Here is a 506426-nt window from a genome sequence, read left to right on the forward strand (position 1 = left end):
TATCAAAAATCAAATTAAATGTAACCATGTTTGAACTTTTAGGAAACATTCTGTTAAAGCAATGAAATACCATGAAAATAAAGTTATTTTGTCAAGTTCCTTAATTGTGCTGAGAATGTTCCAAAGCCAAGCAACTACGCTATACCATTCCCAGAACATTGTGGGAAGGTTGTGTGCAAAATAACCATACCACAACCACGCTCTCACCAAGCTCTAAGAAACATATGGTTCTGAGAACATTATGTGCTAGCTGGGACATTCCCAAACACAAGTAGAAATGACCAATCGGTGTATCTAACCACATCCAGTCTCAATTAGGCCACATGGCACTGGGTTAATAGAACATTTGATTGGGGGAAGTTCCTAGATCCTGGAGCCATTACATTACATTGCCCTTACAGATGGAGACCAACAGGCCTTACAGATGGAATAACAGAGGTCAACCCCTTATATCTTAAAGAGAGGAGTTGCAACTGAATAGACAATTTGCTCTCTCTTTCTTTTTCTGAACCTGGCCTGCTGTTCTTTGGCTGGAATACCTCTGAGTCTGCTCTCCAGCTGTACTACTTCATAATTCAGTATAAACATCAACATACTGTATTCTAATGTCATGTGGGTTGAAATGTTTTCTATAGTTGTACTGTGTGATCAACTAGTACAGTATACAGTATAATGTATCTTGAAATGTTATTTATCCGAATTATTTAGTAATACATTTTTTTACCCATTTTTCTCCCCAGTGTTGTGGTATCCAATTGGTAGTTACAGTATTTTCCCATCACTGCAACTCCCGTACCGACTCGGGAAAGGCGGAGGTCGAGAGCCATGTGTCCTCCAAAACACGACCATGCCAAGCCACACTGCTTCTTGACACAATGCCCACTAAACCCGGAAGCCAGCCGCACAAAGGTGTCCAAGGAAACACCGTACACCTGGCGACCGTGTCAGCGTGCATGTGCCCAGCCCGCCACAAGGAGTCGCTAGAGCGCGATGGGGCAAGGACATCCTGGCCGGCCGAACCCTCCCCTATCTCGGACGACACTGGGCCAATTGTGCACCACCTAATGGGTCTCCCGGTCGCGGCCGGCTGTGACACAGCCTGGAATCAAACCAGGATCTGTAGTGACACAGCTAGAACTGCGATGCAGTGCATTAGACAGCTGCGCCACTCGGGAGTCCACGGTAATTCATTTACCTGACTATGTATTACAATGTTAACACTAGTGTAGCCCTTATCAAGACTACCAAACCACAAAAGAACTTTGAGAAATCTTGGCTTTTAACTTTACTTTTTACATTTGTTTTACTTTATGAATGCTGGAAAGCTTTGGCAAGAAAATAATATTTTGTTGTATTTGTTTATTCCTGAGAAGAGGATAGGATAAGGGCCAGAGTGGACATCTGATTCTGCTTCCAGCACACACAGGCAGCTTCACAACATGGTCACTGACCAGTAGCTGCTAAACATCCCCTGGCCTCGTCTGTGAGTCTCTGAGCATGGCACCAAATAGCCCCAGGACATAGTCTCCTCTTCTTAAGAGCCCCTCGTAAGGAAATTCTTCACTTCAGTGGTCTTCGTTTTATAGTGTTTCCAGGGACGTTCGAGGCAAGGTGACAGACTAATATACAAGAAACATTTTGTAATTTCCAACAGAGCTTTAGGTGGAATTATTTTGGCAACTATTCCTGACTCTCTTACCTAACTCACTGAGGGGAGAAGCCCTCCATGACTCTCCTGAGGAATAGCTTCCGAGAATCGAAAAATGCACTCTGACAATTTCACATTCCCTCGAGGGGTGCATGCCAAAATCTCACAATATTTCTTCTGAAAGCTCTTTTACTGAAGATGCTAAGGATTAAGCAAGAAAAACACTGCAGGACACTGCTGTGTCACCTACCATTAAACAGCCTTAATCTTTCTGTTAAGAGATACATCCTCAAAATAGGTCAGGGTATAGAAAGGGAGCTGGGAGCTGCTGGGGAGGAAATGGGGTTTTATTTCCCCATAGCCGTCAAACACACACAAGCACACACTACTATAGAGCCGTCTCCTGTTTGCTGCGTACGACAACGGTTAAGATGGTGGATTGTGGGGTCATTTATCCACTGCCAGGCTTGGCTGAGTTCCCCACGGTGTATCAGATTCAGGGGTGCTGGGTGAGGAGACAGAGTAGAAGAGGGGAGAGGGATGAGGGGAGGCAGAGGGGAGAGAGACAGAGGGGAGAGAGACAGAGGGGAGACAGAGGGGAGAGGGATGAGGGGAGAGAGGGTGGTGGGAGAGGGAAGGGGGGAGCCTCTAAACCAGAGGACTGGCCACCTGTCCAAGGGAGGAGAGATCAGACTGTCAGGGTGTATTTACCCGGACCGAGGAGCCACTGAGAGATAGGTTGCACCTGGAGCTGCCGGCAGGCTCTATTCACCCCCATGCTATAACCCTAACTCCCTGACTCATCCTCTCCCCCAAGAGAACCACGGTACACAATATCACACTTTTACATAGACATTCAGGATTATTTCAGGGGCAAATAATTTCTCAAAATAATCAAATCAAATCAGTAAAGCTACTTTCATGAAGATTTAGGTTGGTGGGGTAAAAGTAAAAATTGTCAATATTATTTATTTATGTTAGAGTGAAAATATTTTGTAGTAGGGTGACTGCAGTTGATACAAATAGGATATGCCATAATGCTCATATTAAATTATTCAGTACATAGCATTGTTTAATTCAACAATCTTTCACGGTGAAACAGTATAAATGTGACCAAACTGTATCAAAACATATTAGGAAAATGTGGGTATCTCTGGTATATAAAATGATAGCTGGAGACAGCTTGTAGCCCTTAGTGGACAGTGACTTGCAGTTTGCCCACTAATGATTGTCTGGCCTGTCAGGGAGGGACTTTTAGATCATGTTCTCTGTTGTACAAAGTGACTGTCTAACATTCTAAGATTATATCTGTAGTTCTGTGGAACAGCCCAGCAAACAATAGCCGGATTTTAGCAGCTGCAAATTGCACATGAATTTCCAGCCGCTCTTTCAGTAAATTATTTATGAGTTCCTAACCAAAATCGGCAGCGAGCTTAGGCAATGGGAAATATTAGAGACAGATAATTGTGCAGGAGAGAGAAGGAAATAGACTACTACAAACCTTAGAGCTAAATTAAATGAGACACAGTCAACTCTGAGTGTTCAAAGCTGTGGAAATAAAGAAGAATATACTGTACTTGTGAAAAAATATCACCGAAAATATTTAGAGAATATTTAGAAAATGTTCCGAAAAATATTAGAAAATATTCCGATAATATTCGGAATACCCTCCCTTACCAAAATGTGTTACAGTGAAATGTATATCACCCTATGCAGTAGGCCAATATATGAACCATGCCCTGATAAAAACACCATTATAGTGGGTCAATGATATAGCATGATTGGAGTTCTATTCCCACCATGAACAGCACCTCATCCGCAGGCTTCTGATAGCCAACAGATCCACCAGTGTTGGAGTTAAAACACCTAGATGTTTGTCCTCTCCAACACGGCCTCCATCACAGCCCTACTGCTGTCTTTTGGAACTGTGTTTGTGGAACTGCCAAACAGTGTCCTAAAGATAGTCTCTCACTCAGTCTCACTCCACCACAGTGCAAGTAAAGGCCTGACAATGGGCCTCATTCACAGGAGGCAGCCTCTCCAGGGAACTATAATGAACCAAATATCTCAGAGAGAGAGAGAGAGAGAGAGAGAAAGAGAATAGTCTCTCACAGCTGGGTCTCTCCCGTTCTCACTCTCTCTCTCTCATGCCCCTCATGTTCTCTCTATCTCTCTCGCTCTCTCAGGTTCTGGGCTTCATTAGGCGACTACACCAAACCATCGCCCGGTTTGGTATAGTCGGGATTCCAACGTTACAGTTTCTGTAAGACTCTTGTCTTATTAGGAGCAGATTTGACAGTCTGTTTTTACAGTTTGCTTTAAATCATATACACTGAGTTTACAAAACATTAAGAGCACTCCTAATATTGAGTTGCAGTGGCCCCTTTTACCCACAGAACAGCCTCAATTCATAGGGGCATGGACGCTACAAGGTGTCGAAGCGTTCCACAGGGATGCTGGCCCATATTGTCTCCAATGCTTCCCACAGTTGTGTCAAGTTGGCTGGATGTACATTGGACCGTTCTTGATACACAAGGGAAACTGTTGAGCGTGAAAACCCCAGCAGCGTTACACTTCTTGACACAAACCGGTGCGCCTGACACCTACTAGCCAGTGGAGGCTCCTCAGAGGAGGAAGGGGAGTTCCATCCTCCTCAGTGAATACCTTTTTTTTTAAATTGTGAAACATTAAAAAAGTTATTAATTTTTGATAAAACTATACTAAATATACTCACATCACCAAATAATTGATTAAAACACACTGTTTTGCCATGAAGGTCTACAGTAGTCTCAACAGAACTCTGTAGGGTAGCACCATGATTTAGCTGGAGGACAGCTAGCTTTTCTGGTTACATTGACTTCAATACAAAACCTAGGAGGCTCATTGTTCTAACCTCCTTCCATAGAGTTACACTAATTATGACAACTTCCAGAGGACGTCCTCCAACCTATCAGAACTCTTGCAGCATGAAATTAACTGATATGTTATCCACCCAATCAAAGGTTCAGAGAATGAATATAGTACTGAAAGAATAAGCTACATCTAGCTAGCACTGCAGTGCATAAAATGTGGTGAGTAGTTGACTCAAAGAGAAAGACAATATTAAGGAGAAATTAAGGAGAAGCTAGAGAGAGAGAGCTAGCTATATTTCATAGTATATATTTTGTTTTACTTTCACTTTCACTGACTTAGCTAGCAAATGCATCTAGCTAGTTTAGACTACTCAAACACCCAGTTCAAACAGAGAGGGATGCTATGTTAGCCAGCTGGCTATGGCTATCCAACACTGGATCTCCTCCTAGTCAATGTAAGCTTTGGGTTTCATTAATTTATTGCCACTGGGGACTGCTAGTGTAACTGCTAAACTGCTTGCTGTATACTGTACTGCATGATTGTAGCGGGTTTACTAGCACATTAGTTCTAGTAGCTATGTTGACAATGACATTAATATGGTGAAAACAATGTAGGCTGTATGTAGCGGTTATGGTATGAAAGTTTGGCTTGTAAAGGTTCTCGCCTGGTCACAGGCAGCTGTTGTATTGTGCACTGAAGTCTAAAAGCAAAGGGCAAAGGTGAGCGTAGGAGGGAGCGTAGATGAGAGAAGGAATTATAAATGCAATGAGAAAAGTAATCATGCCGTTTATATGAGACTGCTAGTTCTGTGTTTTGGTGTATTCATTCAGCCGATTCGGTTGAAAAACGTATTTTAAAACGGAAGCAAATGGAACAAAAGCGGGAAAACATACCTGAATTTGTCCAATAGAAACTTTAGTTTGCAACTATTGGCCTAGTGATTACAACATAGATCAGCTAGATACAGGCAAGAGGGTGCAAAGCAGTATTGAATGTGTCAATGTATGTCACCTTGACTACTCAAATCTCTTGACCTGTGCACAAACGTGGTAAACTTTAATTCATAGGCTAAGTTGTAGCAACCTCATGATGGGTATAGGGAAAATGTTAGTATCATGTAGTAGCCTAAACCTGTCAGTGTTACATTGTGCTGGGTGAATGGAACATGAATGGCAGTCATCCAATACGCTGTAATAGAAATAAAAATGGCATGCTCATACATTTTTTTAAATAATTGGTCCTCCCTCATCTTAAACAGCACCAACCACCACAACTACTACCATACCTCATTCAAAGGAACTACAATATTTTGTCTTGCATATTCACCCTCTGAATGGCACACACACAATCCATGTCTCAATTATCTGAAGGCTTACAAATCATTCTTTAATCTGTCTCCTCCCCTTCATCTACACTGGTTGAAGTGGATTTAACTAGTGACGTCAATAAGGAATCATAGCTTTCACCTGGATTCACCTGGTCAGTAGTTGTAATCATTGAATGAGCATAATGTTTTGTTGTCATAATGTTTTGTACACCCAGTGTACTTCACTATATGTATCAATCATGATATAATTTCTACATTTAACAAAGATGTTTGATAATTAACAATTATATCTGTATACAGCCAGGTCAGTTGAGACTTAGAATGTTAAACCCAACACTATGTTTCAGAGAAACCCAATGTGTTTGTGGTCAGCCAAAAGCCAACACTTTTTTCCTATTTTTAACAGTGTTGGTCTGCCCTCTACTGTCCCCATGGCAAAATAATCCGGAACAGAATTTTGCTATTTTGCTCTCTGTGTGTCTGTGGGGTGTGTGCTGGGGGTGAGGGGTAGCGTGCTTGTGTGTGTGTGTCACTCCTCACTTTCTCTGTCGCTCCTCCGTTCTGCTCTGAGTTCAAGCTCACAGTCCGGCTATTTCCAGCTCGTTCTTTCTTTGATCTGTTTCGCAGAATGACAAGGTAACGCAATGTGGGTGTCAGCTGTATTACAGGAACACTTGTTTAAAATGGGAAAGTGGAAATCAATCCTGCCTGACAGTGTCTTCAGGATACATACTCAGACCTGACTGGGCACTGACTGTCATCTGTTTCAAACACATACATTATATGCAGAGACACTCACATAATGGATCTGTGCAAACACACACACACACACACACACACACAGACACAGACACAGACACAACACACACACACACACACGCACACGCCACACGCACACACGCACACACACACACACAAATAAGCTTTACACATGCATCCACTTATAGAACACACGCAAGCTCTCTCTCCCCCTCGGTCTCCTTTGTACATGATCTCTGTCATTCCATATCAGCAGATGTATCCTCAATCATTCCATGTTATATTAACTGTAACTCTACACCTCTCTGTGTGTACTTTCCACATAAACAATAATACTATGAAACATAATACTATGAAATTAAGATTAAATGCAGTAAATGGCTTGACAGACAGTAATCAATAACTCTGTGTGTGTGTGTGGTGTGTCATCAATAACTCAGTCCTCTCCTATGCTGACCTAGCTGTTACAAAACCATAACTATAAATAAGACCCCTTTTTAACTATGAGCTCATTTAAGATTTTAATTATCCCAATACATCTGTGGCTAAACAATGGCTGAATTGGCAGACGTTTGACTCTGGTGCAGGTCATTGAGCATTCCCCTACTAGTTAATTACTAGCTCAGAGGGGGGGGGGGGGGGGGGGGGGGGGGGGGGTGTGTGTGTGTGTGTGTGTGTGTGTGTGGTGGTGTGTGTGTGTGTGTGTGTGTGTGCGTGCGTGCGTGAGTATGCATGCGTGCGTGCTCTCCAGTCTGAAAACACTGTACCAAATACCGACAGATCGGAGGGACAGGGAGGGACAGGAAGGGACGGGGGTCTAGCTAGCCGACAAATGTATCATCTGCATAATTAGCTAGAAGGAAGCAGCCAGCCACGTATAAAACATTAAACATGCTATGTGCCGACCGGCGACAATCAAAACATTTCATTTGTTGTCAATTATTCAAGACTTTGAAGGTTCTGAAGAGGTTGTTAATATGGAAATCAGCTCAGATGCTAACAAGGTTATAGGATGTGATTTGGGATTGAAATCATTTCAACATGAAAAAAGAAAAGCCAGCCAGCTTTCTTTTCTTAAGCACTCCTTTCTATTTAGCCTCATATTTCTTATTTCTCCTTTTGTCTTATTCATGAAGCTGTTTCTTTTTTTTCCCCAACAAGCTTTTCTGGCTGAAAGTAAGCCTTTTATCCACTTCTTGATAAGTGCAAAGCCCTTTGATGGATCTCTTTGATAACTTGAAGCTGAAACTTATTGTCCATTTCTCACAGAGTTAGTATGGCTGCCGCCGGACTGAAAAGGGACCTAAATGAGTGGGATAAAAGTGCAATGTTTCAAACTGAATCGGGAACATGTAAAACCAGGTAAATCAGCTTGATTTGAGATATACTGTATAGTAAAATCCTTGTTTGATTTCAAAACCACTGTGATGCTCAGAATAAGGTCACTAGCTTGAGACAGAATACCTAACCTAGAGTTGAATACCGGTATCTCACCATTACTGTATGTCATTCAGGAATACAACTAAGGAATCAGTCCTTAGTGAAGCTAGCGACTGTACAATAGTGTGACCAGACCTGTCTGGAGAAATGGTCACTAAAGTTCCCCATCTAGGGTTGGCTGTCACGGTTTAGTTCCCGTACAATTAATTCATAGGCTGAACAGTCCCATACCTCGCCTCTCTGGCTACCTTTTAAAGCTGTCAAATCAGAGACATACAGAGTGTAGAAAGACAGGGCTGCTATATAAGGTAATTAGGGTTGACGCATGCAGCTCTCAATCCCTATTACTGTACCTGCAGTTTGCTGGCAGGACCACAGCTATGCTACTCACTGCCCTGAGCACTGACTTGGGAGCTAAGTTTAACATGTCCTTGTAGAGAGAGGGAGGAAAGGAGAGAGGGAGAGGGGTAGCGAGAGAGAGAGGGGGAGAGAGAGCGAGAGATAATGTGACAAAATGGAATTATTTCAAATCCACTACATCTATGCACACTGAAGCAGCGGTGGTCGAAATGTCACAAAATGTACTTACTTGAGTAAGTTGTATAGTATAGGAACACAAACAGTCGGAGACGAAGTCTGCCATTTCTTCATGCCAAGTGTCAGTGTGAATTAGTCAAGCTTTACATCTGTCACTTGATGTGAATTTCAAGCTCATATCACAGACAGTCTATGTAATGAGCCCTGCAACAATACCCCAGGCCTAATCTAAAGAGACGGACGGGTCATAACCTGGAAGATGTTAGGTGCAAAAGGAAGGAGGTGTTTCTGAATTTTCTGACATCAACAATCTGAGCTAAACAGTCAAGGCTGATTTGATCAAAAAATGTACAGCATTATTATATCATGTTTATTCCATATGGTTAATAACCATTGTCTTATATGTCTTCGTATTTTGTCTAAAATATTTCACCCACTTCAGCAAGTGATAAAATATACAATGATTTCAACAAGGCAATCATTCCGTTTCTAATGCTGCAACACTGCAATGATATCTCTTCTTCTAATACTTCCAGAATTAATCATGCGGTATCGTGAGTAGAAGCTGCGAGTAGATGCTGCTACTTGAGCAGGTCTTCAGATGTGTTTCAGAGTTTGGCACGGTAGACGGATCGCTCCGCTAAAGCTGCCGGTATCTGAGTCTCCCTGGTGTCAGAGGGCAGATGTTTAACAAGACTCTCTGCTGATAGTGATTCAGCTGACACACACACACACACACACCACACACCTCCCCTCAATACGGGAATCTGGCAGAGAATGTGAATCAATGCGTCCTCCTGGATTTTCAGAGTATGTACAGGAACACCCACAAATCATGGTCCCTGCCAGCAACCAAACCCTGCACCACCAAGGCTGCTGTCGGTGATTAGATTACAAAGAGTTCTGAAAATGAATGCACAGGAATCAGGGTTAGAAGGTACTGAACACAGTCAGGTCGGTCGGTCAATATTCTCTGTAACTAGCTAACTCAGCTAGCTAACATTTCTCACTGGAGCTGTGCCCAAACTAGCAACTAGTCTAGAAGGAATCAGGGAATCAGATATATTTCCAATGGCATAAGGATGTACAGTATACTGGAAGTATAGTGTTGTTAGTAGTATTGTAGCGTTGTTGTGCATACCTTTTCATGTTGCCTGTTTTAATATGTTACTGCATTAACCAATATTATCAACAATCACTGTTACTTAGTAGAGTATTTCTACATTTAACACATATTGTACATGCATACAATCTTGGGGTTAAGTTACCAAAGACAAAGAAAATACCCCCTAACCCCTTAATAAATTATTTATTTCTATATCATCATCAAACCCCCCAAAAATGACAAATGCTAATTCTGGTCCATTCCCCAGCTGGTCATGGGAGTGCTCATTAGTTTTAGAGAAGGTTAATCCATTTAGCTTCTGCATATTGATATGCCAATTATGTCTAATTGTGGGATAGACATCCATCAAGGTAATAGTGCATAAACACAGGAGCTACATTAGGAACAACCCAACATGTAATGAAGTAAGCGCTAATTGCTAGGAAGTGGACTGCAGGCTACTGAGGTGTGTAATGCAGGAAGGAAAAGGATGGATCATCAGAGTTTCTTAAATCATGAAATCATGCCATTTGCACACCCCATGCTGGGGCGGGCTGGGATGTATATCTGCAAGGCAGGCCTCACCAAAATATGGGGTGGGGGTGCATGGGAAGAGGGGGGCAGGCCTCACCAAAATATGGGGTGGGGGTGCATGCGAGTGGGTTGGCAGGCCTTACCAAAATATGGGTTGGGGGTGCATGGGAGGGCAGATGCAAGCCTCAACAAAATATGTGGGGAGTACATGGGAGGGGGGAGGCAGGCCTCACCATAACATAGGGGGGAGGGGCATGGGAGGGCAGAGGCAAGCCTAACCAAAATATGGGGGGAGTGCTATTTCTATTTTATCTCTCTGGCAGACAAACACGCTCCCTTTAAATGCCTTAGAGTTTAAAAAAAAAAAAATCCTTAGTTCTCTACAGAACTTTCAGATCTTGTTATGATGTTAAATCAGGCTTGGGCCAAGGCTAGAAAAACTGCCTGTTTTTCAGGAAATTGAGAAATAGACGCACTTCCTCAATCAAGAATGCTAAATCTAGATACTTTCTAAGTTCTATCTCAGACTCCGCTGGTGATCCGTCTAAATGTTGGAAAACAGTTAATGCAATGAAGCGTGGGAATTACTCTCCTTCCTTACCTAAGCAAGTTGTGTCAGACTGGCATCACTACTGAGAAAAATTTGATAAGTGATGTTTTTATCAGCATTTTATCTCGGCAAGGTCTGGAAGGCGGGTCTTGAAGGCGGCCCATATATTCCCCCTTCACAAAGGTGATGACCAGTGTGACCTAAATAATTCTACCCATTTTCAAAACTCTACACTAGCAACAGTGGAGGCTCCTCAGAGGAGGAAGGGGAAGACCATCCTCCTCAGTAAATTTAATTAAAAAAAAAGTGTAACATAAAATAAGTTGCCAATTTTAGATAAAACTATACTAAATATATTCACAAGACACACAGTTTTACAATGAAGGTCTAAAGTAGCCTTAACATCACTCTGTAGGGTAGCACCATGGTGTAGCCGGAGGAGAGGTACAGTAGTTTCCGTCCTCCTCTAGGTACATTTACTTCCATATAAAAACTAGGATGCTCGTAGTTCTCACCCCCTTCCATAGACTTACACAGTAATTATAACAACTTCCGGAGGACGTCCTCCAACGTATCAGAGCTCTTGCAGCATGAAATCAACTGACATGTTGTCCATCCAATCAAAGGATCAGAGAATTAATCTAGTACTGAAAGCATAGGCTACAGCTAGCTAGCACTGCAGTGCATAAAATGTGGTAGTATTTTACTCAAAGAGAAAGACAATGGTTAAACCGTTTGAACAATATAATTTCTTCAAAAATGAAGGAGAAGCGAGAGAGAGATTGTTTTCACTTTCGTATTATTATTATTATTTCACTTTTCTTTTTGGCTTCGGCAGGACTCCCTCAGACTATGCGGTGGATTTCCGCACGCTTGCAGCGGAGGATGCCTGGAACCCAGAAGCGCTGTTCGACACGTTCCTGCACGGATTATTGGAGGAAGTAAAGAACGAGCTTGCAGCCCGGGAACTATCGACTGTTCTCGACTCACTCATCCCTTTAACTATCCGGATCGATGGTCGGCTACGGGAAGGTAGGAGGGAGAAGAGGTCTGATTGCGGTCCCAATTGCTCACTCAAGGATCCCACCTTGCATCTGATGAACTCCGGGTCTGATGAAGTCCCGGGTGTCTACGTCCCCGAGAGTATCCAAGCTTACCCGAGTTCCTCCAAGAGCCTTAGACTGCTGATTCACCTCTTCCCGAGCCGATGCAGCTCGGCAGGGCTAGGCTGTTTTCAGCCGAATGCGTACACTGACTTGACACCCAGAGTTGTCTGTAATGTGGTACTGCCGGTCATTATGTGTCTACCTGTCCCTTCAAGAGACCTAGTTCATTCGTTGGACTGAGTACTCCGGTGGGTCTTAAAGATAATTTTTCTTCTCCCCTTACTCACCCCCTTCTCCATGCCATCCTGCTGTGGGGCAACCAGTCTCTCCAGGTACTCATTAACTTTGGGGCCGATGGGAGTCTTATGGACGTTACCCTGGCGTCCGAGCTGGGAATTCCCACCCAACCCCTCTCCATTCCCATGGATGTTAGAGCGCTGGACGGGCGCTCTATAGGCCGGGTCACCCACCATACCACCCACATCAACCTACGAGTGCCTGCTAGTTGAGTATCCGCAGGTTCCCGTGGTATTGGGATTCTCTTGGCTCCAGCGACACAATCCCTCTTTTGACTGGACTACTGGTGCCATTGTCACACCCTGATCTGTTTCACCTGTCTTTGTGTTTGTTTATCCCCCCCCCCCAGGTGTTCCCCATTATCCCTTGTGTATTTATACCTTCGTTCTCTGTTTGTCTGTTGCCAGTTCTTTTTGTTTGTAGAACCTACCAGCGTTTTGTTTCCCTGCTCCCGCCTGTTCCTTACTCCTTTTTTCTAGTTTCCCAGTTCTGACCGTTCTGCCTGTCCTGATCCTGAGCCTGCCTGTCGTCCTGCACCTTTGCCTCACTACTCTGGATTACCGACCTCTGCCTGACCTGACCCTGAGCCCGCCTGCTGTCCTGTATTTACACCCTCTCTGGATTATTGACACCTGCCTGCCTTGACCTGTCGTTTGCCTGCCTGTTTGAGGAATACAATGTTGTTTCTTCAACACTGTCTGCACCTGGGTCATACCTTAAAGTGTGATACATGTAGTAAGTAGCCTAAATCTATCCATGTTACATTGAGCTGGGTGAATGAATGACAGTCATCCAATATACTGTAATAGAAATAAGACCATACTCAAAAAATATAAATAAATGCCACCGACCGCCATTTACTAGCAAAAATTCTAGAAGCCTTGGTAAATACTCAACTTAGATACTTTTTAACTACAAAATGTATTCTAAATGTACTCCAGTCAGGTTTCAGACCAGATAAAAAGAAACATTTTGTGGCCCTTTTTCATTGACATGTCTAAAGCCTTCAACACTGTGGCTCATTCATTACTTATTCAGAGGCTGGTTTGAAATTTATTTAAAAGGACTGAAAACAGTGTGTTTTTACTAACGGTGTTAAATCCAGGTTTCTTGACATAATAAAGGGCGTCCCACAGGGATCGATTCTTGGTCTGGTTATCTTCACTATTTAAATGAACAATATTGGTTTATCTGTTAAAAAAATGTTTAGTTTCACCTGTATGCAGATGACACTGTGGTGAATGCTATTGCCCCACAGCTGACCAGGCTCTTTCAGAACTTCAATCTGTCTTTATTGCCTTGCAGAAATCCTTTGTTGAACTGAAATTGGTACATAATGCAAGTAAAACCAAGTATATGTTATTTTGACGAAAAGCTATATTGAAGAAAAGCTATATTTCAAAAAGCATGTTGGTGAGTTTGTAAAAAAATTAAGAATTAAAATAGGCTTCTTCTAGGAAACTCCTTCCTCCTTAATCGTCCACCCCTCCCTCGACAACATCCACTTTTTATTCACTCAGCCTATTGAGCCACTGGCCCCACTCAAACAGAACTGCCCTACTCCTTGATCTCTTTCTTTCCTCTCTCTCCAGATGAAATGCTGCAACTAGTGAAGTCAGGCCGCCCACCAACCTGCCCGCTCGACCCCATCCCCTCCTCCCTTGAGGGGAGACCATCTCTGGAGACCTTTTCCCATTCCTCACTTCACTCATTAACTCACCCCTGACCACTGGCTGCATCCCCTCTGACTTCAAAATGTCCTGAGTCGCTCCCCTCCTCAAGAAACCAACATAGTCAATGAACTAATCACTGATCATTATCTTTATGTGATTGGCCTGACTGAAACATGGCTAAAGCCTGATGAATTTACTGTGTTAACCTCTTAAATGAGGCCTCTCATTTAATTACACGCATCCCGCAAAGGCGGAGGTGTTGCTAACATTTATGACAGTAAATTTCAATTGACTAAAAAAAATCTAGTCATGAAATCTATGCAGCCTACTCAATCACTTTTTATAGATACTGTTTACAGGCCTCCTGGGCCATATACAGCATTCCTCACTGAAATCCCTGAATTCCTGTCAGATCTTGTAGACATGGCAGATAATATTCACATTTTTGTGGTGATTTTAATATTCACATGGAAATGTCTACAGACCCACTCCAATAGACTTTCGGAGCCATCAACGACTCAGTGGGTTTTGTCCAACATGTCTCCAGACATACTCATTGCCACAGAAATACCATGGATCTAGTTTTGTCCCGTGGAATAAATATCGTGGATCTAAATGTTTTTCCTCATAATCCTCGACTATCGGACTACCATTTTATTACGTCTGCAATCTCATCAAATAATCTGCTCAGACCCCAACAAAGGATCATCAAGAGACGTGCTATAAATTCTCGGACCACCCAAAGATTTTTAGATGCCCTTTCAGACTCCCGCCACCTACCCAAGGACGTTAGAGTACAAAAATTGGTTAACCACCTAACTAAGGATCTAAATGTAACCTTGCGTACAAGACGTTTGCGTCTGTGGCAGTACCAAAGCCTCTCTTGAAAAAGCCAAACCTTGACCCGGAAATGTCAAAACTATCGGCCTATATCAAATCGCCATTCCTCTCAAATGTTTTTGAAAAAGCTGTTGCGCAGCAACTCACTGCCTTCCTGAAGACAAATAATGTATATGAAATGCTTCAGTCTGGTTTTAGACCCCATCATAGCACTGAAACGGCACTCGTGAAGGTGGTAATTTACATTTTAATGGCGTCAGATCAAGGCTCTGCATCTGTCCTCGTGTTGCTAGACCTTAGTGCTGCTTTTGACACCATCGATCACCACATTCTTTTGGACAGATAAGAAACCTTAATTGGTCTACAGCAGGGGTGGACAATTCCAGTCCTCGAGGGTCTGATTGGTGTCACAGTTTTGCCCCAGCCCCAGCTAACACACCTGACTCCAATAATCACCTAATCATGATCTTCAGTTTAGAATACAATTTGATTAATCAGCAGTGTTTGCCAGGGATGGAGAAAAAGTGTGACACCAATCAAGAGGACTGGAGTTGCCCACCCCTGGTCTACATGGACAAGTTCTTGCCTGGTTTAGATCTTATCTGTTGGAAATATATCAGTTCATCTCTGTGGATGGTTTGTCCTCTGACAAATCAATTGTAAGTTTTGGCGTTCCTCAAGGTTCCATTTTAGGACCACTATTGTTTTCACTATATATTCTACCTCTTGGTGATGTCATTCAAAAACACAATGTCAACTTTCACTGCTATGCGGATGAAACACAGCTGTACAGTTCGATGAAACATGGTGAAGGCCCAAAATTGCCTACCTTGGAAGCATGTGTTTCAGACATAAGGAAGTGGATGGGGGAAATTGTTTTACTTTTAAACTCAGACAAAACAGAGATGCTAATTCTAGGTCCCAAGAAACAAAGATACCTGATGTTGGATCTGACAATCTTGATGGTTGTACAGTAGTCTCAAATAAAACTTTGAAGGACCTCTGTGTTACTTTGTACCCTGGTCTCTCATTTGACGAACATATCAAGAATATTTCAAGGACAGCTTTTTTCCATCTTCGTAACATTGCACAAATCTGAAACTTTTTGTCCAAAAATAATGCAGAAAGGCTAATCTGGCTAATTTGTCACTTCTAGATTAGACTACTGCAATGCTGTACTACCTGGCTACCCAGATAAAGCAGTAAATAAACTTAAGTTCGTGCTAAACAGGGCTGCTAGAATCCTGACTAGAACCAATCATATTACTCCAGTGCTAGCCTCTCCAAATCGGCTTCCTGTTAAGGAAAGTGCTGATTTCAAGGTTTTACTTCTAACCTACAAAGCATTACATGGGCTTGCTCCTACCTATCTCTCTGTTTTGGTCCTGCTGTACATACCTACACTTACACTACAGTCACAAGACGCAGGCCTCCTCTAAGCAAACAGCTGGAGGCAGGGCTTTCTCCTATAGAGCTCCATTTTTATGGCATGGTCTGCCTATCCATGTGAGAGACTTGGTATCGACCTTCAAGTCATTACTGAGGACTACCTGGCCCGATGACTCCTGGCTGTCTCCAGTCCACCTGGTCATGCTGTTGTTCCAGTTTCAACTGTTCTGCCTGCGGTTAGGGAACCCTGACCTGTAACCCTGACGTTACCTTGTCCCGGACCTGCTGTTTTCGATTCTCTCTCTACCGCACCTGCTGTCTCTACCTCTGAATGTTTGTCTATGAAAAGCCAACTGACATTTACTCCTGAGATACTGACCTGTTGCATCCTCTACAACCACTGATTATTATTTGACCCTGCTGGTCATCTATGAACATTTGAACAACTTGAAGAACAATCTGGCCTTAAATGGCCATGTACTCTTATAATCTCCACCCAGCACAGCCAGAAGAGGACTGGCCCCCCCTCAGAGCCTGGTTCCTCTTGTTTTCTTCCTAGGTTCCTGCCTTTCAAGGGAGTTTTTCCTAGCCACCGTGCTTCTGTATAGCACTGTGAGACATTTGCTGATGTAAAAAGGGCTTTATAAAAACATTTGATTGATTGATTTGACCCCTCTGACTGGTATCACTTATTTTCTTTCCAAAACACTTGAATGTGCTGTTTCTTACCAACTCTCTTGCTATCTCCCTGAGAACAATCTTCTTGACCCTATCTAGTCAGACTTCAAGACGGGTCACTCAACCAAGACTGCTCTTCTGTGTGTCACGGAGGCTCTCCACACTGCCAAAGCTGATTTTATCTCCTCTGTTCTCATTCTCCTAAATCTATCCACTGCCATTGACACCATGAACCATCAGATCTTCCTCTCCACCCTCTCAGGGCTGGGCATCTCAAGCTACGCACACTTTTGGAGGCTGCTCCTATCAGGTGACGTGGAGAGGATCTGTGTCTGCACCACGTACTCTCACTACTGGTGTCCCCCAGGGCTCGGTTATAGGCTCTCTCCTCTTCTCTCTATACACCAAGTCACTCGGCTCTGTCATATCCTCACATGGTCTCTCCTATCATTGCTATGTGGATGACACTCAACTACGTTTCTCCTTCCCCCCTTCTGACACCCAGGTCACGTCAAGCATCTCTGCATGCCTGGCAGATATCTCAGCTTGGATGTCGGCCCACCACCCCAAGCTCAACAAGAAAGAGCTGTTTTTCCTCCCGGGGAAGGCCTGCCCGCTCCAAGACCTCTCCATCATGGTTGACAACTCATGTCCCCCTCCCAGAGTGCAAAGAACTTTGGTGTGGCCCTAGACAACACCCTGTCGTTCTCAGCAAACATCAAAGCAGTGGCTCACTCCTGCAGGTTCATGCTCTGCAACATCCGTAGTGTACGACCCTACACACAGGTCCGAATCCAGGCTCACTGTTGGCTGGGCTCCCGCTTGTGCCATCAAACCCCTGCAACTTACCCAGAACACTGCAGCCCGCCTAATTTTCAACCTCCCCAAGGTCTCTAATGTCACCCCACTGCCCTGCACACTCCACTGGCTTCCAGTCAATGCTCGCATCCACTACAAGACCATGGTAATTGCCTACGGAACAGCAAGCGAAACTGCCCCTATCTACCTTCAGGCTCTGCTCATACCCTTCACCCCGACCGAAGTATTCTGTTCTGCCACCTCTGGTCTATTGGCCCTCCCACCCCCACAGAACGGCAGCTCCGGCTCAACCCAGTCCAAGCTTTTCTCTGTCCTGGCATTTTAATTTGCATGTGAGTTGTAGTTTCATGTGTTTATTGTATTTTGATGTGTATTGTTGATCTATACAGAGCTCATCTGGAAAAGAGACCTTGGTCTCAGCATTGACTCCCTTTCAAAATAAAGGTTAAATTAAATAAAAATCATAAATGCAGAAGCTCATCTTGAATTGAGATTCACAGTAATTTACTATTTGCTTTTATTTGACAGTGTATAGTAACAAACTTGTCTCACTAAATTATTCCAACCAATTTTGTTTTACTGAGTAGCCTAGGCAAAGCATATTGCAATTCTTTAGGACAGTAGTTCAGAAGACCTGTCAGTGACTCCAGCACATTGTCGATAAAAACAGGCTGTTTTTATACTGCACTGACAAAAATACTCTGAAAGGTGGGGTAATAATAAAAGACTGTTTCTATCATTCTTGTAGTTCTTTGCTGGCAGCCAGAGATGATCCTAGAACAGTGATGAAGCGGTGTATGTCACTAAAGGAGTTGTAGAGGGGCACCGGAGCGATGCGCAGAATGTTGGGTTCCCTCATGTCACACTGAGATTGCATGGAGAGAATAGATCAAAACAGCAATAGTCAATTACAAAACATAGATTAAAATCTATGTCTGTATAATCATGCATAAAGCATTTATACTGACCAAAAATAAAACATGCAACAATTTCAAAGATTTTACTGAGTTACAGTTCATAGAAGGAAATCAGTCAATTGAAATAAATTAAATTATACCCTAATCTATGGATTTCACATGACTGGGCAGGGGCCCAGCCATGGGTGGGCCTGGGAGGACATAGGCCCACCCACTGGGGAGCCAGGCCCACACACTGGGGAGCCTGGCCCAGCCAATCAGAATGAATTTTTCCCCACAAATGGGCTTTATTACAGACAGACGATCCTGCAGGTAAAGAAGCTGCATATGGAGGTCCTGGGCTGGGGTGGTTACACGTGGTCTGCGGTTGTTTAATCAGCTTCTTGATATGCCACACCTGTCAGATGGATGGATTATCTTGGCAAAGGAGAAATGCTCACTAACAAGGATGTAAATAAATTAGTGCGTATGGAAAATTTCTGGGATCTTTTATTTGAGCTCGTGAAACACGGGACCAAGACTTTACATGTTGCATTTATATTTTTGTTCAGCATACATATTAAGAACGTGTGTTCCGTACCCAAATTACATGTAAACCCACATCTGGACTGAAAAGCATGGTCAATGGATATTTTTTTTTTAAATGAATTTGTAATTTATTTTAGACAGCACTTTTCAGTCCAGACTAGCCTTAATATGGGTCTGGGAAACTCGTCAATACTGTACTACTATTGTAAACAGCAAAAAAAGAAACGTCCCTTTTTCAGGACCCTGTCTTTCAAAGATAATTCATAAAAATCCAAACAACTTCACAGATCTTCATTGTAAAGGGTTTAACCTGATATGGGTGGGGGCAGTATTTTCACGGCCTGATGAAAAAAACGTACCCGATTTAAACTGGTTACAACTCTTGCCCAGAAATGAGAATATGCATATTATTAGTAGATTTGGATAGAAAACACTCTGAAGTTTCTAAAACTGTTTGAATGGTGTCTGTGAGTATAACAGAACTCATATGGCAGGCACAAACCTGAGAAAAAGTCAACCAGGAAGTGGAGGATCTGAGAATTGTAGTTCTTTCTAGTCCCTTTCGAAACTACAGTATCTGTGGGGTTACGTTGCACTTTCTAAGGCTTCCATTGGCTGTCTAAAGCCTTCAGAAAGTGGTTTGAGCCTTCTCCTGTCACTGGGCAGAGTATAGGAGCTCAGTTACTGAGTGGTCTGCTGGCAACAAAGGGATTGGATATGCGCGGTCCCATCGAGCTCGCGGTTTTTTCTTTTTCTCCATGAATGAATACGCTATTGTCCGGTTGGAATATTATCGCAATTTTACGTTAAAAATACCATAAAGATTGATTTTAAACAGCGTTTGACATGCTTCTAAGTACGGTAATGGAACATTTTTACTTTTTGTGTCTCGAATTGCGCTCGCGCGTTAGCCTTTGGATAGTGACCTGAACGCACGAACAAAACAGAGGTATTTGGACATAACTATGGATTATTTCGAACAAAAACAACATTTCTTGTGGAAATTGCTGTCCTGGGAGTGCATTCTGACAAAGATCAGCAAAGGTAAGAGCATATTTCTAATACTAATTCTGAGTTTAGGTTGCCCCGAACTTGGCGGGTGTCTGTATAGCTTTCTGTGATGACGAGCTATGTACTCAGAATATTGAAAAATGTGCTTTCTCTGTAAAGCTATTTTAAAATCTGACACAGCGGTTGCATAAAGGAGTTTTGTATCTATAATTCTTAAAATAATTGTTATGTATTTTGTCAACGTTTATGATGAGTATTTTTGTAAATTCACCGGCAGTTTTTGGTGGGAATACATTTTCTGAACATCACACGCCAATGTAAAATGCTGTTTTTGGATATAAATATGAACTTGATCGAACAAAACATACATGTATTGTATAACAATGTCCTAGGAGTGTCATCTGATGAAGATCATCAAAGGTTAGTGCTTCATTTAGCTGTGTTTTGGGTTTTATTGACACATGTCCTTGCTTCGAAAATGGCTGTGTGGTTATTTTGGTCTATGTACTCTCCTAACATAATCTAATGTTTTGCTTTCGCTGTAAAGCCTTTTTGAAATCGGACAATGTGGTTGGATTAAGGAGAAGTGTATCTTTAAAATGGTGTAAAATACTCGTATGTTTGAGAAATTGAAATTATTGGATTTTTTGAGGTTTTGTATTTCGCGCCACGCTGTTCCATTGGATATTGGCTAGGTGTTCCGCTAGCGGAACGTCTGTCCTCAACAGGTTTTAAACACCGTTTCCCATGCTTGTTCAATGAACCATAAACAATGAATGAACAGGCACTTGTAGAGCGGTCATTAATACACTAACAGCTTACAGACAGTAGGCAACTAAGGTCACAGTTATGAAAACTTAGGACACTAAAGAGGCATTTCTACAGACTATGAAAAACACTAAAAGAAAAAAAGATGCCCAGGGTCCATGCTCATCTGCGTGAACGTGCCTTAGGCATGCTGCAAGGAGGCATGACGACTGCAGATGTGGCCATGGCAATAAATTGCAATTTCCGTACTGTGAGACGCCTAAGACAGCGCTACAGGGAGACAGGACTGACAGCCGATAGTCCTCGCAGTGGAAGCCCACGTGTAACACCTGCACAGGATCGGTACATCCGAACATCACACCTGCGGGACAGGTACAGGATGGCAACAACAACTGCCCAAGTTACACCAGGAACACACAATCCCTCCATCAGTGCTCAGACTGTCTGCAATAGGCTGAGAGAGGCTGGACTGAGGCAGGTCCTCACCAGACAGGCAGGTCCTCACCAGCATTCACCGGCAACAACATCGGCTATGGGCACAAACCCACCGTCGCTGGACCAGACAGGAATGGCAAAAAGTGGTCTTCACTGACGAGTCACGTTTATTTCTCACCAGGGGTGATGGTCAGATTCACGTTTATCGTTGAAGGAATGAGCGTTACACCGAGGCCTGTACTCTGGAGCATGATCGATTTGGAGGTGGAGGGTCCGTCACGGTCTGGGGCGGTGTGTCACAGCATCATCAGTTGCTTGTTGATGAGCTTGTTGTCATGAGCTTGTTGTCATTGCAGGCATTCTCAACGCTGCGTTACAGGGAAGACATCCTCCTCCCTCATGTGGTAGGCTGCAGGCTCATCCTGACATGACCCTCCAGCATGACAATGCCACCAGCCATACTGCTCGTTCTGTGCGTGATTTCCTGCAATTCAGGAATGTCAGGGTTCTGCCATGGCCAGCAAAGAGCCCGGATCTCAATCCCATTGAGCACGTCTGGGACCTGTTGGATCAGAGGGTGAGGGCTAGGGCTACTCTCCCAGAAATGTCCGGGAGCTTGCAGGTGCCTTGGTGGAAGAGTGGGGTAATATCTCACAGCAAGAACTGGAAAATCTGGTGCAGTCCATGAGGAGGAGATGCACTGCAGTACATAATGCAGCTGGTGGCCACACCAGATACTGACTGTTACTTTTGACCCCCCCCCCCCTTTGTTCAGGGACACATTATTCAATTTCTGTTAGTCACATCTCTGTAGAACTTGTTCAGTTTATGTCTCAGTTGTTGAATCTTGTTGTGTTCATACAAATATTTACACATGTTAAGTTTGCTGAAAATAAACGCACTTGACAGTGAGAGGACGTTTCTTTTTTTGCTGAGTTTAGTATATATATGAAGCCACTCACAGCGACGCCCCTCTTCTCCAGCTCCTGGAATACGGCTGCGATGGGGACAGAGAAAGAGAGGGAGAGTTGGCAGCCTCGTTCTTCAGGGTGGGAGGGAGTGATGATATGGACGTAGGGCTTGTGAGGCTGGGACTCGTCCTTGTTGTAGTAGTGCTGGATCAGACACTCCAAGTAACCCGTCAGAAGTCTGGACTTCTTCCTCAGAGCTGCTATACTGGTCCTAAAGATTGACAACTAATCAGTTATTGCCAGGGCTGGGCTCCATTCCATTTCAATTCCAGTCAATTCAAAAAGTAAACCAAATTCCAATTCCAAATTCTCCTAATTGAAAAACACTGAAGAGAATTTGAATTTCACTGTACTTCCTGGATTGACTGGAATTGACCCCAACCCTGCTTATTATAACAGTTATAACCTTTTACAGGTCACTTTTAAACTCCATGATTAGAGAGATAAGTACGAACATGTTCTATTATCTGCTATATGAAATAGATATGAAAAACCAAAATGGTTCCAGTCACCTCTAAACTAGCTTGCAGTGGACACACCAGCAGGATGGGTTGGTTTGATAGCCGAAAGCCACTTATACCAGGCAGTAGATCAATTTCTATGGTAAGAAAAAATGTAGGATGTTCGTGATGAATTCATTTGGGTTCTGGCTTGAGTGAAAGGGTGAAATGATCACAGTATAACCTATTTTCTGTAATACCCTAATATAACCACAAGATGTAAGTGTAAATCAAGCTTCATGGATATCTCTGCTTAGAGACCAACAGCGCCAACTTGAAGCAACATTCTGTAATGTGTCCCAGTATAGGGAATAAAATGAGAACATGATCACAAATATGTTGATACCATTATCCATGCGGAACCTTGTTTTCAAGTTATGTCCCCACCATCCCGTGAGCCTGAGAGAGAAAGTAACAAGTAGTTAAAACATAACGTAGTCAACACGCAATATGAACACAAATCTGAGCTGCACTGCACTGTCATACTCACGCAGGCTTGACTGTATGTGTATTCTTCTCATGGATAAAAGCTCCAGCCAGTCCACCAGCTCCAGAATTCACATACTACACATGAATACAAATAACTCTTACCAACACATTGCATAGTTTGTCTGCCTATTTTCTACAATATTGAAGACCAATGATAATCTACAATATTTGAAATGGGCATCGATAACAACTGCAAGAAAATAATTGTTGGCAATATTAAGCTAGAACAAGTACATTTCTACCCTACATATTGTTGTCTTCCTGTGTCAGCAGGTGTTGGACAGGAAACAGAGTGAAGCCACTGCCAGCAGTTCATTTGCCTTGATTTCGCCACACAAACCCCAATGCTGACCTTGTAGGAGCACAAGCAGGCAAAGTCCACTCCCCAGTCATGCAGTTTCAGCTCTGCATTGCCCACTGCGTGTGCACAGTCGAATCCAACGTAGCAGCCCTGTGGGAAGAACAAAAACGCACCGTCATGCCAGATGCTAAGGGCAGCAGGCCGGAGCTGTGCAGTCAGGACACATCAGAGGCAGTTCATCAGCGTGTGTGTGTCTGTGTGTGTTTGTTTGCCTGTGTGTGTGTGTGTTCGTTTGCGTGCGTGCATGTCTTTTTAAGACAAGCTTAATAAATTATTCATGTATTCCTAGTGGGGGTATTATTCTGAGGATCATTAGGACTCTGACTAAGTCTGGTTGTTTTGATTGCCCTGCTAAATGTGACAGAGAGGGAAGGCGGGGGGGGGGGGGGGGGGGGGGGGTGTGTGTGTGTGTGTGTGTGTGTGTGTGTGTGTGTGTGTATGGTTTGACATCTCCTGTGTGTCAACATTTAGTTCCTTGTCAACACACTGCTATTTATTTGACAAATGTCATTCTCCGCATGTAGTGAATTGGAATGGGCATCATACACTTGCATGAGGTGAACGCAGACAAATCCGGCGAACCAATCATGTCAAATTGTTACACATCCCTGACAACAGAGGACGCTGTTGGAGCAGCTGTTGTGTCTGACAAAATGCTTTTTTTTGTTTTAAATAACATGCTTCATTAACTCAAAAGCCAATGTTAATAGTAACATTATACACTACATAGAAGCATGATCAAATAAGTTGACTATACACAATGGCCATTATCCATTATAAACAGGGGTTGAATTAGGAATACAGTGGAGCCCCTCTAACACTAATCCTAGGTTCATGTTCACATCCTGGTTCAACTCTAACCCTCAACCACAATTCGAAGCTTCATATCCACATCCCTGTTCAACCCTAGCCATAGCCTTATCCACAACCCTAACCCTAGTTTAGCTCTCTTCACGACAACAGACACAGGTTGGTTCTTTGAAACGGGTGTTTATTGCATTGCACGACTTTTTCTCCGATGCATCCACGTTACGCCGTGAGAACTATATGTTTGAATGAACACAGTAACGTTGATAAATTATAGAGTACTGAAACAAAGAAATACAAATGGCGCTCGGCGCAACAATACAAATGGCGCTTGGCGCGACAATACAAATAGAACTTGGCGCGACTATAAACAAAGTTCTATAGGTTGAACAAAATACCTCGTTGGCTGCTTGTCCTGAAAAGAGGTTCTTGAATCCTTAAAGTCCCTTGAAAGTCCCTTTACTGTCTTTCTTAGCCTCTGCCATCAACAATTATGACTCAGACTAAGATCTGCTTATTAAGTTAGATTGCACACAGTCAATTAACAAATTCCGTAGCAGTAACACAACAGACAACGTTAGTTCCGGGATGGAACATAAAAACACAAACAATGGCCTAACGTTAATTTACCTGTTACATCACATTTAAATTATTATCTATACATCAATAAATCATTTATTTATTTACTACATCAAATAAACCTTGAATTATGTATTAATCATGTATAGTGAACACAGCATCTATGTAACAACACTTACACCTAGCTTCATATCCACATCCCTGTTCAACCCTAACTTCAACCACAACCCTAATCCTAGCTTCATGTCCCCATCCCGGTTAAACCCTAACACTAGGTTCATCTCCACATCCCAGTTCAACCCTAACTTCATGTCTACATCCCAGTTCAACCCTAACCCTAGCTTCATGTCCACATCCCAGTTCAACCCTAACCCTAGCTTCATGTCCACATCCCAGTTCAACCCTAACCCTAGCTTCATATCCACATCCCTGTTCAACCCCAACTTCAACCACAACCCTAACCCTAGCTTCATGTCCACATCCCAGTTCAACCCTAAACCTAGCTTCATATCCACATCCCTGTTCAACCCTAACTTCAACCACAACCCTAAACCTAGCTTCATGTCCACATCCCGGTTCAACTCTAACCCTAGCTTCATGTCCACATCTTGGTTCAACCCTAACCCTAGCTTCATGTCCACATCCTGGTTCAACCGTAACCCTAGCTTCATGTCCACATCCTGGTTCAACCCTAAACCTAGCTTCATGTCCACATCCCAGTTCAACCCTTATCCTAGCTTCATGTCCACATCCCAGTGCAACCCTAGCCTCATGTCCACATCCCAGTTCAACCCTAACCCTAGCTTCATGTCTACATCCCAGTTCAACCCTATACCTAGCTTCTTGTCCACATCCCAGTTCAACCCTAAACCTAGCTTCATGTCAACATCCCAGTTCAACCCTAACCCTAGCTTCATGTCCACATCCCAGTTCAACCCTAACCCTAGCTTCATGTCCACATCCCAGTTCAACCCTAATCCTAGCTTCATGTCCACATCCCAGTTCAACCCTAACTCTAGCTTCATGTCCACATCCCAGGTCAACCACAACCCTAACCCCAACTTTGCATAACCCTAACCTCAACTATAGCCATATGTTCAAACCTAACCCTAACCTTGGTTTATCCTATTTTTCTCTTCAAAACCTTAAAATTGCTGGAGCTTGGCTCCGTCTGTTTCTCCTTTTGACCCAAGGGGCAGGACCCCAAGTTTTTTTTATTTGGCATTTATGATTATATAGATAACAGGTAGAAGGTAGAACACACACGGATCCCCCACCAAATCAACAACCCCCATGCTCTAACAGAGCCCCACCCTAAAACCAGACTTAAAGCAGACATGATATAGAATGAGTAATATAATCAAATAGTAAAAAAAATACAAAGATAAGACAAAAAAGTTTAAAAAAGAGTACAAATACTTATACAAATTCTAATTTGGGTTGGTTTATGTAGTTAGCTGGGTCTTCTACAAAGGATAGGAAAGGTTGCCAGATATTATAAAATGTAATAGCAGATCCCCTAACGGAGTAGAGTATTTTCTCGAGCTTGAGATGTTGCATAACTTTCTTTATCCAATGGTTAAAATCAGGAGGAAACCGATCCATCCACTTAAATAGTATAAGACGTCTAGCTAGAAGAGAAGTAAATGCCAGCATGTTGCCCACAGAACTGTTTAGAGGGGCCTCCTGTGGTGCCACTCCGAATAATGCAAAAAAGCCAGAAGGTTCTATAAGTCTAGAAAACGTCAAAAAAAATTGATATCCAGAAATCTGTCAATTTCGGGCATGTCCAAAACGTGTAATAAAGTAGCAGGAGCCTGCTTACATTGGTCACAAGTGGGATCTATTTCTGGTCTAATCTTGGATCATTTTGCCTTTGACCAATGCAGCCTATTAACTGTTTTAAATTGCATTACAGCATGTCTTCGACATATAGATTAAACATGTATTCTCTGAAGCATACTCTGCCAAGTTTCGTCTGAAAGTTGTTCACCTAAATCCTCTTCCCATTGGTTCTTAAGAGAGTTCAGGGAATCAAGATTGTGCGAGTATAATAACACATAGATCAAGCTTATGCCCCCTTTGATATAAGGGTTCACTATAAAAAATAGAATCTAGAAGGAAAGTAGGCGGGTGTGACTCCAGCCCAATTTAACCACTGACTATAAACAAAGACTCATCCATTTCACTTCTTTGTCGCAATGTAGTGACAGTATCACAGTTTAGACACCAGAGAGCAGTGTTACTCCCTTGACCATCTAAATTGAACCTTCTTTAAACTCCATCAAGATAATGTTGGAGTACCCTCCAAGGAGTGGGATCATGAAATAGATTCAGCCGCAGGCTGATTTTTTTCTTGAGCGGTGGGTCAGAGGCTGGAACTTAATAATTACAAATAATTTGTAGACTACAAATTGACCACAAGAAGCCCAAATAGAGATAACATTTGATTAAAACATTAAAGCAGACGGGCAGGTAGTGTTCTCCTGGCATCCACCAAACCCAGATTAATCCGTCGTACTGCCAGATAGTCAAGCGTGACTATCTGGCAGAGAACACGTTTTCACTGCTACAGAGTCCAATGGCAGCGAGCTTTATAGCACTCCAGCCAATGCTTGGCATTGCGCATGGTGATCTTAGGCATGGGTGCGGCTGCTCGGCTATGGAAACCCATTTCATGAAGCTCCCGACAAACTGTTCTTGTGCTGACGTTGCTTCCAGAGGCAGTTTGGAACTCGGTAGTGAGTGTTACAACTAAGGACAGGCGATTTTCACTTGCTTTTCAGCACTTGGTGGTCCCGTTCTGTGAGCTTGTGTGGCCTACCACTTCGCGGCTGAGCCATTGTTACTCCTAGTTGTTTCCCCTTCACAAAAAAAGCACTTACAGTTGAACAGGGCAGCTCTAGCAGGGCAGAAATTTGACGAACTAGGCCTCCCGAGTGGCGCAGCGGGTTAAGGCACTGCATCACAACAGATCTGGGTTTAATAACGGGCTGTGTCGCGACCGTGAGACCCATGAGACCCATTTCCTCCAACACATTGGTGTGGCTGGCTTCCGGGTTAAGCGAGCAGTGTGTCAAGAAGCAGTGCGGCTTGGCGGGGTCGTGTTTCGGAGGACGCACGGCTCTCGACCTTCGCCTCTCCTGAGTCCATACGGGAGTTGCAGCAATAGGACAAGACTAACTACCAATTGGATCTCACGAAATTGGGGAGAAAAAGAGGTTAAAAAAATACGACGGTGCCACGATGATAGTCACTGAGCACTTCAGTAAGGCCATTCTGCTGCCAATTTGTGTCTACGGAGATTGCATGGCTCTCTGCTCAATTTTATACACATCAGCAACAGGTGTGGCTGAAATAGCAAAATCCACTAATGTGAAGGGGTGTACTGTCCACATACGTTTGTATATATAGTGGTTGGTGGGCGTTGTGGAACCCTGCTCTAAGGGGATTTGTAAAGGGTTTAGAAGTAGTATATAGACAATTAAGAATTAATTCAAAAGTTGAAATAACATTTCCCAAAAAGACTCACCCCTTTAAAAACACAAAATGTTAGGGTCTCACTGCAGGCGAGAAAAAGACAGTGAGGAGTGGTTCTAAAGTAGCCATTTTACCTTCTTCTGCCCTGCTTTAGTGATGGCGACCATATCAAAGAACTGTCCGGTGTAACACTGCACTCCACTGAACAGGACCACTGCAATGGAATCTCCCTCCTTTTCTATCGTGTCCAGAATGTCCTCAGCTCTCAGCACCTCCTCGCCCTGACAGGTAAAAAAAAAAACACAGCAGTTGATCAGGGTATATAACATGTCACTTTTAATAACTGTTAATAAACTATTTCTCAACACTCAATTGTACTCTTTATACTCAATGTCATTGGGTACCTTGAAAGGTGCAAATAAAATTTATTATTTAAGTCCTATTCCCCAAAGGCGATTATAGAAAAAGACTAGTTTACCGGTCTGGGCTTCATGAACAGCATGCTCTGCTCAACTGGATCTGAGATTCCACAGCATAACTGAAGAAATTACACATGATGAACATGGTAAAAAAAAAGTGGGTCAATTTACCCCACTCTCCTCCACCAACACAGAGACAACAGATAACATCTAGTGGAAATAACAACAGTGGACTATTCTATTACGACAGGGTAAATGATGAAGAGTAGGCCCTGCACACTTTCAAGTATTATACAACTGTCAAAAGGTGTCTTTTTAGGGCAAAAAACATGAATTATGGTTGAAACGCAGTTGAAGAATGCAAATGACTTTGAACACAAAATGACCTGCAGTCATTACACCAACATCCTGTAGTTTTTAAACAAGTTCTGTGTTGTTTGAATTACTCACATGGTCTGAGGGGAAAGCCTTGTCCTCAAGAAGGATTTTGGGACGTTTTGCTGTAGGTTTGTAAAAAAACAGCTGTAAAGCAAATATATAACATGTTGTTAATGTAAAGTCTCGGTATATAATGTATAGCGTATGTTTACGTTTGGGGATTTGTATAAAGGTTTGACATTATCTTACCAGCAGAATATGCAGAATAACTGTTAACCCGTTCATCGAGGCAACCTCCTCAGCTTTAGCCCCTGTTCGCACGTACGCACGCAAACACACAGGATATTTAATTCCCATTGCTCTGATATAACTTTAGAACACATTTTTACCTAATAGCATTTAAGCTATCACAACCTACATTTTCCAAAGTACATTTTCCACACAAAAAAAGGCATCTGAGGTGCATGCATAATGGCCTTCAGTTGTTTGGTTTGGTTGTACTTTGCACTCTGCAAAAGATGGCACAATGCCAGGGTGCAATTACCTTTTAAAACCAGTCACAGATAGGAGGTCTCCCTGTCAAACATTTTCAACAGCCGGACAGAACGATAATAACGTATCAGAATTACCTGACAATTTAACCATGGATGTTATGAGAGCTGGAAATTACAGGCTTTTAACAGTGCTTTATGAAAAAGGGAACAATCACCATATAGGGAACCGTGATGACTGTGTATTGAAACCATTTGTTCGCATATCAGTGCAAAATGCCTGTAAAGGTGCCAACATGCATCGTTAAATAGCCCCATCTCAGCCCTAGCTCATGTTAACTATTATGATCATACAACTAACATAGAACGTTAAATGGTAATGCATTGTATTTGATAATGCATTGAACATGTGTTATTGTATGAACTTACCAACCACATTTGCCATGAGTTCCTCTATATTGTTCTCCGCCCAGGCCCAAGGTCGAGAGCCTTGTACATGGCCATGAACCCCCCTGTAAAACAGAACACATTAAACAATGCTCACAGCTACAAGGATAGGATACACATTTCACAGATAGGACAATAGCTTTAAAAGAGAAAGGTTCAGGGGGGACATGTCATCCTCAAATGACCATCACTGTACTTGAAATAGTCGACTAAAACTTTAGCTGATTCAGTGTCATAAAGCGGACAATGGGGGAAACGTTGAGTGAACAACTTGTGTTTTAGCCCATTTATCCAACTCCTCGTCAATGTACTTCTTGGCCATTTTGGGCTGGAGGCCAAGTGAGTTCCCCACAAAGTAAATGCATTCCTTTGTGCCATCCACAAGCGTAAGGTCAGCTAAGGTAACATTAACAGTGCATTAGCACAATCGATCCACACATTTTTACTAAGAAGTTTCCCTGCATTGTTCAAATCCCGGCATACTTCTTGACCCCATAAAGATGCTTTTGTTTCACAGTTGAAGAATATGTCATTAAAATGATTCAACTTTAAAACACTTAGTTAGCTAAATGAAAGTGCTTAGTCATCTCCTTTTTTCAGCTCAACCCATATGTTATGAGCATCTCGCTTCCAGCTATAATACATATCCCAGCAGCAAATATTTTCTGACCACATTATACCCGACCAGGGAGGCCGTTTCCTCACTGTATGTAGGATCTTGTAGACCTACATGTACAGTTGAAGTCGGAAGTTTACATACACTTTGGTTGGATTCATTAAAACTCGTTTTTCAACCACTCCACAAATTTCTTGTTAACAAACTATAGTTTTGGCAAGTCGGTTAGGACATCTACTTTGTGCATGACACAAGTAATTTTTCCAACAATTGTTTACAGACAGATTATTTGACTTATAATTCAATGTATCACAATTCCAGTGGGTCAGAAGTTCACATACACTAAGTTGGCTGTTCATCCTTGGGAGCAATTTCCAAACGCATGAAGGTACCACGTTCGTCTGTACAAACAATAGTACGCAAGTATAAACACCATGGGACCACGCAACCGTCATACCGCTTAGGAAGGAGACGCGTTCTGTCTCCTAGAGATGAACGTACTTTGGTGTGAAAAGTGCGAATCAATCCCAGAACAACAGCAAAGGACCTTGTAAAGATGCTGGAGGAAACAGGTATAAAAGTATCTATATCCACAGTAGAACGAGTACTATATCGACATAACCTGAAAGACCGCTCAGCAAGGAAGAAGCAACTGCTCCAAAACCCCCATAAAAAAAGCCAGACTATGGTTTGCAACTGCACATGGGGAAAAATATCATCCTTTTTGGAGAAATGTCCTCTGGTCTAATGAAACAAAAATAGAACTGTTTGGCCATAATGACCATCGTTATGTTTGGAGGAAAAAGGGGGAGGCTTGCAAGGCAAAGAACACCATCCCAACCGTGAAGCACAGGGGTGGCAGCATCATGTTGTGGGGGTGCTTTGCTGCAGGAGGGTCTGGTGCACTTCACAAAATAGATGGCATCATGAGGAAGGAGAATTATGTGGATATATTGAAGCAACATCTCAAGACATCAGTCAGGAAGTTAAAGCTTGGTCGCAAATGGGTGTTCCAAATGGACAATGACTCCAAGCATACCTCCAAAGTTGTGGCAAAATGGCTTAAGGACAACAAAGTCAGGGTATTGGAGTGGCCATCACAAAGCCCTGACCTCAATCCTATAGAAAATGTGTGGGCAGAACTGAAAAAGCGTGTGCGAGCAAGGAGGCCTACGAACCTGACTCAGTTACACCAGCTCTGTCAGGAGGAATGGGCCAAAATTCAGCCAACTTATTTTGGGAAGCTTGTGGAAGGCTACCCGAAACATTTGACCCAAGTTAAACAATTTAAAGGCAATGCTACCAAATACTAATTGAGTGTATGTAAACTTCTGACAGACTGGAATTTGATGAAAGAAATAAAAGCTGAAATAAATCATTCTCTCTACTATTATTCTGACATTTCACATTCTTCAAATAAACAAGTGATCCTAAATGACCTAAAACAGGGAATTTTTACTAGGATTAAATGTCAGGAATTTTGAAAAACTGAGTTTAAATGTATTGTATGTAAACTTCCGACTTCATCTGTATACAGTAGGAAGAGCAAAACCATTTTGATGATTTCTGGTATACAGTATCAACAATATAAATCAATCCCAGCACATTTTCGGACTCATTCAGCAGTTTTTACCTGATGAAGTACAATAGTATTGGAAATTCATGTTGAAAGTTCCATTTACATTCCTAAATGATGCTGTCGCTGCTTCTTCATGACAAGTCATTAATAAATAGCCCAATGTCAAGACAGTTTTAAAGTGTACAAATAAATAACCAATATGCAGAAACAGTGTGATATATTGAAAACCTAAGCATATAATGTACTATCTACACATACTGCTGTGATAAAGTATTTGCCCCCTTTTTGATTTTCTCTTTTTTTGCATATTTTTATACTGAATGTTATCTCTTCTTCAACTAAAACCTAATATATGATGAACATGAGTTTACAAATAAATTAAAATATACATATTTTATTTAATTAACAAAGTTATGCAACACCCAATTCCCTTGTGTGAAAAAGTAATTGCCCCCTAACACTCAATAACTACTCGTACTGTCACGTCCTGTAGTTTGGTCAGGGCGTGGCAGGGGGTGTTTGTTTTATGTGTTTTGGGGTTTTTGGTTTATGTTCTATGTTAGTATATTTCTATGTTTGTTCTAGTGTGTCTATTTCTATGTTTAAGTTTCTTGGGTTGACCTTCAATTGGAGGCAGCTGTTCCTCATTGCCTCTAATTGAAGGTCCTATTTAGTAGGGGTGTTTTTCCATGGGTTTTGTGGGTAGTTGTTTCCATGTATTGTCAATGTAGCTTACAGGACTGTTTTTCGTCGTTTGTTTAGTATAAGTGTTTTTGTTTGTGTTTTCTTCAATAAAAGAAGATGAGCATTCACAAACCCGCTGCATTTTGGTCCACTCAATACAACGATTGTGACACATACTGACAGGTTGAAAACATGGCAGTTGATCAGGGTACATAAATGTCCATTTTAATAACTGTTAATAAAATATTTCTGAACACTCAAGTGTCCATGTGTATCATCTCATCCAAAAAGTTGACTCAAGTTTTCCAAAAAGCACCTGGATGATCATCGAGACTCTTGGAAGAATGTTCTATGGACAGATGAGTCAACAGGATAACTTTTTGGACGACATGGGTCCCATTATGCCTGATGAAAACCAAACACCGCATTCCACAGTAAGAACCTTATACCAACGGTCAAGCATGGTGGTGGTAGTGTGATGAATTGGGGATGCTTTGCTGTCTCAGGATGTCACTAGAAAAAATATTAAAATGTTTGTAATAAAACAAAAAAATTATTTACAAGCAAAACCAGCCAAGATGACAATTTGTTCTTCACCTGTGGACTGTGCCTTAATCGAAGAACCATGAAATCTGTTCTTTATCAGAGAATTCTACAGGAGAATGTCAGGCCATCCATCTGTGAGCTGAAGCTGAAACGCAGCTGGGCAATGCAGCAAGACAATGATCCAAAACACACAATCAAGTATGCATCAAAATGGCTAAAAAGCAACAAATTTGAAGTTTTGGAACGGCCTAGTCAAAGTCCAGACCTAATCCCAATTGAGATATTGTGGCAGGACTTGAAACGAGCAGTTCATGCTTGAAAACCCACAAATGTCGCTGGGTCCAAGCAGTTCTGCATGTAAGAGTGGGCCACTGTTGAAACTACCACAACTCAAAAAACATCACTGCTTAGAGGACAACCTGCAGTACAGTCAGCTACATTTTGGAATGTTGAATTTTGATAGAGGGGTCACCAAAACAGAGAGAAACAGCAACACTGTTTTGGGGCTCCCGAGTGGCGCAGCGGTCTAAGGCACTGCATCTCAGTGCAAGAGGCGTCACTACAGTCCCTGGCTCGAATCCAGGCTGTATCACATCCAGCCATGTTTGAGAGTCCCATAGGGCGGTGCACAATTGGCCCAGCGTTGTCCAGGTTTGGCCCGGGGTAGGCCGTAATTGTAAATAAGAATTTGTTCTTAACCGACTTGCCTAGATAAATAAAACCTTAAATAAAATAAATCCCTCCTATCGATTATAACATTTAAATTATTTGGCAAGAGATGGGGAGATGAGGTTGCACGTCCTGTGAAAAGGTGTAGCGCTGTTTAAACTAACACGACTCAAAGGCCCCACGGAAACTTGAATAACTTATACACGGTTGGTTAGACAAGAACTTGTAGAAGGCTTATGTCTATGTTTTGCCACGGCGGATGTTGATTTTGGGAGGCTGCCCTCATGGAAAAGGAAACAAACAAACTATTTTTTCTGTTAGTTAACTTCAACGAATCACGACACACCATAGGATATCAACAGTGACAACGGTTCGCTGCTATTTGCGTGATACTTTGACTGTCAAATCAGTGTATTGGTGTGTGGCCAGCGACATTTACAGAGACAGCCCCGAATTATCAGTGCAATTTGAGAAACAATACCTGCGTTCTTAATCATGGAACGCCCAGCACGTATGACAAAATCAAAAGTACAAAACTAAAGATATTGATATGTTATAAGCAATTGATTTTGTGTCATGTTAACTATAAAACTGTTTTACGAACATCACCAATCTGAGGTAAAAAGCATGTGGCATTCCATCCAATTCGATGTGGTCAAAACGTCAGCTTGCGTAAAGTAGTGCAATATACACTGCTCAAAAAAATAAAGGGAACACTAAAATAACACATCCTAGATCTGAATGAATGAAATAATCTTATTAAATACTTTTTCTTTACATAGTTGAATGTGCTGACAACAAAATCACACAAAAATAATCAATGGAAATCCAATTTATCAACCTATGGAGGTCTGGATTTGGAGTCACAGTCAAAATTAAAGTGGAAAACCACACTACAGGCTGATCCAACTTTGATGTAATGTCCTTAAAACAAGTCAAAATGAGGCTCAGTAGTGTGTGTGGCCTCCACGTGCCTGTATGACCTCCCTACAACGCCTGGGCATGCTCCTGATGAGGTGGCAGATGGTCTCCTGAGGGATCTCCTCCCAGACCTGGACTAAAGCATCCGCCAACTCCTGGACAGTCTGTGGTGCAACGTGGCGTTGGTGGATGGAGCGAGACATGATGTCCCAGATGTGCTCAATTGGATTCAGGTCTGGGGAACGGGCGGGCCAGTCCATAGCATCAATGCCTTCCTCTTGCAGGAACTGCTGACACACTCCAGCCACATGAGGTCTAGCATTGTCTTGCATTAGGAGGAACCCAGGGCCAACCGCACTAGCATATGGTCTCACAAGGGGTCTGAGGATCTCATCTCGGTACCTAATGGCAGTCAGGCTACCTCTGGCGAGTACATGGAGGGCTGTGCGGCCCCCCAAATAAATGCCACCCCACACCATGACTGACCCACCGCCAAACCGGTCATGCTGGAGGATGTTGCAGGCAGCAGAACATTCTCCACGGCGTCTCCAGACTCTGTCACGTCTGTCACATGTGCTCAGTGTGAACCTGCTTTCATCTGTGAAGAGCACAGGGCGCCAGTGGCGGATTTGCCAATCTTGGTGTTCTCTGGCAAATGCCAAACGTCCTGCACGGTGTTGGGCTGTAAGCACAACCCCCACCTGTGGACGTTGGGCCCTCATACCACCCTCATGGAGTCTGTTTCTGACCGTTTGAGCAGACACATGCACATTTGTGGCCTGCTGGAGGTCATTTTGCAGGGCTCTGGCAGTGCTCCTCCTGCTCCTCCTTGCACAAAGGCAGAGGTAGCGGCCCTGCTGCTGGGTTGTTGCCCTCCTACGGCCTCCTCCACGTCTCCTGATGTACTGGCCTGTCTCCTGGTAGCGCCTCCATGCTCTGGACACTACGCTGACAGACACAGCAAACCTTCTTGCCACAGCTCGCATTGATGTGCCATCCTGGATGAGCTGCACTACCTGAGCCACTTGTGTGGGTTGTAGACTCCGTGTCATGCTACCACTAGAGTGAAAGCACCGCCAGCATTCAAAAGTGACCAAAACATCAGCCGGGAAGCATAGGAACTGAGAAGTGGTCTGTGGTCACCACCTGCAGAACCACTCCTTTATTGGGGGTGTCTTGCTAATTGGTTTTCCTACACATACGATAATAATATCATGACACTCCACAGACTGCTATGGGGAGACGGAGAAGCAACTAGCCAGTGCATAAAAAGCCTGCTTGCTATTTTACTTACAAGGAGGGAGTTCTGCAACTTTGGGTAATAGAAACGGTTCACGTAGATGCTTTAGTTCGTCGTGATTGTCCAGATATGTGGCTACTTCATTCGATGTCTGGCTGCATCCCAGCAGAGTAGAGACGTGCTCCAGAACCTTGCGCGGAGACATGGCGTCAAATGGGTCCATTACTGAAGTTGAAAAAAGGAAAATGATTTAGAGTAATATGTAATTTACAAATAGTTATCAAACGAAGCTAGTCCTACAGTATGTATACTATCTACACAGTCTATATACCCACCTCAAATGTTTTGACAGGTTGGCTAAATTACATTTATGCACGAAACAACTGCCTGCATTCCATAGTTCAATATATTCAATTATGACAATTCAAAGTGGAGAAACAATTAAATAATTAGGTAATTACCAGATAATGCAAGTATTTCCAATTTCAGTTGAATATTTCCCAGTCTCTTTCACCCCTCTGTAAATACCCGAAGTTAGCTAATCATTGACCTCAGAGATAAACTCACTGGCGAGGTTAACTTTATTAATTCCAGCCTAGGCTACTACATGTCATTTTCTAGCTTTATTATCGATACTGTAAACAACACCTGTATCCAAAATGGGCGAAGAAGAGGCACTATGTAGACCTACTTCCTTCATAGACTATCATGTGTTGTTTTTCATTACAGCCTATTATTTCCGTCCATTCATTCGATTGGGCGGATGTACGTGATGAGCAGAGGTCATTGAGGCAGGAAGAACACCGTTGCATGTATCTAATTGGTTGACAGACCTCTAATCAGCATGTCGCGAAAAGTTCTCAAACTTTTCTCTTGGACAGGGCACAGAATAACTCGCAGTAGAGGACAGAGGTGTAGACTGCCCATCTGGCATGTCTGTCAAATTCCAGAAGGGCTGGTCCTTTTTTTGCCTAGTGGGAAAAATGCAAAATTATCATTATCTGGCTAATAATGGGGGCCTCGAGGAAGAAAAACATGGCTGTTGTGGGGTCCTCAAGGGGGAAAAAAATGGGCCAGTGTGTTAGAAATCCCAGAGCCAATTTCTATTCCCAGTCCGCCCCATGTGAGGACATCAAAAACATTCAAATTGTAGTTTGAGGTGAAGCTCACATAAACAATATTTTGTACAGTAGCCAGGTGAAGAAGACAGGTAGTTTTTGTTGGAAGGAAGGAGTACATTTTTGTGATGGATAAAGCAGTCATGGAGAGATGATTTCTGTCCCTGTGAAAGCTAGCGGGGAGCTGGTCAGGTATTCATCGGCTGTTATTTTTTTGTGTGGTTCTAGGAGGCTGTGCTGCCTTCCCCTGATACTGCTGGAGAAATGTAAATGTCTTTATGCTCCTCAGTCTTCCCACCTGCATACAGATAGAGAATGAAGTCAATAGCGTGATCCACCTTTCTTACAAGTTTACAATAGACAACACAATGCGTATTATGTCTACTTATTAGTGTACTATGGTATTCCATGGCAAGCTGATGGAAGTCTCCTGATGGTGCCTATTTAACCTGCCAGTCTATAGGAGTTGAGTGTTACCGATTTCTCATCTTCATTCATAGTGGACATTTCCTCTGCCAGTCCTAATAGTTAACGAATAGAAGGAATCAGCACTGAGCCTACAGGAAGCTCCATTATCAATTTAGAGAGAGGAGTTTCAGCACCATGAAGAGTAAGACAAAGTTACTATATTGAATAATATCTCAACTCCAATCCTCCTTCACCACATTTCCCTAGCCCTTATCCAACTTTAAGATTACCACTGACATACAGTACCACAGGAGAAAACTTGTATCATACAGTAGCTATGTCGAAAGAGCTGATTTTCAAATTCATGGGCAGGAAACATATAGATCTAATCTATACTGATTTAGCTATTCAAAGCAAAATACTAGTAAAAATATTTAAACAAAAAACGAATACAAAATATTAAATATTTACAAAATGTACAGGAGCTCTTTGCCTAGGCGACCTCACAGCGCCATGTCACAATGTGTAGAACAGCATGAGATTAGCTATGAAACTGCAAAGGTTTCTCTCTGCCCATGGCCTTGCGCTACTTCACTGCATGCATCCCAATGGTAGACTGCCTCGAACAAATCATCCCCTTCAATGCTGCAGACAGCAGGAGGTGATCCTTGGCTTAACAGTGTCATAGCAAATAACCAGTCTTCCATTAAGGCAGCAGTCATAAAGGGTAGTCAAACACAAACCCTTCAAAACATCATAATAAGCTTTTGCATATTTGTTTCACTTCTACATACTATAAACGGCTAATTTTGGATGTTTGGTTGCTTTAGGAGGGATATCTGTCTGACAATTACATCAAAATGTCTCATGTAGGAAGTAGTCAGTGTATCCACTATCCTCTATCTCCCCCACTCCATTGCAGTCTACTCACACAGATAACTTTATTTTGTTTCAATGTCAGCTATATATTGAGGGTCTTGGATAGCTTGTACTGTATGTTGGGATCTGACAAGTGCTGACCTCCATGGTTTTAATGGACTCTTCTGTGGCTCATTTGTAAGAAGAGAGGAGCTCTCTGCTGCCTCTGCTTTGTGCTGGGACAGGTCTCCAGGGCCCTCTTCTTCAGAAACGTGGAGGATAACGCATCTTTATGGGCTACATGGCCTCCTTACTGAGCACTATTGACTGGTTGTCAGCTAGCCTTCTAGACAGTTGATGCTGGAATTGGTCTCTCTTATTGAATTTTGTCCTATCTTTTTCATCTTCTCTTTCTCTGTCTCTCTTTCTGTCTGTCTCTCTCTTTCTCGCTCTCTTGCTCTCTCGCTCTCTCTCTCTCAATTCAATTCAATTCAAGGGGTTTATTGGCATGGGAAACATATGTTAACATTGCCAAAGCAAGTGAAATAGATAATAAACAAAAGTTAAATAAACAATAAATAGTTTTTTATTTTTTTTAGTCATTTAGCAGACGCTCTTATCCAGAGCGACTTACAGTAGTGAGTGCATACATTTCTTTTTGTTGTTCTGGCCCCCTGTGGGAATCGAACCCACAACCCTGGTGTTGCACACACCATGCTGGCGTTGCAAACACCATGCTCTACCAACTGAGCCACAGGGAAGGCCTATAAAATGAACAGTAAACATTACACTTACAGAAGTTACAAAAGAATAAAGACATTTCAAATGTCATATTATGTCTATTTTCAGTGTAGCGATGTGCAAAAAGTTAAAGTACAAAAGGGAAAATAAATAAACAGAAATATGGGTTGTATTGACAATGGTGTTTGTTCTTCCCTGGTTGCCCTTTTCTTGTGGCAACAGGTCACAAATATTGCTGCTGTGATGGCACACTGTGGTATTTCACCCAGTAGTGAAATACTGGGTGAAATCTCTCTCTCAATCTCTCTCTCACTCTGTCTGTGTGTGTGTACATGAAATGAAAGCCCTGTAGGGGGCAGCGAAGTACCACACACTATTCATTTGGATGAACATGATATTAGGGAACCTAAAATATCACATAAGCCAAGCCAGGACAAGGGAGTGGAAATACATCTAAGGGTGAGGATAAGCTGCAGGTCTAGAGAAGCTGGGTACATTAGCCTTCCACAAGAGATTCTGTATGTGTATGTTGGATGCCATTTGTAATTTCAGTACTTCATCTCTATGATTGCCCAGGAGGGGGTGGAGAAGGCCCTTGCACTCTGGACCTGTCTGTCTTCTGACTGAGACTGTACTGTAAGCTTCACTGGTGTGGCTCTGGCTCCACCAGTGTAGTATAAGACAGTTAGCAAGGCAGGCAGCAGCTGCTTCTGTTCATCCACTACGCCGGGGGACTGGAACACTCAGCTAGCTAACTCCCTCCTAGGACACTGACCTCCTTTGTGATGCTCGATTGAAATTCAGGAGCCTGCCCCCGTACCAGTACCCCAGGTCCAGCACAAGTCTGTAAACAATCAGGAGCATATGGGTGAGGAATGACAATCTCTGAAAACTGAAAGATGGGATGAGACGGGATGTGATGAGATGGGATCCCTGGCTGTGATCCCACTCTGAGGGTGTCTCAGAGGGAGTGGGATATGCAAAAAAACACATTTCCATTTCCTGACACTCGTACAGGTTATCCACTTGTACATGCAGTGAAACAGGACAAACATAAGCACCCCCTATTTGAACTTGACCTTTGACATACACACACACGCACTGCATGGACATACAGTGAATAGTTTTGCAATTACACTACATTATTACATCCACATCAGTTGGGGTATTTTATCTGTGTCTTTAGGCTGCCCCTGGCCTGCATATTCCATATTTGAAAAATGGCATGGAGAGTGGGGCTGCCACAGGCTAATAGAGAGAATGGAGGGACCATCCTGCTGCATCTCCTCAGGGGAAACCAAACCAGAAAGATCAGACAGTGGCTGAATCATTACAGTTTAAGATCTGGCAGGCACAGTGGTGGGACTTGACTGAGAGGAGAGGAAAGGCGAGGAGACTAATGATTTTAATGGACTAAAGAGGGGTTCATATACACAATGGGCCCTGCAGAGAAGAAGCCCTTAGTCACTCAGATTGCTGGACTAAATCAGGATTTCCCAAACTCGGTCCTAGGTCGTCATCATCGTCCCCAGTGCACATTTTTTGGGGGGAGGGGCAAAGCCGAGTTTAGGCAGTGGTGGAAAAAGTACTCAAAAGTCATACTTGAGTAAAAGTAAAGATACTTTAATAGAAAATGACTAAAGTAAAAGTGAGTCACCTAGCAAAATACTACTTGAGTAAAAGTCTAAAATTATTTTGTTTTAAATATACTTAAGTATCAAAAGTAAATGGAATTGCTAAAATGTACTTAAGCATCTAAAATAAAAGTAATTTCAAATCCCTTATATTACGCAAACCAGACATCACAATTTTCTTGTTTGTTTATTAATTTATGGATAGCCAGGGGTACACTATAACACTCTGACATTCATTTACAAACAAAGCATGTGTTTAGTGAGTCCGCCAGATCAGAGGCAGTAGGGATGACCAGGGATGTTTTCTTGATAAGTGTGTGAATTGGACAATTTTCCTGTCAAAATGTAGCAAGTACTTCTTGGGTGTCAGGGAAAATGTATGGAGTAAAACGTACATTATTTTAGGAATGTAGTGAAGTAAAAGTAAAAGTTGTCGAAAATATAAATAGTAAAGTAAAGTACACATACCCCAAAAAACGACTTAAGTAGTACTTTAAATGATCTTTACTGAAGTACTTTACACCACTGAGTTTAGGAAACCACGGACTAAAATAATCCAATACGTCTTCTGGAAAACATTATCCCTTTAAACGTGGTGAGATTTGTGTACCTCAATATTACTGACAATTCTTAGAATACACTACTGTAGATGAAGGTAAAGAGATACATACATGTATGTAATTCCCAACTGTCAATTAAATTATAGTCTCTCTCTCTCTCTCTCTCTCACTCACTCACTCACACGAGAAACATCGTCACGTTTAAAAATGAGAGGCCAGGCTATGTAACGTAGACCCTCAGTATTGAAAAGTGATAGAAACATTATCTCTCCGCGCCGGTAGCCCTCCCTCCCTCCCTCCCGCCTTCCTCCCCTCCTACCTTTTCTACCTCTCGCATGCTTTCACAGTGTCCTCCACTCGCTCACATACAGCTGGGAAGAGGTATAGGTAAAACGGAAAGGTTTGCGTGACAAGCGAAGTCGCTATCTTCAATTGACATTTCTGAACGTTATAACCGGACCAGGACGTGAGTGAATGAAGTGCTGCGGCCAGTTTTGATCCGCAACGATGTCCGACTTTATTTTAGCTTTTTTGACCATATCGGGATTATTTCAAATTGCTAAAATGCTGACAACTGCGGGGGCAGATCAAGGTAAAACAAGTTCATGTTGTACTATTACTGTCGAAAAGCCATCTATTAGTATCTTATCATCACCATCATCATCATCACATCACAATCATAGATTTCCAAAATCATTTTATGACCTTGTCCTTGGCTTTTTGTCATTTAGGCCTATGTGTTGTGTTCTTTAGCAAGCCTTGTAACAAATCTCTGAATTACAAATCCCTGAATTATGTGTGTGATGTGCACTGTCACTAATAATGCGAATTCTGATGGAAGTTTTTGTATGCTATTATTATAGATAATATGCATGATGCAGAAGATGAACAGAAGTCTGCTCTATTCCAGTGATTTAACCCCAAAAAACATGATTCTTTGATATTGTATAACTGAGCATTAGGTAGTCTACCACTTTCCTTTTGTTGTTTTAACTTTATAACCCACCCACATGAACCATTTTGTCGCAAAGCCTTAACAATACGGGCTTGTTCAAATATATGGGAATTAATTCATCATTGATTGCTAATGTTTAGGGCTATATGCAGTTGAACATGTATCAATGAAAAAAACAATCACGCAAAGAAACTCCATACAAAGGTACCAAATACTCAACAACGGTAGTAGGCTGTATACCTGCTCAACATCAGTATATCCACTAAGATACTGGCTGCTGGTTAATTAAACCCATCTGGTCAGCTCGTGCATTACATGATCACCTGTTTAGCCTGCCTGACCAATATAAACCTCTGAAATATGGGCTAGGCTACTGCTGGAGGAAGACCTTACGTCCAATAAACACTAGATCGACAATAAATGACCAACATCATTACAGTTTATCCACAATCGACTTTTTTATAGAGGTAATCCAATATTGACAACTCCATTGCTGCCTTAGCAAATACGAATTGTGTCTTAATGATAGAGAATATGGAGTAAACATACTCAGACAGAAATAGATCTGTTCCTTCCATACATGTTTTCAGTGGCTGGCAGAGGTGACACCACAGGTTAAAATAAATGGTATGGCAAAATGAATTAGTGTTTTTTCTGGGGCATGGTCTCATGACCTGGTCAGGTAAAACTCTGTACTATTCGTAGGCTATGACAAAATATTATTGCTATACATCACTTCCCTTGTCATCTGTGCTATGATTATAGTGTTGGGTTTTTTCTTGTCGGGTCATGTGAATTGGAGACACTCCTGGCCTAAGGTGGATCAAACCCTTTCAAACTACCACAAGCCTTCTTATTTTTCAATCGGAATCTGATATCAAAAGAGCCAGAGACAACAATTACATTGGACAACAAAGGCCAGTGACACTAAATCTCACAACAAAATGTGGAAAAAGTCAAGGGGTGTGAATACTTTCTGAAGGCACTATATTCTGTAGTTTACTATAGCAGGGCTGTGTTATAAAACATTTTTCAATGTCTTTAAATATTAATTTCAATCTATACACACACACACGATGTTAATCAGTAGACTTTGAAAAATAAATATTTGAAATCAAAAATATTGTCATTTTAAGTCATAAAACCTTTTATTTGTTAATCTGATTACAAAGTTCTTCTGCAATTATTAATTATGTAAGCTTTATGTAAGGCATGTAACACTATACAGTCGTGGCCAAAAGTTTTGAGAGTGACACAAATATTAATTTCCACAAAGTTTGCTGCTTCAGTGTCTTTAGATATTTTTGTCAGATGTTACTATGGAATACTGAAGTATAATTACAAGCATTTCATGAGTGTCAACGGCTTTTATTGACAATTACATGAAGTTGATGCAAAGAGTCATTATTTGCGGTGTTGACCCTTCTTTTTCAAGACCTCTGCAATCTGCCCTGGCATGCTGTCAATTAACTTCTGGGCCACATCCTGACTGATGGCAGCCCATTCTTGCATAATCAATGCTTGGAGTTTGTCAGAATTTGTGGGTTTTTGTATGTCCACCCGCCTCTTGAGGATTGACCACGAGTTCTCAATGGGATTAAGGTCTGGGGAGTTTCCTGGCCATGGACCCAAAATATCGATGTTTTGTTCCCCGAGCCACTTAGTTATCACTTTTGCCTTATGGCAAGGTGCTCCATCATGCTGGAAAAGGCATTGTTCGAATCATTGGCATGATGTCAGCTGGTCCTTTTGTGGCAGGGCTGAAATGCAGTGGAAATGTTTTTTGGGGATTCAGTTCATTTGCATGGCAAAAAGGGACTTTGCAATTAATTGCAATTCATCTGATAACTCTTCATAACATTCTGGAGTATATGCAAATTGCCATCATACAAACTGAGGCAGCAGACTTTGTGAAAATGTATATTTGTGTCATTCTCAAATCTTTTGGCCAAGACTGTACACTGTAGACTTTGTAACAAGGCAGAGAGGGTTACATTGAACACAATTATTTATGTGTAAGTCATAAAACAAATATGCTTGTGTTGTTGTCTTGGTCTCAATCTGGCCCACCAGAGACTGGTTCCCTGGTGCTCACTGTAGGAACTGATTGTCTTTAGAATTCATATATTCAATCATTAAATCAGCTACTTTCAACATTTTCATTGAAAATAATACCCCCCATTTCTTTTGCACTCTATTCTAACCAAACCTGCATTACCAGTTCATAACAGTAGGTGTCACTATGCACTAGCTAGTTGAAAAGACCGATGTCATGATGGCTGCTTGTCTCTGTATTTGTAAAAGTTATGGTGGTGCTAGAAACCATCAATTCTATATTTCTGCATTTGCCATCCATCTGTTAAGGTGGGCAAATGTGTTCATATTGTCTGTGTAGACTGCGCTGTGGCAGAATTTGTAGGTTTTGTACTTTGAACACAAACATTTGTGTGTATTTACCAGTAGTGGAAATAAAATAATATGCCAATGAACAATACTGGTTAGCTGCTGGCTGCATGATTGCATAAAACTAGCTAGCTAATGTTAGCTACCTAGCTATTTAGCTAGCCTACTCTAAAAACGTTAGTAGTTTTGTTAGCTAGCTATAGATTGGATCATTCTAGATAGTTTTAGAGGACAACTCAATTGCTTTTTTAAACTGCTTTTATTAACACATACCTTGTTTTTATGAAAATGTGTGTTCACTCTATCATGCGGCAGGAAACTAGGCAGACAGGAGAGGAGAGTTTCCACTTGATAACACATTCACAAAGTCAGATTCCACAGATCAGAGAGGAGCGTGAGCAAAGAAAGAAACCAAGTCAAATCAAATCAAATTGTATTGGTCGCATCCACATATTTAGCAGATGTTATTGTGGGTGTAGAGAAATGCTTGTGTTCCTAGCTCCAGTAGTGCATTAATATCAAATAATGCACAACAATACACACAGATCTAAAAGTGGAATTAAGAAATATATAAATAATAGGACGAGCAATGTCGGAGTCCGGAGAATAAATATATACGTATACAGTACCAGTCAAAAGATTGGACACACCTACTCATTCAAGGGTTTTTCTTTAATTTTACTATTTTCTACATTGTAGAATAATTGTGAAGACATCAAAACTATGAAATAACACATATGGAATCATGTAGTAACCATAAAAGTGTTAAACAAATCAAAATTGATTTTAGATTCTTCAAAGTAGCCACCCTTTGCCTTGATGACAGCTTTAAACACTCTTGGCATTCTCTCAACCAGCTTCATGAGGAATGCTTTCCCAACAGTCTTGAAGGAGTTCCCACATATGCTGAGCACCTGTTGGCAGCTTTTCCTTCGCTCTGTGGTCCAACTCATCCTCAACCATCTCAATTGGGTTGAGGTCGGGTGATTGTGGAGGCCAGGTCATCTGATGCAGCACTCCATCACTCTCCTTCTTGGTCAAATAGCCCTTACACAGCCTGGAGGTGTGTTTTGGGTCATTGTCCTGTTAACCTGTTAGGGCTAGGGGGCAGCATTGACACGGCTGGATAAAAAACATACCCGATTTAATCTGGTTACCACTCCTACTCAGTAACTAGAATATGCATATACTTATTACATATGGATAGAAAACACCCTAAATTTTCTAAAACTGTTTGAATGGTGTCTGTGAGTATAACAGAACTCAAATGGCAGGTCAAAACCTGAGAGATTCCTTTACAGGAAGTGGCCTGTCTGACCATTTCTGGAACTTCTTTGCCATCTCTATCATTTACTAAGGATCTCTGCTCTAACGTGACACTTCCCACGTCGTCCATAGGCTCTCAGAGCCCGGGAAAAAAGAGAATGTCGTCATTCCAGCCCCAGGCTGAAACACATTATCGCCTTTCTCAAGTGGCCCATCAAGAGACACTAGTTTATGCGCGTGACCCCGACCGCCCCCGCCTTTGGGATTTTTTCCTCTGTTTGCCGAAAAGGAGATTCCCTGTCGGAATTTTATCGCTTTTCTACGAGAAAAATGACGTAAAAAATGATTTTAAACAGCGGTTGACATGCTTCGACGTACGGCAATTGAATACTTTGAATTTTATTGTCAGGAATTGCGCCAAGCGCGCGACACTTCTTTACTATTTCGGATAGTGTCTGGAACGCACGAACAAAACGCCGCTATTCGGATATAACGATGGATTATTTTGGACCAAACCAACATTTGTTATTGAAGTAGACGTCCTGGGTGTGCATTCTGACGAAGACAACAAAAGGTAATGACATTTTTATAATAGTAAATATGATTATGGTGAGTGCTAAACTTGCCGGGTGTCTAAATAGCGAGCCCGTGATGCCTGGGTTATGTACTTAGAATATTGCAAAATGTGCTTTCACCAAAAAGCTATTTTAAAATCGGACATATCGAGTGCATAGAGGAGGTCTGTATCTATAATTCTTAAAATAATTGTTATGCTTTTTGTGAACGTTTATCGTGAGTAATTTAGTAAAATGTTAGCGAATTCCCCGTAAGTTTGCGGGGGGTATGCTAGTTCTGAACGTCACATGCTAATGTAAAAAGCTGGTTTTTGATATAAATATGAACTTGATTGAACAAAACATGCATGTATTGTATAACATAATGTCCTAGGGTTGTCATCTGATGAAGATCATCAAAGGTGAGTGCTGCATTTAGCTGTCTTCTGGGTTTTGGTGACATTATATGCTGGCTTGAAAAATGGGTGTCTGATTATTTCTGGCTTGGTACTCTGCTGACATAATCTAATGTTTTGCTTTCGTTGTAAAGCCTTTTTGAAATCGGACAGTGTGGTTAGATTAACGAGAGTCTTATCTTTAAATGGCTGTAAAATAGTCATATGTTTGAGAAATTGAAGTAATAGGATTTTGAAGATTTTGAAAATCGCGCCACAGGCTGGCAGTGGCTGTTACGTAGGTGGGACGAATTCGTCCCGCCGGTCCCATAGAGGTTAAAAAACAAATGATAGTCACACTAAGCGCAAACCAGATGGGATGGCGTATTGCTGCAGAATGCTGTGGTAGCCATGCTGGTTAAGTGTGCCTTGAATTCTAAATAAATCACTGACAGTGTCACCAGCAAAGCACCCCCACACCATCATACCTCCGGAGATCATCCGTTCACCTACTCTGTCTCACAAAGACACGGCGGTTAGAACCAAAAATCTCAAATTTGGACTCATCAGACCAAAGAACAGATTTCCACCGGTCTAATGTCCATTGGTCGTGTTTCTTGGCCCAAGCAAGTCTCTTCTTATTATTGGTGTCCTTTAGCAGCAATTCGACTATGAAGGCCTGATTCCCACAGTCTCCTCTGAACAGTTGATGTTGACATGTGTCTGTTACTTGAACTCTGTGAAGCATTTCTTTGGGCTGCAATCTGAGGTGCAGTTAACTCTAATGAATTTATCTTCTGCAGCAGATGTAACTCTGGGTCTTCCTTTCCTGTGGCGGTCCTCATGAGAGCCAGTTTCATCATAGTGCTTGATGGTTTTTGCCACTGCATTTGAAGAAACTTTAAAAGTTCTTGACATTTTCCATATTGACTGACCTTCATGTCTTAAAGTAATGCTGGACTGTCATTTCCCTTTGCTTATTTGAGCTGTTCTTGCCATAATATGGATTTGGTCTTTTACCAAATAGGGCTATCTTCTGTATACCACCCCTACCTTGTCACAGCACAACTGATTAGCTCAAACCCATTAAGAAGGAAAGAAATTCCACAAATGTACTTTTAACAAGACACACCTGTTAATTGAAATGCATTCCAGGTGACTACCTCATGAAGCTGCTTGAGAGTGCCAAGAGTGTGCAAAGCTGTCATCAAGGCAACGGTTGGCTACTTTGAAGAATCACAAATAAATGAAATATATTTTGATTTGTTTAACACTTTTGTGGTTACTACATGATGCCATATGTGTTATTTCATAGTTTTCATGTCGTCACTACTTTTCTACAATGTAGAAAATAGTAATAATAAAGAAAAACCCTGGAATGAGTAGGTGTGTCCACACTTTTGACTAGTACTGTATGTGATGGGATGTACAGACAATATAGACATCATGGACAGTATGTGGATAGATTATTTTGTATATCTGTAGAATACATAGCATAGAATAATGTATATATACAGCAATAGTTGAATAAGATGGCATTGACTAGAATACAGTATATACTGTACATTTGAAATTAATAAAACAGTGCAGAGTGCAGAGAGTCAGTGCTATCAGGATGCTTGGGATGTCCCAACACTGACTTTACCCCATTGAAGTTTACATTTAAAATGGTTAAGGTAAGGGTTAAGGTTAGGGTTGGGGTTTAGAGTAGAGATGTCCCAAGGAACCCGGATAGCACAAACCGAGTGCCGAGTCAAACAACGAGGTGCTGGTGCAACCAAGCTAGTTGTTGAGAGGCGTGGTTGATAAGGCTCTGTGGGCTGTAGCTAGGAAACCACCGTGACTGATAAGTGAATCCACCTGTTGCAGTGAGCGTGGGGGTTACCGTGTGAATTCCCAGTAACAGGGTTGTATTCACTAGACAAAACAGAGGCAAACAGGCTAAAGTTGGGGGAGGTACTATGTCAACTTGTCCAATAAGAAACACCTGCTTTCTTTTCCATTGCAATTTTTTTTCCCATGACATAAACTAATGAATATGTCTGGTAAACGTGTTTGGTACTGCTGCTTTGAAAGTGGTTTGACAGCGCAACACCAGATTGAAAAGAACTGGGGCAAATGCTGTCTCGCCACACGTTTTCTGGCAGCCCTGGTGGCTGTGGTACATTACCTAATTCACTGTACAGTTACGGTGCATTCTGAGCCTCCACATTTTCAAGTGTGTAATAGCAAGTACCTCATGTCACACATTGGCAGCACTATCTATGCATCTCCTTCATGGTTAAGTGGAAGGAAGCTTTTTGTGCTTATCATCCCGACAGACTAGTTGGCCCAATCCAATGTAGCTGAACCAATGGAATGTCACAGCTCAGAATCTTGCAAATGGCACCCTATTCCCTACATAGTGCACTACTTTTGACCAGGGCCCATGTATGGAATAGGGTGCCATTTGGGACGAAAGCACAGTAATAACTTTTCTTCCAAGGACTCAGATATGAATTGAGGCACTGTATCCTCCAGAGAAATAGCAGTGGAGACTTTAGCCTATTAAATATTACTGTACCTCCTCTCTCCCCGATGAGGGTTGAATCAAAGCCTGGCTATAGGCCTATGTGTGTCTAAACTAGGAGGAATTCAAGGATCTCTCCTCTACAAAGGTTAAATGGTTAAATTAAAATGCTTTTTCTGATATGCTGAGAGGTGACACTTTAAAATGAATCACAGAATGAATGTTTGTCTTGGAGGTCAGTTCCTGAATATTTGAATGTAAGGTGGTATAGGACAATTGAACATTTGGCAAAGTGTGTAAAGTAACTAATATAACTATATATAGTATATATCCTTTAGTAATATACTTTTACTTCTAAAAAACAAGTTGTGACATACATTTACATTATACCATTACTGCTACACGTTTAACCCTCAATCTACTAACATATTTTACATATATCGATTACCAACTGGGGTCATTTTGACCCCAATAACAAACTTTTGGAAAAAGCAACAATCATCACAAAGTATCAATTTATTTCTTATCAAAACATCGTTACACATGTAATTAATGTTATCTGAAATAAAAAATTACCAAAACATACTGTTATTTTAGCAAAATGACATTTAATTAGCATATTCTTTAGAAAATGTGCAGCTGTTTTCCAATCTACAATACACAATAGTACAAAAAAACCCATGTTTACCATCATTTGATTAAATTATCATTTCGTTTTCAGAATTTTGAAGTAAATATTTATTTTGTTGTATTTATGTGGTATCAACGACTGCCATTTAAAGTGGCAGTTGACCAACATTTAAAATAAACATAATTTTACTGACAAAAAGTGATTCAATTCACTTAAAAAAAAGTGGTCCTGGGAGACATTGACCAAAAATATGGCTTCGTTTTTTAAATGTAACTTACCCCACAGTCAACATTAGCATTGCTGTTATTGAAACAATGGTGGTACAGCCTATGACAGGATGTTTCAAAAAGCATACCCAAATCCTCAAATTCACTTCAAACCGAATGGTATAGCTTATCATATAGTAAGTTACACATATAGAATATTGGAGGATATAATAGGAATTCTGGTATTTATAGAACATTTTCAGTATAATCTTTTTTCTCTTTTTTCTCTCTGATAATACACACAAACACAGCATTAATGCTGCTTTTCAACTGTAACACCAGTGTGACGCTAGTGTATACACCATTATGTTATACTAGGGAAAATGTTGTTTCCATAGCTAGGGCTGACAGTGAGGACTTGTGAAGAGCAGAATCAACAACCTCTGCATATTCAAAAAAGTTGCTTTGTGAGAAAGTGTTACAGTTAGCCATTGTTATGTAAATGCAGGCTGAAAAGTACCAGTGGCCTGGCTTGGTCCCAGGTAAGAGCAAGTCTGCCGGAGCCATGGCCCACACTCCTAGAAAAAAAGGTTCTGGATAGAACCAAAAAGGGTTCTATGCTTGCTTCATATATGGCACCCCTTACGGTTCTATATAAAACAGAAATTGGTTCCATATAGAACCCTATATGGAACCCAAAGGTTCTATATGGAACCAATTTTGGTTCAGTGAAGAAGAACCCTGGAGTTCTGATCAAAGAACCCTACAAAAAGGTTATATATAGAACCTTTAGGGGTGCCATATATGAAGAAAGCAATAGAACCCTTTTCTTAGTTTTTTTTTAAAGAGTGCAGTGAGACACGGGTGCTGGCCAGCATAAATGGAAACAGAAACGTTTTTGCCTTTTGGGTAAAACACTGGCGTAAAACCTGTGTGAAAATGCACCCCCTATGTGTATATTCAGGGGTAGCTGATTTCCGTATTACAGTTTTACCAAATATGCATGCCACTGACATAGCTTTATGAGCTGTATCGACTGCATCAGCAGATGTCACAAAATGCTATACAGAAACGCAGCCAAAAACCCCAAACAGCAAGCAATGCACATTTAGAGGCACGGTGGCTAGGAAAAACTCCTTAGAAAGGCAGGAACCTCGGAAGAAACCTAGAGAGGAACTAGGCTCTGAGGGGTGGCCAGTCCTCTTCTGGTTGTGCCGGGTGGAGATAGTACATGGCCATTAAGGCCAGCTTGTTCTTCAAGATGTTCAAACGTTCATAGATGCTTCACTCAGTCTGGAGATCTGGTCGTACTTAGTTATACAGTTATATTCATAGGTGACTACATTAAGGTTCTCCATCTCTAAAGGTGATCTGTCTATCTGGTCAAAATCATTGATACAGGTCCCCCTCCATCCTCTGATGACATTATCCGTCTTTTGGATGGGACGTTAAACGGATGCCCTGACTCTCTGTGGTCACAAAATAATCCCATGGCTCTCATGGAAAGAGTAGGCTTGTTAACGGCAGGTAGCCTAGTGGTTAGAGCGTTGGACTAGTACCCGAAAGGTTGCAAGATCGAATCCCTGAGCTGACAAGGTAAAAATCTGTCGTTCTGCCCCTGAACAAGGCAGTTAACCCACTGTTCCTAGGCTCTCATTAAAAATAAGAATTTGTTCTTAACTGACTTGCCTAGTTAAATAAAGATTAAAAAAATAAAATTAAAAAAACCCCGGCTAAATCCTGGCTAAATTCACAATCTGGCCCTCACACCATCATGGCTACCTAATCATCCCCAGCTCCCAATTGGCTCATTCAAATAAAGGTCCTATTTATAAAATTACTATAGGCAGAATTGGGTGTTTTTGGCTGGGGTCTAAATTACCCTAAAGGACTTGAATTAAAAAAAAAAAAAATTGATACGGAAACACTAAGCAATGATTTAGAGTTGTTTAGAACAAGTTGATTGACAAAATCATGAACATGTGGAACAATTGAATAAACCACCTTTGGGCTATGATCAAAAATATGCCTCTGGGGTCAAAACGACCCTAGACGGTAGCTTGAGGTTTAAATACTTGTTTGATGCAATTGTAGGACAGTACAATACTGTTATTGTGTGACCTTATGACCTTATGATGCTATGACTTTGTGGTGCTATGACCTTATGGTGCTATGACCTTATGGTGCGCTGATCTTGTGGTGCGATGACCTTGTGGTGCTATTACCTTATCATGCTATGACCTTATGGTGCTATGTTTATGACTTTATGACCTTATGACCTTATGATGCTATGACTTTGTGGTGCTATGACCTTATGGTGCTATGACCTTATGGTGCAATGACCTTGTGGTGCTATTACCTTATGGTGCTATGACCTTATGGTGTTATGTTTATGACTTTATGACCTTATGACCTATTCTCAAACAGTACTTCAGACTTTACACTGTCTAGACTCCTCTAGCAGGTGTCGACGTCAATCTGACTTTGGTTAATATTTAGCAACAAAAAAAAGAGAAGTAATCACAGTTATAGAAGGGTAAAAGAGGGTAAACATTGATGATGTCGTGTTTCAGCCCATTTCTAATTATTCTCCAAGTGGGTCGCTTTGTTCCCCCGTCAGACTGTAATAAATCATCACTTCATCACAATAACATTCTCGTGCTTAATAGCAACATCCTGTGTGTGTGTGTGTGTGTGTGTGTGTGTGTGTGTGTGTGTGTGTGTGTGTGTGTGTGTGTGTGTGTGTGTGTGTGTGTGTGTGTGTGTGTGTGTGTGTGTGTGTGTGTGTGTGCATGTGGGTGGGTGTTGTTCTGGATTTCATGTATGTTTGTGGGCCATCTACACTGAAGAAACACAAAATATAATTCCTTGGAATTGTACCTTTTTATATGAAAAGTCATTCCTGACAGACCACTTAAAAGTCTGTACTCTGCTTCTGCATGGGCACACATCCTCCTGAGTGCCCGGGGTGAAATAGAAGGAAAAAGAAGAGAGGGAGAGTGAGAGAGAGAGAGGGATATAGACAGAGATAGAGAGAATGCGAGAGAGAGAGAGAATGCAAGAGAGAGAGAGAGAGAATACGAGAGAGAGAAAGAGAGAGAGAGCGAAAGAGAGAGAGAGAGAATGCAAGAGAGAGAGAATACGAGAGAGAGAGAAAGAGAGAGAGAGAGCGAGCAGTAAGCTTGGGTTGCATCAGGTTTCAATGAATTAAGCCCACTTCTGTCTCAAAGAGGCTGTTAGCCTTTTGTAACACTATAATGCACATTTGCTCTGCAATGCACCATCCCTGAATCCACAGTTATAAAAGGGGATATAGAGCATATTTCACTTGTCCTTTGTTTGAAAATGGATAACAACCATCTCACTAGAAGTTGATACTGTATCCTCCTTGTCCTTGAAATGGTAATTAGCCTACTTAAATGTGTTGAGATAATGGACTCTGAAATCTAGATATTCACAACAACACCCAGATCAGTATTCCATTTATGTCATCAATCACCAGGATTCTTCTTAATTTGCTGCTAAGTGGTCTTTATCATTAGTGCCTCTCTGTCTCTCCTTTGCTGCATTAATAAAATACAATTCATTTTCCACGACTTGACCTTATGGCACCAGCTTCAAGGTGCAGAGTGCCGATCACCGCCACCCAAATAAGCAGGGAGAACTTACTGCTCAAATGATGTCCATGCATATTATGTCAAATGATTGAAACTGGATTTTAATATTGATCAGATCAAAAGCAAAGAGAAAGGTTGTGCTTTAATGCCTTTGTGATTTTCCAGATTTCTAGTTCAATTTCAGGTTTTATTGAGACATTTAAATATGTTTCGAACATATTCATAGACATCTTTTGCTTAAGAGCACTTTGCTTTTACAGCCTTATTCCCAAGTTTGTATATCCACGATTTTAACAAAAACCATATGTTTGTTCTATTGATGCTATTTTCGTCTGTAATCTGTAATCTGCTTTGATCAGTCCTGTATATTGGTACATTTGTACTGTAAAGTCAGTTCAAATCAAATTGTATTGGTCGCATGCGCAGAATGCGTGAAATGCTTACTTACGAGCCCATTCCCATCAATGCAGAGTTAAAAAGTAAGACAAATATTTGCTAAATAAAAAAGGAAAGAGTAACACAATAAAAATAATAACGAGGCTATATACGTACAAGGAGTACCAGTACCGAGTTAATGTGCATGGGTACGAGGAAGTTGAGGTGATAGAGGTAATACAGTATGCACATGAGGGTAGGGGTAAAAGTGACTAGGCCATCAGGATAGATAATAAACATTGTGTGTGTGTGTGTGTGTGTGTGTGTGGTGTGTGTGTGTGTGTGTGTGTGTGTGTGTGTGTGTGTGTGTGTGTGTGTGTGTGCGTGTGTGCGTGCGTGCGTGCGTGCGTGAGTTTGTGTGTGTGTGTGTGACATCAATATGTGTGTGTGTGTTTTGTGTGAGCGTATGTAGTGTGTGTGTGTTGGAGTGTCAGTGTAGTATGTATGAGTGTATGGGTAGAGTCTAGTGAGTGTGCATAGAGCCAGTGCAAGGGAGTCAGTGCAAAACAATTAAGATAAATAAATAATGAAGGGTGTCCGTGCATATAAATTGTCTCGGGGTGCCATTTGATTAACTGTTTAGCAGTCTTACGGCTTGGGGGTAGAAGCCGTTCAGGTGCCTTTTGGTCCCAGACTTGGCACTCCAGTACTGCTTACCGTGCGGTAGCAGATAGACAATCTATGACTGGAGTCTTTTTAGGGCCTTCCTCTGAAAGCGTCTGGTATAGAGGTCCTGGATGGCAGTGATGTACTGGGCCATACACACTACCCTCTGTAGCGCCTTGTGGTCGGTTGCCGAGCAGCTGCCATACCAAGTGGTGATGCAGCCAATCAAGATGCTCTCAATGGTGCAGCTGTAGAACGTTTCGAGGATCTGAGGGCCCATGCCAAATATTTTCAGCCTTCTGAGGGGGAAGAGGCATTGTCATGCCCTCTTCACGACTGTGTTGGTGTGTATGGACCATGATAGGTCCTTAGTGATGTGGACACTGAGGAACTTGAAGCTCTCGACACGCTCCACTACAAAATGGCAAAAAGGTTGAGTGGCTAATCTGTCTGATTGTTTAAACATAAACTCAACATCAATATCCTTTTGTTTGTACCAGCCATCTACTGTATCTACTCTGTTTTATGTCAATAATTTAGTACTTCAATACAATGGTATTTCTTCATGTTTTTCTAATGACTGAGTTGACCTTTCACAGTTAACTGGTCAAGCAATACATCCAATTGATATTATCAAAAACAAACAGTAGTGCGCATGTTTTATTAAGTGGAGAACCACATTTGCTGCATGGAGGCTGTGTGGCTGTTTGTTTGTGACTAAAACACAGTTAGTGCACAGTTGGGAGCTGCACGACAAATAGACACAGGCCTCATGAAGCATGACAGTCACAAAAGTCAATGATTTAGTTCAAAGACTTTGCACTGTCTGTGGTAATCCAACTGTATTACAATCTCATTTCACAACTCAATACTCCGTGGAGATTAGATTTGTATCTTCGCCTAGCTGCGTAATGTCACCTCTAGTGACATAATATGTCAGATTGGTTGACATTTAACTTCAGTGGTTGAATGTTGCTATTTCCACATATTCTAATGAGACCATGTGTGCAGCTATATGGTTTCATTGCATTTTCCAAACCATACGTTTGTATGTGTTCTATTTTGTCGTGAGGTGGTTTGTGATGGCAGCACATGGCTCGTACAGACAGTTAGACAATGCCAATGGCAAACAAACAAGCCGAAAGATGTGGCGCCAATATGCTGGAATGGTTGTCTGTTTCTGCCTCTCGGCCACCTGTGAGCTTTGTGGGCATGTCATTTTACAGACTGAGGCTGGTCGGTAGCCATCTGACGATGCTGGCTCATGCCTGCAGGCAGTGAGGGTCTGTGTGTGTGTGTGTGTGTGTGTGTGTGTGTGTGTGTGTGTGTGTGTGTGTGTGTGTGCATGTGTATGTGTGTGTGTCTGTGTGTACGTGTGGTCCCCAATCCTCCTATTGAACAGACAGCTCCAAAGTGTCGAAAGTACTGAAGAATTCACTAATGGCCCTGTCCTCATATTGTATCGCCATCTGCTCCCAGCAAGCCTTCAGAGGAAACATCACATCACCACTCAGTGTGAAACAAAGACCTTTTTGCTCTCTTTAGCATTTCATTCCGCTCCACATCACCATATGATATTTGAAGTTTGGCTGTTCAGTGTCCAGAGGTTTTTTTTAGAGAAAAAGCTTGTGTGTATAGAGAAGTTTTGAATGAGAAGTTTAGTGATTTCCGTTTGGTTTTGAAACATTGTGTTTTAGTTGTAAGGACTTCCACAAATGACACGTTCTTATTAGGTAACAGTTTTTGTAACAAAGCTATTTGGTTTATTAATCAAACATGACAACTATTGTGTCTGGCAGACCTGCCAGCCAACACTTTATTCAGAGAAATAAGATAAACCTTTCCTTTGATTCAATTTCACTATTGACTTTTTTTTTGCTTTTGTACGGTATTTACATATTCAATAGATTACATGTTGGGCACACCACAAGGAATTGGCATTGTTTAGTCAGGGGAAATGTGTGCACTGATCAGCAAGCTTCGTGCTTTGTTGATGAAAAGAGGTTTAGGGAGGAGGTATAGGGAGAAGATGAAGGCAGGAGCAATAGGGGTGAGCACCATGACACGGATGTCTGCAGTGGTGCATATCTAAGCATGGTTCCTAAAGGGGCTTTACCTCGGCTGCAACAAATGTCTAATTTCCTGGATTGTCAAGCTGTGATGCATTAAAACTGGCAGTGAATAGGGCAGACAAACCTATCCCCTCTGACGACATTAACTAAAGTACCAATACATGCATACATGGCATGGCTGCCAAGTGCCAACTCAGTGCATTTTCATTCTGACACACTATTTACCATACTTTGTTTAGTCTGCATGATCAGTTAGACTTCTTATTTACCCTTAATGGCAGTGTCAGACAGAGTTAGTTACATGTTTTAGGATCCACCATTTGTACATTTCCTGGACAGGCTGTTTTCTAGATAGACTATAGATCAACTGACCTGTCTGCAGAGAGGGAAGGTTCGATAATTTCATCTAATTCAATCTAATGAGTATGTTAAAATAATGTGTTGTTTCAGGATGGTTTGATTAATGCAGTGTAATTTAAACCTGCGTCCCTCCATCACCTCTGGTGGTAATTAGCCTCTAGATTAGGTACAGAGGGGGGAGAAAAGGAGAGAGAAAGAGGGAAGGAGAGAGTGTGGAGGGGGGGAGGTAGAGAGAGAGAGAGAGAGAGAGAGGGGTGAGTGGTAGAGGGTGGGAGAGAAGGAGTGAGAAGGATAAAAAGAGAGGGAGAGTCAGAGAGCTAGAGAGAGAGAGAGAGCGAGAGAGAGAGAGAGAGAAAGACAGCCTGCCTGGGGTACAGAGACAGAATGTGAAATTGAATGGCACCGGGCGGGCTAGCTGAACAGAACAGGATCACGGTGACTAGCCAAATGTGTCATCAGGAAGGGAAGATTGATCTCTCAAAGTGTAACTGCTAAATGAGCCGCAATTGGCTGCAAACTATTGGTAATAGATTCATTTACGTTCTTGACATTGGATGGAGGGCTCGAGGAATGAGGGGAGAAGAAGATCAATGTGACAAGTGATGAAACAGATGAATAGGGAAAGGATCGAAGGACAGTAAACATACCCTCTCTTCGCTAATGATAATTTTAAACAATAGAAATGATGAGGACATATGCATTGTAACCACTGTCTCTAGATTAATTCTCCTATGAATCCAATTACTCTGCTCAAGGTTTCTCTGCTCAAGACTGTTTTAGACAGTGGAGTTTTTGAATTTCTTTTTGAGGAAAGTCAATTTGTATGGAGATGAAAATGAAAATCCAGCTTAAAAGACTGTCATTACAGCTACTTGTTCCTGCGTTTGGGAAACCAGTCAAAGGTATAATTTACATACTAATGACACCACCATTGTAATTGTTTTTGTTGCTGAACTGGGCTGAGGAACGTTGCGCAGCATGATAAAACAGTTTTTGCAGTACATATTGTGCTCGTTTATCGCGCGTGCAATGACATGCTCATTGTTTGCAGTCACTTCTTTGTTGTTGTAATATCGCATACGGACGTAGCAGTTTCAGCATTAAGGATTCCAGCTTTAAGTGTTGCACCAATATCTGTATTCATGCTCCATTAAATTAATTAGCAGTTTTAACTTTTTAATCATGCAATCATTTCTCCTTATAGTATAATTGATCCAGCCAATGCGACGGCTGCCAAGCAACAAACAAGTTGCTTTCAAAATACTCTATATTACGCAATAATTTAAAGTGACTTCCTGTTTAGAGGATATTGAATTTAAAGTAACTTCATGATTACATTATGGTTTTTTGTATATAACGCTATATATCCATTTTCAAAAATGTTTTTAAATGAGCTTTTATTTTAATTAACTTTAAAGAACATATGAAAGAGATTGGTGTGTTTTTTCAATCATGGCACCAGCTAATTTAAATGTAAAATGTAAATGTTTTACATACTGATCTCGTATTACAAAAAAGGTGCTATCTAGAACCTTAACAGGTTCTTCAGCTGTCCCCATAGGAGAACCCTTTGAAGAACCCTTTTTTGTTTAATGTCAAACTTTTTGGGGTTCCATGTAGACCCCTTTCCACAGAGAGTTCTACATTGAACCCAAAATGGTTCTACCTGGAACCAAAAAAAGATTTTCCTATGAAAAAAGTTATGTGTCAATTGTGAAATGGAATGTTTGTACACTGTGTATTTGACTGTGATAAGGGGGTTGTCTCACCTAGCTATCTTAAGATGAATGCATTATTTATTTATTTTATTTTTAGTTAACCTTTATTTAACTAGGCAAGTCATTTAAGAACAAATTATTATTTACAATGACGGCCTACCCCGACCAAACCCAGAAGACGCTGTGCCAATTGTACGCCGCCCTATGGGACTCCCAATTACGGCCGGATGTGATGCAGCCTGGATTCAAAACAGGTACTGCAGTGATGCCTCTTGCACTGAGATGCAATGCCTTAGACCACTGTGCCACATTAACTGTAAGTCTCTCTGGATAAAATGTGAAATGTAAATGTTTTACATACATTTCTCAAAATACACTCTTAGAGAAAAGGTGCTATCTGGAACCTTAAAGGGTTTGTCGTGGAAATTCTACACAGGGACAAGTTAATCTTAAATGAATCATTGTTTACTATCAGCGCACTAGAGAGGTACCAACCAACTCGATGCACCAAGTACACATGTCGATCAGGAGCTCTACCCGGGGTAGTCCTGTTAGTTCTCTTATAATTTGTAAGCCGCTCTGGATAAGAGCGTCTGCTAAATGACGTAAATGTAAATATACAGACAAATTATATTTGCATGATTTAGCTTATTCATCATTCATAATTAATTCATCATTAAAGTTTGCTTCCTTCATGTGACCGACCAATACTGGGTCATGCATGTGACAGACCGATACCTCACAAGGCTTCTTCTCTAAGCTGAGACCTTGACACTAAGATATCCCTTTCTCAAAACAAGGTTCTGGGCATACTGCCAAATTGCAGATACTGATAGTGAGGATTCGTTCAATCAGTTACTTGCATGAACACAGAAATCGGTTATTAGAAAAGCACATGAATAGAACACAGAAATTGGTTATTAGAAAAGCACAAACTTAAACATTTCCATCACAGGTTCTTTAGCTGTCCCCATAGGAGGACCCTTTGAAGAACCCTTGATTCCAGGTAGAACTTTTTGGGGTTCCATGTAGAACCCTTTTGACAGAGGGTTCTACATTAAACCCAAAAGGGTTCTCCTATGCAAAATGCTGTATATTGTATCCATCCAGCTAACTTGACACTCATTTGAGAGGCATTGAAATCAACATGGGCTAGCATCCCTGTAGAACGCTTTCGGCACCTTGTAGTCCATGCCCCGACGAAATGTCTACAATGTTCTACATGGAACCCCAAAAAACATTTACATTTGACATTTTAGTTGTTTAGCAGATGCTCTTATCCAGAGTGGCTTACAGTTAATGCATTCATCTTAAGATAGCTAGTTGAGAAGCATCGCAGTGCTAGAGGCTGTGTCACAACCGGCCGTGATCGGGAGTCCCATAGGGCAACACACAATTGGCCCAGCGTCGTCAGGGTTATCGCACTCTAGCGACTCCTTGTGGCGGGCCGGACACCTGCAGGCTGACCTTGGTCATCAGTTGAACTGTGTTTCCTCCGACACATTGGTTCCGACACATTGGTGCGGCTGGCTTCCGGTTGTTAAGAAGCGCGGTTTGGCGGGTCATGTTTCGGAGGACGCATGACTCGACCTTCGCCTCTCCCGACACCGTTGGGGAGTTGCAGCGATAAGACAAGATCTAAATTGGGGAGAAAAAGGGGGTTAAATAAATAATAGATAGCTAGTTGAGACAACCTCATTATCACAGTCAAATATACAGTGTATGAACATTCTATTCCAGCTAAACAATTGATATAGATTTGAATACACACCTAAAATAAATGAATAAAAAATCTGAGAACAGCTATATTTTACACACACATGAAGGTACCAGCAAGCAATCATTTCTGGGGAAAAAACAGAAATGTGAAAAATGGGTGGTGTCACGTTGGTATAAAGGGATCGGGAGACAGGTGCAGGAATGCGTAATAGGGGTTTTTATTGACCCAAATTACAGCGTGCCATGTAAAGTCACGGGGACGAAGAACAAGCAAACACGTATACAAAACACAGGGTTGAAACCCCAAAAAAAGAGCAAGGAGTACCTTGAATAAATACAGGCGAGACCCGTAATATACACGCATACAATAATTCCACACGGGACGAAACCCATAATCATTTGCACAATACAAGTGGCACGAAAGCAAAAACAACACAGCACAGGTACTCACACGACCAACGGACATTGTAACAATAATCCAACAGGACAATGGTGAACAAAGGGCACACTTATACAATTACTAGGGGGTGGGTCAGTGATTGTGTGTTTGTAGGGGGTCAGTGTGTGTGTGGTCTGGCTGAAGAAAAATGTGATTAATGTTTACGCTTTTAAAGGATTAAACATCCTATGACTCCCAGGGTTACGAATGATGATTCTAAACCTTCGGTCACACTTTGCCCATTGGTGTTTATCATTCCTTAGAAAACCACTGCATATACAAAAGTATAGTTTTGTGTTTAAGCGACTCTGGAAAAAGTATTTGTCCACTTTCTGATTTTCTCAATCCCAATTGAGATGTCCTGGCAAGACTTGGAATGAGCAGTTCATGCTTTAAAACAATTCAGCTTGGACCAAAATTCCTCCACATCAACATGAGAGACTGATCAAGCGTTTGGTTGGAGTCATTGAAGCAAAAGTTGGCACAACAAGTTATTGAGTGTGAGGGGGAAATTACTTTTTCACACATGGGCATTGGGTGTTGCAGAACTTTGTTTATGAAATGAATGAAATAAGTATGTAATTGTTGTGTTTTTTGTGCACTCAGGTTCCCTTTATCTAATATTAGGTTTTGGTTGAAGATCTGAAAACATTCAGTATAAAAAATATGCAAAAGTAGAGAAAATTAGAAAGGGGCAAATATGTTTTCACAGCACTGTACTTCTCTACCTAGTAATTACATAGGCAGTATAACTTCAATAACAAACAGTACCTGTCAAAAGTTTGGACACACCTACACATTCAAGGGTTTTTCTTTATTTTTTATAGTTTTCTACATTGTAGAATAATAGTGAAGACATCAAAACTATGAAATAACGCATAGGGAGTCATGTAGTAACCTGTAACGGCAGTCGTTAGAGAAAGACCAAGGTGCAGCAGAGGATGTGTTCATCTTGAATGAATTTTAATACAAAAAGAGAACACTTGACAAAATAAACAAAATGACAGCCGACAGTTCTGTCAGGTACTAACAACGAAACAGAAAGCACTAAACAGAAACAATCACCCACAAAAACCCAAAGGAAAAACAGGCTACTTATGTGTGACTCCCAATCAGCAACAACAAACTACAGCTGTGCCTGATTGGAAGCCACACGGCCAAAATCTACGAAACAAACCAACCTACAAAAAAGAACTTAGAACGCCCACCCAATGTAACACCCTGGCCTAACCAAAATAAAGAACAAAAACCCCTCTCTATGGCCAGGGCGTTACAGTACCCCCCCAAAGGTGCGGATTCCGACCGCAAAACCTGACTCTGAAGGGGAGGGTCCGGGTGGGCCTTCTTACAGCGGCGGCTCAGGTGCGGGACGTGGCCTCCGCTCCACCCTCGGCGTCGCCCACTTAGGTGGCGCCCCTGGCCGCGCTGGAGGACTGGTGGGCAACCCTGACTGCGCCCGGCTGGTGGGCGATTCTGGTTGTGCCCGGCTGGCGGGCGACCCTGGCTGCGCCCGGCTGGCAGGCGAACCTGGCTGCGCCCGGCTGGCGGGCGATTCTGGTTGCGCCCGGTTGGCGGGCGACCCTGGCTGCGCCCGGCTGGCGGGCGTCCCTGGCTGCACCCGGCTGGCGGGCGACCCTGGCGGCTCCGGCGGCTCCGGGCTGGCGGGCGGCTCCGGCGGCACTGACCCAGGATTCACCAGGCTGGGGAGACATGAAGGAGGCCTGGCCCTGGGCGCAGGCACAGGACTCACCGGGCTGGCGGGTGGCTCTGGCGGCTCCGGACAAGTGGGCGGCTCTGACGGCTCCGGACAGGTGGGCAGCTCTGGCGGCTCCGGACAGGCGGGCGGCTCTGGCGGCTCCGGACAGGCGGGCGGCTCTGGCGGCTCCGGACTGGCCGGTGGCTCCGGACAGGCGGGCGGCTCCGGTGGCAGTGACCCAGGATTCACCAGGCTGGGGAGACATGAAGGAGGCCTGGCCCTGGGCGCAGGCACAGGACACACCGGGCTGGCGGGCGGCTCTGGCGGCTCCGGACAGGCGGGCGGCTCTGGCAGCTCCGGACAGGCGGGCGGCTCTGGCGGCTCCGGACAGGCGGGCGACTCTGGCGGCTACGGACAGGCGGGCGGCTCTGGCGGCTACGGACAGGCCTGGTCCGTGGAGGAGGCACAGGACTGACCAGGATGGGGAGACCCACTGGAGGCCTGGTCCGAGGAGGAGGCACAGGATAAACCGGGCTGTGGGGGAGCACTGGAGTTCATGTACGTAGGCTCTTTACCCACACTCCAGGCTGAATGCTCACTTTAGCCCGGAAGGGCGGAGCGCAGGCATTGGGCAAACTGGACCCTCCCAGCGCCCTGGAGACACAGTGCGCAGAGCCGGTGCAGGATAACCTGGACCGAAAAGGCGCACTGGAGACCAGACGCGCCAAGTTGGCACAATCCGTCCTGGCTCGATGCCTGCACTCGCATGGCACTTGCGGGGGGCTGGCCTATAGCGCACCGGGCTATGAACGCGCACTGGAGACACCGTGCGCTTAACCTCTCTAGGGTAGGTGGGACGAAATCATCCCACCTACGCAACAGCCAGTGTAATCCCGTGGCGCGATATTCAAATACCTTAGAAATGCTATTACTTCAATTTCTCAAACATATGACTATTTTACACCATTTTAAAGACAAGACTCTCGTTAATCTAACCACACTGTCCGATTTCAAAAAGGCTTTACAACGAAAGCAAAACATTAGATTATGTCAGCAGAGTACCCAGCCAGAAATAATCAGACACCCATTTTTCAAGCTAGCATATAATGTCACATAAACCCAAACCACAGCTAAATGCAGCTCTAACCTTTGATGATCTTCATCAGATGACAATCCTAGGACATTATGTTATACAATACATGCATGTTTTGTTCAATCAAGTTCATATTTATATCAAAAACCAGCTTTTTACATTAGCATGTGACGTTCAGAACTAGCATACCCCCCGCAAACTTCCGGTGAATTTACTAAATTACTCACGATAAACGTTCACAAAAAACATAACAATTATTTTAAGAATTATAGATACAGAACTCCTGTATGCACTCGCTATGTCCGATTTTAAAATAGCTTTTCGGTGAAAGCACATTTTGCAATATTCTGAGTAGATAGCCCGGCATCACAGGGCTAGCTATTTAGACACCCACCAAGTTTAGCCCTCACCAAAGTCAGATTTACTATAAGAAAAATGTTATTACCTTTGCTGTTCTTCGTCAGAATGCACTCCCAGGACTTCTACTTCAATAACAAATGTTGGTTTGGTTCAAAATAATCCATAGTTATGTTCAAATATCCTCTGTTTTGTTCGTGCGTTCAAGACACTATCCGAAAGGGTAAAGAAGGGTGACGCGCCCGACGTGTTTCGTGACAAAAAAATTCTAAATATTCCATAACCGTACTTCGAAGCATGTCAACCGCTGTTTAAAATCAATTTTTATGCCATTTTTCTCGTAAAAAAGCGATAATATTCCGACCGGGAAACCGTGTTTTAGTTCAAAGAGAGAGAAAATAAAAACATGGGGTCGCCTCGTGCACGCGCCTCAGTCTCATTGTCCTCTGATAGACCACTTACCAAAGGCGCTAATGTTTTTCAGCCAGGGGCTGCAAAGACATCATTCAGCTTTTTCCCGGGTTCTGAGAGCCTATGGGAGCCGTAGGAAGTGTCACGTTACAGCAAAGATCCTAAATTTTCAATAAAGAGAGTCAAGAAGCCCAAGGAATGGTCAGAGAGGGCACTTCCTGTACAGAATCTTCACAGGTTTTTGCCTGCCATATGAGTTCTGTTATACTCACAGACACCATTCAAACAGTTTTAGAAACTTTAGGGTGTTTTCTATCCAAAGCCAATAATTATATGCATATTCTAGTTTCTGGGCAGTAGTAATAACCAGATTAAATCGGGTACGTTTTTTATCCGGCCGTGTAAATACTGCCCCCTAGCCCTAACAGGTTAACCGCATAACACGGTGCCTGACCAGTACTGCGCTGCCTCCAGTAAGCACGGGGAGTTGGCTCAGGTCTACCGCCTGACTCCGCCAATCTCCCCGTGTGCCCCCCCCAAAAAAAAAATGGTGGGCTGCCTCCCGTGTCCATCGCTCTCCCTCGGCAGGTTGTTGCAGTGGTCAAATAATAGATCCCATGTCCAGTCAATCCTTGACTCCAACACCTCCAGCGACCAGGATGCCATGACCTCCCGAGCACGCTGCTTCATCCCCTCCTTGTGCTGCTCCTTCCTTCGCTGCTTGGTCCGTTTTTGGTGGGTGATTCTGTAACGGCCGTCGTTAGAGAAAGACCAAGGTGCAGCGGAGGATGTGTTCATCTTGAATGAATTTTAATACAAAAAGAGAACACTTGACAAAATAAACAAAATGACAGCCGACAGTTCTGTCAGGTACTAACAACGAAACAGAAAGCACTAAACAGAAACAATCACCCACAAAAACCCAAAGGAAAAACAGGCTACTTATGTGTGAATCCCAATCAGCAACAACAAACTACAGCTGTGCCTGATTGGAAGCCACACGGCCAAAATCTACGAAACAAACCAACCTACAAAAAAGAACATAGAACGCCCACCCAATGTAACACCCTGGCCTAACCAAAATAAAGAACAAAAACCCCTCTCTATGGCCAGGGCGTTACATAACAAAAAAAGTGTTAAACAAATCACAAAATATTTTATATTTGAGATTCTTTCAAAGTATCCACCCTTTGCCTTGATGACAGCTTTGCACACTCTTGGCATTCTCTCAACCATCTTCACCTGGAATGCTTTTCCAACAGTCTTGAAGGAGTTCCCACATATGCTGAGCACTTGTTGGCTGCTTTTCCTTCACTCTGCGGTCCAACTCATCCCAAACCATCTCAATTGGGTTGAGGTCAGTGCGCATGCATGTCCCACGCCAGTTTCCCTTTATAAACCACAATCAACTTGAAATTTGCCACATGTGAGCGAGCGTCTTGTCCCACCTTTTTAACGCCCATAGTTGCCCATAAATAGTCAGTGAAACGCCCCTAATTAATATTCATCCACACTGACTGCATGACGACAATGATGGCAAATCCCAACAGAAAGGCTAAAAATAAGACATTTCACCCAGTGTAAAATGGAGGTTCTTGTAGGGGAGGTTGAAACAAGAAAAAATATATTGTTTGGTGGACACAGTGTGGGCATTACAAATGCCAAAAAGGCATTAGAGTGGCAACATGTGGCGGACGCTGTGAATGCTGCTCGCTCAAAAGGTCGGAACCTCTCAGAAATAAAAAAGACGTGGTCTGACATAAAAGCGGAGGCCAAAAGGCGCATAGCCTTACATAGACAAAGTGTTTGTGCCACTGGCGGGGGAAATGGAACACCGGAGCTCAACCCGCTTGATGAGCGACTTGCTAGTATTATAGGGGAATCTCTCCTGAGTGAAGTAGTGACGGAGGTGGAGGGGGACACAGACATGCAAGACGCACCGGATGATCCAGGTATGTAATAAGTATTTCCTTGTTTGAAAAGAGTTTAAATCAAATGCATTCAAGTTGTGTTTAAACATTTATTTACACAAACAATTGTGACATTTTCTATTGTTTTTAGTAGCTGTGTGTTCCAGCGGGGTCGGTGGTGCTGCACCTGAGCAGGAGCTGAGTGCACCCAGCCCCGGAGTCTCCACTGCACCTCGTGCATCACAAACCCTCCATGGCCGTGTCCTCACAGATGCAGTCCTGCAAACGCAGAGACACCATCAACGCTATTAAAGAGGTTGCCAAGGAGTTGAAGTGGGACAAGCACTGCTTGTTTGCTGCAGGTGCTTCTCTGTAAAGCTGGGCCCACTACAGCACAGAGATCCAAGAGAACAGCTCTTGGTAATTGAAACCAGCTCATAAGCCACTCATCATCATTGGCCAGTAAATCTTGCTGGTTTCTGAAAATTCGCTCTTTCCGAATTCTTCCATTCGCCAAATCTTCCAACAGTGCCAAAGCAGCCATTGTAATTGCATGCCTTTTTATACCCACCCATTTGATTGTCAAAGCTACCCAATTGCGTAACACCTTCAGGTGTGGTAATTACCCTGATTGTAACTGACAATGACAGGGCCATTATCACATTGACAGTTCTGCGCAACGAACATGTGATAACAATATATGAAACTGTGCACTCTTATCTGCCCGACTGAGGCATCGAAAACGGAATCAGTTTAAACGTAATTTGTCTTACTGTTCACCTTATTATTTATGAGTATACATTTCATAACATGCAAGTATCGTTTAATACTTACAGATCCAATTAAATATGATTCCCGATTAAACTGTACAACATATTTGAGGGATTCTATTGCAAAAACAGATATCTCCGTTTGTATTTGTTATCCTAAATCATGTTTTTTGTGTGTTTTTTTGTGTGCACTCCATGGAACTCTTTGATTTATTTTACACATTGGTATCAATTTCAAAGCGTTTCTCGAGTTTCATCCTTCTGCCATTGGAGTCGCAGTTTCTCATTTCTCCTGGTTATGTGCTGTGGCGTACAGCAGGTCAGCCACCAGGGGGAGACTCGTCGAGGCCTGGTGACAGACGGAGTATACATCACGAGGCGATGGCTCCATCTGCTGGACCTGCCAGGTCTCGACGGGCTCACCACCCAGGACTAATTGGGGCTGATTGGGGAGTTGGTGAGTAATCAAGGGCTGATTGCTCACCAGCTGTACAAGCCCCATAAAGCTGCCAGAAGGGCAGCACACAGGAGAGGACTGGGGGCAGTGAAGTGACTTCCATGTAGTTGGAGACGGTTACACGATCTACGACGAGTGAGTTGAGTTTGTGTGCCCGACAGGATACAGCAAGACCCGGAGCCCAGAAGACGGTATCCCGGAGAGGGTCTCATGGGGGAGACCTATCCTTTTCTTTTTGATTTATTATTTAATAAACACCCTTGATACCGAGCTAATCATACTCTGTCCATGTCTGATCTGTGTAAGCGTCTTGACCAAACCCCCTGGTCTGCCACAGTGCATACATATGGGTCAAAGTGTCCGTGGAGGGCCGCACATTCTCCCGTCAAGTTTGTTTTTATAAATCCCAATGTTTGCATAGAAAGTGGCGAAGGCCTTCTTTTGTGCCTACGCAATGTTTATAAATGAGACATCATCTGATGCAGCACTCCATCACTCTCCTAGGTCAAATAGCCCTTACACAGTCCGGAGGTGTGTTTTGGGTCATTGTCCTGTTGAAAAACAAATGATAGTCCCACTAAGGGCAAACCAGATGTGTCATGGTTCCACCTGTCATCAGAGGGCGGCAGAGACCGTCCTAGAGACATTAACGACACTCAGTTGTGTCCAATTTACTCATTATGATTTCCCTGTTAAAAGAGGTGTTTTCTGTTGTCCTTTGCAGAAGCTTGAATTATTTACCCTGTGCGTTCGTTTCCTGAGTGAGTTTGAGACTTAGTGTTTGTTGTTTTTTCAAGTGTGCTGTGATCCTGCGGCTACCGTTTCTCTGTAAAGTATTATGTTTATCCTTAACCACTGATTCCTCGTCTGGTCTCTTCTCTGCACCTGGGTCCAACATTACCACGTCACAAGATGAGATGGCTTATCGCTGCAGAATGCTGTGGTAGTCTTGCTGGTTACGTGTGCCTTGAATTCAAAATAAATCACAGACAGTGTCACCAAGAAAACACACCCACACCATCACACCTCCTCCTCCATACTTCACGTTGGGAACCACACTTGCAGAGATCATCCGTTCACCTACTCTGCATCTCACAAAACACGGTGGTTGGAACCAAAAATCTCAAATTTGGACTCACACCAAAGGACAGATTTCCACTGGTCTACTGTCCATTGCTTGGTTTCTTGGACCAAGCAAGACTCTTCTTATTGGTATCCTTTAGTAGTGGTTTCTTTGCAGCAATTCGACCATGAAGGCCTGATTCACACAGTCTCCTCTGAACAGTTGATGTTGAGATGTGTTTCTGTTACTTGAACTCTGTGAAGCATTTATTCAGCCTTCAATCTGAGGTGCAGTTAAAACTCTAAGGAACTTATCCTCTGCAGCAGAAGTAACTCTGGGTATTTCTTTCCTGATAAGAGCAAGTTTCATCATAGCACTTGATGGTTTTTGCGACTGCACTTGAAGAAACTTTCAAAGTTCTTGAAATCTTCCATATTGACTGACCTTTATGTCTTAAAGTAATGATGGACTGTCGTTTCTCTTTGCTTATTTGAGCTGTTCTTGCCATAATATGGACTTGGTCTTTTACCAAATAGGGCTGTTATCTGTATACCACCCTTACCTTGTGAGAACACAACTGATTAGCTCAAAAGCATTAAGAAGGAAAGAAATTCAACAAATGACCTTTTATAAGGCACACCTGCTAATTGAAATGCATTCCAGGTGACTACCTCGTGAAGCTGGTTGAGAGTGTCAAGAGTGTGCAAAGCTGTCATCAAGGCAAAGGTTGGCTACTTTGAAGAATCCGAAATATAAAATATGTTTTTATTTGTTGAACACTTTTTTTGTTACTACATGATTCCGAATGTGTTATTTCATAGTTTTGATGTCTTCACTATTATTCTACAATGTAGAAAATAGTAAAAATAAAGAAAAACCCTTGAATGAGTAGGTGTTCAAACTTTTGACTGGTACTGTAGGTGTTTTTATTTGGAAAAGTTCTCTCAAATAAACCTCAATGATTGATAACAACACCCTAGGATGTCACTGTGTTTGTTTTCCCTTGGATTAGTGCCTTACACGGTTTAAGGTTAATAAAGGTCTGGACATGATCACTGGCTGAAAGTAATACAAGCCATCCCAAGGTCAACAACAACAACAACCATTGTATTTGTCAAATGTGATGTCGGCAGAGAACCAAAGAGAATTGGATCAATCCAGTCTAAGAGTCCAGGTATATGTTAAATCAATTCTGCTCTGACTGCTGTTGTGCAGGGCAGTCATTGATACTTTGTCATACAAACAAACAGCAACCTTTTACCTACACAAAATTAGGCTGGAGAACAAGACAAGGGTTAGGAGGCTGTCAAAGATCATGTGGTCAGAGAGAGAGAGAGAGAGAGAGAGATTTGTTTAGATCAGTTTGTGATCCCATACTGAATAGCAACAATTAAGGTATCTATCTGAAACGCTGAACATCCCACAGCCAAAAACAAAACTCATAACCAACTCACTGGCACTCAGCACTCCTGTTTTAAAGGTGTTTCAGACCATGCAAGGTAAACAATATTAAGTGGCATGACTGTGAAATCCACTCAGAATTTTTTTAATGAGCCCAATAATTTATTCATGTGTTCTTAGTGGAGGAATTATTCGGAGGATCATGACTCTGACTGACTGTGTGTGTGAGTGTTTTTGCATGTTGGTAAATGCTTGATAGACTGCTGTTGTGGAGGTAAAAAAGACCTGACCTTCTACAGAATGGAAGGTTGCACTCCTAATGAAGGTTTTGTTCATTTAAAGTTTACATTGATTTGTCTCCTGTTAAGTTAGCCTACAGTGCTTTGCATCCTAAAATATTGAAATATTAAGGATTTATTGGAGTTCCTAATACTCAATGATATGAGTCATTTATCCAATAGCTACAGCGATGTACAATATGAAAATGACCTGAGAAAGTACTGGGAAAGTCAGAAAGCATTTTGTTCTCTAGACTATTATTTGTAGTGTTTCTATATTGGCTATGCTTTTTGAAACCAGGAGCCAAATGTTCCAAGACAGATGACTCAATACTTTTAAACCAGTTTATGCTAATGAGAATGGGTCTCTAAGCTATCAAACAACAACACTATTCAACATCTGACTTAGAGGTTGCAGGATGAGTTTTTACAAAGAAACGGTTTCACCCTGGGATGGTAAGACACAGCGAAGTGATGCAGCTCCTTTTGAACCACTTCTGCTGAGGTAGTCTCTCTTCTCTTGTTTTTTCCTACACAAATAATTCATTTGTTGTGAAAGCAGATGAATGTATAGTGACTTTTGCTTTTATGAGACGAGGTGTCCTGCCCACTATCTCAGCGGGGGGCAAGGAATGAAGCTCCTAATAAAACAATTATGAAGGTTCCAACAGAATATATCCTGCTGTTATGGTAATATGCTTTCCTCTGGTTCACCCTCAAATGTAGGTGATGCAATGCATCTTCATTTCTTGGAAAGTGAGATGTGAACTACAGTAGTAAAGTATGTAAGGAATAGATCTTTGGCTCAGTAGTAGCCTCTTATCAATATTAACTTGCACTCAGGTTCTCAGGGGCGGCAGGTAGCTTAGTGGTTAGCCAGCATTGAAACCCTGAGCTGTCAAGGTAAAAATCTGTAGTTCTTCCCCTGAATAAGGCAGTTAACCCATGGTTCCCCAGTAGGCTGTCATTGTAAATAAGAATTTGTTCTTAACTGACTTGCTTAGTTAAATTAAAACACTTCTCATGGTCTTGTTTCTATGTTTGTTAGTATAGCCAACATCAAGTGGATAGGCATGAAGTTATAGCTAACTCTGTGAAGACCCACAGCCATTCTTTTGAATGGAACTCCCAGTGCTTAATGTTGCCCTGAAGTCATAAGGGCTGAGCTCCTCTTGAAAATTGCACTCAATTGGGCCAAAGTGGGAAATGTACTTTCAGAGAGTAGAGGATTTTCTATTCCAAACACCAAACATACACCCCCCCCCCCCCCCCCCACCCCCCCTTCCTCCCTTGGGGGACAGCTGCAGCTTAATATAGTTTAATTCTGCCTGACTAATTTTTCATCACTAAATATTTATTAATCTCCCATGTGGACAGACTGTCATTTGGAGCTTTTAAACTGTGTGACACTGCTTGAGTCTTTGTTCTGTTATTTTTCTGATATTTACCAGTAGATATTATTGATGATAAAAAAGCAGGGTGTGTAATTTGAGAAAAAACATGAGATTATAAGAGGCCACTTTCATGGCAGAACAATGATCCCTGTGAAGTACTGTACTGTAATTGAGAATCCCGTAATACATTAGAATGAGCCACCTCCATTCAGTATAAACTGTAGTATACTATAAATATGTGATGCAGAAAATGCAGACAGAATCACGGAATCCAGACATTTTGAACAATACGTACAAAAAATGTTTAACTTAGTAGAAAATGTATTAATTGAGCTTATTAGAAAAGTAGTTATTAATTGCACTAGTTTATCATAATGAATGAAAATAATGCATCAGGGATTTGTATTTCCTGCAACTTTCTGAAGAAGTAAGAGCATGATGGAAATGCGCCTGTTTATGTTGTAGCCAGTTAGCTACAACACAAAGGCTTTCACAAAAACCGTCCCATTTAAATGTTTATTGCAAAGTAGGCCTACCTGGCAAAATGATATCATGATGATTTTTATCAATAGAGTGGGCAAACTCTGCCATCACATGTGCAATAGCCTACAAAACACTGCTAGGCAAACACAAAAGTCTCTGCACACTTTAATTAAAGTGGAAACCCTTTAGACCCTCCAAAAAAGTGGACTCCTGATGTGGTTTAACTATTGTTGTCGACTTAGAACATCAAGTTTTGTTTTGCTTAAAAAAAAAATATATATATATATATATATATATATACGAGAAAATGAAATGTGACAAAAAAAAATAAATGGAATTTGGCAAAAAATAAAACTGATTTTATACGGCCCTAACCATGAATTTAATTACATTTCTAAAGTGTTGTTCACCAAACCATAAAACATTCCCTTTCAGCTTGTTCTAATGTAAAAACTTGGCTTGCCCTTGCTCTAAGTTATTGTGAAGGTCTGAAATCTTTAGCGAAGCACGCCACTTCTCCTAGTGATCACAGACTGTGAGTCTGACAGGCAGAAGGAGGTGGTGAACTTGTCAACGTTCTCAGCAAAGCTTCATTTTTAGGAGCAGGGTGTAGAAGACTTAAACATGCCTGTAGGGTCTGTTTGTATGAGCCCATGCAGTTATTTCTAGCAAATCTATTTCAGAAACTAACCAAAGTAATATGTTTGTTCAACTCTGACAAATGATCATTATAATATCACAGACATAATTTGTTTGATTGTAGGAAAGACATTTCAACCACATAGTTTATTTACATATTTAATTATTTACAGTATAGTCTATTTACATAGTTTGATGATACTCAAGTTGAGGAGTAGGCTGTTACGTAAAATGTTTGATTACCAATGTAATTGTCAATGTACAATTCTGATGTGTATTGTTGTAGTGTTATACTGTGTTTGGGTATAGTTCAGGTGTTCTAAATTGTTGATCTCCAATGGGGGACAAGTACATTAGAGTGTCTAGTTTGAGAAACAGACGCCTCAGAAGTCCTCAACTGGCAGCTTCATTAAATAATACCAGCAAAACACTAGTCTCAACATCAACAGTGATGAGGCGACTCCGGGATGTGGGCCTTCTAGGCAGAGTTCCTCTGTCCAGTGTCTATGTTCTTTTGCCCATCTTAATCTTTTCTTTTTATTGGCCAGTCTGAGATATGGCTTTTTCTGCCTAGAAGGCCAGCATCCCGGAGTCGTCTCTTCACTGTTGACGTTGAGACTGGTGTTTTGCGGGTAGTATTTAATGAAGCTGCCAGTTGAGGACTTGTGAGGCATCTGTTTGTCAAACTAGACACTCTAATGTACTTGTCCTCTTGCTCAGTCATGCACAGTTGTCCTTCCTCTCCTCTTCCTATTCTGGTTAGCGCCAGCTTGCACTGTTCTGTGAAGGGAGTAGTACACATCGTTGTATGAGATCTTCAGTTTTCTGGCATTTTCTTGCATGGAATAGTCTTCATTTCTCAGAGCAAGAATAGACTGACGAGTTTCAGAAGAAAGTCTTTGTTTCTTGTTATTTTGAGCCTGGAATCGAACCCACAAATGCTGATGCTCCAGATACTCAACTAGTCTAAAGAAGGCCAGAGTTATTGCTTCTTTAATCACGACAACAGTTTTCAGCTGTGCTAACATAATTGCAAAAGGGTTTTTTAATGTATTTTTTATTTCACCTTTATCTGACCAGTTAGGCCAGTTGAGAACAAGTTCTCATTTACAACTGCGACCTGGCCAAGATAAAGCAGTGCGACACAAACAACAACACAGAGTTGCACACGGAATAAACAAACGTACAGTCAATAACACAATAGGAAAGAATCTATATACAGTGTGTGCAAATGAGGTAAGATTAGGGAGGTAAGGCAATAAATAGGCCGTAGTGGTGAAGTAATTACAGTTTATCAATTAAACACGGGAGTGATAGATGTGCAGAAGATTAATGTGCAAGTAGAGATACTGGGGTGCAAAGGAGCAAAACATTTTAATAAATAACAATATGGGGATGAGGTAGATGGACGGGCTATTTACAGATGGCCTATGTACAGGTGCAGTGATCTGTGAGCTGCTCTGACAGCTGATGCTTAAAGTTAGTGAGGGAGATATGAGTCTCCAGCTTTAGTGATATTTGCAATTCGTTCCAGAGTTTACTAATGATCAATTAGCCTTTTAAAATGATAAACTTGGATTTGCTAACACAACGTGCCATTGGAACACAGGAGTGATGGTTGCTGATAATGGGCCTCTGTATGCCTATGTAGATATTCCATAAAAAAATATGCTGTTTCCAGCTACAATAGTCATTTACAACATTTACAATGTCTACACTGTATTTCTGATAAATTTGATGTTATTTTAATGGACAAAAAATGTGCTTTTCTTTCAAAACAAGGACATTTCTAAGTGACCTCAAACTTTTGAACAGTAGTGTATGTACAAAATGTACAGAGCTCTCTGTTTAGGCTGCCTTCCGGTGTCATTATTATAATTAGATTCTAAAAGATAATATCAGATTTCACCCAAAACAACATGAATTCAATATTGACAATATAAATTGATCAAGTCATTAAAAAAACAAAATATCAAATTCTGAAAATACACACATTTTGAAGCTGCGCCAAAGCCCTTTGAGGGACTGTCAGTTTAGAAGCGGCTGTCACACCGAGGTATATTTATTTTTGGAGAGAAAAGGATCGAAGACGAAACAAAGTCTTAAACACATACACAAACAGCTTCTCTGGAGGCTTAGCTGAGCAGCAGAAAAGATGCTGTCAGAGGTTTAAGTGCCTGACAGCCAAGAAACGTCTTCAAAACAAGAATAGGCTGACGAGTTTCAGAAGAAAGTTATTTGTTTCTGGCCATTTTGAGCCTGTAATCGATCCCACAAATGCTGATGCTTCAGATACTCAACTAGTCTAAAGAAGGCCAGTTTTATTGCTTCTTTAATCAGAACAACAGTTTAAAGCTGTGTTAACATAATTGCAAAAGTGTTTTCTAATGATCAATTAGCTTTTTTAAATTATAAACTTGGATTAGCTAACACAATGTGCCATTGGAACACAGGAGTGATGGTTGCTGATAATGGGCCTCTGTACACTTATGTAGATATTCTATTAAAAATCAGCCGTTTCCAGCTACAATAGTCATTTACAACATTAACCATGTCTACACTGTATTTCTGATAAATTTGATGTTATTTTAATGGACAAAGTGACCCCAAACTTTTGAACAGTAGTGTATATATATTTTTTATTATTTGTCATTGTTGATTGGATATACAGTATCTGGTTGTTTTTACCCATGGAGTTGCAGGACTGATGTTAGGTTGACTTGTCTGGTTTGGCTAGCTAGCTGGCTTTAAAGAATCCACCTCAGCACCGGCTGCTTTTTTGATCAATGAGACCAGACTTCCTGATGGAAATCATCTGGCATTACCATCATCTGGCATTACCATCATCTGGCATTACCATCATCTGGCATCACCATCCTCAACCATGATCTAACTCAGTTTAGGAGCCTGAGATCGCTGATCTACTAAGGGAGTCCTGCTTTAGCTTACGACAATGCAGTCCAGTCCTTTGTTTTGTTATGTGTTATACAGTGCATTTGGATGGTATTCAGACCCCTTGACTTATTCCACATTTTGTTACGTTACAGCCTTATTCTAAAATTGATTAAATCGTTTTTTTCCCCCTCATCAATCTACACACAATACGCCATAATGACAAAACAAAACAGGTTTTTCAATTTTTTTTCTAAAAAATGTATTAATAAATAACTGAAATATAACATTTACATAAGTATTCAGATCGTTTACTGAGTACTTTGTTGAAGCACCTGTAGCAGCGATTATAGCCTCAGGTTTTATTGGGTATGACACCTGTATTTGGGGAGTTTCTCCCATTCTTCTCTGCAGATCCTCTCAAGCTCTGTCAGGTTGGATGGGGAGCGTCGCTGCACAGCTATTTTCAGGTCTCTCCAGAGGTGTTCGATCAGGTTCTGGCTGGGCCACTCAAGGACACTCAAGGACATTCAGAGACTTGCCCCGAAGCCACTCCTGCATTGTCTTGTCCTGTTAGAAGGTGAACCTTTGCCGCAGTCTGAGGTCCTGAGCGCTCTGGTTTTCATCAAGGATCTCTCTGTACTTTGCTCTGTTCATCTTTCCCCCGATCCTGACTAGTCTCCCAGTCGCTGAAAAACATCCCCACAGCATGATGCAGTTACCAGCATATTTCACCGTAGGGATGGTGCCAGGTTTCCTCCAGACGTGACGCTTCGTATTTAGGCCAAAGAGTTCAATCTTGGTTTCATCAGACCAAAGAATCTTGTTTCTCCTGGTCTGAGAGTCTTTAGGTGGCTTTTGGCAAACTCCAAGCGGGCTGTCATGTGCTTTTTACTGAGGAGTGGCTTCCGTCTGGCCATTCTACCATAAAGGCCTGATTGGTGGAGTGCTGCAGAGGGAATAGCTACACTGTTTGTATTCGGTCATGTTTCCGGTCACCTTGCCTTGATTAAAAGCAGTGGTTCACGATTTCAGTTTTGCGTGAATGCTGCCATCAATCCACGGTTTCTGGTTTGGGAATGTTTTAATAGACGCTGTGGGTACATCGCCAATGCACTTGCTAATAAACCCGCTCATCGAATCAGCGTATTCATCAATGTTGTTGTTCGCTTCAATGCGGAACATATCCCAGTCCACGTGATCGAAGCAATCTTGAAGCGTGGAATCCGATTGGTCGGACCAGCTTGCTTAACCCGTTCGCACGTGTTGGAGCTAAAAAAAAATGAGGACACATGCACCGTTGTGGTTACTCACTACTCATAGATATTCCCTCAGTGAAGTATGGCAGTTCCTTGCAGATTTCCTTACAAGATCCACAGCAAGCACAGCTATCAATGCAGACAGTACTCTTTAGCAGTAACCGATATCCAATGGGAACATGAACTCGTTAATCTTTCACAAGCAGTTCTCTCTCAGTTTCACACGATGCTAGGCTAACCTCAAGGCTGTCCAATACCTCCACGATGAGATGGTAGCTTCAGTCTTTACTAAGTCTTTCTTAACAAAATTATAACAACTCTCTTATAACATAAAATCGGTATTTCCCTTCAAAACTAGGTAGGTATGGGTTTTGTTCTATTTTTATCATCTTCTTTTATAATTTTTCTTCACCAATGGTCATAATGTAATGTCCATCCTTTTTTCAACGTCTCTCTCCCTCTCTTTTTTTCCCAGGACTCCAGTTAACCAGGTCAACTCCCATTGGCCACAGGTTAACAAGTGACCTTATTGGTCAAAACTTAAACTTAAAAGTAAACCAACCTAATCACTTATACATTAACAAAATATTTCTTCAAAAGAAATGCATTAACAACATTACAATTCGGGAGCAATTCAATCACCTTTTAAATATAATACCAATTAATTATAACAAATTAACCTCTTACATCTAGATGTTCTGCTAGCGGAACACCGCTCCAATATCCAATGATAGGGCGTTGCGCGAATTACAAACACCTCAGAAATCGAAAAGCGTCCATTTTTCAAACATATGACTATTGTACACCATTTTAAAGACAAGACTCTCCTTTATCTAACCACATTGTCCGATTTCAAAAAGGCTTTACAACGAAAGCAAAACATTAGATTATGTCAGGAGAGTGCCCAGCCAGAAATAATCACACACCCATTTTTCAAGCTAACATATAATGTCACAAAAACCAAAACCACAGCTAAATGCAGCACTAACCTTTGATGATCTTCATCAGATGACACTCCTAGGACATTATGTTATACAATACATGCATGTTTTGTTCAATCAAGTTCATATTTATATCAAAAACCAGCTTTTTACATTAGCATGTGACGTTCAGAACTAGCATACCCACCGAAAACTTCCGGTGAATTTACTAAATTACTCACGATAAACGTTCACAAAAAACATAACAATTATTTTAAGAATTATAGATACAGAACTCCTTTATGCAATCGCGGTGTCAGATTTTAAAATAGCTTTTCGGTGAAAGCACATTTTGCAATAATCTGAGTAGATAGCCCGGCCATCATGGCTAGCTATTTTGACACCCACCAAGTTTGGCACTCACCAAACTCAGATTTACTATAAGAAAAATTGGATTACCTTTGCTGTTCTTCGTCAGAATGCACTCCCAGGACTTCTAGTTTACACCCAATGTTGTTTTGATTCCAAATAATCCATAGTTATATCCAAATAGCGGCGTTTTGTTCTTGATTAAATCGGGTACGTTTTTTTATCCGGCCGTGAAAATACTGCCCCCTATCCTAAACAGGTTAACTCAATACTTGGTTCTAACAAGAATAAACTCAATACTTGGTTCTAACAAGGGTATTACATTAGAACAATGTGGACTGCAGGTTAAATAGGTTAAATATTTAGCAAAGATGGGATAGGTCTACATTTTGTAATTTTTTTTCTGTAAGCTGTTTAACAAACTATAATGGACTAACATTGGAATCGGAGTTGATTCCAAAGCAATACATAAGACCGTAAACACATAACTTGAAACAACAGCATATTTAGCCATGGAGCACGTCCTGATTGGCCAGTGAGGGGCCAAGCTTCAACACATTTACATTTACATTTAAGTCATTTAGCAGACGCTCTTATCCAGAGCGACTTACAAATTGGTGCATTCACCTTATAATATCCAGTGGAACAACCACTTTACAATAGTGCATCTAAATCTTTTAAGGGGGGGGTTAGAAGGATTACTTTATCCTATCCCAGGTATTCCTTGAAGAGGTGGGGTTTCAGGTGTCTCCGGAAGGTGGTGATTGACACCCATAACTTGTTAATTCATCAAAACCCAGCCCTTTCGCTCCACTGCCAGCAACTGTGCTGATAACTGTGCTTTTGAAAAGAGCAAAAATATTTCTGACACACCTGCTCAGCGCTTAGATTGACCATTGCATTAGGTTTGTTAAAATAGAGCCCTCATAATGGGCTTCCTGAGTGGCGCAGTGGTCTACGGCACTGCATCGCAGTGCTAGCTGTGCCACTAGAGATTCTGGGTTTGAGTCCAGGCTCTGTCACAGTCGGCTGCGACTGGGAGACCCATGGGGCAGAGCACATTTGGCCAAGCGTTGGTCAGGTTAGGGGAAGGTTTGGCCGGCAGGGATGTCTGTGTCCATTTGTACAATAGTGACTCCTGTGGCGTGCCAGGTGCAGTGCATGCTGACACGGTCACCAGCTGCATGGTGTTTCCTCTGACACATTGGTGTGGCTGGCTTCCGGGTTCAGTGGGCATTGTGTCAAGAAGCAGTGCGGCTTGGTTTGGGTTGTGGACGCATGGCACTCGACTTTTGCCTCTCCCGAGTCTGTACAGGAGTTGCAGTGATGAGACAAGTATGTAACTACCAATTGGATACCATGAAAATGTGGTAAAAAATAAAATAGAACCCTCATTGTACATCATGCCTGTTTTAAGTCTGGTTTTGGGGTGGGGCTCTGTTAGAGCATAGGTGGGTGGGGGGGGGGTTGATTTGGTAGGGCATCCGTGTGTGTTCCGTCTGTTATTTGTATAATCATAAAAAAATGCCACATTTATATAATGGTGGAATAGCTCTGTGGTAATGTAGCTCTGTGAAATATACAATTTAGATACATTTTTTGCGTCGCAATAAGAAAATAATTGTTCGCTGAGGCATTGGTTTAGGTTCAAAACCAATTCATAAGTATTGCTTTAGTGAACATAATAGATGTTTTGTAGCCTTGTTGGGCTATAATAAATGAACCCATTCTGATTCTAGATTTCTTTTAAAAAAGTTATGAAAAATACTTTGTACTGATATAAATATACAGTTGAAGTCATTAAAACTCGTTTTTCAACCACTCCACAAATTTCTTGTTAACAAACTATAGTTTTGGCAAGTCGGTTAGGAAATCTACTTTATGCATGACACAAGTAATTTTTCAAACAATTGTTTACAGACAGATTATTTCACTTATAATTCAATGTATCACAATTCCAGTGGGTCAGAAGTTTACATACACTAAGTTGACTGTGCCTTTAAACAGCTTGGAAAATCCCAGAAAATTATGTCATGGCTTTAGAAGCTTCTGCTAGGCTAATTGACATCATTTCAGTCAATTGGAGGTGCACTTGTGGATGTGCTTGACTCTTTGCTTGACATGGGAAAATCTAAAGAAATCAGCCAAATATTGTAGACCTCCACAAGTCTGGTTCATCCTTGGGAGCAATTTCCAAATGCCTGAAGGTACCACGTTCATCTGTAGAAACAATAGTACGCAAGTGTAAACACCATGGGACCACGCAGCCGTCATGCCGCTCAGGAAGGAGACGCATTCTGTCTCCTAGAGATTAACGTACTTTGGTGCAAAAAGTGCAAATCAATCCCAGAACAACAGCAAAGGACCTTGTGAAGATGCTGGAGGAAACAGGTACAAAAGTATCTATATCTACAGTAGAACAAGTCCTATATCGACATAACCTGAAAGGCCACTCAGCAAGGAAGAAGCCACTGCTCCAAAACCGCCATAAAAAAAAGCCAGACTATGGTTTGCAACTGCACATGGGGACAAAGATCGTACTTTTTGGAGAAATGTCCTCTGGTATGATGAAACAAAAATAGAACTGTTTGGCCATAATGACCATCGTTATGTTTGGAGGAAAAATGGGAAGGCTTGCAAGCCAAAGAACACCATCCCAACCATGAAGCACGGTGGTGGCAGCATCATGTTGTGGGGGTGCTTTGCTGCAGGAGGGACTGGTGCACTTCACAAAATAGATGGCATCATGAGGAAGGACAATTATGCGGATATATTGAAGCAACCTCAAGACAGTCAGGAAGTTAAAGCTTGGTCGCAAATGGGTCTTCCAAATGGACAATGACCCCAAGCATACTTCCAAAGTTGTAGCAAAATGGCTTAAGGACAAAGTCAAGGTATTGGAGTGGCCATCACAAAGCCCTGACCTCAATCCTATAGAACATTTGTAGGCAGAACTGAAAAAGAGTGTGCAAGCAAGGAGGCTTACAAACCTGACTCAGTTACATCAGCTCTGTCAGGAGGAATGGGCCAAAATTCACCCAACTTATTTTGGGAAGCTTGTGGAAGACTACCCCGAAACATTTGTCCCAAGTTAAACAATTTAAAGGCAATGCTACCAAATACTTATTGAGTGTATGTAAAATTCTGACCCACTAGGAAAGTGATGAAAGAAATAAAAGCTGAAATAAATCATTCTCTACTATTATTCTGAGTGGTGATCCTAACTGACCTAAGACAGGGTATTTTTACTAGGATTAAATGTCACGAATTGTGAAAAACTGAGCTTCTGTTAGGCGGAGCGCCAGGGGAACCCAAGAGCAGACTCAGATGAAGAAACAGGGATGAATGAACCAAAATATTTCTTGTTACACAGGGAGATATGGATTGCAGATCCGGGGAAGCTTGGATGAGTTGCAGAAAAAACTCATGTGGAGACGGAGGTTGGAGTTAGCTAGGGTAGAACAGGGTAAAGAGGTCCTGAGGGGAATCCAAGGCAGTAGTGGTGAGTAATCCAGAGCTAGGTAGTTGGGTGATGTGGAACGGGAGACAGGAGCCAGGGACAGAGCAGTAAACTGCATTGAGGATAAGCGGTGTCAGGCAGGGAAACAGGCACAGCAGAGTAACAGGATCTTGAATAATCATAAAAGGCTAGAATCATGAACTGACTGAGCAGAGATTCCGATCTGGCAGAGGGGAAGTGGCAGGACTGAGTATTTGTAGAGGTCTTGATTATGGAACGAGATGCAGCTGGTATGGATCTGCTCTGACTCCAGCACACCTGTCTCCAACCACACAGAGGGAGAGAGTGTACAGGGGGAGTGACTGCAGGTCAAGAAGACACCGGATTAACACCAGAGGGCGTAGCAGGAGCAGATGTGAAAATGCACCCCCCCCCTACGGACGCCACCTGGTGCACGACCCGGCTTGTCTGGGTGTGAGGTATGAAAATCCTGTAAGAGGGAGGGATCCAGAATGTGACGACGGGGCACACCAGCCTGCCGAGAGTTCAGACGTTTGGCGGTCTGGATGTAGGCTAGATTTTTGTGATCCATCCACACAATGAAGGGAAGGACCGAACCCCCTAACCAGTGACGCCACTCCTCAAGAGCCTGCTTAACAGCCAGGAGTTCCCTGTTAGCCTATGTCAAAATTTCTCTGCAGGTGAGAGCTTGCGGGACAAGAAGGCACAAGGATGGAGCTTCTGATCCGAGGGAGAACGTTGAGACAGGACTGCACCTACCCCGGTGTAGGAAGCATCCTTCTCGAGGACGAACTGGAGTTCTGGGTCTGGCTGGGTAAGGATTGGAGCAGAAGTGAAGTGGTGCTTGAGTTCCCGGAACACTGCCTCTGCCTCAGGGGACCAGTGGAATGGAGTGGAGGTGGTGGTGAGAGGAGCTGCCAAATGACTTGTCACGGATGAAGCGTCTATAAAAATTGGCAACCCCCAGGAAATGCTGTAACTGCTTCAGATTCGCGGGCACAGGCCCCTTTGACTGCCCTAACCTTGGCAGGGTCCATTCGTAGCTGTCCTTGAGCAATAATGTAACCCAAGAAGGACACAGAGGAAACATGAAACTCACATTTATCAGCCTTAACAAACAGCTTATTCTCCAACAGCCTTTGGAGAACGTGTTGCTTGTGAGCCTCCAGGACCTTCGAAAAAATAAGAGTCATCCACATAGACAAAAACAAAAACGCCCAATGACATCCCTCAGGACATCATTAACCAGGCTCTTAAAAACAGCAGGGGCGTTAGTGAGACCAAAAGGCATGACCAAATACTCGAAATGTCCAAGTGGTGTGTTGAACGCCGTTTTCCACTCGTCCCCTTCTCTGATGTGAACAAGGTGGTAGGCATTCCGGAGGTCAAGTTTAGTAAACACTGTAGCAGCATGGAGGGGGGCAAAAGCAGCACTGATGAGTGGCAAGGGATACTTGTTCCTGACAGTGATACTATTCAACCCACGGAAGTCTATGCATGGCCTCAGTGACCCATCCTTCTTCTTGACAAAGAAAAACCCAGCTCCCACCAGAGAGGAAGAAGGCCTGATATGTCCGACAGCCAGGGAGTCCTGGATGTATCCTTCCACTTCTTCGATAGCACAGTCATATGGCCGATGAGGCGGCAGAGATGGGGTGTGGTGCTTACTGAATACAGGAGCTAGACCGTGATATTCTGGAGGAACAGAAGACAGGTCTGGGGATTCTGGAATGGACTGGGGTGCAGACAAGGCAGGAGGAAGTGCAGAATGTAGACAATTGGAATAACAAAATGTACTCCAAGTAGTTACCCTTCCAGTGGACCAGTCAATCTGTGGGTTGTGTCGCTTTAACCATAGATGACCCAGAACTAGAGGTGAGTGAGAACAGTCGATTATGTGGAAGCTGATCTTTTCCTGGTGATTTCCAGAGAGACGCAGGATTACAGGAACAGTTCTCTCCAAAACACGGAAGAGTAGCTTTCCGTTGAGAGCGTTGGCATCCAGAGGTGAATCGAGTGAAACAGTGTCCAGACCCAACTGATTAACGACCCCTCGGTCCAGAAAGCTCTCGTCGGCGCCTGATTCAATGAGAGCAGGAAGAGGAAAAGCCTGGCTCTGCCACACAAGGTTGGCCTCAAGCAGGGGTCTGGGAGATGATGGGCAGGCGATTTGGCGCAACAGTATATCCCCCACTACTGCTGAGCCCCCTCTTTTGCTGGACACATGGGACAACTGGAGACCAGGTGACCAACCTGGCCACAATATAGACAGATCCTAGTACTGATATGCTGCTGCCTCTCCTGGAGATAGACGGGTCCGGCCGAGTTGCATGGGTTCAGGATTAGAACATGCCTGGAGATGTGCTGCAGTCGGAGAAGGAGAGCAAGGCACTGAAGCAGCCCTCCATCTCTTTCCTTCTTGGTCAAATAGACCTTACACATCCTGGAGGTGTGTTGGGTCATTGTCCTAAGGGCAAACCAGATGGGATGGCATATCGCTGCAGAATTCTGTGGTAGCCATGCTGGTTAAGTGTGCTTGAATTCTAAATAAATCACTGACAGTGTCCCCAGCAAAGCACCCCCACATCATCACACCTCCTCCTCCATGCTTCACGGTGGGAACCAAATATACAGAGATCATCCGTTCACCTACTCTACATGATTCCATAGGGTTGGCAGGTAGCCTAGTGGTTAGAGCATTGGGCCAGTAACCGAAAGGTTGCTGGATCGAATCCCTGAACTGACAAGGTAAAAATCTGTCGTTCTGCCCCTGAACAAGGCAGTTGTTCCACGGTAGGCTGTCATTGTAAATATGAATTTGTTCTTAACTGACTTGCCTAGTTAAATAAAGGTTACACACTAGAGGTTGTGATATACCGATTATTGGAGGGCCAACAAACCTGCCGATTTTTATATATATATTTGTAATAATGACAATTACAACAATGCTGAATGAACAATGAACACTTTTATTTTAACTTAATATAATACATCAATAAAATCTATTTAGTCTCATATAAATAATGAAACGTTCAATTTGGTTTAAATAATGCAAAAACAAAGTGTTGGAGAAGAAAGTAAAAGTGCAATATGTGCCATGTAAAAAAGCTAACTTTTAAGTTCCTTGCTCAAAACATGAGAACATATGAAAGCTTGTGGTTCCTTTTAACATGAGTTTTCAATATTCCCAGGTAAGAAGTTTTAGATTGTAGTTATTATAGGACTATTTCTCTCTATAATGTTTGTATTTCATATACCTTTGACTATTGGATGTTCTAATAGGTACTTTAATACTGCTCTATTAAATCATAGACTTAATTATAATATAATAACACACAGAAATACGAGCCTTAGGTCATTAATATGGTCAAATCCGGAAACTATCATTTCGAAAACAAAATGTTGATTCTTTCAGTGAAATACGGAACCGTTCCATATTTTATCTAATGGGTGGCATCCATAAGTATAAATATTGCTGTTACATTGCGCAACCTTCAATGTTATGTCATAATTACATACAATTCTGGCAAATTAGTTCGCAACGAGCCAGGCGGCCCAAACTGTGCCATATACCCTGACTCTGTGTGCAATGAACGCAAGAGAAGTGACACATTTTCCCTAGTTTAATATTGCCTGCTAACATGAATTTCTTTTAACTAAATATGCAGGTTTAAAAAAATATACTTCTGTGTATAGATTTTAAGAAAGGCATTGATGTTTATGGATAGGTACATTCGTCAAACGATTGTGCCTTTTTCGCAAATGCACTTTTGTTAAATCATTACCCGTTTGGCAAAGTTGGCTGTCTTTGTTAGGAAGAAATGGTCTTCACACAGTTCGCAACAAGCCAGGTGGCCCAAACTGCTGCATATACCCTGACTCTGTTGCACAGAACGCAAGAGAAGTGACACAATTTTCCTAGTTAAAAGAAATTCATGTTAGCAGGCAATATTAACTAAATATGCAGGTTTAAAAATATATACTTGTGTATTGATTTTAAGAAAGGTGTTGATGTTTATGGTTAGGTACACATTGGCGCAACGACAGTGCTTTTTTCGCGAATGCGCGTGTTAAATCACCCGTTTGGCCAAGTAGGCTGTGATTCAATAATAAATTAACAGGCACCGCATTGATTATATGCAACGCAGGACAAGCTAGATAAACTAGTAATATCATCAACCATGTGTAGTTAACTAGTGATTATGTTAAGATTTATTGTTTTTTATAAGATACGTTTAATGCTACCAATACACCTTTGTGTTTTTTGTCATGGGGAAGATTGCTTAACTTTACTGGTTCTCATAAGCCTACAGTGTCTTCCTGTTGATGACCAAATCAAGAATATTATTTTGAACCCATAATTTTTTCTTCTCATTTATAGGTACGAAAGCTGAGTTGGTGAGATGTCCGCCGAATCACATGCAGTGCATTGGCTCCAAAAGGTGCATCCACTTTAATAAACTTTGCGATGGAGCGAGAGATTGTGAGGACGGATATGATGAAGGAGTACACTGTCGAGGTGAGTGTGTAGTCGAATGAAACTATGGTGAATATAATAATTAACTACATTCGTCAGTCTGACTCCATTATTAGGTGAATAAATGCAACAGGCCCTGTACATCTCTGGAGGATCTAGCCTTACATAACCTCTCAGTATGACTATAATGAACATGTGTCTATTTTGCACAGATATGCAATTATTAAGAGACTTGAAACAAATAGCACATCCTGGTGACCAATGTTCTAGCATTCATTTATTGTGTCAAGTAGGGATGTCAAGGTGGAACCTAAGCATATACTATGTGTAGTGTAAGTTATATTTACCAATATACCTACTAATTACACTTGAAAACGAGGAATGTATTTACTCAATTCAACTAATGGGATGTATTAGTCACAAAATAATTAGCGCGCAAACAATTCCAGTGTACAAGAAATACATGATACATTACAAGTAGATGACTATCAGCTAAATAAGACTTAACGTGGTTACTTATCTATTCAGTTCAAAATAATCTCTAAGAGAAAATAGTATGTTTGACACACAAATGAGCTTATTAAGAAGTTCTCAAAGTATGAACGAATTCACTGACTTAAAAAAAATTAAAATCAAGCAGAAACTCACGCCCAACCTGAATTAACATTTCTTTGCACTTTGCTAGTTAAAACAATGTGCAGGAAAATACACCAAGATTCTTATCGAATCAACTAAATAAAATGATAAGAGCACCCCCGTGTCACTCCTCTTTTAACTATCTGCCGTCAGCATAACACAGTGTCCCTGTAACAATACATCCAGAGCAGTTACAGTACAATAGAAGATATCAAAATTCGTAGCTCTTTATGAACTCTTGAAACAATTCAAACATGACAATTTATACTGAACAAAACTATAAATGCAACATGTAAAGTGTCGGTCCCATGTTTCATGAGCTGAAATAAAAGATCCCAGAAATCTTATTTCTCTAAAATGTTATTTCTCTAATTTGTTTACATCCCTGTTAGTGAGCATTTCTCCTTTTCCAAGATAATCCATCCACCTGACAGGTGTGGCATATCAAGAAGCTGCTTAAACAGCATGATCATTACACAGGTGCACCTTGTGCTGGGGATAATAAAAGGCCACTCTAAAATGTGGAGTTTTGTCACGCAACACATTGCCACAGATGTCTCAAATTTTGAGGGAGCGCAGGAATATCCACCAGAGCGGTTTCCAGAGAATTTAATGTTAGTTTCGCCTCCAACGTCATTTTATAGAATTTACGTCCAACTGGCCTGACAACTGGAGACCATGTGTAACCATGCCAGCCCAGGACCTCCACATCCGTCTTCTTCACCTGCGGGATCATCTGAGACTGGACAGCTGATGAAACTGTGGGTTTGCACAACCAAAGAATTTCTGAACAAACTGTCAGAAACGGACTCAGGGAAGCTCATCTGCGTGCTCGTCATCTTCACCAGGGTCTTGACCTGACTAGTTCAGCATCGTAACCAACTTCGGTGGGCAAATCCTCACCTTCGATGGCCACTGGCATGCTGAAGAAGTGTGCACTTCACGGATGAATCCCGCTTTTAACTGTACCGTGTATGGCATTGTGTGATGTCAACGTTGTGAACAGAGTGTCCCATGGTGGCGGTAGGGTTATGGTATGGGAAGGCTACGGACAACGAACACAATTGCATTTCATCTATGGCAATTTGAATGCACAGAGATCCCGTGACGAGATCCTGAGGCCCATTGTCATGCCATTCACCCGCCGCCATCACCTCATGTTTTAGCATGATAATGCACAGCCCAATGTCGCAAGGATCTGTATACAATTCCTGGAAACCTGAAATTGTCCCAGTTCTTCTGGCCTGCATACTCACCAGACATGTTTGGGATGCTTTGGATCAATGTGTATGACAGCGTGTTCCAGTTCCCGCCAATATCCAGCAACTTCACACAGCCCTTGAAGAGGAGGGGGACAACATTCCACAGGCCTCAATCAACAGATCATCGACACCTTAATTTGCGAGGACGTGCTCATAGAAATGGCTGGAACCCATGGTTTCCATGTGTATGATACCATTCCATTTACTCCATTTCAGCCATTATTATGAGCCATCTTCCTCTCAGCAGCCTACTGTGGAGTCATCGTGCTGGGCCTCAGCGCCTGCAAGTCACTAGTCACGAGTATCACCTTCTCAAATGATTCCATACTCTGCATTGTAGAAAACAATCAGAGGAACCAGAGAAATATGTGGAGAGACTAGACCTTAAAAAATAACAGCATTGAGTCCATGTAAAGGTTACCACCCAAAGGCTTGTCAGGACATGATGGAGACTCTCAACAAGATGGTCGCCATCTGCTGGGCCTGCATGAACTTCTTGTCCATGGTCGTTAGAGACTTGGTGCTCTCCTCATAGAAGGTATCCTCCCACCAGGGTGCAACGTCAGTCTCCAGGAGTGCCCTGCCTAGAATGGTCAGCTATCCCATTGTGGAATCCTCCATCACCTCCATCAGAAAGTGTGTGACTTAGCTGGACAGGTCAGGCCCCGTCATCGAAGTTCGTTTCACAGTTGATGACACACCACTATTTGTGGAGACTTGGAAAGCATTCCAAATAGCAATACGTGCTGCTGTGCGTTTTGTTGCCGATCTTACTTTGCTACCTGACTACTTCATGGTTTTTACTTTTTCATTACCGTATATTTTTTGTTTTTCCCTCACTCAACTTTTTTCATTCAACTTTTTCACCCCGGAGATTTTTATCTGGACATGGTTCGTCAGGACTTCAAACAGCCGAAGCTAAGTAACATTAACATGATGCCTTCTAATTGCAGTCGTTGTACTTATAATATACAGGAGAACGATCGCCTTACGGCGAGGATAGCTATAATGCAAGCCCAGCTTCAGACGCAATTGTTAAGCAAGGGCAATTTCAGTGTAGGAAAGGATGAAACAGCGTCTGTGGCACCAGTAAGTACAGATAGTAACGTTAGTATAAACCCCCTCGCACGGTCCCCGCAGCCGGACAACTTTCTCATGGCTTCTGGAGGGAAACGCTGTAGGAATGCTCAACCGGTGTCGCTTATTCAGCCGACAGAAACTTTCAACCGGTACTCCCCATTAAGCGAGTCGGAGTCGGAGGCCGAAACTTCTCTGGTCTCTGCTCCTCCCGTTGTGGGGTCTGAGACGCCGAAGCCTCACACCATTAGCTCTGACAAATTGAAAACCCTAGTCATTGGCGACTCCATTACCCGCAGTATTAGACTAAAAACGAATCATCCAGCGATCATACACTGTTTACCAGGGGGCAGGGCTACCGTCGTTAAGGCTAATCTAAAGACGGTGCTGGCTAAAGCTAAAACTGGCGAGTGTAGAGAGTATAGAGATATTGTTATCCATGTCGGCACCAACGATGTTAGGATGAAACAGTCAGAGGTCACCAAGCGCAACATAGCTTCAGCGTGTAAATCAGCTAGAAAGATGTGTCGGCATCGATTCATTGTCTCTGGCCCCCTCCCAGTTAGGGGGAGTGATGAGCTCTACAGCGAGTCTCAGAACTCAATCGCTGGTTGAAAACTGTTTTCTGCCCCTCCCAAAAGATAGAATTTGTAGATAATTGGCCCTCTTTCTGGGACTCACCCACAAACAGGACCAAGCCTGGCCTGTTGAGGAGTGACGGACTCCATCCTAGCTGGAGGGGTGCTCTCATCTTATCTACAAACATAGACAGAGCTCTAACTCCCCTAGCTCCACAATGAAATAGGGTGCAGGCCAGGCAGCAGGCTGTTAGCCAGCCTGCCAGCTTAGTGGAGTCTGCCACTATCACAGTCAGTGTAGTCAGCTCAGCTATCCCCATTGAGACCGTGTCTGTGCCTCGATCTAGGTTGGGCAAAATTAAAGATGGCGATGTTCGCTTTAGCAATCTCACTAGTATAAAGACCTCCTCCATCCCTGCCATTATTGAAAGAGATTGTGATACCTCACATCTCAAAATAGGGCTACTTAATATTAGATCCCTCACTTCAAAGGCAGTTATAGTCAATGAACTAATCACTGATCATAATCTTGATGTGATTGGCCTGACTGAAACATGGCTTAAGCCTGATGAATTTACTGTGTTAAATGAGGCCTCACCCCCTGGTTACACTAGTGACCATATCCCCCGCGCATCCCGCAAAGGCGGAGGTGTTGCTAACATTTATGATAAGAAATTTAAATTTACCCCCAAAAAAACAACAACGTTTTCGTCTTTTGAGCTTCTAGTCATGAAATCTATGCAGCCTACTCAATCACTTTTTATAGCTACTGTTTACAGGCCTCCTGGGCCGTATGCAGTGTTCCTCACTGAGTTCCCTGAATTCCTATCGGACCTTGTAGTCATCGCAGATAATATTCTAATTTTTGGTGACTTTAATATTCACATGGAAAAGTCCACAGACCCACTCCAAAAGGCTTTCGGAGCCATCATCAACTCAGTGGGTTTTGTCCAACATGTCTCTGGACCTACTCACTGCCACAGTCATACTCTGGACCTAGTTTTCCTCCTCCAGAAAACTTTACAGTTGGCACTGTGGATTCGGGCAGGTAGTGTTCTCCTGGTATCCGCCAAACCCAGATTTGTCCGTCTGACTGCCAGATGGTGAAGCATGATTCATCACTCTAGAGCAGTGGTTCCCAAGCTTTTTATAGTCCCATACCCCTTCAAACATTCAACCTCCAGCTGCATACCCCCTCTACCACCAGGGTCAGCACACTCTGTTTTTTGCTATCATTGTAAGCCTGCCACACACACACTATACGATAAATGTATTAAACATAAGAATGAGTGTGAGTTTTTGTCATGACCCAGCTCATGGGAAGTGACAAAGAGCTCTTATAGGACCACGGCACAAATAAAAATATAATAATAGTCAATAACTTGCTCTTTATTTAGCCATCTTACATAAAACTTTATTTGTTCATTTAAAATTGTGAATAACTCACCACAGGTTAATGAGAAGGGTGTGATTGAAAGGATGCACATAACTCTGCAATGTTGGGCTGTATTGGAGAGAGTCTCAGTCTTAAATAATTTCCCACACACAGTATGTGCCTGTATTTAGTTTTCATGCTAGGGGGCCAAGAATCCACTCTCACATCGGTACATGGTTGCAAAGGGCATCAGTGTCTTAACAGCACGATTTGCTACGGGAGTATACTCTGAGCGCAGCCCTATCCAGAAATCTGGCAGTGGCTTCTGATTAAATGACATTTTCACAGAACCACTTGTTGCAATTTCGATGAGGCTGTCTTGTTCAGATATCGGTAAGTGGACTGGAGGCAGGGCATGAAAGGGATAACGAATCCAGTTGTTTGTGTCATCCGTTTCGTGAAAGTATTTGCGTAATTGCGCACCCAACTCACTCAGGTGCTTCGCTATATCACATTTGACATCGTCCCTAAACTTGAGTTCATTTGCACACAAAAAATCATACAATGATGGAAAGACCTGTGTGTTGTCCAGAGAAGAGCTCCAACTTCTTAATCATAGCCTCAGTTTTGTCCCACACATTGAATATAGTTGCGGAGAGTCCCTGTAATCCTAGATTCCGATCATTCAGGTGGGAAAAAACATCACCCAGATAGGATGGTCTTGTGAGAAACCTCGTCATTGTGCAAGCGGTCAGACAAGTGAAAATTATGGTCAGTAAAGAAAACTTTAAGCTCATCTCTCAATAAAAATAAATGTGTCAATACTTTGCATTTTGATAACCAGTGCACTTCTGTATGTTGTAAAGGCATTACATGGTTGCTGCCCATATCATTGCATAGTGCAGAAAATACACAAGAGTTAAGGGGCCTTGCTTTCAGGCATTCCTTTGGCAGCAAGAGCCTCTCGATGGATGATGCAGTGTACCCAAGTGGCGTCGGGAGCAACTGCTTGCACGCGCGTTACCAATCCACTATGTCTCCCTGTCATGGCATTTGCGCCATCAGTACAGATACCAACACATCTTGACCACCAAAGTCCATTTAATGTCACAAAGCTGTCCAGTAATTAAAAAAATCCTCTCCTGTTGTCCTGGTTTCCAGTGGTTTGCAGAAGAGGATGTCTTCCTTAATTGACACCCCATAAACTTAATGGACATATACCAGGAGCTGTGCCAAGCCCGCCACGTCTGTTGACTCCTCCAGCTGTCACTGGCTTGTATGCGAAGCAATAATTGTTTCAAAACATCTCCTGCCATGTCACTGATGCGTCGTGAAACAGTGTTTTTTGATGAAGGAATTGTCTGTATATTTTTTTTTTGCCTTTTCCCCCAGCATTGTCCCAGCTATATCCACGGCAGCAGGAAGAATTAAGTACTCCACAATAGTATGGGGCTTGCCTGTCCTAGCCACTCGGTAGCTCACCATATAAGACGCTTCGAGCCCCTTCTTATTGATGGTATCTGTTGCTTTTATACATGTCTTACTACTCAAAAGTCGTCTTAATCCTCGCTCAAAAAACTCCCGTGCCTTAATTTTTGTAATTGGCATGTTTTGTTTCTAAATGTCTGCGCAAGAGTGAAGGTTTCATCGAGTTGTGAGATAGTACTTTTGCACATATAACACACTGTGGCTAAGGAAAGGCACTACTTGCGTCTTATTTGTTCCTCTTCGATGGTCCAATGTCCCTGTCTGTTGTTCGGTGCTTTCCCGGGTAAGGGGGCAGTAGCTCTACGGCTGCATCAGATTCACAACTTTCAGTGTCCATGCTAGCTGGGCTAAAAACAAATGTAGAATTACTGATGCTTGCATTGGATGTGCTCGTGGAAGCAGAACAACTTGTGTCATCGACAGGTGCAGGTGCAGTACTGCTGATAGTAGCAGTACTACCAGTAGAGCTGGTATGTGTCTTTATGGACGCGGGCCTTACGTTATTTTAACCATTTATCTATTTTAGAGCAAATGGAATGAGCAGCAGCTACGTTTGGCTACATATGAACTGTTAGTGGAATTCCTGCAAGAGCGTAGCGGTTAATGTGATTAGATGTGAATTATTTGGCTTGGTGTAACGGCTGTCTTCAGGAAAGGACCAAAATGCAGCAGAGTTAGTATTCATCCTTCAATTTAATTGGAAAGAACACTATACAAAAACAAAAACAAGGAAACTGACAGCCAACAGTCCTGTCAGGTGCAACCACACTAAACAAGAAACAATTACCCACAAAACCCAAAGGAAAAACATGCTCCTTATGTGTGACTCCCAATCAACTACAACCCTCTACAGCTGTGCTTGATTGGAAGTCACACGGCCAAAATCAATGAAACAATAAAAAACACACACTCCCTTCTGCCACGTCCTGACCCAACTACACCCTCTACTGGTCAGGACGTGACACTTGGCTACCTGTATTGGACATTGTGTTGTTATTTCGCTATATGGTTTAATTTAATTATTGGCAATGAAACAAGGCTACTCAGGCAAGAAAAAAACCTCACCCAAATGTTGGAAAATATAAATGGACTGTTTGAAAATGTGATATTTTTTGGGGATGGGAATTACATTTTTATTTGGTGTACCCCTGACGGCATTGCATGTACCCCTGGGGGGAATATCTGTCCTAGAGGAACCACTCCTTTAGAGATCCAGAATTCCCTTTCATGTTGTATTTAATTGGCTGTGGTGTCTTACTTTAGACTGTAACCCAATAGCTGCAGTCCTGGAGGAATAAGCATTTAGGACACTAATGTTATGGTTGTACATAGTTTTTAATATATTTATTGTGATTGCTATGCCAAATGACAAGCATTGTGTTTTTCAATTGGCATGCATGATTATGGAGGAAAGCATGTTATTACATTGCTATTTCAATCTAGAAACGTAATAACCCATTGTAAACAACAGCTTCACAACCCAAATGTATATATGAAATTTGAAGATACTGTTTGTGCAAGACATTGCATTACCACCACAATAATAGTGGATATCACTGACTGTAGTCTTGTGGTATAATGGCAAACAAAACAATATCTCTTTGGTTTGCAAAAAAACACATAATAGTGTCGACTAAGTCAGGTTACGAAAGCTATAGTACCTCTCTTTGCAACCTGCTGTAACGGGTTGGTAGTCGTGGTGAAGGAATGAGGCACAGGAAGCAGCGAGCACAGGGTAGTGGCGTATTTAATTTACACTCACACATAAAACAAATACTCCCAAACACAGGGGAGAAAATACACACGGCGTAAAATAGCGCTGACACGAACATGAGCCGTCAGTATCGAAATAATCCCGCACAACACGGAAGCGGACCAGCTAACATAAATAGCCCCGCTAATTAACCAAACTAACACAGGTGCACAAAACCAAAAAGAAGGGAAAACCAAAAAAGGGAATCAGTGGTAGCTAATAGGCCGGTGACGACGACCGCCGAGCGCCACCCGAGCAGGAGGGGGCGCCACCATCGGTGGGAATCGTGACAGTACCCCCCTCCTGACGTGCGGCTCCCGCAGCGTGCCGACACCGGCCTCGAGGACGACCCGGAGGGCAAGGCGTAGGGCGATCCGGACGGAGGCGATGGAAATCCTTCAACATGGATGGGTCCAAGACGTCCTCCGCCGGCACCCAGCACCTCTCCTCCGGGCCGTACCCCTCCCAGTCCACGAGGTACTGCAGGCCCCTCACCCGGCGTCTCGAGTCCAGAATGGCGGTGGAGGGACCTCCGGCACCTCACCTTCCTGCAGGGGACCAGCTACCACCGGCCTGAGGAGAGACACATGAAACGAGGGGTTAATACGGTAATAGGAAGGGAGTTGTAACCGATAACACACCTCGTTTATCCTCCTCAGGACTTTAAAGGGCCCCACACCCTGCGGCCCCAGCTTCCGGCAGGGCAGGCGGAGGGGCAGGTTCCGGGTCAAGAGCCAGACCCTGTCTCCCGGTACGAACACGGGTGCCTCACTGCGGTGGCTGTCAGCACTCCTCTTCTGCCGTCCACTGGCCTCCTTCAGGGAGTCCTGGACGGCTCTCCAGGTCTCCTTGGAGTGCTGTACCCAGTCCTCCACCACAGGAGCCTCAGTCTGGCTCTGGTGCCATGGTGCCAGGACCGGCTGGTAACCCAAAACACACTGAAAGGGTGACATGTTAGTAGAGGAGTGGCGAAGTGAGTTCTGGGCTAACTCAGCCCAGGGAATGTACCTCGCCCACTCCCCTGGCCGGTCCTGGCAATACGACCTCAGAAACCTGCCCACCTCCTGGTTCACCCTCTCCGCCTGCCCATTGCTCTCGGGGTGATAACCGGAGGTCAAACTGACCGAGACCCCCAGCCGCTCCATAAACGCCTTCCAGACCCTGGATGTGAACTGGGAACCTCGATCAGAGACAATGTCCTCCGGCACCCCGTAGTGCCGGAAGACGTGGGTAAATAGGGCCTCCACAGTCTGCGGGGCGTAGGGAGACCGGGCAACGGGAAGAGACAGCAGGACTTAGAGAGCCGATCCACAACCACCAGAATCGCAGTGTTCCCCTGAGAGGGGGGAAGATCTGTCAAGAAATCTATAGACAGGTGCGACCATGGCCGTTGTGGAACGGGGAGGGGCTGTAACTTCCCTCTCGGTAAATGCCTAGGAGCCTTACTCTGAGCGCACTCCGAACAGGAAGAGACATAGGACCTCACGTCCTTAGCCAAGGTGGGCCACCAGTACTTCCCCCTGAGACTCCGCACTGTCCTCGCCACACCAGGATGACCCGCAGTAGGTAGCGTGTGCGCCCATCGAATCAATCGTTCACGAACACCGAGCGGCACATACATGCGACCCAAGGGAACCTGCGCAGGCGCAGGTTCCAACACTAATGCCCGCTCGATGTCCGCGTCCACCTCCCATACCACCGGTGCCACCAGCCTAGACGCTGGAATGATGAGAGTTGGATCGATGGGCCGGTCCTCCGTGTCATAGAGACGGGACAGCGCGTCGGCTCTAGTGTTCAGGGAACCCGGTCTATTGGAGATAGTGAACCTAAACCGGGCGAAGAACATGGCCCACCTTGCCTGACGTGGATTCAGTCTCCTCGCTGCCCGGATGTACTCCAGGTTTCGGTGGTCGGTCCAGATGAGAAAGGGGTGTTTAGCCCCCTCAAGCCAGTGCCGCCACACCCTCAAAGCCTTTACCACCGCTAGCAACTCCCTGTCCCCCACATCATAGTTACGCTCCGCCGAACTGAGCTTCTTCGAAAAGAAAGCGCAGGGGCGGAGTTTCGATGGCGTACCCGAGCGCTGTGATAGCACGGCACCCACCCCAGCCTCGGATGCGTCTACCTCCACTATGAATGCTAGAGACGGGTCCGGGTGCACCAACACGGGTGCGTCGGTGAACAGCGTCTTCAACTTCTTGAAGGCTCCGTCCGCCTCCGTCGACCATCGCAAACGCACCGGCCCCCCCTTCAGCAGTGAGGCAATGGGAGCCGCTACCTGGCCAAAACCCTGGATAAACCTCCGGTAGTAATTGGCAAAGCTTAAGAACCGCTGCACTTCCTTCACCGTGGTAGGAGTCGGCCAATTACGCACGGCCTTAACGCGGTCACACTCCATCACCACCCCCGTGGTGGAAATGCGATAACCCAGAAAGGAAACGGCTCGTTTGGAAAACACACATTTCTCAGCCTTAACCTCTCTGGGCTAGGTGGGACGCTTGCGTCCCACCTACTCAACAGCCAGTGTAATCCCGTGGTGCGATATTCAAATACCTCAAAAATGCAAAAACTTCAATTTTTCAAACATATGACTATTTTACACCATTTTAAAGACAAGACTCTCGTTAATCTAACCTTTGATGATCTTCATCAGATGACAACCCTAGGACATTATGTTATACAATACATGCATGTTTTGTTCAATCAAGTTCATATTTATATCAAAAACCAGCTTTTTACATTAGCATGTGACTAGCATGTGACTAGCATTCCCACCGAACACTGCCGGTGAATTTACTAAATTACTCACGATAAACGTTCACAAAAAACATAACAATTATTTTAAGAATTATAGATACAGAACTCCTCTATGCACTCGCTATGTCCGATTTTAAAATAGCTTTTCGGTGAAAGCACATTTTGCAATATTCTCAGTAGATAGCCCGGCATCACAGGGCTAGCTATTTAGACACCCAGCAAGTTTAGCACTCACCAAAGTCAGATTTACTATAAGAAAAATGTTATTACCTTTGCTGTTCTTCGTCAGAATGCACTCCCAGGACTTCTACTTCAATAACAAATGTTGGTTTGGTCCCAAATAATCCATTGTTATATCCAAATAGCGGCGTTTTGTTCGTGCGTTCAAGACACTATCCGAATGGTAAAGAAGGGTGACGAGCACGGTGCATTTCGTGACAAAAAAATTCTAAATATTCCATTACCGTACTTCGAAGCATGTCAACCGCTGTTTAAAATCAATTTTTATGCGAATTTTCTCGTAAAAAAGCGATAATATTCCGACCGGGAGTGGTGGTTTTCGTTCAAAGAGAGGCAAAATAAAAACATCTCGTGCCCTCGTGCACGAGCCCCAGTCTAATGGTCCTCTGATCGGCCACTATCCAAACGTGCTAATGTGTTTCAGCCTGGGGCTGCCTCGATATCATTCAGCTTTTTCCCGGGTTCTGAGAGCCTATGGGAGCCGTAGGAAGTGTCACGTTACAGCAAAGATCCTCAGTCTTCAATAAAAAGAGCCAAGATGAACAACAACTTGTCAGACAGGCCACTTCCTGTTCAGAATCTTCTCAAGTTTTTGCCTGCCATATGAGTTCTGTTATACTCACAGCCACCATTCAAACAGTTTTAGAAACTTTAGGGTGTTTTCTATCCAAAGCCAATAATTATATGCATATTCTAGTTACTGGGCAGGAGTAGTAACCAGATTAAATCGGGTACGTTTTTTATCCGGCCGTGTAAATACTGCCCCCTATCCCCAACAGGTTAACGTATAAGTCATGCTCCAGCAGTCTACCAAGCACCTTGCGCACCAGGGACACATGCGCGGAGCGGGTGGCGGAATATATCAGAATGTCATCGATATAGACAATCACGCCCTGCCCGTGCAGGTCCCTGAGAATCTCGTCAACAAAGGATTGAAAGACGGCTGGAGCATTTTTCAACCCATACGGCATGACGAGGTACTCATAATGGCCCGATGTGGTACTAAAGGCGGTTTTCCACTCGTCTCCCTTCTTGTTACGCACCAGGTTATACGCGCTCCTGAGATCCAGTTTTGTGAAGAACTTTGCTCCGTGAAATGATTCCACCGCCGTAGCGATGAGAGGTAGTGGGTAACTAAACCCCACCGTGATAGCGTTTAGACCTCTGTAATCAATGCACGGACGCAGACCTCCCTCCCTTTTCTTCACAAAAAAGAAACTCGAGGAGGTGGGTGAGATGGAGGGCCGAATGTACCCCTGTCCCAGGGATTCCGTGACATATGTCTCCATAGCCGCCGTCTCCTCCTGTGACAAGGGGTACACGTGACTCTTGGGAAGCGCAGCATTAACCTGGAGATCTATTGCACAATCCCCCTGTCGATGGGGTGGTAATTTAGTCGCCCTCTTTTTACAGAAGGCTATCACCAAATCGGTGTATTCAGGGGGAATGCGCACGGTGGACACCTGGTCTGGACTCTCCACCGACGTGGCACCTATGGAAACTCCTAGACACCTCCCTGAACACTCCTCTGACCACCCCTGGAGAACCCCCTGTTTCCACGAAATACGGGGATTGTGACCAGCCAGCCAGGGGACCCCCCAGCACCACCGGAAACGCAGGCGAATCAATAAGGAAAAAACGAATGCGTTCCTTATGATTCCCCTGCGTTACCATGTCCAGTGGCACCGTAGACTCCCTGTCTAGCCCTGACCCTAATGGTCGGCTATCTAGGGAGTGCACGGGGAAGGGGGAATCTATCGGCACCCGCGGAATGCCCAGCTTAATAGCAAGTCCACGATCCATAAAGTTCCCAGCTGCGCCTGAATCGACTAGCGCCCTATGCTGGGAAGAGGGAAAAAATGTAGAAAACAAAACAGGTAAGAACACGTGACCAACAGGGGGTTCTGGTTGAATCTGGTGCTGACTCACCTGGGGTGACCGAGAAGTGTTCTGCCTGCCCTCTCGACTCCCAGACTGGCTCCTCCAGCACCGGTCGGCCGTGTGTCCTCTCCGACCACAGCTGGTGCAGGAGGAGCCAGCTCCTCCGGTGCCCCTTGGCACGGCCCCCCCTACCTCCATAGGGGTAGGGGCGGGGGTGCACAGAGGTGGAACGGGCAGGACCCTCTCCGAACGCCCGCGGGCAGCCAGCAGATTGTCCAGACGAATGGACATGTCGATGAGCTCGTCCAGGGATAGAGCGGCGTCTCGACAGGCCAGCTCCCTGCGGACGTCAGCCCGGAGACTGCATCTGTAGTGGTCTATGAGGGCCCTGTCGTTCCACCCCGCCCCAGCAGCCAAGGACCTGAACTCCAACGCTCCTCGTCTCCTGCCTGAGGTGGAACAGTCGTTCACCCGCCGCTCTTCCTTCCGGAGGGTGGTCGAACACGGCCCGAAAGCGGCGGGTGGACTCTGGATAATGGTCCCTCGCCGAGTCTGGGCCATTCCAGACCGCATTAGCCCACTCCAGAGCTCGGCCCGTCAGGCAGGAAACGAGGGCACTCACGCTCTCCTCTCCAGAGGTCTGACGGTGGCCAGGTACAGCTCGAGCTGGAGCAGAAATCCCTGGCACCCAGCCACCGCCCATCATACTCCCTCGGGAGCACCAAACAAAGCGCGCCTGAGCCAGACGTAGTGGGAGGAGGAGGTGGCTGCATCGGAGGAGCCGGAGGTGGAGAGAGGAGACCACTTCTCTCCCATCGGTCCATCCTCTCCATCATCTGGTCCATCGCGGATCCTATGCGGTGGAGGACCGTAGTGTGGTGGAGGACGCGTTCCTCCATCGAGGGAAGAGGGGTGGCCGCTGCTCCTGCTGATTCCATGCCTTTTCGTGGTGCGGGATTCTGTAACGGGTTGGTAGTTGTGGTGAAGGAATGAGGCACAGGAAGCAGCGAGCACAGGGTAGTGGCATATTTAATTTACACTCACACATAAAACAAATACTCCCAAACACAGGGGAGAAAATACACACGGCGTAAAATAGCGCCGACACGAACATGAGCCATCAGTATCGAAATAATCCCGCACAACACGGAAGCGGACCAGCTAACATAAATAGCCCCGCTAATTAACCAAACTAACACAAAACCAAAAAGAAGGGAAAACCAAAAAAGGGAATCAGTGGTAGCTAATAGGCCGGTGACGACGACCGCCGAGCGCCACCCGAGCAGGAGGGGGCGCCACCGTCGGTGGGAATCGTGACACCTGCAGTGTACGAAAATGTCCGGTTCTTTTTACGGTAACTTACTGGCAGCCCGTTTGGGAATACCTGCTCTAGAGCATGCATTTCCACTGCTCCAAAGTCCAATGGTGGCTAGATTTACACTATCTCAGCCGACGCTTGGCATTGCACATGAGGATCTTAGGCTTGTGTGTGGCTGCTCATTCATGTCCATTTCATGAAGCTCCCGACTAACAGTTATTGTGCTGACATTGCTTCTAGAGGTAGTCTGGAACTCGGTAGTGAGTGTTGCAACCAAGGACAGACGATTTTTACAGTCTACCCGCACTCAGCAGTCCCGTTGTGTGAGCTTGTGTGGCCTACCACTTTGCGGCTGAGCCGTTATTGCTCCGAGGCGTTTCCACAATAACAGCACTTACAGGTGTCCGGGACAGCTCTAGGAGGGCAGAAATTTGATGAACTGACTTATTGGAAAACAGGCATCCATGTTGAAAGTCCCTGAGCTCTTCAGTAAGGCCATTCTGCTGCCAATGTTTGTCTATGGAGATTGCATGGCTGTGTGCTCGATTGTATACACCTGTCAGCAATGGGTGTGGCTGAAATAGCCAAATCCACTAATATGAAGGGGTGTCCACATACTTTTGTATACAGAGCATTTGGAAAGTATTCAGACGCCTTGACTTTTTCCACATTTTGTTATGTTGCAGGCTAATTCTAAAATTGATTGTATACATTTTTTGCCTCATCAATACTCCCTGAAGACAAAGCGAAAACATTTTTTTTTACCTTTTTGCACATTTATTCAAAATAAAAAACAGAAGTACCTTATTTACGTAAGTATTCAGACCCTTTGCTATGAGACTCGAAATTGAACTCAGGTGGATCCTGTTTCCATTGATCATCCTTGATGTTTTTACAACTTGATTGGAGAAAACCTGTGATAAATTCAATTTATTGCACATGATTTGGAAAGGCACCCACCTGTCTATATAATGTCCCACAGTTGACAGTGCATGTCAGAGCAGAAACCAAGCCATGAGGTCGAAGGAATTGTCCGTAGAGCTCTAAGACAGGATTATGTCGAAGCACAGATCTGGGGAAAGGTACCAAAAAATTTCTGCAGCATTGAAGGTCCCCAAGAACACAGTGGCCTCCATCATACTTAAATGACGGATGCCACTCATCAGTAAAAGGCACATGACAGCCCGCTTGGAGTTTGCCAAAAGGCACCTAAAGGACTGTCAGACCATGACAAACAAGATTCTCTGGTCTGATGAAACCAAGATTGAACTCTTTGTCCTGAATTCTAAGCGTTACGTCTGGAGGAAAACTGGCACCATACCCACGGAGAAGCTTGGTAAAGGCAGCATCGTGCTGTGGGGATGTTTTTCAACGGCAGGGATAGGGAGACTAGTCAGGATCGAGGGGACGAAGAATGGAGTAAAGTACAGAGAGATCCTTGAGGAAAAAGTGCTCAGGACCTCAGACTGGGGCGAAGGTTCACCTTCCAACAGGACAACGACCCTAAGAACACAGCCAAGACAAAGCAGAAGTGGCTCGGGACAAGTCTCTGAATGTCCTTAAGTGGCCGATCGAACATCTTGAACCCGATCGAACATCTTTGGAGAGACCTGAAAATAGCTGTGCAGTGACGCTCCCCGTCAAACCTGACAGAGCTTAAGAGGATCTGCAGAGAAGAATGGGAGAAACTCCCCAAATACAGGTGTGCCAAGCTTGTAGCTTCATACCCAAGAATACTCGAGGCTGTAATCACTGCCAAAGGGGCTTCAACAAAGTACTGAGTAAAGGGTCTGAATACCTATGTAAATGTTATATTTAAGTTAACAAAAACAAAAAATGTACCTGTTTTTGCTTGGTTATTAATTTGAGATATTGTGTGTAGATTGATGAGGGGGAAAAAAACAATTTAATCTATTTTAGAATAAAGGTGTAACTTAACAAAATGTGGAAAAGTCAAGGGGTCTGAATACTTTGAATGCACTGTATATACAGTGCCTTGCAAAAGTATTCATCCCCCTTGGCATTTTTCCTATTTTGTTGCATTACAACCTGTAAATTAAATTGATTTTTATTTGCATTTCATGTAATGGACATACACAAAATAGTCCAAATTGATGAAGTGAAATGAAAAAAATGACTTGTTTGTAGCTTTTTGTCCATCAAGGAAAACGCTGTGTCTGGCGCAAACCCAACACCTCTCATCACCCAGAGAACATCATCCCCACAGTGAAGCATGGTGGTGGCAGCATCATGCTGTGGGGATGTTTCTAATCAGCAGGGACTGGGAAACTGGTCAGAATTGAAGGAATGATGGATGGCGCTAAATACAGGGAAATTATTGAGGGAAACCTGTTTCAGTCTTCCAGAGATTTGAGACTGGGACAGAGATTCCCCTTCCAGCAGGTCAATGACCCTAATTATACTGCTAAAGCAGCTCTTGAGTGATTTAAGGTAAACATTTAAATGTCTTGGAATAGCCTAGTCAAAGCCCCGACCTCAATCCAACTGAAAATCTGTCGTATGACTTAAAGATTACTGTACACCAGCATAACCCAACCAACTTGAAGGAGCTGGAGCAGTTTTGCCTTGAAGAATGGGCAAAAATCCCAGTGACTAGATGTGCCAAGCTTATAGAAACATACCCCAAGAGACTTTCAGCTGAAATTGCTTCAAAATGTGGCACTACGAAGTATTGACTTTGGGAGGGGGAATAGTTTTCTGTTTTTATTGTGTTATTTCTTGTTTGTTTCACAATAAAAATTATTTTGCATCTTCAAAGTGGTAGGCATGTTGTGTACATCAAATGATACAAACCCCCCAAAAATCTATTTTAATTCCAGGTTGTAAGGCAACAAAATAGGAAAAATGCCAAGGGGGTGAAAACTTTCTCAAGCCACTGTAGTGTATTTTAAAATAATTCTGACTATTTTGAGGAAGTGTTTCTGGTTATGTTGTTGCTACGGTGGCTCAAGAGGGACAAAGAACATTTTTTATTTTGTCCACATTATTTTTTTATTCTTTATTTTGTATAGTTCATGTATGTTGACAATAAGTCTACATTATGAATCAATCATACTGTTTAAATATCTATATATAGCAGAAAAAAAATCTGAATTGAAGTCCGTCGTTACAATAAAGCCTTGTTCATACTGGCAGTTTAAGTGATTCAAATCCAATCCTGCAGTCTGAACTGCCAAAAGCACATGTAATTGGATATTTCAAGACATATTTCAAACCATCTTCATAGGTGGTTTGAAATCAGATACAAATCTGATTCCTATTCATGTAACTTGTCTGAACGGTCAAATCTGATTTATTTGCCCTCAAGTGGTTTTTATACTGTTATTTGGCATATCTTGTTGCTTTCAAGCTACTCTGTTGACAGTTTGTGGTAGCTAAATAGCTAGTTTATTGTTCACAAACACATTTATGAATGTGCTAGAAAGCTAAACAGCTACCTAGCTAGCTAGTTGACTGCTGTGGCTAGCCATAAAGGACTTGTTTTGAAAGTTGTATAATTGTATCCTTTAAGGCTTTACATGTGTTCTTACACTATGATGTTGAACATTCAAAGTAACTGGGAAACGTCCATGGCAGCCATTGTTGTCACCTTAGCTTGCTACATAACTTCTGAGTGATAGGAAGCACAAGCACCCCCACCAATCAGCCTACACCACTGTGCACACACCCATAGTAACTATGACAACTAGTGTAGTCAAGTCAGCAAATGACTGCTGTCTGAACACACACAAATCTGATGTGGTCACTTGTAACTTGCTGTTTGGACAGTCAGTATTCCAAAACTGATTTGAAAAACAAAATGGATTTGAGCGTTAAGGCCTGCGGTGTGAACAAGGCTAAAGAGTCCTCAATCAACCTTAGTGTAAAAGACTGTTCTACAAACCTGAACGGCGTCTTTGATCGTTTGAATGATTCATCATGTGCTATGACACTGCAATCACATTACCATATTCATGATACTGAGGACTATTTTTAGGACTAGGCTACTTCTTTCAAGGAAACGTCTTTAGCAAGATCTCACTCTGACTTTGTTAAGCAGAATGATGCAATAATTGCAGGAAGCTATGATAAATGTTTCATAAACAGCTATGGCTATTGTACAATGCCTACAAAGTATACAATGTTTTACAACTTCACCTTGAAGGCTGCCATATGTCTTACTTGTTCTGTGAAACACTTAAAACACAACAAAAAAACATTGCAGGTGTTGCAGAAAAGACATTTATAAAAAGCCTCACTGTGAACTCTTTCATCTCCCAGAGGAAATAATCAACTACAGTATTCTGATCTGCCCACTTCTCCCTGTTTTCTCACCCGATATCTCCTCTGATGAATACAAAGCAGTTGAATAAATACTGCATTCACAGAATAGATTTAAGAATTGGAACGTACAAAGACAGAATAAACTGCCATTTTATTAAAAGACCTAGAATAAACTGCCAATTTAAAGAGTCAGTGAGGCTACAGACAGAGCACTTAATGGATCATGTCGTGTAGAGAAGTGAGCCGAAGGAAAATAAGCACATCTATTTTGTTAAGGCGTGACAAATAGAAGAAAGATGACAAGTAGAGAAGTTTGTTTATTGCTTTATGCTGTATCGTTAGAGCATAAGACTTTATAGCAAATACATCCAGAGTGACCAATTATCTGCTATGATGTGAATAATGGTCCAATAAGCCAAATTGTAACTTCTGTAAAGGGATGGGGATGCATTGTCTTTAAGTTACTCCTTAAGTCTATGGGCCCTAAACAGTCTCTTAAAATAGTATACTGTACAAACACTGTGATTGGATACAAAAGTGCATTAGCTCCACTCAGCTCCCCATCTTGGGTTGTTTCTGTTGGCATGAGTGGCTTATTTATAGTCTGAGGATGACAATAGCAGATGGGACATTAGCAACTAATCGTAAGAGATCAGTGAGTGAGTTAACCCTCCTGTTGTGTTCGTTTCATGTTAATTAATTCTGTGTTCCCGGTCCAAAATGACCGCCTCATAAATCCATATATTATCACCTAATGTTGTGTTAGATCTTTTTATCAACTTAACTTCTTGTGAACATTACACATTTTGAACTTCTATTTTCTATTTATGGCCTGTAGGCCTCTTTGACCTGAGCTCATACAATTGGTTTTAGAGTAAAACATTTTTTGGAGTATAACAAATACTCAGATGAAACATATTGTGCTATTTATCACAGACTACTTTGTGTCAAAGTTTAACAAGGACATTTGTTTTGAAACCATTTCAAATTTTTAAATAGTGTGTTCCCGGTCAAAACTGACCGGTATGATTTAATTACTAAAGAAAGGACATAGGCCCAAAACTACACATGAAAACGTTACCATATTACAGAATTAATATCTGAACACCTTAAAGAACAGTAACAACAACAGTATTACTAACAATAACAAAAACATTAAAAAATTTCACAATCTGTCAATCAATGGTGGTTACATTTTGTGTGTTCTCATGCACATGTTGGACACCACGAGGTGGTTGTTGCATGTGCCTTACGTATATATGCACTGCATTTATCTCTTGGTGCACACAGATTGCACGGCTTCCTTTTGTCTCTTCTGTCTCTGGTGGTCGATGATCTTGCTTCTGGCCCTTGTATATCTCTCACCAATCCAGCAGAGGATGCTGTTCGAAGGAAGGTGTTGGCACCTTTGAATGAGGGGTGCCACCATGGCTTTCCTCAACTCTTCTAGGAATAGTCTCCTCTTGAAGAATTTCCCACGCTTCCAGCCTGGATCCACCTCCATCCACACCACGAACGCGTTGTAGGCCGATACGTCTAGGATGTTGAAGAACACCACCATGGGCCAACGTACGGTCATCCTGTGCCAGTAACCTGCAAAAGTGCAACAATCAGTAAATAAAATAATGAGTACATACAAGTGACACTTCATGTCTTGCATAGTAACGTGAAAAATTGCATCAAAAGCGTTGTTTTAATTTATCACATCTAAAACATATTTACATATTCAAATTGAAAGATTAGTGGAATCTGTGTGGGTAGCTGGACAGGTAGGATGACTGACAGTGAAGTTGAACAGGTGGTCACGGGTCAGGTGACAGAGGAATGGATGAGACTGAGGCAGGAATTCCTTTAACCATAAAGTAGTATATTTACTGGGTAGTCTGTGCTGCATAACAAAGGAAACAGAATAACAGGTATCCAATCAAATTCATAATCACAAAGATCAAATCATAACAATCATTCATTATTAACATAATTAGGGAATTCAGCAATCCAGTTCATTAAGAAGTCAATAGGAATCATTGAGTCATTTAGGCTTGTATCTATTTATAATAATCGTGAGAAGAATAATACAAACAGTGATCGGTTATTCAATCTACAATCCCCATTTGTTTCATATCAGAATCGATCAGTTCAGCAAACAATGACATTTCATATTTCACCCTTTCAAGTGTCTTCATGTGTACATGTAATTTCATTACATATGAACCATATATCGATGGCATAATTGGCCTGTGATGATCCGTAGGGCCGTGATCATTGTCCATTCACATTACACAATAGGTCTGAAGCGTGCGCTCCAAGCCGCGCTCCGAGGTAATAACTATAAACAATAACTGATGGCCCGCTCTCCCGATTGCAACAGATAGTTCAGATGAAAGGTTCAGATGAAAGGTAACAGATTCGGTGGATTTACGTGGATTCATGGACGCACAGAACATCTGGATTAGACAGAGTTAAGGAAGAGAAAGCAGCAAGATTGAGCGATGGCGATTTCCTCCTTTTATGGAGTTGAGATCTGTCGGACATTTCCACCTGACCTAATTAAAGCGCCCCTGGCCCAGCTGAGCAAGTGGCCATGAAATAAGGGATTCTTCCACCAACTCCATGGGCTTTTCCTGTTGTAATCCAGGACAGCGTTGGGCTTCTTGTCCTCTTGTACTCACAGCGGCATCCCTGTGCAGAGTTATCATCAGGAGCACATTCTTCTTTTTCTCCGGGCAGAAGGACACAAGAGGGTGTGTATCGGTGAAGGCAAATTTAGAGGAAAAACGATCCCTGTCCTTGGTAGTGAGTAAGGCAGGAGGCAACTCAGGCTTGTTCCTTCTGACCGTCCCCACCATGGTCATTTTTTTGGGAGCAGCTCCTGACCAAGAGCATATGAGGTGGAGAAATTGTCACATGTTATGTTGTGCCCCTGGAGACCTGCAGTCATTTCCAGGACCACCCGCTTCCCCTGGTTCCTTTCGGGAACACCGTCAGCAGGTTTCCTAGTGTAAACCTGCATTTTCCAGGCATAACTTGTCCTGGCATCACATGCTGCCCATATCTTTATTCCATATTTAGACAGTTTGCTTGGCGTGTACTGTTTGAATGGGCAGCGTCCCCTAAAAGCGACCAGACACTCATCCACTGTGATGTCTGGACTTGGGTTATAGATAATTGGCAGGCACTCCACCCACTTGTGCCAAACCTCTCTGATCGCTGCCAGCTTGTCTTGTTGACGGCGGCCTGGTCTTGTATCACGGTTGTCGTAGCGAATCACCTGTGACAACACGTGAAATGTCTGGAGTGACATAGTGGCACGAAAAATTTGCCCAACCAGACTATGCATCCCATAAACTGGTGATAGATTAGTTTCTGGATCTGTACACAACAGCCAAAATCAAGAGGCCCACGTATGCTTGGACGTCTGTCCGGTCCACCTCCTTCCAGTTGTCTTTGTAAATGCGTCTCCCCTCCAAGATGGTCATGTTTATCACTTTCGATTGACTCAGTTCGAAGCAGGATTTTATGTCATCAACCCTGGATATGGTGTATCTCGTTGGCCCTGGGGTCGTCCTGATAACATTTTCAGCCGACAGCCGACCTCTCCTCTCAGGTGGGGATGAAGACCAGGACAAATTCCCATTCTTTGACCGGAATATAACAACAATCCCAAACATGGCCCTCTTCCTCATCACTGGATTGTTCTACATCGGTTGTCTCTTGGTCTGGATCATATTCTGTGTTGTCAACTTCTGACACTTCCTCCTCTAATGCATCTTCATTGTCAGTTTTCTGGCCTCTCTCCTCCTCACCAGTGTCATGATCAAAGATATGATCAAGAGCCTCACATGCAGTATATCGTTTGATCATTGTGCTGCCACAGAATGAACTGTGAGCAAGGCCTCAAAAAAGCTTTACATACCAGAGCTGCGAGAAAAGTTCTATATATTATTGAAACAATGTTGTGATTGTTTGTGAGAATGCCAACAGGTGTGGTTCCCGTGGGGGAAAGATTCTATTGGGGAAAGGTTCCCGTGGGGGTTGCCATAGAAACCAAGAAGGGGAGTGAGGTGTGTGTGTGTGTGTGTGTGTGTGTGTGTGTGTGGTGTGTGTGTGTGTGTGTGTGTGTGTGTGTGTGTGTGTGTGTGTGTGTGTGTGTGTGTGTGTGTGTGTGTGTGTGCTCAAACACACATGCATGTGGGGGTCTGGGAGAGGAAGTGTCTCCATCTGATGAATGGGCATGTGCCTGAACTCAATTTTATACAATAATTGTAGTCTCACCCATTAAATTCTAATCGAATCGAGGTGATAGATCATGCTCACCCCACACCCTCCCTCAATTTGGTCCTAGAAAACAAAAATTCTACAGAGATATCACAACAAATAAACAAGCATAGATACAGGGGGAAAAAATATACAAACAACTCAATACAGATTCAAAATACAAAAACATAAATAAATAAATGATCAGTAAACAAACTTGCTTGGACTGGATAGCATTATATTGATGACTGTACCTATTATGTAATGACTACTGGTAACACCTACTGGGAAACCAGGAAGAGAAGCAGAAATACAAGAATGTGCCTCTAGGTGGCACAATGGGGTATCTGGATCATGTAAACAGAATGGCAATTTCTGAAAGTTGGCTGCCCAGTAATAGTATAAAAAGTTGAGTAGTGCCAGCCCTCCACTAAACATCACTGAAATAAAGATCTACTGACTCTGGGTACCTTTCCTCCCCAGATAAATGTGGTAACAGCCTGATTGGTTGACTTTAAAAAAACACTTTGGTCAAATCAATGGGATAGATTGAAATTGATAAAAGAATTTGAGTAAACTGTTCATTTTTACAGCATTAATCCTTCCTATAAGTGATAGTGGTAAGCTACCCCATCTCTGAAAATGTGTTTTCATTTGTGCAAGAAGGGGAGCAAAGTTTGCAGAAAAAAGAGCATGTAATGAACGAGTTACATTTACTCCAAGGTATTTGAAACCAGAGTGGCTAAGCTGAAAGGGCAAGTCTGTCTGCTGGAGCTATAGTGCTTCTGGATTGATTGGGAAGCACTCACTTTTCTGGAGATTTAGTTTGTAACCGGAGAAGGAGCCAACGTTCTCCAGAATAGAAAGGATAGAAGGTAAACATGTTACAGGGTTATTTACATAGAGTAACAAATCATCTGCATATAATGATAACCTACGTTCAACTCCTTCCCGTGTTACACCTTGGAAAAAGGAGGATGCCCGTAAATCTACTGAAAGGGGCTCAGTGGCGATGGCAAATAATAAAGGGGACAGTGGGCAGCCTTGGCGTGTCCCACATTCCAGGGCAAAATAATCAGAACAGGTGTCATTGGTACAGACACTGGCCTGGGGATATGTATACAAGAGACAAATCCGTGAGCTAAATTTGTCTCCAAATCCCAATTTTTTAAGAACAGCAAATAGGTTCTCCCATTCAATTCTGTCGAATGCCTTCTCTGCGCCAAGGGAGATAACCACCTCAGGGGAGTTGGAGAATTGTTCAGAATAAATAATGTTAAACAGCGTCCAAATGTAAAAAAATGAATAACTGTCCATTATAAAGCCGGTTTGTTCCTGTGATATAAGTCCTGGTAAGACTACTTCCAGATGCCTCACTATCACCTTCACCAGCACTTTTACATCCACATTAAGGAGGCTTAGGGGCCTAAATGAAGGACAGGAACTGGGGTCTTTCTAAGGAGAAGCGCTATTGAAGCCTTTCTTAGGGTAGGTGGCAACGAGCCACGTTCAAGTGACTCATTATACATAGATAAAAATAAAGGGGCTAACTTGGTATTGAATTTTTTGAAGAACTCAGTTGGAAACCCATCAGGCCCCAGAGCCTTGCTGCTCTGCATTGACTTGATAGACTGAATAACTTCTTCAAGGCTGAGAGAGGAATCAAGGTCATTTGCAGTTTCAGCCTCAACTGTGGGAGTCTCCAGTTCACCCAAAAATGTAGTCTTATTAGCAGTATCTGATGGAAATTCAGATGTATACAGGGAGGAATAGAAAGACTTGAAGGTGTCATTGATCCCCGTAGGGTCAGAAATCAAGCTATGAGAGGAATCTTTAATTTGGGGAATCAGACGAGTAGCAGCTCTGCGTTTTAATTGGTGTGCGAGCAGACGACTTGCCCTGTCGCCATGTTCATTGTAGGTACCACGTGAATGCAATAGTAACCGTTCCGCGTCTGTAGTGGACAAGAGATTGAATTCAGATTGTAAGTTCAAGCGTTGCTTATATAGCTCTGGGGATGGCGTCAGGGCATATTGATGGTCTAGGTCAAGGATGACGTTAGAGTTCTTCTAGTTTAGCTTTCCGAGTTTTGTTTAAATGAGAAGAGTAATAAATAGTACTCCTCTAAGATAGGCCTTAAGTGATTCCCATAAGAGAGAATGAGAGGTTGAGCTTGTCTGATTTGAAAAAAGAAAATTATCAATAGAAGTGGAGATAACGTTACAGAAGTCTGCGTCAGACAGGAGAAGAGAATTGAATCTCCAACAGAGAAGAGTACGAGTTTGTCCTGATAGGATTATGTCGAGGACTTATTTCCCTCATTAAAATGAAAATCAATTTAAAATATTTTTGACATGCGTTTTTCTGGATTTTTTTGTTGTTATTCTGTCTCTCACTGTTCAAATAAACCTACCATTAAAATGATAGACTGATCATTTCTTTGTCAGTGGGCAAACATACAAAATCAGCAGGGGATCAAATACTTTTTTCCCTCACTGTACCACCAGTAGTGAAATACATTTGAAAAGGCATTCACAAAACGGTAAAGTAGATCAACAGATCAACCAAAACAAAGACCCCATAACAGTGAAACGATACTGTCCTGACTCAGGGAGTCTTCAATCAGTGCAACACGTACAATGTGTCCCACAGTATGCTACCCTGTTACAAAAAAGAAAAGGGGCCAAGTGTCTGTACGTCTACGAATGATCAATAGGGCGTAATAAAGTGGTGAAAAGTCATTCAAAATTCCTTCAGCCTAGACGAAGGAAAGCTCTGCTGAGTGGCAATGGTAGGTGTAATTTCCGAGACCAGAATCGTACGGAGGTTCTAAAGATCTGTGGGAAGTGTGACCGCATGAGGCTCTGTAACAGTTGGACTGGAGTTGGCGCCATTACCATTCACGTTTGTCACCGCGGTTGAAACGCTAGTTACAGGTCTTCTGCTCCTCAGATCGTGTGACATTTGAATCAAAAAGGTAACTTACAAACTCACCAGTCAAATATGATATGTTAAAAAGTGGAATGCAAAGTACAAATTTGGCAAAATGAACTAATCCATAGGAGCCACATCCATGAGCTTCTTCTCCATTCAAATGCTAAACCAGAGAGCCATAGTTGTGGTGTGTTGGCGTTCTATCCAATATATACAAAAATCTGGACTAGTTTAAATTTACAGATTATGTTCTGGAAAAAGTTAAGTTTAAGTGAAAATATAGTGAAAGGTCAAGTAACGCTAGGCATTATTTGCCTCTCTTATTCCTGATAATGTTGTTTGACTGTGAAACAGGCCATGAAACAAGACACCTGACAGTGTGTGAACCTCCCCTGCGCTCCGCTGCCATGGCACTGTGGTAAATTTACAGCCACATAACTCACACAGTGAATCCTCAAGGTGATTCCGCCACCGTCGTGCTCCACTAACCAGAGACCAGACACAGGACCAGACACAGGTGTTTGCTATGGGAATCAGTAAACAAGATATAGAGCTGTCGGGTCTGCCTGGGGTTGATGGGGCTGCTGAGGTCTGGGATGCTGGCCCGCTGAGGTGATCCATCTCACCACCAGGAGGGGGTCACTATGATCTACTGTACCTTTACAACAACACTGAGCAAAAGCTCCCCAGTCTCCACAAGCACCCATACAATTCCTCACAGCAGTGGAGCCCTTACCCACATCCATGTCCATCTATGTGGGGGACCATCACCATCTCTGTGGGGAGTACAGACGATGGGAATTGGGGGACAGCCATATTACTCAAATACCACCAGAACAGCAATATTGCTTTTCACAGAAGGAAAAGTTGTTATGAGTTCTGGTCGACTCCCTAGTGGTCCTGGTGAGGCATCATGGGAGAATGAAGAGGCTGTTTGTAATCAGTGGGAGATGGGATAGAGCTGACCTCGAAATGTTTCAGTACAGAAAGGAGTGTGTTTAAAAGCTAGACTTGCATCAAAGTGAATGCATGTAAGTTGAAGTGAAGTTCACTGACTAATTGATTTATTAATGCTGTGTGTGATGGCTCTAGCGATCTAGCCTGCTTGACATAAATAGATATAACTCTGCTTCACACTCACAAGGTTAGCCGCTGACAGGTTTATGAGGAAATAAACGCTTTTGAATGATATTTTGGCTATTGAAGTCATTGCAATTTGTGGCAGTGGCGCATGTTTTGCAAGAATATAAATCACTGACATTTTTCCACCAATCAATAAATACAAAATAGGTGTAGAGAGATGCTGACAGAACAGCAGGAAGCCTGTGTGTCCCAAATGGCACCCTATTCCCTATATAGTGCACTACTTTTGACCAGGGCTCTGGTCAAAATTAGTGTAGTACAGTATATAGGGAATAGGGTACAGGCCATTTGGGATGTAGCCTTGGACAGCTCTCTGACTGATGAATGTGATTAAGAGCTGTTATTGCTGTTGGAGGAAGTGATGAATTTCATACAATGGACCTTACATTTCTACTTAACTGTTTTCCTGTTGACAGTAACCTTGAGGTAGCGTCTAATTCGGAGAAATGTATCAACATAAGCAGCTTTTAAACAGCAATTAACTTTCTGAAATCGCTGTGAAATAAATCATCCACACCAAATGATAAACAGCTAATTTATTTTAAAAGGGTTTCTATGCCCACTTTTCACACCTCTTCCCCTTCTGCTGGCAGTAAGAAAGGAAATGTCATTTCAACTTAGAAACTTCAAGTCTGAAGCCCAGAGACATTAGTGATGTATTAACATGACATAACACCTGTCATTGCCATTTCCACAGCAATGTCAACCACCTATACACAACAAAAGGGTATATTTCCATGGGTTTTTTACTTTGTCTTCCAGAACTCCAGCCAAAGTGCCAAGAGTTGTTGTGTCAGTACGGCTGTGTCAAAATGAGAAACGTGACGTTCTGCTTCTGTGCTGATGGCTTCGAGGTGGAACAGGATGGTCGAGCCTGCAGAGGTAAGGACCGACAGCCAACAAGGCTATTCATCTAAATCAAAAGGAGGGGTGGTGGATATTGACAAACGGATGACAAAAAAAGAATGGTAGCTCTTTTAAGTTTGACCATACAGTAAGTCAAATTTGGATCATTCTGGAATAGCTGCTAAATGGACACACATATATTGTACACTTTATGTGTGAAGGTGACTCTTTTGAGGTGTCTTTTTGGGGGCGCATTAAACCAGGTTTATGTACCAGAAAGTATTCAGACTCCTTCCCTTTTTCCACATTTTGTTACGTTACAGCCTTATTATATCATCAATCTACACACAATACCACATAATGACAAAGCGAAAACAGGTTTTAGAAATTTAAAAAACGAAAATACCTTATTTACAAAAGTATTTAGACCCTTTGCTATGAGACTCGAAATTGAGCTCAGGTGCATCCTGTTCCATTGATCATCCTTGAGATGTTTCTACAACTAGATTTGAGTCCACCTGTGGTAAATTAAATTGATTGGACATGATTTGGAAAGGCACACACCTGTCAACACTGTCAACTGCACTGTCAACTGCAGTTGACAGTGCATGTCAGAGCAAAAACCAAGCCATGAGGTCAAAGGAATTGTCAGTAGAGCTCAGAGACAGGATTGTGTCGAGGCACAGATCTGGGGAAGGGTACAAAAACACTTCTACAGCATTGAAGGTCCCCAAGAACACAGTGGCATTCTTAAATGGAAAAGGTTTGGAACCACCAAGACTCTTCCTCTTCTATTTCTAAAATCCTGTTTTTGCTTTGTCATTATGGGGTATCGTGTGTAGATTGATGAGGGAAAAACAATGTAATCCCTTTTAGAATAAGGCTGTAAAGTAGCAAAATGTGGAAAAGGTCAAGGGGTCTGAATACTTTCCGAATGCACTGTATTTAGGTCCTTTTTTAACTGCACTTAGTTTCTAACAACTTCTTGTCCTCACTGTAGATCACGACGACTGCGCAGTATATGATACATGTAGCCAGACCTGTATGAACACCTTTGGATCATATAGATGTAGCTGTACAGATGGATACATCCTACAACCCAACAGAAGGTCCTGTAAAGCCAAGACCGGTAAGATGAATGATGTATCATGGATTTAGTATGCAGCATGTCTTTGATGGAGAGGTTTTTCCTCTAGAATGTGTTGTTTCATGAAGTAAACCAAGGGTTTCCATCTAATCAATATGAATTGAACTTTATATTGAAGACTCATCTGGTGAACATTTATAGCCGACCTGTAACACAACCTGAGCTATTTAATGTCTACATGTCTTTGCTGTTCTGTGTTACTTTGCCCCTTAGGGCAAACATAATGTGATGATTCAATCAGGTAACTTTACAATTGTTGCAGATAGTACAAGAGGGATGTTAAAGAGACACTTAAGGATTTTGGCAATGAAGCCATTTATCTTCTTCCCCAGAGTCAGATGAACTCGTGGATACCATTTTTATAGAGGTGTGCCAATGCTAACTGACTAGCATTACTTCCATTTCTCAAGTACTGTGTGAGCTAAACTTTCCTTAGAGTGGTAAATCACACTCTTCATGGATGAATAGAAGTCCAGGCCACGCACGCACCCCCCCCCCCACACACACACACACACACACACACACACACACACACACACACACACACACACACACACACACACACACACACACACACACACACACACACACACACACACACACACACACACACACCTCCTTACATTTCACATACTTTCAGCACCCATATGTCTCCCAGGTCAGTAACAGTTGTAAAACACCCGGTGACAATCCTTTGTTTTCTTTCCTGCTGGATATACAGTAGTGGGCTACCCCTTAGAAAGAGATCTACAGTAGTGGGCTATCCCTTAGAAAGATATCAACAGTAGTGGGCTATCCCTCAGAAAGAGATCTACAGTAGTGGGCTATCCCTTAGAAAGAGATTGACAGTAGTTGTTTTTCCCTTTTGATGTAGTCCGTAAATAATGGAACCTAAACAGTGACTGGACATTAGCAGCAATTGTGAAAGTGGCAGTAAATTCAAAATCCCAAACTAGCTGAATAGTGGACTACTAACATTTTAACATGCTGCTTGCACTGTAATGGTCAAAGCTATATAGACACCTGTAAAAGCTTGTCTATATCAATTTGTTATAGAGAATTAATCAGAGATTTGTGGAAACAAATGAATGTTTACCTGATGGGTCATTAGCAGCAAGCAACCTCATTCAGATGCTCTGTTTGAACGTTACTACTGTTGGATTGTGTCCTGTAAGTATCCTTTAAGAATTTATGGATGGATACTAATTTCAGTCTCTCTCTCTCTCTCTCTCTCTCTCTCTCTCTCTCTCTCTCTCTCTCTCTCTCTCTCTCTCTCTCTCTCGCTCTCTCTCCTCTCTCTTCTCTCTCCTCTATCTCGCTCTCTCTCTTCTCTCTCTCTTCTCTCTCTCTCTCTCTCTCTCTCTCTCCTCTCTCCTCTCTCTCTCTCTTCTCTCTCTCTCTCTCTCTCTCTCCTCTCTCTCTCTCCTCTCTCCTCTCTCTCTTCCCTCTCTCTCAGATCCTGGGGACAGACCACCTGTGTTGCTGATTGCGAGTACAGAACATATCACAGTCACACACCTCAATGGGTCTTCTATACCCAACCTAAAGCCATTGGATACTAATCAGACGATTCACACATTGGATTTCTATTACAAGGAGGAATCATTATGTTGGATCTCCTCTACGAACTCCAACGGTCAGCTTTGGTGTGCCACAATGACAAAGTTAAAAGGCTTTTCACAGATGCGAAGCGTAAGGATAGGAGAGAATCTAGAGAGTAAGTTTCGTTCCAAATGATGTAGAAATACTGATCATAAGGGTTTGGATGTTGCTGCCCTAACAAAAAAGTTTGCTCTTGTCACAATGTCTTTGTTATTATGGACTTTTTTTCATTTGGTTGTAGATGTGGAACATTTTGCCATAGACTGGCTCACAAGAAACATTTACTTTGTGGATAGAGTAAGTGAAAGAATATATGTCTGCAATGAACAAGACGACACATGTGTCACAGTAGTCGATCTCGATCTACAGAACCCTGGTGGAATTGCTCTAGACTCATTGATGGGGTAAGTTGAGAAATTGAGAAATGTATCTTGTGCAAGGTTTTTCAGTCTTTAAATATGCCTCAGCTTGTCATCAGCTGCTGTACTGGTACCAACACATATTTTTCGGTTTGATTTAAGGTTCATTGTAGTGGAACCATATGATATATTTTCATTTTCTAAAAGCAGCAACAGACACCACTATATTTAATTTCAAATTCTACAGATGTTTTACATATATATCTTTTTTTACTTTAAATCAAACTGACTCAGCTCACAACATTTGACAACTCAATTTTAGCAGACCTGTATTTGTATGTGACGCAGAGCTGTATCAGCTGTCAAAACTGAGTGCCACTGTCAGCTGAAAAAGAAACTATGAGTGTGTCCTAAATGGCACTCTGTTCTCTATATAGTGCACTACTTTTGACCAGAGCCCTATGGGCCTCAGTAAAAAAAATGTGCGCTGTATAGGGAATATGATGCTGTTTGAGACAGTCTATGTTAAGGCTTAGACTTCCAAACCTGTGGTATTCCTGACTTGGATTTAAGTGGCTCCTGCACCTTAGCAGTCAGTTGCTGTCAGGAGAATGTGTTATCTTCCCGTGCCACTCACATGCAACAGAGTTGCTTTGACATCATCAAAGTGAGCGGGGTTAATATCCCAGGACCGATGTGTTCAATTATAGATGCGATATTGCTTCAGGGGAAAACGACTCCCTGCTACTCCCATGATATCTGTCAGATGACAAAGGGAATGTAGACAGGTACTATCTAAGGATTCCATGTATTTCCAATGGATTCCACTTGAGTTAACTTAAAATGTTATAGTGTTGTGCTAAAATGGATTTGGATTGTAGAAATGAATGAAAGGCGTGTAGCGATATTGTCTCAGTCTGATGTGATCTGATACATTTGTTTTGCATAGACCAATTACATTTTTCAAATTAGTAATTTTAGGGTTGATACATTTTTAATAGATTAATCATACTGGGTCTCATCAAAAACAAGTGAAGGGTGAAGGTAAACTCTACATGCAGTCATATTTCTGTTCTGAAGCTCAGTGTTGAAAAGAGCCTTGATGCTGAAATAAGTAATTGGCATGGTGCATTTGGTTGACTGCATTTAGAATAGCTTTCTGATTGGTGGCATTGATTTATTTAATTACAAAACACTACTTAACTGTTCGAATGAGCTTTCAAATATGGTTGAAGGAAAACCATCAATTTGTAGCACAACATTGCATGTGACAAATTTTGCATGTGACTGGCGTGTGAAATAGGAATCACAAGGAGGGACCGTTTCTATTGTGATTCCACAGTTGATTTCTCCACAACACCTTTTCCCTTCTGTTTATGGGACAGTGCACATTATTCAATGTTTCAGGTTCAACATGATAAGGTTAAAGTATCGGAGTTAGCAACAAAGCTAATTTCCATCCAATAGTCCAAACTGTAGGGCTACTGTACATTGATTCTCAATTGTGGTATGATTCTATAAAAACAGTTTAATACCCTGGGATTCAACTTGCTTTTCAGGAAAATGTTCTTTACGGATTTGGGGAGTACAGCCAAGTTGGAACAGTGCAATATGGACGGCACTAACAGGACCAGGATAGTGGAGAGCAGAATAGAGAAGCCCACAGCTGTTACTCTAGACCTGGTTAGAAAGCTGGTCTACTGGGCAGATGCTGCCCTGGACTATATCGAAGTGGTGGATTACAATGGGAACAACCGGCACACTGTTATCCATGAAAGCTCTGTAAGTACAGCGTGTGACAGTTGTTATCCTATGATCTTCCCATTTCCAATGTTCAATAATTCTTTGTTTCAGAGAGACCATATAATATTTTATCAAAGGGCATACCAGTTGGTCTCACTTTAGTGGTGCTTCGTGAGGATTCAATAAGATAGTCCAAATGAGCTAAGCTTTTGTTAAGTAGTGGAGTGGATATATCCCCTAGCCACAGCCTTTTCCAATGGATTAGAATGGAGTGGAAGAGCAGGCCCAGCTAGCACATTTGGTTCCCATTGGTTCTGGGAACGAAGCCATAAGTGAAAATGTTTCTTCTTCTGGGGACACACATTTTTAGGTTGCAGGAAGGTTCTGAGAATGTTTTCAAACTTATAGGTTATTTGAAGGTAATTAGGTTAACTGTTTTGAACTCGAAGCACAGATAGGACATGCAAACACATTTATTTTTTATTGTGGCACGGCATCGGTGACATTCAAACCGTTGATCTTCTGTGTTTCAATCCATGGAATTATTCCACTGTGCAACCAGGATCTAGCTACTGTAGCACACCATGCTTTTTTTTTAGCTCAATATTAGCTGTTGATTTTAGTCTATTCAAACAGACCCCATTTCTAAGAAAACAAGCACTCATTAAGATCAGGTGTGGCCAATTACACAGCTGAACACACTTAACAAGATAGAGGGCAGAGAGTTTTGTTGACGCTGAGAACGGAATGTATATGTTGAATAACATGCTCAGAACGTTCTTTGAACATTACTAATGTTTTCTTGGGGTTTTCATGGAAAGTTTTCTTAATGTTCTGAGAACATGACTTTAAATAGAACCATGAGGAAACCTGTAGAAAACATTATGCTGAAGTACTGAAATTCCCACAGAAAAGCATTGTTTCTTCACATTCTCTGAACAATTTGAGAACATTACTTGAAATAGAACCATGAGGAAACGTTATGCTGATGTACAGAAATTCCTACCTAAGAAACATATGTTCTCAGAATGTTATGTGCTAGCTGGGTATCCTGCACCATTCCAAGAATGTTGTTGGAATCAGTGGAGGCTGCTGAGGACAGGACAGCTCATAATAATGTCAGGAATGGAATTCCACCTATTCCGCTCCAGCCATTACCACAAGCCTGTCCTCCTCAGTTAACGTGCCACCAACCTCCTGTTGTTGGAATATTGTATGTAAATCAACCATAGGACAACCACGCTCTCACCAAGCTCTAAGGAACATAGGATTCTCAGAACGTTATGTGCTAGCTGGGGGCAAAGGTGTTTACCTGAGATGAATGAGACATATACATGTAGGCTAGCGTTGCTCTATAGCACTGTGCTCCTCCTTCCTCTTGTCACACTGCTCTCTTTGTCTTCCAGTTGCTGCACCTCCATGGATTATCACTCTTTGAAGATTATTTGTTTGCAACTCGCACCGAGCCCTCTAAAGGAACAAAAGTGGACATTTTACAGATAAATCGGTTTAACGTAGCAGATGTTCAAACTATAACCACCGTGGAGAATTCCGTGGGAATACGTGTTTACCAAAAACTCACCCAACCATCAGGTAAAAAGCAAATATAGTGTTTCTTGCATGTGTAGAAGATAGCTGTGTGTGTGTTTGTGTGTGTGTGTGTGTGTGTGTGTGTGTGTGTGTGTGTGTGTGTGTGTGTGTGTGTGTGTGTGTGTGTGTGTGTGTGCGCGTGCGTGAAGTGTGTGTGTGTGTCGTGTGTCTGGTATCTACCCTCGTCTCCTAACTCTCTGCAGTCAGGACTCATGCGTGTGATCCCGATCCCTCTGGAAGAAAAGGAGGATGCTCTCACATGTGTCTGCTCAGTGGAAGTTACAAATCCCGATCCTGTCGCTGTGGAACAGGCTTTGTACTGGGAAGTGACAGAAAATCCTGCAAGAGTAAGTTCATATTAGGACATATTATGTCATATGTTGACGGTCATAGTGTCAGTCAGGGGCAAAGTAACTTCTATAATTAGTGACAGCGCCCACGCGAACAAAATGCCTGCAACTTTGCTCTAGTGCGTTCCTCTGTCAGGTCTACTGAACATCACATTTAGTCAACCCAATGCTTACCGTTAACTTTGTCTCAAGCGTTGCTTTGGCACAGACTTTGGAGAAAGGGATTGATTGATTTGATAAGGTTTAATCAGCAGAACTAATTCTTGCTTTAATTTAGGTCATTGCAATTAGCTTATTATTCTTGTCTTAGGATACATTTTTTCAAATAGTTTAATTTCCTGTGTTGGTTGGAAGAAAAGCGAATAATGTCAATGAATTATACACTGGCAGTGATCAGGGTAATCTTCATAACACTTCCTATAAGCACCCTCTTCATAATGCATTATAACCTCCCTCTGCAGAGCCTATGAATGAGGTATTCCTGTTCTACGGACGAGGGAGGCCCGGTGTCATCCGAGGCCTGGACCTGAATAGCAAGTCGGAGGCTGAGCACATGGTACAGATTGACAATCTTGTAAACCCTCGGGCGATCGGCTTCCATGCAGAGACCAGCCACATATACTTTGCCGACACAACCAGCTTTCTGATTGGCCGACAAAGACTGGATGGGACCAATCGAAAAACGATCCTTAAAGATGGTCAGTGCATTCAGATGGTTCTGTTTGTTAGGTAACAACTTCAAGTAACCTTTAGATGAGATATTCCAGTCACTACAGTCCCTGGTTCGAATCCAGGCTGTATCACATCCGGCTGTGATTGGGAGTCCCATATGGCGGCGCACAATTGGCCCAGCATCGTCTGTGTTTGGCCTGGATAGGCCGTCATTGTAAATAAGAATTTGTTCTTATCTGACTTGCCTAGTTAAATTTAAAAAATAGATATATAATTTGGCCCATGCTTTGGTTGAGAGTTTCCATTTAGAAGGGGTGTAAACTTATCTAGTCTCGTTAGCATATTTTCTCATACAACTTCTCCAGAACATAATCGAGCATCTGATGCAATTACGCAAGATTTTAGTTCTGGGATTATGTGAGTATAGAAGTCCTACGTCTTCTTTACATCCCGACTGTAGCATGTACCTTTACACCTCTGTACACAAATTAATCATAGGTTATTCATACTTTAAAAGGTCTTAAAGTTGTGTCCCCAAATTAGGTCAGTCTCTAATACCCAAAAGCTTTCTGTGTAAGCAGCATTATTTTGGATGGCTATTGTGTTGTGTATGATTAATATATCTGCTACAGTAGATTCTAGAACAATGCTTTGGGGTTTCGATTCCATTAACGAGGATCTGGAGACAGTGATAGATTACGCTCCTGCAGGGATGATCAAGCAGAGGATAACAACAGCATACTCTATGCATTACATTTTTTTTACTCACATCCTGTCCTAGACCTTGATAACGTGGAGGGGATCTCAGTGGACTGGATAGGAAACAACTTGTACTGGACAAATGACGGATACAGGAAAACAATCAACATTGCCAGATTGGAGAAGGCTGCACAAACAAGGAGAACTCTGTTAGAAGGAGATATGTCTCACCCCAGAGCAATCGTGGTGGACCCTCTGCACAGGTGAGTGTGTCTTTTGCAGTTGACACCCTGATAAGGTCACCTTATGTAGTGACGTTTCAATAGATACTGGTTTGTACATAAGATGCTAGGACCCAATTTTTGGTACTGTTTTGAGTAAATCGACTCTCGATTCAATCCGTGATAGACCTGTGTTATAGCACGCTTGACATTTAAAGGTCATTTTCACTTGAGACGACATATGCAGCGTTTACCTGAATGCGGTCTCGGCAAATGCTGAAACGTTGACAAAGTGCGATTGGTTGAATTGCGGCCTAAATCTCCATCTGAGGAAAGGAGCTGAGTTTGGACACAGTTTCCGGTCAGTTAATTATAAGAATGAGCTTAAAGGTGAGATGGAGACTGAAATGCTGTGAATTGCTTCTCTGGGAAAAAATGTAAGTAGTGTGTTGCTTTCTGGTATGAGAGGCTTAACAGTCTCAGAGCAGACTAGCCTGCTGCTGCTTTTCGGGAACTTTAGAGTGATTTGATATTCACACATTTGGTGTCATGTCTTAAAAAATATATATATACCCTGAGTATACCAAACATTAGGAACACCTTTTGCCCTTAGAACAGCCTCAATTCGTCGGGGCATGGACTATACAAGGTATTGTAAGTGTTCCGCAGGGATGCTGGCCCATGTTGACTCCAATGCTTCCCACAGTTGTGTCAAGTTAGCTGGATGTCCAGCTAACTTGGGTGGTTGACGATTCTTGATACACACGGGAAACTATTGAGCATGAAAAATCCAGCAGCATTGCAGTTCTTGACACAAGCCGGTACGCCTGACACCTTCTACCATACCCCGTTCAAAGGCACTTCAATCTTTTGTCTTGCCCATTCACCCAATAAATGGCACACATACACAATCCATGTTTCAACTGTCTCCCCTCCATCTACACTTATTGAAGCAGATCTAACAAGTGACATAGATAAGGGATCATAGCTTTCTCCTGGATTCACCAATTCAGTCTATGTCTTCGAAAGAGCAGGTGTTCTTAATGTTTTGTATACTCAGTATTATTTGGGCTAAATGATCTATCTCTCGATGCTAAACCATCATATTGATAATTCATTTTGTCTGGTTTTCAGCTGGATGTACTGGACAGACTGGGAGGAGGACGAGGTGAACGATAGTGTTGGCAAGATAGAGAAAGCCTGGATGGATGGATCCCACCGGCAGGACTTTGTCACTTCTGACATCCTGTGGCCTAACGGACTCACTTTAGACCATGGCTCCAGTAACATGTACTGGTGCGACGCTTATTATGACCACATAGAGAAAATCTCCCTCGACGGTACCCACAGAACGGTTAGTAAATGAGTGAGTGTTCTTTTCTACTGATTAAGACTATACAATCAACAAATATGCATAGTAACATTTTGAATATGTACATTTATTTTCAATATTTGTATGGTTGCAAATACATGACTTCATCAGAAAAAAGTCGCTTTTAACTGTGAATTATTGTCTAACATGTTCTTTGTTTCTTTTATCCAAAGGTGGTGTATAACGGAAAAGAATTAAACCATCCCTTTGGCATTTCCCTGCACCAGAATTCCATTTTCTGGACAGATTACATGAACGCCTCTATTTTCCAACTGGACTTGCAGTCAGGGCAGGTTGCTCTTATGAGAAGTGAGAAACCCCCTCTTTTTGGGCTATCTGTGTACGATGCTCAAAGGCAGCAAGGTAAATACACAATCACACTATCATTGTCAAGCACCAAAACGATTTAAATACAAGACTGGCTCACTTTTTGTAATATAAACATATAAGAGACTAGGGGATATAATCATTATGTACAGTACAGGATCACTGTTTCTCTCAACCCTCTGAAACCAGTTTTTTCTCCAGCCAGGGGTTTTGATATGCATAACAGTTAATAAATCAGGAGATTTTTCTCTTTTAGCATATTTTATATGCCACAACTCAGGCTCCCAACAGTAGGGGGTCAGGCATATTTTAGTATATCTGGTGCTACCCCTCTCTAACAACCAAACCTCTCATAGCCATGGAGGACGAGTCATGTACAAAGAGAGACCAATGATTGATTAAATGAGAATTGAAGCTGAGGCTGTCCTCAAATGTACACCAACTCTAATCCTTTAAGAGCTACGTATAGTAACCCCAGGCCATGTTTTCAGACTCAGCTGCACATTGAAGCACCTGTCTGTACTGTCTCTCACTAGCCCGAAAGGAACGCTGAACTCAGCTGGGTGCCACCCACCTCAGCCTTTACAGCGTCTTCATATGCCTTCTTTGACCTCAGCCTTCATCCCTTCTTTTTACCACCCTTCATATCCCCCTCTCCAAATACAGTTTCATCGACTTCAAGGGGGATGTCAAAGGATCTGTCAGACACATTGTTCCGTTTTCATCTGATGTCGTCGCTCAGACTTTTTATAGCAGCGGTGTATGGATGATTCTGTCTTTGGCTGAGCCATGTAAACAGTCACTCTGCCTGGCATGCGGATAGGAATATAGACATATGGCCGTTTTAATCTATGAACGTTTTTGAATAGAGTATTTGGTACAATAGCGTCATTGCAACTAGGATCATATATCTGTTAGTATTACAGGTTTGAGTTATGTTATTGTCTTCCTAATAGGTTGCATTGTAAAGGCTACAGCTGCCAAAAATGATCAAATTTAGCCTACTGTGGTTTATCTAATTGATCTTTAGGTGACAATGCGTGTGGGGTTAATAATGGTGGCTGCGGTAGCCTGTGTCTGGCCATTCCCGGTAGCAGAGTGTGTGCCTGCGCTGATAACCAGTACCTGGACAAGAATAACCTCACCTGCTCCTGTAAGCCCTGTCAAATACACTCTTATCTCAAACATACGAGGCCTGGTCAGCCTGACACTCCACATCAATGACCAAGGCAATCAATAGGAATAATGACAGCAGATATGATATGGTCATGTAGAACTCAATATCCCAGTATTGATTTTCAATGCCAGCATATAACATAAAATAAATGTTTCCACAGTTGTGGCTCTTTTGAGGAATATGTTCTGCAGAGTGTGAAGGTGGGCCAGCAAGTGGATGTATGTATGTGTGTGTGTGTGTGTGTGCTTGCAGCCACATTGGGAGATTCAGGGGACCATGGGGAGCCACAGAGATGTGGGAATGAAGAGTTCCAGTGTAGGAACCAGCGTTGTGTCCAGGCCTCCTGGAAATGTGATGGGGACCATGACTGTTTGGATGGAAGTGATGAGGAACCGTACATCTGCTGTAGGGGTCTTATTCTGCATGTTAGAACAATTAGATATCATTTTGCATTCATGGAGAATAGGACATGTCCCAGAGACATATTAACATTTAAAAAAATATATATATTAATTAAGTTGAAATTCACAAATTAACAACATACATCATCTATGCAAGACTGAAATTGCTAGGCTGACTTTTTTTTTGTCATGCTTTCTAGCTATCTATCCAATGTCTATGATCAAATCAAATACATTTTTATTTGTCACATGCGCTAAATACAACAGGTGTAGACCTTACAGTGAAATGCTTACTTACAAGCCCTTAACCAACAATGCAGTTTTAAGAAAAATACCTAAAGAAAAATAAGAAATAAAAGTAACAAATAATGAACATTAATATGAATGCATGACAGCTTACATCAAAGACTAAATATCAAAGCAGTTTTGCCCATCATTACAGATAATCGTAGTTGCCCTGCGGATCAGTTCAAGTGTCTGAACAACCGCTGCATCCCCAAGAGGTGGCTCTGTGACGGGACCAACGACTGTGGGAACAACGAGGACGAGTCCAACTTCACCTGCTCTGGTATGCTGCTGTCTGCTCTACTTAGAGGCCCATCTAGCTCATATGGACCGGCTGCCAGATTCCATGTTGTAGAACAAACTTGGGTGATCTCCAAGTTTCTCTAACAAGATAGTCATTTGGGAGAGGTTCTGTCAGAGCAGAGGCCATTAGAGAATACACTGAGAGGAGAAGACAACTCTTACAAGACTTATACATACACTACTGCAAGATTTCCCGTGTTGGTGGGGGACGCGTATGTCATAGATTCCCAATGGCCTCTGTGCTACTGCACATCATGAATGTATCTATATACTGGGATAATTCATCATTTTCTCTATCCAGAAGACTTGATTAGGATATGCACACCTCCTCTGGGGGACATAGGGTGGTTTTGTTAGGGGATGTAGATGAGAAATGTTTTTGTTTCACTTCATCCTTATAAATGAGTTTCAGTTGCCAGATGTTGACACAATGCCAGATCCTGGACACGGATAGGATGATTCCATAAGAAAGAAAATGGTGATTTTATATGGACGATATCCTGGTTTCACGTTTTTACGTTCACTTTTTGATCTCTGTGAATAAATGGATTTTCTGTGAATAGATAGCGAGCCAATTCTCTAGGACGACCAGTCACGGAGAAACCAAATACAGATGCTTTAGCGCTAAAGAAAATATATCTAACACACATGGTCTGTTGGCTATCTATGTAGAATCAAATGTTCCAAAACACATAACATGAACAGTAAATGCAAAATATTAGACATTACTTTAAAAAGTCACATACTATAATGATATATATTCACTCACTGAAATAGCCTAGGCCTAGTCGATTCACTTTATTTAAGTACTTATTGAGACCATACTGGTAATGAAAAGCGCTAATGTAAATGATGCATAATAGAAAAACTGAACTTTTCTAACGAAGTTCAGTGTAATACAATTCTGTTTTATTATTACTATTAATGTTTTCAGCGGGATCATGCCGAGCGGACCAGTTCTCCTGTGAGAACGGGAGATGCATCCCAGAGTCCTGGCGCTGTGACAGGGATGACGACTGTGGGGACCACTCTGATGAGACCGCCTCTTGTGGTGAGCTTCTGGACAAGTTTCCAATTGGCTCATTCATCCCCCCCCTCCTCTCCCCTGTAACTATTCCCCAGGTCGTTGCTGTAAATGAGCATGTGTTCTCAGTCAACCTACCTGGTAAAATAAAGGGTCAAATAAAATAAAGTCACAGCTATGTCAAGATATTCGTACTGGTATACTACTTAGAACGAAGCAGTCCACTGGACAAGGAATTCTTAGTGATATGTTAGCATGATATGTTAGCATTTTCTTATGATATCAATATTAGCCTAACATTTCAGAAATCATTCACCATGTTTTTGAGACTTTTTCTGTCTTCGCATTATATCATTCCACTGTAAGCCTTGTCTTTTACCTACCCATCAAATTTAGCATCTAGGCTACCCTCTGGGCATGGTCTGACATACTCTGGAGCAGATAACTCAACACGGAGATGGAGACAAAGGCTTTTAATATTTCATGTGAAATAGCTGGGACTCTCCCTGTCATAATTATGTCTTCCTTCTCTGAAACAATGGCATGCTTGGGCTTTCAAAGATGTGTATCTGGGATTGGCAACTGGCTCAATTCCCCCCCACCCCCCTTCCTGTTGGGAGTACACAAGATGCAATTTGTGCATCAGCAGTTTTCTCTTGTTATGTCAGTCACTGACAGTCACACAATTTGCCATGTCAGCTAACATTTTTATATTGGTAAATTAGTCTAGCTTCAAATTACCGACCGGAGGGCCCCTCATGGATTTTGTTAGTCACTCTCACTCAGATTTCATATTCAAAACAGAAACAATTTTCTCTATCCTATGGCACAATGTGTAGATGTGCAGGAAATTAGCTGTAAAACTGCACATTTTTCTCTGGGATGATGGTGTTGATGAAGGCCGTGACCAGCCTTTCAAAGCGTTTCATGGCTACAAATGTGAGTGCTGCTGGGCGGTAGTCATTTAGGCAGGTTATCATGGCGTTCTTGGGCACAGGGGCTATGGTGGTCTGCTTGAAACATGTAGGTATTACAGACTGGGTCAGGGAGAGGTTGAAAATGTCAGTGAAGACACAAATGCAAATTCAAACAGGTTCAAAGACAGCCACTACACAAGCGCATAAACCCCAAATGACCTTTTCCCAGGTCAAGTATCCCACAGTGTAAATAGACCCTCTTCTGGCGAGGATACATATAACAGTACTGTATATCACTATCACCACAGTTGTTAAAGCCAAAGTAAAGTAATTATCTGATATCACCTTCTACACGTTTGTGATAATAGGGAAAAGTAGCAGGCAGTAGAACCGTCTGCAAAAACAATCAGCAAGAACAATTTGAACCTTAGCTGTGAAAGATACATTTCTGTTACCTCTGGTGCTACTTATAAACTGCTTCACTTCACAAGTACAAGCAGAGACAGACAGTGTTCACAGTAATTACAGTTTCTGCTTGGCTTCCTTAAATCTAATTCAAGCCTGCGCTGAAAAACACTTCGCTCACTCTCATTTTTGTAACTTCAGAATTCAAATGCAATGCCAACTCACATAACTGTGTCAATGTCTCCTGCATCCAATGTGTAAAAGTAAAATATGTTTACCCACACTGTTTCTGAGGTTTTCAGTTCATGCAGTGTGTAAATTACTGGCCTATGTGATTCTGGACAGTCGTAATTGATCAATTCCTGTCATCAGAAGTGCTTTGTTAGAAAAAAATCCCAAATTGAAGTCCAAACCTCTTGTATTACAACAATAACACTGTTTTTTCTTCTTTCTTTCTTGACAGATTTCCCCACATGTGAGCCCCTCACACAGTTCAGCTGTTCCAATGGAAGGTGCATTAGTGTGAAATGGCACTGTGACTCAGGTGAGTGCCATTTTTCTGTGAGCACTCTCTTTTTACAGTTCAATTTTCTATCTCAGTGTGAAAAACGGGCCGATTTGAAATGGCCTCATTACAACAACCAGAATTGATTGTAATCTGGTTGTAACAGCATCATTTCAACCAGTTTTCCCTACTGGGAAAATGCCATGGGACGGAACTGCACTCTCAGGAAGCAGCTTGCTGGATGAACACATTTCACTTTCTCTGAACCACGCTGTGACTCTCACACTCTTTCTCTTCCATCTGTTCCGTCCGTTCCCCTTCTGTTCCGTCTGTTCCCCCTCTGTTCCTTCCGTTCCCCCTCTCTTCTGTCTGTTCCTCCCCTCTCTTCTGTCTGTTCCTCCTCTCTTCTGTCTGTTCCTCCTCTCTTCCGTCTGTTCCTCCCCTCTCTTCCGTCTGTTCCTCCCCTCTCTTCCGTCTGTTCCTCCCCTCTCTTCCGTCTGTTCCTCCCCTCTTTTCCGTCTGTTCCTCCCCTCTCTTCCGTCCGTTCCCTCTCTCTTCCGTCCTTTCGCCCTCTCTTCTATCCTTCCTTTCCCCCTGTCTTCCATCCTTTTCCCATCTCCCCATCCTTTCCCCCTCTCCCTTTCCACCTCACCCAGATGATGACTGTGGTGATGGTAGTGACGAGGTGGGTTGTGTCCATGCCTGTTCCAGTGCCCAATTCCAGTGTGCCAGTGGGAAGTGTATCCCTGACCACTGGGCCTGTGACGGGGACGATGACTGTGGGGACAACAGTGATGAGGACACCACCTGCTCTGGGACAGGTGAGAGGAAAAACACACTAACTTCTCACTCTTCTATCTGCCTCACGGGACACACACCCTTTTGGATTGAAGTCTTAGATCTGTGAAGGTGTAATGGACTTGGGGAATATGCTCAATATAGTCTTTGAAACAGGGATGCTATTCATCACACTTCAGGGGATGCAGTTGGGTTTGAGATGTACAATAACTGTCTTTGTAAAAATAGACCTTACCCAAGAAAGAAGTACTTTATTTGCTGAAGTGCGGAGCCCTACCTGAACTCTGTATTTGTAAATGTATGTTTATCTCTGTGACCTCTGTCTCTCCTATAGCCTCTGTATCAGCTGATGACTGCAGCGGAGATGAGTTCCATTGCCGGGACGACGGTGGCACCTGTATCCCCGAGCGCTGGAGGTGTGACGGGGACAAGGACTGCGAGGACGGGAGTGACGAGGCAGACTGTGAAGGCACCAGCAGAATGTGCGACCCGCACGCAAAGTTCACCTGTCAAACCTCAGGTGCAGTACTGAGGCTACTGTGAAAACACTTTCGAAAAGCTGCACACTCTGTGGCTCTAATGCAGCGCATACTGTATAATTGAATAACCATGTTTAGCTGTAGAAAGCTACACTGCTTTCATCAAGGTTTCATCTGGACTATAGCTACTGTTACCTACACACCAAGCTCACCTGTACAATCTCAGGTACTCTAGCTACCGCTCCAGATGTTTTGTGTACTGTGTGTACTCTGCATACGGGACTGTACACTATGCCCCACAAAATGAACCAGAGCGGCCATGTTTTTAATGTCGACCTCTAAGTTATTACCATAGACATACATTTATTTGATTTATCTCTGGTTATTACCCTCAAATTGTCTTCATTTGTGTCCTTGGTGTACAGGCACACATTGGGAAGCTGATATAAGCCTATAGGGTTAGCATTCACACACAATGGTGAGAAAACGCCAGAGCGCCTTTCATGTCTTTTATGATACCTGCAGGGCATCTTGTAGACTTCTCCTATGCTTTATGATGTAGGCATGACAGTAAAATGGGAACACTTGGGGTATTTTATGTGACTCCTAAAACAGTTCCACATGGTTGTGGTAAATCAAGTTGGCCTAGGAGTTGCAGATTTAGCAAAGTAAGTTGAATGAGGTGTGTGTGTATATATATAAGGTAATATTATTGGGCCAATAGTTCAGTGGAGTTGATATGAATCATCTGCATTATATATCATTGGTCTTAAAGTGGAGAATTCACATGAGAAAAGCCTCTGGCTTAGTTCACTGATCTCACGGTGTTAAAAGGCTTAATACACATCATTCACTTACCATCATTCACTTACCATGCAAAATTCAATAAAATGTCATAAGGAGATCCACAAAAAGCAGGTCTTAAAGATAACACAGTTGATAAAGGCAAGGCTTTTGCGAGAGGTAGCACAGCCTATCCAGCCATGAAGCACAGTGCCAATGGAAGAGACGTGCCTTTTCCGCCGGTGAGTCTGGTATTTAGAAACATAAAAAGCGATTGGTTTCCCCCCCATTTTGTTTAATTTGATTAAAAACCAAGCATAGCCTACCCTCCCCGTAATCAAAGCTGGTTTAACAACATCTCATAGGTGCATATTTTTTTTATCCTGGCCATTAGCCAAGTAGCCTAGGAATAAAGTTGTTAAATGGTCTACTGAGAGTGCTTGGAAATATTTTGGAGGTTTTTGCCCTCATGCTTTTTCATTGTTCACAAATCACATACCTGTATACTTCATTTCGCGTTATCAGCGGACTATCTTTCACCATTTTCATAGAGCCCACCTCGTCCGATTACCAAAGACGCGCGTTCCTTCCAACTATTCAATCCTCCTATAATGCCATATCAACTGCAATTTCTTGGGGAGAATTTTCTTCGCATATAAGCGATGATACAATTGTCAGGAGCCTAGTATTTTGTATAGACGTGTGAATGTTATGCTCAAAGACATTTAGGCTTAAGTGTGCACACAGGGCCATGGAATGAGAGAAGCGATTTATGATATCGTGACCCAATCCAATTTAGAAATATTGTTGTCTTTTTTGTTTAATTTGATTAAAAACAAAACTATTTTCAAAGATTCACCGTCCATGGGTTTATGGTGAGAATGTACATGACTGAATACAATGCAATTTCTGGAGAAGTGCAAATATGATCTGTAAGATGGTCCCATATAAAACCTTACATTTGCGAGCAGTATAGCAGTGAGTGGACATCCCCCCTTTCTCTTTATATTGGATCTTTATCCAGCTCCTGTGAAAAGTTTGGATGTGCGTAAAACCGTCTAAATTGCCTGTATTATATGCCGACAATGTGTCTATAACTGTATTTAGACATAGCCTATTTAAAACAAGTTGTTTTGATTTTGATTAGAATTTGATAAGAATTATACGCAGTCTTTTCAGGCCTTAAGTAGCCTAGTGAATTTAATCTGGCGTATTGACTGTTTGGCATGTCCATGTCCAGACTACAATTTACAGTAGGGTGTCACGGCTGTTCGAAAGAGCGGACCAAAATGCAGCGTGTTCGTAGAAACTGAATGCAATACATTAATAACTTGAAAACACAAAAACAACAAACCGTGACGCAGAGGAAAACACACTACTCAAAAGATAATAACCCACAAACAGGAAGAGAAAAATCCCTACTTAAATATGATCTCTAATCAGAGGCAATGAGGATCAGCTGCCTCCAATTAGAGATCAACCCCAAACAATCCCAACATAGAAATAGAAAAACTAGAACAAACATAGAAATAGAAAACATAGAACAACCCAAAACACCCCCTGTCACGCCCTGGCCTACTCTACTATAGAAAATGACATCTTACTAGGGTCAGGACGTGACAGTACCCCCCCCCGCCCCCAAAAGTGCAGACTCCGAATGCAAAAAAAAAAAAAAAAAAAAAAACAACTACAAAACACAAAGGGAAGGTAGGGTGGGTGACTAATGTCTATGGTGGCGGCTCTGGTTCCGGGTGTAGTACCCCCAATGCCCGCTGATCCCCCCCCCGCTTCTGTATGTCCGGAGCAACCAGACCATGGATCATCGCCGGAGGCTTCGGACCGCCAACCGCCGCTGAAGGCTCTTGGCTGCAGACCACCGCTGAAGGCTCTTGGCTGCAGACCGCCGCTGAAGGCTCCGGGCTGCAGACCGCCACTGAAGGCTCCGGGCTGAGGAGCGTCGCTGGAGGCACCGGCTGAGGAGCGTCGCTGGAGGCTCCGGGCTGAGGAGCGTCGCTGGAGGCTCCTTACGAGGAGCAGGAATCGGTCTCACCGGACTGGGGAGATGCACTAAAGGCCGAGTGCTCACAGCAGGCACTGGCTGTACCGGGTTATGAATGCGCACTGGAGGGAGAGCGCGAGGAGCAGGAACAGGACACCCCGGATTGGGCAGGCGCATTGGAGGCCTGATGCGTGGGACTGGCATAGGAGGTGCCAGACTAGTAACACGCACCTCTGGGCGAGTGCGGGGAGCAGGAACAGGACACCCCTGACTGGGCAGGCGCACTGGAGGCCTGATGCGTGGGGTTGGCATAGGAGGCGCCAGACTGGTAATACGCACCTCAGGGCAAGTGCGAGGAGCAGGCACAGGACATACTGGGACATGGAGGCGCACTAGAGATCTCGAGCGTAGAGCTGGCACCACCCGTTCTGGCTGGATGCTCAACCTAGCTCGACCAATGCAGGGCACGGGCACAGATCGCACTGGCCTGTGAATGCTCACTGGCGATACAGTGCGCATCACTGCATAGCTCCGTGCTTGCCTCGTCACCCGCTCCCCACGGTAAGCACGGGGAGTTGGCTCAGGTCTCCAACCTGACTCTGCCAATCTCCCCGTGTGCCCCCCCCCAAAAAATGTTTTGGGGCTGCCTCTCGCACTTGCCTCGTGGCTTGTACAGCGCCTTATAGTAACGCCGCTCTGCCTTCGCTGCCTCAAGTTCCTCCTTCGATCGGCGATACTCCCCAGCCTGACTCCAGGGTCCTTCCCCATCCAAAATTTCCTCCCAAGTCCATCTCTCCTGCTGCTCCTTTCCATGCTGCTTGGTCCTTTGGTGGTGGGTTATTCTGTCACGGCTGTTTGAAGGAGCGGACCAAAATGCAGCGTGTTCGTAGTTCCACATATATATTACACGTGAAACTGAATGCAATACATAAATAACTTGAAAACACAAAAACAACAAACCGTGAAGCAGAGAGGAAAACACACTACTCAAAAGATAATGCCTCCAAACAATCCCAACATAGAAATAGAAAAACTAGAACATAAACATAGAAATAGAAAACATAGAACAACCCAATCCACCCCCTGTCACGCCCTGCCCTACTCTACTATAGAAAATGACATCTTACTAGGGTCAGGACGTGACATAGGGATAGCCCCTATATCTGAGTGAATGCTGTAGAAAATGTTTAACAATGCATTTCCATATTCAAGCAATGCAAATAGTACAGTGTGAAATGCAAAAATAGTCAACATATTTAGCAAATATGGAGCAGGCTATTTACCGAACTAGGCTATAACGTATTACCGCCAGCGCTAAGATTCACCATTGCGTTAGGTTTGTTAAAATAGATCCCTCAGCGTGGATTCTGAAACAGCTTCATTAGGATGCTAGCTTGGAATCGCAGTATTTTGTAAAACACTCCAAATCACTCCCAAATTAAAGCGAACAGAAAGAACATACCTCCAACAATAGATCAACATACTGTTGTTTGAATTGAAATAATTGGCAGCCTCAGCTCTGATCTGTATTCACTGTCTGTCCAGACTAAGCTGACTGACTGCCTTATGCTGAGGCTGACAAAGTATAGCCTTTGAAAATATATAGGAGACATCCCAAATGACACCTTATTCCCTATACAGTGCACTACTTTTAACCATATGGCAAAGGTCACAACTAGTGCACTTGTCAGGCGGTGGGTGTAGCTGGTGCATGAAGTCAGCCGCAGGAGAGCAGAGATGAGTGAACAACGCACTTTACTTAAGAAAATAGCACAAAGTAACAAAACCAATGCGCGATCAATAACGGTTGCCACAAAACATGGGTGAAAACAGCACCCGGAATAAAACAGCCGGTAACTGACCGACCCTAACAATAAACAGTCACACACAAAGACATGGGGGAAACAGAGGGTTAAATACATGACCAGTAATTGGGAAATGAAAAGCAGGTGTGTGGGAAACAAAGACAAAACCAATGGAAAATGAAAAGTGGATCGGCGATGGCTAGAAGACCGGTGACGTCGACCGCCGAGCGCCACCCGAACAAGGAGAGGAACCGATTTCGGCGGAAGTCGTGATAGTACCTCCCCTTGACGCGCGGCTCCAGCAGCGTGCCGACGCCGGCCCCGGGGACGACCCAGAGGGCGAGGCGCAGGGCGATCCGGACGGAGACGGTGGAACTCCCGCAGCATTGAAGGGTCCAACACGTCCTCCACTGGAACCCAGCATCTCTCCTCCGGACCGTACCCCTCCCACTCCACGAGGTACTGAAGGCCCCTTGCCCGACGCCTCAAGTCCAGTATAGATCGAACTGAATACGCCGGGGCCCCCTCGATGTCCAGAGGGGGCGGAGAAACCTCCCGCACCTCAGACTCCTGCAGTGGACCAACCACCACCGGCCTGAGGAGAGACACATGGAACGAGGGTTTAATACGGTAATCGGGGGAAGCTGTAACCTGTAACATACCTCGTTCAGTCTCCTCAGGTCTTTAAATGGCCCCACAAACCAGCTTCCGGCAGGGCAGGCGGAGGGGCAGGTTTCGGGTCAAGAGCCCGACCTGGTCGAGAGCCAGGCCTCACTGCGCTGACGGTCTGCGCTGGATTTCTGGCACAGCACGGCCCGCTGAAGGTGAACATGAGCGGCGTCCCATGTCTCCTCCGCGCGCCTGAACCAGTCGTCCACCGCAGGAGCCTCGATCTGGCTCTGATGCCAAGGCGCCAGAACCGGCTGGTACCCCAGTACGCACTGGAAGGGGGAGTGGTTAGTGGAGAAGTGGCGGAGCGAGTTCTGGGCCATCTCTGCCCAGGGCACGAACGCCGCCCACTCCCCCGGGCCGGTCCTGGCAATAAGACCTCTGAAACCTACGCACATCCTGGTTCACTCTCTCCACCTGCCGTTACTCTCGGGGTGAAAACCCGAGGTAAGGCTGACCGAGACCCCCAGACATTCCATGAACGCCCTCCAGACCCTCGACGTGAACTGGGGACCCCGATCAGACACTATATCCTCAGGCACCCCGTAGTGCCGGAAGACGTGTGTAAACAAGGCCTCCACAGTCTGTAGAGCCGTAGGGAGACCGGGCAAAGGGAGGAGACGACAGGACTTAGAAAAACGATCCACAACGACCAGGATTGTGGTGTTATCCTGTGAGGGAGGAAGATCGGTCAGGAAATCTACCGACAGGTGCGACCACGGCCGTTGTGGAACGGGTAAGGGTTGTAACTTACCTCTGGGCAGGTGCCTAGGAGCCTTGCACTGGGCGCACACTGTGCAGGAGGAAACATAAACCCTCACGTCCTTAGCTAAAGTGGGCCACCAGTACTTCCCACTAAGACAGCGCACCGTCCGACCGATAACAGGATGACCAGAGGAGGGTGACGTGTGGGCCCAATAGATCAGCCGGTCGCGGACAGCAGACGGAACGTACAGACGCCCAGCTGGACACTGGAGGGGAGTGGGCTCTGTACGTAACGCCTGCTCAATGTCCGCGTCCAGCTCCCACACGACCGGCGCTACCAGGCAGGAGGCCGGGAGTATGGGAGTATGATCCATGAGCCGCTCCTCTGTGTCATACAGCCGGAAGAGTGTGTCTGCCTTCACATTTTGGGAACCTGGTCTGTAGGACAGGGTAAACACAAAACGGGTAAAAAACATGGCCCACCATGCCTGACGAGGATTCAGTCTCCTCGCTGCCCGGATGTACTCCAGGTTACGGTGGTCAGTCCAGATGAGAAAAGGGTGTTTAGCCCCCTCAAGCCAATGTCTCCACCCCTTCAAGGCTTTCACCACAGCCAACAACTCCCGGTCCCCCACATCATAGTTCCACTCCGCCAGGCTGAGCCTCTTTGAGAAGAAAGCACAGGGGCGGAGCTTCGGGAGCCACCACCTGGCCAAAACCCCGGATAAACCTCCAGTAGTAATTAGCAAACCCTAAAAACCGCTGCACCTCCTTTACCGTGGTGGGAGTCGGCCAATTACGCACGGCTGAAATGTGGTCACTCTCCATCTCCATCCCTGAGGTGGAAATGCGGTACCCTAGGAAGGAGACGGCCTGCTGGAAGAACAGGCATTTCTCAGCCTTGACGTACAGGTCATGCTCCAACAATCGTCCAAGCACCCTGCGCACCCGGGACACATGCTCGGCGCATGCAGCGGAGTATGTCAGAATGTCATCAATATACACCACTACACCCTTCCCATGCAGATCCCTGAAAATCTCGTCTACAAAGGCTTGGAAAACTGATGGAGCATTCATCAACCCGTACGACATGACGAGGTACTCATAATGCCCTGAGGTGGTGCTGAACGCCATCTTCCACTCGTCTCCCTCCCGGATACGCACCAGGTTGTACGCACTCCTGAGATCTAGTTTCGTGAAGAAGCACGCCCCGTGCATTGACTCAATCGCCATGGCGATGAGAGGTAGCGGGTAACTGTACCTCACCGTGATTTGATTTAGACCTCGATAGTCAATACACGGGCGCAGACCTCCCTCCTTCTTCTTCACAAAAAAGAAACTCGAGGAGGCGGGTGAAGTGGAGGACCGAATGTACCCCTGACGCAGGGATTCGGAGACATATGTCTCCATAGCCGCCGTCTCCACTTGTGACAGGGGATACACGTGACTCCTGGGAAGTGCGGCATCTACCAGGAGATTTATCGCACAATCCCCCTGTCGATGGGGTGTTAATTGAGTCGCCTTCTTCTTACAGAAGGCGAGAGCCAAATCGGCATATTCAGGGGGGATGCGCACGGTGGAGACCTGGTCTGGACTTTCCACCGTAGTAGCACCATGACAGACTAATCAGGGTAGGCCTAGCACCACGGGAAACGCAGGAGAATCAATAAGGAAGAGAGTGATTCTCTCCTTATGACCCTCCTGCATCACCATACCCAGGGGCGCGGTGACCTCCCTAATCAACCCGGACCCTAATGGTCGACTGTCTAGTGCGTGAACTGGGAAGGGCATATCCACTGGAACAATGGGGATCCCTAATCTATGGGAAAATTATCTGTCAATGAAATTCCCAGCTGCGCCTGAATCGACGAGCGCCTTATGCTGGGAATGCGGGGAAAACTCAGGAAAAGTAACGTTCAAAACATGTGGGCAACAGAGAGCTCTGGGTGAGCATGGTGCCTGTTCACCTGGGGTGACGCGAGAGTGCCCTGCCTGATGCCTCGACTCCCAGAGGAACTTCCCCAGCACCGACCGGCAGTGGGCCCTCTGCGGCCACAGATGGTGCATGAAACGGAACCTCCTCCGGTCTCCCTAAGCGCAGCACCTCCCAGCTCCATGGGCGTCGGAGCGGTGGTGCTGGGGGATGGAACCAACAGACCCTGATCTCGACGTCCACGGGTAGTCAGCAGGTTATCCAACCGAATGGACAGATCCACCAGCTGATCGAAAGTGAGGGTGGTGTCCCTGCAGGCCAACTCCCGACGGACGTCCTTGCGCAAACTGCAACGATAGTGGTCGATCAGGGCCCTGTCGTTCCATCCCACGCCAGCGGCAAGGGTCCGGAAGTCCAGAGCGAACTCCTGGGCGCTCCTCGTCCCCTAGCCTCAGATGTACGAGACGTTCACCCGCCGCTCTACCCTCAGGCGGATGGTCGAAGACTGCCCGGAAGCGGCGTGAGAAATCTTCGAAGTGGTCCAGCGCCGCATCTCCTTCTTCCCACACAGCGTTGGCCCACTCCAGGGCTCTCCCTGAGAGGCATGAGATGAGGGCGGACACCCTCTCTCGGTCCGAAGGCGCCGGGTGGACGGTTGCTAGGTAGAGCTCCAGTTGTAATAGGAAACCCTGACATTGTGCAGCCGTCCCATCATACTCCCTAGGGAGGGCCAGACGAATCCCAATGGGACCGGGTGAAAGAGAGGCGAGTAGTGTAGACCTTTGTTGCGCTGGCGGAGGCGATGGAGGACCTCCCTTTCTCTCCCAGCGATCCATAGTCTGTAGGACGCGATCCATGGTGGCCCCGAGATGATGGAGCATCGCCGCTTGCTCCTGGATGCGCTCCTCGACCCAAATAACAGGGGTACCTGCTCCTGCTGACTCCATGACGACTGGTGTGTGATTCTGTCAGGCGGTGGGTGTAGCTGGTGCATAAAGTTAGGCGCAGGGATAAGTGAACAACGCACTTTACTTAAGAAAATAGCACAAAGTAACAATACCAATGTGCGAACAGTAACGGTTGCCACAAAACACGGGTGGAAACAGCACCCGGAAAAAAACAGCCGGTAACGTACCGACCTTAACCATAAACAATCACACACAAAGACATGGGGGAAACAGAGGGTTAAATACATGACCAGTAATTGGGAAATGAAAACCAGGTGTGTGGGAAACAAAGACAAAACCAATGGAAAATGAAAAGTGGATCGGCGATGGTTAGAAGACTGGCGACGCCGAGCGCCGCCCGAACAAGGAGAGGAACCGATTTCGGCGGAAGTTGTGACAGCACTATATAGGGAATAGGGTGCCATTTGGGACAGATAGATAGCCTTTCATTAGGCCTCATTGCAAACCACCGGTTTATTCCAGGGTTTCCTCATCAATAACACAGATTAAAGCTGAGGTGGGCTACCTCTCACTCTATACACTACTTTCTTTTGATGCCTATAGGGCTTGTATTCCTCCGCTTTTCAGGATTCCTCTGAGACTGTGCTTTTTACCTCGCTGCTTCCAATAATTGCTTCCTGTTTCCTGCAATTGTTTCTAAAAGCTTCTATTTCCAGTCACTTTAGAAGCATTTCACCAACTACCTAGACTCAGCAGAATTGCTTCATTCGATGGCATTGACAGTTTAGGCTTAGGTATCACTATGGCCATTTTCTCACCAGTTTTTCTCTGATAATTTCCGTTCTCTACAAGAAAATGGACAATCAATTCTTATTTTTGTACTTACGGGTGAAATGTGGGTTTTGTAATCATTCACAATATCTCTTACAAGGACAAAATTATTCAATTTTAGCAATTTTGTCCCTTGCCTCATCACCATCTCTCTCCATTTCTCCCCTCACAGGCAAGTGTATCAGTAAGAGCTGGGTGTGTGACGGGGACCATGACTGTGAGGATCTGTCTGATGAGGAAGGCTGTGAGATGTCGCCCTGTAAGCCTCCCAGATACCCCTGTGCCAACGACACCTCCGTCTGCCTGCCTCCTGAGAGCATCTGCAACGGGAGATACGACTGCTCTGACCACTCTGACGAGGGACACTTCTGTGGTATGACCTTTGTTCAAATCACTTCTAACCAATTCTCCTGGTCCTATTTCTCTCACTTGAGTCAATTCTCTCGGTCCCCACTTCAATTAATTATTAAATATCGTTCCATTTTTTTCACTTAATTCTATATTTTCTCCGCTAGTCCGACCAGAAAATGTATGTTGACAGACAGTGTTGAGCTGTTGTAAATCAGCAGCAGTGCTTACTTTGGCATCGTCCATCTGTCCTCTTATTCCCCACTGAACTCAGGGAGAACCTTGGGGAAAACAAGCTGTTGAGACTGAAGAGCATATAACTCTTGCGGACCAAGATCCTTCGTTTTCTCTGGAAACACTCCAAAGATGGCAGGGAAGAGACAGAGGAGACATATTAATAGTGAAGGGGATTATGGTTTATGACAGAGACAAGCCTTTTGTTTGGACAACATGGGCTAGACGATCGTAGCAGTTGGGTCAGGCTTAGGCAATGTTGATGGGGGATAAGCCAGATGAATGCCTTATGTTCACATGATTGACCTGCCCAGGGATTACCACACGACACTTTGTCCATAGAAAAAAAGATGCGAAGACAGATATGTCAGGAAAGATGTGTTCACCTTCTTGTGGTGTATTGAGCCCCTGTGCCACTAGTCGACGAGGACGTGCAGTACATCGGTCTCCATTCAACACTACTCTCTGACTTTCCTTCCATACATCTGTCTGTGTTCTCTGAATCAATCTGCTCTCCTCTCATCTCCTTTCTTCGTCTGCTTCTTTCACCATCTCAGACGATTGCATTTTGGGTAACGGCGGCTGTAGCCACCAGTGTGCAGTGGCTCCTGGGAGGGGCGTGGCGTGCTCCTGCCCGCCGGGGCTCAGTCTTAGCCCAGACAACAGGTCGTGCCAGACCCTGGACTATTGCTCCAGGCACCTCAAGTGCAGCCAAGTGTGTGAGCAGTACAAAGCAACCGTCAAGTGTTCCTGCTACCCAGGCTGGAGGCTGGAACTAGATGGGGACAGCTGCCAGAGTACAGGTAACTGGTGTTAAGCTCTGTGTGACATGGCTGATAAGTCTTTCTGACACATACCTGCGCTCTGTGGAACTGCCCAAGGACAACCCATAGAAATGAGAATTCCGATTCTATTTCTGTGTTCCTGTGTGTCTCAGTCAGTAGAGCATGGCGCTTGCAACGCCAAGGGTCGTGGATTTGACCTGCTGGGAGCAACCATAAGTAAAATGTATGCACGCATGACTGTAAGTCACCTCGGATAAAACGTGTCTGCTAAATGACATATATTATTATATTCTATGGGACAGCCATCTCTTACCCTTGTGCCTTGAATCCAACAGATAAAAAGCAATGTGATAAATTGGTTATATTCCTAATTGTACATTCTATTCTAAAGCAGTTATTTGTGACGTTCCGTTTATATAGTAGTTAAATACCTTTGGAAGCAGTACCCAATGAATATTGGCCATTTATACGCCAGTAGCTTTTAGGCCTTTTTTCTCTTCATCAATTTCTCCCAGTTATTTAATGTAACATCTGGTAATTGTATTGAATAAGCTAGTTTTTTCCATCTAAAATGTTACACTTTCGATTGGAGATGAATCCTCCAAAGGTTTCTGTACTCATTTTATGACAAAACATGAATTGCTATTCTAGAAAACAAACATGACAGTTCTTTGTGTATGTGTGTGAGAGTCTGAATTAGTATGCAATATTTATTATAAAAAATGTATTTTTTGACTTATTTCTTGTTTCCTTCCTCAGATCCCTTTGAAGCATTCATCATCTTCTCCATCCGCCATGAGATCAGGAGGATAGATCTCCACAGACGAGACTACAGCCTTCTAGTTCCTGGTTTGAGGAACACGATCGCCTTAGACTTCCACTTCAATCAGAGTCGACTCTACTGGACCGATGTGGTTGAGGATAAGATATACAGAGGGAAGCTGCTAGAATCTGCTGGTAGGAACACATAGAATTTGGTTGGAAATGTGTTTTGGTTAAGCTGAGTTGTTGATGTTTAATTGAGGTTGTGGGGAAAGAGTTGTATTCGCTATATTTATTTCTCCTTTTTAGCTCCGCTGAAGACTTCCTAAACCAAAGCCTATTTTACCTGTGTTTCAGCACATTCTCTTGCCCTCTTATGTGTTGGTCCTTTACTGTCATTGGTTCCTTACAGGTGTGACAGGGATTGAAGTGGTGGTCCAACATGGATTGGCTACTCCGGAGGGTTTGGCTGTTGATTGGATAGCAGGGAACCTGTATTGGATCGACAGCAACTTAGATCAGATAGAGGTGGCCAAACTAAACGGGGAGCTCCGGACCACACTGATCGCCGGAGGGATGGAGCACCCACGAGCCATCGCTCTGGATCCTGAGCAAGGGTTAGTTATCTCGGTGAGTGAGTGAGTGAGTGAGTGAGTGAGTGAGTGAGTGAGTGAGTGAGTGAGTGAGTGAGTGAGTGAGTGAGTGAGTGAGTGAAGTGAGTGAGTGAGTGAGTGAGTGAGTGAGTGAGTGAGTGAGTGAGTGAGTGAGTGAGTGATATGCAAGTATATGCATTTCTTACATAATCTTGGTTTGATATAAATGACTGTAGGGTGAGGTTGACTTGATTCTGATTCATCCTTAATCCATTTCACATGGATGATCATTCTTATTTGATTATTTTGTGGTTTAGAATTATTTTCTGGACAGACTGGGATGCCACCTTCCCTCGGATCGAGGCTGCTTCTATGAGCGGTGGAGGACGCCATGTTGTCTTCAGAGACATGGAGATAGGAGCCTGGCCTAATGGTCTTACTCTGGACCTTATGGAGAAGAGGGTCGTGTGGACCGATGCCAGGTGGGTTACATGCCTGCACCTGTCTATATGGGGTCAATTCCCCAACAATTCTATTTCAATTCAGGAAGTTAACTGAAATTCCAATTTTGATGAGAATTTCAGTTGACTTCCTGAATTGCCTACATTGAGTTCGAATTCAACCCATCCCTGCTGGTGGAATCAAATTATTCTAATAGACAAACATCTATCTTCATCTCAACAGGTCTGATGCCATATTCTCTGCTCTGTACGATGGGACTGGTATGATAGAGATTCTGAAGGGACATGAGTACCTGTCACATCCCTTCGCTGTCTGTCTCTACGGGGGTAGTGTCTACTGGACTGACTGGAGGACCAACACTCTGGCCAGGGCTAACAAATGGACAGGGGCCAATGTGACAGTCATCCAGAAAACCAGCGCCCAGCCATTTGACCTTCAGATATACCACCCCAGCAGACAACCACAAGGTAGGCTACCGCACTGTCTCAAACGTTAAGATCACAAGGTTGAAAAGAGAGTGGCGTGTCTTGAATTAAAGACAACCTTCTCAGTCTTGAGCCGCAGTCCATCTGGAAAGGTTGAAGAGTTTTGTTTAGTTAGATCATAACGAATCATTTATTGTATGGTTGCATTTAAAGGTGCTACATCTGTGTCTCACAAAATACTTTTCGCTTTCTATATCCAAAGTTGTCTGAGAGATAAGAAATCTGCTCTAGCTTGTCAAAAGAAATGACATTGTCTGTCTTAATGCTGGAAACAAAACATCATAACAACTGTCACAGGTTGTACCTCCATCACATGGTTGCGTCATGCCACTGTTATGAACGTTCTTAAGCCACCCTCTAACGGCGGCACAATAGTGTTGCCCTAAAGTGGTGATAAGCCCAGTCATTCTGGACAGGGGCTGACTACTGTTTAGTCTAAATTACGCTATAGTGCCTGGAAATATGATGACGTTGCTAAAGTAGTCAAATATTTAGTAGGAAACAACTTTGCCAGCGTTATCATGTCGTCAAATTTACTTTAGACCGATGGCAATGTTGTCATTAGCTTGCAAAGTTTGTCAAAAATAGCTAGCAATGCTAATGTTAGCTAGCTAAAATCTGTTCGCCTCCCCTCAATCTTAGGTAGCTAGCTAACATTATACTGCATCTAAAGTCAACCTGGCTACTTCAAAATGATAACAACAGGTTTCCTACTAATTATGTGTCTCCTTTTGAATGTCATTATATTTCCAAGCCACTGTAATGCACTTTGGATGAAATCTTCATCAGCGCTCATTGACAATGCATTGAGTAGAATGCTCAGTCGGGCATCAGCCCAAAAATGAACGTTCAAAACAATACTGTGACGAAACATGCAACCCATGAATTGGTTCATCTGGCTTCATTTTCTCTGTCTGGACTTTTGGCAGTAGGGTTCACTTACAGGACTCTGCCTTTCACAAATCAAATATGTTTCCTTCCAGGAGTATCAGAATCTTGTATTAACCCTCCTGTTGTGTTCCGGTCAATTTGGACCGATTTACAGGTTTTTTCTCTGAAAATGTAGTTCATTTAATCTGATTGTCATTAGGTTTCATGACTTTGTCCACACAGGGCATCTGAATACACACAATACATTTTGATGATTTTCATAACATTTTGGGTGTTTTATTTAACTTTTGTACACCTGTGGTGTTCCCGGTCAAAAATGACCGGTCATTAGAAATGAATGGGTGAGACTACAATTAGTGTATAAAATTGAGTTCAGGCACATGCCCATTCATCAGATGGACACACTTCCTCTCCCAGACCCCCAAATGCATGTGTGTTTGAGCAAACACACACACACACACACACACACACACACACACACACACACACACACACACACACACACACACACACACACACACACACACACACACACACACACACACACGTCACTCCCCTTCTTGGCTTCCATGGCAACCCCCACAGGAACCTTTCCCCAATAGAATCTTTCCCCCACGGGAAGCACACCTGTTGGCATTCTCACAAACAATCGCAACATTGTTTCAATAATATATAGAACTTTTCTCGCAGCTCTGGTATATAAAGCTTTTTTGAGGCCTTGCTCACAATTCATTTTGTGGCAGCACAATGACCAAACGATATACTGCATGTGAGGCTCTTGATCATATCTTTGATCATGACACTGGTGAGGAGGAGAGAGGCCAGGAAACGGACAGTGAAGATGCATTAGAGGAGAAAGTAGTCTGTGATAAATAGCACAATATGTTTCATCTGAGTATTTGTTACAGTCAAAATAATCCATTCATTATGTTTTCTTTACTCAAAAGCGAGTTGTATGAGCTTAGGTCAATGAGGCCTATAGGCCATAAATGGCAAATACAAGTTCAAAATGTGTAATGTTCACAAGAACCAAACACAACATTAGGTGATAATATATGTGTTATTATGGATTTATAATCAGCTATAATGGGGCGGTCATTGTGGTCCGGGAACACAGAATGAATTAACGTGAAACGAACACAACAGGAGGGTTAAAATAAACCAGACTAATTGATTATTGAACAACTTCCCCTCTCTCCCTCTCTCGGCAACAGCCTCAAATCCCTGCGAGGCGAATGGCGGTCGTGGACCCTGCTCCCATCTGTGCCTTATCAACTATAACCGCACCGCGTCCTGTGCCTGCCCTCGCCTCATGAAGATATCTGCAGACAACTTTTCCTGCTTCGGTGAGTGAACCTCACCCCTTCAGCCGCTTGTCAGTTGGTCTGTCCTTACAGCAGTCTCTCCGTCCATCCATCGCTCCATCTATCCAGCCATTCATTCATACATACAATCCTCCACATTCATCCATTATAGTGCATGTCCATCAAAAGTGAGTCATTTCAAAACACGGCAGGTTTCTACTGTTTTGAGAAGGTGAAAAAGGCATCTGACACAGACTCTGATTATGTTCACACTACAATGACATTGAAAGAACATTCAATTTCAAACCCGTAACCCTGAAAGAGACATCCTCAGGTGGTTTGAGTGTTGAATAGCGAGGCCACCAGTAACAGCCGCCTGATTCTGATCTTTGAAAGCAGGCTATACAAAGCAATGTCAATGTCCAGTTTTCTCTTGTCCTTCAACAGCACTGAAGAGATTCCTTCTGTATGTGAGGCGAACAGAGATCCGTGGCGTGGACATTGACAACCCTTACCTGAATCTCATCACAGCCCTGACGGTCCCAGATATAGATGATGTCACGGCAGTGGACTACGATGCATCAGAGGAACGGATCTACTGGACTGACGTCAAAACACAAACCATCAAACGGTCCTCCATCAACGGAACCGCAATAGAGACAATAATATCGGGAGGTAGAGAAAGATGTTCACCTCTGTGTTTTTGAAATGTATCGGTTTTCCGACACTTATGCAACGAAACAAAATGTTTGTTGTAAATGTATTATCAGACGGTTACACTGTCACGCATCCATTTGATGTCCTTTTCATAGCCACCCATTCTAATTTTCACCTGTCAGGTTGTTCAAGCGATAAACTCAGTACATTATTTCATTGAAGAGATTAACCTGACCATATTGATGTTGTCTTCTGCATATGATTTTTTGTTGTTGCAGGTATTGTTAATGTAAGAGGGCTGGCCCTGGACTGGCTCTCCAGGAACCTGTATTGGATTAGTTCAGAAAGCGACGAGACACAGATAAACGTGGCGAGGCTAGACGGGTCCCTGAAAACCTCTGTGGTTCATGGGATTGAGAAGCCTAAGTGTCTCACTGTACATCCGTCTAAAGGGTAAGATTCAATTTTTGGATGTACTTTTATACAGTTCAATAGCAGATATTGATTAGGTATAACAAGATATAGGCAAGTGAATGCTAGTTACATGATATGATAAATGGTGCACGTTTGTGTTGGTGTTCTGTATGGAAAATATTGTTTTCCTATTGAGTTTTTACCTCCCAGGAAAATGTATTGGACAGATGGCAACACAATCAACGTGGCCAACATGGATGGAAGCAATAGCAAGATCATTCACCAGAACCAGAGAGAGCCAGTTGGTAAATGTCACATGTACAATTCTGAGTATTTGTTCTACGTTCAAAACATCCACATTTAGTGGCCAGTACCAGTTATCTTCTGCAATTTTATGTTGCATGACAACAGTAGTACTACTACCTGGTAACAAACGATATTGCAATACTGAGTGAGATGATTGGTAGAACAGCAACCCCATAATATGTCAATCATAACTCTAATCAATGATGTCTCTTCTAGGCCTGTCGATAGACTACACATCAGATAAGCTGTATTGGCTCAGTGCAGGCAACGCCACCATCAACAGGTGTAGTCTGGACGGTAGTGGTCTGGAAGTGCTGGAGACCATGAAGAAAGAGCTGGTTAAAGCCACGGCTCTAGCTGTTATGGGTGAGTGGCGAGAGTTTAGAGCATGGGCCTACTACCCTGAGACTATTTGTGCATATTCTTTGTCTTAGAAAGTCCCTAATATAAATATGTTGTGCTCTTCCAGCTCATAAAAGCATTTGCTGCCCAAATTGTATTTTGTTTTAAATACTAGTCCATTGATTTGGAGTTGTTTTTGATCTGGAGTACATGAGTAAAAGGGGTTCTGACAGTGATGAACCTTTGCTGTCTTCTTGCATTATATTATTTGTTCTTTCCCCATTTCTGTTTATGTCTGTCCCTGAAACTATTCCAATTCATGTTTGAAATTCCATCCCATCTGATAAAATGCTTCATCCAGACAGAATACATTAGGGAAGTTTCTCTGGCTTCAGTGGGACTTGTTTAGCCTCTACAGTGATGGGCGACAGAGCTGCCTCACGTTACAGGAACAGAAAACAGTAACCAGGCTTTCTGACTCAGTGATGGACAACCTGGGCTTTCGATAAGTCCTGTTCACTGACTGTCTGTTCCAGGTTTACTTATACAGTGGGGGGGAAAAGTATTTGATCCCCTGCTGATTTTGTACGTTTGCCCACTTACAAAGAAATGATCAGTCTATAATTTTAATAGTAGGTTTATTTGAACAGTGAGAGACAGAATAACAACAACAAAAATCCAGAAAAACGCATGTCAAAAATGTTATAAAATGATTTGCATTTTAATGAGGGAAATAAGTATTTGACCCCTCTGCAAAACATGACTTAGTACTTGGTGGCAAAACCCTTGTTGGCAATCACAGAGGTCAGACGTTTCTTGTAGTTGGCCACCAGGTTGGCACACATCTCAGGAGGGATTTTGTCCCATTCCTCTTTGCAGATCTTCTCCAAGTCATTAAGGTTTCAAGGCTGACATTTGGCAACTCGAACCTTCAGCTCCCTCCACAGATTTTCTATGGGATTAAGGCCTCGAGACTGGCTAGGCCACTCCAGGACCTTAATGTGCTTCTTCTTGAGCCACTCCTTTGTTGCCTTGGCCGTGTGTTTTGGGTCATTGTCATGCTGGAATATCCATCCACGACCCATTTTCAATGCCCTGGCTGAGGGAAGGAGGTTCTCACCCAAGATTTGACGGTACATGGCCCCGTCCATCGTCCCTTTGATGCAGTGAAGTTGTCCTGTCCCCTTAGCAGAAAAACACCCCCAAAGCATAATGTTTCCACCTCCATGTTTGACGGTGGAGATGGTATTCTTGGGGTCATAGGCAGCATTCCTCCTCCTCCAAACACGGCGAGTTGAGTTGACGCCAAAGAGCTCCATTTTGGTCTCATCTGACCACAACACTTTCACCAGTTGTCCTCTGAGTCATTCAGATGTTCATTGGCAAACTTCAGACAGGCATGTATATGTATTCTTGAGCAGGGGGACCTTGTGGGCGCTGCAGGATTTCAGTCCTTCACGGCGTAGTGTGTTACCAATTGTTTTCTTGGTGACTATGGTCCCAGCTGCCTTGAGATCATTGACAAAATCCTCCCGTGTAGTTCTGGGCTGATTCCTCACCGTTCTCATGATCATTGCAACTCCACGAGGTGAGATCTTGCATGGAGCCCCAGGCTGAGGGATATTGACAGTTCTTTTGTGATTCTTCCATTTGCGAATAATCGCACCAACTGTTGTCACCTTCTCACCAAGCTGCTTGGCGATGGTCTTGTAGCCCATTCCAGCCTTGTTTAGGTCTACAATCTTGTCCCTGACATCCTTGGAGAGCTCTTTGGTCTTGGCCATGGTGGAGAGTTTGGAATCTGATTGATTGATTGCTTCTGTGGACAGGTGTCTTATTTACAGGTAACAAGCTGCGGTTAGGAGCACTCCCTTTAAGAATGTGCTCCTAATCTCAGCTCATTACCTGTATAAAAGACACCTGGGAGCCAGAAATCTTTCTGATTGAGAGGGGGTCAAATACTTATTTCCTTCATTAAAATGCAAATCAATTTATAAAATTTTTGACATGTGTTTTTCTGGATTTTTTTGTTGTTATTCTGTCTCTCACTGTTCAAATAAACCTACCATTAAAATTATAGACTGACCCTTTCTTTGTCAGTGGGCAAACGTACAAAATCAGCAGGGGATCAAATACTTTTTTCCCCCACTGTAGCTATAATGGTGATTGCATTAATACTGTACATCTATGTTTGTAACGGCTGTCGTAGGAGAGAGAGGACCAAGGTGCAGAGGAGGATGTGTTCATCATTAGAATTTTAGTAGACTGAACGAACACAATACAAAAACGAAACAAAAATCACCAGAAACAGTTCTGTCAGGAAAACACACTAACAGAATACAATCACCCACAAAACCCAAAGGAAAAACAGGCTACTTATGTGTGACTCCCAATCAGCAACAACGAACTACAGCTGTGCCTGATTGGGAGCCACACACGGCCAAACCAAAGAAACCAGCCAACATAGAAAAATGAACATAGAGCGCCCACCCAATGTAACACCCTGGCCTAACCAAAATAAAGAACAAAAAACCCCTCTCTATGGCCAGGGCGTTACAATGTTTTAATAGTACAGATCATTGAGAGGGAGTTTCTCTCCACGCTCTACAAGAAAGTTGATCATGATACTATTAACAGGATGGAATAATTATTTTTCATGTTGATTAGATGGTTGTGTTAATTTGTTTAATATCAGATCTGCATTAACCTACTTTTAGTGCTTATTCCCCATGAGTAACCCTACAGGGTTAGGGGAGACAGGGGAGATACCTCATTATTGATGGGCTTCTCGCTCTGGTTTTGCTATGATTCCTTAGTTTATAGTACCTCTCTTATCTGCTTGGGATATTGTAATAGCCTCTGGGATATTAAAGTCCTATCTACCTATCTACAGTATGGTCTGCCGTAATTCTGTTGGGAATACTGTTTGATTCTGATGTAATTCAGCTGCAGAGGGACTGTTTCTATAAATCCTATCTGTGTTTTAACCATAGAAAGACATGTTTTTTTTCTCTGTGGTTTTAACACGGCGTCTTTTTGTATGCTCTCCAATCCTCCCGTCATTCGAGGAGATTATGTCCTTTGTTGATAGCTGTCGTCCAGCAGGCCAAAAGCCAAGAATGGTATGACTTAAACCCACTGTACTGAACCCCATTCAAGTATACAGACAGGTTAGAAAAAGAAGAGAAAGTTAAGTTCCCTGTCTACAGGCACAGGATTGGTCTTGCTTCAGAGGTTTTCTGACTGCTGAGCCGCTGTCCTTTGTGCTGGGCTGACTGTACCTCAGCGTTACCTGTTTGGTGGAACTGGACTCATACCCATTTTTTTTTTCTTCAGTCAAGGGTGCAAGTACAGTACATGGGCTCATATTATAAGAAAAAAAATATGTCACATGGCCCAGTTCCTCTGTTTCCTCCCTGGACCTGTGCCCCTAAGATTTATGCGTAGGGGAATGAACTTAAGATCCTGTCTCTCCGTCTCGTATCACCCGATTCTCAGAGGACAAAACCTGAAAGTCCCCCTTTACACAGCTCCCTCCTTGTACCTTATTTTTCAAGCATCCCAGGAGTGAGCTCCGGCCTACTGTATTTATCAGCAAGGGAATACTGTACAGTGAGAGCCATACATACCTTACGGATAATACAGTATTAGACAGGTCCTATAATGTATTCGATTCAGTTACAATTGTTTGTTACAGTTCCTAGGAAAGCAATCATGCAATGTGTTATTTGGGTCCAGTGATATTTTTAGTGCTCTGTGAACATGCTTTATAGCCTACTATTCATGAGCAAATGGGCCGTTATCTTTTTATTCAAGGGTTACTCGCAGATACGGCAAATAACCACTATTGCTACTGTACAGTATTCAGTATTTTGAATATACAGTCTTTTGAATAGCTCTGATTTATCAATATACTTGTCAATTTAGTCATGAACAATCATTGATTTTCTGTCTTCAGGTGCCAAGTTGTGGTGGGCTGATGACAACTTGGCCCAGTTGGGGACCGTCAGTAAGAGAGGTGGGCTGGACATGGTGGTTTTACGCAACAAGACCACAGGGATTGTTCATATGAAGATGTATGACGAAGACAGTCAGACAGGTAATGTAATAAGTATGACTGCTACTCAATGCTTTTACTCCGATGATGTCCTACCTCCTTTTAAAGCTTTGTTGTAGCCTTTTGACTAGAAATTGCTATGTGTTTTGATCCTCTATTGAGAATGCACCAACATTGCTTTTTATTGGTTTATGTATGTTTCAGAAGAAATTGTCCTTTTTTAATCCAACTGGCCAAAAATAATGGTTCTTCACTGAGACACAGCTTTATTGAAATAAGGATTCCGTGTAGCAGTTTTGTGAGTCATTGGCAGTATCATCCATTTTATTGACAGGTCCAATAGAAGGATTGCTCTCGATCGCCGTCAGTATTAAAAATGGCAATTAAGGTGTCTTAAATGTAAATCTTTCAACTTCCTCCTCAAGCTTCCTCTAACCGATTAGCTACTTCATTTCTCTTTTTGACACAGACCACATGGGAGTATGGTCATGTCTCATTAGTCTTCTCTCTCTCCCCTTCTCCTCCCTCCCTCGCTCTCTCTCTTTCTATCTCTCTCACGTTCATCCTCCCTCCCTTTCTCTCTCACTCACTCACTCACTCACTCACTCTCACACACTGGAAGTGCTAATGCTGCCTTGGAAGTACTGTAATTTCATGAAAATAATTGGAATATAGTGCAATGCAGATGTACTCTGTCTAACTCTGCTTTTTCCCACCGTAATGCTCAGTTAAATAATACGCATGTTGTCCTACTGTGTCATTACTGTGTTGCTTCCTGAATGAATACACAAGCCATGACCATGCTTACGTGTTAAATTTACAGTGTAATGTCTAATGTATACTGTTTGTTTACAGTGTAACGTACAATGTAACCTAACCATGTTCCATTGCTGTGCAGGGAGGAATCTCTGTCAGGACAACAATGGTGGCTGCTCTCAGCTCTGCTTCCCAACATCAGAGAGCACACGGAGCTGTTCCTGTGCCATGGGCTACAACCTCCACTCTGATCGCATGTCATGTGAAGGTACTATACCGGCTTCTCATAGGAGTACATTGAACAGGGAACACAGCATATGAAAACCCTGATGTGAATCTGATTTGACATGTACTGCAGATCCTATAGTGGCATTGAAATATGGCGTTGTCTATGATATGAAGGTTCGGATTACATTTTACATGTACAGTAGATGCCATATAGTTGATTGGTTTGGCTTTGTGTTTGAACTTGAAGGCATAGGGTCTTTCCTGATGTACTCAGTTCATGAGGGCATCAGGGGGATATCCCTGGATCCAAGTGATAACAGTGAAGTCTTGATGCCGGTGACCGGCTCAATGATGGCTGTGGGTATTGACTTCCATGCTGGTGAGTGTATTGGCATTGTTTTTTTGTGATTATTTGGACTATTCTTCCTGATTCAGATTGCAAATTAATCATTCTCATTTCAATTTTTTTATTGTTATTTTTAATTATAGTTTGAGAAAAACAAATGAAGGGAAGGACATTAATCCTTTTCAATTAATTGATTTCCCTAATAGGAAATGACACGTTATATTGGACAGACATGGGCTTGAACAGAATATCCAGAGTCAAGCGAGATCAGACGTGGAGAGAGGACATTGTCACTAGTGGTATCGGCCGTGTGGAGGGGATTGCAGTGGACTGGATTGGAGGTAAGTAGCCGAGCTCTCAAAGTTAACCTTTACTTAAGGGAATACAATGTCAAGTGCAAAGTAGGACATACAAGTACAGTTGTGGTCAAAAACAGTGCCTTCGGAAAGTATTCAGACCCCTTGACTTTTTCCACATTTTTGTTAATTTACAGCCTTATTCTAAAATTGATTAAATTGTTTTTTTTCCACATCAATCTACACACAATACCCCATAATGACAAAGCCAAAACAGGTTTTAGACATTTTTGCTAATTTATTAAAAATAAACATCTGAAATATCACATCTACATAAGTATTTAGACCCTTTACTAGGTACTTTGTTGAACCATATTTGGCAGCGATTACAGCTTGGAGTCTTCGGTATGACGCTACAGGCTTGGCACACCTGTATTTGTGGAGTTTCTCACATTATTCTCTGCATATCTTCTCAAGCTCTGTCAGGTTGGATGGGGAGCATTAGAGCACAGCTATTTTCAGGTCTCTCCGGAGACGTTCGATCAGGTTCAAGTCCGTGCTCTGGCTGGGCCACTCAAGGACATTCAGAGACTTGTCCTGAAGCCATTCCTGTGTTGTCTTGGCTGTGTGCTTAGGGTCGTTTTCCTGTTGTAAGGTGAACCTTCGCCCCAGTCTAAGGTCGTGAATGCTATGGAGCAGGTTTTCATCAAGGATCTCTCTGTACTTTGCTCTGTTCGTCTTTGCCTCGATCCTGATGAGTGTCCCAGTCCCTGCCGCTGAAAAACATCCCCACATGATGCTGCCACCACCATGCTTCACCGTAGGGATGGTGCCAGGTTTTCTCCAGACGTGACGCTTGGCATTCATGCCAAAGAGTTCAATCATGGTTTCATCAGACCAGATAATCTTGTTTCTCATGGTCTAAGAGTCTTTAGGTGCCTGTTGGCAAACTCGAAGTGGGCTGTCATGTGCCTTTAACTGAGGACTGGCTTCCATCTGGTCACTCTACCATAAAGACCTGAGTGGTGTAGTGCTGCAGAGATGGTTGTCCTTCTGGAAGGTTCTCTCATCTCCACAGAGGAACTCTAGAGCTCTGTCAGAGTAACCAACGGGTTCTTGGTCACCTCCCTGACCAAGGTCCTTCTCCACCGATTGCTCAGTTTGGCAGCGTGGCCAGCTCTAGGAAGAGTCTTGGGGGTTCCAAACTTCTTCCATTTAAGAATGATGGAGGCCATCTGTGCTTCGACACAATCCTGTCTCGGTGTTCTACGGAAAATTCCTTCGACCTCATGGCTTGGTTTTTGCTCCAACATGCACTGTCAACTGTGGGACCTTATATAGACAGGTGTGTGCCTTTCCAAATCATGTCCAATCAATTTAATTTACCACAGTTGGACTCCAGTCAAGTTGTTGAAGCATCTCAAGGATGAACAATGGGAACAGGATGCACCTGAGTGTCACAGAAATCTTCGTCGTCAGACGATATAGCGAAATCATCGTCGGAGAACTTTTATTTATTTATTTTATTTCACCTTTATTTAACCAGGTAGGCAAGTTGAGAACAAGTTCTCATTTACAATTGCGACCTGGCCAAGATAAAGCAAAGCAGTTCGACAACATACAAAAACACAGAGTTACACATGGAGTAAAACAACATACAATCAATGATGCAATAAAAAAAATAAAAAATAAGACTATATACAATGTGAGCAAATGATGTGAGATAAGGGAGGTAAAGGCAAAAAAATGCCATGGTGGCAAAGTAAATAAAGTATAGCAAGAAAAACACTGGAATGGTAGATTTGTAGTTTGAAGAAAGTTCAGAGATAAAATATAAATAATATGGTGCAAAGGAGCAAAATAAATAAAATAAATAAATACAGTAGGGGAAGAGGTAGTAGTTTGGGCTAAATTATAGATGGGCTATGTACAGGTGCAGTGATCTGTGAGCTGCTCTGACAGCTGGTGCTTAAAGCTAGTGAGGGAGATAAGTGTTTCCAGTTTCAGAGATTTTTGTAGTTCGTTCCAGTCATTGGCAGCAGAGAACTGGAAGGAGAGACGACCAAAGGAGGAGTTGGCTTTAGGGGTGACCAGGGAGATATACCTGCTGGAGCGCGTGCTACAGGTGGGTGCTGCTATGGTGACCAGTGAGCGGAGATAAGGGGGGACTTTACCTAGCAGGGTCTTGTAGATGACCTGGAGCCAATGTGTTTGGCGACGATTATGAAGCGAAGGCCAGCCAACGAGAGCGTACAGGTCGCAGTGGTGGGTAGTATATGGGGCTTTGGTGACAAAACGGATGGCACTGTGATAGACTGCATCCAGCTTGTTGAGTAGGGTATTGGAAGCTATTTTGTAAATGACATCGCCGAAGTCGAGGATCGGTAGGATGGTCAGTTTTACGAGGGTATGTTTGGCAGCATGAGTGAAGGATGCTTTGTTGCGAAATAGGAAGCCAATTCGAGATTTCACTTTGGATTGGAGATGATTGATGTGAGTCTGGAAGGAGAGTTTACAGTCTAACCAGACACCTAGGTATTTGTAGTTGTCCACAAATTCTAAGTTAGAAACGTCCAGAGAAGTGATGCTGGACAGGCGGGCAGGTGCAGGCAGCGATCGGTTGAAGAGCATGCATTTAGTTTTACTTGTGTTTAGGAGCAGTTGGAGACCACGGAAGGAGAGTTGAATGGCATTGAAGCTCGTCTGGAGGGTTGTTAACACAGTGTCCAAAGAAGGGCCAGAAGTGTACAGAATGGTGTCGTCTGCGTAGAGGTGGATCAGAGATTCACCAGCAGCAAGAGCGACATCATTTATGTATACAGAGAAAAGAGTTGGCCCAAGAATTGAACCCTGTGGTACCCCCATAGAGACTGCCAGAGGTCCAGACAGTAGGCCCTCCGATTTGACACACTGAACTCTGTCAGAGAAGTAGTTGGTGAACCAGGCGACGCAATCGTTTGAGAAACCAAGGCTACTGAGTCTGCCGATGAGGATGTGGTGATTAACAGAGTCAAAAGCTTTGGCCAGGTCAATGAATACGGCAGCACAGTATTGTTTCTTATCGATGGCGGTTACGATGTCGTTTAGGACCTTGAGCGTGGCTGAGGTGCACCCATGACCAGCTCTGAAACCAGATTGCATAGCGGAGAGGGTGCGGTGGGATTCGAAATGGTCGGTAATCTGTTTGTTGACTTGGCTTTCGAAGACCTTAGAAAGGCAGGGTAGGATGGATATAGGTCTGTAGCAATTTGGGTCAAGAGTGTCACCTCCTTTGAAGAGGGGGATGACAGCAGCTGCTTTCCAATCTATGGGAATCTCAGACGACACGAAAGAGAGGTTGAACAGGCTAGTAATAGGGGTTGCAATAATTTCGGCAGATAATTTTAGAAAGAAAGGGTCCAGATTGTCAAGCCCAGCTGATTTGTAGGGGTCTAGATTTTGCAGCTCTTTCAGAACATCAGCTGAATGGATTTGGGAGAAGGAGAAATGGGGGAGGCTTGGGCGAGTAGCTGTGGGGGGTGCAGTGCTGTTGAATGCAGTAGGGGTAGTTAGGTGGAAAGCATGGCCAGCCGTAGAAAAATGCTTATTGAAATTCTCAATTATAGTGGGCTTATCGGTGGTGACAGAGTTTCCTATCCTCAGTGCAGTGGGCAGTTGGGAGGAGGTGTTCTTATTCTCCATGGACTTTACAATGTCCCAGAACTTTTTAGAGTTGGAGTTGCACGAAGCAAATTTCTGTTTGAAAAAGCTAGCCTTAGTGTTTCTAACTGCCTGTGTGTATTGGTTTCTAACTTCCCTAAAAAGTTGCATATCGCGGGGGCAGTTCGATGCTAATGCAGAACGCCACAGGATATTTTTGTGTTGGTTAAGGGCAGTCAGGTCTGGGGAGAACCAAGGGCTATATCTGTTCCTGGTTCTAAATTTCTTGAAAGGGGCATGCTTATTTAAGATGGAGAGGAAGGCATTTAAAAAAAATAACCAGGCATCCTCTACTGACGGGATGAGGTCAATATCCTTCCAGGATACCAGGGCCAGGTCGAATAGAAAGGCTTGCTCGTTGAAATGTTTCAGGGAGCGTTTGACAGTGATGAGTGGAGGTTGTTTGACCGCTGACCCATTACGGGTGCAGGCAATGAGGCAGTGATCGCTGAGATCTTGGTTGAAAACAGCAGAGGTGTATTTAGAGGGCACGTTGGTTAGGATGATATCTATGAGGGTGCCAGTGTTTGCGGCTTTGGGGTTGTACCTGGTGGGTTCATTAATAATTTGTGTGAGCTTGAGGGCATCAAGCTTGGATTGTAGGATGGCTGGAGTGTTAAGCATGTCCCAGTTTAGGTCACCTAGTAGCACGAGCTCTGAAGATAGATGGGGGGCAATCAGTTCACATATGGTGTCCAGAGCACAACTAGGGGCCGAGGGGGGTCTATAGCAGGCGGCAACGGTGAGAGACTTGTTTTTGGAGAGGTGGATTTTTAAAAGTAGAAGTTCAAATTGTTTGGGTACAGACCTGGATAGCAGGACAGAACTCTGCAGGCTATCTCTGCAGTAGATTGCAACACCGCCCCCTTTGGTCGTTCTATCTTGTCTGAAAACGTTGTAGTTAGGGATGAAGATTTCAGAGTTTTTGGTGGACTTCCTAAGCCAAGATTCAGACACAGCTAGGACATCCGGGTTGGCAGAGTGTGCTAAAGCAGTGAATAAAACAAACTTAGGGAGGAGGCTTCTAATGTTAACATGCATGAAACCAAGGTTATTACGGTTACAGAAGTCATCAAAAGAGAGCGCCTGGGGAGTAGGAGTGGAGCCAGGCACTGCAGGGCCTGGATTCACCTCTACATCCCCAGAGGAGCAGAGAAGAATAAGTATGAGGGTACGGCTAAAAGCTATAAGAATTGGTCGTCTGTGACGTCCAGAATAGAGAGAAAAAGGAGCAGGTTTCTGGGGGCGATAAAATAGCTTCAAGGTATAATGTACAGACAAAGGTATGGTGGGATGTGAGTACAGAGGAGGTAAACCTAGGCATTTAGTGATTATGAGAGAGATATTGTCTCTAGAAACATCATTGAAACCAGAAGATGTCATAGCATGTGTGGGTGGAGGAACTGAGAGGTTGGATAAGGTATAATGAGCAGGGCTAGAGGCTCTACAGTGAAATAAGCCAATAAACACTAACCAGAACAGCAATGGAGAAGGCATATTGACATTAAGGAGAGGCATGCTTAGCCGAGTGATCAAAGGGTCCAGTGAGATTCAGACAGCTAGCCGGGCCATAGGTAGCAAGCTGGTGGAAGATGGGAGGGAGGTCTGTTTTTAGCCACCTCGTGCGTTTCCGTCTGTGGGTTAGTGGGGTTCCGTGTGGAAGGGGGGACCAGTCCAAGTTGGCAAAATAGTTAGTTATAGTGGCCCAAGAAAAGTGTCCGATAGACCTATTCAGATCGCAGCCGAAAAGACAGCTAACGATTAGCGGGCCGCAGATGGGCGATCAGGTTACGTCGCGACGGAGGGGCCAGTTGGATAACTCCCTCGGGCAGATAACGTCGGTGGTCCAGTCGTGAAGACCCAATGGGGCTCCGCATCGGCAGTAAAACGGGTCAGGATAGGTGAGTTGTAGCCCAGGAGACACTTCAGCTGGCTAGCTCAGGAATAGCCCAGGAGTGGCTGACGGAACACTTCAGCTGGCTAGCTGGCTAGCTCCGTAATAATGTGTGTTAATTCCGTGATCGACGTTGCCAATAGTCACTCAGGTAGCAGCTAGTTAGCTGCAAGATCCAGGTGTAAATGTCCAGAGCCTGCGGTAGAAATCGGGGAAAGGAGAGAGAATAGGTCCGGTATGCTCTGGTCTGAGTCGCGCTGTACAAAAACTGGCGATAGCTTTTCGAGCTAATGGATAGCTGAGGACAGCTAACCGTGGCTAGCTGAACTTCAACGTTAGCCAGTGAAAATGGCTAAACACTTGCTAGCTTCTGTTGTGGAATTCAGATGAGGTAAATAATACTTTCTTTTTTAAATTGGTGAGGCGGGTTGCAGGAGAGTGCTTTGAGGTTGAGTATTTATAATTTAAAAAAATATATATATATATAAAGATAAGTGAAGAAAAAAAAAATGTAAATATATATATACACGGGACACGACAAGAGGAGGGTAGAGGACGTCTGAACTGCTACGCCATCTTGGAAAAAAAAAAGGAACGTGGACCAATACGCAGAGGAGTTAGTGCTCATCATCTTAATTTATTAAATGAATGTGAACACGGAGAAAAAACAAGAAAACGAATAAAGACTAGTGACAGTTTTACCGGCAGAATAAACGCAGTGCAAAATACAACTACCCACAACCTACCAAACAAACACACACCTACTTATAGGACTCCCAATCAGAGGCAACTAGAAACACCTGCCTCCAATTGAGAGTCCAGCACCCAAAACTACACATAGAAAAACAAACCTAGAACCTATACCAAAACTAACACACCCCACTACACCACACACAAAACCCCACAATACAAAACAAATATACCTCTGCCACGTCCTGACCAAATATAATACCTAAATATTGGTCAGGACGTGACGTTACCCCCCCCAAAGGTGCATACACCGAATGCACCAACATAAAGAAAACCCAATACAAAAATAAACCCCCTAAACTAAAGGGAGGGAAGGGAGGGTGGCTGCCGTCAACGACGGCCCTGTGCTACACCCCCCCTCCCCAACCCACCTATATTGGAGGTGGCTTCGGTTCTGGCCTACTGCCCTCCAGACCGTAGACAGACTTGTTTGGCTTTGGACAGTAGGCAGACTCCTTCGGTTCCAGGTCGTAGGCCGACTCCTTCGGTCCCGGGCTGTAGGCAGACTCATTACATTCACAGTTAATTAATTATATTTTGGGAACGTAGCCAGACTCACCCGGTTCTGGGTCACAGGCAGATTCCCTCAGTCCCGGGTCGCAGGCCGACCCCCTTGGTCCCGGGTCGCAGGCAGACCCCTTCGGTTCTGGGTCACAAATAGACCCCTTCGGTCCTGGGTCACAAACAGACCCCTTCGCTTCCGGGTCACAGGCAGACTCCGGACAGGCGGGCCACTGTGGCAGCTCCGGGCAGGCGGGCCACTCTGGGAGCTCCGGGCAGGCGGGCCACTCTGGCAGCTCCGGGCAGGCGGGCCACTCTGGCAGCTCCGGGCAGGTGGGCCACTCTGGCAGCTCCGGGCAGGCGGGCCACTCTGGCAGCACCGGGCAGACGGGCCGCTCTGGCAGCTCCGGGCAGACGGGCCACTCTGGCCGCTCCGGGCAGACGGGCCACTCTGGCAGCTCCGGGCAGACGGGCCACTCTGGCAGCTCCGGCTAGACGGGCCACTCTGGCAGCTCCTGACTGGCGGGCGGCTCTGGCGACTCCTGACTGGCGGGCGGCTCTGGCGACTCCAGACTGGCGGGCGGCTCTGGCGACTCCAGACTGGCGGGCGGCTCTGGCGACTCCAGACTGGCGGGCGGCTCTGGCGACTCCTGACTGGCGGGCGGCTCTGGCGACTCCAGACTGGCGGGCGGCTCTGGCGACTCCAGACTGGCGGGCGGCTCTGGCGGTACCAGACTGGCGAGGCTGGGCTGACGCACTAGATGCCTGATGCGTGGGGCTGGTACAGGATCTGCCAGTTTGGGCACACGCACCTTAGGGCTAGTGCGGGGAGCAGGAACAGGCCGAACAGGACTAGGCTGACTATTGGGAAGCTTGGTCCGGGTTGCTGGTACTGGTCGTGCTAGACTGGGAGTACTCACTTCCGGGATACTCCGAGAGGCAGGAACCGGAAAGACTGGGCCATGGAGGCGCATAGGTGGCCGTGATCGCACCGCCTGCACAACCCGTCCTGGCTGGATGGAACTAGTAGCCCTGCACAAGCGGGGTGCTGGTACAGGGCGGACTGGGCTGTGCGTGCGTATGAGCGAGATAGTGCGAAACACGGTGCTCTCCACCTTCTTCGCCCCTTCCTGCACTCACGGGTAGCTGGCTTATGGCTCTTCCTACGCCCAGCCAAACTACCCGTGTGCCCCCCCCAAAAAAATTATTGGGGGTGCCTCTTCGGCTTCCTAGCCAGACGTGTCCCAACGTAGCATTCCTGTTCCACCCCAGCCTTCTTCCACGGGCCATCTCCGACCAGTATCTCCGACCAGTATCTCTTCCCAAGTCCAAATATAATACCTAAATATTGGTCAGGACGTGACATTACCCCCCCCAAAGGTGCATACACCGAATGCACCAACATAAAGAAAACCCAATACAAAAATAAACCCCCTAAACTAAAGGGAGGGAAGGGAGGGTGGCTGCCGTCAACGACGGCCCTGTGCTACACCCCCCCTCCCCAGGACGTGACACTGGGCTCAATTTTGAGTCTCATAGCAAAGGGTCTGAATACTTACGTAAATAAGTTATTATTATATATTTTTTTGAATTAGCCAAAAATGTCTAAAAACCTGTTTTCACTTTGTCACTATAGTGGATTGTTTGTAGATTACTCTGGATTTTTTATTTATTTAGTCCATTTTAGAATAAAGCTGTAACGTAACAAAATGTGGAAAAAGTCATGGGATCTGAATACTTTCCGAAGGCACTGTTTATTGGCACCCTTGCACGAGTCACTATTTCTTTTAAAATAAGCTTAACATTTATTTATTTTTTACATTGTTCACACGTATTTGTTTGATTTACAACCGCACAGGACCAAGAAAGAAATGTGTAAATTATTCAGAATTCAAATTAATTTGGTTGGAGGCAGGTGATTCTCGTTTACAGTGTAACATCTTACCTGTGGTAAGTTGCAGGTGGATACACAGTAAAAATAGCAGTTCAACCATAAAAAAAGACAACAGAGCATTCTGCTCCATTGTAAAGTGCAAGGGTGCCAATATATTTGACTGCAACTGTAGGACATACAGAGAGACAAGAGCCATAGGACATACTTCTCAAGTAAGACATACATAAAATGTAATGAATTGACTGACTTGTAATGCAATGGTTGAACACTGTACAAAGTCATGTTTGTGTTGTTTACTAGGTAATATCTATTGGACGGACCATGGCTTCAACATCATAGAGGTTGCTCGACTCAGTGGCTTGTACCGAGCCGTGGTGATAGCTGAAGGACTTGACCAGCCCAAAGCCATTGCTGTGCACCCGGTGAAAGGGTGTGTACAGTCTTTCATTTCAGTCAACACTTTAAAGTCCACCCGCTTGGTATGTAATGAACACGTCCTAGCTACATAATGTATTCCCTAGAAGTGATCACCAAATAACCAATGTTTTAATTGATTTTGATAGCCAGTAATAATGAACGTCATAAAACGATCTTTGCAAGATTATATAGTATAATTATATAATTACAATGCCTTTAGAAAGTATTTACACCCCTTGATTTTTTTCCACATTGTGTCAGCATCCAAGGGACTGCCGTGGCTCTCTCGGGGGTAAACTGTTTTGTCCTCTGGCATACTGGCCTTTTCAATGAAGTTTTTTGTTGTTGGTTATTTTAATTACATTTTTAAATGCGATAGAATTTATATGCATTCACAATTGAAGACTGCACGATCAATTTGGGGTTTTATGTGTCTGTCTAAAGTATTTATATCTCAACTTTGTGCAAAGTGTTTTCTCTTGGATATATTTACATCTCAAGCTGACTCATGGATAGTCTTAAACTCTTAACATGTTTAGAGTGCTTACAATGTAAACATATTGGCTTCGCCTTCCTACAGCAGAGCCATTTGAAAGCCACTGATATCAATAGATTTTAGAACACATTTTATAAGATAATAGCCTACTCTTGTGCCCCAAACAAAACCGAGGGTGCTATGATTGTATTTAAGAGGAATCTTAATATGAAGGTGGGGGTCTCTGGGGGAGACAATGATAGACAGAATTGTTATACCTCTGTTACTATTAGTGGCACTACATTATGTTTGTCCTCCATTTACGCACCAAATGCTTTTGATAAATCCTTTTTTGAAGACCTGAAGCTTACAGTCTCAGTGACCATCCTTGGGGGAGATTTTAACTTGACTCTAGATCCTACTATTAATACCACCAGTGCTGATGTCTTGGAACTCTGGGCACCTTCAAATTATATTAAGACCTTTTTAGATGCCTGGCCCCTAAGAAATCCTTGTGCTGAGATGATCTTATTTTCTCCCCATCATCAGTCTTTCTCACCAATTGATTATGTCTTCACCTCATCTGTTTTTCTGAAATGTACATCCCATGCAGAGGTTTTAACTATGCTGTTATCTGACCATTCTCCATTATCGATTTATTTAGAGATTTCTCCAGTATTCACAGGTTTTAAGAGATGGCGTTTCAATGTTTTTCTTTTGCAGGATAGGAAATTCTTAAAGTACATTTTTAAATTGATTTAATTGTAATTTTTGGTCAACAATCTACACAAAATACTCTAATGTCAAAGTGGATTTTTTTTTTTTTTTACGTTTATAACAATCAGGAATAATAAAACACTAATATACAGTTGTGGCCAAAAGTTTTGAGAATGACACAAATATTATTTTCTACAAGGTTTGCTGCTTCAGTGTCTTTAGATATTTTTCTCAAATGTTACTATAGAATACTGAAGTATAATTACAAGCATTTCATAACTGTCAAAGGCTTTTATTGACAATTACATGAAGTTGATGCAAAGAGTCAATATTTGCAGTGTTGACCCATCTTTTTCAAGACCTCTGCAATCCGCCCTGACATGCTGTCAATTAACTTCTGGGCCACATCCTGACTGATGGCAGCCCATTCTTGCATAATCAATGCTTGGAGTTTGTCAGAATTTGTGGGTTTTTGTTTGTCCACCCGCCTCTTGAGGATTGACCACAAGTTCTCAATGGGATTAAGGTCTGGTGAGTTTCCTATCGATGTTTTGTTCCCTGAGCCACTTAGTTATCACTTTTGCCTTATGGCATGGTGCTCCATCATGCTGGAAAAGGCGTTGTTCGTCACCAAACTGTTCCTGGATGGTTGGGAGAAGTTGCTCTCGGAGGATGTGTTGGTACCATTCTTTATTCATGGTTGTGTTCTTAGGCAAAATTGTGAGTGAGCCCACTCCCTTGGCTGAGAAGCTACCCCACACATGAATGGTCTCAGGATGCTTTACTGTTGGCATAACACAGGACTGATGGTAGCGCTCACCTTGTCTTCTCCGGACAAGCTTTTTTCCGGTTGCCCCAAACAATCGGAAAGGGGATTCATCAGAGAAAATGACTTTACCCCAGTCCTCAGCAGTCCAATCCCTGTACCTTTTGCAGAATATCAGTCTGTCCCTGATGTTTTTCCTGGAGAGAAGTGGCTTCTTTGCTGCCCTTCTTGACACCAGGCCATCCTCCAAAAGTCTTCCCATCACTGTGTGTGCAGATGCACTCACACCTGGCTGCTGCCATTCCTGAGCAAGCTCTGTACTGGTGGTGCCCCGATCCCACAGCTGAATCAACTTTAGGAGACGGTCCTGGCGCTTGATGGACTTTCTTGGGCGCCCTGAAGCCTTCTTCACAACAATTGAACCGCTCTCCTTGAAGTTCTTGATGATCCGATAAATGGTTGATTTAGGTGCGATCTTACTGGCAGCAATATCCTTGCCTGTGAAGCCGTTTTTGTGCAAAGCAATGATGACGGCACGTGTTTCCTTGCAGGTAACCATGGTTGACAGAGGAAGAACAATGATTCCAAGCACCACCCTCCTTTTGAAGCTTCCAGTCTGTTATTCGAACTCAATCAGCATGACAGAGTGATCTCCAGCCTTGTCCTCATCAACACTCACACCTGTGTTAATGCGAGAATCACTGACATGATGCCAACTGGTCCTTTTGTGGCAGGGCTGAAATTCAGTGGAAATGTTTTTGGGGGATTCATTTAATTTGCATGGCAAAGAGGGACTTTGCAATTAATTGCAATTCATCTGATCACTCTTCATAACATTCTGGAGTATATTGTGAAAATAAATATGTCTGTCATTCTCAAAACTTTTGGCCATGACTGTACCATGCTGTTGATCTGTCCTCAGTTGTCTCATATCACAAACTCTGTAACTGTTTGAAAATCGGCATTGGCCTTTTGGTGAAATCGCTGAGCAGTTTCTTTCCTCTCCGGCAACTGTGTTAGGAAGGACACCTGTATCTTTGTAGTGACTGTATTGATGTCACGTCCTGACCATAGATAACTCTTATTTTCTATGGTAGAGTAGGTCAGGGCGTGACTGGGGGGTTTTCTAGTTATTATTTTCTATGTGGTTTCTAGTTTAGTTTTTCTATGTTTGGGTGGCTATCGTTGTCTCTAATTGGGGATCATACTTAAGTAGCATTTTTTCCACCTGTGGGTTATGGGATATTGTTTTGAGTTAGTGCACGTAGCATCTCTGTAGTCACGGTTCGTTTATTAATTTATTGTTTGTTTTGTATTTTGCTAAGTTTCACTTTATAATAAAGATGTGGAACACTACTCACGCTGCGCCTTGGTCCGTCTATACACACGAACGTGACAGAATATCCCAACAACAAAGGACCAAGCAGCGTGTTCACCAGGTGAAGGAGTCCTGGACTTGGGAGGAGATCTTGGACGGTAAGGGATCCTGGACGTGAGAGGAGATTCGGGCCGGAAAGGATCGCCTTCCATGGGAGCAGATGGAGGCAGCGAGGGAGGAACAATGACGACACCAGGGTTCGCGACCACAAGGGAAGCCCGAGAGGCAGCCCCCCCCCCAAAAAATGGGCACACGGGGTGGTTGGCGGAGCCTGGGTTTGAACCAGAGCCAACTCCCCGTACTCACCGTGGGGAGCGTGTGACCGGTCAGGCACCATGTTTTGCGATGATGCACACGGTGTCTCCAGTGCGCATCCACAGCCCGGTGCGTTCTGTGCCAGCTCCCCGCACTTGCCGTGCGAAAGTGGGCATCTGTCCAGAACGGGTGGTGCCAGCTCAGCGCGCCTGGTCTCTAGTGCACCACCTCGGTCCAGTACATCCTGCACCGGCTCTGCGCTGTATCTCCAGTGCGCCTCCACAGCCCAGTGCATCCTGTGCCAGCCCCCCGCACTTGCCGTGCGAAGGTTGTTATCTGTCCAGGACACATTGTGCCAGCTCTACGCTCCAGACCTCCAGTGCGTCTCCACAGCCCGGTACACCCTGTGCCAGCATTTATTCCACCTGTGGGTTAGGGGATATTGTTTTGAGTTAGTGCACGTAGCATCTCTGCAGTCACGGTTCGTTTATTCATTTATTGTTTGTTTTGTATTTTGCTAAGTTTCACTTTATAATAAAGATGTGGAACGCTACTCACTCTGCGCCTTGGTCCGTCTATACACACGAGCGTGACAATTGATACACCATCCAAAGCCTAATTAATAACTCACTTCAGCGTATCCTCTTTATATTTTTACACATCTCGGTGCAGCAGGTAGGCTATTGGTTAGAGTGTTGGCCAGTAACCAAAAGGTTGCTGTATTGAATCCCCAAGTTGACAAGGTAAACATCTGTCGTTCTGACCCTGAACAAGGCAGTTAACCCACTGTTCCCCGGTAGGCCGCCATTGTAAATAAAAATGTATCCTTAACTGACTTTCCTAGTTAAATAAAGGTTAAATAAAAATTAATTCAACAAATTCCCTTCTTTGCGAGGCATTGAAATTCCTCCCTGGTCTTTGTGGTTGAAACTTGTGCTTGAAATTCACTGCTCAATTGAGGGACCTTACAGCTAATTGTACGTGTGAGGTACAGAGATGGGGTAGTCATTAAAAAATCATGTTAACCACTATTATTGAACACAGAATCACTTCATGCAACTTATTATGTGATTTGTTAAGAACCTTTTTCCCTCGTGGACTTATTTAGGCTTGCCATAACAAAGGGGTTGAATTCTTATTGACTCAAGATATTTCAGCTTTACATTTTTCAATAATGTCAACAACAAAATATTCTACTTTGACATTATGGGGTATGGTTGTGTAGATCACCGACACAAAATATACATTTTATCCATTTTAAATTCAGGCTGTAACACAACAAAATGTACATACGACATCAAGCAATTACTAGCCAATAAAATCTAAACTCTCCACCCTTCATCCAAAGCAAACTATAAAGTATAAATACAGTATTTCCCCACTCTCTGCATTCATAACTGATTACACTGTCTCACATGTTCAGCTTCTCAATCATTAATAGCAGGAAAAGAAAGGACGGGTCCATTTTCCCACATCAGCTTAGACTGCAGGGCACTTTCCTATTGATTCCTCCCCTGATGAGAGATGCTAATGAACCAGGATAAGCAGCTGAGGAGAATAGAGATGAGTCTACTGGCACTGTGTGTGTCTACTGTCACAGCTTGTGCCTCACCTGCGCCGGGCTAATTAATGTTGTCTCCCTCTAACCCCTATTATTCATAACATTGTATGCATGCATTACCCTGAGGTCTCATGTAGAGAGAGAGAACTTTATGTGGCAATCACGCTGATTGCTTAAATTAAAGCCAATATAGAAATATGTCAACAACTGGCCCCCTATGGATATTAGATTTTGTGTGAGGGGATTTGAACCAGAGCATACTGTCATGTTATTTTTAATTATTTATAATTGGTGCGTTCACAGTTAGTAAGTCATAACCATTGGAACGTTGATCAGCTGCTTGCCTCAATATTAGTATTCTGAAAGGGAGTTGAAAATGTCTACTCCACTGTCCATCCATACCAGCATGGAGTTCAGCCTCCTTGAATTATGCATTGATACTGTTATGGACCTGTGATTTATTGCAAGCTCTGATGCTTGTCGTACTGCACTCTGTTTTTCTGGCTTGTGCTGTGTACATGTTTGCTACTGACGTGCTGCTTATTGTATTGATGTAATTTTTGTCATGTGCCTGTTTGTCTAATACTGGTGTGTTGATGCTGCTGACTTGGTCCAGTTCTATCTTGAAAAAGAGATCTTTATATCGCATCTAAATAAAAAAGAAATGGTCTACCGATTATGAACAATACTCATTAGATCAACCCAAAGCATTTCCTGTCGATGTATGAGGTGACTGTAAAGTATGAACATTGTTTGGGGGTGGTGGTGGCTGTGGACTCTTCTTACCCTTCTGTTGTCCTCTTGGCCAGGTTTCTGTTCTGGACAGAATGGGGCCAAAGCCCCTGCATCTGTCGGGCCCGGCTGGACGGATCAGACCAAGTAATTCTGGTCAACTCTGGAATAGCATGGCCCAATGGGATCTCCATAGACTATGAGGTATATTTAAGCAATAAGGCCTGAGGAGGTGTTGTATATGGCCAATAAACCATGGCTAAGGGCTGTTCTTATGCACGACACAATGCAGAGTACCTGGATACAGCTCTTAGTCGTGGTACTGTATATTGGCCATATATCTTACAAGCCCCCAATGTGCCTTATTACTATTATAAACTGCCTACCAGCGTAAATAGAACAGTAAACAGTATTGTTTTTGTCATCCCTGTGGTATACGGTCTGATATACCTGTCAGCCAATCAGCATTCAGGGCTCGAACCACCCAGTTTATATAATTGATTAATTAATGCCGACGCTTTTATCCCAAACAACTTATATACGGTCATCTCCAAAGTTATTGGCACCCTTGTTAAAGATGAGCAAGAAAGACTGTAGAAAATAAATAATACAAATGCCGAGCTATATTATATGCAAAAAAAATATTATTATATTATTTCAAAGTAATACAATTGCTCAGAGAAAGAGATTTTGTTGAACAACTAAAAAAATCGAAAAAAGATTGCCGTCAAAGTTATTGACAATCAGTGGGTGCAGGCATTGTAGTATTTGTGAGCCGAGCGGGAATCGAATCCATGACGTTGATGTTGCTGGCTCCACACTCTTACCCACTGAGTCAAACAGGAGGACCAGGTGTTTTTGGCCCCCAGAGTGCACACACAGCACTTTAGCCTCCCTCTGATCCTCCTGGCTGAAGTGGCATTACACTCTGCTTTGTGTTATCTTTTTATAATGATACTCTCCCACCATCATATACCTGAAGTTTATTTTCTCAACATTGTATTCTAGGAAAATAAATTATATTGGTGCGACGCCCGCGCCGACAAGATAGAGCGGATCAGCCTTGAGAGCGGAGAGGACCGGGAGATAGTACTGTCATCCTCAGCCAGCAACGCAGCGGATCTGTTTTCAATGGCTGTCTATGGGCCTTACATATACTGGGCTGACAGGTAATTTATTATTCTGTAAATGTTACAGTATAGTACAGTCTCTCCAAACAGGCTCCAAAGAAGCCTTCGCCAGCTGCTCTACCCATGTTGAGTTAACCACCTGCACCACAAGGTCACTTGAAATACCAATCTAATTGACAGATAAAAAGGCCAAAAAATTAGAAAAGACACTTTCTCTCTATTTAAATTGTGCGTACCTACTTCAATGTCATCCACAAGGGTAGCTAGGTCCCGTCACCTTCTGTCAGACCAGCTGTCTAGCATATTTTAGCTTCTGTCTAGTGTATTTTAATGAGTTCTTCTGTTTTAATTAGTCAAGGGCCATTGATTATCCCCGTGTCAAACTTCCTGTTACCTGGTGTCAAACTCCCTCCTCTTCCTGTTGTGTGTGTGTATAGGGCTCATGACAATGGCTCCATTCGCCGAGGCGTCAAGAGTTATGCAATGGAGGGAGCCATGACTCTGAGGAGCGGCCTGGGGGTCAACCTGAACAATGTCAAAGTCTTTAACCGAGGACGGGAGAAAGGTTGAGGTTTCAACTTCGTTATCACATCTGTATTATTTAATGTTCTTACCAGGCTGTCAGTGCCTGCGGTTGTTAAGTGTTCTAGAATCGACCTGAGATGAAATGGCCAATCAGCGGTTGAAACAATAACAACGTCCTTCCCACCACTGTTTCAGTAAAAAGCGGGGGAATGTAATCACTTTCAAATTCATAAACAGAGCTACGTATGCAAGGATATCCATGATATCAAAATTAGAGTTTAACCATGTTTTGTTTACATTTATTTTGTTTACAAACATTTGAGTAAAAAAAGCTTGTATTTGGGGTTCTGTTAAACTAAGCTCATGAGGTATTTATTTTTAAGTTATATTTTTCAAGAATCAAGGTACAAATAATTAAATAATAATTCCAAAAATGGATGCAGCAACTGCTGATTGCCCCTTTAATGTGAAGGTGTTGCAACCTCTTGTAATACAGAAACCTAATATCTGAATATTGACTAACATTGATACTGCAATATCACTGCAACTTCATAATGGAATCTTATTCCTTATGACCTTGTGTTGACCTTTGACCCTGCTGTTGACTTCCCTACAGGAACCAACCCGTGTGGCCAGAACAACGGAGGCTGCCATCAGCTGTGTTTCCACCAGGGCAGTGGGAGGAGGACGTGTTCCTGTGCTCACGGCTACCTAGCTAAAGGTAATCAGTGATCCTTTGTGTTTTTATGTTCATTTATTCATCTCTTTTATAGCCTCTTGCTTGCTTTTTATTCTTTAATTTATATTTGTTTTACTGTTAAGTGTGTAGCGATTTTAAATGCACTTTAAATTTTGATCTTATTTTTGTATTTTTTCACATCAAATGTTTATATCAATTAATCACAGTTTCAAGGGTTCAATTACATAATCATTGTCATTTGATTAGACGGTCTCAGCTGTCACCAGTACGATGGCTACCTTCTCTACTCTGAGAGGTCGATCCTGAGGAGCATCCACCTATCAGATGACAGCGACCTCAACTCTCCCATCAGGCCCTATGAGAACCCTGCCTACTTCAAGAATGTGATAGCGCTGGCCTTTCATCACCGACAACAGAACTCTGGAGGCACCAACCGGATTTTCTATAGTGACGTTCACTTTGGGAATATACAGGTTGTCAATGACGACTGGACTGGACGGAGAGTGATCGTTGAGAGTAAGTGTGGTAATTGTTTGTCTGCTCATTTATCCATTACTAAATGAATTACTAACAGTTTGAAAAGCTGAAAACATTTGGTTAATCTACAGATGTAGGATCTTAATATGAGCCAGTTTAGAACAGGAGGAAAATTATCCCGTAACAACAAGAAATGTGAATAATAATGTGGATTATAATTAATGGACATTTTTGTAGGGGTTGATATCCATTTTTTGTTAGGGCAAATCAAGTCTGACATTTCAAAGTGGAAATGACAAACTGTAGAAGCCTTTTTAAACCTCAAATACACTGCTGTGCAGGAAAATTCTGAGCAACAAAAGAGTGATTATGATCCTACATCTGTAGAAAAGAGTAACGGGGAAGTGGAAATCCCTGTAGAATGTACTTGCATTCTTTTCTCACCTCCTTTCACATTGAATGCGTTCATTATTTTATTTCTGCCCCATAGCTTCCTCCTTGCCTTTAGGAAGATGAGACAGAAGACTGATGAGCAAGTAAAGCTGCTGTTTCAAGTAGTGAACATTTCTTTCCCCCAATTTCAAAGGTCTTCAACTCTCCATTGACAAGAGCTCAAACTGTTACTTGGAGTGTGAAACCAGAGGGATCCCACATAATCTGAATGCCTTTCATGTACCACTGATGTCAACATTTAGAGACCGACTCAAGCCTCGTTTGTACATCTGACAGAAACTCAGATCTTTTGCCATTTCTATTGCTTTCATTTTGTTGCAGAAAGAAGTGGCAAAACTATCAAAGACGGCATTGTACAGCAAGATGAGATGTCAGTTGCAATGACTTTAGAAGTGATACATTAAATGTTATCTAGTTCTATGGGAGTTGTATATGATGAAAGGAATGCTATATAGAGAAGCTGTAGGTGTATTAATATTGTATAAGCCATTTAGCAGACACTTTTATCCAAAGACTTACATTCATACATGCATACATTTCACGTACGGGTAATCCCGGGAATTTAATCCACTATCCTGGTGTTGCAAGGGCCGTGCTCTACCAACTGTGCTAGAGAGGACCAGCATTTGGTGTAGGTGTATAAAAGGGTTGGCCTGAGACTTGCTGTGAGCAGGTGAGGAGTGGGGTTGATAGTTGATATTGGCATTTCCTCTCTCATACAGGGGGGGCTAATCCATCTTCGTTTGCAGCCAACTATAATAGGTGATGGATGGCAAACAGGAAGTGATGTGATGACCCCTTCTGTCCCCACTGTAAATCACTCCGCAAAAACGTCAAACACTACAGACACGTTAAATCAGTTCCACCATAACATATTACCTGGTCTATTCACACTGTCAGGGACAGCTGACTACTACTGGAATTTCCTCTCACTTTCTTTCGGCCTTCTAATTCAAATTCTTTCTAACAATCATCAAAATATATGTATTTAATTTCTGTTTCTTTCTGATGTACAAACATAAAAAATAGAGGAAAATAGCATATTAATAGACAGCAACTAAAACCACAGGAAAATGGTCTTATTATTCTATAACATTTTTGAGCCCAGACCGATAAATACTGTGATTAATTACACTACATGACCAAAAGTATGATGACACCTGCTCGTCGAACATCTCATTCCAAAATCATGAGCATTAATATGGAGTTGGTCCCCCCTTTTTGCTATAACAGCCTCAACTCTTCTGGGAAGGCTTTCCACTAGATGTTGGAACATTGATGCCGGGACTTGCTTACATTTAGCCACAAGAGCATTAGAAAGGTCAGGCACTGATGTTGGGCGATTAGTGCTGGCTCGCAGTCGGCGTTCCAATTCATCCCAAAGGTTTTCGAAGTTGAGGTCAGGGCTCTTCCCCAAACTGTTGCCACAAAGTTGGAAGCACAGAATCATTTAAAATGTAATTGCATGCTGTAGCATTACGATTTTCCTTCACTAGAACTAAGGGGCATAGCCCAAATCATGAAAAACAGCCCCGGACCATTATTCATCCTCCACCAAACTTTACAGTTGGCATTCGGGCAGGTAGCGTTCTCCTAAAATAATATTTTTGTCATCCGTATAGACCTATCCCATGTGCAAACAAGTGTGTGATTTTACGCTATTTGCAGAATTTATTCTGAATACATTTGGGCAGATGAAGAGAATAGGATTTTTCTGTTTGTTTAAAGATTTCATAGTGGTGTTGCCTGTTTGTATACTGGCTGTATTCTCAATTCTTTGTATTACTTTTCCTTTTTTTACTGGTCGTGAATGTGGATTTTTATGTCCTAGTTTGTGCTATTGTTCCGTCTGAATGTGAAACAGTGAGCAGCTGTGACACGGCACCACAGTCTTCTATTGTTAATCTCTTAGCACAGTGGGACATTTTTACACCTGCCTAGGCTCATTAGGTTCCATTCAAATGAGTTTGGCATTGATTTATCTTTTAGGAAGAAACTCTACAGTTCGGGACAGCAAAATATGAAATAATGGGATATATTCACAGGGATATCTAGGTGTATCCCGATTAAGGTTATCCACATTCAGACCCAACCAGTTTGAAATCAAAGTATTCAGAGTGTTGATCACTACCCAGTACAGCAGACCACTGGATTCTTTCACGCCTAAATGCGTTATGTGGAAACCTTCATGACACCACCACATAAGACAACATTTACAAGGTGTGCAAGATATCTCAATATATACACACTACCATTCAAAAGTTTGGAGTCACTTAAAAATGTCCTTGTTTTCCATGAAAACATACAGTTGAAGTCGGAAGTTTACATACACCTTAGCCAAATACATTTAAACTCAGTTTCACAATTACTGACATTTAATCCTCGTAAAAATTCCCTGTCTTAGGTCAGTTAGGATCACCACTTTATTTTCAGAATGTGAAATGTCAGAATAATAGTAGAGAGAATTATTTATTTCAGCTTTTATTTCTTTCATCACATTCCCAGTGGGTCAGAAGTTTACATACACTCAAATAGTATGTTGTAGCACTGCCTTTAAATGGTTTAACTTGGGTAAAACGTTTCAGGTAGCCTTCCACAAGCTTCCCACAATAAGTTGGGTGAATTTTGGCCCATTCCTCCTGGCAGAGCTGGTGTAACTGAGTCAGGTTTGTAGGCCTCCTTGATCTCACACGCTTTTTCAGTTCTGCCCACACATTTTCTATGGGATTGAGGTCAGGGCTTTCCGATGGCCACTCCAAAACCTTGACTTTGTTGTCCTTAAGTCCTTGGGAAAGTCCCGTGTGGCTCGCTTGGTAGAGCATGGCACTTGCAATGCCAGGGTTGTGGGTTCAATTCCCCTGGGGGACCAGTATGAATAATGTATGCTCGCATTACTGTAAGTCGCTCTGGCTAAGAGCGTCTGTAAAATGTGAAATGTGAAGCCATTTTGCCACAATTTTGGAAGTATGCTTGAGGTCTTTGTCCATTTGGAAGACCCATTTGCAACCGAGCTTTAACTTCCTGACTGATGTCTTGAGATGTTGCTTCAATATATCCACATAATTGTCCTTCCTCATGATGCCATCTATTTTGTGAAGTGCACCAGTCCCTCCTGCAGCAAAGCACCCCCACAACATGATGCTGCTACCCCCGGCCTCACGGTTGGGATGGTGTTCTTCGGCTTGCAAGCCTCCCCCTTTTTCCTCCAAACATAACGATGGTCATTATGGCCAAACAGTTCTATTTTTGTTTCATCAGACCAGAGGACATTTTTCCAAAAAGTACAATCTTTGTTCCCATGTGCAGTTGCAAACTGTAGTCTGGCTTTTTTATGGCGGTTTTGGAGCGGTGGCTTCTTCCTTGCTGAGCGGCCTTTCAGGTTATGTCGATATAGGACTCGTTTTACTGTAGATATAGATACTTTTGTACCTGTTTCCTCCAGCATCTTCACAAGGTCCTTTGCTGTTGTTATGGGATTGATTTGCACTTTTCGCACTACAGTACGTTCATCTCTAGGACACAGAACTCGACTCCTTCCTGAGCAGTATGACGGCTGCTTGGTCCCAAGGTGTTTATACTTGCGTACTATTGTTTGTACAGATGAATGTGGTACCTTCAGGCATTTTTAAATTGCTCTGACCCACTGGAATTGTGATACAGTGAATTACAAGTGAAATAATCTGTCCGTAAACAATTCTTGGTTAAAATTACTTGTGTCATGCACAAAGTAGATGTCCTAACTAACTTGCCAAAACTATAGTTAGTTAACAAGAAATTTGTGGAGTGGTTGAAAAACGAGTTTTAATGACTCCAACCTAAGTGTATGTAAACTTCCGACTTCAACTGTATATATTTTTTTTCTTTTTCTTTTTTTCTTTACCATGAAAGAAAAGACAAATCCGCACGCTGTGTTTGACAGTACCACGTCTGTTTGTTGAGCTCTTCTAACTCAACCGAAGGTCAGATTAGGGTTATTCAGTGTTTGTCAATGTTATATTCAGTGTTATAAACTGGGTGGTTTGAGCCCTGAATGCTGATTGGCTGAACGCTGTGGTATATCAGACCGTACACCACGGGTATGACATAAAATAACTTTGAACTGTTTAATTATGTTGGTAATCAGTGTATAATAGCAATAAGGCACCTCGGGGGATTTTGCTATGTGGCCAATATATCACGGCTAACCACGGCTTACTCCGTGTTGCATCGTGCCTAAGAACAGCACTAAGCCATGATATATTGGCAATATATCACACCCCACCGTGCCGTATTGCTTAATTATATCAGTGTTATTGTTGCTGTGTAGATGTGGGGTCAGTAGAGGGCCTGGCGTACCATGGAGCCTGGGATTCGCTTTATTGGACCAGCTCCACCACAGCCACCGTCAGCAGGCACAGCCTGGACCAGAGCCTCCCCGGGGCCTTCACCAGAGAGGCTGTGGTCACACTGGCAGAGGAAGACCACCCACATAACCTGGCTCTGGAGGAGTGTCAGAAGTAGGTGTTAAACCTTCACTGCTCCTAATGTCTTACACAGGCCCTTAGTGGCCAACAGTAGATGCTCACTTGGGTATATGGGTTGTGTTATGTACTCAGTTAGCAAATCTATTGAAAACTTCTGCTATCAGGGGAATGAGGTTTAAAACTGCTCTGGGGGACTGTCAGAAGTGGTCTATCATCATTCGTTACTGGTCCTAATGTCTTACAGTGGATGGTTCTTTTATGTTTTCTTTGCCTCCCTTTTGTCCCCTATTTTCCTTCACAAGAACATGAGGCAGTCTTAAAAATGTCACTAAATTATTTTGCTTTAGAATGTGAGGATAGAAACATGTTCATATCTTTAGAAAATAGAGAGAGAAAAAGTAGATTTGCATTTCCCTGGAAAATGGAAATAATCATTCAGTGTAGATGTTGATGGATGTTTACAATACAATATATTTGTAATGAACACGAGGGGAGACAGAGCTGGTTTCAATTGCAGGGCAAGCAGATGTTTATTGCAATGGACCACAGGAGGAGGCAGGTAGCTGGGTCCAGGGGCAGGCAGAAGGTCATACACAGAGGGTCCAAAAGGGCAACAGTACAGGCAGGGAGAAGGCTAGTAACGTAGTCAGGCAATAGGTAGATAACAGGAAATCCGATAGGCTAAAGTACAGGCAGGGAATAGGCGAAAGGGATTGTTAGTGAGGCAGGCAAAAACTATCATACACGGGAGGAGTAAATCACGGGGAAACCCAGCGCTCTGAAAGACGTGTGTCACAAAACAAACAATACCTCACAGTGATGGGGTGCAAAGAACTGAACTAAATCGTGTGTGGTAATGACATACAGGTGTGTGAACAGATGATTAGAATTCAGGTGATTGGGATCTGGAGAGTGAGCTGCGTTCAGGGGATCTACATGTTTGAGGGTGTGAGTTGGAAGCCGACGTTACAATATTGAATGGAGGTGCATCCCATTCGTTTGCTTCTGTGAAAGTCTCAATAGTGTTTTTGTTTTCACTGCTGATGCAGCCTGATGTTCTGGACTAACTGGAATGAACTGCATCCCAGCATTATGAGATCCACCCTGTCAGGAAACAATATCCAGAGTGTCATCACCACAGACATCCTCACACCTAATGGACTCACCATCGACCACACCGCTGAGAAACTCTTCTTCTCCGATGGCAGTCTGGGAAAGATTGAACGATGTGAATATGATGGCTCACACAGATATGTAAGGAGAAATATATATATATATATATATATATATATATATATACTGTATGTTATTCTGAATAGAATGATTAAATCACATCTTGTACACTCTTAGAAAAAAAGGTGCCATCTTGAACCTAAAAGGCTTCTTCAGCTGTCCCAATAGGAAAACCCCTTGAAGATCCCTTTACAGTTGCTTGTAGAACCCTTTTTGTTCCAGGTAGAACCCTTTTGGGTTCCATGAATAACCATTTGTACTGACAGTTCTACCTGGAACCAAAAAGGGTTCTCCTATGGGGACAGCTGAAGAACCCTTTTGGAAACCTTTTTTCTAAGAGTGTACCATCAGATTTTGAAATTATTCCAGCTGTCTCATACCTCTTCTCATGCTTGAGTATGTGACATCCAAGGTTCTGTTGATGTATTTCAGCCTAAATTAATATGACTAAACGAATGACTAAAACATGAGCATAAAACCAATTTAACACCATTTTCTTCATACGTTCATTCTGTAGGTGATTATGAAGTCAGGTCCAGGAACCTTCTTTGGCCTGGCTATCTATGGGAACTTCCTGTTCTGGTCTGATTGGGTACGGAGGGCGGTGGTACGCTCCAATAAGTACACAGGTGGCGACATTAAGGTCCTCAGAGCCGACATCCCCCACCAGCCAATGGGAATTGTTGCAGTTTCCAACAATACCAACAATTGTAAGTGTATTCTATACAGTACATCAAAGCAAAACTCACTTGTCAACATGGAGTCTTCTATACATTGTCTAAAATATACACACAAAATGTGGTATTTTGTGAGTAGACTATTTTGCAATTGTGTGTGATAAAATGTAACTGTAGCCTGTGATGGTTTGCATGTGGTTACAACCCTGTGTAGCTGAGTTAGACCATTTGGCATGAACATTATGCAATACTTCCTATAGACCCAGCTACCCTCCCTGATTAATTACCACTCAATGTAAATCTGTTGTTGAATAAACAACTCCAAAAATCCCAACCTCCAGTCCCACAGGTTACCCCATGTTGCCTGGCCTGTGCTTCAGTGGAGCCCAAGCTTGGCACAGTGCTTCAGCTGAATCTGTACCATTCGAGCAGAGAAATATTCTCTCACTCTCTCTCTCTCGAATGAGCAGACGTGTGGGTACTAAGGGGGCAGCATGATGGCATGGTTTATAGCTTACCGCTCCATTCCACTGTCCAAGCCAAACAGAGTTCAAAGATTGTCCCCAACAGAGAAGTCTACCTTTCTACCACATCACTGCCCTTGAAATGTTTTCAGTGCTTGATTTCGAAAAATGTGGAAGCTGAAACTCTTAATGGGAGGCACTGCAAGTAGGAAGTAAAGCATGCCATTTGGATTATAAAAACGGAACAATATATTGTCCTGTTTTATTTGGAGGTTGATGTGTGTTTTCTGTAAGATGATGTACTACAGTACCCATAATGATCTGTTTTCCCAGGTGAACTGTCCCCTTGCACAGTGCTGAACGGTGGATGTCATGACCTTTGTCTTCTGACCCCTCACGGCACAGTCAATTGTAGCTGCAGAGGAGAGAGACTAATACTGGAAGATAACAGATGTGTATGTAAGTCTAACACCTTGTCTTTTTTCCCTCTAATTCATTGGTAAACAGCATCCGGCTCGAAGGACCATGTGAATGTCTTGCTAATAGACAATAGGCATCTGATAGTGTTACTGTCAGATGAAGCAATGTGTGGGGCATTGAAGAAGTATGTTTGTTGGAGACTGTCTGGGAGGGATATAGCAGAAAGCAGACCCTTCTGTTTGGACGAAGAATCCCATAAAAATGGATTTTCTCTTCTTTTTACAGCTGAGAACTCCTCCTGCAACATCCACACTGAGTTTGAGTGTGGGAACGGGGAGTGTATTGACTATCAGCTGACATGTGACGGAATAGCACACTGCAAAGACAAGTCTGATGAGAAAATGAAATACTGTGGTAAGTACGCACCCAATATGCGTTACTGTACTAGTTCACCAGTCCTCAGATGAAAATCCCTACCAAGCCCCCGCGGGGCTCTTGTCCAGTAGAATGAGTTCAGACTTGCTGACTTCCTGAAATCAATGAAGGAGAAGAGAAACAGTATTCAAGTGAATGTCATGTAATTCCTTTGGTCGAATCTCTTCCTGAAGTGTCTTTGTATCTCTTTCGTTTTTCTTTACCCCTCTTCCTCTCTTACAGATAACAGAAACTGTAGACGGGGCTTCAAGAGCTGCTATAACCAGCGCTGTGTGGACAATAGGCGGGTTTGTGATGGGGTGAACGACTGTGGAGATGATTCCGACGAGGTTTATTGTAACAGTGAGTAATAAGAATCTGATGAATTTACATGCCCAGTCCGACAGACAACATAATCTGTACTATATTATTACTGTATAAACAAATAAATAGTTTTAGGGTGAACTCCTGTCTCTCCTATTAGATTTCAGAGAGGAATATTTCTCCAAGCAAGGATAATATGATCTATTCTTATCTATCTCTTCACCTGACAACAAACCAAAGAGAGATTTCAAATACAACATATTTCTACCCCTCGTTTCTTAATCTTTTTCTTTTCGGACCTGTATTTTGTCTCCAGATTCCACATGCTCTCCCTCAGACTGGCCTTGTCTGAACGGGTTTTGTATTCCGGCCTCGGCCCGCTGCAATCAGATCATCGACTGTCCCGACGCCTCAGATGAGAAGAACTGCAGTAAGATAAGCCTCTGTTAAAGCGCCATACCGTACCTTTGTTAAGGTGCCACTATGTATCTTTCTAAGGTGCTACGACATTGCCTTTCCCATGTAGCTTTTCCACGTAGCTGGTCTGTAGGCTAGCCTGGTCATGTGTGTTTTTAATGTTAGATAAAAGAGAAGAAGGAAGGTCCGCACCTCGGAATTTGAAGTTATTTTTCATTGTTATATCAGGACACAGCACTATTGTAGTTAAAACAATGTATAGCCAGGAATATCAATCCCTAACCTTAGCCTTTGGATATGCCGGTCGAATGCCCACTTTCTCTAGGCAACACAGGCTGCTTGGATTACTACATGCTGGGGGTGAAGGAGACAGTGTTCGTCAGCTGCAACTCTACCTCCCTCTGTGTCCACCCATCCTGGATATGTGATGGAGCCAACGACTGTGGGGATTATGCAGATGAAACCAACTGCCGGAGTATGTTTTTTTCCTTGCTTTTTTCTCTTCCGTGACACTAGTACTGTCGGCTATTGTTGATGTGGCCGTGTACCAGACAGACACCAGGCCTATTGGAATGCGTTTTTAAGATATTTTGAAAATGTGTTTTATGTTCTGAATGTATCTTGGCTTCTGGTTTCTCCCCAGCTCCTTCCCTCAGAAAGAGATGTGAGGACGGCCATTTTGCTTGCCCCAGTGGAAACTGCATCCACACTGTCTGGCTGTGTGACGGAGTGAAAGACTGTGAAGACGGAGCAGATGAATTCCAGTGTGGTATGATATCAGACACATTTATTTATCTAATAAATATTTACATGACATTTATTTCGGCAAGCACATTGCACTGATTTTGTGGCCACTGTCACTGATTTGAGAGAGAGTCTAAATTATTCAAATAACTCTGTTCAAAGTAACGGTTGGATCATTATGTTGTCGGGTACATCCTGCATGAAACGCTGACAAAGCTCAAGGTGGCCAAATATAATGGAGAATTTCTAGGTTGAACGATTTCTCCTTTTGCCCTGTATCCCCTGTTGTGTCTGGTCAATACATTCAGTCAATACGGCCAGATAAGAAGATAAGATAACCCAGTGTTTGGTGGTTTGTTCATGTGGGTCATTGAAGGAAGCAATGAAGGGCTGTCTCCTGCTGAGCCCAATGCTTCCATCCCTGATTTGATCCCTATGTGGAAATCTCCCACAATCACTGTTCAAAGCCTCTCCTGAGGAATAATGACGGGAGGAGATGTTTCACTCCTGCTGTTGGTTCTTCAGGGCAGAGCAGTAGACTATGCTGTTGTAACCCAAACAGAATAGCAATAGCAAATATCCTATTTATATTTGTTGTGGATTTGCTCATCGTCTGTGTATTTGAACGAGTCCCAGCCAGTAGTGGTTGGATGCACACACCGTGTTGTTTGTGCCCACTGTTTGTGTGGCTAGTTCACACTGACCTTGTTCATGTAGCCACACACAGTTATTGTTAATGGTTGCTCTCTGGCTGCCCAAGGAAGCAGCTCCACAGTGTCATCATAAAATTGATGTGAAATGCTAACAAATAAACAGACAATTCTTTCTCTCTTTCTTTATGTCTCTCCCTCTCTCATCTCATCTCTCTCCCTCTTTCATCTCCCTCCCTCCCTCCTCTCTCTCTCTCTCTTTCTCGCTCTCGCTCTCTCTCTCTCTCTCTCTCTCTCTCTCTGCTTGCTAAGGCTGAATAATTTTTACCTCACTTGGCACTCCTTCACTCCTTTGTACATGGTTTGAATGTAAGACAAGCATTACTTTGAAAGTGCTTACGACTGAGGGAATGTTTTTTTTGTATCTAATTTCACAGATGACATTGATATAGCGATATAATTTCCCACCTGCGTTAGAAAAGAGACTCCCTTCAAAATTGTTTACCTTCACCTCGTATGTCATATTATTTTCTTCACCTTTTCTGTACAAAGACCTACCTACCTTTATTGTATGTGACTTGACTGCAATCTCGTATTCCTCTGTAACAGTTGAAACCTGGGCCCATTTGGACTTTGCACACATACCGACTTTGTCCACTACCGTACTAAATCATTCATTTATCACTGCTCTCTGCATGGTTAATTGTGAAGATGTTTACATGCTTCCTGTCCCAATGAAATACCATATAATGTGTTATATTTCATTTTGTCTAGACTTGTCCTGCCTGTGGAACCAGTTTGCCTGCTCTAAGAACAAGTGCATAGCCAAGCAGTGGCTTTGTGACGGAGAGGACGACTGTGGGGATGGACTGGATGAGAGCGCAGAGATCTGTGGTATAAAAACACGCCTGAATTTATTTACACTATGTTGACTCAAATATGTGTAGAAAATGTAGAGAACAGCCATAAATCAACATCAAAGGGACAGGGAAAGGGGCCTCCCGAGTGGCACAGCGGTCTAAGGTACCGCATCACAGTGCTTGAGGCATCACTACAGATCTGGGTTCGATCCCGGGCTGTGTCGCTGCTTGCTGCACCTGGGAGACCCATAAGGCGGTGCACATTTGGCCCAGCATCGTCCGGGTTAGGGGAGGGTTTGGCCGGCTGGGATGTCCTTCTTCCATCACGCTCTAGCGACTCCTTGTGGCTTTACAGTGTTTCCTCCGACACATTGGTGCGGCTGGCTTCCGGGTTAAGCGAGCAGTGTGTCAAGAAGCAGTGTGGCTTGGCAAGGTCATGTTTCGGTGGACACATGTCTCTCGACCTTCGCCTCTACCGAGTCCGTACGGGAGTTGCAGCGATGGGACAAGACTGTAACTACCAATTGGATATCATGAAATTGGGGAGAAAAAGGGGTAAAAAGTACAACAAGGGACAGGGAAAGGGACAGGGAAAGATTCATTAAATATATTTGACATTTTACGAGATACATCCTTGGTGGAGATAAATGGATGAGCAATTTGCTTCAGAGATGTGGATTTCATGTTTTTCAGTAATATTTGCACAGAAGTCTTGTAAATATCTGTATTTCTATTACTGTAATTGTGCAGATTCTGTAGCCTGATTGCCAGTCAAATCAAATCAAATGTATTTATATAGCCCTTCTTACATCAGCTGATATCTCAAAGTGCTGTACAGAAACCCAGCCTAAAACCCCTAACAGCATGCAATGCAGGTGTAGAAGCACGGTGGCTAGGAAAAACTCCCTAGAAAGTCTGTTTCTGCTGTCTTGAAATCATTATCATAGCAAACATGTTTGGCATGACAATTCCTTAAGCAGTTGGCAAGAGAGCTGAAACAGACTGGCACTCAGGCTAAAGATTCTTCAGTTCGGTAAAATAACGTTTTGACCACGAATCCTATTGTACATATCCAGGTACGGCTACCTGTGGCCCAGGGTTGTTTAGTTGCCCAGAGTCGTACGGCTGCATCCCCAAACCCTGGCTTTGTGATGGGGAGAGGGACTGTCCAGATGGGAGTGATGAGCTCTCTGCTGCTGGCTGTGGTAATAATATTGTTCTGAAGTTCTCCAACAAAATCACAGTCATAGTGTAGTCACTCCCTTTTCTAAAGCACATATTATAATGATGATAATAATAAGGACATGTGTCTAACAGTGTAGTCCAAGTCCCTTTTGTAAAACACAAATGTCTCAGTACATGTTTGTCATAGTGTATTGTCCTCTGAAGGCATCCAAACTGAAAACACACTGTCCTCTGAAGGCCTCTGGACAAAAAGTACACAGTCATAGTGTAGTCACTCAGTCAATTTTTTAAAGCACAAATATCTCTGTGTCTGACAGTGTATTCCGAGACCCTTTTTCTAAAGCTCAAATGTCTCGATACATATTTGTCATAGTGTATTGTCCTCTGAAGGCTTCCGAACCAAAAGCACACAGTGATATTTTAGTCACTCAGAATCCCTTTTGTAATGAACAAATGTCTCAATACATGTCTGTCATAGGGTATTGCCTTCTGAAGGCCTCCAGACAGAAACCAAACAGCAGACAATCATAGCGTAGTCAGACTCAGTCTCAAAAATGTCTCATTACATTTCTGTCATTGTGTATTCAGAATCCCTATTGCAAAGCAAAAATGACTCAATAGTTTCTGTTATAACAAAAAAATTGAAAAATAATCGGCACTCCATCTTCTACAGTGCTGTAAAACCATATTTCATCTTGACACACACTCTACATTACCAAAAGTATGTGGACACCTGCTCGTCGAACATCTCATTCCAAAATTATGGGAATTAATATGGAGTTGGTCCCCCCTTTGCTGCTATAACAGCCTCCACTCTTCTGGGAAGGCTTTCCACTAGATGTTGGAACATTGCTGCCGGGACTTGCTTCCATTCAGCCACAAGAGCATTATTGAGGTCGGCACTGATGTTGGGCGATTAGGACGCAGTCGGCGTTCCAATTCATCCTAAAGCACTTACAGTTGACCGGGGCAGCACTAGCAGGTCAGAAATTTGAGGAACTGACTTGTTTGAAAGGTGGCATCCTATGACAGTGCCACATTGAAAGTCACTGAGCTCTTCAGTAAAGCCATTCTTCTGCGAATGTTTGTCTATGGAGAGTGCATGGCGGTGTGCTCGATTTTTATAAAACATGTCAGCAACGGGTGTGGGTGAAACAGCCAAATCCACTCATTTGAAGGGGTGTCCACCTACTTTTGTATATATAGTGTACCTTGTTAATAATGTCCACATTCCTATAGAAGTTCAGATCCTTTTTGAGAGAGGTGTATGATATGAAAAGATCTCAGGTATTTCTTTAACAAATTGTCCCTCCACATATTTCTTATCACAGCCCCCAACAACACGTGCATGGAGGGAATGTTCCAGTGTCGTAATCAGATCTGCATCCCACAGCGGTTTGCTTGTGACCGTGATGATGACTGTGGAGACGGCTCCGATGAGACCCTGGAGTGTGGTAAGAACCCCTCTCTCTCTCTCTCTCTCTCTCTCTCTCTCTCTCTCTCTCTCTCTCTGTGTCTTGTATTTCCTCTTGTTGTGTTCTGACTGCACATCTCGCCTCTTGCCTCCTGTGTCCTACAGAGTATGGGTCCTGCAGTCTGGGGGAGTTCCGCTGCACAGATGGCCGCTGTTTACCCAGAGTACAGTGGGAGTGTGACGGCCATCCCGACTGTCTCGACCAATCAGACGAGCTGCCACACAACCCCAAGTGTTCCGCTGCAGGCAAGCCTTTCATCTGATACAACACAAGTGTGTATGTGTGAGTGAGAACAGACGAGGTACAGACCGCCTCAGTCTCACCATGTCCCGGCTGGTTTTAACCTATTACAAACACATTTTGTGCTCATAGACCTGCTGGGAACAGGGCTGATACAAATTGAGTTGCTAGCAGGGCCGTGCTCAGACCTTTCAGGGGATCAGGTGCTCAAAATGAACCCACCGGCTCCCGGTTTACTGATTGTGATTTATCTTCAATGCTCTTTACAATATAATATTCATAATCTTCTGACTCATGATATATGGGCTGGCTGGCTAGTAGCTTGTGTGGATATTTTTAGTACATGGTGGTTAGATCAGGCAGGTCGCCTGTGATACAAGTCATTATTCGACGTCCATCCATGTCTGAGGACTTCCGGAGATGCCGTGGAAACCGGCCACTAGGGGCAACAGTGAGCGCTGTTACCTTCAAGTAGGCATAGTGGACGTGGATGGCAGATGGGCGTAAGCATCCGCCTCTGGTTCCAAAGAGCCCAAAGGATGCATGTTCAAATCCACCGATATGTTGTTTTTTATATTTTTGTTTTACGAATTCGGAGTTGATGCCTAAACTTAACCTTGGAATGATACGGAGACGTAATCAAACTCTTCGAAATGTGTTGTTTGGAACAACTTAGAAATTTGACGTTTGAGAAACATGGATGAACGTCTTGACTACCTCTGTTGCTGCTGCCATGACACTCGTGGGCAACTCCTGACTGAAGAAGGGATGGAGTTGGGTCGGAGGGGCGTAGATGCAGCCGTTCCTCTCTGTCTTTCTGCCTCTCTCTGCTGCACGTAGGCTAACAGCCAACCAGGCCGAATATTGATGATGATGTAAATCAAGTGTTATCAAGTGTTAATCAAATGTTATGCTGCTGTAGTAGTACTGTTGATATTTAAACTAGGTACTATAGCTTGCGCCTTGTGGTGGAATTATTGTAATCAAAAGGAGAGACTTTTAGATTTCTTCAAAACAATCAAACTTTATTATTTAATTACTAAAGTAATGGAGTTGGTCGGTAATCACCCCTGGAGGTGATTACTGAGAACTCAACCAGCGGGTTTGAGCCACGGCATTTTATAGCAAAGTCCATTCTCCTTCAGTCTCCATGACAAACAACAGATGTATGGAATGGGTCACAAGGTTAAGATTTGTATGAAAGATACGTATAATTCACAGCAGACAGTATCTGCTGTAAAATCTGTCCTTATCGTGTAGAGACCAGGGTCTGGCCCCCCAACTCCATACTGGAGCCATCTCCCCCTGGTACCCCAGTACAGAAACATTAACCTCTTACATCTAGATGTGCCGCTAGCGGAACGCCTTGCCAATATCCAATGATAGAGCGTGGCGCGAATTACAAACACCTCAGAAATCCAAAAACTTCAATTTTTCAAACATATGACTATTTTACACCATTTTAAAGACAAGACTCCTTTATCTAACCACATTGTCCGATTTCAAAAAGGCTTTACAACGAAAGCAAAACATTAGATTATGTCAGGAGAATACCCAGCCAGAAATAATCACACACCCATTTTTCAAGCTAGCATATAATGTCACAAAAACCAAAACCACAGCTAAATGCAGCACTAACCTTTGATGATCTTCATCAGATGACACTCCTAGGACATTATGTTATACAATACATACATGTTTTGTTCAATCAAGTTCATATTTATATCAAAACCAGCTTTTTACATTAGCATGTGACGTTCAGAACTAGCATACCCACCGAAAACTTCCGGTGAATTTACTAAATTACTCACGATAAACGTTCACAAAAAACATAACAATTATTTTAAGAATTATAGATACAGAACTCCTTTATGCAATCGCGGTGTCCGATTTTAAAATATATTTTCGGTGAAAGCACATTTTGCAATATTCTGAGTAGATAGCCTGGCCATCATGGCTAGCTATTTTGACTCCCACCAAGTTTGGCCCTCACCAAACTCAGATTTACTATAAGAAAAATTGGATTACCTTTGCTGTTCTTCGTCAGAATGCACTCCCAGGACTTCTACTTCAACACCCAATGTTGTTTTGGTTCCAAATAATCCATAGTTATATCCAAATAGCTGCGTTTTGTTCTTGCGTTCAAGACACTATCCGACGGGTGATGCGCCGGCACGTATCGTGACAAAAAAATTCAAAATATTCCATTACCGTACTTCGAAGCATGTCAAACGCTGTTTAAAATCAATTTTTATGCGATTTTTCTCGTAAAATAGCGATAATATTCCGACCGGGAGACGTTGTTTTCGTTCAAACACTGAAAATAGAAAATGGAGTCTTCACATGCACGCGCGCACCTGTGTCATTGTTCTCAGAACGACCACTTTCCAAAAGCCCTACTGTTTTTCGCCCAGGGACTGCAGAGTCATCATTCCCCGTTCTGGCGCCTTCTGAGAGCCTATGGGAGCCTTAGAAAACGTCACGTTACAGCAGAGATCCTCTATTTTCGATAAAGAGGTTATAGAAGGCCAAGAAATGGTCAGAGAGGGCACTTCCTGTATGGAATCTTCTCAGGTTTTGGCCTGCCATATGAGTTCTGTTATACTCACAGACACCATTCAAACAGTTTTAGAAACTTTAGGGTGTTTTCTATCCAAATCAAATAATTATATGCATATTCTAGTTTCTGGGCAGGAGTAATAACCAGATTAAATCGGGTACGTTTTTTATCCGGCCGTGAAAATACTGCCCCCTATCCTAAACAGGTTAACTCATGCTCTGGAATGCGGTATCACCCAAAGACATCATAAATCTTCCAGAGGCCCATACTCAGTAGAACACACACAGATGAGCGTTCTCACAACCCCTTATTCTGTTGCAAAAAACAACCATTTGATGCAATAACAATATTATAACATAATCTTGTAATTTCTCCACCAAGGCCTCCCGAGTGGCGCAGCAGTCTAAGGCGTCACTACAGGCCCAGGTTCGATCCCAGCCTGTGTCACAGCTGGCCGTGCCTGGGAGACCCATGAGGCGGCGCACAATTGGCCCAGCGTCGTCTGGGTTAGGGGAGGGTTTGACCTGCCTGGATGCCCTTGTCCCATCGCGGGCAAGCAAATCCTTGGGGCGCCTGCAAGCTGACTTCGGTCACCAATTGTATTGTGTTTCCTCCGACACATTGGTGTGGCTGGCTTGGCAGGGTCGTATATCGGAGGACACATGGCTCTCAACCTTCACCTATCCCGAGTTCATACGGGAGTTGGGACAAGACTGTAACTACCAATTGGACACCACAAAATTAGGGAGAAAAAGGGGTAAAAGTATACAATAATAATAATAATAATTGGTAGCTTGCTACACACAGTCGACCGGTGACTGCTTCTCAAGCCATTGTTGTGTCTTTGGCATCATTAAAGTGAAGACTGTTATTTTATAAAATCAATTCTCTGTAATTATTATTACGTGATTAAACTAATCATGTACATTTAATTAACTAGGAAGTCTGGGAACCAAGGAAAACCTTCAGAATACAAAGTTATAATTTTCCTCATAACTCTTCAGATAATTTAATATCTGATCAATTAGTCTTCTAATTTATTAGTTATTTTTTACCTCATGTTAGTCTCATTACAAATGTCGTAAATTGTTAGTTATCTGCACGAACCCAGCCTTTACTATGAATCATCCATACGTCAATTGTCTTAATCATTTATTTGCTAACTAACTAAATAATCACAGAAATGCATAAACAAACATCACAGTAGACATGGTTACAAGGAAATGATAGGGGAGGTTCCCTAGTGGGCTTGGCGGACAAAGGGAAGTGGGTGTGGACTGAGAAGGGCGGGAAAGACAAAAAGAGTCACTACACAGTTGATAATTATATTAATTGAAATGCTAATCCTTTGCACATGAATGCTCACTCATTTTCGGAATGATTGCAATCAATATGTTGTGTCGTCGTGATCTCTTTTGGAATCGTCCGTCTTTCTGTTGGAAAGTTCATCCGAGCGTCTCTCTGCTTCCCTGATGTCTTTCATGGTTAGAATCGATACTTCAGAGTACCATTCAGAAATGCTCTTGTAGAATAGATGTTTCGGCGGTTGTAGGTCTTCGCATCCCAGGTTGACATAATTTCTAGCTGGAGACTAGTAATTAGTATCTAAGATTTGCTCTTATTCTGTCGGGATTGATAGTCTCAGAGTTTAACCATTTCCACCCATGTAGCCAATGCTCCACGTGGTATGGTTAGGAATTCAACAACCATTTTTGTGGTCTCTACTCAAACCTTTGCCCCCTCAGCTGACCGAGGTATGCATGGTCTCAAGAGGATTTCTTCAGGAGGGGTTTTTATTTGTAACAGTAGAAAAGGGCTGTTCCATGACACCAGATCATGTCTGTGCTCATGGGGGCGGGCCAATTATTTAGTTAATCTTTAAAGGGAATACAATTCTCTTTCATTAAAGGTTTAACACCACCTTACATCATTTCACAAATAGTTTCATCTTTACTCATTCATGTTATACAATAATTAGATGCAAACCTCAACGGAGGCACCTGTATAAACAGAGTTATGGTAATGTTCCTGTATTGTCTTTCATGAGGTCACAAACATGAAACAAAACGGACCGGGTCGTAGCTGGCTTCTCCACCGACCGTTTACACATTCTCCAAAACATGGATATTGTTCAGTTCTCAAGTTCTGTGATGAAGAAGTTCCTTGATTCTACTATGGAACTCTCTATCTATACTGCATGGCCAGGAGGAGAGAGTCTCCTCCAGGAATTTACGACCTGAGATAACAGAACCTGGGTGTAGGAGAGAGAGAGAGAGGGGGATGCCACGATCTATACCCAGAAAGGGCCACATCATGACGCCATACGTGTTTGGATACTGGGCGCGAACTCCGTACAGGGCCGACAAACAGGCGCGACTGACAAACAGGCACGGCCGACAAACAGGCGCGGCCGACAAACAGGCGCAACCAACCAACTGACGGGGTGGGGGTGGCGAATTTGATGACATCACAACAAATTTCACGCAGTTCAGAACAACAATGTCAAAAACTGTGTACAAAAATATATACAAATACCACCACACAAAAGGGCAGTTGTTGAGAGGGAGGGCAATGGGGCAGGTGCTCTGACACAGGTAGACCCCTATGTGTATATGTTCCTGGTTGATAGAAATATGTTTATTTGACTGTTTAATTATGTTGGCCGGTTCCCCAGACCCAGCTTAAGCCTAGAACTGGACAACAAAATATATATTTTTTTTTTTATCTAGGACTAGGCTTAATCTGGTTCTGGGAATCCAGGAGTCTTGCATTCCTGGCTTTCACAGAAAGTTAAAATCTAACACTTGCCACTTTGTTCTGTAGAAAGCTTGTGCAACGGCTCTTTCTTCATGTGTGTCAACGGCCGCTGTGTCTCGCTAGCCAGCCTGTGTAACAGGAGGGACGACTGTGGGGACGCGTCAGACGAGAGGAACTGTCACGTCAACGAGTGTCTGAACCGCCGAGTCAGTGGATGCACACAGGACTGTGAAGACCTGCCTGTAGGGTACAAGGTAGGAAGGTACCCCTGCTTGCTTTCTTAGAATTACACACACACACACACACACACACACACACACACACACACACACACACACACACACACACACACACACACACACACACACACACACACACACACACACACACACACACACACACACACACACACACACACACGGTATAGCCCTAAGTATGGTAAGCCCACAAAGCTCTTACAACATAAAACTAACACTCAGCCGCTAACTGTTTATTGATGTTTTGCAAATGTCTCTATAGTGATAGGATTTCTGTGTGATAGCACCAGGGTTATTACACTCCATATATTATCATGTTTAACAATAAAACAAACCGAACCTAAATCAACGTACTATGTGGACTTGATATTTCTCCGAATGGAAAAGGTTCTGTTTTCCAGAACATTTTGCTCCCGGCTTACAATATGTGTTTGTTTGTACTATTCATACTTAATAACCATGACCCTGGTACATACAGTACAGTATGTATGTTGGGATCTGCCTGGTTGCTGTAAGCCATAGGTTGTCAGAGAAAAATGTATTTAAATCCATATTCTCTGTAAGATGTTCATATCATCAAAGAGTGGTTCGCCAACAAAACAAACCATGGATTTTGCGCTCAGAACCTATTAAATCCCTTTGTGTCATAGTATCCCTGTATAGTCCATAGTCACTAAAACCCAATGGCGACAGTACCCCATTACTTTTCTATTGATTGATTCAGTGCCTCAGTGCCCACACATGGATTCTGTCAGAAAAATAATGTCTCTCAATTTCTCCCTTACGTCTGATCCAGTGCAAGTGTTGGCCGGGATTTCGCTTGAAGAACGATGGCCAAACGTGTGTTGACATTGACGAATGTTCATCCAACTTCCCCTGTAGCCAGCTCTGCATCAACACATACGGATCTTACAAGTGTCTGTGTGCAGACGGTTACGAGGCGCCAGCTAAGAACTCACATAGCTGCAGGTCTCTCTCAGGTATACCTCTTTCTCTACCTCCATCATTTTCTCTTCTGTTATTTTTCCTGTTCTCTCTCTCTCTCTCTCTCTTCTTAGTCATCTGTCCTTGTATCTGTGCCTCTGCTGCTTGAGGTACCCCTTTCTCCATTTTATCTTTTTTCGTCCTTTCCTTCTCTCTCTTCCTTCTTACCCATCTGCCCATGTGTCTGCTCCTCTGTCAGCCATCTTCCTCTTGATTCTTTTTTTAAATCAGGGACTTCCGGAAATCACAGGGGAATTACCTTGAATCGGAACGAGGGTTCTGATTAGTTAAAAGAGAACACCAGAAAATGTCTAAAGTAGAACTACTTGTTCTATCTCCATGGGAATGTACCTGTAGTGAGCCCAGTCAAATAATAGCCTGTGACAGTGATATATACTAGGGCTTGGAGCTAGGGAGGAACTCAGTGGTTGTATTAGACAGACACCTCCAGAGCCTCTGACTGTAACGTCACTGCCCCCGCGGTGGGATAATGAGACGACGCATTAAAAGTAATGACTTACGAGTAATGATGAGCTATCTCTGAGAGCATACTGCTACAGTCACCTCTGCATAATCATTTGTGACTCTTTAGGACCATCACTATCAAATGATTTTTTCAGACTTTATTGTTAGTCATTGTAGCCACTGTGTATTATAATTGCTGTATTTTCTTTTATCTTCTTATATTTTCTTCAGCTGAAGAGCCCTTCCTGATTCTGGCCGACCATCATGACATCAGGAAAATAAGCACTGATGGATCCAATTATACTCCTCTAAAGCAGGTAAGACACACAAAGAGAAGTGTTCCTTTTTTTGAACCAGCTCAATATTTAAGGATGGAGAAAGTTTCTTATGCACAGAATCATTTCATTGATCATCTCACTTGAGTACATTGAGTATATCCTTATACGGCCTGTGTGTCTCTCCCCAACCAACTATGCAAAGCAATTGCTCAATATGTTGTTGTTTTTTGTAACAACAATACAACATGTCCCTGATGATTTTGTCCCACAGGGCCTCAGTAACATTATAGCAGTGGACTTTGACTACAGGAAGGAGTTTATTTACTGGATTGACTCGAGCTCTCCTGCTCTAACCCAACGGAGGATAAACAGAATGCGACTGAATGGGAGTGACCTGAAGGTACGGTAGAGCAGCAGCTTATACAGCAGGGCTGAGGTAAATTCCAATTGAAGTTAGTCAATTCAGGAAGTGAACAGAGATTCCAATTCAGTCATTGAAAAGGGGCATCTATTTCCAATGACTTCTCAAAAAACGGAAGAGGAAAAGCTGTTTATTTCAAAAGTTGTTGCGTTTTGTAATTTATTCGAATCACTTCCTGAATTGACCCCAACCGTGTTCTACATTGGCCTGAGGAAGGTGTGTAGCGAGAGAGTGTTCTAGTGGTGTTAGTGGTTAATGTATGGGCCCTGATGGAAGGATGCACTTTATCCATTTTCTCTCTCTCTCTCTCTCACGCACTCTCGCTCTTTCTCTCTCTCTCTCTCTCTCTCTCTCTCTCTTTTTTTTCTTTTTTTTTTTCTCCCCCCCACCGGGCAAGATTATACTGCTGGAGATGAGATGTTGAGGAGGTTTATATAAATCTATAATTGAACACCATGACTGTAGCGGTTTAAATGTGACTAAAGGTGACAGTCTTCCCTGGCTGAAGGTTGAGCCGAGACACATAAAACAATGGCATTTATTCTATATGAGGGTTTATGGCCACGTAGTGCCTAATGCATTCCATTATGTCATAAAATGTACAATATAGAATGTGAGTGTGTGGATAATTCCTTAGACACACAGCTTCTCCGTAAATCTTTGTTTTCATTATACCTTGGAAATACTTCATTGTTTTGGACCTAAACCACCTGCTAATAATGCACAGCGTTGTGTAGTTGATGGCTTACATGAGTATTAGATTATGGTGTTTGGCACAGAACAATGGCTGTTGGTTTAGGTTCAGCTGTATTTTATGAAATGTTTTGTTTTTGTCGTACAGTTCAAATAAAGTGTTACTGAACCCTGTTATGATCATGTTATGCACCATAGATACAGTACAGTACTGAATGTGCTTCCTTTTTTCTTTGGGGGGGTGGGGGGTCAATTTTCCACTCCTAAAATCAGTGACATTGGCACACAGAGGAAGATGACTCAGTATGTCAAGGATACAGTGTCATTGTGCTTGTATATGCTTGTGTTTTCTTCCTTGAACATGGCTGGTCTCCTATCATGGCTCCCCATTTAGCTTTCCAAAGGCCAGAGTCAGAGTCTGGGTGAAGTTAGAGTGCCAACAGAACCTGAGTACCTAAGGGGGCTCCCCTTGGCTCGTTGTCATTAATACACGGATAATGACTCATTATAGCTTTACTGTACCCACGATCCCTCCCGTCTGATTCGTACTTTAGCTCACTGCTGCCAAAACACTTCGGAGTAGAGACCGTTTCTGTAGTTATTAGACCAATGTAATCACTATAAAGGGCGATATTAGAACTGTTGCAGTGCAGACCCATAGAAGGCTGTTCTGAATCGTAAGGGCTTTTTCACAATGTATCTTCTTAATTTGGGGTTAAAAATCACACCAGGGCTCGCTTACCCGCCATTCACACAATCAATTGTTAACCCTGGGCTAGCTGAACCCAACCGTCTGGAGTAGAATGCAAGGGCTCCACAAAACCGATTACGGTGATATTCTGATTCATCTGGAGTTGCTTTAAAGGCCCTGTGCAGTCGCAAACATGATTTTCCTGTGTCGATAGCCATGAAGTTCTCTGAAAGGCTGGTCATGGCTCACATCAACAGCGTCCACCCGGATACCCTAGACCCACTCCAATTCGCATACTGCCCCAACAGATCCACAGATGACGCAATCTTAAATCGCACTCCACACTGCCCTTTCCCACCTGGACAAAAGGAACACCTATGTGAGAGTGCTGTTCATTGACTACAGCTCAGTGTTCAACACCATTGTGTCCACAATGCTTATCACTAAGCTAAGGACTCTGGGACTAAACACCTCCCTCTGCTAGATCCTGGACTTCCTGACGGGCCACCCCCAGGTGGTAAGGTTAGGCAACAACACATCTGCTATGCTGAACATTAACACTGGGGCCCCTCAGGGGTGTGTGCTTAGTCTCCTCCTGTACTCCCTGTTCATCCACGACTGCGTGGCCAAATGCAACTCCAACACCATCATTGTTTGCTGACAACACAACAGTAGTAGGCCTGATCACCGACAACGATGAGACAGCCTATAGGGAGGAGGTCAGAGACCTGGCAGTGTGGTGCCAGGACAACAAACTCAATGTGAGCAAGACAAAGGAGCTGATCGTGGACTACAGGAAAAGGCGGGCCGAACAGGCCCCCATTAACATCGACGGGGCTGTAGTGGAGCGGGTCAAGAGTTTCAAGTTCCTTGGTGACCACATCACCAACAAACTATAATAGTCCAAACGCACCATGACAGTTGTGAAGAGGGCACGACAATGCCTATCCCCCCTCAGGAGACTGAAAAGATTCGGCATGGGTCCCCAGATCCTCAAAATGTTCTACAGCTGCACCAACAAGAGCATCCTGACCGGTTGCATCACCGCCTGGTATGGTAACTGCTCGGCATCTGACCGTAAGGTGCTACAGAGGGTAGTGCGTACGGCCCAGTACATCAGTCGGGCCAAGCTTCCTGCCATCCAGGACCTATATACTAGGCAGTGTCAGAGGAAGGCCCAAAGAGAATTGTCAAAGACTCCAGTAACCCAAGTCAAAGACTGTTTTCTCTGCTACCCCACAGCAAGCGGTACCGGAGCGCCAAGTCTAGGATCAAAAGGCTCCTTAACAGCTTCTACTCCTGTCAGAGCTGTTTAAAAAGACTGCCAGACATTTCAGTCTGTTTTGGTTGGATGAAGATTTGGCCTGCCCGGTGACATCACCAGGCAGTAAATTGGTTAATAGACCAATAAATATATTTCCTAACTATCTGCCAATAACAGCTACTTTTCAATTTTCCCCTCCCCACTCAGACAGCTCCCAGACGGCCCTAGCAAAATTATTGCTTGAGAAATTGCTCTTTGCTAAGTTTTGTTTTTGACAAATTTTATTGAAAACAATCACATTAAGGTACTTAATTGTTACCCAGAAATGATTTGACATTGAGATAAAAATGTCCCTACCTGCTTCCTCTCCTCTGACCCACAGGTAATCCACAGGATGTCTGCCCCCAGTGCTCTAGCCGTGGACTGGATAGGAAAGAACCTATACTGGTGTGACATAGTGAAGAAGAGTCTGGAGGTGTCCAAGGCTAACGGCCTCTATCCTGTGGTATTGGTCAGCACTGGTCTGGACAACCCTACTGACCTGGCTCTGGATGCAGACACTGGGCATGTACAACACTCCATCTTCTCCATCTGTCTCTACATCATGCTAGATTCTATATCTGTCACAGTTATAATGAATGAATCCAGAATGAGATTTAGCAATGTCTGTTGAGAGAAACCACTCACAGTACCACAGACTGTCAAAATAAATACTAGCTAATCAGTATGTTACTGTGTAAGTGTAAAACTATGCTATTTTGTTTCTGAGGCAGCCAACTTTCTGCTCAGGCTTTGAAGTCTAGTACTCATTTTGATGTTGAATTTGATATCTCACATAAGCTACTCCATAATGGAAAGTAAACACAGTTACATTTACATGATTTTTGTCATTTGGCAGACACTCTTATCCAGAGCAACTTACAGTTAGTGCATTAACCTTAAGATAGCAAAGTGAGACAGCCACAATTCACAGTTCCCATAGCCCAATTGACCAACAGAGTGGAGAAGTGTAGCCTAAGGTATCTAGCTGAAAACGGTGTCATTCCTCTGTAGTTATGTGTTCTGGATCGACAGTGGAGAGTATCCCCATATTGGGAGGATAGGTTTGGACGGCAGCAGCCGGACGGTGATCAGCGATACAGACATTTTCAGCCCTGCAGCTCTCACCATCGACTACACAGCAAAAAGACTTTACTGGGCTGACTCGCATCATATTCTCTTCTCAAACATGGACGGTTCAGAAAGGCGCAAAGGTAAGTGACAGTGAATTGAGGATTGCCCTTGGTCTCTCTCGCTCTCTTGCTCTCTTGCTCTCTTGCTCTCTTGCTCTCTTGCTCTCTGTCTGTCTGTCTGTCTGTCTGTCTGTCTGTCTGTCTGTCTGTATTTATTTTATTTTTTATTTAACCTTTATTTTACTAGGCAAGTCAGTTAAGAACAAATTCTTATTTACAATGACGGCCTACCAAAAGGCAAAAGGCCTCCTGCGGGGACAGGGACTGGGATTTTTTAAAATAAAAAAAATAAAAAATATATATAAATATAGGGCAAACACACATCATGGCAAGAGAGACAACACACTACATAAAGAGAGACATAAGACAACAACATAGCAAGGCAGCAACACATGACAACACAGCATGGTACCAACACAACATGACAACAACATGGTAGCAACACAACATGGTAGCAGCACAATACATGGTACAAACATTATTGGGCACAGACAACAGCACAAAGGGCAAGAAGGCAGAGACAACAATACATCACGCAAAGCAGCCACAACTATCAGTAAGAGTGTCCATGATTGAGTCTTTGAATGAAGAGATTGAGATAAAACTGTCCAGTTTGAGTGTTTGTTGCAGCTTGTTCCAGTCGCTAGCTGCAGCAAACTGAAAAAACGAGTGACCCAGGGATGTGTGTGCTTTCGGGACCTTTAACAGAATGTGACTGGCAGAACAGGTGTTGTATGTGGAGGATGAGGGCTGCAGTAGATATCTCAGATAGGGGGGAGTGAGGCCTAGGAGGGTTTTACAAATTAGCATCAACCAGTGGGTCTTGCGACAGGTATACAAAGATGACCAGTTTACAGAGTAGTATAGAGTGCAGTGATGTGTCCTATAAGTTGCATTGGTGGCAAATCTGATGGCCGAATGGTAAAGAACATCTAGCCGCTCGAGAGCACCCTTACCTGCCGATCTATAAATGATGTCTCCGTAATCTAGCATGGGAAGGATGGTCATCTGAATCAGGGTTAGTTTGGCAGCTGGGGTGAAAGGAGCTATTTCGATAGAGGAAACCAAGACTAGATTTAACTTTAGCCTGCAGCTTTGATATGTGCTGAGAGAAGGACAGTGTACCATCAAGACATACTCCCAAGTACTTGTATGAGGTGACTACCTCAAGCTCTAAACCCTCAGAGGTAATAATCACACCTGTGGGGAGAGGGGCATTCTTCTTACGAAACCACATGACCTTTGTTTTGGAGGTGTTCAGAACAGGGTTAAGGGTAGAGAAAGCTTTTTGGACACTAAGAAAGCTTTGTTGTAGAGCATTTAAAACAAAATCCGGGGAGGGGCCAGCTGAGTATAAGACTGTATCATCTGCTTATAAATGGATGAGAGAGCTTCCTACTGCCTGAGCTATGTTGTTGATGTATATTGAAGAGCGTGGGGCCTAGGATTGAGCCTTGGTGACAGGCAGTGGCTGAGACAACAGATTTTCTGACTTTATAAACTGCACTCTTTGAGAGAGGTAGTTGGCAAACCAGGCCAAAGACCCCTCAGAGACATCAATACTCCTTAGCCAGCACACAAGAATGGAATGGTCTACCGTATTGGCTCGGCTGCGCATGCCTCTCCCTAATGTCAATATGCCTTGTCCATTGCTGTTTTAGTTAGTGATTATTGTCTTATTGTCTTATTTCCTCTCCCATTCCCCAGGCGCTCTCATTTGTTGACTTCTGTAACCATAAAAGCCTTGGTTTCATGCATGTTAACATTAGAAGCCTCCTCCCTAAGTGTATTTTATTCACTGCTTTAGCACACTCTGCCAACCCAGATGTCCTAGTCGTGTCTGAATCCTGGATTAGGAAGGCCACCAAAAACCCTGAAATTTCCATCCTTAACTAAAACATTTTCCGACAAGATAGAACTCCCGAAGGGGCGGAGTTGCAATCTACTGCAGAGATAGCCTGCAGAGTTCTGTCTTACTATCCAGGTCTGTTCCCAAACAATTTGAGCTTCTACTTTTAAAAATCCACCTTTCCAGAAACAAGTCTCTCACCGTTGCCACTTGATATAAACCACCTTCTGCCCCCAGCTGTGCCCTGGATACCATATGTGAATTGATTGCCCCCCATCTATCTTCAGAGCTTGTGCTGTTAGGTGACCTAAACTGGAACATGCTTAACACCCGGCCATCCTACAATCTAAGCTTGATGCCCTCAGTCTTACACAAATTATCAATCAACCTACCAGGTACAACCCCAAATCCATAAACACAGGCACTCTCATAGATATCATCCTAACCAACCTGCCCTCCAAATACACCTCTGCTGTCTTCAACCAGGATCTCAGCGATCACGGCCTCATTGCTTGCGTTTGTAATGGGTCTGCGGTCAAACGACCACCTCTCATCACTGTCAGAATAAGAATAAGAGCACCTCCTCCCAGCTGCCCACTCTACTGAGGCTAGGAAACACTGTCACCACCGATAAATCCATGATAATTGAGAATTTCAATAAGCATTTTTCTACGGCTGGCCATGCTTTCCACCTGGCCACCCCTACCCTGGTCAACAGCCCTGCACCCCCCACAGCAACTTGCCCAAGCCTTCCCCATTTCTCCTTCACCCAATTCCAGATAGCTGATGTTCTGAAAGAGCTGCAAAATCTGGACCCCTACAAATCAGCAGGACTAGACAATCTGTACCCTCTCTTTCTAAAATGATCAGCCAGAATTGTTGCAACCCCTATTACTAGCCTGCTCAACCTCTCTTTTGTATCTTCTGAGATCCCCAAAGAATGGAAAGCTGCCGTGGTCATCCCCCTTTTCGAAGACCCAAACTGCTACAGACCTATATCTATCCTACCCTGCCTTTCTAAGGTCTTTCGAAAGCCAAGTTAACAAACAGATCACCGACCATTTAGAATCCCACTGTACCTTCTCCGCTATGCAATCTGGTTTCCGAGCTGGTCGTGGGTGCACCTCAGCCACGCTCAAGGTCCTAAACGATATCATAACCTCCATTGATAAGAGACAATACTGTGCAGCTGTATTTATAGACCTGGCCAAGGCTTTCAGCTCTGTCAATCACCACATTCTTATCGGCAGACTCGACAGCCTTGGTTTCTCAAATGACTGCCTCAACTGGTTCACCAACTACTTCTCAGACAGAGTTTAGTGTGTCAAATCATAGGGCCTGTTGTCCGAACCTCTGGCAGTCTCTATGGGGGCGCCACAGGGTTCAATTCTCGGGCCGACTCTCTTCTCTGTATACATCAAGGATGTCGCTCTTGCTGCTGGTGATTCTCTGATCCACCTCTATGCAGACGATACCATTCTGTATACTTCTGGCCCTTCTTTGGACACTGTGTTAACTAATCTCCAGACGAGCTTCAATGCAATACAACTCTCTTTCCGTGGCCTCCAACTGCTCTTAAATGCAAGTAAAACTAAATGCATGCTCTTCAAACGATTGCTACCAGCACCTGCCCGCCCGTCCAGCATCACTACTCTGGATGGTTCTGAATTAGAATATGTGGACATCTACAAATACCTAGGTGTCTGGTTAGACTGTAAACTCTCTGTCCAGACTCACATTAAGCATCTCAAATCCAAAATGAAATCTAGAATCGGCTTCCTATTTCGCAACAAAGCATCCTTCACTCATGCTGCCAAACATACCCTAGTAAAACTGACTATCCTACCGATCCTTGACTTCTGCGATGTAATTTACAAAATAGCCTCCAACACTCTACTCAGCAAATTGGATGCAGTCTATCACAGTGCTATCTTTTTTGTCACCAAAGCCCCATATACTACCCACCACTGCAACCTGTATGCTCTCGTTGGCTGGCCCAAACACACTGGCTCCAGGTCATCTATAAGTCTTTGCTAGGTAAAGCCCCGCCTTATCTCAGCTCACTGGTCACCATAGCAGCACCCACCCGTAGCAAGCGCTCCAGCAGGTATACTTCACTGGTCACCCCCAAAGCCAATTACTCCTTTGGCTGCCTTTGCTTCCAGTTCTCTGCTGCCAATGACTGGAACGGATTGCAAAAATCACTGAAGCTGGAGACTCATATCTCCCTCACTAGCTTTAAGCACCAGCTGTCAGAGCAGCTCACAGATCACTGCACCTGTACATAGCCCATCTGTAAATATCCCATCCAACTATCTCATCCCCATACAGTTATTTATTTTATTTTTGCTCCTTTGATCCCCAGTATCTCTACTTGCACATTCATCTTCTGCACATCTATCACTCCGGTGTTTAATTGCTAAATTGTAATTATTTCGCCACTATGGCCTATTTATTCCCTTACCTCCCTTATCTTACCTCATTTGCACACACTGTATATATACTTTTTTCTATTGTGTTATTGACTGTATGTTTTGTTTATTCCATCTGTAACTCTGTGTTGTTGTTTGTGTTGCACTGCTTTGCTTTATCTTGGCCAGGTCGCATTTGTAAATGAGAACTTGTTCTCAACTAGCCTACCTGGTTAAATAAAGGTGAAATAAAAATGTAAAAATGTAAAAATGAAAAGCTTTAGCCAAGTCAATAAAAATAGCAGCACAACATTGCGTAGAATCAAGGGCAATGGTGACTTCATTGAGGACCTTTAAGGTAGCAGTGACACATCCATAACCTGAGCAGAAACCAGATTGCATACCAGAGAGAATACTATAGACATCAAGAAAGCCAGTCAGTTGATTATTGACAAGTTTTTCCAACACTTTTGATAAACAGGGCAAAATAGAAATAGGCCTGTAACAGTTAGGATCAGCTTGATCTCCCCCTTTAAATGAAGGACGAACCGTGACTGCCTTCCAAGCAATGGGAACCTCCCCAGAAAGGATGATATGGGCAGCAACCTTAAAGAAGAAAGGGTCTAAACCATCTGACCCAGATGTTTTTTGGGGGTCAAGTTTTAGGAGCTCCATTAGCACCTCGGACTCAGTGACCGCCTGCAGGGAGAAACTTTGTTGCGGGGCAGGGGACAAAGAGGGAGAAGCATCGGTTAGTCGCATTAGAAGAGGTGGGAGATGAGGAAATGTCGGACGAGCAAGGAGGCATGGCTGAGTCAAATAAAAATCCTGACTTAATGAAGTGGTGGTTAATAAAGAGCTCAGCCATGTGCTTTTTGTCAGTAACAACCACATCATCAACTTTAACCTGTTAGGGACAGATGTTCCGCTAGCGTCACAAAAACCAAAACCACAGCTAAATGCAGCACTAACCTTTGATGATCTTCATCAGATGACACTCCTAGGACATTATGTTATACAATACATGCATGTGTTGTTCAATCAAGTTCATATTTATATCAAAAACCAGCTTTTTACATTAGCATGTGATGCTCAGAACTAGCATACCCACCGCAAACGTCCGGTGAATTTACTAAATTACTCACGATAACGTTCACAAAATACATAACAATTATTTTAAGAATTATAGATACAGAACTCCTTTATGCAATCGCGGTGTCCGATTTTAAAATAGCTTTTCGGTGAAAGCACATTTTGCAATATTCTGAGTACATAGCCCGGCCATCACGGCTAGCTATTTTGACACCCACCAAGTTTGGCCCTCACCAAACTCAGATTTACTATAAGAAAAATTGGATTACCTTTGCTGTTCTTCGTCAGAATGCACTCCCAGGACTTCTACTTCAACAACAAATGTTGTTTTGGTTCGAAATAATCCATAGATATATTGAAATAGCTTCGTTTTGTTCATGCGTTCAGGTAACTATCCGAAGGGTGACGTGCCGGCGCATTTCGTGACAAACATTTTCAAAATATTCCATTACCGTACTTCGAAGCATGTCAAACGCTCTTTAAAATACATTTATATGCGATTTTTCTCGTAAAATAGCGATAATATTCCAACCGGGCGACGTTGTATTCGTTCAAACACTGAAAGTAAAACATGGAGTCGTCTCGTGCACGCGCCCTCCAGTGTCATTGTTCCCAGAAGGACCACTCACAAAAACCCCTGCTGTTTTTCGCCCAGAGACTGGAGAGCTCTCATTCCACTTTCTGGCGCCTTCTGAGAGCCATTGAAAGCCTTAGAAAATGTCACGTTACAGCAGAGACGCTGTATTTTTGATAGAGATGCCCTAGAAGGAGAACAAATTGTCAGACAGGGCACTTCCTGTATAGAATCTTCTCAGGTTTTGGCCTGCCATATGAGTTCTGTTAAACTCACAGACACCATTCAAACAGTTTTAGAAACTTTAGAGTGTTTTCTATCCAAATCTACTAATCTATATGCATATTCTAGTTTCTGGGCAGGAGTAGTAACCAGATTAAATCGGGTACGTTTTTTATCCGGCCGTGAAAATACTGCCCCCTATCCCTAACAGACATGGGCAGCTGTGAGGAGGAGGGTTTATTCTCCAGTTCTTTAACCGTTTTCCAGAACTTCTTGGGGTTAGACCCACAGAGAGAGAACTGCTCCTTAAAGTAACTAACTTTGGCCTTCCGGATAGCCTGAGTGCACTTATTTCTCATTTGCCTGAACGAGAGCCAGTCAGCCTGAGTATGCGTGTGCCGAGCATTTCGCCAAATGCAGTTCTTGAGGTGGAGTAACTCTTCAAGACCACGGTCGAACCAGGGGCTGAACTTGATTTTAATTCCAGTTTTCTTTATGGGGGCGTGTTTGTTAACAATACCACTGAAAATATCAAAAAAGGTCCAAGCTGATTCTATACCATTTTACATTGTATCTATCTCTCTCTCTCAACTCTCAACATGTGATGGCTCAATTGGCTTTGTAAATAATGGTTTGTGCAGATTTCAGGTCAGTTTGTCATTGATTGTACTTTTTCAGACTTTAGATAAAAGCCTTGACTTTACTGTGAAAACATTTGTTTGTGATTGATTCAACGCCAAAGAAGCTGAGTGTGAGCCAAGGCATTATTATGCCTGTTCCATGCACTTCAAAACAAGGTGTTAATTGAAATGAGTCTCTGTCCATCTCTGGCATTCAACCTGTGAGAAATTAGAAAATGTTTTTCTCACCTTTTTTATTCATTTGGTCTAACACAATTTTCCCCCAAGTACTATTTGGTTCACAAACAAAACATTATGTTATTAAACGAGGCTTGAAGTGAAGTCATACATTCTCAACGTATTTTTATTGTTAATTTAATTTCAGTTTTTTGTCTTAAACAGCCAGTTTGTGATTAGCTGTAATACTTATTATCTACTAAGCCATTCTGGCAGACAGACAGTCCATTTAGTCATGTCTTTACTCCCATTTACCTGCAATAAAACACCCCCGAGCCTGGCAGCTTGTCACAGCAATTACTCAGGACGAGCTGTGTACACGCCTGCATGTGTGTGCGTTCACGCCTACGTGTGTGTGAGATCTGGCTGTGTTCCAGACTCTGATTAATCAGTGTGTATTCCATTCCAGTGCCTAGTCAAGACATCCGGGAGGTGACAGGGCTGACTCTGTTTGAGGATGTCATCTATTGGACGGATGAGAAGTCCAAGTCACTGAACCGGGCCCACAAGACCTCCGGGGCTCAGGGAACAGAGCTGCTCAGATACTGGAGAGCCATCCACAACATCAAGGTGTACCACCCTCTCCGCCAACCCGACGGTAATTATCTATGACTCTGTGTGTGTGTGTGTGTGTGTGTGTGTGTGTGTGTGTGTGTGTGTGTGTGTGTGTGTGTGTGTGTGTGTGTGTGTGTGTGTGTGTGTGTGTGTGTGTGTGTGTGTGTGTGTGTGTGTGTGTGTGTGTGTGTGTCTGCATGACTTCGAGAGAGAAAGAGAGAGAGAGAGAGGTGTTTCTTTTTAATTGTAATGAGGAAATGTGCCCTCAGACTAATGATGCTGACAGCAGAGTGGAGGGGAAAGGGCTCTAGCTGAGGATGTTGGTTTTAGCCTCCATCTTCCTCTCTCCGCCGCAGTGCCCAAACACCAGTGTCAGGTGACCAACGGAGGCTGCAGCCACCTGTGTCTGCTCTCCCCCGGGGGAGGTTACAGGTGTGCCTGCCCCACCCACTTTTACCTGGCTGCAGACAACAAGACCTGCATGTCCAACTGCACAGCCAGCCAGGTCAGTGGCACTTTTCTCCTACTGCTTACAAAAATATTTGACATAGTCATTTAGCAGACGCTGTTATCCAGAGTGACTTACAGTTAGTGAATTCATGTTAAGGTAGCTAGGTGGGACAACTACATTTCACATTCATAGTAAGTAAATCTTTCCTTAGTAATAATTGGAGGAGTGCTCATATTTGACCTGCTACACACTTGCTTATCCCAACTCCCCCTGAGACACCCATAGGGAGTGGGGTCACGGCCAGGGTCACCATTATCCACCGCCCCTGGATCAATTGGGTTAAGTGCCTTGCTCAAGGGCACAGCGGCAGACTTTTCACCTTGTTGGCTTCGGAATTCAAACCAACGACCTTTTGTTTACTTGCCCATTGCTCTAACCTCGAAGGCTACTGTATCTGCCACCCAATAAAGCAGCTAGCAGCTAAGTCCATGCTAGTTGGAGGGGAGTGGGGGGGGTGCTGTGGGATAATTCAACATACATTTTTAAGAGGTACTTTTTAATATATTTTTGGAAGATGGGCAGGGACGAGCAGGAGCTCTGATATTAGTATTTGTAGTTTCAAGTAAGGTACTTCAGTGTCCCAAAATCTTCCTGAATGACGATGATGATGATGACAATGATGACGACGATGATGATGATGATGATGACGATGTTGAAGATGATGGTGATGATATCTGAAGCTTTCTGCTGTTGTTGTGTCCTACAGTTCCGCTGTGGGACAGATGAGTGCATCCCCTTCTGGTGGAAGTGTGACACGGTGGATGACTGTGGGGACGGGTCGGACGAGCCTCCAGACTGCCGTGAGTCACCATCAACACACACACACATACACTTGACAAGGTCCCATTAGGGCTTGTAACATTTTCTGTACACACCAATTCACAATTACTCAATCAATTCACAGCCCCCTAGTGGAGCAGGACTCTAACTGCACAGTACAGAACAGAAAATGTTACAAAGATTCTTTATCCATAAAATGAAGTGGGCAGAGAACAAACCCCTTTTCACATTATTTAAGATAGAATTTAAATATTCTTTTGAAATTATCAGTAAATGTAAAAACAAAAAGCAATATGCACCATAAAAGTATTTAACAAATAGAAAATTAATCTTGATATGTAATACCCCTGTCTGTTAGCTTTATGTACTCTTGTTTGTATATTTATGTTTTTTGTATTTGTTGTGTTTATAATAAAAAAATTATAATAAAAATAAAAATAAAATGATAGTATTTTTTTATAAATAAATAAGAAAATGTTACAACCCTTTTTCCTGGTCTTGTTTACTAGCTGTGTTTCTATAAAGTCGCTGCAATGTGTGTGTGTGTGTGTGTGTGGGTGTGTGTGTGTGTGTGTGTGTGTGTGTGTGTGTGTGTGTGTGTGTGTGTGTGTGTGTGTGTGTTTCTGTTCTTTCCTCACAGCTGAGTTTAAATGCCAGCCAGGGAGGTTCCAGTGTGGGACTGGCCTCTGTGCTCTGCCTCCGTTTATCTGTGATGGGGAGAACGACTGTGGGGACAATTCTGATGAAGCCAACTGTGGTAAAGACCTTTTATCATATTATACACATTTCTTCACATTTCTGGTCATTATTGTAAAAGACAATGCATACTCATTAATTACCTGGTTAAATAAAGGAAATAAATATGACACTATCCATCCTATTCTGAATCCGCCCAAATGTTTCCCACAAGTAACAAAAACTACATTGTAGACTACCTTGGCTAAGGCTAACACCTTTGTTCATACTATCTACAGAATCCTACATCTGTCTATCTGGACAGTTCAAATGCAGGAAGCGTCAGAAGTGCATCCCACTGAACCTGCGCTGTAACGGACAGGACGACTGTGGAGACGGAGAGGACGAGACAGACTGCCGTAAGAGTCAAATAATCTGTAGATGGATCTCTATAGATACGGTCTTAAAGAACAGGCTGACTATGTGATGAAAGTTTGCCAGCTCTGTACTTTTTATCGGGGGATTTCAATTTCACTTGGCCATGAAAAATGAGCTTGCGCAAGACATAGATAATGAAGTATTGAAAAGACTTTAGTTGTTAGCACTCTGTTCATTTCTTTTGCGGGAGAGACAACCCTTTTGATGAATGACAAAAGAAAAGAAAGGAACAGTCGAGAGATACTCAGACCCTGAACAGACAGACGCTGTGACTTCCCCTCTGATTTTTAAGTCTTGGTCAATGATTCACCCTGTTAACAATTCTTTTTGGATTATAGAAAGCCCCCAGCCTTCTATGCTCATACTACCATACCTGGTTAATTCTGCTCAGAGACACAAGGTCCATTATTAATAAAAGCCACATATCCTTGTTATAACAAGAAAAGTATGTTTCTTTTTAGTTGACCTAGTTTGACTTCGCTGTGGAGTTTGATTGGAGTTTCATCCCCTGCTTGTTATCCCTCTAGCTTGACATTTTAAAGTTCTGAACTTCTGGATGCTTCTTTCGCTTGTCTGAAATGTACAGTACCAGGTAAAGGTTGAGACAATTCATTGTGTGTGAGAGAGACAGAAAGAGGGTCTTAATAAGTACCTGTAATCACACCTGTCTGCTTGTCATCATGAATCAAAGTGACAGCTCTAGATACACTGGAGCAAGGTCTTAAGACACACACGCATACACACCATCCATGAACACCTTATTATATCACAGTGGTGGGTTAACGACTCATCTCACAGCTCCAGCCCTAGAAGCAGTCTAATCTCCCTCCCTGCACCCCCTGAGCCCCTGTCTCTGGCTGCAGTCACATCCAGCCCCAGCCTGGCTCAGTGGTTGAGCTGTGTTGCCCTGAGGCCACTGGGAACAGAGTGGGAACAGAGAGGAAGACACTGGTAATTGCACCAGCAGGGGGTTGAGCCATGCTGGCAGGCTGGAGGGAGGGAGGGGAAGGATGGGGAGGCTGGAGGAATGTACAGCACCAGGTAAAGTGTGTCTCTGTAGGCTCTATTTTAACAAACCTAACACAAGTGTAAATCTAAGCGCTGGCGGTAGAGCTGTAGGTTGGGTGGTGTGTCAGAAATATTTGTTGCTATTTTCACAACCAGATTTATGGGCGCAGTAGCTGGCGGTGGCGCGGAAGGGCTGGGTTTTGATTAATAAACAAGTTGAAGGTGTATCGAGGCTTGACCTCTCACTGGCCAATCAGAACATGCTCCATGGCTAAATATGTGGTTGCTTCAAGTTGTCAAGAGCTTGGGATTATAAGGTTCTATCTGCAAAAATATGATTCTGCAATGATTGGCATTAGAATTCCGAACCCGGCGTAAGTTCTTAAGGACACACCTAAAATATTTCCACCCCTCCCACCTTAGCGCAAACCAGCTGACATTAGACAGGTAAACAGACAAACCTGGCGTTAGGGCAGGAAAATGCCAGTGCGGCAGTTTTTATATGACGAAATTATGTTAACTAACGTGCGTTTGACACTTGCGCCTCCTTACCGCCAGCCGAAAATAGAGCACCGTGTGTGTTTGCGTGCGCGCGTATGAGCGGCCGAGAGATACAGAGAGGGTATTCCAGGAGCTGAGTCTCACCCAGGGTGCAGATTAGGGCAGACAGAAGGTGGTTTAGCCTGCGTCTGAGGGGATGTCTTTCTGAGACAGAGGGAGGTTTAACCAGGGCTAATCATGCTGGGAGGGCTGAGGGTTTAGAAATGCAGCTGGAGCTCTAACCACCTCCATCCCCCTCCTGCTGGGAAAGAGGAAGCTGTGCTCTGGGTGTCAAGGTACTGTGGCATAAGGAGGGTGTAGAGGAAAAATGAATTTTACTTTCTCTATTGCTCCACACCCTAGTTTTGTATGCCATATATAAAATGATTTGTGTGAATTTGATGTAACTACAGTAAATGTGTATTGCTATTGTTTTGGTAATGTCTTCATCATTTTGGTACCTTCAGTTGCATTAGCCGACAAGTTTGGCAATTTTATAACTGGCCATCATTGTATAGCACTTGACGACGTCTCTTTTCGTCTTTATCCTCCCTGTTTATCTCCTGTGCCCTCGGTCGCCATCCCCAGCTGAGAGTACCTGTTCTGCCAACCAGTTCCAGTGTAAGACCTCCATGCACTGTATCTCAGCCCTGTGGGTGTGTGACGAGGACCCGGACTGCACCGATGGATCGGACGAGGCCAACTGTGGCGAGTTCTACTATTCTATTCCGATTCTATGCTATTGTACCTTCAGAAAGTATTCACACACCAACTTTGACTTTTTCCACGTTTTGTTGCGTTACAGCCTGAATTTAAAATGGTTTAAATTCAGATTTTGTGTAAATGGCCTACACACAATACCCCATAATGTCAAAGTGGAATTATGAAAAGCTTTAGTCATTAAGTATTTAACCCCTTTGTTATGGCAAGTCTAAATAAGTTCAGGAGTAAAGATTTGCTTAACATGCCACATAAGGTGCATGGACTCACTCTCTGTGCAATAATAGTGTTTAACATGATTTTTGAATAACTACCTCATCTCTGTACCCCACGAACACAATTATCTGTAAGGTTCCACAGTGAATTTCAAACACAGATTCAACCACAAAGACCAGGGAGGTTTTCCAATAGCTCACAAAGAAGGACACCTATGGGCAAAATAAATAAAACAAGCGGACATTGAATATAGTTATTAATTACACTTTGGATGTATCAATACAACCAGTCATTACATAGATATAGGCATCCTTCCTAACTCAGTTGATGGAGAGGAATGAAAGGACTCAGGGATTTCACCATGATGCCAATGGTAACTTTAAAACAGTTACAGAATGTAATGGCTGTGATAGGAGCAAACTGAGGATGGATTAACAGCATTAATCTAAATGACGGAGTGAAAAGACGGAAAATATTCCAAAACATTCATCCTCTTTGCAATAAGGCAGTTAAGTTATACTGCATAAAATGTGGCAAATAAATTAACTTCCTGTGCTGAATACAAAGCGTTGTGTTTTGGGCAAATGTCACGGCTGGCTACGACAGAACCTGGGCTTGAACCCAGAATCTCTGGGCTCAAACCCAGAATCTCAATGCAGTGCCTTAGACCACTGCGCCACCCGGAAGGCCTACTGTAGCAGTTTCTGATCTCTATGGAATGGCCGACTCTAAAAGGACATTTGTATCTCGACTTTGTGTCTCATTGTACTATATGCAAGCTTTGAGCAGCTAAACGCAAATGTGTCGACTTAAATTGAATGTGATAGATCACGTTATGCAGACATCAGCTGACATTTTTTACTGGTGACCACCTCATTAATGCTGACTGGTCTTTGATATGCTCATAAAGCACTTGTTAATATGGCCAGCTCCAGAGATTAGCTGGAGGAGGTTAAGTCATTTTACTGGCTCTTCCTCTCATCAAATGGACTGCTAGGGCTTGACCTTGGCATTTCCACTGCTGCCTGTGCATTTAATGGTGACATTTCGGGGGATCGAGGGGATGACAGTTAGGTCTCTCTATGATTTGAGTCGTTCTCTCTGGTTTTCAGTCAGTGTTTAAAACAAATTATTTTCTCTATGGGTCATATTTAAAGGTTTCTTCTCTTACCGATGATAACCTGACAGATATTAAGCATGAGAGGAGACGTACACACTTACAGAACATATTGTATACACCCACTGGCTTTGACTTACCTTAATCGACGAGAAGCAACAACATAGAGTTCTGGAATTCCCAGCATCATATTTTTCTTTCTTAATTCTAGAATGTGATAGAAATCTTTCAGGCATGGAAGGAATGGATTTAGTATTCAACTGCCGCAGTGTGCTCAGGTCAAGTTTGAATTCTGTTAATGTCATACTAAGTCTGGGAATTAGCTCTCAAACATGGTACTGTGTAATTGTCAATTAAAAATGTATTATGTATTTATCTATTCTCCCCATAGTTGGATTAAAAATCTGACAGGGAGATGAGAGGAAATCACATTGCTGATTTTACAGTGTTGGGACAGGTTGTTATTTTAGAACGAAGACGGGAAAGTTACTGTTCTTCTAGTCTTTCTTCTTGACAGTAGCAGGCGTTTTATATACAGTATGTAAAGTATTATCTTACTCTTTATTGGTCATTGTCTTGTCTTCCTTAGAGAAAACTCAAGGGACTGACGATCACCATCACACACACCTGGCAATATGCAAAACATCAACCAGGATACCGTTTCAGACACTTTGCTTGTTTTACACCTTTGTGGACTAACTGTCTTGTTGTTTCTGTGCCTAGATGAGAAGACATGCGGTCCTCATGAGTTCCGGTGCCAGAACAACAACTGTGTCCCGGAACACTGGAGGTGTGATGGACAGAGTGACTGTGGAGACAACACAGATGAACAGAACTGCAGTAAGTCCCTCGTTTTCGGTCTCTTGATTACGCTGGAAGGAATGAACTTGGAATGAACTTTTGTGTAATACTATATGACTTGCGTACTCCCTGACACTGTAACTAGAGCATTGTGTTTTGCGCAATCATGTGACGTAGCAAAGTGCTATCCTGTATTTGAAGCCTTCTCCAGAAATGACAATTGCACCAAAATTGAAAGTGATTGTCTGAGTATGATGCTGGATCATCTGACACAAAAAGAAAAGGGGAACGTTCAATGAAAACGCTTTAAAGGTTAAAATCCAGGTCATGTTACATGATTGCGCAAAATACGGCGACCTAATATAACTACCAACAAGTACTTCTGCTTGGTATGATGAGGAATGCCCTGGGGAAACATGCCTCACTGTCATGCGCCTAAAATCACTGTCATTCCTTATTCTCTTACACCTCAACAGAGCCAGCCACCTGCCCCTCCAGGGACTTTGTGTGTGCCAGCGGAGAGTGCATCTCTGCTCGTTTCCATTGTGACGGTGACAGGGACTGTGCTGATAACTCTGATGAAAAGGGCTGTGAGACGCGCTCGTGCCCTGCGGACCAGTACCAGTGTCTCAATCACCTCTGCATCTCCAACAAGTGGCTCTGTGACGGCCAGGAGGACTGTAAGATGGGGGAGGACGAGAGGAACTGCCAAGGACCTGGTATGAGCTCACAGACACGCTTGCACGGACACACACACACTCACACACGTACGCACGCACACACACACTTGATTAATTACTGGATAGCTGTTGGATAGCTGTTGGATAGCTGTTGGATATATGTTGGATAGCTGTTGGATATCTGTTGGGTAGCTGTTGGATATATGTTGGATAGCTGTTGGATATCTGTTGGATAGCTGTTGGATATCTGTTGGATAGCTGTTGGATATATGTTGGATAGCTGTTGGATATATGTTGGATAGCTGTTGGATATATGTTGGATAGCTGTTGGATATATGTTGGATAGCTGTTGGATATATGTTGGATAGCTGTTGGATATCTGTTGGATATCTGTTGGATATCTGTTGGATAGCTGTTGGATATCTGTTGGATAGCTGTTGCTGGCTGCGGCTGTAGGTGGGGACTTGGTTTCACTGTCTTACCCAAAGCCTACAACCATGTTAATACTGCCCTCCGTTGGAAAGCATGCTTGGGTGTGTCACACACCTTGTGATAGAGGGACTGTGTGTTCATTTGTGTTCGGCAACAGTTGCCATTTTATGATGTCACCAGTAAGCATAGATACAGTTGGCTTACTGTCTTGCATTGACAGCTAGAAAATAACCCTTAATACCTTCAGAAACAAACAGAGGTATTCCCACACGTGGACGAATTCTCTGTTGACAGCAATTACAGATTTCACTCCACTGTAGTATATCCTGACATTCACATTTATTCTGAGATTCGTAATCCCTTTGTGCTTCATTGCATGAATTGAGTGTATGCCAAACTTTAAGTCTTGTGGAGAAATAAATGCAAAGCCAGAGTAGCTTCAAGGCACTTCAAATCTCGAGCAGATGGTTCGACATCAGCAAGCTGGTCTTCTCTCCTGCCTGCTAACCGAAGGTGTGAAATTAAAATGAGCTTTGTCTCTCTCACTGAGATGCCTCTGCATCTGTCTGTCTGTCTGTCTGTCTGTCTGTCTGTCTGTCTGTCTGTCTGTCTGTCTGTCTGTCTGTCTGTCAAGTCTGTCTGTCTGTCTGTCTGTCTGTCAATTCAATTTATTGGCATGACGTAACAATATACTATACATATTGCCAAAGCTTACTTTGGAGATTTACAATGTTAACATCATTTAAATAATAATAATCGATATTGTCAACGGAATAACAGTAACAACAATATTCAAGGGTCAAAATAAGCATACATTGAACAATAACAATAAGCATACAGGACATGTGCAGGTTGGCTGGTCTGTCAGACACTGTCCCTCATCTTATGGCAGGCAGCAATGTAGTGTGCTGCCAACCCATAGCTCTCTGCGTCCTCCCCCAACAGGACGGGTAGCCTATCCTCATCACAGAGGTCTTTGAAACCTTGAATAAGGATTTCAAATTTGGGAAACTGACTCTCTAAATTGTTTATATTTTTTACATTTTGTCAGGAAATGCAGCTCTGTCTCAGGTTCTGCTGTGGTGCAGTGGTTGCACAGCCTTTCCCCTACAGGGAGCCAGGTTTTCCTGTGTCTACTCTTCTCAATGCCAAGACTGTGCTCACTGAGCCTGTACTTTGTCAAGGTTTTTCTAAGGTTTTGATCAGTAACCATGGTCAAATAGTTTGTCACGGTATACTGTCGATTTATGGCCAGATAGCACTGCATTTTGCTTTGTGCTTGTGTTTCCCTATAAGAAATGTAGTTTTGTTTTGATTATGTTGTAATTTGGTTTATTCTGATTGATTTGGATGTTGTGGTCCTGAGGCTTCAGTGTATTAGTAGAACAGGTTTGTGAACTCAGCCCCAGGACCAGCTCGATGAGGGGACTTTCTCAGCTCTGGTATTGCATGGCTTGGTAATGATATGAGAGGGGGTCGCTGTATTTTAGATGTTTTCAAAACATTATTATTAGTTGATATTGGCCTAATTCTGCCCTACATTATTATTTTGTAGTTTTGGAGGAGAATCTTACAGAACTCTCCATGCAGGGTTTCAATTGGGTTTTTGTCCCATTGGGTGAAATCTTGTTTTGCAAATGGGCACCACACCTCACTGCCATAAAGTGCAATTGGTTCAATGACACATTCAATTCGTTTTAGCCTAATTTTAATAGGTATTTTAATTTGTTTTTTAATGGCGTGGAATGCCCTGCATGCTTTCTCTCTCAGTTCATTCACTGCCTGATTAAGGTATCCAGTTGAGCTTATTTTTAAACCTAAGTAATTGTTGTGTGTGCAGTACTCTATATACTTTGGTCTACTGGAATTCCCTGAGATCTGGGAATTGGTCTGTCTCTCTCTGACACCTCCCTCCCTCCTCCCTCCCTCCCTGTCTGTCTGTCTGTCAATTCAATTGCTTTATTGGCATGATTTAACAATGTACACATTGCCAAAGCGTACTTTGGAAATGGAATGATTCATTAACAACATCATCATAAATCATCAAGATTGTCACAAAGAGGAAAATCACTAAGAACTATAATCAAGGGTGTGGTGGATGGGGTTGTATTAGAAATATAAATCACTAAGAAAATAACACGAAGGCAGGTGCAGGTTTGTTGGTCTGTCTCTCTCTCTCTCTCTCTCTCTCTCTCTCTCTCTCTCTCTCTCTCTCTCTCATAATAACTTCTTTTTCTATATTTTAGCTGAGTACTTTCTTTATATATTTATATGGAAAGTACCTGTGGACAGCTGTGGCTGCACTTGCACTGCAAATTCCTCCAATTGGAAGGGCCACACTGTGACATGCATGAAAAAGCTTTTCCCCCTCTCTCCCAGTGAGTCCAGATGGGAGTGAGACTGAATTGCTTTGATTGGTCCAAAGTGCTCCAAAACACGCTAGGAATAGCACTCAGAATGGACCCTCTGAAGCAGCTCTGTTTCTCTATCTGCAGCCATTGTTTTGCACTTGTATACCAGGTGGTGTCGTGGCCAGTTGAGAAGTATTTTCAGCACCGGTTTAATGGGGATTGTCTATGTCAGCTTCTTTTGTCTAGTGTGGTCCTGCGTGGTTCAGTTGGTAAGAGCGTGGCGCTAGCAACATCAAGATTGTGGGATCAATAACTACACATAATACGAATGTATGCACTGTACTGTAATGTACTGTAAGTCATTTTGAATAAAAGTGCTATGTTATCTGTTTCAGCGGTCCTTCCGTCCTGCGCCCTGAGTGAGTATGAGTGTGTCGGGGGAGGCTGTGTGTCGGCCCGCCTGAGGTGTGATGGCCAGAGAGACTGCTCAGATGGATCTGATGAGGTGAGTGCTCTCTGATGAAGCCCTGATTGTAGTCGCTGAGCCTCATCATCTGTGCGATAATGCAGGATACCTTTCATGTCTGTTTGCCTTTTAATGTATGCCATTTGTTCTTAAGGTCATCAACATCGGAAAATGTGTCCTAATTATCTTGCACCATATTTTCATGGAAAATCCCCCCCGAAATGGTGTTGAATGATTGCTACCACTACTCATCTTTGTGTAAAATGTAAAGCCTGCTTTTGTCAATCAACATCCTTATCTCTCAAATACCTGGATACAGGTAGTTTGGCCGTGTTTGCCTGTTTCCTCCAAACATCAGGGTCCCTTTAGGATCTCAGTGTAATTAAAACCATGCTCTTGGTTCAGAGTCAGTAGTTCACGTCCATGCAGTGGCAGCCTACCTCTTTTAATAAGCTCTTTCTCCGCAGCCAACAGAGTCCCCTGGAGAGAGCAACGTCATCCTAGACTCATGCATTATATATTAAAGCAATTTCACCAAAGGCCAAGTTGCATGTTGATTAATTCAACCTATAACTCACAGTTTGTAACACATCATTCTGTCATGTTGTGTAAAAATAAAATGCGCATTTGATCTGAAAATGACAATGGTCATTGTCATTCTTCGTCTTCGCCTTCTTCTTGTAAGCATACATCATAATGTAATGTTAAGGCTTGGACAAGCCTTTTTGAGACCTGGCAGTGGAATGGCTTGGTGGCGGACAGGGGTGTATTTGTATGTTGTTTTTGAGGTGTGTGTGTGTGTGTGTGCGTTGTGCCGACAGGTAGACTGTGTGAGGGAGTGCAGGGAGGATGAGTTCCTGTGCCTGAACCGAGCTCACTGCATCCCCAGCCGCTGGCACTGTGATGCCCTGCCTGACTGTGTGGATCACAGTGATGAGCATAACTGTGTCCAGGGTAAGCCTAGAACACACACGCACGCATACACCACACACACACACACACACACACACAATGTTCTTTACAACATGTGTGATGTATTATTCACTCAGTCAGTATTATGTTAATACTGTGTGTCCATTGAGGTCTCCCATCAGTCAGAGTGCTCTCTGTAATTGTGAGGAAAGGTTGATGGGTACAGTGTTGGAAAAATTACCCAATTGTCATACTTGAGTAAAAGTAGATACCTTAATAGAAAATGACTCAAGTTAAAGTGAGTCACCCAGTAAAATATTAATTAAGTAAAAGTCTAAAAGTATTTGCTTTTAAATATACTTAACTATCAAAATGAATGTAATTGCTAAAATATACTTAAGTATCAAAAGTAAAAGTATAATTCATTTCAAATACTTTATATTAAGCAAACGAGAGAGTGCTGATTTCTTGCTTTTTTTTAATTTACGGATAGCCAGGGGCACACTCCAACACTCAGACATTTACAAGCAAAGCACATGTGTTTAGTGAATCTGCCAGTTCAGAGGCAGTAGGAAGAGATGCACTTATCTCTTGATAAGTGCATGAACTTTCCATTTTCCTGTTCTGCTAAGCATTCAAAATGAGTAATTTGGGGTGTCAAAGACAATGTATGGAGTAAAAAGTACATTACTTTCTTTAAGAATGTAGTGAAGTAAATGTACATGTTATCTAAAATATAAAAAGTAAAGTAGAGATACCCCCAAAACTACTTAAGTAGTACTTTTAAGTATTTTTACTTAAGTACTTTACACCACTGGATGGGTGAGGCAAGTAGAAAGTGGGTTGCAGTATTAATCAATATAATGAGAAACAGCTGTTACCTCATCTTCTCAGAAAAGCATTCAAGCTCAACATATTGCAGAGGTGTGGACTCAAGTCACATAACTCTGACTCAAGTCTGACTCCAGTCACAAAATTTCATGACTTGAGACTCGACTTGATAGAAAAGAAAATAACTTGAGACTTGACTTTGACTTGGAGCCTCAAGATTCGGGACTCTGACTAGAGACTGATGACTTTTAAATTATCTGGCCAGGTTTGTCAGTCATTTTGAGTCACAGAGTCTCAGTGGATTACTTTCCACGCAGCCAGACACAGTAGTCGCAGCATCGCACTTGCAAAATAAACAGATTGGCTAGTGGAACACACACACTGTCCAGTGATTGGACCAGCAAACGGTCAATCAACACAGGTTGGATGAGCTAGTGAAAAGATTGCTAATTTGCTGTACAGCAATAGGATCGGGTGCAGCGCAATGTGAAATTGTAGGGGGAGAAGATTGCCATAAATAAATATGCAACTCCAAAAAAATGTTTGATAATAGAGAATATTAACTGTTTATTTGGCAAGCACACCATCAATGGGGCATCAAGCAACAATTACAAGAATAGGCCTACTGGTCTTTTGGTATGACAATCATATTTATGGGACACATCTTTAATTTTGGTGAAAAACAACATTTTGGTGAAAAATCATATTTAGGTGAAAAAACATTTTGTTTCCTACTATATTGTTTCTCTTGCAGCAGCCCACTCTTGCCGTGCGGATGAATTTATCTGTACCAACACACTGTGTAAGCTTTACATCTGGGTGTGTGATGGAGAGGATGACTGTGGCGATAACTCTGATGAAGACTCTGACATGTGTGCTAAACTGCCGTGTCCACCGAGCAGACCCTACCGCTGCAGGAACGACAGGGTGTGTCTGCGCTTGGAGCAGGTATGCAACGGAGTCGACGACTGTGGGGACATCTCCGATGAAGAGGACTGTGGTGAGTCCAATCACGTCTGTTAACTTTTGAACTGAATCATTCAGATGATCACAAAGAACCCAGAATCACAGAGCTCCTCTGTTTTGTCTACATGTTTTATTTCACCTTTATTTTAGCAGGGAGTCCCATTAAGACCAACATCTATTATACAAGGGAGTCCTGTACATACACAATTTACAAATATAACATCTTACAAACATACAAGATTCCAAATCTGCTCAAGAGGCACCATTACATCTAGTTATACGTATAGCTGACGAATAGCTATTGTGTGTGCACGCACGGGCGCACGCACACGTCCATCATTGTTGGTGTAAAAAAATTCAAGCTGGAGATAGCAATAGCCTAGCTATGGTGTTGAAACATGTCTGTTCTGTCTTTGGCCTCATGGCTGTTACCTTCTCCTTCTCCCCCTGGCTTGTCCTGTATCCTGGATCAGAAGACGTGATGCAGACCCCAAGGCCCTGTGGTAAGGCGGAGTTCACCTGCAGTAACCATCGCTGCATCCCGCAGCAGCTGCAGTGTGACCTGTTCGATGACTGTGGAGACGGGGGCTCGGATGAACAGGACTGTAAAGGTGGTACGTGGCTTCTAAAGTCTCCCGCTCTTCCTTTGTCTCTCTATCTCTCTTTCTTTCAAAAATATCCCTCCCTCGATATCGATCTCGCTCTCTGTATCTGTCTCCGTCTCTCCACCTCTCTGTATATAGATGTCTCTCTCTCTCTATGCCTGTCTGTCTCTGCTCATTTCAGTTCAGGTTCAGTTAATTGCAGTACTCCCAAGAAAGATTGTATAAGGAAGGAACAGAGGAAGGAAGGCAGGATAAGTCTTACAAAATCTTCCAAATAAATGCTCTCTCCTGTATCGAACATTCTGAAATAAAAACACAGCTGAAATAAAACATAAAGTAATGCGTTCTAGCCCCTGATTTTGGGCACTGTCAGCATTTGGGGCGGCAGGCAGTCTAGTGGTTAGCGCGTTGGGCCAGTAACCGAAAGGTTGCTGGAACGATATCCCAGAGCTGACAAGGTAAAAAAATATGTTGTTCTGAACAAGGCTGTTCCCCTGTAGGCTGTCATTGTAAATAAGAATTTGTTCTTAACTAACTTGCCTGGTTAAATAAAAAAATGATCTGTTCACTCAGGGTATGTTTATTCCCAGCACGTGGAGTACTCTACTTACAAAAGCTGAATGAGAGAGAAAAGGACTGTGCTAATGGGTGTTTTTAATATTCAAATCACCATGTTACACTTTCAGTTTATTAATCAATGCACACTCTTAGAGAAAAATATATGACAGGGTTCTTCGGCTGTCCCCATAGTAGAACCCTTTGAAGAACCTTATTGGTTCCAGGCCGAACCCTTTTGGGTTCCATGTAGAAACCAAAAACGGTTTTACCTGGAACCAATAAGGGTTCTTCTACGGGGATAGCCGAAGAGAGCTTTTTGGGACCCTTTTTTCTAAGAGTGCACAAACAGCATCCAACCTACACCATATATGATGTGTTATTGTGATGTCCGTGTTTTATACAGCGGTTTCCAAGGAAGGAGTATGTGGAGAGAGAGTGGGTCTATGTGGAGATGACGCATTCTGCAATAATACACTCTGTCAGTGTAAGGCTGGCTTTCAGAGGAGCCAGACGACGAGGCAATGTGAAGGTACAGTACAGTGATGATGTCGCCTTTGATCTTCTCTGTCTCGGGGTTTTCTTTTGCATTCACTTGCTGCTAAGAGTTTGAAATGTTAAGTTGCCTTTCAAATAGAGAGCAGACAGCAAGAAGGCCACACTTTACAGTACGTTCAAGTCTGTCCTTATCACTGCAGAAAAGCTCTGATAGCTCCTGTTCACTGGACAATGGCAATGCGTAGCGTAGCTACTCTGCCTTTGCTTTCTTTTTGATAAATGTGTTGGACAAGTTGTAGATATGAACTATCAAAGATAACCTCTTAGGAGTAGTACAAATGCTATCTCTGTATATTGAAGGACAGAGCTCAGACAGAATTGTGGCGAAACCTCTTTTAATTATTTGTGGCTTGATGGGAATTATAGCCTTCCTTCTTTATCTTTTTCTCAGAGATCAATGAATGCCTTCAGTTTGGCATGTGCTCTCACTACTGTACCAATACTAAAGGATCCTTCAAATGCACATGTGACCGTAACTTTAAAGAAATCGATGGTGAATGTATAACCAAAGGTAAGAGCTTACCATTACTATTTGGATGACATATACAGTACATAATCAGATGCATGACAATTTGATATTCACACGTTACATCAAAATTCTACTTAACTATGCTTGATCAATTATGCATCACAATTATTCTGATTGCTACGATCTGTTTTGATTAAAATATGCTAATTGTGTAGTCTGGAATGTACACTATTTATATTATTTCCTTTGTGTTTTTTCTTCTACCTTAATGAACTCAACGGGCAGGACCAGAGGATCAAGTGCTCTACGTTGCTAATGACACTGAAATCCGAAGTTTTGTCTATCCATTTAAGCAGAGCCACGGACAGAAACTGCATCCTCGCATCGAGGACAATGCTAAAATCATTGGGATGGACGCTCTTTTTCACCGACACAAGTTTGTCTGGGCCACACAGTTTAACCCTGGTGGAATGTTTTACAAAGACATCGTAGACAGAAGTCTCACTAAATCAAATAGCGGAATCATAGTAAGTAAAGGGTTTGAGTGGGCTGGAGGTGGAGGGTTATTACTTATTATAAACTAGGTAGTTCAAGCCTTGAATGCTGATTGGCTGAAAGCCGTGGTATATTAGACCATATACATTCTAAATATGCTCCCAACAATTCAAATAGCGGAATCATAGTAAGTAAAGGATTTGAGTGGGCTAGAGGTGGAGGGTTATTACTTAATGTAATCATTGTTATTACTGTATCTGAATGTTTTTGTATTTGTATCTGTTAATTCACACTCTAAATATGCTCCCAACAATTAAGTTGTACCTGTTAAATTGTTGGGAGCATAATTTAGTATGTGACTTTATTTTTTTATACAGTTTACCCTCAGTCAGCACCTCTATAAACATTTTTGGGTTTGCATTAACATAATCATCTATTACATATTAACAGTGTTGGGATTAGTTACTTGGAAAATGTAATATATTACTTTGTGGAAAGTAATGCATTATATTACTCGTTATAGTACTTTGTGATACTTTCATGAAAAAAATCCTTAACTCGCAGTTTGTTTGACAGTCGAAGGGAGCAAGGCGAGCCGTTCACGTTCTATCAAAGATAGGCTACTTACTAACTCAGATTTGATCACTAATTTCTCATTTTGCATGCATGTCCTAGACAATTACAGTTTCAAGATACAATACATACTAATATGTATATACCAATACGTACAGGGGGAAAAGAAACAAACAAGATATAAAATTACATTTTTTTTAAAACATACAAATAAAAAAGAACCAAACGGATTAAAGACATGTATCAGTGTTTAGAAATTCAGTCAGTCTATTCAAATGTTATTCTCAAAGGCTCCCAACCCAGAGCCACATAGGAAAACAGATTGTTTAAAAAGACAGAAAAGGACAGTGCTTGTTTAAAAAGACAGAGAAGGACAGTGCTATCTCCCATCCGCAAGACCAAACATTGTTGTTAAATTAGCTCTTGCAAGTGGGACATAGCATGTGACCAATTGACCAGAGTTTCGGGCTTGGCCCTGCACAGTCTGGCAGTGGCTCTTTCCAGCTGTGCAATGTCCAAGTACATAAGCAACCAAAATCTGCAAAAGGCAATACCCAGTTCAAACCAATTCCTTAGAATAGTTTTTTTGCCTGCTGTTATTGCAGCCATAACAATCCGCCTCACTTGATAAGATAACGAAATGCTAGGGCTACAAACAAGCAAGAGGAGGGATGGGCCTTGCAGGTATGTTCCTGCCTTGAATAACATTTCTAATATTAACAACATGAACCCAAAGAGTCTTCACTGGTACACAGCTCCAAAACATATGCATATAATTGCCCTCCTCAGATTGGGTACATTTATTACATCAATTATTTCAATAAAGAGTGGTAGCCTGGTTTATGGTCCTGTAGGTTTTCAACACTGTACGGAGTCTGAGATAATAATAATAAAAAAAGATATGAAATAAATAGGAAGAACCAGGGAGAGAATATTACTTTTTCAGATCTTGAACAAAACCCTTGCAGGTTGAAGATATCCTTCAAAACATGATTACCTTGCTTAGACCAAGGAGGGAAGTTAACGGGCATAGAGCCTGATAAAATAAAATTGTTATTGCAAGTAGGAGATAACTCGTGAAAATTACAAGGTTCCCAGATTACTGTTAGTTTGGTACCAAACAGTCAATGTATTTTTTTGCAATCGATACCATAAAAGATGAGGCGGTATTTTGCTTTATCCCAGAATAAGGATCCCAGAATATTAATGACCATGATTTTGGAATTAGACATTCGACGAGCAGCTGTCCACATACTTTTGGTCAAGTAGTGTATTCCTATGTCCTTAAAGAATGAATGAATTAATACTGGGGTGTATATTCATTTGAATAACCAAAACTCTCACATAAAGAGTAACACGAAATGGAGACCATCTACTTTGAGCTTTATTTTCTCTAATGTGGCACTAAAATTCTCATTAACCATGACTTTCAAATTGGATCGAATTGAAATGCCCAGTTATGTAAATCCCTAAAGTGATAGGTAAAGAGGGTAATGTGACTTGTTTGGCTGTGGGGTTTAGAGGCATATAGCTAGAGAAGGAGCCAAATTCTTTAAAGAGGTCAAGTACGGGTGATATACTGTGCATTCAGAAAGAATTCAGACCCCTTGATTTTTTCCACATTTTGTTACGTAACAGCATTCTTCTAAAATTGATTAAATCGTTTTTATTCCTCATCAATCTACACACAATACCCCATAATGACAAATCAAAAACAGGTTTTTATAAATTTTTGCAAATATATAAAATAATCTAAACTGAAATATCACATATACATAAGTATTCAGGCCCTTTACTCAGTACTTTGTTGAAGCACCTTTGGCAGCGATTACAGTATCAAGTCTTCTTGGGTATGACACTACAAGCATAGCACATCTGTATTTTGGCAGTTTCTCCCATTCTTCTCTCCAGATCCTCTCAAGCTCTGTCAGCTATTTTCATGTCTCTCCAGAGATGTTCGATCGGGCTCTGGCTGGGCCACTCAAGAACATTCAGAGACTTTCCCGAAGCCACTCCTGTGTATTCTTGGCTGTGTGCTTAGGGTTGTTGTCCTGTTGGAAGGTGAACCTTTGCCCAAGTCTGAGGTCCTGAGCACTCTGGAGCAGGTTTTCATCAAGGATCTCTCTGTACTTTGCTCCGTTCATCTTTTGCTCGATCCTGACTAGTCTCTCAGTGCTTGATGCTGAAAAACATCCCCACAGCATCATGCTGCCACCACCATGCTTCACCGTAGGGATGGTGCCAGGTTTCCTCCAGATGTGACACTTGGCATTCAGGCCAAAGAGTTCAATCTTGGTTTATCTTGTTTATCATGTTTATCATGGTCTGGGAGTCTTAAGGTGCCTTTTGGTAAACTCCAAGCGGGCTGTCATGTGCCTTTTACTGAGGATTGGCTTCCATCTAGCTACTCTACCATAAAGGCCTGATTGGTTGAGTGCTGCAGAGATGGTTGTTATTCTGGAAGATTCTCCCATCACAGCAGAGGAACTCCGGAGCTCTATCAGAGTGACCATCGCGTTCTTGGTCACCTCCCTGACCACGGCCCTTCTACCCCGATTACTCAGTTTGGCCTGGAGGCCAGCTCTAGGAAGAGTCTTGGTGGTTCCAAACTTCTTCCATTTAAGAATGATGGAGGCCACTGTGTTCTTGGGGACCTTTTATTTTTGTACCCTTCACCAGATCTGTGACTCGAAACAATCCTGTCTGGGAGCTCTACAGACAGTTCCTTTGACCTCGTGGCTTGGTTTTTGCTCTGACATGCACTGTCAACTGTGGGACCTAATACAGTTGAAGTCGGAAGTTTACATACACTTAGGTTGGAGTCATTAAAACTCGTTTTTCAACCACTCCACAAATTTCTTGTTAACAAACTATTGTTTTGGCAAGTCGGTTAGAACATCTACTTTGTGCATGACACAAGTAATTTTTACAACAATTGTTTACAGACAGATTATTTCACTTATAATTCACTATTATCACAATTCCAGTGGGTCAGAAGTTTACATACACGAAGTTGACTGTGCCTTTAAACAGCTTGGAAAAGTCCCGAAAATGATGTCATGGCTTTCGAAGCTTCTGATAGGCTAATTGACATCATTTGAGTCAATTGGAGGTGTACCTGTGGATGTATTTCAAGGCCCACCTTCAAACTCGGTGCCTCTTTGCTTGACATTATGGAAAAATCTAAAGAAATCAGCCAAGACCTCAGAAAAAAAAATGGTAAACCTCCACAAGTCTGGTTCATTCTTGGGAGCAATTTCCAAATGCCTGAAGGTACCACGTTCATCTGTACAAACAATAGTACGCAAGTAAAAACGCTGTGGGACCACACAGCCGTCATACCGCTCAGGAAGGAGACACGTTCTGTCTCCTAGAAATGAACGTACTTTGGTGCGAAAAGTGCAAATCAATCCCAGAACCACAGCAAAGGACCTTGTGAAGATGCTGGAGGAAACAGGTACAAAAGTATCTATATCCACAGTAAAACGAGTCCTATATCGACATAACCTGAAAGGCCTCTCAGCAAGGAAGAAGCCGCTGCTCCAAAACCACCATAAAAGCCAGACTACGGTTTGCAACTGAACATGGGGACAAAGATCGTACTTTTTGAAGAAATGTCCTCTGGTCTGATGAAACAAAAATAGAACTGTTTGGCCATCGTTATGACCATCATTATGTTTGGAGGAAAAAGGGGGAGGCTTGCAAGTCGAAGAACACCATCCCAAATGTGAAGCACGAGGGTGGCAGCATCATGTTGTGGGTGTGCTTGGTGCAGGAGGGACTGGTGCTCTTCACAAAATAGATGGCATCATGAGGTAGGAACATTATGTGGATATATTGAAGCAACATCTCAAGACAGTCAGGAAGTTAAGGCTTGGTCGAAAATGGGTCTTCCAAATGGACAATGACCCAAAGCATACTTCCAAAGTTATGGCAAAATGGCTTAAGGACAACAAAGTCAAGGTATTAGAGTGGCCATCACAAAGCCCTGACCTCAATCCTATAGGAAATGTGTGGGCAGAACTGAAAAAGCGTGTGCGCGCAAGGAGGCCTTCAAACCTGACTCAGTTACACCAGCTCTGTCAGGAGGAATAGGCCAAAATTCACCCAACTTATTGTGGGATGCTTGTGGAAGGCTACCCAAAATGTTTGACCCAAGTTAAACAATTTAAAGGCAATGCTACCAAATACTTATTGAGTGTATGGAAACCTCTGACCCACTGGCAACGTGGAGAAAGAAATAAAAACTGAAATAAATCATTCTCTCTTTTATTCTGACATTTCACATTCTGAAAATAAAGTGGTGATCCTAACTGACCTAAGACAGGGAATTTTTATTAGGATTAAATGTCAGGAATTGTGACATTTTTAAACAGATTTGGCTAAGGTGTATGTAAACTTCCGACTTCAACTGTATATACGGGTGTGTGCCTTTCCAAATTATGCCCAATCAATAGAATTTACCACAGGTTAACTCCAAGTTGTAGAAACATCTCAAGGATGATCAATGCAAACAGGATGCACCTGAGCTGTTAGGGTCTGTGTGTAGCTTGTGTAGAGGAGTCAGGAGCAGGACAGCAGATATGAGTAAGTAAACGTAATTTACTCAAAAATAGGCAAATACAATACAAATAAGCAAGCCCACATAACGGACCGAATAACATACAAACAATCACTCACAAAAAACCATGGGGGAACAGAGGGTTAAATCATGAGCAAGTAATTGGGGAAGTGAAACCAGGTGTGTAAAACAAAGACAAAACAAATGGAAAATGACAAGTGGATCAGCGATGGCTAGAAGGCCGGTGACGTCGACCGCCGAACGCCGCCCGAACAAGGAGAGGGACCGACTTCGGCGGAAGTCGTGACATGAGCTAAATTTCGAGTCTCATACCAAAGAGTCTGAATACTTATGTAAATAAGGTATTTCTGTTTTTTATTTTTCATAAATTTGTACACATTTCTAAAAACCTGTTCACTTTTTCATTATGGGTTATTGTGTGTAGATTGATAAGAAAAAAATGTTGTAATACATTTTAGAATAAGGCTGTAACGTAACAAAATGTGGAAAAAGTTAAGGGGTCTGAATACTTTCTGAATGCACTGTAGAATTAAAGACATCGGACAAATAGAATAAGATGTCATCAGCATGCAGGGAGATATGGTAGACTGTTTCTTTGATCGTAATAGGCTAAATGTTCATGTTTGCATAATGGGCTAGCAGTTCTAATTAAAGCGGAAATAGGCCAGGACTCAGAGGACAACCCTGTCATGTCTTTGTAGGACAATCTCTGGGGCAGCGGAATGGCCAGTCTGGACACGGGCAGTGGGGCCTGTATATAGGGTGCTGACAAACGCAACAATTTTTCTGTTCATATAAGAAATCAATCAAGTGAACTAAATCCATTAGGCACTAATCTATGGACTTCACATGACTGGGCAGGGGCACAGCCATGGGTGGGGCTGGGAGGGCATAGGCCCACCCACTGGGGAGCCAGGCCCAGCCAATCAGAATTCATTTTTCCCCACAAAAGGGCTTAATTACAGACAGAATTACTCCGCAGTTTCATCAGCTGTCCGAGTGGCTGTTCTCAGACGATCCAGTATGTGAAGCAAAGGAGAAATGCTCACTAACAGGGATGTAAACAGATTTGTGAACAAAATTTGAGAGAAATATGCTTTTTGTGCATCTGGAAAATGTATGGGTTCTTTCATGTCAACTCATGAAACATGGCACTAACATTTTACATGTTGTGTTTATATTTTTGTTCAATATAATTAATGATGACCCGAAGCCAAAATGTTCCAACACAGCCCATTCCACATGGTCAAACACCTTCTCTGCATCTAATGAGAGGACAGCGTAAGCCTGTGGTTGAGAGGTGGAGTCTATAATATGGAATAGGTAGGATACGTTGTCTGAGGCCAACCGACCCTTTATGAATCGTGATTGGTCTGAATGAACCAATGATGATGTGCAAGTCTCTAGTCTTTTTGACAAGACCTTCGCAAGGAGTTTAAAATCGCATTTCAAAAAGGGCCTGTAGCTTCAACAATCAAGTGGGTTTTTAATAGCAAGGAAATAATAGCTGGGTTTTTTTTTGTCCCTATGGAATGTCCCAATCTCCAGCGAGTGGTTGATTGCGTCTAGCAATACAGATCTGACTAAATCGCACACAGCCAACAATAATTCAGGAGCGATACCATCCAACCCTGGAGACGTGGATTTTGACATTGAATCTAAGGCTGTTTTCAGTTCTGCCAAGGAGATGTGGGCATCTACTGACATCTACTAAACTGACTTGATTAAGAATTCCCTACCACCATTTCTTAAAACTTGTGAATCCTGGAGACATCTCAAAATAAATCGATAATGGAGAATGGTCAGATAACAGCATAGTTAAAACCTCTGCATGGGATGTACATTTCAGAAAAACAGGGGAGGTGAAGACATAATCAATTGGTGAGAAAGACTGATGATGGGGAGAAAATAAGATCATCTCAGCACAAGGATTTCTTAGGGGCCAGGCATCTAAAAAGGTCTTAATATAATTTGAAGGTGCCCAGAGTTCCAAGACATCAGCACTGGTGGTATTAATAGTAGGATCTAGAGTCAAGTTAAAATCTCCCCCAAGGATGGTCACTGAGACTGTAAGCTTCAGGTCTTCAAAAAAGGATTTATCAAAAGCATTTGGTGCATAAATGGCGGACTAACATAATGTAGTGCCATTAATAGTAACAGAGGTATAACAATACTGTTATGTCTCCCCCAGAGAACCCCACCTTCATATTAAGATTCCTCTTAATTACAATCGTAGCACCTTCGGGTTATGTTTGGGGCACAAGAGTAGGCTATTATCTTATCAATAGACTTCAGAACATATTGTATATCAGTGGCTTTCAAATGGCTCTACTGTAGGTAGCCGAAATCAATATTTTTTACATTGTAAGTACTCTAAACAAGTTAAGACGAATCAAATCAAAATGTATTTGTCACATGCGCCGAATACAACAGGTGTAAACCTTACAGGGAAATGCTTACTTACAAGCCCTTATCCAACAATGCAGTTTAAAGAAAAATAAGTGTTGAGTAAAAAAAATCTAAATAAGAAATAGTTAAAGAGCAGCAGTAAAATAACAGTAGCAAGGCTATATACAGGGGGTACCGGTACAGAGTCAATGTGCGGGGGGGAAAGGTTAGTCTATCCATGAGTTAGCTTGAGATGTAAATATATCCAAGAGCCTGTGATTTGAAAACACTTTGCACAGAGTTGAGATAGAAATACTGTTTGGACAGACATAAAATAAAAACATGAAATAAAACCCCAAATTGATCGTGCAGACTACAATTGTGAATGCATACAATTCTATAGTATTAAACCTGTAATTCAATTAACCAACAGAAAAAAATGTATAGAAAAGGCAAGTATGCCAGGGGACAAAAGGGTTTACCCCCGATAGAGCGACGGACCGTAGACCTGAGTTGGCAATCCCTTGGATGCTGACACAATATGTGGACGCCATGCAAACCTTCCCTGTGCTAGTCTACAAGTGTTGCGCTATTATACAGGCTGCTTAATTATCCATATATACTTTAAGCCAAACATCTGTAAAGATTTCCTATCTTTTTATTCAAAATCTTTCTCGAGCCACCAGTTCTGGTTATAGACCACACATAGGCTACACGGACCCATAGAGATGCATTATTGGTGAACGTGCAATCATTGGAAAACAAACTGGACGATCTACGATTAAGACTGTCCTAACAACGGGACATTAACTGTAATATCTTGTATTTCACTGAGACGTGGCTGAACAACGACATGGATAATATAGAGCTGGCTAGCTTCTCCGTACATTGGCATGAACATAGCAGCTACGTCTGGTAAGACAAGGGGCGGGTGTGTGTGTCTATTTGTCAATAACTGCTGGTGCGCGATGTCAAATATTAAAGAAGTCACGAGGTATTGCTCGACTGTGGTAAAATGCCTAATGTTAAGTTGTGTACCACATTATCTACCAAGAGAGTTCTCATCTATATTATTCGTAGCCTTCTATTTACTAACACAAACCGATGATGGCACTAAGACCGCACTCATTGAGCTGTATAAGGCCATAAGCAAACAAGAAAATGATCCTTCATAAGCTGCGATCCTAGTGGCCGGGGACTTTCATGCAGGCAAAGTTAAATATATTGTCATAGATTCCAGTCACCCAAGTCATAGACTGTTCTCCCTGCTACCACACTGCAATTGGTACCGGAGCGCAAAGTCTAGGACCAAAAAGCTCCTTAACAGTTTCTACCACCAAGCCAAGACTGCTGAACAATTAATCAAATGGCCACCCAGACTATTTATATTGACACCCACCCCCCACACACCCACCTTTGTTTTTACACTGCTGCTACTCTGTGTTTATTATCTATGCATAGTCACTTTACCCCTACCTACATGTACAAATTACCTCGACTAACCTGTACCCCCGCACATTGACAACCTTGAATATATTACATTCGTTTTGATGGTATCAATTCCAAGTTCCACACTGTAATACGACAGCCATGAGTGTAGCAAAGCGAGACGATTTCCTCAGTGGGTCTCTATACTCCTTAACTTCTCTGCCTGTGAGACCAGAACAGAACAGGATCTAACAGCCACTCAATATCTCTGACATTAATTGGTTTGATTTGAGCCCTGGGAAAGGGAGTGAAGGGGACAGAAAGCCCCCAAAGACCACACTGTGTGACTTCAAAGAGCACTGTAGCACTGATTTGACACTTGAACTGAAATTACACTATATATACAAAAGTATGTGGACACCCCTTCAAATGAGTGGATTTTGCTATTTCAGCCACACCCATTGCTGACCGGTGCATAAAATCGAGCACACAGCCATGCAATCGCCATAGACAAATATTGGCAGTAGAATGGCCTTACTGAAGAGCTCAGTGACTTTCAACGTGGCACTGTCATAGGATGCCGTCTTTCTAACAAGTCAGTTCATCAAATTTCTTCCCTCCGAGAGCTGCCCCAGTCAACTGTAAATGCTGTTATTGTGAAGTGGAAACATCTAGGGGCAACAACGGCTCAGTCGCAAAGTCGTAGGCCACACAAGCTCACAGAATGGGACCGGCGACTGCTGAAGCACGTAGTGGGTAAAAATGATCTGTCCTTGGTTGCAACACTCACTACCGAGTTCCAAACTGCCTCTGGAACCAACGTCAGCACAATAACTGTTCGCCTCACCATGCGCAATGCCAAGCGTCAGCTGGAGTGGTGTAAAGATCGCCTCCTTTGGACTCTGGAGCAGTGGAAACGTATTCTCTGTGGTGATGAATCACGCTTCACCATCTGGCAGTCCGACAGATGAATCTGGGTTTGGCGGACGCCAGGAGGATGCTACCTGCCCAAATGCACAGTGCCAACTGTAAAGTATGGTGAAGGAGGAATAATGGTCTGGGACTGTTTTTCATGGTTCAGGCTAGGACCCTTAGTTCCAGTGAAGGGAAATCTTAACGCTACAGCATACATTCCAGACGATTCCGTGCTTCCAACTTTGCGGCAACAGAATGGGGAAGGCCTTTTCCTGTTTCAGCATGACAATGCCCTCGTGCACAAAGCAAGGTCCATAAATAAATGTTTTGTTGAGATCGGTGTAGAAGAACTTGACTAGCCTGCACAGAGCCCTGACCTCAACCCCATCAAACACCTTTGGGATGAATTGGAACGCTGGCTGTGAGCCAGGCCTAATTGTACAACATCAGTGCCCCACCTCACTAATGCTCTTGTGGCTGAAAGGTACGCAAGTCCCCGCAACAATGTTCCAACATCTAGTGGAAAGCCTTTCACAGAAGAGTGGAGGCTGTTATAGCAGCAAAGAGGGGACCAACTCTATATTAATGCCCATGATTTTAGAATGAGATGTTTGACAAGCACATGGCCACATACTTTTGGTTATGTAGTGTATTTTGACAGAGAGAGAGAGAGAGAAAGGGAGAGAGAATGTGTGTGCCTACATGCTCTAAGTTTGTAAATCAATTTCCAGGTAAGGATGAAAGTCATGTCAGTAAATGTGTAAACACATTCTTCTTCTCCAGTGCCCTGACTTCAGAAGGCCCAGGGATATATCTGCAGATTGGGTGACTGGCAACATTTACTGGACAGACCACTCCAGGATGCATTGGTTCAGCTACTACAACGCCCACTGGAGGAGGCTCAGATATTCCATCAACGTGGGCCAGCTGGGAGGGCCAAACTGCTCTCGTCTCATCACAGACATCGCCGGGGAGCCTTACTCTATCACTGTTAACCCAGCTCAAGGGTAAGATTAATCCTTACATTAATTACATTTTAGTCATTTAGCAGATGTTCCTAGCAATTGACAATTAGTTCAATCAACTAAAGTTGCTAGGTAAAACAACCACATATCAGATTGCCAATTTTTTGACTATATTTTCTCTTTGGGCAGATACACAACAAATTATGCCTGGCCAAATTATGCCTCTGCCCTGCCCTTATTACCTGCTATAATTATCTATTCTTCCTTTACTTACTTCCTGTACTTCCTATAGGATGATGTACTGGACAGTGGTAGGAGACCACTCCCACATCGAGGAGGCTGCCATGGATGGGTCTATGAGGAGAATCTTAGTGGAGAAGAACCTTAGGAGACCCAGTGGTAGGTGCTCTCGAACTTCTGGTCATGTGACATAACAATACCTTCAGGAAGCACCCATAAGCAGGAAGTATGGAGCTGTGTACTTGTATGTTTATTTTCTACATATCATATCTATTCTAATCAATATCCTGTTTCTTTTAGTGTAGAGGGATACATTTTGATAGAATGCAGCACTTGTCAGAAGGAAAGTTTGCTGCACTTTACAACAGCTCATATAGAGCGACTAGTATGTTTTAAATCTTCACAGGACTTGCCATTGATTATTTCAACCAGCGTTTGTACTGGGCTGATACAGAGTTGTCTGTGATTGGGAGCGTTCGATTTGATGGATCGGACTCTGTGGTGGTGGTGAGCAGTACACATGGTGAGCAAAGCACAGACTAACACAGAAGACATGCATGTCCTTAACCCTTTACACTCGTTGAAATTGGCCTATGTGGATAGGGCTAAATGTAAATGTTTCCTACAGAAGAAATATGGAAATCATATGCATAACCATGGTAACAATTAAAAGGGAACAGTTTGGAGATTATGGGAAAATGATTAGACTAAAAGTGATGACACAACAGTTCACCTAACACAAGACTGAATCCAAACATTACACTTTTGAATTTATGTGCATTTTACATTTTTGTTGATAACTAAATCTGAAAATGCTCTGGATATATTCAGTAACATGATAAGAATATTCTTGGGGTAGGTGCAACATGAGACAAAAAAGGACGGGTTTGAGTGAGAGGTCTTACTGGTGTTTCCAAGTGGTCACACACCTCTCCAAAGTGTGCACAGATCCTAAGTAATTTCAATGAAGTCAAATAACATCTTCAACTATAAGGTGCTTTTTTTTTTAGCTCTGCTAGCTGTGCCGTTGAGGAATTAGAGCAAGCACACTTGTAGTTGTTTTGTTTGGAACACAGCCCTGCATCCCCGCCTTTACACAATTACTGTTGTTGTTTACGCAATCCAAAAATGGTCCATTTTATAAATCGTAATCTGGCTCAGGTGGGCGTGGCTGGTTGAAAGCTTGTTCTATTGCCAACATGACTAGCTAAATGATAAAATGCGATCTTAGAGTGTTAGGCTTTCTCCAAGGCAATTCAGAGAAGCAGGTCATAATTTTGGTGCGCATAGAATGGAGTCATGAGTGCATTGAGATGCGTGTGCCGCTGCAAATTCACTTCACATTACAACAAACATAGGCTCATTCTATTCAGGACAACCCGGGAATAAAGCCATGTCATCTTGTAACTCTACATCAAACATAGTGATCCTAAATGTTGACACTGTATATTACATGAGTTTCATGATGTGTGAAGTGCTCATTTGGACTCGCGGGTGTTTGGCATCAAAGCAGTATATATTTTTTTGAATCCTCAACATCTCGTCTTTCAAAATACATTGAGTCATCTTAATTTACTGCGTTTCCCTCGCTCAGACAGCCAAGAATGTGCTAAAGTTAGCGGGAGGGATGGGGGTGAAATATCGCGTGTGGTGCTCAAGTTCAGAGTGGCTGTCAGTCAACCCCCATACAGAGCTCTGACGCCATGTACTGTATAGCATGTTACTGTTACTGTACAGCCACTTCTTTCCAATGTAGGTGCTTATCAGCGTCCAAATCTGCCATTTTCAACCCTTATACAGGTACGAGAGGAAAGGCCTACGTTGCAGGTTGAATCTTCTTTAATTGTCCATTCCCTCAAGTTGTTGTCATTCTTATCAAATGCGCTCGACTCATCGCTTCAAGGGTGGAGGGTAGAGCGATAGAACATTTTGCTAAATATTATTTTATATTATTTGGAATTCAGATGAATTATTGATGGGCCCATTTTCTCACTTACTAGTCTAGTGTTACAGTTGTTACCACTTGTTCTGTCCCAAGGTCTTTCCCAGCCTGTAAGGATTGATATCTTTGAGGACTATATCTATGGGATCGGGATGAGGAATGATGTCTTCCGGGTCCATAAGTATGGAAAACAGCCAATGGAACGGCTCCATCTGGGAGTAGAGAGACCCTCCATTATCTTGGTCCTCCATCGATTCAAACAGCAAGACGGTAGACTTTATCAATCGCTTTCTCTTTCCCTATTTTCTCTCTTTCTGTCTCTCTCACTGTCTGTCTGTCTGTCTGTCTGTCTCTTTGTCTCTCAATATCTCTGGCTCCCTCTCCCTTTCCTCTCCTATTCCCTCTCTCCAATGACTGCTGGCAGTTGTTTGTTTACTGTCGTCTGGTCCTGTGGGTGTTCTGTGAGAGTTGAATGACAATGTGGTCATCTGTTTGGTGGGACTGTACTGCATGCCTCTGTATGCCACTTCTAAAGGCCAGTTGAAGCCCTCCCTCATGCATCATTATCCCTAGCTCCAGCCCAGAGGATCACACTGTTATTCTCTCTCAGTTAAACACAATAAAAAGGATCTCATGTTTGACTTTGAAAAGTTTGAGCCTTTCATATGACAGAATATGAATTTGTCTTAGTGTGTGTCATCTATATATTCATTATTTGTGTCTGTGTTACATAGTGTAAAAGGCACATACAGCACAGAATATGCTAACTGCAACCAACCAGGTCCACTCAAACAACACAGTGGTACAGTGCACAGTCGTCTACGTACTACACTTTACAAACTCGCATATCCTGCTTTCTAACCTTTATCCCATTGGCCGTGTCAGTGTCCAATCCGTGCCTAAGGATGGACTGTGATTTCCTGTGTCTGCTCAACCCTGCCGGAGCCAGCTGTTTCTGTCCTGAGGGGACCACGCTAATAAACAGGACTTGCAGGGACACCAACACATCAGGTACAGTAAGACACCAATGTGTTCGGTATAGTACGCCTACCTGTCAACCAGCTAGCTATTCAATGAGAAGGGACACTAACATCTCAGTACCATAGGCTGCAGGGACACTAACATCCCAGTACAGTAGGCTGCAGGGACACTAACCTCTCAATACAGTAGGCTGCAGGGACACTAACCTCTCAATACAGTAGGCTGCAGGGACACTAACCTCTCAATACAGTAGGCTGCAGGGACACTAACCTCTCAATACAGTAGGCTGCAGGGACACTAACATCTCAATACAGTACGCTGCAGGGACACTAACATCTCAATACAGTACGCTGCAGGGACACTAACATCCCAATACAGTAGGCTGCAGGGACACTAACCTCTCAATACAGTAGGCTGCAGGGACACTAACATCTCAATACAGTACGCTGCAGGGACACTAACATCCCAGTACAGTAGACTGCAGGGACACTAACCTCTCAGTACAGTAGGCTGCAGGGACACTAACCTCTCAGTACAGTAGGCTGCAGGGACACTAACCTCTCAGTACAGTAGGCTGCAGGGACACTAACCTCTCAGTACAGTAGGCTGCAGGGACACTAACCTCTCAATGCAGTAGGCTGCAGGGACACTAACCTCTCAGTACAGTAAGCTGCAGGGACACTAACCTCTCAATACAGTAGGCTGCAGGGACACTAACATCTCAATACAGTAGGCTGCAGGGACACTAACCTCTCAGTACAGTAGACTGCAGGGACACTAACCTCTCAGTACAGTAGACTGCAGGGACACTAACATCTCAATACAGTAGGCTGCAGGGACACTAACATCTCAGTGCAGTAGACCTGGTCACCCTGCAATACTTTAATTTGATCCAACTGAGACTGGATCTTTCATATATATCTTTCCTATGCTGAGTAAATTGGAGGGAAAGTGAAGGTACCATGCAAGCAGTCCTGCATAGAACAGTCAGTACAGCCCATTTGAGTTCCAGCCTTTTAGAAAGGTGGATTAATCTACTCGTTAGATATTAATGGGAGCAGGTCAAGGTTGCCATGGTTTTAATCTTAACACATGGGCCTACATCATTTGCTTTCAGGAGAAATGTGTCGCCCCGTCTGCGAGAACGGAGGGCGATGCATCACCAACGAGAAGGGGGAGCTGCGATGTTACTGCTGGCCAAATTTCTCCGGGGAGCGCTGTGAAGTCGACCACTGTAAAGACTACTGTCAGAACGGGGGCACATGCTCAGGCTCTTCCATAGGTAAGCCTCTTCTGCTGTGTGTGTGTGTGTGCGTGTGCGTGTGTGTGTGTGTGTGTGTGTGTGTGTGTGTGTGTGTGTGTGTGTGTGTGTGTGTGTGCATGCTCCCTGCTCTTCCACTGGGACCTCCAGGACAGGAGAGGGCGCTCATCCATCCGTGACTATGGGAAATGAGTGTTGGGACCTGGTTGGGACCAAGGCCCCTGTCCTGTCAGCCAATGAGATCCTTCCCACAGATGCCAGTTTTGCTGTGACAACTTCTGGCTTCATGATTGATAATCTGCTTCTAAATAACTATCGTTCTGCGTCACGTGTCAAACGTATTCCATGGAGGGCAGAGTGTCTGCAGGTTCACTCCTCTGCTGTACTAGATGGATCAATTAAGGTCACTGATTAGTTAGGAACTCCCCACACCTGGTTGTCTAGATCTTAATTGGACACCAATCTAATGGAAATAACTCAAACCAGCAGACACCCCATGGAATGAGTTTGAATCTCCTGCTTTATGTAGTTGTTGATTGGACATTAGTGAGCATTTATGCGAGTGCCTCCCAGTGTCAGGGAGCCATAGGAAAGTGCAGTTAAAATCCCTTAGTTTGACTACCCCTGAGAGATGTAAGCTATAGATGTATCTGAAAATGCAGTATGTATGGCCCCACTTTGGTATTGCATTAGCGAAGACGTCAGTACCACCATGAATATGCACGGCGCGCTTCATGTGTGGCATTGCTATCTATTTTTTAACAGTTGTTAAAACACATTAAAGTCCCCAAAGTCCAGGTTCCCTTACAGTAAATGCAGAGCAAGGTTTATTTTATTTATTTCAGAATAAATCATTGAGAGTGGAGATATAAATAAATGGCATGGATCGAGCTTCTCTCTTTTCTTTCTCTTCCGAGGAAGATACATTTTTGGGAGGAGTTTGAAGCGAGGAAATGAGGTGGTCAAATATGAATGCTTGAAATAACAGTTAAATGTTAGTGTTGGCATGGCGACATCAATACCAACTTACCTCTTAGCTGACAGATGGAGCATCAGGAGAAAGAACTTCAGACACACACAGTAAGTTTCTATTCATCCCAGTCAGGAGCGGGCAGTCGATGTTGTATTTCAGATGTAAGCTCTCCAAGCGGTCATAGGACCAATGTGAAACCAGTTGAAATCCTTCCAGTGCAAATAGACATGGCTGTTTAGAAAACATTGGACCTTGGGGGTCTCTTTGTGGACGTCACCTTGGATGGGAATTGGTTTTGAATCTCTAATATGAAATGTGAGAGAAATCACATCTGCCTTGTGTTTGCTTGCTTTTCCATTATGACGTTGGACATTGGACGTGCTTGTTATTATATTTATATCAGCTACACAATTTGGAGCCAATTTCAATAGAATGTCAAATAAATCAAACTACACCCCCCCCCTCTCTCTCTCTTCCTCCCTCCTCCCCACTCTCTCTTTCCCTCTCTCTCCCCTCTCTTGTTTCCCTCTCCCTCCCTCCCGTTTCTCTCTCCCTCCCTCTCTCTTTCTCTCCCTGCCTCCATCCATCTATGTCTCTCTCTCTCTCTCTCTCTCTCTCTCTCTCTCTCTCTCGATATCTTTCAGGGAGGCCAACATGTCGTTGTGCTGTGGGGTTCACAGGGCCGGTCTGTGAGAGGAAGGTGTGTGATAACTACTGTCTGAATGGGGGCACCTGTGATGTCAGCAGGGGGAACCAGCCAGTGTGTCGCTGTATGGCCGAGTACACTGGGGAGCGTTGTCTCTACCGTGAGTCAGATACACACACACGCGCACACTAAGATTGGCAATCAATCAATATTTCGTGTTGCATTCGGTCTCCGCAATGAGAAGAGAGGGGTTTGTGGTTTCCACATTTACCACAACACTAAAAATGAGTTGGAATATTTTGTTAATCTCCTCATATCTGGCGGTTTAAAATAAGTTTGATAGGAAAATCACTTCAAAAGCTGCTTGCTTGCAACGGCTCAGTATCAAGGGCTGAACAAATAGATTCTGCAATGACTGACAGCGGAAGACCAGGAATGTAACACATTAAATAAATAAGCTTGTTTTTCTCCACCTTGGTTCCAGATATCTGCCATCACTACTGTACCAATTCGAAGGCTTGTACTCTGTCAAGCAAGAGCCACGTGGAGTGTGTGTGTTCAACCAGATATGAGGGAGTGAAGTGTGAAGTGGACAGATGTCTCCAGTGTCGAGGGGCACAGTGTATTGTCAACCCGGAGACAGACAACGTGTCCTGCAAGTAAGTATCATCTGAGTAGAATAGGTCACACTTGATTTGGATAGTCCAGATAGTCATACAATCTGTCGATAAGCAACTGCTTGCTAAGGTTAGGGTTAGAGCAGGGGTTAGGGAAAGGGTTAGTTTAGGGTTAGAACAGGGGTTAGAGTAAGGCTTAGTTTAGGGTTTGATAGTTAGTTGAAATGTTACTGATAGTCTAGCGATATCTAAATAAAGTGATACCGGATATAGAATTACTAGAATGGAACCTTTGACTGATACCCATCACAGAACATACCCTTGAAAGGAATATCCGTTCTAGTAATTATATTTCTGTGGATGCTACCACATGTCAGCATTCTCCTGTCTCCATGGTTCAGGGCTTGCGTCATTAGAAAAATTCACAAGGTTTTATAAATGCATTATACATGTGCTTGTAATGCTTTATGAAGTCATTGCCATATTCCTTTCCTGTCCTTACAGCTGCAGTAACGGCAGAGTGGCAGCCACCTGTCAACTGTGTGATGGATACTGTTACAACGGAGGAACCTGTCACCACGACCCTGAGACCAGCCTGCCATTCTGTCAGTAAGTCAGCACAATTGTTTGTATTTCTATTGATTATATTTCTTTCAATTGAGTAGGTTGTCATCGTCAGTTGTCATCATCAACTAGTGGCAAAAGATCAGAATTGGGCTGCCTGTGTAAACGCAGCCATTGTGTTTGTCTTCATTCTGCTTTCAGTTGTATCACACACACAGCACTGATACAGTACAATTAGTGGTATTGGAAGTGGTTTTGCTGTGAGAGACAGAGCAGGTACTGTAGTAGAGACTGGATTAGACCCAGGATACTAAAATGGGAACACGCTGAGATGGCTTAATTACACGTTTTTCCAAGAGAAATGGGTTTCAGTTTTCCTTCTCTCTTGCAAATTATATGATATTTTAACGGCCGTCGTATGAAAGGGACAAAGGCGCAGCGGGTTGAGTGCTCATTTTAACTTTAAAACACAAAACGCACAGTAATGCAGGCTACACACAGCAATGCACAAACAACTTCCCACAAAGGGACAGGTGAATCAGGGCTACCTAAGTATGACTCTCAATCAGCAACAACGATGTACAGCTGTTCCTGATTGAGAGCCATACCAGGCCAACACAAAGAAATACACAACATAGAAAACCATAGAAATGCAAAACAAGAACATTACCCAAGAACCCCGGAACACATAAATCAAACACCCCTCTTACATAAATACATATACCATTAAACCCCGAACCACATAAAACAAATACCCCCTGCCACGTCCTGACCAAACTACAATAAACAATAACCTTTATACTGGTCAGGACATGACAGATATCCTATGTTAAAGTATACAGAGGCTTTTGGTTGTTTTTGTTTCCATCACTCACAAGAGGCTTTTCAAAGTTGATCATCCTTAGTTGCATCATCAATTTTTTGGACTTTTGGAATTAATCATATTGTCATGTCCTGACCATAGAGAGCTCTTATTTTCTGTGGTAGAGTAGGTCAGGGCGTGACTGGGGGGTTTATCTAGTTTATTTATTTCTAGTTTCTTTTTTCTATGTTGGGGTTTTTGTATGATTCCCAATTAGAGGCAGCTGGTCATCGTTGTCTCTAATTGGGGATCATATTTAAGTAGTTGTTTTTCCCACCTGTGTTTGTGGGATCTTATTTTGAGTTAGTGCATGTTGCACCACTGTCGTCACGGTTTGTTGTTTGGTCTATAGTTTATTGTATGTTTTGCATATTAATAAAGCTGTGGAACGATACTCACGCTGCGCCTTGGTCCTTATCTACAAACGAACGTGACACATTCAGTATTATCCAGTCTGTATAGCCAAATTAATAATATATACCCATTGATTCTTGAATAATATAATGTATAAATGCCTCATGAGCTTAGTTCAACTGTCCTACCCCATCAGAACCCAAAATATAATCTTATTTTACTCCAATGTTTGTAAACAATGTAAATGTAAACAAACACTGTATATCCTTAAAACATTGTTAAACTATAATTGTGATATCATGGACGGTCAGCCCTTCCATCCATAGCTCTGTTTATCAATTTGAGAGTGGTTACATTTCTCCAGGCCCATCCCTCAGCCTATTACCAAAACAGAGGTGGGTTGCGTGCTTTGTTATTGTTTCAGTTAAGGATTCTAGCTTTAAACAGTATGCCTACATACTGTTAGATACCACTGCCTCCAATACTACAGCTTTGAATGAGCGGTTTCCCTTTTGGGAAAATGTGTTTTCTTTGTTTTTGTTAGTTTTTTTACCTTGTTTAGTTAGTTTTTTTGCTTTTATCTTTGTCATCCAATTTCTTGTTGTATTGGGTTGGTGGTGGAGAAAGACACTACCGGTCAAAAGTTTTAGAACACCTACTCATTCAAGGGTTTTTCTTTATTTGGACTATTTTCTACATTGTAGAATAATAGTGAAGACATCAAAACTCTGAAATAAAATATATGGAATCATGTAGTAACCAAAAAAAGTGTTTGAGGTTCTTCAAATAGCCACCCTTTGCATTGATGACAGCTTTGCACACTCTTGGCATTCTCTCAACCAGCTTCATGAGGACTGCTTTTCCAACAATCTTGAAGGAGTTCCCATATATGCTGAGCACTGCTTTTCCTTCACTCTGCGGTCCGACTCATACCAAACCATTTCAATTGGGTTGAGGTTGGGTGATTGTGGAGGCCAGGTCACTCCATCACTGTCCTTCGTGGTAAAATAGCCCTTACACAGCCTGAGGTCTGTTGGCTCATTGTCCTGTTGAAAAACAAATTATATTCCCATTAAGCCCTTCAAGATGGGATGGTGAATCGCTGCAGAATGCTGTGGTAGCCATGCTGGTTAAGTGTGCCTTGAATTCTAAATAAATCATAGACAGTGTCACCAGCAAAGCATCCCCACACCATCACACCTCCTCATCCATTCTTTACGGTGGGAAATGCACATGCGGAGATCATCTGTTTACCTACACCGCGTCTCACAAAGACATGGCTGTTGGAACCAAAAATGTCAAATTTGGACTCCAGACAAAAGGACAAATTTCCACCTGTGTAATGTCGATTGCTCGTGTTTCTTGGCCCAAGAAAGTCTCTTCTTCTTATTGGTGTCCTTTAGTAGTGGTTTCTTTGCAGCAATTAGACCATGAAAGCCTGGTTCACTGAACAGTTGATGTTGAGATGTTTCTGTTACTTGAACTCTGTGAAGCATTTATTTGGGCTGCAATTTCTGAGACTGGTAATTCTATTGAACTTATCCTCTGCAGCAGAGGTAACTCTGGGTCTTCCTTTCCTGTGGTGGTCCTCAAAAGAGCCAGTTTCATCATAGCACATTAAGAAGGAAAGAAATTCCACAATATATATATATACACATATTTTGATTTGTTTTGATTTGTTTAACACTTTTTGGGGTACTACATGATTCCATATGTGTTATTTGATAGTTTTGATGTATTCACTATTATTCTACAATGTAGAAATTAGTAAAAATAAGGAAAAACCCTTGAATGAGTCGGTGTTCCAAAACGTTTGACCGGTAGGGTCTGTGTCATTCTATAGATCTCAAACAACAATCTGTGGGCTATTCCTGCAGTTGAACTTATTTTGCTCCCACTTGGCGTAACATTGGATGGATTGCTTGCCATAATGCTTAGCTTTCTCACCTGAACACGCACACATCCTATGGAAACACTAAGATGGAATAGGGCCTAGCTCCATCTGTTCGATTTCATACTCCGTATCCTCCAATGGCCCGAGCTGGTGGACTGTGAGAATGTATTGTGCTCTATCTTCTTTTATCTATGCGTCCAAAATGGCACCCTATTCCATATGTGGGCCCTGGTCAAAAGGAGTGCATTATATAAAGAATAGGGTGCCATTTCAGACGCAGACTTTGTCTCTGTGTTCCTCAATATATGATTCGTTCATGTGGCGATCATTTCTCTATGCTGCAGCTGCACGCCTGGGTTCTTGAACCAGCGCTGTGACCAGCGGGCCAATCCGTGTGATAACTACTGTCAGAATAAAGGGATTTGCACGTTAACTGCCTTAAACAAACCCCAGTGCAAGTAGGTCTGACTTTTACCCCTCCTCTCTTCCCTGACTCCCTTCCTCCTCTCCTCATCTCCTTCCCTCCTCCTCTCCTGCCATTTCCGAGACCAGCCCTCACTGTCTCACTTTCCAGCAGCATCCACTCTGTACATCACTCCCCAACTCAGACTCTCACCAGTACCTCTGTCTCTGTCTGTCTAACATTATTGTACAATAGAACCCTTTACAACACATGTTCCTCGTCCCCTCATTCACAGCACAAACGCACCTTACGTTTCTCTCTTTGACCTAGCCTCTCAATACATGTAGTGAAAACAGGATAATAACCCAGTCTCTAAGTGATCGAGAACAACTTTCTGCAGCTAAGCATATTCCCAAGCAACAAATGGTGTGATTTATATAGGTCAGCTACAAGCTGTCATTCCCTTCAGGACTATGATTCATGTGGTACCTGCAGTGAGCCACAGTCCCTCTAATGAAAGTTTGATTAAATGCTGCTTACAGTCTATTTAATATTAGCTAATATCATTTCATCATCATGCAGTCCCCCTTGTCAGATTACATATAGCGTAATTGCATGTCTTCCTATCCTCTGGGCAAGGGAGGGGAAAGAGAAAAGTAGTAATGGATCACTGTCTCTGGATTACATCCAAACCTTGATGGGTCCCATATGGCACCCTATTCCCTACATAGTGCACCACTTTTGACCAGATTCCTATGGTCCCTGGTCAAAGTAGTGCAAAATAAAGGAAAAAGAGTCCCGTTTGGGATGAAGACTTCGTGTGAGATTATGCTTATTTTCTTTAACTCGATGAGGGAATGAATTATGCATGCATGTTCCCTGAGACTTTACCAAATGAGGAGATTAAATTAAGAGAGGTGTGTGTGTGTGTGTGTCACAGGAGACTGCCGAGGGGAGGACGGCTCATAATAAGGGCCGGAACGGCGCACCTGGAAACCATGTGTTTGATGTATTTGGTACAGTCATTACCACGAGCCCGTCCTCCCTAATTAAGACGGGTATAGTGTGTGTACACTATAGCCTTCTTGTTAAAGAGACTTGGTTTGACCAACAGACAGCTATTCATACTCATTGTGACTTTTCTAGGTGTCCAGCTGATTGGTCAGGTACACAGTGTGAGAGACCTGCCCCCAAGAACAGTCTGTCTGGCAACATCAGCGGGGGTGAGTAGTAAGTTGTAAAGAGACGCTCTCGCCGCTCGCTCTCTCACAAACACACAGAAACATACAGATGTAAGATATTAATTTGATCACTATTCTGTTGCTTAGAATGTGTAAACTTGTAGTGTATTTGAGTTTAAAAAGGCTTCTAAAGTTTGATGTCCATTACGAAAAATGCATCAACCCCTACAAAAATGTCCATTAATTATAATCCAGGTGACAATTCATATTTCCTGTTGCTGCAGGATTATTTAAACTAAGATCCTACATCTGTACAGACACGCACACATCCACACACACAAACATAGACACACAATCCTACAAGAAAAATACTGCCTATTTTCAGTTCTAAAAGTGCTATTGTCTGGATTTGGAGACCTTTTCAGACTCTTTGAACCACCCTACCCTCCCAGAGATTGGTATTTGATCTTGGTCTGCAGTCTGAAGTTTCAGTGTCGACTTGCTCTAAGGCCTAACTGTGCAGACTGAGCCTTTACCTCCATAGACTGACTTTAACTTTAGCAGAGTCATAGAAATGCAGTCCCCATATGTAGAACCTTGTTGGAAAGTTATTTTTCCAACCCCTGAAGCTTTTTGGATGTTAGCATATTGTATTGTTTCACTACAGAGAGGAGGGAAGAATGTCACGTATTGAACATGTTTAAGTCTAATAGTTTGATCTGTGTGTTACAGGAAGCATGGCCATCATTGTCCCACTGGTTCTACTGGTGATTCTCATCACTACCATGGCCTTGGGGGTTTTCATATGCAAGAGGAAGCAAAGGTATGTCTTTACTTCTAAGTAGACAGATTCCAAAAGATACTCAGTCACTTCATACTACATACAGTGCCTTCGGAAAGTATTCAGACCCCTTGACTTTTTCCACGTTTTGTTAGGTTACAGCCTTAAATTGATGAAGTCGTTTTTTTCCCCTCATCAATCTACACACAATACCCCATAATGATGAAGTAAAAACAGGTTTTTAAAAGTGTTTGCAAATTCATAAAAAAAATATATAAAAAAATATCACATTTACTTAAGTATTCAGACCCTTTACTCAGTACTTTGTTGAAGCACCTTTGGCAGCGATTACAGCCTCGAGTCTTCTTGGGTATGACGCTACAAGCTTGGAACACTTGTATTTTTGGGAGTGTTGCTGCACAGCTATTTTCAGGTCTCTCCAGAGTTGTTCGATCACGTTATAGTCCGGACTCTGGCTAGGCCACACAAGGACATTCAGAGACTTGTCCCGAAGCCTCTCCTGTGTTGTCTTGGCTGTGTGCTTAGGGTCGTTGTCCTGTTGGAAGGTGAACCTTCACCCCAGTCTGAGGTCCTGAGCACTCTGGAGCAGGTTTTCATCAAGGATCTCTCTGTACTTTGCTCCGTTCATCTTTGCCTCGATCCTGACTAGTCTCCCAGTCCCTGCCGCTGGGATGGTGCCAGGTTTCCTCCAGATGTGACACTTGTCATTCAGGCCAAAGAGTTCAATCTTGGTTTCATCAGACCAGAGAATCTTGTTTCTCATGGTCTGAGAGTCTTTAGGTGCCTTTTGACAAACTCCAAGTGGGCTGTCATGTGCCTTTTTACTGAGGAGTGGCTCCCGTCTGGCCACTCTACCATAAAGGCCTGATTGGTGGAGTGCTGCAGAGATGGTTGACCTTCTGAAGGTTCTCCTATCTCCACAGAGGAACTCTAGAGCTCTGTCAGAGTGACCATCGGATTCTTGGCCACCTCCCAGACCAAGGCCCTTCTCCCCCTATTGCTCAGTTTGGCCGGGCGGCCAGCTCTAGGAAGAGTCTTGGTGGTTCCAAACTTCTTCCATTTAAGAATGATGGAGGCCACTGTGTTCTTGGAGACCTTCAATGCTGCAGAAATGATTTGTTACCCTTCCCCAGATCTGTGCCTCGACACAATCCCGTCTCTGAGCTCTACGGACAATTCCTTGGATCTCACGACTTGGTTTTTGCTCTGACATGCACTGTCAACTGTGGGACCTTATATAGATGGGTGTGTGCCTTTCCAAATCATGTCCAATCAATTTAATTCACCACAGGTGGACTCCAATCAAGTTGTTGAAACATCTCAAGGATGATCAATGGAAACAGGATGCACCTGCCCTCAATCTCGTGTCTCATAGCAAAGGGTCAGAATACTTAGGTAAATAAGGTATTTCTGTTTTTTTACCAACTTGTTTTCACTTTGTCATTATGGGGTATTGTGTGTAGATTGCTGAGGATTTGTATTTATTTAATCCATTGTAGAATAAGACTAACGTAACAAAATGTAGAAAAAGTCAAGGGGTCTGAATACTTTCCGAAAGCACTGTACATGTTCTGTTGTGTGATTATTGGTCATGCGTATCGTCGTAAGCAGTCATGAAGGTTTATAATGCTCTCCTAACCTCATCAATGTTATCATTTACAGGGGGAAAATAGTCCAGCGGCAGCCCATGGTGAATGGTGGGATAAACGTAGAGATCGGTAACCCCTCGTACAACATGTATGAGGTGGACCACGACAGTCACTCTGATGCTGGGAATCACCTTCAGCCAAGCTTCACCCTGGACCCACACAAGGTTTGGAAACGCTTACTCCTGTATCCTCCCTTTTCACTGAGTTACTAACAAGGGCTACGCAATACCCACACTAGCGTACTACATAGAACGCATGCATTGATTCAGTGTTATGCCAGTGTGGATACTGGCATGTAGCCAATAGACAAAGATGTATTTTATTCTATTCTGGAAGATAAAACTGTAATGGTTGTGTTGTTGGGTTGGTGTGTGATGTTAATGTGGTCATTATGTGTTGTAGGGTTGGTGTGTTGGTGTGAGGTCTAGTCACCTGCACACTCTGTCAGTTCACCCTGACAGAGTACATCGTCTCCCTAAGGAGATCCTTCCTGGACAGGTAAACTCCTTGTAAATTTACTGTCCTCTCTGGGAGAGATGCTGTATAAAAGCCTACTGTATATTGATACAAAGCCAAGGCCATTGGGTTCCAATCCAAGATCTCATGTTGTATTCATGAAAGCTACGGTAAAGGCTTCCTCCAGAATGTGTGTAATATGTGTTATAATTAAGCAATATGGCCCGATGGGGTGTGGTACTGTATGTAGACCGAATACCACAAACCCCTGAGATGCCTTATTGCTGTTATAAACTGATTACCTGTTATACATGTTTTGTCATACCCATGGTATATGGTCTGATATACCACTGCTGTCAGCCAATCAGCATTCAGGGCTCCAACCACCCAGTTTTATAATTGAAAGAAACCATCTGCTGGTGTTCCACATGGCTAGAGCTTGTCTACAGTCACCTGGTGGGATGTCAGCGACAGTGTCCTTGTCTTGCTTGTTAAGCAACAATAAGCTCTGGACGTGCTGCAAAATACTTTAATCACATTAACACTGTCAATTGTTGTTTATACCCAAATAGGCTGGGCATCTGAAAGATACGAGATACTTTAATAACTAATGAATCTAATTTATATCATGCTGGCTTATGAAATGGTTATTAGTTCATCCTGGCCATGTTTAGTGTAAAAGTAATACTCTCCTTGGGTTTTTTTGCTTTTTCTTCCAGGCCATGAACTACCCCAACCCAGTATATGCTAAGTTATACCTTGATCAGGGACAGAACTGTCGGAAGCCCGTCATCAATATTGAAGAGAGAAGAGAGCCACTCCCAAAGAAACTGGAGGCAACTATACGAGAGACAGTTGCATAGCCTTTTACAGTACGCTATTGGTATAATATTTTATATGAGCTGTATAAATGTACAAAATGAAAAGAAAGGATTTTTATATGTCCATATCACACTAGAATGTTCTGTTTTCATGTTATGTCTGAGGCATCATCAGGCAACACTGCGATGTGTATCTTTTGCATTGCACTGAAAAACAGCACCTGAAAACGACCTTCTCTTCATCACTTTCCTTCAACTAAAGTAGAACCCTGCTATGATGCTTTGAGCTCGCAACTGTTACCAGCTGATCACTAATCAATCGCTAATCAATGTGTTGCAAGGATAGGACAAAAAAAAAGTGTACTATGGTGTCACAGCCTACATTCATGTATACAGTATTTACTTTCTCAAATGACGATAAAAGATGTAACAGAAGTTTTATAATTTTATATATGATTTATATATGTCCAGTTTGGCTTGTATTTTCTGACAAGATATTGCGTGTAGTACTTTTATACAAAACTGTACAGTGCATCGCTATGTAATAAATGGGGGGTTTCTTGACCTTTCAAGTACACTACTGCTCATATATATATATATTGTGTTTCTGTTTTTTATATAAACATTTATTGTTGTATGCCTCTGGTTCCCCAATTTGATTGCAAACAGGACCTTTTGCTCAGACTTAAAAACATTGCAACTGAGTAAACATGTCTGGGCCCAGTTTCCTGAAAGCATCTTAAGGCTAAGTTCATCATTAGAACAATAGCATCCGGGCCCAGGACTGTTCCCTTACCTGTTGATTGTCTTTGGGGGTGGTAATTGTTGGGTCAGTAGGGGGCACTATATATCCCCTAAGTTGTTTTGTGTCACTGCATTCTTGCAAATGTCCTATCTTTCTCTGTTAAGCCACAGCACCAAAACCAGGGATCTGTTGTGCATTATCACATTTTGGGATATGTTTCCATGACCAGATATCTTCAAAAGCAACGGAGAAAAGTACATGACTTAAACGATATGATCACAGATGAGATTGTGTGGCACTACTATATTCAATGTACTGTATCCTTGCGATCAGAAGGATTTTCAGGCTCTACATGCACATTGATTGTGTTTTCCTTTGGGGATTGAGTCTCACAGCTCCTCTGTCTTCTACTAGGCACAGTTTAATTCCTCTAGCTGCTCCTTATCTGAAAGCACACCTGCCCGCACACACTGCAGAGGGTTGGTTGTGTTGTCAGCCTCCCTGTGATTTTCCCCACCCTCTCTAACCAAGGGCCACGCAGAGTATCCAGATTGAAAATGTGAGAGAAACTCATGGCTAGCAGACACCTTATTATATAATGTACATTGAAAGTAGCTTATTTGCTGGGAGCCCTGTATTGCTGTATGGAATGCTACTCTTGAATGATCTTTTCATTGGTTGGTGACTCTCACGAGAGTCAACACTACTTGAAAACTTTCAATCATAGATAGAAAGGAAGGGACGAGCCTATCTAACTAAGAAGAAATCCATCAACATGGATTAATCTCTCAATCCACCCATGCCACTTTGTAAATCACTCAAAACAACAACACATGCACAATTGGCATCCAATGTGTTGAAAAATGCTGTTATTGACATTCCATTCTTCAGTCCCATGTTTTCTCACAGTAAAAAGCTGTGTGACATCTGGTATTGTTCAAGGTCTAACGTTAGGCCTGGGAACTCCTATGTCGTTCTCAGGGAGCGAGAGGACATCAATTGGCTTCTAGATAATGCCTTCTCCCCTGCAAAGTTAGCTTTAACTACCATGAGTAGGCTACTACTTTAAGTACCACAGTCGAGAGGAACAAAGTTTTCAAAGTCACAGAGAGGGAAGTTAAGTATGATGATACATGACTTCTCATTGACCGGGTCTATCCCCAATTAGGCTTGTTAACAGTATTTTCTTCTTCTTTAGGCAGCTATGTTTAGGTGCAACCAAAAAGGATTTGGACAATGCGATGAAACATGGTATTACTAGTGCTTGACAACAATAGTGTATGGCTTCAAAAGATATCAGCATTGAAGGACACATTGATTTTGCCTTCTGATGAGAGATAGAGAGAAGGGTGAGGGAGAGACAGAGGTATTGTTCGAAGACAGGAAAATGATTGCCATTAAATGGTAAATTACATTTCAACGTTTCTTATAAAGTATCTCTTTAATGAAAAACCTTACCTTCCTACTTTTAGTCAGTCTGAAATTAATAAGCTATTATCACACAAACATGGACCTAAAAGTTTGAATTAAAAGGCTAGGAACACCTGGGTTTTGTCATGGGCCCTATATTTAGACTAAAGACATCTCTTTTCTAAACCACCCACAACACACCTTATACTTAGTGCTATTCTCCTCAGCCAAGCAGGAAGCCTACAATCACTATTTTCCCGTTAAGTGATAATACTTGTTTTGAGAATACGTCTCTCCAGTCTATAACTTCATTTTGATCACAAATGTGGATTAAAAAAGACAGAGCCAGAACCTCCTCTGGAATATATTCTCGGGAACCCAGAACCTGGCCAGCTAAAATTAAAGTTGCAGTCTTTCAAAGATTATCTTGATAATAACCTTAATAACACCAAAAAAAGAAGGGAAAAAAAGATCTCCGATATCTGCCTTAGTCGAACATCCTATTCACCTCAGATCATATGGGGTGGATATGCTGCTCTGCTTTCCGATCCTGTTTCAGAAGACCGTCTCCAGGAATGTGCTCTAGTGTATTATGGAAACATCCGCCCTTGCTGTGTTAATTGGCTGCTGGTATGCAGACTGTAAAATCTTAACCCAGAAGTAAAATCTTGTGCAATTTGGTCAGCTGCGCAGAATCTGGCCACTGGAGATTATGCACACGGTGAGTAAAATACAGTTACAGTACGTCATGTTTTTTACAATAATATTTTAGTTCCCTGTGATAATGTAGTAATTGGAGTGTAAATTGACCAGGCTTGTAAATATTGTATAGGTTACAGTTAGTGAAGATACACTATTAGACAGTACCAAGTTGTAGAAAGCCCAAACGTGTTACAACTTCCCCAGTCTCCCCTACTTAGGCTACGTAACAGGAAAGGTAACTGTCTAAACAAACACTCAAGAACGGACCTCACAAGTGAACTAATGAGGAGGGTATGTTCATTTCTTTGAACAGAACAGGAGCTGACACTTTGAAAGGAAGTAGGCACAGGGTGGGCACTGTGTAAAACCTGCCACAACCTTCTTGTTCTGTTGCTCATTCTAGTGAGAAGTAGCTTTGGCATGAGGTAGGAAGACCCACACAGTAGGCTACAGGAGGAAATCTGCAGGACATCAGACACCTTCTTTGCTATGAACAATTTATGAAGTTTCTTCTCATGGAAATCCAAAGCAATATATTCGGAGATGTATGGATTTCCGACAGACAAGGGTCAAATTTCACTTTAGCTAGAATCCGTGGTTAAGCACTAGAGCAGGGTTCCCCAATAGGCAGCCGATTGGTGATATTATTTTGCCCCAGAACTGTTCTAAGCAAAATATACAGTTGAAGTCAGAAGTTTACATACACCTTAGCCAAATACATTTAAACTCAGTTTTTCACAATTCCTGACATTTAATCCTAGTACAAATTCCCTGTCCTAGGTCAGTTAGGATCACCACTTTATTTTAAGAATGTGAAATGTCAGAATAATAGTAGGGAGAATGATTTATTTCAGCTTTTATTTATTTCATCACATTCCCAGTGGTCAGAAGTTTACATACACTCAATTAGTATTTGGTAGCATTGCCTTTAAATTGTTTAACTTGGGTCAAACGTTTCGTGTAGCCTTCCACAAGCTTCCCACAATAAGTTGGGTGAATTTTGGCCCGTTCCTCCTGACAGAGCTGGTGTAACTGAGTCAGGTTTGTAGGCCTCCTTGCTCGCACACGCTTTTTCAGTTCTGCCCACAAAGGTTCTATAGGATTGAGGTCAGGGCTTTGTGATGGCCACTCCAATACCTTGACTTTGTTGTCCTTAAGCCGTTTTGCCACAACTTTGGAAGTATGCTTGGGGTCATTGTCCATTTGGAATACCCATTTGCGACCAAGTTTTAACTTCCTGACTGATGTCTTGAGATGTTGCTTCAATATATCCACATAATTTTCATTCTTCATGATGCCATCTATTTTGTGAAGTGCACCAGACCCTCCTGCAGAAAAGCACTGCCACAACATGATGCTGCCACCCCCGTGCTTCACGGTTGGGATGGTGTTCTTAGGCTTGCAAGCCTCCCCCTTTTTCCTCCAAACATAACAATGGTCATCATGGCCAAACAGTTCTATTTTTGTTTCATCAGACCAGAGGACATTTCTCCAAAAAGTACGATATTTGTCCCCATGTGCAGTTGCAAACTGTAGTCTGTCTTTTTTATGGTGGTTTTGGAGCAGTGGCTTCTTCCTTGCTGAGCGGCCTTTCAAGTTGTGTCGATATAGGACTCGTTTTACTGTGGATATAGATACTTTTGTACCGGTTTCCTCCAGCATCTTCACAAGGTCCTTTGCTGTTGTTCTTGGATTGATTTGCACTTTTCGCACCAAAGTACATTTATCTCTAGGAGACAGAACTCGTCTCCTTCCTGAGCAGTATGATGGCTGCGTGGTCCCATGGTGTTTTTACTTGCGTACTATTTTTTGTACAGATGAACGTGGTACCTTCAGGCATTTGGAAATTGCCCCCAAGGATGAACCAGACTTGTGGAAGTTGCCAATATCTTTTCTGAGGTCTTGGCTGATTTCTTTTGATTTTCCCATGATGTCAAGCAAAGAGGCACTGAGTTTGAAGGTAGGCCTTGAAATACATCCACAGGTACACCTCCAATTGACTCAAATGATGTCAATTAGCCTATCAGAAGCTTCGAAAGCCATGACATCATTTTCTGGAATTGTCCAAGCTGTTTAAAGGCACAGTCAACTTAGTGTATGTAAACTTCTGACCCACTGGAATTGTGATACAGTGAATTATAAGTGAAATAATCTGTCTGTAAACAATTGTTGGAAAAATTACTTGTGTCATGCACGAAGTAGATGTCCTAAACAACTTGCCAGAATTATAGTTTGTTAACAAGAAATTTGTGGAGTGGTTGAGAAACGAGTGTTTAATGACTCCAACCTAAGTGTATGTAAACTTCTGACTTCAACTGTATACTACATATATATATATATATATATATATATATATATATATATATAATATATTTTGTTGTTGTTGTAATATACAGTACCAGTCAAAAGTTTGGACACACCTACTCATTCAAGGGTTTTTAATCATTTAACTTTTTTCAACATTGTAGTTTCATATAGTTTCGTTGTTGGACATAAACGACTGTAAAATCACCAGGAAATCAGTTTAGAGTGATTTTTATTCGGGAAATCTGTTCCCAAGTATTCCTACGCATAATTAGAGATGCATGGGTAATCGTATCCCAATGTTATCAAGGTTAGAAATTATTATATTTTTCTGAAAAACTGCTGTACAATGAGTGCACCAAACATTAGGAGCAGGGCATGGACTCTACAAGGTGTCGAAAGCGTTCTACCGGGATGCTGGCCCATGTTGACTCCAATGCTTCCCACAGTTGTGTCAAGTTGGCTGGATGTCCTTTGGGTGGTAGACTATTCTTGATACACACGGGAAACTGTTGAGCAAGAAAACCCAGCAGACACAAACCAGTGGGCATATACTACCATATCCCGTTCAAAGGTACTTAAATCTTTTGTCTTGCCCATTCACCTTCTGAATGGCATACATACAACATCGATGTTTTAATTATCTCAAGACTTAAAAATCATTCTTTAACCTGTCTCTTCCCCTTCATGTACACAGAATGAAGTGGATTTAACAAGTGATATCCATAAGGGATCATAGCTTTCACCTGAATCGGAATCCACGCTTCAAGATTGTTTTGATCACACGGACTGGGATATGTTCCGAGTAGCCTCTGAGAATAACATTGACGAATATACTGATACGGTGTGTATAGGAGATATAGTATCCAGTGTGACTATTAAAACTTACCCTAACCAGATACTGTGGATAGATGGCAGCATTCATGCAAAACTAAAAGCACGAACCATCACATTTAACCATGGCAAGGTGACTGAGAATATGACCAAATACAAACAGTGTTGTTGTCCCCTCCATAAGGCAATCAAACAGGCAAAAGTGGGCACATAGAGACAAAGTGGAGTCGCAATTCAACAGCTCAGACACGAGACGTATGTGGCAGGCTCTACAGACAATCACGGACTACAAAGGGAAAACCAGCCACGTGGATAGATGGCAGCAAAAACGTTGTCTGGAAGCAACGACGTCTTACTTCCGGACAAGTTAAACACCTTATTCGCCCACTTTGAGGATAACACAGTGCCACCGACATGGCCCACTACCAAGGATTGTGGGCTCTCCTTCTCCGTGGCCGACGTGAGAAAGACATTTAAGCGTGTTAACCCTCGCAAGGCTGCCGACCCAGACGGCATCCCTAGCCGCATCCTCAGAGCATGCACAGACCAGCTGGCTGGTCAATTTCTCCCTATCCCAGTCTGCTGTCTCCACATGCTTCAAGATGTCCATCATTGTTCCTGTACCCAAGAAGCAAAGGTAACTGAACTAAATGACTATCACCCCGTAGCACTCACTTCTGTCATCATGTGCTTTGAGAGACTAGTCAAGGATCATATCATCTCTACCTTACCTGACACTCTAGACCCACTTCAATTTGCTTACTGCCCCATTTGATCCACAGATGATGCAATCACCATTGCACTGCACACTGCCCTATCCCATCTGGACAAGAGGAATACCTATGTAAGAATGCTGTTCATTGACTATAGCTCAGCATTCAACACCATAGTATCCCTCCAAGCTCATCAATAACTCGAGGCCCTGGGTCTGTACCCCGCCCTGTTCAATTGGGTCCTGGACTTCCTGACGGGCCACCCCCAGGTGGTGAAGGTAGGAAACAACACCTCCACGTCGCTGATCCTCAACACTGGGGCAACCCACAAGGATGCGTGCTCAGCCCCCTCCTGTACTCCGGGTTCACCCATGACTACGTGGCCACACACGCCTCCAACTCAATCATCAAGTTTGCAGACAACACAACAGTAGTAGACCTGATTACCAACAATGACAAGACAGCCTACAGGGAGGAGGTGAGGGCCCTGAAGAAGGTGGAAAGCTTCAAGTTCTGAAATGGTCCACCCACACAGACAGTGTGGTGAAGAAGGCGCGACAGCACCTCTTTAACCTCAGGCGGCTGAAGAAATTTGGCTTGGCACCTAAAACCCTCACAAACTTTTACAGATGCACAATTGACAGCATCCTGTCGGGCTGTATCACCGCCTGATATGGGAACTGCACCGCTCGCAACCGTAGGGCTCTCCAGAGGGTGGTGCGGTCTACCCAACTACCTGGACAGGACAGCCTACAGCACACGATGTCACAGGAAGGTCAAAAAGATCATCAAGGACAACAACTAACCGAGCAACTGCCTGTTCACCCCTATATCATTCAGAAGGCAAGGTCAGTACAGGTGCATCAACGCTGGGACCGAGAGACTGAAAAACAGCTTATATCTCAAGGCCATCAGACTGGTAAATAACCATCACTAGCACATTAGAGGCTGCTGCCCTATACACATAGACTTGAAATCACTGGCCACTTTAATAATAGAACACTAGTCACTTTTAATAATGTTTACATATTTTGCATTACTCATCTCATATGTATATACAGTCGTTGCCAAAAGTTTTGAGAATGACATAAATATACATTTTCATGAAGTTTGTTGCTTCAGTGTCTTTAGATATTTTTGTCAGATGTTACTATGGAATGCTGAAGTATAATTACAAGCATTTCATAAGTGTCAAAGGCTTTCAATGACAATTACATGAAGTTGATGCAAAGAGTCAATATTTGCAGTGTTGACCCTTCTTTTTCAAGACTTCTGCAATCCGCTCTGGCATGCTGTCAATTAACTTCTGGGTCACATCCTGACTGATGGCAGCCCATTCTTGCATAATCAATGCTTGGAGTTTGTCAGAATTTGTGGGTTTTTGTTTGTTCACCCGCCTCTTGAGGTTTGACCACAAGTTCTCAATGGGATTAAGGTCTGGGGAGTTTCCTGAACATGGACCCAAAATATTGATGTTTTGCTCCCCGAGCCACTTACTTATCACTTTTGCCTTATGGCAAGGTGCTCCATCATGCTGAAAAAGGCATTGTTCGTCACCAAACTGTTCCTGCATGGTTGGGAGAAGTTGCTTTCGGAGGATGTGTTGGTACCATTCTTTATTCGTGGCTGTGTTCTTAGGCAAAATTGTGAGTGAGCCCACTCCCTTGGCTGAGAAGCAACCTCACACATGAATGGTCTCAGGATGCTTTACTGTTGGCATGACACAGGACTGATGGTAGCGCTCACCTTGTCTTCTCTGGACAAGCTTTTTTCCGGATGCCGAAAACAATCAGAAAGGGGATTCATCAGAGAAAATGACTTTACCCCAGTCCTCAGCAGTCCAATCCCTGTACCTTTTGCAGAATATCAGTCTGTCCCTGATGTTTTTCCTGGAGAGAAGTGGCTTCTTTGCTTCCCTTCTTGACACCAGGCCATCCTCCAAAAGTCTTCACCTCACTGTGCGTGCAGATGCACTCACACCTGCCTGCTGCCATTCCTGAGAATGTTCTGCACTGGTGGTGCCCCGATCCCGCAGCTGAATCAACTTTAGGAGACGGTCCTGGCGCTTGCTGGACTTTCTTGGGCGCCCTGAAGCCTTCTTCACAACAATTGATCCGCTCTCCTTGAAGTTCTTGATGATCTGATAAATGGTTGATTTAGGTGCAATCTTACTGGCAGCAATATCCTTGCCTGTGAAGCCCTTTTTGTGTAAAGCAATGATGACGGCACGTGTTTCCTTGCAGGTAACCATGGTTGAAGGGGGAAGAACAATGATTCCAATGCACCACCCTCCTTTTGAAGCTTCCAGTCTGTTATTCGAACTCAATCAGCATGACAGAGTGATCTCCAGTCTTGTCCTCGTCAACACTCACACCTGTGTTAACGAGAGAATCACTGACATGATGTCAGCTGGTCCTTTTGTGGCAGGGCTGAAATGCAGTGGAAATGTTTTTGGGGGATTCAGTTAATTTGCATGGCAAAGAGGGACTTTGCAATTAATTGCAATTCATCTGATCACTCTTCATAACATTCTGGAGTATATGCAAATTGCCATCATACAAACTGAGGCAGCAGACTTTGTGAAAATTAATATTTGTGTCATTCTCAAAACTTTAGGCCAAGACTGTACTGTATTCTATGATATCAAATCAAATCAAATCAAATTTGATTTGTCACATACTCATGGTTAGCAGATATTATTAATGTGAGTGTAGCGAAATGCTTGTGTTCTACTATATCTTAGACTATGCTGCTCTGACACTGCTCACCCAAATATTGATATATTCTTAATTCCATTCCTTTACTTTAGAGTTGTATGTATTGTGTGTTGTGTTGTGAAATTTTTAGATATTACTTGTTATATATTACTCCACTGTTGGAGCTAGAAACACAAGCATTTTGCTACACCCACAATAACATCTGCTAAACACGTGGATGTGACAAATACACTTTATTGTATTTTATTTGAATTCACCTGATCAGTCTATGTCATGGAAAGAACAGTATTTACTACTGTATATACTACTAGTATAAGACTCTATAGTCTATGCTCTAGACTCTATACTCTATACTAGTCTATATAAGACTCTATACTAGTATAAGACCAGTGGTGTAAAGTGCTTAAGTAAAAATACTTTCAAGTACTACTTAAGTCGTTTTTTGGGGTATCTGTACTTTACTTTACTATTAATATGTTTGACTACCTTTACTTTTACTCCACTACATTCCGAAAGAAAATAATGTACTTTTTACTCCATACATTTTCCCTGACACACAAAAGTACTTGTTACATTTCGAATGCTTAGCAAGACAGGAAAATGGTCCAATTCACACACTTATCAAGAGACCATCCCTGGTCATCCCTACTACCTCTTATCTGGCGGACTCCCTAAACACAAATGCTTAGTTTGTAAATTATGAGTGTTGGAGTATGCCCCTGGCTATCCGTAAATAAAAAAAACAAGAAAATCGGCCCGTCTGGTTTGCTTAATATAAGTGAAATGATTTATACTTTTACTTTTGATACTTATATTTTCGCAATTATATTTACTTTTGATACTTAAGTATATTTAAGACCAAATACTTTTAGACTTTTACTCAAGTAGTATTTTACTGGTTGATGTTCTATTAAAGGTATCTTAACTTTTACTCAAGTATGACAATTGGGTACTTTTTCCACCACTGTATAAGACCATGTTGAACACTGCTTCAATTAACCCATTATTCAGAACATAAGTTTGTAATCCATTTATTCCATCCTCACTGGCTGACTCAAGTCCACATCAGCAGCAGTGAGTATTACAGTGTTACCAGACTTGTGAAGTCCACATACAGCAAAAGTAGTAAAGATTAGCAGCAATCCCAGTAAAGCCTGCTCCAGGACAGTAAACTTTCTATTAGGCTTCATCTTGTCTTTGACCCAATGACCTGCTCACATCAGCGTCAAATACACAACGTCTGACTCAAGGCTTGTGTCTCAAAAGGCCTCTTATTTCCTATATAGTGCACTACTTTTGACCAGAGCCCTATGTGCCCTGGTCAAAAGTAGTGCACTATGTAGGGAATAGGGTGCCAGAGCTGTCAAATCCAGGCCTGGGTGAGGCAGACAGGAGGATGGCTCCTGGGTCGCATTTCTTAACAAACAAACAAAAAAATCCACAATTTCGTGATATCCAATTGGTATTTACAATCTTGTCCCATCGTTGCAACTCCCATATGGACTCAGGAGAGGCGAAGCTCGAGAGCCATTCGTCCTCCGAAACACGACCCCGCCAAGCTGCACTGCTTCTTGACACACTGCTCGCTTAGCCTGTATGCCACACAAACACCGTACAGCTGGGACCAAAGTCACAAGGAGTCGCTCAAGCGCGATGGGACAAGGACATCCTGGCCGGCAAAAAACTGTGCGCCGCGGACGGATGCGACACAGCCTGGGATCGAACCGGGTATGTAGTGACACCTCTAGCACTGCAATACAATGCCTTAAACCGCTGCGCCAACAAACCAATTTTCAACAAAAAAAGAAATTCTTATTCAGGTAGTCCAACCATAATTTCGCCCTGTTTCCATCCAGGCCTGGGTCATCCAGAGGCAGGAGGGGAAGTTGGCACCTGCCTTCCAGCATGTCACCCTTAAGACAGGGCATATAGCATCTGGCTAAGGGAGACCGCCTGGACACAATTTCAGACTCATGGTAGTCTGTCTGTGGAATCGGATTTGAGGCAGACGGAAGAAGAGGGAGGCACCTGCCCTTCAGTATGTCTCCAACCCCTTTCCCTCCACACTGTATTTGTTCTACGTTTATTGGACAGAGACCGTGTGGGACAGCTGAACCCATCCTGGCACCGGCATACATGTGTGCTTCGTTGGCTGCGCAGTGACTGCTAGACCACCCCAGGCCACTGTCTCCAACCATTAATCCAGGGCATCTGTCTGGGGGAGGCTGGGAGAATCCAGAGCCACTGCAGGGCCGTAGCAGGGCCATGCCATTCAGCAGAGCCCCAGCTCTACTTCCAGAGCAGGCTAGAATGAGGGCAAGCCAAGTCTAATAGATGGCATCTGGACAAAGCAATGACTATAAATTGGGACAGAGCCACATTCTGTGGCTCAGCATTGACAGTGCGATGACCCTATCTCTCTCTCCAGGCGGCAAAAGGCTTATTCTGCTCACATACATTTAGGGGATTACAGTGTTATTGGCTGGTCAGTCAGGGTGAGAATAAACAACATAGCTGTAGCATTCTAAATCAGATGGAAAAAGGAGCATGTGGGAATAGTTCCCAAAACTCATGTTAGTTCCCAGAACGAATGTCTAAGCTTTAGCTCAGTGGGCTAAATCAGTTTTGAGATCACACCAACAAGCTGGATTCAATTTACATTATTTGAATGATCATTGAGCTAATATCATAAATTGGTAAATTATCATTTTGTATATTATAGTATAACCGTAATAACTTTTCTAATCACAAAAAAAGTGTAGATATCCCACAAAAATATTTGAGGCTTTTGTCCCAGTTGGTCAAGGAGGAGTTGAATTTTCCAAAGACTATTGTTACAGTATGGATTTTTCAAGAGGATCCACCTACACCCCAAGGGTTAGTATGGGGACTTGAAGGCGGGATGTGCTGTCCTCCCTCCTCCTTGTAAGACTGAGCAACTTGTTGTGTCTTGATTGGAAAAGTTGGTTGAAAAGAAAAGAACGCTCTAAAACTACCCACGGATTCAACCTTTAATACAATCTGAGGAACCACGGTTCTGAACCGATGCTCTGAAACAACTAAACGATAACTATTTCGTCACTCAAGAACATTTGGAAAACTTTCGAGGATTCTCAAATGGGATCTAACATCTGTGAAAATTTGTGGCATATTTTCCTTCAGTGAAATTGTGAACCGCTACTATGGATTGCTCAGTTTGCAGCATCTCACATGCGTCAGTCCCGGGATATCTGCGCATTGTGTTTCTCTGTTTGATGCAGTTGAGAGCGCTTGCCCAGTTAGGTAAGTCGAATAAATCATAACGTTTTTAAAAAAAGTACAGTAAGACGTGAAATGCCTCGACTATTGCCCTTGATAAAAATGGAAGATTACACAATTTAGTTTAGCGCACAATTGTTGACTGATGAGAGCTTTGCAGTTTGATTATTTATTATGATCCAGGGAATAATACAAAGTGTATTTTCAGTGTTCTTTCACTTCTCCATATACTTTTTCATAACAAAAATTCATAGATAAGACTTGAGAGGATCAGAACATTTTCTCAAACTTCTCCATTGTCAGACAGCTGCATCAGATTTAAGGCAGTGTGGTATGGCGGCATGGACCATATGGTAAGAAAGCAGCAGTTTATTGGACACATCCTCAGACAATATAGCAGGGCTGAAAATCATTATAGCCTTACATACAGTTACAGTCTGGGTTGCTTTTGGGGGAGGTGGAACAAATGTCTCCCTTGGTACCTAAACCAGCCTTTTGTTGTTCAACTTCTAAATTAAATACTGTTAAGCAATCATAGTATAGTATGGTATAGCTCTGTATAGGTCTATGGCTATTGTTATGCTTTGACACCTTACATAATAATGCACTGGACTCTCTATTATTCTAAGTGTTCTAGAAATACAACCAGCTGGAGAAATTGGCACTGTGTTGCTAAGGTCTTTTTCTCAACACCTTACATTAGGCATATAATGTAAGTTGTATATAATGCATAATACTGTAGGCCTAAGTGTTTTAGAAATGCAAGTTGCTGGAGAACTTGGCACTGTAGCCAGTTGCTGAGTAGGACACAATTAGAGGTTGTGTGGTTGTGTCATTTGGTGTCTAGTTCTAAAGCCTTGCATACCTGTCACTCACCACCAGCCAACAAGTAGATAAGTAGATATGCATAAGGAGTTTTGTCGGGGTCAGCTTTACAGGATTGTAACTATGTTACCAGTAATACAACATTAAAACAATGTCAATACAGTATTATAAATATAGCCTATGTGGGACAGTACAGAACAGACAGTACATACATGTATGCCACTGTTAGATTGTGAATCAAGTAATGAATGGCATTTTAAACTTAGACAATTGTAGACTCGGAGTTGGACGTTTTCTCCCCAACAATGTAAGCCCCAAGGCATTTTTTACTCAAAAACTTCTAGTAAATTGAACCCAAAGTAAATGAAAAATCATTATTGTTTAAATTGTTTGTGTGGTACTGATATTTTTTTAAGTTATGACAACAAATGTACTTTTTTTCCTAGCATGCGCTATTGCAGGTAGATTTTTGTTAATTATATTTCATATCTGTGTTTTTGCATGTACATTAAGTGCTTGATGAAATAATCTTATGCTACACATGCTATTTAGTTTGATTTTTATTTGCACCCGTTACTAAAATGGTTGTTTCAGTTTAAATGGCTTATAGGTAGTCTCCTCACACTGTTCCTAACCCTGTCAGTCATTATGAATGCAGTTTGTGGGTGAATAAATATTTTTAACTGTTGGATATCTTAACTCTGGCTGGATTCCAGTAGGAATTACACATCACTTTGCAAGCCAGCATAATGTGACTTGCAGGTAGAGTTGGAAAACCCTGGTAAATTTCAGAGGTTTTCCAGAACTTTCGGTTGGGAGATTCCTGGAAATCCTTCATCCAGGATTATTTGAAAATCTGGGAATTTTGGAAAAGTTGCTGGAATGTTGCAACCTACTTGCAGGCCTGATGTGGCCAATAAACCATGAGTTTCAGGCCACTGTATTAGGGTAAAAAATAAGGCCAAATGAGATTTATACTGAATAGAGTTTAATTATAATGATAACATTTGCCTAGGAACTCACTTGGTGAAGGCCACAGGACTGAAAATGAATGAATTCAGCAACTATGTCTCTGTCACTAACAAATACAGTCATGGGTGGTAACTCTACAATTCACTCAAAAAGGCAAGGCACACTGGGAAATTATATTAGAGAAGTGGCTTTGTGGGGGCAATACTCAAAATGTTCAAGCTGATACAACTCAAAGGGCACCCTACAGGGTCACAGTGACTATCTGTTTTCAATGGCATGTATTCATAGATACCAAGGGAAGCCAGGTTTCCCAAAATATTTGACAAATAAAACATATTTATATTTAGTCTCTGTGTTTTCATAATTTTCTATCAATTCGCATGTGGCTGAATCTCACCAGAGAAATCATCAGAGTGAGGGAAATAGCGCCCCTAAGTCTCAGTATGTGTTACCCATGTATCTGATGCTTTCTGGAACAAAAGAGTATGACATGTTGCCACCATAGCATTTGATTGATTGATCCCATTTGAGAATCCTCCCTTGATAAAATATAAAATAATAATTGGCCAATCAGCGTTGAGCTGACCTCAACTGTGGTTTGTCCTGCTGCAGCAAAATGCCCCCAAAGGAGGCCAGTTTGGATTTGGTTTCACACTAATTTGGACTTGTGGTTTTGACTTAATTCTCTGTACAGGCCAATTATTATGACGGAATTCTGATCTAACCATAAATTCATATATTGTGCCACTGGCCTGAGACAACTGAAGTTCAATATATAGCCTAGATGTAGCCTAGTAGTCTCACGTTAACTAGCTAGCTAACTTAGCTGGTTCATTGTTGCCCATGCGAGGTAGTTAGGGTAGCAAGCATTTTAGCTAGGTAGCCTCTGAAAACAAAAACTAAAAGCATACAGAGCCATAGACCGTTTTCCCAACATGAAAGAGAGGAGGATGGCATTAGCTTTCAACTAGTCTACAAGTAGGGTAAGTCCCAAAAATGTGTTTTACTTGCACACACACACACACAGAGAACCATGGACAGCATTGATTGGACTAAATCATTTTTCGTATCTTTAAGTTTATTTTCAGTGTATTAAACTAAGCATATATAGCCTTGTTGATTTGATGATGTTTAAATTGAAGTGGTGCTGGAATAGCTGAGGCAGTGTCTTTGTTGTCTTTGTGCTGATTTGCGGTAACTCTGTGGTTCTAAATCAGTAGTTGTTCAGTAAACTTTCGAAAACATGAACTTGCTTGACCATGCTGTAGGTCACGTAACTGTTTGTTACATGCAATATTTGCTTTGTGGACTTCACCGGACAGATTGTTGCTCTCCGGTTTTGTATGTTTAGTTAAACTTATTCCGCCACTGACTGACTGTTGTCTTTTTGTTGTCATGTCTTTATTGTATATCACAGTGGCGTATGAACTAATAGGTTATAGAGCAAACAACGCAAATATCACAACATAGGTTGTAAAATGGATTTTTTTGCTGGCTTGGCTTCCCCAGTGGTTTTACCCACGCACCACTACTGTCAATTTGAGTAATGACTACAACATCACTTTAGGTGACCGTACTCATATATATTAAAGGGATACTTCGGGATTTTGGCAATAAGGCCCTTTATATACTTCCTCAGAGTTAGATGAACTTGTGAATACCATTAAATTGTCTCTGTGTCAAGTATGAAGGAAATTAGATGTAGTTTCGCAAGCCAAAGCTAACTAGCGTGAGTGCAATGGCTGGAAGTCTATGTGCATAGACTTCCAGTAATTATGCTAACACTAGTTAGCGATTGCACTACCGCTAGTCAGCAACTTCCTTCAAACTGCCTGTACGCAGAGACATAAAAAATTTTTTATCCACGAGTTCATCTGACTCTGGGGAAGTAAATATAGGGCTTTGCCAAAATTCTGAAGTATAGTTTTAAGTGCAACAGGTTTCCTCAAAGGTTTTGAGTAATGACAGCACATTGGGTTATACAGTGCAGGGGACTAGTAGTTATGCCATTAGGGAAAGTAAGCACTAGTTCCTTGGTGTTTCTCCTCTCCCAGATCCAATTTGCTCCTTCAGCAGAGTTGTCACAACAAATAAATCAAAGAATGGGCCCTGACCCTTCAGTTCACCACAGCACGGCGTGTGTGTTGGTGAGTGCGCACATGTGTGCGTGTGCCTTTATGTGTGTGTGCATTTGTGCATGTGTGTGTGTAGCTAGAGAGTCTCAGTTAAACCACTAAACAACTGCCCTGAGAATGGACTCTGATGGCCATCTCCTCATGAGACAACAAAGCATTCTTTCACTAGCAGCACCATGGTTGGGGTCATAGGTCAGATCATGATGGGGAGCCTGTTGTTGTGTCACCTACTCTGTGTCTAAAATGGCACCCTATTCTCTATATAATGCACGTGTCTGTAGGGCTCTGGTCAAAAGTATTGCACTATGTAGGGAAAAGCGTACCATTTTGGATGAAGTCTTAGCTTATGTGTTATGGCTTTTCAACCTCTGCCATATCGTAGATTCAGAGCTATTTATCTAATAGAACTCAAAGGGTTTTCTTTAATGGAAGCTTCTCTATTGTCAAACATGTAAAGTGTGGTGTACCGCAGGGCAGCTCTCTAGGCCCTCTACTCTTTTCTATTTTTGCCAATGACCTGCCACTGGTATTAAACAAAGCATGTGTGTCCATGTATGATGATGATTCAACCATATATGCATCAGCAACCACAGCTAATGAAGTCACTGAAACCCTTAACAAAGAGATGCAGTCTGTTTTGGAATGGGTGGCCAGTAATAAACTGGTCCTGAACATCTCTAAAACTATGAGCATTGTATTTGGTACAAATCATTCCTTAAGTTCTAGACCTCAGCTTAATCTGGTAATGAATATTGTGGCTGTTGAACAAGTTGAGGAGACTAAATTCGTTGGCATTATCTTAGATTGTAAAGTGTCATGGTCAAAACATATAGATTTAATGGTTGTAAAGATGGGGAGAGGTCTGTCCGTAATAAATAGATGCTCTGCTTTTTTGACACCACACTCCAAAAAGCAAGTTCTGCAGGCACTAGTTTTGTCTAATCTTGATTATTGTCCAGTCATGTGGTCCAGTGCTTCAAGGAAAGACCTAGTTAAGCTGCAACTGGCACAGAAGAGAGCGGCACGTTTTCCTCTTCATTGTAATCAGAGGGCTGATATAAATACTATGCATGCCAGTCTCTCTTAGCTAAGAGTTGAGGAGAGACTGACTGCAACACTTCTTTTTATAAGAAACATTAATGTGTTGGAAATCCCAAATTGTTTGCATAGTCAACTTACACACATCTCTGACACACACACTTACCCTACCAGACATGCCACCAGGGGTCTTTTCACAGTCCCCAAATCCAGAACAAATTCAAGAAAGCGTACAGTATTATATAGAGCCCTTATTGCATGGAACTTCCTTCCATCTCATATTGCTAAAATAAACAGCAAACCTGGTTTAAAAAAAAAACAGATAAAGCAACACCTCACGGCACAACGCCTCTCCCCTATTTGACCTAGATAGTTTGTGTGTATGCATTGATATGTAGGCTACAGTACATGTGCCTTTTTAAAAATGTTTGATGTTCTGTACTATGTCATGTTTCATGTTTTGTGTGGACCCCAGGAAGAGTAGCTGCTGCTTTTGCAATATCTAATGGGGTCCTAATAAGATACCAAATACCAAATTCCATCCAACCAAGTAACTCCATACAGCAGGGGTGTCTAACTCATTTTGCCCCAGCAGCCACATTCAGTCTTCAACAAGGTCCGGAGGGCCGCACTGAAAATGTGTATTATATTTCCTTGCCGTCCAAATGTGTTGTATTTGCAAATCCTCTATCTCTCTGCATACACACACCTTGTCTGGAAGCTTTGCACCTTGTCTATGTCTGGGAACTAATTCTCTCCAAGCACTAAGGTCAAAGGTTTTCCAAACAGCCATGTTTTCCAGAGGAGAGGAAAGGAGAGGCTGTTGCTGTTGGGTAAACCAAGTCAAATTGGCCTTTAACAGAGTTTACAGCGCGGTAGGGAGGTAACCTCATAAATATTCTCTAGGGAACTCTCACCCCAGGACAAACCTTCATCATTAGCCCAGGGGGGCAGACTGTTGCTGCATCCAAATGATGCGAAATATGTAACGTCATTTGGGGGTACTGTAAGAAATGTACTACATGCCATGTTTTGTAATTGATAATTCAACATAGATTTCATAATATAGTCACCAGGGTAGGATTTCCAAAGTATGCTCTTCATTAGGTAGAAATGCAGTAAGGCCTTCCTATTCCTCTGTCATAGCTCTGACTGATATCCTGCAGTCCCAGTCGTTTTGACCCATTTTCAATTTACAGACAGGGAAGTGTGATATTGGTGCAGGTTCTTTGACACTTGAATAGACATGGGATGTGAGAGGTCTGACTTTAAAGTCATTTTCTCTCCATTTTTAGCCTTCAGCTGCGAGCTATGTTCAGACCCTGTCATGGATCGCTGGCTTTATTGTCTAACCCTCCAGGGGTGAGTTTAGAAAGGAGGGGAATTAGGTAAATGAATGTGTGTTATTTTTACCTGTTTGAATATACCCTCCTCATCTCTCCCTCTGAACGTTACAGTAAATTAACTCTAGTTCCACCCTTTAAGGAACGGACTGAAGTTATAGAGCCACTGGAATGACATATTTTGCTACCTTTTTTTGGTACCATGCCCTGCTCACTGCTCCCTCCCTCCCTCCAACCCTCCCTCCCTTCCTCACTCCCTCCCTCCAACCCTCCCTCCCTTCCTCCATCCCTCCCTCCCTTCCTCCCTCCACAGTCCAGGTTGACATCACAGTAACTACCCAGAAAGACTCCTATATTCCAAATACGTTCATCTTAAAAATACAATGTATCCTGTGAATGTAACGTGTTTTCTTACTAACTTTGTCCTTCTGCCTCCCCCAGCTCCAGAGTGCTACCCAGGAGGTTACCGCATGTTGAGAAACCCGTATCGCAGCGTGGACTTTGACTCCAGTGACCTGCAGAACACTGCTATACAGGACCTGATCTGTGATCACTCCCTCTCCCCAGGATGGTACCGCTTCAGCATTAACAACAAGCCTGCAGAGATGCCCACCAGCTGTGTGGAAGTAAGCTAAAGCTGTTAAACCATGCCGTCTTCCCCCTAGTGTGTAAAGCTGTTCCACAAGGCTCCATTTTAGGGCCTGTTTTATTTACCATTTACATAAATGATACAGGCAAAACTATGATTAACTCTTCACAGTGCAAGGGATTTTTATTAATTACATTGTCCACTATAGGAGATACTGTACTTAATCAAGTGGTTTTCATGATCGAACATGTTGTGCATCCAATATTTAAAGTGTGGTGTGTTATGAGAATTATAAGGATTATTCTTTATAAACATCCAAACTGTAGTTACCAATGCACGGCATGAATTACATGGTTCATTTCCATGTAAATGAGTCCATACAACTGGTCTCATTCAATACAGCTGTGTTTGGTTTTTGCTTTCTGCGTTTGCTTTTTGTTGACAGTGAAAAGTTGAGTATAAACTGTATAATGAGTAGCTACAGAACAGGTGGAAGCTTTTTCACAAAGCGTCTCAGAATAGGAGTGCTGATCTAGGATCAGGTCCCCCCTCATATCCATTACAATTTAAAAGGCAAAACTGATCCTCGATCAGCACTTACTCTGAGATGCTTTGTAAATACGGGTCATTGTCTTCTCTCCAGATGAACAGATGTGGCACCCAGGCGCCTGTGTGGCTGTCTCTCACTGATAGCTCATTGCCCCGCCCAGGGGAGGTCCGCCAGCTCTCGGCCTGTGCCACCTGGCAGTTCTTCCATGGGAGCACCAAGGACTGCTGCCTCTTCCGCATCCCCATCTCAGTACGCAACTGTGGGGAGTTTCTCCTGTACTACCTGCAGCCCACACAGGGGTGTATGGGATATTGTGCCATAGGTGAATTAGAATTACAGAATCACTGTCAGTTTGGTGTGATGGGATGTATGGGTGACTGCTTCACTGGAATTTGGAATTTGTTATTAGCCTTAAGATATGTCTGTTGCTCTATTTTTTCGCTCTGGTATAAAGCCTTCAAGTACATAGTGGAATTGAGGAAATTTAAAAAAAGTGTATTTTTCTTGTTTTTAGTCATATCAGAATTTGGACCTAAATTATGCCCCACGGGTGAGGTGGAAGTCAATGGGCAATGCAAAGGTAAACAACCACAACAAGCTCAAAGAAATATTATTCACATTTATTGTGATTCTTTATTTAATCATGTCTGGTTGGTCCTTGATATCAGCTTTTTGTTCACCCCTCGTCTTTCCCTTGCTCAGCAAGTCTCCCTGCATTATCCTACAAGCCTGTGATCATCCCAGAGCTGGTGGGCAGCAGTGTCCACCTGCGATGCATCTTCAGTGGGGTGAAGACCTCGGGACTCCCCTTGGGCTATCTGGTGGTCTGGGCCCGACACCTGGCATCCAATATGAAGGTTGAGATCAGGAAAGATTCTATCATGGAGACCTTCTCATTGGTGGAGATGGACGGAGTCCACTTCAGACTGGGGGAGACGGTAATAATGCCTGCCAGACGTGTTTATGTGGATGTGTGTGTGTACGTGCGTGTGTGTGAGCTTATGTGCGTGCGTTTGTGTGATGGGGGATTGGGGGTTGACCCTTTTTGGTAGCTTAACCAATGGATGGATCCTGTTGACCTCTTGACCTTTCTGACAGGGGTTCAACATGTAGAAAAAAATAATAGAAGAAGGTGTGTCAGATTGTCAGGGAAGAGAAAGGTGGTCAGGAAGGGTAGAGGAATACATCAGACTCAGTTTAGGGTTGGTCTTTCTTGCTTTTAATTGCTGCGAGGACTCTTTCACATGATTCCCATCAAATGCTTTCTTTGCAATTGGTATGTGGCATTGAGGCTCTTCTTCTAACACAGATATTAGATATCTTCAACCTGTCCCTGTCACAGGCTGTAGTCCCCACTTGCTTCAAGGAGACCATCATAGTCCCAGGCCCAAGAAAAACAAGATGACATGCCAAATGACTATCGCCCTGTCACACTCACCCCTGTAATCGTAAAGTGCTTCGAAAGACTGGTCATGGCCCACGTCAAGGCCAGCATGCCAGGCACACTGGACCCACTCCAATTTGCCTACCGCTCCAACAGATCCACGGAAGATGCCATTTCCATCGCTATTCACACGGCCCTAAGGCATCTGGACTAGAGGAACACCTAAAGTATGTGAGAATGCTGTTCAGTGACTACAGTTCAGCGTTCACCACTATTGTTCCCTCCAAGTTCGTGACCAAGCTCAGAGCCCTTGGTCTGGACACTACCCTCTGCAAATGGATCCTGGACTTCCTGAAGGGCAGACCACAGGCTGTAAGGATTGGCAACAACACCTCCACCACACCGACTCTTAACACAGGGGCCCCCCAAGGGTGTGTCCTCAGCCCTCCCGATTCACCCATGACTGCATGGCTTTGCATGATCCCAATTCCATCATTAAGTTTGCTGATGACACCCTGGTTGTATGCCTGAAAACCAACAACGACGAGTCAGCCTCTAGGTAGGAGGTAAGTGATCTGGCATTGTGGTGCCGGGAAACAACCTCTCCCTCAACGTCAGCAAAACAAAGGAGTTGATTGTTTACTTCAGGAAGCAGAGGGAACATGCCCTATCCACATCAACGAGACTGCAGTAGAGAGAGAGTCAGCATTTTTAAGTACCTCAGTGTCCACACCACAGATGAATTCACATGGACCAACAACATCACCGCTGTTGTCAAGAGGGTGCAACAGCGCCTCTACTTCCTAAGGCGGCTTAAGAAATTTGGCCCGTGCAGGAGTGTTGTGACACACAGGAGGAAGACATTGAATAGGACCACCGCAAGCACACACCTTTGCCTTACACCAGTGCCAACTCCAAAGGGTTCAGACTCCTGACCTCCAACTGTTATCCTACACACACATCACAACTGCTGCTACCAGACTGTTATTTACTATTGTTAATACTGCACAATTTAAACAGTTGTCCCCAAATCCACCCCTCCCCAATACACGTGTAAATATTGGACTATAAATTGTGCCTTCCTGTATTATACTTATGCTTAAATGTTTATTCTATTCTACTCAGCCATTTACTTTATGTTCGTATTCTTATATTTTCTTATTTCTTATTGTTGTTGCATTGTCGAGAAGGAACCTGCAAGTAAGCATTTCGTTGGACAGTGTATACCATGTGTATCCTGTATACGTACGACTAATACAACTTGAAACATCAGATAGCAATTACTGTATTAGTGCTTTGTCTGCTAAATTACCATATATCCCTGCCATTTGAAGCCATGTGTGGATGGATACTACGTGCGATGCTAGTTGTGTGTATCCATGACAAGCTGTGCAGTACAAGGCAGGCCTGGCCTCACTCATCAGGCTCTGTTCCACACATGCTGATGCCACAGCTGGGCTAGATCAGGGGTGACTACTTTACTGAGGATTGAGTTAAACACACAAAGGCTCCAGCCCTAGCACTTTGCTCATGTAGCCTACAAGCCATATGACTCAGTGAAATGTTTGGATGAATTACACATACAAGCCAACACAAATTAGAAAGACCATTTTTATGACCCTAAGCCTTAATGCTTTTTTGAGGGGAAAATATTTGAAATGCTGTTTCATTTGTCACTGACTTGCCTGGTGAACACTTGATAGTAGCTACTTGTGTCATTATTAACGTAGGATAATTTTACAGTTCTCCTGCAGTGTTTCCACGTTCCTGGGTAACTCCAGCCGGACACAATCTCTGGCCAAAGAGAGTGAGAGCTTCTACGCTGGAATTAAGGTAAACCATCATGACTGATACAATTTACTAAAACCCTCATCGTTCTGAATGTGTTTGAAGCTGGGATGGTTGTTGGTTGACCTCTAAGTTGTGTATAATCCGTTGTTGAGCATTAAACTCCTCCTGAACTGCATCGCGTGCTGTAAATTAAATGAACATTGAGCCCAGACTGTCCAGGAACCTGTGTCTGTACTCTCTCTCTCTCTCTCGCTCTCTCTCTCTCTCGCTCTCTCGCTCTCTCTCTGCCTGCAGTTTGTTCCAGATGTGCTGCACATTGCGGAGGACGGTAAAGAGCATGCTGTAACCATTCACAGTACAGTGCCTATCCCCTGTTACGGGACAGAGCTTGGCCGACCATGTGGAGTCACTCTCACTCTGAGTGTCCGTGACTCAGGTGAGAATTAGAATAGCCTAATTTCCATGACCATGCCATATCTGTTTATTCTTCTTTCTTTATTTTCGCCCTATGGGACTCCCAATCACGGCCTGGAATCAAACCAGGGTCTGTAGCGAAGCCTCTAGCACTGAGATGCAGTGCCTTAGACCACTCGGGAGCCCCACTGTGTGAGCCAGTGCTTACTGTACTAGTGCCAGAGAGGTGTAAAAACCAAAAGACGTGATTACTTCCTGTTTGTTTACACCCATCCAATCCTTTCTCAGATCTAGGGGCTAGGGGTTGATTTCATATTCAGGCTATCTGTCTTGCAGCTCTGTGGGGGTATTTATTAACCAGACACTGTTATGTGTCCTGTTGCCCTCCCAGACAGCCTGGATCCCAGCGTGGAGGCCCCCAACATGGCCCTGTCTACCTGCCAGGTGGAGCTGCAACCTACTGCAGCCTGCAGCCGGAGCCAGGGGTGTGCCTGGGCCAGCCTCACCCTCACCGCCGTCACAGACTTCACCCGCGACGGCAACCGCCCCAGCCTACTCAGCGCCACGCCGCGCTCTGACGCACCACGCCTCTGGAGGGGATACAGCCCCACACCCCTCAAGGTCCGACCGGGAGACCCATAGAAATATAATTAGAACACATTACAACACTACAATGGAATTAGAACTTTTAAATATTCAAATTCACTTTTCTTCGCAAACCCCACCTCCGGATGGGCTATAGCCCCACCCCACTCAAGGTTCGAGAGAGAGAGAGAGAGAGAGATAATGTAGCTGTAAGCCTCAGAACAGCTGCTCATAACACTAACAGAACTGCAGTAAATGTCTGCATGACATAGCACCACAGTGTTTACATGGTTAAAGAGAAGACTGTTATGAACCAACGACAAATCACTCACACTGCTTTTCTACGTGCGCTTCCATTCTTTCCTTTAAACTAAGTCTGAACATTACTCATGTAGCAAAACCGTTGTGTCCTCCTAAACTTCTGACTTCCCCTTTGTTGTGTCATCACTCAGTCATGCAGTCAGGCTAGCCACATCTGTGTTTAGTGTTTAAGCCAGTGAGTCATGAAAGCATTTCGGCCTGTTTTTCAGACGCACGCACGCACAGACACACGCACGCACGCACGCACGCACGCACGCACACACACGCACATGAAAGCCCTGTGCTGTTGCCGACACTTTAATCAGCACGACCAGAGTGGGTCACGCTAATCTTTGTTCCTCATACCTCTACAGGTCACAGTTCAAGATGTTCCCACTGCAAGCTGCTACTCTCTGACTGATCCACACATCATTACATTGGATGGCAGGTAGATAACTGGGGCATGGTGGTTAGCATGCTGTGTCCTTTGATGCTCAGTTGGTAGAGCATGTCTCTTGTTAGATTCCCAGGACCACCCATATGTAAATCCCTTTGGATTTACGATTTATGTCACTTTGGATAAAAGCATCTTTCCCCCCCCCCCCCCCCAATAGACCTCCTTGTACATTGAAATACAGTGTGTTTCAAAAATATTCTCATTTAATCTGCATTTTCCCCCACATTACTTGTTTTGGCCGATTTTAATGATCAAGAAGAGCTATTTAAATCACCACTTCACCTCCTGCTAACTGATTAAGTTCTTTACTGTAATTATTATTATTAACTATCCTCTCACAGGTCACTAGACGAGAGTTTGGTCAAAGCTGGTACTTGAAAACATTGCAAAAACACCCACTAATCAGAGATAAATATGTTAAAAATGTTTTTCAGACCGAACAGGTCCGAAGGGGACCAGTGCATAACCTTCTAAATGGATAGAACATTTTAAATCCTAATTATTTTAAAATAATTGCTTCACCTTCATCGTGCTTATGCAATCTCTAGATCCCATAATCAAAATACCCTTTTTGTTGATTAGATGGCAGTTTTTTATATGATAATTATTGGAAACTAGGTCTTACCATTTATTTGAACTTGCCAGTAAAATAACTTTAATGTAACTTATTTGATGCACATGTTCAATTCTAAGAAATTGTCACAAACATTTTCACAAGCAAGATGCACAATACATAAATGTTGTTTTGGTATTTTAAGTAAGAACATTACAGATATGATATCAGTCGAATTCATCATCAAAGTTTTAAGACATGTTTCTCCCCGCCAGACGCTATGAGAACCAGCAGACGGGTACCTTCATCCTCTACAAGAGCCTCCACCGAGCGTTCGAGGTCCAGGCTCGTCAGTGGGACTGTGGCAGCCGCCATTACGCTGTGTCCTGTAACTGTGGAGTGGCGGCCAGGGAGGGAAATGAGGTTGATTGATTCAATTGTTATTTTTATTTTAGCCTTTATTTTACCAAGTTCGTCTCATTGAGATTAAAAATCTATTTTACAAGAGAGACCTGGCCAAAACAGCAGCACAAAAAGTTTAATACAAAGACGCATTTACAACATAAAACACAAAGAACTACAGTTTAACACGTCAATTTACACATTGATCAGGCAAGATGCTTAGAGGAAATCACTTATTGATTGATTGAATGATTCATAGATTGATTTAATTTATTATTAGTCACGGTGCGTGACTAAGCTGTAAATGTGGACTCAATAGTAAACTTTGTGACAAAAGCACCAAATTTGGCACAGAGGTAGATGTATGTACCCTGAAAATATATAGATATTCTCATTTTCATCGATGGGGCTGCAGTGGAGCAGGTTGAGAGCTTCAAGTTCCTTGGTGTCCACATCAACAACAAACTAACATGGTCCAAGCACACCATGACAGCTGTGAAGCGGGCAGGACAAAACCTATTCCCCCTCAGGAGAATGAAAAAATTTGGCATGGGTCCTCAGATCCTCAAAAGGTTCTACAGCTGCACCGTCGAGAGCATCCTGACTGGTTGCATCACTGCCTGGTATGACAACTGCTCAGCCTCCGACCGCAAGGCACTACAGAGGGTAGTGTGAACGGCCCAGTACATCACTGAGGTCAAGCTTCCTGCCATCCAGGACCTCTATACCAGGCGGTGTCAGAGGAAGGCCCTAAAAATTGTCAAAGACTCTAGTCACCCTAGTTATTGACTGTTCTCTCTGCTACCACATGGCAAGCAGTACCGGAGTGCCAAGTCTAGGTCCAAGGGGCTTCTAAACAGCTTCTACCCCCAAGTCATAAGACTCCTGAACATCTAGTCAAATGGCTACCCAGACTATTTGCATTGCCCCACCCCCCACCCCCCCCCCCCTCCCCTCTCCACACCACTGCCAATCTCTGTTGTCATCTATGCATAGTCACTTTAATTAACTCTACCTACATGTACATACTACCTCAACTAACCAGTGCCCCCGCACATTGACACCTGTATATATTGTTATTTTTTTTACTGATGCTCTTTAATTACTTCTTACTTTTATCTCTTATTCTTATCCGTATTTTTTGAAACTGCACTGTTGGTTAGGGGTTCGTAAATAAGCATTTCACTGTAAGGTCTACTACACCTGTTGTATTCAGTGCATGTGACTAATAAAATTTGATTTGATTTGCTATGGAGCCACCCCAGATTTGGACCCTGGGAGGGCGTGGCAGCCAGTATAAATAAAACATGAATGAGCTTTCATTCAATATCGCGATACCAATTTGAGATTCTCATCTTCGATATGCAAATTGAACTGAGTTGATAGCCAGTAGCATTCCAGACATAGAGCTAAAAGTCTTATGGGCACCGGCGCCCATATCGCCTATATCACCCATTTTGGTGGCTCAATCGCCAATTTGTCAGCCTCTGAGTACCACAGAAACACTTTGAATGAATAACATATAAATGTTCATAACAAGTGGCTATGGATAACATTGATCAAAATATCTCTTCAAACATTCAATAACGTATATTTTGAAATATCACATTTTGACTGTAAATGTATGACTTTTTTTTATATATGCTTATTTTGGGAAATTTACACTGTTTACTTGTGTTTTCAAAGGTTAATAAAACAAAAAGTGGTACTTGCTGACAGACAGTGTCTCTTTGCAATCATTACCAATTTGGGGTAAAAAAAAATGACCAAAATTGGCGCTTTTAAGCTAAAAATATGTTGCCACTTTTATGGTTAAAGAAATGCATATATATATATATACAGCTTGTAAATACAGTAGAAAACTATAATACAATACAGTCAATTATTTATTTTATTTTGTCGTCCTTAAGGTGGTTATGCTGGACATGTGTAACGGTCAGCTTCAGGAGACCAGGCCCCAGCTCTCTCTGAAGAACCTGGAAGGATATAACAGTGGCTCCAGTCAGTATCGGATCAAGATCCATGAATCTCACCAGGGGAAGAAAATTACAGTAGGTATTGGTTCATTTAAAGTGATTACTTTTACCAAGTAGGTTTACCCATTCAATTGTTGGGAGCATATATCGCTTGTGCGACTTGCTTTCTTTTTGTACAGTTTTTTCTCAGGTAGTCAGCACCTCTACAAGCATTTTTGTGTATGCGTCAGCTCATGCTTTTTACTAAAGTCATTAACACCACTTTTATGGGCTGTTTCCTCCCTCACTGTCTAGACAGGTTTGGGGATGTGTGAGTTTGTGAGCCCACTGAGCCCAATATTGAATGAAACGACTTTTACAAGTCATATAAAAACATCTTTCTGCTCGGGGCAATCTGCAACACTGTACGATTGAAGTAATGTAATGTCCAACACTAGTTCTCCAGATATAAAGATTTGGAGTTTGATGTTGTTGTTTTGATGAGTCCCGCTATGTACTACACTGATCCACACAAGAAAACAATGAGTGAACTCTTTCTATGATATGCAGTTTGCATTAAGATCTGTTAGAATTGGCTTCTGGGTGTAATAAAGGTTAACTCTTACTTTTATAATATATAATAATAAATGCCATTGAGCAGACGTTTTTATCCCTTTTTATTCCTTTTGTAGTTGATCTTTCCATCTGGGGCCTTTGTAAGGGCGGACATCAGTGATTGGGGGATGAGCCTGTCAATCAGAGCTCCCAGTGTGGACTACAGCAGTACCACGGGACTCTGTGGGACGTTCGACCGGAACGGTCACAATGACTTCCATGGACCTGATGGGAACACCTTTGGGAGCACTGAACAAGAACGCTTTGTGGAGGAATGGAGGTAACTATTAATGATTCTATATAGATCTGAGAGGGGTCCCCTGAGCTTGTAACTGTTCAGTGTACATTCCCCCACCCCTTTCCTTTTGGTCATTTAGTTTGTAAGTGAATTGTTGTTCCGTAATAACCTTGGGTTACCTTTTCTATTTTAGCTGGCATGAGAAAAGAAAGCCTTTATCAAATCCTGTGTTATCCCCAAGGCTTACTCTAATTCAGAGTCTGATGAGATAGCTCGTTGTCTGATCCTTATCACTCTGTTTCTTCTTTGTGTCAGGCTAGCCGCAGGGGAGAGCTTATTTGACACCATGCCCCCTGTAATGGAGGTGGAGGAACTACGGCCTTTCTGTCGGTGTCAGGAGGGCTACAGCATGTCTCTGCATTTCACCACGGGCCACACCGGCGATAGCCACTATAACTTTAACCCCTCGTCACCCCAGCACCAGGCCCAGTGCCAGTCTCACGACAACGTGGATTACACCTCTGTCTTCCCCTGGGTGGACACTACGTCTGAGTATATTAGGAGCTCTGAGCCAGAACAAAGTGACCACCAGGGAGTGTCCATCCTGAACGGCCCAGCTCTGCCTATGGAGATACACAAACAGCCGAGTTCCCAGATGGTGGACTATGGTGGGTTTGTGGACCACGGTGATAAGAGTGAGAGAGAGATTGACAGGGAGCTCAGAAGAGACTTCCTGGTTGCCGTAGACGACAACAGGCCCAAGACAAAGAGACAGGTGTCCATCCTTTGGATTTTTTCTTCAATTTTTGTTTTTCTTGTTGTATAGTGTCCTTGAATTTATTTGAATGGCCCTTTATTGTTATTATTGTCATCATTGCTATTATTACTGTTGTCATTATTAGGCGCTGTATGAGTTCCAGCCCATCTTCACCTCTCAGTCCCTGAGTCAAGAGGACCTGGAGAGCTTAGCATATTTCTTCCCTGAGGACCACCACCTGTCTGCAGAGCGACCAGTGGCCCAGCCTGTGTGGCCCACCCCGAGTGGGCTTACCTCGGTCAAGGCCCTGGAGGTGTGCCAGCTAGCCCTGGGGAACTCCACGGTGGGAACAGTGTGTAGAGGGCTGCTGGGCCGGAGGCTGGATGAGGCAGTGGACCTGTGCATCCTGGACCTTCAGCTCAAGGTATTTCTGTTTATGTCTGCGTCTGAAATTTCGCCCTATTCCTTATATAGTTCACTACTTTTGATCAGAGCTCATAGGGCTAGGAAATATGGTGTCATTTCAGACACTACCGTTGTTGATTTTGTAACTTTTTAGTATAGGTCTTGTCTGCCCTTTTGTTAAGCCAATTGTACAGTATGCTCATGGATTTCAGTTTACATTGACTGCAATGTGAGTGCAGTTAAACTTGAACTTCTTGAACTTGATGTTGTAGGATGACCTGGCCTGGGAGGAGGCTCTGGTGCACTACCTGGAGAACGAGTGTGAGAGGAGGCTATTGGAGAACCGGACCCAGAGGGTCCTGGAGCTGGGGGAGTCCAGGGCTGGGATGGAGGGAGTTGAGGGGATCATTGGGACGGTACTCACCGCACTGCGCTGCCCCAACTTCTGCAACGGGAATGGCCAGTGCACTGAGTGGGGTTGTCAATGCTATCCTGGCCACAGCTTCTACGACTGCAGTCTGGCTATCAGTGAGTATTCACTTGCAAGCTGCTCAGAGATTGGGCATAATTTGGCGTCAAAAGATCTTATCTTAAAATTGGATTTCATCAGTTTATTGGTCATTTTGTTGTTAAGTCTGCAACATTAGTCTCTGCACTCTCAAGTTATTTTTAATACTGGATACAGTAAGTAATCCTAATCCACATCCACAAAGGTCCATATAATTATAATCTAAAAGACAGAACTGGCCCTAGATCAGTACTCCTATTCTGGTATGTTTTGTGAACACAGACCCTGATTGAGAGATGGGGATAGTAGGATGCTGTTTATCACCAGGTAGAGGTCCGGGCATCCATACGTGACCTCTCTCTGTGTGTTGTGTGATTTATAGTAGCTGATCTGGGATCAGGGTCCTAGGGGAATATGGCAGGGCGCGCCAATAAATCCAGCTAATAGCTCAACTGATCACAGGCGAGCATCAAATCTCCCCCAAGGGCCATAGCACAGATCAAGGAGGGGACATTGAAGGGGAATTGTCTCCTCTTTTGTGTTGATTGTTTGTTGTTATGCTGTGGGGATAGCATCTTACCTTATTCAAGCAAATGCCACCGACTTCAAGAGTTTAATATCACTTATGATTTTCTGTAGAAAGTAGAATCAAACTAGAATCAAAGGAGGCAGACATACTAGTACAGTACTTTATGCAGACAGAGTCAAAGTGACTCTTTCCAAATGTTAAACTCATTCTGGCAGGTATTATAAAACAGTATGCCGCTTCATGACAATGTACATGAACATGACCTCCCAATTCTATGACTTTGTGTCTGGCTGGTGATGTATTTATTGCGACCGTCTCTGTGAATTTACTAACTGTGTTGTAGTCAAGGAGAACGTGCCATTTTGTCACATCATATGTAATGTATACATGAGTGCCCTTGAATTGGTGAATCTTCCATTTTGGTTTGTCAGCGAGTGGGCTTGTATTGCACTAGACTTGCATATTGAGTCTTTCTATTTGGAGCTTCCTCACTTAAACATATACCACTCCGTCTTTCCTGAACTCTGATGATCTATCTCTCTTCTCTCATCCCTTTCTCCTCTATCCTCAGGTCAGCCCGTGGAGTTGACAGACCTGGAGAACGGTGGTCTGTGTGACATCAGAGCGTTCAACTGTCGCAGCATCCGGGTCTTCGGCCTCGGCTTCATCGACTCTCCCAACCTGGGCTGCCACCTCACACGACTGATGGTGAGAGAAATAACTCAGACAATCATCACGGTCATACAAGGACATACCCCAAAGTGTTGCTGTATTAAACAGAGTGGGGAACACAGAAAAAGCAATTCAGCAAAACTATGGGGCTCTAGATTCCCTTTTCCTATCATAGGAGGGGGGCTCATTGCTGTAGGCCTTATAATCATCCCTCAGACAGACTGGTAAACTGCTAGTTTACAACAGGACTCCAATGTCAGCTATGTGAATAGGCAGAAGGTGGTGGGAGAATGGGTCTGTCTAACCAACCCAGTATCACAGATTATTGTGAAATAGACATAAATTGCTTATTGGACTGTATATTTGTTTGTGAGCAGTTTACGATTTTGTATAGAGTGCATTTCAATCACAGGTAAAGACAGTAGGTTACTTACGACAGAAATGATAGGAGGGAGGTTGGTCAGGGAGGATGGGTTGGCATATAACATGAACATCTTGCAACCAAAAGGTTGTGTGTTCAAATCTGATCACAGATAACTTACCATTTTCGCTAGTTAGCTACTTTGCAACTACTTACTACTTTTTAGCTACTTTGCCACTACTTAGCATGTTAGCTAACCCTTCCCCTAACCTTAACCCTTGATCCTAACTCCTAAATGTAACCTGTTAACTACTTAGCTAGCATGCTAACTAACCTTAACCCCTAAACCCTTAACCCCTAGCCTAGCTAACATTAGCCACCTAGCTAGACTACCTAACATTAGCCACAAAAAATGGAATTTGTGTAATGTACACCAATGCGTTATGAAGAAAGAAAATCATGTAATACACACAAAATGCGGTGTGATGAAAATTGTGCAATACTCTTTTTTTTTGTGTGTGTAAAAACTTTTCCGTGTGCCTGTCACGAATTTCGAATAAGTCATTTGTGTCTATTTCACAATAATCTATCTATCTATCTATCTATCTATCTATCTATCTATCTATCTATCTATCTATCTATCTATCTATCTATCTATCTATCTATCTATCTATCTATCTATCTATCTATCTATCTATCTATCTATCTATCTATCTATCTATCTATCTATCTATCTATCTATCTATCTATCTATCTATCTATCTATCTATCTATCTATCTATCTATCTATCTATCTATCTATCTATCTATCTATCTATCTATCTATCTATCTATCTATCTATCTATCTATCTATCCTCTAGTACCTGAATGGTGAGCGGGTTCCGAGAGAGAAGCAGAGAACCAGAGCTACCTTCCTGAGCTCCAAGGCTTTAGACTGTTCCGTCCCCTCGCTGAACAGCATGATGACTATCAACACTGTAGACTTTATGGTGGATGACAAACCCTATGCTCGCTGGGAAGTCAAGGTAAAATTATGTACGGTATTTCCCGTCTGGTAAAGTTATATCAATAAAGTGAATTAATTTCATCATTCATTTTACTAAAGCACATGGAAAGTCACCTCATTCCCGTGCAAGAAACTGTGATTATGGCTCACTTTTTCAAAGTCAACTTGAAGTCTTCCGCTTTGCCCTATTCATGACCTTCTCCTTGCCTGGTATATAGCCTATATATCATGTTCCAGCATGTCCCTGAGTGGTTTGGGATCGCTGTTTGTTTACTGCCGTATTAGAAGACATTAGCATAAATCTCAATGTAGGAGACAGAGCCGTGGGGCCTCTCTCCTCACCCCCAAGGTTAGCCCAAAGTCAGGTCTGTCTGCTGAAGTGGATTATGTGAGCCTGGGTAAGTGGGCTTAGAAGATGAGCCCAATATTACCTACCTTAGCCCTGGCTCTGCCATTAATCTACAAGGTTTAGGGGAGTTTGAGTCACCCGTCCCTTAGGAGTGTGAGGTATATTTGTATTGGGTGCTGTGAAAATGTCTAAGTGTGCATAAGCATGAATTTCAAATCCTATATCAAATTGTTTTTTGTTGTTGTTTTTTTTTACAGTATGTGACCTTCAAACTTCTGAAATCATATTAAATGATTTACTTAGCTAAACCACCAAACCATTTGACCTTTCAAACCAAGCTCAAGCCACGGAAGCCCTCATATTTGAAATGAATGTCTTGAACTGGTTAGCACTAGAGTGTGTTGAGTATTGGTTGGTTACAGTGTTGTTCCTTCCTATCTCAGGTGACCAATGACGGCTCTCAGTACAGTGAGCCTAAGTTACTAACAATCTACGATGGTGTGTGCCAGGTGTGTGAACCAACCCACTCCGGACTCTGTAAGTTAAAGGTAACTACTATACACCACACAAACCCGCACACACATGCGTGCACGACCACACACACATACGCACACACACACACACACACACACACACACACACACACACATTCATATTTCCCCTAAAAGACACCATGTATCTCCTCAAAAACCATGCAGTATTAGGAAAACTCTTCACCACTGAGAAAGACTTACGATATTCATATAACGAGAAGTGAAAACCAGGCTGTCTCGTAATGTCTGCAGGGTAGTTGTTGTTGAACATGTTGTGCATCATGTTTAGTGAAGTGTTGTTGTACATCTTTACTCTTGGGTTGACTGTACAGTGGAAACCAAGCTCTGGAATACCGGTTGTCTCTAGGATGACTAAAACAGACACGACATCACTTTCAGAGCTCCCTAAGTCCAAGGATGTTTGTTCTACACCACAGATGTTATGAATGTTCTCCCCACACACCATACAGTACGCACGCACGCACACACACACACACACACACACACACACACACACACACACACACACACACACACACACACACACACACACACACACACACACACACACACACACACACACACACACACACACACACACATTGGAACGCAAGCACACACACACACACACACACACACAGGGGACTACTGTAGCTGCTCCTGCCAATTATGTTTTAATCAAATTGAGTTACATTCGGAAGAGATGGATTTGTTAGTGTTTGTTTTCTGTTCATTTCCTGCTCTGATTTTCTTCTATGGTCTCCAGAGAGAGGCTCAGACATGTCCTAGTGCTAAAAATTGAGAAGATCATATTGCATGACAATTTATTAAAAAAAATGTTGCTTCATAAATTTGTACAAGTTCATCTCTGTCACACACTCTTCCTTGAACCTTTTGATTCCTATTTATCATCTCAGTAAATGTAGTAACAGTGAATGTCTTTCTTTCTCTCTCTCTCTCTCTCTCTCTCTCTCTCTCTCTCTCTCTCTCCCTCTTTCACCTTTCTCTCTCACACATGTCTCTGTCTCGCTCTCGCTCTTTCACCTTTCTCTCTCTCTCTTTCTCTCTCTCACCTTTCTCTCTCTCTCTCTCTTTCTCTCTGTCTCTGTCAGGAGAGGACATGTAATATAGATGGAATGTGTTTCGCTAAAGGAGACTCCAATCCTGCCAGCCCCTGCCTCCTCTGTAATCCAAACACATCCAAATTCACATGGTCCGTAAATGAAGGTAAATCAAATCCGTTAATTGGAAATGACTGCTGAATATTGTGGAACACAATATGCTTGAAAAGTCTCAAACTACACACTGATACAACAGACTGCAAACAGCTATGGTGATCGTGATCGGCATGTAGGTTTGAAAAAGGATCAACATGTTGTCAATCGGAGAATATCAATTGCATATCCTTGATTCCTTGCGTCCTCTCTCCTCCTTTTCAAAAACCATTCGATGAAAAGGTCAGATTTCCCTCCCCTCTGATCTTCTCATCCAATGGGTTTTGAGAAGGAGGCGAGGGGAGAGGACGCGAAGGATCAAAGAAATGCAATTCAGATTCTCGGCAAAGACTCAAGTGGTAGGTGACCGCCTTGAGGAATGAGAGAAGGAAACGATAGATAGCGGTGCTCTTGCCACGGTCATTCATTTTCACTTGGAGGGAGGCTGTCACGCTGGTATAGAGAGGAGAGACAATCTCTTTCTCCCTTTTCTCTCCTTCCTTCTCTCTCTCCCTTTTCTCCCCCCTCTTTCTACACCTCCTCAGGTATATTTACAGTCTGCCTGCCGGCTTGCAGCACACCCACCCACCCAGGGCTACAGATGCTTCCTATATCTTTGCGCTGCATGGTTCACTTCATTAACACCGTCTAATAGGAATTAATAGTGGACAGTCAGACAAGATTGATCATGATTGGCACAGGGTACATTTGATGGAGTGGAGAACTTTGGACTTTTATGACTTTTATGAGTCAGATGATGTGATTCTCTTTTAGTTGAGTTATAGGTCAGGAAGTTTCACTTATGGGCTTTGAACAGATTTCCCTTTGAAGGTTATATTGTTGTATTATACTTGCAAACACACCCATGCACAGGCACAAACACACACACCCACGCACAAGAACACACACACAAATGAGAAAATAGTCTCTTAGTAGGCCTTGAACAGGCCCTGTCTTTATCTCTTCTCAGGGGCTATGTGTTTCTGAAGCAGCCTGTCCCTGTGTTACTGTCTATGTCATTAGGTCTCAGCTCTGAGGAAGATGCCTGGTCCCATTAGCTGTGTCATCAGTCTCTGTCCCAGTGTTAGATCAAAGGAGAGCAGGCCATCTGCAGGGGCTCTGTTTCTATACCTGTCAGGACCTGTCTAACTGCACTCTGCAACAGAGGAGCCTGTCTTCACATGTCTCTGTGTCCCTGTAGAGAGACTGTACCCCTCCTTCTCCCTCCCACCCTTCACCCTCTTCCTCTCCCTCCCGCCATCCCAACCCTCTCTCTCCCTCTATCTCCCTCCCTTTCCCCTCCCTCCCTCCCTCCCTCCCTCCCTCCCTCCCTCCCTCCCTCCCTCCCTCCCTCCCTCCCTCCCTCCCTCCCTCCCTCCCTCCCTCCCTCCCTCCCTCCCTCCCACCCCTGACACTAACATGTTGTGACAGCCTTTTGGGGCTTCACAGTGTGAGTGATGCTGTCTGTAGTAGACTACAGTACACCAGTTCCCCCTCAATTTCCCTGTGTGCTCGGAACTACCCTCTCAAACAGCTGGAGTACAATAATGAATACCGTCTGTCAACCACAGTGGATAAAAAGAGAATAATTTTTACTGGTCTATCTTTCTCTCTGTCTCTCTCTCTCTCTCCCTCTCCCCCCTACACCCAGTCAACCAGCCCCCCAACCTGCACCAGCCTCAGGGGGGCCTCAGCACCTTCGCGGGGGAGAACTTTGTGTTCCAGTTCACGGCGGCGGACCCCGAGGGCTCGGCGCTCCTCTTCCTCCTGGAACAGGGCCCTCCCGACGCCAGCCTCTCCCCCGCCGGCCTCCTCATCTGGAAAGTCCATCCAGTGGAGACACAGGGGAAGTCTCGGCAGAGCTTCGAGTTCACGCTGTCCGATGAGTGCAATGCCCAGAGCAGCTACACCGTTGAGGTGAGAGAAGGGGGGGGGGGGGTTGAGGGAGGGAGTGGCTTGTAAACAGTTTATTCCTCCCTCATTCCCTCCCTCCCTTGGTGGGTGGTGCACCAAAGTTTAGCCCCCAAAGCCTGAAAACAGACCTCAGTCAACATATGAATTCATCCCGGATGTGTTTCTCTCCACACCATAGCTCCACACATGCTTATCCTCTGTTGACGTGATGTCTGTCTGCTTAGAGCTGGAGAGGACACTGGTTGCCATGGGGTGCGTGTGACAACAAGTTGACAACCCAGGGTTTTGTCATTCCCAGGCTCATGCCCATAGTTGGTCATGTGGTAATCTGAACAGTTCACCCCAAAGCTGTGAGGCAACTAAAGTATCTGCAGCTTACCCTGCGAGCCCAGGTCTGGCTTGGCACGGACAGCAATAAAGAAGACATTGATATGATGCTGATAATCACCCTCAACTCCCATGGTGTAAAACAGTAATACAAGGATCTCTTTCCGTGATTATAAGAGAGCTGGAAGCAGATCGTGGTTTTCTGTCTGAGGGTATTGTTGAGTCAGAGTGGGAAATCATCTCTTTATTAGCAGTGAGAAGAGTTGAGGATCGAGGGAAAGTGAAAATAGCCATACGCTGTGATTTAAGCAGACCATATGAAGCTATTCTGTTCCTATAACAGGCTGAGTATGATGACATTTAATTGGCTATGTTGAAAGCTATGTATGTAACAGCTGTTTGTCTGTCCTTCTGTCTATCCGTCTGTCTTTTCTCTTCAGGTGGCTGTGAGACCTTGTGGGTGCTTGAACGGCGGGACGTGCGTGACCAACGTGGCCTTCCCGGCGGGCAGCGGCGAGTACCTGTGTGCGTGTCCCCGGGGGGTAGGAGGGGTCCTGTGTCAGGAGGACATCGACCCGTGTCTGTCGGCTCCTTGCGGTGCCGGGGTGTGTGCCGGTACTGCTGATGGCTTCCTCTGTGAATGCCCTGCAGGCCTGAGAGGTAAGGGCTACAGGAACACACGCGCACGCGCACATACTCAACGACAGGTAAACCCAGAGCTGTGTATTGACACTGTCAGAGATCTGATACATTTCCCCCTCCCCGTTCACCACTAGCGGCAACGAAGAGCCCAGAGTCTTAGTGGTGTATGCACTGTGTTCATAACCCCTGCTGAAAACGCGGATCTGTGCTGCCGTGGGTTAACAAACAGTGGCGGGCTAGTTCCAAACATCCTGATCACTCCCTCTAGGCTGCGTGTGTAACTAGTAAGTGTCGAAAGGTCAGGGGTGAGGTGAGGTGGGGGTCGGGATTAGCTAAGAGCTGGAAACGGTGACGTGCGTTGAGGTCTGACGGCGTGTAGGCACTTTCTATTGAGCCCCCCTGGTCCCCGTCACTCACTCACACATGCACACACACTCATAAAGCGGATTTTTGCTACGGTGTTTATCGGTATGACACGAGCACAAAGATAACCATCAAACAACCACAACCAACCATCAAACAACATCAGGTAGGCGGCTTAACCCTTAGACACACGTTCACAGGCCATAATAAGTTGTGCCCCTCTCAACTACTGCTCTGCACAAACATGCGACTTTCAGCACCACGGAGAGCAACCCAAATGCCAGCGAAAAGGCCTACTTGTGACAGCGCTACAAACGCAACATGCCTAGTAGTCAGCACTACCGATTGAGAGATATTCTGTCCTCACACAATAGACATGCAATGTAATAATAGTAGACGGCACTACTGTAAATAAATACTTGCACTTGTAAACGAAGTCCATCCGCTTGTACTTCTGGGTAAAGACATCAGTGATGGAACTGTAACGCTCGTCCCTGTTGGCCGTCGGTTTTAAAAGTCGGTCTCGGTGCGATGGGGATGATGGCAATGGTCTTAAGACATTGGTTGCACCCGTGGGAGATCTGGCTTTGTATCCCGCAGGATACAATAGCTCTCATGTGAACATTGATATTGTCCATTATGTTATAGCCCCCTCTCTCCTCTGATCGACTGTTTACTATGAGTTTTCGCATTCTGCCAGGCCCAGTTCATTGCATCTCTGTTTGAATCGCTCCTAGAAACTATCAAAGTTTTGTCGCTGCCCTTCCGATGCTGTCATTGTGATTGTGATACTGGTAAAGCAGAAACCCATATACATCACTTTGTTCTGCAGAACACGGAAGAAACAATTTTGCATAGAAAATTCCATCATAGGCTATGAGTAAAAAGCGAACGATTGGGCAGTCTCTAAATGGGTGGCTAACTGTTTAATCGTTCCACATAGTTGGCCCTGGGCCTGTTTGATGAGCTGGCGCTCTCATCGTTGGCAGGAAATGCCGACTCCTACCTAGGTAGCATGACGTAGCATTATTTAAGTAGGTCTTTCAAAATCTCTCGGTTCTCTTTTTGTGCATCCTGAACATCTCCGTTGTTCATTCATTGCCAAATGTTTTAAGAACTATCTGGCTTTGGACATGAGACACAGATCCCTCATGCTTGTTGAGTGCTATGTGCAAGCTGTTCAAGTCGCAGTAACCGGCTCTTGTCTACACGCGGTCGCCGGTGAAGAAGCAGGCAGGGGAAGTAGTAGAGTCGGCTGTTAGCAGCGCAGCCACAGAGTCAGTCTTTCCGTTGATACGGCTCATATTGGAATTGTGTTATTTTCTGTGTTGGTCGTCCATCCCTTATCACCCGCTGTTTCGCTAGAAAATGTAACTTTGAAAACTGTTTCAGATGCAATATGTTAGCCATCCTGATCAGGTTACTTTATCTAGCTGTAAAACGAACGTAACTGGCAGATGACGTGTAACGTCCACAGCCGGGAGCTGGCTGTCCTCCTGCCTATCCCATAACTTTTTTTCACGGCATTATGCATGGGTATTTATTATTTGAGTGCAGTGAAGATGAATGGGACATATTGACACTTGAAAGGCAGCGAAGCTCTCTGCCTGCCTTTTGGCGTCCGTTAGCTGGCAGTATAAGGTAGAAACATGCATGCACAAGTCATGTCAGTGTCTTGCTTTGAGTTTGGAGTTTGGCCTACTTGTGTCTTTTGTAGCAGATCACCGCAAGTTTGGAAAGTGCTAGTTCAGAAATCGATTTTATCATGCAGAAAAAAATGAAGATGACAAAATTATTATTGATAAAATGTATATTTATTTATTTTTCATTGTAGTTCTTTTTTCATTCATTGTGCCTACCCTGACCGCACATCACTGGCTGAAAATACATGAACTCTCTGTTGTTGTATTGGGCTTCCTTGGCTCTATGTCTCTGAGCTTGGCTCAGACCTTGGCTTTTTGTCTCTTTGTCTGTGAGCTTGGCTCAGACCTTGGCTTTCTGTCTTTATGGGTGTAAGGGCTACCTGTTGTAGTAATGGACTTTGGATGTCTGGCTTTGTGTCGTCTGTTGTAATAATGTCTGTCTGTCTCTGGGACTCTGTGTAGGCGCTACCTGTCAGGAAGATGTGAATGAGTGTGAGAGGACACCCTGCTTGCCTGGAGTCCAGTGCTTCAACAGCTTCGGCTCCTACAGGTGTGGAGGCTGTCCCCACGGCATGCTGAGAGATGGGACCACCTGCACAAGTAGGCATGGTCAATCAATCAAATGTATTTATCAACACTTTTTACATCAACAGGTAGGCATGGTCAATCAAATCACTAGTGCTACTGCACTACTGTATCAATTAGCCAATTCACTTCCATAGAAACAGACTGTGGGCCTTGTTTATCAATGTAGAAAAGGGATTGATTTGATATGAATATAAGAAATGTTACAAAGACGTTCCAGAGGTACTTGCAACTTTCTCCCACCTGTAATATGGAAGTGGATGGAAACGTAAAGCTGCATGCACCTGTAACTGTGGGAAGACCAGACAGTCACTATTATCTTTGACAAGACAAACAGAAACAATGTGACCTTCCAGCTCAGCATTCCACAATTCCCATATCTGGATATCATTACTCACACAATAATGGGAATAATTGCCACTGCACTTTGAACCGCTCACATGATAACCAACAGGGATGCATGTCCAATGGAAACTAGAGGGCAGGTGATGGCTCGCCCCTTCTCTCCCCCCTCCCCCTTCCCCTCCATAAATCATTTTTTGTGTGTTTTAATTTCTTCGTTTTTGGTGGGGGGGGGGGGTGTATCGGGGTTGAGCTGAGTTAATTGGTGAAGCACTTCTCTGAGGAAGAGCAGAGCAGAGTGTATCCTGACACCTGGCCCCAGGCTCAGAGTGCTGCCGCAGCACCTCAGGTGTGACAGCTAACTGACAAAGGCCATTAGTGTGGGAACCTGGAAGGGTGCAGAGGAGGAAGCAGTGAGTAGGGCTGGGAGGAAGGTGCATGGCTGAATACAGTGATGAGGTAAGGGGCCTGGCTAGCAGCAGAGAGATGGAAGAGGAGCATGACCTGGTGGAATGCAGAGTGATCTATCGCCTGGACCACAGAGCTGAGGCGAGGCAAGGTAATGTACGGTGAGGTGTGGGGCCTGGGTGAGCAGGGAGCACAGAGCATGGCCTGGTTGAATACAGAGTGATCAACAGTACTGCCTGAGCCTAAAGCTGAGATGAGGAGAAGTGAGGGGGGAGAGCATGGAAGGAGCATGGCCTAGTTGAATACAGAGTGATCTACCACCTGGCCGCAGGGCGAGGGGAACAGGGCGAGGGGAACAGGGCGAGGGGAACAGGGCTAAGGGGAGCAGTGGCGAGGGGAACAGGGCTAGGGGGAGCAGGGGCGAAGCTGGGGAACCATCCATAAGACACACATACAAATGCACCTAGAGGGAAATCCAATTTTCATTCAGCAGACGTTTGTTTCTGTAGTCCAGGGTAAACCACTTGAACTCTGCAGGAGTGCAGGCACGCACGTACACACACGCACTTGCACACGCGCACACAAACACACACACACACTTAGTCACCATTTAGCTACTGAAAAGCCATGCCATGTTTCCACCAACATCCCTCTTTTCTTTTCCAAGCATCTTAGCCTTTCTCTCTACCTGATCTTTTTCTCCCTCTGAGCGATGAGTTTCGACTGAGTGGTCCTCTGCTTTGTTTATTATAGTGCCATGCTGCCTCGGCAGGAGTTACACTGCCAGGTTTATTTCACTTGCCATTGCTCCACTCTGCCGTCATCAATCACACAGTCTCTCTCTCTCTCTCCTCCTGCTCTGCTTTTCTTTCTCTTTTTAAAACATTTTTTTTTACACAAATCTGCTGCTCGCAGATCTATTGTGGAGCTGTGATTTCTGGCGGTGTAGGTGTGGGATGAAAAACTGTGGACCAACATTCTTGAATAGAGTGTGAGAAGTTTCTATGAAATGTTTAATAAAAACAGTATTGGTTGTGTGACAGCATAGGACAAATGTTTGGCTCTGAACCTGAAGTGTCCTCTATCTATCTCTCTCCCAGCATCATAAAAGCACTGAGGTGTTACGAAGCCCACCTCTTACTCTCTCCATGTGTCCACATCTGTCTCTAACACAACAGCAGCTGTACGGTCAAACCCCATTGTCCCCAGCATTGGACCCACCACTGTCCCTACCACCACCACCACCACCACTACCACCACCACCACCACCTCTAAGCTCTCACCCAACAACAGACCAGACCAAGACAATCCACCCAGGATGGACACTGGCAGACCTGGAATCCCACCGACCAATCAGCCTGGACTCCCACAAACCAACATGCCTGGACTTCCAGAGACCAACAGGGCGCCTGTCAAGGCCCCAGCTGTACATACGCCGTCTAAGAATGGACAAAGAACTGGCAAGTACCCTGAGTATACCAAACATTAGGAACACCTTCTTAATATTGAGTTGCACTCCCCCCCTCCCCTTTTGCCCACAGAACAGCCTCAATTCGTCGGGACATGGACTCTACAAGGTGTCGAAAGCGTTTCACAGGGATGCTGGCCCATGTCGACTCCAATGCTTCCGACATTTGTCAAGTTGGCTGGAAGTTTTTTTTGGGTGGTGGACCATTCGTGATACAAACGGGAAACTGTTGAGCGTGAAAAATCCAGCAGCATTGCAGTTCTTGACACAAACTGGTGCGCCTGGCACCTACTACCATACCCCGTATTTCCCAAAAGCCCCTGGCTGATACTCTTCAGATCGCCTACAAAAGGCTGTTTAACACCAGGGTTCGTATAATAGTCCATCAGGGGTGTCACATTACTCCGTGACTGAGTACCTCATTGGCATTGGCAGCTATAGCCAGCCCAGTTAGCGGCCTTGCAAAATTGCCTGTCGTCATCATCACACTAAAGGGCTGGAGATGGGATTGAAAGGCACACAGCGAAATATGTCATCTCCTGTCGACCCTGTCGTTCCGATAAAACCACCCGTTGTCTGAGTGGATTCTGCTGCCCTAGTCGAAAATGAGACAAAATTCACAGGCGATAAGCCTTAATACGTGGAGTCATAACGCTGATAAATCACTTCTTAATAAAAGACAGATGGTCCATTCTTTTTCCTATTTTGTCACCGTGAAGATGGAACGCTTTATTAGACTGAGAGGGAGAAGAAACGCTGTGTCGCACGCGAGTAGGAAAAAGAGAAGGGTTGTCGGTGTCACGTTTCAAAGCTTCTAACTGCACTGCAATGACAGTCATACGTTCTCAGTCTGCTCTCTCCCATAGATCCGTCACAGAATAGAGATATGCTGAGAAATGTGCAATACCAACATAATACAGCATAGTCTAGCCATAATACACTTTTGATGATGTGGTGGTTTGATGTTGTGCCTGTGCAAGGTGCGAAACAAAGGACAAGGACAAAGTTATGGGTCAAACTTGACAGAATCCATCTAAAAGTGCCAATGATACCAGCAGTTTTAGTTCTAAAGTACATAGCTTTGTTTAAGACTAATAGGGCGATTGGCATTTTCATCACTCTTCTTTGTGGGTGTGGGTGAGAGGGGAGCCCAGGAGGGGAGTGAAGGCCTATGGGTAGAGGGAAGCTGATGCAGCTGGATTGGGGGTGAGGGCAGGTCTGGAGGTGAAGACGGGACACAGTCGGGGTCTCACACACACACATCTCTCTCTCTCGCTCACTCCAAGGGGTTTCTGACCTTGATGGCGTATCAATCAATTACTCTGAGACGTTCATCCTGAAGCACCGTAATGAGCCTCCTGCCATCAAAACACAAAGTCCCAGCTAAGAGTTTCTCCACAGCCCTAATTTAGTTATAAAGTACCTTTATATAATTGGTCTTCCCAGACTTTGCATTTTAATCAAAGACATTTGAGCAATTAGCAACTGTAGCAGCTTTGGATTTAACTGCGAGTTCTGCCACATAAAATCTGTCAGGCGGTGTTGAATATATCACCCTGGTAGGCAACTGTACGTCGGTGGTTTTTGTGAGCTGTTCACATCTATGGGGCTGTACTTATTTGAATTATGACTAATCATGAAATATGCAAACGAAGACAGCATGGTGTGGCCGATGCAGAGGCATTGACAGCTGATTACAGCATCCCACTGAGCATAAACAAAGGGTGAACATCACTGTTCATGTGAAGTCTAGGGGGAAGGGAATGAATTGATAAATATGTACATGTCCTGGGGCTGATAACAGTGATTATGTGTTCCAGGCTTAGGGCTATCATCCCATGCAGGGAACAACAACGTGACAGGTACGTGTGCCAGCCGACCGTGCTTCCTGGGGGTCCAGTGCATCGACCGACGTCCACCCTACACGGGCTATGTCTGCGGGCGCTGCCCACCGCCCCTCAATGGCAATGGACGCACCTGCACCAAAACTGCTCGAGGTAAGACTTCGGCTTGAAGTGTTACACCACCTCCCTGGCCATAGTTACTAGCCTGGTCCCAGATCTGTTTGTGCTGTATAGCCAACACCTGTTGTTGCCCTTATGCCAAGGACCATAGGAATTGGCAAGACAAAAACAGATTGTCACGTCCTGACCAGTATAGGGGTTATTTGTGATTGTAGTTTGGTCAGGACGTGGCAGAGGGTATTTGTTTTATGTGGTTCGGGGTGGTGGTTTGTTTAGAAGGGTGTTTGATTTATTATTTCTGGGTTTTGGGTTATGTCCTATGTTTTTGTATTTCTATGTTCTTTCTATGTTAGGTAATTGGGTGCTGGACTCTCAATTGGAGGCAGGTGTTTGTAGTTGCCTTTGATTGAGAGTCCTATAATTAGGGATGTGTTTTGTTTGTTAATTGTGGGTAGTTGTTTTTGCATTGCGTTGGTGTAGCCTGCAAAATTGTTTCCTGTCGTCGTTTCCTTGTTTATTGTTTTTTTGGTGTTCACATTTAATAAATTATAATGTTGAGCACGCAACCCGCTGCGCCTTGCCTTCACGAAGACAGTCGTTACACAGATCTAGCACCAGGCTATCTAAATACGTTAGTCCTTAAAAAGTACATGCACCACACATTGGCTTTTTAGTATTTATTCTACTGTCACTGTTGGAAAACTATTTGAAAACAATCTGATGTAATGTGAAGTGCCTCTGTGCAGTTACATCCCTATTAAACCTGGTCTCAGGGCAATTCGTAAGATTTGGTATGTAAACATGGTTCCTCCATTTAGTGTTGTATATTTAATTATATTAGGTTACATTATGAATGGAAGAGTGGTTGTACAATATCGGACGTATAGCGTCAAACGTCTTACCGGGTCGTACAATAGCATACGAATTGGATGAGTTATCATACATCTTGAAGGACGTATAGTATTATACGTCTTTGTCTGAGACCAGGTTGCTTGTTGCATCCTTACAACCAAGGAGAATTACTTAATTTGTATTAACCCATCCCGCCCTTCAGAGGACACAAAAATATGTTTTTGTTTTTACAGCTTTTTTGTTACATGTACATACATTTTACATATCACACTTTACATATACATATTTACGTTGTTGGTTAGGAGAACAAACGACAAAGGTCAGGGTAATTTATGTAAAAGGTGAACTGAAACAGGTTAGGAGAACTAAGGTTAGGAATAGGGTTAGGGGAAGGGTTAGCTAAAATGCTACAGTTGTCCCCGACACGACTCAAACACACAACCTTTGGATTGCTACCAGATGGTCGCGAAATATGCCCACCCGTCCTTCCCCGCCAACATCCCTACTTTAGTTTCTGTCTAAGGTAACTAGACCAGGGATCATCAACTAGATTAGGCTGCAGGACCATTTTTTTTCTTGAGCGGATGGTCGGGGGGGCCAGAACGTAGACTGCAAATTGACCACAAGAAGTCCAAACAGATATTTAATTTCAAGCCTTGCTTATATTTGTCTCTCTATTATGCGTGGGAATACTTGGGAACATATTTCTTCAATTAAAATCACTTGAAGCTGATTTCCTGGTGTTTTTTTACAGTCTATTATGTCCAGCAATAAAATAATATATATATAAATTAAATTCAACTTTATTATTTTTTTCTCAGAAAACTTACTGGCAAAATTCGGGCTGCCATTTGGGGAACCCTGAACTAGACCATTAGGACATATCATACGTCTTGAAGGTCCATAAAAACACATATAGTATGCTTCATATGGTTCTGAGGCCAAGCTGCCCTATTAATAAGCTCAACATGCTAATCATCATCACGTTTTTTTGTAGATCAATGAAATGTGGAAAGCTTTGCACTCCATCTTCTCCTCTCAGCTTAGTTCTGTTTTATATCCTCCGTATTTGTCCCTTCCTTCTTTGGACTCTCTGTCCCTGTGTGTCTACTGTCCACGTCAACAGCAGGCACTTCCAGATGATAAACTAATGGCAGTGGAATATGCTTTTCTCATGCTTTCATCTTTAATGAGGATGTGAAAAAAGAAAACATATTTATTTAGAGTGAGAGTTAAAGTATTTCCCATCATTAGTCAGTCAAACTATTGAATGGATAGGACCAATGCCAGGTTGTTTGGAAGAGCACAGACTAGTTTACAGTGTTTCAATATTTTTGGGCAGTGTTCATGTGTTTTGTTTCTTTACCCAGCCAGTGTGATGACATTTTTCTTAATTGTACTAAATAAATCATTTTAGTGCATCTCATAATTTGTGCAGCCACCTTTCTAAATCACATAATTGTTTAATACCCAACCCTGTTGTCGTGACTTTCTACACAGTCAGTTCCCTTTCTGTGTGTGTGTGTGTGTTGTTTATAATTCCCTCACTGTGTATGTATCAGATTCCTCTATGAAGTGATTTGGGCATCTTTTGTGAGGTTTCAATACAGGTGATGTTTCCAGTCAGTCTCAGTAGGGGAAAATAAATCAATGAAGTGTTGGGTGGCGTCTCTCAATATGTCATTAAAACTGGTCTCGGGTAACACTTTTTTATTTCATTTCAATTCGAATTTAAATAACTTTATTGTTCCCATGAGTCATCCAATGGTCTTGATTCTGTTCCAACCATGTTCTGTGTCAACATCAGTGTTTATAGCAGATGTTAATTAGATTAGAACAGACATTTACCACGTCTTTGTTTTGTCTTGCACTGTGTCTGATGATGCAATGACATTTTATACTGCTGTAATACGTTTATTTGGAGAGTCCAGCTTGTCTACATTCCAGTTCAATCCTTCCTAACCCTCAACCACAACCCTAACCCTACAACCTTAGAAAAAAGGTGCTATCTAGAATCGAAAAGGTTCTTCAGCTTTCCCCATAGGAGAACCCATTGAAGGACCCTTTTTGGTTCCAGGTAGAACCCTTTTGGTTCCATTCTACCTGGAACTGTAAGGGGTTCTCCTATGGGGACAGGTGAAGAACCCTTTAGGAATCCTTTTTTCTAAGACTATAACCTTATAGGTATAGAGTTTTTTTTTTTTTGTGTCACATCATTATCTCCCCATCTCCCCTCAGGTAACCCTCACCTGACCCAGCAGCAGTTGACAATAGCCAAGAGCAGCAAACCCTACCAACAAAGCAACAGTAAAGTGTCCCAACTCCACCTTCCCGCTTTGCCCACCAGGCACGCAGTCAAACATCTCTCCTCCCTCTCCTCACCAGTCTCCAGGGGAGCCTATCAGAGCCCCCCGCACCTTCCCCTCTCGCCTGCCCGAGGGCCAATCACTGGGTGGAGAGAGCCGGCCACGCCCCTATTTCCTAGACACACCCCTATGTCACCTGAAGGTTCTAACAGCCTCACCATGGGCAGTCATCATGCCATCAGTGCCCTCACTAGGACTCGTGCCAAAACAGGTGCCAATGCCAGCGCTACCTCACTCAAGGTGACAACCAGAGAGTCTGTAGCTGTCGTGCGGAGTGCCACCTCTTCCAAGGTTACTCCTCCATACTCCATCTACCCCAAGGTTACTCCACCCCAATCCAAGGTGACTCCACCCCATTCCTCAACCAACACAGAGTCCAAGCAGACAACCCAAGAGAAGCTCATAAATGTGGTAGTGGTGCCCACCATGACCAAGCCCTGGACCCTCCCTAAAGCTGTGGCCCCGCTGTCCGCAGCCCTCTCCTCCGTTACCTACTCCCTCTCTGAGTCCGAGTTCTCCGCCGACGGAGCACTGACGGGGCCTGGCTCAAACCCCTCTGACCTACCTGACAACGCACAGGAACCCCTGCTCTCCCTCACCCTCACCACCCCTGCCCGGAAGCACCACCACACACACCCCCTTACTCCCCCCCTCCACAGGGCCACGTCTCCCCACCTCCACCGTGGGACCAGGATCAGTAATACTGTGGCAGTGGAGCGGGAGCGGCCTCTGACATGCGCTGACATGCCCTGTTTCCCAGGGGTCCCCTGTGAACCCACCAGGGACGGGGGCTTCCACTGTGGAAGGTGTCCCCTGGGATACACCGGAGAAAGACAAACATGCAAAGGTATTTTTATTTATTTATTTAAAAACAAAAGATTACAGAACAATGTGATTATAAGACAAAAAGGAACATGAGAGGTGCAAAAAATGAAGAGGCTTAAAGGCCTAAAGTCGATCCCTCTTCTTGAGGAAGAGCTACTGCTGAAGAGCTACTGCTTTGAGAAACACTATCTAGTATCACTGTATCACTGCTTGAGAAAGAGCTACTGCTTTGACAAACACTATCTATTATCACTCTATCACTGCTTGAGAAAGAGCTACTGCTTTGAGAAACGCTATCTATTATCACTGTAGCACTGCTTGAGAAAGAGCTACTGCTTTGAGAAACACAATCTATTATCACTGGTCCATTATAGAGGACATTGCTATTTACCGGCTGTATTGAATACCACCTGTGCATCAATCCTTTTCAATGACTGAAAGTGATGCCTTTCTCTAGCCTCTCCAAAAGGCATCCTAATGATGGTCGTTTTTCAAGATGGCTAGCTGAGTGCTCCCTGTACCAGAGCAGCGTGGGTTGGGTTCAGTTGACAGATGTTTATGTACAGATGCTGTAAGTGAGGTTGGAGTTGGAATAGATGGAAGCAGCTTGTAATTGGCCTATGGTGCTGCCTCTGTGTGTTTGTGTGTGTGTGTGTCGCCTGCCTGCCTGTTATTTATAGCTGTGTGCAGGCATGCGTGTGGCAGGAACATGGAGTGTGCCGCTCCCAACACATGCCGCTGTAAACCAGGCTACGCCGGGACCAACTGTCAAACAGGTAAAACGCTCTCTTTCTCTCTCTCTCTCTCCCTTCTCCCCCCCTCTTCTCCCCTCTCACTCTTCTCTTTCTCTCTCTCTCTCTCGCTCTCTCTCTCTCCCTTCTCCCTCCCTCTTCTCCTCTCTCACTCTTTCTCTCTCTCTCTCTCTCGCTCTCTCTCTCTCCCTTCTCCCTACCTCTTCTCCTCTCTCACTCTTTCTCTCTCTCTTGTTCTCTCTCTCCCTCCCTTCTCCCTCCCTCTTCTCCTTTCTCTCTCTCTCGCTCTCTCTCTCTCTCTCTCTCTCTCTCTCTCTCTCTCTCTACCTTCACCCTCCCTCTTCTCCCCTCTCACTCTCTCTCTCTCTTAGCCTCTCAAAATACCACATCATCCTGATATTGTTGTTTTTGATTCCCATGCATTGCTCAATCTTTTGTATCGTTTGATGTCTTTACATTCTTCTCCTCAGCGATCTGTAAACCTGAGTGTAGGAATGGAGGCCAGTGCGTCGCCCCGGGGGTGTGTGAGTGCCCGAAAGGCAACCACGGGGAGACGTGTGAGATAGGTAATTATGCGTCTGCATCCTAAATGGCACATTTGCCCATAGGGATCTGGTCAAAAGTAGTGCGTTATGTATGGAATAGGGTGCCACATCGGACGCGGCCTATCTGTTCTCGTTAGGGCCTATCAGAACTGTCTCTGTGTGCTGTGTCAGACTACAGGCAGGAGCTTGTTGTCACACCGAGAAAGCAAGCTCATCAGTAAAAGACAGAAAGGCACTGCTGAGAGAAGGCCGGTCCATGTCCGGTACTGTACAGTTGGGTGTGTGTGTGTGTGCGTGCAAGTGAGTGCAGACCTAATGAAGCAGTTGTGGGCATTTGATTAGCCCTCCCTCTTTGAGCTGGTCTGAGACATTACTGACAGAGGCCTGAAACACTACTGCCACCTACAGATCAGAGTCAGAGTCCACCCCACCAATGCAATGGAGATGAGGTTAAACCAAGCTGTAGTGAGACACTGGTTCCTAGTCCTGGCTGACTGATGTAGAAATGTGAGGGCAAAGCCTGGCTGCTTATCATCATGAATATTTTCCCATTAACAGTTTATTTGAAGGGTACCTACAGAAGAACTTCATAACACATTCATAACCTATGGCGTAACACATTCATAACCCCATGCATAACACATTCATATCATCACCACCCACAGCTCTGTGCAGTCTGCCCTGTGAGCACGGAGGAACATGCGTGGGACCCGGCACCTGCTCCTGTCCCTACGGCTTTGTGGGCCCCAGATGTGAGACCAGTGAGTTCAACACACATCATCACAAATCATTCATCGTGCAAATTGAATATGCCATCGCTCACACATTGTTCAAATTATGTAGGACCCAACCACATGACTGCTTCTCCACTTACAGAGGGTAGTGTGTACAGGTCAGTACATCACTGGGGCCAAGTTCCTACCATCCAGGACCTAAATTCAGCAAAAAAAGAAACGTCCTCTCACTGTCAACTGCGTTTATTTTCAGCAAACTTAACATGTGTAAATATTTGTATGACCATAACAAGACTCAACAACTGAGACATAAACTGAACAAGTTCCACAGACATGTGACTAACAGAAATGGAATAATGTGTCCCTGAACAAAAGGGGGGTCAAAATCAAAAGTAACAGTCAGTATCTGGTGTGGCCACCAGCTGCATTAAGTACTGCAGTGCATCTCCTCCTCATGGACTGCACCAGATTTACCATTTCTTGCTGTGAGATGTACCCCACTCTTCCACCAAGGCACCTGCAAGTTCCCAGACATTTCTGGGGGGGGGGGGGGGGATGGCCTTAGCACTCACCCTCCAATCCAAAAGGGCCCAGACGTGCTCAATGGGATTGAGATCCGGGCTCTTCGCTGACCATGGCAGAACACTGACATTCCTATCTTGCAGGAAATCACGCACAGAACGAGCAGTATGGCTGGTGGCATTATCATGCTGGAGGGTCATGTCACGATGAGCCTGCAGGAAGGGTACCACATGAGGGAGGAGGATGTCTTCCCTGTAACGCACAGCGTTGAGATTGCCTGCAATGACAACAAGCTCAGTCCGATGATGCTGTGACACACTGCCCCAGACCATGACGTACCCTCCACCTCCAAATCAATCCCGCTCCAGAGTACAGGCCTCAGTGTAACGGTCATTCCTTCGACGATAAATGCGAATCCGACCATCACCTTAATTGCCTACCGTCTGTAAGCTGTTAGTGTCTTCACGACCCTTCCACAGGTGCATGTTCATTAATTGTTTATGGTTCATTGAACAAGCATTGGAAACAGTTTTTAAACCCTTTACAATGAAGATCTGTTTAGTTATTTGGATTTTTACGAATTATCTTTGAAAGACAGGTCCTGAAAAAGGGACGTTTCTTTTTTTGCTGAGTTTATATACTAGTCGGTATCAGAAGAAGGCCCAAAAAATGCACGGCAAGCGGTACCAGAGCGCCCAAGTCGAGGTCCAAAAGGCTCCTTAACAGCTTTTACCTTAACTTCTTTGGGCTCAAATCCCGTTAAATCATGTTAGACAATACATGCATTTTTTGTTCGATCAAGTTTATATTTATATCCAAAAACCCAATTTTTACATTGGCGCGTGACGTTCAGAAAATGTTTTCTCCCCATAACTTCCGGTGAATAGGCACATTTAATTTATTTAATTTCATTGAAATGGCCACCCAGACTATTTAAATTGACAGCCCCCCCCCCCTTTGTTTTTACACTGCTGCTACTCGCTGTTTATTATCTATGCATAGTCACTTTACCCCCACCTACATGTACAAATTACCTCAACTAACCTGTACCCCCACACATTGACTCGGTACTGGTACCCCCTGTACATAGCCTCATTATTGTTATTTTATTGTGTTTTGGGTTTTTTAAACGTTTTTTTTTTTTTACTTTTTGGTTAAAGGGCTTGTAAGTAAGCATTTCACAGTAAGATCTACACCTGTTGTGTTCGGCGCATGTGACAAAAAAACATTTGATATGATTTGATACCTTTAATTAGGCTTTGATTCCAAGAGTGGATCTTTGTCAGGTTACTCACGCTGAAATTGGATTGGACTGAATGGCAAACCAATGGTGTTCATGCCAATGCTGTGTCTCTCCTCACCACAGAATTAAGTAGAACTGCATCGCTAGAGTTAGAAAGGTTTAGGACATAAGCCACTCTAGTAATATTGTGACCTTGGAATTATATGATTTTATCTGCCAAAATATGATTCTGAGATAAATAGCTTTAAAGTTCCCGAACCCTCATTGGTTTGAATGTTTTTTTTATCTTGTATTCTTTTTAACTTAACATCAATTGGGGTATACTATATGTAGGTAGAGAACATTTTACAGAACAATGCTATCTATGTCAATAACTCAGTTTTGACAAAAATCCAGATAGAACCTTACGATATAATTATATCTCTGTGTTGCTCACTCTATCCCATCTATCTGTTCCGTAGTGGTGTGTAACCGCCACTGTCACAACGGAGGAGAGTGTGTGTCTCCTGATGAGTGTTCCTGTCTGCCTGGCTGGACCGGACCCTCCTGTGAGACAGGTACTGCTCTGGTCCTGGACAGGGTTTTTTAGTTTATTAGGATCCCCATTAGCTTTTGCTCATGCAGCAGCTACTCTTCCTGGTGTGTCCTGTCCTTCCTGTCCTTCCGCTTGCTCTTTGGGGTTCGATGTCTGTTTGCTGTAAAGCGCTGTGCGACAGCTGTAGACGTATGAAGGGCTTTATGAACACGTGATTGATTGGCCAGTTGAATTGTTGGTTGATTGATTGATTGGTTGAAGTGTCTGTCCTCTAGCTGTGTGCTCCCCTATGTGTCTGAACGGAGGGACTTGTCTTCGTCCGAACACATGTGGCTGTCCCCAGGGCTTCTACGGCGCCCAGTGTCAAAACGGTAAAATACACTCTTCATTTAATTGTTGCACTTAGGAGACACTTTTATCCAACGTGCTTTACAGTAAAGTGGCTGCATACATTTTTAGTATGTGGTCTCTGCGGGAATTGAATCCACAACCTTGGCATTTCTAGCATCACACTCTTACCAGCTGAGCCGCACACACACACAATTCAGTCCGCCCATGTCCTTGTCCACATACTGTCCTGACAACACACAGAGTCATGGGTCCGCTGTGGGAGTTTTAACTTGTGTATTTACTTGTTGGATGAAAGGAAAACTAATCCAATAGATTGACAGGGGTTTAGGTTTGAATTGAAGGAGCCATCAAGGGCTCTGGCAGAGTTCCACTTGTCCAATTATCGAGGGATTTCTCTAAGTAACTGTTTACTGGGGACTCTTTTTGTCCCTCATATATCGTGAAGCCTCAAGGGAGTGATGTCTCCACCTTTTTTGAAATGGTGCATCTCTCTCTCTCTCTCTCTCTCTTTCTCTCTCTCTCTTTATCTCTCTCTCTCTATCTCTCTCTCTCGCTCTCTTTCTCTCTCCCTCTCTCACCACCCATTGCTCCCCACCTCTCTTTATCTCTCTCCTTCTCCATCTCTCCTCTCTCTCTCAACCTCTTGCTGTTTCCCAGCTGTCTGCAGCCCTGCCTGTAAGAATGGGGGCGTATGCATGAGAAACAGCGTCTGCTCCTGCGCCGAGGGATACACCGGATGGCGCTGTGAAAAAAGTGAGTAAAGCCACGCCACCACCTCCTCCACGGCCCGCCCCTTCCACCTCCTCCTCATCCTCCCTCTCCTTTCTTCCTCCTCTACCCCTTCTCCCCTCCTCCCCCTCCTCCTCATCATCATCATCATCATCTATTACCCACCACCATATGTGTGTCAGCCTGACAAAGTGCCCTCAACACAGTGGAGCCAGTTATTCCAGAGCCTTGTTAATGTACAGCATATTGGCGGGTAAATTGAGCCATATGGATGAGGGAAGCATTTGATCGATGCACCCAGTAAGAGGCTCCGCCCGAGGGAGCAGGAACCAACATTTCAGAGCTTCATGTGGAGACTGGGAATAGTCAGATTGATGCTATGGAGTGCTATTGACTAAGAATAGTGCTGCATGCAGGGGGTTTTAATTTAGCTATACATTACCAACTTGCTACTAATGGGTTATTAGTGCCGTGACAGCTTCAGCAGTGTGCTCATTGTAGAACTGTCTGTCCTCTCCACGGTATTGATTACGCCTATCAGGTACAGTAAATGCATGGGTCAGTTGAAAAATTCTCTGCCATGCGAGATACTGTGGATAATTATTCTGGTGAATATGTGAATATGTCCCTCCCTCCCCCATGCAGGTGTATGTGAGCCCATGTGTATGAACGGCGGGCGGTGCGTGGGTCCAGATGTGTGTGACTGTCCATCTGGATGGAGAGGAAAGCGGTGCGATAAACGTAAGTGGGCTCACGTAGGAGTTCCACAGTTGCACCGCTACCTGTTAACAGATGCTTCCACGCTAGCTGTGGAGGCATGTGCACACGGAAACAATTAATCATGGTGTTTGGGATGTGTAGTGGTTCACCGATGGCAGGCTGTGTCATGCCCTCACAAACAAGCATTTAATGGCAGCAGGTAGTCGCATAGAATGTAAACAGCTTGTAAGCCGCTTTATACAAGCTTGTTTACAGCACAATATGAACACAATTACAACATACCAAAGGATTTTCTGGTAACACTCTATTTATATAAATGGTACCTACACAATACATTTAGAACATTCATAAGCCATACATAACTCATTCATAAGCCATACATAACTCATTCATAAGCAGTGGTTTGTGAATTGATTGGTGTTGTGTTTGTCTCTCCCCAGCCACTTGTCTACAGAAGTGTCTGAATGGAGGAGAGTGTGTTGGCCATAACACTTGCCACTGTCCTCCAGGCTGGCAGGGCATGCTATGCCAAGTCCGTAAGTACGCCTATATACGCGAGCCTGCTCGTACACACACACACACACACACACACTTACTTCCTCTCCGAAGAGAGTGGTGTGTTTAGGTTAACTATCTGAAATCATCTGTTAATTGCCTCCCACCAACATAGGTCTCCTGTGGAGAGTGGAACTGTCTCTGTGATAAGTGTTCTGTCTCCTTCCCTGTTATGTGTGTCTAGCGTAGGCCAGGTCTCTACTTAAATGACATTGTTAGGTATAGACCAGAGGCAGCTGGTAGAGGAGGCTGGTGGGAGGAGCTATAGGAGGACGGGCTCATTGTAATGTCTGGAAGTCAAACCTGTGGTTTGCATATGTTTAATGTGTTCGATACCGTTCCATTGATCCCATTCCAGCCATTACAATGAGCCCGTCCTCCTATAGCTCCTCCCACCAGCCTCCTCTGGTGTTGACTCCTGAGACCAGTTCTACACAGTCCTGGGCTGGTTTATGATACCAATGAGAAACTGATTTAGACAGTGGTTATTCCCCCAAAGTTACCGCTGATAAAAATCTTTATTGACGTTTATTTTATTAATGCATTTATTTTCTAAGGGGGAAGATCAGCTTTAATAATGCAGATTGATTGTGGCTTTCGTCAATGTAATTGTCTGCATTATTTCCAATCCCCCACATATTTTGGGGGAAAATATGAGAAACATGTATGTATGTATGTATGTATGTATGTATGTATGTATGTATGTATGTATGTATGTATGTATGTATGTATGTATGTATGTATGTATGTATGTATATTTTTTTTCAAATATATTTTCCTTTATTATTTTCCCCTAACCCTACCAATAACACTTAGGCTTCTACTTCCAGCTTTTACATACTATATACATTTTATGGACACAGTATATTTTGCAATAGTTGTCTTTTATTGACGTTTATTGCCAGTTTCATATGTCTCTAAAACGTCCCTCGTCAGCCCACTCTCACCACCCCCATGCTTAATTAAGAAGCTCTCCGTTAACAACTTTTATCACCTGGTCCACGTTAACCACGTTAACAATCAGCTGTGTGTTTGTTACACACACAAACACTAACAGCTACGTCTCATCAGAGTGTCACTAATAGTTCCTGCTTAAGCTCGTTCAGCATCCCAGCATTAACCAGCCAATACGTGACTTTGAAGAAAGACTCGGGAGTCATGAGAGAAGTACTTAACTCCCTTTGAAGTGAAGTCACCGTCCGTAAAGATGATTAATCATTTCTGTTTACTCTGCCTCAGCCCTATTTATTTATTTATATCAAACCACTAATAGCTGTAAGTAAATCTCCCAAATATACGGCGCAATAAAATCTATAAACTCAGAACAAGAAGCAGAGAGAATTCAGTCCACACAGGGCTATTCAAGTGTATAGTAAAGTAATTTCTGTCATAAATTCAAAGGCAGACTCCGTCACAGTGTACGCATTTAGCTATGCATGGTAATGATTCAGCGGTTTGATGGGATGATTATGGTAACTGTGTTGTCATGGCTCCATTTTGGCCCTTCTCTGGGACTTACCCAGAATCCTCAGGGTGGTAATATGAGTAGAGAGAGAGAGATTAGTGTCAGCTCTGTCGTTATGACGGTGTCGTTATTAGGATGCGAGGCTGATTTAGGACTTGTCCCTCACCTACTGCCTCTCTCTCTCACTTTCTCTCTTCTCTGCATTGTCATTTTCATTTCAAATTTGTCATTCCCACATTGTGATTTCTCTATAATTTCTACAGCACTCTGTGAACAGAAGTGTCTTTATGGGAGCCGCTGTATCCGCCCTAATGTATGTGCCTGCAGGAAAGGGTATTCAGGGGTCCTGTGCTCCCATAAGGTAAGTATATACATCACCCCAACATTTACTGTGACTGGAATCAAGAGAGGAATTGGGAATATAATTTGAAAGCTGAGCACCAAGCTTACGCCTGAAAGTCAGAAATCTCTTATTGATGGGGGCTTTTCCAGCTTTTTGCATTTGCTGGTCCATTTCAAAGACTGTGTGGATGCACGGGGGGAATGAGTGTGGCCAAAATATGTGTGGTGTTTTTCAGCTCCCAATTCCACGAGGCTAATGGAGGACTTGGAGCTATGTACTGAAGAAGCTGGGCTGAAACAAGACAATGAAACTCCTAATGGAACTACCACGCTGAATATTAGGATGCCCAATGCCCATGGTAATTTGTAATATATGGCACAATTCCAAAGATTATGATCTGTACATGACCAATATATGTATAATATTTGTATAATTTTTTTTTTCTTAGAACCAATAATACTGTATTTTATCAATTAAAGTCTGACTTTAAAAAAAAAATTCAATACCATCAAACTAAAAAGTCACTTGGAATTGTTATTTATTTGGTTGTCTGATGTTTTATAATTTCATACTGTTGTATATATAGGTTATAGGTTTTGTATTACTCACAAATAAAACCCAGGCAATGTATGATATTAAAGTCCATTTGTTATATACAATACATAGTCTTGATCCTCATTCTGCATACAATCATTTCTTAAAATGTGAGAAGAAATGTGGTTTGTGTAATGTCTATATTATTTAAACAGAGAGTCACCATTGAGATCAGGGTCTCTTTCGCAAAGGAGCCCTGCACATACAATTCATAGACCAAATCAAATGAAAATCAGAAAACAAACTAAAATACAGCACAACAAACAATCAAGAAAACAGCCACATTACTCAGCAAATAGTTCCCCAATCAATATTTACATTTTCCCAAGCGGCATCGGAGCATCCAATTGCAGTCTATTTTGCAGTTGGTTCCAGTAATGAGGTGCATTAAAACTAAAACCTAATTAAAACGAAAACCTAATTTGGTGGAGCCCTGAGGAATCTCAAGAGTTAACCAACCATGTGACCGGGTTTGGTATCTCATGTTTTTTTAATATATATATACATCAACAACAAAGTTAGGTAAGTTGGAAGCTTGTGTAGTAGGGATTTGTGAACAAATAGGGAGTAATGAATTGATCTATGGGACTTTAATGAGGACCAGCCGACCTTTTGATACAGGATGCAGCGGTGAGTATTAAAACTGTCACCAGTGATAAAAACAAATGGTGCAATGATAGACAACATCCAAAGGTTTAAGAGTAGTGGCTTCTGCAATGTGATAAACGGTGTCACCATAATCAAGAACTGGCAAGAAGGTTGACTGTACAACCTGCTTCCTGCTATTTAGGGAGAGGCAAGATCTATTTCTTAAAAAGGAGCCCACTTTAAATCTTAGCTTTTTAACGAGCTCGTCCGTATGTTTTTTTAAGCAATAACACTTTGTCAATCCAAATGTCCAAGTATTTGTAGGTGGGAACCCGATCAACGGGAGAACCGTCCAATTAATAAATATGTAGTCCATCTGAAACATTCTTGTGAGAACTAGAGAACAACATATATTTAGTCTTGCCCACAGTACAAGTTTTAAGCCAACCAGGGCTTTCTGTAAGGTAACAAGGTCAGATTACAGCTCTAACATACAAAAGGTGTGATGGGTCCGCACTTTGCAGTCTTCTTGTACCTACACACTGAAGAAGGCTGCAAAGCCATAATGTCTGTGTAGGCTATCCCTGATTCAGTGAAAATAATTAAAGAAATTAAGTAAGCTTTATGCAGCATCTTTTTGAGTGCGTACCATCATATCTTTTGTTTGTCTGAATTCACGGGTTTTACATACCAGCCAAGCTTCTGAGAGAGCGTGATGGTCCCCTTTTGCTTTGTGCAGCTCTAACAAAGCCTGGTCAACAGTTGGGGCAATGACGTATAAACTCAGCAAAAAAAGAAACGTCCCTTTTTCAGGACCCTGTCTTTCAAAGATAATTCGTAAAAATCCAAATAACTTCACAGATCTTCATTGTAAAGGGTTTAAACACTGTTTCCCATGCTTGTTCAATGAATCATAAACAATTAATGAACATGCACCTGTGGAACAGTCGTGAAGACACTAACAGCTTACAGACGGTAGGCAATAAAGGTCACAGTTATCAAAACTTAGGACACTAAAGAGGCCTTTCTACTGACTCTGAAAAACACCAAAAGAAAGATGCCCAGGGTCCCTGCTCATCTGCGTGAACGTGCCTTAGGCATGCTGCAAGGAGGCATGAGGACTGCAGATGTGGCCAGGGCAATAAATTGCTATGTCCGTACTGTGAGACGCCTAAGACAGCGCAACAGGGAGACAGGATGGACAGCTGATTGTCCTCACAGTGGCAGACCACGTGTAACAACACCTGCACAGGATCGGTACATCCAAACATCACACCTGCGGGACAGGTACAGGATGGCAACAACAACTGCCCGAGTTACACCAGGAACGCACAATCCCTCCATCAGTGCTCAGACTGTCCGCAATAGGCTGAGAGAGGCTGGGGTGAGGGCTAGGGCCATTCCCCCCAGAAATGTCCGGGAACTTGCAGGTGCCTTGCTGGAAGAGTGAGATAACATCTCACAGCAAGAACTGGCAAATCTGGTGCAGTCCATGAGGAGGAGATGCACTGCAGTACTTAATGCAGCTGGTGGCCACACCTTTTGTTCAGGGACACATGTCTGTGGAAGTGGTTCAGTTTTCATTGTTGAATCTCCTGTTCAGACAAATATTTACACATGTTAAGTTTGCTGAAAATAAATGTAGTTGACAGTGAGAGGACGTTTATTTTTTTGCTGAATTTATAACAGTGTTGTTTACATACAGATGAATATTACAAGTTTTAACAGATATACCATTGTTATTTATATAAATAGTAAAGAGAACAGGTCCCAGTACCGATCCCTGTGGTACACCTTTTGTAATATCCATGAACAATTTATGATGAAATACGTGCATACCAAACCGTTTATAAATGAGGCCCCTGGTAATTATGCAGTGAAGGAGTTAGGGGGACAGGGGTTAGAGGGATGCCTACCTAGCCCAGGGGCCACAGACGTTCACTGTGTGAGTCCCTGGAGGTGGAGGATGAGGAGGAAATGGGGATTAACAGATAAAACCATCACCAAACTGCATCACCTCTGAGCCAATTATGACAGGCTATTCTGCTCTAGCAGCCTTTTGTCTTTGGTTTTCAAATCTCATTAAAATCAGTCTTAGTTGCCCTGTTTGAGCTCAGTAGGATTAGTCTTTTTGCAAGTCAGTTGGTGTTTGTGTAGCTTTGTTCTAATCCCCCATACTCTGCATACTGGCAGATAATTCTAGTTCAACCCAAGCAAGCAGCCTCTGCTTTTGAAATAGTGTTCAGAATAATTCTGTGGCAATCTCACTAACTCCTGGATGGTAAATATCACGGGAAAGCCTGAGATCCACCCTCAGTGATTGTCTCTCACGGTTAAAACTTTGAGAAGCGAAACAAACTTTGTTAGGGAAATTACTGTTGTATTCTCTGCTGTTTATTCCTCACAAGATGCTAAAAGATATTAGTTTATGGTAATGTGTTTATTTTGGAACAACGGAATTGCTCACATTAAATAGAAACGCTGTTCATTTTGTCACGGCACTGACAATGTATCTTCCTTTCCAACAAATTCAGTTAGAACCTTAATTTACCTTTCTGTGTCTGTCTGAATGTCTCTGTCAGATCCGTCTCACTTTACCCCTACCTATATATACATAGCTACCTCAATTACCTCTTACCCCTGCACATCGACTCTGTACTGGTACTGCCTGTAAATAGCCATGTTATTTTTACTCGTTATTGTTATTTGTTATTCACTGTGTTGCTATTCCTTGTGTCACTATTTAAAAAAAAAAATGTTTTAACTCTGCATTGTTGGAAAATGACCCGTAAATTAGCATTTCACTGTTAGTCTAAACATTTTGTTTACAACGCATGTGACAAATACAAATGTATTTTATTTTATTCTCTCTCTCCCTCTCTTTTCAACCTGTCTTTTGTTAGTCCCCAGGCTCATTGTCTGATCTATCTAAACCCTCCATAGTTAACAATAAAGTGTACCTGTACACATCTATGGGTGGTAATCAAAGTGATTTGGGAAGTGCAAAGTTTCCCAATGTTGCATAATGGTCCAGAAGCAAAGGGGAGAAGCAGCTGCTAATGTTACCCTACTACATGAAAGAAGAAGCCGAGCTACACCTAACTACACCACTCTTTTAGCACCGACAGACAAGCATGTAGACCTGCACCTTGTTCCTTGAATCTCTCAGCCCCCTGCTCTCCCTCTCCCTCTCTTTCTCCTCTTTCCTCCTCTCTCGCTCTCCTCTCTCTCCCACCGATCGTTCCCTCTCCTCTCGCTCTTCTCCCTCTGTCAGAAGTGTTAGTGACAGAGCTGCTACGTCAAAACATGTCACGCACTTGTCACTAGTAAGTCTCCAATGTGCTGTCTCACACACACACAGCCCACACATGGCTGACACAGCTCCGTTCCTGTGGATGTATGCCCGTGCCCACCTACACAAAGAAAGGCTGTCAAAAGTACTTCTGTCAAAATGGCTCATAGTAATTCCACACCAGTGCTATATTGCCATCTAGTGATGACATGCAGTCTATTGCTATATAACCCGTAGTGTAGACCTGAAATACTCAAACAACAACTTGACAAAGAACATACAAATCAACTCCCCTAATGTTTTATATTTTCATTTCCACAGTATATTGTTGCATTGATTAGCTCAGTTGGCCCTTTGAAATCATTCAAACCTACTGATATGTAATTGCTGTGGTTATAATTCTCTTCACACAACTTACATTGCTCTCAGGAACACTAAAACTATTGTTGGTATCAAGACGAAAATCTTGGTATGATGATCTTAAAGTTTACTGAAGTAACACTATATAAGTGACTTGTACATTCACAGATATTTATATCAAGGCTAAAGATGGCACAAGTTATGGAGAGACTGCCATGGGGTGGAGGAACAGCTGGAGGGTGACTGATACACCTGGACTACTCACTCACGGTCCTGGTCGGAGAGCACTGAAGCTGGTGTCATGACTCTAAGACCAAGGAGTAATTCCTTCACTGGGGGTTTGAACTGAGTTTGAATTTGAGTTCTGAGAGTTGTTGACATGCTGTAACGAAGTAGCACTTCTCCCGAAACACTTCACCAAATAATACTGACAGGATTTCTAGGAACACACATCCTAATGTGAACTATGCAGCATGTTCTAAATATCAGTCATTTGACTGACACAGTGGCCTAGCGTAAACCGGGGGAATGTTTTCACTATGTCAAGATTTGCATTGTCATCTTTTCGTGACCTTTGGTGACCTTTGCACACACCGCGTGCAATAGAAGTTTGTGCAAATGTGTGTATGTTGTTGAGGCTTCAGGTAGTTAGACCGGCATTTGAATCAGCGGGAGAAGCTGAACGACCTCCAGGAAGCAGGAGATAAGAAAATTAAGGTTCGTGATGGAGGGAGTAGAGAGTCACAGCACGACCATGTGTTTACGTGGGCTGAGAGTGGGAGAAGGTTAATGTAGTGCATCTGCAGTCACACTGTCACACCCCGACCCCTCAATGCTTGCAGATCTGAAGGGGCTGGATAAGTATAAGCAGTGTAATGGTCAAGCTTCCACCTTACAGATCTGCAAACATCGAAGGGGTTAGGGGTCAAGGTGCCAAGGGGCAGGGGTTAGGAGCAAAGTGGGAGTGTGCTGGCTCACAGTGGGGGGTTATATATATATATAAACCTCAAGCACCCAAAGAACCACGACCGGTGGCTTCTCATCTCCAGCCTCCACCTGTCTTTCCTTTTCCAGAGGCCACATGCATGGTGACCGGGCCCAGAAAGGATCCGTTATTCAAGAAATGGCATGATGGTCTGCCAAGGGGATGGCGTGAGCCCAGTTAGCGCAGGATCCCCGCACCCCCAGTCACCGGATCACACGGCGGCAGCTGGTCCCAGGTGCTATTTTCACTCTGCATTTATAAAGCAGTCGCCATGAAACAGACACAGGAGCAGAGCCAGTCCCAGACCCCAACTCATTCCCCCGCCTTAGACACCCAGCCAGGTCCACCATGAAGTCCACAGGGAGCGAACAGGGTGCCGCGCCGGACGGTTTCCCCTCCGACCTGGACGAACTGGATAGCGGAAGCGAGGAGAGCTCCGACAACAAGTCGACGGGCGGCGGCTGTAGCCCCCAGGGAGGGGGCCGGGAGAGGGCCAGGCAGAGGGAGAGGGGGTGCAGCAGGCGTCTGCAGGGCGTTAGCAAACAGAGGCAGGCAGCCAACGCGCGGGAGCGGGACCGGACCCACAGCGTGAACACGGCCTTCACCGCGCTGCGCACCCTCATTCCCACAGAACCAGCCGACAGGAAACTGTCCAAGATCGAGACGCTACGCCTGGCGTCCAGCTACATCTCCCACCTTGCCAACGTGCTGCTGCTGGGGGACGAGTGTTTGGACCGACAGCCCTGTCTTGGGTACCACAGCGTCCTGCAGAGCAGCACCAACATCAACAGCAGCAGCCCCGCGCTCAGGCCCATATGCACTTTCTGTCTCAGTAACCAGAGGAAAACGGTGAGTCCTCAAAATAAATCAGTATATTTTGGTTGACAGGCTGTGGGCTATCATAGAAGGCTGCATGTAATCTCTATAAAATAAAATGGATGGGATTTGGCTACATTTAGATAATGGGTCAGTACTTTATTTAAGATTGGAGCAATTCCATAACAGCCATCCCAATCAATAGTATTTCAATGGTTTTATTTCAATGTAAACTACTACAATTTCTCTACCCTGACAGCTCAGAGATGGAGGAAAGCCCACAGCCATCTGACATGGTCACGCACTACTGTCAATACAAGGATGCAACAAGGATGCATACCAAGTCACATGGATGTTTACATGTACCTACGAGTGGAAGAAAAAAAACTATATAACTTTGTACATATTTTTGCAAAATCTTAGGACAAAAAAAACCCCACCGAAATGCACTTTCCGTTCACTACATGTGCGTTCTTTCCACCGTGTTTTGGTAAAATTGTAACTCGAGCGCAATGTGTAAGGTTCCACCTGACAGTGGGCTATTTCGGTATCAGAAATAGTAAGCCCTAGCGTCGCGCTCCTAAAAAACAGTCTGGCCTCCCCCATGCAGCCAGTCACATGGTTGTAACCCAATCCTAGGCCATGCAGCGTTTCGTCAGTGGAGTAGTGGACTGTCAGTGGAGTAGTGGACTGGTTGGCTTGTCTCCTGACTGACTCATCTTTTGCCAACTGAGGAGAGGGTGCCGTGCTTGACAATTATGAATTCTAACTGCCATTCAAACTCAATTCAATAGTCCCAAATACACTTTGGTAGCAGTAATATTTAAATTTATTTTAACCAGGAGAGTACACTTAGTAAATGAATATAAGCCAATTCTTTCGAGGGAGTCTTAATTTAAATGGGGGAGGCAAAACAACAATATACAAAATATAAAATGTGCTTGAATCCAAATATGAAGTGCTATATGTCGGCCCCGCCCACTAGTACAGCAGAAGCAACCAGACTTGGTGTTTACAAACTTTACCACAACATCAAGTCATATTCCATGTCAAATGTAACATGGTGTAGATCAAAAGAAAATGTAACATACATATGTAAACACTGCTTTTGGGAGTTCAATGTTATACTGTATGTTGAGAAATGTTTACTTGCATGTATTGCACAAGCCTTTTCACAATTCACAAACACACAATAGTTCTGCATGTGTTTGTGCAGTATTGGTTGCACCTTTGAAGGCCCAATGCAGCTGTTTTTATATCAATCAAATAATTTCTAGTTATCAAAATACCTTACTGTAATATATTTCCATTCAAATTGAAAAAAAAAAATGGCTTTTTAGCACAAAACTTTCTCAAGTTTGCTAGGACTGTCTGGGAGTGGTCTGAGTGGGAAGGGTAAACTGATAACTAGCCGTTATTGGCAGAGGGGTTTGGAACTCTTTATTGTCATGGTCTATTAACCAATTTACCACATGGTGATGTCACCATGGAAAGCCAAAACTCACAACCATGGAAACCTGCTGATCAGAAGGGCCTGTGTAGATTGTATTTTCAACCAGCAACTATCAGGAAATAACACTAATCAAATGTTTTCACACTTTGACAGTGTTAGTTTCATCAGCCGTTGAACAATATAATTTAAAAGACAGGAACAGAATTGACTGCATTGATTTGGGTATATAATAAATTACTTCAAAATCATGCAAAATAAAAATACGATCTTATTTGGATGAATTATCCAAAACAAATAACGATATTGCACACTGACTGCAATACACTTTTACCTCAATGAAGACCTCTGAATATATTAACCTAATAGAATTATAGGTCTACCTCCAAGTCTATTGTAATGTGTAACATTGTTGTAAACATACTTGAATTTCTCCTAACTTATGTAAGACAATTGTCCTCTTCACATTGCAAACAATGAGAAGCTGTTGTACAATAAGTAAAAAATATATTTGACTTGTAAACAATCATTAAACTACTTTCAAAATAAATATTGGACTAATGAGTTGAATGTGCATGTAAAATACCTTCTTAGGCCAAGTTTACACAGGGAGTCCAATTCTGAACTTTTCCCACTAACTTGACCAATCAGCTCTTTAGTCAATAATTCTGATCTGAGTCTCTGATCCACCTCTACGCAGACGACACCATTCTGTATACTTCTAGCCCTTCTTTGGACACTGTGTTAACTACCCTCCAGACGAGCTTCAATGCCATACAACTCTCCTTCCGTAGCCTCCAACTGCTCTTAAATACAAGTAAAACTAAATGCATGCTCTTCAACCGATCGCTGCCTGCACCTGCCCGCCCGTCCAGTATCACCACTCTGGACGGTTCTGACTTAGAATATGTGGACAACTACAAATACCTAGGTGTCTGGCTGGACTGTAAACTCTCCTTCCAGACTCAGATCAAACATCTCCAATCCAAAGTTAAATCTAGAATTGGCTTCCTATTTCGCAACAAAGCATCCTTCACTCATGCTGCCAAACATACCCTTGTAAAACTGACCATCCTACCGATCCTCGACTTCGGCGATGTCATTTACAAAATAGCCTCCAACACCCTACTCAACACATTGGATGCAGTCTATCACAGTGCCATCCGTTTTGTCACCAAAGCACCATATACTACCCACCACTGCGACCTATACGCTCTCGTTGGCTGGCCCTCGGTTCATACTCGTCGCCAAACCCACTGGTTCCAGGTCATCTACAAGACCCTGCTAGGTAAAGTCCTGCCTTATCTCAGCTCGCTGGTCACCATAGCAGCACCCACTTAGCATGCGCTCCAGCAGGTGTATTTCACTGGTCAACCCCTCTCCTTCCAGTTCTCTGCTGCCAATGACTGGAACGAACTACAAAAATCTCTGAAACTGAAAATACTTATCTCCCTCACCAACTTTAAGCACCAGCTGTCAGAGCAGCTCACAGATCACTGCACCTGTACATAGCCAATCTATAAATAGCCCAAACAATTACCTCATCCCCAACTGTATTCAGTTATTTTGCTCCCTTGCACCCAAGTATTTCTACTTTGCACATTCACCTACTGCAAATCTACAATTCCAGTGTTTTTAATTGCTATATTGTATTTACTTTGCCACCGTGGCCTTTTTATTGCCTTTACCACCCTTATCTCACCTCATTTGCTCACATTGTACATAGACTTGTTTTTGTACTGTATGTTTGTTTTACTCCATGTGTAACTGTGTTGTTGTATGTGTCGAACTGCTTTGCTTTATCTTGGCCAGGTCGCAGTTGTAAATGAGAACTTGTTCTCAACTTGCCTACCTGGTTAAACAAAGGTAAAATAAAATAAAAAATTGGGCAAAAGATCAGAATTGTGCTGCCTGTGTAAACAGAGCCTTAGAAAATCACTCAAGACCAATTCCTGTAAATTGTGTAGTATATTAAATCAGGTTTACCCAGTAATAACATTAAGCTGTGTGTGCATTTGGGACCTCAGGTGGAGTTGTATTAGTACAGCAGGCACCTAAGTTTAGTAATTGATTGTAATGCTACACACCAAACATACAAGAAATGTATACCATAAATAAATCAGAACAATATGAATTTTAGTCATCTTTATTTCTTTAAAAAATTATTGGTTTAATCAGATTAAAGAAATTAACCAATATTACTTAGCTGGCATTGCATCTTCCAGAGAGGATGTCAGTCAGGTCAAGAGGTGGTTCTACCAAGATGAGTCACTGCCACAACGTTCATCCGATCACCAATTCAACTGTTCATTACAGGTTTGTCCAAAAGGCCAAAGGTCAGGAAGGAGCTAACATGAGGATAGGGCTACCGGTAAATCCTTTGGCGAGAAGGCAATGACTTGTCATTTTAGGGTGCCTTTAAGTCACATAGCAAGAAGGCGCACTACTGCAATATTAACAGATAACCCTGATACTGCTCTATCAGACTGGATGCAGCAACATCAATAGAGTATCTTAATCAAGTGGAATGTTCCATTTCCAAAACACAGAAGGCATAATAGTAATACTAATAAAGGGGGTTCATTTCTGCTTCTTTCCAAACAAATCAACACTTCATTTGTTAATCTTATGATTGAGGTTTTAATTCACAATACGTGTGAACTATTAAGGGTAAGTTTAAAACAAAACGTAATAAGGAGTGTACTGTTCACATCACAGCCCTTGAGTTAAAATGTAAATGTTGAAGTTGGAGAGGGGTGAAAGAAAACAGAAGGTAAAATAAGAAAACAGGACTGGGAGAGACTAGCACTTCAGTAACAAAAACATTCTACTGCTCCTACTGTGCCGTTTAAAATGCACGTGGAGGGTCGAGTTCTCAGTTCTCTTCTTCGTCCTCGGACTCAGACTCTGGAAGACACAAAAGAGTCGACTCAAATCAGAACATTAGAATTTACAGGAACATGAATATTAAGATAACTTTTTCAAAAAGGTGACCATTTACTATTAAACGCCGTTTCTTTTTACCTTCCTCTGCATTTTTCAGCCACTCAACAAATTTCTTCATCTGCTCGAGGAAAACACTCTTTCCTTTAGCAACGTGGGCCTCTGCGTACCACTTAAGAATGGCCTCTTCACTCAAAACATCCGCTGTGTTGGGAGAGGGGGCAATAACAAGGAATATAAGAATGTTAGGTCAAAGGTAATGAGAGCACACCATAAAGGGCACACCATGGTACCTAATGAACGTACCTAAATGACATGTCACATGACAGCCATTGTTCCCCCCCCACACACAGGCTGGATCCAAAATGGCACCCAATTCCCTTTATAGTGCAATACTTTCAACCAGGGCTCACACCTTTGTAGAGGAGCACCACAATCTTCTGGAAGGCCTTCATGAAGTGAATGTTGTCATAGCAGTACTCCTGGATTTTCACCAGCAGGATGATCTCAGAGGCTCCCTGGGAGGTGAATGCCTTCAGGAGAGGACTGTATTGCTGTGGAGAAGAGAGAAAGACAGGGGGTTAGGGTAATGGAGGGTTAGAGACTAGATGATCTCAGAGGCTCCTTGGAAAGGTGAACACCTCCAGGAGAGGACTATTGCTGTGGTGGAGAGAGGACCAATTAGTTTCCATTCATCCAATCTTTATTTACTAATATGCAAGTCAATTAAGAACAGGTTCTTAGTTGCAATGACAAGATGTCAGGGGCAAGCACAGGAGCAATATAAGCACCTACATTTACATTTGAGTCATTTAGCAGATGCTCTTATCCAGAGCAACTTACAGGAGCAATTAGGGTTAAGTGCCTTGCTTAAGGGGACATTGACAGTATTTTCACCAAGTCGGGGAGCACAAGGTGGTTGACTGGACTAAAACCAGCCAACTAAAACCTAATCACGCTCCAATCTGGCCCATATTACTACCGCCCCACCCTCCTCTTCCAATACTATACAGTTCCAGAAAACACTGATCTGAAGTTAATTTAGCAGCAACTAATTTAACCTTCATCTAGGTTTGTCTCATTGAGAAACCGGTTCAAGACCGCAGAAATCTAGTTACAAAGCATTTACCTTCAAGTGTTTGATAGATTGTTCGCAGACCAGCTCTTCCTTCTTGTTCCATTCCACACAGCTCATGACACTGGACCACACGATTCCGATCATCAGTTGTTCAGAGATGCTGGTCTTCTTCATCTCCTCCCTGACGTAGGCAATTATCTAAACACAGCAGGGAGCATGTCAATGAACAATGCCCAGCTATCAAGCATATATACACTGAACAAAAATATAAATTCAACATGTAAAGTGTTGGTCCCATGTTTCATGAGCCAGAAAAAACAAAAAACAGATATTCTCCATACGCACCAAAAAACATATTTTAATTAGTTTACTTCCCTGTTAGTGAGCATTTCTCCTTTGCCTATGTAATCCATCTACCTGACAGGTGTGGCATATCAAGAAGCTGATTAAACAGCATGCTCATTACACAGGTGCACCGTGTGCTGAGGACAAAAGGCCACTAAAATGTGCAGTTATATCATACGTACACAGTTGTCTCAAGTTGAGGGAGCGTGCAATTCGCATGCAGACTAGAGGAATGTCCACCAGAGCTGTCGCCAGAGAATTGAAAGTCAATTTAGAGAATTTTGCAGTACTTCCAGCCTCACTACCGTAGACCATGGTGTAACCACGTGAGCCTAGAACCTCCACAACCAGCTTCTTCGCCTACGGGATCGGTAGAGACCAGCCACCCGGAACGCTGATGAAACTGAGGAGTTTCTCTGTCTATAATAAAGTAATTTTGTGGAGAAAAACTCATTCTGATTGGCTGGGTCTGGCTCCCCAGTGGGTGTGCCTGGCTCCCGAGTGGGTGGGCTGATGCTCTCCTAGGGCCACCCATGGCTGCGCCCCTAGTCATGTGAAATCCATAGATAAGCCTAAAATGAATTTCAATTGACTTATTTCCTTATATGAACTGTACAGTGCAAAACTAGTTACTAGACCATTTACTCAGTACTTTGTTGAAGCACCTTTGGTAGCGATTACAGCCTCTAGTCTTCTTGGGCATTATGCTACAATCGTTGCATGCTAGGAATACGGAAACAAATACTAAATTGTTGACTACTTAAATACACAAGTGAATTTGTTTCAATACTTTGTCCTTTAAAAAAAGTGGGGACTATGTACAAAAAGTGCTGTAATTTCTCAAATGGTTCACCCGATCTATGACAACACCCTCAAATGAAAGCGGACAGTCTGCACTTGAATCTGTCATTGTAATTCAAATACCAAGTGCTGCATGCAGTAGAGTCAAAACAACACAAATGTGTCACTGTCCCAATACTTTTAGCCCACGGTATAAGAATAAGTCTCACATCTTTGAAGTTGTCCCCACGGGCCATCATCTCTTGGAGCTCTTTCTGCAGCTCCTTACGGGACCCGATGGCCTCCTGGTTCCTGGCAAAGTCTGACAGCTCCTTCAGTCCCGCATCAGTGAAGTACTTTGAAAAATGCTCACAGCTCCGCTTGTTGGCAGGAAAGAGCTCCTGTGACAGATATCGATACAAGTAATTAGTTCCCATTCAATATTTATTTTGTTTTAAATCTAAAGGCCTATATAAAAACTTAAGCTGGTTTAACAGACAATCTCCATGGAAGGTTTTTAGACTACGACTAGACTTGAAGGGATAGTTCACACAAATTACAAAAGCATACTTGATTCCTTACCCTGTAAGCAGTCTACGGATAAGGTATGACAGAAATCCATGCTTTGGTTTAGTATCCCTCGCACCATTTCAACACGCTAACATTTCAGCATTAAAAAGTCATGGGGCCAATTAGCATTCTTCACACATCATGTCCAAATCATCCAAAAGTATCTAAAGTTGATTGTGAAGCTCAAAGTCACTTATAGATGGTTTGAAAATGGTGTGAAATGTTTAATATCGGTCCCACGACTAATGGGATGTGCCACAAAGGCTAAAATGTTATCGTATGGAAACAGTGCCAGGGATACCAAAGCATAGACTGCATAGAGCAGGTGTCAAACTCATTCCATGGAGGGCCTAGTGCCTGCTGGTTTTTACTTCAATTAAGACCTAGACAAGCAGGTGAGGGGAGTGCCTTACTAAATAGTGACCTTAACTCAATCAAGTACAACGGAACGGTGAACGGCCGAGTGTCTGCAGGTGTCCGTGGAATTAGTATGACACATGGCTTACAGGGTAATCAAATACAATTTTATTTGTCACATGCACCAAATACAACAGGAAATAGACCTTACAGTGACATGCTTACTTTCAAGCCTTTAAACAACGCCGTTAATAAAATAAATAAAAGTAATAATTAAAGAGCAGCAGTAAAATAACAATAGTGAGGTTATATACAGGGGGTACTGGTACAGAGTCAATGTGCGGGGGCACCGGTTAGTCGAGGTAATATGTACATGTAGGTAGAGTTAAAGTGACTATGCATAGATAATAAGTAGCAGCAGCGTGGGGGGGGGCAAGGCAAATAGTCTGGGTAGCCATTTGATTAGATGTTCATGAGTCTATTGGTTTGGGGGGTAGAAGCTGTTTAGAAGCCTGGGCCGTACCCTCCGTAGTGCTATGCGGTCGGAGGCCGAGCAGTTGCCATACCAGGCAGTGACGCAACCAGTCAGGATGCTCTCGATGGTGCAGCTGTAGAACCTGAGGATCTGAGGACCCATGTCAAATCTTTTCAGTCTCCTGAGGGGGAATAGATTTTGTCGTGGCCTCTTCACAACTGTCTTGGTGTGCTTGGACCATGTTAGAATGCTGGTGATGTGGATGCCAAGGAACTTGAAGCGCTCAACCTGCTCCACTACAGCCCCGTCAATGAGGGCGTGCCCAGTCCTCCTTTTCCTATAGTCCACAATCATCTCCTTTGTCTTGATCACGTTGAAGGAGAGGTTGTTGTCCTTGCGCCACACGGTCAGGTCTCTGACCTCCCTATAGGCCGTCTCGTCGTTGTCAGTGATCAGACCTCCCACTGTTGTGTAATCGGAAAACTTAATGGTGTCGGGCCTGGCCATGCAGCCACGACTGAACAGGGAGTACAGGAGCATGCACCCCTGAGGGGCCCCAGTGTTGAGGATGTGTTGTTGTGTACCCTTACCACTTGGGGGCGGCCCATCAGGAAGTCCAGGATCCAGTTGCAGAGGGAGGTGTTTAGTCCCAGGGTCCTTAGCTTAGTGATGAGCCTTGAGAGCACTATGGTGTTGAACACTGAGCTGTAGTCAATGAATAGCATTCTCATAGGCGTTCCTTTTGTCCATGTGTGAAAGGGCAGTGTGGAGCGCAATAGAGATTGCATCATCTGTGGAGCTGTTGGGGCGGTATGCAAATTGGAGTGGGTCTAGGGTTTCTGGGATAATGGTGTTGACATGAGCCATGGACAGCTTTTCAAAGCACTTCATGGCTACTAATGTGAGTGCTATGGGTCGGAAGTCATTTAGGCAGGTTACCTTAGTGTTCTTGGGCACAGGGACTATGGTGGTCTGCTTAACTTCTCTAGGGTAGGGGGCAGTATTTTGACGTCCGGATGAAAGGCGTGCCTGTAGTAAACTGCCTGCTACTCAGGCTCAGAAGGTAGGATATGCATATTATTAGTAGATTTGGATAGAACACTGAAGTTTCTAAAACTGTATAAATGATGTCTGAGTATAACAGAACTCATATGGCAGGCAAAAACCTGAGATTAATCCAACCAGGAAGTGTGGAAATCTGAGGTTTGTAGTTTTTCCAAGTGATTGCCTATACAGTGACTTAGGGTTAATTTTGCACTTCCTAAGGCTTCCACTAGATGTCAACAGTCTTTAGAACACTGTTTCATACTTCTACTGTGAATAGGGAGAGAACAAAAGCTCCTGGAAGTAGACTGAGAAAATGACATGAGCTCAGAGGCGAGCGCTCCCGTGAGAGTTAGCTGTGCTCCTTTTCTTTTTTGAAGACATTGGAATTGTCCGGTTGGAATATTACTTAAGATTTATGATAAAAACATCCTAAAGATTGATGCTATACATCGTTTGACATGTTTCTACGAATGTAAAATAACTTTTTTTTGACTTTGTCGTGACATTTTGCACACGCTTCCTGCATTTGGAGTAGTGGACTAAATGCGAACAAAAAGGAGGTATTTGGACATAAATGATGGACTTTATCGAACAAAACAAACATTTATTCTGGAACTGGGATTCCTGGGAGTGCATTCTGATGAAGATCAAAGGTAAGTGAATATTTATAATGTCATTTTTGTCATTTCTGTTGACTCAAATGGCGGGTATCTGTATGGCTTGTTTTGATATCTGAGCGCTGTACTCAGATTGCAAGATTTGCTTTCGCCGTAAAGCTTTTTTGAAATCTGACACAGCGGTTGCATTAAGGAGAAGTGTATCTATAATTCTTTAACTGTTGAATATTTTAATCAACGTTTATGATGAGTATTTCTGTAAATTGATGTGCTCATTCACCGGAAGTTTTGGGAGGCAAAACATTTCACGCCAATGTAAAATTGTTTTTTTGGATATAAATATGAACTTTATCGAGCAAAACATACATGTATTGTGTAACATGAAGTCCTATGAGTGCCATCTGATGAAGATCAAAGGTTAGTGATTAATTTTAGCTGCATTTCTGGTTTTTGTGACGCCTCTCCTTGCTTGGAAAATGGCTGTGTGGTTTTTCATGTTTAGGTGCTGTCCTAACATAATCTAATGTTGTGCTTTCTCCGTAAAGCCTTTTTGAAATCGGACAATGTGGTTGCATTAACGAGAAGTGCATCTTTAAAGTGGGATTTAATAGTTGTATGTTTGAGAAATTTGAATTATGAGATTTTTATTGTTTTGAATTTGCCGCCCTGCTATTTCACTGGCTGTTGAATAGTGTGTCACATACCCCAGAGAGGTTAAAACATGTTTGTATTACAGACTCGGACAGGCTGAAAATGTCAGTAAAGACACTGCCAGTTGGTCAGCGCATGCTCGGAGAACACGTCCTGGTAATCCGTTTGGCCCTGCGGCCTTGTGAATGTTGACCTGTTTAAAGGTCTTACTCACATCGGCTGCGGAGAGAGTGATCACAGTCATCCGGAACAGATGATGCTGTCATGCATGTTGCAGTGTCACTTTCCTCAAAGCGAGCATAGAAGTTATTTAGCTCGTCTGGTAGGCTTGTGTGACTGGGCAGCTCTCGGCTGTGCGTCCCTTGTAGTCTAATAGTTTGCGAGCCCTGCCACATCCGACCAGCGTCGGTGCCGGTGTAGTACGATTCGATCTTAGTCCTGTATTGACGCTTTGCCTGTTTGATGGTTCGTTGGAGGGCATAGCGGGATTTCTTATAAGCTTCAAGGTTAGTCCCGCTCCTTGAATGAGGCAGCTCTACCCTTTTGCTTAGTGATGATGTTGCCTGTAATCCATGGCTTCTGGTTGGAGTATGTACGTAGTCACTGTGGGGACGATGTCGTCGATGCACTTATTGATGAAGCCAGTGACCGATATGGTGCACTCATTAATGCCATCGGAAGAATCACGGAAAATATTCCAGTCTGTGCTAGCAAAACAGTCCTGAAGTTTAGCATCTGCTTCATCTGACCACTTAAAAAAATATATATATTGACCGGGTCACTGGTGCTTCCTGCTTAAATTTTTGCTTGTAAGCAGGAATCAGAAGGATAGAATTCCCTCTCTCTGGTTGCACATTTAACATGCTGATAGAAATGAAGTAAACTGATTTAAGTTTCCCTGCATTAAAGTCCCCGGCAGAAGGAGCACCGCCTCTGGATGAGCGTTTACCTGTTTGCTTATGGCAGTATACAGCTCATTGAGTGCTGTCTTAGTGACAGCATCGGTCTGTGGTGGTATGCAGGCTACGAAAAATACATATGAAAACTCTAGGTAGATAGTGTTGTTTACAGCTTATCATGAGATACTCTACCTCAGGCAAGCAAAACCTTGAGACTTCCTTAGATATCGTGCACCAGCTGTTTACAAATATACATAGACCGCTACCCCTTGTCTTAAGAGAATGTTGTTCTACCCTGCCGATCACGTGTATAACCCGCCAGCTGTATTAATCATGTCGTCATTTAGCCATGACTCTGTGAAACATAAGATATTACAGTTTAATGTCCCGTTGGTAGAATATACATGCTTTTAGTTCATCCCATTTATTTTCCAGCGATTGTACATTGGCTAATAGTACGGATGGCAAAGGCAGATTAGCCACTCCTCGCCTGATCCTCACAAGGCATCCCGATCTCCTTACGCGAAATCTGTCTCCTCCTCCTGTGAATGACGGGGATGAGGGCCTATTCGGGTGTCTGGAGTAAATCCCTCTCGTCCGACTCATTAAAGATGAATTCTTAGTCCAATTAAAGGTGAGTAAACGCTGTGCTGATGTCCAGAAGCTCCTTTCGGTCATAAGAGACAGTAGCAGCAACAACATTATGTACAAAATAAGTTACAAACAATGCGAAAAATCAAACAAAATAGCAGTTGGTTAAAAGCCAATAAAACATCAGCCATCCTCTCCAGTGCCATTAAATGTTGTAAGGAAATGTATATCATTTTGGAGAACTATCCCTTTAATCTGTGTTGAGGAAACCTCCTCTTACTCTTCTATATGTATTGGTATCCTTGGAGAGGGACCAAAAATATAAAGTAAGGAATTGTAGCTTTACCATCAGCCTGTTGTCCATGCTGACTTTGCGGAGAGCGACAGCAACAGCATTGATGTCCCTTTCATAGATCCAGGACTTGAACAGTTTGACAGCAAAGGCTGCAGATACTCCTGCAAACAGTGATAAAGCAACAGTCAAAGCAGCAGGTACCCTGCAATGAACAGCACTCAAATCACTATTTTGTATGAACTAAAAACATGTTCATTTCAGACACATTGGGTTCATACAAAATGCATGTATTGCCTGAATACTGTGTCCATTTCAGAGACCATTTAACAAAAAGGTGAGTTTCCAGTGAAGAGAGCCATGTTCATTTGGGGCAACCGTAACCAAACATTTGGAAAAAATGAAAACAAGCAGCTCTCATTGGACAGGTCCAGGTAAAGATAGTGGTGGGCTGGCAGACACTCACCCTCTTTGACCACGTTCTCGTTGAAGAGACTTCCAATGACGGCGGCTGATATGTTTCCATTGGCCAACAGTATGCCAGTGAGCATAGCCAGCTTGTTGCGTTCTGATTCAGTGAACCCTTTTAAAAACAGCAGCAACTGCGGAGTAGATAAAACAATGAGCCTGCAGGGTAAATGTTTTAGTTCTTTGTTGTGAAAATAAAATATCCCATTCAAACAGTTTATGCAGGGTCCATTGTGTGTAACATTCAGTGCCAACTGCCAAGCAGGAGTTCAAACGAACTGTCTCACCTTCTTGATCTCCTCCTCAAACCCTTTCTCCAGGTACTTGTAACGCCGGATCAGCTTGTTAAAAACCTACAAGTCCAAAACAAAGTAAGATGTGACATTGTGGTAAATGTGTTATTATACAGCATTGATTAGCTGGGTAGAGCTTCTTGACAGATGCATCTCTGTAGTTGGATATAGATACTTTGCAGTAATAAACTTTTTCCACATTCTCTTACCTGAGCATATGCTTGCATTGTCTCAAGGTCCTCTTGTGCCGTGAAGAGGCAGAACTCGGTGCGGGTCAGGTCGTCAGATATACTTCCTCCTGGGGCTGCAGACAGGTGAAGGGGGAGAAAGAGTGTCAGTGCGCTGATCTGGACAACAGCAGCTTACCAAATGGAATGGAAACTGACTTCCAACACTAAACTTCCTCTAAAACTTTCCTTGAATCCTTGTTCCTTCTCAAAACGCTTTGTAGAATAAGGTCAGATGGGTGGGACTTTGGAAAGAGGCAAGGGATCCCTGAAAGCTACTGACTTTCAACACTACTTAAAGATCTGTACTCACCAAGCATTCCGCCAGCCACCAGGATATCAAAGAGTGTCTCTGCATACCGGCGGTAGTCAAGCTTGGCGCCAGAGGCATCAAGGAATTTTGCAACAGCTTCCAAATCAGATCCAGTTTGATTCAAGCCTTGTACGATACTTTCTTGAAACTGAGTAGGGTCAAATCTCTCCTTTTCATCTGTTGAAAAACATGTCATAATTTCACCGCCGGTACCATTTTGACATAGCTAGATGAACCAAACAAGTAGTGGCAAATTGGTCGACAATGAAGATAACCAACTTACCTCTTTTCCTCGTTTTGAAACGCTGGCCGGTTAGCGTTGGCTTTTGCTGCTTTTGATTATTCATAAAAGACACTCTGGATGAGAAAAGTTGAACATTAACGTCTGATTGCGCACCGTCAAGATAATTAGTCAACATTAGCAGGCTATGTATAGCTAGTTGGAAACGTGCTCTGCCCAACAGGATTTCTGTAACGTTAGGCCCATGCGAGAGCTATGCTATGTCTTGTTCTGGCTATATTGTAGCTAGCTAATTAGCAAGCCACATCTGGTAATTTGGACATTTTTCAAAGTTGACATTAACCTGGCTTTGTCATGATGAATATAAAATACAATCAAAATGTACTTAGGTGAAGTTAGTTAACTAGCTAGCCTGCTTAGTTACCATCCAAGATGGTAGGCTTTAGTATGAGCACCGGGACCTTCCGGCCATGAGCCCGTTCAGACAGGCCTTGCTTGTTCGTGTGGCACCTGCGAAACTCCCATAGTAGCTAACTTTAGCTAACAAGCCACAATTTCCTGTAATGCTAACAAAACTTGGAACAAAGGACGTCGATATTCACGTCTGATTATCAAATATCATGGGCAACTAAGTGTCTCTACAGTGGGTAGATAAATAAAGCCTGTGTTTCAACGTGCCATATCTACAAAGTCAGTTCTTCCGATATGATAGCCAACGTTATGTTAGCCATTTAGTTTGTTAGGTAGCGAAGTTGTGCTTGCTAACTAACAATGCAGGAAAAAGATATCTAGCTACAATACTTTGCTAGCTAGCCAATGTTGGTTTAAACAGACGTGTAGATTACATTGTCAACCGAATGTGCAAAATATGCAGGTCACCTACCGAAATGTATGCAGATAAAAAACGGTTAGAGAAAGAACAAATTCAAAACACCCGAATTCAGTCCTATCGACCTAACAAAAATACCCTTTCCAGAACCAACTAATGACCAGTTTTCGCAAGTACGCATGCGTATTTAAATATGGCTCTATGGTGTCACTATCTGGTCAGGAGAGCTGACTTTGTGTGGGGGGGATATATGTAATGTTTCTTTGTCATGATATAACTTTGTTTGATAATGTGTGTAAATGATTGTCAAGCTCAAACCATGTGACGTTGGCCAATGCCAAAGGTATTTAAACTGCCACAAATGATAATTCAGAGACAGAGTTTCAGATTGCTGCTTTTGAGTAAATATCAAGGATGTCTTCTCCCAACAGTTGCAGTGAATTGATTTTCTATGTAAATGGTCAAAAGGTAAGAAATTATATTTTTCTAATATGTGACTACGGCTGTGTTCACACAGGTAGACCAATTTTGATCTTTTGCTCTATTATTGGTCTTTTGACCAACCAAATTGGCTCCCGAGTAGTGCAGTGGTCTAAGGCACTGCATCTTGCTTGAGGCGTCAGTACAGACACCCTGGTTGGAATCCAGGCTGTATCACAACCGGCCGTGATTGGGAGTCCCATAGGGTGGCGTGCAATTGGCCCAGCGTCGTCCGGGTTTGGCTGGTGTAGGCCGTCATTGTAAATACGAATTTGTTCTTACCTATTTAAATTCTTATAATTTTTTACCAGATCTTTTGCCAGTAATGGAGCAAAAGATCCAGACTATGCTTAGTCATATTGGATCAACACTTTATTTAGTCTCTATTAGATGTTGGTTTGACCATTTATTACAAAAACTACAAAAATCTCTGAAACTGGAAACACTTATCTCCCTCACTAGCTTTAAGCACCAGCTGTCAGAGCAGCTCACAGATCACTGCACCTGTACATAGCCCATCTATAATTTAGCCCAAACAACTACCTCTTCCCCTTACTGTATTTATTTATTTCTTTATTTTGCTCCTTTGCACCCCATTATTTATATTTCTACTTTGCACTTTCTTCCACTACAAATCTACCATTCAAGTGTTTTACTTGCTATATTGTATTTACTTTGCCACCATGGCCTATTTATTGCCTTTACCTCCCTTCTCACCTCATTTGCTCACATTGTATATAGACTTATTTTTCTACTGTATTATTGACTATGTTTGTTTTACTCCATGTGTAACTCTGTGTTGTTGTATGTGTCAAACTGCTTTCCTTTATCTTGGCCAGGTCGCAATTGTAAATGAACTTGTTCTCAACTTGCCTACCTGGTTAAATAAAGGTGAAATAAAAAAATATATAAAAAATAATACTGTACTGGTCTTTTGGAATAACATTAGGCCACATTTTCAAACTGCAGAGGACAGTATATTTTCCTTTTGCTGAGCAGCTCAATTGACATTAGTTCCAAATGAAATTGAATAATAATTGTAATTTACGCAATGCAGTTGTCTGGTAAATGTCTATTGTGTTTGTGATACTTTATATTATTTCTATGGTTAGTATGAGGAAATCATATCACTTCAACCCATGTAAGAAAATATTAAACAAAAGGCAGCTTTCTAAAATGTATAATGTTGTATAATCTACAGTTTTTCTGCATCTGAAATATTTTCTTATACAGTATTCAATATATTGATACAGATTCCCCCAGTCCTCCCACCTCAAAATGTTGACTTTTATGTAAAGCACATGATTGTCAGCAGACTGATACACCAATGTCCTGATTATAGTCACAGATAATACTATAGATTAGATGCAGAGAGTATGAAATTCTCAAGCCACCCGTGATATAATTTTGACTCTCCAGAGTGTTTCCTGTCTCCTGATGTAAATATGCCTTGTTACTGTTTTTTTCACAGACAGAGGCTTTGTTGTCTTAGAATAGATTGTGATCTCTGTCTGTCTGTGTGTGTTTGTTTGTGTTTGTGTGTGTGTGGTGTGTGTGTGTGTGTGTGTGTGCACTTGTGCACACATTTCAGATCTTAGAGAGGAATGCCGATCCAGAGGAGGTGCTCCTCAAATTCCTCAGAAGGAAAGGTACTTTTCCTCAACAAAATTATACCTTTTTTATTAAAATAACAGCACATAATGTCTATGTTCATCAAATCAAATTTTATTGGTCACATACACATATTTAGCAGATGTTGTAACGAAATGCCAACAGTGCAGTTTTGGACAGGCAATGACGTAGTGGCATTGACTAAATACAGTAAAATAGAATACAGTATATACTGTACATATGAGATGAGTAAAGCAGTATGTAAACATTATTAAAGTGACTAGTGTTCCATTATTAAAGTGGCCAGTGATTCCATATATATATATATATATATATATATATATATATATATATATATATATATATATATATATATACACTGCTCAAAAAAATAAAGGGAACACATAAACAACACATCCTAGATCTGAATGAAAGAAATAATCTTATTAAATACTTTTTTCTTTACATAGTTGAATGTGCTGACAACAAAATCACACAAAAATAATCAATGGAAATCCAATTTATCAACCCATGGAGGTCTGGATTTGGAGTCACACTCAAAATTAAAGTGGAAAACCACACTACAGGCTGATCCAACTTTGATGTAATGTCCTTAAAACAAGTCAAAATGAGGCTCAGTAGTGTGTGTGGCCTCCACGTGCCTGTATGACCTCCCTACAACACCTGGGCATGCTCCTGATGAGGTGGCGGATGGTCTCCTGAGGGATCTCCTTCCAGACCTGGACTAAAGCATCCGCCAACTCCTGGACAGTCTGTGGTGCAACGTGGCGTTGGTGGATGGAGCGAGACATGATGTCCCAGATGTGCTCAATTGGATTCAGGTCTGGGGAACGGGCGGGCCAGTCCATAGCATCAATGCCTTCCTCTTGCAGGAACTGCTGACACACACCAGACACATGAGGTCTAGCATTGTCTTGCATTAGGAGGAACCCAGGGTCTCACAAGGGGTCTGAGGATCTCATCTCGGTACCTAATGGCAGTCAGGCTACCTCTGGCGAGCACATGGAGGGCTGTGCGGCCCCCCAAAGAAATGCCACCCCACACCATGACTGACCCACCGCCAAACCGGTCATGCTGGAGGATGTTGCAGGCAGCAGAACATTCTCCACGGTGTCTCCAGACTCTGTCACGTCTGTCACGTGCTCAGTGTGAACCTGCTTTCATCTGTGAAGAGCACAGGGCGCCAGTGGCGAATTTGCCAATCTTGGTGTTCTCTGGCAAATGCCAAACGTTCTGCACAGTGTTGGGCTGTAAGCTCAACCCCCACCTGTGGACGTCGGGCCCTCATACCACCCTCATGGAGTCTGTTTCTGACCGTTTGAGCAGACACATGCACATTTGTGGCCTGCTGGAGGTCATTTTACAGGGCTCTGGCAGTGCTCCTCCTGCTCCTCCTTGCACAAAGGCGGAGGTAGCGGTCCTGCTGCTGGGTTGTTGCCCTCCTACGGCCTCCTCCACATCTCCTGATGTACTGGCCTGTCTCCTGGTAGCGCCTCCATGCTCTGGACACTACGCTGACAGACACAGCAAACCTTCTTGCCACAGCTCGCATTGATGTGCCATCCTGGATGAGCTGCACTACCTGAGCCACTTGTGTGGGTTGTAGACTCCGTCTCATGCTACCACTAGAGTGAAAGCACCGCCAGCATTCAAAAGTGACCAAAACATCAGCCAGGAAGCATAGGAACTGAGAAGTGGTCTGTGGTCTCCACCTGCACAACCACTCCTTTATTGGGGGTGTCTTGCTTATTGCCTATAATTTCCACCTGTTGTCTATTCCATTTGCACAACAGCATGTGAAATGTATTGTCAATCAGTGTTGCTTCCTAAGTGGACAGTTTGATTTCACAGAAGTGTGATTGACTTGGAGTTACATTGTGTTGTTCAAGTGTTCCCTTTATTTTTTTGAGCAGTATATATATAGGGCAGCAGCCTCTAAGGTGCAGGGTTGAGTAGCAGTGAAAGTCATTTCAAAATGCTTAGCCAAAATCATCTACATGTGTCTCTTCTCTATATAGTGCTTCTAACTGGGACTAAGTATGGTTGTGGAGGGGGTGGATGTGGTGCCTGCACGGTCATGGTGTCCAGATATGACCAACTCCACAACAGAGTTCTGTATCCTTTCTTTCTAATAGTGCCCTCACAACCATATGTGGGAAGCAAACCATTTCATTTAATATTTTACTAAATAACACCGCCACAAAATATCATGACTGAGAAACATAGTTTTGCAGTAAAATGACTGGAATCTTCTTCAGTTTCCATCACACTATTCTATTTGACACGGCACTGCTTGTTATATCCTTGACCACTGATCCTAGCCACTACACTGTTAACGCCTGTCTGCAGCCCATCTGCACACTGCATGGGGCTGCTGTGGTAACAGTGGAGGGTATTGGCAGCACCAAGACCAAACTGCATCCGGTTCAGGTAGGTCCTACTATAGGGTTATATAGGGTTTTGTGATCCTAAATCCTACAAGTGGAGCTCACCATTCATTGTGGCTGGATGATATTTTTTGTAAGGAAAGCTGATATGTCTATGTTCTTGCAGGAGCGTATAGCCAAGGCCCATGGCTCTCAGTGTGGTTTCTGTACTCCAGGCATGGTGATGTCCATGTACACTTTACTGAGGAACAAACCACATCCCACCATGGAAGACATCAGAGAGGCTCTAGGAGGTAATTCATTTATATTTTATAGATAAAAATATAAAACATACGCTATTTATTATTATTATTTTTATCATCTTTAGTAGTCCAAAGGTCTCTACAAAAACATTGGCTGTAGGTTCATCGCTAGCTATTTTCAAACGTTATTGACAGTTTTTTGACCACATTCTCAAAGGAAACCTCTGCCGCTGTACTGGCTACAGGCCGATCATTGATGGATTCAAAACTTTCTGTGATGTGAGTAATGCCTTTAACCTATTTCCACAAGCTAGTTGCTTGATTCAAAGTACATTTCTCTTAACCAAAATGCACGTTTTCTCTTTTGATTGCTTTGAAACATGTTCTGTAAAATGCATGTGTTACATATCACTAGGCATCAGAAAATGGAGAGGGATGTTGCCAGAATGGCCAGAATGGAGAATCAGGGGGAAAGTGCTGTATAGAGAATGGAACTAAGCAACACAAGGATAGTGATGTGAGTTAAATACTTTACATTTTCACCTAATGAATTCCAACCTTATACATGCGCAAGATGCGTTAGGGAATGGTATAGTCCCTTTAACCCAATGAGTCCCACCGTAACGCCGGCGTGTTTTGGACTTTTAATACCTTTAAACATTGTGTTTTTGAGCTACAGACTTCTGGGGTGAACCATTGGCTTTTATATTTCTTCTGCATCCATTAGTCTGTGTGATTAATGGGGATGAGCTAGAGTGGTGTTTGTGAGACAAGGGCGGATCCCGAAGGGGCGTGGGGCTGGGTCTTTTACAAAAATGTCTTTAGAGTTCGACTGGTTTCAGCTATAAACTATTAAAAGCTGTCAATGAAAAGCTGAGACTCACAGATATGCACGTTTTGTGTCTGTTGTGGCATAGTGTCTATAATACGCTCACATAGTTGCTGTCACAAACTCCACACAGTTGTCATTGACTAGTTGGATATTCATTTCCCAGTAAGCGAACCATTTCTGTACTAACAGCATTCATATAAATACGTTTTTGCTTTGGCAGGCCTTATTTTACGTAATAAAAGTCATGAATTCTACTGTTTATATCTAATTGTTTTGTGTAGTACTCTACTTGTAGCCCTGGTTGTCATGAAAATAAAATGGTAAAACATTTCATTGTCAGGCTAAATATAAGTGCTGGATATGCAGATAAATTAAAGTCCAAAGAATACCGTAACACTACTTCATGTAAATGTAATCACAGCATATAACTACGGTGGCCCAAGGGGCAAAGTAGCTTTTTCAATTGAGGGGTAGTTGAAATGATGACACCAGGAAAGAATGATTGTGTCCTAAATAAATATTTGATACCTTGTCAGATCTCGGAGGAGCTGTTCCATATGGACAAAGTTCTACCGCTTGACCCATCCCAGGACCTAATTTTCCCTCCAGAACTCATGGTACGTTAGATTCAGTCTTCACAGTAAAAAGACTTGTCTATTGTCAACTCAAACAGAACTAACTTGCAGAGAACTTTGATTTCACTCTTCTCTATACCAGATTATGGGAAAGAAACGTGCCTGTGGCAGTCTGTGTTTCCAAGGCGATAGGCTGAAGTTGATATCTCCAGTAGATCTGACCAATCTGCTTGAGTTGAAAACAGAATATTCTGAAGCCCCTGTGGTGGTTGGCAACACAACTATAGGTACTAACCTTTTGCTTTGCCATCTTGCTTTTGTGTTTCAGAACTTTTCACTCTACCCGAAATATTTTGTCCTATTAAAAATAGACCCATACATTGTACACGGTACAAAAAAAATGTTAATCCTGACGACTACTAAGCAACATTGTATCTATTATGTGTGTATTTACTTTGAGCAGGACCAAATATGCAAGTGAAAGGAGTCCATCATCCTCTCATCATCTACGCTGGGAGAGTTTCAGATTTACATACTGTGACGTGGGGGAAGGATGGTAGGTTTAGAAGTGTATTTATTGTCCGTTCATTGAAAGAACTTTTCAGCTTTTCGTCATCTACTTGCTGTGTGTTCATGTCCATGCAGGTGTGAGTATGGGGGCAGTCTGCACCCTGTCCAGCCTGAAGGAGGAGATGGAGAGGGCTGTGAGGGAGATGGAGGCAGAGAGAACCAGGGGGTACCAGGCCCTGCTACAGACCCTACGGTGTCTAGCAGGGAAACAGATCCGCAACATGGCTGTAAGCCCTATAACTGTTACCTACAGATACAGATGTCCTATCATAATTTGACCAGTTTCTCATAGCAGGAAAGTAATCCTGCAGCAACAGTACACTTTAATTATTATGTGGATTATAATTAATGGACATTTTTGTATCGGCTGATACATTTTTAGTTAGGATAAATCAAGTCTGACTTTTTAAATTGCCAACTTTAGAAGCCTTTTTAAACCTTGAATACACTAGAATTTGCATTTCCTCCTGCATAGGAAAATTCTCTGTGACAACACAATTATCAAATTAAGATAGCACACCTGTATGTACCCAACAAACTTAACTGTGTTGGCTCAGATATTTTCTCCTCACGTTGTCCTTTTCAGTATGGTTCCAGAAACTATGGTCAATGCGTAACCAGGCAAGCACAGACAGTACAGCTTGGCTTGGCTATGTAGTGTGAAAAGGGTGTCGCTGGACCACTGTCGTGCAATAGGCGTATGACATTAGACCACTGCATTACTCTTGCCTGAAAGCCTTATTGATGTGCTTTATTTGATCTGTTTTTTTGATGTCCCATGTCTACAGACCATTGGAGGCAATATCCTCAGTGCCAACCCAAAGTATGATCTCAATAGTGTTCTAGCTGCCTTGGACTGCACGCTGCAGGTCATGTCTAAAGGTACTGTTGGCCAAAGCATTGATTCTCCTTGATTTGATCCTTTTCTTTCAGTTCGTGATCATTCAATATCACATGATCTAAATGGGAAGGACATGGTTGATTGAGTGATGCCTAGATTCGTAGTATGAAACTGTCTTTTTGTTGTAGAAAATGGGACACGGGCGATTACTCTGAATGAAGAACTCTTCACTGGCTTTGGCAAGACAGCGCTTAGACCAGATGAAGTCCTCCTGTCCATTGACATCCCCTACTCCAAACCAGTGAGGAATAACTGCTTTACTCTCTCATACAAATACCACTCTGGATATTGATGATGACCTTAGTTTAACTCATAACTCCGACCTCTTTCTGTTGTGAATGTGATGTCAGCACAAAAGCATGATGCTTTATATAAAGCTTTGGGTACTGAAGATTTGGTTAATTGGTAAGTAAACATGAATAATCTGTTCTGAGGTTTTGAGGTTGGAGAAATGGTCTGACTGTATTGAGGATGACTGTTGATTATTGACTGTATTATGTCTGTTGACTGTATTATGTTTGTTGATTGTAGTACAGTATTTACTTTTACTTTGATCTCTGCAGTGGGAGTTTGTGTCCGCCTTCCGTCAGGCCCAGAGGAGGGAGTTTGCCTTCTCCATAGTCAACGCTGGGATGAAGGTGGTCTTCAGGGAGGGCACTAACATCGTGGAGTCTCTCAACATCTACTACGGAGGAGTGGGAGCCACACTGGTCAAGGTTGGACGCACATGCCAGAAGCTTGTTGGACGGTATGTAGACTGACAACAACATACAGACATTGCAGACCTGGGTTCAAATATTTGATTATTTAAATACTTATTTTCTGTGTATTTGAGTATTTTCAAATAATGTGGCCCAAATTATCTGCAATTTCCTTTAAATAGCCTACTATTTGAAAGGTTTTTCAAATACTTATTTAAAGTACAATTTTCCAAATACCTGGGTTAAATGCATGGGGCGAGTGTATTTCAGTCAGTGTATTTGAGTATTTTCAAATACACGGCAATAGTTTCAACCTGGAATTCGGGGTAGACGTAACATAGTAAATCCTGGATACTCCAATTAGCAGAGGTGGGACCAAGTCATTGTTTTACAAGTCACAAGTAAGTCTCAAGTCTTAGCACTCAAGTCCCAAGTCAAGACAGACAAGTCCGAGTCAAGTCTCAAGTCAAGAACGTCAAGTATCAAGTCAATTCTCAAGTCCTAAACTTTGAGTTTCGAGTCCTAAACAAGTCATGTAATACCATTTCATTCAAGAGTAATAGTTAGTATATTACATTTACGCAAATCATTAATGCTTTTAAAAATATATTTATTACTTTCCAAATAAACGTTATATTTCCATGGAAATACATGCAAAGCCATGAGAAAGACCCCCCCAATAATGATCGACTATCGAGGATGGCTATGGGGTGCAATCGGGCGATGTAGACTTGTACACAATCGCCCAACCTTAACATACACACACACACACACACACACTCACTCTCTCTGTGTGGTTACAGTAGGCTAACGTATGTCAATGGTTTTAGGAACAGCAGTAACATCAGGCAGGATTTAGGCTACCAGCTGCCTAGCCAGTTATAGCTCAATCTTGGGTGCAATGATCACTGACTGACTGTGTGGAGGCTCATTGATTTAACGTTACGTTAGCCTACATGATACACTAGTAAAGTAATAAAATATATAGCTGTCGGCTATATTAGCCATGACTTACCGTTCTTTGTGCAGCTTCAAATGTCGAACAAAGTTAGAAATTGTTGCGTCTCCATCTGTAATTTTCTTCCCGCATGTTTTGCAAGTTGCAATCCGTTTTTTTGTTGATACAGCGTCGTCTTTATATCCGAAAATAATAATTTTGGGTATCATCTTTCCAAGGGCTCCATCTGAATTCTCCCGCTGATGTTCCTTTGCACTGCCACGCACAACTTTTTCTCAGCTGGCACAATTTGATTGGCTGCTGTCCGATTCAACCTGTAATCCGTTAAATGAAGAGTTGATGCGCTGCACACTTTTTTTTAATAGCATCATATCATTTTTAATATTTGGGCTTGGGGAGGGTATCAAGTCAGGTCGAGTCATAAGGCTGAAGTCCAAGTCAAGTCACGAGTCATTGGTGTTAAAGTCAAAGTCGAGTTGCAAGTCATCATATTTGTGACTCGAGTCTGACTCGAGTCCAAGTCATGTGACTCGAGTCCACCCCTCTGCCAATTAGTATGATATGTTATGTTTCGTATGGTATTTATTACATTTTAGAATTCCATAATCCATTTTGTATGATATTTTACAATTTGTATGATATTTAATGAATTTTAATTCGAACTGTTAGGTTCTAATTTTTCAGAGTAAATAACTCACGCACACTAGAAAAGCTTAACCAAGTTTAAGTCTTCCCAAAGGGTCGACACAACTGTATTCAGACAAAGACATGTTTCCACCACTACAAGTGTGTGTATATATATATATATATATATATATATATATATATATATATATATATATATATATATATATATATATATATATATATATATATCTATATCACTTAGTCTTATATATATATATATATATATATACTCCACTTTAGGCACCCCTCCTTCTCTCCAATCCTTACATCTTATGGTTCGACAGGAAGACTAAGTGATAGAGTAGTAAACCGTTCTGTCTCCCTTAAGGTGACCTGACCTGACCTCAACCCCCTTGATGTCTAATCCAATGCTCTCCAACCATATCACCTATCGCACTCACGTGACTCCCTCCCTTCCACCCAGCACATCCCACAGCCACTCTGTCTTTCTACAGAGAACCATTAATTTCTAACATAAAAACCAGTCTCTTTCACTCCTTTATATACCATGCTTCTGATCTATCATGTCTTTAGCATATCAATGTTCAAAGTTTACCCCGAATCCAACAGTCCCTCCTCTTGAACAATAGCCTCCTAATGTTCAATTTATATGAATTTGGAAATTACTTAGAAATGGATAAACGATGATAATAAAACATGAATTTAAAAAACAAACAAATGATTATAAATGAACACACAATGATAAAAAAAATGAACAAATATTATAAATGAACAAACAATGATAACGAAACATTCGCGGTGAGGTTTACAAACTCAGAGACTTATGGCCTCCGTTCTATGATCACGCAATACACAATTGTATTTACATCTCTCATCACACAACAAAATGCCATTCCAGCTCAATCGGTCTTGTTCTAAAATGGATTAAATATGTTTTTCTTCATAAAACTACACACAATACCCCATAATGGCAAAGCGAAAACAGTTTTTTATAAATGTTTGCAAAAAACAGAAATACCTTATTTACATAAGTATTCAGACCCTTTGCTATGAGACTCGAGATAGAGCTCAGGTGCATCCTGTTTCCATTGATCATCCTTAAGATGTTTCTACAACTTGATTTGAATCTACCTGTGGTAAATTCAATTGATTGGAAATGATTTGGAAAGGCACACACCTGTCTATATAAGGTCCCACAGTTGACAGTGCATGTCAGAGCAAAAACCAAGCCATGAGGTCGAAGGAATTGTCCGTAGAGCTCTAAGACAGGATTATGTCGAGGTACAGATCTGGGGAAGGGTACCAAAAAAAATGTCTACAGCATTGAAGTTCCCCAAGAACACAGTGTCCTCCATCATTCTTAAATGGAAAAAGTTTGGAACCACCAAGAATCTTCCTAGAGCTGGCCGCCCGGACAAACTGAGCAATCGGGGGAGAATGGCCTTGGTCAGGGAGGTGATGAAGAACCCGATGGTCACTCTGACAGAGCTCCAGAGTTCCACTGTGGAGATGGGAGAACCAAGCATCACAGCTGGAGGAAACCAGGCACTATCCCTACAGTCACGGATCCCTTTGGAACTTTCATTACGCACACCTGTCCCCTATTTCCCACTGATTAGTACTTGTATAAGTGTGCCCTTTGGTTTCTATTGGGCTGTCGATTATTGTTACAATGTCTGTTGGTGCGTGTGAGTACCTGTACTGTGTGTTTTGTGCTTTCGTGCCCTTGTGGATTTCGCAGATGATTACGGGTCTCGTCCCGTAATGTGTTATTTATTCAAGGTACTCCTCGTGCTTTTGTTTGGGTTTCAACCCTGTGTTTTTGTTACGTGTTTGTTTGGTCTTCGTCCCCGTGCATTTACACGGCACGCCGTAATTTGGTTTTAATAAAAAAAACTATTACGCATTCCTGCGTCATTCTCCCGACTCTCTTCATACCAGCATGACATCTACGGTGAAACATGGTGGTGGCAGCATCATGCTGTGGGGATGTTTTTCAGTGGCAGGGATTGGGAGACGAGTCAGGATCGAGGGAAAGAGGAACGGAGCAAAGTACAGAGATATCCTTGATGAAAACCTGCTCCAGAGCGATCAGGACAAGTTCACCTTACAACAGGACAACAACCCTAAGCACACAGCCAAGACAATGCAGGAGTGGCTTCGGGACAAGTCTCTGAATGTCCTTGAGTGGCTCAGTCACAGCCTGGACTTGAAACCGATCGAAGATCTCTGGAGAGACCTCAAAATAACTGTGCAGCGATGCTCCCCATCCAACCTGACAGAGCTTAAGAGGATCTGCAGAGAAGAATGGGAGAAACTCCCCAAATACAGGTGTGCCAAGCTTGTAGCATCATACGCAAGAAGATTTGAGGCTGTAATCGCTGCCAAAGGTGGTTCAACAAAGTACTAAGTAAAGTGTCTGAATACCTATAGTACCAGTCAAGTTTGGACACACCTACTCATTCAAGGTTTTTTATTTAATTTGACTTTTCTACATTGTAGAATAATAGTGAATACATTAAAACGAAAATGAAATAGCACATATAGAATCATGTAGTAACCATAAAAGTGTTAAACAAGTCTAAATATACTGCTCAAAAAGATAAAGGGAACACTTAAACAACACAATGTAACTCCAAGTCAATCACACTTCTGTGAAATCAAACTGTCCACTTAGGAAGCAACACTGATTGACAATAAATTTCACATGCTGTTGTGCAAATGGAATAGACAACAGGTGGAAATTATAGGCAATAAGCAAGACACCCCCAATAAAGAAGTGGTTCAGCAGGTAGTGACCACAGACCACTTCTCAGTTCCTATGCTTCCTGGCTGATGTTTTGGTCACTTTTGAATGCTGGCAGTGCTTTCACTCTAGTGGTAGCATGAGACGGAGTCTATAACCCACACAAGTGGCTCAGGTAGTGCATCTCATCCAGGATGGCACATCAATGCGAGCTGTGGCAAGAAGGTTTGCTGTGTCTGTCAGCGTAGTGTCCAGAGCATGGAGGTGCTACCAGGAGACAGGCCAGTACATCAGGAGACGTGGAGGAGGCCGTAGGAGGGCAACAACCCAGCAGCAGGACCGCTACCTCCGCCTTTGTGCAAGGAGGAGCAGGAGGAGCACTGCCAGAGCCCTGCAAAATGACCTCCAGCAGGCCACAAATGTGCATGTGTCTGCTCAAACGGTCAGAAACAGACTCCATGAGGGTGGTATGAGGGCCCGACGTCCACAGGTGGGGGTTGTGCTTACAGCCCAACACCGTGCAGGACGTTTCGCATTTGTCAGAGAACACCAAGATTGGCAAATTCGCCACTGGCGCCCTGTGCTCTTCACAGATGAAAGCAGGTTCACACTGAGCACGTGACAGACGTGACAGAGTCTGGAGACGCCGTGGAGAACGTTCTGCTGCCTGCAACATCCTCCAGCATGACCGGTTTGGCGGTGGGTCAGTCATGGTGTGGGATGGCATTTCTTTGGGGGGCTGCACAGCACTCCATGTGCTCGCCAGAGGTAGCCTGACTGCCATTTGGTACCGAGATGAGATCCTCAGACCCCTTGTGAGACCATATGCTGGTGCAGTTGGCCATGGGTTCCTCCTAATGCAAGACAATGCTAGACCTCATGTGGCTGGAGTGTGTCAGCAGTTCCTGCAAGAGGAAGGCATTGATGCTATGGACTGGCCCGCCCGTTCCCCAGACCTGAATCCAACTGAGCACATCTGGGACATCATGTCTCGCTCCATCCACCAACGCCACGTTGCACCACAGACTGTCCAGGAGTTGGCGGATGCTTTAGTCCAGGTCTGGGAGGAGATCACTCAGGAGACCATCCGCCACCTCATCAGGAGCATGCCTAGGCATTGTAGGGAGGTCATACAGGCACGTGGAGGCCACACACACTACTGAGCCTCATTTTGACTTGTTTTAAGGACATTACATCAAAGTTGGATCAGCCTGTAGTGTGGTTTTCCACTTTAATTTTGAGTGTGACTCCAAATCCATACCTCCATGGGTTGATAAATTGGATTTCCATTGATTCTTTTTGTGTGATTTTGTTGTCAGCACATTCAACTATGTAAAGAAAAAAGTATTTAATAAGATTATTTCTTTCATTCAGATCTAGGATGTGTTGTTTAAGTGTTCCCTTTATTTTTTTGAGCAGTGTATATTTGAGATTCTTCTAAGTAGCCACCCTTTGCGTTGATGACAGCTTTGCACACCCTTGGCATTCTCTCAACCGGCTTCATGAGGTAGTCACCTGGAATGCATTTCAATTAACAGGTGTTGCTTGTTAAAAGTTCATTTGTGGAATTTCTTTCCTTCTTAATACGTTTGAGCCAATCAGTTGTCACACCAGCCTTCGCTTTGGCTCCCCCTCTTGTCCAGCTCAGGCGTTCGGCGTCGCCGGCCTTCCAACTGCTACCGAACCTACTACTGCGAAACACCCTTCACTCATCAACCCCGGACTTGTCTCGACATCATTACACACACCTGGTTCCAATCCCCACTCTATCACTGTATATATACTCCCTCTGCCATTTGTCTTTGTTTTTTGTTTTCCTGAGAGGAATCTCTCTTACATTTTCCTGAGTACTTTATATTTTGCACATCCCGACATCCCGACCTCTCTGCTGTAGGAGCGAAGCTCCGCCACCACAACTCGTGCCTGGAGTGCCTTGGGACTGCGTTGGACGAGGTGCTCCGGGCTATACACCAACTGCAGGCTACACCAGCAACTTCCCAGCTCCCCGCGTCATTCCAGCCACCCCACCACCATCTACGTCAAATCTACAAAATTCTACAAATGTTGTTTGTTTCTTCAACTGCAGTCGCAAAAATCATCAAGCGATATGATGAAACTGGCTCTCATGATGACCGCCACAGCAAAGGAAGACCCAGAGTTACCTCTGCTGCAGAGGATAAGTTCATTAGAGCTAACTGCACCTCAGAAATTGCAGCCCAAATAAATGCTTCACAGAGTTCAAGTAACAGACACATCTCAACATCAACTGTTCAGATGAGACTGCATGAATCAGGCTTTCATGGTCGAATTGCTGCAAAGAAACCACTACTAAAGGACATCAATAATAAGAAGAGACTTGCTTTAGCCAAGAAACAAGAGAAATGGATATTAAACGGGTGAAAATCTGTCCTTTTGTCTGATGAGTCCAACTTTTAGATTTTTGGTTCCAACCGCTGTGTCTTTGTGAGACGCAGAGTAGGTGAACGAATAGTCTCCGCATGTGTGGTACCCACCGTGAAGCATGGAGGAGGAGGTGTGATGGTGCTTTGCCGGTGACACTGTTGGTAATTGATTTAGAGTTAAAGGCACACTTAACCAGCATGGCTACTACAGCATTCTGCAGCGATACATCATCCCATCTGGTTTGTGCTTAGTGGGACTATCATTTGTTTTTCAACCGGACAATGACCTATAACACACCTCCAGTCTGTGAAAGGGCTATTTGACCAAAAAATCATTTAATGAGTAGGTGTGTCCAAATTTGACTGGTACTGTATGTATATGTGATATTTCAGTTTTTTTATTTTTAATAAATTAGGAAAAACTAATAACCTGTTTTGGCTTTGTCATTATGGGGTATTGTGTGTAGATTGATGTGGGTAAAAAAACTAACAATTTAATCCATTTTAGAGTAAGGCTGTACCGTAACAAAATGTGGAATAAGTTAAGAGTACTTTCCGAATGCACTGTATATAGTTATAAACATACTAAAATGTGCTCTAGTCAGTTTCCAACAGTCCCTCATCTGGATCAATGATCACTCACATGTTCTACGCCACCTCGAAAACATATTGACTTGAACAGGGAAGAGCGAGAATCCATGTTTAATAATTTCACAGCACCCTTGTTGAGAATGAGATTGGGGCAAGGACCACAAAGCCCGTACTATTAATGTCCCAATTATGGTTCGCCCAAGCTACAATCTAGTAGGTTTTCTGCTAACCTCCCTAGACTCACTGGATTCTTAATTAGTTTCAGAAACCACCTGCAGAATGAGCAGTGCACCCTCCCCTCACTTTGTGCTCTCCTCAGAGTTTAGGGGCAGCGCTCTGTCTCTCCTTCTCGCCTTTCCGAATCATAAGTAGAACTATTGGTAAATTATCCAAAACAAATTTAGAATGACAGTCCGTAGTGCTTCATGTTGCGACTATCACTCGGCACTCATTCTTCTGGCATTTCTTCATTTGCTTCTTCAGATAGCTTTACAGTTCATCCTCCCAATGGCACACATGTAACTCATGCATGTCAAAGTGAATGGCCCTTGATAATGTCCCGATTTCAATATCTGGGGAATAATCAGATTTTCCCAAACAGACGAGCTGCCAACACCATCCTTTACGGTCCATTCTGTCTTGTCCATTTTCCGACTAGTACACCAGCAGAATGAGAGAAGTTTAGACGTGATCTCTCTCCATGCTCACTCCACATGGACGGTCTCTGGATGCTGTATTCCTGAGAGAAAAGGCCATAGTGAACGCCATTGTTGCCATTACTTCAGCCAGTTAGAGGGGAAGGGGCTCACACTGTTCTCGGTCTAATTATCCCTTCCATGCATCTAGATACCATCTGTGGTCACCTTCACCATAACCTTGAGAGAGGACAGACCAGAACAAAAGGGCATTTATGATTCAGGAAATCCAGACACATTGAATAGTTTGTGTCACGGGTGTCGTAGGGTGTAGACCAAAACGCAGCGGGAAAATGTATACTCATCTTCTTTTTATTGAGTGAAGAAGGAAAAACACATACAACGTATACAAAACAAACGAACTAGACAGTCTCGTCAGGCATAACGCAAAACAAGAAACAATCTCCCACAATTCCCAAAACAAACACATTCCTATTAATAGGACCTTCAATCAGAGGCAATGATAGACAGCTGTCTCCAACTGAAGGCCCCAACACCAATTAGCTAAACATAGAATACAAACGACTAGACTGAACATAGAAATAAACTAACATAGAACAATAACCAAAACCCTGGACTAATAAATCAAATACCCCTCTACATACACAACCACCCCGAACCATATAAACCAAATACCCCCTGCCACGTCCTGACCAAACTATAAGAACAAATAACCCCTTTACTGGTCAGGATGTGACAGTATGACAAATTATTGTGTTCCTAATATTCTTAATACAAATTTCTAAGACAAATGTCAAAGAGAATAACAACACTGTTGAAACCATTTTTCAAATTGGCTTATACTCCTTTATCATCAATCAATCAATCCAATTTATTTATACAGCCCTTCTTACATCAGCTGATGTCACAAAGTGCTGTACAGAAACCCAGCCTAAAACGCCAAACAGCAAGCAATGCAGGTGTAGAAGCTCGGTGGCTAGGAAAAACTCCCTAGGCTATGAGGGGTGGCCAGTCCTCTTCTGGCTGTGCCGGGTGGAGATTATAACAGAACATGGCCAAGATGTTCAAATGTTCATAGATGACCAGCAGGGTCAAATAATAATAATCACAGTGGTTGTAGAGGGTGCAACAGGTCAGCACCTCAGGAGTAAATGTCAGTTTATATACTATTACCAATCTCTGTTGGATATTCATTACTTGCTGCACAGTCATTGTCTACTATTTTAAGATGAATATGCACTAAATGGAGACAGATCTACTTTTTAACAATTTTAAAGGTAATTGTAGGTTTGGTAACCCCAATGCTGGTGTTTTTTTTTACCTCTACAATTACAATTGTTTATTTTACTCTACAAACACTTCCTCACAATATTACTCCATTATAATTACAGTTGTTTATTTTACTCTACAAACACTTTCTCACAATATTACTCCATGATAATTACAGTTGTTTATTTTACTCTACAAACACTTCCTCACAATATTACTCCATTATAATCACAGTTGTTTCTTTATAATACAGGAGTTGAGATATTCATTCTTCACAAACTCCTCCTTCACACTAGTGTTCTATTCATACAACATATTCAGTAATAGTGATCTCTCCTTTCCTACAGTGGGGGAAAAAAGTATTTGATCCCCTGCTGGTTTTGTAAATTTGCCCACTGACAAAGAAATGATCAGTCTATAATTTTAATGGTAGGTTTATTTGAACAGTGAGAGACAGAATAACAACAACAAAAATCCAGAAAAACGCATGTCAAAAATGTTATAAAATGATTTGCATTTTGATGAGGGAAATAAGTATTTGACCCCTCTGCAAAACATGACTTAGTACTTGGTGGCAAAACCCTTGTTGGCAATCACAGAGGTCAGACGTTTCTTGTAGTTGGCCACCAGGTTGGCACACATCTCAGGAGGGATTTTGTCCCACTCCTCTTTGCAGATCTTCTCCAAGTCATTAAGGTTTCGAGGCTGACGTTTGGCAACTCGAATCTTCAGCTCCCTCCACAGATTTTCTATGGGATTAAGGTCTGGAGAATGGCTAGGCCACTCCAGGACCTTAAATGTGCTTCTTCTTGAGCCACTCCTTTGTTGCCTTGGCCGTGTGTTTTGGGTCATTGTCATGCTGGAATACCCATCCACAACCCATTTTCAATGCCCTGGCTGAGGGAAGGAGATTCTCATCCAAGATTTGACGGTACATGGCCCCGTCCATCATCCCTTTGATGCGGTGAAGCATAATGTTTCCACCTCCATGTTTGACGGTGGGGATGGTGTTCTTGGGGTCATAGGCAGCATTCCTCATCCTCCAAACACGGCGAGTTGATGCCAAAGAGCTCCATTTTGGTCTGATCTGACCACAACACTTTCACCGAGTTGTCCTCTGAATCATTCAGATGTTCATTGGCAAACTTCAGACGGGCATGTATATGTGCTTTCTTGAGCAGGGGGACCTTGCGGGCGCTGCACGATTTCAGTCCTTCACGGTGTAGTGTGTTACCAATTGTTTTGGTGACTATGGTCCCTGCTGCCTTGAGATCATTGACAAGATCCTCCCGTGTAGTTCTGGGCTGATTCCTCACCGTTCTCATGATCATTGCAACTCCACAAGGTGAGATCTTGCATGGAGCCCCAGGCCGAGGGAGATTGACAGTTCTTTTGTGTTTCTTCCATTTGCGAATAATCGCACCAAATGTTGTCACCTTCTCACCAAGCTGCTTGGCGACGGTCTTGTAGCCCATTCCAGCCTTGTGTAGGTCTACAATCTTGTCCCTGACATCCTTGGAGAGCTCTTTGGTCTTGGCCATGGTGGAGAGTTTGGAATCTGATTGATTGATTGCTTCTGTGGACAGATGTCTTTTCTACAGGTAACAAACTGAGATTAGGAGCACTCTCTTTAAGAGTGTGCTCCTAATCTCAGCTCGTTACCTGTATAAAAGACACCTGGGAGCCAGAAGTCTTTCTGATTGAGAGGGGATCAAATACTTATTTCCCTCATTAAAATGCAAATCAATTTATAATATTTTTGAAATGCATTTTTCTGGATTTTTTGTTGTTGTTGTTATTCTGTCTCTCACTGTTCAAATAAACCTACCATTAAAATTATAGACTGATCATTTCTTTGTCAGTGGGCAAACGTACAAAATCAGCAGGGGATCAAATACTTTTTTCTCTCACTGTATCTTCACACACACATCACATCAAACAGAATGAAATTAACCAAACTGAACTGAACTGGTGAACTTAACTGGTGATCTGGTGATCTGGTGAACTTGTGATTTGCAATTGAAGTGTTGGTTGATTGCCTCAGGTCCTGGGGGGAGGAGCTTCTGGCTGATGCCTGCTGTCTTTTGGAGGAGGAGGTGGAGCTATCTGACTCTGCCCACGGAGGGAAGGTGGAGTATCGCAAGACCCTTACCACCAGCTTCTTCTTCAAATTCTACATGCAGGTCCTCCAGGAGCTCAGAGAGAAGGTACATATACAGGACAGGCACAATCCTTAATTATATTTCAGCGAAACATCAAATCTGCCACTTGTTTTGCTGAATCTGAGGGATGTGACAATATTTGTGAGTAGCAATATTACATTGGCTCTCTAAAAGTTGTTTTACAATAATTTTTATTATGCTTCATGTTTCTTGATTTCTACCCAATTTTGCAGGATGTGAACGTGTGTCTTCTACCCCTTGAGTACCTCAGTGCTCTCAAGCCTTTCAAAAATGAAGTGCCCCAGGGACATCACTCTTTCCAGGTTTGCTATCAACAATGGCTTATATGTAAACAGTTACAACTTACTCCAATGGATGATGGTTGTATCCCCATAGTGTCTCTCTTTCCTCTGCAGCTTGTGTCCAATGCCCAATCCTCCCAGGACCCTGTGGGCCATCCCATGATGCACCAAGCAGCCTTCCATCAGGCTACAGGAGAGGCCCAGTATTACGATGACATACCACCTGTCCAGGGGGAACTCTTTATCTTCATGGTGACCAGCACCAGAGCTCACGCCAAGATCATGTGAGTTTATGGTACTGTGTCACTGTTTTTGGATTGGCCATACAAACTTCTACAGTTGGATCTGTATGATAAGATAATCACCTAAATCCAGACTCGTCTTTTAGAAATTGCATGTAGGTTTTCTTATTATTATAATATTTTTCTCCCCAATTTCGTGATATCCAATTGGTAGTTACAGTCTTGTCCCATCGCTGAATCTCCCGTACGGACTCAGGAGAGGCGAAGGTCGAGAGCCATGCGTCCTCCGAAACACGCTTAACCCGGAAGCCAGCCGCACCAATGTGTCGGAGAAAACACCGTACAACTGGCAACCGTGTCAGCGTGCATGAGCCCGGCCCGCCACAGGAGTTGCTAGAGCGCGATGGGGCAAGGACATCCCGTCCGTCCAAACTCTCCCCTAACCCGGACGACGCTGCGACAATTGTGTGCCACCTCATGGATTGCCCGGTCGTGGCCAGCTGCGACACAGCCTGGGATCGAATCCGGGTCTGTAGTGATGCCTCAAGCACAGTGCTGTGCCACTCAGGAGGCCGCATGTAGGTTTTCTGATCATGTGTCTTTATTCCACTTCAAAACCAGCAACATTGACCCATCTGAAGCACTTGGCATGACTGGGGTAGTCAAGTTCCTATCAGCTGGTGACGTCCCTGGTCAGAACCGACGGATGTTGTTCAATAACCCAGAGGAACTCTTTGCTGAGGAGGAGGTAGGCTACCGTACTGTACCCTCTCACTACCATTCCCAGTCTGTAGCACCGTACCATAGACAGAAAGTATGACCATGGCAATGACTGAGGATGATAATTGAGGAGAATGGAGAACGTCTGTTCTAATGGCATTTCTAATTATGAGAGGTCTATTATACTGTATATTGGCTTACCATGGTGGTTTTTGATTGATTGATTGATTGATTGATTGATTGGGTTGTTGATTGGTTGTTCCTGTGCAGGTGTCTTGTGTGGGGCAGATCATTGGGGCTGTGGTAGCAGAGAGCAAAGAGCAGGCCAGGAGAGCAGCTCAAAGGGTAAAGGTCACCTACCAGGATCTACTTCCTGTCTTCTTCACAATAGAAGAGGCCATCCAGCATCAGTCCTTCTTTGACCTAAAGAGGAAGCTGGAGAGAGGAGACATGGACAAAGCCTTTGAGACAGTGGATCAGATTCTGGAGGGTAAAACGCAATGGTTTACGTCTGTGCATCTTCTTCTTCTAATGCGAGTTCATGTCTTCAAATGTCTTGATGATATGTGATTGTGTTGTGAGCAGATGAGATCTACATGGGAGGTCAGGAGCATTTCTACATGGAGACTCAGGGCCTTATTGCAGTGCCCAAAGGAGAGAATGGAGAACTGGAACTGTTTGTGGCCAGCCAGCATTCAGCATACACTCAGGTTAGACACACATAAACTATCTATGTTTTAGTTTTCTCCTCTGTTATGTAGCTAGCTACATTGGATATTGGCATCTTGTTAACCCTTTCCCGCCAATCGGAATCTTTGATTTTTGACACACGACTACCATCAGTGCCCCAATGCTGGTTGATTGATATGATCAAAAAAAAAGTATTCCAATCGAAATGTTATACCAACATGTTATTTGAATGTCCTTTTGTTTTGTCCCTGCAACCCCAGGAAGTGGTAGGAATCACTCTGGGCATCGACTCCAACAAGATCACATGTCACGTGAGGAGGTTGGGGGGAGCGTTCGGTGGCAAAGTCATGAAGATTGCCTCCCTCTCTGCTATCACTGCCATAGCTGCAGTCAAGTAAGAGCTTTCAACAGAGTGTTGATAACACACGTTAGTGGAATATAATACATTTAATAATACCTTGAATACATATAGTACATTGAATACATACAGTATAATACCTTGAATACATATAATACATGTAATAATACCTTGAATACATGTAATACCTTGAATACATATAATACCTTGAATACATATAATACCTTGAATACTTAGAGTAAATATGCCTATGTTTTCATTGTAGGACAGGGCGAGCAGTACGCTGTGTTCTGGAACGTGGAGATGACATGCTGATCACCAGTGGCAGACACCCCTTCCTAGGAAAATACAAGGTATTGTAGAGTAGCCCTCTCAGATGAGCATCATCAACAACAACTGTATCATCAGTGGAATTTTACCTTAGCATTTCTAACGACCTGTTTTCTCTCAGGTGGGATACAACAACGATGGAACCATCATGGCAGCAGACATCACCTACTACAGTAACGGGGGGTGTACCCTGAATGAATCATCAGTCGTAAGTTTGTTAAGAACTTTGAATTCAATACTGCGTATGACTCAATGGTTATCTGCGATTGTCCAAAATATTGCCTGATATCAGTTGAAAGGTCCTAGAAAACAAGGACTGATGATTCTCACCACGTTTCAAAACGGACAGCAGAAACACCCTAGCTTAAGACACATTTTCATTTCCCTGTAATGTGCTGTGATTCAGATCATGGAGAAAGCCCTGCTTCACATGGACAATGGCTACAGGATCCCTAACCTGCGTGGGCGTGGCTTGGTGTGTAAGACCTACCTGCCCTCCTACACAGCGTTCCGAGGCTTCGGAGGACCCCAGGGACTCATGGTGATGGAGAGCGTGCTGCACGAGGTGGCTGTCAAATGTGGCCTCCCTCCACAGAAGGTTAGTGAGAGGTTACTGGAGGGTTCAGGGTCATGTTCAGTTAGTTAATTACCCACCTTTCATCTATCCATCCAATCTTCCTACTGAAGATGAATGTGGCCTGGTGTGTCTCTGCAGGTGAGGGAGATCAACATGTACCGGGAGGAGGAGTGCTATACCCACCACAAGCAGCTCTTCTCCCCCCGCAACATGCTCCGTTGCTGGGACGAGTGTCTAGACAAGGCTGGGTACCACGATCGCCTCCAGGCCATCCAGCAGTTCAACACCTCCAACCGCTGGAAGAAGAGGGGAATCTCTGCTGTGCCTATGAAGTTCGGCGTCGGCTTCTCCAGAGGCTTCTACAACCAGGTGTGGATGAACTCCCTTTAAACATATGTCAAATTTAGAATGCCCCATGTTCATTTTTCCACTGTGCTAGGAAGATGCTCTGACAAAGGACATTGTTGACTGAAAGCTTAGCTCATTAAACACTGTAACTTGTGTCTGGTTCAGGTGTGCAGATACTTATTTTCATAGCTGTAAGCACTTGTAAGTTACTGTGGAGAAATAACTTTTTAAATGTAACCTTTATTTAAACTAGGCAAGTCAGTTAAGAACCAATTCTTATTTACAATGACGGCCTACACCGGCCAAACCCGGACGATGCTGGGCCAATTGTGCGCTGCCCTATGGGACTCCTAAATACGGCCGTTTGGGATACAGTCTGGATTCGAACCAGGGTGTCTGTTGTGACGCATCTAGCACTGAGATGCAGTGCCTTAGACTGCTGCTCCACTCGGGAGCCCACAGTATAAACTGTGTTCATCCCCATAAAGATATAATATAACAGTTGTTCCTAATCTTGTTCCTCCTCTGCTCAAGGGTGCAGCTCTGGTGAACATCTACAAGGATGGCTCGGTGTTGGTGGCACACGGGGGCACAGAGATGGGTCAGGGAATCAACACAAAAGCCCTCCAGATTGCCAGTCGTGTCCTGAAGGTGCCCATGTCCTCAATCCACATCAAAGAGACCTGTACGGGCAACATTCCCAATGCTGCACCCTCAGCAGCCTCCTTTGGCACGGACGCAGTGGGCATGGCAGTCAAGGTATTTCAACGAAGCCTGGTCTCCGATCTGTTTGTGTTGTCACGCCAACTGCCTTGGACAATGACCATAGGAGTTGGCAAGACTGCACAAACAGATCTGGGACCAGGCTAGCTCCAATGTTCTGTTATCACAGGCTTCTCATAGGCTTATAAAGACATATGGTATAGATGTGTTTATTGTACTCTTACCAAATGTTACTGTGTATGATTTTAGGATGCTTGTGAGAAACTGATGGGGCGCTTGAAGCCAGTCATGGAAAATCATCCCAAATATACATGGCAACAATGGGTAATCAACAAACATCCACCAGACTATAATAAACTCAATATAATGATGTTTTTGTGTCTATCTCAATAATGGTATAGCATACAATAACTTGTTCTTTCCCACAGATTTTTGAGGCTTATTGCCAGAAGGTCAGCTTATCTGCAACTGGCTTCTTCTTGTACGTACTCTATCAATACTGTAGACTGTAGTGTGTAATGAAGCAATGCAACGTATCACTGACTGTTGTAAGACCGTGATCACTGCAATGGCACGATTTACGGCGCTCATATTAGGAACGTCTCAGTCACAAGTAGGCTATCCTAATACGGGCACCGTATGGGTTCCAGGGGACCTCACACGGGTGTGGACTGGGAGAACAGCGAGGGTCCAGCCTACTATTACTTCACCTTTGGGGCCTGCTGCTCAGAAGTGGAGATCGACTGTCTCACTGGAGATCACAAAGTACAGTAGTATTACCCTTGGTCTAAATCAGTGAAATGTTCATTAACACTACTTCATACTGTATCTGCAGGCATCCCCTAGAACTTGCAATAAGCATGTATGAGCCTTTGTTTTATATGTTATGTCTTAAGGGCGTCATTGGCTTTATACAATTAGCTGTGTGTTTGTTGCAGAATCTCAGAACAGATATTGTGATGGATGTCGGGAGGAGCCTCAACCCAGCTCTAGATATAGGACAGGTACAGTACTGTCTACCACTCACAGGTCTAGTGGCTATATATTTCTACAGTATTATGGATCAATATAGGACATCTTCAGTAGCATACATTCCAATATGCCTTGAGACAAAGTTAACATGGTGCTATATATTCCAGATCGAGGGAGGTTTCGTCCAGGGCATAGGTCTGTACACCATAGAGGAGCTGCAGTTCTCTCCTGAGGGGGTTCTGATGACCAGGGGTCCGTCCCAGTACAAGATTCCTGCCCTCTGTGACGTCCCTCCTCAGCTTAATGTCCACCTGCTAGCCAACGCACAGAACCCACATGCCATCTACAGGTCCAAGGCAAGACAAACGACATGACACATCCATAAAGTCATCAATTAGGCCTAAATACAGAGCATTTTTTGGACTGAACAATTTGCACCATGCCAAATTGTCAAAGTTCAAGTTTATTTGTCGTATAAAACACAATAAAATGCTTTCACTCAAGGTTCCTGAGGACTCACTTCCTAAGTGGTAATTGATGGTCGGCCATGTTGTTACAGGGTATAGGCGAGCCTCCAGTGTTCTTGGCCAGCACCATCTTCTTTGCCATAAAGGAGGCAGTTGCTGCAGCCCGTAGAGAGAGGGGGTTAGGGGACAGCTTCCCTCTAAGCTCCCCTGCTACTTCTGAGAGGATACGCATGGCCTGTGAGGACCAGTTCACTGAGATGGTAATATTTCTTCATATCAAAGGACTGTTTTTCCAGAGGACACAGATCAAGCTTAGTTCTAGACTAAAAAGTTGTTTGATGAAAATGCTTCATTGAACGTACTTTTTAGTTCAGGACTAGGCCACTAACTGGCCCATGTCTACTGTTTTGGTCTCACCAATACCCTTTCTCCAACAACATTCGTTTTAACGGCATTATATATATTTTTTCTCTCAAGGCTCCATCTCCAAAGAAAGGAACATTCAAACCATGGAGTATCAACATATGAGCCAACTGAAGATGGCTTGGCAGCCTCGTCAGACCTGGGCTTGGCAGCCTCGTCAGACCTGGGCTTGGCTCCAACCATTAATCATTCACCTGATCATAGTGTATTGTTCGGTCTTGGTGGGTTGCTTGCAGATTGTGTGCTTTTCTGGATGACTTGGAAATGTGTCTAGAATATGTGCTTGACGCTGTTGCTTGAAATGTCACTTTTGTCCTAGGACCTAGGGTAAGATAAATACACCATCTGGTGTTTGGTCGTGTATGTTTTGGGCTGTTTGTTAAAACTTTAACATCCTGCATCTGTGACCTACAGCCAAGTGCAGTCAACATACAGAACCCAGATTAACCTCAAATTAGAACTGAACTTTGAGCGTTGGTTTAATTCTGTGCCCTAAAGCATTCTGATGTCTAACTGACTAATAAAGGATACATTTTTGAAGCATGTATTTTCGTATATTCAATTTGAGAAACATGCAATTTATTGAAAGTGAAATAAGGCATACATGACATTAGACGGATTCACAGGATGGACATACAATTGGACAACCCTACCTTTTACATCCAATTTAATTTGAGACAAACTTGTTTTTTTAAGCAAAGTATAGGATGACAGCAAAAGCGTAGGCTTATTCTGTAATTTGATATTTAAAGTACCGCAATCATAGTGTTATTGATCCTTATTCAGCTAAATATAGAATTTCTATGTTAGTAACATTCTATGATTAGGTATTATTCCTTATGGCAGTGATCAATACCTCATTGATTCACAAATCATAATGCTATTTTAATTCCGGGAATATTCAAAGCCCATGGTTGGAATGATTCTGATTTGCTGGCTGGAATCTGGAAAAGAACAATAGTTGACATTATTCCTGATCAGTAAGTTGGATTTCAAACAGTCATGGCTCCCATGTGAATAAGGTACAGTACATTGAACTGGTGACTTGCCGGTTCCATTTCACTCCCTACCACTAACTCCTTTATGGAAGCAGTATGAAAACTCCATATTCAAATTGGCAAACATTGATGGGTTAGGGTCAAGCATTATGGGTTGGGGTAGGGAGCGAATTGAGACTGGCTGGTGGTATCGCCTTACCTTCTGAGTAAAGGGGGTGTTACAGGCCAGACAGGTCCTCTCTGGGGTAGCAGGGCTGTCCAGGGTAAAGGGCCCCACCATACCAGCCTCTACCCGGGCTGCTGCCACCGCGTCTTTAATGGCGAAGAACACAGAGCTACCCAGGAACAGCACTGGCTCTCCGATGCCCTGTAGAGAAGAAGATTTACTTTATCCTCAATTGAACTCGACAGAACATTCTTTACAGACCACTGTAGACGCCAAAGGTCTTGGTTAGACTCGGTTAAAGGCTATAACTAGTTTAACTATAGTTTTTCCTGGTCACACACACACACACCCTTCTCTCACCTTAGATGAGTAGATAGCATGTGGGTTGTCAGAGCCTGAAAGCAGGTAGACGTTGAACTGCAGTTGTATGTCACAGACAGCAGGGATCTTGTACTGGGAAGGGCCACGTGTGTACAACACTCCCGAGGGAGAGAACTTCAGCTCCTCCATGGTGTACAGTCCCAAACCCTGGATGAAGGTGCCCTTAATCTGACCAATGTCTACAGAGGGGTTGATGCTCCTTCCAATATCCATAAATGTCTGTCCTCACCATCTAGACATAGGCAGAAAACAATGTCAAATTGTGCATATTTAAATGTATGAAATGGTGATTATGTCCTAATTTGTCCACCGAGTGACCGCAAAGGCTGAGCATGTTGTACGCATTGTCCAGGTGAAGGAGAATCTTCTTTATTACCTGGAGAAAAGGAGGGGGCAAAGAGCTCAGACACTGCCTATGACAAGCATAGAGATAGTGTCGGGTATTAGGCTTCAAGGATGACTTGGGACTTGGGATTAAGAATTGAATGGTGAAAGGCAGAGGAAGAGTGACTCACCAACAAAGACTCATCTGCAGCGTTTCCAGAGTTGGCATAATAATGTTGGCATAATAATAGTCCTTCATAAAGCCCACCCGGAGACATTAACACATTATCAGTCAAATCTACAGTACCACTTATAGATCCCTCAAATGCACTGACAGTCAGTCACATCACAAAGCCTTAAGAGGGGGAGCACCTTGTGTTTGCCCAGGATAGGGTGGCGGGCCCCAGTGATCAGTATTTCCCCTCCTCTCTCCCGAACACAACGCACGGCCCGACCAGTCCTGTGTAGAGAGATCAGAACAGGCTGGGATTCAAACAAACACATCAATGATGTTTTGAATTCATAGAGTACCATTGCATTTGGGTTAAATATGTAATATATCATTGGATCAAGTCAGTTATTTTAAAATTATTTTACTTACTTTCATGCAGCCACAGAAGTGACGCAGGCTATGATAGACATTTGCCACTTTCCCTCCAAATGCTCCACCAACTCTCTTCACATGACAGGACACTTTGTTGGAGGGAATCCCAAAAGTCTCTGCGATGGATGTTTACAGAAAAGACAGAGATAGGAAACATTTAATTTGGCAATTAGGAGTAATGACTTACACTTCAACAGTGACTATTTGATATTTTCTTATCCTCAGGGATGGAGACTGAGGGAATAGAGTTGACCGTACCTGGTTATAGGTTGGGTGTTGACAGGAGAGATAAACTTTGAGCTCCCTCTCCTCTCCAGAAGGCACAACAACCATGCTCTGTGTTTCCATGTAGAAATGCTCCTGACCACCAAGCCGGATCTCCCCTGAGATTAAAGACCACAACAAGACTACAACATGTCTCATTACATTGACTTAACCCGTACAAACATCACTCAAGATAGGAACCAGGTTGACACACCTAGTATGCATACGAAACTAAGACATACTGTTCCTTCATAAATGTGGTCAAACTTATCAAAAGCCTTATCCACATTGCCTCGCTCGATCATCCTCTGGGGCAGAAAGAAGGACTGTTTCTCAATAGCCTTCTCAACAGTTAACACTGGGCCTGGCAGATCCTCATTGCCGATATTCACTACAACCGCCCCTCTCTTAGCCTGCTTCCTGGTGTCAGCCACCACTGCACACACCATGTGACCCACGCATGACACCTGAGGAACAGAGACGTACATAAACCTGGCAATAACATTTGAGAACATAGTATTAACTAACAGGCATGCATCTCTGTGAGAATGGCCTTCAAACAAGACCAAACGTATGTGGACACCTGCTCGTCGAACATCTCATTCCAAAATCATGGGCATTAATATGGAGTTGGTCTGCCCCTTTACTCATATAACAGCCGCCACTCTTCTGGGAAGGCTTTCCACTAGATGTTGGAACATTGCTGCGGAGACTTGCTTCCATTCAGCCACAAGAGCATTAGTGAGGTCGGGCACTGATGTTTGGCGTTTAGGTCTGGCTCGCAGTCGGCGTTCCAATTTATCCCAAAGGTTTTCAATGAGGTCAAGGCTCTGTGCAGGCCAGTCAAGTTCTTCCACACAGATCTCGACAAACCATTTATGTGTAGACCTTGCTTTGTGCACAGGGGCATTGTCATGCTGAAACAGGAAAGGGACAACCCAAACTGTTGCCACAAAGTTGGAAGCACAGAATCTTTACAGTTAGCATTCTCCTGGAATCCACCAAAGCCAGATTAGTCCGTTGGACTGCCAGATTGTGCACTTCAAAGAATGCGTTTCCACTGCTCCAGAGTCCAATGGCGACAAGCTTTACACCACTCCAGCCGACGCTTGGCATTGAGCACGGTGATCTTAGGCTTGTGTGCGGCTGCTCGGCCATGGAAACTCATTTCATGAAGCTCCCGGCAACGTTGCTTCCAGAGGCAGTTTGGAACTCGGTAGTGAGTGTTGCAACCAAGGACAGATTATTTTTACGCGATATGCGCTTTAGCACTAGGCGGTCCCGTTCTGTGAGCTTGTGTAGCCTAACACTTCACAGCTGAGCCATTGTTGCTCCTAAACATTTCCACATCACAATAATAGCACTTACAATTGACTGGGGCAGCTCTAGCAAGGCAGAAATTTGAAGAACCGACTTGTTGGAAAGGTGGCATCCTATGAAGGTGCCACATTGAAAGTCACTAAGCTCTTCAGTAAGGCCATTCTACTGCCTATGTTTGTCTATGGAGATTACATGGCTGTATGCTCAATTTTACACACCTATCAGAAATGGGTGTGGCTGAAATAGCAGAATCCACCAATTTGAAGGGGTGCCCACATACTTTTGTATATACACAGTATAGTGTACACAGTGAGGTGAATAAACAGCATGGCTACTCAGTTCCGGTGTGACAACACACTGGACAAGACTGATGATATCATACACTGTATGAAAACAACAACACATATGATACGACATGTGCGATTCTGGTTGTCTCTTCGATGAAGCACTACAATGCCTCATTCTAAGCCAGAATGTCTTCGTCTATGCCTGTAAACGTCCTGAACTTCTTCCCTGGGATGCCTTTAGAAGTGATGACATCCACCACACCTGGAACCTGAAGAGCTTCACTGATATCTATGTCTCTGTTAGGAGGGGTAAAATACAGTGTGTAGACTAATCAATACTTCCTCTCATCTCATACAGGTTAGGATTATACATGGCGTTTATATAGCCATTACTCATTTACAGTGAATGACGTTCAGATAAGGATCTATGGTACTGTATACCCATTTAACAATGCGGATAACAACCTATCGAGGCCCACATGACCCACCATGCTGGTTAACAATAGCCAGTCTCTCTACACTGATGTGTCTATGAAGCCCACTTCCTGTCCAATGAATAGTGAATGTGTGAGTAAGGTCTATACTTTGTATTCAATACGACCCATTATTGCTGTTGGCTGTGGATAGATGGTTCTATTGGTTTTTTATCATTCAATATTTATTAGGGATGTTGATTCAGTGCAGCCAAATGAACATCTTAAGATTCCTCATTAAAATGAGAGGTAGAATTGGTGATTATCTGAATGATTGGGACTCACTGTATGGTCTACAGCAGGGGCGTACAACAGGCCAAAACTGGCCTGCGAGTGATTTATTTTTTAAGGAATATAAAAAATGATTTTAATGTAGGAAATCTGCTCCCAAGTAATCCCACAAGTAAAAAGAGACACAATCCGTGTCTCAATGTAATTGAGGTATGAAATTACTATGCTATTTTCAAATACATTTTGAAATGTAGTTTTGTGCCAACAAAAAAAGGGGCCAAATATCGATCCAAAAAACAAAAATATTTCCTGAGATTTCTTACTGTATATCTTCTAAATGTTATTGAAATAAATTCATTAGGCCTTAATCTATGGATTTCACATGACTGAGAATACAGATATGCATTTGTTGGTCACAGATACCTTAAACAAATGGTAGGGACGTGGATCAGAAAATGAGTCAGTATCTGGTGTGACCACCATTTTCCCCATGCAGCGCAACACATATCCTTCACAGAGTTGATCAGGCTGTTGATTGTGGCCTGTGGAATGTTGTCCCACTCCTCTTCAATGGCTGTGTGAAGTTTCTGGATATTGGCAGGAACTCGAACATGCGGTCGTGCACATCGATCCAGAGCATCCATAACAAGCTCAATGGGTGACATGTCTGGTGAGTATGCAGGCCAAGGAAGGACATTTTCAGCTTCCAGGAATTGTGTACAGATCCTAGTGACATGGGGCAGTGCATTATAATGCTGAAACATGAGGTGATGGCGGCAGATGAATGGCAAAACAATGGGTCTCATTGTTGGGTCTCACGGTACCTCTCTGCATTCAAATTGCCATCAATAAAATGCAGTTGTGTTCGTTGTCCGTAGCTTATGTCTGCCGATACCATAACCCCACCTCCACAATGGGGCACTCTGTTCACAACGTTGACATCAGCAAACCGCTCACCCACACAACGCCATACACATGGTCTGTGGTTGTGAGGCAAGTTGGACATACTAAATTCTCTAAAATTACGTTTGAGGCAGCTTATGGTAGAGAAATGAACATTCAATTATCTGGCAACAGCTCTGCTGGACATTCCTGCAGTCAGCATGCCAATTGCACGCTCCCTCAAAACTTGAGACATCTGTGGCATTGTGTTGTGTGACAAAACTGCACATTTTAGAGTGGCCTTTTATTGTCCCAGAACAAGTTGCACCTGCGTAATGATCATGCTGTTTAATCAGCTTCTTGATATGCCACACCTGTCAGGTGGATGGATTATCTTGGCAAAGGAGAAATACTCCTTAACAGGGAGTAACCACATTTCTGCCCAAAATTTGAGAGAAATACGTTTTTTTTGCATATGGAACCTTTCTGGGCTCTTTTGTTTCAGCTCATGAAACCAACACTTTACATGTTGTGTTTACATTTTTGTCCAGTATACATTACTTTGTCCAGCTCCTTTTATTATTTCAGATGTGTGTTAAAAAACAACCTCCACGTAGGCCAGAAATGGGCCTACACATTTTGCCATGGGGCGGAGAGAAAAATATGCAGTTTTACAGCAAATCTTCTGCATTCTAGCACATTTTTCCATAGGTTGGAGGCAAATGTTTGCAGTTTTTAACATGATAACTGATGATCAATGGACCCCACACAGGTCTGTAATTCGACCATGCTTACTACAAGTTTAGATAGCTGGCCGCTACACTAACTTACCAACCTAAAAATAAAAATGAGCTGACATGGACTAATTGTGTGACTGCTTATGCACAACCCAATTTCTAAATTGCACCTTGTGTATTCTATTGTTGTAACTCTAAACAGTAAGTTTAGACCTCAAATGAGTTCCAAATGTTTTTATTTTTTAATAAAGGGGGACGACAATATTCCGTTCCCCCAGCCGAATTAGAGTTGATGATAATGCACAGACCGCCATAACCTACAGAACTTGACAAAGCATGCAGTATTAAGCCATAGAACGCCTTGATTGGCCAGTGAGTGGCCAAGCCCTCGTCACACCTACAACTTCTTTATTCATCGCGCCACCACTAGCTATTGCGCTCACAATTCCGACTGTGAAAATAGCACAAATATTTCTGACACCCTCCGACCTATAGCGCTACCGCCAGTGCTTAGATCTACCATTGCTTTAGGTTTGTTAAAATAGAGCCCAGTATGTTACCAACTAAAACAGTTGTTTGTGAGGAAACCTATCCATGAATCCTTTACAACGTTCCCCAGGACTTACAGGATGTTAGCGGTGGTCTGGTGCTGGTGACCAGGACTAGGTGGAGCTCTCCGTCCGTCTTGGGGATGTCATCACAGAAAACAGCCTCTCCAGTAGCCTGGCCGATGGCTGAACGGTGCATGATAGGCTGACCTACTGGGTCATCACCACTGTGGCCTTTCACCACAGCATGACAACACACACACACACACACACACGTCTTTATGACAGCCTGAAATGTAACCAGGTTTGTTTCCAGACCAATCAATCCAACTTTATTGTCCTCAAAGGAAATGTTGGTTTGTAGGCAGGGGTAATCTTTCGTGAACAGACTACGTGAACTGACCAAATGACATGAGATTTTAATCCTGGGTTAACTGAGATTATGGAGTAACATGATCAAACCATGACTGCTAATAAGAATGGGTTCTTAAAAGAGAAGTTTGCATTTTTACAACCAAATCAACATTTTCGATGTAAATGGCATGTTATAATAAGAAGGGACCAGACACTTTTTGTGTTGCGAATTTCCTTTTTTTTTTTTACAATTTATGGTATGACTCGACGTTTCCCTTATCCAGCTGTTCCATTCTCCGTAAAGCCTGCTGCTAGAACGGACGGCGAGGTATCGCTCGAGTCGCAACAAAATGTAATATTATGTTTTGCGGATAAAGTTGACAATGATGTTTTGAATTCACGTGTACAACATGTAAAGACCTGCATCACTATTGTCACAAAATCCTTCGTTGTGTTGCAGGGAAGACCAAAATGCAGCGGAGTTGTGGATACTCATATTTTAATTAACAAAAAAAAGAGTAACGCATCCACTTGACAAAACAATAAATGATACCCACAACACTAAACAGTTTTGCAGGCTCACCAACACAGTGCAAAAACAACTACCCACAAAACCAAGTGACAAACATACTCCTACATATATGACTCCCAATCAGGAACAACGATCCCCAGCTGTTCCTGATCAGGAGTCACAAGACCAACACAGAACAATCACACACACGCAAGACTGCCACGTCCTGACCCCAAAACTACTACAACAGCTCCATCTGCTGGTCAGGACGTGACAACTATGCTAAGAGCTTTTACGTTTCTAAAAGGACGATTTGGGTGTTTTTGGAGAATTTGTTCATGTTTTGTCAGAGCACACATACTGCACAATGAGGAATAGAATCACTGGTTGGGGTAGGTGAAATAGCAAACATTTGTCTTCCACCGACTAAAATAAAATAAACAGACCTGGAACTCTTGTAGGCTGGGCTGTAGCTGTTTAGGTAGTGGACGTAATTCCACAGCTGATCTCTTCTGATAGGTCCTTCTTGATCACATTCTGTACATTGCAAAAAACATATCTATATTTATAAATCTATATTTAGAGAAACAGCAAATCCAAGTTCCAAATTTCAAGTTTGCCAAGTAGGCTACCGATTGGGCTAAGAGTGACCCAGTCCATAACATATCCCAGAGCTTGTGCAGCATCTGCAGATTGAACTTGAAGAGGAGGCTGAGAGTTAGGGACCTGCGGAACTCCACCTGTCCACCGGGGTGGGACGGAGACAGGGGTCTCTCATCTAAGAGCTGGGTGTAGGCTTCACTCAGTGTCTGCTCATCCCACTTCCTGGAGGTGTGTGTGTGTGTGTGTGTGTGTGTGTGTGTGTGTGTGTGTGTGTGTGTGTGTGTGTGTGTGTGTGTGTGTGTGTGTGTGTGTGTGTGTGTGTGTGTGTGTGTGTGTGTGTTAGACGTGGGGGGTATAAAACAAGCAAGGATGTAAAACACAGATAATGTAACACAACAAGGACATCACTGAAACATATGAATTACAAACAAGTTGAGCTAGCTCGCCTCAAAAGAAAATAGCCTATTAACCAAATCCTAGCTGCGTGAAAAATTCCCTCTGTACCTTCCGATGACTGCAGCACATTACTTTGGTGGCTCTGACAGTGCATGGCCCTACACCGCCGTAGTAGATACTAAGCTCCTTGACCACGCTGGAACCCTCTGTGAACATGACCCTTATCCCGGTGGTCACTGTGGCCAGGGCGTTCTCCTAACGATGGGCCTGGCGGAATGGTCGCATGAACTCTCCCTGCAAAGACACATTAGATTGGAAAAACGTTATTGTTCGCGCAGTCAAAAAACACTTATAAAATCAGTGCTTCACCCTAGGCTACCCATAAAGTATGGATTTCTATAAGCTACTGATTGTGTTGGCTATAGGTTACACAACATCTGTCCATTTTTCTGTAGGATAACTATTAATAAGTATATAACTCATAATTACTCAAATAAATAGTACACTATGATTAATTTCAATATAATACTTCATTTAATTTTAGTGCCTCACTTCTCATCTATATTTTTTTCAGCAAGGAAAGGATACACCTCTCTCTGAGGTAAGACAGTAACATAATCTCTGGGTCTGCATTGTTTTCGGTCGCCTGTTAGAAAGAAAGAAAGAAAGAGAGAAATCGTGTAAGGCAAGAGCATTCGTTTTTCGGTCATTCTTAGAGAGCATGCCTGAGGCCTACATCCAGTATCTTTGGTACAAACACAGACGACGGGAAGTAATCATTGGTCAACAATAACATTAGCAGCCATGCAGACAGTTTTGTAGAGGAACAGTAGGCATTAGGCTAAAGTTAGGCAATGTGCTACAACTTAAACCAACGTATAGCTAACGCACAATACAATAATACAGTAAATGATTTACCTTTTTACCGTTGACATAGAAACACAAGCAGCCGGTTTCTTTATTCTCACTCATTTTCCTCTCATTTGCGTATTAAAGTCCAGTGTTGACTGTTTCTGCAACTACTCAATAATCATTTAAAAAAAAATGGATTGAAGCAAACTCAGTATACAAACAAGAAGTATACAAACAGACAATGATAACATATGCTAGGGGGTACAACAAATGACAGATTATACAAAGACCTTAAAAGATGCACACATATTGATTGTTATACAGCTTTCTTATTAGAAGAATCTAGAATGGTCTTAATGTCCTGCTTGAATTCTTTATAGAAAACACAGAATAGTGTTTTTTTTATTAGTGAATTTACATTTATGAATATGACATTTTGCCATTAGCACAATTAGATTTATGAGGTTAAATTGTTTTTCTATATCTTTATTATGGTACTACTCAATAATCATCCAGTGACCTCACACGCTTCCTTGACGAAAGCAAATTCAGCTGTGTTCCTGCCGTTTTGTAGAACTTTTCACCTAGTGGTTGATATACAACAGTCCCCTAAACCAGTTGATAATTACTGATTTTAAATCGACACGATAGTCAGAGGAGAGAGTACATTTGGGGTGCATAGCCTACTGTAACTTGACTCGACCTCCCAATGTTAATGTTGTGTAACAACTGCACTCTTAATTCAATCAACACTAACCGATACGCTGCCGATACAGGATTAATACATTTCGATGAATGACAACATCTTGGTATTGTATCGTGCCCTAAATGGAAAAATAACCTATTAAATGTTATTTTCTTTGCATAACTTTGACCAAAGAGAATGAAACTATGCACTTCTAACCAGAGGGTGGCACTACAACCTAACCTACCTACATCCTCTCAACAAAATCATTGCTAATCACTTGTTAGGCTACCACATTGATTGATATAGAAAGCTTACATTTATAATGTACAACAATTGCCCTTTGAGCAATTTTCTTTCTGAGACCGTGCCAAATCATAATGTGATGAGCAGTAAAATAAGTAGACTAAATCATTTCCAATATCATGATGTTGTTTGTGGAGGGTTGTTTTTTATTTCATAGATACATGGTTAAGTTTAAATGTATTCTGCCCATGTGCACTAAATTCCACACTCCCAGAGGAAGACAGCCTTTTTGGGTGTAGACAGGTCACCTTGTTCTCTCTCTCTCTGTGTGTCTCTCTCTCTCTCTCTCTCTCTCTCTCTGTGTCTTTTCAGCAGCACATTGTCTCCCAGTCAGACAGGCTGACCTAGACTGTGCTTCCGTCTGTGGGCTGTTGTTTTGTTGCCAGGTCCCTCTCTTCTCTGCTGCTCTGTAGGACAGGTCTGTCCCAGGGGACTGAGAATGAGGAATGCACTGAGAGCACTTTCACAAGAATATTGTGTCTAATAATTCTGTATGACAAGACACAGAAATTAGTATTAATGAATGATTCTATTCATTCATTAAAGTGACCCCATCGAGTTCATGACTTCGTGTACCAGGTGTTGCTGTAGATAAGCCCCAAAGCATACATACAATTAGCATGTCAGCTGAAAATGAGCTTCTTCTAGGTTATTTGTGTGAATAGGGAGAGAGAATAATGTTATGGTAAGCAGGTACCACATCAATGTTCTATTCCTTTTTTCCCTAAGGGGTTCACATTGATATTATTCCTTTAATCTGATACTGGGTGTACCCTACCTAAAACAACATCAGTGTACATACAGTACAGTCTAGCTTCTGTTTTTGGTTACTCAGCTCGGAGATCTGAGCGATTTCAGCCATTCTGCTGTGTCTAATGTGATGTCTTACATGCTGTTTCAACAGTAAACTTTGAAGATAGGATCAGGACTGCAGAACACAGTTACATAATGCTCAGACGACTAGAGCACAGTCAGACGGATTTACGTTCTCAGCTTGTTTCTAATTCAGTCGGACTTCACCAAGAGGTTGAGTGAAGAACACGACTTGATAAACCTCTTTCCTTAATTTCTTTCCCTCACTTAAGAAGCAAACCCTCTCAGGAATCCAGACTGGGGAATTTAACCCAGGGGTGTTACTACTCTGCCAAACTCTAGAATTGAAATGAAGGGGAAACATGATTTAAATGAATGACTTACATCAAAATAACCCTTAAAGCAATGTTAAGTGGTGAAGGACAGGGCAGACACTTTTGGGTGCTGAGTGAGTAGTGGTGGTGGGCTTCATGTTTATGGATGAGCCCCAGACTGCTGGCCCCCTGCTGGGGAATGATCATGGGCAGTGTGCCTCCTGGAGCGCTCATCACAGTGCTGCTAATGCATGGTGCTGTAAGGCTGTGGAAGGCTTCTCTCCTCTGGGATGACTGGGATTAGCCTAGCACACATAGGCATACTGAGATTAGTACCCGGCTGCTCATGTTGTGTCTCGCCCACTGTGTCCATTGTGTCTCTCTCAAACACAGTTCAAACATCTACTTTTCTAACTTAAAAACGATATATACGGTTTCTCTCAGTCTGGCAGTGTTGTTCAAGTGTATGGCATAGCATAACAAGGTCCCTGTATTGTAGGCATGCCCCTATGGGTCAGTGTCACGGGAACGTTACAGTCTATCACCCTGGCATAGTTGTTTCCTCCTTCCATTAGCCCATCACTCCTTCCAAATCCCATCTGCTTCCAGCTCCACCACATATTTATGTATGTACGGTCTTAGCTTCTCTCCCGGGGTGAAACAGCTGCAAATCCAACAAGACACAGATCTGGGCTGCGTTCAGTACTCAAACACGTAGTGAAACGTTCAAATAAAATGAAACAGTGCTGTACTGAATGACCAGTTGAAAAACAGGGAGGTGTTGGGTTGGGGGTTCAAAATGCACTGCTGCCCTTTAAATACATCACTCATTGTTTCAAGCCACACCCACCTCACCCACCAAATGGAGCAAATGTACCTCAAAGTCTGTTCAAGAAAGTACAAGAGTGTTTTGGGGAAACGTGTCATTCGGTACAAATCGTTACGCAATGTAGCAAACATTCAATCAAACTGAAGGCACCTCAGATCTGCATTACTTACTAATTAAAGCTCTTGCATGTGGCTAGCTAGAGAGCATTCCCTTCCCCGCCCTCACTCAAATCTAACTTATAAATCTTCAGCTGAGGCGAAGGCTGTTAGAATGAACTTTTATTTTCAAAGTGTGCAAACAGTGGCGCAAAACAGATACCTCAGTCGTGGCATTTACAATCAGAGTCTTTGAGCAGTGCTCTACTACTCACTCGCTCTTGCTCTTTCTCTCAAACTGTCCCTCGTATTCTCAGTTATGAAGTCTAGGATTCAAGGCTGAAAACAGAAAGTCTACCCTGAGTTATTGAGTCAGAAAGGGAATGAAGATATTGTAAAGTGAGAGAAAGTAGCAAGAGGCAAAACTGTCACTGCCAGGGACCATTTGTAATTAATTTAGCTCAGAGGAGAACAGTTTAATGGCAGCAGCCAGCCAGTGTATGAGCATGTTAAATAAGAACTGAATTGCCCTGAGGATGTGCACTGTACACTGTGTAATCTCACATGCAGGCAAGAGACCGCTTACACAGTCTGAGAGAGAGAGAGAGAGAAAGAGAGAGAGAGAGAAAGAGAAAGAGAGAGAACGAGAACAAACAAACTACCAGTGCTTTGAGACCCCGATCAGACAAGAAAGAGAGAGAGTGGTAAATATTTCTCAATCACAGGCTTTTTTCTAGATTTATTCAAAGAGCTCAGAGTTTATGATGTAAAAATAAGAGGAAGCTTGCATGGGCATATTGGCATGGATATTTCTTTGAAGATTTAATATACTATGAAAAGATCAAAACTACAAAGAAACTCAATAAACTTGGCAGTCCAGAGTATCTGGTAGAACCCAGCTGCTATAGGTGTACATACAGTGTCAGTTCCATGTGAGACAACTTTTGACATACAGTACGCATACAAAATTCCTTCACAATGACAATCTGTTCCTGGGAACATATTTGGAACATGCAAAGTCGTCAACAGTTTTTGCTGATACTTTTTGTGTGCCGAAGGAGTGCCTATCATACTGCTACCTACTGTAGTTCTACTCAGAACCCTTTACAGAGCTACGGCTCTTGTTCTACCTGCCCAGCCCAAGCCTTTGGTCTTGAGAAGTAACATCTCACCTTGGGAAAGCCTGGAAGCTACATGATCAGAGGGTGAAGTGAATAACAGGGGGGACCAGTAGCAAAGCCCGTTAGACCTATAGGATCAGAGTGATCTCGTAATCTAGTCCAGACGTTGCCCCGAGGCTTTCCCAGTTCTCAGGTCCTTCTCATGGGCCGTCCTATGAGTGTTGCTGTTTGATGTGAGGCTGCAGGTGTTTGCACAGCCTGGTCCTGTGAGCTGTGGGTAGGGCTGGCCTGCAGGGTCTGAGTGGCTCCAGCTGCAGTAGGTACAGTAGCTATCCAGGGTCGTTGTTCATTAGGGCACGTCGTAGCAAAACGCTTTGTTTCTTATTGGACAAATTCACGTAGTCCCTCCCGGTTTCAGTCGGTTTTGATGCCTAATGAATACACTCCAGCTCTCCTCATCTCAGAGTTACAGCCCAAACTTTCTGTTTACATGTATTAAAGGGGCTTTAGATGGAGGCTTTAAGGCTCAGCCGCATCAGAAGTGGTCAAGACAGGGCAACACTGAAAGCTACTTGGCGGGGGTTGGTTGGTTTTGATAAACACTTCTTTGATTGTGGAACACCAACCACCATCCCCATTCTGCATTGTGCAGTGCTCTATCCAGAGAGGTAAGGCTTAATGATAATAGTTAATGGGGGTACGGGGTACTGTCTCGTCTCACACTACAAGAGTCAGTAACTACTTCATCTCTCTCTCACAGCCTCTCTCCAACTCCTCTGGGATTCGTGTTGAGCGTGAGTGCACCCAGATCTAGACTACCCTCTGAATTACTGTCCTCTGCTGTACAATTTCATCTGGGGAAATTCAGCGGTATGGAGGCTTCAGGCTTGTAGGATGTAAATTACATGCCTTCACCCCTCCACAGCAACATGCTATCCTTAATAAGCCGCAGAGAGTGAAGCTTTTGCGAAAATATAGGCATCACGATGACAGACGATAACACGTTCAAGTCTTTCATTTACATTCATAAAGCTCTGCCCTGATGTATGACGCTAGTCGACTACATTCAAGATACTGTACTTTGCTTTGTTTACTTCACATAGCTCTGTTATCTCTCTGTTTGTTTTTTAGTTTTTTTACAAAAGATACACAATTGTGCCTTTCAGACAGAAATGGGAATTGGCCAAAGAAAACTTTAGGGTATTGTGTTGTTGTGATTGCATGCCAGACATGGAATTTTACACATAACTTAAAATCTTATCTGGGAATGAAAATCCACAAACAATAATGGCTAGAGTGATATTACAAGTGCCTAAGATACCATCTGTTAAATTACAACCACCGTGAAATATAGGAAGCATTAAATCTATATAGATTTGAAAGGGTTATTAAAAATAGAAGCTCCTGTGTGCTCACTTGTTTCATGTCACGCAGTGGAATGATCAGCATTAGGATGAAGGGGACCAACAGAAAAGACAGACAGAACATTGAGGATCAAAAGCTTATAGGCCTACCCAAAGACCACATTGCACCCATATGCAAATATATACACTCTGGATCTGCAGTCAATCAGTTATTATTGGATCCCACCTCTCTGCATATGGTGATCTTATGGCGGTTGCTTTGGTTACACTCCCTTCCCGGTTCCCTTACCTCAGCCCTCAGAGCTGGTTGGTGTAATAGTATCATTCCCACTGTGTTGGCGTGAAGGAGAAGCATATCCCAGACTCCTCTCTGCCTACGTAAAGGCATTTGGTGGCGGCAAACAGGGGTGTGTGTGTGCGTGTAGTCTAACACAGGGGGTTCATTCATTTTCTGAAGGGATGCCAGTCTCTCTCATTATCCTGCAGCACCCTGCCTGCCGAATACCTGTAACTGAATTTACCTTTGGGCAGCAAAGCCCAGCAGCTGTTGTCTATCTGACGCTGTAGATCCCCCGTTTACATTTACTTACTGCTCAGCGTGTCCCTGCAGAGAGGTGGGTGTGTTGCACCCTCAGGGATCCTTCTACTGCTGTGTGTGTGTGGGTGTGTGTGTGTGTGTGTGTGTGTGTGTGTGTGTGTGTGTGTGTGTGTGTGTGTGTATGTGTGTGTGTGTGTGTGTGTGTGTGTGTGTGTGTGTGTGTGTGTGTGTGTGTGTGTGTGTATTCTCTTCCAATCTACTTGTCTTCGATTTCAATGATGTAAAAGGATCACGAGCCTCCCTCCCAGCTTCCACATTTCTCATGTTTCTATGTCGTCTTACGTACGGCTGCCCTTTTTTGAACGACTATTACATTCCATCCCTGCAAATCGGATTTCCGCTCAGCATACATCTGCATGAAAAGCTCCTCATTATTCATCCCTGGCCTTCCTTTAGTGTCACATCAGAAATAATTGACAAAGACAGGGAGCGAGAGAGGGAGAGAAACAGGCTACCACCTACGCAGCAGTGGTAATAAACACATCTTAAGCTCTTCCTGTTGAAGGATTTCTTTTCTCCCTTTCATATGAGAGAGGAGGATAGAGATGCATCTACAGCATAGCCTACAGTCAGGTCCATAAATATTTGGACATGGACCAAGTTATTATTATTTTAGCTGTCTACCACAGCATATTCGAGAACAACATATTGAAATTAAATCATGAACATGAGCTGAAAGTGCAGACTTTAATTTGAGGGTATTTGCATACAAATTGGGTGAACGGTGTAGGAATTATAGCACTTTTTATATGTGCCCCCCCCCCCTTTTTAAGGGAACAAAAGTAATTGGACAATTGGCTGCTCAGCTGTTCCATGGCCAGGTGTGTGTTATCCCCTCGTTAGTTAATTTACAAGTAAGCAGATTAAAGATCTAGAGTTGATTTCAAGTGTGGCATTTGCATCTGGAATCTGTTGCTGTTAACCCTCAATATGACATCCAAAGAGCTGTCACTGCCAGTGAAGCAAGCCATCGTTAGGCTGAAAAATCTAAACAAACTCATCAGAGAGATAGCAAAAACATTAGGTGTGGCCAAATCAACTTTTTGGTACATTCTTAAAAAGAAAGAACGCGCTGGTGAGCTCAGGAACACCAAAAGGCCCGGAAGACCACATAAAACAACTGCGGTGGATGTCAGAATAATTATTTCCCTGCTGAAGAAAAACCCCTTCACAACAGTTGTCCAGATCAAGAACACCCTCCAGGAGGTGGGCATATCTGTGTCAAAGACAACAATTATTATTTATTTCACCTTTATTTAACCAGGTAAGCTAGTTGAGAACAAGTTCTCATTTACAACTGCAACCTGGCCAAGATAAAGCAAAGCAAGAGAAGACTTCACAAGAGTAAATACAGAGGGTTTACCACAAGATGTAAACCATTGGTAAGCCTCAAAAACAGGAAGTTCAGATTAGAGTTTGCCAAAAAACATCCAAAAAAGCTTGTACAGTTCTGGAACAACATCCTATGGACAGATGAGACAAAGATCAACTTGTACCAGAATGATGAGAAGAGAAGAGTATGAGGAAGAGGAAGAGGAAGAGGAAGAGATGAGAAGAGAAGAGTCCTCTGTGAAACATGGTGGAGGTAGGGTTATGGCGTGGTCATGTATGGCTGCCAATGGAACTGGTTCCCTTGGATTTATTGATGCTGTGACTGCTGACAAAAGCAGCAGGATGAATTCTGAAGTGTTAACCTGTTGGGGGTAGGGGGCAGTATTGACACGGCCGGATAAAAAACGTACCAGATTTAATCTGGTTACTACTCCTGCCCAGTAACTAGAATATGCATATAATTATTGGCTTTGGATAGAAAACACCCTAAAGTTTCTAAAACTGTTTGAATGGTGTCTGTGAGTATAACAGAACTCATATGGCAGGCAAAAACCTGAGAGGATTCTATATGGGAAGTGGCCTGTCCGACAAGTTGTTGTTCATCTGGGCTCTTTTTATTGAAGACTGAGGATCTTTGCTCTAACGTGACACTTCCTACGGCTCCCATAGGCTCTCAGAGCCCGGGAAAAAGCTGAACGATATCGAGGCAGCCTCTGGCTGAAACACATTATCGCTTTTGGCAAGTGGCCGATCAGAGTACTATGGGCTTAGGCGCGTGCCCGAGTCGACCCCATGCTTTATTTTCTTTCGTCTGTTTACCTAAATGCAGATTCCCGGTCGGAATATTATCGCTTTTTTACGAGAAAAATGGCATAAAAATTGATTTTAAACAGCGGTTGACATGCTTCGAAGTACGGTAATGGAATATTTAGAAATTTTTTGTCACGAAATGCGCCATGCTCGTAACCCTTATTTACCCTTTCGGATAGTGTCTTGAACGCACGAACAAAACGCCGCTATTTGGATATAACTATGGATTATTTGGGACCAAACCAACATTTGTTATTGAAGTAGAAGTCCTGGGAGTGCATTCTGACGAAGAACACCAAAGGTAATAACATTTTTCTTATAGTAAATCTGACTTTGGTGAGTGCTAAACTTGCTGGGTGTCTAAATAGCTAGCCCTGTGATGCCGGGCTATCTACTGAGAATATTGCAAAATGTGCTTTCACCGAAAAGCAATTTTAAAATTGGACATATCGAGTGCATAGGTGTGTCATCTGATGAAGATCATCAAAGGTTAGTGCTGCATTTAGCTGTCTTCTGGGTTTTTGTGACATTATATGCTAGCTTGAAAAATGGGTGTCTGATTATTTCTGGCTGGGTACTCTGCTGACATAATCTAATGTTTTGCTTTCGTTGTAAAGCCTTTTTGAAATCGGACAGTGTGGTTAGATTAACGAGAGTCTTGTCTTTAAAATGGTGTAAAATAGTCATATGTTTGAGAAATTGAAGTAATAGCATTTCTAAGGTATTTGAATAACGCGCCACAGGATTCCACTGGCTGTTTCGTAGGTGGGACGATTTCGTCCCGCCGGCCCTAGAGAAGTTAAGAGCTATATTATCTGCTCAGATTCAGCCAAATGTTTCAAAACTCATTGAATGGCGCTTCACAGTGAAGGTGGACAATGACCCGAAGCATTCTGCGAAAGTAACCCAATACTTTTTTAAGGCAAATAAGTGGAATATTCTGCAATGGCCAAGTCAATCACCTGACCTGAATCCAATTGAGCATTTCATTTCACATTTCACTTGCTGAAGGCAAAATGCCCCAAGAACATGCAGGAACTGAAGACAGCTGCAGTAAAGGCCTGGCAGAGCATCACCAGGGAAGAAACCCAGCATCTGGTGATGTCTATGGGTTCCATACATCAGGCAGTCAAGGATTTCCAACCAAGTATTAAAACTCACAATTTTATGATTATGTTAGTTTGTCCAATTACTTTTGAGCCCCTAAAATTGGGGGGCTGTGTATAATAATGGTTGTAATTCCTACAGGGTTCATACAATAATTTTGATAAAACCCTTAAATTAAAGATGAAAGTCTACACTTAAAGCACATCTTGATTGTTTCCTTTCAAATCCATTGTGGTGGCACACAGAGACAAAATGATGCAAATTGTGTCACTGTCCAAGTACTTATGGACCTGACTGTATATTACATTGAGTGTACAAAACATTAGGAACACATGCTCTTTCTATGACAGACTGACCAGGTGAATCCAGGTGAAAGCTATGATCCATTATTGAGGTCACATGTTAAATCCACTTCAATCAGCGTAGATGGAGGGGAGGAGACAGGTTAAAGAAGCCTTCAGACAATTGATGGATTGTGTATGTGTGCCATTCAGAAGGTGAATAGGCAAGACAAAGTGCCTTTGAACAGGGTATGGTAGTAGGTGCCAAGTGCACCGGTTTGAGTGTGTCAAGAACTGCAACGCTACTGGGTTTTTCATGCTCAACAGTTTCCCGTGTGTTTCATGACTTGTCCACCACCCAAAGGACATCCAGTCAACTTGACACAACTGTGGGAAGCAATGCTTTTGATACTTTGTGAAGTCCATGCCCCCACAAATTCAGGTTGTTCTGAGGGAAAAAGGGGGTGCAACTCTTGATTGAGGAACGAACTGCTCTAATTATGTAAAAAAATATATTCAAAAAGATTGACTTAAGCTCAACAATCATCCCTGCTGTTGACAGGGAGCCAAGGGGGTAGCTCTGCTCTGCGCTCACATCTCACATTCCTGCCAAATGACTAGTTAATACTGGGACCACTGAGACTGAGAGGGGGCATTGTACTGACGCCTTCCTGCTCTCATTGCAAAGTCTGATCCACCTGCCTCTAAACATGATATCTGTAAGAAGAGAAAAAGAGAGCATAATTCCGAGTCACTTGCCCCCGTGTTCTGTCACGAAGGTAGATGTCACACCAGCCTTCGCTTTGGCTCCCCCGCCTGTTCAGCTCAGGCGTTCGGCGTCGCCGGCCTTATAGCTGCTGCCGCACCTGCTGCTGGCAAACGCCCTTCACTCATTAACCCCGGACTTGTCTCGTCATCATTAAACACACACCTGGTTCCAATCCCCACTCTATATATACACTCCCTCTGTCATTTGTCTTTGTCGGTCATTGTAAATGTTGCTGTAATGAACACGAGGGAGACAGAGAGCTGGTTTCTAGCACAGAGCGCAGCAGGTGTTTCATGAAAGGGACTATGGGAGGAGGCAGGTTGCTGGGTCCAGGGGCAGGCAGAAGGTCATACACGGTAGGTCCAAAAATGGCAACAGTACAGGCAGGGAATATGCAAAGGGCGTCATGAGTGAGGCAGGCAAAAACTATCATACACGGGAGGAGAGAAGGATGGGAAAAAACAGAGCTCCGAAAAAGTGTGTCTCAAAACAAACAATACCTCACAGTGATGGGGTGCAAGGAACTGAACTAAATAGTGTGGGATGATGACATGCAGGTGTGTGAACAGGTGATAAGAATTCCGGTGATTGGGATCTGGAGAGTGAGCTGGAAAGTGGGCTGCGTTCCGGGGATCTAAGTGTTTGGGAGTGTGAGTTGGACGCAGATGTTACAGTACCACCTCCTCCACGGGCGGCTCTTGACGGCCTAGGAAGCTGAGCAGGGGGCCTCCCCCGGGGGCTTGGAGCTGGGCGGTCAGGACGGTTACGGTGGAAAGCCAGGATCATGGCTGGGATGTCCTGAGCGGGAACCCAGGACCGTTCATTGGGTCCGTACCCCTCCCAATCCACCAGGAAGTGGATGCGACCACTAAGGGTTTTGAGTCAAGGAGGGCTTGGATGGAATAAGCCGGTGCATCGCCAACGTCAAGCCTGTACCTCACAGGCTTGAGGAGGGATACATGGAGATGGTCTCCCATGGGAACACGGAGGGTTGGTACCCGAGGACACACTGAAAAGGAGTGAGATTTAGTGAGGAATGCACCAGGGAGTTCTGTGCGTATTCAGCCCAGGCTGGATAGCGACTCCACTCGTGTGGTTGGTGGGTGCAGTGTTGGCGAAGGTACTTCAGTTAGTGCTAAATACGGCTGCTAGAATCCTGACTAGAACCCCAAAATTTGATCATATTACTCCAGTGCTAGCCTCCCTACACTAGCTTCTTGTTAACCTGTTATGGCTAGGGGGCAGTATTTTCACGGCTGGATAAAAAACGTACCCGATTTAATCTGATTATTACTCCTGCCCAGAAACTAGAATATGCATATAATTATTAGCTTTTGATAGAAAATACTCCAAAGTTTCTAAAACTGTTTGAATGGTGTCTGTGAGTATAACAGAACTCATTTGGCAGGCCAAAACCTGAGAAGATTCTGTACAGGAAGTACCCTGTCTGACCATTTCTTGGCCTTCTTTGTCATCTCTATCCATTACAAAGGATCTCTGCTGTTACGTGACACTTCCTACGGCTCCAATGGGCTCTCAGAGCCCAGGAAAAAGCTGAATGACGTAATTCAAAGCCCTGGCTGAAACACATTATCGCGTTTGTCAAGTGGCCGATCAGGGGACAGTGGGCTTAGGCGCGTGCACTGGCCGCCCCCGTCTTTCTGTTTTTCCCTCTATTTAACGAAACGCAGATTCCCGGTCGGAATATTATCGCTTTTTTACGAGAAAAATAGCATAAAAATTGATTTTAAACAGCGGTTGCCATGCTTCGAAGTACGGTAATGAAATATTTAGAAATCTTTTGTCACGAAATGCGCCATGCGCGCGACCCTTATTTACCATTCGGATAGTGTCTAGAACGCACGAACAAAACGCCGCTGTTGGACATAACTATGGATTATTTTGGACCAAACCAACATTTGTTATTCAAGTAGAAGTCCTGGGAGTGCATTCTGACGAAGAACATCAAAGGTAATCAAACTTTTCTAATAGTAAATCTGACTTTGATGAGTGCTAAACTTGCTGGGTGTCTAAATAGCTAGCCCTGTGATGCCGGGCTATCTACTGAGAATATTGTAAAATGTGCTTTCACCGAAAAGTTATTTTAAAATCGGACATATCGAGTGCATAGAGGAGTTCTGTATCTATAATTCTTAAAATAATTGTTATGGTTTTTGTGAACGTTTATCGTGAGTAATTTAGTAAATTCACCGGAGGTTTGCAGGGGGTATGCTAGTTCTGAACGTCACATGCTGTCACGTAGAGTAGGCCAGAAGGCTAAACTGGAAAACCTAACCTCTATAAAAAATAAAAAGATGGCGGAGCCGCAAAAGTTCTTCTGTGCAACGGTGTTTATTTACATAGTGATTCCGGAACAAAACAACAGTACTGCCATCAAACGTATACCTTATGGGACAGCTTAAAAACAAAGCTGCCCCACCCACAGCTCAATCCACAATGCCTCTCCTTGAACTGAATGAGAGGCTCCTTTTGTAGGGGTAGCCCCTCCCCTCAGAACAATTAACACTAATTAATTAAGCAATTACCTATTCAACATACAGTTTCCATTTATCTAAACATACCAAAATATATACATTGCAACACGTTTATGAAACAACATCACAATATAACATTTACAAAATTACATCACTACTGACAGTGTCTTCCAATATGCCCGTTTACATTAATGAGCCATTCCGGACAGGCACTACAAAGTAAGCCCAATTCCCTTAGCTCGGGTCCTTATCCAGCATACCTGGAAGCTACAGAGATGGAGAGAGAGAGGAACAGAACAAACAACCGCGCTCATCCATAACATCGATAAGTATACTAAATATTGCTTATATTAAATATGAACACCTGTCTTTATTTCTTTATACCCTAAATGGTTACTGAAGTAAGTGTGAAATGTATGTACTAAGATAGAGACGTTAACTTGTGTGTCGACCCACATTGTTAACTTATCTGATAACGGAGCAGGGAGGAGTGATGAATGTGTGCGTGCGTTAAAGTACCAAATGCTGCCCGCGGCCAGTGACGGACTTCTACGTCACATTACCTTCCTCCTCTCCTGAAGCGACCAGGTTCGGGAGTCTGGATAGGTAGTCTGCCGTGACATTTTCTTTTCCTGCCTTATGACGGACACAGAACCTGAAAGGCTGGAGCTCCAGATACCACCTGGTCACACGAGAATTCCAGTCCTTCATGGTCTGGATCCAGGTCAGTGCTCTGTGGTCTGTGTGCAGGTCAAATTCCCTCCCAAGAAGGTAGTAACGGAGGCTATCTAGGGCCCACTTTATAGCCAGGCACTCCTTCTCGATTGTCGAATACCTGGTTTCCCTCGGCAACAGCTTCCGACTCAGGTACAGTACAGGAAGCTCTTCTCCTGGCTCCCCTTGGGCCAGTACAGCTCCAATTCCCACAGCCGAAGCGTCCACCTGCACGAGAAACCTCTTCTGAAAATCAGGGGTCTGGAGAACAGGGAATGAGCACAGTCGTTTTTTCAGTATCCTGAAGGCTTCCTCACACTCCTCAGTCCACTTCACAGGGTTGCTGGCCACCTTTAAAGTGAGGTTGGTTAGAGGGACAGCGATGGTCGAAAACTGCGGAATGAATCTCCGGTACCATCCTGCCAGACCTAGGAAGGACTTCACCTGTGTCTTGGTTCTGGGTTGAGGGCTGTTCCTGATGGACTCCACTTTGTCCACCTGAGGTCGAACTTCACCCTTACCCAGCTGGTAACCCAGATACTTAGTCTCCTGTTTTGCCCACTCACACTTCAGGAGGTTAAGCGTGAGGCCTGCATCATGGATCTTCCCCAGGACTCTGCTAAGATGCTGTATGTGCTCCTCCCAGGAGTGGCTGTAGATCACCACGTCATCCAAGTAAGCAGCACAGTAATCGTCACAGTCCTGGAGGACCTTGTCCATAAGCCTCTGGAAAGTTGCAGGGGCCCCATGAAGGCCAAACGGCATGACCTTAAACTGGAACAGGCCCATCGGTGTCCGGAAGGCAGTGTAGGCCTTGGATTGTTCGTCCAGGGGCACCTGCCAGTACCCTTTGCAGAGATCCAATGTGGTGATGTAATGAGCTCTACCGATTCTCTCCAGTAAGTCGTCAATGCGGGGCATGGGGTAGGCATCAAACTGGGAGATGGCATTCACCTTACGGAAGTCCATGCAGACACGCAAAGAGCCATCCTTCTTTGGGACAATGACAATAGGGCTGCTCCATTCACTTGATGATGGCTCGACAACATCCATCTCTATCATGGTGTGGACCTCTTCTTTGAGGGCTACCACCAGCCTCTCAGGCACACGGTAAGGATGCTGGCGGACAGGGTTCTGGCCAGGCTTCAAACGAATGACGTGTTCCAGGACTTTGGTTCTTCCTGGCCTCTGACTGAAGAGGGCCGGATACTTGCCAAACAGCTGCTTCAGCTCATCTTGCTTGTCTTCTTCTAGGTGAGCCAGTATGACCTCTGCTCGTCCTTTCCATGCCTCTGTGACCCCATCTGACTCGTCCTCTTCTTCTACTCTGCGGACCAGAAAGGACTTTACCTTGGAGAGTTCCCCTTTCTCCTCCCAGGCCTTGAGGAGGTTCACATGGTAGGTTTGCTTCTCCTTACCCTTGTCCGGGTGCAGCACCTCGTAGGTCACCGGGCCCATCTTCCTCCCGATTAGGTACGGCCCTTGCCACTGCGCAAGGAGCTTGCTGGTAGACGAGAGAAGGAGGAGCAGGACTTTCTGTCCTGGCTCAAACACTCTGTGGCGAGCGTGCTGGTCATACCCTCGCTTCTGGGCCTTCTGGGCTTGCTGAAGGTTTGCCCTAGCTTCCTCTCGGTACCGCTCCAGCCTGTCTCGCATCTGGAGAACGTACTGGACAATCCCCTGTCCTGAGGTAGCTACTGGGGAACCTTCCCAGCACTTCTTCAGCAGGTCCAGTGGTCCCTGCACTGGCCATCCATAGAGGAGTTCGAATGGTGAGAAACCTGTCAATGCCTGAGGCACCTCCCTGTAAGCAAAAAGCAGAAAGGGTAACCACTTATCCCAGTCTTTACCAGTGTCAGCCACAAACTTCCTCAGCATATTCTTGAGCGTTTGATTGAATCTCTCTACAAGCCCATCCGTTTGGGGATGGTAGGGAGTGGTCCTCAAGCCTTTAATGCCCAGCTGTCGGTGGAGTTGAACCATCAGTCGTGAAGTGAAGTTTGTGCCTTGGTCCGTCAGGATTTCATCTGGGATTCCTACATGAGAAAAGAGCTGAACAAGAGCACTGATTATTTTTGGAGTGGTTATGGAACGGAGTGGGAAGGCTTCTGGGAACCGGGTGGCATAGTCACAGATCACCAATATATACTGGTAACCTGCACTACTCTTCTCCAAGGGTCCAACAATGTCCATTGCAATTCTCTTGAATGGGGTAGAGATAACTGGCAGTGAACATAGAGGAGCCCGGTCAGACCTACGGACAGCACTGGTTTTCTGGCACGTGGGGCATGTTTTGCAGTATGTTTGTACATCAGTATACATGGAGGGCCAAAAGAAACGGGAGCCTAGCCTAAGATAGGTCTTATGTTGCCCTAGATGGCCTGCCCATGGAACTGTATGTGCAAGGTTGAGAACAAGTGGTCTACATGTAGATGGCACCACTAACTTCCTGCTATCTGCTTCTGACCCAAGGTAGAGTATGTGGTTGTCTACTGTGTATATTCCCCCACATGAAGATTGGCTGTCCCCAGCTAAGGCCTTATCAAATAAACCTTTCAAGGTTGCATCAGCCTTCTGCAGTGTAGCAAAATTTTGTGGAACTTCCCATTGCACTTCTAACCCAGACACATCAGCAACAGGTACAGGGGTTCCCACATACTTCTCAAGACGCCGCTGGCGGCGTGACTTTCTGGGCCCTTTGGTTCCCCCCTCACACAGACTATCACACAAGTCAGGCAGAGGTTGTAAACCAGCTTTGGCCTGTGCACGAGTGACAACTGAACATGACACCTGAACATCAGACTGGCAAACTGACTGCTCATATAGCTGACCCCCCACACTTCCCAACAGATCAGAGAGTACAGGCACATCCCTCCCCAAAATCATCTCAAAAGGTAGCTTCTCCATTACCCCAACTTTGAGGAGGTATTTCTGACCCTGAATCTCCACTGTGAGTTCAGCTGTGGGCTGCTGTGACTGGTCACCATGGACACATTGGATCAGTGTCTGGTGACCGTAATCAATGTCATTAACAGGTACATTACATTTTCTGATCAACGACAGGGAACTGCCGTTGTCAATCATAGCAGTAAGACTTTTACCATTCACTTTTACAGGTACCAAGACTGACCCTTCCCCAGTCTGTCTATTCTGAACACCATCCCCCTCTCTGGGCACATAACAGTAACCTGAGAGCTTGGATTTACGTAGCGGACACATTGAAGCCTTGTGCCCCTGCTGTCGGCAGTAAAAACAGGTCAGACCCCTCCCATCAGAGCGAACTGCATAATCCCTTACCTCCCTCCTCCCAGACACATAACCCCCAGAGTTACCTCCACCATCTCGGGTATCTCTGATGTCCCTTGTGTCTCGGAGACTCCTTGGAGCGGGTGCTGCAGGTCGTGGTGGGCCCCCTTTACGTGCATTATGGTACTGCAGCGCAAGCTTGGCCGCCATAAGCCCGTCCTTGGGCTCGTGCTCTCGAACCCAGGTTCGAATGTCGTGTGGTAGAACTTGTAGAAGTTGCTCGAGGATGATGACCTCACCGATCTCGTCCTGTGTCTTCTCCTCTGGTTGAACCCATCGTCGGTAGAGACCCTTGAGGCGGTGGTACGTCTCTGTCGGTGACTCACCCGATGGCGTCGATGCAGCTCTAAAGCGTTGACGGTAGGTCTCCGAGGAGATGTCGAACTTCATCAGCAGCGCTTCCTTCAAGCCCTTGTAGACGTTGGACAGCCCCTCATCCATTGCTGTGTAAGCCTCTAAGGCCTTGCCAGTGAGCAATGGGACAAGCCTGCAGGCCCACTCTACCTCCGGCCACTGCCACGTCTTGGCCATTCGCTCAAACCTCAGCAAGTAGTTTTCAATGTCCTCCCCCTGCTGGTATGAGGGCATCTTTGGCTCCTTCCTCAGGAATGCTGGAAGATGAACGTTAACACTGCTGGACTGGTCTCCTGGTGCTGGGGCTGGCCTCATTACTGCTTGGGGATCCTGCTGTGGAGTTGAAGTCCCTGCTGCGTCGAGCCTTTGTCGCCCTGGTGTTGGCAGACCCAATCTTGGGCTCTCACTGACGAGTTCCGCTTGGTGAGGAGCTGTGAGGATAGATTGGCGTAGGCCCCGAAACTCCTGCTTGAGGTCTTCGTCCCTCTTCTCAAGGCAGGTGAAAAGTTGCTGGAAAAGGGCTACCATGGTTGGGTGTGGTTCTGGTCCCCCAACTGCTCCTTCAGTCAGCTGGTCTCTTATTGCTGTATCTGCTGGTTCAACCGGTAGTTCAAACAGTTCTGGTTGTGTTTGGCTCCTTGGTCGGGCTCCTAGTTTCTCATAATTAACCTCTTCACCAGAAGATTCCATGGTATTCCACCCAGTTTCAACTTCAATTACCTTTTATGACAGTTGATGCTGCTGCTGAGAACGCAATCCTGTACGCATTCCTTTACCTCTCTTGTTGGAATTCACTGATTTGCGGTGCGCCATCCCACTGCTGCCACCATATGTCACGTAGAGTAGGCCAGAAGGCTAAACTGGAAAACCTAACCTCTATAAAAAATAAAAAGATGGCGGAGCCGCAAAAGTTCTTCTGTGCAACGGTGTTTATTTACATAGTGATTCCGGAACAAAACAACAGTACTGCCATCAAACGTATACCTTATGGGACAGCTTAAAAACAAAGCTGCCCCACCCACAGCTCAATCCACAATGCCTCTCCTTGAACTGAAAGAGAGGCTCCTTTTGTAGGGGTAGCCCCTCCCCTCAGAACAATTAACACTAATTAATTAAGCAATTACCTATTCAACATACAGTTTCCATTTATCTAAACATACCAAAATATATACATTGCAACACGTTTATGAAACAACATCACAATATAACATTTACAAAATTACATCACTACTGACAGTGTCTTCCAATATGCCCGTTTACATTAATGAGCCATTCCGGACAGGCACTACAAAGCAAGCCCAATTCCCTTAGCTCGGGTCCTTATCCAGCATACCTGGAAGCTACAGAGATGGAGAGAGAGAGGAACAGAACAAACAACCGCGCTCATCCATAACATCGATAAGTATACTAAATATTGCTTATATTAAATATGAACACCTGTCTTTATTTCTTTATACCCTAAATGGTTACTGAAGTAAGTGTGAAATGTATGTACTAAGATAGAGACGTTAACTTGTGTGTCGACCCACATTGTTAACTTATCTGATAACGGAGCAGGGAGGAGTGATGAATGTGTGCGTGCGTTAAAGTACCAAATGCTGCCCGCGGCCAGTGACGGACTTCTACGTCACACATGCTAATGTAAAAAAGCTGGTTTTTGATATAAATATGAACTTGATTGAACAAAACATGCATGCATTGTATAACATAATGTCCTAGGGTTGTCATCTGATGAAGATCATCAAAGGTTAGTGCTGCATTTAGCTGTGGTTTTGTTTTTTGTGACATTATATGCTAGCTTGAAAAATGGGTAGTCTGATTATTTCTGGCTGGGTACTCTGCTGACATAATCTAATGTTTTGCTTTCGCTGTAAAGCCTTTTTGAAATCGGACAGTGTGGTTAGATTAACGAGAGTCTTGTCTTTAAAATGCTGTAAAATAGTCATATGTTTGAAAAATGGAAGTTTTCGGATTTTAGAGGAATTTGTATTTCGCGCCACGCCCATCATTGGATATTGGAGCAGGTGTTCCGCTAGTGGAACATCTAGATGTAAGAGGTTAAGGCAAGGGCTGATTTCAAGGTTTTACTGCTAACCTACAAAGCATTACATGGGCTTGCTCCTACCTATCTTTCCGATTTGGTCCTGCCGTACATACCTACACGTACGCTACGGTCACAAGACGCGGGCCTCCTAATTGTCCCTAGAATTTGTAAGCAAACAGCTGGAGGCAGGGCTTTCTCCTATAGAGCTCCATTTTTATGGAATAGTCTGCCTACCCATGTGAGAGACGCAGACTCAGTCTCAACTTTTAAGTCTTTACTGAAGACACATCTCTTCAGTAGGTCCTATGATTAAGTGTAGTCTGGCCTAGGGGTGTGAAGGTGAACGGAAGGCTGGAGCAACGAACCGCCCTTGCTGTCTCTGCCTGGCCGGTTCCCCTCTCTCCACTGGGATTCTCTGCCTCTACCCCTATTACAGGGGCTGAGTCACTGGCTTACTGGTGTTCTTCCATGCCGTCCCTGGGAGGGGTGCGTCACTTGAGTGGGTTGAGTCACTGACGTGGTCTTCCTGTCTGGGTTGGCGCCCCCCCTTGGGTTGTGCCGTGGCGGAGATGGGCTATAGTCGGCCTTGTCTCGAGATGGTAAGTTGGTGGTTGGAGATATCCCTCCAGTGGTGTGGGGGCTGTGCTTTGGCAAAGTGGGTGGGGTTATATCCTACCTGTTTGGCCCTGTCCGGGGGTTTCATCGGATGGGGCCACAGTTTCTCCTGACCCCTCCTGTCTCAGTCTCCAGTATTTATGCTGTAGTAGTTTATGTGTCGGGGGGCTAGTGTCAGTCTGTCACATCTGGAGTATTTCTCTTGTCTTTTCCGGAGTCATGTGTGAATTTAAATATGCTCTCTCTAATTCTCTCTTTCTCTCTTTCTTTCTTTCTCTCTCTCGGAGTACCTGAACCCTAGGACCATGCCTCAGGACTACCTGGCTTGATGACTCCTTGCTGTCCCCAGTCCACCTGGCTGTGCTGCTGCTCCAGTTCCAACTGTTCTGCCTGCGGCTATGGAACCCTGACCTGTTCACCGGATGTGCTACCTGTCCCAGACCTGCTTGCTGTTTGGGGTTTTAGGCTGGGTTTCTGTACAGCACTTTGAGATATCAGTTGATGTAAGAAGGGCTACAAAAATACATTTGATTTGATTTGATTCCCTAGTTCCTGATTCAGACGTTCCGTCTGCCCTTTGGTTTGGGGATGGTATCCGGAGGATAGGCTGATGGAGACCCCCAGTCGGTCGCAGAAGGCGCTCCGCACCCTGGAGACGAACTGGGGTCCCTGATCCGAAACAATGTCTTCCGGGATCCCATACAGACGAAACACCTGTTGGAACATGCACTTGGCCATTTCCATGGCGTTAGGTAGATGCGGAAGGGGGATGAGTCGGCACATCTTGGAGAACCAGTCCACTACAACTAAAATAGTCATGAAGCCCGGACTCTTGGGCTTGGGAAATCCATGGCGATGTGAGACCATGGTCTATGTGGTGTAGGTAAAGGCTCGAGCTTACCGGTAGGTTGTTGGCGAGGGCTCTTTGCCCATGCACAGATGGGACAGGAGAGAACATAATCTCGGATGTCTGCTGTTAGAGATGACCACCAGAACTTGCGTGTCTGTAGCTCTGTGGTCCGGGTGATTCTGGGATGGCCAGAATGCAGCGAGGTATGGCACCACTGCATTAGTTGGGGTCTGACGGATGCCGGAATGTAGGTCTTGCCTGCAGGGGTGTTGGGAGGTGCTGGGTCGTGGCGTAAGGCATCTTGGACGGCTGATTGGATTTCCCACTGTATGGGTCCCACGACACAAGATGGACTCGGGAGCTGGGTTAGAGGATGGGGAGTGAAATAGATGGGATAAGGAATCAACCTTCACATTTTAATTGCCGGGCAGATAGGTGATGGTATAGTTGAAGCGGGTGAAGAAGAGTGCCCAGCGAGCATGTCTGGGGTTGAGCCTCTTAGCACTTCTTAACCTCTTGGGGCTAGGTGGGAGGCTAGCGTGCCACCCGTGGTGCACTCCATCAACAGCAGGTGCATTTCAAGAGCGGCAAATTTGAATCCAAATAAATGTCAAAATTCAATTTTTTCAAAAATACAACTATGTTACACCATTTGAAAGATAAACATCTCCTTAATCTAACCACGTTTTACGATTTCAAAAAGGTTTTACGGCGAAAGCATAAATTTAGAGTATGTTAGGACAGTACATTTACAAGAGTTGTGTGTAATGTTTTGTCAAGTCAAAGACAGGGTCACCAAAACCATAAAACCAGCTAAAATGATGCACTAACCTTTTACAATCTCCATCAGATGACACTCCTAGGACATTATGTTAGACAATGCATGCATTTTTAGTTCTATCAAGTTCATATTTATATACAAAAACAGCGTTTTACTATGGCATTGATGTTGAGGAAATCGTTTCCCTCCAATAACCGGCAGTCAAGTCAGCGTCAGAAATTAAATAATTAAAATTAGAAAACATTGGTAAAATATTATATTGTCATTTAAAGAATTATAGATTTACATCTCTTGAACGCAATCAACTTGCCAGATTTAAAAATAACCTTACTGGGAAATCACACTTTGCAATAATCTGAGCACTGCGCCCAGAAAAATACGCGTTGCGATACAGACTAGACGTCATGTTGGGGAGATCTAAAATCGAAAATACTATGTAAATAATCCATTACCTTTGATTCTCTTCATCAGATGTCACTTCCAGGTATCACAGGTCCATAACGAATGTAGTTTTGTTCAAAAAAGCTCATCATTTATGTCCAAAAATCTCCGTCTCGTTAGCACATGATGTAAGCCAGCCGGACTTCTCGTCATGAACGAGGGGAAAAAATATATTTCCGTTCGTTCAAACATGTCAAACGTTGTATAGCATAAATCATTAGGGCCTTTTTTAACCAGAACATGAATAATATGTCAGCAGAGTACCCAGACAGAAATAATCAGACACCCATTTTTCAAGCTAGCATATAATGTCACAAAAAACCAAACCACAGCTAAATGTAGCACTAACCTTTGATGATCTTCATCAGATGACAACCCTAGGACATTATGTTATACAATACATGCATGTTTTGTTCAATCAAGTTCATATTTATATCAAAAACCAGCTTTTTATATTAGCATGTGACTAGCATGTGACTAGCATTCCCACCGAACACTGCCGGTGAATTTACTAAATTACTCACGATAAACGTTCACAAAAAGCATAACAATTATTTTAAGAATTATAGATACAGAACTCCTCTATGCACTCGACATGTCCGATTTTAAAATAGCTTTTCGGTGAAAGCACATTTTGCAATATTCTCAGTAGATAGCCCGGCATCACAGGGCTAGCTATTTAGACACCCAGCAGGTTTAGCACTCATCAAAGTCAGATTTACTATAAGAAAAATGTTATTACCTTTGTTGTCTTCGTCAGAATGCACTCCCAGGACTTCTACTTCAATAACAAATGTTGGTTTGGTCCAAAATAATCCATCGTTATATCCAAACAGCGGCGTTTTGTTCGTGCGTTCTAGACACTATCCTAAAGGCTAAATAAGGGTGACGAGCATGGCGCAATTCGTGACAAAAGAATTCTAAATATTCCATTACCGTACTTTGAAGCATGTCAACCGCTGTTTAAAATCAATTTTTATGCCATTTTTCTCATAAAAAAGTGATAATATTCCGACCGGGAATCTGCGTTTAGATAAACAGACAAAGGAAAAGAAAGCATTCGGTCGAAGCGGGCACGCGCCTAAGCCCATAGTACTCTGAGTTGCCACTTGCCAAAAGCGATAAAGTGTTTCAGCCAGAGCCTGCCTCGATATCGTTCAACTTTTTCCCGGGCTCTGAGACCCCATGGAAGACGTAGGAAGTGTCATGTTATTGCACAGATCCTGAGTCTTCAATAAAAAGAGCCAAGATGAAACACTACTTCTCAGACAGGCCACTTCCTGCTTGAAATCTTCTCAGGTTTTGACCTGCCATAGGAGTTCTGTTATACTCACAGACACCATTCAAACAGTTTTAGAAACTTTAGGGTGTTTCCTATCCAAAGCCAATAATTATATGCATATTCTAGTTACTGGGCAGGAGTAGTAACCAGATTAAATCGGGTACGTTTTTTATCCAGCCGTGTCAATACTGCCCCCTAGCCCTAACAGGTTAAGCACGGCTATGACTTTGCCTTCGTCCATGTTGACCCCTCCTGGTGTCAGCACGAACCCTAGGAAGGTGACTGTAGTAATGTGAAAGGTGCTCTTCTCAGCCTTTACATAAAGACGGTGGTCCTGTAATCGTTGGAGGACCTGTTGCACATGCTGTACGTGTTCTGCAAGGGAGTAAGAGTAGATCAAGATATCGTCAATGTACACGATGATGAACTGGTTGATCATGTCCTGAAAAACTTAATTCATGAAGGACTGGAAGACTGCGGGAGCATTGGTGAGACCGTAGGGCATAACCAGGTATTCGTAGTGACCCCTAGCGGTGATGAACGCCGTCTTCCACTCATCCCCACTTCGGATACGGACCAGGTTGTAAGCACTACGTAGGTCCAGTTTGGAGTAGATGTTAGCTTGTCCAACTTGTTCTAGTGCGGCCCGGAATCAGAGGAAGAGGGAAGCGATTCTTTATGGTAAGGTTATTGAGGGGTCGGTAATCTATGCAGGGATGGAGGTTACCATCATTTTTCTTCACAAAAAAGAAACTGGATGCAGCCTTAGACGTGGATGGATGGATGAATCCCATGTTGAGGGCCTCTTCTATATAAATGTCCATAGCCCCATTCTCTGGGATGGACAAATGGGTAGATCCGACCCTTAGTGGGGGATGCCCCAGGAAGGAGGTCGATTGCGCAGTCCTCCGGGCAATGAGGGGGCAGAATGGATGCCTTTTTCTTGCTGAAGACACTCAGAAACTGGGCATACACAGGTGGGATGTGGGTTGGAACGGCAGACGCCGATCCTTCTATAGAGGTGGCTCGACAGGGTAGACTGAAGCAGTTCTTAAAACAGGCGGGAGATCATGACAGCAGTTACCCTTGTCGCCAGGAGATGGCAGGGTCGTGAAGGCTTAGCCAGGGGTGACCGAGAATGAGGGGATCTTTAGGTGAACACCATTAACTGAATGACCTCAGAGTGAAGGAGGCCAATCTGAAGGGTGATACTTTCGGTCATGCGAGTCACAAGACGAGTGCCGAGAGGTTGTCCGTCCAGCGCATTAATCCTAAGGGGAGGATTAACAGGGATTAGTTTGACTCTTAACTGTTGTACCAATTGTTCGTCAATGAAACTTCCTGCGGCCCCCGAGTCCACTAGTCCCTCCACAAATTGAGTGACCCCATTAGCAGAAAGAAGAGCCGGGATACCAAACTGCCTTTTGGTAATATTTAAAAACATAGAGGTGCTTACCCGGGCAGAAGTGGAGGGGTTGTGGTCACCCCCTTATTGGGGGCGAATCGGACAGCTAGTGAGTAGGTGGTTACTCTCTCCACAAGAGGCACAGGTTTTCACGTAACCTCCGTTGTCTCTCAGCTGGCATGAGAGGGGCGTGGCCGAGTTGCATGGGTTTGGGGCTATTGGACCGTGATGGACAAGAGAAGGGTGTGGAAGACTCGCAGGCAATGGGTGACTGTATAGGTCTGCGGTCCACCCGTAGGTTGCCAATGGATATGGACAACCGGATGTTTTGGTTTAGGCCCGTTAAATCTCCTCTGCAGGCCAGTTCGGTCTCTAACTCCCAATTAAGACCCCTCCGGTAGACTGTAAGGAGAGCTGGCTCACTCCATCCACTGCCGGCAGCCATGGTGTGATATCGGTGAAGCAGGAATGGACCGGTGAAGAAGGTCGCAGAGTTCATCAATCCGTTCCTCCTGTCGGGCTAGATGTAGCTGCAGCTCCGCTGAATCCATCTGTCGTTTTTGGTGAGGTATTCTGTAATGAACACGAGGGAGACAGAGAGATCGTTTCAAGCGCAGAGCGCAGCAGGTTTTTAATGAAGGGGACCATAGGAGGAGGCAGGTTGCTGGGTCCAGGGGCAGGCAAAAGGTCATACACTGTAGGTCCAAAAATGGCAACAGTACAGGCAGGGAATAGGCAAAAGGCTTGTGAGAGCGGCAGGCAAAAACTATCATACACGGGAGGAGAGAAGGACAGGAAAAAAACAGAGCTCCGAAAAAGTGTGTCTCAAAACAAACAATACCTCACAGTGATGGGGTGCAAGGAACTGAGCTAAATAGTGTGGGATGATGCAGGTGTGTGAACAGGTGATTAGAATTCCGATGATTAGGATCTGGAGAGTGAGCTGGAAAGTGGGCTGCGTTCCGGGGATCTAAGTGTTTGGGAGTGTGAGTTGGACGCAGACGTTACAGTTGCTTGTTTTCCTGAGAGGAATCTCTCTTAGTATTTCCTGAGTACTTTATTATTTTTCACTTTGGGTTTCGGCCCGCTTTTATATACACTACTCAAAAAAATAAAGGGAACACTAAAATAACACATCTAGATCTGAATGAATGAAATAATCTTGTTAAATACTTTTTTCTTTACATAGTTGAATGTGCTGACAACAAAATCACACAAAAATAATCAATGGAAATCCAATTTATCAACCCATGGAGGTCTGGATTTGGAGTCACACTCAAAATGGAAAAGTGGAAAACCACACTACAGGCTGATCCAACTTTGATGTAATGTCCTTAAAACAAGTCAAAATGAGCCTCAGTAGTGTGTGTGTGGTCTCCACGTGCCTGTATGACCTCCCTACAACGCCTGGGCATGCTCCTGATGAGGTGGCGGATGGTCTCCTGAGGGATCTCCTCCCAGACCTGGACTAAAGCATCCGCCAACTCCTGGACAGTCTGTGGTGCAATGTGGCGTTGGTGGATTGAGCGAGACATGATGTCCCAGATGTGCTCAATTGGATTCAGGTCTGGGGAACAGGCGGGCCAGTCCATAGCATCAATGTCTTCCTCTTGCAGGAACTGCTGACACACTCCAGCCACATGAGGTCTAGCATTGTCTTGCATTAGGAGGAACCCAGGGCCAACCGCACCAGCATATGGTCTCACAAGGGGTCTGAGGATCTCATTTCGGTACCTAATGGCAGTCAGGCTACCTCTGGCGAGCACATGGAGGGCTGTGCAGCCCCCCAAAGAAATGCCACCCCACACCATGACTGACCCACCGCCAAACCGGTCATGCTGGAGGATGTTGCAGGCAGCAGAACATTCTCCACAGCGTCTCCAGACTCTGTCACGTCTGTCACATGTGCTGTGTGAACCTGTTTTCATCTGTGAAGAGCACAGGGCGCCAGTGGCGAATTTGCCAATCTTGGAGTTCTCTGGCAAATGCCAAACGTCCTGCACGGTGTTGGGCTGTAAGCACAACCCCCACCTGTGGATGTTGGGCCCTCATACCACCCTCATGGAGTCTGTTTCTGACCGTTTGAGCAGACACATGCACATTTGTGGCCTGCTGGAGGTCATTTTTCAGGGCTCTGGCAGTGCTCCTCCAGTCCTCCTTGCACAAAGGCAGAGGTAGCGGTCCTGCTGCTGGGTTGTTGCCCTCCTACGGCCTCCTCCACGTCTCCTGATGTACTGGCCTGTCTCCTGGTAGCGCCTCCATGCTCTGGACACTACGCTGACAGACACAGCAAACCTTCTTGCCACAGCTCGCATTGGTGTGCCATCCTGGATGAGCTGCACTACCTGAGCCACTTGTGTGGGTTGTAGACTCCGTCTCATGCTACCACTAGAGTGAAAGCACCGCCAGCATTCAAAAGTGACCAAAACATCAGCCAGGAAGCATAGGAACTGAGAAGTGGTCTGTGGTTACCACCTGCAGAACCACTCCTTTATTGGGGGTGTCTTGCTAATTGCCTATAATTTCCACCTGTTGTCTATTCCATTTGCACAACAGCATGTGAAATTTATTGTCAATCAGTGTTGCTTCCTAAGTGGACAGTTTGATTTCACAGAAGTTACATTTACATTTAAGTCATTTAGCAGACGCTCTTATCCAGAGCGACTTACAAAATGGTGCATTCACCTTATGATATCCAGTGGAACCACTTTACAATAGTGCATCTAAATCTTTTAAGGGGGGGGGGGGGGGGGTTAGAAGGATTACTTTATCCTATCCTAGGTATTCCTTAAAGAGGTGGGGTTTCAGGTGTCTCCGGAAGGTGGTGATTGACTCCGCTGTCCTGGCGTCGTGAGGGAGCTTGTTCCACCATTGGGGTGCCAGAGCAGCGAACAGTTTTGACTGGGCTGAGCGGGAACTGTGCTTCCTCAGAGGTAGGGGGGCCAGCAGGCCAGTGGTGGATGAACGCAGTGCCCTTGTTTGGGTGTAGGGCCTGATCAGAGCCTGAAGGTATGGAGGTGCCGTTCCCTTCACAGCTCCGTAGGCAATCACCATGGTCTTGTAGCGGATGCGAGCTTCAACTGGAAGCCAGTGGAGAGAGCGGAGGAGCGGGGTGACGTGAGAGAACTTGGGAAGGTTGAACACCAGACGGGCTGCGGCGTTCTGGATGAGTTGTAGGGGTTTAATGGAACAGGCAGGGAGCCCAGCCAACAGCGAGTTGCAGTAATCCAGACGGGAGATGACAAGTGCCTGGATTAGGACCTGCGCCGCTTCCTGTGTGAGGCAGGGTCGTACTCTGCGAATGTTGTAGAGCATGAACCTACAGGATCGGGTCACCGCCTTGATGTTAGTGGAGAACGACAGGGTGTTGTCCAGGATCACGCCAATGTTCTTAGCACTCTGGGAGGAGGACACAAGGGAGTTGTCAACCGTGATGGCGAGATCATGGAACGGGCAGTCCTTCCCCGGGAGGAAGAGCAGCTCCGTCTTGCCGAGGTTCAGCTTGAGCTGGTGATCCGTCATCCACACTGATATGTCTGACAGACATGCAGAGATGCGATTCGCCGCCTGGTTATCAGAAGTGTGATTGACTTGGAGTTACATTGTGTTGTTTAAGTGTTCCCTTTATTTTTTTGAGCAGTATATATATTGCTTTAATAAACTCAGTAGTTCTAAACCTGTGACTGCCTCTTGCATACTCCTGTCTACACTTGTGACAGTAAAGAGCTTTTGCAAGTGCAGCTGCATTATGGTGGGCATGGTACTAGGTCTAGGATATGAACTTTCATGTCCGGGGACGTTCTGAGAGCAAGCTTTCCTCTGTCCCATTCCATTTACACTACACTCACCCAACAGCTGACCTAGACCTAGAGGAATGAACTACTCTATTATTATGTAAAAAAAAATATTAAAGAGATTGACTTAAACTCAACAATCAACCCATGATTACCATTCCTTAGTATATGCAGTACCAAAACAGCTCAAAACACTGTATTGTCTAAACTAGGAAGAGTTGAACGCTTAAACACCTGAGGGATAACTACCTCAAGGGTCAGATCATTGCAATATTGCAATATGTCTGCGGTGGATGAAGTGAAATAACCAGTGGGGTACACACCAAAGCAGGATCAATGAATGAGCCAGCAAACTAAATATTCTGAAATAACTTCATTTTTTAGAAAGATAAGCTTGAAATGGGCATGGTCTAATTGACTCAACAACCCCCAAGAAAAACATATCTACATTTAGCTTTCTTAATGAACCAGAAAATCTATAGTTGTTCCTGATTATTCCTCATTGATCCTGCTTTGTAGTATACCCCTTTGATGAAGCGCAAAGCCCAGTAAACCACTGTAGGATTCTGAGTATCTCTTTTACCCATGCAGTGAATTCCTCTGGAGGTTACAGAACAGCCAGTGCTTTCACCAGGCTCCACCTGGATTGTGTATGTGTGTGTGGTGGGATTGGTCTATCCTACTGTTGACAGGGAGCCAAGGGGGTAGCTCTGCTTTGCCCTCACATCTCACATTCCTGCCAAATGACTAGTTAATACTGGGAGCACTGAGACTGAGAGGGGGCATTGTACTGACGCCTTCCTGCTCTCATTGCAAAGTCTGATCCACCTGCCTCTAAACATGATATCTGTAAGAAGAGAAAAAGAGAGCTTAATTCTGAGTAACTTGCCCTGTGTTCTGTCATGAAGGTAGAGGGCTTTTGCAAGTTCAGCTGCATTATGATGGCATGGATCTAGGATATGAACTTTCATGTCCGGGGACGTTCTGAGAGAAAGCTTTCCTCTGGCCCATTCCATTTACAATACACTCACCCAACAGCTGACCTAGACAGATATTGGATACCATTTGGACCATATATCCTGTACACAAAAGCAATTATGATACACTACTACTGTCTTCTGTAACTCATCAAGCATAAAACAAACTAGGAGGTTGAGTTTGAGTTTTTCTGGATGATTTCAGCTGAGCTCAAAGAAAAATCAACCCAATCCCAAACAATCATCTGATCATATCATATACACTCAAGACATGACAGGACTGTTGGGGGGGAAGGTGAAAGAGTTGGCAACGGATCTCTCTCTCTCCCTTTCTCTCTCGCACCTTATTTAACTCATCCTGGCCTTTACAGAATGGGGCCTGAAATGACTTAGTAATGCCTGTGTTGTGAGTAAGATTGATGGGATCTTGTGAAGGAGAGTTATGAGACTCTCCTCTCTCCTTAGGACTCTTACTGCATTCACTCCCATATGCAGCAAGATTGATGGGTGAATGTGTGACAGTGAATCAAAGATCAGAAACTGCTATGCATATCATATCATGTACAGTATGCACAAAATGAGTGTCTTGAGGCAGCCTGGCATCAGTTTGAGTCAGATTCATGAATGTAGCCTTATGCTATTAGACCTTGGTGCTGCTGATACTGTATAAATGTAGTGGCTACATGGGAAAATGATAACCTGAACTGACAATAACCAGGGAATACCTAGATGTCAGAGAATAAAATAAAATCAAATGTATTTATACAGCCCTTCTTATATCAGCTGATATATAAAAGTGCTGTACAGAAACCCAGCCTAAAACCCCAAACAGCAAGCAATGCAGGTGTAGAAGCACGGTGGCTAGGAAAAACTCCCTAGAAAGGCCGAAACCTAGGAAGAAACCTAGAGAGGAACCAGGCTATGAGGGGTGGCCAGTCATCTTCTGGCTGTGCCGGGTGGAGATTATAACAGAACATGGCCAAGATGTTCAAATCTTCATAAATGATCAGCATGGTGAAATAATAATAATCACAGTGAACAGGTCAGGGTTCCATAGCCGCAGGCAGAACAGTTGAAACTGGAGCAGCAGCACGGCCAGGTGGACTGGGGACAACAAGTAGTCACCATGCCAGGTAGTCCTCCGAGAGAGAGAAAGAAAGAAAGAAAGAGAGAATTAGAGAGAGCATACTTAAATTCACACAGGATACTGGATAAGACAGGAGAAATACTCCAGATATAACAGACTGACCCTAGCCCCCCGACACATAAACTACTGCAGCAAAAATACTAAAGGCTGAGACAGGAGGGGTCAGGAGACACTGTGGCCCGATCCGATGATACCACCAGACAGGGCAAAACAGGCAGGATATAACCCCACCCACTTTGCCAAAGCACAGCCCCCACACCACTAGAGGGATATCTTCAACCACTAACTTACCATCCTGAAACAAGGCCGAGTATAGCCCACAAAGATCTCCACCACGGCACAACCCAAGGGGGGGTGGGGCGCCAATCCAATAACAGCTGAAAAGGAGGACTGAGCCCCAAATGGCACCCTATTCCCGGCACCCTATTCCCTATATAGTGCACCACTTTTGTCCAGAGCCCAATGGGGCATGGTCGCACTATATAGGGAATAGGGTGCCATTTGGTACTCAAACAAGGTTTCTCTGGTTTCTGTTTTCTGTAAACGGCAGATCCTGCAGAACTAAAACCTCTAACCTGCACCAATCACATAGTGCTAAAGGGGCCATACTACAAAAAAATGGAGGTAACCAATGTGTGGTATCAGCACGTTTCAACCAGATGACATTTGCCTAGACGACATGTCAAACTCCAGTCCTCAAGGGCTGTGTGTCTGTGGGTTTTCCCTCCTCCATTGTATTTGACTGATCATTTAAGGTCATTGACTAATTAGGAACTCCCCTCACCTGGTTGTGTAGGTCTTAATTAGACCCAAATTGAAAGTACAGTGGCTTGCGAAAGTATTCACCCCCCTTGGCATTTTTCCTATTTTGTTGCCTTACAACCTGGAATTAAATTGGATTTTTGGGGGGGTTTGTATCATTTGATTTACACAACATGCCTACCATTTTGAATATGCAAAATAATTTTTCTTGTGAAACCAACAAGAAATAAGACAAAAAAACTGAAAACTTGAGTGTGCATAACTATCAATACTTTGTAGAGCCACCTTTTGCAGCAATTACAGCTGCAAGTCTCTTGGGATATGTCTCTATAAGCTTGGCACATCTAGTCACTGGGATTTTTGCCCATTCTTCAAGGAAAAACTGTTTCAGCTCCTTCAAGTTGGATGGGTTCTGCTGGTGTACAGCAATTTTTAAGTCATACCACAGATTCTCAATTGGATGAACGTCTGGGCTTTGACTAGGCCATTCCAAGACATTTAAATGTTTCCCCTTAAACCACTCGAGTGCTGCTTTAGCAGTATGCTTAGGGTCATTGTCCTGCTGGAAGGTAAACCTCCGTCCCAGTCTCAAATCTCCGGAAGACTGAAACAGGTTTCCCTCAAGAATTTCCCTGTATTTAGCGCCATCCATCATTCCTTCGATTCTGACCAGTTTCCCAGTCCCTGCCAATGAAAAACATCCCCACAGCATGATGCTGCCACCACCATGCTTCACTGAGGGGATGGTGTTCTCAGGGTGATGAGAGGTGTTGGGTTTGCGCCAGACATAGCGTTTTCCTTGATGGCCAAAAAGCTCAATTTTAGTCTCATCTGACCAGAGTACGTTCTTCCATATGTGTGGGGAGTCTCCCACATGCCTTTTGGCAAACACCAAACGTGTTTGCTTATTTTTTTCTTTAATCAATGGCTTTTTTCTGGCCACTCTTCCGTAAAGCCCAGCTCTGTGGAGTGTACGGCTTAAAGTGGTCCTATGGACAGATATTCCAATCTCCGCTGTGGAGCTTTGCAGCTCCTTCAGGGTTATCTTTGGTCTCTTTGTTGCCAAGGAGCTCTCCAAACAGGTCAGGGACAAAGTTGTGGAGAAGTACAGATCAGGGTTGGGTTCTAAAAAAATATCAGAAACTTTGAACATCCCACGGAGCACAATTAAATCACCATTAATGCCCTCCTTTCGTGGTCCGTGGGTTTTGGTGGGCGGCCCTCTCTTGGCAGGTTTGTTGTGGTGCCATATTCTTTACATTTTTTACTAATGGATTTAATGGTGCTCCGTGGGATGTTCAAAGTTTCAGATATTTTTTTATAACCCAACCCTGATCTGTACTTCTCCACAACTTTGTCTCTGACCTGTTTGGAGAGCTCCTTGGTCTTCACTGTGCCGATTGCTTGGTGGTGCCCCTTGCTTAGTGGTGTTGCAGACTCTGGGGCCTGTCAGAACATGTGTATATATATACTGAGATCATGTGACACTTGGATTGCATACCGGTGGACTTTATTTAACTAATTTTGTGACTTCTGAAGGTAATTGGTTGCACCAGATCTTATTTAGAGGCTTCATAGCAAAGAATACATATACACACACCACTTTTCCGTTTTAAATTTGTTTGCATTTTTGAAACAAAGAATTTTTTTAATTTCACTTCACCTATTTGGACAATTTTGTGAATGTCCATTACATGAAATCCAAATAAAAATCTATTTATATTACAGGTTGCAATACAACAAAATAAGAAAAATACCAAGGGGGATGAATACTTTTGCAAGGCACTGCAAATAATAAAAACCAGCATACACACAGCCTTCCTGGAATTGAGTTTGGCACCCCTGCGGCTTAGACGATAAATCTGACAATAGAACTCATGCTAAGATACTTGTTGGGTCTGTAAAGCATGTGCAATTGTACATCTGATACATCACAAGACAAAACTGTCACAACAGAGCAGAGTACACATTGACTTGGAGATCACATGGACTTCATCACTGATTCTTCAGTCACCTTTTAGCTTGTTTTTCTCGCTCTCCCGTCTCGCATGTCTTTAATCGCTGCCTCTGAAAAGAGGATTTGCAGCCTTCACCACTAACTACCACCTAACTGAAGGCTCTGTGAAGGATCATCTCCGTCTCCATTCCCATCTCTGTCTCTGCTACGCCAATAATTCAAATTATAATGAGACATTTTTATAGCTCCGGATAACATGCAAATGAGGCCCTGTCTCTCTCTCTCTCTCTCTTTCTGGCTGTATCTCTCTGTACCTCTCTCTGGCTGTCTCATGCTCTCTCTCTCTGTCTCTCTCTCTCGCTCTCTATCACTGTCTCTCTCTCCCTCTGGCTCTCTCCCTCTCTCTCTCTCTCTCTCTCTCGCTCTCTCTCTCACTCTCTCTCTGTCTGTCTGTCTGTCTGTCTGTCTGTCTGTCTGTCTGTCTGTCTGTCTGTCTGTCTCTCTCTCTCTGACGCAAACGATGCTACTCCATCTCCCCGGCAAACTAAACTCCTCACAACTGCTGCTTCTTAGAGAGGATCAACAGAGAAACGATAAATACACCAGCAGCGGGTTACCCTGTGTCTGAACTCTGATTCATCTTGCTTTCAACAGAATTATAGATGAGAATATTAATCAGAGTGATTACCACCAGAGCCTACTGTGATGTTCAACAGACCCTGGTTCGATCCCGGGCTGTATCATAACCGGCCGTGATCGGGAGTCCCATAGGGTGGCACACAATTGGCCCAGCGTCGTCCGGGTTAGGGGAGGGTTTGGCCGTGGTAGGCCGTCATTGTAAAATTAGAATTTGTTCTTAACTGACTTGCCTAGTTAAATAAAGGTTAAATAAAAAATAAAATAAATAAACATGAGTGTGACCTCTTTAGTGAATTGTTTGTTTCTGCACGTGGATCACTGTTATGCCATAGTATGCTCTGAAGTGCATGGGCAAGATCTGGCTTCATCAGAAAGCCGTGAGACTCTTTGTCTTTCCTCACTTCAACAGTCTTTCCTCACTTGTCTTGCATATGTAACCTACCGTGGCTGTCAAAGCAGACAGTAGCTCCACATAAAAGTGGTCTTTCTTCTCTTTGTGTTAACCCACGCTCCAGAGAGAGACAGCCAGGGTTTGGATTCAGTCTGACTGAGCCTCCATAGACAGATGCCATTAAGTCTTTCTCCCCCCCTCTCCCTCTCCTCTCTATAATCTGTTGAGCTGTTGTGGGGAATTCTACAGAGAACTGGCCATAGATCATATTATTCTCTCAGACTTTAGTTGTTACAACTTGTTTACTATGTTAAAACTCGTAAAAGTGTTTCGGAATATAATTATAGCATGCTTCTGTCCCCCTTCGAAACAGTCTGCTTCATCAAATGGCTGTCTTATGTCATGTAATTATTTATGAAGGAGGAATTCTCTGTTGTTGTTCATCCAGCAATGCTCACCTCTATGACCCTCTACAATCCTCTATGAACACTCTATAAACCTGTATAACCATTTATGTCTCCCTATGATCTCTTGGTTCTTGACAATGGATATGCTGTCCTTAAAGACCCTGTCTGTTGATATGTCACATCCTTAGGGTTTGTCAAAAGGCAGTTACTCAAAATGGACTTAGCTTACATAACACTGCAGTTGATTTCTATCCTGTCTAAATGGCAAACGGGATTTCAGGCTTTACTTTCCTCATCTCTCAATGGTGTATCTGTCTGAAACCCTCTGGCAAACATGTGAAAATGTTAAGTTCAACTCCTTGACCGGTAATGGAACTTACATAACATGGAAAAATACATAATAAAACATATTGAAAGGAATTTACATTATTTTATGCAAAGTCTCAAAAGAACAAGGGTCAGAATAGTTATGAGCATTAGGGCCCTTAATTAGTATATAGTCTATATTGGGCTATAACAAGTTAACCAAGTGAAAGGGTCTTTGACCAAGTCCAAGTGTCCCCTCTGGCTCTTTTCCTTACACTTTGATCAGCAAATGATTAATGGCTAGTGTGAAGATTAAGACTTATGGTTTGAGAGATAAAAGAGGAGAGGAATGAGGGGATGAGTGTAGTGCTCTGTTTGAACAGAGGAATAACGGAATGATCAGGTCCCGAGATGGACAACACATGTGTAGTCCAAGTGACTATAAAGCTAGCACATGTTCACATAAAAAGAAAAGATGTCCTGACTTAACATGTACAACCTGCGTGTCAAAACAGCCATCATGTTCTCCAAGTGACTATGAAGCTTGCACATGGTCGCTGAATGATGTCCTGACAAAACGTGTGCAATCTGCTCGTTACAACTATACCATTATGGTGTCTTCCTAATCGCTGAACCACATGGAATGGAGAGGCTTAAGCACATTCCCATCCCCATCATCATTGTTTGTGGAGAATAAAGCAGCCTCCAGCTCGGTGGAAAAAAAAGCACAGTCTCTCTTCTCTTTTTGGAACGAGCTTGGGCTGATGACGCTGGAGATGAAAGTCAATGGGTTAATCTACTGAAGAAAAAAAACACAGAGAGATTTAAATATCCCCACATTCACTCATGACCACCGACATAATCCATAAAAAGAGGGGGCTGAAAAAGCAAGAATATTCAATATTTTAGACCTGGATGGATAAACAAAAGAGAGTACAGTATATAAATGTGGATAAGTAGGTCTGTATTTTACAGTAGGTTGGGAATGAATGAGTGAAAGAGAGAAACAGCAAAACGGCAAGGGTTTTACATGTGAGTGGGTGGGAAATGATGCAGGGAAAACTAGGGCAACAAAATAACACATTCAATTGGAATTCTCTTTTTCTGTAGCTCCCCTGTCTGTCTCTGCTTGAGTCAGAGAGAAATAAGTGAGTAAATGTTTTAACATTAGTTTTATGACTCTCACTGGAGCTACCTGAGGAGGCAGTTTAATAAATTGCCGCTTTTTACCAGCCATGTAGTTGAATATATAGAGAAACATAAAGTATATAGAATTATACTCCTATGGAGTCACTAGAAATACTTACCACTTCAAGTAGACCTTACAGAGAAATCAAGCTATTTAAATCTACTAGGAAATTCAGTTAAAGATGGAGAAGTAGAAGAAGAGAAAAGGGGCATCGAGGGCAGAAACTAGTACTCAACTCCAACTTCTAACAGGCTCCTTATAGCAGAATAACATCACTCTCTCTGCAGACATACCTCTAGGGCCTTTCACTCCTCACTCCTGAAGTGAGTGCATCTCCTCTACATGCCCCCGTAGATACATGTGTTCACTGACATCCCCTTGCTTTGCCCTGCTGTAAGAGCAGGGCAAGGCAAGCCTACCAAGGGGAAATGGCATGGCCGGGATGGAGGATGGAGATGAGAGTTAAAAGCCTCTGTGAGAGGCACTGAGGAGAGTATGGATGACAGGTGAAAGGATGTGAGAGGAGACAGGAGCAGAGTGTGTGCACTTCAGGATGAGTTTGTGGGAGAGAGAGGAGAGAGAGAGCAAGAGAGAGAGCGAAAAGGGTGGGGGGTGGCTGTCAGAAATGTGCACTAGAGGGCTGCCTTCACACCACACTCACTCAGGTAGGAGTGTAGCAAAGTTGTGTGATGGAATGTGAGGGAAGAGATATCTCCTGAATATTTCAGGAAGTGAGAATGAATGACTGAATCCAATCCTGAGCTGGGCTGTGTCCCAAATGGCACCCTATTCCCTATATAGTCCTCTTCTTCTGACCAGAGCCCTATGGGTCCTGGTCAAAAATAGTGCACTAAATATTTGGGACTCAACCATGGTATCCTACAGTAGTTTATCCTAGAGGAACCACTCCTTTAGTGATCCAGAATTCCCTTTCATGTTGTATTTAATTGGCTGTGGTGTCTTACTTTAGACTGTAACCCAATAGCTGCAGTCCAGGAGGAATAAGCATTTAGTACACTAATGTTATGGTAGTACATCGTTTTAAATAGATTTATTGTGATTGCTATGCCAAATGACAAGCATTGTGTTTTTCAATTGGCATGCATGATTATGGAGGAAAACGTGTTATTACATTGCTATTTCAATCTAGAAACTTAATAACCCATTGTAAACAACAGCTTCACAACCCACATGTATATATGAAATTTGAAGATGACAATAGGGGTTTTACATGCTGTTTGTGCAAGACCTTGCATTACCACCACAGTAATAGTGGATATTACTGTGACTGTAATCTTGTAGTATAATGACAAACAAAACAGTATCTCTTTGGTTTGCAAAAGAACACATAATAGTGTTGACTAAGTCAGGTTAAGAAAGCTATATTTCCTCCCTTTGCAACCTGCACTGTACTAAAATGTCCTGTTCTTTTTACAGTAACTTACTGGCAGCCAGTTGCCTGTAAGTTACCGTAAAAAAGGTACTGTATGTTACCATTCCATATTTTATGCTATCCATACTGTTTCTGTAATTGATTTACGGTACCAATAACTCTATTGTAGTCGCTTTACGGTAACAAATACTCTAATGGTAATCTTTGGTACCGTTGTTTTACTTTAAGTGCCAGAAAGTTACTGTAAAATCAGAGCAACAACACACAGTACATTACTGTAAAATGTACTGTATTATACTGTAAAAACGTAAATTCTACTTTAATTGTAATGAATTAATGAATGAATGGATGAATTAATTAAATTCATTGAGGGGAGGTCATGCTTGTTTTTTACATTCTTTTACTGTAATTACTTGGATAGGTGCAAGCAGGTTGGCTGCTAGCTAATGTGTTTTCATATTACAGCATACAAATATATATTAGGGCTGTCAAATGATAAAAACATGTAATCAAGTTAATTGCAGGATTTTCTGTGATTAATCGCGATTAATTGCAAATTCAGAATTTGCTCAAAATGAGCTGTAATTTAAGATTTTTTTATACAAAAAACATTAGAAGAATATTGATGTCTTGATTTTGTCTGAAATAACAGTTGGCAACATTTTGTAAATTGAGGAAGCATACTTTCTTTAACCTCAACCTTGTTTTTACATGGCATTGTAGATTTATTATGTTTTCAGTGTATTTTCAACGATTTCAGACAATGCGATTCATTAAAAGTTACACTAAAATGACACAACCTCCCAAGGGATGATGCCAACAGGCTGAACAAAATCATCAAGAAGGCTGGATCTATCATCAGGAAGCTCAGGCAAAGCTTCAATACAGTACTAAGATTGGATGTGGCAGGGCTTGCAAACTATTACAGACTACAAAGGGAAGCACAACCGAGAGCTGCCCAGTGACACGAGCCTACCAGACGAGCTAAATAACTTGTATGCTCGCTTCGAGGCAAGTAACACTGAAACATGCATGAGAGCATCAGCTGTTCCGGATGACTGTGTGATCACGCTCTCTCCGCTGTGGAGCTTTGCAGCTCCTTCAGGGTTATCTTTGGTCTCTTTGTTGCCAATGAGCTCTCCAAACAGGTCAGAGACAAAGTTGTGGAGAAGTACAGATCAGGGTTGGGTTCTAAAAAAATATCAGAAACTTTGAACATCCCACGTCGATGTGAGTAAGACCTTTAAACAGGTCAACATTCACAAGGCCGCAGGGCCAGACGGATTACCAGGACGTCTACTCCGAGCATGCGCTGACCAACTGGAAAGTGTCTTCACAGACATGATCAACCTCTTCCTGTCTGAGTCTGTAATACCAACATGTTTCAAGCAGACCACCATAGTCCCTGTGCCCAAGAACACTAGGGTAACATCAAATCAAATCAAATGTATTTATATAGCGCTTCTTACATCAGCTGATATCTCAAAGTGCTGTACAGAAACCCAGCCTAAAACCCCAAACAGCAAGCAATGCAGGTGTAGAAGCATGGTGGCTAGGAAAAACTCCCTATAAAGGCCAAAACCTAGGAAGAAACCTAGAGAGGAACCAGGCTATGAGGGGTGGCCAGTCCTCTTCTGGCTGTGCCGGGTGGAGATTATAACAGAACATGGCCAAGATGTTCAAATGTTCATAAATGACCAGCATGGTCAAATAATAATAATCACAGTAGTTGTCGAGGGTGCAACAGGTCAGCACCTCAGGAGTAAATGTCAGTTGGCTTTTCATAGCCGATCATTGAGAGTATCTCTACCGCTCCTGCTGTCTCTAGAGAGTTGAAAACAGCAGGTCTGGGACAGGTAGCACGTCCGGTGAACAGGTCAGTGTTCCATAGCAGAACAGTTGAAACTGGAGCAGCAGCACGGCCAGGTGGACTGGGGACAGCAAGGAGTCATGCCAGGTAGTCCTGAGGCATGGTCCTAGGGCTCAGGTCCCCCGAGAGAGAGAAAGAGTGGAGAGAGGGGAACCGGCTAGGCAGAGACAGCAAGGGCGGTTCGTTGCTCCAGTGCCTTTCCGTTCACCTTCACACTCCTGGGCCAGACTACACTCAATCATAGGACCTACTGAAGAGATGAGTCTTCAATAAAGACTTAACTTCATTGGGATAGGGGGCAGCATTGGGAAGTTTGGATGAAAAGCGTGCCCAGAGTACACTGCCTGTTTCTCAGGCCCAGAAGCAAGAATATGCATATAATTAGTAGATTTGGATAGAAAACACTCTAAAGTTTCCAAAACTTTTAAAATAATGTCTGTGAATATAACAAAACTCATATGGCAGGCAAAACCCTGAGAGAAATCCAACCAGAAAGTGGGAAATCTGAGGTTTGTAGTTTTTTTAAGTGATTGCCTATCCAATATCCTGTGTCTATGGGGTCAGATTGGACTTCCTAAGGCTTCCACTAGATGTCAACAGTCTTTAGAAAGTTTTTTCAGGCTTCTATTGTGAAAGGGGAGCGAATGAGACCACTCACAGTAAGTGGCTCAGCTGAAAGCCTTTAGTTGTTTATCGCGCGCAGCCGTAAGGGTGAGCTCCATTCCCTTTCCTTTCTAATGACAACGGAATTGTCCGGTTGGAATATTATTGAAGATTTATGATAAAAACATCCTAAAGATTGATTATATACATCGTTTGACATGTTTCTATGAACTGTAATGGAACTTTTTTGACTTTTCGTCTGGACCTTGTGCTCGCGCTTTGTGCATTTGGATTACTGGACTAAACGTGCGGACAAAAAGGAGGTATTTGGACATAAAGATTAACTTTATCAGAGAAAACAAACATTTATTGTCTAACATGGAGACCTGGGAGTGCCATCAGATGAAGATCATCAAAGGTAAGTGATTCATTTTAACGCTATTAGTGACTTTTGTGACACCTCTTGGTTGGAAAATGGCTGTATGGTTTTCTGTGGCTAGGCGCTGACCTAACATAATTGCATGGTGTGCTTTCGCCATACCTTTTTGAAATCGGACACAGCGGCTGGATTAACAAGAAGTTTAGCTTTAATCGTATGTATAACACTTGTATCTTTCATCAATGTTTATGATGAGTATTTCTGTAATTTGATGTGGCTCTCTGCATTTTCATCGGATGTTTTATTTGAGACAATGCATTTCTGAACATAAAGCGCCAATTTCAAATTAGGTTTTTGGACATAAAGATTAACTTTATTGAACAAAACACACATTTATTGTCTAACATGGAGTCCTGGGAGTGCCATCCGGTGAAGATCATCAAAGGTTAGTGATTAATTTTAACGCTATTTCTGACTTTTCTGACACCTCTCCTTTGGAAAATGGCTGTATCGTTTTCTGTGGCTAGGCGCTGACCTAACATAATCGCATGGTGTGCTTTCACCGTAAAGCCTTTTTGAAATCGGACACTGTGGCTGGATTAACAAGAAGTTTAGCTTTAAAATGGTGTATAATACTTGTATGTTTGAGGAATTTTAATTCTGAGATTAATGTTGTTTGAATTTAGCGCCCTGCAATTTCACTGGCTGTTGGTGAGGTGGGACACGAGTGTCCTGAACGATCCCAGAGAGGTTTTAAAGGTTGAGACCGAGTCTGTGTCTCTCACATGGGCAGGCAGACCATTCCATAAAAATGGAGCTCTATAGGAGAAAGCCCTGCCTCCAGCTGTTTGCTTAGAAATTCTAGGGACAATTAGGAGGCCTGCGTCTTGTGACCATAGCGTACGTGTAGGTATTTACAGCAGGACCAAATTGTAAAGATAGGTAGGAGCAAGCCCATGTAATGCTTTGTAGGTTAGCAGTAAAACCTTGAAATCAGCCCTTGCCTTAACAGGAAGCCAGTGTAGGGAGGCTAGCACTGGAGTAATATGATCATATGATTGTATATGATTGGTTCTAGTCAGGATTCTAGCAGCTGTATTTAGCACTAACTGAAGATTATTTAGTGCTGTATCCGGGTAGCTGGAAAGTAGAGCATTGCAGTAGTCTAACCTAGAAGTAACAAAAGCATGGATACATTTTTCTGCATCAATTTTGGACAGAAAATTTCAGATCTTTGCAATGTTACGCAGATGGAAAAAAGCTGTCCTTGAAACAATCTTGATATGTTCGTCAAAAGAGAGATCAGGGTCCAGAGTAACGCCGAGGTCCTTCAGTTTTATTTGAGACAACTGTACAACCTTCAAGATTAATTGTCAGATTCAACAGAAGATCTCTTTGTTTCTTGGGACCTAGAACAAGCATCTCTGTTTTGTCCGAGTTTAAAAGTAGAAAGTTTGCAGCCATCCACTTCTTTATGTCAGAAACACAGGCTTCCAGCGAGGGCAATTTTGGGGCTTCACCATGTTTCATTGAAATGTACAGCTGTGTGTCATTCGCATAGCAGTGAAAGTTAACATGATGTTTTCGAATGACATCCCCAAGAGGTAAAATATATAGTGAAAACAATAGTGGTACTAAAACGGAACCTTGAGGGACACCGAAATTTACAGTTGATTTGTCAGAGGACAAACCATTCACAGAGACAAACTGATATCTTTCCGACAGGTAAGATCTAAACCAGGCCAGAACTTGTCTGTGTAGACCAATTTGGGTTTCCAATCTCTCCAAAAGAATGTGGTGATCGATGGTATCAAAAGCAGCACTAAGGTCTAGGAGCACGAGGACAGATGCAGAGCCTCGGTCTGACGCCATTAAAAGGTCATTTACCACCTTCACAAGTGCAGTCTCAGTGCTATGATGGGGTCTAAACCCAGACTGAAGCATTTCGTATACATTGTTTGTCTTCAGGAAGGCAGTGAGTTGCTGCGCAACAGCTTTTTCAAAAAATGTTGAGAGGAATGGGAGATTCGATATAGGCCGATAATTTTTTTGATTTTCTGGGTCAAGGTTTGGCTTTTTCAAGAGAGGCTTTATTACTGCCACTTTTAGTGAGTTTGGTACACATCCGGTGGATAGAGAGCCATTTATTATGTTCAACATAGGAGAGCCAAGCACAGGAAGCAGCTCTTTCAGTAGTTTAGTTGGAATAGGGTCCAGTATGCAGCTTGAAGGTTTAGAGGCCATGATTATTTTCATCATCGTGTCAAGAGATATAGTACTAAAACACTTGAGTGTCTCCCTTGATCCTAGGTCCTGGCAGAGTTGTGCAGACTCAGGATAACTCAGGATAATTTGCTTTCTAATGATCATGATCTTTTCCTCAAAGAAGTTCATGAATTTATTACTGCTGAAGTGAAAGCCATCCTCTCTTTGGGAATGCTTCTTTTTAGTTAGCTTTGCGACAGTATCAAAAATAAATTTGGGATTGTTCTTATTTTCCTCAATTAGGTTGGAAAAATAGGATGATCGAGCAGCAGTGAGGGCTCTTCGATACTGCACGATACTGTCTTTCCAAGCTAGTCGGAAGACTTCCAGTTTGGTGTGGCGCCATTTCCGTTCCAATTTTCTGGAAGCTTGCTTCAGAGCTCAGGTATTTTCTGTATACCAGGGAGCTAGTTTCTTATGACAATTGTTTTTAGTTTTTAGGGGTGCAACTGCATCTAGGGTATTGTGCAAGGTTAAATTGAGTTCCTCAGTTAGGTGGTTAACCGATCTTTGTCCTCTGACGTCCTTGGGTAGGCAGAGGGAGTCTGGAAGGGCATCAAGGAATCTTTGGGTTGTCTGAGAATTTACAGCACAACTTTTGATGCTCCTTGGTTGGGGTCTGAGCAGATTATTTGTTGTGATTGCAAACGTAATAAAATGGTGGTCCGATAGTCCAGGATTATGAGGAAACATATTAAGATCCACAACATTTATTCCAAGGGACAAAACTAGGTCCAGAGTATGACTGTGGCAGTGAGTAGGTCCGGAGACATGTTGGACAAAACTGAGTCGATGATGGCTCCAAAAGCTTTTTGGAGTGGGTCTGTGGACTTTTCCATGTGAATATTAAAGTCACCAAAAATGTGAATATTATCTGCTATGACTACAAGGTCCGATAGGAATTCAGGGAACTCAGTGAGGAACGCTGTATATGGCCCAGGAGGCCTGTAAACAGTAGCTATAAAAAAGTGATTGAGTATGCTGCATAGATTTCATGACTAGAAGCGCAAAAGACAAAAACATAGTTTTTTTTTGTAAATTGAAATTTGCTATCGTAAATGTTAGCAACACCTCCGCCTTTCCGGGATGCGCGGGGGATATGGTCACTAGTGTAACCAGGAGGTGAGGCCTCATTTAACACAGTAAATTCATCAGGCTTAAGCCATGTTTCAGTCAGGCCAATCACATCAAGATTATGATCAGTGATTAGTTCATTGACTATAACTATCTTGCAAGTGAGGGATCTAACATTAAGTAGGCCTATTTTGAGATGTGAGGTATCACGATCTCTTTCAATAATGGCAGGAATGGAAGAGGTCTTTATTCTAGTGAGATTGCTAAGGCGAACACCGCCATGTTTAGATTTGCCCAACCTAGGTCGAGGCACAGACACGGTCTCAATGGGGATAGCTGAGCTGACTACACTGACTGTGCTAGTGGCAGACTCCACTAAGCTGGCAGGCTGGCTAACAGCCTGCTGCCTGGCCTGCACCCAACATGCCTAAATGACTACTGACCCGTAGCACTCATGTCTGTAGCCATGAAATGCTTTGAAAGGCTGGTCATGGCTCACATCAACACCATTATCCCAGAAACCCAAGACCCACTCCAATTTGCATACCGCACCAACAGATCCACACATGATGAAATCTCTATTGCACTCCACACTGCCCTTTCCCACCTGGAAAAAAGGAACACCTATATGAGAATGCTATTCATTGACTACAGCTCAGTGTTCAACACCATAGTGCCCTCAACACACATCACTAAGCTAAGGACCCTGGGACAAAACACCTCCCTCTGCAACTGGATTCTAGACTTCCTGACGGGCCGCCCCCAAGTGGTGAGGGTAGGTAAAAACACATCTGCCACTCTGATCCTCAACACGGGGGCCCCTCAGGGGTGCATGCTCAGTCCCCTCCTTTACTCCCTGTTCACTCATGGCTGCACGGCCAGGCACGACTCCAACACCATCATTAAGTTTGCTGATGACACAACACTGACAATTATGAGACAGCCTATAGGGAGGAGGTCAGAGACCTGACCGTGTGGTGCAAGGACAACAACCTCTCCCTCTACATGATCAAGACTAAGGAGATGATTGTGGACTACAGGAAAATTCTCATCGACGGGCCTGTAATGGAGCAGGTTGAGAGCTTCAACTTCCTTGGCGTCCACATCAACAACAAACTAACATGGTCCAAGCACACCAAGACAGTCGTGAAGAGGGCACGACAAAACCTATTCCCCCTCAGGAGACTGAAAAGATTTGGCATGGGTCCTCAGATCCTCAAAAGGTTCTACAGCGTTACCATCGAGAGCATCCTGACTTGTTGCATCACTGCCTGGTATGGCAACTGTTCGGGGGCCAATCTTCCTGCCATCCAGGACCTCTATACCTGGCTGTGTCAGAGGAAGGCCCAAAAAATTGTCAGCCACCCTAGTCATAGACTGTTCTCTCTGCTACCGCATGGCAAGCGGTACCGGAGCGCCAAGTCTAGGTCCAAGAGATTTCTAAACAGCTTCTACCCCCAAGCCATAAGAATACTAAACATCTAATCAAATGGCTACCCAGACTATTTGTATTGTCCTTTACGCTGCTACTACTCTCTATTATTATCTATGCATAAGTCATTTTAATAACTCTACCCACATGTATATATTATCTCGACTAACCGGTGCCCCCGCACATTGACTCTGTACCGGTACCCACTGTATATAGTGTCGCTATTGTTATTTACTGCTGCTCTTTAATTATTTGTTATTTTGATTTAGATTTTTCTTAAAACTTTAAGGGCTTGTAAGTAAGCATTTCACTGTAAGCTCTACACCTGTTGTATTCGGCGCACGTAAGAAATACAATTTGATTTAATTTGATTCGAGTATGAGTCTTTTTAACATGAACACTTCGTTTCTATATTCATTGATGATGTGCTGCTTTTAGTGTCTGTGTGTCCTTGGGTTTTAATTGTTTGTTCATTGTTGATGTCCTGTATGTATTGGCTGGTGCAATCAAATTTCCCCTCTGGGGGATTAATAAAGTACTATCTTATCTTATACAGTGGGGGGGAAAAGTATTTGATCCCCTGCTGATTTTGTACGTTTGCCCACTTACAAAGAAATGATCAGTCTATAATTTTAATGGTAGGTTTATTTGAACAGTGAGAGACAGAATAACAACAAAAAAATCCAGAAGAATTAATGTAAAAAATGTTATAAAATGATTTGCATTTTAATGATGGAAATAAGTATTTGACCCCTCTGCAAAACATGACAGTACTTGGTGGAAAAACCCTTGTTGGCAATCACAGAGTCATTAAGGTTTCGAGGCTGACGTTTGGCAACTCGAACCTTCAGCTCCCTCCACAGATTTTCTATGGGATTAAGGTCTGGAGACTGGCTAGGCCACTCCAGGACCTTAATGTGCTTCTTCTTGAGCCACTCCTTTGTAGCCTTGGCCGTGTGTTTTGGGTCATTGGCATGCTGGAATACCCATCCACGACCCATTTTCAATGCCCTGGCTGAGGGAAGGAGGTTCTCACCCAAGATTTGACGGTACATGGCCCCGTCCATCGTCCCTGAGATGCGGTGAAGTTGTCCTGTCCCCTTAGCAGAAAAACACCCCCAAAGCATAATGTTTCCACCTCCATGTTTGACGGTGGAGATGGTGTTCTTGGGGTCATAGGCAGCATTCCTCCTCCTCCAAACACGGCGAGTTGAGTTGATGTCAAAGAGCTCCATTTTGGTCTCATCTGACCACAACACTTTCACCAGTTGTCCTCTGAGTCATTCTGATGTTCATTGGCAAACTTCAGACGGGCATGTATATGTATTCTTGAGCAGGGGGACCTTGCGGGCGCTGCAGGATTTCAGTCCTTCACGGCGTAGTGTGTTACCAATTGTTTTCTTGGTGACTATGGTCCCAGCTGCCTTGAGATCATTGACAACATCCTCCCATGTAGTTCTGGGCTGATTCCTCACCGTTCTCATGATCATTGCAACTCCACGAGGTGAGATCTTGCATGGAGCCCCAGGCCGAGGGATATTGACAGTTCTTTTGTGTTTCTTCCATTTGCGAATAATCGCACCAAATGTTGTCACCTTCTCACCAAGCTGCTTGGCGATGGTCTTGTAGCCCATTCCAGCCTTGTGTAGGTCTACAATCTTGTCCCTGACATCCTTGGAGAGCTCTTTGGTCTTGGCCATGGTGGAGAGTTTGGAATCTGATTGATTGATTGCTTCTGTGGACCGGTGTCTTTTTTACAGGTAACACGCTGCGGTTAGGAGCACTCCCTTTAAGAGTGTGCTCCTAATCTCAGCTCGTTACCTGTATAAAAGACACCTGGGAGCCAGAAATCTTTCTGATTGAGAGGGGGTCAAATACTTACTTCCCTCATTAAAATGCAAATCAATTTATAACATTTTTGACATGCATTTTTCTGGATATTTTTGTTGTTATTCTGTCTCTCACTGTTCAAATAAACCTACCATTAAAATTATAGACTGATCCTTTCTTTGTCAGTAGGCAAATGTACAAAATCAGCAGGGGATCAAATACTTTTCCCCCCACTGTATACACTGACTGTACAAAACATTAGGAGCACCTTCCTAATACTGAGTTGCACCCTTTTTGCCCTCACAACAGCCTCAATTCTTCGGGGCATGGACTTTACATGGTGTCGAAAGCGTTCCACAGGGATGCTGGCCCATGTTAACTCCAGTGCTTAAAAAAAAGAAGAAATCTGCGCACTGTTCTTGTTAGTATCACTGCTCTTTATTAAGCTTTACGTATCGGCCTCAAGGCCTCAAGCGCACACACATTCGTTCTGACTGTCTGCTCAGACTAACAGCCTCACCTGTTGTTCTTGTCAATCAGACACGCAGTGTCAACCAATGAACCAAAGATGCGTGAGGGTGGGCCGAGCCAACTCACTCACAGTCACACACTTAGCAGCTGAGGAGATAGATGAAGGACAGCGGTGAAAACAACAGTTGGAAAATGAGTCAGAAGCACAGTAGCATTTGGATGCATTTTAATAATGTAGATAATGTTTAACACAGTGTAGAATTTGCCAAAACAAAATCTCATATAAGGCTGGTTCTACGCACAACCTACCGGCATATGCGAACTGTGCACCCAACTGTGAAGCTAGCTGTAGCGGAGCTTCGAGAAACTAGCGGGCCTGCTGTGGATAGTGGTGAAGCCAGCACCTCCACAAGTGGAGATGTATCCACTCAGTCAAGTAGGCCTACTCCGCAACCCACAACAATGCAGTCTTCTATGGACCAGTTTATGCCAAAGTCTATGTCTGTAGCAAAACAAGGCCAAATTGATATTGCATTGGCTAAAATGATTGCCACCAATTTCCAGCCATTTTTGATCGTGGAGGACAGGGGTTTTAGAAATCATAGCAATAATCATAGCAATAGTCTAAATCCAATGTATACAATTCCAAGCGGGAAAAATCTTTCAAAATCCCTTATTCCACAACTTTACGAGAGCACACAGGCTTCAGTGCGGGAAAGAGTCAAAAAAGCTATTGCAGTTTTCCTTACCACTGACTGCTGGACATCAAGGGTAACCACTTCTTACATGTCGGTTACATGTCACTTCATTGAAGATTTTTCGATGTCTAGCTGTCTTCTGGACTGCTTTGAGTTCAGTGACAGACACACCTCAGAGAACTTGGCAGAGGAACTGTTGAGAGTGGTCAGAGAATGGCAAGTAGATGGAAAAGTGGTCTGTTGTGTTAGCGACAATGCAGCTAGCATAACCAAAGTCATGAACATTTTTAAATGGACCCATCATCCATGTCTTGCCCACACAATCAACCTGATTGTAAGATATGCTCTGAAGGAGATGAAGCCACTGTGGACAAAGTGAAAGCAGCTGAGGAATACTACCACAGGAGCACAGGTGGTGCTGAAAAATTAAAGTCTACACAATGCCAGATGGGGATGCCTGAGCTGAGGACTAAACAAGACTGCACTACAAGGTAGAATTCAACATTTTATATGTTGAAGCGGTTTCTTGAGTCAAAGGATGCCATCATCTCTACCCTGGCCATTGTCAGTGCACCTGTTGATGCTCTGACCCAAGAGGAATGGGAGGTGGTGGAGGAGGTGTGCAGGGTACTGGAACCGTTTGACCAGGTCACTGTGGAGATCAGTGGGGAGAGGTACAGTAAGCAGTTATTACTACATCATTATTTAATCCAGTATTATATACGTATAAGAGCAGTAGATGAGGATGTAGTATCAGTGGACAAAACATGAACCTGAACTAATAAGATACTGTTCTCTCTTTTCAGCTATGTGACAGCCTCAAAAGCAGTAGATGAGAATGTAGTATCGGTGGACAAAACATGAACCTGAACTGTTCTCTCTTTTCAGCTATGTGACAGCCTTAAAAATGATATTCCTGTGTAAGGGTCTGCAGTGAATCACAGCCAGCCTCCAGAGAGAAGCAAATGTACCCACAGGACATGTGACAGAGTTGATTGACACCCTATGTTCATCAATGGACAGAAAGTTCCACAGAATGGAATATAATCACGTGCTATCAGAAACCGCTGCACTTGACTCCAGGTTTAAGAAGTTAGCCTTCAGTGATGCCAGAGCGATTGATGAGGCTCTTCAAAAAATAACCTCAGCAGCAGGGAGGGACAGCCCCAGCAGTCAGCTGGCTCAGGCACGAGGGCAACAGGAAGAAGAGGGAGCAGATGGAGCAGAAGCACCAGCAGTAGTGCCACAAACGTCTGGATGCTGTTTGACGAGAGAGCAACTGGGGATGCAGCACGAAGGAATCTCACAGCAGATGCCATAATGGAGGTCCGATCCTATTTGGAGGAGCCCCTCCTCCAAAGATCTGCAGATCCTCTGAGCTGGTGGAAGAACAAGGCCTCTGTCTACCCACAGCTTACTGAAGTCATGACAGGGAGACTCTGCATAGTGGCCTTATCCGTTCCCTCTGAGAGGGTCTTCTCGAAAACGGGACAAATAATTACTGAGAGAAGAAACCACATCAGCCCCTCGAAAGTGAGGCAGGTTGCATTTCTGAATGCAAATCTCTCATTAAAGCAAAAATATGGTCAGCATTGCTGTGTGCTGCTGTTTATAATATGGCAATAAAGAAGAGAGAGAAAAGAGGGACCAGTTTAATGTTTTAAGTGGGATGCTGCAGTTTTGCACATTGTTATTTATTTTTCTTTGATATGGTGCAATATTCTATTATTATGTTGTTCAAATTGTATTAGTTTTGAATTGTTACATTTATATGCTCTTTGTTTATATACATAAAAAAAGTTATACTTTAAATGCACATGTGTAATGGCATCCATATTTTTTTTTACATTTATTTCAATTTGCTGTTAAACTACTACTGTTCTTTACCATTTTTTTGTATAATTCACCAGATAAAAAAAACCAGAGTCCATTGCAATTTACGGCAATTTACTGTTAATAATTAATACTTTACTGTTCGGTTTATTCAGTGGCGAACCATGACTATTGGAGCTAGGCCCTGAGTTGCGGAAAAAGATCTGACATCATGCATATAGATGGATGACTCGTATGCTTGTGTATTTCAGAGCATGACTTGAGACCTTTCTTTTGCAGACCTACATAGGAGAAGCAATTCTTTGATGACAGAATCAAACGGTCCTAAGCCACGTCTCGGCTGAGGCTCACAGAAGCAGCACACGTACACAATGATTGCAAATATTGATAGCAGGAACCAGTTTAGACGAAAATACGGTTGCGTCATTTCAAAGAAACATTTGCCAAAACAAACAGTCACTCAAAGAGTGGCGTAATAAATTCAACCACATTACTACTCATATTGTTTCAAGACCATGGACAGTATATGCTGTCAGAGAGAAAAATGTAGCGCTGTATTCGATGTTCTATCTCCAGCATGCAACAATAAAAAAAATGCACCACAACATAAAACGTCATGTACCCAGTACTTCCAATTGCAACGTCATTACCTTTGTTTTTACCACACAACCAGTGATCTAAATTTGAAATAATATTTTACACATTGTATTCACAATGGTATGAATGAGAAGCAACAAAAAGCAAGCTGTAGATGAAAACAAAAAGTCCACTCACCATTATGATTATCATTTAAAAACGAAGTTCATTCTCCTGTCCTTTATGAAATGGGCAATGGCAGGTTCATATAGCTTGTCTTTTGATTTTAAAAAAAGAAAGAAGTTATTTTTCGATTGAGATCAAAGCCAGGGCTGACAGTCAGGCCTGGAATATGTCTTGATCCTTTTTAGTACAGAAAATGTTACTTCTGCTGATGCAGTGGACACTGGAATGGTCAAAACTAGACAGGTAAACAGATACAATTGGTGCATACTATCAATTAGTCTCTTCTGCTGGAGAAAGTGGAGCAGATCAGCCGAGCTCTTACACTCGAAGTCAGACATTGAATACATAACGGTGAGTTCTGTTTTAAGCCACGGCAAATCAAAAAGAGGGCCATAGCTTTCCTCGAGACTTGAGAACGCAGCGTTTGGAAAGTTGGGCGTTTCCCTATATATTGGGAACTTTTGTGAGTCAAGGAGGGCAAGGAACATGAGCCTTTCATGGTCATTGAACCTGTTTCTTAGCTGAGTGACAATGTTGTCGATGATCGCACTGTGTAGCTGTTGGTACTGCCAGCGAACGTCTCCTTGCATGTGTGTCCTGCTCCCCTTGGAACTCCGGTCTCACTCACGGTGTCCTCGTAGATGGAATCGAATTTTCCTTTTTCCCTCTCTGTGGTGTTGCAGAAGTCGTCCACCCTGGACAAGCAGAACTGCATGTCAAACTCTCTGTTCTGCAATATTCCAAACAGCACGTCGGAGTATGCAAATATGGAGTAGAATGCGGATAGCAGGAAGCACAACTCAAAGCTTGTCAGGTTGCGTCATGTATCCATCTGCGCTGTGAACCGTGTCTTCATCAGAATCATCGTGATGGTCCACTATATATTCAAAGAGTTCAATTAGTTACGCCTTTTTTTCATACACAGTGCAAACTAAGCGTGAGGAGAAGTTCCATCATATTGGCGCCATTCTGGGTAGTCTTCGCTGGTATATTTCATCCAGTAGTTTTGTTCGTTTGACAGATCTTGAGAAAAACGCTGCTAACCCGACCAAGATAAGAAAAAAAATCTTGCATTCTTTTAGTTTACCAGCACCTTGTGACATCACCAGATTAAGAGTGTGTGCATAGCAATGAATGAACAGAGCTTGCGGGATAGTTTCTTTCACCTTGGCTTGTACTCCGTTTATACCAGAGGTCATGACTGTGGCCCCATCATAACACTGTGCCACAACTTTGGCCATGCATTCACACTCCTCTAAAAAGCTGATAATTCGGGCAGCAACTGCTTCTGCCTGTTTATCCTTAGTTACATCCTCAAGTTTGAGAAACCTTTCCTTCACACCACCATCGGTAGTGTAACGCAACACATAATACATTTGGGCTACATTGCTGATGTCTGTCGTCTCGTCAACCATAATGGTTACAAAGGGAGTTTTCTTCAATTCTTCCTTCATGACATCTGTCATTACATTCGTAACCGCGTGTATCAGGTCATTTTGGATTTTGCTGGAAGTGCCTGTGAACACGGTAACCATAGCCAAATGGCAGTTTAACGTCCTGTCATACTCAGTCAAGAAATCCAGTATTTCCAAGTAGTTTCCCTAATTAGCTGATTCTTTACCCTCATCATGTCCTCTGAATGCTAATTCCTGCTTGCCCAAAAACACAACCATATGAATAAGGCACTTTAGAATCTCCCTGTTGTGCCTGACTTCATCATTGTGAGCTAGTGTCTCATTGCGCCGCTGCTCGTTAAGAAGGTCTACTCTTGTTTCCCCAAATGTTTTTAAACTCACTGTGCTGACGAAGTGCTGACTTTGTCAAACAGGCTAATTCTTTGAAACCAGTTGTCCAGGTTGAGCTATTATCGGTGCTGAAGAGTAGTCAATTCCAACAGTAAAGCTTTTTTGTCAGCTGACAGCCGGTTATCCACGGATATCGCTCATAATTATTAACTTGAAAATGCCTTTCAAAACTCTTTTCTCGTTGCACCAAATCAGGCAGCACAGGAGTTGGTCTCCCGGTCTGTACAAGATTCAACTTTTCATTAAAAGTTAGTCTTGAAAAGGGCGATGCTAAACATTTAGCCACCACATCGTCCTTGATTACTCTCTCTGCAGTTGCCATCGCCATCGTTGCATACACTCACTGCAAAAAGCTAGCCAGCTAGCTAGGCTCAAGCGTGACAAAACAAGATAAGGCTCGCTGTTGTCTCTGAATTAGTGACGTATACTTAGGCCCTCTAGAGGGTCTTGAGGCATCATACAGTTGTCCCACCTATTACAAGACAATGTGTGATTGGTTGATTCTACTGTCATTCCGAAATTCTGCTCTAATTGAAATCAATGTCAATGACATTGGCTGGTGTCTTCCATTCAAAGCCTGAGGGCCTAGCCAATGAGCGTTGTGCCCAGCTAGATTATTTCTACCAAGAGACTACCAAAGAAAAATTCTGATTGGATATTTTTTCTCTTGGATATTAACCCTTCCTTTTCCAACACAGACTGAAGAAATTCAATAGGAAGGTCAGTACAATTAAGACAAAAAAAGATTAAATCAATGAAAACAAAATTACAAATTATAATATTTAAAATATATACAGATTTGTATCTATCCTTAGGCCTTCTCTGAGGCCGTTGAGGGCCCTGACGGTTCCCCACTGGGTTGATTGTATAATACTGAAAATAATAAATACAAAAATCATGGTGTGATGTATTTTTGTGTCCTTTAAAATGCCCCTGTCTTTGAAAGGTAAAGTGTGTGGTTGGTTAGCATGAACTGGTCTGGGACATCCCATCATACCATCATCCCGAGTGGCTCAGCGGTCTAAGGCTCTGCATCTCAGTGTTAGAGGCATCACTACAGACACCCTGGTTCGAATCCAGGCTGTATCACAACCGGCCGTAATTGGGAGTGCCATAGGGCTGCGCGCAATTGGCCCAGCGTCGTCTGGGTTTTGCTGGTGTAGGCTGTCATTGTAAATAAGAATTTGTTCTTAACTGACTTGCCTAGTTAAATAAAAACTGAAACTCTCCGTAAATCAATTCGCGACGATTGTACATCCGCTAAGAAAACTCTGCAAAAACTTAAAAACAACATCAATGGAGAAGTCAACATACTAGTGTAAGTAAAAATGAATGCAAATACGTTAGAAATGGTGCTACTAATGCACATGACGGCACAAACACGTCTTGTAAATATGTTTTTGTTTGGTTAACATTTGGAAATTGTAGAAATAAAACATTTTCCTCCTTCAGAAGTTACAGCTAGGCAGGCTAACTTTAGTTAGCAAATTAATTTGCTAGCTATCATACAGTAGACTAATAATTATATATTTAATATAAGTAGACATGCACTCATAATTGACCGTAGCGCATATATGAAAAGACAATCATTATATGAAAACACAATCATCGCAGGATGAACGAGTGATGAATTTCCGGCCAAGGGTGGTCCATTTAAAAATCATTCATTCATTCCTTCCGCCCTTGTCCCTTTCCATGCAACTGTATACTTGTCAGACGTCATGAAACGAAGTGTCCACTTAATTTGAGGGGATCAGGTGTGTCTTTTAAGTGTTTGGACTTCAACCATAATGTCTCATAGGTTGCACCTCCATCACGTCGTTACCATTGTTATCAACGTTCTACAGATACCGCAGCATATTGATGTCAGACTGATTTAATGCTCAGTCTTTCCGAACGGGGGCTAATGACTGTTTCGTTAAAATTACACTACAGGGGCCTGGAAATGCGATGATATTGCTAAAGAAGGCAAATAATTAGAAAACAACTTTGCCATCATTATGATGTCGTGATGTTTACTTGAGAGAGATGGAAATGTTGCGGTGAGATAGCAAAGTTTGTCAGAAATAGGTAACAACGCTAACGTTAGCTAGCACACAATGTTTGCGCTCTCCCTTCAATCTTAGCTAGCTCGCTAAAGTTATACTGCATCTAAAGTCAATCTGGCGGCATAACAATAATGACAAAAGCTTGTCCTACTAATTATTTGCCTCCTTTCGGAATGTCATCGTGTTTCCAAGCCACAATAATGCACTTTAGACTAAATCTTCCATGGCACTTACTGACACTGCATTGAGTAGAATGCTCAGCTGGGCATCAGTCATAAAACAAACATTCAAAACAATATTGTGACGAAACGTGCAAAATATGAATAGCCTTCTTTATTTGAAAGACACATTAAACCCAATATAGGCTATTATATTCTACTATAAAACAGCACTGTTTGCCAAGTTATCAAAGGAGTAGGGGAAATATTAGAACGAAATGGACGGTCTCTCAAAATGTGTTAGTAACATAAACAGAGCATGCAAAGTGGAAAAATTATAAGCACATTGATATTGACTAATGACATTCATTCCAATCTGGAAATAATGTGGGCTACTCCAGTATGTCAAAAAGTGCTGTGTAGGGCATTCACTCTCCAGGGGACAAGAAAATACTGTGAAGCAGCAACAAACAGGTACCAGCCTGTCAAGGACATTTCTGATAGCAAGAGGCAAGTTTTTATTTTCCTCCCTATGTGTGATTGAATGTAACAGCACAGCTAAAAGTGACTAACTTCACCAATAACCCCAAAGCTATACAGTGTATCATTAAAAAAAACACTGCAAGTGTAACAGTCTGCATAACAAGAATCACCTGACATGCCTACTACAGCAAAAGTCATGGTACAGTAGCAGGCAGCTCAGAAGATAGGGTCAACTTTACAGTAATGAGTCTTTATCTCTTTTTCTTTTGTTTCAATGATTTCCTTCGTTTCACAATCATTTCATACAGTTGATCCATGCCTTCATGGAGCCCTTCACCTATGATGGCACATGCAGGCTGGACATGGTACGTGGTAGAAGGGCTGAGCTCATGCAGTGCCAGTTGCTTCTCAATCTCATGGACAGGTAGAGACTTGGGCAAGTCCTGCTTATTGGCTATCACCAGTAGTGGAGTCCCTTGGTTTTCTGCGAATTTGGCAACTTTATGCAGTTCTGTTTTCGCTTCCTCTAGTCTGTCCACGTCCACTGAGTCCACTACGTAAATAATGCCATCCGTGCACCGACTGTACGATTTCCATAACGGTCTTAGCTTCTCCTGTCCCCCGACGTCCCAAAAATGACAACTGATCCCTTTGGCGGTACCGTTACTTAGTTTTATCCTCTCGGTGTTAAATCCGATTGTGGGAACAGTGTTCACAAATTCGTTGAATTTCAGGCGGTACAGGACAGTCGTTTTACCGGCGGAATCTAAACCCAGCAAGACAATATGCAGGGACTGAAAAGCAGCTATGTTAGAAAAACTGTTACCCATTTTACGCACTGGTGAATGAGAAGTCAAATAAGAGGCACCTGCTTTATGCTAAACATACATATGGGCTATATCTTTCTTAGATCTCTATGAAAAAAAAATCATTGTTGTTCCATTTCTGCTATTGCATTCTGCAAGCACGCATTTCTCAAGGTAGATAACCTGTATGGATTGGAGAAGAGCGCACGGTCACAATTAAATACTATCCGAAATTGTTATTGTCATCAGTCCCCTTGGTCTAAAAAAGCTTCGATGGATGCAGGCACCTCTGGCACGTTGGCTCTCGACGCATACAGCTGCAGCAACAAATGCTATTCAATAATGGGATGCTGCCTAACAATCCACCACGAGTTGTTGTATTAACATCTCATCTTGAAGTTAATTAATATGCAAATGCAGACCTTCTCTGAAGAGGCCAAGTAGCCGAAATTCAGAACATTTCTGTTATCAGCGAAAATAAGAACATCCTGACGCGAAGCGCTGTGGAGAGACTGTGTTTCACAAGGTTGCCACAGTGGTTACCATTCAGCGTTGCGCACACATATCAGTCTACTACACTAGGAGACTCCGCCTTCGCGTAGCAGACAAATCAGGAATGTTATAGACTTCAGCATGGAGGGGCGAAACTTCACATTACCCGTGCCACATGTGCATAGAGGCAAGCAACCTGCACCAAGGGAAACGAAACCTCAAGGTTGCAAAACTTTGTACAGTGTTATATTTATTTATTCATTAATGTATTTATTAAAATACATTCCTGGCACCTTTGTAGGCTATGACATACAGATACAAATAAAGATAAAAATGAAGAATATGTAGGCCTATGACATGAATACTGCACCATAATTGAGGAGGTAGAGTTTAGACACACATTTTTGGCAGGTGTTTTTCTTTTTTTTGTTGCCAGGTAAGCCTATTGCCTTTTGTTTATGACCCATGGCAAGTTCTATTGAATGACCCATGGCACGTAGGCCTACATTTACAGCACATTACAAAAAAAATGCATGTGTTGAAAATATTCACCACTAGATGTCAGGACAACTCCTCAGTAGGCTTCCAGTTCCATCCTTCAGCTTAATAGCAAACTAAGTGGCAGGGCTGCCGTTTTATTGTTTTTCAAATTAAGGAGTGGACCTTTAATGTACAGCCTTCCTCAGGGGTTATTAACTAAGCACCTAATTCATATTTTCTCCATTTATCACAGTTCAGCCAGGGCTGCATTTTATTTTCAAATCAGCCTTTCCTAATCATAGATGAGACAATTTAGGGTAGGACTATTAGTGTATGCCTATGCTTTGTAACTAAAGAGTTTGTGCATAAATACACACACTGCAACATATAGACTTTTTGGCTAATAGGCTATATATTTTGTTTCTTCAGACAAAAACTTTTATCCCGAGAGAGAGAGAGAGAGAGAGAGATATGCTCCCTCCATTAGGATGCAGTCAAGGGTGGCCTTTCTAGCTATCTAACTGCGCAACCTGACTCAACAGGGCCGTGTTCCCCACTAATTGCTTTCTATCCTTGAATGGCTCATTGATGCAGCATGTGGTGGGAGCTGGGATCAATAAAATTAAGAAAGCTGAGACTCTTCACAAATCAACACATTGCAAATAATGTTGCCCTATCCAGCTCCCTATAGGAAGACAATAGGAGTCTCGCTCGCTCTCTCTCTCTCTCTCTCTCTCTCTCTCTCTCTCTCTCTCTCTCTCTCTCTCTCTCTCTCTCTCTCTCTCTCTCTCTCTCTCTCTCTCTCTATCTATCTCTAGCTCTCTAGCTCTCTCTCTCCATGTGAAATGTCACTTCTTCTTAATTGGTGTTTAACCAGTCCTACTTCCTGACACCTGAGACACCCTTCCAGCCAGGCCGGCTCATGCATTTTACAGTAGCTCTGTAAAGGGCTTAATGTAAAGGGCTTCAGTGGCAAAAGGAGGCATCAGCAACATTGATTTCCTTCCAGTTCTCTCAGTTTGCGTCTCAACTGGCAGTCTTTTCCCTATGTAGTGCACAACTTTTTACCAGAGCCCCATTGGATGTGGTCAAAAGTAGTGCACTATGTAGGGAATAGGGTGCCATTTGGGACACAGATGTTACTGTAGTTTTAATGGGGCAAATAATGACACAGGCCAAGTGTGCTTGGCGTTCTTGGAGGCTTGTAGCGTTTCTGCCAATACCGCAATCATCACTTTGTAGCCCAAATCTTATCTTACTATGTAATGTAGTTGTCATTTTTGGTTTAACTTTCAAGATTCCAGAACTTTCTTTTAATTCATGTTGTACATTGTTAGTTTTAAAAGAACATTTGGTGCCAAACAAAGTGATTTTAGTAGCCTACAGTTTCTGTATATTACACCTGAAAGCCTGATTAACAGCTAAATGAGGATACACTTAATTTTCTAACTTCTGCTCTATCTAGTTCTACGTTCAGCGAGGTTTGACATTTCTCCTTCTCTGAAATCGACCCCACACACTCAGATGTCCCTTGACTTTGTCTTCCACTCCATTTCCAGTGTACCTGGTACTGCCTCTGCTATGGTCCAGGGGACACAGCCTGCCTGCAGAGGAGAGGGTACACTACAGGGGGAGGAAGAAACAGTGCTGAAACACGGCTGCTTTTTTCAGTAGGGAAACCGGAGCAAAATGGAGACCACACACGCACACGCACAGACCCATTCGCAAACATACAGTTGTGGCCAAAAGTTTTGAGAATGACACAAATATTAATTTTCACAAAGTTTGCAGCTTCAATGTCTTTAGATATTTTTGTCAGATGTTACTATGGAATGCTGAAGTATAATTACAAGCATTTCATGAGTGTCAACGGCTTTTATTGACAATTACATGAAGTTGATGCAAAGAGTCATTATTTGCAGTGTTGACCCTTCTTGTTCAAGACCTCTGCAATCCGCCCTGGCATGCTGTCAATTAACTTCTGGGCCACATCCTGACTGATGGCAGCCCATTCTTGCATAATCAATGCTTGGAGTTTGTCAGAATTTGTGGGTTTTTGTTTGTCCACCCGCCTCTTGAGGATTGACCACAAGTTCTCAATGGGATTAAGGTCTGGGGAGTTTCCTTGCCATGGACCCAAAATATCGATGTTTTGTTCCCCGAGCCACTTAGTTATCACTTTTGCCTTATGGCAAGGTGCTCCATCATGCTGGAAAAGGCATTGTTTGTCACCAAACTGTTCCTGGGTGGTTGGGAGAAGTTGCTCTCGGAGGATGTGTTGGTACCATTCTTTATTCATGGCTGTGTTCTTAGGCAAAATTGTGAGTGAGCCCACTCCCTTGGCTGAGAAGCACCCTGAATGGTCTCAGGGTGCTTTACTGTTGGCATGACACAGGACTGATGGTAGCACTCACCTTGTCTTCTCCAGACAAGCTTTTTTTCCGGATGCCCCAAACAATCGGAAAGGGGATTCATCAGAGAAAATGACTTTACCCCAGTCCTCAGCAGTCCAATCCCTGTACCTTTTGCAGAATATCAGTCTGTCCCTGATGCTTTTCCTGGAGAGAAGTGGCTTCTTTGCTGCCCTTCTTGACACCAGGCCATCCTCCAAAAGTCTTCACCTCAATGTGCGTGCAGATGCACTCACACCTGCCTGCTGCCATTCCTGAGCAAGCTCTGTACTGGTGGTGCCCCGATGCCGCAGCTAAATCAACTTTAGGAGACGGCCCTGGCGCTTGCTGGACTTTCTTGGGCACCCTGAAGCCTTCTTCACAACAATTGAACCGCTCTCCTTGAAGTTCTTGATGATCTGATAAATGGTTGATTTAGGTGCAATCTTACTGGCAGCAATATCCTTGCCTGTGAAGCCCTTTTTGTGCAAAGCAATGATGACGGCACGTGTTTCCTTGCAGGTAACCATGGTTGACAGAGGAAGAACAATGATTCCAAGCACCACCCTCCTTTTGAAGCTTCCAGTTTGTTATTCGAACTCAATCAGCATGACAGAGTGATCTCCAGCCTTGTCCTCGTCAACACTCACACCTGTGTTAACGAGAGAATCACTGACATGATGTCAGCTGGTCCTTTGTGGCAGGGCTGAAATGCAGTGGAAATGTTTTTTGGGGATTCAGTTCATTTGCATGGCAAAGAGGGACTTTGTAATTAATTGCAATTCATCTGATCACTCTTCATAACATTCTGGAGTAAATGCAAATTGCCATCATACAAACTGAGGCAGCAGACTTTGTGAAAATGAATATTTGTGTCGTTCTCAAAACTTTTGGGCCCGACTGTACATACACACACGCACACACGCATCTACAGAAACACATACACACATGCAAGATGTTGTGAAGCAGGATTTGCATATCGTCTTTAACCAAAAATGTACTTAACAGGATTTTTTTTATTCTATTCTATTAAATTAGATTTGTTTATAGATTAAATCAAACGTGGCAGCCTCTCACATACTCACCATTTCTTAGAGGAGCTTGAAATGGTGTGTGGATTAGAATAATATACATATTGAAATGGAAAGCAGACCACTCAACACATCTGAACACATGGGACCCATTCTGTTGCTAGGCACTGGCCATTTCAAGAGCCTTGAAGTATTCCTGAGACGAAAGGAAACGTGTCAAGGTATTGACACAACAAGGATGCATTCAATGGAGAATAGCAACACCCAGTAGACTTAGTTCAGAGCTCGGACTTAAGAAACGATAAAGGTTAAAACCGTAGAGTTACAATGCAATACAATACAATACAATACAATTTCATTCTGTGGCTAAAACACAGAACAGCCTATTTCGAATGACTGAATGGCAGAAATCTACTGTAGGCTAAATGAAACTCCAGTCATGTGTTAAGAAACAATTACTGCAGCACTCCTGGTATAATAATCACTTTCTCATTTGGAGAGGTTAGAAGATGGGATTGTCTAATAACCTTCTATTGATTATAAAAAAATGCAAAAAATGTAACCATTATTTAACAAGGCAAGTCAGTTAAGAACAAACTCTTATTTACAATGACGGCCCACCCCAGCCAAACCCGGACGACACTGGGCCAATTGTGCGCCGCCCTATGGGACTCCCAATCCCGGGCGGATGTGATGCAGCCTGGATTGGAGAGATAGAGAGAGAGAGACAGACAGAGAGAGAAAGAGAGAGGAAGACTAAGAGGGAGAGAGAGTGCCAGTCTCCCTTCGCTGCTGAACCAGTGAGACCTTTACTTTAAGATTGTCCCCTTTGTGCCATGGGTGTACTGGCCATTCCCTCCTGTCCTCTTACTCTCGTGTGCTGACACCTGACAGTATGATATACAGAAATCTACAAGACTCCATGGGACATTAGTGAGAAAGTGAACAGGAAAAGTAAAAACAAGGCCATTTGCTATACTGCTTAGGACAGCATTTTTATATGACCAGGCCTAGAGAGTAAGACTACTGTAACTAGTCTACACTGGTTTCATCTGAAACTAGGTTAGCAGGCTTTTGTTTTCCGGTAAGGTTACTTATTTTGCACAGATAAAATATTGTTGAATATTTACATTTCATTTTACATTTAAGTCATTTAGCTGACGCTCTTATCCAGAGCGACTTACAAATTGGTGCATTCACCTTATGATATCCAGTGGAACAACCACTTTACAATAGTGCATCTAAATCTTTTAAGGGGGGGGGGTTAGAAGGATTACTTTATCCTATCCTAGGTATTCCTTAAAGAGGTGGGGTTTCAGGTGTCTCCGGAAGGTGGTGATTGACTCCGCTGTCCTGGCGTCGTGAGGGAGCTTGTTCTACCATTGGGGTGCCAGAGCAGCGAACAGTTTTGACTGGGCTGAGCGGGAACTGTGCTTCCTCAGAGGTAGGGGGGCCAGCAGGCCAGAGGTGGATGAACGCAGTGCCCTTGTTTGGGTGTAGGGCCTGATCAGAGCCTGAAGGTATGGAGGTGCCGTTCCCTTCACAGCTCCGTAGGCAATCACCATGGTCTTGTAGCGGATGCGAGCTTCAACTGGAAGCCAGTGGAGAGAGCGGAGGAGCGGGGTGACGTGAGAGAACTTGGGAAGGTTGAACACCAGACGGGCTGCGGTGTTCTGGATGAGTTGTAGGGGTTTAATGGCACAGGCAGGGAGCCCAGCCAACAGCGAGTTGCAGTAATCCAGACGGGAGATGACAAGTGCCTGGATTAGGACCTGCGCCGCTTCCTGTGTGAGGCAGGGTCGTACTCTGCGAATGTTGTAGAGCATGAACCTACAGGATCGGGTCACCGCCTTGATGTTAGTGGAGAACGACAGGGTGTTGTCCAGGATCACGCCAAGGTTCTTAGCACTCTGGGAGGAGGACACAAGGGAGTTGTCAACCGTGATGGCGAGATCATGGAACGGGCAGTCCTTCCCCGGGAGGAAGAGCAGCTCCGTCTTGCCGAGGTTCAGCTTGAGGTGGTGATCCGTCATCCACACTGATATGTCTGACAGACATGCAGAGATGCGATTCGCCGCCTGGTTATCAGAAGGGGGAAAGGAGAAGATTAATTGTGTGTCGTCTGCATATATTAATAATAATAATATATAATAATAATAGAATATTGTAGTAACATTTAATTGAAATCAACAGGATGTAAGATGATTACTGTGTGTAGTGTTGTAGAGTGCGTAGACCCTCCCCCTCTCTCTCCCTCAGTGTCAGGCTGTTGGCAGTAGAAGCTCAAGTGCTTTCCCCCTCTTCTCAGACAGAGGCAAGCTCACTCCCTTGGCAAGTGTTTATATGGAGAGGTTACCATGGAGACAGCAAATCATCAATGCAGCACATTCAGCCAATATGTTCTCCCTCCCTATAAAGTCACATATACACACACACACACACACACACACACACACACACACACACACACACACACACACACACACACACACACACACACAAGGAGTCAGGGACAGAGGTGATTATTCATGATCCCAGGGAGACAGGATATGAAATCTAACAACATTTAGTAAATGGGACAAGCATCGCCCTCAGCTCACAACATTTTCCATCGTTAGACTAATGATCACATCATCATTACCTCAAAAGGGCGTCCTACATTACAAAACCCACTAGCCTAGGCACCTCTTTAGACAACAACAGTTCATTTACAGTTTGAGAAATTAAAGAACACATGAGGTGAAACATGGGCCTGGGAAACTAAACCCCTTCCCTGTCCCAAGCTGATGAATTGATGCTTATCTGAGAAAGTGATGATTGTAGGCCTGCTTTGCATTTGTACTTTGCATTTGCGTGAGGATTTCTTTCACAGCCATCCTCAATGTCCCAATACACTGTGTATGGTCTGGGCTGGCCTTAGTGTCTCATGGGCATTCATTGGTTTATGCATGATTCACAAGCAGAGGGTCGAACCCCAGACAATGGCGTGACCCTCTCTCTGATCACGCACGATGAAGGCCATTGAGCTGTAACCAGGCGACGGGCAGGAAGGAATGTTCATCGCCATGGTGACTCATATGGAAGCAGGAAGAAGGGAACTGAAGGTGCCCCTCCTTCACCATGGGGAGTCCGTCTCCGTTAGGGAGGAATAATTATCATAGATTTAGTTTAATTAATTAACCCCATTATTATTATAAAAAGGTGCGACAGGACAGAGTTACACAATAATAGACGTGATCTATACGTTTAGGAATGCAATGGTGTCTGGCCACTCTTCTCCTCTTTTTTGCTCCCCCTCTGTCTCTTTCATCCTCCTCTCTTTTGATAGAGGGGGTGGCACATTTAGATCAGAGCTATGGAAATTACATTGATTCAACTGCTGCAGTGCCCTTTGCTAGGCTCTAATGAGAGCTCTACCTTCAATATTGGGTACAGAGAAAGTTTCATATATTTAAACATCCTTCTACTTAACTATGTGTAATACCTTGGCTTGGGTAGCCACTCTCATATCACTTGAACTCAGATAAACCAAGGCCTCCCATGAACTCAAACAACTAGTGACGCAGGGCCTAATCCAAGCACTAGTCATATCCCGTCTGGACTACTGCAACTATCTGTTGGCTGGGCTCCCCGCATGTGCCATCAAACCCCTGCAACTTATCCAGAATGCCACAGCTCATCTGGTTTTCAACCCTTCCCAAGTTTTCCCATGTCACCACTCCACTGGCTTCCAGTCGAAGCTGTATCCACTACAAGACCATGGTGCTTGCCTACTGAGCAGCAAGGGGAACTGCCCTTCCTTCAGGCTCTGGTCAAACCTTATATCCCAACGTGGCTTTCCAACCCCTCAGCCCAGTCAAAGTTCTTCTATGTCCTGGCACCCCAATGGTGGAAGCAGCTTCTCCCTGGTGCTAGGACCCCAGAGTCCCCGTCCATCTTCCGAAAATGTCTGAAACCCTACACTTAAAAATAAAAAGTTGCTATCTAGAACCTAAAAGGATTCTTCGGCTGTTTCCATTGGGGAACACTTTGAAGAACCCTTTTGGTTCCAAATAGAACCGTTTATGGTTCCATGTATAACCCTTTCCACAGAGGCTTCTACATGAAACCCCAAATAGTTCTACCTGGAATTAAACAGGGGTCTCTAATGGGGACAGGCCAAGAACCCTTATTGAACCCCTTTTTCTAAGAGTATCTTAAATAAGACATCTGTTCCCCCCCCCCCCCCCCCCCAAAAAAAAATTTGCACTCATCTTACTGTCTCTGCTCATAACTTCTTTATTGAGGAAGAATTTACTTACTTCGACTGTGATATGTGGTCGTTTCACCTTGCTATCTTAAGATGAATGCACCAACTGTAAGTCGCTCTGGATAAGAGCGTCTGCTAAATTACTAAAATGTCAAATGTAACTAACAGACAGTTGCTGCAACCCAATCTCACTTTTTGACTGCATAATTTGACATTTGACTGCAGCCTCGCAATTAGACCTTAGCGCAAGTTGGACGAATGTCAAGACTGGAAATTAGTTTGTGAGATCCTGTTGCATACAGTATTTAATCCATCCATATATTACTGTGATTTGTTGTTCATTATAATATCTTTGTGTTTTCATTAATTCCAGAATTGTTTTAGCTTAATTCATTAATCAGTTACCTCATTAAAAGTACCTTTTTTATGGAAATGCAAAAAAAAATTGATTCCTTTTGCAAGTCTACAATTAATTGTGTTATTTATCTACAGTATGAGATTGATCTCATGAATCAGCCTGATGCAAATGCTTAGGAATGCCTTAAATTAGCAAACAAGCCAACTGGCCACTAGCCCAAGAGTCTAATACCTCCTCCCCAGAAAACATTGTAGCCTAGGCTACTCTTTCACTGTGCTCCTTTGTGTAGGGCCATACTGAGACAAATTATGTTTAATAATGTCTGTGAATGTAGAATCACGGAACACAAATTCCGACCATGAAAGCTGCACACTGCCTGACAGAGGCACTTTAGAATTGTCAGCCATTTTATTGAGTTAATACGAACCAACAGGTGTAAAGACAACAACTGATAGAGGCATCGATGTGCAGAACTTGTCAATCTGTACCGTCACAGACCAGTGTGACCATTTAACTACGCAAATAATACTATTAACATTTCATCTGCATTCACAAAACATACAAAATCTTGCACTGAAAACACAGTACCGTTACATGAAGAGGAAGAATGTATAAAGATTAAAAGCTCCAGAGTTTGAGCTTTTGATTGATAAGGGTGTCATTGAAAATGCAAAACACAGCAACCAATATAAATATATTTATGAGCAAATCAAGGACAAAAAGGCTTGATTAGTTCACAAGCTTCAAAATGGCGTACCAAACCATTTAAACCATCACATCTAATTGAATTCCTCAAAAGAATTGTTCATTCCGTTAGTGCCGGATAAAACAAATGAAATAAAGAGACCATGTCGTGAGGTAATTCTGCATTTACATTTTCTGAAAACAAAGAGAAAAGATCCTTGTTGGATACATTAAGTAATTATTATTCAGATTTTTGTGGCACGCATTTTGTCCTAAAATGAACATAGAGGAAACTAACCAAAGGGGGTTTATTCTGAAATGATGATACTTTTGTGTAGAACAACTGATCTAGGCTAGCACCTAACTGTTTTGGCAAGCAAAAAGTACAAAGCAGAGCAGTCAAAAATAGATTTTAAGCACAGAAACACTTAAGGGGGATAGAAATACAAATCAGAAGTGATTGCGTATAATATAATGCACTTCATAAATCAAGTTTCTGTACATTTTTGATTTGAAATATATATCTCTATATATTTAGTGAAAAAAAAGCCATAAAAACGAGTGCTATGCCACTTTCTGTAGAAAAAATGTGTAGCAAAAGACAATACAGATTAAAAACCACCCTTTAGAAATTGATTGAAAGATCAACCATTATGAAATCACATCAATATTGTGGCTTAATAATAATCTACTGTAAATTCCAATGAGAGTCTTGAGTGTTTACCCCGCCAGAGAAATGGACCTACAGTAACATGTGCTCTGTGTGAAGTGGTGGTTACTAGTTACAAACCATTGTAGTCCTGTGCAAGAGGATGGGAGCAGGGTCAAGAGTTGAAAGTTCCTGGTATAACAGCGATGGTCAAGGTGTGATTGGTGATTGGTCATCCTGAGGGCTGGAGGAGACCAGTAGTAGTCCTGCTGGATCTATAGTGCCAAGCTCCAGAGACTCAGTGTGCATCCTAAATGGCACACTATTCGCTATATATCGCACTACTTTTGACCAGGTTCTTGCAAAAACTAGTGCACTACTATGTAGGGAATAGGGTGCCATTTCTGACGCAGCTTCAAAGTTAAACTTCAAGTTAAATCAAACGTTCACCTAGTCTCCCACTGACATCAATGCATGACAAAGTGAACATTTCACATCAGTGGAAGTTAGGAATCACCCCTCAGAAGGCCTCCTGAGACACAACTTCCTACATAGTGCACTACTTCTGACCAGGCTCCAGACAGAATGTGTGGCCTACTATGCCTGCATTTACACAAGCAGCCCAATTCTGATCTTTTGTTCAGTAATTGGTCTTTTGACCAATCAGATCAGCTCTGAAAAAGATCTGATGTGACTGGCCAAATGACCAATTAGTGGAAAAAAGATCAGAATTGGGCTGCCTGTGTAAACGCAGCCTATTTAGAGAATAGGATGCCATTTCAGATGTAGATGGTCTCAGATCAAATGGCATAGTCCCCCTGTCCTATAGGGCTGAAGGCAGAGCTGCGTAACGTATCTAGGCTGTTGACCAGAATAAGCGTTCCGGTGAGGTGCTTCCAGCGCTTGGTTATGGGATTCTTCATTCGGTCCAGGCCCAGGTGCAGCTCCTGGATCACGTCCCGGTAGCTGTCCCCGATTTGGGCCGCCCAGGTCAGCAGGAAGTCATAGGCTGGCTTCCACATTGACTGTCAACATAGGATCAATCAATCAATCGACTGTTATAGAACAACCAATCAATCAATCAATCAATCAATCAATCCAATGTACTTATAAAACCCTTCAAGATCAACAGAGGGGACAGAGAATCATTCCAAACGCTTCTAAGGTCAAGTCTGACTGGCTGATATAAAAGAACATTGGCCACAAGAAACAGATAGCAGGGTTAGCATTTTCTGACGTCCATTTTATTACAGGTCTGAGGCAGCCAATACCAGTCAAACCCAGTAAACGTTAGAGTATCTAGAAGTAATGGGCTGATAATCTCACCTCATTGTCCACCAGGCCGTTCTTGTCCCTGTGCGGAGCATCGTATTGCTCCATCTGCTGCTTGTTCACCCGGGCCAGCTTCTCCGCCAGCTCCCTCCAGCGCGGGGCCACCTCCACGGCTGTGGTCAGCAGGACAAAGTCCATGATCAGCCTGGCCACCAGACCTTGGCAGTCCATCTTCAACAGGGCCTAGAAGAATGGCCACACAAAGGCAACTTGGTTTACTAATTCAAGCTTTTTATTCCTCCTGGAGCATAGGTCGTCGACGGAAGACAACATTTAGCTACGACACAACAGTTCAACAACACACCCCAAGGATCAGCAATGACACACCATTGTGTCACATAGTGTTCACCATTAAAGGGGTGTGAAGACATGACTCTCTAGACATAGTGAAAGGAGTGGGGAGGAACAGCATTAGGGGGCCAGGGTATTGTCTTGATACAATACATTTGCGTCTCTAACTACGGCTACACTATCCCTCCCCATTCTCTACAAAGCCTGCTGTGAAGTCTGAGGGTGAATTATAGCATGATTCAGAAGAGCCTCTCTAGGTCTTACCACACAAACACACATACGTGTTGAATGAGAATAAAACCAGGAGGCCAGGGAAAATACACTAGTAATCCCCTCCTCTCTCTACCAGAAACACCACAGACGAACAGGGGATGAAAGAAAGAGAGACTATAAATCAAGTCTTTCAGGATCCCACGAGGAGGTGGGCTGCCATACAGCATGTCTACACTGTGTAGGCTACAACCCAGGAGGGCTATATAATATCAAAGGAAAATGGAAAGTGCAACCCAATAAAAACAATATGTTTTATGTACAGGAACTCATGTTTTGAAGTCTGAGCCAACCAGTTAAGCCTGCCAATAAGAGACTGCATATTTTTCACCACTATATCTTACAAAACAGTTAATACATAAACTTTTTTTTCCACTTCAAAGTCTCTTTGGAGAGTTTGCCTGCAACTTGACAGGATCTGCTGAGGTAGGCATACAATCTATATTTTGCACAGTACTGTATCTAAATAGAAGAGCCAGCATGTGTTTGCTTTGCAGAAAGAGAATGAGGCATGTGGAGCTCATACCACTCAAAACCATATGTTGGTCTGTCAAACTGGGAGCTGAGTGACTGCTGCATCCCAAATGGCACCCTATTCCCTATATCGGTGTTTCTCAACTCCAGTCCTCCAGAACCCCCAACAGCATATATTTATGTTGTAGCCCCAGACTCATTTAGGGCTTGAATCAGGTGTGCTTGTCCAGGGTTATAATAAAAACGAGTTATGTTGGGGTACTCGGGGACTTGAGTTGGGAAACACTGCTCTATATAGTCCCCTATGGGCCGTGGTCAAAAGTAGGGCACTAAATAGGGAATAGGGTGCTACCGGGACACACACTGTCTTCAAAGCATTTCAGTGCTACTCCAGTCACCTCGGGCCACCTGGCCTGACTCTGAACAGCACTGTTTTAATGAGCTGGCCTCTGTCCTGCGCTGACTGCTGTATCAGGACTCACATTTCTGTCAAAGTTACTAAAATAGGACTGCGGCGTAACGTCCACCATCACCACCATCTGTCTGGCTACTGAGCCGGCTTCTGCAGCCATCTGCCAACAATGCCAACTGAGTCAACTGTGAGTGACACAATGGAGTGGCTCAGTTCAGTCACAGACCTAATGCTGTGTCATTCACAACATCTGGCACCGGTCTGGCAGGGCCACGGAGTCAACATGGTAGCGTAGTTACTAGGGTGAGTCCCAAATGGCACCCTATACCATATATCAAGGGTATTCAACTCTTACCCTACGAGGTTCATAGTCTACTGGTTTTCTGCTCTACCTGATAATTGTACACACCTGGTATCCCAGATCTAAATCAGTTCCTTATTAGAGGGTAACCATTTTTTTTAAATGGTGTGGAACTGGCTTCGAGGTCCAGAGTTAAGTTTGAAGGCCCTATATAGTGCACTACTTTTGACCAGACCCCTATGGAGTGCCATTTGGAGTGTAATTCTAGTGACCATGTCACAGTTATGTAATATAGCCTTCAACCAGCAGGAAGATTAGTTGAATCACTGTCTCTTAAAACCTCTTAACTCAACATCTATCTTCTTAATCCTTCAATCACTTCCTGTCATGGAAACCTCAAACCAAATGACATGTCATTTTCCCATACAGTGCTGAGGAGTTGGGTCTTGGCAGCAGATAAACAACGCTTAAATGTTGCTTAAGTTATATCCCATAACATGAGTAAACCAAAAACTTTGTGATAATGTACTATGGTTCATGCAGAACTCTTTTATGAAACCAATAGGTAATAATGTCATATTCCATTATCTTTATCTTCAGAGAGGTACTGTATAAAAAGGAATCCAGCTCTGTTGAATGACCTGCACAGTTCAGTGAGTGATCTCATTTATTTTTTAAACATTCCAGAATGCAATGGATCCTTATAAAACCTTCCAATTCCAAAAGGCCTTATGCCATTCACGTTTACTTCTCGTTTCAACTCTTAATCTAAACCGATGATAAAACTACGTAACTCGCTGAAATTGTCTGAAGTGTATCCTGTGTGTGTGTGTGCGTGCATGCGCACACGCACACTCAGACAGTTTCCCATCCAATCAGAGAACGGCACCTGAATGCCAGTGGTAGGCAGGCTGATGAAAATGAGGAAGCTTTAGGGACATCCTTCAAAATTGTGTGTGTGTGGAGGCTTACTCCTTCTCTGACTTGATCCACATGTCCACTGGGGGAAAGCCCTGACAGACATGATTGACAGCTCAAATTTACCATGTGCCTCAGAGCTCTCAGAGGCAGTTATCTCTCTAAGCTTCATTCCAAATGAGCCTGTCTGGCTCTTCTCCCTGCATTTAAAAGGCAGGGAAAGGAGCACACACACACACGCACACGCACACGCACACACACACGCACACACACACAGTGTCCCTGAGACTAACAGCAGGGGAGGGGAGAGAGGAGAGAGGAGAGGGGAGAACACAGTAACAAGGACTCAACCTCCTCATTAAAGTCAACCAGGGACTTTATATGTGAGGAAAATGTTTCTACATCAGCAGTCTATAAACTTCTCTGTAGTTTGAAATAGGGAAAGTAGTCCCAACGGTGACTTTCAGTCATTATATTTAATGGTGCGTACACCATACATAGGATGATGGCAGTAGTGACTAAAATCATTGCCGTATCTATTTGTCAAAAGTGTCTGTGCAAAGTTACAGTGTCTTAATACACACACAATTTATTCAATGTATTTATTGTTTAATTTTGTATTTATTTATTTATTACATTTTTCATATTTAAAGATTGATTACATTTCATATTTAAAGATGATTTTTAATTAAAATAGTCCAAAATAAATTAAAATAGCTTCTTAGCAAAGACCAGTTTATCAAGCAAGAATTTTGCTTGGACTGAGATACCTGGGTCTCAATACGACACCCTGTGTAAATAAAGTTTAGAGAGAAAAAAGAAAGACTCTGGAGGTGTCTTACTACTCTGTGGAATCTGCAGGTGTCTCTCTCTGTCTTTCTGGTTGGCCGTTGGGATCAATTTCAGTGATGAGCAGTGGGATGGCATTTCAATTGTCTGCTACCTGAGCAACACCATCCATCACATTGAGAATTCTTAGCGGTGTCAGTTTGCGTTGGTCGCCCAACCACCCCCCTGGCCTGCTATCTCGCCTGACCAATGACTCCATTCCTCTCCTCACATTTCAACTGACAACACCTGTCAGACCATGCTAGCGACTCAGAAAAAAAGGGAAGGCAGGCTGTTAAAGCCCATAGAGCACAGCGTTGTGTAGGCTAGACAGAGCTATGAATATGTTGGTCGCACTTGTGAATGAACGTTTTGTGAGAAATTTGAATCATAGGCCACTTAGCGTGAAGTGCTAATCTCGGTTATCTTTTATTAAGCAACTTTTATATAATAATCAGCTACACTATATATACCAAACTATGTGGACACCCCTTCAAATTTGTGGATTCGGCTATTTCAGCCACACCGTTGCTGACAGGTGTATAAAATCGAGCACACAGCCATGCAATCTCCATACACAAACATTGTCAGTAGAATGGCCCGTACTGAAGAGCTCAGTGACTTTCAACGTGGCCCCGTCATAGGATGTCACCTTTCCAATAAGTCAGTTTGAATTTGACTGGCCTGCACAGAGCCCTGACCTCCTTCCCATCGAACACCTTTGGGATGAATTGGAACGCTGGCTGTGAGCCAGGCCTAATCGCACAACATCAGTGATGCTCTTCTGGCTGAATGGAAGCAAGTCCCCGCAACAATGTTCCAACATCTAGTGGAAAGCCTTCCCAGAAGAGTGGAGGCTGTTATAGCAGCAAAGGGGGGACCAACTCCATATTAATGCCCATGATTTTGGAATGAGATGTTTGACGAGCAGGTGTCCACATGCTTTTGGTCATGTAGTGTATTTTTTGTTGTTGTGTTAATTCAGACAAGCATATGACCTAACCATGGTTCTGTTCTGTCTAACAATGCCTACTAACTGAGCTTTAAAGCTTCTTAGTTTAGTTTTTGCACAAACTTTTTGATTAACAGTTTTAGTCCAGAGAATTAATTACTACTGTGTGAGATTAAGGTCACCAAAAGGGCAAATTACTCAATTTGAGGAAAGGCTACAGAACCACAGAATGACCACAGAACAACAGAAAGACCACAGAACTCTCACTAGACTCTCACCATAGACTCTCACTATAATGACATAATGTGCTGCAATATTGTCAAACCTTTATACAACCATCTCCCCCACACAAACCTATATACAGATCCCATATGTTAATTTGAGCCAGTTTCACACCGCAGATAAATAATCTTGTAGCAACAGGAAATGTGAATTGTTATGTGGAATATAATTAATGGAAAAATTGTATAGCGGTTGCATTTCTTCTTGCTGTGCGGGAAAATTCCTGCAACAACAGGATGATCAAAGTAAGACGCAGCATATGTAGACTACAGCACAGCAATATCAATGGTCCTCAAAAACCTGCTCTAATGTACAGTATTTCATGGATCAATATGGACCAACAGTTGTGTCACTGATGTTATATCTGGTGTTTCTTGGCCTGATCAGGATAGTCAACAACACTCTGTTTCTACTGTGGTTAGAAGGCTATCAGGACTGGCTGGAATGAAAAGATAAGACATGGATCTATTTCAGGGACCGCCTCCAGGACACCATTAGCAGAGTTGCCAACAACCAGATGCCTCCAGGTTTCAGGGATACAACTCATTCAACCATTCAACTTCCTCTTCCACTGAAAACCGGATGTGGGAACTCCACTCAGGTGTTTTCTTTTATGCCTGCTATGTTAGGTTACTCCCAGGCTAGGGGGCACAGTAAACAGATCTGTGTGTCCACCATAAATAATGTGTGTGTGTGTGTGTGTGTGTGTGTGTGTGTGTGTGTGTGTGTGTGTGTGTGTGTGTGTGTGTGTGTGTGTGTGTGTGTGTGTGTGTGTGTGTGTGTGTGTGTGTGTGAGGAGGGGTAGTATGAGGGCTTTGGGCATGGATCATTGTTATCTGAGACCAATCCATCCTCATCCCTTTGTCTACTGTATGTACAGTAGCTAGCAGTGGCAATATTTGCACAAACCTAAAGCCTAACATCAGCTTATCAAGCCTGTTGGCAGAAAAAAAAATGGTTGCTTGTTTGAATTCTAGCCTGCCTTTGATCAAAAGACCATTGAAAGGCATAAACAACTTATATTTCATACCAAAATAAACTGATATATGCTAGCTCCGACTGATAAGAGGTTTACATAAGCAAGCATTGTGAAAAAGACACCTCACTTTCCCAGACAGATCCAATTTCTCCACAGATCCAAATTCAAACAACTGTTGCCTGTTTGTGACTGTTGCAATGCGGGGTATAGTTACATTACCAAGCACTTCTGTCTAAAACTTGAAAAGGGTGACTGGAGAGGAAGTGGGAGGCATGTTGAGTCAACACTTTTTGTCACAACAGCAACCCTGCCTGCTTTGAGGAGAATCTCTCAGGATATTGTCGTCTCGGTTTGTGTCTCAGTCTCGGAGTTGCACTGAATGAGGTGATGTAGCTGTGTTTTTGTGCATTGTAAGTCACAACACACGTATTCTCCCAACAAGTAGACCTACTCCTAAGGCGATAAGGAAAACTTCTTACCACATGTGACTGAATAACCTGAGTACAGTAACATATCAGCCCCCCCCATCTTACAGTACATCACAGCCCATTGCCTCTGACGGAATGGAAAAACCATGTCAACATCTGCTGCTGCTGATGGAAAATAGGAAATAAACACAGGAGCACTACACATTTCCAGAGAAAGTGGAATTTCCTATTTCTTTAGCTTTTTGTTAAGGTTTCTGTATTGAACCATACATTTGAATAGCTTCTATAGCCTAAGAGGTACAACGTGCATGACGAGCGGTTTCCAAACACACATACACACACACATCAGAGAGCGAGAGAGACAGAGAGACAAACAGACACACAAACGTACTGTCATGAGTTCCTTCTGGAAGGTCTTTCTCTCCTTGATGTCCATGTTAGTGCAGTCTTCCTTGAGCTTCTCCAGAACCGATGCAACCTTCTCAGGCTCGTTGTCCAGTTCAGTCCGACAGAAACAAGACAAAGGTAAGTTCCCATATCCCAGTGCATCTGCAAAGGCCTTCCAGTTCCCTATATTTTCCATGAGTACCGTCCTCACAGAGGCGTAGATGTATGTGAGAAATTTGCAAGGCTTCAGAATCTGCTCCACTAGCATGGTCGTCGTGAGGTCCGGACCACAGAAATAAATAGGCTTGACTTTCCCCAAAACCAGAACGTTTTTCGCGTGAACAAGACCGGTCTTTCCCTGATAATATCCAATATACCACTCTTTGGTCCACAGTTGTCCTCGTAGTTTGATTTTCTCCTCGCTCAGCAAGGCGATCACATCTCCCTTCTTGTATTCCAACAGGTATGTGCTCTTGTTTTGCCTGATCACAGATTTGAGCAACTTGCCAAACTTCAGGTTAGTGATGCAGCGCTCCTGAAACTGTGGATATTTGGCAGTGATGGCCAGAGGTGACAGAAGAATCTTACCCACCACCTCTTTCTTCTTCAGGAACCTCCTGTGGCCGGTGTTCCGCACTCCACTCTTCGGAGGCGGTTGCGGTGTTTGGACACAGAACTGAGCCAGGATACAGTCCAGGCCGTCTTTGACCTGGACCTGCAAGGTGAAGTCTGATATGTCCTCAGGGTTGTTGGATGTGATCATGTAAATGAGTCGGCTAACCTTCCCCAGTTTGACCTGGAAGGCCCGAATAATCCTGGCTTGCTCATTAGCCTTAATCATATAGTTAGACATGTTGGAGTATAGGCCAACCTTAAGGTCCTGGGGCCGTTCCAGGACAAACTGATGCTTCCCCCACAGCGTGAGCGCCACTGGAGGGGCAGAGTGGGCCTGCTTCCCCACCTCACTCACCAGTAGAGTATTAGGTGCACAGTCATGCCCAAATAGGGCCACGACCGTCTTGAACGTAGGATGGATGTGCTTGGGCCCATAGACACCCAGGGTGACTTTCTTCAACACATTGTCCCATACAGTTGTATTAAGGTTGACGTGCTGGGCCTGCACCACTACCACCACGTACATACACGGCTCCAAGTTATCCAACTGGACTTGTATTGTGTCCTTGTATAGGTAAGCATGTGGGATGATTATATAGGGTCCCTCCTTGCAGTCACTCTGGACGCAGAGCACCTCAGCTACCTGACCACTGTCTTTCTTCACCGTCACGGACACGGTCATCTCCAGAGTGATGAAGGACTTAGTCTCCATGTTGGACAGTTTGATTTCCACCACTGGGCTGACTGTGGAGCAGTGGTCATTGTTCAGCTCCAGTGGAGGGTCCAGTAGGGCCTTCATGGAGATCTGCTGGGTCTCTCCAGGAACCACGTGTCCCTCAGGGACATGGACGCTGATCTGGGTGTCTGGGAGCTGAACAGCCCCTCCACGACTGTCTAGTTTACAGACAATGTTGGTCTCCACCGGCTGAGTCTGTCCCCAACCAGGGCTCTGCCCCAGAGAGTCCAGGTCATGGCAAGATCTGGCCAGCTTCCGATGGTTTAGCCACGCAGTCCTGAAGTCCTCCCTGCTCTGAAACTGCTCTGGCGAGGGAGCCTTGAGGCCGGTAAAGAACCCGGAAGAAGGCAAGGGGGGGTTGGATTGCGTCTGTAGGATGGACAACTCAGATAAACTGTACGATCGCTTGCTCCTGAAGAATGGGTTATCCCTTCTCAGTGTCTGTAAAACCTGTAAGTCCTGGTTGGGGCTGGTGGCTGTCATCATGTCAAATATGTTGCAGCTACTGAAGCCATTGATCATGGTGGTGCTGGAGGTAGAGTTAGGTGCCGAAGGGGAGACTGGGGAGGCCAGGGAGTCAAAGACGGACAGGTCCGTGGACCTTCCCCTCTCATTACAGTTCTGGTCCAGAGAACCATGTAGATGAGCACTGTTGATGAAGGGGTTGGTGGAGGAGGTATGGAGGGAGAAGGGGTTGCTGTTAAAATAAGGCGAATAAGGAGTGGTATTAACGGACACCCCTGTCCACTCCCCTAGGAGATCCAGCTCCTTAGCCCCTTCCTCTGTACACTCCCCTAGATTGTCTATCATGCCACTATCGCTGAGCGATGAGTTCCTACAGTTGATGGGCTGGACGTATGCTGAGGGGATGTAGCCCATCTCTGTGTTGTTGTGGGCATACCACCACTCTCCACCCGACGTGTCCATCACATAAAGCCGGTCACCTTTGGAAAACTTTAACGTGGTAAAGCTAGATGGGCAGTAATCCTTGATGGCGACTACTTCACGAGCAGTTACAAAGGAAGCTGAATTGTCCAGTCGTAAGGCACTAGAAGAAGGCACTGCATGAAAAGAAAAGAAAGATCAGAAATTCACATAAACATCCTCAATTCATCCTCAATTTGCATTCAAATCAATATATCTTTAAATGGCTGAATAACTGTCTGGTACATTAGTCAGTATTGAATCCTCACCTTTGACATCTGTGAGGCTAGCCTCAGAGAGCCCTTCATTGAGATCAATGAGCGTGCCCTCCGATTTGCAGCGAGGGAGAACATGGTTAGTGTTGGTCACTCTGATGATCCGGTGGGCCGCCATTTTGGTGCGAATTGCCCGAGTTGCAGTCGCACTACTACTCTTCCATTTCTCCAATTATGATACTCAGTCTTTGGCAGCTCTCCATTGTATCTACACTAAAGGAAACAAAAATGAGAACATCTTCATTAGCTGTGATTGAGCCATTCCTGTAAGAGCCATAAATGATTAAATCATCACAATTTACAACATGGTTTGATTCAGTAGGAAGTGGAGACAGTCTTGGCTAGGGACAAAAATGAATAGATTCCAGCAGATGCCAAATAATATCCTGTGAAGAGAATAAACATTTTGAGCAGTGCACCCTGCCATGGGACAGTTTAACATCTTATGACACTCATATCCCACTGGGCACACACTGGTTGAGTCGTCAACATTATTTCAAAGGCCATTCAATGAAATTACATTGAACTAATGTGGAATAGATGTTGAATTGACGTCTGTGGCCAGTCAGTCTTCTGCTATTTGCACCTTTCCAATTACTTTACAGTCATAGGTGTCCTCAATATGCTTGCATTTGCTGTTGTGTGTTCTGTATCTCAGTGCGCAGTTAACCTGTTTGGGCTAGGGGGCAGTATTGAGAATTTTGGAAAAAATATGTGCCCATTTTTAACTGCCTCCTACACCAACTCAGAAGCTAGAATATGCATATTATTGTTCAGGTTTGGATAGAAAACACCCTAAAGTTTCTAAAACTGTTTGAATGGTGTCTGTGAGTATAACAGAACTCCTATGGCAGGCAAAAACCTGACAAGGTTTCATGCAGGAAGTGGCCTGTTTGACAAGGAGTCGTGCGTCTTGCATCTGTTTATTGAAGAGTAAGGATCTTAGCTGTAACGTGACAATTCCCAGGGCTCCAATAGGCTCTCAGGACCCGGGAAAATCATGAAGGTTGACGAGGCAGCCTCAGGCTGAAACAGATTATCACCTTATCCAAGTGTCCCATTAGGTGACAATGGAATGAGGCGCGTGCGCGATTAGCCCCCGTGAAGTATTTTAATTCGGCTGTTTAGTTTATTGCAGATTCCCGGTCGGAATATTATCGCTTTTCTACGAGATAAATGGCATAAAAATTGGTTTTAAACAGCGGTTGACATGCTTCGAAGTACGGTAATGGAATATTTAGACATTTTTTGTCACGCCATGCGCCATGCGCACGACCGTGGATTACCATTCGTATAGTGTCTAGAACGCACGAACAAAACGACGCTATTTGGATATAACTATGGATTATTTGGGACCAAACCTACATTTGTTATTGAAGTAGAAGTCCTGGGCGTGCATTCTGACGAAGAACAGGAAAGGTAAGAACATTTTTCTTATAGGAAATGTTATTATGGTGAAGGCTAATCTTGCCGGGTGTCTAAATAGCTAGCCGTGATGGCTGGGCTATGTACTTAGAATATTGCAAAATGTGCTTCATCCGAAAAGCTATTTTAAAATCGGACATATCGAGTGCATAGAGGAGTAATGTATCTATAATTCTTAAAATAATTGTTATGCTTTTTGTGAACGTTTATCGTGAGTAATTTAGCAAACTGTTAGTAAATTCCCCGGAAGTTTGCGGGGGGTATGCTTTTTCTGAACGTCACATGCTAATGTAAAAAGCTGTTTTTTTATATAAATATGAACTTGATTGAACAGACATGCATGTATTGTATAACATAATGTCCTAGGTGTGTCATCTGATGAAGATCATAAAAGGTTAGTGCTGCATTTAGCTGTGGTTTGGGTTTTGGTGACATTATATGCTAGCTTGAAAAATGGGTGTCTGATTATTTCTGGCTGGGCACTCTCCTGACATCATCTAATGTTTTGCTTTCGTTGTAAAGCCTTTTTGAAATCGGACAGTGTGGTTAGATAAACGAGAGTCTTGTCTTTAAATAGCTGTAAAATAGTCATATGTTTGAGAAATTGAAGTAATAGTATTTCAAACGATTCAAAAATCGCGCCACTGGATTAGACTGGCTGTTACGTAGGTGGGACGAATTCGTCCCGCCTAGCCCATAGAGGTTAACCTGTTAGGGCTAGGGGGCAGCATTGACACGGCTGGATAAAAAACATACCCGATTTAATCTGGTTACCACTCCTACTCAGTAACTAGAATATGCATATACTTATTACATATGGATAGAAAACACCCTAAATTTTCTAAAACTGTTTGAATGGTGTCTGTGAGTATAACAGAACTCAAATGGCAGGTCAAAACCTGAGAGATTCCTTTACAGGAAGTGGCCTGTCTGACCATTTCTGGAACTTCTTTGCCATCTCTATCATTTACTAAGGATCTCTGCTCTAACGTGACACTTCCCACGTCGTCCATAGGCGCTCAGAGCCCGGGAAAAAAACAGAATGTCGTCATTCCAGCCCCAGGCTGAAACACATTATCGCCTTTCTCAAGTGGCCCATCAAGAGACACTAGCTTATGCGCGTGACCCCGACCGCCCCCGCCTTTGGGATTTTTTCCTCTGTTTGCCGAAAAGGAGATTCCCTGTCGGAATATTATCGCTTTTCTACGAGAAAAATGACGTAAAAATTGATTTTAAACAGCGGTTGACATGCTTCGACGTACGGCAATGGAATACTTTGAATTTTATTGTCAGGAATTGCGCCAAGCGCGTGACACTTCTTTACTATTTCGGATAGTGTCTGGAACGCACGAACAAAACGCCGCTATTCGGATATAACGATGGATTATTTTGGACCAAACCAACATTTGTTATTGAAGTAGCTGTCCTGGGTGTGCATTCTGACGAAGACAACAAAAGGTAATGACATTTTTATAATAGTAAATATGATTATGGTGAGTGCTAAACTTGCCGGGTGTCTAAATAGCGAGCCCGTGATGCCTGGGCTATGTACTTAGAATATTGCAAAATGTGCTTTCACCAAAAAGCTATTTTAAAATCGGACATATCGCGTGCATAGAGGAGGTCTGTATCTATAATTCTTAAAATAATTGTTATGCTTTTTGTGAACGTTTATCGTGAGTAATTTAGTAAAATGTTAGCGAATTCCCCGGAAGTTTGCGGGGGGTATGCTAGTTCTGAACGTCACATGCTAATGTAAAAAGCTGGTTTTTGATATAAATATGAACTTGATTGAACAAAACATGCATGTATTGTATAACATAATGTCCTAGGGTTGTCATCTGATGAAGATCATCAAAGGTGAGTGCTGCATTTAGCTGTCTTCTGGGTTTTGGTGACATTATATGCTGGCTTGAAAAATGGGTGTCTGATTATTTCTGGCTTGGTACTCTGCTGACATAATCTAATGTTTTGCTTTCGTTGTAAAGCCTTTTTGAAATCGGACAGTGTGGTTAGATTAACGAGAGTCTTATCTTTAAATGGCTGTAAAATAGTCATATGTTTGAGAAATTGAAGTAATAGGATTTTTAAGATTTTGAAAATCGCGCCACAGGCTGCAAGTGGCTGTTACGTAGGTGGGACGAATTCGTCCCGCCTAGCCTAGAGAGGTTAAAGATGATAATTGCATATTTTCCATCTCATTCTGTTGCTCAGGGAGGGACACTGAATCACATGGGGGATAGATATACAGGAAATCATGGGACATTCCCTTCTTAAACCCTCTCAGATGTACAATGTTCAGTAAAAATGTAAGCGCAGACTAGATAGGTCAGATTGGTTTCTTCCTTGACATAGCTATTGTCTTGACAATAATTTGGACATGACTTAGTGTAATTTGACTTTATATCACATGTAACATTTCAAATGTATGCAATGTGTATAGAGCAAGCAAATATCGCACAGCTGAGTACCATGTCACACAGCTTCCCCTATTTACAACAAACTAGCTCAAAGACCACTCTCATAATCCATAATTCAAAACACACTGTCAGTTGAGCTCAGGAGGAGAGTACTTTTATATGAGTGAGACCATATTCTTGATTCCAGCATTTTCTCTCGCACAGGAAGCAGGAGGGGTTAGCGAGCTACACTACACCTCAATGCAGTGACCCATACAGCCCTGGCCTAAAAGCTAAAAGGTTTTGTTCAGAGACACTAAAGTCCCCAGAGATGTCAGGGAGAGATTTCACGCCCACTCTCAGTCCTTGATGAAAATATGTGGCTCAATGTATCCTGTTTGTTTCTCCTTCCCCTTGCCAGGGAGCTAGCTAGGCTCGGGGGACAGTGACAGTCCATGGATGTGAGGATCAATAAAGCTCGACTGGCAAAAAGACTGTCATCCCCTTTGATGCAACACCCGGGTCAGATTGCTAGTCGATGTTCTGCACCAAGATAAATAGCAGACGCTGGCGGTGAGATCCTTTCTGAGATGAATCCACAGATAGCACAGCAAGACATCATGAATTGGAACCAGAAGCCACTTCTCACTTGTCACTGAGTCTCTGAAGATGCTTTCCATAGTTCACGGGAAAGTTTTACATCTTTATTTCAATCTTATTCCAATGTTCGTAAGATCGAGATCTCTCTAGATGCTTTCAATCTTCAATTCAGTTCATGTCTGTGCAGCATTATCCAAACTTTTCCCATCAAGCTAATTACGTTGTCAAAAGTAAGGCTGTTAATCACGATACAAAATGTAATAAAATATCAGAATTATTTATGAGACACACCGAGTTTTCGTGTCAATACGTTCTGAAAGGCCTGAAAGGCCTCATTTCCGTCAATACATTCTGAAAGTCCTCATCTAATCTAGCCGACAAAGTGGAAGGGGGTATATTGTTTCAGCAAACTGTTCCTTAAACACACTCGCGAGGGAGCAGAGACTGTAACACAATTAAATCCACAGCAATTTTCTCTAATCCCCGATCGACTTGCTACTTTAATTACCTTTTCCAAGTATGTTCTCAAAGATTCTCTTTCCCCCATTTTTATAGCAATATCATTAAGCATATGCCTACAGCTTTGGCTCCTAGAAACATCTGTGGTCGTTATAGGAATGAGATGCCTGTCAAAAAGACACTGCAGTCTATGTAAAAACAACCAGGCCTTCTCAATAACAGTTACAGTACACACAATTTCAAACGATGTGTAACAACTGTTTATAACTCATCTAGAAACTAACATTAACAGTTTCTAAACTATTTATAACCTCTTTTAGCATTTTCTAAGTATACCTTCACCTTAATGTAAAGTGTTACCTGATTTTCTTACACTATGTTGACTGATTCATGCCAATGTCATTATTCTGTCCTGCTTCACTGACAAGCTAATTACTTTGTCAAAAGTAAGGCTGTTAATCACTATACAAAAAGTTATAAAATATCAGAATTATTTATGAGACTCTTAGACGATGTGAATGATGAGTCTGAAGGTTCCTTTAATTTGAGACCACAGAAAGCTAATTGTTGAAGTAAATCAGAATTGGGTTTAGTTCCTAACCCGAAGGATGAGAGTATACTGCAGTTAAACAGTAAGGACTTATACTTCATTCACCATAGACCTTAGTCAGCATAGACCTACTGTTCTAATGTTAAAACCAACAGTACTATGTTATTGATATCCACCCCGAGACTTTGGTGTAGAGAAGTTCGCTGCACAAGAAGACATGGGTATGGTAGTCAACCGCTAAATCATTTGCATTCATTAGCATTAGTTCATTAATTAATTGGTGTTGAAGCATCCATGATCTCCCTGGAAACAACCAATAAAAGAACTATAGGAGTCTGATATTGAAGTCATGCCTTAGGCGAGGGAAGGATAAATGAGCTCTTAAAGAAAGCAGCCTTCCAGGAAGCTCAAACACTGATTATTACATTTATTTCCAACACAGTGACACAACATCATAATTAACTAAAGTTGTTTCTCAGCTAATGGAACTATCTGACACTAATGGGCTTCAGACTGTTTCACTTGGTGTGTGCGTGTGTGTGTATGAGAGAGAGAGAGTGAGCAAGAATGAGAGAGAGAGTGAGCAAGAATGAGAGAGAGAGAGAGAGAGAGAGAGCAAGAGAGAGAGAATGAGCAAGAGAGAGAGAGAATGAGCATAAGAGAGAGAGAGAGCAAGAGAGAGAATGAGCAAGAGAGCGAGCAAGAGAGAGAGAGAATGAGCAAGAGAGCGAGAGAGTGAGCAAGAAAGAGTGAGCAAGAGAGCGAGAGCAAGAGAGCGAGAATGAGCAAGAGAGAGCAAGAGAGCGAATAAGCAAGAGAGCGAGAGCAAGAGAGCGAGAGAATGAGCAAGAGTGAGTGAGAGAGAATGAGCACGAGAGCGATTGCAAGAGAGCGAGCAAGAGAGAGAGAATGAGCAAGAGCGAGAGAATGAGCAAGAGAGCGAGAACAAGAGAGTGAATGAGCGAGAGCAAGAGAGCAAGAGAATGAGCAAGAAAGAGAGGGAGAGAATGAGCAAGAGAGCAAGAGAGGGAGAGAATGAGCAAGAGAGCAAGCGAGAGAGAGAGAATGAGCAAGAGAGTGAGCGCAAGAGAGCGAGCAAGAGAGAGAGAATGAGCAAGAAAGCGAGCAAGAGAGAGAGAGAGAGAGCAAGAGAACGAGCAAGAGAGTGAGAGAACGAGCAAGAGAGCGAGAGCAAGAGAGAGAGAATGAGCAAGAGTAAGAGAGCGAGAATGAGCAAGAGCAAGAAAGTGAGCGAGAGAGTGAGCAAGAGAGAGAATGAGAGAATGAGCAAGAGCGAGAGAGAGAGAGAGAGAGAGAATGAGCAAGAGCAAGAAAGTGAGAGAATGAGGAAGAGAGCGAGAGAATGAGCAAGAAAGAGAGAGAGAGAATGAGCAAGAGAGCGAGAGCAAGAGAGCGAGCAAGAGAGAGCGAGAGAATGAGAAAGAGAGCGATAGCAAGAGAGCTAGCAAGAGAGAGAGAATGAACAAATGAGCGTGAGCATGAGCGCGAGCAAGAGAGAGAGAATGAGCAAGAGAGCGAGAGCAAGAGAGAGAGAATGAGCAAAAGAGCCAGAGCAAGAGAGTGAGCAAGAGAGCGAGAGCAAGAAAGCCAGAGCAAGAGAGCGAGAGAGCAAGCAAGAGAGCGAGAGAACAACCAAGAGAGCGAGCAAGAGAGCAAGCAAGAGAGCGAGAGAACGAGCAAGCGTGAGAGCAAGAGAGAGCGAGAGAAAGAGCAAAAGAGCGAGAGAATGAGCAAGAGAGAGAGCAAGCGTGAGCGAGAGAATGAGCAAGAGAGAGCGAGCAAGAGAGTGAGAGAACAAGCAAGAGAGAGAGCAAGAGAGCGAGAGAACGAGCAAGAGAGAGCAAGAGAGAGTGAAAGAACGAGCAAGAGAGCGAGAGAGCGAGAGAGAGCGAGAGAACAACCAAGAGAGCGAGCAAGAGAGCAAGCAAGAGAGCGAGAGAATGAGCAAGCGTGAGAGCAAGAGAGAGCGAGAGAAAGAGCAAAAAGAGCAAGAGAATGAGCAAGAGAGAGAGCAAGCGTGAGCGAGAGAATGAGCAAGAGAGCAAGCAAGAGAGAGAGAATGAGCAAGAGAGCGAGAACGAGCAAGAGAGAGAGCAAGAGAGAGAGAATGAGCAAGAGAGCGAGCAAGAGAACGAGCAAGAGAGAGAGAGCGAGAGAACGAACGAGAGAACAAGCAAGAGAGAGCAAGAGAGCGAGAATGAGCAAGAAAGAGAGAGAGAGAATGAGAGCAAGAGATCGAGCAAGAGAGAGAGTGAATGAGCAAAAGATCGAGAGCAAGAGAGAGAGAATGACCAAGAGAGCAAGGGCGAGAGAACGAGCAAGAGAGCGAGAGAATGAGCAAGAGAATGAGAGAGAGAGAGAGAGAGAAAGAGATCGAGCAAGAGAGAGAGTGAATGAGCAAAAGAGCGAGAGCAAGAGCAAGAAAGTGAGAGAATGAGGAAGAGAGCGAGAGTGAGAGAGAGAATGAGCAAGAGAGTGAGAGAGAGAGAAAGAGCATGCACGAGAGAGAGAGAGAATGAGCAAGAAAGCCAGAGAATGAGGAAGAGAGCAAGAGTGAGAGAATGAGTAAGAAAGAGAGAGAGAATGAGCAAGAGAGCGAGAGCATGAGAGAGAGCAAGAGAGAACAAGCAAGAGACAGAGCAAGAGATCGAGAGAACGAGCAAGAGAGAGCAAGAGAGAGTGAGCAAGAGAGAGTGAGAGAATGAGCAAGAGAGAGCGAGAGAATGAGCGAGAGAACAAGCAAGAGAGCGAGCAAGAGAGCGAGAGAACGAGCAAGCGTGAGAGCAAGAGAGAGCGAGAAAAGAGCAATAGAGCGAGAGAAAGAGCAAAAGAGCGAGAGAAAGAGCAAAAGAGCGAGAGAATGAGCAAGAGGGAGAGCAAGAGTGAGTGAGAGAACGAGCAAGAGAGAGAGCAAGCGTGAGCAAGAGTGAGCAAGAGAATGAGTGAGAGAATGAGCGAGAGAGTGAGAGAGAGCAAGAGAGAGAGCGAGAGTGCGCAAGAGAGCGAGAGAGAATGAGCAAGAGTGCGAGCAAGAGAGAGAGAATGAGCAAGAGAGCGAGAGCAAGAGAGCGAACAAGAGAGAGAGAGAATAAGCAAGAGAGAGAGCAAGAGTGAGCGAGAGAATGAGCGAGAGAATGAGCAAGAGAGAGAGAGAGAATGAGCAAGAGAACGAGCAAGAGAGAGAGAGAGAGAGAATGAGCAAGAGAGCGGGAGAGAATGAGCAAGAGAGAGAGAATGAGCAAGAGAGCGAGAGAACGAGCAAGAGAGCGAGAGAACGAGCAAGAGAGAGCAAGAGAGCGAGAGAGAGAGAGCAAGAGAGCGAGAGAATGAGCAAGAGCAAGAGAGTGAGAGAATGAGCAAGAAAGAGAGAGAATGAGCAAGAGAGTGCGAGCAAGAGAGCGAGCAAGAGAGCGAGAATGAGCAAGAGAGCAAGAGCAAGAAAGCGAGAGAATGAGCAAGAGAGCGAGAGTGAGAGAGCGAGCGAGAGAGAGAGAGAATGAGCAGGAGAGCGAGAGCAAGAGAGCGAGCAAGAGGGAAAGAGAATGAGCAAGAGAGCGAGTGCAAGAGCAAGAGAGAGAGAGAATGAGCAAGTGAGCGTGAGCATGAGAGCGAGCAAGAGAGAGAGAGAATGAGCAAGAGAGCGATAGCAAGAGAGCGAACAAGAGAGAGAGAGAATGAGCAAGAGAGTGAGAGCAAGAGAGCAAGAAAAAGCATTCAAGAGAACGAGCAAGAAAGCGAGAGAACAAGCAAGAGAGCAAGAGAACGAGCAAGAGAGCAAGCCAGAACGATCAAGAGACAGCAAGAGAATGAGCAAGAGAACGAGCAAGAGAAAGTGAGAGAGCGAGCAAGAGAGCGAGCAAGAGAGAGAGCAAGAGAGAGAGCAAGAGAGAACAAGCAAGAGACAGAGCAAGAGATCGAGAGAACGAGCAAGAGAGAGCGAGAGAATGAGCAAGAGAGAGCGAGAGAATGAGCGAGAGAAAAAGCAAGAGAGCGAGCAAGAGTGCGAGAGAGCGAGCAAGAGTGCGAGAGAACGAGCAAGCATGAGATCAAGAGAGAACGAGAGAAAGAGCAAAAGAGTGAGAGAAAGAGCAAAAGAGCGTGAGAAAGAGCAAAAGAGCGAGAGAATGAGCAAGAGGGAGAGCAAGAGGAGTGGGCGAGCGGGAGAGCAGCGTGAGCAAGAGTGAGCAAGAGAGAGTGGAGCGAGCGAGAGAGTGGGGAGCGGGGAGCGAGAGTGCGCGGAGCGAGAGAGAATGGCGAGGCGAGCAGAGAGAGAGAATGGCGGGCGGAGCGAGAGCGCAGGAGAGAGAGAATGGCGGGTAGCGGGAGCGAGAGTGGCGAGAGCGAGCGAGAGAGAGAGAGCGCAGAGCGAGCGGGGGAGAGAGAGCGAGCAGAGAGCGAGAGAGAATGGCGAGCAGAGAGAGCGAGAGCGAGCGGAAGCAGAGAGAGCGGGCAGAGCGAGCAAGAGAGCGAGAGAATGGCGGGGCGGGCGGGGGGGCGGAGCGAGAGAGAGCAGAGCAGAGAGGAGAGATGAGCAAGAGAGCGAGAATGAGCAAGAGAGCAAGAGAGCGAGAAAAAGAGAGCGAGAGAGCAAGCATGAGAGCGAGAGAATGAGCAAGAGAGCGAGAGAACGAGCAAGAGAACGAGCAAGCGAACGAGAGAACGAGCAAGAGAGAACGAGCAAGAGAGAATGAGCAAGAGAGAGCGAGCAAGAGAGTGAGAGAACAAGCAAGAGAGAGCAAGAGAGCGAGAGAGCGAGAGAGAGCGAGAGAACAACCAAGAGAGCGAGCAAGAGAGCAAGCAAGAGAGCGAGAGAACGAGCAAGCGTGAGAGCAAGAGAGAGCGAGAGAAAGAGCAAAAGAGCGAGAGAATGAGCAAGAGAGAGAGCAAGCGTGAGCGAGAGAATGAGCAAGAGAGAGCGAGCAAGAGAGTGAGAGAACAAGCAAGAGAGAGAGCAAGAGAGCGAGAGAACGAGCAAGAGAGAGCAAGAGAGAGTGAAAGAACGAGCAAGAGAGCGAGAGAGAGAGAGCGAGAGAGAGCGAGAGAACAACCAAGAGAGCGAGCAAGAGAGCAAGCAAGAGAGCGAGAGAATGAGCAAGCGTGAGAGCAAGAGAGAGCGAGAGAAAGAGCAAAAGAGCGAGAGAATGAGCAAGAGAGCGAGAATGAGCAAGAGAGCAAGAGAGCGAGAAAAAGAGAGCGAGAGAGCAAGCATGAGAGCGAGAGAATGAGCAAGAGAGCGAGAGAACGAGCAAGAGAACGAGCAAGCGAACGAGAGAACGAGCAAGAGAGAACGAGCAAGAGAGAATGAGCAAGAGAGAGCGAGCAAGAGAGTGAGAGAACAAGCAAGAGAGAGCAAGAGAGCGAGAGAGCGAGAGAGAGCGAGAGAACAACCAAGAGAGCGAGCAAGAGAGCAAGCAAGAGAGCGAGAGAACGAGCAAGCGTGAGAGCAAGAGAGAGCGAGAGAAAGAGCAAAAGAGCGAGAGAATGAGCAAGAGAGAGAGCAAGCGTGAGCGAGAGAATGAGCAAGAGAGAGCGAGCAAGAGAGTGAGAGAACAAGCAAGAGAGAGAGCAAGAGAGCGAGAGAACGAGCAAGAGAGAGCAAGAGAGAGTGAAAGAACGAGCAAGAGAGAGAGAGAGCGAGAGAGAGCGAGAGAACAACCAAGAGAGCGAGCAAGAGAGCAAGCAAGAGAGCGAGAGAATGAGCAAGCGTGAGAGCAAGAGAGAGCGAGAGAAAGAGCAAAAGAGCGAGAGAATGAGCAAGAGAGAGAGCAAGCGTGAGCGAGAGAATGAGCAAGAGAGCAAGCAAGAGAGAGAGAATGAGCAAGAGAGCGAGAACGAGCAAGAGAGAGAGAATGAGCAAGAGAGCGAGCAAGAGAACGAGCAAGAGAGAGAGAGCGAGAGAACGAACGAGAGAACAAGCAAGAGAGAGCAAGAGAGCGAGAATGAGCAAGAAAGAGAGAGAGAGAATGAGAGCAAGAGATCGAGCAAGAGAGAGAGTGAATGAGCAAAAGATCGAGAGCAAGAGAGAGAGAATGACCAAGAGAGCAAGGGCGAGAGAACGAGCAAGAGAGCGAGAGAATGAGCAAGAGAATGAGAGAGAGAGAGAGAGAGAAAGAGATCGAGCAAGAGAGAGAGTGAATGAGCAAAAGAGCGAGAGCAAGAGCAAGAAAGCGAGAGAATGAGGAAGAGAGCGAGAGTGAGAGAGAGAATGAGCAAGAGAGTGAGAGAGAGAGAAGAGCATGCACGAGAGAGAGAGAGAATGAGCAAGAAAGCCAGAGAATGAGGAAGAGAGCAAGAGTGAGAGAATGAGGAAGAAAGAGAGAGAGAGAATGAGCAAGAGAGCGAGAGCATGAGAGAGAGCAAGAGAGAACAAGCAAGAGACAGAGCAAGAGATCGAGAGAACGAGCAAGAGAGAGCAAGAGAGAGAGCAAGAGAGAGTGAGAGAATGAGCAAGAGAGAGCGAGAGAATGAGCGAGAGAACAAGCAAGAGAGCGAGCAAGAGAGCGAGAGAACAAGCAAGCGTGAGAGCAAGAGAGAGCGAGAAAAGAGCAATAGAGCGAGAGAAAGAGCAAAAGAGCGAGAGAAAGAGCAAAAGAGCGAGAGAATGAGCAAGAGGGAGAGCAAGAGTGAGTGAGAGAACGAGCAAGAGAGAGAGCAAGCGTGAGCAAGAGTGAGCAAGAGAATGAGTGAGAGAATGAGCGAGAGAGTGAGAGAGAGCAAGAGAGAGAGCGAGAGTGCGCAAGAGAGCGAGAGAGAATGAGCAAGAGTGCGAGCAAGAGAGAGAGAATGAGCAAGAGAGCGAGAGCAAGAGAGCGAACAAGAGAGAGAGAGAATGAGCAAGAGAGAGAGCAAGAGTGAGCGAGAGAATGAGCGAGAGAACGAGCAAGAGAGAGAGAGAATGAGCAAGAGAACGAGCAAGAGAGAGAGAGAGAGAGAATGAGCAAGAGAGCGAGAGAGAATGAGCAAGAGACAGAGAATGAGCAAGAGAGCGAGCAAGAGAAAAAGCAAGAGAAAGAGCAAGAGAGCAAGAGAACGAGCAAGAGAGCGAGAGAATGAGCAAGAGAGAGCAAGAGAGCGAGAGAGAGAGAGCAAGAGAGCGAGAGAATGAGCAAGAGCAAGAGAGTGAGAGAATGAGCAAGAAAGAGAGAGAATGAGCAAGAGAGTGCGAGCAAGAGAGCGAGCAAGAGAGCGAGAATGAGCAAGAGAGCAAGAGCAAGAAAGCGAGAGAATGAGCAAGAGAGCGAGAGTGGGAGAGCGAGCGAGAGAGAGAGAGAATGAGCAGGAGAGCGAGAGCAAGAGAGCGAGCAAGAGGGAAAGAGAATGAGCAAGAGAGCGAGTGCAAGAGCAAGAGAGAGAGAGAATGAGCAAGTGAGCGTGAGCATGAGAGCGAGCAAGAGAGAGAGAGAATGAGCAAGAGAGCGATAGCAAGAGAGCGAACAAGAGAGAGAGAGAATGAGCAAGAGAGTGAGAGCGAGAGCAAGAAAAAGCATTCAAGAGAACGAGCAAGAAAGCGAGAGAACAAGCAAGAGAGCAAGAGAACGAGCAAGAGAGCAAGCCAGAACGATCAAGAGACAGCAAGAGAACGAGCAAGAGAACGAGCAAGAGAAAGTGAGAGAGCGAGCAAGAGAGCGAGCAAGAGAGAGAGCAAGAGAGAACAAGCAAGAGACAGAGCAAGAGATCGAGAGAACGAGCAAGAGAGAGCAAGAGAGAGCGAGAGAATGTGCAAGAGAGAGCGAGAGAATGAGCAAGAGAGAGCGAGAGAATGAGCGAGAGAAAAAGCAAGAGAGCGAGCAAGAGAGCGAGCAAGAGTGCGAGAGAGCGAGCAAGAGTGCGAGAGAACGAGCAAGCATGAGATCAAGAGAGAGCGAGAGAAAGAGCAAAAGAGTGAGAGAAAGAGCAAAAGAGCGTGAGAAAGAGCAAAAGAGCGAGAGAATGAGCAAGAGGGACAGCAAGAGTGAGCAAGAGTGAGCAAGAGTGAGCAAGAGTGAGCAAGAGAATGAGCGAGAGAATGAGCGAGAGAGTGAGAGAGAGAATAAGCAAGAGAGAGAATGAGCAAGCGAGAGAGAGAGAATGAGCAAGAGTGCGAGAGCAAGAGAGAGAGCGAGAGCGAGCAAGAGAGCGAGCAAGAGAGAGAGAATGAGCAAGAGAGCGAGAGCGAGCAAGAGAGAGAGCGAGAGCGAGCAAGAGAGAGAGAATGAGCAAGAGAGCAAGAGAGAGAGAATGAGCAAGAGAGCGAGAATGAGCAAGAGAGCAAGAGAGCGAGAAAAAGAGAGCGAGAGAGCAAGCATGAGAGCGAGAGAATGAGCAAGAGAGCGAGAGAACGAGCAAGAGAACGAGCAAGAGAGAACGAGCAAGAGAGAATGAGCAAGAGAGAGCGAGCAAGAGAGTGAGAGAACAAGCAAGAGAGAGCAAGAGAGCGAGAGAGAGAGAGAGAACAACCAAGAGAGCGAGCAAGAGAGCAAGCAAGAGAGCGAGAGAACGAGCAAGCGTGAGAGCAAGAGAGAGCGAGAGAAAGAGCAAAAGAGCGAGAGAATGAGAGCAAGAGATCGAGCAAGAGAGAGAGTGAATGAGCAAAAGATCGAGAGCAAGAGAGCGAGCAAGAGAGAGAGAATGACCAAGAGAGCAAGGGCGAGAGAACGAGCAAGAGAGCGAGAGAATGAGCAAGAGAATGAGAGAGAGAGAGAGAGAAAGAGATCGAGCAAGAGAGAGAGTGAATGAGCAAAAGAGCGAGAGCAAGAAAGCGAGAGAATGAGGAAGAGAGCGAGAGTGAGAGAGAGAATGAGCAAGAGAGTGAGAGAGAGAGAAAGAGCGTGCACGAGAGAGAGAGAGAATGAGAAAGAAAGCCAGAGAATGAGGAAGAGAGCAAGAGTGAGAGAATGAGCAAGAAAGAGAGAGCGAGAATGAGCAAGAGAGCGAGAGCATGGGAGAGAGCAAGAGAGAACAAGCAAGAGACAGAGCAAGAGATCGAGAGAACGAGCAAGAGCGAGCAAGAGAGAGTGACAGAATGAGCAAGAGAGAGTGAGAGAATGAGCAAGAGAGAGCGAGAGAATGAGCGAGAGAACAAGCAAGAGAGCGAGAGAACGAGCAAGCGTGAGAGCAAGAGAGAGCGAGAAAAGAGCAATAGAGCGAGAGAAAGAGCAAAAGAGCGAGAGAAAGAGCAAAAGAGCGAGAGAATGAGCAAGAGGGAGAGCAAGAGTGAGCGAGAGAACGAGCAAGAGAGAGAGCAAGCGTGAGCAAGAGTGAGCAAGAGTGAGCAAGAGAATGTGTGAGAGAATGAGCGAGAGAGTGAGAGAGAGCAAGAGAGAGAGCGAGAGTGAGCAAGAGAGCGAGAGAGAATGAGCAAGAGTGCAACCTTCCGGTTACTAGTCCAACGCTCTAACCACCTGCCTTACATTGCACTCCACGAGGAGCCTGCATGGCAGGCTGACTACCTGTTACGCGAGGGCAGCAAGAAGCCAAGGTAAGTTGCTAGCTAGCATTAAATGTATCTTATAAAAAACAATCAATCTTAACATAATCACACGTTAACTACACATGGTTGATGATATTACTAGTTTAACTAGCGTGTCCTGCGTTACATATAATCAATGCGGTGCCTGTTAATTTCTCATCGAATCACAGCCTACTTCGACAAACAAGTGATGATTTAACAAGCGCATTTGCAAAAAAAACACTGTCATTGCACCAATGTACCTAACCATAAACATCAATGCCTTTCTTTAAAATCAATACACAAGTATATATTTTTAAACCTGCATATTTAGTTAATATTGCCTGCTAACATGAATTTCTTATAACTATGGAAATTGTGTCAATTCTCTTGCATTCCGTGCAAGCAGTCAGGGTATATGCAGCAGTTTGGGCCGCCTGGCTCATTGCGAACTGTGTGAAGTCCATTTATTCCTAACAAAGGCCGTAATTAATTTGCCAGAATTGTACATAATTATGACATAACATTGAAGGTTGTGCAATGTAACAGCAATATTTAGACTTAGGGATGCCACCCGTTAGATAAAATACGGAACAGTTGTCTATTTCACTGAAAGAATAAACGTTTTGTTTTCGAAATGATAGTTTCCGGATTCGACCATATTAATGACCAAAGGCTCGTATTTCTGTGTGTTATTATGTTATAATTAAGTCTATGATTTGATATTTGATAGAGCAGTCTGACTGAGCGATGGTAGGCAGCAGCAGCAGGCTAGTAAGCATTCATTCAAACAGCACTTTCGTGCGAGCAAGGAACTTAAACGTTAGCTTTTTTACATGACACATATTTCACTTTTACTTTCTTCTCCAACACTTTGTTTTTGCATTGTTTAATCCAAATTGAATATGTTTCATTATTTATTTGAGGCTAAATTGATATTATTGTTGTATTATATTAAGTTAAAATAAGTGTTCATTCAGTATTGTTGTAATTGTCATTATTACAAATAAATAAAATAAAAAAATTGGCCGAATAATCGGTATCTGTCACGTCCTGACCATAGAAAGCTTTAATTTTTCTATGGTAGAGTAGGTCAGGGCGTGACAGAGGGTTTTGTCTAGTTTATTTATGTCTATGTTGGTTCTAGTTTATTTTTTCTATGTTGGGGTTTTTGTCTAGTTTATGTATTTCTATGTGGGGTTCTAGTTGTTGTATTTCTATGTTTTTTTGGGGGGGTGATCTCCAATTAGAGGCAGCTGGTCATCGTTGTCTCTAATTGGGGATCATATTTAACCTGTTGGGGATAGGGGGCAGTATTTGCACGGCTGGATAAAAAAACGTACCCGATTTAATCTGGTTACTACACCTGCCCAGTAACTAGAATATGCATATAATTATTGGCTTTGGATAGAAAACACCCTAAAGTTTCTAAAACTGTTTGAATGGTGTCTGTGAGTATAACAGAACTCCTATGGCAGGCCAAAACCCGAGAAGATTTCAAGCAGGAAGTGGCCTGTCTGAGAAGTAGTGTTTCATCTTGGCTCTTTTTATTGAAGACTCAGGATCTGTGCAATAACGTGACACTTTCTACGTCTTCCATAGGGTCTCAGAGCCCGGGAACACGTTGAACGATATCGAGGCAGGCTCTGGCTGAAACACTTTATCGCTTTTGGCAAGTGGCCACTCAGAGTACTATGGGCTTAGGCGCGTGCCCGCTTCGACCGAATGGTTTCTTTTCCTTTGTCTGTTTATCTAAACGCAGATTCCCGGTCGGAATATTATCGCTTTTTTATGAGAAAAATGGCATAAAAATTGATTTTAAACAGCGGTTGACATGCTTCGAAATACGGTAATGGAATATTTAGAATTCTTTTGTCACGAATTGCGCCATGCTCGTCACCCTTATTTAGCCTTTAGGATAGTGTCTAGAACGCACGAACAAAACGCCGCTGTTTGGATATAACGATGGATTATTTTGGACCAAACCAACATTTGTTATTGAAGTAGAAGTCCTGGGAGTGCATTCTGACGAAGACAACAAAGGTAAGAAAAATGTTCTTATAGTAAATCTGACTTTGATGAGTGCTAAACCTGCTGGGTGTCTAAATAGCTAGCCCTGTGATGCTGGGCTATCTACTGAGAATATTGCAAAATGTGCTTTCACCGAAAAGCTATTTTAAAATCGGACATATCGAGTGCATAGAGGAGTTCTGTATCTATAATTCTTAAAATAATTGTTATGCTTTTTGTGAACGTTTATCGTGAGTAATTTAGTAAATTCACCGGCAGTGTTCGGCGGGAATGCTAGTCACATGCTAGTCACATGCTAATGTAAAAAGCTGGTTTTTGATATAAATATGAACTTGATTGAACAAAACATGCATGTATTGTATAACATAATGTCCTAGGGTTGTCATCTGATGAAGATCATCAAAGGTTAGTGCTACATTTAGCTGTGATTTGGGTTTATGTGACATTATATGCTAGCTTGAAAAATGGGTGTCTGATTATTTCTGGCTGGGTAGTCTGCTGACATAATCTAATGTTTTGCTTTCGTTGTAAAGCCTTTTTGAAATCGGACAGTGTGGTTAGATTAACGAGAGTCTTATCTTTAAAATGGTGTAAAATAGTCATATTTTTGAAAAATTGAAGTAATAGCATATCTAAGGATTTGAATAACGCGCCACAGGATTCAACTGGCTGTTACGCAAGCGTCCCACCTAGCCCATAGAGGTTAAGTGGTTGTTTTTCCCACCTGCGTTTGTGGGAGATTATTCTGAGTAAGTGTATGTTGCACCTCTTCGTCACGGTTTGTTGTTTTGTTCATTAATTTATTTGTATGTCTTGCATAGTTTCACAGTTATAATAAAATGTGGAACGATACACACGCTGCGCTTTGGTCCCATTCTTCAGACAGCCGTGACAGAATCTCCCACCAACAAAGGACAAAGCAGCGTGGTCAGGACAAATAGACATTGGAAGAAATCTTGGACGGGAAAGGACCCTGGAGGCAGGCCGGGGAGTATCGCCATCCGAAGGAGGAGATTAAAGTAGCGAGAGCAGAGCGGTGACGATACGAGGAACTAGCACGGCAACGACGGAAGCACGAGAGGCAGCCCCAATAAAACATTTTAGGGGGTCACACGGGTTGGTCGGCGAAGCCGAGGGGTGAGTCTGAGAGCGTAGAGGAATATTGGGAGAGACTGAGCGAGGAGTACTGTGAGATAGTGGATGGGGGTGATGAGAGAGAGCTGTTGGTTTGGCGTAGTATGTACGGCATTGTCCCTGAGTAGCATGTTAGCCGTCAGATGCCACCTGAGTCAGCTCCCCGTACTCATCCCAAGAGGTGTGTTAAAGTTCCGGTACAAATGAGGCCGGCTATACGCACCATGTCTCCAGTGCGCATTCACAGCCCAGTACATCCTGTGCCAACTCTCCGTACTCACCGTGGGGAGTGTGTGACCTGTCAGGCACCATGTTTTGCGGTGATACGCACGGTGTCTCCAGTGCGCATTCACAGCCCAGTGCGCCCTGTGCCAGCGCCCCACACTTGCCGGGCTAAAGGTAGCATCCAGCCAGGACGGATTGTACCTCCAGTGCGCCTCCACAACCCAGTACTCCCTGTTACTGTTCCTTGCACTCGCCCTGAAGTGCGTCACCAGTCTGGGGCCACCTGTCCCGGCTCCATGCGCTAGGCCTTCAATGAGTCTCTCCAGTCCAGTGTGTCCTGTTCCTGCTCCCCGCACTTGCCCTGAGGTGCGTGTTACCAGTCTGGCGCCACTTGTGCCAGCCCCACGCATCAGGCCTCCAGTGCGCCTGCCCAGTCCGGGGTGTCCTGTTCCTGCTCTCCGCACTCGCCCTGAGGTGCGTGTTACCAGTCTGGCGGCACCTGTGCCAGCACCACTCATCAGGCCTCCAGTGCGCATTCCCAATCCAGGGTTTCTGGCGACAGTTCCCAGTCCAGGGCTTCCGGCGACAGTTCCCAGTCCAGGGCTTCCGGCGACAGTTCCCAGTCCAGAGCTTCCGGCGACAGTTCCCAGTCCAGAGCTTCCGGCGACAGTTCCCAGTCCAGAGCTTCAGTCCGGAACCTCCTGAGACGGCCTACAGTCCGGAACCTCCTGAGACAGCCCACAGTCCAGAACCTCCTGAGACGGCCCAGAGTCCGGAACCTCCTGAGACGGCCCACAGTCTGGAACCTCCTGAGACGGCCCACAGTCCGGAACCTCCTGAGACGGCCCACAGTCCGGAACCTCCTGAGACGGCCCACAGTCCGGAACCTCCTGAGACGGCCCACAGTCCGGAGCCTCCAGAGACGGCCCACAGTCCGGAGCCTCCTGAGACGGCCCACAGTCCGGAGCCTCCTGAGACGGCCCCAGTCCGGAGTCTCCAGCGACGTCCCGCAGTCCAGAGTCTCCAGCGACGTCCCGCAGTCCGGAGTCTCCAGCGACGTCCCCCAGTCCGGAGTCTCCAGCGACGTCCCCCAGTCCGGAGTCTCCAGCGGCGGTCTGCAGTCCGGAGTCTCCAGCGGCGGTCTGCAGTCCAGAGCCTCTGGCGATGATCCACGGTCCGGTGACACGAAAGCGGAGGGATCAGCTAGCGGAGCGGGGGCTATGCCCCGAACCGGAGCCGCCGCCTATGCTGGCGGATAAGCAGGATGTAAAGGTTCTTCGTCCTGCACCAGAGCCGCCACCGACATTAGACACCCACCCTAACCCTCCCTGTTTTTTGGGGTTGTGCGTTCGGAGTCTGCACCCTTGGGGGGGGGGGGGTACTGTCACGTCCTGACCATAGAAAGCTTTTATTTTTCTATGGTAGAGTAGGTCAGGGCGTGACAGAGAGTTTTGTCTAGTTTATTTATGTCTATGTGGGGTTCTAGTTGTTGTTTTTCTATGTTTTATGGGGGCGGATGATCTCCAATTAGAGGCAGCTGGTCATCATTGTCTCTAATTGGGGATCATATTTAAGTGGTTGTTTTTCCCACCTGGGTTTGTGGGAGATTATTTTGAGTAAGTGTATGTTGCACCTCTTCGTCACGGTTTGTTGTTTTGTTCATTAGTTTATTTGTATGTCATGCATTGTTTCACAGTTATAATAAAATGTGGAACGATAGTATCGCCTTTATTTGGTCCTCCAATAATCGGTATCGGCGTAGAAAAATCAGAATCGGTCGACCTCTACTAGATAAATATAAATAAATTATTCCCTAACTCTGCATTTAATGTCTCTCCTCATAATAGAGGTGCTAGGTGTTTTATCAAAACGATTATTAAGCGAGGTATGTTGTGTTGAGCCCAACCATTAATTATGAAATGGAAAGTTGGAAAATGATGACATGTTATTTTTCAGCCTTAGCTTAACTAGCTCTACACCCCTTGAGGGAAAAAGGCTTCCAGCATTACCAAAACCACCAGATGAACAAAACCGATTTCAGAGGCACCTTTTTTCCGATATTTTGAGATGTGTATGGTTGCCAGCCCAATATTCTCCTCCTATCGGGTATGTGACTTCTAAAATTGATGTGAACCGCAATGTGTGTGTGTGTGTGTGTGTGTGTGCTTGCGTGTATGTGTGTGCTTGCATGTATGTGTATGCTTTGTGTGTGTGGAAATGTTCCACACTGTGATTGATCACACGCTCTCATTGCCCTTGTTCCTCCATATTTGAAGTCAGTCCTCTGGCGCAGCCAGGCCTCGTCAATATGATGCCTGCCACTGAAGAGGAGCAGGGTTAAAGAGAGGTTGACTGGTGAGTGACCCAGCCAGCATGACAGAGGCGGAAACCTCATCATTATACTATACTGCACCAGACAAACTAGCAGAGAAGATAGACAAGCTTCCAAGGAAACTCCAATGAGACAATAATAGGTCATAGGAATGAATGAATAGAGGTTATTGTGCTATAGCTTGGTAAATAATAATTAATGATGGGGGAAAAATCTATGGAGTTACATATCGGGATATTATTTATATCGTATGGTATTGTTTGGACAATATGGCAATATTATTTTTGCGCTAGTTGGCTGTACCTGTCCTGCACCAAAACATATTTCATTCATAGCTTGTTCTCCATCTTCTTTTTAAACAGGAAGACCATTTGTTTTCAGCACTTTTATTGCCATGACAGATCAAAACTTGTTTTCTCATGGCTCTCTCGTCCCTCTGCAACAGACATATGTTTGGAACATCGAATCGCAATAAAATCATAGTATCAATTCACAATACATATAGAATCGCAATACATATCTTATCGGCACCAAAGTATTCTGTTAATATCATATTGTGAGGTCCCAAGCCTCTCCCAGCTCTAATAATGCAAATATATATTGGTCCTGTTTCACACATGTACAAGTGTGTAAAATACACATGTGACATTTTATTTTTGCATATCTCAACTCCCCCGGAGAGTGGGGTCACAGCCAGGGTCAGCCATTATCAACAGCCCCTGAAACAATTAGGATTAAGTGCATTGCTCAAGGGAACACCAACAGATTTTTCACCTTGAGCATTCAAACCAGCTACCTTTCGGTTACCAGCCAAACGCTCTAACTGCTAGGCTACCTGCAGCCTTTAATGGGGAGGCTGGATTGAGGGTATTGAGGACTATGACACTGTTTGCTCTTTACAGCACTGAGAAGGCAGGAGAAAAAGTGAAGAGGAGAAGAACTCCCTAGGATATTTTGTCATACCATGTCCCTGAGAGTAGCAAAAAGAGACCTGACCAAGGCCCCTTTCACCCTCTCATATAGGAATAACCCCAGTTTATGTATTTTGTTCTGTAAAGTTCTGTCCAGACCAGGGTCATTCTGAGGGAGCTGTTTTAGCTCAATAGAGTTTATATCCTGCTCAAGTGCTCTGACAGTTTCTGTTTACATACATACCGTACGTAAGGGTAAATCAACGAGGGGCTATGAGTTCTATGGAAAATAATAACCGACGTGGAAGGTGTTTTCCACGACGCGCTAGGAAGTTGCATTTTTTTCCATAGAACGCTAAAAATGTGTTCATTTGTGGGTACAAATGTATTCAACATCCACTGAAATAGCTAGCAAGTTTACTAGATAGCTATAGTAGTTGTTTTGGTAACCAAACAAATAGACTTGCTAGAAAAACGATATTAAGCTTTTTCTGTCTTATTACTTCTGAAACCAAAACCCTCTTATTCCTATTTCTCCCCCTATTAATTAAGAAGAAGAGAAGAAAACAGGAAGGAAGAGATGCAGTGAAGAAGAGAAGAGGAGAGGAGGACAAGACGAGATGAGAGCAAGACAAGAGGAAATGCTTCTCTGATGGGAAACAGACCAACAACATGCAGGTCTCCGGTCTCCTACAGTAGAGTACCTCTCAGCTCACATTCCTGCTGTAACTTAGAATCCCCCAACCCTCTGGCTTAAATCATCTCAGCCAGGAAATGAAACGGTGTCTGATGTCACACAGCAAGACGGCAGAGCTGAGCTGCGTACTGTAGCATTCAACAGCATTTAATAAAGTCATGAGAGTCAAGAAAGGCGTAGTTACTATGTTATTATGATCATTGCTTTTTGCACCCATCACAAGTTTATCAACATGGATTTTGGATCGCTTTGAAATAACGGGGTGCAAGATATTTCATTTCATGTAATAATAACTATGCTTGGGAAGGACCGGCATATGACAGTCTGATACATTCATTTGAGTCAAAGGCCCACAATGTTGAGTGACAACAGTAAAGGGTAAGCGTGACGGGCATGTAAATGTGAGTGAGCGCTGCATGTTCTCCAACACCTCCTGAGCCTTTGGTTGGATCCCTAATGGCGCCCTATTCCCTATGAAGTGCACCGTCAAAGGTAGTGCACTATATAGGGAATAGGGTGCTATTTGGGATGCATCCCCTGTGAATAAGGTCATCTGATAAGCCTAAAATCCTCTCACTATCCAGCCAGGCAGCTACCCACGTTCCCGTCTCAGTCCCAAGCCCTGATCCACTTCTAATGCAGTCTGGGAGAAAGGCAATAAGGGCCTCCCAAGACCAACAACAATGCTGTTCTGCTGCCACACACAAAACACACACACAATAACACAAACACACACACACAAACACACACACACAATGAGTATGTAATTAACAAAATAATACTGAAGACAAATGGCCTGGCTTCAAAACCATTTTCTGTCAAATAAAAAACGGTATTACAAAACCAATTAGAGTAGCCCTTTCCTGCAGTCAAATGACTAGTGGCCTCATGGGTGAAATGTTATATATTTTTCATAATTTCATAATGAATAAAAAATATAACAAATAACAGCCGTAAATCTGGCATTTTTATGTCAAATGGTTTTGTTATATTTCAGTCTTCTGTGATGTATATAGAGTGTAATATTAGGATGCAAACTCAAAATTAAATACCTTTCAACTGTATATCTGACATGATAAAGGTGTCTTATTTGTTTAAGTCCATAACCATGTGTGTGAGGTGTATACTTCTGTTTCAAAGTAGATTTGTTTGACTACCGAGAATCACTCTGTGTGACCCTGATTTAGCCCACTGCAGTATTAACGAATGTTATAAGATGTAATATCTCATCATTCATTACTTTCTATTTCTCCTTGAATTGAATGAGAGTAATTTAGGAGCATATCCCTTCATTATCACAACAAACATGATATAGGTTCTGCTAATAAAGAATGGAGGAAGAGGAGAATATGTAACAAGAGAAGGATGAGTATGATGATGGTGATGATGGTTTCTATAGTTCTATATTTGTATACTATGTTATAGTAGTAATATTATAAAGGTGATGTTAATTGCGATGATTCTGCTGATGAAAAATGAATGATTTGACAACACTCCAAACATTACAGGGAACCCCACATTGTTTCACAGCATGAGCTCTTGTGGTAGGAGGCTACACATTGTCAACGGTGAGGTATGAGGTGTCAGTTATGACTATTTGCGATATTCAAACAACAGTTTCATAACATACTATTCAGCAGTATGGTAAATACTTCTAAATTAATTGCACATGAATACAACCATTTACACATTATGTAATGGATACGACAAGTAAGGCAATACTTCAGAAAGTATTGGAAACCCAATGCGTTGACTTGTGTGCTTCATCAATTAATGGGTTATCATAAATAGGCCTACTGTATCTTGGCATCTCTCTCGTTTAACGAAATGTAAAATAGTTGAGAAGCTTGACATACCTTACAAGGGCTTGTGAACACCTAATCAAAATGTTGAACACCTAATCAAAATGTTGACCACGTCCCAAAACGTAACTGAAACTTCGGAACGGGCTTCGGACGTTGCTCTTTTACAGCTCCCTTACATGAGTGCTCGTTCTGTAAAGTGCTCTGCTCAAACTGGGGCTTGGCGATTGCCGACGTTATCAAGGGGGAGGAGACTGGAAACTGAGGCTACACGAATGAATCAACATTTAATCGTATAGTCTCTGAATCTGTAATGATGCTGATTAGAGCTATAAATAAATTACAATATTATGCTCAATGTCATCATTAATCCTAATATCGTTATTGCTGTATAATTATTTTTGTGTAACAACTTGATAATAACTCATTGTTCCTACTTGGCTACGAGAGAAGAGAGAGTAAGAGAGAGAGACAGGGAGAAAGACTAATATAATTTTCTCTCTGGAATCTTGTGTGGTTTGGTGGTTGATAATCCTTATTGATTTCAGTTTTGTATACCATTTAGCCAGTAGTTCTGAAAGTAGTGCTCACAAGCAAAAAACTGTCCCCGAAAATAGCCTATTACGTCACATACAGTGCCTTCCGAAAGTAATCATACACCTTGGCTTATTCCACATGGTGTTGTGTTGCAGCCTGAATTTAAAATGGATTAAATCACAATACCAAAAAATGTCAAAGAGAAAACGTTTTTATTTACATAATTATTCACACCCCTGAGTCAATACAGGTATGTGACGATCGTTGTAGAGAGGAGACCAAAGTGCAGTGTGGTGAGTGCTCATGATTAATATTTATTCTAACTCAGAACACTAAATCAAAACAACAAACAAATAAAAACGAACGTCACATTCTGCAGGCTTTACTGAGATGTACAAAAACAAGATCCCACAACTGAAGGAGGGAAAAAGGGCTGCCTAAGTATGATTCCCAATCAGAGACAACGATAGACTCTGATTAGGAACCATACTCGGCTAAACACAAAGAAATAGAAAACATAGAATGCCCACCCCATGTCACACCCTGACCTAACCAAACAGAGAAAAACGGCTCTCTCAGGTCAGGGCGTGACAATGGAAGAACCACCTTTGGCAGCGATTAAGTCTATAAGAGCTTTGAACACCTGGATTGTACAATATTTCCACATTACTATTTTAAAGAAATCAAGCTCTGTCAAGTTGGTTGTTGATCACTGCTAGACAGCCATTTTCAAGTCTTGGCATAGATTTTCAAGCCGATTTAAGTCAAAACTGTAACTAGGCCACTCAGAAACATTCAATGCTGTCTTAGTAAGCAACTCCAGTGGATGTTGGGCCTTGAGTTTTGTCTTGCTTGTCCTGCTGAAAGGTGAATTTGTCTCCCAGTGTCTGTTGGAAAGCAGACTAAATAAGGTTTTCCTCTAGGATTTTGCCTGTTCTTAGCTCTATTCCATTTATTTTTATCCCTAGTCCTTGCCGATGATAAACATAAACATAACATGATGCAGCCACCACCACGCTTGCAAATATAAAGCGTGGTACTCAGTCATGTGTTGTGTTGGATTTGCCCCAAACTTAACACTTTGTATTCAGGGCAAAAAGTTTATTTCTTTGCCACAAATTTTGCAGTATTACTTAAGTCCCTTGTTGCAAACAGGATGCATGTTTTGGAATATTTTTTTATTCCGTACAAGCTTCCTTCTTTTCACTCTCTAATTTAGTTTAGTATTGTGGAGTAACTACAATGTTGTTGATCCATCCTCAGTTTTCTCCTATCACAGCCATTAAACGTCGTAACAGTTTTAAAGTCACCATTGGCCTCATGGTGAAATTCCTGAGTAGTTTCCTTCCTCTCCGGCAACTGAGTTAGTAAGTACGCCTGTATCTTTGTAGTGACTGGGTGTATTGATACACCATCCAATGTGTAATTAATAACTTCAGCATGCTCAAAGGGATATTCAACGTCTTTTTTCGATTTTTTTTACCCATCTACCAATAGGTGCCCTTCTTTATGTGGCATTGGAAAACATCCCTGGTATTTGTGGTTAAATCTGTGTTTGAAATTCACTGCTCAACTGAGAGACCTAACAGATAATTGTATGAGTGGCGTACAGAGATGAGGTAGTCATTCAAAAATCATGTTAAACACTTATCATTGCACACAGTGAGTCCATGCAACTTATTATGTGACTTGTTAAGCATATTTTGTACTCCTGAACTTATTTAGACGTGCCATATCAAAGTGGTTGAAGACTTATTGACTAAAGAGATTTCAGCATTTCATTTTCAATACATTTGTTTAAAAAAAATAATCTTCATAACTTCACATTGACATTATGGAGTATTTTGTGTATGCCAGTGACACAAAATCTCAGTTTAATCCATTTTCAATTCAGGCTGTAACACAACACAATGTGGAAAAAGTCAAGGGGTGTGAATACTTTCTGAAGGCACTGTATGTGCAGATATTTCCATCATGTTATTGCTGTCTCTCTCACTCTGCTGTGGGTGCATCATGTGCATCTTGCTAGCTGTCACTCATATGGCGAGGGGCTGAAGCTCATTGATTAAACTCAAATTGCTACTGGCTGGCCCACTTGAGGGAACATGTAGTGAAAATGGCGCAGCACAGTTTCTAGAATAACATTGCTTTCAAACTAGGGATTTCATGGCTAATTGAGGTAAAACAGTAATTCTGCTAATAGATTATGAATGTATGAACCACACATCGAAACATCCAGCCCAAAGCTGGAGGTTTAAAAAATACTTAGTACTCGCCAAAGTCCTGGAGTGTGTCTGTAAGTACAGCCTACCATAACTGGCTGTGAGGTTTAGACCTTCCTCCAGCTAACAGAAGTTACGCCCAAGTCACCTAACTTCAGCTTCCTGGAATGTGAGCAGCGCTGACTCAGACTCTACTTGGTTGTACATTCATTACCTTATCTGGCACTTTGTTAGAGGGTGTCAGGTTTTTGGTTGTTGTCTTCTGGAAAGAGTTGTGTACAGCGTTGGGTAGGCTACTCACTGGGAAACAAATACACAAATAGCAGACAACAGAGCTTAGATATCAGGATAAATTAAGCCAAACAACTTTATAAAAAGCAGAGGAGAGCAGGACCAAGTGATGTGTTTATTATTTGGATCCCCTTAGCTGTTACAGTCCCAATACTACTCCTATCCACCTGTGTGTGTCCTGGAACCACAGTGAGGCTTTACTGTTTATATTCATCAAGTCTCCTCAGGTTCCTGTGCTATTGGGGGTTTTCTTGGCTCCAGTGCTACAATCCCCTTATCAACTGGACTGCTGGTACTATTGTGGGCCGTAGCCTATTCTGCCAGGCCCCATTGCCTGAAGTCGGCGTAGCCTGCCCCGGGATGTTTTCCTGTGGGCTTGGGAAGAAGCCTTGGACCTCTCCACCATTCCCGCGGAGTACCAGGATCTCCGGGAGGTTTTCAGCAAGGCCCAGGTCCTCCGCATCGACCCTAGGACTGTGGGATTGACCTGCTCCCGGGCACTACACCACCCCGGGGATGGCTGTATTCACTGTCGGGTCCGGAGACCAAGGCTTTGAGGACATACATCGAGGACTCCCTGGCTATAGGGGGTATCCGTCCTTCTGCCTCCCCTGCCGGCGCAGGGTTCTTCTTTGTGGAGAAGAAGGACAAAACTCTGCGCCCATGCATCATCTACCGGGGCCTCAATGACATCACGGTTAAGAACCGCTACCTGCTACCACTCATCACCTTGGCTTTCGAGCCGCTCCAGGGGGCCACTATCTTCTCTAAGTTAGACCTGCGGAACGCCTACCACCTGGTACGGATACAGGAAGGTGATGAGTGGAAGACAGCCTTCAACACTGCTAGCGGACACTATGCATACCTGGTGATGCCATTCAGTTTGACCAATGCTCCTGCTGTGTTCCAGGCCCTGGTTAGCGACGTTCTCCGGGATATGTTGAACCAGACATCCTCGTCTTTTTCAGCGCGGGTCAAGAACACGTTCTCCATGTCCGACAAGTCCTCCATTGTCTCCTGGAGAACCAGCTGTTTGTCAAAGCCAAACAATGTGAGTTCCATCGCTCCACCATCTCCTTACTTGGATACATCATCGCTGATGGGAATGTGCAGATGGATCCAGGAAAGGTGAGAGCGGTGGTGGATTGGCCAAAACCCACATCCAGAGTGCAGCTGCAATGTTTCTTAGAATTTGCCAGGGGGGGTGAGGCAGCTGCCCGCTCTCAGGTCCTGGAATGGGCTCATTCCTCCAGGCTTGCCTGCCACCCTAGCTCCCGTCGGACTCTGGCCTTTGTGCGACAATGCTTTTGGTGGCCCACCATGGTTCCCGGACGTCTCCGCATTTGTCGCCGCCTGCACTGTCTGGGCTCAGAACAAGACTCTTCAGCAAGCTACGGCTGGCCTCCTTCAACCTCGTCCTGTCCCTCACTGTCCCTGGTCACATATATCCCTGGACTTCGTCACTGGTCTCCCTCTGTTTGATGGCAACACCACTATCCTCATGGTGGTGGACCGATTTTCCAAAGCTGGTAATTTCATTCCCCTTCCAAAGCTACCTTCAGTCAAGGAGACCAGCTTATGGTGCAGCATGTCTTCCGGATCCATGGACTTCTGGTGGACATGGTTTCATACCTTGGTCCTCAGTTCTCGTCCCAGTTCTGGAAGGCATTCTGCACACATTGGGTCATCGGCCAGCCTGTCCTCCGGGTTTGATCCCCAATCTAATGGCCAGTTGGAGCGTGCCAATCAGGACTTGGAGACCACTCTTTGGTGCCTCGTCTCGGCCAACCCCACCACCAGGAGCCAGCAACTCGCATGGGTGGAGTACGCCAGGTACACCCTTCCCTGCTCGGGGCTCTCACCCTTCGAGTGTTCCATGTGTCATCAGCCCCCGCTCTTCCCGGAGCAAGATCTGATCATGTCAACATCTTACTTTCAAAGTCTTAGCTAGCAGTCATCGTCATGAATCAAGTCAACATACTACTGGAAAATCCTTTTTAATCCTTGTCATATGAAGATAAATAACGAAAAGAAATTATAGATAAAACGTGTCGCTGCTCATCGGGCCATTGGACATAAAGATTACACAACAAGTTGGAAATCGCAAATTCAACAGTGAGTGGTTTGGAAGGAATCAGTGGCTAACTGCAAGCACTGCAAAGCAACCACTAGCCTGCTATTCAATGGTAGCTGTGTGTTTTTTCCAAGTTCCCACCATAAATCCAGAGAATGTCAGACTTTGACAAAGTTTGATGACAAAACGTGCCCATAAAGGACCGCCGCACCACCTTCATCAGGTAAGTCCAAAAATGTCTTGTATGCTGCTGCATAAATGATGTAATATGCAAGGGAAATATGTATACTAGGTGTATGTTGTGTAGTAAGCTGTTAGTAGCCCATGTGCCTCACCCTAGTAATTTGGTCTATTTTCACCAACGCGGTATTGTAAACACATCGTTCATGGCCGGTGTGTGCTTGTTTGCCAACTTTTTTGTACAGCTTTGACAGTGCTACTGATAGTAGTGGTGGCGCTTGGCTTGCACGTGGAAATTCAGCACACACAACATTCTATAATAGAATTGTGTAATTTACGTGTCAAATTAAAAGCTTATTTAACTCATCAAATAGTGTTATATGATGTATCTTTTTGACACGCAAATACCCAAACGGCATTCAATGTGCGTCACCCTAATCATTTGGTCTATTTTCACCTCTTAATTTCGCCTACTGTTCTAACTTGGGGGTGCACATGTAGCCTATAACCTGTTTTAGAGAAATATAATCATTGAATATTGTAAGAGCTTCCATTGTCTGTTTATATGCCCCATTTATTTATCCTACGGTTCTGACTTGTTGTACAGGGAGCACACTGTAAAAACAGCCCATGTTCTGAATTCTGTCGCTGTACACTTCAAAAGTGCTGAACAAATAGTTATATTGACTACGTCCGTCTTTGCTCGCTCATTAATGTCTTAATTGAAATTACGGATTGCCTCTTATCCGCTTGTCGTTCCCTTATGCCATAGTTTGTACATCTCAATTGTCAGAAGAAACCACATTTGTTTAAGCAAACATAGCCAAATCAGCTATGTTTTTTCAAAAGGCAGTAAATTATGCTGAATGAACTGTTTCGCTGCCAGACAAGGCTCCGCTGAAAGCCAGGTGTAGCACTGGTAAGGTGTTGGGACTGCTGTTGGGGCCCTAACAGTTTGTGGGCACCGTTTGTAACAGTTATAGTGCAATTCATGTATTGTTTAGTGTTGTGTTGAGTAGTGGCTTTGCTGGCATGCATCCCACATGTATGATTTTGTTTTGCCCCACCAAGATTTACATGCTAGAATCGCCACTGTCATGACGCTAGTCATCTTTTGATGGTCATATGCACATGCTGTAGGTTTGAAAGCAAAACAGCAATAGCACTTGTACAATCTAATAAAAATGCCTACTCATAGGATTCTACTGTTACTGGACTAGATGAACACCAATCTATCATATGAGTCTATTGTAACACACACTGAGTGGGATGGCAGCTCTCTGGGCTGGCTGTGGAGTGAGCCAAGAGAAAATCTCCTTTGAAGTCCAATCCATGCTCTTCTGGTTCCCATGGTACGAGATAGATACCCAAACACTAACTGACCAACACGATGGAACAGCAGTGTTGGTCTGCTCAACTAATCTTCCCCGACACTGTATACTTTTGTACAAGTGCTATTGCTGTTTTGCTATCAAACATACAGCATGTGGATATGATAATCAAAAGATGACTAGCATCATGAGAACATTTGATATAACAACTGCCATGAGTTGAGTACATGTATTTACAGCGTATACTGCCCTGATAGACTACACTGCTTCCAACATCTGTCTGTCTCCTACATTGTCATGAGAACATGTTGTTGAGGGGAATCATAAATGCATAATAAAAAAATCCCCAGCAAAATCCGTCAGTTTAAGCTGGAAATATCTGGTGTTTTGCATGGGCTGCATCTCAATACACTTGGTCTGCATTTGTGAGGCAGGTTGGAAGTACTGCCAAATTCTCTAAAACGACGTTAGAGGCGGTTTATGGCAGAGAAAGGAACATTCAGTTCTCTGGCAACAGCTCTGGTGGACATTCCTGCAGTCAGCATACCAATTGCATGCTCATTCAAAACTTGAGACATCTGGGGCATTGTGTAGTGTGAAAAAACAGCACATTTTAGAGTGCCATTTTATTGTCCCCAGCACAATCCCTAGCACAAGGTGCACCTGTGTAATGATCATGTTGTTTAATCATATTCTTGTTATGCCACACCTGTCAGGTTGATGGATTATCTTGGCAAATTGGAAATGCTCACTAATAGGGATGCAAACAAATGTGTGTACAACATTTGAGAGAAATAAGCTTTTTGTGCATATGGAACATTTCTGAGATCTTTTATTTCAGCTCATGTTGCGTTTATATTTTTGTTCAGTATAATATGACCACTCTGTGAAAAGATGAGACTCTCACGAAAACGATGGTCCATTTTCCTCTACGACCCCTACAAGCCCCATGGGACTCATCTGAAGATAACCCATACAAATGAATGGAAGTTCTGAGTTAGTTTTGTGCCAACAAAAATAAGGAGTTAAAAATGTTTTTTAAAAAACGTAAATATTTCCTGAGCTTTCTTATATCTTCTAGATATAGGACGGACACTTCAAAACCTTACTCGTTATGATAAATGTTCAGACACAAGTTCAGTTCAGGATGTGACAACACATTCACATTAATGTAACCTAATGCACATTTACTGTAAAAATACATCCCCCTCTTACTGTACATGTTTACATACTGCAGAGACTCTATGCATTCAATGATGGAGGTAATTTGACATTCATTACAACACAGTAATACCTGGAAGAACTAATCATGAGCAGCAAACAGACGCAACCTGTGCATTCAGTTTAAATTGACGACACCGCTGTTAGTGCTCTGTTGTAGGTGAGATCAGTCCACGACATGGAATAGCTGTCTGAGCCTTACACTAGGGAAAGGGGGATACCTAGTCAGTTGCACAAGTGAATGCATTCAATCAATGTGTCTTTCGCATTTAACCCAACCCCTCTGAATCAGAGAGGTGCAGGGGGTTGCCTTAATCAATGTCTCGGGTACACTAACAGCATAACAAACAAGGTAACATCTTGGAATATATACATTTATGGGAGACATCAAACATCACACAATAGAGTAGAGTCATCAAATAAACATGGAGCAGTGAAAAAATCGTTACTAAATGAGCGGTGAGTGCTGAGTGCTGAGTCCTATTCCTTATGTAGGGCACTACTTTTGACCAAGACTCATAGAGCTCTGGTCAAAATAAGTTTACTAGATAGGTTATTGGGTGCCATTTGGGACTCAAGCATCATATCAATCAATCAATCGGTATGCCTTTGCCTCATTAGATAGGGAAGGCAGGCAGCTAGGCCTTCAAACGGATTAGTCATACAGTCAATCGTATGATATTTAGGAACATTTGTCACCATGTCAATTAGGGTTCACTCCATGGCATTCATCATACTTAGGACAACAACAAAACACAGCTTATTTGCTCAAGTGGACAAGATGGGGCATGTGCATCGACTCATTTAATCAGTGGACTTGCCCTCTGGCATGGACACACACACACACACACACACACACACACACACACACACACACACACACACACACACACACACACACACACACACACACACACACACGTCGCACACACACACATACACAAACACACGCATGCACAAATTAAAAGATGAAGTGTAATGAGATAGGGCTTCCACTTTTGGATTAAACCCACATCAATCAATTTAGACTGAGTGTAAACTTTCAATGAGTGAGCTGCAGTAAGTGTCTGCCTAGAGCCGGGGGGGGCGGCAGGTAGCCTAGTGGTTAGAGCATTGGGCCAGTAACTGAAAGGTTGCTAGATTGAATCCCCAAGCTGACAAGGTAAAAATCTGTCGTTCTGCCCCTGAACAAGGCAATTAACCCACTGTTCCTAGGCCATCATTGTAATTAAGAATTTGTTCTTAACTGACTTGCCTAGTTAAATAAAAAAAGAGCCACAATTATGTCTCTCATTCCAAATGCTACCGCTTTTACAGCAGAGAGGACTGCTATGATTTGATGAGCTGTGCTGACTCATTAGACAGTACATAAAATCCATATTTTATTGCTGGGAGAAAAGTCAGCTCTTCTTTTTAATCTACCGACAGAATAAAGTTCTTGTTAATATCATCACGCATAATAATATTGCAGTGTTCATATCAGATAAAATGTTCAGTGGCAGGACTGATCGGAAGATAATCTGATCTGTTGAAGGGAAGTCAGTTCAGTAGGTACATTTCCTAATCTGTATCTGAGCAATGCCCCACTAATCGAATCCCTAATCCACAGATAACCATCTGCCTTTGTTGCGTTATTATTTTAGAGAGCAAAGGATAAAGTGCTAGGAAGTGCTACAAGCCAACCCTACTAACGACACACAACATTGTCACAACATTGCAAATAGTTGGTGCGAAGGTCATGACCATTACAGTGTGCAACGTCATTAGAAGATACTTTAGCTGGAAATCATAAGGCCCAGATTCAGTAATACTCTGATTACCCAGAGGTCACAGGGTTTGGCACCCTCTATCTCCATGGCAACACACCTGGCCAATTTAATGATTCTGGGATTACGCCCTCTTTACCCTTTCCCTGGATATCCTGCAGGTACCTTGGAGATGATAAACGTATAAATTATGATATTTATAGTGTCACTGGAGATGTACAATCTGTTTTACATGGTAAATAACCGAATAAAGATACAGAGGAAGGTATATCTAGCTAAATAGATTCACGTTCAGCACTTCATCATGTGAAAATAAAACTGGGTGTTGAAAAATACATTCATGTGTGCAGAACTTTATGATCTAAATCGATTACCGAATGATAGTAAAGTTTGTCCCCATACATCTGCACTTAACACATAATTTAGCCTTAAATCTAAAGGGCAGGTTGATTGATGTCCTCTAATTCCCACTGATGAAATAAACACCCAGCCTAGTCACTGTCCATGTGCTGGAGCTGCATGCTCTCCCATGGCACTGACTCTCTAGTGGCAGCGGTGAGTAATGTGTTATCTTAGTGAGAGGTCAGCTGGACAGATACTCCTTTGTGTATGTGTCTGTGTGTTTGTGTGTCTGTGTGTCTGTGTGTCTGTGTGTCTGTGTGTCTGTGTGTCTGTGTGCGTGCGCACCTCCCCATCCCCAGAGTGTGTGTGTCTGTGTGTGCATCTGTGTGTGTGTGTGTGTGTGTGTGTGTGTGTGTGTGTGTGTGTGTGTGTGTGTGTGTGTGTGTGTGTGTGTGTGTGTGTGCCTCCCCTGTCCAGTGTGTGTGTGTGTGTGTGTGCTGTGTGTGTGCGCACCTCCCCATCTCCAGAGTGTGTGTGTCTGTGTGTGCTGTGTGTGTGTGTGTGTGTGTGTGTGTGTGTGTGTGTGTGTGTGTGTGTGTGTGTGTGTGTACAGTACACCTACCCATCCCAAGAGGATATTTAAATCTTATGTGTCTGGAGATTTGCCTCTGGCCGATGCCCTTTAAGATTTATCATCCCTAATTAATGAAGTTGGCAGGATACAGAGGTGTAGGTTTTATAATCAAGGCAAATGTTTTCAAATTGCTCTCCGGTCTGAACTCATCTAAATGGACAGAATTTATCCCATAGCTAGACTCTGCAGTGAATCAATAAATCAATCAAATGTATTTCTAAAGCCCTTTTTACATTAGGAGTTGTTACAAAGTGCATATACAGAAGCCCAGCCTAAAACCCCAAAGAGCAAGTAATCCAGATGTAGAATCACGGTGGCTAGGAAAAACTCCCTAGAAAGGCAAACAAACATTCATAGATGAACAGGATCAAATAATAATCACAGTGGTTATAGAGGGTGCAACAGGTCAACCCTTTTAGGAGTAAATGTCAGTTGGCTTTTCAAAGCCGAGCATTTAGAGGTTGAGACAGCATGTGCGGTACAGACAGAGACAGAGAGAGAGAGAGAAGCAGCAGGTTTTCGGACAAATACACTACCGTTCAAAAGTTTGGGGGTCACTTAGAAATGTCCTTGTTTTCCATGAAAACATACATGAAATGAGTTGCAAAATTAATAGGAAATATATAAACCCTTTCTTTCTAAAATTATCTGCCGAAATTGTTGCAACCCCTATTACTAGCCTGTTCAACCTCTCTTTCGTGTCGTCTGAGATTCCAAAAGATTGGAAAGCAGCTGCTGTCATCCCCCTCTTCAAAGGAGGGGACACTCTTGACCCAAACTGCTACAGACCTATATCTATCCTACCCTGCCTTTCTAAGGTCTTCGAAAGCCAAGTCAACAAACAGATTACCGACGATTTCGAATCCCACCGCACCTTCTCCGCTATGCAATCTGGTTTCAGAGCTGGTCATGGGTGTACCTCAGCCACGCTCAAGGTCCTAAAGGATATCGTAACCGCCATCGATAAGAAACAATACTGTGCAGCCGTATTCATTGACCTGGCCAAGGATTTCGACTCTGTCAATCACCACATTCTCATCAGCAGACTCAACAGCCTTGGTTTCTCAAATGATTGCCTCGCCTGGTTCACCAACTACTTCTCTGATAGAGTTCAATGTGTCAAATCGGATGGCCTGTTGTCCGGGCCTCTGGTAGTCTCTATGGGGGTGCCACAGGGTTCAATTCTTGGGCCAACTCTTTTCTCTGCATACATCAATGATGTCGCTCTTGCTGCTGGTGAGTCTCTGATCCACCTCTACGCAGACGACACCATTCTGTACACTTCTGGCCCTTCTTTGGACACTGTGTTAACAACCCTCCAGACGAGCTTCAATGCCATTCAACTCTCCTTCCGTGGTCTCCAACTGCTCCTAAACACAAGTAAAACTAAATGCATGCTCTTCAACCGATCGCTGCCTGCACCTGCCCGCCACTACTGCCCGCCTGCCCGCCACATCACTACTGGACGGTTCTGACTTCGTTGGCTTCGTTCGACGCTCTCGTTGGCTGGCCCTCACTTAATACTCGTCGCCAAACCCACTGGCTCCAGGTCATCAACAAGACCCTGCTAGGTAAAGTCCCCCCTTATCTCCGTTCACTGGTCACCATAGCAGCACCCAGCTGTAGCACACGCTCCAGCAGGTATATCTCTCTGGTCACCCACAAAGCCATTCCTCCTTTGGCCGTCTCTCCTTACAGTTCTCTGCTGCCAATTACTGGAATGAATTACAAAAATCTCTGAAACTGGAAACACTTATCTCCCTCACTAGCTTTAAGCACCAGCTGTCAGAGCAGCTCACAGATCACTGCACCAGATCACTGCAGCCCATCTGTAATTTAGCCCATACAGCTACCTCTTCCCCTACTGTATTTATTTATTCATTTATTTATTTTGCTCCTTTGCATCCCATTATTTCTATTTCTACTTTGCACTTTCTTCCACTGCAAATCTACCATTCCAGTGTTTTACTTGCTATATTGTATTTACTTTGCCACCATGGCCTTTTTTGCCTTTACCTCCCTTATCTCACCTCATTTGCTCACATTGTATATAGACTTATTTTTGTACTGTATTATTGACTGTATGTTTGTTTTACTCCAAGTGTAACTCTGTGTTGTTGTATGTGTCGAACTGTTCTCAACTTGCCTACCTGGTTAAATAAAGGTGAAATAAATAAAAAATAAAATAAAGGTTATAAATAATTTAATTGAAATAATAATTGTGACCTTCAAACTTTGCTTTCGTCAAAGAATCCTCCATTTGCAGAAAATACAGCATTGCAGACTGTTGGCATTCTAGTTGTCAATTTGTGGAGCTAATCTGAAGAGATTTCACCCCATGCTTCCTGAAGCACCTCCCACAAATTGGATTGGCTTGATGGGCACTTATTACATACCATACGGTCAAGCTGCTCCCACAACAGCTCAATAGGGTTGAAATCCGGTGACTGTGCTGGCCACTCCATTATAGACAGAATATTAGCTGACTGCTTCTTCCCTAAATAGTTCTTACATAGTTTGGAGCTGTGCGTGGGGTCATTGTCCTGTTGTAGGAGGAAATTGGCTCCAATTAAGCACCATCCACAGGGTATGGCATGGCGTGGGAGTGATAGCCTTCCTTCTTCAAGATCCCTTTTACCCTGTACAAATCTCCCATTTTACCACCACCAAAGCACCCCCAGACCATCACATTGCCTCCACCATGCTTCACAGATGGCGTCAAGCACTCCTCCAGCATCTTTTCATTTTTCTGCGTCTCATGAATGTTCTTCTTTGTGATCCGAACACTACAAACTTAGATTAGTATTTTTTAAAACTTCCTCTGTCCAGTGTCATTGTTCTTTTGCCCATCATAATTCTCAGAACAAGAATAGACTGACGAGTTTCAGAAGAAAGTTCTTTGTTTCTGGCCAACCCACAAAAGCTTATGCTCCAGATACTCAACTAGTCTAAAGAAGGCCAGTTTTATTGCTTCTTTAACCAGAACAACAGTTTTCAGCTGTGCTAACATAATTGCAAAAGGGTTTTCTAATGATCAATTAGCCTTTTGAAATGATAAACTTGGATTAGCTAACACAACGTGCCATTGGAACACAGGAGTGATGGTTGCTGAGAAAGGGCCTCTGTACGCCTATGAAACTATTCCATATAAAAATCTGCCGTTTCCAGCTACAATAGTCATTTAGGATATTAACAGTGTCTACATTGTATTTCTGATCTATTTGATGTTATTTTAATGTACAAAAAATGTGCTTTTCTTTCAAAAGCAAGGACATGTCACACGATTGCTAGGAGTGGTGGTAGGAGTCAGGCGCAGAGAGCAGAGGTACGGAGCTTTGTGTTTATTTCAATCAAAAACACAACACGAACAACGCCAACACAAACGGCGTGGAAAAAATGCCAAGTGCCCAAAACAGGTGCACAGCCAGCCTACAATATACCAGTCGTAAATCGCCAGCACATCCAATGACAAAAACACAACCTGACGCTAAAATAATCCCGCACAACACTGGGCGGGCTAACCAGGCTTAAATAACCAAAATCAAAAGACAAATGAGGAACAGGTGCAAACAATAAGACAAACCAAACGAAAAGGAAAAAGGATCAGCGGCGGCTAGTAGGTAGGTGACGACGACCGCCGAGCGCCGCCCGAGCAGGCAGGGGAGCCACCTTCGGTGGGATTCGTGACAGGACATTTCTAAGTTACCCCAAACTTTTGAACGGTAGTGTGTATGAACAGACATTTGAACAAACAACATGTGAAAAAAATAAAATATAAAATATAATTCACATGAGTCAGACGTGGTTTTCAGACATTTGTGAAGTCTCACATGGATTTGTCACATGACTCAGACATGTGGTTCAATAACATTTCACTGCTTTTGTAACCAGTGGGATTAGAACCCAGGTCTCAGACTACTGACTGTTCAATTAAAAAAAGGGCTGTCAAACGTTTACATTTTTTTTTGTTAATTAAAGGTTTTGCTGTGATTGATCACGATTAACTGCAAATTCAGAAATTGCTCAAATAGAGCTGTAATTTAAGATTTTGTTATATAAAAAGGATTGTAAGAAAATGTATGTCTTGATTTTGTCCAAAGTAATGGTTAGCAAGATAAGGTAAATAAAGCACACTTCTTTTACCTCAATATCAATTTGTATTTTGGATGTTTTCAGTGTATTTCAAACGCTTTCAGACTATGCAATTAATAGTGTAATAAATAAATGTGCACAGAAATTAAAAGAAGTTAACTCGAGTTAACTCTGACAGCACTATTTCAAAATCATGTTGTTGTGGAAAGTTATATGTTTACATTCATTCCAGTGGCAAACACAGTCACACATTTTCCAATACAAAATAATCCCTTTTAGGCCTGTTTATTAAATGTAAATAAAAAAAACAAAACAATGGACAGCTAAAAATAACAGATGTTAAAAATAGCTGGGAAAAATGGAAGGCTAGCTATCATCTATCACTAAGCAATCTAGCAGTTAGCAATTACAAATTTCATAAAAAGTAACCTTCTAAAATACATATCATTATCATGGTTCAAATTTAGAGAAAATGATTCTTTCAGCTTTTATTTATTTCATCACATTCCCAGTGGGTCAGAAGTTTACATACACTCAATTAGTATTTGGTAGCACTGCCTTTAAATTGTTTAACTCGGGTCAAATGTTTTGGGTAGCCTTCCACAAGCTTCCCACAATAAGTTGGGTAAATTTTAGCCCATTCCTCCAGACAGAGCTGGTGTAACTGAGTCAGGTTTGTAGGCCTCCTTGCTCGCACACACTTTTCCAGTTCTGCCCACAAATTTTCTATAGGATTGAGGTCAGGACTCTGTGATGGCCACTCCAATACCTTGACTTTGTTGTCCTTAAGCCATTTTGCCACAACTTTGGAAGTATGCTTGGGGTCATTGTCCATTTGGAAGACCCATTTTCGACCAAGCTTTTATTTCCTGACTGATGTCTTGAGATGTTGCAATATATACAATAATGTTTCAATATATCCACATAATTTTCCTTCCTCGTGATGGCATCTATTTTGTGAAGTGCACCAGTCCCTCCTGCAGCAAAGCACCACCACAACATGATGCTTCCACCTCCGTGCTTCACGGTTGGGATGATGTTCTTCAGCTTGCAAGCCTCCCCCTTTTTCCTCCAAACATAACGATGGTCATTATGGCCAAACAGTTCTATTTTTGTTTCATCAGACCAGAGGACATTTCTCCAAAAAGTACGATCTTTGTCCCCATGTGCAGTTGCAAACCGTAGTCTGGCTTTTTTATGGCGGTTTTGGAGCAGTGGCTTCTTCCTTGCTGAGCAGCCTTTCAGGTTATGTCGATATAGGACTCGTTTTACTGTGGATATAGATACTTTTGTACCTGTTTCCTCCAGCATCTTCACAAGGTCCTTTGCTGTTGTTCTGGGATTCATTTGCACTTTTTGCACCAAAGTACGTTCACCTCTAGGAAACAGAACGCATCTCCTTCCTGAGCGGTATGACAGCTGCATGGTCCCATGGTGTGTATACTTGCGTACTATTGTTTGTACAGATGAATGTGGTACCTTCAGGCATTTGGAAATTGCTCCAAGGATGAACCAGACTTGTGGAGGGCTACCATTGTTTTCTGAGGTCTTAGCTGATTTCTTTTGATTTTCCCATGATGTCAAGCAAAGAGGCACTGAGTTTGAAGGTAGGCCTTGAAATACATCCATTCAATTGACTCAAATTATGTCAATTAGCCTATCAGAAGCTTCTAAAGCCATGACATAATTTTCTGGAATTTTCAAGCTGTTTAAAGGCACAGTCAACTTTGTGTATGTAAACTTCTGACCCACTGGAATTGTGATACAGTGAAATAATCTGTCTGTAAACAAATGTTGGAAATATTACTTGTGTCATGCACAAAGTAGATGTCCTAACCGACTTGCAGAAACTATAGTTTGTTAACAAGAAATGTGTGGAGTGGTTGAAAAATGAGTTTTAATGACTCCAACCTAAGTGTATGTAAACTTTCGACTGCAACTGTACATACACTCAAATAAAAGTGAGGAAGCTAGCTACTTGGCTTCACTTATGTCAATGGGAAAATCTCACTTGTTTTTGAATCGGTCAAAACAATAAAATTATACATCAAAATGACCAGAAAAGTGAACACAGTACATTTAAACATGTTATCTCTTGATATGAAAATGTAAAAATGATCACAAACCGGAAAACAGGATAAATATAGAAATAGAGAGCAAGCTTCTCTGTTCTTTTCACTGGGCTTCTCCAACGGTCACGGAACATTGTCGAAGAAGAGGTGTGCGCCTGCAGCAGAAGCACTCCGAATGCCTTTCCTAGTGGTAGCACTATGTACTGTAAACATGTATGTACAGTGCATTCAGAAAGTATTCAGACCCCTTTACTTTTTTCACATTTTGTTATGTTACAGCCTTATTCTAACATTTATAAAAATGGTTTGTTTTCTCATCAATCTACACACAATACCCCATAATGACAACACCAAAACATATGAAATGTATTAAATTTAAGCCATTTTACTTTTGAAAATGCATTTTTCACATGTGAAACTACACATTTCACATGTCTTTTTTGTAAGGGTGGTGCTCTCTCTCTCTGCGTGCTACGATACTGGACCAGGCCATTAAACTAACATTAAAGCAAGGAGTTGCTTCATAAAGCCAGATAAATCTGTCCTCTAGCAGAGCTCGAGGACTTTACAGACTTATTATAGGGACTAAAGTGATGCCAAGTGAGAACTACCACACCCTTTAAAAAGGCTACATGGCCATTTTCTCCCGTCCAATTGCTCAGCTCTAAAACACATGTGTGTGTGTGTATATATATATATATATATATATATATATATATATATATATATATATATATATATATATATGTGTGTGTGTGTGTGTGTGTGTGTGTGTGTGTGTGTGTGTGTGTGTGTGTGTGTGTGTCCAACATGATTGGAGTGTAGTAGAGAGAGGCCAGTAATTAATTGGACTGTATAATAGGCTACAGAGTTGCTGTAGGGGTACCACCACCATACGTTACTATGAAATATGTTCCCTCATATGGTTCAGTAGGGAAAGCAGTACTAGCAGCAAATGAGCTCTGTATATCTGCACAGAATGGCATAACATTCCTCCCAGATAAGCTTTGACTAAGCATCATTTTAAAGCTAAATTGATGCTGAATTGATAGCAATTTATCAGGCGTCATTGTAAGTACAATAAAAATGTTAACTAACGTGCCTAGTTAAATAAATAAAAAAACGATAATATGGCAATTCTTGGCATACCTGTTGTGTAACAAAGCAATTCTACCTTTAGCTTTTGGCTTACAGCACTGCAGCTGTATTTTAATTCATTCAAAACAATTTCAAAGAGGCTTCTGGCTGTTGGTAATAGTGCAACTAATCGAAGTGTTCTATGCTTTATCAGTAGCACCCTTAAACACCCTACCTCTTTAAGCCAATTCCTATTGCCATAATGAGATGCCCAGTTCTATTACAAATCCTTTCTGAAAGCTGCGTACCTAGATCTGAAGAAGAAAGTAGGCCTACAAGGCTATGCTCATGAAGGCTGTTCACATTGCTACCTGAGGCTGCCATCGTTTTAATCACAGTATAATAATGAGACCTTATCTTCTCCTAATCAGCCTCCGCCTCTGAGTGTAAGACCATGAATAAAATCATTTATCACAGTAGATATTCTTCTGGTGTTATGCAAAGAATTTAGAACAAGCCAGGACTTGTTTCAAAGTCTCAGCTGCCCCGTGTAGTTCTGGTAATTCTCTTCGCTAAGCCTAGAGCTACGTGGCCGGATGTCATGTGACCTTAGTTTCTTGCACAGTAGGAATTGGCTTAAAGATCTAACTGTAAATTGTTTTGTTTGTTTGTCTCTTCTGCTGGAGTCTCTTCCAGCAGAGACCGGCAACCCACATATGGTGTTAGGCCTGGCGGACTTTAACTGTCTGTCTCACTGAGGCAGTTGGCAGAGTTAGTAGAGAGTCTGAATGACAGGATTAGCCAACACACACACACACACACACACACACACACACACACACACACACACACACACACACACACACACACACACACACACACACACACACACACACACACACACTACTCATCCCCAGCCCTGCTAAACACTGACCCATAATCTAACTAGGTGTGTAGATGTTGCTATTCCTGTCCCTGGTCACTTCTAGAAGTCTCCTGACTGAGCCACTTCATTTGCAAGTGTATACAAACAGAGGAGCACTACTGTTACCAAGTCTGAATTACAACTGAGCTGAGCTTTAATCTGCATGTTCTCCAAACAACAATTAAACTCCCTCTAAATTGGCCCATTGTTGCTTTCTTTGCTATATGGAAATATTCATAGTTAAGGACTAGTTAATATTACAGTATGTGTTTCTGGCATCAAAAAATTGGTCCATGCAGGTAGAGTACTATCAGTCTAAAGTACACAGGAAATAGAGCTGTAGTACACAGGAAATACACTTACAATGTTGGCCAACAGGGATGTCTGTCCATCTGGGTGTTTTCTTTGTGTGGGGATGAAGATTAAGCAGATTGTGGGTGGGGATTGTATCCCCTGACCCCTGTCCTACTTTCAGTGAGAGTTGCATTGGACTACACACACATAGGATTAGGAATGGTGGATATAGGCTCTCTCATGATTACTCCGTGATGTACTGAGAGGCACTCAGGAAAAGGGCCAATTACCAGTTAGTAGCTAATCCAGAGTGTGGGTGTCATCAGCCAGTCTTCAGACAACTGCCAAGGTGGATAGAGTGTCAGTATGGCACGGTATTTGTCTAATACAGTCACAGTGATGATGACTACCAATCAATGGGTCAGTGGCAGTGCAAGGGGTCCTATGTGGCTTAGTCGGTAGAGCATGGTGCTTGCAACGCCAAGGGTTAAGGGGTTTAATTCCCGCTGGGTCTACCATATGTTAAAATGTATGTGAGCATGACAGTGATAAAAGAGTCTGCTAAATGGCATATTATTATATATCAAGTGTGAAGACTCCAAGTTGGCCCACAGTTATCTCATCTTGTGACATAGAGAAGATGGTGGGTGTGTTTCTCTGCCCAGGCGTTGCTGACGCATGCTAGATCTTACAACGCCTGGATAAGGTATTTTACGTATCAACTAATCACATCACATTTTATCGCAATCTGGTGCCCGATTACTCAGTTGTTGATGTGGCACGTGACCATTGACTGATGCATGCAACATCTGAGTTGGCGGAAAGGGACTGGTCACGTTGATAGGTAAAATGCCTATCCAGGCATTGTAAGATCTGGCATGCGACAGCAACACATGTGCAGAGGAACGCGCTCTATGGCATGCATCTTGATCTGATTGGCTGTCACAAGCCTACTGAGATGGGTTGTGTAAAGAGCCTACTACCAGCCAATGGGTGTTCTGTACGTGGGTATGCCAAGCATTCAAGAGCTGAATTCACAACTTCTTTACCAAATAAAGTGTTTAGTTACTTCCCTCTAGTGGTGAATAACATAACATTATTATCATTGTGAAATCTAACTCTCATCTAACTCCTATCATATAACGAATGGACCAATTCCAGATATCTATTTACTTCAGAGGGAAATGTTCTGGGAGTTGCTGCTAGCAAATTCCCTCACCATATAGAGTTAATTACTTTGCAGAATAGATTGTCCATAACCTTCCTCAACCTTTTCGCATCTCAATTCCATTGAAATGCAGTACTTATCTGTGAAAACGCTGGGGATGGGACTTGATGATAACCTGTCGAACACATCAAATATGTTAATAGGTGCAATGTAATTAGTAGAGGTTGATGAGGAGGGGTGTCCCTGAACACAGATTGGATCCGGAGGAAAATGAAGTGTCTTTGTGTGTTGAACGAAACATTACATTTCATTCTCGTAAAAGCAGTGTTCCCTGCAGGATGTGACTTTCTCTCCTCACCCGTATCATAACCAGTGCGTTTAAAAAAAATCGGATAGTCTTTTTAATCTGATGGGTTGTACACGATGACTGAAACTGATCACTTTTTTGTGTGTGTCTTGAAACTTGAAACTTGTCCTCTATGTACAGCATGGGTGCCACCTTGTGGCAACGAATCCAACATTACATTTCTGTAGCGCTTCTAAATGGTAAGCTAAGGGGATCAGTGGAATAACTTGTTAACCTAAAGCCCCACTCTAGTGCATGACTTACAAGCAATATATATATCCCAGTTGAAGTAGAACTCTACCAATTGGAGAAGGGAAGAGAATGGAAGAGAAGGAGAGAAGAGAGAAAAGCGGAGATAAGGGGAAAGAATAAGAAAGAAGGAGAGAGAAGGGGAGAGACGAGAACATATTGTATGTCCTCAGATTACCAAACCTGTGTTGTTTTCTTAGTTCTACTCCTGGTTACTCCCCCAGTCAGTGTCCAGACCACTAGAGCTCCCTGCACTCTGCCAGGGATGAGTCAGCCACTTGGCAAACCTTTTCAACTCAGCGAGAGGCTCTGACCTGTAACCATGGTTACAGCAAACACAGGGAGACCGCTTTATCTCACTCTACAAAAGGTGACATCCCTCTTTTGGAGTGTTACAGCGAGAAAATGTTTTTATAAACTTTTTAAGGGGGATATTTAACTTGTAAGACGCCAAAAAAAAAGCATTTTACCAAAAAGAGGTGGGGTGAGCACTTTCTTACTGCTTCAATTAAGGACTCTTGCTTTAAGCCATAAGTATAACAAATCTGTCTACCAACATCTCCAAGCCATATAATCCAGTTTTGGGGTTAGGTTAACACCAGTATCAATAGCAATATTAGACGTTGATGGATAGCTAGCCGATGTGGACAAGGAATGACAGTCACACTCACATCCTGGTACTACAACTCCTGCCCTGAGATGACTAGTCAATGGGAGCACGTGATTGGTTGCTTGACTAGTCTTCACAGAGTCCTGTCTGTTGTGTCTTCACTACTATCCCAGCATCCCCCACCACCGTGACTCATCATATGCATCTCTTAAAGATGGGAAGTCACAAGTCCACCAGACCCATCAGACCCAATATGAACACAATACTCTATTCTCTTCATCTTGAACTGTATGAATCCTTTTACTTGATACGTGATACACTGAAATAATGATGCATTCATCATTACACCGATTTGTTTGTTCTCAAAGGATCATGAGGGAGAGAGAGAGAGAGAGAGAGAGAGAGAGAGAGAGAGAGAGAGAGAGAGAGAGAGAGAGAGAGAGATTTTATATTTTTTATTTATTCTCAGCTCGGAGTCACGTCGTCAACTCTATCACCTACCCGCCCATCAGTCCTGTCAGGTCATTGGATAGAGTGCATATGATATGGTCAGATGATTGTTCGGTATTGGGTGGATTTTTCTCTGAGCTCAGCTGAAATCATCTAGAAAAACTCAACCTTAACCAATAACATTTTCCAGAGCGTAGTTTGTTGTTTGTTTTATGCTAAATTAATGAGTTAGAGAGAGAAGAGGTATGAAATTGATAGATCATGGATTTGACTGGATCAGTTTATATAATCATCTGACTACAATGACTACAGACAGTCTTTCAAAGCAAGCAACGCTGATTTCTTCACACAAGAACAACTGTTTTCAGTGGACAATGGTCAACTGTTGTCAGAAGTATGTGAAATAAGAAGACAAAGAAACATTTATCATGAAGTAAAAAGCACTTTCTCCCAAATGCTTCCTGAGAAGAATGCAAAACAGATGCTGGCCAGAAAGTTGAGGGAGTTCATGGGAGGGTGAAGTCAGTAGAACAGGAATTCAATGTATTCTGGAACTTGATCAAAAAAAATGTCAACCTCTTTTTAATGAAATTGTAAGGGATTATGTTGTTACTGTAGGTTAAGCTTTTTGTAGCTTATGCATACCTACACTTTAGACACCTCAAATTTGGAAGTCTTAGCTCAATAGTAAATCAACTAAATCTGAGTCCTCTCTATTTCTGCTCTAGTTAACTGTAACACTTATCATTCCTACAGTTCAGGCATCTATTCGTAATGGTGAAACATGACAGCATATTTCACTTTTTTAACATGAGTTTGACATGGATGGCTGTGCCTACTTAGTAGTCCGGGGGTGTATAGGGCACACGTCTGGCCAACTCCACAAGTGAAAAGAAATGTGTTCATTAACATGCACAACCATTCATTTCCTCTGAAACAGGCCATTGTCTCAGACAAAACGTTGGTGGGGATTGTGGCAACCAGAAGGTCCAAAGTCTAAGAGATCAATACAAATGGTCATGCATAGAAAATCCTCTTTACAATTACAGGTAAAGTGGTTTAACGGTGGAGGTTAGGAAGACGTATAGGGGGAGAGGGTAAAAGGCCTCTTTGTTTGTTTTGCCTAATTCGTTTGACAATACTTTCAAGGCCTGTGCAATCATATGAACATTAGAAAGCCTATTGTAATATAGTGCAATCTAGTGATATCCCTTTCTTACACATCAGTTGTAAACCTGGAAGCTCAAATCCACAAATTCAGCTCAAAGTCAGAATGTCATACAAAACAATGGTATTCAAACAATACTGTAAATTGACCATTATAACATGGTAAAAGACTGGCATAGCCATCAATGGTGAATTCTGTGTTAGAATACAGTGGAGTGAGAGGGTGAAAAAGAGCCTATTGGTCAGTGTGCTGGACTGGCAGGGTGGTTGACCAGAGGCACTAGGCCCTCCCCACACCAACTATAAAAGCCTATAGTCTTTGTCCCTCCACAGCCACTACTCACTCTCATCTGCAAATAACCTTTGTTCCAGTCCGAGACACACTGGTGAGTCAAGACGTTCTGCTGTATCTGCTGTTTCTTATTGAGTTGATCTTAAACTGGAGGCACTCGTTCATAGACTTTGATTTGGGGATTTGTATATTTATAGTGTAATGACAGGCTTAAAATGTTATTTTAAATTGTATGAGTATCTTGATTACTCCCCGCTAATCACTGTGCTGTCCTTTTTTTTTTCTTGTTGAGAGAGAGGCCTGAGAGGTAGAATGTCATCATCTGATGTATTGAAGTTACATGACTGCTTACAGGTGTAGGATCTTAATGTTTTATTCACCCTGTTGCAGGTTCCTGCAATGAAGGGAACGTCAAACTTGTAGTATATTTGAGGTTTAAAAATACTTCAGAAGTTTGTTATTTCCACTTTGAAATTTCAGACTTGATTTTCCCTGATGAGAAATGTATCAACCCCTACAAAAATGTCCATTAGTTATGATTCACATAATAATTCATATTTCCTGTTGCTGCAGGACTATTTTCCTGCTGTAGCAAACTCAAATGAATTAAGATCCTTCATCTGTACATGTTGTTTATGTCACATACTAGGCCTAGAGATGAAATGTTTTTTGCTCTACTTTGTAGATCGCATTACAAACCACAATGACTGATCTGGAGAGTTCACTGGCCACCATCATGGAGGTGTTCCATAAGTACGCAGAGAAAGAAGGAGACAAGCACAAACTGAAGAAAAGTGAACTGAAAGACTTGATCAATGAGGAGCTACCAGCCCTTACAGGGGTGAGTATATCACTGCCATATTTTCACTACAATATTTCATACGTCATTGTTTAAATTGAACATGCAGTTTGGATCTAGGCTATGTTTACAGCGTAATGCGCATTTATCAATAAATCATAAATAATTCTACAGACTTTGTTGCACTAAGCTCATGAGGCATTTATACATTATTATTCTAGAATCAATGGGTGAAATGACCATAAACCAGACGTAAATATTGCAGAATGCACCTTTAGTCAATCAAATATGACCTTATCTATCTACTGTTTTTTGCCCTCAGCAAGTGAAGGACCAGGCCACTATGGACAGTTTGATGGAGAGTCTGGACACGGACGGAGACTCGGAATTGGACTTCCAAGAGTTCATGACATTTATCACCATGGTAACTGTCTGTTGCCATGATTTCTGCGAGCACCATGAGGACGAGTAGCTAGGCACCAGTTAAACAAGAGAGAGAGAGAAAGCGAGTAAATTATGAAGTAGGAACTTTAGTTTCATAAAAAAAAACGTAAATGTCAATGAAAACTTTGTATTTTTCCTGTTGGTCCCATTTAGTTTCAATAGGTTTCTTATACCCTGTTTGCCTACAAAGGGTTAACGCACTTTGTTTCATTGCCTGTGTTTTGTCAGAGTTGACAAAACCAAATTGGTTTAGTATTGAAACTTCATAGAATAGCTTTTGCCAACAAAGCATAGAGCACTTTCCTTGTTATACTGTAAACCTAAGAACCAAGGTAATAGATTCATGCATTTCTGCAGCTCTAAATTGGTTAAATTGCTATCACTAACAATGCATGTATAATCAGCTACCCCACATATTGGACATGGTTTGGCAAGTAAAACAAGTATCCTCCAGTATGATTTTGACCCCAAAAGATGTTGTTGAATTCCAGCCAATATCTTGAGTTGAATTCTGTTTTTATGAAAGTGGTTTTCAAATGTAACTGTGCTTTGTGAGATGCTATTAAAAGTATAACATAGATAATCAATAAAGATGATAAAATGAATACAAGAACATACTTTTCACCAGTTACACCATGTATTTTTTACTTGAGATTCATACAATTCATATTTCTGTCTCCTGTAGAAAAGTTGTGATATGTACCCCTAAGTGGCAGTGTTGCTCCATGACAAAAGCATTGGCACCTGGATGTAGGGACTATGTAAGATATACTGCTCAAAAAAATAAAGGGAACACTTAAACAACACAATGTAACTCCAAGTCAATCACACTTCTGTGAAATCAAACTGTCCACTTAGGAAGCAACACTGTTTGACAATAAATTTCACATGCTGTTGTGCAAATGGAATAGACAACAGGTGGAAATTATAGACAATTAGCAAGACACCCCCAATAAAGGAGTGGTTCAGCAGGTGGGGACCACAGACCACTTCTCAGTTCCTATGCTTCCTGGCTGATGTTTTGGTCACTTTTGAATGCTGGCGGTGCTTTCACTCTAGTGGTAGCATGAGACGGAGTCTACAACCCACACAAGTGGCTCAGGTAGTGCAGCTCATCCAGGATGGCACATCAATGCGAGCTGTGGCAAGAAGATTTGCTGTGTCTCTCAGCGTAGTGTCCAGAGCATGGAGGCGCTACCAGGAGACAGGCCAGTACATCAGGAGACGTGGAGGAGGCCGTAGGAGGGCAACAACCCAGCAGCAGGACCGCTACCTCCGCATTTGTGCAAGGAGGAGCAGGAGGAGCACTGCCAGAGCCCTGCAAAATGACCTCCAGCAGGCCACAAATGTGCATGTGTCTGCTCAAACGGTCAGAAACAGACTCCATGAGGGTGGTATGAGGGCCCGACGTCCACAGGTGGGGGTTGTGCTTACAGCCCAACACCGTGCAGGTCGTTTGGCATTTGCCAGAGAACACCAAGATTGGCAAATTCGCCACTGGCGCCCTGTGCCCTTCACAGATGAAAGCAGGTTCACACTGAGCACATGTGACAGACGTGACAGTCTGGAAACACCGTGGAGAACGTTCTGCTGCCTGCAACATCCTCCAGCATGACCGGTTTGGCGGTGGGTCAGTCATGGTGTGGGGTGGCATTTCTTTGGGGGGCCGCACAGCCCTCCATGTGCTCGCCAGAGGTAGCCTGACTGCCATTAGGTACGGACATGAGATCCTCAGATCCCTTGTGAGACCATATGCTGGTGCGGTTGGCCCTGGGTTCCTCCTAATGCAAGACAATGCTAGACCTCATGTGGCTGGAGTGTGTCAGCAGTTCCTGCAAGAGGAAGGCATTGATGCTATGGACTGGCCCGCCCGTTCCCCAGACCTGAATCCAATTGGGACATCATGGGACATCATCTGGGACATCATGTCTCGCTCCATCCACCAACGCCACATTGCACCACAGACTGTCCAGGAGTTGGCGGATGCTTTAGTCCAGGTCTCGGACGAGATCCCTCAGGAGACCATCCGCCACCTCATCAGGAGCATGCCCAGGTGTTGTAGGGAGGTCATACAGGCACGTGGAGGCCACACACACTACTGAGCCTCATTTTGACTTGTTTTAAGGACATTACATCAAAGTTGGATCAGCCTGTAGTGTGGTTTTCCACTTTAATTTTGAGTGTGACTCCAAATCCAGACCTCCATGGGTTGATAAATTGGATTTCCATTTATTATTTTTGTGTGATTTTGTTGTCAGCACATTCAACTATGTAAAGATAAAAGTATTTAATAAGATTATTTCATTCATTCAGATCTAGGATGTGTTATTTTAGCGTTCCCTTTATTTTTTTGAGCAGTGTATATTGAATCAGTGACACAGAGAATGTATAAATCTTCCTGATGCATCTTCAGTAAACATCTCTATACTATCATGACTATGTGCCATACGTGCTACCTCTTGATGTCTGTTGCCAATTCTGTGTTTTAACTGTATTGGGAATGAAGAGACAGTGAAAGCAATACACGGAGTGGTCTACTGAGCCAATGGCAACCCTCTCCTAGGAGACCATGTTCTCAGAAAGTATATACACCACGGCTGACACAAGATGAGATTTTTCTCTCTGAAAAAAAAAAAACTAAATCAATTGGAATGGACACGTAAAGGGTCAATAGTTTTGTGACGCGATGGGTTAAACAGGGACAACATTGATCAGTTAACTGTAGTAGAAGCACAATGACTGTAGATAGATGATATACAAATACACAAACATGTAGCCACTGAGAATGGATTCTTCTATCACTCAGAATCAATGGTACTGTCAGCTGCGTCATGCACCCCAAACATCTGAGGGTGGGGCAGGAACCACAAAGTACGTGAGGATGGTTGGGGGAGGGAGGGGCTTGTTCGCAGGGGTGCTAGGCTCCCCGTCCGTAAGTTAGAGAATTTCGCATTTTTCAAACACCTGAAACAGCATTCTCCAGCAATCTAGAGCCATAATCATTACGCTTGGTTCTATGTCAAAAAGTGCATGTTTATTTTTATGCGCTTCTAAGCATACCTCTTGAGCTGTCCGTGTCCCTCTAAATGGTGGTTCATTTTTAAAAGAAACAAACTATGCATCTCTGCTAAAAGCTGAGTAAAAGATTGAAAGGAATGTGAGTCTTATTCAGTACATTTAGTTATTGCTTGCTTTTCTAAAGTCTACCAACATCGTCATGCTAAGAGAGTGAAACGAGCTAGCTACTCTAACTTTCTATGGACATGACACCGCTGGGTACAGTATACTTATTGTAGATATAAAATGTAAAAAGTATTTATGCATGAGGGACATAAAAGCCTAATTTAAACACCATTCAACACAGGCTGCTGCATCTGGTGCTGAACATAGTGTAATGGTATAGAGAGCTGCCTCAGCCCCAGTGTGAGACCAGGAAATAAAGTGGATGGGCAGTGCTCCAAAACTCTGAGGGAACATTGTGAGTTGGCAAATAGATTGTTTTTACTCCTCAATAGAGACAGACATTAATGGCATTTGGGAAAAGTTGAATTGGACTATCAATCTCTGACGCACTTACTTGATGGATTTCTGGTCATTTTGACACGACTAGGCAAGATGTATGTGTTGAGTATGAGAATAGACAGCAGAATGTTATTATGCACACGGTGCATCTGTTAAAACATGCATGCACTTGTTGAGTGAGTGCATGATAACAAAATTCATCCTTCTTATTGGTTGTAGCCATCTTAATTGGCAGGGCCTCATTGGATGATGGCATGTGGTATATTTTATTTAATTTATTTTATTTCACCTTTATTTAACCAGGTAGGCAAGTTGAGAACAAGTTCTCATTTACAATTGCGACCTGGCCAAGATAAAGCAAAGCAGTTCGACACATACAACAACACAGAGTTACACATGGAGTAAAACAAACATACAGTCAATAATACAGTAGAAAAATAAGTCTATATACAATGTGAGCAAATGAGGTGAGATAAGGGAGGTAAAGGCAAAAAAGGCCATGGTGGCAAAGTAAATACAATATAGTAAACACTGGAATGGTATATTTGTAGTGGAAGAAAGTGCAAAGTAGAAATAGAAATAATGGGGTGCAAAGGAGCAAAATAAATAAATGAATAAATACAGTAGGGGAAGAGGTAGTTGTTTGGGCTAAATTATAGTTGGGCTATGTACAGGTGCAGTGATCTGTGCTTAAAGCTAGTGAGGTGTAACGGTCGTCTGTGGAAGAAGGTGTAGACCAAAGCGCAGCGTGGTACGTGTTCATGATGTTTAATATAACTTGAACACAGAAACAAAACAACAAAGTGGAACAAAACGCAACAGTTCTGTCAGGTGAAAAACGATACCTAAGTATGGTTCCCAATCAGAGACAACGATAGACAGCTGTCCCTGATTGAGAACCATACCCGGCCAGAACAAAGAAATACCAAAACATAGAAAAAAGGACATAGAATGCCCACGCTAGTCACACCCTGGCCTAACCAAAATAGAGAACAAAAACCCTCTCTGTGGCCAGGGCGTGACATGAGGGAGATAAGTGTTTCCAGTTTCAGAGATTTGTGTAGTTCGTTCCAGTCATTGGCAGCAGAGAACTAGAAGGAGAGACGGCCAAAGGAGGAATTGGCTTTGGGGGTGACCAGAGAGATATACCTTCTGGAGCGCATGCTACAGGTGGGTGCTGCTATGGTGACCAGTGAGCTGAGATAAGGGGGGACTTTACCTAGCAGGGTCTTGTAGATGACCTGGAGCCAGTGTGTTTGGCGACGAGTATGAAGCGAGGGCCAGCCAACAAGAGCGTACAGGTCGCGGTGGTGGGTAGTATATCCCTGCTAACCTTTGAGCGGGCGCAGATGGAGAGATCTACGGATGTAGTGCTGTCGTCTCCTCTGTCCAAGGCTTAATAAACTGCCTATTCGAGATGCTCACCGAGCTGCACGACACTCAAAGAGCAAAATAACTTTCAAACCAGGAATGCAACAGTATGTGTGTGCCTACATTGTTCAGATCTGCGTGTGGTGGTCACACCAAAAAAAAACATCTGCTTGGCTATGGTGTCTAATGAGTCAGTCCAATTTGGAACATATTGTTCAATATAAATGGCAATATTAAGAATTATAAAGCCACCCATCAGCCCCTTTAACACATCCCAAGCAGCTGCAGGTAACAGGTGGGATTGAATATTGTAGAGTAGAAGTGTTGTGGAAATGGATTGCTGAGACACCAACAGATGGTCCAACAATAACGCCAGCTGTTTCATTACTTGAGTGGACTGTAATAGACCTTATTCACATGGAATATTCCCACTGGAATCAGATCATATATATATTGACTTTGTCTCCATACAGAGCTTATTACATGATAGATCTCGTATCCATCCACTTAGACATTAGCTGGAACGTAGAGATGGGACCTCCTTTTAATCTCTCCATAATTCTTTGCAATCTAGATTACATTATGCTACTCTTGATAAACAAAGGGATTAGTAACTACAGGTGTTTTTGCACTGGACAGGATCATTATACGCCTTCAATTCCTGTTCTATTCAAAGATGACAAAGCATACATTTGCAGATCATTTTTGGGGTTTATTTACGATATATGAACTGCTGGTGCATTGTGTGTGTGTGTGTGTGTGGTGTGTGTGTGTGTGTGTGTGTGTGTGTGTGTGTGTGTGTGTGTGTGTGTGTGTGTGTGTGTGTGTGTGTGTGTGTGTGTGTGTGTGTGTGTGTGTGTGTGTGTGTGTGTGTGTGTGTGTTGAGCGATACTGTTCCTGATCCAACAATGCGCCTAGCCGGACAATATATTGAGTTTCACTGCAATTCATTCTGGGAGTTGATCTAGGAGAGCTGTGATGGGGACTCTGTGGGGTAAATTGTACGCCACTTAAATTCCCATCAACCCATCTGTTCTGTTTATTACCCCCTGTTGAAGTTTGGACATTGGACGTGATGTTTCAACGCTGAAATACTCTGGAAAAACCATCTCTGTAGAAGCTACTTGTGAATATGACAATATGACATACTGTGGGATCAGTTGATGCAGTGACAATATTTCCTGTGTTAATAGGTTGTTAATGGGCTATCAGCATGTCGCAGTATCAGTCTTCTCTCATTACCTGTGTCCCAAATAGCACCCTATTCCCTATTTAGTGCACTGATTTTGACCAGGGCCCATAGGGTAGTGCACAAAAGAAGTACAATATGTCGGGAATAGAGTACCATTTGGGACATATTCATTGTGTCTCAGCAAAACCTTGTCGTGGCATGCCAGTGCATCTCCCCTGTTGGGACCAGCAAGGTCTAAAGTGGAAATGGGGAGCATTGTCACTCTGGTGGGTCGATTGCTTGTTCCTTTTCCCACAATCACCAACTGAGGAACCATCTGTTTCATGGAACTATGTTGGTTACCACAATGGGACTCAATGACAATTACTGACATAGACTGACATAGACTGACTGACTGACTGACTGTGGGACTTTAATTAATGACAGTCAGGCACCAATGGTGACTTTCCTTTCATGATGTACAGTATATGTAAAAAAAAAAAAATGAATCTCTCCAATGCGAGAAATGGTAACAGCGATCCTAAGGAACCAAGGGCATAAAAAAAATCCTTGGCATCTCCATTGGGCGATGGTATTGTCAGCCACGGGTGGTTTTTGGCTGACTGTCACAGATTGGCATTTATTGTGATGAATCTTGACCTGGAGGCAGCTCTGCAGAGTTGTCACTAGCTAGCACAGCCACAAAGTAATACAATTAAGAACAAAAAGCATTTTTATGATATAGCCAATTTTGACTTTGCAGCTGGCCCATCTAGTGTAAATCGCTCAGGTCTGCCTCCAGGGAAGATTAGTGACAATAAACGTCAAGCTGCCTGTGGGTCCGGCCGTGGAGGATTGAGAAAATGTCAGTGACAACTTGTTACTTTTTTACTCTGGACAAGTCCCCCACTTTATCATCACCACAAAGGTAAAGATTTGTGTTCAGTGAGTGTTGCAGGTAAGCCGACTGATTCATTGAATTAATGATTGACTGAGAGATTAAGAAAACATCGCCCCTGGGCAAGCGTTACAGTATGTTCCACTCTGTCCACCCCTGAGACAACATCAATATTATCAAGTTTCAAATATATTAAGATCTGTTCTACAGGGAGAAGAATACAAATCTAAATCTATTAAATCAAGTGAACATGAACTCGGTTCCCCGTGGGCAAAACTGGTTGGAATGACATCAGTTCAACCAGGCTGCTATTAGCTTTTAATCCACAAAAAGTGAAGCTTTTGCGAAAAGATAAGAACCATGGTTAATGACACCTAATCAATTCCATTCAATGTACAGAGCAATTGCGTCAACATCGATACGCATTTGAAATTAATCAACAGGTTTCTGGTTTTAATGACGTTGAATAGTTTTGCACACTGGTTTGGAGGAATATACTTCCCTTTCAGTGACAATTGCTATCTGTTTTTTAGTAAGGGAGAAAATGAAGTTTCATTCCAAATCGCTATATATCCATTTTCAGAAATGTTGGTAAATTAACTTTTATTGTTTAAAAGGATCCGACCCTTTGTTACTTACAACCTCATGCTAATCACATTACTCAACTGTCCGGCAGGGTGGGTGGTGTTAAAGAAATTATGAAAGAGATTGGCGTGTTTTTTCACTATGCAATCATGGCATGGGGTTGTTCAATGACAGACTTGATGGTTTAATTTCAGTACTTGCTAGTTTTTACACAGTCAAATGTAACAAATAAATACATGTTTTATAAAGAAATGTACAAATTATACATTTGTGGAATATAGAAAGAAACTCAATTCAATACAGTAATATGAGATCTGTATGTAAACATTTAGCAGATGCTGTTATCCAGAGTGACTTTTATCCAGTGCATTCATTTTACGATAGCTAGGTGAGACAGAGAACATTCCATTCCAGCTAAATAATTAGATATATAGCATTTTACAAAAAATAATTCTGAAATGTATGAATAAAAAAATATGAGAACAGTAATATTTTGCACACACATGAAGGTACCCGCAACCATTTCTGATGAAAAAGCACAAATGTGAAACATTTTTGGATATAGTGTTTAGGAAATAAACTCCGTAAATATACTATACTATAAATCCTGCTGGTCCAGTGATAAATTACCTGTATCATCTATCAGCCATGCAGATAGATCTCCAGTGATCTGTAGTGGCCTTGTAAACAGTGCAGCAGATGCAGATGTGGGCCAGAGGACAGTGACAGCCCCAGGTATGAAAGCCACATGGACATTTAAATCCATAATCCTCTAAATCTCTCTATAGGGAGTGACTTCCACAGCAGGGTGGGACTCAAGGATGATCTCTCTTCTTCTATTTCCAAGGATAATAAAAAATTACTAAGTCTGGCCGAGGTACAAGGATAAGCGTACGATAAACATACATCAGGCCGATCTGCACCAGATAAGACTACTACTGGGGTGAAAAGGTGTTTTTTTTTGTCCAGGGATATGCTTAATCTGGGTCTGGTAAACTCCTAACCAACATTGTTTTCCTGGTGTTTCTGGTACCATTGGAGCTGTTTTGAGAATGATTATAGCCCCTGACAGGAGAGCTATATTTATGTCATTATATTAATACCATAAAATCATGCATGTGGGTCAGGGTTGTCATCTGGGGACTATGAAGACTAATCATCAAGTTATTGCTGCATTTACTGTAAAGCACTTTTTTTGTGACGATAAACCTTTGCTTAGAGGAGTCATCATGGTTTCATTATGTTGGCATGGACAGATGACCCTTGGCTTCTGGAATAATCTACCTTTAACAATATTTTTGTAATGGCATTTTGATGACAGCTGCAGCAACATCGATCATTGTTCTAGTTGTGGATCATTAGGATAATATCACTATCATAATGCCATTACAGGCATACAGATCTACAGATCATAGACTGGTTTTGTACAGGCAAGAGGACTATATTCTACTTGTTAAACTCAGATTGTATGTCATCCTTGAACAAGTACCGATCTATAATCTGAGATCTTGAATTTGAAGTGCACACTGCAAAGCTTCCGTAGTCTGTGTTTAGCCCCACAAACATGTTCCTGTGAAGTTGCAGAGCAGGTGGAATGTTGAGAGTTATGGGGATAGCTTGGCTTCTCTGTGACATTCGTTAATGTAACTGTCGTCCCCCGGGTTTACATCCAATCTGCAGGTACCAGCCTGAGGCAATGAAGTCCATTTAGACTAAAAGTAGGCTAAAGTTATCTGGACTGAATTTTCAAATTAATAAAACATTAATGACAATATGATTTATCCAAGGTTGGATGTTCAGACTTTAATCAGATAGCAGGTCTTACGAAGGGTCATATTACATATTATTAATAGATTGTCTATTGAATGGCATGTGTAATGATGATATCGGGGATATGACCTGCCATTATATGATATCCATACATGGAATCAGGCTATTTGACCTCTATTATAAAGGTTTCTCTACATTTAAAATTAATTGAACACTTAGGCAGTGAATGTCTTTGCCACAAGTCCATCAACAGGTTCCTTGCACATCTCCAAGATTTGGAGAAACTGTTAGAGGGCCTGGTTGTTGGTTGTACCTTCTCATGTATAACCGATCCATTGGCACATCATGCCTGGCTGTGTTTAAACGAAGGCAACCAAACTGATTGATCAACCGTCCAAATGAAATAATACTGTCTGCTGCTGCTGCTGCTGGGCAGGGTAGTGGGCAGTTGGGCACTGGAGCTGTCTCATGCCCAGAGCAGATGATCACTCATGGCCAGATCATTTCCCCCCTCGCCTCAACGGACAGCTTTTTAGGAACCCAGCCATATTTCACATTACAGCAATGAAACAGTGAAATAGAAATTATAATCTGACATAGACATGTAGACATGCACGGGAAGCACACGAACACACAGACCTGAAGCTAATACCCACACACAGATTTGTTTGAGTACACAGTCTTGGTGTCTCTGGAACGCTGTATCCTGCCCTCCCCTGGGCATCCTCTTCCATCATGCTCTCTCAGTCCTTGGATAAACAGACATCCCGCCAGGACTGCCTGAAATTGATTGTGCGTTTGCTGAGATTAAAGTGCTGTCTGGGAACACGACGTGGGGAGGCTATTGAAAAATGGTAATTAAATTAATGGAAGCATGAACATGCACTGTAACAGAAAACTGTCATTTAAGGTATAATCAACAGTAAAAAAATGCTTAAATGTTTTACTACGGCATACTGTAAATTGTGTTGCATTGTGGGGAAATTGCTGTATTTCGAATGGTACTGTAATTCTACCCCACAGAATACAGTACCGTATCTGTAGAAGGCCAAAAACCTTTTGACCACTAGTGGGTGCATGGTATTGTTGTTTCTGTTTGATTAACATATTTTAAGGTATGCCTTGTAAAAGGCTATATTTGTTGCACCCGTGAGGTAGAATGCAGTAACCAATTTAACTCATATGTGGTTATAGTGCCCCATCAATTTAATATGTATACCGGACAGAGTGGAGTGGCAGCAAGTCATTAAATGGTTGAGATTGTAATGTGTATGCTGGGAGTGGGGAAGCAAGTACAAGGAGCGCAAATGTAATAATAAATAGAACATAGTACAAAATGAGAAACACAAAAAGTATACAGTCATGAAAGAGAAACAGAGTCGATAACGCCTCAGGAAAGAACCAAAGGGAGTGACAGATATAGGGGAGGTAATCAGGAAGGTGATGGAGTTCAGGTGAGTGTCATGAGGTGCAGGGGCGCGTACCGATGGTGGTAGGTGTGTGTAATGATGAGACAGCTGGCGACAATGAGTGCCAGAGAGGGGGAGCGGGAGTAAACGTGACAGTACCCCCTCCCTGACTTGCAGCTCCAGCCGCCGGACGACGCCAACCAGAGTGACGGTCCCGTGGACCAGGAGCGGGCCGGTCGATTCTGCTGAGGCACGGGAACCTGTAGAGCCAGCTGAGTCGCGGGAACCTGTAGAGCCAGCTGAGTTGCGGGAACCTGACGAGCCGGCTGAGGCATGGGAGCCTGACGAGCCGGCTGAGGCATGAGAGCCTGACGAACTGGGTGAGACATGGGGAACATGCCAAGTCAACCGAGGCTTGGAAGCCTGACGAGCCAGCTGAGGCATCCCCGGTTGCGTTGGCAGTGGTACTTGGACCCGACGTCACCAGTAAAAAAAAGAATAATCCCTGTTGCTTCCCCTTGGTGAGGCGTTATTCTCTAATGTGAAGTCGGGAAGCAAGTACAGGGAGTGCAATGTAATAATAAATAGACCATAGTACAAAACGATAAACACGAAATCGTAAAGACATGAAACAGAAACAGTGTCAAAAATGCCTCAGGAAAGAACCAAGGGGAGTGACAGATATAGGGGAGGTAATCAGGAAGGTGATGGAGTCCAGGTGAGTGTCATGAGGCGCAGGTGCGCGTAAAGATGGTGGCAAGTGTTGCGTAATGATGAGACAACTGGCGACGTTGAGCGCCGGAGAGGGGGAGCGGGACTAAACGTGACAAGCATTTTGCCATGTCCTTTTGGTCAGTTTTTCCCTGTAGCTGCTGCCAGTTTGGAAACCTTTTTTAAGGCCTCTAGAAGTGCAAGTTATATAAAACACCAAATATGCTGCAATATGCTGCAATGTGTAAACACTATATCTAGCAGCCAACCTGCATGCACCAATCCCTTGTAATTACAGTAAAATACTATGAAATACAAATTCCTCCCCTAAATCAATTTCATTCATTCATCCATTCATTTATTCATTAATTCATTCCAATTACGGTAGCATTTACTTTTTTACAGTATAATACAGTCAATTTTCCAGTATTGCAGTGTGTGTCATTACACAGTACTTGCTTTGGTACCGTATTTATATTACAGAAGGTGTACTGTAATGAAATACAGACTTTTACTTGCCACCGAGCTGCTTGTAAGTGCAAATCAAATCAAGTTTTATTAGTCACATGCACCGAATACAACAGTGAAATGCTTACTTACAAGCCCCTAACAACAATGCAGTTAAAAAAAATACAAATAAAATACAAATAAGAATAAGAAATGAAAGTAACAAGTGCTTAAAGAGCAGCAGTAAAATAACAATAGCAAGGCTATATACAGGAAGGTACCGGTAAAGAGTCAGAGTGCAGGGGCACCGGTTAGTCGAGATAATTGAGGTAATATGTACATGTTGTTAGAGTTATTACAGTGACTATGTATATTGTCGTGTCTTTGGCATCATTACAGTGAAGACTTATTTTATCAAATCAATTCTCTGTAATTATTATTACGTGATTAAACTAATCATGTAAATGTAATTAACTAGAAAGTCGGGACACCAAGGAAAATCTTCAGATTACAAAGTTATGATTTTCCTAATATAAGTCCAGATATTTTAATATCTGCTCAATTAGTCCTCTAATTAATGAATTATTCTTTTCCTCACGTTAGTCTCATTCCAAACGTCGTAAATTGGTGGTTACCTGCACGAACTCAGCCTTTATTATGAATCATCTATACATCAATTGTCTTAATCATTTATTTACTAACTAACTAAATAATCACAGAAATGCATAAACAAACAAACAGTAGATATGGTTACAAGGAAATGATAGGGGAGGTTCCCTAGTGGGCTAAGCCGATATGACGGCTTGGTGGACAAAGTGAAGTGGGTGTGGACTGAGAAGGGCGGGAAAGACAAAAATGAGTCACTACACCGTTGATAATTATAATAATTGAAATGCTAATCCTTTGCACATGAACGCTCACTCATTCGGGAATAATTGCAATCAATATATATTTACGCTCAGTGTGTCATTGTGATCTCTGTTGGAATCGTCCGTCTTTCTGTTGGAAAGTTCATCCAAGCGTTTCTCTGCTTCCCTGGAGTCTTTCGTGGTTAGAATGGATACTTCAGAGTACCATTCAGAAATGTTCTTATAGAATAGATGTTTTGGCGGTTGTCGATCTTCGCATGTCAGGTTGACATAATTTCTAACTGCAGACTAGTAATTAGTATCGAAGATTTGCTCTTATTCTGTCGGGATCGATAGTCTCAGAGTTGAACCATTTCCCGCCATGTAGCCAATGTAACCATTACAACCTTAGCTTAAACTGAGGTTTTCATTGTCTCTATTCAAACCCTGGCCCCCTCCGAGGTATGCATGGTCTCAAGAGGATTTTTTCAGGTGGGATTTTTATTTGTAACAGTAGAAAAGGGATGTCCCATGAGCCAGATCACGTCGGTGCTCATGAAGGTGGGCCAAAGACTTAGTTAAACTTTAAAGGGAATACAATTCTCTCACATTAACAGTTTAAAATCACATTACATAATTTCACAAATAGTTTCATCTTTACTCATTCATTTTATACAATAATTAGACGCAAACCTCATAACGGAGGCTCCTGTATAAACAGAGTTATGGTAATGTGGCTGTATTGTCTTTCATGAGGTCACAAACATGAAACCGGGTCGTAGCTGGCTTTTCCACCGACCGTTTACACATTCTCCAAAACATGGATATTGTTCAGTTCTCAAGTTCTGTGATGTAGAAGAAGTTCCTTTGTTCTCTATATATGTCTCTTTCTGCATGGCCAGGAGGAGAGAGTCTCCTCCAGGAATTTACAACCTGAGATAACAGAACCTGGGTGTTGGAGGGAGAGAGGGGGGGAAGCCACTCACTATACCCAAAGAGGGCACGTCATGACAATAGATAATAACAGAGAGTAGCAGCAGGGTTCCGGGTTGGGGGTGCAATGCAAATTGTCTAGGTAGCCATTTGATTAGCTGTTCAGGAGACTTATGGCTTGGGGGTAGAAGCTGTTTAGAAGCCTCTTGGACCTAGACTTGGCACTCCGGTACCGCCTGCCGTGTGGTAGCAGAGAGAACAGTCTATTGGCAATTTTTAGGGCCTTTCTCTGACACAGCCTGGTATAGAGGTCCTGGATGGCAGGAATTTTGGCCCCAGTGATGTACTGGCACTACCTTCTGTAGTGCCTTGTTGTCAGATGGCGGGCAATTGCCATACCAGACAGTGATGCAACCAGTCAGGATTCTCTCGATGGTGCAGCTGTAAAACATTTTGAGGATCTGAGGATCCATGCTAAATCTTTTCAGTCTCCTTAGGGGGAATAGGTTTTGTCGTACCCTCTTAGCGACTGTCTTGGTGTGCTTGGACCATGTTAGTTTGTTGGTGATGTGGACACCAAGGATCTTGAAGCTCTCAACCTGCTCCACTACTGCCCCGTCGATGAGAATGGGGGTGTGCTCGGTCCTCTTTTTCTTGTAGTCCACAATCATCTCCTTTGTCTTGATCACGTTGACGGAGAGGTTGTTGTCCTGGCACCACACGGCCAGGTCTCTGACCTCCTCCCTGTAGGCTGTCTTGTCATTGTTAGTGATTAGACCTACCACTTGTGTCATCGGCAAACTTAATGATGGTGTTGAAGTCGTGCCTGGCCATGCAGTCATGAGTGAACAGGGAGTACAGGAGGAGACTGAGCATGCACCACTGAGGGACCCCTGTGTTGAGGATCAGCGTGGCGGATGTGTTTTTACCTACCCTTACAACCTGGGGGCGGCCCGTCAGGAAGTCCAGGATCCAGTTGCGGAGGGAGGTGTTTAGTCCCAGGGTCCTTAGCTTATTGATGAGCTTTGAGGGCACTATTGTGTTGAATGCTCAGTTGTAGTCAATGAATGGGCATTCTCAAATAGGTGTTCCTTTTGAACAGGTGGGAAAGGGCAGTGTGGAGTGCAATAGAGATTGCATCATCTGTGGATCTGTAAGGGAGGTATGCAAATTGGAGTGGATCTAGGGTTTCTGGAATAAGTGTGTTGATGTGAGCCATGACCAGCCTTTCAAAGCTACAGACGTGAGTGCTACAGGTCGGTAGTCATTTAGGCAGGTTACCTTAGTGTACTTGGGCACAGGGACTATGGTGGTCTGCTTAAAACATGTTGGTATTACAGACTCGGACAGGGAGAGGTTGAACTTGTCAGTGAAGACACTTGCCAGTTGGTCAGCGTATGCTCGCAGTACACATCCTGGTAATCCGTCTGGCCCTGCGGCCTTGTGAATGTTGGCCTATTTAAAGGTCTTACTCACATCGGCAGCAGAGAGCGTGATCACACAGTCATTCCGGAACAGCTGGTGCTCTCATGCTTGTTTCAGTGTTATTTGCCTAGAAGCGAGCATAGAAGTAGTTTAGCTAGTCTGGTAGGCTCATGCCACTGGGAAGCTCTCGGCTGTGCTTCCCTTTGTAGTCTGTAATGGTTTGCAAGCCCTGCCACATCCGACGAGCATCAGAGCTGATGTAGTACGATTCGATCTTAGTCCTGTATTGATGCTTTGCCTGTTTTTTAAATTGATTTCTTTAACCTTCATTAAACCAGGAAAAGCCCATTGAGACCCAGCGTCTCTTTTTCAAGGGAGACCTGGCCAAGAAGGCAGCAACAATCAATACATTACATAATTAAAACATACAAAAATACAATACAACAACATGATCCAGCCTAAAAAAAAGCCTTTACAGTCCTCTGTAACAGAGTTTCCCATCAATGTTTTAAATTCATTCAGTGGCACTAACATATCTAGATGAAGCATGGATTGTAGATTATTCCATGCGTCTGGTGCACAAGAAACGAAGGCAGTCTTGCCTAATACTGTGAATGTTCTGGGGACTTTAAGTAGCAACCACCTAGCAAACTGGGTTTGGTAACTGCTAGTGGAGAAGGAGACCAGACTACAGAGGTAAAGAGGGAGTTTACCCAAAAGTGGTTTGTAGATGAACACATACAAATGTATCTTTCTGCGCATATAAAGTGAGGTCCAACCTACAATTTGGCGCAATGTGCAATGGTGGGTGAGTGACTTGGCATTTCTAATAAAGTGAAAGGATGCATGATAAACAGAGACCTGTCTCTGTAAGACAGAGGATGTTGCATGCATATACAACAAATCACCAAAAAAATAAATTACAGAGAGAAAAGTGGCCTGAACAAGCTTCTTTCTAGCCATAAGCAAGCCTTATTACGAAAATAAAAACCCAATTTCAATTTAAGCTTTGTCACAAGATTATCCACATGAACTTTAAAGGACAACTTGTCATCCAACCAAATACCTAGGTATTTGTAGGATGACACTTTTTCAATGGATAAGCCACCAGATGTGACAATCCTAATGTTCTCTGGCAGAGTTCTAGCTCTGGTAAAGGTCATGAATTTAGTTTTTTGTACATTCAAGACCAGTTTGAGACCATAAAGGGAGGCCTGCATGACTGAAAAGCAGTCTGGAGCTCTTCAACAGCCTGAACCAGAGAAGGAGCACATGAATACATAACTGTATCATCTGCATATAGATGTTACTTCGCTGGTTGCATTCCATTTCCCAAATCATTAATACAAAATGAGAACAACACAGGAGCTAAAATGGAACCCTGGGGCACACCTCTAATAATCTCAAGAAAGCTAGACTTGTGATTGTCAGAATATACACATTTTATTCTGTCAGAAAGATAGTTCCTAAACCAATTTACTGCCCCTTCACTGAGACCAATGTTTCTGAGTCTAGCTAGCAACAATTCATGATGAACCGAATCAAAGGCCTTTGATAAATCCACAAACAGAGCAGCACAATGTTGCTTTTTATCAAGTGCATTAATGATGTAGTTTGCCACTGCCATAGCTGCAGTTCTGGTGCTGTGCCAAGATCTAAAGCCAGACTGAACCCTGCTCAGTATGATAAGCTTTGAGGGCACTATTCGATTCAATAAAGAAGTTTTTTAACTGTGAGTTCTGTGAATCGGTAGAGATTGCATGGGATCTACCTGCCCAGGGTTTGGTGGCACATTACCAGAGATCAACAATAAAAGCATAACAATATATCTCAGTTGTCCAATGCGTGAGGACTTGTTGGAGTCAGCACCATTGTCAATAAAACGAGTCTTTCGACACAGAAAAAAAGTAATTTAATAGTTTGAGATTTTGGAAGTATGCCATCAAGTGTATGTCCAGTTGTGTTTGAGAGTGGTACAAATGTAATTGCAGAGAGACACAAAGTTCCTGGTGGTATTGACATGATGGTCAAAACCACCAGTGTTCGCAAATTGTAGGGCATAAGGTGAAGATAATTCACTCACCCATTGCTCATTCAGCCTATTTAATCCAGGATGACATTGCGTAAAGAGTAGGCACAGTAACACAACAGACGTTGTGCAGAACAAGGTAGATTTTCCCACCGGCCACGGTGCATCAGGTTTTCCAATCCAATAACTGCTTCTCCGCTCCAAGCCTTCAGTGCGCACCTGCGCTCACGTAGCAGGCCTTGCGCACAGACAGACGAGCTCCAACTCCAGAAAGGTGTAGAAAAAAAATAAAGGCCATCTTAATCTGAAATCTTTGAAAAAGTACATTTCGTAAAATAAAGAGTGAGATCGAAAAAAAATAGTTGTTATATACAGCATCCACCCTCACATAAAAAGTATTTGCTTCTGTAAACAGGATCAGGGTCATTAAAACATAAAAACTCTTAAAACTCTGATCTCAAGGATCACACATACAAACGGACAGCCTGATTGGCTGCCATCTTGGATTTGAGAGATCCCTCTGCCAGGCGGAGGGGTTTATCATCTTCATCTGAGAGGAGGGGTTTTGATGGTTCGTCGGAGGGCATAGCATGATTTCTTATAAGCTTCTGGATTAGAGTCCCACTCTTTGAAAGCGGCAGCTCTAGCCTTTAGCTCAGTGCAGATGTTGCCCATAATCCATAGCTTCTGGTTGGGGTATGTAGGTACGGTCACTGTGGGGACAACATTATCGATGCACTTATTGATGGAGCCAATGACTGATGTGGTGTACTCCGCAATGCCATTGAAGGAATCCTGGAACATATTCCAGTCTGTGCTAGCAAAACAGTCCTGTAGCTTAGCATCTGCTTTATCTGACCACTTTTTTATTGATCGAGTCACTGGTGCTTCCTGCTTTAATTTTTGCTTGTAAGCAGGAATATGTATAGAATTATGGTCAGTTTTGCCAAATGGAGGGCAAAGGAGAGCTCTGTGTGTAGAGTAAAGGTGGTCCAGAGTTTTTTCCCCTCTGGTTGCTCATTTAACATGCTGATAGAAATTTGGTTAGACCGATTTAAGTTTCCCTGCATTAAAGTCACTAGGAGCGCCGCATCTGGATGAGCGTTTTCCTGTTTGCTTATGGCGGAATACAGCTCATTGAGTGCGGTCTTAGTGCCAGCATCAGTCTGTGGTGGTATGTAGACAGCTACGAAAAATACAGATGAAAACTCTCTAAGTAGATAGTGTTGTCTACAGCTTATCATGAGATACTTTACCTCAGACGAGTAAAACCTCGAAACTTCCTTAGATAATGTGCACCATCTGTTATTTACAAAAATACATAGTCCGCCGCCCCTTGTCTTGCCAGACACCTCTGTTCTATTCAGCTGACACGGCGTATAACCAGTCAGCTGTATGTTGATAATGTCGTCGTTCAGCCACGACTCTGTGAAGCATAACATATTAGAGTTTTGAATGTCCCGTTGGTAGTTTAATCTTCCGCGTAGGTCATCGATTTTATTTGCCAATGAATGCACGTTTTCTAGCAGAATGGAAGGCAGGGGGGTTTATTCGATCGCCTACGATTTCTCAGAAGGAAGCCCGCCCTCTGGCCCCTTTTTTTCCGCCTTCTCTTCATGCAAATTATGGGGATCTGGGCCTGTTCCCGGGAAAGCAGTATGTCATTCACGTCATGCTTGTTGGACTCGTTAAAGGAAAAAAAGGACTCTGCCAGTTCGTGGTAAGTAATCGCAGTTGTGATGTCCAGAAGTTATTTTAAGTCAAAAGAGA

General features: G+C 43.3%; 9 protein-coding genes across 9 annotated transcripts; 5 read left to right on the top strand and 4 right to left on the bottom strand.

Annotated features, from left to right (window-relative positions):
- Positions 1–18055: 18055 nt before the first annotated feature.
- LOC106574376 (kynureninase) lies at positions 18056–36610 on the bottom strand. Its single transcript, XM_014150231.3, has 12 exons — positions 36446–36610; positions 30408–30532; positions 29448–29570; positions 29271–29342; positions 28880–28939; positions 28536–28682; positions 23527–23625; positions 23176–23249; positions 23032–23084; positions 22698–22783; positions 22177–22410; positions 18056–18420 (listed from the first exon to the last, which is right to left on the bottom strand). The coding sequence occupies exons 1-12, from the start codon at positions 36594–36596 to the stop codon at positions 18292–18294; spliced, it is 1353 nt and encodes a 450-aa protein (XP_014005706.2). The 5' UTR covers positions 36597–36610; the 3' UTR covers positions 18056–18291.
- Positions 36611–114737: 78127 nt separating this feature from the next.
- LOC106574298 (low-density lipoprotein receptor-related protein 1B) lies at positions 114738–248268 on the top strand. The gene is made up of 78 exons (XM_082962410.1): positions 114738–114807; positions 122024–122260; positions 123016–123196; positions 124289–124508; positions 126900–126999; positions 127954–128070; positions 129829–129909; positions 130527–130691; positions 131003–131188; positions 140953–141153; positions 141920–142165; positions 142907–143104; positions 143322–143526; positions 143820–143984; positions 144187–144431; positions 146555–146686; positions 147092–147319; positions 147580–147754; positions 147926–148020; positions 148238–148387; positions 152322–152462; positions 153319–153444; positions 153652–153783; positions 153957–154091; positions 163085–163214; positions 169163–169289; positions 170094–170254; positions 170653–170780; positions 171357–171461; positions 171687–171956; positions 176677–176866; positions 177883–178087; positions 178584–178776; positions 179541–179666; positions 179913–180041; positions 180285–180404; positions 180682–180795; positions 181108–181257; positions 181426–181551; positions 182951–183070; positions 184113–184241; positions 185553–185675; positions 185801–185941; positions 191320–191507; positions 192307–192490; positions 193191–193276; positions 193509–193637; positions 196689–196870; positions 197360–197559; positions 204953–205141; positions 205455–205603; positions 206316–206409; positions 207030–207146; positions 207364–207483; positions 209639–209758; positions 211827–211943; positions 212381–212623; positions 215763–215872; positions 216655–216787; positions 218331–218590; positions 219030–219153; positions 220109–220234; positions 220652–220771; positions 221015–221256; positions 231894–232117; positions 232368–232474; positions 232722–232838; positions 234354–234527; positions 235143–235268; positions 236356–236520; positions 238117–238278; positions 238603–238777; positions 239240–239344; positions 243959–244035; positions 244726–244816; positions 246458–246608; positions 246847–246942; positions 247620–248268. Exons 1-78 carry the CDS (start codon positions 114738–114740, stop codon positions 247761–247763), a joined length of 11865 nt encoding a protein of 3954 aa, XP_082818536.1. The 3' UTR covers positions 247764–248268.
- An 11761-nt stretch (positions 248269–260029) lies between these two features.
- Positions 260030–305739, top strand: si:ch211-246m6.5 (von Willebrand factor D and EGF domain-containing protein). The gene is made up of 35 exons (XM_014150096.3): positions 260030–260428; positions 267159–267343; positions 267950–268178; positions 268371–268436; positions 268559–268794; positions 270984–271073; positions 271326–271467; positions 271837–272066; positions 272705–272778; positions 273616–273763; positions 275653–275793; positions 276390–276592; positions 276866–277325; positions 277453–277731; positions 277985–278240; positions 279321–279457; positions 280644–280808; positions 281582–281686; positions 282784–282898; positions 284537–284802; positions 285567–285786; positions 288237–288374; positions 290288–290569; positions 292398–292574; positions 295632–296606; positions 297265–297360; positions 297807–297902; positions 298547–298642; positions 300842–300937; positions 301191–301286; positions 301924–302019; positions 302641–302736; positions 303156–303251; positions 304999–305096; positions 305314–305739. Exons 1-35 carry the CDS (start codon positions 260329–260331, stop codon positions 305332–305334), a joined length of 6306 nt encoding a protein of 2101 aa, XP_014005571.3. The 5' UTR covers positions 260030–260328; the 3' UTR covers positions 305335–305739.
- A 5198-nt stretch (positions 305740–310937) lies between these two features.
- LOC106574296 (transcription factor 15) lies at positions 310938–313602 on the top strand. The gene is made up of 2 exons (XM_014150095.3): positions 310938–311746; positions 311973–313602. Exons 1-2 carry the CDS (start codon positions 311246–311248, stop codon positions 312003–312005), a joined length of 534 nt encoding a protein of 177 aa, XP_014005570.1. The 5' UTR covers positions 310938–311245; the 3' UTR covers positions 312006–313602.
- Positions 313603–315293: 1691 nt separating this feature from the next.
- LOC106574295 (eIF5-mimic protein 2-A) lies at positions 315294–326425 on the bottom strand. The gene is made up of 12 exons (XM_014150094.3): positions 326234–326425; positions 325393–325466; positions 325110–325286; positions 324779–324873; positions 324564–324629; positions 324275–324410; positions 323863–323972; positions 318540–318710; positions 317236–317382; positions 316522–316660; positions 316188–316310; positions 315294–316070 (listed from the first exon to the last, which is right to left on the bottom strand). The coding sequence occupies exons 2-12, from the start codon at positions 325454–325456 to the stop codon at positions 316039–316041; spliced, it is 1260 nt and encodes a 419-aa protein (XP_014005569.1). The 5' UTR covers positions 325457–325466; positions 326234–326425; the 3' UTR covers positions 315294–316038.
- Positions 326426–326472: 47 nt separating this feature from the next.
- aox5 (aldehyde oxidase 5) lies at positions 326473–352623 on the top strand. The gene is made up of 33 exons (XM_045697585.2): positions 326473–326647; positions 328251–328308; positions 330310–330406; positions 330613–330721; positions 330845–330971; positions 331138–331199; positions 331336–331437; positions 332289–332369; positions 332470–332614; positions 332791–332883; positions 332973–333124; positions 333686–333779; positions 333927–334039; positions 334362–334546; positions 345814–345976; positions 346165–346254; positions 346348–346517; positions 347097–347223; positions 347466–347685; positions 347781–347905; positions 348146–348279; positions 348509–348596; positions 348695–348781; positions 348980–349171; positions 349289–349519; positions 350033–350257; positions 350471–350545; positions 350650–350702; positions 350872–350986; positions 351160–351225; positions 351361–351549; positions 351753–351920; positions 352138–352623. Exons 1-33 carry the CDS (start codon positions 326594–326596, stop codon positions 352186–352188), a joined length of 4041 nt encoding a protein of 1346 aa, XP_045553541.1. The 5' UTR covers positions 326473–326593; the 3' UTR covers positions 352189–352623.
- A 64452-nt stretch (positions 352624–417075) lies between these two features.
- LOC106574375 (ADP-ribosylation factor-like protein 4C) lies at positions 417076–418733 on the bottom strand. The gene has a single exon (XM_014150230.3). The coding sequence runs from the start codon at positions 418226–418228 to the stop codon at positions 417650–417652; it is 579 nt and encodes a 192-aa protein (XP_014005705.1). The 5' UTR covers positions 418229–418733; the 3' UTR covers positions 417076–417649.
- An 8825-nt stretch (positions 418734–427558) lies between these two features.
- Positions 427559–463151, bottom strand: LOC106574293 (SH3 domain-binding protein 4-A). Its single transcript, XM_014150090.2, has 5 exons — positions 463009–463151; positions 438936–439154; positions 436396–438803; positions 429864–430052; positions 427559–429562 (listed from the first exon to the last, which is right to left on the bottom strand). The coding sequence occupies exons 2-5, from the start codon at positions 439057–439059 to the stop codon at positions 429338–429340; spliced, it is 2946 nt and encodes a 981-aa protein (XP_014005565.1). The 5' UTR covers positions 439060–439154; positions 463009–463151; the 3' UTR covers positions 427559–429337.
- Positions 463152–486264: 23113 nt separating this feature from the next.
- On the top strand, positions 486265–488154 carry LOC106574292 (protein S100-B). Its single transcript, XM_014150089.3, has 3 exons — positions 486265–486388; positions 486980–487135; positions 487416–488154. Exons 2-3 carry the CDS (start codon positions 486998–487000, stop codon positions 487563–487565), a joined length of 288 nt encoding a protein of 95 aa, XP_014005564.1. The 5' UTR covers positions 486265–486388; positions 486980–486997; the 3' UTR covers positions 487566–488154.
- Positions 488155–506426: the final 18272 nt, after the last annotated feature.

This window comes from Salmo salar, chromosome 16 (genome assembly GCF_965601325.2).
Source record: "Salmo salar chromosome 16, fSalSal1, whole genome shotgun sequence".
NCBI lineage: Eukaryota > Metazoa > Chordata > Actinopteri > Salmoniformes > Salmonidae > Salmo > Salmo salar.

What these genes read in the sequence shown, in the direction of transcription:
- LOC106574376 (XM_014150231.3), bottom strand. Translation starts at nt 36,596, where the DNA reads ATGTCTCCGCGCAAGGTTCTGGAGCACGTCTCTACTCTGCTGGGATGC. An exon ending in ATAAATGGGCTAAAACACAA is followed by an intron (nt 29,571 to 30,407) that starts GTTGTTCACTCA and finishes AATGTGTTCTAA; the next exon opens with AGTTATATCAGAGCAATGGG. An exon ending in AAGGTTCCGCATGGATAATG is followed by an intron (nt 22,784 to 23,031) that starts GTATCAACATAT and finishes TTCTTACCATAG; the next exon opens with AAATTGATCTACTGCCTGGT.
- LOC106574298 (XM_082962410.1), top strand. Translation starts at nt 114,738, where the DNA reads ATGAGAAACGTGACGTTCTGCTTCTGTGCTGATGGCTTCGAGGTGGAA. An exon ending in CGACGAGGTTTATTGTAACA is followed by an intron (nt 180,405 to 180,681) that starts GTGAGTAATAAG and finishes TTTTGTCTCCAG; the next exon opens with ATTCCACATGCTCTCCCTCA. An exon ending in ACTGTGGTGAGTCCAATCAC is followed by an intron (nt 218,591 to 219,029) that starts GTCTGTTAACTT and finishes GACGTGATGCAG; the next exon opens with ACCCCAAGGCCCTGTGGTAA.
- si:ch211-246m6.5 (XM_014150096.3), top strand. Translation starts at nt 260,329, where the DNA reads ATGGATTGCTCAGTTTGCAGCATCTCACATGCGTCAGTCCCGGGATAT. An exon ending in ACCAGGGGAAGAAAATTACA is followed by an intron (nt 275,794 to 276,389) that starts GTAGGTATTGGT and finishes TTCCTTTTGTAG; the next exon opens with TTGATCTTTCCATCTGGGGC. An exon ending in GGGTCCTGTGCTCCCATAAG is followed by an intron (nt 305,097 to 305,313) that starts GTAAGTATATAC and finishes GGTGTTTTTCAG; the next exon opens with CTCCCAATTCCACGAGGCTA.
- LOC106574296 (XM_014150095.3), top strand. Translation starts at nt 311,246, where the DNA reads ATGAAGTCCACAGGGAGCGAACAGGGTGCCGCGCCGGACGGTTTCCCC. An exon ending in TCAGTAACCAGAGGAAAACG is followed by an intron (nt 311,747 to 311,972) that starts GTGAGTCCTCAA and finishes CTACCCTGACAG; the next exon opens with CTCAGAGATGGAGGAAAGCC.
- LOC106574295 (XM_014150094.3), bottom strand. Translation starts at nt 325,456, where the DNA reads ATGAATAATCAAAAGCAGCAAAAGCCAACGCTAACCGGCCAGCGTTTC. An exon ending in GTGGGGACAACTTCAAAGAT is followed by an intron (nt 317,383 to 318,539) that starts GTGAGACTTATT and finishes TGCTGTGTTTAG; the next exon opens with ATAATTGCCTACGTCAGGGA. An exon ending in AATCTATCAAACACTTGAAG is followed by an intron (nt 316,661 to 317,235) that starts GTAAATGCTTTG and finishes TCTTCTCCACAG; the next exon opens with CAATACAGTCCTCTCCTGAA.
- aox5 (XM_045697585.2), top strand. Translation starts at nt 326,594, where the DNA reads ATGTCTTCTCCCAACAGTTGCAGTGAATTGATTTTCTATGTAAATGGT. An exon ending in AGCATTCAGCATACACTCAG is followed by an intron (nt 347,906 to 348,145) that starts GTTAGACACACA and finishes CTGCAACCCCAG; the next exon opens with GAAGTGGTAGGAATCACTCT. An exon ending in AGGACCAGTTCACTGAGATG is followed by an intron (nt 351,921 to 352,137) that starts GTAATATTTCTT and finishes TTTTCTCTCAAG; the next exon opens with GCTCCATCTCCAAAGAAAGG.
- LOC106574375 (XM_014150230.3), bottom strand. Translation starts at nt 418,228, where the DNA reads ATGGGTAACAGTTTTTCTAACATAGCTGCTTTTCAGTCCCTGCATATT.
- LOC106574293 (XM_014150090.2), bottom strand. Translation starts at nt 439,059, where the DNA reads ATGGCGGCCCACCGGATCATCAGAGTGACCAACACTAACCATGTTCTC. An exon ending in TCCAGAAGGAACTCATGACA is followed by an intron (nt 430,053 to 436,395) that starts GTACGTTTGTGT and finishes CCATTCTTCTAG; the next exon opens with GCCCTGTTGAAGATGGACTG. An exon ending in ACGGCCTGGTGGACAATGAG is followed by an intron (nt 429,563 to 429,863) that starts GTGAGATTATCA and finishes CTATGTTGACAG; the next exon opens with TCAATGTGGAAGCCAGCCTA.
- LOC106574292 (XM_014150089.3), top strand. Translation starts at nt 486,998, where the DNA reads ATGACTGATCTGGAGAGTTCACTGGCCACCATCATGGAGGTGTTCCAT. An exon ending in AGCTACCAGCCCTTACAGGG is followed by an intron (nt 487,136 to 487,415) that starts GTGAGTATATCA and finishes TTTTGCCCTCAG; the next exon opens with CAAGTGAAGGACCAGGCCAC.